Source organism: Panthera tigris, chromosome A2 (assembly GCF_018350195.1).
Source record: "Panthera tigris isolate Pti1 chromosome A2, P.tigris_Pti1_mat1.1, whole genome shotgun sequence".
NCBI classification, from domain to species: Eukaryota; Metazoa; Chordata; class Mammalia; order Carnivora; family Felidae; genus Panthera; species Panthera tigris.
Genome location: NC_056661.1, coordinates 40,127,364 through 40,704,079, shown reverse-complemented (window position 1 = coordinate 40,704,079; position 576,716 = coordinate 40,127,364). Strand labels below are relative to the sequence as shown.

The 576,716-nt window shown below is 42.4% G+C and overlaps 1 protein-coding gene and 1 long non-coding RNA gene across 5 annotated transcripts; one reads left to right on the top strand and one right to left on the bottom strand.

Moving 5' to 3' along the window:
* Positions 1–131,489: 131,489 nt before the first annotated feature.
* Positions 131,490–145,157, bottom strand: LOC122236722. 3 transcript variants are annotated; one of them, XR_006214939.1, is made up of 5 exons: positions 144,790–145,157; positions 140,858–140,933; positions 139,362–139,545; positions 136,148–136,256; positions 131,490–131,872 (listed from the first exon to the last, which is right to left on the bottom strand). It is a non-coding gene; the product is annotated as an uncharacterized LOC122236722 (long non-coding RNA). The 3 variants fall into 3 exon arrangements; XR_006214940.1 differs by lacking the exon at positions 140,858–140,933 and adding an exon at positions 137,889–137,962; XR_006214938.1 differs by lacking the exon at positions 140,858–140,933.
* On the top strand, positions 132,340–372,251 carry PDZRN3 (PDZ domain containing ring finger 3). Of its 2 annotated transcripts, XM_007076640.3 has the most exons (10): positions 132,340–133,161; positions 148,373–148,459; positions 153,955–154,062; positions 350,974–351,221; positions 354,262–354,349; positions 364,337–364,435; positions 365,516–365,578; positions 367,375–367,476; positions 369,048–369,164; positions 369,852–372,251. In XM_007076640.3, exons 1-10 carry the CDS (start codon positions 132,439–132,441, stop codon positions 371,406–371,408), a joined length of 3,192 nt encoding a protein of 1,063 aa, XP_007076702.3. In that variant the 5' UTR covers positions 132,340–132,438; the 3' UTR covers positions 371,409–372,251. The 2 variants fall into 2 exon arrangements, with proteins under 2 accessions (XP_007076702.3, XP_015390549.2); XM_015535063.2 differs by lacking the exons at positions 132,340–133,161; positions 148,373–148,459; positions 153,955–154,062 and adding an exon at positions 323,198–323,266.
* The last annotated feature ends 204,465 nt before the right edge of the window (positions 372,252–576,716 follow it).

Here is a 576,716-nt window from a genome sequence, read left to right as displayed (position 1 = left end):
CCCATATCATGCAAATGGCAGCTTCAAAGTTGGATGTGGGCTTGAGTGAAAATCATAGCTGTGCCACATACCAGTTGTATAGCCGTGTACCTGCTGGGCTCAGTTTTCCAGGTCTCCACTCTGTCTTCTATAAAATGGGGATAAATCAGCATTCCTTGGGGAATTTGAGTTGCTGAGAAATTAATGAGAAAGTGCGTATGCAGACTCAGGACGGTGCTGGCCACATAATTAGCAGTCCATATATGCGCTTCACTACTGTCCTTGGTCATATATCCATTCAACAAACATCCTCCAAAAGCCCTCTCTGTGTTAGGCACTGTCCTAGGCGCCGTGGGCAGTGATGAACAAAGTAGGAGAGGTCTTCGTCTCCGTGGAGTGTATGATCTCGTCAGAGGAAATAGAAGATAAAAAAGCACATGAATGAAGGGACAAGAGCAAGTAGAGGCTAATGTGATAGAGAAAGATCTCTAGCGGTTGGGACATTGGCACTAGGAGCTCTGGAAAGTTCCTCTAAAGATGAAAGGACTAAGCCAAGACCTAAGTAACAGGAGATGCCAGGCATGTGAGGATCTTGGGACAGAGCCTTCCAGGCGGAGGGGACACGTGCAAAGGCCATGAATCAGGACTGAGCTTGGCATTTAATTTGTGGACAGAAAGAAGGCTGATGTTCTCAGAGCACGGGGAGAAGGGCGCACGGAAGAATGGAGAGAGCAGGGCGTGGCTGTGGCCTTACTTCTGTGCAGGTGCTAAGTTTTCAAGTGACTCGAGGAGTAATGTTCCTTCCTGCTCCCCCCACTGCATTCTCGAGGCTGCCAACCCGTGGCACAGGACAAGGGCAGAGTTCCTTCATCCCTCTGCGGCCTCAAAGCCCCCCTCTGGCATTCATAAAGACACAGATTGTTTCCAAGAGAAATGCAGAACCTCAGAGCCAAGCAGCTTTGAAATCTCTGGAGGGAAGTTCACACACATGCCAAAGAAGGCAAAGTAGAAACATGTCTTTTTTTTTCCCCTCTCCCAGAAGTAAAATGGACATTGTAAATGTTAGAATCCACAGTGACTGAAATCATAGTTTCATTCTGTTTGGTTTTTCATGCTTTGTACAAAGGGCTGAACGTCTGATTATGTGATCTGCATGTCTTTTTTTGTGAGGTTCCATGTGCTGTGACTGAGAGAACACGCCAGGAGGAATGGCGTTCCGTGATGCGCTTGCTTCTCAGTTCGGCACTTTAATCACTGTGTGACCCTAGTTAATTTACTCATCCTCTCTGAGCAGTGCCTCCCTTTCTTCATCTGTGAAATAGAGATTATAATATTTTTTCAAAGAGAGAGAGAAAGAGCGTGAGTAGGGGCAGGGCAGAGGGAGAGGGAGAAAGAGAATCTTACACAGGCTCCGTGCCCAGTGCAGAATCCAACTTAGGGCTCAGTCTCACAACCGTGAGATCACGACCTGACCTGGACAGAGACTGATGCTCAAATGCCTGAGCCACCCAGGCGCTCCAAGAGATTACGATATCTGTGCTCTAAAAATTACGGTAGGATTAGTAGGAGAAACACCTAAGAGGATCCTGACAGCAAGAAGGGATACTCAGTGAGGAGGCACTTCCGAGGAACTAATAGCAGTACAAGTCCCTAGCTCGGGGCACAGCGAAGAGCTGCCCATGGCCCAAGTCCAGACTGCTGTCCGCTTTTATAAAGTTTTATTGGAATGCAGCCGCACGTACTTGTGAATCCTTGGTGACTGCTTTCCCTCTATGCAGCTGAGTTTAGTAGTTGAGACGGAGGCCATGGGGCCCAAAAGTCTGACACTCTGGCCCTTCACAGAAACAATTTGCCAGTCTTTGCTCTTGACTCCAAATGTCAGTGCCCTTTCCAGGCTTTCAAGATGCTTGAAACTTCGTTCCATGTCACAAAATTGTCTTGTGTGCCCATTTTGACTCGCTCATAGCAGGCGATTAGTACCTAGTGATCCAATTGAATTAAATATGCATGTCCACACGCATGCACGCACACATATACACCTATTTATATTTCTTGTTGCTCAGCCTTTTGTTCTTGCCAGAGAGCCCTTCCCTCTGTTGCACATTCATTTTTTTCAAACCGTTTTTGGCTCCTTTATCAGTGCGTGGCTGACAGATGTTATAGGTTTGCAGCCACCCAAATAACCTTTGCCCTTTGCAGGATCTAATGTTCATGGATTGAGCAGACCCTGCTGACCAGCAGACGATTGAGCGTCCTATTTTAACTCTCTCCGCCCCACCACCCCCAAATGTCAAACATTGGAAGTGGCTACTGAGACCTTCTAAATGCCCCCAGGCAAGAATTGCAAAGAATAGACCAGACAGTAGGGGTCGGGCTGTGGGATCCTAATCAGAGCGGCTTGGACCAGAATATCTGATAGAGTGCCTGCCGTCACTCACCCGCTCCTCCTTCTGACTTCATATCCTGCCACTCTAGCCCGAACCCACTGGCCTCCTTCCAATTCCTCAGTCGCCCCCAGTCACCTGCTCTAGCTGTTCTCTTTCAAGAGTATCCTTACCTTAGGGAACCTTCCCTCATAAACCCCCTACGTGAGTCCTGCCCTGACCACCACATGGACTACTAAAACCCACCACCCCTATGAACCTTCCTGCTGGATCTCCCATGCCTGGTTTTAATTCTTCCACGGCACTTATGACCTTCTACCAAACAGTTACATGTTTATTATGCTCATTGTTTCTCATCTGTCCTCTCCATTATATGTAAGTTTCACAAGAGCAGGGATAGTGAAGTGCTTTGTTCGTTGATATATTCCAATCCAGCCCAGGACTCACGTGTTTATGTATGTATCAAACACACAGTACTTATTTTGTGCCTGACACTGTTCTAGCCTCTTTAAAAATACCTACTTACGTAATGGTAGGTACTCGATAAGTATTCATAGAAACGGGTGCATAAAGGGAGACAACAAGGGTGTGGTTGTGGAATCAGACTGAGTGGTGTCCCATCCCTCACTCTGACACATTCCTGCTGTGTGACCTTGGGAAAGTCACTTAAACTCTCTGAACGTCAGTTCATTTTCCACTAAGAAAATAGAAGTGAGAATTCTCATTCATAGAGTTGATGGGAGGGTTAAAGAAGACGTTGTTGAGAAGGTCCCAGCACGCAGTGGTTGGCTCAGTCGGTTGAGCATCCAGCTTCGGCTTATATCATGATCTCATGGGTCATGAGTTTGAGTCCCACATTGGCTTGCAGTACACTGTCAGCACAGAGCCCACTTCAGATCCTCTGTCTCCCTCCCTCCGTGCCTCCCCCACTCACCCTGTCAAAAACAAGTAAAACATTTTTTTAAAAGACATTATCGAAAAGGTCTTGGTATGGTCTGCCGCATAGAGAAAGAGTTAACAGTACGAGCACCATGATGGTGATGGTGCAGTGTGACTAAGTAGGATCTCCAAAGTGCCAGGCTGGACACAACGTGTTTCTATCACCATCCTTCTTTCTTTAAAGAGCAAAAAGGCTTATGAGGGTCACCTGTAAATGTCAGTTCTTCAAGCCAAATTAAGGAAGAAATTGGAAAACATTTGGGGGGCACAGTTCCCTTGAACTTAATGGGAACTATTTCAAAAACTTCAGTTCTAGTGCCTTTTTTTTTTATTGTGGTAAGAACACTTAACATGAGATCTATCCTCTTAACAAATTTAAGTGTGTAATACAACTATTAACTATAGGCACGATGTTGCACAGCACATCTCTAGAACTTAGCGCTCTTGCATAACTAAAACTTTCTACCCGTTGAAAAGTAATTCCCCATTTCGTCCTCCCCACAGTCCCTGGAGACCACCATTCCAGTCTCTGCTTCTAAGAGGTTGGCTATTTTCAACACATTACATAAGTATTTGTATTTGAGATGCTGCATGTAAGTGTTACAATATTTATCCTTCTGTGATGGACTCTCTCCACCTAGCAGGGGGTTCTCCAGGTTAGTCCCTGCACCTTTTGGTGGTAGGGTTTCCTGCTTTGTTAAGGATAAGTAATATTCTACTGTAAGTATAATGCCTTTTGTTCATAACTTCAAAGAAAACATAAGAATGGATGAATTAAGGGGCACCTGGTGGCTCAGTCGGTTAAGCACCAGACTTCTGTTCAGGTCATGGATCTCATGGTTCGTGAGTTTGAGCCCCTCATTGGGCTCTGCACTGAGAGTGCAGTGAGTTAAATATAAACACTGATTTATTTAGCCATTTGACAACCATTTATTTATTGAATACCTGATGTGAGCTAGAATATTTGTCCCAGGAATTGGGGACACAGAGTGATTACTCTACTTTGGGTATCCAGTATCACATAGGTCACACTCCTATAGTGATGATGGGTGTATTAACCACACGACAGATGTTGTGATGGGGAAATACAGAGTCAATGTACGTGCACATCTCATGTTACAATAGCTAGTGGCTGTCGATCACTATCTTTTAAGTACTGGGTACTGTGTTACACACTCATGAATGTTAATATTTATGGCACACCTGTGATGTAGTTTCTATAATTATCCACTTCTTTCAGGCAGAAAATGAAGTTTAAAGGGGTTAAACTGTCTGAGATCAGTTAGTAAGAGACAGAGGCAAGAATTAAACCCAAAGCTCCAGCTCTTAACCGGGCACAGCTTGGTAAGTAAGTGGCTGACACCAGCTCTACTGACATGTAGCTGATGGGTGCTTTCTGAGTTCATTGCCCTTCTAGAATTTGTTTTCTTATCTGTATTTACCACCGTAAGACTGTCAGAAGAAGTAAATCCGACAATAAACAGAGAGTGGTGAGCTAAGACCTAGCTCATGGCATGCACTAACTGTTAGTTCTCATCTCTCTTGCTTAAATAACTGTATGATTGTAGAGTCCTGGGTAGATGTAGGAACATATACACCAAATAATTACATTAATAATAGTTAATATCACTGAAGCATTTACTGTGTGCCAGGCACTGCGTGAAGCTCCTTTCATTGATTGACTTACCGCATCAGCATAGTAACCCTCTGGGTAAGTGCTCTTGTTATCCCTGTCTTTCTGCAGAGGAGACAGAGGTACACAGATCATAGGTAAGTTGCCCCAAGTTACAGAGCTCTTACTGGGCAGACCGGCCCTCCATCCCTGGTGTCTGGTTCCAGAGCCTGCTCTTGACCATTCTGCCGTCTAAATGCCATCAGAAAACGGTCGCAGATACCCTTAGAAGTGGTTACTGGTGGTGGTGGTGCTACCATTGGTAGGATTTAAACACCCCAGGTGATTTATTTGTTCTCAAAGCAATGCAGTATTATTTCTGCATTTGTTTTCCAATTTGGATAGGTTTCTCTGTCGCTCATAGCCTCATGTAAATGACGATCCCACAGACTTCCCCTTGTAGCATCAGTCAGTGCCATGATAAAGCCCGTATTACCTTTCTTAGAATGTATTCCTCTACCCCACCCCTGGCTTGCTCGGCATCAATACACAACCAAGTACTCTAAATGGACCCCCCCCCACCCAGATAGTTTCACTGACCTTGCAATACCACCCAAGATTTGTAATAGAGCTCATGATTTAATTTTGGAACGGAAGATTGGGAAGCTGTCTCCATCCTGGTACTCCCCAAAGCTGAGAGTCATGTCCATTCTCTCAATGACTCTGTCCAACTCAATAAAGCATGCAGCCCAAACTATAGCAAATAGTTTCCCTTCTCCCACAGATTTAACAGAAAAAGATTTAAAGACAAGTAAGGATGAAGGGGAGTTATTCCTTTGTGCTCCTTTTCAAAGCTGCAAACCTCAGCCGGGGCCCCCAAAGCTTGAGTTACCTCATCTGGACGGTGCTTTGCAAAGAAATTGGTCCTTTCTCGGGCAATGAAATATTTGCTAACTTCTCCTAATGAGTGTGGTTTTGCAGACTGTAATTTCTCTGCAGCTACGTTGCCAGGGCAGGTTTAAACAGAAATATGCAAACAATAAAGCACGACAGGGCACGCAGAGTTGGGTCATAAAATGCACGTCCCCTGTGTGTTGTGAGGCAAAACGCCAGCGGCCTTGTGCCCTCAGCCACCTGTGTGCGATTCCAGTCGATCATCTGTGACTCACTGGAGGCTGATCAGATTGTTTCTGTCCCGAGGCCATTTTATTATAAGGTTTGGTTGTGAATTTCATTAACTTTTACAGTCCTACACATGTGTGTTTATAACAAAAGCTATCTCCCCTCATGGGATGACATTTGTTTTTATAAAACAAAAATTAAATCAAAATCCAAGCTTACGAAGGTTGAAAAAAATGTGTGCGAAAAACAATAGACAGGAAACAAATTGTCAGTGTAAACCAACGGGAAATGTAAATCGATGTCCATCAAGGGCCTTCAAGAGCCATTTTTGGCATTACCCAAAATGCCATATGAAACATATACGGGGTTTGGCATGGAGGCATGCTCAGTGGACTTTTGAAGAGCTGGCTGTTTCACTCCAGCCTGTGTTAAGAAACACCTACAGGAGAGAAATACGGAATTTTACCTAGGCAACAGAAAGGAGGTATTTCTTCATCACAGGATCTGGTGGATCTGAGGTGCAGTCTGTGGAGAGGATTAAGGGAGTGCCAGGCACCACGCCTTTGAACTCCCTGCTTTGCCCGAGTGATGTAGATTCAGGGGAGGCCAAGGAACGCATCAAATACTGTGTTCATTTCTCTGTCTCATGGTACAAAATTGTTAGGCCTCATACCTTCTCAGAAACACAATTACAGTAGCTTTTCTGGCCCTATGGTCTCTGTCATAAGTGCTTACCTCTTCTCTTGTAGCACAAAAGCAGAGACAATACGTAGGTGGATGAGGAAGGCTATGTTTCAAGGAGGATTTTTAAGGCCATTGAAATTTGAATTTTATTTATTTTCACATGTTACAAAACATTATTTTCTTTAAAAAAAAAAGCACGTAAAAATTTAAAAACCATCCTTAGCACACAAAAGGCTGTATGAAAACAGATTTGGCCTACAGGCCATATTTGCCGACTGAGCCCAATAACAGAAACCTTAGGGTGGATGTGGGAGATTGCCATATGTAACCTGGCTAGTTTTACAACCTGGTCGCCATGAGGTTGCTTCTCCAATGGACTGCAATAGAAAAATTCAAGAAGTTAAAAACCAATGACAGCTTTTTCATTGACCTTCTGACATGTGATAATATGCTCACCCTAAATTATGATTTTTTTTAGGAGACCATTAAGTCTGCTTTTTGGAGACCATTAAGTCTTCTAATTTTGACTTTTTAAAAAGGTAGTTAGGGACATCTGGGTGGCTCGGTTAGTTGGTTAAGCATCCAACTCCGGCTCAGGTCATGATCTCACGGTTCGTGAGTTCGAGCCCTGCGTTGGGCTCTTTGCTGACAGCTCAGAGCCTCGAGCCTGCTTCAGATTCTGTGTGTGTCTCTCTCTCTGCCCCTCCCCTGCTCACACTGTCTCTTTCTCTCTCTCAAAAATTAAAAAAAATTTTTTTTAATTTTTTAAAGATAGTTAATAACCATTGTTTCCTCACTTGGTCTTAGGGGTCTTAGGCAGAATATATTTCTCTCTGCCTTTGTGATCCAAAGCCTCATTTCACAAATTTGAGAAAGAGAAATACAGTTGTTACCTGAAATCAAGTATCAAGTTATGGCATATTCTGTTGTTGAGCCAATATTCACTCCTCACCCCCCTCCAAGGGGGAGAAGTGTTCTCCCCTCACCCCTACCCCTGCTTCAATGACTTAATTTGGCCAGTTGAGGAAGAAACGTCCATGAGAGTGAAAGCCAGAGTGTGGCAATTCTAAGCACAGACCATCAGAGGAATAGTGTGTTCCCATCGGCCCTTCAGGAGTTTCTGACCTCCTCCATGAGATGACTATGCCCCCAAGTAACTGCTGCCCTTTCTTCTTGGCCCCAGCATGAGAGACCCCGGAGTAAGTCTCACTTTGATTGGCAGCCTGGAGCAGGTCCACCCCAACTGACCCACAGACTCACAGCCAGAAGTAGGGCTGTGCCCGCCAGCCCACAGTCTAGTGAGAAAGAAATGAATGCTTATTGTTGCGTGCCACTGAGATTTTGGATGGTTTGTTTTGCAGCATAATTAAGGCAATAGCTGACTAAAACACAAGGTAATGGCAGAGCTGAGACAAAACCCCAAATTTCCTAAACCCATCCTGTTTTACTTGCCACTTAACTAGAAGATAAATAAGTGTACATAAGGCAGCTCTCAGCCCTAGAATATCCTACCGGTTTAGCCTCATGGTCACAATTTCCAGAATGAGATAGGAGTGCGGGTGTTTCTGGGGTGAAATTATTGATGAAGCCTTATCCTGTGTGAAACCCCTGAGCCTGCCTGGTGTTTGCTTGCTGTTTGCCTCCTCCCTGTCGCCTCTCCTCCTTTAAATAATTTCCATTGTATTTGTTTTTCTTCCTTGCTCCCTTTGCTTTTAGTGCCAACCAAGCTTGGCACGTTGCAGGAGAGAAATCTCTTCTTGTTTATCTTGAAACGGATGTGAGAGAAAAAAGATCATGTCTCCTTTAAGTGGAAAAGGCACTGTTGTGATGAAAGGAGGAATATAAATTCAAATTGCTACAGAATAATTCAAGTAGCATGGAGGAGCATGAAAGAAACCCTTGGGCAGACCAAGTTTCCATGAGACTGTGTACATCTAGAAGGTTTTTTTGTTTGTTTCATGTTTATTTATACTTGAGAGAGAGAGAGAGAGAGAGAGTGAATATGAGCAGGGGAGGGGCAGAGAGAGACAGAGACAGAATCTGAAGCAGGCTCCAGGCTCTAAGCTATCAGCACAGAGCCCGATACATGGCTTGAACCCTTGAGCTGAGCCATGAGATCATGACCTGAGACAAAGTTGGATGCTTAAGGGACTGAGCCACCAGGGGTCCCCTAGAAGTTTTTGAGCTCACATGCATGCATTGCGATTGAACAGAACCAGCTAGCCTTGTTTCTCGAATAGTTGTTGTAAATTTGGTGCCAGGCTCTACTTAATGATTGGCCTAAATAGGGCCAATATTTGGCATAGTGGCTGTATGCTTGAGAAGGACAATTCAGAACAAAAGAACATTGATTCAACGAAGCGCCCTATATTCTGCTGTTGCCATTAATGATTTTCCCTGGGCATCGTGGTTTGAGAGGAGAGCTTGCCTAGGAAACCAGGGTTTTTCTCTGTCAGTTCCGTGGCAATTAAAATCCTTTAAAAAACAATTTCAAAAACGACGTATGTTCCCTTTAGATGGCTCCCCACTTGGCCTCTCTAGAAGTGTAAACAAAGAGTCATAAAGTGGGGTCCTTCTAGACCACTAATAAATAGAAAGATAAAGCCAGAAAAGCATCTGCAAACAGAAGTTGTGCTTTGAGCATAGAGGAACTCAGCACTGTAAGAAAAAAACAGACTTTAAAATTAACTATCTCCTCAATCATAAGTAAAAATGGGTCAGATTTACTGACGTTCCCTGTGGAAATCAGAAATTATTCATGCAATATGATCCCTTGTCATCAGTATGACGATAAGGTTACATATCGGATCAAATGTTGGGAAGTCAAATAAAAGAGAAAAGGTGGTTTTTAAACTTTGCTTTTTAAAAAATTTTTTCTCACTTTTTCTGTGAAAAATCACCAAAATAAAGATGAGGCAAGCAACCTCATAGCCATGATTTACATCAAAATGAGAGCAAGGCAAAGCAAGATCACTGGCTTGTCCTTGTGGATCGTACCTGACACATAGGTGCCTGGAAAAGGGGGCAAGTGTAGCTGAAGTGTCCCCTATGGTCCCCTCACCAAGCAGCACACCCTGGTGTGATGCTACACTGACGAGAGCAGGAGGAGGTTTGTCTTTCCCCAATTCACACAGACACCATGTAAGATCACCAAGTCAAGCATCTGCCATGGGTGCCATTTTCCTTTTCACACAAAGGCTCTGTGTGGGCTAGCAGCAGCTCTAAGCCAAAGCAAATTGATTGCCAAATATTCCATTTGAGTAATAAATAATACTTCGAAGCCTCACCAGTATTGTCAGCATGTCAAAAAACCACAGAAACGTTCATGAAGTTATGTCTTAATTCTGGACCTTGTCCAAGAATATCATGGAATTCCGTCAACTGAGCGATAACATTCTTGCTCTTGGTACACATTGTTTTGCTCTGTAGATGCCCTATTCTTTCTGGCTGAGGAAAGACTGCACCCAGGATTAGTGACTGATGAAATGATCCTCTGGTAGAGCCTACCAAATGTGACTAAGCTCATTTGGTTCCACTGCTGATTTGTTCACTCGGGATACGTGTATCTCTTCCTAGCCCAACCCGGAAGAGCTTTTAGGTACGGGCTGTTAAAGGAGTCACAAATACTCTTCAAGTACGATTTCTTATATGTTCTTGCAGGTTCACTCAGGTTTACTCAGCCTCCTCCATACAATATCCATAAATCCAATAGGTTTTTATTTAAATTTTCCTGTGAGAATAATTTAACTCAATAGAGTATTTAAAACATAATACAATTACCTGTGATATCAGATTTCTTAAGGACAGTTTTACTTAAAATAAATCCTGGAAATACTATATCCTTTTGAAACAACAGTTCCTGGAAACCTCCTGACTACGTCTACTTTCTTAATACTGATCCTCATTTACTCCTTTGTTGTGGCATATTCCTTCCTGCCTTCAAGTCTCTGCACCTGCTATTCCTTCTTCTTGAGCTCCTCTTCCTTTCTGTCTTCCCCTAATTATTTCCTGTTCATCCTTCACAGCCCAGCTCAAGTTTACTTCTTCAGTGAAATCTTCCATGACTTTCACAAGTTATTCTTTCTGCCTGGCTATTTGATTAGCGTCAACATCTCCCACATGAAGGTCAAAAGATCTGTATCGCCAGAACCTCAACCAGGACCCAATACCGAGGAAACATTCAGCAATTGTTAGGGACCAAATGCTTTGTGTCCACTCCAGAATTCGTATGTTGAAACCCTACCCCTCACTGTGATATTATTTGGAGGTGAGTCCTTTAGAAATTAATAAGGCCTGATGAGGTCATGAGGGCAGAGCCACCATGATAGAAGTACTGTCCTTCTACAAAGAGGAAGAAGAGACAAGAGCTCTTTTCCTTACTCTTGCCTTCTCTGTCATGTGAGGACCCAGAGAGAGGTTATCTGTCTGCAAGTCTGGAAGAGAACTCTCACCAGGAACTGAATCTGCCACCGACTTGATTTTGGACTTCCCTGTCTCCCACACTGTGGAATAAATCTCTGGGGTTTAAGTCCCCCAGTCTGTGGTATTTTGTCACAGCAGCCCGAGCTAAGACAGCAGCTATTTGTTGATAGACAGATGAAAGAAAGGGGGAAAGGACGAAAGGGGAGAAGGGAAAATTCATCTGAAGGAAATAGCCAGATAAGTGTTCAAGATTTAGCGGTCAGGATATTATCAGGCCAATAATTATGATAGCAAAAGCCTGGAAATCAATGTTTCTCATGTGATTATTCTCCCTAGCTTCTGCCAATGCCACCCTGCAGTTAGAGGGATGTCCTCAGCATATTGTTAGACAAATTGAAAAGGTTATATACTGTATGTACAGCAATATATACTGCTTGGATCACACTTTATTTGAAGAAAAGTATAATAGAACAACACAAATGTGCACAATAATCTAGAACAAGGACCAGAAGCCATCAACACATTAAGAATAGCTGTCTCAGGATGGTTTAAATCTGAACGATTCCTTGCTTTCCTTTTACTCACCCATATTTTCTCATTTCTCCACAATTAGCATGTGCCACTTGTGTGTACCATATGTTGGTTTCCTCCCACACAGGCTCTATTTTTCCCTCATGCCTAGTTGGAGGCAGGCTCAGGACCTTTTTGTGTTCTCTAAAAAGAATCTGCTTAGGCCGTGAGCACTGGTAAGCGATGTAAATTCTGTGGAAGTTTTCAAGTGAGAGAGAGGATGCTTTCACCTTAGAGCCTACAGTGATTACCTCCGTAAAGGTCCCTACAAGATACTCTCTTGTACTAAGGGCTCTTTTCTAGGTAACTGATGGGTTTCCCTTTGTCTCTCCTCTTTTTTCCCCATGTAGCTTCTCATTCTCTCTTGGCCCCTTGCCTTGACTCCAGCTTCTGATTCTTATAAATGTAAAGTCATTTCCTTCTTCTGCATGAAAACTTGTCCCGGCCCCACACTTGCTCTTACCCCACAGCTGGCTGAATGTAACTTCTCAGCAAAGGCCACATTTCCTCAGTTAAAAAATTCTCAAACCAGATGCAGAGAAGACACAATTTCATCCATGTTGTTATGCCTAAACAATAAAATTTAAACCATAATTATCTAAAGATGAAAAAGTTCATGTGTGATTTATCATTTCCCCACATAGTACTCTATCACATCTCAGTGAAGATCGTGGCTGGCCTTTAAAGCAGAAACATTTCAACGAAAAACAGAAGTATAGACCACAGTCTGATCCAGGATTTTGCTGATCTTTGGGGAACGTTATCCGCTGCATATTGGTCTAGTTATCAAATTTCCCATCATCCTCTACATATTGGTTTTCAAATTCTCCAAGCTGGGAGAACTTTAAAAACCCAGTTCTTGGTAGAATTATAGGGCATCTTAAAGAGCTTGGCACAAATACAAATAAGTAAATCTACCAGAACTCCATTTTAAGAAGTCCTGACTGTTGCCTTTTGAGCCTTAAGGACTTCACAGGAGCCAGAATGAAACCACACTTCTTGGTAATTAAGCAGAGACTAGGAAGGGGCTGGGGATGACCAAGCTCGAAAGCATATTCCAACAGTTCTAATTCTAATTCTAATTCATCCCAATTTCCATCCAAAGCTGCCATATATGACTGAAGTCAGAATTCCTTACCTTGTAAATAATACGATGTAATGTTTGTTAGTTTCAGCAACAGTAGCTTTCTCTTAACTGCAGTATGGCAGGTCCCCGTGCTCAAGCTTAGTATGCATCATTCCATCTAGATCTCCCAGTAATCCTCTCTACATTGTAGAGATACCATTCCTGTCACTCTTTGATTGGATAACTGTCAACTAGGGGTTAAATAACCTGTGCAACTTCCCACAGACAGTGGTGGAGGCTGTCCTTGAAGCAATGGCTGACATCATATCCACACTCGTAAGCCTTTGAAACATTCCTGCTTCCCCTGTAAATGTAAATCTTCCCTGCTTTCATTTTAGCATAAAGCTAGAGAAAATTATATGACCTCCTTAGAACAGATGCACTCATATTATATTTGCAAAAAGGTTTTCTGTTGCTTTGGCCCAGCTATTTTTTGAAATGACCCCTATTAGATAGCAGTTAAACATCTGTGTTCCCAAATGGTTAGGAAAAACACCATCATGTGTGTCTCAGCCCCTAACACTGTAACTATTAGAAAGCAAATAGAGTAAATTCAAGGACTATTATTATAGAATCTATTAATGTTATATCATTCCAAAGTCCTAGTCTTCTGAAATTAAAATTGTCATATCATATATCTGGTAAAATGTATATACACTTAGACAAGAGCCCAAAATTGTCATTTTTCCCCAAAAAAAAGTGTTAGAAAGTGTACAGTAATGCTCTATCCTTTCTTAACTGTATAAGTTCAAAACTATCTTTAAAACGATGGGTGCTTTACAATCCATTGTTTAAAAATACACAGAAAGAATGTACGGTTTGTTCTTCAAGATAGATTTTTACGAGTACAAAACTTCTTACTTCTTCATATACATGTGTAGGAATTCTCTTTTAGGTCAGACTCAATTAACCGTCTCCACGTCTTCGTACTAGACCTCTTGGTAAGTCAGCAAAAGACAAAACAAAGTTATAATGAAAGTGGTCACCATTTTTGGTTTTATTTTTCAAGTACAACATCAAGGACAAAGTTTAAAGAGTATTCTAGTTACTATCCAAAGTCTCGACTTCCGCTATGAAATATTGTCTCATACTGAAATAAAGTATGAAGAGGGGAATTGTTTTGTCCTAACCAGTGCTTCTAAATTTTATTATATATATCTTGATGGTATCAAAAATTAGATATCCTTAGATACTTCTTTAGGGAGTTCTGTTTCTTCCATTCTTTTCAGTAGAAAGCTCTGCCATTCATCCAATTTGAGGTCCAATCTCAGCTCCACTGTCCACGAGCTGTGTGACCTTGTACGTGTTTAATAACCCCAACTGCTTTGCTTGTAAAATAGGGATTATAGAGTTACAGTTTGGATGAAAGGGGATAATATTTTATCTTTTTGGTTTTTTATTTAAATTTTAGTTAGTTGTGGGATAATATTTGTAAAGGCAAAATATCCAGCATAATGCCCAGCACAGAGTAGGTGCTTAATGCATAGTAGCTTTCATTGTCATTTCCAACCTTCCTCTAACCTCTCCTTAAGTATCTCATTGCCCTCCATGTATGCAAATCCAGTAGTCCTACACTAGCCTTACCACTTCGAGATACACAGAGTCCTGGTCATTAACAACCATGATTATCAACATGGTGTTGTTTAATAAGCTCCTTGGGTCTTCCTTCACACTCCAAATTCCCCATGACCTCCCTAACTCCCTGGAATGAAAATGGCATCTTGGGAAGTTCTCTCGCATGACGCCTCTTTCTGAGGTACCACCTAACACTAAACCCTTACTTTGTACTACCTAACCCTCATGTGGCCAGGATTGTTGAGAAAGAAGAACATAGGACAGATGAGTCTTGATGAAAGGAAAGGACAGGGAGAAGTACTGAGCGTAGGTGGCATCAAGGGAGCACATGTCTGAGGGATCGGCATGCCCACCATTTTATTAGCAACAGAAGAGGTCCTTCATTTCCTACCTCGCCAGTATGATCCATGGGTGCTAGCACCCTTCCACTCGCCAGCTGGCTTCCCTTCCAATGCTCAGTCATCAGGATTGAGTTCACGTTCATTTTCCCCAACACATACAAACCAGACCTTATTAACAGCCACATGTTGTATTCTACAACCCTTGAGAGCAGTACTTCTGAAACAGTTCATGGGCATGCAAACTGCCTGAAGACTTTGTTAAAATGTATCTTCTGATTTAGGAGGTCTACGGTGGGGCCTGAGGTCCTGCATTGCTAACCAGCTCCCAGGTGACGCCAATGATGCTGATCCAACAACGGTAAGGAGTACTCCGAGCTTACACATCACTTTCGTAGTGGCCTCATGAATTTTGACAACAAACCAGTGGAAAGGGAGGGACTGTAGTTCATCTCTATTTCTCAGGTGAGGAGGATAAGGTGCATAGAAGTCAAATGCCCTCTTAAAGTCAGAGGAGCAGACAGTGAGTCTCAGTCCAGCATTCTTCCAGCAGCACAGTCCTGCCCTAACCTTAATCCACAGTGCCTTAAGTGCCATTACTGACTTAAGATCAACTCGTAAATTCATTTCACAGAAGAGAGGGTAAATGACATAGCTGGCTAACTTTTCTTTCTGGTGTTCCTGGATCTGTTACCTACTGCATCTTGTCCCCCTATTCCCATGGTATCCCTCTTATCCCTCTCACAGACTTCACTAAATAAATGCATATCACACAGATGGACCACTTAATTACACTTCACAAATAAATACTTACTGATTTTTCATTTGGGCAAGGCCTTGAGTGATGGTCTAGGGACAGCAAGATAAGTCTTAGTCCCTGCCCTCAAAGAACTTTCACAATATCAAGGAGGACCAACATCTATACCAATTGCCAGAGTAGAAGGCAAGCCATGCCAGCCTAAGACATGATTTGACAAAAAGAATAAACAGTGATATGAAAGCACCAGGAAGGGATGAATTCGTTTCTTCAGTGGATCAGGAAGATTCTTCAGTGGAGACTGTATTTGTGGGTTAACCTTTAAACTAAAGCAGGATTTCAACATGTGGGAAAAAATGTGGAGGAGGAAGAGAAGAAAAAAAAGACGAGTTGCAGGCATGAGAAAAGGCTCCCTGGAAGATTTGTTCATTCCAAATGGTGGGTCTCCTGTGCTTCCCCTTGTCCATCAGGCTTGCACATCTGTAACAAAGTCCAGGGGAAATGCAATACCTTGCCTCTAAGGTACTGGCAGCAGAGTGCAGTCTGGTATCACTCCCTCGAAATGGAACCCATCCAGATTCCCACATCTCATTCTTCCTGAGTCCAATCCACCTCAGGAGAAGTATCACTTTTCAAGAAGGGACTCAGAGTCTCAGATAACAAATCTCTCATTGGTGAGTCATGTTCTTCTTGGCAATCCAACAGCACATGGATATTTCCTTTCCAGCCTCTTTCTTTTCCAATCATCCCTAATGGAAACATCGCCTCATGCCTTCCTTTGCCAAATCCTCCAGCTCACCTGAAGCCCAGCTTCCGGGATTTCTTGCTTGAACTCAAGTCCTATCTCCCATAAACAAAAGCAAGCAAGCTATCTTTCTTGAGTTATTTGGATCCTAAGCACAAAAGATGATACCAAGTCATTGCAGGACAATTTTTATTTTTAGCTTCTCAAGGCTGTCCAGTTTAGATACTAGCAATACAGGAAGTAAGGAAGGCACAAGAGTAAGCAAACAGTAGGTGCTCAATACATGTTCTTTATTGTTGTTATTATTGGCTTTCATTTACCACCTTGGTTTTGAGAAAACCCAACTTCAAGGCCTTTTTAATTTTGCTTAAGCAATGTTCCTCCTGTGAATTCTCTTCTGATATCTTCTTTCAGTAATGTGGAACATTCTACACAATCTTTGTTATTTCAAAAAATACCTGAACCCACCACCTCTGAAGAAGAAATTCTCAATAAATAGTATGTGTGTCTACTACCAAAGAAAGGTTGCAGCCTGATAAAGATCGCCTCAATGTTGTTCACCACGACCATTGCTATGGTTTCAAATTACCTATGACTAACAAATTTTTTAAATATTCCTATGTGATCTTCAATCAACTTCCCTTCTTACCAACATTTTACAAGCTCTTTAAATGAGGGGGAATCATAGCTACCATCCCTGTGATGATTTCTTCCATCCTCTACAGAAAGCATCTGCCATTTTACCAGAAGCCATCTCCCATCCTTGGAAATCACATCTTAGAAGGATATATGATTTGCATGTGTTCAGTAGAGGGAAGGTCTGTCTGAAACAAGGAAATGTGTATTTTAGGAAGTGTAAATGTAATCACCTTACTTTGAAATACGTGCATTAAAAAATTAAATCACCCAAGTGTTGACAAGTTGCAATTTGTAATTAGCACACTAATTGTTTATACATTGAGGTCTCTAAAGTGCCCCACACTTGAGGTAATCTTGTAGTTGAAATAGTTTTTCTTGTTCTTTTTTTCACTATCATATCCTTTTCCTGAAAACCTCACCCTTTCTCAAATCAAACAGAATCTCAAATTAGAAGCTATGAAAATAAGAAAAAATGCTTTTCTTTCTTGTTAGAAATATGTTAATTAGGAATAAATATGAAAATCAACACATATTTCAAATAATATTTAGTTATTCTCTTTAAAGAAAGGTTCCATCAACATATTAATATACCCCTTCTTTAGTGTATATATTTTTTGCATAATTGAGTTTATAATTATTATTATAGCATTTTCCACTTAATTATATCTCTTTGAAAAACTTGATTCCACTAACTACATAATATGTTTAAATGCTTATGTCTAATCATTTATACATTCTCTTATTATTCTACATGTACATTATTTCTAATTTTGTATTGTAAATAATGCTAGGATAAACACATTGTACATAAATATTATCTGTACTCTTATATCCCTATGTTCTTAGAAGTGAAATTATCCAACCAAAAATACATCTTTTTTAACTTGTTATTTCAACCTAGTTTTCAACTTACAGATGAGATGGAAGGAAAATATTTTTAAAAATCCCTTATATGCCTTTACCTACATTTTCCACATTTGAACATTTCTCCACATTTGCTTTCTGATTCTCTCTCCCAGCCTCCTCTGTCTCTCCCCCTCTCCTTCTTGTCTCTAATCCTTTCTCTCCATTTCCCCTCTGCCTTCCCTTCTTCCCTCCCAACCTCTTTCCCTCTCCCATTTGAGAGCACCTTGAAGACATAATACATCTACACCCCTAAATCCTTCAGTGTATCTTTCCTAAAATTAAGGAAAGCACACATGAAAATCAGATATAAAATTTGTATTGATGATATATAGTCTAATCTGTAGAATTTATATAGATTTCTCCATTTGTCCTGATAGTGATCTTTATAGCAAATAAAATCCTGGATCATACATTGTGTTCAATTGTCATAAGCCTCTGGTTTTCTGTAATCTAAAACAATTCCTCAACTATTCTTTGTCGTTCATGATATTGACATCATTAAAGAATAAAGGCCCATTATTTTGTAACATGTTCTTCACTCTGGATTTCTTGGATATTTTCTCATGAGTGGTTTCAGGTTACTCATTTGCAGCAGGAACACTGTAGATGTGATACTATTTTCTTCTCATTGTATCGTATCATAAGGCCCCTGCTGTTGGCTTGTCTCACTACTCAGGATGCTAACTTTGATCACCTGGTTAAGGTGGTATCTGACACATTTCTCCACCTTAAAGATACCTTTTTCCCCTTTGTAATTAATTCATATTTTGTAAAACTGTGGAAAGACCCTATTATTCATCATATTTTCACTATTTTAGTATCTGTTGACTACGTTAGCTTGAATTCATTGTTACTGTGATACTGTGATACCTGTGGATTTCTAATTCCATCGTTCCTTCTGCGTTTATCAGGTCCAGTCTCCTATAAGGAGTAACTTCCCTTTTCCCTAACTAATTATTTATATCCATATGGACTCGTGGTTTCCTATTTTATTTAATTGGTCATCATCTGTTGTTATCTCTATTTTGATACTCAAAGTGTTCGGTATTTAGCTAGTGGGGGTTCCTTCCAGCTGGCTGGCACCTGTGTGCTTTTGACATGTCCCCATAATTCTTGGAGCACTTCCTACTTTCAGACATAACATGAAGTTCCAGGTCTGTGTTGTTTTTGTTTGTTTTGATTTGTTTGTTGCCTCTCCCCTAGGGTCAGCTATTTCTCTAAGGGGTCTTAGTTCCTTCTGGGGAAAAATGCTATTTTGAGACTGAGATAGGCATGCATGTGTTTACGAAGGTGTTATTGCCTCTAGTTCCTTTCAACCCACAGAGCTGGAAAACCCAAAGTTTTGTACACATTCACTCATGTGTGCATGTGAATATACATACACACACCCATCTTCACTTGTATCCATAATTGTATCCATACCTTTCACATCAAAAATAATGAGTGGTTTATGACCTCCAATTGTTAAGACCTCCAGTTCCAATTTAACAGAATAGGATGTATTCTAATTCTTACCCTTTGTTGTATTTGTAACTCCTTCCTCCAATAATCTGAAACATTGCTACTGCTATCTGCAATCTATTATCTGCTTAATTCTAGTTTACACAGAAAGTAGTTTCTTTTTTTTTTTTTTTTTTTTTTTTTTTCAGAAAGTAGTTTCAAAATTACTAACCTATAACTCTTTGGGAACAAGAAAATTTATTAAGTACAGGTAATTTTTGTTAGTAATTTCTTTATAGTCAATCTGAGGAATGCCAGTCCAAATACAATGTTCAAAAAAATACAAACTTTTGACAAAGCTTAAAATATATCATATCATTTTCTCCACCCATGAGCAGTGATTAAGAATAAATGATCGAAAGCACCTTACCAACATTGAAGGCAGTCATTCTCACACACACACACACACACACACACACACACACACACACAAGCAAAACAAGTTTACTAATTAAGTTTTTAAAATGTTACTCTTATCAATTGTATTTTTTATTTCTCTTGCAAGAAATTATTGGATGAAAAATGATTTTGAAACCCCAAATATCTTTTTGTGAATTGGCTTGAATATAATTAGCAGAGTTAATAGCCCTGGGATCTTACCAAATATTGAGGAGACCAAGCAGTGGGAAGGCTCCTCTGGGAGGGCTGGGTGAAGAAGTAAGTTGTGGTGAAGCTCTTTCGCATACATAAGCTATCGCCAAAGAAGCCATCTTTGCTCCTTCTCCCCACAACAAACTCCAGGCTATGTGTTTTGGTTCTGGTGGCTTCTTTATCCCTTGCCCTGAAAATTCATTTTAATCTGAAATTACTGAACTCAAATGTTGGGCTGGAAGGAAGGCCACCTACACAATAATTTGCCACCTATTCTAATCCCCCTTCGGCACAGTCATTCGGTAACTGATTTTCACGGGAAACCAATGCTATTCAAAAGTCCTACAGCTCTTGCAAGCTTAGTAATAAATATTAAATGAAATCACAGGTATATGAGAACTAGCTTTAGAGTTCAAGCAGAGGATTCATTGTAAGCAAACCACATATGCCTGGATAATGTCCTGGGTTTTTTCAACAGGGCCATCAAGACTCATAAATTAAAGGACATCAAGTCAGTTCTCCTTAATTTGATTATATTTACATATAAGGCTGTTGATGATAAAGCTTCCTGGGTCTTAAAACACCATCCCCAAATCTTAAAACACCACCCCAAAATCTACCAAAGCCATTCCCAAACCCAAACTATTCCCTACACACTTTAAAGGGTGAATTCTACAGTAGGTGAATTCTATCTGAATTTAAAATAAAACAAAAAGCAACTATGAAAGCCCTTCCAATGATAAAAACTAAACTTCATAGCTTGGAAAGGATGTGGCAGCACTATGAAGCACAAACTCTTATTATTTATAACACATGAGCAAACTGAGGCTCAAAGAGGAAAAAAAAATGCCCAAGAATATGCAGCTAATAAGTGGACAAACCTGGACTCAAACCTACTCTTTTCCTTTCCAAAATTCAGGATTTTAACCCACACACAATGACTCCAATAAAGACATACAAGGTGGAACCTGTTGCTAAGTCATGGCAAGCCAACATAGTGTCCCATCAGGACAAGGCTTTGCAACAGGAATGATTCAATCACTCAGGAGGTATTTTAGTTGACATTATAATGAATAATTGTCTGGGCTGATGGTTTGGGGATTTTTTTTTTTCTCTTCACAAGATTAACCACTCACTTGACCAGACTAACCGACTCAACCAGTAAGTTCAGCATCATGAAAATATACTCCCTGAACTGAGATTCAAAATATGAAATTATAGGATATATTTAACTGCCAAAAAGTATAATAAAATAAAGTGGAGTTTGGGGCTGTGGATTTATAACAAAGACAGTGATGGTCACTATACTGGTCTTGAGCTGCTTATACTGCTTCCCACACATTAGTGTGCACACAGATCACATGGGGATGCTGCTGAAGTACAAACTCTGAATTGGTATGCCTAGGGTGGGGCCAGAGATTCTGTGTCTCTAAACCTGCTTCCGGGAAATACCAATGCTGCTCATCCAGGGACCACATTCTGAGCGGCACGGGTCTAGTAGTATTCCCCCTATCACCCCAGCACGAGGATTATCTGAAGCCTCCATGAAAACTGCACAGCCCCAGGATCTACCCCATCCTGCTGAATTAATATCTCTAAGAGAGAGGCCGGGGAAGCTAAATGTCTATCGGGCACACAAAGTGACTCAGGTCATCAGCCAGAATTCCTGGTCTGGACAACTCTAAAAACCAACCCTCGGACTATGAATATACTATGCATATACAGAAGCAATTATCAATTTTTAAAATCCAAGTGTTGGCCTCTTTCAATGTGTTGCATCAACTGATCTATGCTATTTATGCTTAGTGATTTATGAGATCTCATTATTTAATGAACTATATGTATATTAGGCAGTCTTAGTAACATGAGCCCTGTCTGTGTCAAAGACCCAGCCATAAAACTTCACTTGGAAATGGATTAAGGCTGACAGATACTATACATGTGCATGCTTGATGTTGATATGTATGTATGGCTAGGGTTTTATTTGTGCAAGAAATGTTAGCTGTCCAGCAGTTAAAACTGGAGGTGAAGAAGGAGAAGAATAAGCAGAAAAGTTATAAGACTTTACAGCATCTACATTGACAAAACCAGTAAATATTACTACTATTTGAGTCTCTGATGCAAAACAGTTGTTTTACAGATTGCCGATCCTATTTGAGATGTGCCAGACTCTCCTTGTTTCAATCAGATAATTAAATGTCCATCTTGCAATTAGCAACTGATATATAAATGTACACACACACACACACATGTATTACGATTGCCAAAAATGTTTTGTAGAAAACCAGAAGGTGTATTTATGGAAGCTCTTTTTAGGACTTGCCTACTTGGCTCTGGACCATTTTCCCACCCCAAGGAACCCCATCCTTATAAAATAGAATTGTTGGAATTAATAAAATTATCTACGTTCAATTACTTATGTTATACATATACTATTATTAACTGTATTCTTCTGAGGCAAGGGGGAAAAAAACTACTTTCTGGTATGTAAGTTCAAAGAAATGGACCTCTTACCAGATGTGAGCAGTTGTCTTGGGAATGCAGATTTATGAAAATTGATAGCCTGTCTTTGTCTGGCAAAACAAAGTGCCTTTCTTTCCCACTTTGTTTTCTCCCTGTGTAACAGAGACCAATTTTTTTCCCCTTTTTATTTTCGGGGGGGGGGTGGGATGTGAAATTTAAAATTAAACATACCTCTTAGGCCCACTGCAAGGAAGCGTCTCTGGGGTCTCTGCAACTCCTTTGAGCCCCAAAGAAAGAGACGTTGACCTTCAAGTTCAAGCTAAGATGAAGATTGAAAGCAAATATGTTGGGGTAGAAGGAGACAGATGTTCAGATTGTATGTTGAAGTTGATGATGAGTAAACAGGTTATTATAAACAAAGCCAGACGGCTGGATGTGGTTAGAGAGTGTTTATAAAAAAATAAGTCAAATAAATAAAATTTAAATTCTCTTTTTAAAAATGAGAACATAGGAAAATGCTGAATGAAAATAACTGTGTTCTATTCTGGTATCAGGGAGGCAGTATCCAGGATTTTATATTTTTTCATTTCCATAAATTATATGTGCATTGCGCTTACCTAGGCTTGCTTAGCATATGCTAAAAATAATGAGAACTTTTCATCTCCTGGAACGTGTCACATGTTCCCCCAATTACCCTGCTTTCAGTTTCGGGGCAGGGAGCAGGACTGCTAAAAAGGTAAACAAGCAGCTGAGATAACACTACAAATTTAAAACGTCACTTGAACATACCCATTCAATAAAGAGACAAAGGGGCCACGATGGCCTTTTTTTCCTGCCCTAAAAATCTGGAAAGCAACTGGGTTTTCTATCACACTTTTGGGGATTTGAACAGCATCCAGACATCTGTAAGATGTGTATTTTTAATCACATCTGACTTTCACTCCCAAGCCTTATGTACCAAAACTTGAAACTGCCATGTGGCCTACAAGCCTGTAAAGGGACCCCGCCCCCAAACATGTGAAGTTTCCAAACGCATTTGTTCCCAATTTCCACAGTTTGGGTTAGAGTACTTCCATAGGGCTCCCTGACTCTTGGAAGACTGGAAACCTGCCTTGATTTGGCTATGTTTCTGCTAGCTGCACCTTCCCCAAAGACTTGCTTTAACTCTCTTTCTGATCTGAGTAAATGTTTTTTTCATATGCCTGGAATGATATAATAATTTCATCACTAAATAGAGAAAATATTTATTGAGCATTTATTAGGTATTGAAGTCAGGGAGGCATGGTGGACAATATTGTGCCTTTTATCACTGAGCTTGGTGTCTAGTCAAGAAGTAAGACACAGGCAGGTGAAATGGTCAATAACAGTCAAAGACATAAATAACTATATGGAAAAAAATATAAAACAAAAATTAAGTTTCTACCAATTGCCAAAAGATGAAGGATAAAAATGGCAGAGAGAGTATCACATAGGGTGGAGATGCCAAATGAGCAAGGGATTATAAGAGGTTGACCAGATGTACTGATTTGGCTGGGTTGTGACATATTATCGGCTCCTTTCATATATGAAAGCTTCCCAGTTTGCATGAGAAATTATATGGTCACACCCTGTTTATGGAAGACCAAATTTAGATACAAGGGAGAGAGTAGGGAGGATATTCCAGAAGGAAGCAAATGAAGATTATGAGCCAGATCAAAGGGAGAAGAACATATTAGTCATGTGCCAAAGCTCAATGACTAAAGCAATATGTTTAGCAATCATAGAAAAGCACAGTTACTACCAATCCATTGCTTCGCAAAGTTATACAAAATGATACTCTGGTATAAAATAGAATAAACAGAAAATAGAAATGAGAGAGAAAAGAGATTGTCCTGATTTCTCCCACCCAGTGTTCACCATTGTCAATATCTGACTGGATGTCATCTGAGAGGTTTATTTTTCTTTGCGGATGTCATCCAAAATATGGCATCACATTGTCCATATTGATCTTAAATATGTCTTATTTACTCAGTTCCTTCATTATGAATATCTGTCTATATCAGACAAGTTCCTAAGTAGGATATCTGGGACATTGAGGGTATAATTTGTGCTATTATAAAAACAGCATTGCAGTGGATATTCTCAGAGAAAACCTGGGTTTAGTTATTAGATGACTCTCAGATAATACAGTATTAGTAGCACAATGTCTAAATAGATTTTTTAAATAATTTTTAAACTCACAATGGAGAAAATGAGTCACACAGGTCATTAACCTATTGTCATTTTGTTCCCAAATGACCAGAAAGAATAATTTTGACAGCGCTCTGATATTTCTCCATTCCCATTACAGCCATCTTAGTGTTCCCGAGGTACTGTGATAGCCTCTTCATTTGTCTTATTTCCTCCACTCTAACTCTGTCCAAAATATTCTCCACAATGTAGGAAAACAAGCTGCTTGAAAATATTGCCCAGATTATGCCATTTCTCTGATGAAAACCCTTCAGTGTGTTCCAGTGAAACTCAAAATCTAAGCTCCCTAGCATAATGCTGCGTGATCCAACCTGTCCCAAACTCCTGCCCGTCACCATTGCCCTTCTACATTTCAGCCCGAGTGGCCACCTTCCAGTTCCTAAAGCAAAAACCAAGCTCTTTCCTGCTTTCGGGTCTTCACATATCAGTTCCTGAAACATTTTTTTCCTTTATAGATTGGCTCCATTGTAATTATACTAATTTGTTTCTAACTAGCATATTTTTCAAACTTTTTCAGTAGACAAGAAGTTCTGCGGTGAGACTAATGAAGTTGGGTTTCTTTTTTTCACAGCTGATGTAGTAGTGCTCCTAATAAGGTTGATTGGCATATAATAGGTGCTCAGTAACTAATAGGGAAGTAGATTCATGATGAATGACCTCAGTGGCCATGGACCCAAAGAACTTCCCCAAATTAAACCTGTGTTCTCCTTTTTTTTTTTTTTTCAGCATGACATTCTTAAAAATCTAGCTAACTGTAGTAAGTATATAAGCACTGTTGGCGGGAGATGGCCAATTCCAGAAAAGGAAGGGCCTGGAAATAGACTAATGTTACCAATAAACTACCTAGAGTCTGGCATCTTAGATACTCCTTTAGTTCATGCATAAAGTTTGGTGGCTGAAGGCCAGGCCAAGGCCCAAATTGAAGCAAGCAGTCAGAACACTACCAGCATGACTTTCTGAAGGAAAGAAACCCTCTGTGAGCAGAAGTTACCCCAGGGGCTGGGATGAGTGACACAACACAGCCGGCACAGGATGACCAAAAGGATTAGCTGGGTCAAGGCATCGGCCAGCCAAAGCAGCCGCGACAGGCCCAGCAGATGCCAAGGAGCGATCGTGTGTCACCTCTGCTCATCCCCATCTGTTCGTTCGGCTGACCCTAGAGCTGGCCCCGGCTTTCTTTCCGAACTCCCAGGCAGCTGGGATCCGAGGAAAATGAGTATCATGCAAGAGTGTTTAGCAACTGTGTGTCTGATGTATGCTCATAAGTCATGGAAATGACCAGGGTGAGGTGTCAGCTTACAATTTCTACATGCTTCTCCCTACTACAAAGCCCACCCTCTATAGCCAGAGAGAAGGCAGAAATCTCTACGCAGGTAATTTAGGAGATAAACAAATCTGCAGGAGCTGGCCAGAATTCTCTCTTGGGCCATGCCTTTGCATTTCCCCAGGCTCACTCAGACTGAGAGAGATCTCCTTGGGCCCACGGCCTCTAGGTTTTGAGTGGCAGCTTAAAATTGATACTCTGCAGTTACACTTCTGTGTGACCTCAGGCAAGTGTCTTAACTTTGCTAAGCCTCAATTCTCTCATCTACAAAATGGGAGTTTCAGCCCATCATGGCTCTAGAGTGAGGATTAAATGACACGAAAAATAGCTCAGGGCATGTTGAAATGTCTGATAAATGATAGTTGCTTTAATTATCATTGATACAAAGTGTCCAAGGTTCTTCAGTCTTTAGAAAGAAGTCAGGGGCTCCTGGGTGGCTCAGTTGGTTAAGTGTCCGACTTCGGGTGAGGGCATGATCTCACAGTTCGTGAGATCAAGTCCCACATCGGGCTCTCTGCTGTCAGCACGGAGCCCACTTTGGATCCTCTGGCCCCTTCACTCTCTGCTCCTCCCCTGCTCATGCTGTCTCTCTCTCGAAAAGAAACAAACATTAAGAAAATAAAGAAATACAGAGTATGCCCCCCAAATTCCTGAGGCTTTGGAATCATTCTGTGACATTCGTCTTGCTCCTGCACGTCATCTAGTCTAAGATATTCTCTCAGATCTTCCCTGGTCAAATACTTGAGTATCTTCTTCTATCTCATCTTGAATGCTAACCTTGATCAGTTGCTAATGGTTGCCTGGAGTGAAAAAGTATGCTGTGATCCACTGGCAATGTCTGTCACAGGCAAGCATTAGGCAGAAAGTGACCTGAAGGTCTGATATTTGCTATCCATGAAGAGCGGGCACCATTATGGTACCAAATTTCTCTTACCAGGATGGTTTACACTCCTTCCGAAGGACACTTCTGCCCTTAGCAAGAGCACTTACCTCTCCAGTTTACCCAAACACTCCTGTATGGCCTCTGTTCCCTTTTCTTAAAGACTTTGCCCCTGTTGGCAGCAAGAAAAAGGCAAAACAGCCATATGCTACCAAGTACATTTTTCCTTTCCAGCATTTCTTTGATTCTCTTTCATGAATCTGAGTCATCTCTCCACACCCACCAGCAACCCCAGCTGAAATTACTGTTTTCTTCAGCACTTCAACTTTTCATATCCTTGGAACCTGCTTTCTGTCTGGTTCAGAAGCCTTCGGAGGGTGGGGGAGGGCACCCAAGCCTTCTCTCCGACAGAGATTTCTTGCTGAAATGTATTTTCTCCTCCACATCAAAGTCCATTGGAATCACAGAAACCTCAGCCCATCAGGGGTTAGATACACATATAAATACATCCATCAAATTCTCTAACCCTGGCCTTTATCAAGCGTACTCCTTTATGGGGGCATAAGAGCACATTTCATAAGGCAGTTGACATGGTCAGTGGCCCAACACCCTTGAGAGGCGACAGCAGACATTTTCCTCTGCATTGCCTAACCGTGCCTGATGCCCAAGCTACACTTTGTGTGCCCACCAGGCCTGTGCACCCCATTTCCAACCATTGCTCGGCTGAGGCTGGTTTAAGGAGATCTCACTGAGCAGCAAGAAAATCTGTGCGCAGCAGGATGCAGGCCACAGGTTCTGCAGCAAAGGAAATTCCACTGCAGAGGGAATGTCAGCCAGCTCCAGAAGAGCCAACTTCTTAGGCCGTCTGGAAGCAGCCCGAAAGTCGAGCTGACAGACAGATCTGAGTAAGCTCCCTGCAGCAGGAAAAACCCTGGCAGCTTTTTCTTTCCCAGCTCTTGCCACAGTCAGGAAAAAAGAAAATAAAAGACCAATATCGTTATGTCTACAGGACAATTCTCAAAGCTTGAATCAAAGGGAGCAGAGAAAGGAAAAGGGAAGCGTCTTGTTTCAAGTATAGGTTCCCATGTACACGCCAGCCCTACTATGATAGTTACCCCTCGGGGCCAAGTGGAGGACTCTGAACTTTAACCAACACAGGCACATGTGGACATGCATACACATGCTGAGGTTCTTCTGCACAGTGAAGTTTTACACTGCAAAGAAAAGGTTAACTAGTCAACTATAGAACTACCTTGTTTTTCATGGACCAGTGAAGAAATGTGTTTCTTGATTGCTGAGTAGAAGAAAGTTTCATAGCACCGACTTCCCAGGGGCAGGAAATATTTTCAGCTCTTACTCTTCCCGTGACAGCTCTTTTGTTCTGGGGTCTCTGCTGTCCACATGCAAGCTCTGCACCATTCTCAGTCGGAAAGTTAAGACCCTCCATCTATCGTTATATTCTTAGATGGATACATTCTACAGCAACATCTGCTGCTGGTAAGACCCAATGGGAAAAACAGGTTTAAATCGTATCAATAACAGTCCCTCTTTAAGCTTATGAGGAAGCTGTACTATTTGTTCCCCACTTGTAGTTATTTCCTACCTGTCTTTATTTTACTTCTGGTTCTTTTTGGTTGCAAATAACAGAATCTACTAAAAGGAGTTTAAGAAAGAAAAGAAAGAGAAGGAAAGAGGGGAAAAGAAAGAAAGAAAGAAAGAAAGAAAGAAAGAAAGAAAGAAAGAAAGAAAGAAAGAGAAAGAAAGAGAACAGATGCAAGGAAGGAAGGAAAGAAGGAAGGAAGGAAGGGGATTTTAAGGTACCAAGGGTAATTTAGGCACTCAAGGTAGGGATTGAAAATCAGGATCTTGGTAAACTTCGGTTAACTGTAGTAGACACAGTTGACTCTCTGCCCAGTATTCTCCTTTTCTGACCTTCTTCAGAGAGTCCCTGCTCCTCTCTGCATCAACCCTTTCCTTGCAGGGCCTGGTGGCCTCGGAAGAAGATCAGCCCAGCTCCCATTGTTGAACCTGAGAGATCCAAAGCAATGACTCCCTAGTGGGTTTCTTTAATTTGTAGGATCCCCTGTATTTACCATGAAATGAAATCCAGAGATACATATCTTATAAAATCAGTATGATTCCCTAACTGCTGTGTAAAAGATAGGTAGAAATTTCACATACTAAAGTTATATGCATTTTGATCAGAAAATGCCCAGCATGACTGACTCCACAAAAGTACATAATAAAAAGTTGAAAGGTTGTGCTTAAGTGAAGGTACACTATGAATTTGAGAATACACCAGGGCACGACTGACTTTTGGGGCTAGATAATTACTTGGGGGGAATGCCCTGGGCTTTACCCATGATGACAGTGACACCTCCATTCCATTTTCCAAGCAAACAAAAATGACTCCAGTCATTGCCAGTGGGTGGTGGGCACAATCAGATCTGGTTGAGGACCACTGGCATAGGGTGGACATAAGTTGTGGGATTTTTTGGTTACTCAAATACAACAGTATGGGTGTCAGTGATGTGATTTTCTGAAGTGGTGACCATTTCCTAGTAAAGTTCCAAATAAGGCATAGTAAGGTATTTCCTCTTTTCATGCAGTGCCAGCATTCTTGGAAAATCCAGTGGGTAGGAATACTTTGCAAAACAATGCTTTATGTTTATATGTAAATCACGGTCATCGAATGCACTCAAATAATTACAAACACAGATGTTTCCATGTGCAGATCAGGTAAGAATATAAAATGCTTTGGAAAACAATCTGGCAGTTCTTCAAAATTTTAAACATTAGGGGCACCTGGGTGGTTCAGTGGGTTGAGTGTCCAGCTTCAACTCAGGTCATGATCTCACTGTTCATGAGTTCAAGCCCCACATTGGGTTCACTGCTATCAGAGCAGAGCCCGCTTTGGATCCTCCGTCCCTCTCTCTCAGCCCCTTGTCCACTTGCACTCTCTCTCTCTCTCAAAAATAAAAATAAACATCAAAAAATTTTTTTGAAACACAGAGTTACCAGTATGACCAAACAATTCCATTCCTGGGTGTATACCCAGGAGAAATGCAAACATGTGTCTATGCAAAAACCCATGCCAGTGCATGAATGCCCAGTCATTGATGGCAGCCCCAAAGTGGAAATAACTCAGATGTCCAACAACTCATGAATAAATGAACGAAATGTGGTATATCCATGCAATGGAATATTATTTAGGCTAAAGAAGTGAAATACCACTGCATGCTACAACACGGATGAACCTTGAAAATATTACGTGGAGTGAAAAGAAGCCAGTCACCAAATCCATGTATTGTTTTGTTCTATTTTTATGAAATGCCCAGAATCGGCAAATCTTTGGAGACAGAAGTAGATAAGGTGTTGTGTGTGTTGGGACAGTGGGGGAGGCTGAGTGATTGCTATGGGGATTTATTTGCCGGGGGGCGGGGGGGGGGGAAGGGGTGATAAAAATGTTCTAAAATTGATTGTGATTGTAGTTGCACAGCTTTGAATAATCTAAAAAAAAATCGAGTGTTTTAAATAGGTGAGTTCTATGGTATATGAATTATATCTCCATAAGGCTATTATATTTTGAAATGTTCCGCAGATAAGAGGACAGTTCCTTATTGTATGACACTGTATTATAGTCTCCTTATACTTTGCAAGACATTTAGCTTCTCATCCACTTGTTTTTCCAAATCATTGTGAAGAAAATAACAACCCCTTCTATATCCTCACAGGGCTAGTTTCAGCCCTGTGGGAAATCATGAATAATTTACAATTTACATAGTAAATTCCTCCTTTCCAGTGATTGGTTCAGGAATTCAGACTTAAGCCAATCAGTGAATGTTTTTAGACTATATGGTCACATGGCCTGTGCTGGCCCAATCCGACCATAGAAAATCCTTTCATCCAGTGGTTTGGGGCAGAGTCTGCTTTTCTCTCACTGGGCTCCAGCAAACACACACATAGTCCTAATTGCCTCTGACAGCCATCTTGAGATGTTGAGTGGAACCAGCTGTAGAATGAAGCCCATGGTGTGGATAGCAAGGCAGAAACAAAGAATCTGGGATTGTTGCTGAACCACTAATTAACCAACTCTAAAGCCCAGCCTTCCTTTTGATTTTCTGTTATGCGAAATAATAAATTTCCTTATTGTTTTAACCATGTGGAGGCCTCTTTCCTATAACAGGAATCAAAGTGGACAGAGGACAGGGAATGAGATATGCTACTGCCCTAAGACAAGCTGAGGTCCCAGAACATCTGTCCCTTCATGGGAAGAGTTCCAGCTCTGCCCAGGAAGTGCAGGAAGTGGAATCACCCACCTCTTCAAAGGAAGGAAAATACCAATGAGTGCCCCAGGTGTGAGGACTAGGGTTCAAGGCCAGATTTTGACCTAAAATTGGAAATTGGCAGACCAGGTTGATCAGAAGACCAAGGTGGATAGAAGAGCTAAAGAAAAATATTCAGCTATAAGGATACTCAGAGTTCATCTCTGCCTTTTCTGGCATTGGATAATAGCTTGTAGCTATTCTGAAGCTTGCCTTTTATTTATTTGAACAAACTTATTTCGAAAATAGTTGTTTTATGACCTTTTATTGACAAGTCCGATATCTGAAGTCTTGATAGTGTGGCTTTTGCTTTTTGTTTTTTCTACTGGTTCTCATTCTTGGTGTCTGGTTTCTTTATGTGCTTGTCCATTTTAAACAGTATATTGTTCATTGTCCTTAAAAAGAGTTTGTAGGGATTCTGTGTGACTTAAGTTGAAGATGTGATCCTCTGGAGACAATTTGAATTGCCTCAGCCACATACCTAGATACATAATCAGTCCTGGATAACCTTAAAGGAAATTTCTGGGTTGAATAATGATGGACTTCACAACTGAGGAACCTATCATCAGCATCAGCAGCTGTATTCCTACCATCACTGTGCTCTGATTCTGTACATGCATGGGTCTAAGTGCTTCCCATGCATTATCACACTTAAACTTCACACTTAAATGATACAGGTTTTGCATTTATTCCCACAGGACAGAGAGAAAGCTAGGGCACAATACGTTAAGGAATTAGTAAGCCCAGTTCATATAGCCAGCTAATGGCAGAGATACTAAAGTCTTGTAACCTAAAGCCCAATACTCTATAGCCCACTAAGATCGTGAATACTTAATAAATACACGTTGGTGGTGTTCATCACTATAAGGGTATTGCTCTTATGAGTTTAAAAAAGGAAATCGAAATAAAGATACAGGTTGAGCTGGATTTAGGTTTTGAGACTCCAATCTCCATTATCTCCCTACACTGTGGATGGATTATGTAGGCCTGAAGTGGAATACCAAGCAGGATGTAAAGATGCAGAGTCAAATGTTATACATAGAACAGTAGGGCCGCATTCCAAAAAGAATAGACCTCCGAGGATCACAAATACCACTGAATTCACAACTAAAATGTAAAATTAGTTTTCAGGAAGAGAGAAAGTTTTGCAGAGGCACTGTCAGTGACAGCCTGGATAAATTATGTGGGAACAAAAAATGGAGAGAAACTTCTTGGATGTTCAGGTTAACATGAGGACAGAGATTAAAGATGAACTGAGGATTCCCAAGTGCAACTTTCTGAAGAAGCCCATTATTCCGCTTTACTACTGAGATGCTCACTGGCCCTGGGGACCGTGTCCTCAGTTGCCCCGGAGGCTGCCAAGGCAGGTAATTAAGCCACTGGGCCCGGTGAGCCAGTGCATTGTCGCTGCGTTAGGTCTGGCCTTCCTCCTTATTCACCCAGATAATTGAAGTTGATTCCAAACTGGACTCCAACCTCCAAATGACAGCAAGCTCCTTCAGGGCAGGGACTGTTGATCTTTTCACCATTAATCCTGAGCACCGTGATGACAGACTTACCCATTGGTTCAGACCACAGTTACTTATTAAGCATCTGATGTCACTGATGACATAATGGTAAACAAAATCCTGCATGGTCCTTGTTCTTGTGGGGTACATGGTCTAGTGAGGGACGCATGATAGTTAAATAATAAAAGCCAGATGCATAGTTATAAATTCTGATTAATGCTATAAAGGAAAGGAAATCCGGACATTGAGAATCTGATCTGTTCTGGGGGCATCAGGGGAAGCTGTCAATAAAAAATGACATTTGAGCTAAGATCTGAAAGATATACAGTTTACTCAAGGAAAGAGGAGAAAACAATTCCAATGAGAACTATACGTACAAAGGCCCTGTGGTCAGAGGAAGGGTGGCCAAGAATAGTTGATCAGTAAAAATTGGTTATATGCATGAATGGTTGGTTCAGAATAAAACTAGCATCTCTCTGGCGCTTACCACATTGTGGCTATTATTCTAAGTGCTTAATTCATATCAACTCATTTAACCTCCACCACCAACCTATTGGTAGGTGTTATTATGTCTCCATTTTACAAGTAAGGAAAACTATTGCAGAGAAAATATATAACTTGCCTAAAGTTACACAATTAAACTGTGACACTGAGATTTGAACCCAAGAATCTGGATGAAGTAGAAAAGCATGGCTTTCTTGGTGGTCTATAAAGACCTTAGAAATGGGGCATGTGGGTGGCTCCATCAGTTAAGTGTCCGACTTGGGCTCAGGTCATGATCTCACAGTCCATGAGTTTGAGCCCCACGTTGGGCTCTGTGCTGACAGCAGCTCAGAGCCTGGAGGCTGCTTTGGATTCTGTGTCTCTGTGTCTCTTAGGATTCTCTCTCTCTGCCCCTCCTTTACTCATGCTCTGTCTCTGTCCCTCTCAAAAATAAATAAACATTAAAAAAATAAAAAATAAATAAAGACCCTAGAATCATATATATCATTAAATGGAGCAAATAGGATGGGCTGAAATAGTGAACATTGGTTCTAAAATTGAGTCTGTGAGATTCAGGAGCAAAGTCCTTTGAAAGATATGAGCTACTCAAAGGAATATGGAATGGGATTCAATAGACAGTAAGGTTTTTTAAACTCAGTTAAAAATCCCCTTATAAAAAAACAACTTAAACTCCATAAATTTTCAATGAAAAGTATAAAGAAGAGTAAGACAAAACTATTGTTAAATAAGCCAAAGAAAAATTTAAAATTAAAATATTAGCATAATCAGCACTATTTCCTTTGAATATTTTTTCTTTTCAAAAAATTTTTTAATGTTTCTTTATTTTTTTTTAACGTTTATTTATTTTTGAGACAGAGACAGAGCATGAATGGGGGAGGGGCAGAGAGAGAGGGAGACACAGAATCTGAAACAGGCTCCAGGCTCTGAGCCGTCAGCCCAGAGCCCGAGGCGGGGCTCGAACTCAGGGACCGCGAGATCGTGACCTGAGCTGAAGTCGGACGCTTAACCGACTGAGCCACCCAGGCGCCCCTGTTCTTTATTTTGAGAGGGGGAAGCACAGTGCACGTGAGGGAGGGACAGAGAGAGAGAAGAGAGAGAATCCTAGGCAGGCTCTGCACCATCAGCACAGAGCCCGATGTGGGGCTCAAACTCACAAAACCGTGAGATCGTGACCTGAGCGGAGATCAAGACTCAGACACTTAACCGACTGAGCCACCCTAGTGCCCGCCTTTGAATATTTTTTTAAGTCTGCCTACCATAAACATCATAAACACCATTTCTCCCTGTATTTTCCCCCTCTCTACAATCTGTAAGTGGACTCCAGTGATTTCTGTCTCTTAAGTGCAAGATACATTGAGAATTGGGAAACCCTGGAAAACCCCTCATTGCTTCACAGTAATAAGTAGCAATGAGCCCCGCTGGCAATTCTGCATGAGCGTTAGGAGTATTTCCTCTCTAATGCTCATAGCCGCATGAATCCAAAATCCAAGCGAATTTCTAAAGTTGTGGGGCTAGGCGGGCAGGCATTCACTCTGCCATTGCCAGATACCATTACACACCCACCATGGCTTGTTATTACCCCAGGATCCCGCAAGTAAGGTTTGCCCTTGAATTGATGTTTTTAGGAAGTTGAACATTCTAAGGTACTTGAGGCTGCTGGTTTATTTTAGAATCTTTTCACTCTCTCTCTCTTTCTCTCCCTCCCCTCCCTCTCCCCCATTCCCTCCCTCTCCTTTGTCCTCTCCTCCTTTCTCTCTCTTGTCCCTCTCTTTGGCTCGCTCTCTTTTTTTTTTTTTTTTTTTTTCTTTTCTCGATTCTCTGCCCCTCTTGGCCACTCTTGAGAGCAAGCACTGGCAGGCAATGAATCAAAGTGGGCTATTTTTGCTCTCTCTGTGAGAATGTTTACAACATATTGAAAACCCGGCCTGTGGTTTAACGTTGTGTATATTTTCAGAAAAACTGACTGGTTTCCAAAGTCAGTGTACGACTGTGAAACCCACAGAAAAGCTCTATGCACGGGAGCAATGTCCTGTCTCTTCATGCTCCCGCTGCACCAAAGATAGGCCCACACGTGTAGAGCCAAAAGCATAAGGCTTCTGACCAGGTTTATTTCCCAACAATGCTGGTTTCATGACCAGTGGCTCCAAGTTGTAAAAGAAGAAATTCAAAACTAGCTATGTATGACCAAGAATTCTAAGAAAACTCTATCTGTGGCCTAATTAAATTATTCCTCCTTCCCACCCAACCAAGCAGCCCCCAAATGTTTTGGATGCAGGCACCATTCCATTAGAATACAGTTAATCTTGAATATATTTTACCATGAAATATGAACATAGTAATTACAGAATTTTCCATTCACTGTCCCCTATCATATTCCTAGCATATTGGATTCTCTTGGAATAGCATTTAACTGTTTTCATATGGGCTTCAGTCGACATCCTAGAACATTTGAAATGGCCAATAATTTCACTCCACCAAAACTTAGTCAAATGCTTTCTCTTTTGTATTTCTTCTTTTTTTTTCCCTACAACTCCAAGTTTTAAAATAAGATTAAAGCCAACCTAATTTTCTAAGCACCTCCTGCTGATTTATCGGCTGATAGCAAGTCTGAGAGGTATTCAAGCCAATTAAACTGGCTCTCAAAGTTTTGCTCAGTGGATAAATATGAGGTGGAAATGTCCGGGAGATCTTCTCTTATCTGTAGCTACAATCAGAGGGAGCCTCGCAGGCAGATTGGTATTTGTCAGGGTGGTAGGGAAATGCCCACCGGTGTTCATTAAAAACTGTCCTGGCAACAGCCCTTCTGAACAGGCAAAAACTTCAAGCAGAGACGTTCAAACAGTGGTCAGTAGACAGAGAGGGGCCCAAATGGGGCCTGCTGGCCTGCTTTCTAGGATCAAGACTCACTTTCCTCTGAAGTTGCCATTCTTAGCACTGTATTAAGTCCTTGTTTTGTGAGTGACTTCTATTGTTTAGGTGGTGTTCTGCTGGCTCACAGCGGGCAACACTGGGCCTGTTGTTCCAATTCCTTTGGAGATTCTGTAATTTAAACAACACAGAGCGTGGGCCAGCCCCAGAGTTATAGCCTCGTTTAACTGGATTTAGAAAACTGGTTAAACTAGGCTACAACTCACTTGGTCTCAGACCAGCTGTTGGTGTGTTATTTTTGTTTTTGTTTTTCTTTCCCCTCTGTTCGGAATATAAGTTCACTCTGTTTAGAAAAACGGAAAGAAGGGGTGCCTGGGTGGCTCATTCGGTTAAGCGTCTGACTTTGGCTCAGGTCATGATCTCACGGTTTGTGAGTTTGAGCTCCGCGTCGAGTTCTGTGCTGACAGCTCAAAGCCTGGAGCCTGCTTTGGATTCTGGGTCTCCCGCTCTCTCTGCTCCTCCCCCCTTCACAGTGTGTTTCTCTCTCTCTCAAAAAAAAAAAAAAAAAAAAAAAAAAAAAAGAATAAGAATTAAAAAAGAAAAATGGAAAGGATAAGAAAAGGGAGGATGACAAGTATGTTGGGGACATTTATTTGTACTGGTGCAGCAGTCTTACCTTTAACAAAGAATGTCTTTAAAATGTCCAGCGTTTGTTAATGGCACTGGCCCCCATACATTACGATCACCTGTTGGGGTCTGACTTCACCATCAGAGCAGTGGTCCTCAAACTCCACAGGGCATCAGAGTTCCAAGGAGGGCTTGTTAACACACAGACTGCTGCCTCCCCCCAGGGGCTGCTGATCCACTAGTTCCAGTTAGGGCTTGAGAGTTTCCCTTTCTAATAAATTCCCAGGTGGTTGGTGCCAATTCTGCTGGTCTAAAGAAGACACATCAAGAACTACTGTATAAGACAGTGAGTTCCTTGAGGGCTAGAATTTTCTCATTCATCCCTGTATTCATAGCACTCTGCCCTACACCTGGCCCAAATATGCACTCCAATAAATGATTAACTATATCTCTTCATTCAACTAGTCGTTATTCAGTTACCTGCTGTTCTAAACACTAGGGATTCCACAGTAAGACAAAGATGTTTCACAAGCTCACAGTTTCCATCCTAATAGGCCAGTCAAGGAAATAACAAATTTATAAAATGATTTCAGTTCCAAGCATTATGAAGAAAATTAAGGCAGAGCACAAAGAGGGAGGGTGATGGGGTGGAGGTAACATTAGACTGGGTGTCAGGGAAGGCCTCTCTGAGGAGGAGACATTCATGGAAAAATGAATGAAATAAGCAAGTCATGGGAAGATCTTGCAAAGGAAGATTTCAGGTGGAGATAACAGGAAGTACAAAGGCCCTTAGGCAGGAGTAGGTTTGAGATTTCCAAGATAAAGCAAGTCCAGAGTGACAAGACTGAAGTGAGTTAAAGGGACAATAGCAGATGGCAAGATCAGAGAGGTATCAGGAAGGCTCACGTAAAGCCTCAAAAGCGATGGTAGGAAGTTTGGATTTTATTCTCAATTTGCTAAAATGACAATAAAAGGTTTTGGCTCAGGAAGCAATATTCTAATATTATTTTTAAGGCCATATTGGAAGAAGCAATGTAATCAAGGAAGCCAGAGGGAGGCTACTGCAATAATCCGGGTGCACAGTGATAACTTAGACTAGGATGTTGGTGAAAAATGAGACAAAAAGGAATGAGATTTGAGATATATTTCACAGGTAGATCCAACTGCAGTTGTTGGTGGATTGACTTGTGAAAGAAAGGAAGAAATCAATGATGACTCATAGTTGTATTTTTTTTTTAAGTGAATGGGGCTGACATTTGCTGAGTTGGAGAAAAGTGAAAGTTCTATTTGGGACAAGTTTTGAGCAGCCATGAGACATCCAAGGGGAGGTGTTGAGGGGCTATATGAGACTAGAGCTTAGGGGAGAGGTCCATGTTGGAATAAAGATTTGGGAATCATCACTGGAGAGATGGTTCCAAAGCCACATCAGTCAGGGTATACATGCAGAGAGGGAAGAAACGAGGATCAAAGGCTGAATCCTGGAGTATCAACGTTTTCAGGATGGGAAAGGAAGGAAGAGCCTTAAGTCAAGTGTTTCAAGAAGGAAGGAATGATCTAATGTGCCCAATGTTGCTAAGTGATCAAGTAAGACAAATCCTGAGAATTGACCATTGGATCTGGCAGAATGGAGGTCCTGGACAAGAACAGTTTCAGTGAAGGGGTAGGGAAAAAACCTGACTGAAATGGATTAGGGAAGAATGAATGGTATTTGAGGAAGGAAAGACAGGGAGTCCAATGAGAATTTTTTATAAAAGAAACAGAGACATGGGCAAGTAGCAGAAAATGGGTGTGTTGACTTAGGAGGGTTTTTAAAGACGGGAGATTGTTCACCTTTACTGAGCCTATCCAAGAGAGAGGGAGAAATGGATTATGTAGGTAGGAGCAGATTCACCTCCAGGAGAGAACTGCTTGAGGAGGTGAAAAGGAAAGAACTCAGGTAGTAGGTTTGCCCACATACAACCAGAGGGCACACTGAGAACTAGAGTACTGATGCAGCACATGTTTAGGAGCCAATAGGAAATGAGAGTTCTCTTCCACCCCGACACTGGGGAAAGATGAAAGTTTAATGAGCATGAAAGAGTCGTCTAGATAAATAAGACAGTAAGGAAATGTAACCAGGTTGCTGAACTCTGCTTGACATCCATGTCTATGAATGTAATGTGAAACAAGAAACAAAATGAGGCATATATACATGCCAAAAGAATGGTTCCAACATTAGGTATACCACAGAGTGACAGGGTGGGGGTGGGGAAATGACATAGGAAGAGGTTATTGTGAATGAGATACTCATATAATTCATCAAAAATTTCCTCAGCATCTTCTGTATACTAAGTTCAGTCTTTGGTGCTTGGGATACATCAGTAAGCAAAATACAAAGATCGCTGCCTGCCTGGTGCTTATATTCCAGATAGACAATCAACTATAGACATAAGCAGAAGTAAAGCATAGCATTTTTTAGACGATTGTGAGTACAGGGGAAACAGGGAAAGCAGATGAAGATTAGGGAGATTGGATACTTTTCAAGGTCAGGTTGGACGTCACTGAGGAGGTGACATTTGAGTGAATACTTGAAGGACCTGAGAGAATTAGTTGTATAAATAACTGGAGGAAGAGCATTCCTGGTAGAGGGATCAGGCAAGTCAAAAGCCTTCAGTGTGCCTGGGATATTCTAGTGACAGCACAGAGGTCAGTGTAGTTGGAGTGGAACTAATAAAGATGAAAACGGAAAGAGCCCAGGTTGGAGAGGTGATGGTAGGGAAGCAGGGAGGTGGAGCAGGTCTCATCAGGACTTTCTGGGTTTTGTGTGCACTTTGACTTAATGCATTCATGAATAAGTAATGATGGAATAAGATGATGGAGGCTTGGGCCTGGGGATTAGCAGTGGAAGCATCCAGATTGAACCAGCTCCCAGATATGTTTGGAAAATAGAGCCAGTAGGACTTCCCCTTCACAGAGGATGTGTGCTTTAAGAGATGGGCGGGATTAACTGACAGAGAAAGAGAAAGAGCTATTGAAATGTAAGGCAAAGACAAGAGATAGGAAAGGAGTACCTGGGTGGCTCAGGGGTTGGGTGTCTGAGTCTTGATCTTGGCTCAGGTAGTGATCTCACATGTTTGTGAGATTGAGCCCCACATGCAGCTTGATACTGGCAGTGCAAAGCCTGCTTGGGATTCTCTCTCTCTCTCTCTCAATAAACTTTTTTTTTAAGAGAGAGAGACAGAGAGATAGAAATCACCATGAATTGACAGGCTACTGTGGTGGGAACATTTACAGGAGTAGAGAACAGATATAAGGAAGGAAGGGAAGGTTGGTTTGGGTTCAAATGCCAGATGCCTTCATTGTGGGTTAGGAATTTCAGACCTCATCTTATCTTTAATGGGAGCCATTGAAATGTCTTGAGTACAGGTAACATCATAGAATTATGGAATAGGGAAGCAAACTGGGCCCTGGTAGTCACGGTGGTCACTCTCTTACAGACGTTCTCATGACATGAGTGTATAAACTAAAGTAATAGCAGGATTATGTAAGGGTGGGGAGAACAGACTTTAGATCAGGCAAACATGGGTGGGATGCTGGCCTCATCCAATTTTCCATGGTCAAATTATTCACCTCTATGAGTGCCCTTTGCTAATCTGTAAGGTGGTGATAACCACACCTAATTCAAAGAGTTACTGTGGGCTTTAAATGACACAGTGAACATTAAATTCATATTCCAATACCAGGTGCAGAGTAAATACCCGCCCCCCAAAAACGTGACTATTCTTAATAGTTCTCATTTCAAATGGAATTAAAGGAATGAATAAGGATCAAAAGAGTAAGGGAAATAGAAAATCACCATTAGAACACCACACCAGTAATTAGTCTGTAAGACCCAACAATGAACATTAAAACTGGTAGGCAAAGAAAAAACTGAGGAGACATGGTGTATTTGTACAGTCTCAAAGTATTTCCTCTAAGATATTTATTAATTTCAAAGAGAAAAGTAGCAACTTTACAGTGGAGAAACCCAGAAGACATATTATCCACAGAATAAAGATGGACATTGCCACTGTCACAAATTAGAGGAGACTAAGGAGAAATGACAACTAAATGCCATTGAAATCCTGGAACTGAAAAGAAGGGGAAACTGTAGTTTGAATAAAGCCTGTAGTTTAGTTAATGGTACTGTACTAATGTCAATGTCTTACCTTTGAAAAGTATATGATTATTGTACAAGATATTAATATTAGGGGAAGCTGGGTGATGGATGTAGGGGAATCCCTGATACTATTTTGCAACTTTGCGATAAGACTAAAACTATTTTTAAAATAATTTTAAAACGTAAATGGAAGAAGTCGCCTTTGAAAAGCATCACAAAAAGTTGTCAACAGTACTTTCTGATTGGTTGGTTTTGAAGAGGGAAGGAGAGGGTGGTGGATCAAAGCTACCTTGAAGATTTTCCTTTGAGGCACTGGGTTCAGAATTGGAAAAGCCATTAGTGAGGACCTCCATATGTGAGTGTGAGTGGTGTGAATGTGTGTGGGCAGGGGCACGGGCATGTGAGTGTGTTAGTCAGGGTTCTCCAGAGAAAGAGAACCAACAGAATGCAATAGGATATATTTCTGGAGAGAGAGAGATTATAAAGGGGGGAGGAGAGATTATAAAGGGGGAGATAAGAGATTATAAAGAGTTGGCTCAATTGATAAGACTAAAAAGTCTAAATGCAGAGGATCCCGTGGTATAATCCCTGTCCAAGTCTGAAGGCTTAAGAAGCAAGAGAGCTGATGGTGTAAGCTCCAGTCTGAGTCCATGTCCAAAGGCTGAAGATGACTGACATCCCAGCTCAAAAACCAACTGGTAGAGAGAAAGAATTTATTCTTACTTAACCTTTTATTCCCGTTAGGTTCTCAATGGATTGAATGATACCCAGCTGCACTTGGGGAGGGCATACTGCTTTCACCCATCTACTGATTCACATGTCAATTTCACCCAGAAATACCAGCATAGATACCCCCAGACTAATGTTTAACCATATAGCTGGGGACTCACATGCTCCAGTCAGGTTGACACATAAAACTAACCATCACAGTGAGTGTATATGTGTGTGAACATGTGCACATGCGTGTATTGGAGGAGGGGAGAGGAGGAGATCACTTCCACTCTAGACATGTGCCAGTGTCTTCCAGGCAGCAAAATAATGGAGGTGTGAGGTGAGAACATAGAAGGTATGGGGCAGAGAAAGCAGGATAGGAATAAACTGAAAAGAGTATTTGAAGACAAATATAGAGACAAGATCCCTAACAAAAGAATTTACAAAGATATGAGGAGACCTCAGTGACTAATTGAATATGAGAGACTTTCCATATAAAAATGAAAGAGTGGGGCACCTGGGTGGCTCTGTTGGTTTGGCATCCATCTTCAGCTCAGGTCATGTCTCACAGTTCATGAGTTTGAGTCCCGTGTTGGGCTCTGTGCTGACAGCTCAGAGCCTGGAACCTGCTTCAGATTCTGTGTCTCCTTCTCTCTCTATCCCTCCCCTGCTTGCACTCTGTCTCTCACTCTCTCAAAAATGAATAAACATTTTTTAAAAAAAAGCATTCAGAGAATGACAGAGAAGAGGTCATAAAAGGGGGGAAAAATCAAGACTGTATAGCATTGTAGGAACAAAGAGAGGAGACAGCTTCAAGGTCAAGCCAAACTTGATGAGTGCTGTGTCAGACCAGGTAGAAAAAGGACTGAGAAAAAGTCATAAGGGTTGATGAGTAAGAGGCAAAGGGTGATTTCCAAGAAGACCATCTCATTTTACGAAAGTATATAAAGGCCAAAAGGGTAGGGAGAAGTGGGGAGGTGACCAGAGAGGTAGTTTCTAGGTCTGGAAGCCATAAGTAGGATCCTAAGTAGGTCTTCAGGCTTTAAAAGGAACTAGGAAATCTGATATTCTTTCACCTACTTTTTGAGTATTTGCCTACTATGTGCTCAGAGCAGCCGACATACAATGAACAAAAACAACATGCTCACGGCCTCTGGAAAGTTCCGTCCTAGTGTATTTTGCCCACTGGCATCCAGGCTTCTCAAAAGATATGCTAACACAGCAAGCTTTGAATTTTCTTTCTGGAAGAGATTGAAAAAGACCCTGGAGGAATTAGCAATAATACATCTTTTTTTAACTCATTGCTAGTATTGTGGTTGAAATGACAATGATGTATATTATGTGATCCAAGCTTTGAACATTTGATCCACAGCTCAGTCTTCTAGGCGCAACTTATTTTGTTCCTGAGTTTGAGGAAATCCGTTCTTTTGTTCTCCACTAAAAACAAAACCCATGACACTATGCTTAGTCTGGCCAGACTTCCAAATTTCCCATCATGAACTTTATGAGTAATACACTTTCTTTGAAAACCTCACGCATAATTTGCTGAGTTTCATTTTACATATAACAAAGAACTAGCCTAATAAGACAACAACATGTCATTTTTTTATACCGGGCAATTCACAGTTCACAATTTTGTCCTGATCTGTGGGACAAAATTTATACTTGGCTCAACTAGAATAAGTACAATTCACTTCTCATCCTGAGGTGGCAAAATGCATAAACAAGATCAAGGAGTATTCACTTCTGAGGAAGATCTTGATTCACATGAGCAAAGTACATATATAGCTTCAAGGAAAAAACCTCATCCATTTGTAGAGCCTCAATATGCAAATTAAACATCCAGGAATGGAGGAAATCTAGATAGTTTATCACTTTCCTGTGGTCTTCAAAGGCTTTTAACTGTTGTTTTATTGTCTTAAAAGTCTCAATAAAAAAGAGCAGGAGAGTTCAGGTTAGGAGTTCATATTGGTCTACAGGAAATCTATAACCCTAAGAGAAATGAGAAACTCCAGTGTTCTCAAGAAAGGATATCTCATCTCCTGTAAGTTTCCAAGGACAAAGCAACAGTTTTTGGAAATGCTGGCCCACTCACTATTTACTACTTACAGCTTAACCTCAGTCAAGTTACTTAACCTCCCTGAGCCTCAGTTTCCTCACCTGTAACACAGCAATGACATACTACCTCTTATTTCGTATGGTTGTGTGACTATTTAATGAGATCATTTATAGCACGGCCCCAGCACGTAGTAAACTGTCAAATAATAATTAATTTTCTTACTTTCCCTTAAGAAAGATTTGACACAACTTGTTCCATTTATTCATTCTTTGGTCTTTACCACCAGAACCCTAAGCAATGAATCTAGCTGAAGAAACATTTCCCCCCCTCCCTTATACATAGGAATAACCAATGAGATATATGCAGAAGTATTGGACAGGGACAGCTGGAAGAACCCTTTTGCTGTGTGGTTCTCTTGGCTCCTACTCAGTAAGCTGACACAATGGTTGGAAATCCAACAACCACTTGTGACTTACAGATGGAAGTTAAGCTTCGAAGCTGGCAGAGGAAAACAATGGGGAAAGCTGGATCTACAACATACCTATAAAGCTTCCATAACACCCCTAGACTACTATTATCAATGACCTTGCAAATGACAGATCTTTTAAATTGATTTGAGTACCTTAGTTGGGTCTCTGTTTTTAAGAGCAAAAAGCAATTCCTAACTAATATCTCAAATAACTAAAGTTGAAGATCTTCTGAATTTCTGTTCACTTTCATGTCAACAACAGATACTCATACAGCTGTAATTAGTTTGTCTCCCTTGCCATCACCTGCCTCTGTGGTGACAAACTGGTCCTTCTCTTCAGTCTAGACTTCGATTTGCCTTTGTGGAGATAAGTTTCCCTCAATTACCTACAACTTTGCCTATTGAGTAACATACTCTTGTCTTCCCATCCTTCGGTCACTTTATACATCCACACACAGAAGCTTGAAATCTGGTCTCAGCACACCAGGATGTTTTAAATAGGAAAATGAGTAGAAATAAGACAACAGTTTCCAAAAACAGAACCAAAGCCTTGGCCAAATAGGTTTCTAGAACAAAACAAAATGATTCCAGTATGTAGAGATGTGTTCTTACCAGAAGGCAAAGCAGTCCGTGGTACTTTCTGCTCACCACCTAGTCATAGAAAAGTTAGTCTCTCCTGCAGTTGAACAATGACCTCACCCTCCATTTCAGGCTTTGGGTGATAAGAAAGAAAAGACATCAAACATAAGGATCCAGGAGGCGTGCTGGGGAGAGTACCTGATGGGATCATTTTCGTCAACCATGGCTCAGAGAACACAGGTCACAAACTCTTGCCTATTTTAACCAGGGAGGTTTAAGAAAAATCATGTGAGCACCTGGGCTGCCTTTCATTTTCCCACTTTTATAGAGGCATGGATTTTAGGGACATTTCTGCATTCTAAGAAAAATAACATCATAAGCACAGTAATAAATGGCAAGTTGGAGGAGTCTCAGTGTCGGAAGGAGAGGCAGAAATGGTGAGAATCATCATGAGCTGAAGAGAACCTACCATCTCTAGAGGGGACCTCCTTGTTTGGCTCCAGCAACTACTTCCATGCCACATCTTCAACGTTTTCACCAAAAGCAGGAACTCATATTTTTGTGAGAAACCCCCGAACTTTTCAATGTTGCCTAGGGGCACCTGGGTGGCTCAATCAGTTACGCGTCCGACTTTGGCTCGGGTCATGATCTCACGGTCTGTGGGTTCTGTGCTGACAGCTCAGAGCCTGGAGCCTGCTTCCAATTCTGTGTCTCCCTCTGTCTCTGTCCCTCCCCTGCTGACGCTGTGTCTCTCTCTGCCTCTCAAAAAGTAAAGAAAAGAAAAGAAAAAAAAAGAAAAGAAAAGAAAAGAAAAGAAAAGACGTTTAAAAAATTTAAATGTTGCCTCAATTTTTACAATTCTGTGCAATTTAGAGAAATAAAACACCCCATTTGGCCCAATTATGCCCAGCTTGTGACTGAGCACTAATGAAGAGTAAGAAGTACAGAAGCACAGAGGCAGAAGGAAATTGAGCATATCAGTCATTGGATGTGTTCACTCATGTAAAAAGTGTTTATCAAGTCGTCTTCCTATGTGCCCAGCACTATGCTAAGCCCTAGATCTGAATGAAAAACCAAGAAGAAAATGAGGAGATGATAAGGGATGGTTCAGTCCTGCAAAACTTTGAAATGTAATGGGAAGGAAATTATAATATCTGTTGGGTAGAAGCATTTTAAAACCCAGGGAAGGGGGTTAAAAATAAAGTACAGAGTGTTAAGAAAGAAGTGAGGTGTAAATGTGTAGTCACCTTCCCAAATAGGAGGTATGTAGCCGGGCTATAAGTATTCTCTCCCTCTGGCACTCACAGCTTCCCACACTGAATAGGGTTGACCTGTATAACCAACAGGATACTGCAGAAATAATGAGTGTCACTTCCAAAGGTAGGTCATAAAAGGGGCTCTGGCTTCTATCTTGCTCTTTCTTAGGTCACTCTCTCTAGGAGGTAGCCAGCTGCCGTGACACGAGAACCCTCAAGAAGCCCTATGGACACATCCATGTGGTGAGGAAGTGAGGTCTCCCGCAAAGAGTCAGTGGAGAACCGAGCCCTCCTACCAATCGTCAATGAGTGGGCCATCTTGAAAGTGGATCTTCTAGCATCAGTCAAAACTCTAGGTGACTGTAGCCCCAGCTGCAATAAGATACTGTAGGACAGAAGCACCCAGCTGAGCACTGCTAAATTCCTGCCCCACAGAAACTGAAATAATAAATGTTATTTTAACCTAAGCTTTAGGGTAATTTGTTATGCAGCAGTAGATAACATATAGTAGGAAAAGTAGAGGCTTTGAGTATAAACCACACATCAAAAAAATTAATAAAAAACAGAAAGAAAAGAGATTTAATAGGGGTTTGGGTGAGAATGTTAAAAGAGAAGAATGTAATGGTAAAAAGCATGGTCTATTGAAATAAATCAGACATGAATTTGAAACTCAGCATCAACACCTAGGTCAGTGCAATTGTCAGGCAAATACTTAACCTATCTAAGCTTCTATTTCTTCTTTTTTCTGTGTTCTCAAAATAATAACTACTTCATATAATTGTTGTGATGATTAAAAGACAGAATGGCTATGAAATATCTACTTGGTACATGGTAAACACTAGATAGGGTTAAGTTATTACTATTAGTGATCATATCATTGAAGGCAAGTATCACGTACTCTCCAGATTTGGCATTGCCAATAATTTTAGGGGGAAAGAGTACCATTTCTATGCCTGCCTTTCTTTCTTTCTTTCTTTCTTTCTTTCTTTCTTTCTTTCTTTCTTTCTTTCTTTCTTTTTTCTTTCTTTTTCTTTCTTTCTTTCTTTCTTTCTTTCTTTCTTTCTTTCCATCTTCTTTTCTTTATTTCTTTCTTCCTTCTTACTTCCTTCCTTCCTTTCTTTCTTTCTCTTTCTGTCATTCTGAAATATATCAGAACCTTGATTACCTTTTTAAAGTAAGTTGTCATAAACTTAAGTTCTCTGTATCCAAAACATTACAACAAATCAAAGTATAGAATACAAAGCAGAAGCTAATGTATTTGAACAGAAATTAAAATTGTTTCCAGGAAATGATACTCTTTTTTTCCCTCCTGAGCAGTGTAGACACCATGATTAGAACACACATAAAACCTTATCTCAGGGAGGGCAGATGGTGAATGTCAGCTCCATCTTTATTGCTTTGAAGAGAGCAAATTTCTTCAAGAAGAGCTACCATACACTAGTAGGCACATTCTCAAAATCTTCAAGGTCTGGTGTTCTCATTTATAGCAGCAATTAATTTATAAATGGGTGGATGGATGGATGGATGGATGGATGGATGGATGGATTAGCGGATGGATGGATGGATGGATGATGGGTGGATGGATGGATGGATAAAAAATTTTTTAAGCAAAGTAAATTAATTTTAGTGATGTAAAATTTCTTTTTTATTTCACATTAATCATGTATATCATCTACTCCCCCCACAAAAATAATCCTTGCATGGTTGGCAACAAGTCACCACCAGCAAGAATTGAAGTTTTTCCTTACCAAAAGTTGACAAAGTTTACACACTGGTTGGCAGATGTTGCTATTTCCTAGATTTAGATGTTGGTAGCATTCGAAATGTTTCTTCTATTTGCTCTTTTCTCTCCAGGCAGTTAACACACTCTTGTAATAAAATAATTCCACTCCCTTCAGTGTGGTTCAATGGTTGAACCAACCTTATCCAGCTAGTTAATTAGTTCATAACAGAGCCTAAAACAGAAACCTAGTCTCTTGTTCCCAAACTTAGTAGGGATTTTTTTTCTACAATACAAGTATTTTTAACAACTTTCTTACCTTGTGTCACCAAGTGAGCTGTCTTTCCCTTCCAATCATCCTGGTCATTCATAACATTATTCCCTTACTCAAAAACCTACACTGGTTCCCTTTTCCCACTCCCATAAGTCCCAGATACTGTTACCTATCTCTCTGCCCCTTTCTTAGACAATAAACTGTTTTTCCAAATGCTTCTAAAGTTGACCTTCTCACTAAGCAAAATTCCACCTCCTCCATGAAACCTTCCTCAACTCCTCCAGCCCATCAGCTTTCCACATGCTAGGACTCCCATTGTACTTAAAATCAACACTATTTGGTCCATAATTTGTTGTTTTACTGCCTACTATTGCATATAACTTCAGTTGGTCCATTCAGACCCATTCATCATCCTTCTCCACCTGCTCTGGGCTCCTGGAGGCTAACCTGTTTGGTCAACGTCACTGGTTCTCAAGGTGTAATTCCAGACTGTGGCATCAGACTCACCTGAAAACCTACTGAATCAGAGATTCTGGGGATAGGCCCCAGAAATCTGTGTTTCAGGAAGCCCCTTTGGTTTTTGACACAGGCTCAAGGTTGAGAACCACTGTTCTACATCCCCAGCTCTCCTGTTCTTTGGCTTTGTGGTTGGATTATGTCAATGTGTAGCCCTAGCAGGAGGGAGAAAAGATTGCAAGATTAGAACTATTCTGGCAGGTTCCCTATCCCTGTACACACCTTTGAAGCCTCTTTACTTTTACTTTATTAATGCTTCTTTTGCTTATCCTACCATCCTGCTTTGCCATCCATTTTCTCTTGGGACCCTGACTGGTATACACCCGTATTTTATAAGCAATATAAATGAAATTTCCCAATTACACTCCTATCCTTGCCTTCCTGCCTCCCATCCCCTAACTTGTTGACCACGAGGTTCAGGGCTTTTCGTAACTATTTTCTCAGAATCCTAGAATTCTTAGGTCATGTGTGATAGACAAGATACTGGTCTCACAAAGACGTCCACATCCTAACCCCTGAAATCTGAAATATGTTACCTTTATGGCAAATATACATATTGCTGATGTGATTAAGTTAATGATCTTGCCATGGAGGGATTATTTGGACTATCTTAATGGGACTAATCTAATCACAGGGGTGCTCACAAAAGAAAACCCAGAGGGTCACAATCCAAGGAGATGTGGCAGAGAAAGCAGAGGTCAGAGAGAGTGGGAGAGAGAGCCTGGGGCTGCTGTGTTGCTGGCTTTGAGGTTGAAGAAAGGGAGCATGAGCCAAGGAAGACAGCAGCCTGTAGCAAGCAGGTGGACAATGCAAAGAAACAGATTCTCCCCTGGAGCCTCCAGAAGGGATGTAGCCCTGCATATAACTTGATCAGAAGTTAGTAAGATTAATTATAGATTTATGACTTCCAGGGCCATAAGAAAAGAATTCTGTGTTGTTTTGAGCTGCTAAGTTTGTGGTAATTGGTTACAGAAGCACTCAGAAACTAACACAAGCAGCTTAGAGAAAATAGGTGCCTTGATCAAATAGGTTTGGGAACTCCTGCATATTATACCATGAGAAATACTGCACCAAAGAACCATTCCTAAATTCTTGAAACCTCCTGCTTCCCATACTTTTCTCCAGGAAGAGCATTAATATTGCGCAGGCTAGCAGCAGTGGCACTTAACATTTGTAGATGGTAACTCCATCCCAGACTCTGTGCTACATGCTCTCGATATAATTATCCAATAGCCTTAGGAGGTCATTGTTACTATTCCTCTTATTTTACACAGTGGTGAACCGAGTTTCACAAGGTTAGTAATTGGTTTCCAGTCACATGGCTCGTAAGTGGTAGAGTTCATATCTACAACATTACTAATTTCAATGTCCCTGTTCTCAATATTCCACTCTATCTGTCTAGTCTTGAGAAATACTAAATAGACAAGGCTACCCTATGGCTCAGATAAAAACCCTAATGAGTGATGTCCTACATCTTTCCCCTTACCAAGTGCACCCCTTCTCATAGTTTGAAATATTCCATGTTAATACGATTGCTAATACCCTGGCCAAACGCAGAGTGGAAACCTCTTTCAGTCTGGTTTGAAAGCAGCCAGACCACGGGAGTGTGTGTAAGGTTAAGGCAACTTCTTTCCATAAAGGAACAGTTTTCAGAAGTACCTGACGTGTACAGATGTGACATGGCCACAAAGGATTAGCATAGTTTAAATATAACTCAGTAGAGAGACACCATTCAGAAGTCACAGGCCTGTCAGCGTTTCCCTGATTTGCCTATAAAAATTAATTATTGGCTAAAAGTAGCAGAAAAAGTCTCAGACCGTTAGGTGGAAAACAGTTTTACAAGCAATCCTGATTATACATAAGGTTGGAGAATTTATGGAAAAGAGAGGTGCATACAGCAGAGTTGAAAGAATTTTTATTTCTAAATAAATGTTTATCACTTAAAATAGTGTTCATAGGATGTTTCTTGTGCTTTAGATGCATGTTTTAGTAAGCAAATGTGCTATTATACTGGAATTATTTTATTAGCATGTGCTTTAACCTCTTTTATGATTACTATAAAACAAAGTTTGAGCCTATAATTCTTCTAAACAATTTTTCTATCTTTGTTGGTCTCTATGTTAAATGTTGTGAATTATTTTGACGTATATTAAGTTCTCATAAACATTAAGCAAATTTTAAATTAGTCACTCTATTTTAGTAGTTTTTAATGCAGATTTATACAAATAGACTTTAGAGGAAAAGAAAATCTATCTAATTTATAATTCTTTATCCCCCAAATAAGTAACACTAAATACAATTTTCATTTCTGGAACGGAAGTGAGACACTAGGAGGAAATCTGAGCTTCATAAGCACAGTCTGGAGTTTCACTCATAGTGATGCTAATGTTCGTTTCCTGGCTTTGACAAACGTACCACAATTATGGAAGACGTTAGTGTTAGTAGAAATTGGATAAAGGATATATAAGAACTCTCTGCACTTTCTGGCACCTGTTTTATAATCCCCAAATTATTCCAAAACAAAAAGTTCATTTTACAAATTGAAGATGCCACTCATGTTAACTCACATGAGTTTAATAGTGTTGTTAGTAGCAGGTACTGACCGACAAGGGTTCACAGGACATCTGAGACCTAGCATTTCACTCTCCCCATCCCCACAGCCTATGTTTAGATAGCAAGCATCTTAAATAGGTTTCTAACTGGGAAAACAAAGCCAATGAGCAAAGCAATAAAATGTCCTGTGGTTGACACTTCTGAGACATGATAGCTGGTTTGTTTCACCAAATTCTTTGAACTTGATTAACATCTTCAGTAGAGAGCTGACTCTCTGTGGATGCCACAAGGTACCATTCAAAAGAAACACACAAAATTCAACCTCAAAATGTCACCTCATGGCCCACATATATATGACTACTTGGAACTTATTTCTTTTTCATCTGTTTCCCCACTTAGATCGTGTGCTCTTCTAGAGCGGGAACCACCAATGAACCCCAGCACATTGCCTGACAACATGGATATTCAAACATCATTTGATAATGGGTGAGTTAATGAATTAACTAGCAGGCATTTATATGAGAAGAGTCTTGCAGGATGTCAAGAAAGGACTGTATACCTCTGTATATGCAGTGAAAACAGAGCTCTGGTGCCCACATGTGTATTTTTCAATCAATAAGGGAACAAAATTCCCAGTTGCTTGAGTCATAAATGTGAATTCAGAGTTGAGCCAGCCCAGCAATAACTCTCTCCTTAGGAACTAGATAAACAGTTCAAACCAATCCCTGACAGAAAGAGAGTAAAGAACACCACTGCCACATTAAAACATGACCCCCTATATTCTAACATGGGAGGGCTCAAACTCACTTACTCATTAATTGGACAGATAATTTTTCAGACTCAGGGACTCAGCAGTAGTGGATAAAACAGACAGGAGTGCTTGTCTCATAGAGCTCACTGTGTGAGAGTAAAGAAAGGAAATAAGAAACTGAGATGATTACAAGCAGGTAATCATCTCCATACTGTCAGGGCCAGAGAGAGAGAGTACTCGGGATTCACAGACTTACATTCTAGGCAGGAGTCATTAGCTGAGGGAACTTGGACGTTGGCAGGGCTATTACAGGCATTAAGTGAAATGGTGTAGACACTCTTTATTAATGAAAAGCACTTGAGAAAGTACTGAAACGCAATGCACTTTAGAAAGTACTGGAACGCAATGCATTTGTTTGTCCATGTCACTCTTTCTATAGTCATTCCTTATCACGCTTTCACTGAGAACCTACTATGTGCCGGACAGCGTCACAGAGATACAGAGATAGAATGTTAACGCGACTCTCAAGGAATCCACATACCAGAATGGGAGGCAGGAAAGCATTTCCATAAACACCGGAAAGCAAATATTTTTAGGCTTCATGCGCCACTTAGGGTCTTTGTTGCGTCGGCTTCCTTCCTGTTTATCTGTTTTTGTAAAACTTCACGGACATAAATTTGACCATTCTTAACTCCTTTTGCAAGCGGCCTGACAAAAACAGCGCAGCAGCTGGATTTGGGCCGTGTGACCTGCATCGCAAACTGCTCATTTGGAAGACTGACAGAAGAACAACAGGAGACTGACTGTAGCATGCTACCTGCTGCAGCTGAGCTCTGTGCTGTCATTATTGTCTTTCTGATGTCATCCTCAGAGAGAATCCTGTACATTAGCATCCAACGTCTCACCCCCTCTTCTGCCTGGAAAACGTGAGGGCAAGTGCACCCGACGTAAATACATCTGCTTCCTCCTTCTCCCTTGCTGTCACAACCTCAGTTTGTTCACAGAGGCAATGTCGCTGGCTAAATACTTCTTTCTCAGGCTTCCTCCGAGTAACAAGTGGCCTTGGGTACAGTTCTGGGCCACCAGGCGATGAGCAAAACACGTCTTGAGTTTCTGGGCATATTTTTGCTTACCTAATGAAAGAAGCAGATGCCATCCATTGTCCCTTGTTCCTTCTTGCGCTTACAGATGGTATGTGGGGTGACAGTAACCATCTTGTCACCAAAAGGCAACCAGAATGAGAGGGGGGCCAAAGGATTCACAGATAAGCTATCCTTTAGATTGCTGAGGCTCTGAGCCAACCAGTGTGAGTAAGAATGCTCTCTCCAAACACCACTGCATAGTTTGTAGGCCACTTTCAATTGGCTTTTCTGTCACTAGTTGCTAAAAGCATTCTTGGTGAGGTAAGCTTCATCGTCTGCCCAGCACACCCCCCGTGGCAACCCTGGAATGGAGTGAGAGTTTCCTGGGTTCCTCTATCTTAACTACCACTCCCACCACCATCATCATCACCACCACCACCACCACCATTAATGATTATTGAACATTTACCTGTATCATCTTATTTTTATTACCTAATTACTTATCAATTCTTACCTAATTTACTATGTAATTATTATTCAATAATCAAAACTGTTGCCTAATTATTATCTAATTATCAAATATCTGTGTATTATCTGGTATCACAACAACACTGAGGCAGAAGCTGTTACTGTCCTGACTCTGAGGTGAGGGAACTGAGCCACAAGGAGTAATTTGTTTAAGATCTCACAGCTAGTAAGTGACCAACCTAGGATTTGGACCAGTCTGATTCCCGAGGCCTTACACGTAATGCCTGTACTTCATTTCTTCAACTGTCACACAGAAGTCAACACAAATCATAAGTATAAAGTGTTCAGTTCTGGAGTCTGGTGTCTCATTTGGGAGCATTAGCCACAGTGACCCTGGTTCTCGGGCACATCCCAGAAATAAGCCTCAGCTTGTGAAATTAGCAAAGTTGAACAAGGCTGTCGTTTATTTTCCTTTTTCTCCTCAGCGTTAGAAATTCCTGTCAGTGGGAACACACAGTTTCCCAGACGTTGACAGCTCAACTTTTGGACATTTGAAAATTACCATTATTAGTTTTAGCATGTGAGCGATTTCTTCCAGCCTCATGGTTGGCAGCATTTTTCTTAATCTTTTAACGAATGATGAGATGACATTTTTGTTTGTTTGTTTCCAAAGTTCCTCCAAGATTCCATCACTAGTAAGACACCTGAATTTTAAAAATGTTTTATTGCAAAAAATAAGCTATCAGTTGAATCATCCTGTATTTTTATCCTCTTTATTTTGATGCTACAGGGTTGGTCATAAAGATAAAAGAAAGAAGTTGAAAGTCATTAATATTCATTTTTCTCAAACATTAAATAATCAGTGTTCTGAAGAATCTGGCAGGTAGGTTAGTTTGAGTGTACTTCTTCTCTTTAACTCTTGGCTGATCATTATCCTTGTCATATGAAAACAAAGTGAATGTTAATTTACATAGCTTTATCTGGGGCTAGTGCACAAAGATATAAAATAAATACTAATATTGATAATCATCATCATCATCATCCTAGCAGAGCCTTAGATGAAGTCCCAGGTAATATTATAAACAGTTGACACCTTATCTCTTTTTTACTGTGATAAAATACGTATAACATAAAATTAATCATCTGGACCATTTTTAAATGTACAGTTCATTGCCACTGAGTACATTCAAATTATTGTACAACCATTACCAACATCCATATCCAGAAGTTTTTCATCTTCCCAAACTGAAACTCTGTTTCAGGGTGGCTCAGTTGGTTGAGCATCCGACTTTGGCTCAGGTCATGAGTTCGAGCCCCACATCAGGCTCTCTGCTGTCAGCACCGAGCCTACTTGGGATCCTCTGTCCCTCTTTGTCTCTGCCCCTCCTCCTCTTGCACGTGTTCTTTCTTTCTCTTTCTCTCAAAAAATAAATATTTAAAAAACAAAGTAGTGGACTGCCTGGGTGGCTCAGTCAGTTAAGCATCCAACTTCAGCTCAGGTCATGATCTTGCGGTTTGTGACTTTGAGCCCCATGTCCTGCTCTGTGCTGACAGCTCAGAGCCTGGAGCCTGCTTCCGATTCTGTGTCTCCCTTTCTCTCTGCCTCTCCGCCATCTCATGCTCTCTTTTTCCCTCTCTCAAAAACAAATAAGCATTAAAACAAAATTTTTTTAAAAATAGAATTGCTGGATCACATCATAATTCTCTGTGTTATTTTTTGAGGAACCACCGTACAGTTTTCCATGGCAGCCACACCATTTTACATTCCCAACAAACAGAGCCCAGGATTCCAATTTTTCCAGATCCTTGTCAGTACTTATTTTCTGTTTTTTGTTTTTTTTTTAATAATAGCTACCTTAATGAGTATGAGGTGTAAGGGATTATTTTTGTCTCCATTTTGTAAGTAAGGAAACCAAGGCACAGAGACATAATATAGCCTGCACAGGGTCCCATATTTATTATGTAGAACTGCGATTCACAGCCAGTAGTTGGTGGCCCAGAGGCCACACTCTTCTCCACTGACTTTTAAAACCAGCAGCAGCTATCACGTAATGAGCATTATTATGTGCCGGGCATGGCCCTGAGCATTTTACATGAATTATTTCATCTCATCCTCACAACAAACCTGCAAGCACGTCCTTGTTATTGTCTCTACTTTTCTAACAAGGAATATGAAAAGAAGTTAAGTATCTTGTTCAGGGTTCCTCAGCTAGTCAATGACAGAGGTGGGATTCGAATCCAGGTCTCTGAATCCAGGACTTGAACAACTGATCTCTAGCTCATATTTAGTTTTAGATAAAGGATCGTCCCATCAAATTCTGTATCTTTCTCTGTGCCCTCTGTAGAGATATTTTCCCCTCCCTAGAGTTAATCTAAGTCCTTCCAATTGTATTTCATAGTGATATGGATCTGTTCATTGTCTCAGGGAGGCTTATGCTGGCATTTGAATGCAGTTCCTCAAGGCTTTCCAGTGAGCTCAGTAAGTTGAAACATGCACACCGAATATAACATTCCTTCCCAGGTAGAGTAAGTTGGCAGGACCCAACCTTTCATGGAAAGGCTGTGACTCTCAAAAAGCCTCTCTCATTTACCACTTATTCCTTCCCACTTACCTAGTTGTTGTTCTAAAGATATTTTCTTCCAAGTGGTAATGCTGAAAAGATACTTTTCGCACAGCCCCTCTTACCAACTCCTTCTTCAACCTATTGTCTTTGGGACAGGTGAGCAAATGTTACCACCTGTCCTCTTTGCTGTTCATGCAGCCTAGATTCAAATCCACTAGGCCACTTAATAGATGTTTTACTTTGAATGAGCTAGTTTAACCTCACTTGACATCAGTGTCTCCATCTATAATGCATGAATAAAAAGTCTCTGTGTCATAGGATTTTTAAAGGATAAATGAGATCATATTCATAAAAAAATTAGCATGATACTTGGCAAGTAGTAAACTCTCTTTAAATTGTAGCTGTTCTCTTAAATCTCACCAACCAGATGATAGCGTTCCAAGAGCAGAAATTGATTCTTACTGACATACCCAGCATGGAGCCTTACACATAGTAGATGATCAAGGCATCTTTTTGGATGACAGTTGTTCATTATTTTGATGGGATGGCCATGACATTTTCAACATTGTGACTCCAGAATCACAAAGTTTCAAGAGGAAGGAACAGGAAAGACAAGGGTAAGGAGGGCAAAGAGGCTGGGGGAGGCAGGCACAGAAGACAGGCACACACAGGAATTTCAGAAGTCATCGTCCTGTGAGATCCAAGCTTAAGGAGCACTCACACTTCACGCCAAAAGAAGTTGGCTAGCGTCTCTGTGTGAAGAGATGGATTGTTGAGCAAGGACCTGCATGTCTAAACCATTCCAGCATCTTGCCCACCTGAGGAGTTGTCCTGACTCTTCTCACCAGTGATTATTCTGCTTTTCCACACCCACACGCTGGGAAATGTCTCCTCTCTAGCACATCCTAGGCCAAATCATCTCTGTCTGTACTTTGAATGCAGTCAGGCCTGGAAGCCTTTTGCTTGTAATTGGAATGTTGTAGGGTTGTACTAGAAAGCCTGCCCAGTACTTACATCACTGCTGGAATTTGAACTCTATTTCTTTATACTTGTTGTTCTAGACCTGAGCTGCCCAGTATAGTAGCTACTATACACAGGCGCCTATTTAATGTAAATTAATGAAAATTAAATGAAATTTAAAACTCAGTTTCATCAGCCATATGGCATGCACTCAATCGCCACATCTGGCTAGTGATTATTATATTGAACAGAGCCAGATATAGACCATTTATGTCATCACAGAAAGCCCTATTGCAGAATTGCTCTAGAAAATAAGATCAAGCATCGTAAAGCAAGTAATTCTCATGAAAAATTGTGTCGTAGTTATGTGAGAATCAGGGGAATCTGTTACTCTTTAGGTACACTCTGTGGGTTTTAAAACATGTTGTAAATTCTTTGACCCACAACCCATCAAAATGCGGAATCTAACTTCCCTTTCTCGCCACAGCCCCAGCTGACACCCTGCTTAAACTCTAGACGTGGGAGCCTCTGCAGACTCTAGCCTCTGGGCCACCCCAGCTAATACTAAGTGGAGCAGAGACAAGATGTTCCCATGATACCCCACAGATTCCTGAGCCAAATGATGTTTTTGTTTTAAGCCTCCATGTTTACGGTGCTTCGTTACCCATAAATAAAAATTTGAACGTGAATATTCCCCAAAAAACAGCACATTTTAAATGCAGTATCAGTAGTGAAGTATCTTTAATGAAGTTCAGTCCACAATGAAAAGATGTTTGAGAAAGTGTGAGAATCGTCTTCAGTGCCTAACTGCAATATCATTGGTAAGAACATGAGACAGACCAAAAGAGTAGGAAACTTATAACGCACTTTAAGAAATGATAACCACCCCTCCCTTCCAACTACATCAACTTCAGCCCCACTCTCGGTGGCTAAAAAAAAAATGGCAACATATTTGTGCTTGTTCCTCAGATGTCAGAACTTCCAATTCATCGTCGGCTCTACAATTCTGTCTAGGTGTTACAGTCTGGTAAGAAGACTTGTCTTGGTATTATATCTGCAAAGAACCCTTGATGATTTTAATATTACATGTGATCATTTAAACAAAATGACAAAGATTACTAGGACGCTTTGATTCTTGAGTTACATTAAACTGAAAATGTTCACTGTCCATGTAAAAATTATGCTTCTTAATCTGCTTTTAATTTTGATTTATTTCTATTTCCCCACAAGCAGCCCTTAAAATTAAAAAAAAAAAAAAAAAAAAAAAAAAAACTTATGTCCAAGCAGCTTATTTGGAAGTGTAGGATAGAGAAATAAACACAGAAAAATGAATGAGACCAAATACGTGGATGCATTATTGACAATACTAACAACCACTAGGCAAAACTGGATGCTTAATCCTATGGGGCTTTCAAAGAAGCTAGATGAATGAAATGCATCTCAGGTCCATCCACCCCAGAGGACTGAAGAAGGAAGCATTTACCTTTGACTCCTATTCTCTGTGGATCAGTTATTTCCCCATACACTGCGCCTGAATGAGTGCCAAATGGATTGCCAAGGGCATCCCACACCACAGCATGAGAGAAATTCTAGAACAGAAAGCAGGAGACATGCGTTGGAAGCCCAAAATAAAGCACTGTCAAATAAAGCCCCAAAATAAAGCTGGCTGAGGTATGAGTGGAACCACCACTTATCACAGATGGGCTAAAATAAGAGGTGAAGATAAGAATAGATAAGAAGTTCTGAGGTGATACACACAACGCGTGTGCTCCGATCTACCCTTTGAACAACTCTGCTATGCGTTTACTGTCTCAGTTCAAATAATTACGCAGCTTCTTTAAAGTGGCAGACACCATAATTTCAGCCAAGACTCAATCCAAGAGGGCTAGTGAACCAGCCTAAATGACAGCTGCAGCCAGTCCTGAGGCTAGAATTAATATTCAATAGATCTCTTTCCACCAACCATTCTGTATATCCTTCACCCTTGGCTAGCACTTCACCAGGCATGGTTGCCTGGTAAGGACTCAAATACCTACTGTAGTTTCCTTGTCACTGTGGGACTGGTTATTGCACTTTCCTGTATACCATTATCAAGAGGTATGGAAACAGCAAGAGACACCCCTAGTGAATGCCCTGGGTTTCAGGTTTACTTCTCCCTGCCCCCATTATGCAGTAGCACCTCTAGCTTCTCATGGTGATGAAAGTCACTTACACTGACTATGACAGTGATTCTTTCTTCTGCCTTCTGGCCTACCGTCATAAGAAATTGCAAGTAACCCACACCTCAGTCAGACAACTGAGTTATTTGAACACATTTCACCTTACTGATCCTTTCGGATAAGCATATCCTTTCAGCACACTTAATTTGCAGAGGAAGCATGCAACATAAAGGCATACAAGGATAGAATAGGATTTGAGAAAAATGGATGTTCAGACACAGACCTGCTAATTTCTCACTGTTCACGCAACGAATCCATCTCATCCCGCATGTGTACTGTCTGTTCAAGTTTCAGAATTTGCATCCGTCTGCAAAGGAGCAGCCATCTGAGTGGAAATGAACAACCAAAAAATCTGTTGTGAAGCTGCGGGCCATAGTAAGCATACTGGTTTTACTTGGTATGCTTATTTAAGATGGCTTTCAGCATAGTGAGGAGACGTAAATAGCATCCCTTGGCACTATCCAGGTAGGAAAGTACACTGGTGTATTTTACAGTAATTTTCCACACTAAAGATTGCAGTAGAAACCCATCACAGCAGATGCCTCGTTTTGCTCTGCATCCTGTCAGCATTGCTTGCTTCCTATTCTAGTCACAGCTTCAGTGGACAGCTCCCCCCTCCTTGTGCTGTCAGGGGACACTCATCTCAAGTGCATGGCCACACCTCATACCCTATCTTAGCACCTCCTGTGTCAGGGCTTGACTCTCCTGGACCCACAGCAAGCCCAGCCCCTAAGTGTGGGGAAGTTAATACCCTCAGGAACCACCCTCATCCAAGAAGGGTTGAGAGCTAATAGATAAATGTTCTAGCTTCCCATCTTTGGAGTAAATAATTCTGGGAAGCATTCCACATGTATCTCAGCTGTTCCAGTACAATCATTGTCCCATTTCCAAGAGTGACAGCCTCAATGACTGCTGTTGGGTTTTGTTTCTTCCCTGTTTTACTCTCCTCATTCACTCACTCTTGATCTTGGGATCACCTCCTACATAAAAAATCTGAAACTTATTTTGGAAAAAGAGATTTATCAGGGATAAATAGAGGCATTTTGCTGATAAAGAGGTCAATTCTCTAAGAAGACTAAAAAGTTATAAATATGTATGCATCTAACAGCAGTGTGAAACGGGGCAAAAAGATAACACTGCAAAGATAAATAAATCAATTATTATGAGTAAAGACTTTAATACCTTCTTTTGGTAATTGGAAGATCAAGCAGGCAGAAACTTTGTGGCATATAGTGGATGTGACCAGCACTCTCAGCCTGCTTGACACCTACAGAATGCTCCAGCCAACAACAGCAGAATGCACATTCTTTTCAATCTTGTGAAAGATTTGCCAAGGAAAACCACATTCTGAGCCATAAAGCCAAACCTTAACAAATTTATGTTCTCAGATCATGACAAAATTAACAAATAACAAAACCCCCAAATACTTGAAGATTAAATAACACACTTGTAAATAACACCTAGTTAGAAGAAGGGGTGGGGGGAGCAGTGCAGAAGAATGAGAAGGAGAAGGAGGAAGAGGAGGAGAGGGGAGAGGAAGGGGAAGAGAAGGGGGGTGGAGAAGGAGGAGGAGAAGAAGTTGTTTCATAAGGAAGTTTAAAATATTTTGAGCCAAATAAAAAATGAAAATACAGCTAATTAAAATTTATGGAGTTCTTTGAAGGTTGTGCTTAGAGAGAAATTCGTGGCATTCAATGCATATATTAAGAAGTAGAATAATCTAAAATCAATCATTTAAGTTTTCATGTCAGGAAACTAGAGAAAGAGGAACAATTTAAGCCTAAATGAAGCAGAAAAAAAGAACAGAAGTAACAAAAATGAGAGAAATCATTGAAATTGAAAACAGGAAAATAATAGAATCCACAAAACCAAAACCTGGTTTTTTGAAAAGATCAATCAAATTGACAACCTTCTAACTAGGCAAACCAAGAGAAAAAGAAAGAAGATACAAATTACTGATATCACAAATGAAAGAAAAACCATTATTACTGATAGCATGGACATTAAAAGTATAATCAAGAAATATATGAACAACTCTATGCCCATAAATTTAATTATTTACATGCAATAAACCAATTGGTTATAAAACACAAACTACTAAAATTCACACAAGGAGTAACAGATAATCTTAATAGGTCCATGTTTATTATAGTAATTGAATTAATAAGTAATTTTTAAAAACACCAAGCCCAGTTGGTTTCACTGATAAACTTTCCAAAACATGTAAAGAAGAAATGATATGAATAGTCTACAGTCTCTTCCAGAAAATAGAAACAGAAATACTATCGACCAACTCATTTTAGGATGCCAGTATTTCTCCAAAACCAAAAAAAAAAAAAATCAATACATCACAACAATGGAAAATTATAGATCAATATCCTCAATTAAAAATATAGCAAATAAAGTCCAACAATATATAAAATTACTGAGGGGGGAGGCACCTGGGTGGCTCAGTTGGATAAGCCTCTTGATTTCAGCTCAGGTCCTGATTTCACAGTTTGTGATCTCACAGTTTGTGGGTACGAGCCCCGCATCGGGCTCTGCACTGACAGTACAGAGCCTGCTTGGGATTCTCTCTCTGCCCCTCCCTTGCAATAAGTTTAAATAAGTAAGTAAGTAAATACGTAATGAAATCACCAAAAGGGATTTATTCCAGGTATGCAAGGTTGGTTCAACATTCTAAAATCAGTCAATATAATCCACTTCTCTAGACTAAAGAAAAAAGATCATATGATCATATCAGTTTATCCAGAAAGAGCATTTGGAAAATCCAACACTCATTCATGATAAAAACTCAACAAAGACTGGAGGGGAACGAACTTCCTCAACTGGATAAAGAACATCTACCAAAACCCCCTGTGGTAACCTTATCCTTAATGTTGAGAATTGGTTGCTTTTTCTCTAAGATTAAAATGATGGCAAGGATGCCCCTTCTCACAGCTCTTATTCACTTATTATACTAGAAACCCTAGCTAGTGCAATAAGAAAGGAAAATGAGGAAAATGAAAGGTATACAGTTTGGGAAGGAAGAAATAAAACTGACTTTGTTCACAGATGACATAAGTATCTATGCTGAAAACCCCAAAGAATTAAAAGACAAAACAAAACAAAAATAAAAAAAAAAAAACCTCCTGAAGCAAGTAAGTGAGTATAGGAGTGTTACAGGATACAAGTTTCATATACAAAAGTCAGTTGTTTTCCTATATGCCAGCAGTGAACAATACAAATTTGAAGTTTTTCAAAAATTACCATTTATGATAGCATCAAAAAATAAAATAGATATAAACCTAACAAAATATGTACAGGACCTATACGTGGAAAAGTATAGAATTCTGATTTAAAAAAATTAAAGAAGATATAAACAAATGGAGAAATATTCTGTCTTCACAGATTAGAAAACTCAATATTAAAATGTCAATTCATCTCATCTTGGTCTAGGGGTTCAACAAAACCCCAATCAAGAGCCTAGCACATTAACTTGTTAGATATCAACAAACTAATACTAAGTTATATATGTGAAGGTAAAAGGCCTAGAATATCCACAAAAATACTGAAGAATAAAATTGAAAATTCAAGACATGCTACCAAATTTCAAGACATACTCTAAAACTATAGTGACCAAAAAACATGGTATTAAGGAAAGAATAGACATATGGATCAATGGAACAGAATAGAGAGCCCAGAAATATTTTCACACAAACATAGTCAATTGATCTTTGACCAAGGCACATAAGCAATCCATTACAGGAAGGATAGTCTTTTCAACAAATAACACTGGGAAAACTGGATATCCATGTGCAAAAACAAAACAAGAAAAGAGAAAAAGAAAAGAATCTAGATGTTGATTTTATGCTTTTCACAAAACTTAACTCAAAATGGGTCTTATAGCCAAATGTAAATGCAAAGCTATAAAATTTCTAGGTCAAAATATAGGGAAAAAATCGGTAATGATCTGGGTTTGACAATGAGTTTTCAGTTACAACCCCGAAAGCATGATCTATGAAAAAAATTGGTAAGTTGGACTTCATAAAAATTAAAAACTTCTGCTCTGTGAAAGACACTTTTAAGAAAATCAAAAGCCAAGCCACAGCCTAGGAGAAAATATTTGCAAAAGGCATATCTGATAAAGAACTTATATCCAAAATATACAAGTGTTCTTAAAATTCAACAAAAAGAAACCAAACAACTCAATAAAAAAAAAAAAAAATTCAGAAAACCTGAACAGACACCTCTCAAAAGAAAACGTACATGGCAAATAAGATATATGTGATAAATGAACATATGAAAAGATTCATTAGGGAATTACAAATTAAAACAATGAGATATCACTATACACCCATTAGAATGGCAAAAACAATTTTAAATTTACAACACCAAATGCTGGCAAGAATGTGGGACAACAAGAACTCCCATTCTTTGCTGGTAGAAATGCCAAATAACACAGCCACTTTGGAAAACACTTTGGTGTTTTCTTAGAAAGCTTACCATAGTGTTAGCATAAATTTCAGTAATCATTCCCCTAGATATTTAGCTGACCAATTTGAAAACTTATGTTCTCACAAAAAAAAAAAAAAAAATGCACGTGAATGTTTACAGCAGTGTTATTCATAGTTGCCAAAAAACTGTAAGCAACCAAGATGTCCTTTAGTAGGTAATGCAGTCATAAACTGTGGTGCACCCATATAATAGAATATTAGCATTAAATGCATATATTTGAATTATGCATGTATTTTGGAAAATGCATCTATTTGAGCTATTAAGCCACAAAAAGAAAGAGAGATGGAGGGAGGAGGATGGAAGGAAGGAAGCAAGGAAGGAAGGAAGGAAAGAAGGAAGGAAGGAAGGAAGGATAGAATGAATCATAAATGCATATTGCCCAGTGAAAGAAACCAGTCTGTAAAGGTCCATACTAGATGACTTCAGCAAAATGATCCTCTGGAAAAGGCAAAACTGGAGCAACAGAGAGGAGACCAGTGGTTGCCAGGGGCTTGGTGGGATGGATAGGGTTGAAAGGGTGAAGCCTCAGGCAGTTATGGGATAATGAAACTTTTCTGTATGATCCTGCAATGGTGGATACATGATACTATATTTGTCAAAACCCATTAAACTTTACAGTACAAAGAGCCAGTATGAAAATTTTTTAGAAATCATTTGGGAGGTTGTAGATCCCAGGATGGAATGTGGAATGTGACAAAGCCCTCTGACAGTATTACACACATATGAGACAATCTCTCTAAAGGGGTTTGGAAGAAAAGGTGCTGACTTAACTTTGGAAATGTACAGAATCTGTTGAGTTAATCTTAAAGAGAAGATGAGAACATGTCCATAATCACTCTTTGCTAGTGATGAAGTTGATTTACACAGGAGTGTGTGTTAATAATTCTGATGCCATAATACATGTACACTGGAATTGAATAAGTTAATGGATGGTGGATAGTAGGAGTTTTCTGTTAGTGTTGAACTGGAAATTTACAGATATGAGAAGAGAGGAGGCAAGAATGGTCTGTGTGATAATGGATTAGAGTTGGAGACATTACTGTGAACTCATGTTTGGCTTACTTTACATACAGAAAGTTGCATATAGAAATAATTATAGATATGTATATAGATAGAAATTAGTAAACACTCATATATTTCCTTGCTCTGTCAGCTGGGAATGCATAGAAACAATAGTATCACAGTAGAAATGAGCACACCAAGGGCCCAGACACCGGTTTCTTTTTCATGTCATTCCTCTTAAATGAGATTAGCAGTTTAAATTTTTTTTAATGTTTATTTTTATTTTTGAGAGAGAGAGAGCATGAGAAGGGGAGGGGCAGAGAGAGAGGAAGACATAGAATCTGAAGCCAACTCCAGGCTCTGAGCTGTCAGCACAGAGCCTGACGCGGGGCTCGAAACCACAAATCGCAAGATCATGATCTGAGCCGAAGTTGGAGGCTTAAGTGACTGAGCCATGCAGTCACCCCCAGATACTGGCTTCTAACACCTTTCTCCAGTATAAAGGAGCCCGAGCTTCTTGGAGGAATGGCTGACTCAAGGACTGGGACAGAAAATATACAAGATAAACCTAGAGAACCTTGGAGTGCCAGAAAGTAAGAAGTACTAAAAAACAAACAACAGCAACAAAAAACCAGCACATTGGTGAAGGCACGTCAAGCTGATCGGAAGAGCTCTCGATGAGCAAAGGAGTGCTGGATTGCAACTCAAAGTATGAAATAAGTATCCATGAATTCATGCTGATATAAGTAAGTGATTGGATATATTTTAAAAATGGCAATTAAAAAAATAGCCTGTGCAAAAGAATTCCAAATACTTCCTGCAGATATGCCCCTCTCAAGGACATGGAGTGTAACTCCCCACTCCATTAAGTGTATGCTACACATAATATCTTCCTTCCAGAGTGCATTTATGGAAAGGAATTCAAAAGAGGGAAAAACCTCCCTCATCCAGGAGATCCAGGTCAATATCAACAGCGAATTGCCATGTTGTGGTTTGTAGTCTTGATATAATGTGATGAAAATGGCACCGTACCCCTTCGGTCTTCCTCTTGAAAATACGTAACGGCAGTCTGATCATGAGGAAAACATCAGACAAATCCCAACGAGGGACATTCTACAAAATACCTAACCAGTAATCCTCAAAACTGTCAAGGTCATCAAAAAATAAGGAAAGTCAGCAACACAGACGGAGCCCAGTGGAAGCTAAGGAGATATGATGACTTAAATGCAATGTGGTGTCCTGGATGGTTTCTTGGAACAGTAAAAGAACATTAGGTTAAAAGAAAACCTAAGGAAAATAGAATAAAGTATCAATATTGGGTCATTAATTGTATCAAAAATACCATGCTACTGTAGGATTTAGGGGACAGTGTGAGGTATATGGCAATTGTCTGGACTATCTTCACAATTCATAAATCTAAAATTGTGTTTAAAAATGCATTTTGTTCTTAAAAAATCAATATCAGAACAAAGAAAATGGAAGGTGACAAACTGAGCAGAAGCAGCATCGTATGGGATGGGGGTGGAGGGTCTGGGCAGTGGGAGAGAAGCGTGGGAATCTAAAGACCCTGCTCTAGGTCAAGGCCTTTTAGTATTTGGCAGCATGACTTCTTAGAGTCTCAGTTGTCCTTAATTATTACCATCATAATAGTCAACATTTTAGCAACATTCATGAGATCAAGAGTGCTATGTTGTGTGAATCACTGTATCTGCAGTGTCAAGAACAGTATTAATACATTATAAATATTCAATAATTTCTTGTTGAGTGAATGAATGATGGAAGGAAGGAAGGAAGGAGGGAAGGAAGGAAGGAAGGAAGGAAGGAAGGAAGGAAGGAAGGAAGGAAGGAAGGAGGGAAGGATTAAGGAAGGAAGGAGGAAAGAAGGAAGGAAGGGAGGGAGGAAGCACGGGTCTTCCTCTGTCAGGCACAGTGTTCTGTGCTTTCTATTACTTTAGGTAATACATTTAATAATGCATGTTGTATGGAACACTGTTCTTCTGCATCTGACAGCTGGGACGCTTAGAGAATTTCTATTTCTTCCCCATACACAACTGAAAAGTGGCATAGGCAAGATTCATACCAAACCATCTGACCTCAAACCCCCACACACTTAACCTGTACCTTCCTGGGCCCTTAAATTTCTAGTGCAAGAGCAACATGAAAGGGATCTGCCCCTTCTCGCATCTCTCATGCCGCACTGCTTTTGTGCCCTGATGGAGTCACACTACAGTGTTTGTATGGCCCCTTCTATGGTGGCAATTATAGGACTCAATAGAACAGAATCTTCTCCCCCAAGTCTCACCCTCACTCTATTCTGTTTCTGTTTGCTCCCAACCCCACACTATTTATCTCCATCTGAACTTTGCTTAGATAAAAGCACCTCATCCATAATTTTTCTTTCTCAGAATCCTGCAGGGGAGACAGAGACAAAGATAAATGTCTGACCTCCACATTCATTTTTATGATAACAATATCTCGTCCTGATTCACAGAGGCCTAAGCCTACTCAGCAGGTTCAACTTTAAAGAATAATGGGGTGGGGGGAAGGCAACAGAACGAGACCTTTCCCTTTAAACACCAGGATGATAAAAAGCTGTGCAACCCAGATAGCATCAGACAGCTCCAACCCAAGGAAGGCCATTGCTCTGCAGTTCCTGGTTCATGTTCTTGTTGTTTTACCCCTAAGTTCAGACCTAATTGTAAGATAATGACTTCAGAGTAAGATAAAATTCAGGGAGAATGTCAGATTGTGGAGAAGAAAGCTTTTATTCCAACTAAACACCTTTGATGGTAGAAAAAAATAGGGCATATGTCAATTGCTATTTTATAGAAATCATCTAATTACTAAATTCCTCCCTAGGCATAGCACAACTTTTTTTTTCTTTTTTTTTTTTTCTTTTTTGAAGTGGAAAGAGCAAAGACAAGTTCTTTTGGTAAAGATTCCAATCCCATCATCCTGTGTATTTTAAAACAAGCTGACGTTTTAGTAAAAAATTAGGTTTCAATATACTAAAGATAAATGCTTGCATCCTGCGCTGTATGGCCATTTGAATTTTCTAAACACTTTTACAGTTTTTAGAACTATTGTGAGCGCCACCCATTTCTTACTAAGTAATAAAACTGGGGGAGATGTTTGCAAGTCATAAGGTTCCATAAATGGTTCCAAATTTATGGTTGCACTATAAACTATATTAGACGATCCAGAATAGCAAAAAGCCAGTTTGTTGCATTCACTGGTGCTCTCAGAGTCTATAAATTCAAGATAAGCCGTGTACACAGCAAATGAACCATCACGAAACCACCCTGGGACAAGATGCGCACAAGATGTCGACTTTTCAGGACGTTCTGTGTTTCTCCGCTCCCAGGCATTTCTAAATAAATCATGGGCAGAATGGAGTCAAGACTTCCATCCTCAAAAGACACCCAGAGGCAAATCGACACTGGTGTCACATTCCAACCAACTCTAACGAGGATGACTAAGGTGATCCGGATGGTGAAGCTTCATCATTTGACAACTGCATCGTCCTCCAGGGACAACTCTGTCTTTCTCTCAGAACCCTTCTTTTCACAAGGCTGAAGGCCGTTTTGCAGAAATTGCTACAGATAATGATAGATGCTATTACTGTTACTGGTATTTATTAAAATCTTATAAGGTCTAGGCACTAGGATATGCACAATAGAGCAATGATTCAAGCTCTTCTCTATTTTCACAACCCTATGAGAATGATTCTATTGGGAAACTGAGGCTCAGAGAGGTTAACTACTAGGATTACCTGATCCCAGACAAAACAGCTTAGTCTCCCTGCACCCAAAACCAAGCTATTAGTCACTTGAAAAAAACTGTTATTTCTAGACAAAACACAATCCTTTTGAGCATAAGCAGATGACAAAACGTCCTGAGTCAGCTTTACGTGCATTTTAGCACTCACTATGAATCCAGTTTATCCAAAATAAGAGCAATATTAATAAAGAGGAGGAGGAAGAGGAGGATTCATCACCTTTTTGAGAGGTTCTTTCGTGCAAAGCGCTGCCGTAGGCACCGTGCATGTCAGGTTTCTTTGGGTCCTTATCAAATCTCTGAGGACACCCCATTAGCACTCCCATTTTGCAGACGAGAAACCTGAGGCTTGGAGAGGTACAGAAAGTTCTCCTGTGTCACATGACTAACAAATGGCAGCACTATGACTTGAAGCCATGTCAGGCTGACCAAGATGCATTCCTTTTTTGTCCTGCACCAAGCTGTCAACAGCACCAGTGCAAAAATGATAGGAGCTTAAACATTTGTCAGGGATTTTGGAAAACCTCAGTGTTTCTATGCCTCTTGAACAGGTTGTACATGGTAGAATTGCACTAAAGAGCCAGAGTGGTCTGGCCAGACCCTTTGCCATCCTGAGCAACCATTCCTACCTTTCCCTTGACTGTATAGAGAAACTTCTAAGTCCGCCTCTTGGTCACATTTGCCCCTTTTTACTGAGAGCTTACTGTTCTGGGTTTTCCTTCTTTTCTTTTTTCTTTTCTTTTCTTTTCTTTTCTTTTCTTTTCTTTTCTTTTCTTTTCTTTTTTTAATGTTTATTTTGAGAGGGACAAGGAAACACAGAGTACAAGCGGGGGAGGGGAACAGGGAGAGGGAGACCCAGAATTGGAAGCAGGTTCCAGGCTCCAAGCTGTCAGCACAGAGCCCAACGCGGGGCTCAAACTCATGAACCATGAGATCATGACCTGAGCCTAAGTTGGATGCTTAACCGACTGAGGCATCCACACGCCCCTGTTGTTATGTTTTGTTTTGTTTTGTTTCAAGTACTAATTGAAAAATACAAAATCTCACCTTTCAAATAACCTCTGAAGTCATGTCCATTTTCCTTTCCCTTATCTTGCCTGTGATGGGCATTTGTTGGTTTTGTCTCTCCTCCCTCCATCAGCTCATCACCCTATTTCTAGTAAGGGAAAGTTGATTCTTGTTCACCAATGACACTGGCCCACTTCTCAATCCCTGTCTCAGAAAGTAGGAAACTTCATTTTAGCACTTAGATTCAGCCTTTTTTAAAGTCAATTGCTTCACCTTCTCCTACATGAGCCACTTAACCCGCTACTTACCCTTTTTGCTTAAGCCAGTTTATGTAGGTTTTGTCACTTACAAGCAACATAGACCTGTGCCTGCCCAAGTCTCAAGGTCGAGTTCAAGTCGTTCAAGTCAGTTTCTAGAGACAGATGGAAATTCCTTGCCATCTCTACCCTATTCTTACTTCCTGCACCCTCCTCACCATTTCCAAATAAATTAGCATCAGTGCACACGTGTGTCATAGAAGGGGATCACATTCATTGGGTTTGGTAGAGTTTTTGAAGTATCTCAGATAGAGACAACACTTTCCAATTAGCCACGTCAAGACAAAGCCACCAACGTTGCTTTTCTTCTTCTCCCGGGGTTGATAACCAGATACCTTGCACCTGTCTGCACCCCCACTCCCCATATTCCCTTATTGTTGTGAGGATTAAGGGCTGGCATTTGGAGTGTGCTCAACATTGATAGCCGTGATTATTGTGAGTACTCTTCTCAAATTCTGGAAGAGCTGCCAAGGAAAAGAAGTAGGCATATGTGTACATTTATGACACAAAATAAAATCAAAGGATAAAAGTCACATAGAGAGGCATAATTGTCTAAGACATATAGCTTTGAGCAATCGTATTTTTAATAAACTTGTCTAAATGATTTTGAAATAGGGACAATCATAATAAAGTTTAAGATTCAACAATTGGGTATACAAGGGAAGAGGCTGATGATAAACTTTCACACTTGAGTTAATCAATATTAAGATCTATTATGGAATCTTGAACACCACCTATAAGCTAATGACTCCCAGCTTAACTTCAGCAGGTCAAAAATCTCCTCTAAAGTTCACACTCATATATCCAACTTTCTACTTGACATGATTTGAATCGCCATCTCAAATAGAAGTTTCAATTTCATCATCTACACCCTCTTGTCTCCCAGTCTGCCCCACTCTGGTAAAGAATACCATTGTTCATCTATTTCTTCAGGCCAGATATCTTGAAGTTGTAAATCTCTATTTTTTTTAAGAATTATCTATTTTTTTAGAAAGAGAGAGAGAGAGACAGAGTGCCAGCAGGGGAAGGGCAGAGAGAGAGGGACAGAGGATCCAAAGCAGGCTTTGCGCTGACAGCGGTGAGCCTGATGCAGGGCTCAAAATCACGAACCAGACTGTGAGATCATGACCTGAGCTGAAGTCGGATATTCCGCCAACTGAGCCACCCAGGCGCTCCTTGAAGTCATAAATCTTTGACTGTTTTCTCTCCCTCATAACCACATCCTCAAGTGCTTCCATGGTACCTTCAGTCGGTCTACTCCTCCAACCCTTCATGGCAACTACCATCATTTCCTACAGACAGCCACAAGAGCCACCATCTATCTTCTCTGCTTTTGCTCTTGCCCTTTTGAATCAGTCCTCTGCTCAGAATGCAAAGTAAACTTGGAAAAATGCAAATCAGGTGCTTTCTCTCTTGTGTCTAACCCATTAGCTTCCCACCGCAGACTCAGAATAAAACCCAGAGTCATTAGCTTGGTCTACATCGACCTACATGTGCTACCAGTGCCCTCATCCAACACACATCCTCTGCTCTAGGCATTCAGAGCTCTTATCCCTGGAACAGACCAAGTTGATTCTAGCATCAGGGACTTTGTACTTACTCTTCTCTCTTTGTGGACATCAACTCCCCTGTTGCTGTAACTTCCTCCCTCTCTTCAGGGCTCTGCTCAGATGCTACCTCATCGGAGAGGAGTTCCTTCTCCACACTCTTAAAACACACCCCCAAACTCACACCTGCTATGCACAAACCTCATTATCCCCATCCCCTACCTGGATTCACCATTCTTTATGGCACATACTACATGTTTATTTTTACAATCTGTTTATCTGTATCCCTCACTAGTTCATAAGCTCCATGAGGGCAGACTTGTTCACCCCTGTATCTCCCATGCCTTGTATAGCTCTCCTCATAGCAAAACTTGGCAAAAATTTGTTGAATGAGTTCACCAAATGCCATTTTCAGCCACAGCAGCCACAGAGCCCACTCCCCCCTTTTTCTGCCACTTTCCCCCATGCCTTTGGGAAAATGCACCGCTCACCTGGAATTTCCCCACAGATAGATGTGTTAATCTTAGTTAAAGAGAGAAATAATGAAGTCTCACATTTAGTGAGCCTCACTATGTGGCAGGTATTATGCCAAGCCCTTGACCCATAAGATCCCATTCATTCTCAGAACAGTGCCATGAGGAAGTTCGTGATAATTGTCCCTGTTTTAGTGATGAGGAAACTAAAACGTGAAAAGAAGAACCTTGTCCAAGGCTTGGATGTGGAAGAGTCGGAATTGATCCCAAGTGCTCTGACCCCAGAGTTAGTCTGCTCCCTTTCTATGCACCCTTCTTTCTCCTCAGCACCCTGAGCAAAGCTTCCCAGAGTTGAAAAAAAATCGAAAAAGTTATTTGCTCTGTTTTAAGCTCTTGCTATCTTCTGTTTTTAATGAAAATGTGCCAAAATACGGTGGAAAAATTATGGAATATCTCAAATGTATTCACTTAGCAAAATTATCTTTCTAATATATGACACACACAAAAGCCACAATGAGAGGTATAGCAGTACTATTTACAAGGTGAAAATGGGATTATTAAAAATAAAGTGTTAGTTAACCGTGAACTACAGTTGGGGAGAGACAGTTACATGACACAGAAAAATGGCATCTGCTTTGAATCCTGTCACTGCAATCCTAGAACTTTATGCATGGCCTCCGTTGGCAGTAATAATTTGAGTCCCCTGGTTGCGGGAAGGCTGAACCTCTCTCTTACACCTGCTCCCCACCTCCTGACGGTGCTGAGGAGTACTTAACCAGGAAGTCCGCAGCAACTCAGAGCCAGAAAGGCAAAAGCCAAACCTTGATCAACGGGTTTAGAATCCCCATCCCGAGTCCTTCCCTGTTAGTGTAACTGCACAACCCGAACATGGGACACGTTGTAAACGTTTTGACTCCGTCACAGGACAAAGGGGATTTATTCTTCTGAGTTTCCACTTGCTCAGCCACGTAGCAAAGCCCAGATGACCAAAGCTGATTCAGACTTTGGTCACACCCAATTTTTTTTCAATTGGGGAATTGCTAAGAGAGCAAATGTTCTACGGTTTGCCTCCATTCTGACTCATGCACTTCAGAATTTTCTTTTGGTTTTCTTTTTGCATTTTCCTTCAGGCATTCGAATTAGGAGTCAAAGTCAGGGTGCTGTCTTTGGCTAGGCAGGTTTCACACTACACAACTCCAGGGTCACCATTTGTGGAGACCACTGTAGGACTCAACAGCCCGGGTTTTGATGCTTTGATGCCCTTTAAGCTCTCTGAAGCCTCATTTGTTTGTTTGTTTGTTTGTTTGTTTGTTTTTAAATTAGGATAAAAGCTGCCTTATTGGCTTCTTAAAGCATTTGAGATAATAGAGGTAAACAAACGTAACTTGTGAATCTCGAATCTCGCAAGTTATTTGAGTGCGTGAAGTGTGCATGGGGGTGGGGAGGAGGGAGAATGCCATTGTTATAAATGGTGCCATAACTTCCTCTGTAGAACTCAGCGGCTCAGGCTGACCTCTAACTCCTTAGTGGGAATGTATATTCAGACCACAAACAAACCTGCAGAATTGAAATTCTTATACCACCCCCTCAAAAAATATATATGCTAAAAAAATATAAAGTAAAGATATTTAAAAAGATAAGTAAAATAAAATAGCAGAAGCTTGTTTGGTTTTTGTTTGTTTGTTTGTTTTTTGTTTTTCTTTTTTTTTGTTTTTTGGTTTTTTTTTTTTTTTTTTAGTGGATGCTGCTTAAACATTATGTTAAAGGGCAAACTGAAGTCCAAGGTTATCTCTTAGCAGGTAAGTCCATATCCACATAAGCTGAGTCTAAACTTTTAATCACGGAGATGTCTCTTTCAATCAGATTTTGGTACAAATAAATGTTGTTTTCAGAACACATTTGATGAAATGGATATACTAATCAGGAGAAAAGTAAAAAGCCAAGCAAATCAGACATTCCATCTTAGCCCAAGCACGACCAACCCAGAAGCAACAATAAAGTCCTGCCAACAAACCTGATGTTATCACTAGGGAAATAAGAATTTCGTGAGCCATGTTTTGACTTTCCTCATGGAAGAAAGACCAGCGGGCTGTACCCAGGAAATAAGTCTAATACAAGAATTTGGCCATCTGCATGATTTCTGAAAATCAAACCGCTCTAAAATTACATGGAGACAATCACATTCTGGGTTGCCTTCATTTAGTATTTTCAATTAGTGAAAGAGTAGACAATTTCAGCTGCTTTGCGTTCTCTGCTCAATAAAAGCAATTCACAGTTACATTATTTTTTTAATTGATCTTCATTCATTAGCGCCAAATGAGAGAAATAATTGGGCTCTAATTACCCTGGCATCTGAGTAAGTAGTAGTATAATTTTCCATTTGGCTCCAAAGTATTCTCAATAATTAAGTCATGTCTCTCCTGCTATCTAATTTAAGAACCTTGAAGAAATAAAAGAGTGGGGGAAGAACACAACACTTAATCACAACCCTTATTGATATGCAACTTCTTTCATACATGCGGCTTCATTTGAGTTGTAATCAGAACTGAGACATAATGCTGAGTTCAGGAGAGATTGAAGCAAATACCAAACTACCCACAAAAAGAAGTCTTCTCCATTGCTTACTTATTCATGGCAGAAATGCAGTGCTTAAAAATGTGTAATGCTAAGATGGACAGAAAAATAGATATCATCCCACGGCATGCCTGGGTGTTTTTGTTTTGATTAACATCAATTTGATTGCTATCCAAACCCATCAGAAACCTAGATAAAGATGTAACACTAATAATTATGACAGTTGTTAACTTATATTTATATAATCCTTTATAGTTTTTAAAATGCTCTAAGGTACGTGATCTCATTGGAACCAGAACGGAAGCATAGCTTCGTGCTTAAGATGTCAGCCATGGAGTGGGTCTGCCTGGGCTCCAATCTAGACTCCCCCATTTCCTAGCTTCATACAACCTTGTGCAAATTGGTTCATGTCTCTGTGGCTCATTTTCTTCATCTGTAAAATTGAGATGGTAATAGCATATCCCTCACAGACCCGCTGTGAAGAACACATTAGTTAGTATATGTAAAAATGTCCAGAACATTGGTGTCTACTATGCTCAACATACGTGGTAGCTAATGGGTAAGGATTTCAGAAAAATCATAAACCCAAAGTCAAATAACATGATATAGAAAAAAGGTGTTGGCAAGCTCTGGCCTGTGGGTCTAATGTGGCTCACTGCCTACTTTTGTATGTTTCACAAGGTAAGAATCATTTTATATTTTTTGAAAACTGAAAAGAATAATCATAATTAGTGACATGTGAAAATTATATGAAATTCCAATTTCACCCTCTAAAATAAGGCTTTATTGGAACAGAGCCACACCCCATCATTTAAGTATTGTTTATGGCCATACCACAACAGCAGAGCTAAAATAGCTGTGATAAAGACCTTAAGTCCTGCAAAACCAAGAATATTTATTGTCTGGCCCTTTACAGAAAATGTTTACTAATCCCTGGTATAGATGTTAAAGTCAGTTTCAAGATCAGAACCCCCAAATAGTACATTAAGTATGAAGGGAACAGAAATCAATTCTCAGTAGCAGGAAGAAGGAATTAGGGTATTACTTTGGAGCCAATCAGACCTGGTTGGAATGCTAGTTCCTACCACATCCATCTGTGTAACCTTGGACAAGTCCCTTAAATCTGTTGGTGTCTCACCCCCTCATCTGGGAATAGATGATAATAATAATGCTACCTTCCTCACAAGATTGTATTAGGACTAACATCGGTAACGTATATAAAACAGCGAGTATCCAGTAAGTGTTCCTAAGTTGAGGGTGACATAGAACCAGAAAGTACGAAATCAAGTTTAAGAACTCAGATCTTAGATTTAGAGAACCAAGTCTGAGTTGAGGAGAGACCAAGGTCACAGTTAGGAGGGATGGGAAAGACACATCCTCAAGATCATAAACTGAGCCAGACTTAGGGAGACAGAATTCACCTGGATGTTCCTCCCAGTGTAGCCTCCACCCTAGGCCTGCAGCTGTTTCCTCACTCGGGTGTGACATGTGGTTTCAGCTGTTTCTATGATCCATGTTTTCCTCCAAGGGTGTAGTCAAGATGAGGAATATGTAGAGAGTATGTAAAGAACAAGTGGAGGTGTCCTGTTGGGTTTGAGGCACTAATGAGCCATTCAACTCTACTGGAGCATCCCGCGACTGGAACTAAGGAATTGAGACAGCGCTATGTCCTGAAAGCCACTGGGAGAATAATGGTAGTTGAAGTTTTCAAGGATAAGATCAGATCAACAAGAAGAACATATGGAGAAGGAAGATAGGAAGCCAAGAACAGAACTGGGACAGACATGCTTGTCTACATAAAAGCCATTTCTAGCACCTCGTTCCGTTGCTTCCTCCCACCGCAGAGTCTGTAAAGCCAAATGCTCATCTAGCTGACTTAGTCACAAAATTCCAAGTTTTGAAAGGTTGAAACCCAGTCAAGCTAGTTTTCATCGCAAAGGGGGGATAGACTGTCAGAACAGTAGGCCACTTCGGAGAATTCAAGAGCAAAAAGAGCCAGGTCTCACAATGGACTCTGTTGAGAGGTTGATAGGGTTCAATAAATAGAACTCTTCCCTTCCTGAGTTCTGAACCAACTGAGAAAAAAGGCCAAAGACTCAACAAATGGGCAACCAACTTTTGTTCAGTCCCCTGTGCTGGAGCCTAATACAATGTCGGGCACATGGCAGGTACTCAGGATATATTCACTGGATTTAAAGGAATGAATAAATGAGTGAGTAAGCAGATGTTTGTCATCCCACTCAAAAAGTACTTTTGACTGTAAAAGAATAAAGCCCAAATGGCTGAATTGCAAGAACCAATGGCAAATTATAAGCCCAGTAAATTCTATTACCTACTGTACTCCACTTTCATAGTGTGTATCATAATTTCTAATAATATAATGATATTTTTTATTAATGTGTCTCACAAAATAATAAGCTTCATAAAGGTAGGGGTTGTGTCTGCTTTGATCATTATCTATCACAGAGTTAAGCAGTTTCTCTATAGGGCAAGCAAGTATTTTCATCATTGCAAGCTATACGGTGTCTGTCACAGCTATACAATGTCCCTGTTGTAACACAAAAGTAGCCATAGATCATATGTAATGAATGCACATGGCTGTGTTTCAATAAAACTTTACTTGCAAACACAGAAGCCAGGGTATATTTGGCCCATGGGCCACAGTTTGCTGACCCTTAATCTAGCATATACTTGGCGTTCAATGAATAATGAGTGAATATTCTTCATCAACTCCGGATCAGCTCAGGGTGATATCACACTGCCTGTGCCCTACAGACGTCTGTGTAGATGACGTCATTCCCTTCCTCCTGTGCTGCAAATGCCATCAGGTTTTATTCATTTGATTTTTGTGGTCAGTTGAGAGCCAGCAGGAATAGAGTAGGATAGACAGGATGAAAAAAAAATTTTTTTAAGAAAAGAAGAAGAGTTGGAGGTTCTAGTTTTAGATTTAGAACTGAAGCAGAACCAATCTGTCTCAACTATTGTGGCCCACATATGAGAAAGTTACATAAGTGATTTTATGAAAAGACTACTTGAGTTTTGAGGTCCAAAAGGCCTGAGTTTAAGTTCCTCTTCTGTTACTCCCTGCCTGTGTGATGTTACCCAGTGACTTCCTGTGTCTAAGCCTCAGTTACCTGATATGTAAAATGGAGGTCATGAGACCTTTTTAACAATTCAGTTGTGAGGATTAGATAGTGTGTGTAAATGTTTAGATATGTTCATTATAAAAAAAAAACGCTCAGCAAGTATTATCTTTGTTAGTGGTTATTCTATTATTGCTTTTACTCAGTTTTGAAACCCTTTCACAAAATAGATTGGTTCTTCTCCCAAAGATCTATAAAGTGCCATTTGGCCCTCACCAATGTTCATGAAAAATTCAAGACCTTTTCACAATGTACACATTTCCTTTGACATCACTACACAATGCAGAACATGTGTGTAGTTACAAAGGAGAAAACAAGGCTTTGTGGCATAAATTATTGATATGTTTTGGAGCATATGCAAAATGAGACATGGGGGAGGGAAATAAAATGAATCAAGAGATGAATTTGAAAGAAATTCGATTTGCAGGCACAATTAAATCCCTATGAAATAATCCCAGCCAAATAACAGTAATTTAAACAGGCTGACTATAAATTAGAGAAAATTGAGTTCACTAAAGTTGTTTATTGGCAAGGATGGAGGTCGTTATTCTAAAGCCATATACCTCATGTTACCCTTAGCAAATGAGTGAGTTTATCTTTAATGTGAAAACAATGTTAATGTTGATGTAATTCAGCATATCTTATTGGAGAACAGAAAGACTATTTGCCTTTTGAGTATTTTGTAGAAGCAAGTCAAATAACAAATATAAGAAAATAAACCATCTTTTGGTTAATTCCCCTTCCTTGTGCTCGTGCACATAAGAGTGCATGCACACACACACACACACACACACACACACACACACACACATTTTACCATTGTAATTAGCAAGTCACATTGTTTCCGGTTGGTGTCTCAAGCTATAGGATTTCTCAATTAATAATGATTCTGTGAGAAGTGTGATATGTAATCCATATAAGCGTCCTCAAGTGTACTCTCACTTCCCTTCCAATTGTACATTTCATCTATCCTTAAAAACAAATTTTAAACTTGAGCCATAGAAATTGCTTCTCCCTAAGTAGACATTTCCTCCAAGTTGAGAACAGGTGGATTTTACCAAAATAAATGGATTTCCAAATAAAAACAGAATTACTGGTCTCACCATATTTGGAATATCATTCATCTTAGTTTTGTTTCACTTTTTTTTCTTTTTCCCATCATTCCTGGAATCTAAGTGGCAATACAGTGAGATGCTCCTATAATTTCTTACCCTGAAATTGTGAAAAATAGGACTGCTTCCAAAGAGATAGGGTATATGAGAAATTGGCAGAAAGGAGCAAAACCAAGTCTCTTTCTGTTCCCTTAATCCTAACTGCTCAGAACTCATGTACAGAGAGCCCCTGTCTCATAACTATCTTGATACATATCAAGTTCCACCTGACTTTCAAAAGTTTTGAATACACTGTAAATTTGCAGACTTCCTAAGTACAGCAAGTCCTTGGCTACAAAACTAATTTTTATTTCACTCCTTGTTGATGGGACCGTCTTGCCCACAGAAATAGGACCTCAAACTCAAATGCCAATGGTGGGGTGTGGGGAGTGAAGAGAATATAAATTGATGAAACAGAACAGATATTTCCACATCAAACCCGTAGAAGTGTTCTTTACATCTAAAAGAAATATACTCTTTCCTATCTTTCTAGAAAGATATGGTCATCTCTACTTTGTTTTCACATTTCTGAGTCAAGGATCCAGAGGATTTCTTCACTCTGCATAAAGCCCTTGCACAAGCTCGGTGACACATGGCAGCTTGCACTGTGGTGTGGGAAAGACAAGGGTGAACAGCAGGTTCTGTGGTGAGCAGCAGAATGGAGTAGCCTCACCCAGAGAAGACAGTGACTGCTCAGCAACATGGTAAATAAGGAAACAAGGTTTGTTCCTTAGTTAGAACAGTACCTGGCACCGAGCAGTCATCCAACAGATATTAGCTGTCATTACCTTTATTATTTTTATCACTATCATCGGTCTGAAGTGGGTGGAGTTGGAGACGAGAATTAGCCCTGAGTTGGGTCAATAGTTAGTGACTGAGTTGGATTAAAGAAGTGGTTTACTCATTTTTTTTCCAGTTATGCCTCAAGCTTTTTGTTCTTCGATTCCTTCTTCTCATTTCCTCTTTCAGGAACATGCCTCTCCCCTCCACTCCCGTGTCTAGCAGCTAAACCCTACAGATGCTTTGAGGCTCACCTTAGAGGCTTCTTTGCCATCTGTCCCTCCCCAAGTTAGAATCCAAGTTCCTCATAGCCCTTTAACCAGCAGCATACTGGAGGACATTAGCAGTCATTAAATTTCAGGAATTTTCTAGGTGAGTTGTTAAACACACCTGTTACTAAAAATCAAATTATTTAAATTTAGGATTAAGTTATATTGAAAACGTCCTAATTATTTTACTACAGTTTGTTACTATCTGTGTTCTTGAGGTATCCTATCTGGATGATGGAAATTCTGTGTAATGATGGGCTATGACATGTCTCTTCCCAACAGTGATTTCAGACTGGCAGCTTGAAATTGGCCATAATGGGTATATTTACATTATGGAAATCTGCAAACACTACCAACTGGGTTTCCTCCAAGCACAGCACCCAGAGTTAGGTGTTAAATATTCACAGCACAACATTGTTTTTAGCCCTGTTTTGAATGCTTATAAAAAAGTTTCTTAATCTGTACCTCTATTAAGACACCAGATACTCCTTTTCATTACAGATAATAAGTTATAACTCATAAAACTTCTTTTAGATTGTACATTCCCTGAGGGCAGAGTAGATATCCTGTTCGTGCTTTTATATTCCTGAAGGCACCTTGCACAGTGTATATTCCATATTTACTTCTAAATGGAATTAATTAGAAGTCACAACTTACTTCTGGGAAGTGGGAATCAAGCATCATTTTTAAGCAAAATATAATATACTCTTCTCATGCATGGACGAACTTAGAACACAGAGAGTTGGCTGCAGGGAGGCCAGCCAGGAGCTTACTACCAGAGAAGGAATCGATGAACCAATGTGAAGGGCAGGGCATTCAGCTGTGCTGTGGTTGAAAATGGTAGAAGGACATCGAATTTAGACATCATCAGTTTGAGGTGCACTGATAATACTGGCATCCTTATTTTCTTCTTCTATTGGGATAAAGAATTCTCCTTCACAAATCTGTTCTATTTCCTAAGAAAATTCTTCTGTATCTTTCCAATGATTTGGCATACATCTTGTCAGAATAGGAGCTGTAGTGATCTTGTATGCCAATCTTGGGTATTTTTGATGGCAAATAATTTCTTCCTGCCTGCCCACGCTAAAGGCAGCCACCCTGTGCAGAGCCACTACTGCCTTCATGGCCCTGTCTTCTCCCAAGTGACCTCATTTCCACAGCTGATTGGCTCAGGGATGGATAGCTGCCCAATAGGCTAGGCAGCGATGTGCTAAACATGAAAAGGCTGGCAAGTCATGTCATTGCTCTTAGGAGTTCCACCTGGGAAACGTGGAAAGCTTGAGCCAGTTAGAATTGGTAGAAAGAACTGGAACAATGCTGCAAAGGTGCTGCAAAGTAGAACTGGTACCACAGCAAGTGGAAGCCATGTTATAAAGCAGCAGAATTGGTGGGGGTGGGGGGAGAACAAAACCAAAAACAAAACAGAAAAAGGCGTTTAGTAGCTAACGGGATTTGCAGCAAATAGAAGATGGCAGAGAATATGATAGAGACAGTGATTATTGCCAGGTCTTAGAGCTGTTTTAGTTTCTTGTTTAGCAGTTATATTCCATAGTTTTAGACACAGAAAATGTAAGTAATTTTTATCTAAGATCACAAACAGTAAACAGACTTCTCAATCCCAGATGGGAACATTTGCCATGAAGCCTGAATTTGCTTCTAAATTCTCACATTAAGCTCTGAGCAGAGACTCTAATCATTCAGTTAAGAATGATTGAGTCTAAGAGATGCCTGGGTGGCTCAGTTGGTTAAGTGTCTGACTGTTGATTTCTCACAGTTTGTGGGTCTGAGACCCACCTTGGGCTCTGCACTGACAGTGTGGAGCCTGTTTGAGTTTTTGTCTCTCCTTTACTCTCTGTGCCGCCCTCTCCCACTCTCTCTCACTCTCGAAATAAATAAATAAACATTAAAAAAGAGAATGATTGAGTCTAATACTTATATATACATTATGCAAATACCCATTACAAAGTGCTATTCAATGATATTGGTAAGAAGTTTCCTCTCAAAAGTCAAAAAGGAATCAATGAAATTAGTCATGTGAAATCCAAATTAAATGTCCAAGAAGTGAATTTTAAATGTTTCTTTAAAAGGATCTGGGTTATAATTTTGGCTAGCTGTAAACACTTTGGATTCTTACACACACAAAAAATAGAAAACTAGTTTTAAAAGAGCAACATGGTTAAATAAGTTAATCCCATTATGAAACTTATGCTAGATAATTATGAGGAAAAGACAAAAAAATATAAAAAATGGAATTTCTTCAATGAAGCTAGAAAGCAACTAACCATAGCATCCCAGATTTTCCTAACAATATGAAAGATCAAATGATTCAAACTCTGAAAACATTGTAAGAACTTTACTTTGGCTTTAAATGAGTTGTGTGACATAAGATACACAGCCCCATTAGTATTGTGGGTATGTTTTGTCATAAAGAACTTCCAAATTTACTAAGAAATATAAAATCAAACCCAAAATAAATAAATAAAACATGTACAAATATTTTCCAACTTTTTATATCTGTCAAAGAAGAATTTCAGCTAGACATGAAAAATTAGTTTCTATCATGATAGACAATGCTCCAGGTATATTCAGTTAAAAACTCAAAGTTAATGGAACTTTAAAACAAAACAAAACAAAACAGATGATTCCTTTATTGCCTTGCTCCACTCTAGGATTCATATTGAAATTATGTGTATTCAGTTTCTACAGTAGATTTTATGACAAATATCATGGTGTAATTTTTTTTAAGCTGTATGTTTATGTTGTTTAAATGAACTCTACCTCCAACAAGTGCCTAGACCTCACAACAAAGATCAAGAGTCACATGCTTGGGGCGCTGGGGTGGTTTAGTCTGTTGAGCATCTGATTCTTAGTTTTGGCCCTGGTCATGATCTCACAGTTTGAGTTTAAGCCTCACATCGGGCTCTGCAGTGACAGTGTCGAGCCTGCTTGGGATTCTCTCTGACTCTCTCCCTCTCTGCCCCACCCACATGCTCTCTCTCAATCTCTCTTAAAAGAAATACATAAACTTAAAAAAAAAAAGTCACGTGCTCTACTTCATGGGTGTAATTGTTAAAAATTATTCAATATATGTGTAAATGTCAGGAATCATCACCGTTTTATAGAAGTATTGATGAGAATAGAAGACAGATTTTAATGATGTCATGTACTTTGCCAATGCATATTGGTTAAGACAGGGAAAATTTTTACAAAGATTTAATTATAGTTCTAAATTCTCTTGAAACAAAATGAATCCTTTTCACATATTCAATGATCAAAACCAAAAAAAATGCCAGAATGATTTATATTTTTTACCACTATCACACTACATGTGAACAAACTAAATTTGAAGTTTTAAAAGCTTATTTGTATCAACTGGATATAACTGACATCTATAAATTACTTTATCCAACAATAGCAGAAGACACATTTTTTCCCAAGTTCACATGGAACATCCACTGAGATAAATCACATTCTGGGCCAGAAATCACACCTTACCACATTTAAAAGAATACAAATCATTGTATATCTGCTGTCAGAGCACAATGGATTTAAACTAGAAATCAGTAACAGAAAAATAACTGGAAAATCCTAAAATATCTGGAGATTAAACAACATACTTCTAAATAACACATAGATCAAAGAAGAAATCTCAGGAGAAATTTTTAAATGTTTTAAACTAAATTAAAGTAACAACTTAGCAAAAAAAAGCAGTGCTTAGAGAAAAAATGTATAGCAACTGAATGCTTATATTACAAAGGAAAAAAAATCTAAAATCATTAATCTAAGTTTCTCCCTTAGAAAACTAGAGGGGCACCTAAGTGGCTCAGTCAGTTGAGTGTCCGACTTCAGCCCAGGTCATGATCTCATGGCCCATGGGTTTGAGCCCCACATTGGGTCTGTGCTGACAGCTCAATGCCTGGAGGCTGCTTCAGATTCTGTGCCTCCCTCTCTCTCTGCCCCTCCCCCACTCACGCTCTCTCCCTCTCTCAAAATAAATAAACTTTTAAAACAATTAGGAAACTAGAAAAAAAGAAAAGCAAATTAAATCTAAAGTAAGTAGAAGAAAAGAGATCATAAAAACTAGAGCAGATTGAAAACCAGAAATGAGAAAATCAACAAAACCAAAGCTAGCTCTTTGAAAAGATCAGTACAGTTGATGAAATCCCTAGCCAGACTACCAAAGGAAAATAGAGGACACAAATTACTAATATCAGAAGTGAAATAAGAGGCATCACCACTGATCCCATGGAAATTAAAAGAATAATAATGGAGTACTATGAGCAACTCAATGCCCACAAGTTTGGTAACCTAGATGAAATGAACCAATCCCTTAAAAGACATAATCTGCCAAAACTTACACAAGAATAGTTTATATAAATATGCCTGTATCTATTAAAGAAATTGAATCAATAACTAATACCATCTTAGACCAGACCCACAGGAATTCCCTGGTGAATTCTGTCAAACATTTAAGGAATGAATTATAGCAATTCTTTACAATCTCTTTCAGAGGATAGAAAGAAGCAGTGGGAACACACCCAAATTTATTCTATGAGGCCTGCACCACATTAATATCAAAACAAGAGAAAGACATTACAAGAAAACTACAGACAAACATAGCTCATAAACATAGATGCAAAAATTCTCAGCAAAATATCACCAAATAAAATCCAAAAAAAAAGTATAAAAAGCATCATGATCAAGTGGGATTTATCACAGATATGAAGTCTGGTTCAACATTCATAAATCAATTAATGTAACCATCATGTCAACAGACTGAAGAAGAAAAGTCACATAATTATATCAATGATGCAGAAAAAAACATTTGACAAAATCCAACACTCATTCATGATAACAGCTCTCAGTAAACTAGAAATAGAGAGGAACGTTCTCAACTGGATAAAGACACTATTAGAAACCTACAGGTAATAATATACTTAATGGTGAGAAAGTTGAAGCTTTCCCAGTAACATCAGGAACAAGGAAAGGAAGTCCTCTGTCAACACTTTTTTTTAGCATTATTCTGGAAATCCTTGTTAATGCAGTAAATCAAGTAAAAGAAATAAGATGTATACACGTTTGGAAGGAATACATGAAACTTTGTTTACAGATGTATAATCATCTATGTAGAATTAATCTGAAAGAATTAACAACAACAACAACAAACTTCTGGAACTAATAAGAGATTATAGCATGTTTGCAGAATACAAAGGTGATATACAAAAGTAAATTGCTTTCCTGTATACCAACAATGAACAAGTGATATTTGAAAACAAAAACACAATACCATTTACATTAGTACCCAAAAATTAAATACTTAGCTATAAATGTAACAACATATATACAAGAGCTAATTGAGAAAAACTACAAAACTCTAATGAACAAAATCAAAAATTAATGAAATGAATTAATATTCCATGTTCATGGATAGGAGAACTCAATATTGTCAGGATGTCAGTCCTCAGCTTCAACTATAGATTCAATTTCAATGAAAATCCCAACTAGTTATTTTATGAATATTAACAAATAGATTGTAAAGTTTCTATGGAGAGGCAAAAGACCCAGAATAGTTAAAACAATATTGAAAAAGAACAAAGTTGGAGGATTGATGCTATCTGACTTCAAGACTTATGATTAAACTATATTAGTGATGACAGTAGTATTTTTTGAGATAAAATTGACATATAACATTATATTTGTTTCAGATATATAACATAATGATTCATTATTCGTATACCTTGTGAAACAATCACCATAATGAGTCTCATGATCATTTAATGCCATACATAGTTAAAAATTTGTTTTTCTCATGATGAGGACTTTTAAGATTTATTCTTTCAGCAGCTCCTAAATATGCAATACAGTATTTTTAACTTTAGTCATCATGCTGTGCATTATAGCCCCATGACTTACTTGTTTTTGTGTACCTTTTGACCCTCTTCACCCATTTTACCGCCAGCCACCCAAACCCACCAGCAGGCACCAATCTATTCTCTGAATCTGTGACCTTGTTTTTGTTGTTTTACTGTTTGTTTTTTAGATTCCATATATTAGTGAGCTCATATGTACTTACCTTTCTCTGTCTGATTTATTTCACTTAGCATACTGCCCAAGGTCCATCCATATTGTCACAAATGGCAAGATTTTATTCTTTTTTATGGCTCAATAGTATTTGTGTGTGTGTGTGTGTGTGTGTGTGTGTGTGTGTGTACATATTCTTTATTCATACACTCATGGACACTTAGGTTGTTTCTACATATTGGCTGTTGTACATGATACAACATAGGGGTGCATATATCTTTTCAAGTCACTGTTTTTGTTTCCTTCAGGTAAATACCCAGAAATAAAATTGCTGGATCATATGGTAGTTCTATTTTTATTTTTTGAGTAAACTTCATACTGTTTTCAACAGTAGCTATACCAATTTACATTTTCACCAACTGTATACAAGAATTCCCTTCTCTCCACATCCTCATCTGTACGTGTTATTTCTTTTTATATGTATAATAGCCATTGTAACAGGCATGATATGATATCTCATTGTGGTTTTTATTTGCATTTGGACATTGTTCAAACCCACTGAATAAACTAAACCAAGAGTGAATGCTCAGGTAAACTATGGGCTGTGGATGATTATTGTGTCAACATAGGTTCATCCTTGGTTTAAAAAAAAAATACCATTCTGGTGAGTGGTGAATGGTGTTGATATGCATATGTTGGGGCAGATGATATATGAGAAATCTCAGTAACTTCTTCTCAATTTGATTATAAACCTAAAGCAAGTTTTTAAAAGTATTTAGGGGAGCCTGGGTGGCTCAGTTGGTTAAGTGTCTGACTTCACCTCAGGTCATGATCTCACAGTTGGGGAGTTCAAGTCCTGCGTTGGGCTCTATGCTGACAGCTCAGAGTCTGGACCCTGCTTTGGATCCTGTTTCCCTCTCTCTCTGCCCTCCCTCACTCATGCTCTGTCTCTCTCTCTCTCTCTGTCTCTCTGTCTCTCAAGAATAAATGAAAACATTTTTAAAATTTTTAAAAAAGTCTTTATGTACAAAAAAGCTTGTGACAAAGTTAAACAATTATGAGAATTTATGTTAAAATGTAAATTTCTCATAATATATAACAATAGTAATGATTTTACCCATTTTCTAACATGAATCAACTTGCAGAAAATATTATTATAATTGGTAACCTTATATAAATGGGCTATAAAAACTAAGAAAAAATTGAGGAATACTTTGTTGACAAAAAGTGAGAGTTGCTTTTCCATTTATGTTATACCATTTTGGATTTGATGCTAATAATCCTAAATTGACAAAGAGCAGTAAATTTATTTAATTTAGATGCACATAGATCTCAAATTGGTATGCTTTTATTTCAAAGTCAAATCAGTTCTAAAGGAAATGAACTGGTCTTGTCAATGTGGATGCAAATATTAAAGAAAATGATTTTTTTGATGTTCAAGTCAGTTATTTAAAAATGTATAGATATGTCTGGAACAACTTAGGTAGGAAAACATACTTTTTCAACTGCAAATTTTATGAAGTCTACATACAAGTCAGAAACTTCCAATAAAAATATAATACCTTAATTGAGATGTGCTTTAATTTTAATATATACACCAATTCAAAAACTTACGATGAAAAAAGATTATGTATCTAATTAATAATTTTCATATTAATTATGCATAGATATGACAATAATGTAGATACATATGATTAAATAAAATGTCTTATTGAAATTAACTTTACCTAATTTTTTTTTTTTACTTTTTCAAGTGTGGCTACCAGAAACTTTAGAATTGCATATGTGACTAACAGTATATTTCTTTTTATTTTTTAATTAATTTATATTCAGGTTACTTAACATATATTGTAGTATTGGTTTCAGGAGTAGAATTCAAATCTAACACCCAGTGCTCATGCCAACAACTGCCCTCCTTAATGCCAATCACCCATTTAGCCCATCCCCCACCCAACACCCCACCAGCAACCCTCAGTTTGTTCTCTGTATTTAAGAGACTTTTATGGTTTGCCTCCCTCTCTGTTTTTATCTTATTTTTCCTTCCCTTTCCCTATGTTCATCTGCTGTTTCTTAAATTCCACGTATGAATGAAATCATATGATATCTGTCTTTCTGTGGCTGACTTATTTTGCTTAGCATAATATACTCTAGTTCCATCTAGGTCATTGCAAATGGCAAGATTTTATTCTTTGTGATCATTGAGTACTATTCCATTGTATATATATGCCACATCTTCTTTTTTTTCATATTTATTTTGGTATGCAGCTTTTCATACTTTTATTTTTTTTATTTTTTTAATATGAAATATATTGTCAAATTTGTTTCCATACAACACCCAGTGCTCATCCCAACAGGTGCCCTCCTCAATACCCGTCACCCACCCTTCCCTCCCTCCCACCCCCCAATCAACCCTCAGTTTGTTCTCACTTTTTAAGAGTCTCTTATGGTTTGGCTCCCTCCCTCTCTTTTTTTCTTCTTTCCCCTCCCCCATGGTCTTCTGTTAAGTTTCTCAGGATCCACATAAGAGTGAATACATATGGTATCTGTCTTTCTCTGTATGACTTATTTCACTTAGCATAACACTCTCCACTTCCATCCACGTTGCTACAAAAGGCTGTATTTCATTCTTTCTTATTGCCACGTAGTATTCCATTGTGTATATAAACCACAATTTCTTTGTCCATTCATCAGTTGATGGACATTTAGGCTCTTTCCATAGATTAACTATTGTTGAAAGTGCTGCTCTAAACACTGGGGTACAAGTGTCCCTATGCATTCAGCACTCCTGTATCCCTTGGGTAAGTTCCTAGCAGTGCTGTTGCTGGGTCATAGGGTAGACCTATTTTTAATTTTTTGAGGAACCTCCACACAGTTTTCCAGAGCGGCTGCACCAGTTTGCATTCCCACCAACAGTGCAAGAGGGTTCCCATTTCTCCACATCCTCTCCAGCATCGATAGTCTCCTGATTTGTTCATTTTGGCCACTCTGACTGGCGTGAGGGGGTATCTCAGTGTGGTTTTGATTTGCATTTCCCTGATGAGGAGCGACGTTGAACATCTTTTCATGTGCCTGTTGGCCATCCGGATGTCTTCTTTAGAGAAGTGTCTATTCATGTCTTCTGCCCATTTCTTCACTGGATTATTTGTTTTTCAGGTGTGGAGTTTGGTGAGTTCTTTATAGATTTTGGATACTAGCCCTTTGTCCGATATGTCATTTGCAAATATCTTTTCCCATTCTGTTGGTTGCCTTTTCATTTTATTGATTGTTTCCTTTGTAGTGCAGAAGATTTTTATCTTCTTGAGGTCCCAATAGTTCATTTTTGCCTTTAATTCCCTTGCCTTTGGAGATGTGTCAAGTAAGAAATTGCTGCGGCTGAGGTCAGAGAGGTTTTTTCCTGCTTTCTCCTCTAGGAGATGGCTTCTTTTGATGGCTTCCTGTCTCACATTCAGGTCCTTTATATACCACATCTTCTTTATCCATTCATCAGTTGTATTTCTGTGGGAAAGTGTAACTCTGGAGATATATCTTATGCCAACATTTGTTGCCTTTACTACCTTATATTTTAAGTTATTAAGAAAGTATTAATATATTCAAAATCTAAACTGTAATTTTTTTTTTGTGCTAAGGAATTTCACCAAATATCAGCTTGAACATCTAGAATATTAAGTATTTTACAACCTGATCAATTAAATCAGCATTCTGGAATAATAATATATACATGCTATAGCCAAAAAATAAATGAGAGATTCATAACATTCTGAAAGATTTTTCAATTTTTTAAATTGTGACAAAATATACATAATCCAAAATTTTCATTTTAACCATTTTTAAGTATATAGCTCTGTGGCATTAAATGACATTCACACTGTGATGTGACCATCACACCTTGCATCTCCAAAGCTTTTCATCTTCCCAAACTGAAACTCTGTATCCTTTAAATACTAACTCCTCATTCCCACCCAACTCTCTTGCCCCCAGCCTCTGGCAATCATCCATCATTCTACTTTCTGTTTCCATGAATTCTGCTGTAGGTAAACTTCTATACGTGGAATCATACAGTATGTATTTTTTGTGTCCATGAATATTTTAGTTGTATCTTCCAGTAATATATTTCAAAGTTGACCCCAAATCCCATTCCCAGTGAAACTTGATCTATTCAGAAGAAAGCAAGGGAAATGTACTTCGGTAAACATTTTGCAGTGGTCAATTTCTATGAAACTTCTTTTTCCTGAAGAAAAAGTACATTTAAAGTCAGAAAAATGCCAGCAGCTCTGCAAGGAAATATGGAGGCAGTATTAAAATAATCTGTAAAGGATGGAATACTACTTGGCAATGAGAAAAAAATGAAATCCTGCCATTTGCAGTAACGTGAATGGAACTGGAGGGTATTATGCTAAGTGAAATAAGTCAGTCAGAGAAAGAGAGATATGTTTTCACTCATATGTGGAACTTGAGAAACTTAACAGAAGACCATGGGGAAAGGGAAGGGGAAAAAATAGTTACAGAGAGGGAGGGAGGCAGGCAAACCATAAAGACTGAAATACAGAGAACAAACTGAGGGTTGATGGGGGGTGCGGGAGAGGGGGAAATGGGTGATGGACATTGAAGAGGGCATTGTTGGGATGAGCACCAGGTGTTGTATGTAAGCAGTGAGTCATGGGAATCTACCCCCAAAACCAAGAGCACACTGTATACACTGTATGTTAGCCAACTTGACAATAAATTATATTAAAAAATAAAGAAATAAAGAAATAAAGAAATTCATATAACTACCCAAAAAAAGGATAATCTGTGAAGGACTGGAGGAAATCATTCAAGAGACTGTATTAACTCTGTAAAATATGTAGCTCATTGGGCCTTTCATAGTTGTGCCTTAATGCTTAATAGAGGAGGGGTGCCTGGGTGGCTCAGTTGGTTGGGTGTCCAACTTCGGCCCAGGTCATGATCTCCCACTTTGTGGATTCGGGCCCCACATCGGGCTCTGTGCTGACAGCTCAGAGCCTGGAGCCTGCTTCAGATTCTGTGTCTCCCTCTCTCTCTCCCCCTCCCCTGCTTGTACTCTGTCTCTCTGTCTCCCAAAAATAAATAAGTATTTTTTAAAAAAACAAAAAAACACAAATGCTTGATAGAGGAGACTAGCATCACTTAGTCAAAAAGTGAAATTATATGACAACTCTAACAGTTTTACTACCGAGGTTCAAATGATCCCCAAGACAAGCAGATGTTGCCATTATACTACGTACATCAGTGTTTTCTGCTAGGAAGAAAGATGGGTGGATGGCTGCATAGATTAGATTGGATCTTAGTTTACATAAAATATATGTACGCCCTGGGCTGTTCACATTTTTTTCACCCTTTTTTTTTTCCAGGAGTAAAGTCAAATATTTTTAAATGTATCAACAACCAACGCATTCTGTGATTATATGTTTTCTTGACTCTACAATAATTGTTTACATGATCTGTGCCTGTAAACACTTAAATGCAAGTTTATGTGTTTATAAACAACTAAAAAACGAAGAGACAATGGACCAATGTGAGGAAAATCAATAAGCCCCTAATTAAATCCCTCTGGAAAGACATCCTGGTTTGTCTTGGAGGTTCACCAGAGGGTAAAGAATTCTTTTTTTTTTTTTTTTAATGGGGGAGACAGTGAAATGATATGGGAAATATACTGATCTGAGTTTCCAATTAGTGCACACAAATCCATTAAATTATTGAAAATGTAAAAACGAAGGAAAAAAGGAAGTGGCTCCTGGTATTGACACAATGTGTAGTTGGAAGAAGCCTTAGCATTCACATCAGTATTTTATTGATATTTTACACTTGACAGTGAGTCAGGGGAGGGAGTATGGGACTTGCCCAAGGTCATAGCTGGTGCTAGAATGGGGGCCCAAGCCAGTCCCAGTCTTTTTTGCTCCACCCCACCTTGTTTCCAGCCCACATCTGGTCATGCAAAACAAACAGAGCTTTCATTTATTTTTCCCTTCATAAATGCAGGAAGTATCTGCATTTCCAAAGAAAATATTTATGTATTTTTAAAGTGGATTCTGAGACCGATTGAATACACAAATTAAAACAAACACATACATTTGCCTGTTGGCCACTGCCTTTCTGAGGCCCCGGTTTTGCTTTACACATGAAAAACAGGCTAAAAGGGTTCATTCTGATGACACACTAGGTCATTTGGTTGCGTTATCTTGTTTTTGAAGGAATTTTTGCTCAACCCTTTCTTTTACATTCATTTCACCAACTGGTGATGATACTGCATTAGCAAAACAAGAACAAAACCAAAAATCCAGGACCACACAACACAGTGCAAGGCAGAAGCGATTTGAAAATCTTTAAGTTGTATTTCAGTTATTTCTGAAGGGAAACAATCAGTAAGTGCGCAGTGAGCATTTTTAGGGTTCCGGTTTCATTTCAACAGAGTATGGTAGACTTGCTAACCCAAAGTGTCGGCACAGATTTGGAGAAGCGTTTTTCATTTCAGAAGAGCCAACCTAGCTTTCTTTTTCTATTTTAGTGGAGGAAACACAAAAGCCTGTCATGGAGCCACCACAAAAGAAGCTCATTATCTCAAGACCATGTGACATCCTCAGGTCCACAACCAGAATAACTTAAAGAAATGAAAGAAAAATAATGGTAACTCAGTGCACTTCATACACATGATTAAAGTCGATGTAGGTGGGGAAAAGACAAGCTTGGGTCTCTGAGGTTTCGAAATTTGAATGGACTGTTGACTTTGTGGCTATGAGGACTTGCAGCCCTAATATCTTCCCCCAAAGTCATGTTGATTAATTGGTTAATGTAAATTCCAAGGAGTCTCATTAGTTAGATTAAAGAAATAGCAGCAGGTCATGTTGAGTTTAAAATTAATTATGGAATTTAATCATCAGTAACAACCATGACATTCATCTTTGTAATATTTTCCAAAGGCCAAATAAAATAAAATGTAGTAAACAAGGAACCACTATAAATATTTAAATGCTGCCCCTTCTAAGTCTAGACGACACTGGAGCTCCAAAAAAACCATTTAACTGGTGTTTGGGTGGTTTTCTTCTGCTATTTCTGCTTAACAAGCTTATACTGATGTATCCAGTCCAACATTCGCCTCTTCATTCATTGACTGCCACCAAGTGAGGACAAAGGACTGCCATCAATAATTGCTGTCATCAGCAGCTTGGGGGCACAGCTGCAAGTTAGGCTCTTCCTCTGCCCCACGCACGAGATTCGCTGCTGGGCGACCTGGGTCAGCCCGAAACCCGCTCTGCAGAGCTCTCATTCAGCTTGGTCATTAGACTCCAGACCCGAAAGCTGTCAGGGTCAGTGCTGAAAATCTTGTGTAGAACAGACTGCTCCCACCAGCATGGTTCCTGAGCCACCACCACGGTTCCTCTGATTTCACAAAAAGCCGTCTTGTTGACGGCAGAAGTTTGTAACATCAGCATTTTTTTTTTTTTTTTTTTTGGTTAAATTTCAGTCTCATTGGCTCTGCCACCACAAACGTATCTCAACTCAAATTCCTCCTGGGGCCTGGAATATTCCATTTCCACAATCTATCCCAATCCACCATCATCTCGCACCTAGATACTAAAATGACCCCTTTCTTACTGTTTTTTTTTGCTTCCATTCTTCTTTCCCTTTTTTCTGAGCTATTCTTACTCGGCAGGAGAAGAAAAATCACTTCAGAGTATAAATCAGAATACATCAATGTTTTCAATGCCCATGATGGTGTCCTTAACGATAACTGCAGTGGCCCTCCTACTATCCATCCAGGACCAGCTACAAAACATGGGGCCCAATGCAAAATGAAAAATGCAGTGCCATTTTTCCGAATTATTAAAAATTTCAAGAGGGTGCCAGGAGAGTATTGTTAAAAGAGTGTGGGACCTTTCTAAGCATGGGACCTTGTGCAACTGTGCAACTGGCAATGCCTCCCCCACTGCCAATACTAACTCTCTGAGAGGTTCTATCTTTTTTGCAACCTGTACATTGGAGCGCTGAATCCTGCTTTGGAAAACGGAGCATGCGTATAGCTCCCATCGCTACAGAGTACTTGAGTTTCAGAACACACCTTCCTGGCATTTTCCCCTTACTCTAGTCACTGTCTTCAAGTACCTCTTTGGAATACTAGAACAGCCTCAGTGGTAACACCTTATACTGGCATGGGAAAACAAAGAAAAATGGAAATATCTCACTTCATATTTTTCTAGGAGATACACAAGGGAATAGACTTCATAATAACAAAACAAGCTTTTATGATGTTTACCTTTGACTAAGAAAAGAGCAAAATGGCACAGAGAATAAAAACAAGGGAGCTGCAAATAGAATGGACTGGCCCACACAAGTTGTTGACCTACCGCTATCTAAAGCCCTTTTCTTTGGTTGACCCTAGTGCCCTACTCCCTGCTTTGCAGGAGTTTGTCTAGTGTTTAGGTCACTTTAGCACCTCCTTAAACATGATTTTTTAAAAAAAGAAGAAGAAAAAGAATTGTGATGTATATTGATCTTCCGTTGTATACCCAATAATGTACTAGGTGTTGTAGTATCACCAACACCCATTCATGGGGCTACCATTATACTGATTCTGTAGAAGAACAAAATAAAGCTTTAAGAAGTTGAGAAACTTGACCAATCAACACTGCAGCCAAACCCAGGCCAGCTGGGTTCCCATGTGTGAGTTCTTTCCTTTACCATGGAGTACTTTCCAAATTAAGTGTTTCTGAAAGTATGGTCAATGAACTACCTGCCTCCAAATCACCTAGGAATTTGTTTAAAAATATAGAAAGCCTCACCCAACACTTAGGAATCAGATCCTCCTCAGATGGGGCATAGGATTGTGTGTGTGTGTGCGTGCATGTGTGTGTGCATGCATGTGTGTGTGTGTGTGTGTGTGTGTGTGTGTGTGCACTTGCGCGTGTGAGTCCAAGGTGAATGTTTTGCACGGTAATTTGAGAATTGCAGCTTCAGGTATTTTTCTTCTTCACCCTTTTGTTTTCTGGAGGAATCTTCCCCCTCATCTGGAGGTATTTGAGCGCCCTAATCATTCTTCTACCTTAGCTACATAATGTGTTGGAACTTAGCATGGTGTAGTGTGTTTTAAATGCCAGTAGGCTCTGGAATTGAACCAAATACACAGGAAACAAAGTGAAATAATCTCATACAACAAAACCAAAGGCAGATCATTTTCCCACACATGATGTGAAACAAGATTTGCACAGCAGGGTCCTTAATGCTACAATATACCCTTTGCATGCGCCTCCACACATAGAAGGGCGTTTGTTATAACACATGTGACATTCCACAGTGCAGCCTAGGGCTCTGATGATCATCAGCAGCGCGGAGGACTGAACGGGAGAGGATGACACAGAACAGGCCCCAAGATAAGAATCATCTCTGATCTAAGGGCCATTCACAAGATTGCATGATCAGCACCAAATTCCACAGGTTATCCTGAGCTTAAATACATTTTTGAGATCCTGCCGCTAAAGGAGGTTGCAAAGTTTTACCATGTAACCCCTCAGGCTATATTTTTCTTCTTTTCATTCATACTTTGTTAAGTTCCGGCTGATATCTACTTCCCAAATGCCAGGTCCTGATGCCACATTATTGAAATTGCGTTCTGTTTTAATTCATTATATCATTTCACCTCCCTATTCACCTTGTAGGTTCCCTTGGGTCTTATCTTCTAGGGAAACTTATACAGGTTTTATCCGTTCTTACTAGTGAGAGATAAAAAGGGAGGAGACCAGTTGATGGGAATAATCCTCTGCTTTGTGAAGGCAGAAGAGAAAGATGAAATAATGGAATCTGGCCCCAGGATGTCCAAGAAGTAGTATAGAGGAAAAATAAAAACATTGTCCATATAAAGCATCTCACACCGAAGATCATGAGCTCGCCTTGTGAGGCCAGAATGCATCCAAGTACAAATAATAAATAGATGGGAGAGAAGCATTATCGGGTTTACATTTTCCACTTAGCATTCAGAGCATAAAAGCTGTGAGAAGACTTGCATGTTTGTGGAGCAGAGCTGGGGACTGAGATGAACTCATCGCATCTCTCTGCAGGGGACACTCTCACGTTCCAAGGCCTTTGTCTGGAATCCTCTATGCCACAATTCAGCCAACCTCTCTCACTCCCAGGCGCCGCGCTGTAACTTACGTGCTCCATCCTGAAAATGTCTGCTGTCACAACTGAACACTCCTTATCTCGAAAAGGATTGAAACCAGAGTACCCTCCAGTGGCTCAGGAATTGTTCAAGAATACCAGAAATGTAGCTTGATCATACCTATCCAGTGGAGAATTCTTGAAGACAGAAAGAAAAGTCTCTGCTACCAGTCAGAATTCCCCGGAAAAGCTCCCTCTTGCATTCAGCCATTCACTCCTGCCTTATTCCATTAAAGCTCAGTTATGGCTATCGTCACTTTCCTTTGAGGACCCAGGACTGGTTTTGGGAACAGAGACCTTTAATCTCTTCTCAAAGGCCTAGTAACATGCTTTAAAGATGCTTGGATTTGGAAGGCAAAAAAACTGTAATTCAATGAGCTTGGTATCTGCTGAAAATGTTTTTGAACCGGACAGGAAAAGCATTTACTTTCCTCAAAGATATAAACATAATGTCAATATGAACGACTAATGGGAAAGGCATGAACACTTACAGTGGCATAGGAAATAGGAATATTAAACAATATTGCCGGTTTCAGACAACACATTAGGCACCTAGGTGTACTGACCATGGCTTAAAGCACATAGGTACATAACATCTTTGTACACTAAAACGTCTTTATTTTGTTTAAATATGGTGGCATGAAATTAATTCCAGTCAAAAGAACAGTAGTACCAAGGAGTTTTATTTGGCATCTAAGTAAATTTGTAAAAAGGTGAAGGACATGTACCCCGCAGGCATATATCATTAATACATTCTTCACAGAATATTTCTGCTCTGCATGGTTTCCACAGAAGAAGCTGAAGTTATGCAAATAGCATTACTCTAAATCCCTAAGCAGAGCTCTTGATATAAAGTCTTTATTGTAGCTATCTCCATGACCATGACCATGACCATGTAGAGCAGAGGTATTGCATTGTTGACAATCAGATAATGTAAATTACATTTGCCCTGAAATAGCACTGGCTGTTGCTTTTGAAGCCAGCCAAGGTCAAATTTAAAAGATGGAGAACATATGCCCATATGGCTTCAGAACTAGATTGCTGTCTGCTTAAAACTTGAATTCCTTGAAGTTATCCAGAAGATTGATGCTAATGGGAAGCCCCACATACTCTTGCTTGTAAAGTACTTAGATTCGCTTGCTCTGGAAGGTGCAGGGCATTATTTCACCTGGTGGAACTGAACCTGGAAAACAAGGAACTGGGCATATGCCTGGAAAACAGACACCGTGCTAAGAAATTTGTGTCCATCGCTGCTTGGGAAGACCCCAAGGGTAACTAAACATAACACCTTTAATTTGTGTTGTGCTTCATATCTGCAAAAGATATGCATTTCATATGCATTTTCTCTTGTAATCTCAGTTAATCTGGTAACAAATGTGCAAATGACACAAAGCTAAAAGTTTTTGTTAGAAGATAGAATCCAGATTCCAGGCTATGGAGGAGACACAGTGATGGGTCATTATCTAACAGGATTAAGTGTCATGAAGTAAATGTAAAGACCAAACAGTCAGCTGTGTCAGTGTGAGGAAGGAGATTTAAGAGGTGACAGAAGCACCGATGGAAACAACTCAGAGGTCTTGGCTGACAAGAAGTGGAGTTAAGAGTCAGTCATTACCATGGCTGGAGAAAATGTGTGTTCCATTCCTGCCTCTGTTACTAGGGTCTGAAATGAGGAAAATGGCATCCCACTCTACCACATCTAGTGTACTGAATTTCATTGGGGGTCCAATGAAATCGGTAGACCTACTTGCTGTAGACCTACTCTGTGCCAGGCACGATGCTAAACCCTTTATATATATTATTCTATTTAAACCTCAGATAACCAATGAGGAATCATTTATTATACCCCTTTCACAAATTAGAAAACAGGTTAGAAGGTGAAATGGGCATTCACCCATGCTCCTGCCCAGTGTCTGTTCCTTCCTTCCTTCCTTCCCTTCCTTCCCTTCCTTCCTTTCCTTCCCTTCCTTCCTTTCTTTCCTTTTTTTCTTTCTTCTTTCTTTCTTTCTTTCTTTCTTTCTTTCTTTCTTTCTTTCTTTCTTTCTTTCTTTCTCTTTCCTCTCTACCATTATGTACAGTCCTACTGAACATCAGTCCAATTCCAGGCCAAATGGTGGAAATGTGAATTAAACCAAACCCACAGCATTATCTGTTGCAGGCACTTGATTCGTGAATGGAGTACGACAAGGCAAGAAAATAATGAGGCTGGGAACACCCAACATCAGTACCCTGAGGAAGTAGCCCTACTGCTTTGGTCCCCAAGCTCTTTCTATTTCTGACTCTTCAGGGCCTGATTTTTTTTTAATCAGATCTCTTAGCCAGTTCATATAATTCTCATAAGTTCATGTTTTTATTGTTTAATTTAGCCAGTTACTATTACTTATTACCAAAGAACAACAAGTGCCTTGCATCAGTGTAAACAAGTCACTAGTGGTAAGGTAAACAAGTCATTGAGACCTTTCAGATTCCAAAACATACACACTTAACTGCTGCACTCATCGGGCACCAGCCCCAGTGAGAGGAGAGTTGGCAGACTAGATGGAGGAGAGAAAAGGGAAACCAGGAGGAAAGGGGATTGGAAACCATGTGTTGACCACTGATGGAATGGGACTGTTTATTCTGGAGAAAGATTGACTTGAAGAAAAGTAAATATCTTTAAATAACTGGGGGATAGTTGTTCAGAAGAAAGAGTAAAGATGACTATCATTCTTCATTCATTCACTCTTTGCATGACACAGTTTTATTGAAATGTGTCAGGTTACAAAAGTGAATAAACACAAAATCCATGCTCTGATGGGGCTTGCAATCTAGTTAGGGATTATTGGCAATAAACACGTTTTGGAGATCAATATGTCAGAAGATGATAAACAGTAGGATGATAATCAAAGCTGGGGATAAAGAATGGTGGTGACATTTGAGACTGAGTGCTCAGAGAAGGCCTCTCTGAAGGGTGACCACTTGAACAGAGATCAACATGAAGCAAAGGAGCCAACCATGAGGTAGTTGAAGAAAGAGCATCCCAGGCAGAGGGAGCAAAAGATACAAATGCTTGGGTTTTTAAGGGATGTCCAGGAGTGGGTAGAGAGCAGTCACTGAAGGAGAAAGAGGCAAGAGAATAGGGAAAAAGGAAGAGACCTGGTCATGCCAAGCCTTGGGTGACTAGAGTGTGTGTCCATTGGGAAGCTGTCAGCAAGTTTTGATGAGGAGAGAAACATGGTAGAATAAAGAGCATCCCCCTTGGGTGTCATGTAGGCAGGCAAACATGACAGCACGGGAACCAGTTAGGATATTACTGTAGTCACCTCTGCTAGGGAATGATGAGGGCTCACACTAGGGGCAAAAAGAAAAAATAAAAGTCATAAATTCCAGCATAAACTTGAGGGTACATCTGATGGTGTTGGCTGATATTTTGGAGAGCAAGCATAAGAAACAGACAAGAGTGAAGAATGACTCTCAGATGTGAAGCCAGAGCAACTGGGTGAGTGAAGATTCTGACCTTCATAGAACAGAAATAGGGCTGGTGGTAGATGGACTGAGATGCTATATAAATGAGGACTTTCCATTAGTCATATCTGGCAAAGGAAGGAATGAAGTTGTCTTTAAAGATGATGAGTTCTCCACATGGGAGGTTGGCACAGGTAAGCCAGACAACTGTTTTGTGGGTGCTTTGTAAAGGGATTCAAATTCCAATAAAGGGGTAAAACTAAATGATCTGCAAAGGTACTTCGAATCATGAAATTATGTCAACTATGAGGTTTAGAGAATTGATAAGTAACTCATCGCTTATTATTGTTCCCATTGGTAGATGGGAATAAAAATACAAGTTTGGACTTTGTTTCAAATTGGAGAGAGCGAATGTTGATATACCCGTCCCATGATACGCTGCTTATTACTTCAGCCTAAGATAATCCCTTTCCAAAGTCAGAACATCCTGGGAAAAAAGCAAAGTATGGTTTGTTATTGTTTCTCTTTCCTTTCCTTTGCTCAGTGCAAAGCTGGAAAGTTCTGTGCATCTCTGTAGTCTGGTGAGGTAGCAGACCATAAAAGCAATGGCTGCAGTCCAGTTACATCTTGTTCCTTGTGCTGGCCAACCTTGGAACTGGCCAAGATGAGAAAGGGGGTCCCAGACAAACCAAAGGGAAGAAATAAGAGCCAGGCTTGCTGACTTGTTATTTTTTGAAAGAGAAATAATGCCTATAAATTCAATGAAAGGCCACCTATAGTTCTGTGAGGCACATTTAGAGATGTTTCCACATATCCAGGGAGTGTTCCAAACTCTTTGTTTCCGCTGGACTTGATCATTTCCCCAAGTTCACAGTTCACTCTCTAGACATGCCACATGTGCCACTCCCAGCAGAGGAGGCCTGGGACAAATCTCAAAGTAGAAAATGTTCCCAACCCTATCCTGTTCATATCTTGGTACAGAAGAAATCAAGGGGAAACATGTGATTCATTTACACTGTGATTCATTTAATTTTGATCTTGGCTGTCCCTATCTTCCCTCGCTTGTTTCTAGGAAAGATGGTTCCCTTTTCCTTACCAAGACTAACTTGAAATCTTGTACTGATCTGTGCTTAACTCCTATAAGAACTTGCCTCCCTAATCACCAGCCCTTTCTGTCTCCTTCCCATTCCATTTACCCTGCTATTAAACACCTTTGATTGCCTATTCGTGTCTATCACTGGGCTGGGGTGTGTAACAGTTTCTCCACTCCCACTGAGAACTCTTTGTTCTGATCAGTGGAGAAGGGATTCCTGCGTAAATGTGTGATCTCTAAGTGTGAAGCTCCTTCCAGTTCTTTGTAGTCTAAGGCTAGACACCCAATGTCAATGGTCCTTTGTGTAGCAGAGCACAATCAAGACCTTTTGGAAATGCAAAGGAAAGTTTAGACAAGAGTGAAGAGTAGGAAAAGAGCTTACCTGCTTCTCATGGAAAATTCACCACCAGAATCTGAGCAGCTGAGTGTCTGCTGGGTAGAGGAGGGCCTTATTATAATCAGTAAGAAAATTCCCTGGAGTAAAGAGTGGTCAATAAGATTGTAGGGAGGTTAAGATTATAGGGAGGTCAAACACTGAATCTGGAATCATACCTGGCTATGGTCTGTGATTACCCAAAAGCTCATTAAAAGTCTACTGTTTTTCATAACAGTTTTGTTTAAAGTGCATTGGGGGAAGGAAGGAAAAACAATCCAGTCTAGGAGAGAGGTGGTGAGAGAGAATGACACTCCGAAAAGACAAGATGAGAGGCTACACAGAGACAATGAGACAATACAGAAAGAAGTCAATGGGGACTGACCCAGCAGCTGCTGTGAGCACCAGTGAAATCCCCCCTTTCCATAAATTTACTTTAGAAGGGGGACTTGAAAGTGGATGGAAGATTGAATTACATGCGGGATGCAAACAAACAAAAAAAAAAAAGGTAAGATATTGGTCCCAACCTCTCTGATAAACTGATATCCTTCCTCTCTTATATACTAACCCTAGTTCATTTTCTATTTCCATTAATAACTCCTATCTCCTTGTGCAGCATTTATACCTGTACCCATTTACCTATGCTATTATGTCATGAGTTGTGTGAAAGTAGCATTATTAATTCATTCATCAAATTTTATTAAGCCCCTTTTGTATACCAGGCACAGGGATAAGCTCTCGTCCTACAAAGATAAATCAAACACGGACTATAGATTTGTTCTTAATGAGTCTTGATATGGAAGAACCAAGGTACAAAGAAAAGACATATTCTCTTCCTGTCTCTGTGTGCCTGGAAGAAGGTGGGCTCACAAAACATTATTTAACAAATATCTTTGTTGGAAAGGGACATAAATTGAGCTATCGATATACCCCAAAGGAGAAACCATTGGAAAGAAAGAAATCGAAGTTATTGGATGACATTGGAATGAATGCCCTGGCTTCTATTCTTTGGAACTATATGGGTAGTAGAGACTACTTTGTGTAAGGAAGTCGGTCTGTGTATATTTTATACATTCTTGATATTGTTTCAATATTTCATGAGACAAAAGCGCATCCTCATTTTGTCTCCAAATATTACCCCCACGAGCTCAAAGAGACGTGCTTTCCACATGCAATTTAAAAAATCCAAGAAGACAGTGAAAATTAAAAGTTAAAAACCATGCCTAGAATAGATGACACAATGCTACCAAATCACTGAAAATTCAATAAAGAAAATTGGACAGAATTCTTTCCTAATACTGTCACTTGGCTTCATCTGAAGAAGTTTGACTTATATTTTTAATAAAACCTCCCCCCCCCCGACTCTTGCTGGTTTAATTCTGGCTTCCAACACTTTAAAATGCTGTAAACCAGATGAATACAGTATGGTCAGAAAGGAATGTGGAATGCAAGAAAAGCATGGCAAATAGCAAAAAATTACTAATGTGGCAATAACGATTCTGAAAAACTAAGCAGAGTAGAAATGTAGGTCACTGTGCTCCCTGGGGAGCCTCTCGGGAGAGATTCCAGTTCAACGATGGAGGGTGCAGCAGGCCTTGAGTATAAACATACATTATGGTCCATCTGTCCAACCCTGGTGTGCAAATCAAGATTCTGGTTACAAACAATGGAAACATCTCTGGTTAGCCTGTTCAGAGAAGAAATTTATTGGAAGGATGTCAGATAGCTCATGAATCAAAGAAGGCAGAGAGCCAACTTAGTCAAGAGCCAGAAGGCCAAGTCTAGCCACAGGAATGATCCAGTCACTGTGCTCCATCAGGGCCATTGTCACTACCCTGGAGCCATCACCACTGATGGCTCCCTCCATTGCCTTGGGGTCTGAATGCTACCTGATCTGGGGCCTTTGTGTCATTCCACCCAGATCCAGAGTCCTGAATGAACCATGCTGCCAGGGAGCAGGAAAGGAATACACACCCTACCCTCTTGGCTTTTGCAGTGAGAAGTGGGTCTGCCTTTGCTCCTATCTTGGGATTCCTCCCAAATAGAGTATTCAGATATCACGCAGCCAGAATGTCAGAATTCCACTCCTGCTGGCCAGCAGGCAGGCTCCGGGGCCAGGATTGTGTCTGAGAGATAGTAAAAGTTGAGCCAGAGAAGCTTCCTCAGGATGGAGGTTGAAGCCGCATTGACAGTAGCTGAGAAACAGGAGAAGTGGCTCGCAATCTGGACTACATAATCAGGAAAGATGTGATCAGGGGCCAGTGGGACACAGCAGTGAATGGGGATTTCCTGTGAGGTCAGGGTCTGGAGACGGGTAACCACGGCTGCTTCTGCTCGCAGATATTTTGAGAGGCTGATCCTGATTGGGAAAAGGGCAGAGATGAGCTATTGCCTATTCCCTTCTGCCCAAATTTCACCACCCATCAGGTCAGTGTTTCCCAAATCATGGTGCGTATGTATCATTAGTCCATGAGAGGTGATTTTTAGGTAATTGTTGAATAAACTTTTTTTCATGATTATGCATCTATTTTAATAGCATTCTAAAATAGGTGTTAGAGGGGCACCTGGGTGGGTCAGTTGGTTTAGTGGCCGACTTCGGCTCAGGTCATGATCTCACGGTCCGTGAGTTCGAGCCCCATGTCGGGCTCTGTGCTGACAGCTCAGAGCCTGGAGCCCATTTCAGATTCTGTGTTTCCCTCTCTCTCTGCCCCTCCCCTGTTCATGCTCTGTCTCTCTCTGTCTCAAAAATAAATAAACGTTAAAAAAATTAATTTAAAAAATAATAAAATAGGTATTAGAAAGCAATACTTGCTTCCTTTGGGCCAGCCACCATTCTAAGTGCTTTACACATGTTCAAATTCATTTAATCTTCACCAAAATCCAAGGAGGTGATCATTATTATTATCACCCATATTTTCCAGATAATAAAACTGAAGTCCAGGGAGATTAAGCAACACACGTAGGTCCATGGGGCTAGTGGGGGAGGGAGCCTGGATTTATACTCACAGAATCTGGCTCCAGAGCCTTTGCTCTTTTACCCATTTACCAGAGCATTTTGAAAGAAAGACCATAATTTCACCTTTCTTGATTTTTTTTTTAATTTTTTTTAATGTTTATTTATTCTTGAGACAGATAGAGACAGAGCATGAACAGGGGAGGGGCAGAGAGAGAGGGAGACACAGAATCCGAAACGGGCTCCAGGCTCCGAGCTGTCAGCACAGAGCCCGACACGGGGCTCGAACTCACGGACCGTGAGATCATGACCTGAGCCGAAGTCGGACGCTTAACCGACTGAGCCACCCAGGCGCCCCCACCTTTCTTGATTTTTAAGAGCATGCATGTTTCTCCTCACAGCAACCCTGTGACAGTAGCAACGGCTGACGTTACCTAACACCTAATGCCAAGTGCCAAGTACCTTTTCAAATGGTGTGACTATAATAAACTCATAACTAGGATGCAAAGGCTTTCATTATCCCCATTTCACAGAAGCAAAACCTGAGACATTGAGAGATTAAGTTACTTGCCCAAAGTTACCTGCTAAGTAAGAGGCAGAATGAGGGTTAGAATCCTACTTGTCTGTGCTCTTGACTACTTACTATATTGCCTCACTAAGCCGCCTGCCTGGGAGATAGGTCCCATTATTAACTCGTTTTACAGATGAAGAAGGTGAGACTCAGAGAAGTGAATTATCCTGGGTCAGGAGTTAGCCAGCATTTCCTGTAAAGGACCAGAAAATATATATTTTTGGCTTTGTGGGCCATTTTTATCACAACTGAGTGTCCTGCTCTTGTCATGCAGAAGCAGTCAAAGCATAACAACTGGGCATGGCTGGGTTTCAATAAAGCCTTCTGTATAGACGCTGAAATCTGAATTTCATATGATTTTCACGGGACTGGATTACAATTCTTCTTCTGACTTTTTTCAACCATTTAAACATTTTTCAATGTTTATTTGTTTTTGAGAGAGAGAGACAGAATGTGAGCGGGGAGGGGCAGAGGGAGAGGGAGACACAATCCGAAGCAGGCTCCAGGTTCCGAGCAGTCAGCACAGAGCCCAACGTGGGGCTCGAACCCACAAACTGTGAGATCACGAACTGAGCTGAAGTCGGATGCTTAACCGACTGAGCCACCCAGGTAACCCTCAACCATTTAAACATGTAAAATCTAGGGGCCCCCGGGTGGCTCAGTCTGTTAAGCGTCCGACTTCGGCTCAGGTGATGATCTTGGGGTTCGTGAGTTCCAGCCCCGCGTTGGGCTCTGTGCTGACATCTCAGAGCCTGGATCCTGCTTCAGATTCCGTGTCTCCCTGTTTCTTTGCCTGCTTGTGCTCTGTCTCTTGCTGTCTCTCAAATATAAATAAACTTTTTAAAAAAATTTAAACATGCAAAATCTATTCTTAGTTCACGGGTGATCCAAAAAAAGGCAACACATAGGATTTGTACATTGGCCCGAGTTTACCAACCAGCCTGTGTCCAAACCTGGTCTCTTTCCACTGAGCCATGAAGCTTCCATGTAGAGAGAGGGAAAAGAGAAGGGCTTCTCCATGCCAAGGACAAGCCAGAGGCTAATACAGTGACAGCTTGCTCCTGGCCTGTGGCATCCCTGCGAGTCAGCTGTTGACAGTAAACTTGGAGCATTCTAGTGGATGGAAAAGGAGACAAACCATATTAGTCCTGTAAAGAAGCGTGTATGTTTCCAGTTAGAGTTGATTATGGAAAACACTTCAAATCCCAAAATAACACTTTCACAGCATATTTTACAAAATATCCTCTGTCACAAAAGTACTGAAAGTTTTGTTTGTTTTTTTTTTCAGGGTCATGCTGAAATGAATAGTTTTAAACTACAGCTTGCATTTTCCCCCCTTACCCCAAAGAAAATCAAACTGTAAAAGCATGAATTTCCCCGAGAGGGCTTTTTGCCCATTCAGCCATGTCTTCTAAAGGGTTTGACTTATTGAAAAATAGAAACCACTCATGGTTGTAAAACCGGTGAACCTCATTCCTTTATTTAACCTATTGCCCTTGAAAATGTACTTTTTTATGGTTCGCACGTGATCCGACCAAGCCCGCTCTCAGCTATCCTGTCTCATGAGTTATGTGGAGAAGCACTTCAAAGAGAAGTGAGAAATGCTGCCTGAATACAAGGTGGTAGTGTACTCAAACCAAATCTCATCTCATAACACGAACCCTATTGCCAAGGACAATAGTCTGTGATTGAGACAGGAATTTCCTAGTGAATGCGCTGTCCCTGTTTACTCTCCCCTTAATCCTTTTACCATTTCTGTGCTGACTAGTTCTTGGAATACTATCCTGCCCTCGGGCTGCTGGAGCTTGCTTTTCTTTCCTGAAGTAGATGTACCTGGGAATTCCTGCACCCCAGCTCCCGGGGGGGCAGCTCCTATCCACTGAGAGAGGGGTGTGTGGGGCTTCCCCCCCATTTGGGACAACTGAGGCAGGAGCCTTGCTGTGTCCAGAACTCCCCCATGGGACTGAGTCACCTTCAGTAAGACGGTACATAATATAGTATCCTTGTTTGACTCTACCCTTCCATTCTTTTTCCCTGGATGCACTGCCTAATGAATCACTTTCACACAAATGCTCCTCTAAGGCTCCCTTCTGAGGGAGCCTAAGCCATGGGGTTGCAACAGCATCTTAAAGTTCTACCTTCTAATAGACAGTATATTGAAAGCAATCCCCCTACATGGCGTAACTCTAAAGAGTTTTCCCAACGCTTCTAGAGTATGTTCTATATTATCCTCCCAATGAACGTGACCCCCATTATACAGATAAGGACACCAAGGCTCAGAGACCTGAACAACTTGCCCCAGGTCTCACTGATAGGACTTAACAGAGCTGGATGCTCTCCCATCTTTAGTAATAGCACTGACGTGACCAGTCACAAACTTATTGTTGATGGAGCTATGACCATTATTTAAAATTAAGTTGTAAATAGGATGTCTTCTCAGATAAAAACTATAGTCTCTATTTGGGAGAAAGGGTAAAGAAAGACGTTTGAATCATTTATCCACACTACAAATATTCATTGAGCACCTGATATATTTCAGGTTCTGGAATAAAGGCTCTAGGTACATAGTGAGCTCTCATGGAACTTACCTTTTAGCAGGAGGATGAATGGGGTGGGGGGAAGACTAATGATACTGGCCATAATCACTCTGAATAAACTAAACAAGGATCAGGACACCTGGGTGACTCAGTGGATTAAGCAGCCAACCCTTGATTTCAACTCAGGTCATAATCTCACAGTTTGTGGGATCGAGCCCCACATCTGGCTCTGTGCGGACAGTGAGGAGCCTGCTGGGGTTTCTCTCTTTTGCTCTCTCTCTGCCCCTTCCCCACTTGTGTGTGTGCACATGCGTATACGCACTCTCTCTCCCTCTCTCCCTCTCTCAAAAGAAATAGATGTTAAACAAACAAGATGTAAGAAAGGGAACTTCAGACGTGACCCTCTTTAGATCAGAGAAGGCCTGCTGGTGAGGGGACATTTAAATTGAGAACTAAGGACGAATACTGAGGAGAAAAGCGAAAACCTGAGAAAACGTGTTCCAGGAAAGAGATCCTGATACCCACCCTCCATTAAAAAAGGTAGATTTCAGAGATTTGGTTGTCTGTGCAAACAGAGCCGATGGTGATATTTGCGGTAGAATTTGTGGCTGTCTTAGGTACTTAAACAAAAACATCTCCCACTGGCCTGTTCCTTTGTCTGAAATAGCCAGCATTTGCCGTAGCCTTGAAGCATCCTCTGGAGAAGCTCCGTTGGTTTACTTTGGCTCCACGTCCGCTGTTAAGTGGGAGAGGAAATGCATTTATTAGCAGTGGCCAGCCAACTCTTGACAAACCAGCCTCAACAATGGGAGCCCTGTGATAACCCCCGAGCCAAATATCAAAGAGGTGGCTGTGGGTGAGGAGGGTGGAGGAGGGGAGACCTGAGTGTAATTCCCTGTTGCGCCATCAACATCTCCCAGCAGTTATGCCTCTCTGAGGCACCAGTCATTTAGCTAAATCTTCCCTAGGTGCTGCGCTATCCCTCCCACTCCTTTACCTTGGCTGACTCAAAGTGCTCTCAACACTTTGTGCTGAAACCACTTAATCCCAAGAGGTGAGAGATAGAGCCACACCATGGGCATTACTCATGGTTCCGGATGGCACGAAGTAGCACCAGGACTTGTCGTCAATCCTCTCCCCTCAGTGCTATGCTCTAGGGCCTCAGTTTCCTCACGTGTGAGAGGAGGATGTTTGGGGTAAACCAATGGTTCTTAGGACTTTTAATGATGGAGACCCAACCCACGTTTAAAAAACCAATTCTGAGGTACATAAACTAATAGACACACTTTAAAAATTATGCCCCCAAATCACTCAAAATTCCCCTAAATAACCATTTTAACATTTGGTGATAATTATATTCAATATTTCCCTATGTGTACAAGAAGAAAAGGAAGACAGGAAAGCAGAAAAGCAGTGGGAAATGGGGGAAATAATGGGGCGCCTGGGTGACTCAGTCGGTTGAGCGTCTGACTTCAGCTCAGGTCATGATCTCGCGGTCTGTGGGTTCGAGCCCCACATCGGGCTCTGTGCTTACAGTGCGGAGCCTGGAGCCTGCTTCAGATTCTGTCTCCCTCTCTCTCTGCCCCTCCCCCGCTCATGCTCTGTCTTTCTCTCTGTCAAAAATAAAAAATTAAAAAAAAAATTTTTTTAAGAAAAATGGAGGAAATGAAAGGAAGGAAGAAGGGAGGGAGGCAGACTGTGAGGAAAGAAGAAACATTATGAATCAAAAGCCAACCCTGAAGATGGTCAAGCAGAGAGATGAGAAGATCTTGGATCCATCATTCTATCGAATTGTGGAATCAACCAACCTTGAAGTCCCACCTACTTCCAACCCCTACTGCAGTAGTTCTCAGCTATGGCTTCATAGCGGAATCTCCTGGAATGGTAAAAAATGAAATAAGATGTAGTAGACTAAGCCTCAGAATTTCTAATTTAACTAGTAAGGGGTACAGCCTCCATGCCAGGACTGCTTAAAGCTACTTAGGGTTTATGCTTGGCTGTATAGCCAAGGTTGAGAACACCAACAAAAACTAAATCTCCCATCATTGAAGCCAGTGTTTCTCAGACCATAATGTGTATCTGAATCAGTAGAGAATCTCGTTAAAACTGCAGGTTCTGATTCAATAGATCTGGGGTAAGTCCTGAGGTTCCACATTTCTTACAAGCTTCCAGGGGAGGCCACTGTTGCTGCAAAGGGACCACACCAGGAGTAGCAAGGTTGTGAGCCAATTTGAGTCAGTTTCTGTTCCCTACAGCAAAAAAACATTCCCTGTGAAACATCTTCCACGTTAGGTTTTATTTGATCATCCCTTCTGAAATGCCTCATTTTTCTTTTTAAGATAGAATTCTTTTCTTTACTTATTTTTAATGTTTATCTGTTTTTGAGAGAGAGGGAGAGAGAGAGAGAGCCCACAGCAGTGGGGAAGGGCAGAGAGAGAGAGGGAGACAGAGGATCTGAAGCAAGCTCCTTGTAGCGAGTGCAATGCAGGGCTCGAACTCACAAACCATGAGATCGTGCCCTGAGCCGAAGTCCGATGCTTAATCAACTGAGTCAACCAGGTGCCCCTCATTTTTCTTGTTTAAAAAACAGGAATATTCTTTGTGAAAAACATTCAAAATTTTTTTGCTCTTAAAAAAATGCAATAATATTAACTGTTCCCAGTTAATGATCTTCTGTTCCTTGTATGTATCTTTTGTTCCTTGTAATCTATCCCTTTTCTCAAGGATGTGGTGTGCCCTTCTGTCTCCAAATGAAATGTATTTCAAGAGTCTTTACATGTATTTTTTCACCGCATTTATTACTAATCTTCAGCAATTCTGGTTACGTATAAGTTGTACCTCCCGTACTTATCATCCTTTCTATAACCATGTTTAGATCTTTATTATATTTCATTGTATTTAGCAGGATTTCTTCAGTCCTTCAGTCATCAGTTTGGAGTTATGATTGGGTTTTTTGTTCCGTCTACTATGAATTTCACTCTGCCTTTTTTTCTCTTTCATTTCTTTCCCAACCCACTTATCACCCTTTGTTGTCTTAGCACCTCTCCTTCGAATCTTCATATCTCTTATTTTAAATATTTTCTTAGTGAGATTATATCGTATATATATAATTCCTTGGAGATTATTTCTGTCATCTTTTATATATTTCATCTTATTCTTTTTACATAAAGATACATATCTATATAATACAGTTCTTGTTTATACTATTTTTTCAGGGTTTTTTTTTTTCAGTTTATTTATTTTGAGAGCGAGAGAGCACGAGCAGAGGAGGGGCAGAGAGAGAGAGAGAGAAAGAGAGAATCCCAAGCAGGTTCTGCACTGTCAATCCAGTGAGACCAAGACTTGAGCCGAAGTCAGATGCTTAAGTGACTGAGCCACCCAGGCACCCATTTATTTTTCCAGTTTTTATGCATAAGCTCCATGTACACCTTTTTCTTATTAATCATCTTTGAATAAGTAACACAGCCTGATGAAGGTAGTGGGGAGTGGTGTGAATGAATTAGCACTGAAACAGTGTTTAGCTTCCATTCATGTTTATGGTCTATTATACTTTCTCACAAAATTTGTCATTGTTTTATTTCCTGAGAACACATCTCCTCATTTTCAGCAACGCCCAGATTAGAACTTTGCACCATGAAAGCCCTAATAAGATCAATTTTTAACTTTCAAAAGCATGGGAGAGTGCTAGAGAATAAGCTTGTACAAATTACCAGGGCATGGTGGTCTGGAGGTGGAAATTTTCATGTAAAGGAACGATGAATTTAGAAAATACCTCAAGACCAAAAAAAAAAAAAAAAAAAAAAAAAGCCAATATCAACTCACTAACGTTGTAAAGGTACTTGTGTTTTGGTACACACTATAGCATCTGCAAACATTTGACAAAGAGCCCATGTGTGTGCAACATATGTTATTTATTCTGTCTCTGGAAAATGGCTTGTCTGCAGATGGATTCACAGGACTTCTTTCATTCACTTATATTTATCAGGTGCTTACCATGTGCCTGTATGGAGTTCAGTCAAGTGGCAAGACATGTAGTATGTAAGTAAACCAATAAGTAAGTATTTTCAAATTGTGGAAGTATATGAAGGAAGCAGATGGAGTCTTGAGAGGAGAATGGCCTCTGCACAGAATGGCCTGATATTCAGGCTGGGAACCGCACGACAGAAAGCTCAAAAACACATGAAGAACTGAGGAAGAGCAAGCACACTTGGCAGAAGGAACATCACCGCAATGGCCCTGAAGTGGCCCGTCTGTGTTCTAGAAAGCAAGAAAATTTTGTGGGGATGGGTATTGGTAGTTGAGTGGCTACACAATGACACTAGATGAGGTCAGAGCATACAGAGCCCCTTTAGACAACAGTGAGGTGTTAATTCTGTGTCTACCGCGAAGCAAAGTATCTTGGGCAGAGGTAGGACATGATACAATTAAATTGACTTTTGATGGCTGTTGCGTAGAGCACGGATTTGAAAGTGACTGTGAACGAATCAGATGATAGACAGATGCCGCTCTGGTGACCCGGGACAGAGGTGATGATCCTCGAGCTACACTGGAGGCTGCAGAGATGGAGGAAAGGTGCTGATTTGACGCCCATTGAAGACATACAACAGATGGAACATCCTGATGGCCTGAACATGCAAGGTGAAGGGCAGGGAGAAAGCACAGTCCTGTCTCCAGTTTCTGGCTTGGACAAACTGAACACAAGATGGCGGCCTTTACTGACATGAGGGTGCTCAAGAAAAGAGGGTGTTTGGGAGGAGCAATCAAGAATTCGATTTTGGAAATGTGACATTTGACATGTCTCTGAGCATCAGGAAATAACTAAGGTAGTATGAGGCACCCAGGCAAAACTGGACAACATAGTACAAAAGATATTTAAAGTCCTATGAGCGAATGAGGCAATAGATGAAGACTAAAGAAAGGAGCCCAGTGAATCTTAGTTTTATTACTTAAAACTCTATAGCTTACACGTTGAAAATCATTGAATATAGTCACACTGGCCTTCTTTTAACTTGTTTTCAACTCTTCTGGTCACCCCGACAGAAATGCTAGTCAAATTGTATTAAGAAAAAAAAAAAAAAAAGGAGTTATTGGTTCAAACATGCTTAAGGCCAACAATCAGTATGTTTTCAGGCACAGATGGATCCAGGTCATATGTGTCACCAGAACACAGTCATGCCTTATTTCTTGGATCTCTTTTCCTCCATGTTGGTTTTATTCTAGGCCAGCTCTTTCTCCTTGGTGCCCAACAGGGCCAGACTTACATCCTTCTGTTAGCATAGCCTATGTTAAAGAGAACTTATCCATTGCAATAATCCTAGAAAACTTCATGGATTTCTTCTGACTGTACTACCTTAGTGTCTTAGTCCATTTGGGCTGCTACAATAAAATAATACACACTGGGTGACCTATAAACAACAAATAATTGTTTCTCACAATTATGGAGTTGGGAAGTCCAAGATCATGGCACCAGCAGATTTGGTCTGAGCCAGGCCCCACTTCCTGGATGACCACACTTTTGCTATCACCTCATATGATGGAAGGGGCAAGGGAGCTCTGTGGGGCCTCTTTTATAATGGCACTAATCCCATTCATGAGGGCTCTGCCCTTATGACCTAATTGCCTCCCAAACACCCTATTTCCTAATACTATCACATATATGGATTCCTAGGGGGTACACAACCACTCAGTCTGTGGCACTGGGGTCATGTGTCAACATTATGCCCAGAATATGCTGATTGGCCAAGCTGGGTCCCCTACCAATCCCTGAATCCAAGAGATATGCGTTATACCTTGGCCTAAAAACAGGGGGTGTACAAGACCTCAGAGGAAAGATCAGAGAACCACTTTCAGAAGAGGATATTGGTGCTGGACCAGGGAGAGCAACAGCCATACTTAGAGATCACTTCTGTCTCTAAAATATACTGACTCATATAGACATCTGATATTTCCATTCGTCCCATCAGACAATCAACATAAAAGTTGACTTAACTTGGGGTGCATGGTTGGCTCAGTCAGATGAGCACCTGACCTTTGATACCGGCTCTGATCATGAACTCTTGAGGAGTTTGGAGCCTGTTTAGATTCTCTCCTTCTCTTTCTTCCCCTCTCCCACGCAAAATAAATACATACTTTTTAAAAAGTTGACTTACCTTTAGTTGATGGCCATATGTGTCAAAGGTAGTTGTGGGTACTGATGAGGGTGGACCATTGATGGATGACCCCAAAATTAAGAGGTCAAAACTAAAAGGTCAAATTCCTACCCTCAAAAGGAAGGATGTAAGTGGGTAGATGTAGGAGAAGTCAGAGATATGAGGGCGGCTGTTTATGGAAGTGGTCACTCTCGGGATTCTTAAAGGAACAGGGTGACATCACGTTGTACAAATTCACCTTCACAGCTTTCCCTTGACCACTGAACAAGCTCAATGGCTGAGAATTCTATCAGGGTTAGGGACCTGGGCCCTAATAAGAAGCCTTTAAATGTAAGGACCTTAAGAGAAGTTTACAAGACAAAACTTATAAACCCATTTCTAAGCTTAGCAGGAAAGGGTGTGGACCTAGGTGAAATATTTGTAGCTTTAAACAGTGGAGCCTGACCCAGCATTTCTGTGTGGGTGTGACAGCTTGGAAACCGCAATTGCGGCAATAAGTCTTAACCGTCTTCTCTAAGTTCTATTGAAAAGCACTAAATCAAACCCAGGTCCAGACTGCGGCTTGCACACACAGAGTAATTAGGCTCGTGTACTAGCTATTGTCTCTGTTTGAGCCTGTTGTACAAAAGCATAAAGCCAGAACCACAGGGGGGCTGTAACCGGGTGCCATGTCTGCATTTTAATTCCATGCACTTTCCCTTTCTCCGCTAGAGCACAAAGTATGAAGTGTGGAGCAGAGAGAAAAGCAGAGAGTTTATTTCCAGGTGTCTGGACATATTCAACAGGCACAAACTCCCACTAAGGTAGTTTTTCATCTCTAAGCTTTTGGGATTTGGCATACCAAATACAAATTTCCAAACTTTTTAAGATGCAATAGTTTAGGAATGGTGAGTAAGTACGTCAATGTGAAGCTTAAAAAGGAGGTTTTTACGCTTGTTTCTGCAAAAAAAAAAAAAAAAAAAAGACCTCATCTCTGCTTGGTTTTGTTCATGGAGGGTGGGGTGCCTGGAGGAGGAAAGCCCAGAGGCCAGGAGAGGAGGCTGCAGATTCAAGGCTGCAGCTTTTTGTATGCAACCTTGCAGGAGTCACTTAATTACTCTGCATTTCAAACCACCTGGAAAATTCATAAAAGACAAGCTGGCTCAGAAAGCCAGACACTCCACTGAATAAAGTGTGACTGAAGAAAATGAGGAGAAACTGTTTCAGGCCAGAGGAAAAAGAAGTTAACGATTTTTTTTTTTAAGTAAATACTTCATTCTCCTCTCCCATTATTAATTTGAGATATTTTAATCATCAGAACACCTTTCAGAGTTTGAAATATTATGAACATCGTCTGCTATCTATTCACATTTTCTGTATCTCACTGTGTTTGCTTTATCGGAAGGGAAGAGGAGAGAGTATAAACAGTTCTAAATAGTTCTAAATAATAGCTGTGTCTCATAAGTGATGTTTGAATGAATTTTGTCTCCAAATTATGGAGATGTTTATTTCCTGGAGCTGGGATTCATTTAACATTTGCTTATGCTGTTGGGGGGCTTTTTTTTTTTTTTTCTATCTTCTTAGACCAACAAGGGGCAATTTTTGTTGTTCACGGCAAAGAAAGAAGTTGTAGGAGTTAAGATAGTACAAGGGCTGTGACCAGGAAGACCTAAAAATGATAATGGCATAATCACAATACAAGTGGTTTTCTTGCTTAGCTTAGCTTACGGAAGTGTCCTGAGGGAGGGTGGCCTGTCGCTTCCCTTGCTTCCACATGGTAATTGAGAGACCCAGATTCCTTCCATCTCCAAGTTCAGTCATCCTTCACTGTTGGTTGCCTGGGGAATCAAGCTAGAGGGAGGGGAAAAAAGAACATGGAGGAGGCACCCCTGCCTCTTAAAAATGTTGGCTTTGAAGGGACACAGGCCGCATCTACTCCATTAGTGAATATGAGTGACAAGGTCCATCTCAATGCAAGCGGTGCTACGAGTGTGGTCCCTGGCTGGGCAGCCATGTCCCCGCCATATTGTCATGGCCTGGATGGGAGAATGGATTTGGGGTGGGTGCTAGTGCCTGCTACCTCAAGGATTTTCAGCCTTCTCACTGTGTGGAATCCTTGGGACCTTGCTCTACCCCTGGTGAGTTTAGGGTTTGGCATCAAGCACTCAGGAGTTAGAAATTCCGCTCCGTCACTCACAGGTCCACAGGAAGTCTTGGGCAAATCTGGGCCTCAAGTTCCTCATCTGTCAAATGGAGGTAATAGCATCTACTGTGTTAGGGTTGTTGTGAATAATTTGTACATTCGTTGCTAAACTTTTGTCATAGAGTTAGTGCCAAGTAAATGGCAACTAAGTATAAAATTCCTGAATGTTTAGTTCTGCTTAGTTTGATTATTTACATCTTGAGATACCCTGACACTTTGTTTGGGGCACCTGGGTAGCTCAGTTGGTTCAGCATCTGACTCTTGATTTCACCTCAGGTCGTTTTCCCCAGGTTGTGGGATCGAGCCCTGTGTCGGGCTCCACACTGAGGGTGGAGCCTGTTTGGGATTCTGTCCTCTCCCTCTGCCCCTCTCCCCTGCTCACTCTCTCTCTTTCTTTCCCTCTCTCTCTCAAAATATTAAAAAATATGACACTTTTTTCATATTCCTATCTTCCCAGCTCATCCTCACTCTGATGTAATCCACAATTCGTCCTGCTGTCTCCTTATTCTGTGGCTTTTTCTTAGCCATTATGTACACCTTCCATCCATATATCCATGACCCTACACAACCTTCAGAGAAGAGGAGAGGGGAGAGAGAGAGGCAAGCCTGAAGATTTCTCGAGCAAGATACAAAGGTTCAGTGGAGGGTGTGCAGGTGGTATTTTTGTGTCTGTATTAGCACAGGCATGAGTTTGCATACATGTGCTTGTTCATGCATGCATACAGTGACACGTCACAGATGTGCAAGTGTCAAGATGCAAGGGTATTGCTTACCTCATGTGCTCTTAGAAGTGTCTTACAATGTCTGCCGGGGGGTCCCTCAGGTATTTGGATCAAGGTAAAGTGGTGAAATCCCGTATGGTCTGGTTAGCAGAGCACAGTCACTGTCCGTTCCATGAATCAGCTGGTTATCTGAAGGTCTGTGACCTGTCTCAGGGATTCTGGTAAAGACGGAATGGATGGAACATAGAAATAGCTTATATTTTGGGGCACCTGGGTGGCTCAGTTGGTTGAGCGTCCGGCTTTTGGTTTCCCCTCAGGTCACGATCCCCAGGTTGTGGGATCAAACTCTATGTCAGGCTTTGCACCGAGTGTGGAGCCTACTTCTCTCTCTCTCTCTCTCTCTCTCTTTCTCCATCTACCCCCTCCCCAACTGTCAAGAAAGAAAGAAAGAAAGAAAGAAAGAAAGAGAGAATATTCTTTGAACACCTGCTATGTGCAAGGCACTGTGTTCCTTAATCCTGCATAGCTTCAGGTAAGCAATACTAGACCCATTTAAAGGATGAGGAAACCAAGGTTCAGAGCTTATACAACTGTTCACAGACATACTGGCATCCTAATAACTGGTGGAACTCAATCTTAAAACCAGATCTGCTACAAAAGACACGCCTTTGGTATGGTGGTCAAATATCTCTTGCAACCATTACATGCACATGTGCACACGACTAGTGTGTATGTTCTTCTAAGAGAGGATGAAGAGAGTGCCCTTATTTTCAACAGTATATAAGTTCACTTACAGAATGCTAAGGATCTTGAGAAAAAGATTCTGGGTTTGAAAGTGCAGAAGTCTACAGAGAGGGATTGAGAGAGAAGACAAACTCTAACTGAACAGAGAGAAAAATATAAAGGACTTAGGTAGGCCACACACATCTCTTAATGGCTTGTGCTAAGAAAGCATCTAGATCTATCTGAAGGTTTAGTCTCTCAATTAGGATAAATGGAGGGGCTGGAGAATGTAGGGGGCACATATTTATCTGCACGTGAATTTAAGATGTGATTGTAGGGATTATCTTTAACTTAAAAGAGTATAGTGCAGAGTTAATAAATCATATCACATACAGCTTCACAGGCTGAAAAGGACAGGGTTAAAATGCAAGTGATTTCACAACCAAAGGCAAAGTAGAAATCCATATGTTGCTCTGAAATACAGAAATGCACTAACTTTAGCAGATGTTTTGGCTGCTACGGAAGGAAGGCAGGTCCCTTGGTTTATGGGAATTCTAGAGCTGGGAAGTACAGAGACCCCATTTCTCCCTGGCTGCTTCTTCCTTATTCTATAACCAGCAATATGGACCCAGTGCCCCCAGGCAGGACCATGGCAAGGCTCAGGCTTGCCTCCTCTACAGTTACTGGTCCTCTGCTTTTCCCACAAAATTACAATGTCCCGTGAGTAAGCCAGTTAAGAACCACTTATTTATTATGTGTGTCTATGAATGACAAACAATATATCAATAATCACAATATCGTTGCCTAGGGACACTACAGGTGACTTTCAGAGCATTCTTTAGTGGGAGGATCAGTGGAGGGTTGTGAGGAAGTGATGTTGAAGCTGACGCATGAAAGTTACGTGAGAGATAACCAGATGAGAAGTGGATCACAGCATTTCTGCTAGGGAGAGCAGTGGGGGAGGGGTTCTGGAAGGTTTGAGGAGAGAGAGATGCTTAGCGTAGCTGGTGAAGTTGCTCTAACACGATGCTTCTCAGGTAGAAGTAATTTCTATCCACCAAGAGATATTTGGCAATGTCTGGAGATATTTATAGTTGTCACAACTTGGGCAATGGATGTTACTGGCATCTAGTGAGTACATTCCAGGACTGCTGTTTAACATCCTACAACGCACAACACAGCCTCCGAAAACGAATTCTCCTACCCAAAACCTCAGTAATGCTCAGGTTGAAGTCCTCTCCAACAGAAGCTCCAGATACCAAAGTTGCAACAGGACAGATTTATTTTTTATATTTATCAGCCCAAATGGACTGAGTCAGCTGATATATCAGCTCTATAAGGCCATGAACCTGGCCCCCTTCTGTCTTGTTGGTCTGTACCCCTCGGGCACAGGTTGGCAAACTTCTCTGTAGAAGACCAGACTGGCAATATTTTGTCTTTGCAGCTCATATGGTCTCTGTTGCTTCTCAACTCTGACATTGTGGTGTGAAAGCAGCCACGGACAATGCCTAAGTCCATGGATGTGGCTATGCTCCAACCATACTTTACTGACATGATTGTGATAGGCTGGGGTTGGTCTATGGGACATCCTTTGGATCCTCCCCTGGTCCTATGTGCTTAGCCTGCTTGTTGACCAGTAGGAGGGGAAAGCAAGGATATGGGGAGCAGGCTTATTTCCTTTTGAGTGACAATATCACTTCTCCTTCTGTTCTACTCTCCAGAACTCAGAAAAACTAGAAAAGTAGCTCTTGGCTGGGTAGTCATGGGTCCTGGGGAAACCCAGCTTTTTTTTCTCTCTTTAAACACAAGGGAAAATGGATACCAAGGGACAATTGGGAATGCCTGCATTTGCTGCAGGACAGAACTAAGAGAGAAGCACAAAATGAGGCTGGCAAGAGAGGCAGGGTGAGATCATGCCCAGCCTGAGAAGCGAGGTATAGAGTTACAATTCTTTCTCTTAAAAGAAACGGGAAACTGTTGAATGGTTATAAGCAGCAGTGGTTCAGAACCATTTTTCCATCTTAAAAAGATCACTCTGGCAGTGATGTGGAAATGGAAAGGGGTGTGCTGGGATGTAGAGAGACAACTTTGGAAACTATTGCAATCGTCCAGGTAAGGGAGTTGGTGGCTTGGATGAGGAGGGTGGCAAAGACTTGAAGTAAATGGATGGGAGGGAGATTTAGAGGGGAGAGCCTGTAACTCTCCTCAGATCGAGTTCCCTTTTTAAAACAGAGGGGGGAAAGCAGCTTGATTATTAATGTTTTAAAAAATGAAAGGTGAACTTGATCAACAGTTTCCATCTGATCTGGCCCCAAGCAGTCCGTGTCTGCCACTTTCCTCTTTTTCTTCCCGGACAGAAATGCCCATTGTTGACCGTCTTCTCTGGGGAAAAGCCATCCCCGTTCTCCCAAGCATGAGCCTCCAGGCTGCGGTGACTCAGACCGTGGACACAGAGTTCACAAATCCCAATTGTAACAAGTGGGCAACCCCAGCACTTTACATAAGCAAAGCGAGGAAGCGGCATGTGTTTTGAGACTGACTGGCACCAAAGGAGACAAAAGCCTGCAGTATAATTATGCCAAGCATATAATATGATGCAATCGGTTACTGTCTCCAATATGCCCCACAGTGCAGCACAAGGGCTTTGAATAGTACACTGCTCCAGCCCCGTGTGTCCGTGCCGTTGGAAGCTTGAGAAAGCCACTGCACCTTCTCTTCTGTCAGTCCAGAGTGTCCTGGGCATTTATTGAGCGGCTATTGTGTACCCAGGACTGTGCTCAATCTGGGGGATATAGAGGGGAGAATAAGACTTGACCTTATGCTTTCTTCAATAAAATATCTCTCTAGTTTCTGTCTCTCATCCCTGTGAACAAAGGAGGAACAAGTGTCTCCCTGGTATGTTTGAAATGCACATCCGGTAATGAAGGCATCTTCACTGTTATTCTCGTCACAGGGCTGTGGCAAAGATACTTTGGTTTTTACACTTAGCCCTGTGGACACATTTATCCTTGAAAGACAGTGCCATCCAGCTGTTTGCTTTCAAGGGATTGCCTTAATGACTATTGTCACCATTTTTTTTTTTTTTTTTGTAGAGACAGGACCTCTCATTCTTCTGATGTTCAGTTGTGTCTTGGGTTGGTAAAATTGTTGTGGGGACTCACTGGTTAATTCGCAGAATAATAAGTAACTCTAAGAGAGTGATGATTCACAGGTAGCTCTGATAGGGCCTTTTCTTCCTCTAATTCCTTTCTGGTACATGTGTCAGCAAAACTCCTTTTGGGTATTAGTCCATCGCTCCATATTCAGAGTCTGTATACAAAGGCATTTGGGTCCTCGAATTGCAGGTGTCTAGGGCAGAGAATCTGGGCCCAGTTTGTAGATGATAACTTCAGGAAACACAGACAATGCAATTCCACTAGAATGCTGACCCCCCTTATGGTCATTAGTTCAGTCCTAATGTTGTCTCGCGCAGAAAACGCCTGGCGTTGTGCCATGCACTTTCCATAGGCTTCCTGATTTCAGCGGTATGCCATTCAAATCTACATCTACCCTGTGAAACAGGCGCTAATAACATCTCCCTTTCACAGATGAAGAAACTGAGGTAAGTGACTTGCAAAGGTCATACAGCCAATAAGCGGTATTGAATGTAGGTTTTTCTGATTCCCAAGTTTATAATATTCCACTGTCCCCTTCGTTCGAAGTATCAACATGAATTGAACATCTATTTAGTATAAAGTCCACATCCCTCTGTCTCACTCTGATGGTCTTAATGGGTTTGAGTTGAGCTGATTTTTGTCTTGCCCAAATGGCAGGGCATTCATACGTGAGAGCCGTTGGCAAACTAAGGCCTGCATGCGAAATCCAACCCTTTGGAAAATAGAGTTTTATTGGAATCCAGCCACGGCCATTCATTTACATATTTTCTACAGCTGCTTTTTTGTGCTACAACATTACAGCTGAATACTTGTGACAGAGACGACATGGCCCACAGTGCCGCCAATATTTACTATCTGGTTCTTTACAGAGAACGTTTGCCAAGACCCAAGATGGAGCACAATTACTTGTATTGTTTCTTTGATGAAATTCCTTCTAATGAGTAGAATGGTGTTATTCACCGACTTAGGGTCAGTGTTACTATTAAGTGTATATGTATATGTTATTTAATTCAATTCATTTTTGTCGACTGCCACAAAACAAAAAGGTCAGAAGTCCATGTGTGGGGGTTTTGGCATGAAGAAGAAACTCTACCATTCCCAAATAAAGGGCGAAGTGTGGAACTTCTTTTGACTTTTCCCAAAAGGCGTTCCTAGGTTTTTGTTATGATAGTCACCCCCACCACCCCGCCCTTACCTGCAGTTTCGCTTTCTGTGGTTTCTGTTACCCAAGGTCATGGAAGCAGGTGAGCCTCCTTGTGGTGCATGGTCAGAAGGTCAGCGGTGGCCTGACGCTACATCACCGTGCCTACGTTGTTCACCTCACTTTACGGCATCCACAGACATTTGATCATCTCAGGTCACAAGAAGGGTGAGGCTAGGGGTGCCTGGGTGGCTCAGTCAGTCATGTGTCCGACTTCCGCTCGGGTCATGATCTCGTAGTTTGTGGGCCCTGCATCGGGCTCTGTGCTGCCAGCTCAGAGCCTGGAGCCTGCTTTGAATACTGTGTCTCCCTCTCTCTCTGCCCTTCCCCTGCTCATGTTCTGTCTCTGTTTCTCTCTCTCTCAAAAGTAAATAAACATTTTTTTTAATGAGAAAAAAAAAGAAGGGTGAGTCCAAGTAGATATTTTGAGGGAGAGAGAGACCACATTCCCATAACTTTTATGACAGTATATTGTTATAATTGTTCTATTTTATTATTAGTTATCGTTAATCTCTGACTGTGCCTAATTTATAAACTTAATTTTATCATAGGTATGTACGTATAGGGAAAAAACCCCACAGTCTGTCCATGGTTTAGAGCTACCCATGGTTTCAGGCATCCCCCAGGGGGAGAGGGGGTCTTGGAACGTATCCCCTCAGGTAAGGGGGGCTGCTGTCCCTGGAGTTGTGTGCAATTCTTGGACTATCACTGGCAATTCTGTTTACAAACTGGGTAGTCCCTGTCTTTGCTAGTCAATTACTGCCCTCTGGAAGTAACAAAATCAAAACATGTATTACAGAAGTTAGAAACACAATTTCACTTAATTCCCAGAACTTAAAGACCCCTCGGCGAGCTCTCTGAGTGCGGCTTTATCTTCATCTTTAAGCTTACACAACCCGTGGATAAATTATAAGTTACTGCAGAGATTCCCACCAATGACAAACTGACTCACTGTCCTCCGAGTTCTTTCATCTTTTTGGATTCAACTTCTAAGGCTTTGTGTATACTGTCAAGACTGAGTGTGCTATTTGCCAAAATTACAGAGAGTATGCCCGCGTTTGGACACATTTTCCATTTTACCTGTAGAGAAAAATGTTACCATTGCTGAAGGTTTTTCCATGATTGCTTTTTGCGCCTGTAACAAGTAGCTCGTGGCCAGCTTTGTGAAATGTTTCGTGTCTGTTCCTGCGCAGCAATGAAAATAGATCGAAAGGTTTGAGTGACTTTCATTTGTTAAAATATAACAAACGATTATCCTAGGAACACCATACCATTGTAGGACTATTTTCAGTAATGTTTTGTTTTAGCTTTTTCATTGCCAAATGCCGGGTTGATCTGGGTACCAAAACCACAGTTTCAAGACAAGATTTCAAAGAACGGTAATGTCACGTTTCTCTCGGTTGGCTGACATCTCAAAAATGTTCTGCCTGAAGCCCTCCCAGATGAAAAGAAGTTATTCTTTTGTTGTAAAAATGATAAAAAGGAAAGGCAAGGGAAAAACCCCTAAACAATGAGCATCTATCTCTCTCTCCTTTTTAAAGAGGGCATGGGCAACTCTCTTTTTTATTTTAATACAATCAAATAGTATGTAAATGAAAAGCAATCGTGTGTTCTATGTTAGATGAGGAAGGGCCACTCTGGAAATCACTAGTTCGAGAATTGTAACTCGACATCATTTGAACTCAGGCTCTGTTGATGCCAGTGTTGAAGTGGTTATGTTTTGCTGTAAAAAGGCCCCGATAGATGACACGCTGAGCACAGCTCTGACTATTTGAGACCCAAGGTGACAAGAGAAAGTGATATCACACTGCAAGGTTTTGTTTGTCAAATCAATCAGCAGTGGATGATACATGAAAGCAGTTTATAATACTGTATCCTCATGGAGTGGACAGCATTAGAGTGTGAGCCATCACACTTGCAAACAGAAAGTCGGATCTTCTCCCCCCTCCCCACCAAGCCTAAAATAATAACTTAGCACCTGTGTAAAGTCTTCACAGGTTTCTACATATAAAAATTAGTTAATTAGCAATTATTACCGAATGTTAGGTGAGCACAGATTATTATTATCATCATTTTACAGAGTAAATGAGAGTGATGGAGAAGGTGCCAGGAGAAAAATTACAATTAATGAGTTCCTAGATCACAGGCCTGACGTGCAAGGAGGTTAAAGAGCTTGCTTGTTTTAAAGAAGACACTGTAAAGTGAAACTTAAATATTGGAAAAACAGATTTTGTAAATTGAAAATGTCATGTTTATTAGTGAGGGTTGGGATTCTGGTTTTCATTTATGAATATTCCTTTTTATGATTTATTTTTACCCTCCGATACCCCTGTGATGACTGAGTCATCTTATTTTTAATGGGGGTTCCATGTGATCAAAGGATTCGCTCTTCAGATCACATTCTTTTCTTTTCTGCTAGGAATAATCAAGAGTCTCTGAGAATTTAGAAACCTGCAAAATGTTTCTGGACCAACAAATATTTGAGTAAGTTACATAGACAGTCAACATATTTTGTGAGTGTCCAAATGTGAGCCAAACACTGTCATAGGTCTTAGGGATCCAGCACTGATATACACGACAGTTGTCTTTTAAACTTTAAAAGCTTAAATTCGACTTTAGAAACTGTACCTTCATGTGATTTAGCTGAAGGAGGAGGGTCCATTGTTGCATGGAGCCATTTTGAATTTATTGAATAGCCATAATTATGTGTATGTGTTTTCCCTTCACAGGCGATTGCTTCAAGTCGGGGAGGGTAAAACTGATAATGGTTAGGTGAGCTGATTGGCTGTTTTGAAATTCATCCCTAGACAATGGTTATGCATATATTTTACAGACAGTGTTTCTCCCTCCACCCTAAGATGAGTGATGGCTTCTGTAATAAGACTCTAGTGGGCATGTATTTTTGCCCATTCCTGCATCCTTTGGGGAACTGCTACCTCCCCTGTCTTCATTTCTTGTGGTCTGGGTGAGTTTGTCCCCACTCTCTGGTTCAGGAATGGACAAATGACCTAAGGCAGCCCAAGAGTCATGCCTTAGAAATGTATTGGAACTACTAGAAAGAGAATGTTCTCTCTGCTGGGGGTTGATAAGCTCATGCTATGCAAACCTGGGTTGCAAGGGTTTTCTGTCTAATCACGTGGGGAGCGCCTGCCTAAGGAGGAAGCCAGTCCAGGGGAGAGTAGAGCAGATTCTTAACACATTCATGTTAGCACCTGGATTCAGATGCCTGAAGCCATTTCTACCTCCTGGACTTTTCATTGATGTGGCCTTGTCTTTTTTTTTTTTTTTTTAAATGCCTGAGTCACTTTGAATTGACTTTCAGAAACTTGATGGTAAAACAATTTCTAATGCAATTCAAATCAATAATTTTCTTAAAATACAGTTTTTGGCATAGATGAGAAAATAGTTTAATACATACAAGTTTAATAGATATAGATAATAGCTTAATAAATGTAATTTTGAGGGGAGGCTGGGTGTCTCAATTGGTTAAGCGTTCAACTTCAGCTCAGGTCATGATCTCATGGGTCATGAGTTCAGCCCGGTTCATGAGTTCCAGCCTGTGTTGGGCTCTGTGCTGACAGCTCAGAGCTTGGAGCCTGCTTCGGATTCTGTGTTTCCCTCTCTCTCTGTCCCTCCTCTGCCCATGCTCTGTCTGTCTGTCTCTCTCTCAAAAATAAACATTAAAAAATATTTTTTCATAAATATAATTTTGAAAAAAAAGCTTATGCATGTATATAGACACATGCAGAGTGCTCCCTGTGTATCTAATATCCATTCCTTATTAGCTGAACGCTATTAATATTTTTTTATTTTTATGACAGCTTTATTGAATACTCGGTATATGAGATACATTTCACATACCGTGAAATTCACCCTTTTGTTTTTTTAAGTTTATTTATTTATTTTGAGAGAAAGCACAAAGTTGGGGCACAGAGAGAGAGAAGGAGAGAGAAAGGGAGAGAGAGAGAGAGAGAGAACGAGAGAGAGAGAGAGAGAGAGAGAATCCCAAGCAGGCTCTGCACTATCAGCCCAAAGCCCGATGTGGACCTCAAACTCACAGACTGTGAAATCATGACCTCAGCCAAAATCAAGAGCCAGACACTTAATTGACTGAACTACCCAGGGGCCCCAAAATTCACCCTTTTAAAGTATACAATTCAGTGGCTTTTAATACATTCACAAAGTTATGTAACTATCTGTATGATTAATTTTAGAAGATTTTCATCACCTCAAAAAGAAATCCCATATTCATCCCATTTCTCCTCCTCTCAGCTTCTGACAAGCACTAATCTGATTTGTGTCTCTATAGATTCTATATAAATAGAATCACACAATTATGTAGTCTTTTGTGTTTGGCTTCTTTCGCTCAGAATAACGTTTTCAATGTAACCCATATTATAGCATGAATCTGCACATCGTTCCTTTTTATGGTGACTGATATTCCACTATATATTAGTTTTTCTTACACATTCATCAGTTGATGGATACTTGGGATGCTTAAACTTTATGACTATCATGAATAATGCTGCCATAAACATTCACATGCAAGTGGATATTTTCAGTTCTCTTGGTTATATAGCTGGGAATGGAACTGCTGGGTCATCTGGTCACCCAATGTGTAACATTCTGCATAACTGCCAAATTTTCCAGAGTGGCTGTTCCATTTTACAAAGCCACAAGCAGTGTATGAGAGTCCCAATTCCTCCATATCTTCATCTATACTTGTTATTGTCCGTTTTTTTGACATTAGCCATCCTAGTGGATGGGAAATGATATCTCACAATATACACCGGAAAGCAGTGTATTCATACACCTTATGAAAGACTTTATTTCACAAATCTTCTTTGCATGTAGGGATTGTTGCTGAAATGTAAGAGAAAGTACTTGGACGGGATTCTGAGAAAGGTCCTAAAGAAGGCTAAATTAGGAGGGGGGTAATTTTTGGTCTTTCCCTCTTTCCTTCACTTTTCCTCTTGGACCGATTGGCTCTGCAGTGGACATCTTGGTCCACAAAGTGAGCAGGGAGGCCAGGCCCTACTGACAATAGACTAGGGAGATTAAAGAATCCTAAGTCTTCGATGACCTGGAAGCCAGGGTATCAGCTTTGTGCTACTAGATATAAATCCGACTTTTTTACTTCAGGGACAAAGAGAGTTTTTGCTTACAGACTTCATGGTTATTTTGATGTTCTGTTTTCCTCAGCTAAACTTAATCTTTTTTTCTCCTGCACTTATAAATGTATGTGTGCATATACACCTGTGTTTTTATGCACATAAGTGTGTGTGTACATACACACACATCCGTGCATATATCGGCTAGATGCACACAAAACCTAATTCTTGTCCTACCTGAGAACATAGGTAGATCACACTCCCCACAATCCCCTGCTGTCATTGTGGCCCTATGGCTGAATTACAGCCAGGAGGCTGTGGGTGGAAGGAAGCACTCCCAGTCCTGCCTACACACACCTTCCATGGACACCTTCCCTTCCCTTCTCTTCTCCCCATCCACTGAATGGAGGCAGGTCTGAGGAGAGTCCTTGAAGTAGGGGAAAGCCAGTAGGTGGAAGCAATGAGGGCACCCAATGACCACTTGGATATCTATACTGGACAAGAGTAAGAAACACATTCTTTAGTGTTAGATCTTAGAGAATTTGGAGTTTGCTTACCCTCACTGAATTGCATATACATACACATCCACATTTATATGAAATCACAGACTTTAACCCTAGGTCACTCCATGAACCAGAGTTAACACTCACCTCCTGACATTTGATCCAATCCTTTCTCTGCAGTACTAGGTTGTAAGGATAACCAAGCATCTGCAACTGTACGTTTCATCGTATGTATTTAGAAGTCATCTAGGGGTACCTGGATGACTCAGTCAGTTAAGCATCTGGCTTTGGCTCAGGTCATGATCTCATGACTCTTGAGTTTGAGCCCCACATCAGGCTCTGCGCTGATGGGTCAGAGCCTGGAGTCTGCTTTGGATTCTGTCTCCCCCCCGACCCTTGCCCCTCCCCCCTCAAATATAAATAAACATTAATAAAAAAATGTTTTTAAAAGAAAGCCATCTAATTTGTTTGAGCTTTCATGTTCCCTTTTGATACCGTGTAGTTTGCATTGGATATGATACCTAATACATTTGTTTTAGTATGAAAACTAAATGGTGAGTTCATCCAGCTGGCAACATTGGGGCCCTGTGAACTCACTAAGGTAAGAGCTAGATCCTGTGCCCTTTTTCATATGTCTTGTCTTCTATGCTCTCTACATGACAGGGAGCAGTATTTGTAGGATAAAAGAGAAGCTCCCTTCTAGCTCCAAATGTCTACAATGTCACAAGTGTTTTGAATCACATTTGTCACACACACACACATACAGACCTTTTCTGTTAAAAAAAGCCACTCAGTTCACAACCAGATAATGATCCAGCTCTTTCTGTGGGAGTTCAAAATTCAGGATAGATTTTGTTATGGGAATGATGTTCTAAATGATGACAGGCCACAGAAGTCTATTTAATTCATAATGTGATACAGATACCTTGTATGGTAGCACCAATCTGTGCCTAGGATTTTAGAAGCAGAAACTTACATCGAGTAGCAAGAGGGAGCAGTTTGTTCAGCATTTTTAAGTCTCTACTAAGTGTTAAATATGTGGGAAAGAAGATGGATACGGTAGCCCTGCTCTAGAATAGAATGGGGATGGGGAGGTGGACATTGATCAAGCTGTGCCCCTCTGCTACCAAAACCTACCCATGCCACCCGGCACTCTCAGGTCATTTGAAACCCTTTAGTCTGCTGTGTGGCCTGCCAGCCCTGGATGTTTGGATTCTACCCACTTCTCTACCCTTACTCAATGCTATCCTTCCCCTTTCTCACCCTGTTTTAGGTCCTAGGCAAGCTCTAACTTAAACCAAGTGCTTGACTCCCTCTGGACCTCTGCACTTTCTGCTGCTTCTGCCTGGAATGTTCTCCGCTGACTATTGCCAGCTCATTCTCACCCTTCAAACAACTCCCATTTCTCCTCTCATCAGACTTCCCTATTTGGAATGGGCTCCTCTAATTTCTCTCTAGCACAACAGCTTGTTGCATAGTGTTTATAGCAGTGCTTCTCAAACTTTAGGTGCATACATACCACTTGGGGACACTGTTAAAATGCAGATTCTAACTCAGTACATCCAGGAGGAAGCCTGAGATCCTGTAGTTTCAGCAGGTCTCCAGATGATGCCACGCCTCTGACCACGCTTTGATCAGCACTGCTGTAGAGGACTTCCAACATACCATCATGGTGTCGGTCACTTGTTTATTGATACTTGGTTTTCTGCACCGTGGAACGAGGACTCAGCTGGGCACCATTGCCCATCTGGTTCACCCCTGTCACCCCAGTGCCACGACAGCACCTTCTTAGCGTACAGAGGCTACGAATTAATTAACTATTGGGGAAATTAAGGCATTCCAAGTGTGATGAATGTTATACATGGGAATATACATGGTGTTGTACAAGCTAGTCCCATCTGAAGGGACAGGAAAGGAGGGCTCACCACTGTGCAGCACCAGAGTCTTGCACAAATTTGTAAGAAGCTTTTTCACAACTCCCCCTGTTCTCTAGCCAATGCCCCCCACTGTGGTAGCTCATCTTGACTTAGCCAAATTTTCAAGTCTCTAGGATAAAAAAGTACCTGTTCTTCTTCCTGCCCAAGGCCAAATGAAACGCCCCAGGCCCTAGAAGGGCTGACATTGGCTATGTCAGGAGGCAAGCAATCTGCTTGAGACGCGTCACACCTGTTCACCTGTGACTAATACAGCTTACTACTCTCTGGTAGTACTTCTGGTTGGTTTAAAAAAAAAGGTTTATTAATCAAATTGTATGTATGGAACTATTTCAGCTAGTAGAATGTAAGTAGTTAAGCCTAGGGAAGCTGCTGCCAAAAAAAGCAAAAAACCTTGACTCTTTTGCCTTCTCTAATACCGAACACACAAATTATCTAAAGCCTAGGGGAAGCTGAGGGTTGATGGAGGGAAGAGGCAGGTGAGTCATGTTGAAAGCATGGAGTGATTTTCTACATCATTTGTAAGGTAGTAACTCCCGAGTTAAGAGTTATGCAGGAAACCACATAGTTGTCACAGAGGTTAAGTGTGAGGGTTGTGGAATCCTTCTGTCTATATTCTTGACTGCTGTTTTGATAACTCACAGAATCTCTGTAAACCTCAGTTTCTTCACTTGTAAACTGGAGCCAACAACACACACAAGTACTTTGTGATGTGCTGTGAGGGTTAATGAAAAAATGAAGGTCAAGTAGTGAGCACAATGCTTCGCACAGAGTACTAGCTCTCAACAGGGCACACATTATCGTCTGGCGCAATCCGATAGAAGAGACCGTGAGGACAAAAGCCAAAATCAGGGTGATAGTGAACGTAGCATTGCAGTTAGGCTTGGGATCACTTTTGGTGAGGAAGTGCTAAACCTGACTGTAAGAGGAAAGCAGGATGGCAAAGATGGTGGAGGCCATAAGGATCATTTGCAGGGGCACCTGGGTGGCTCAGTGGGGTTGCAAGTCTGAAATGGGCTCAGGTCATGATCTCACATTTTGTGAGTTCGAGCCCCACATGGGGCTCAGCCTGTCGGCACAGAGTTTGTTTCGGGATCCTCTGTCCCCCTCTCTCTCCGCCCCTCCCCAATTTGTGCTCTCCCCAAACTAAATATTTAAAAAAAAAAAAAAAAGAATCGTTTGCAAAATGACCGATCCACCTGTCCCCAAGGAATCATGTTTATGAACAGTCAGCTGGTTCTGCGACTGTTGAGTTGGTATCTCATCCAGGTCAGAAAAACTAGCTAGTTTTCTCAGAGGGCCTGCCAGACCCAACACTCACCTTCCTAAGCTTGTATTCACGTTTATGAGTGTGCTGTCTCAGCTTTCCAATTTAACACCATTCTCTGACTGTGCTGCATTCCCTAGGTCATTCTACAGCTAGCAGGGGTTGTGGGCTGCTAGTGCTTGCCTGACTTCAGCAATTAATGAAAGGTTGCCCTAAACCAGCAGCAGTTCTCAATCCAGGGCAAGTTTGCCCCCAGGGCACATGGGCAAAATCTGGCGGGTGTGTGTGTGTGTGTGTGTGTGTGAGGATGGGGTTGTCACTGGCATCTAGTGGGCAGTAACCAGAGATGCTGCTAAACGTTGTTGAATGGGCAGAACAAGTCCCCACAACAAAGAATTGCTTGGCTGTCAGTAGAGCCAAGGTTGAGAAACCTTGCCTTAAACCGTACTTGTTTTAAACTTTTCTAGTTCTCAGCCCCCCTGTTAAATTTAGCCCCTAAATAATATGCATGGTCCGCCAACTCTGACATTCTAGGAGGTGTTTTTTAATTCCGACCTCCAAAATTTTTGATACTAAAATTAACCAATAAGGAGGGGCTCTGCCAGACTTTGCTTTTGCCCAAAGAAGCTGATCCACACTCCTCCACAGCTTCTCGCAGGCCTCAGCTGTAGCATTTTATCAACAGCCTCTCAGTCGGCTGCAGGGGGAGGTGGTGGTGGGTGGCTCCTAAAAGAAGCTTACACCCAAAGCAAGCACTGATTTCCCATTTATGGTGTATGATGAGCTTCCCCCGGTTTCTCAAAACCAGTTTGGTTTGAAGATTATCCCCCTGTTGACACTAGCCCACCCTGTGAAACTGACAAGCCCACACACCTTTGTTGAAAAGAATGTGTTTCTTACTCATTATCTGAGAACCTGTGAGCTGCTTAATAAATATACTGATGGAGGATTCCTGGCACATGCTTTTCTGAACAAAGGCCAATTATATTCCACCCCATGTACTATCAAAGAAATGCGTTAATTGATTACAGCAATGAAAAGAAAGCCTCTACCACAAACAGCAAATGCCACCAACACTGATTAAAGAACACTGTCCAGTGACCTCAATGATGCATTGAAAAACCTAGTCAGTGACATCTTTTTAAAGGTCAGTTCAAAACAAGTAATCCTATGGACATCAAGGGAATCCTTTCACTCTGGTGAAGCAGTTAACTAGTGAAGGTCATGGGGCTGTAGCAGCCAGATAAAGGAGAGAAGTAAAAGCAATTAGACAAAATGGATGTTGTAATCCCACTTTCTAGACCTCAGAGCCACACTAAACACAGAGATCCAACTTTTCCACTTCACTATTCAGAAACTGCCAGCAGAGTCCAAATGAGAATTCTTTCCCTTGGTTTCTTCCTAACTGGTGCTGACTGCATGTTTCTCATCAATGTCTATAACCTTGGGAGAAAAAGAAAATCACCAAGTCCATGGATGATGCTATGTATTTTATCATCTAACTTGCAATCTCAACGTATTCCTTCAACACACTGGAGTATTGCTGAAAACTACAAGTGTCACAACACCGCTTGAAAAACTGCCCCTGAGTAGAAGGAAAAAAGTCCAGGTTCAAGGAGGGCCACTTTCCAATCAGGTGGAGGTACAGCCACCGGAAGCATCAGCCTCTTGTTGGAAGCTCTTTTAACTTGGAGATTCTCAGGCCCCGCCCCAGACCTACGGATCGGGATCAGAATCCACCTCCACATTAAAATTTGAGAAACACTGCTGTAGGACATCTGACAGCACTTTTTTTTTCTTCTCCCAGCCTGAGTGTCCCCTAAGTGGAAAATGGAAATATAACAAAGTAATATTTGTGTACAACAAAGGAAAAAAAAAAACAACTGAACACAGTTCACATGACTGGGGATGTGAGGGTGGGTTATGGGGAACTTCTCTCAGATTTATACTTGTGCGATTTTTCACTTTGTAGGACCAGCGTTACTTCTCTTGTCATGCAGTAAAACAATTTTTAAATGGCGCTAACACTCTCTCACAACATCGTACTGATGATTTTTAAAGGGACCGATTTAGAAGCGCGGACACTTGAGAGGTGTTAAGTGAAATGGACGGAGCCAGGACTCTACCCTCTCCCATCCCGACAGCCTGTGAGCAGCTCTCTTCCCCGCACATTCCCCCCTGCAGATTCGCCCTCTGGTCCTGGAATCCTTGGCCTGCCCAAATCCTGGGGTCCGCAGAACCTCGGGTCGCAACTGCAGTTGCTGGAGCGTTCCGCAGGCTCAGTAACTTTCCCTGGAATGAAATAAATAAAGACCGTAAGTGCTGAGATAGCTGACCCCAAAATATTTTTCGTTCTCTGCAATCAGCCAAGAAAAGAGAGGGCGGGGGAGGGGAGTTAAAAGTCACGATCTGTCCCGGAAGGGGCTCCAGGAGAAGTCTCTGGGCGGCAACAGCAGCCTCCGCTCCAAACTCAGTGAGCTTTTCTTGGCCTGTGTTGGTACCCTCTAGCAAAAACTGCAAGAGAGCAGAGAGGAGTCGCCGGAGAGAAGGGCTCAGACTGGCGTCCTGGGCAGGCCAGTCCTCTCTCGGGGTCTCCCCATCCTCCTCTGCCTCCTCCTTGTGGCAGGGGGCGGGCCGGAGACAGCCGAGGCAGGATGTACGTGCGCACGCGCTCGCGCATATACGGCTGGAGGAGTCCTGTTCCTCGGGCATTTTCCGAGGAAGTCTGGAGCAATTAGGCTCAGTCCGGGGAGAGCGAGCGAGCGAGCGGGAGGCGCAGCCGGCGCGTCTGGGCTGCCTCGCAGGGAGGGAGGGGGCGGCCGGCCGCCCGGCGGCGACCCCGGGCCCCGGCCGCCACCATGGGCTTCGAGCTGGACCGGTTCGACGGCGACGTGGACCCGGACCTGAAGTGCGCGCTGTGCCACAAGGTCCTGGAGGACCCGCTGACCACGCCGTGCGGCCACGTCTTCTGCGCCGGCTGCGTGTTGCCCTGGGTGGTGCAGGAGGGCAGCTGCCCGGCGCGCTGCCGCGGTCGCCTGTCGGCCAAGGAGCTCAACCACGTCCTGCCGCTCAAGCGCCTCATCCTCAAGCTGGACATCAAGTGCGCGCACGCGGCGCGAGGCTGCGGCCGGGTGGTCAAGCTGCAGCAGCTGCCAGAGCACCTCGAGCGCTGCGACTTCGCGCCCGCGCGCTGCCGCCACGCGGGCTGCGGCCAGGTGCTGCTGCGGCGCGACGTGGAGGCGCACATGCGCGACGCGTGCGACGCGCGGCCGGTGGGCCGCTGCCAGGAGGGCTGCGGGCTGCCCCTGACGCACGGCGAGCAGCGCGCGGGCGGCCACTGCTGCGCCAGGGCCCTGCGGGCGCATAACAGCGCGCTGCAGGCCCGCCTGGGCGCGCTGCACAAGGCGCTCAAGAAGGAGGCGCTGCGCGCGGGCAAGCGCGAGAAGTCGCTGGTGGCGCAGCTGGCCGCGGCGCAGCTGGAGCTGCAGATGACCGCACTGCGCTACCAAAAGAAGTTCACGGAGTACAGCGCGCGCCTCGACTCGCTCAGCCGCTGCGTGGCCGCGCCGCCCGGCGGCAAGGTAGGCGCCCGCCACCGGCCCCAACCCCCTGCCGGGCTCCCCTGGGTACCCAGGGCCCCTCCTGGTCCCTTTGGGCACCGGGATGCCTGGAACTTCCCAGGAGCATCCCTGCCGCCTCCTTCCACTGCTTACTCGCTGTATCACTAAGAGCGGGCCGCTGAAACAGTTTAAGCTTGGAAACTATGGTCCCTGCAGATCACATACACCGGGTGAAATGTAGCTACAGCAGCTTCCGGGGGTCTGGAAAGACTAAAAGGACCCCACAGCGTGGAGTAAGAATGAGTGCAGTTCCAAAGTCAGACGTTTTGCTGCTCAGATCAGCTAGGTGATCTTGGGGAAGTTGCTTAACTTCTTACGGTTGAAAAACCTAGTTCTCTATACCTGTGGCACCAAGGATTGCGATATCGACACACAGGGTAAACTGTATCCATGCATCCTTAGGAATTTCAGGAAGAGCAAATGAAACACACAGTTCTGAATAAGTTCAGAAGGATTCCAGAAGAAAGGCCCCTGGAGTGAAAGCTGGATTCAGACATGGGCTGTGCTGCCAACTGGCTGGCTGACCTTGAGCAAGCTGCGTAGCCTCTCTAAAGTTAGAAACTGGTCCCTAGAGATGTGACACGGGTAAAACACAGCCAGGCCCCGTCTGTGGCGTTCATGCGGGGATTCCAGAAAAAAAGAAAGTGCCACCAATCATAAAGTAATAATTGAGAGGAAGTTCTTTCAAATTGGAACTATTTTAGAACTTGGGTGTTTTGCTCACCAACTGAGTGACTGTGAAGTTTAACATCCAGGTGCATCAGTTTACCTAAATGTAAAATGGGTGGTTGTCAGCCTACTGGGAAAGAATAGTTACAAAGACCTGGCCCTGTGCTGGGTGGAGAGTGTGTGCTCAGCAAAGTGTTAACATCCCCCTGGGGCCATCCCCTTGAGCTGATAGTTGGTGTAATTACAATGGTCACCCTGAGTGAAGGCTTGCTTTGCTCTAGGCCTTATGCTAAGTACTTCTCAGGTGTTTCCTTTTTAATCAAGTGAGGCAGCTGGGATGCTTCCCATTTTGTAGATGAAGAGACTGAGCCCCTGTGAGGGGCAGTCATGTACCTGGGTCATAGCTTTTAGTGCCAGAGTTGCCTTCTGAACGCTCATGTGCCTGTCTTTCCAGCCCAGGGTCATAAGCACTATTGTGTTGCCTCTCAGTGTAAACCCAAGGCCCATTTTTTGAGTGTTTATTATGTTCTAGCAACTGTGGGAAGCACTTTACAGGCATTATCTACTTAATCCTTTCAGGTGGAGGAAGCAGGTTCAGAGAGGTCATAGAACTTGTCCAGAGTCATACTGTGACTCCGGGAACAGAGTGAGGATTCGGGTTCTACATCGGAGTTATCAGCATTGGGATGTATTGACATACTGAGTCCCATCATTCTTTATTGGAGGCGGCCGTCCTCTGCATTGTAAAATGTTTAGCAGCTTCCCTGGCCTCTACCCACTAGATACCAGTAGCACTCTTGCCTCCAAGACATGACAACTAAAAATGTCTCCAAATATTATCAGGTGTTCTCTGGGGGTGGGGTGTGTGTTTGGACGCGTGCAAAATCGCCTGTTGAGAACCAGGGTTTTCCTGATTGTAAAGGCCACGTTTTATGCAAACGGGGAGGGGTGTGGTGCCACTGTGTGGTTGCCTGTTCCATATGGCTGCGGGAGAACATATTTGCCCCAGGGGCCTGCATCTGCTTCGCCTCTCTCTGCCCTCTCCCAACCCCCTCTTTATGCACACACCAGGCCTGCAAGTTTTCCCTCTCCCCGCTCCTCCCCTCCCCATCCTGGCCCCCTGGCCTGTCAGCCACAGTCTGAGCAGCTGGCCAGCTCTGGGCGAAGGGCAAATATTTACAACTGAGAGGCTCACCCAGGACCGCACAGGCATACAAAAGACTGGTGTGAGCCTGCTCACCAAAACAGAGGGCAAGACTTGGTCCTCTAGCAGGCATCGGGTTTGCAGCAGAAGAGTTCCTGAGTTTCTCTTGTTTCTGCTGTCATGCGAACTTCCTGCGTAGTTTTAAGTGATGCTTATTTATAAATAAGCCATTCACTACCCCAGAGTTGATACATCATTCATTGTTAAGCTAGTTTATTATTTCTTCTTGCCTTTCTGTTTTCTTTCTGGAGTGTTTGGTTAAACCTTCTCTCAGAATCAAAAATAGGATACTTGAATCTGAACTGTGGTTGTGTTTGGAGCTGTGCTGGGTGAGCCAATAGGATAATCAAGGGTATTAAGCTTAGGGACAAGATGTTGTTGCTTTTTGAGCTCACAGAGAAAGTTAGGGTCTGGAGTTGGAGCCTGCCCTGGGACTCCTATGCACCCCAGCGCTAGCCTCAAGGACAGCCAAGAATGGCCTGGCCTGCAGTTTGCATAAGTTCCTCTCTCTGGCTTCAGACCCTGGCTGGCCTCAACTGAGGCCTCAGGGAAGCTTGCTCCTCTTGCCCCAAAGTTAACCCTCAGTGGCCCTCTCTGAAAAGCTTTTGCTGGTCCTGCATCAGCCAGAAAAACCTCTCCCACTGCGAGCTGTTTAAGAACTTGTTTATTTCATTGGGTTGACTCTCTGTTCCTGCTGGGTACTGTTTATTCTTTTCCAAAAGGCAGAAGGATTTATATTGCTTGGAAACTCTGATGCACAACACTTGATTTTTTTTTTTTTTTAATAAGTCGTAATGTTTATCTGTCCCAAGCTGAAGTAGATAAGAAACACTTAGATTTTCCCTACCAGCCCTTCAAGACCTAAACCTTGTTCCATAAAAAGATCTGGCATTTTAAAAATGACCTTAACCTTTGGGTTTTGGATGCTCCCTGAGTGTTGAGGATTTGTCTGTGCTGGACCTACATAGATGTTGTTTCTCCTGCTCTAAAATGGGTACTAGGGCTTGCTTCTCAAACATCCCTGTGATCGGAAATCACCCAGATAGCTTGTTAAAACACATTGCCGCGTCTTACCTCCTCAAGATACTGATCCATTAGGGCTGGCTTGGGGCCTCAGAGTCTGTAGTTCTCACAAGCTCCCAGGTGATGCTGCTCTGCTTGTCAGGCTGGGTTAGCTACTCTTCTGGATGAAGAGTTAGGGTTCAAGTACAGACGTAGATGAACACATATTAGTCTCCTTTTACAAAAGACCGGGGTAAAGTTCTAAAACCCAGGCCTACCCAGCAGTTACACAGTGGTTAACTACGGTCTGACCAGGCGTCTTTAACCAATAAGAAGCTGCTTCTGGGCCGCAGCAGACTTGGTGATGACGGTTTGGTTGAATAAGTTCAAGAGTTTTGCTGCCAGCCTCAGTTTTTCCACCCTGACTGACCTACCTGATTCTAAGAGAAAAAGCATTTCATAGACTTCTCTGGCTTTCCAAGCAAGGGAAAGTTCTGAGCATAAATTTTCTTGAAAATTACTGGACTCCTCCTTGGTACCTTTGCACTTTTATTTCTGTATCCAGTCCGTCATTAAGTCTTAGTGATTTTCCGTCCAAAACCCTTTTTAAAAAATTTTTAAATGTTTATTTTTGAGAGGGGCAGAGTGCAAGTGGAGGAGGGGCAGAGAGAGAGGGAGACACAGAATCCGAAACAGGCTCCAGGCTCTGAGCTGTCGATACAGAGCCTATTGCGGGGCTGGAACTCACGAACCGTGAGATCGTGACCTGAGCCGAAGTCGGACGCTTAACCCACTGAGCCATCGAGGTGCCCCTCCAAAATACTTTTGGAATCTATTTACTGCTCTGCCTCCCCATCCAGTGATATCCCTGGTTCAAACCATCGGTTTTCCAACTCCAGCTATTAACATTTTGGGCTAGATAATCCTGCATTGTATGTGTGTTGGGGGGGGGGGCGGGGACAGTGTTCCTTGTTTTATAGGATCTTTAACGGCATCCCTGGCTCTATCTGCTGGATGCCCGTAGCACTGCTCAGGTTGGGGTGATCACAGGTGTCTCCAGACATTGCCAGATGTCACCTCGGAAACAAAATCAGTCTTGATCTCAGCCACCACCACCTCTTGCCTATACCACAACTGCTCCCACTACATATTTTCTTGCTCTCATGCAATTACCTACCACCGGGAATAATCTCTTAGAAATGTCAGGTTGAGGGGCGCCTGGGTGACTTAGTTGGTTAAGTGTCCGACTGTTGATTTCAGCTGAGGTCATGATCTCACAGTTTGTGAGCTTGAGCCCCGTGTCAGGCCCTGTGTTGACAATCGAGGAGCCTGCCAGGGATTCTTTCTCCCTCTCTGCCTGCCCCTCCTCTGCTTGTGCATATGCGCCCTCTTTTTCTCTCTCAAACTTACAAAGAAAAACAGAAATGTCAACCTGAAGCCTTCTGAAACCCTTCATTTGTTTTCTAGTTTCACTTGCATGGCTGTAAGGTCCATGGTGCTCTGGATCCTGCCAGCCACCACCTGTCTGCTTGCATTCTTACCCTGTTGCTTCTCTCTTCCTAGCTTCTTGAGTCTCAGGAAGTTCCATGAATATGACCCTATGCTCCTTTCTGCCCCTGGGCCTTTACACTTGATCTTTTCTCTACTTACAAGTCTTTGCAAATACTCATCACTAGATAATCCACAAATTTTGAAATGTCGCCTTCTGCCCCTGCCTTTATGCCAGCCCTTAAGGTTTGTTCATCACTAGATAACCTTTCTATCCTTCCCATCCCAGCTCAAGCACTCCTACATCCACGAAGCCCTCTCTCACCTCGTAGATGAGGTCTGGTGCCCTGAGATGTTCACTTTGGTCCTCCTCCTGCATGGTGTTTATCAAAGCTGTAACTAAATAATTGGAAGGGCTGTTTATTGTGTCTCCCCAGGAGGAAGCACGTCCCTCTTCTTCAGGGCGTCCCTCTTCTTCAGGGCTGTGCCCTGGACACAAGATTGCCATGTGCGCTGTAAGCTTTCAATATGTGTGGGTTTTGTGGGTGAATTCAAGATTGGAGAGGCTGTCTTGTCAGCCATCACAACTTTTCAGTTTTCTGAAAACCAACAGTGAGCTTGTATTGAAAAAGAATGAGTTTTTCCGTGACCCCCAAGTTAACAAAATTGTTCCCAGGTTTTTGGGAGGCATTCTTTTTGTTCTGCTGGATCCACCCAGATCAAATTGTATCAAGCACCAAATCCCAGAAACGATTTTGTCCATTTCAGAACTCCTGGAGGTAAGTGAATCTAATAGACAATTGTATCAAAAGGCTTTCCAGATGTGCAAACACTTTGAAATGTATCTATCACAGTGTTCACCTTCCAGTGTATTTTCTGTTTCTGGAAAAGCTTCAGCGAATAACCATTTCCTAGTGCATCTAACAAAACAGCCCAGTTGAGCTAAAGGAATTGTGGGCTGTCAATCCATTTAATTTAAATGTTTGATACACAGAATTAAGATTTGGTTTACATTATGTTAGCTACTCTTAATTGAATAATTAGAACTGAACTTTTTGAATTGGGAATTCTGATGATATTTATTCATAAGTGGTTCCTTCTGCATTTGGAAATAATGCTTGCCTGTTTGTAAAAATATTTGACGCATAAGAATCTATAAGGCCGTGGGGTGCCTGGGTGGCTCGTTGGCTAAGGGTTCAACTTCGGCTCAAGTCATGATCCCGAGGTTTGTGTGTTTGAGCCCCGCGTCGGGCTCTGTGCTGACAGCTCAGACCCTGGAGCCTGCTTCAGATTCTGTGTCTCTGTCTCTCTGCCCCTCCCCCACTTGTGCTCTGTCTCTATCAAAAATAAAATGTAAAAAAAAAAAAAATAAGAATCTATAAGGCTGTTATGCATTAGAGTATAGAACCAGGAGCTTGAAAGGAAAAGAAGTATTCATTGAATTACGTTGGGTGCCATACACTTAGGGTGCTTTATGTACGTATGCATATGAGCTCCTCCATCTTTTTCATTAGGTAGATCTCTTTTTTTTTCCTCTAAAACACGTTAGATAAAAGTTAGGTAAAGTCCAGAAGTTACAGAGATTCCAAGTATAAAACTGGGATTTGAGCCCAGTGTCTGACTCCAGGCTCATACACTATGGCCACAATAAGAAAAGCATTTTCTTCCGAGGCACTGTTTCCTGTGAGGTCTCATACATGTTTCTAGAGGGCTATTATTTATATATGCAGGCACTATGTTAATTGGAGGTGTTTATTTTATCCTCAGACCCCGTGAGGTAGGTACAACAAACCATTACCTTCCATATTACAGGCGGAGAAACCGAGGCCTGGAAGATTAAACATCTTCTCCCATCGTCTTCCTTTGGCTCCTTCTAGTTGGTTTGATGGCTTCCGGTCCATGTTGATGAAGTGTGTTCTTCCCATGCCGTGACTCCCATTTTTATAGGTCTGGTGTAGAACACACAGAACATAAAACAGATCCTATGAAAAGAGAATCCAGTAAAACAAAAAAGAAAGAAATGGAATCCTGGATGGAATAGTGGCTCATTTCTCTAATTTTCATGTTAATAATTTACAGAGTGGTTGATGGTAGAAAGTAAATAGAATATTTTCCGAGTGTATTCTTGCTGTTTAGCTCCACACATTCTTAGACACATTGTGCCGGGCACCATGATAGGCACCACTGGATACAGAGGTCAACCTGAGCAGCTTTAACCCATGGGGTCAGACACCCACTTGAGTCTTTGAAAACACGACACAAGTCTTCCTACTCTTTGTTTACTCAAGCTCTTTTGCCATGGCTTAGCTTCTGCTCCCCCTGAACTAATGGTGTTCTAATAAGCCTGTTCCAATAAAAAAGGGAAGTGGTATAACATAATGATTAGTCTTGTAAAGAAAATAACTAACAGATGGACACAGGCATCCACCTTTCTCACCCGTTCCATATATACATTCGTGGGGAGCTTAGGGGACAGAGACCCCGTGCAGCCTGTGTGTGAGTGGGTCCTGCAGCAGTGTCGCCTGGAACAGGGAGGGATGAACTATTCTTTGGGCAGCGGTTAAGCAGCAATGAGTCCTGGGCAGAGAGGTCACCCTTAGAATTTTTCTAGGCGCTGTTTTCAGGTGTCTGTGTCTCTGCCGTATGTAGTCCTGGAGTTGGTGAAAATAGGATTCACATGTTTCCTCTGGCTCATTGTTAAGGGCCTCTGGGAGGATCTTGTAACCTCCTGTAAGCCTTATTTGTCTTATCTCTAAAATGGGATACTATTTGGGCTGATAGAGTTGGCTTTAGGATTAAACCAGGTGATTGGTGTTAGGTGCACAGTAAGCCTTAACTAGCATTGATTGAACATCTGTTGAGCGCCTGGCACCTGTAGGTTTTTTAGATCTTTTCAAAAGGAATTGCTGAAGAAACATGAGAAATTTGAAGTGGTGTAATGGAGAAGATGGGCAGGGGTTTTTGCTCACAGGGTCACAGTTTCATTGTGAGAGTCGTGCTGCCCTGAGTGACTAGTTCTCTGGGTTCCTATCTGACTCTTTTCCCCTGGTGGCCACTGGGTAGAAGAGAAACATGCCAGGTCAGTTTCGCTGTGTCAGGGTAGCCTCTGGGCTAACATGTAAAGGAGGTGGTTAAAGCTCATGAATAAAATGAGGCTTAGGGGGTTGTTAGGTGTGTTTGTGTCTGTCTAACTGAAAGTAACAAGGCTCAGGAGAGTTTGGCTGGGCAGAGCCCCTGCCTTCCTATAAGGGAGAACTTAACCGGGTTCTAGCTGTGCAACTTTTGCTTGCTTACCCTATGGAAATGTGACAATTTGGTAGCTCCTTAAATGAAGTTTGTTCTTGTTTGTTAGTTTTCCGGTGAAGGCTTGCTTGTAGATGTTCACCAGGAGAGACAGGAGTTGATAAAAGTTAAAGGTGCAGACTTGAAATCAAACTCATGGGAATAAAGAAGTAAATTTTTAGGGATTTCTTACGTTATTTAAATAAAACTGCACAGTAGACACTACATATGTACCTTTGAACCTCGGGACTGTTTCTCTATACTGTTTTTCAAAAATAACTTGTTTGGCCTATGGATGGGTTTATGTATACTATTCTGTAGATAGTATGACTTCAGAGAAGCTCTTTTTGTATTTCTTTCCACCTGTTTTTCCATCCTCTTTGCCTTTCTCATCTTTGCTTTCTTCTATTTTGGTGACAGATGCACACCACTGATACTTCCATTGACTGTTTCATACATTTCTTTTTCAATGTTTATTTTTGAGATAGAGTCCGAGCATGAGCAGGGGAGGGGCAGAGAGAGAGAGGGAGACGCAGAATCCGAAGCAGCCTCTAGGCTCTGAGCTGTCAGCAAAGAGCCCGATGGGGCCTGACCCACGAACCGCAAGATTGTGACCTGAGTGGGTCTTAACTGACTAAGCCACCCGGGCGCCTCTCATCCATTTTCAGTTCGTTTGCATCAACCTCATGACTGCCTTCAGTTTGAGGCTTGAACAGTCCTCCCCTGTTCTTCCCCCAAGAATATCCCTTCTTTAGAACTGGAGGTTGAGTTACAGGGAGGAGATTGACCCCAGCCAGCCATTAGAAACATAGTTTGAATGACAAAGAGGACAAACACATTTCGGTGTAAGGAAGTGAAGATACCCTCATCTCTTCAGTAGGGAATTTCTGGCAGCCAGCTCTGCCTCCTGGTCTCCCAGCTCCCACCGCTGTACATTTTTGTGCTTTCTTGTCACTAGTGCACAGACAGAGTTGTTTCCCAGCTGTGGGACTCTCTGAAAGCTTTGCATAATCTGAGGCTGAGAGGTGTCCTGTCACCCCAGATACATAGACTGGCGGTCAGTCAATTACAGTTCTCAGAACCCGCTGGGCAGCTTTCCAGTCCAGCCAGTTCTCGGCTGTGAGTCCCACAACACCAATGATTGGGGAACACCCGTCACTGGGCGGAAAGGAGTGTTTAGAAAGAATCCACGTTGACAGTGGCATGGATGGGCTCTGGAGGCCACCGCATGGATTAGGAGATGGCACACATCCAAGCTTCTGAGGCCAGATTGTTTGGAGGAGGGTGGTGACAGAGTAATACTAAGGAAAAGGGACTTTTCCTGTAGGAGACACTTCATGTCCTTGGACACTTAAAAAACAAAGACTCCCCCCCCCCCCCCCCCCCCAGCCACCATGTAAGGTGACTTTGACAAAGTAAATTTGATTTTTGCCTTTTCCACCATTGACTTTTCCTCCCATATTGTTGTCCACTTAGACCTTGAGTTGAAATTTGAGCAGATTGTGTTTTGGACAATTTAAACATTGATCCAGTATTTACTTGTTCGAATATGATAGCAAAGCTTATTTTCAGAGAAATCAACTATGGTGTTCGTGAACATTGAGTTTCCATTTCTGCTGTGACTTAATGGTGTAAGTTATGTGGACTTTTCGTGCCATTTATTTAGGGCTTGGTGCCCACATCTCCTTCTCCAAGGCTAATATATCTCTGTTCTTTCTTAATTCTAAAGACCTAAGCACCTCCCCAAGAGGTCCTCCCCTGCCCTAGGGACCCAGCAGTGAGCTGTGTTCTTGGGTGGAGGCTGGGGAGCTGAGGATCTGTGAGAGCTTCCAGCCCCACCCCCCCACCCCCCACCCCAAGGAGCCCGTGCTGTATCTGGGGTCCAGAGAACGACTGGAGGCGTCGTTTTCCATCTGCTGCCCAGGCTGTTGGTGAGACATGCCTGTCTCCTGGGTCCTGGCTCCTGAAGGAAAGAGACACAGGCCACCAGAGAAGAGGAATAGGATAGGGGCAGTTCTAGGGAAAGCGGCCAAGGAGATGCCATGTCACCAACATTTTTGTTGCTGATTTTCCTGTTTTTCACCTTTTCTTCCCAGCCCATCAGGACCCACTGATCTGGTAGAATGTGGAGCAGTCCACATGCCTCAGTGGTCGCCAGTTACCCCTCACTTTCCATCTCCCCAGCATCTTCTAGGTTTGCTATCCCTATCCAAGTCCACACGTTCTTGGACTTACTGTTTCTCCTGTCCCATTGTTAGCCAACACCTGTTTCCCTGTTCTCTCATGGCCACCTCCCTCAAGGCCTGGGTACGTCACGTGTCTGACTTCCCCTCCTTGTCCCCGTATCCCACCGGGACAGTATCACTTGCCCGTCCTAGCTCGCTGCACTGAAGGTTCCACCCCAGCTGCTCCTATTGTGTTTACTTGTCATCCTGCTACCATCTCTAAAATACCGACTATCTGTTGGCACTTAACCAGCCCTCCTAGAATGTGCCACTCTGTCTCCAGACTTTGGGGGGAAAACAGAGACACATACGTGGAAGAATTCCCATCGTATGGCCAGATGGTATGATGAATACATAACTATCGTATTTTGCTTAACTTGAGGCTCTCCCAAACTTGCCTTAGATGGACTGAGTTAATTTGGGATTTGCTTGGACTTTGTGGCAGAGTAATTTATGTGGCTAAAGAGAACCAGGGCCCTCAGTGCTCAGTGTCCTAGCGTTCACCACACACTGTGCCCTGTTCGTCTTGTGAGCAAGTCTGTTGGCTAGGCACTGTACTGAGGCACTGGTCGGCAGTTGTCTATCTCATTCATGCTTTATAATAACCCCGTGATGTGAGAAGAAACCATTATTATGCCCATTCTGGGTATGAGGAAACTCACCTCAGGTTCTGACTGTGCAGTCCGAGATCTTAACCATCACCCCGTTCCTGTCAGGGGCATAATACTCTTATGATACCCTTCATGGTATAATAGACACTCTGATCTTTGCCACTGTTATTACATAGTCCAAAGAAACCTTGCTTAAAACTCTGATTACAAAACTAATTAGATGTCTAATCCTTCATGACATTTTAATGTGGAGGTTCACTCTTGTGAGGCAAAAGGATTTAAGATACAGTGCCAGAATTTACCCACGGAGTACAAAGAACACGGATGTTGGAGTCCCATGGATCTTGATTCCTGGCTCTCCCCCTTTGCAGCTGTGTGATCTTAAGCAAGTGTCTGAATTTCTTGAAGCCTCAGTTTCTCAGGTTAGACTGTGGATACAGTGCCTGCTTCACAAAGCTGATCCTTTAGTCAGGTGTTTATGTGAAATAGAGCTCTTCCCCTTGTTTGTATTACTTCATTAGGCCATTGAGAACATTTCAAAGCATGGGTTATGATAAACTCCCCATACAGATTAATATCGGTTAAATTTTTCTTTAGACGAAAGAACCCGTCGTTAACATTTCCGTGAAAAGTCAGCAAAGCGGCATTGACAGGAGCCTTTGCCCTTGTCCCATTTATATATGTCTCTTTAATTACATAGAGCATAATTGAGCCAGAAGCATTTAAATGCCCTCCATCCTGAAGCATTTTCAGCTCAGTACCAGGTTAAATGATATAAGCAGGAATTAACGTTAACGTGTTAAATACATTGTGTGAAGCCCAGTGTTTAAATTCTCGATTAATGTTTCTTTGTGAAGAATTAAAAAGTAGAGTAGTTGAGATTGCTTTGTGGGGAGAGGAATGGAAAGGGAAAACCAGAGTCAAGTTCGTGGTGTCAGAGGAGAAGAGACCTCTGGAAGTTAGATGGAGAAATGAAAGAAATTCAGCCCAGATGCAGCTTTTCTCTTCTTTTGTTGCTCCCGGCATCGTGTGGTGAGTCTTGCCTGCATTGGCTCACTATTACAAATCAGTCCTAAAATAGGCAATGGCACTTGAAGCCAGTTCTTACCTTCCTGGACAGCAGACTACATCAAGATGCTTGTAGAAATGAGAATACCCCTTCTTTCTCTCCAGTGATTGCATCTGGCAGGGAAGTTTAGATGGTCAAACTGATTGTTCCAAAATGTTCTTTGCAAATCGCTGTTTGGCTGAGGAATGCTGTGTCTGAGGCATTGTCTGGCTTGTCCCTGGAGAGAGATCTGGGAGTCTAGGTATAGACTTAGGTGTCTGGGCATCTCAGATTGGGTCTTCTGGAGATAATTAGTTCAGTGCACAGTTGGGAGTTTTGTGTTGATGTTGGTTTCCCGGGTGAGAGCTCCTATGATGAGTTCCTTTATGGAACGCCAAACATTGAACCATCTTGAGAGAGACCTAAGAGGTTACCAGCCCACATGGCCTTCTTTTCTGCATTCAACATGAAAAGGGAGTAGTGTAGAAGAGTAACTGGCGTCTAGAATCAGAGAGCCTGGGTCTAAAACCCAGCTAGACTTCTTACTAGCTCTTCCCACCTATATCATGAGGGTGGTAAGAGTGCCAGTGGAGGAGATGGGTTGGATTTATTAAAGAAAATAAAGCATTTAAATAAATGTTTAATATAATTTCTGGGACATGGTAAGCAGCCAGTAAATGTGAATGCCCTGTAATAAGAATTCCTTGTTTTTCTATAATTTTTAGAGCAAGGGTTATCACACAGTGGGTTTGAAACTAGTCTTTTAAAAAATTCCGTTGTGCGTTCTCTTCCGTACATCATTTGAGATTGCCAGACTAGAGCCATCTGCCTCGGATTACTGTGTAACCGTGCAGTTTCTATCATTAGTTAGGAAAGCCAGAAATGCAAGATATGTGTGATAACTCAGTCAAATTCCAATGTATTTCCAACTTTTTCACCCCTCTAAGATAGCAAAGTGAGACGCGGACTTACCAGGATTTTGCTTTTCCAAGGCAGAGAGATATAAACTATTTCAGTTTGCGAATCCTCACGTTTACATTTCAGAACTATCTGGTTGATCCCGAATGTTTATTCTGTTAGAACAGTGACGTTCTTGGCCGGTAACTTGTGTAGATCAAATTTAATTGTATCAGTACCACTGACAGACGGATACTCTGGATGGTGGTACCAGGGATTGGAGATCTTTTTTTTTTTTTTGCAAAATTGATAGTTTGTTATTATAGAGGCTTTTCTGTTTTTGCTTAGGTATAGCAGCTTGATAAGAGAGTTGTTTGCCTTTTACATTAAAACACTCTGTTTTACATATCAAGTAAGCGAGCAGGTGGAAGTGAATATTTTATTGTGTTGTTCTTCGAGGACACCTAGTTCTTTCATTAAAAACTGTCTTTTTCTTCTTTTTTTTATTATTTAATTTTGAGAGAGAAAGAGAGAGAGAGAGACTGAGACAGAGTGAAAGTGGGGGAGGGACAGAGACAGAGAGACAGAATTGGAAGCAGGCTCCAGGCTCTGAGCTGTCAGCACAGAGCCCAACATGGGGCTTGAACTCATGAACCCTGAGATTATGACCCAAGCTGAAGTCGGATGCTTCACTGACTGAGCCACCCAGGTGCCCCTGAAGACTATCTTTTTCTAATGAAAAATTGTCATTTTTGTTTTTACAGGATTTTAATAATTGATGCTTAGGCTTATGTAACAGTTTTAAAATTTTGAAAAATTCTAATATTTTAAATTCTGTACACTAGGCAGGAGAAACAGTTGTGGTTACTAAGAGCTTTAAACGGGGTGCCTGGGTGGCTCAGTCAGTTGAGCATCCAACTTCGCCTCACGTCATGATCTCACGGCTCGGGAGTTCGAACCCCGTGTCGGGCTCTGTGCTGACAGCTCGGAGCCTGGAGCCTGCTTCGGATTCTGTGTCTTTCTCTCTCTGCCCCTCCCCCGCTCATGCTTTGTGTGTGTGTCTCTCTCTCTCTCTCTCTCTCTCTCTCTCTCTCTCAAAAATAAATAAACATTCCAAAAAAAAACAAAAGCTTTAAACACACAGACAGAAACACACATGCACACACACACATATATATATATGTGTGTGTGTGTATATATATATACACACACACACACACACACATATATATATTTGGTTCTGTTGGGCACATTAAAAAAAAATTTTTTTTTACATTTATTTATTACTGAGAGACAGACACAGAAAGTGAGCAGGGGAGGGTCAGAGAGGGTGAGACACAGAATCCGAAGCAGGCTCCAGGCTCTGAGCTGTCAGCACAGAGCCTGATGCGGGGCTCAAAGTCACAAACCGTGAGATCATGACCTGAGCTGAAGTCGCTTAACTGACTGAGCCACCCAGGCACCCCAGTGTTGGGCACATTTCTGCTGCCCAAATACAGAACCACAGTTCTTTGTTGACAACTCTAGCTGTAAATGGAGCAGTGCTTCAGAAAAGCCATTGACTGCCCGTCAGAAAGAGTGGTTTCCCTTGCCAGTGTAGCTGGGTCAGATGCTTGGCCTTCATGCCATTCAAATGTTGTCATTTATTTCCACAGAAAAAGGAGAAGGCAAAGGTTTGATCAGGAAGTGGTAAATATCAGAACAAAATCTATTTTGTCATAAGCTGTTACGGGTTTGTTTTTTTTTTTTTTAAGCTTCTAACGAAGTAGTCATATCTTAAAAAATGTAGTGTTTAATACCATGTTTAAACAGAAAATGTGAGTGAAGCGTTTGCACGTCTCTGCAGTCCCTACGTGTAAAGTTTTGTGTATCATTCAAATAAGTGGAAACATTTCAGCGGTGTCTCAATGAGGTTAATGTTGATGTCAATGCCTATTTAATGACAGTGTGCACGTAAGGTTAAACCTATTTTTATTCATCTGTCTGTTACTTGAGAGTGTTCACTGAGGTGCCATGGAATCTCTGTCCCTTCTGACTGTTCACCATTGCCTGTGAGACCCGCCTGGGTGACTTCTGCTTGTTTGATTTAAAGGGGTTCACATTGACCAGCCCTCCTTTGAACAGAGTGTTTTCTGTTAAACGTCTCGGCATCTCCTGTGGACTGGACAGTAATTACTTTGTGAAATTGCCCCCCTCCCCCTTGCTTTGCAGTAAGATACAGGATTTTTCTCTTTCCCCTCCACGTTCGCGTCTGACTTTGCACAGACTGCTTTTCCCCCAAGTCTCTCAAACACAGATGACTATTGACAGGCCATACGTGTGCTCAGACTTCCGAGAGCATTGCTCCTTGAACCTCTCATGACAAAACAAGAATGGCGCTGTTGAGGATGGTTGAGAAACAGAAAGTAGCTGTCTAGACAGTTGGCGTGCGATGGGCCAGTCAAAGGAAAGATGGGTGTGCAGACCAAGGAGTCATTGATAGATAATGTTCATTAGGCATGTCTGGACATCGCCAGACATTCTTATGCGGGCACTGCAGGGTTGGGATCTAGAAACGTTCGTAACCTCCTCAACACAGGACACGGTTTCAGCTTGGGCCCTAAAAGTTGCCTTGCTTAAACTACCCAAGAGACGTGGGGTTTTAATGATGAGCTAAGAGCCCGTGAGTCTGCTTAGATAGAAAGGAAATTGCTACCATTTATTCCCTGTTTGTAAATAAAATTTTGAACTCCTCTGTTCCCTACAGGGAGAAGAAACCAAAAGTCTGACTCTTGTCCTACATCGAGACTCTGGCTCCCTGGGATTCAATATTATTGGTGGCCGGCCTTGTGTGGTATGTTAATTACTAAAACTTTTCCTTTCCCTGCTGTAGGAGGAAGACGGGTCAAGGTTTGGGGAGTGAGAAGTAGAAACCTCGCTCACCTCATTCTGCTCTCTTTAATTAGGGAGTTCATTGTTTATCTAACATCTTCACCCTCAGGAGTTTTTATTTAGTTGTGGTCTCCTAAAATAGCATCGTCCTAGTAATACAACAGCTTATCTAAACCGTTTAGGTTTGGAGGGGGCATGTCTGGTTGGGTAGCAGTTGAGTGAAGAACGTTGTGTGAGATGCGGCCAGTTGGAACAGAGTAACCCAGCTGGAGCGGGGACTCTGTGCCTGCAAGTCTGCTCTGGAGCTCTGCTCTGTCAGCTCTTCATTAGTTAGGGACAGTTCCTCATTTGTAGACGATTGCGTCCCTTTGCTTTTCCTCCCACTGCAGCTCACCCCGTTCATCATTAGCTCCCCCTCCAGAAAGAGGAGGTCAAATTCAGACCAGTAGGTTTAACTGGGAGGAAAATGGCCGCTGAAACAGCTCTGGGGACCAGACATGGCAAAGGGCACGTTGCAGGATCTCCCCTTTCACGTGGGGTTATCTGAACGTGCATCGTCTGTTGCTCGTTTCTTCTGCTCGCCATTTCCTCATCTATTAGTGTAAAAGGAAAATCGTCAAAGGGAAGGAAAAGAAAATCGTGAACAGGGGCTGTTTGGTAGGAGCTGGGAGATGCTGTGGAGGCCAGGGAGACTGGGTCCCTGTGGTCATGGAGTTTGTGTCCTGGTGGGGACATCAAGCAAGAAACAGGTAAATAATAACAGTTACAGATTGGGGGACATGTGATGCAGGAAAAAAAATGGGAGCACGGCAGGTGGTAGAGACCAAGCAGCAAGGGGTGTCGCTGGCCAGGGTGATCAAGAAAGAGCGGAGAAGATGTTAAGCTGAATCCTGAAGGATAAGGAGATACCAGGCATCCGTATGTGGCTAAACTGTGTGCCTAGGTCTGGCTCACCCTTGGGGCCCAGATATACTGTATTTAGTTGAGCGCTCTTAACTGTAAAAAATTGAGCTTATTTAGTTAGCTCTAAATTATATTTTCACTGCTGAACTATGGTACGTGACTTAAAAAAGTTTCATGCAAAAAGCAGCATTTTAAAAGATGAAATTAAAATGTGAGTGTGAATAAAATTTCTTGTATGTTCTTTGATCGTTCCAGTGCACTGCTGTGCATGGGCCCATCTTTGAAGACCACTTGAGCTAGAGGAAAGTGAACAGGCCTGAGGAAGCCCATGCAAAGCCTAGAATAGGGTCGGAGTTGGCATTTGGGGAAACTGCAAAGAGTTCAGCATGGCTAGAGTAGAGGAGCGGGCAGGAAGTGGTCAGAAAGAGACTGGGAGAAGATGGGGGAGTTAGCGTGAGGAGAAATGAGGGTTGAGTTCCCTTGACTTTAGGCCAAAGCCACAGTTTCAAAAACACACAGGGTTAATTTTAAGAAATGACAACTTAACTTACAGGTGATATGTAGCCATTAAATGACGGACTGACCCATTATCTGTCCTATAAAACATACATACAGAGAAGAACGCTTCAGACCACGAGATTAAACTGTGAGAATGAAGAGGGGTGGGGACATTTTGCTGAGCCCCAGGGATGGGCACACACGGTTGTGTTTGTCTCCTTGTCTTGGTGACTTTCTTAAGAAAGTGTAGAATTCTGTCCCGTTGGTACTTTTTTCCTTTTGACTGTAGCCATTTGGCTGAACAGCTTGGCAGCATGTTGCAATGCTGCTCTGCTTGAGTCCTTGCTGCCAGGAGTCTACACTCTCCAGCAAAGGGAAGGGCTGAGGGAGGGGCTCGGATGTCTAAGTAATTGGTCCCAGGAAACGAGCGGTCCGTGTTCCCCAACTCGTTTTAGAATGTGTTGTGCTCTGCCGCTTAGGGCGAATGACAGAGGCCGTCCTTGGTTTGGCCTCGTAAATATTATTTCTCCTGTCCTTACTCACTGTTAATAGTTTTAAGAAATGACTTCAACCAGCTAAGATGCACTTCACTGTTAGATGTTTCAGCAACTTCCACAGCAGAAAGAGCCCAAACCAGGAAGGTCTGTTCTCTGCCTCACCAAAGCATATGTAGGAAAAAGGAGCCCACGGTTGGCAAAATGCTTGAAATGGAGAGGCATGCCTGTGTCTTGGGGATGGTTGGAGAACTTGATACGTGAAAGGCCGTGAAGATCGTATTTATTTTCTGTCCGTCTCTGGGAAGAAAGGCCACTCCCAGCCTCATTGGAATATGGTTCTTTCTTGTGCTTATCAAAGTACATGTTTTAGGTGCTTTTTTTTTTTCTTTCTCCTTTAAAAAGCTGATTGAAGTGAAAGCCAGAATGAATTTTGTAGCATTCATAAGTGTTCTTAGTTCCTGTGGTCTTTTTTCAAGAACTGCGTGCATGTCCCCTGGAGGAAAGTTTAATTCCATATGCATGTGGTTACAATAGTGTTTTTAAAAAACTTGTCCTGATTAGCAGAAATAGCATAATGAACCCTAAATGTATTCTGAACTGTTGCCTGGAAATCTGGCAGGTCATTGAGAACACGCTAAAAAGCCAAGATGAGCAACAATGCACACTCATTGTTAGTAACTGGAAGTGGAAGGCAGTACCCATGACGTGTGCGTTTCCCAAGGGATTCTTGTGTTAGATGCTTGGTTGGGTTGTGACATAAGCCCGGCCGGGGGGCGCTGACACGAGGCTTTTCCTTGCATGATGCACTGCCCTTCGCAGAGTCACATCATTCATTCATTAATTCTTATATCCCTTCAGACACAGCAGCCAGTCTGGTGTGTCACACCTGTCACTTCGGCCTTTGGCGGGTATTCTTCATCTTCAGGTACCCCTCTGATGGAAACAATCCCTTTGATTGTTCCTTTTCTCAAGCTGGCAAAACAAAACAAATCCCGAGCCACGTTAGTTCACCTTGATAAATAACTTGGACTTAAAATGTATTCAGAGAGGGGCCAAACAAAGAATCGAGCAATGTCTTTGAAGAGACACATCTAGCTTTCCAGGATGGGATTGCTTTGGTTTTCTTGGATTTTGTCCTTGCTGTATTTTTTTTTTCCATTCTTTCTCCACCTCCTACCACTGTCTTATTAATTTAACCTGAATTGTGCTGTTTGCTTTTGCCTGTTCCTCTGCTTTTGCTTGAACTTACTGATTGTCCTAAGAAAAATTACTTGTACACAAAGTAGTATTCTGCAAAACAAACCAACATCAAAATCCTGTTGCCATCTCCTTCTTCCGGCAAGAAATGCAAAGCAACGAATTCAGAGTGAGTGCAGATCTCTTTTCATTGGGTATATTGACATCACCTCTTAGGGAACCCACAATTGCCCACAAATCAAATCCTGTGTGGTCCATTGAGATTCTTCAGGTTTCTCCAGTGGAATATTCCATAGCCTGGAATGTGGAACTTCCGAATTAATGCTTCTTGTTGAGATTTTTCTCCATAGGAGGCAGTATTGCACTTTGAGCTTGTGTAAGGGAATGCCTTTAGTTTTGAAACTGACCTGTGCTACTTTTTAGCTCTGTGACCTCTGATAAGTTATTTAACCTCTCTGTCTCAGGTTTTTCCTCTATGAAATGGAGAATAGTATAGTACTTACCATTTTTAGTTATTAGAAGGATGAAACAGTGGACACAGGGTACTCCCTACCTGCCTGCTGTCTAGCGTGTAGTCAGTAAATAGAAGCAGTTGCCCAACTGTGTACTTAAAATTGAGATATGCACGTGGGGAGACACATGAATGTGCTGGGATTAGTGCATTAGTGAGGCGGCTGTGAGAGAGAAAGGAGGCAGGGAGAAATCCAGACAGTGAAGGGTTAGTCTGCAGTGGCCCCATGCAGGGTGCTGTGATGCTGGGCAGGGCTGCCTGTTGAGGATGGCTGATCTAGCACAGCACCCACAGTCTTGCTGACCCTTCTCTCTTGGAAGAGTGTTGATAGAATCCAGATGTCAGTTTGGAGACCTATCTTTGTCACAGGGGGATAAATGTTGGGGAAAACACTTAATGCTCATTTTAGGTTGTGATTTTGATTTCTTTCGAATCCTACTTATGACCTTATAGGGTGTGTGTGTGTGTGTTTGAGAGACAGGGGTGAGGATGGAGGGAGAGAGAGAAGAGGTACAGAGTGTGCATTTGCTTATTCTTATCCATTGCTCTTTCACTTGAAGCGGTCGATTGAACTACGTTAAAGTCCTCCCTTTCTCCTTTAGAATATGGGTTTTTTCTTTTCTGTGTAAAGAGAAACATTTTATATTTTCATTGTTACTTTTTAACAAATGGGATTTATATGTATTTCTGTATACAGAAATTATTTTTAAAATAGATCATCTTACGGCCTTATGGCAACTCCAGAATTTGGAGTTTCTGTGGAAGATCCTGAAATTACTTTTCAAATGCTTTTGTTTGGAAACAACACATACTTGGGCCGTTTAACTTATAAATCCATCTGTTAATCACTAGAAATTTAATCCACACACTTGGAGAGAATTCATCCCAGTGCTGTTTGGAAAGAAGTTCATGAACAAGCTGTGAGGGTTTTTTTTTTTTATGAGCTTGTTGGAGCTTTTTGATTTTAAATAAAGGAAGGAGTTTGAGCAGCGAGCCGTCGCTTTTCCCAGAAAGTTTCAGTCCAGACTTTGAAAGATCTAAAGGGATTTGAGATCGGAGATGAGAATTTATTAGGATTGGGGTGCTGGTGGTGAGCTTTTCTAATGTAAATCAGAGCACGCATAAAACACCTATTTTCACAATCAAATTGTTGGGTGCTTAAAAGTTTTAATAGTACTTTGTGCTGGCGAGGCTATGCAAAAACACTCTCATGAGCTACGAGTGCTTAATTTGGCAATGCCCGTCAAATCTACATATCCTTGGACCACCAGTTGCATTGCTAGGGATATGCCCTAGATAAATACTGCAAAAGATATTTCATTGTACAGGTTGGAAGAAGGTATGAGACACATCATTGTCTCTGAGAATGACAAATGGAAGCTGCTTACTATCCCATTACTGGGATACCGTTCAGCCATTTAAGGGAATGAGGTAGAAAGGAAGACTGGAGAAAAGTCCCTAAGATTTGTGAAGTTACGTGAAAGAGGCAAGGTGCACAAGAATTGAGAGAGCACACTCCTGTTTGTATGCATGAAAAAGGAACAGATACATGTTGAAGAAAGGTGATCTATGAAAAATGTTTTGGAAAGGGTATAGAAACTGCTGAAAGATGCTATAAAGGGGAAAAGGACACGGGGTAGGAGGTGGCAAGGACTTACACATTTTGATAGGTTTTGAAACATCGTACCATGTGCATGTATTAATTTTAGATTAAAACAGAAATTAGGGTAACAGATGGGCTTTCACCCCATTGCCACTTTTGACATAAGCTTGAGTCCATCATAGTTTAAGAGTGTAAGCTTTAACCAAGTTAATGCCTAGCATTCATGTGTGTGTTTTTTTAACCCAAAGGACAACCAAGATGGATCGTCCACTGAAGGAATCTTTGTATCCAAAATAGTTGACAGTGGGCCCGCAGCCAAGGACGGAGGCCTGCAAATTCATGACAGGATTATTGAGGTATGTGAATGCTGGGCAGTGTCTTTTAATAGGCTGAATGCCATCCCGTCTTCATCCGGTTCAGTTTGGTCAGGGAGGGAGGCCTGAACCCTCCTGATGGTTGGGCAGGAGAACTCTCCCATTGTGTGGGACTTTATGGAGCGCTGATTGCCCTGGTGTTAAGTTTTTGTTTATATTAAATATAGAGAAGCCAGATTATGAGTGTCATGTTCACAATTTGGCTCTCTTCCTTTAACCTTGCATCTGTTTTGTGGGCTTCAGTTACAGTTTTGTGCGAAAGCCGTTGGAGAGTTGTCTGTTAGTTAGAACCAGATGGGCAACCCGTTGTGCACATTGTGTCGGTGTTCACGTTGGTTCCCAGGGTAAGATCGTGGCAGCTCTGGGGGCTTGCTCATGTCCTCCCAGCTCGCAGCACACAGTTACTGCTACAAATGCATCGTTCTGTCTTCTGTTGCCGGTTTTACCAAGTGATGGTCCAGGGATGTGCAGGCAAAGTTTGATAGGATAGTCACTCACAGCATTCCCAACTCTCTCTATTCAGTTCTTCATGGAGCATTTTAAGGTTTTATAGAGCAGGTTTGTGGATTTTCTATGGAGGAGGTAGATCTCTTGGCCCACCATCCAACACACTGGAATAGGGTCACATAGATGGCCTCAGATGCCCCAGGTTGCCCAAAGGGAGACAGTTACTCATTGTCTCCTTGTATGGGCTCTTGGTGCAAAGTTGGATACAAATGACTGTTTTCTGCTGCTGTTTTTTGATCATTTTGATTGCTCTTTTAATGGGTAAATACATGGACTAAGTGGTTGGGTCTCCTGTGAGGACAAAACTAAATAGGAGAATCCTAGGTAATATGTTGAATCCCACAAGAAAGTCTCCAAGGCCGTAGCCATGTAACTCGGCACATTAAACGGGGAACAGGAAAAGCAGCACTGTTGGTATTCCAAACACATTGGCGTAGCGTCTGTATTTCTTGAGTGTTTTCACGGTCCGTTTCAAAACTTTGGGCCGAGTGGGAACTCTAACTATGAGATAAGCCATGAGTGGAGTTCATGTAACCCACTGGAATTTGACCACATGCTTCTCCCCAGAGAAAGGAGCCTTGGGAAGACAGAGAACAAAGTCTGGCTTTCCATTCTTGTTTGAATGAATTCCGCCATGTGCGAAGCAGAACACTTCAGGATCATTTATGTCCTCAGGAAAACATGCAGTTAAACGTCACCAGGAAAACAAACTGAACATGTTAGGGTCTAAGAGTCACTTTTCTGCGGGAGCGGGTACATCGTGGTCACTTACGTATTAAAGGGATACTTGATTTTGTTTTAAGGACATTATTAATATTGTTACATCCCCATTGACTTTTTGAAGCGTTCTTCAACTTGGAGCTCTTTTTACTGCATGTTTTAGGGTCAGTCTTTGTATTTCCCAGGTCAGGGGAGTGGATTTTCCCGAAGAGAAATTGGCTTGGACAAGAGCACTTTCTCAAGAGCTCAAAGGCATACTTACTGTCTTTTTTTTTTTTTTCTTTTTGTCTGAGAGAGAAAGAATACATTTTCTGAGGCTATTGTTCAGAAAGATAAGTACAGCTTCCGTTGCCAGGGGTTTGGTGGAACAGCCAGTTTCTCTAAGTAATGGAATTTCATTGCTCTTATGTTTTGCAAATGAGAAATCTACAGCTGGGCAGGATTTTCTCTTGGCAGAGGGGGGATCTGTATTTGAAATGTTGAGGATGGTTTCTGGTAAGTCACATTCCCCTTTTGGACAGTATGTAAAATATGAATCATGTCCCAGTGTTGAGATGGAAAGAAGGATGATCGCAACAGAGAAACAACATATGTGTCATTGCAGTCGGCACACCGTGCCCTTCTCTGTTAAACCCTGATCTCCTTTGACATGATACGGTAATTCCCATGACTGAAAAAAGTGTACCCTGTTTCACCTCGTCTGTGTCGGAGTTGATTACTGGGCACGAATTTGATGATTTTAACTGTGCCTGTGTTTCATCACCGAGGAGAGTCAGGCGCTTTCTACTTTCCTACCATATTTCTTCCTTTTCGGGGGAGTGGGCCAACTACCAGCAGACCTTCCCCGTAAGAACTTGAATTCTCATGAAAGGGTGCTTCTGTGAAATCCACGGAGACTCACTGAGTCTCGTGCTTTACTGCGATCTTTAGGCTCTTGCTGCTGCTGTCTGCTCCCTGAGACCAAAGCCAGGCCGCCTCCCTTCAGTTTTTTTCTAACAAATAGTGTTTCACTGCCCCCGATATTGTCGTGAAATGAAATTTACAAAGAAAGTAATAGATGCATACACCCCTACTTGTAAGATCTCTATGTACTGTAATAGAAAAGTGAAAATGAAGATAACTGATAATAAATCCCACGTCGTGAAATGAAATTTACAAAGAAAGTAATAGATGCATACACCCCTACTTGTAAGATCTCTATGTACTGTAATAGAAAAGTGAAAATGAAGATAACTGATAATAAATCCCACGTATCAGGGTGTATGTGTGCAGATACGGTGACGTTGGAAGGTACCCTGAAGGTGCCAGGTGCTGGCGCCCCCTGCTAGACCCAACCTGATGTACCAGCTGGAGAGGCTGCCAGAGCGGGAAGGTGGTGCTGGGGACTCTGGCACTGGGAGCGCTGTCGCCATCCGCGATTGAATTTTCTGCAGTGGTGAACAGGTTGTGGTTGAGTTCTGGCACAACCAAGTCCAGTCTTCTTGTGACTTGCACACTTCCGTGTTTGTGTGTGTGTGTATTTTTAATGTGTGCTGAAATAAACATAACCCAATCTTGACCATTTAACTATTTCTAGTCTTACCCTTCTGTGGCATTTACACGGTCATGCAGCCATCACCACCATCCATCTCCAGAGGTTTCCCATCTTCCTTCAGTGAAACTCCCCCCCGTGAAACAACTCCGTGCTCTTTCTGCCCCCAGCTCCTGGCAACCACCATTCTATTTTCTGTTTCTGTGCATTTGACTACTGTAGGCACTCCGTGTAAGTGGAATCATGCAATATTGCTCCTTTTGTGTCTGGCTCATTCCATCTGACATGATTCATCCTCCAGGTTTGTCCCTATTGTAAGATATATCAGAATTGCTTCCTTTTTATGGCTAAATACTCTCCCACTGTGTATTGATGCCTATACCACATTTCGTTTATCTCTGTATTGACGGACACTGGGTTTGCTCCCACTTTTTGACTCTTGTGAATAATGCTGCTATGAACAAGGGTGTACAATCTGTATATATTTAACTGAAAAAAAAAAACCCTTAGTGTTTAAATATGAAACAGAGTTAGGTTCTCCACTCCAATAATTATAAAACGTCTGTTATTTTACCTTCACAAAAGTCTGGCAGGATTTGTGTCAGTTGCATTGGAGGCTTAATGTGCATTCCATGGGACTGTGTGCATTGTAGGACTTGGAGCCTCCTTGGCCCCCTCCCCAATCCTCGTGCCAGTGAATGCCCCCACAGATTTCCAGTACTACCTCAGGGAATGGTGGGGGTACCAGAGAGAATCACTGGAGTGGAGATTTATCTTACTCCAAAACCTTATGATGCACAGTGAGGTTGCTCAGGAGCAGAGCTGTGAATGTGCCCCCCCCCCCCCCCCTTGTAGCCTGACTACTGGAGTTTCCTGTCTGGGGGCCCTCAAGGCCTGAGAAGGCCTGAGCTGGCTCATTCTGGGGCTAGAAGTCTTGGGCCCCCTCTGATCAAGTGTCCTCCCAGCCCACATAGCTACAGCTTTGGAGCCTGACTATTCCAGGAGCCCACACCCAATATTTGCATCTCGTGTTCTCCTGTCTGCTTTGGATTGGGACAGATTGTTGTGCCCACCCTACCTCACATCTGACACTGAGATACAGCAAGTTCCAACTTACTCAGTATTTCCTTGTGATTGTGTGTGTGTGTGTGTGTGTTTTCTCCCTGTCCTTAATTATGAGCTGCCTCAGATCCTTTTCATAACTTCTCACCTCACCTTTGATTGCATGTAGTCAGCTCCTCTTTAGAAATTTAATTTCCCCACAGTACCTTTTGTGTACCATAAATACCCCAGTGGTTTAGTTTCTCTGCCTCAGAGCCTAGTCTGCTTTATGAACTCCCTTTCAAAGACAACGCACTACTCTTCATATCTCAGTACCACCACATTTCTTAAAGGAACTTTGCTTTTGTTCTTTGTAACAGTTTGAAACCTTTGGAAAAATCTGCCCAGTGCCAGCTGAGTATGTGTTAACCAATGTAAACAGAATCCATCACAAATAGAGTGCTTTTTTCTGTGACCTCTAGAGTCTACTCTGGACCACCAGTCACATTCTGCCCAATTCTACTGTAAGTGATTTGGAGAAACCAAAAGGTGAAAAATCACATATGGTTGATATTACCCTGAAAAATCCCTTAAGGATGTTCCATGTGGGGAGCATACATCTCTCCCTGAGTCCATCCAGCCGATTTCCCTAGCATTGGAGCATCTCGCTCTTCCCTCAGTTGACTACCATATGAGGTATTTGACTTGTTATGCAAATACCTCATTGGGCATAGTGCTCATGCCAAGAAAAGCACAGCAAAACCAAAGCCTACTAGGGAACTGGCAAATTCACTTGGAGGTATGTGCTATCGGTATATTAGTTTCTTGGTTCAAATTTTTTTTTTTTTTTTTTTTTTTGGTAGCTACATGGCTGGCATGGCAAATGCATGACCACATGATGTAGTTCCAGAGCAACTCTTAAACCACTTGTAGAGGCCGCCCACATTTATTTATTTATTTATTGATGTCCAGTTTTCAGGCTTCTTAGGTTGGAGAACTGAGCTCACAGCTGCGTTGTGCGAGACTCCCATGTGGTAGTGAGCGTACTTGTGTGACAGTTGTTGGGTTAAATGCAGTGTCCTGTTGTACTTGGAGAGTGCAGATGTGGAGTGCAGTGAAAGTGGACGGTGGCCCAGAGCCATGATTTTGTACCGTCGCCTGTAAATACAGGTTCCCCTTGAAAGTATGAGGATATGAAGACCCACGGTTGTGGTCACAGAGGCCGTGAGACCTCAGCGGCTTTTGTGTACTCCAGTTACTCTGTTTTGTTTGCTGTAGGTCTGGTTAGCCTGTCATTGCTAATAAGGCTGGGTTGCAGGACGGACCAGAAAGCTTTAACAATACCTTTCCTTACAGAACCAGGCTTTGATAGAACACGATGAGATTTTACCGTTTGTTATTGTTAGAAGATACTGTTCTGAGACCAATAAAAATTGCAGAATGGCCTATCATTCACCTGATGAAGCATTTATTTAAAAAAAAAAAAAAAAACAACTTGGGGTGCCTGGGTGACTCGGTCGGTTTAGCATCTGACTTCAGTTCAGGTCATGATCTCGAGGTTCTTGAGTTTGAGGCCTGTGATGGGCTCTGTGCCAGCAGCTCGGAGCCTGGAGCCTGCTTTGGATGCTGTGTCTCCCTCTGTCTCTGCCCCTCCTCCAGTCACTCTCTGTCTTTGTCTCTGTCTCTCTCTCTCTCTCAAAAAAAAAAAAAATTAAAAAAAAATTACTGTCTTTTATTAAGACTCTCTTTTTATTATCATATTGACTTTTATTTTGACATAATTTCAGATATATGTAAACGAATTCCTGCATAATCTTTTCCCAGATTTGCCAAATATTGACATCTATTACATTTACTTGAATTCTTTTCTCTGTCTACTCTTAATCCCTAAATATATCAGTGTGTGTGTTTTTTAGCAGTAAGACATTACTTTACAGAACTGGAGTACAGTTGTCTAAATCAGGAAATTCACATGGGGGGGTGTTGTTAATCTACCAAATTTATTCAGATTTCACTAATAATTTTTATAATGTCCGTTACAGTGAGAGAAAATCTTAGATCATATGTTTTATTTAGTTGTCATATTTCTTTAGTGTCTCTTACTTGACAGCAATTGTTGAAGTTTTTTGTCTTTTACAGAAAAGGTCATTTGTAGAGTGCCTCTCAGTTTGGATCTGTTTGTTGCTCATGAATATGGATTTAGGTCATATATTTTGAATGGGAATACCACAGAAGTGATAGTGTGTCCTTCTCAGCACATCCTGTTGGGAGTCACATGATGTCAATTGGTGACATAAATTTGGACTGCTTGGTTCAAGTCCTGTCTGCCAGACTTCTCCACTATCCAGTTGTTTTCTCCTTTACCTCATATCTTACAGGGGGATATTTTGTGGCTATGTAAATATTTCGCTGCTCCTCAAACTTTAATACACTGGTTTTAGCATTCTTTTATGGTTTTTACTTGAATTGATCAGTATTAGGGTGGTTGACAAGTGGTTATTTTCTAATTGCGTTCCTTCTGTGTTTATTAGTTGGCTTTCCACTATAAGAAAGAGTACTCTTTCTTCATCTAAAAGTCAGTCTTTTTGGTGTTGACATGTAAAATGCAGCAAACACCTCCATAGTATTTGGGTTTTTTTTTTTTCTTCTCCTGCCCCTCTGTTGAACCATTTTCATTTTACCCTAATGTCCTATACTAAAGCAATGGAAGACACTGGCAAAATGATGTTCCTCTAAAATGCAGCCAATTTCTTTCATCCTAATGGTGGAAAAAGCCCTGTGTTTTAGATCAAGATGCCCAAGTTGAAGTTGTGCCCAGTTACTGACTCTGTGGTCTTGGTATCCTCAGTGGTGAGCCTTGATTTCTTCATCTCTAAAAGAGGAAGAGCATTACTGTCTCCCTTACTTGTCATGCTGTGTGGGTGGATCAAGGAGATAATGCAGGTCGAAAGATTGTTGCTATTAAGTACAAATAGGAAGAATTGATTTTCTTTTAAATTAAAATTTTAGCTTCTGACCCAAGAACTTAATACCAAAGCTAAACATAGAAGTCAGCAAAAATAATTTTGAGATCTGTTTTCCTCTTACGTGTTTTGGCAAGAATATAGTGCTGCTATAGGATTATTGAGAAAACTCTGACCTGTTTCAAGGAGTAGTCGTCTCTCGAATTAACATTGTGACCAGTTAAAACCAAATATACCCTCTCTGATCTATATTAATTGCTTTCTAATGACTGTACTGATGTATTGACTTTGTTATGTGTATTAGTGTTGTTGCTGTCTTACTATTGGGCTATTAAAACTAGCTTTTGGAAAAAAAAAAAAAAAACAAGAACAACTAGGTTTTCACTGAACATCTTTGTAACAGACATCCCTGCACACCAGCCAGATAAACATACAACTTAGATGAAGAACAGAACATATGGCATGATGCAATTTGTGTATTTTAAAAGCATTTCTATATATTTGTCTTTTCATAGGAAAAATCCTCTGAGCTAATAAACATTTTATAGTTCTTAATTTTGTGGGGGATTGGGGGGAGACTTGAAATTTCTGAAGTCAGCTCATATGTGGAACTTGAGAAACTTCATAGAAGACGATGGGGGAAGGGAAGGGGAAAAAAATAGTTACAAACAGAGAGGGAGGAAGGGAGGTAGTCAAACCAAAAGAAACTCTTTTTTTTTTTTTTTTTTTTTTAAATCATTTGTTTATTTTTGAGAGAGAGGAACAGAGCGCAAGCAGGGGAGGGGCAGAGAGAGGAGACACAGAATCTGAAGCAGGCTCCAGGCTCTGAGCTGTCAGCACAGAGCCGAACACGGGGCTGGAACTCAAGAGCTGTGAGATCATGACCTGAGCCTGAGTCAGATGCTTAACAGGCTGAGCCACCCAGGTGCCCCAACCATAAGAGACCTTTAAATACAGAGAACAAACTGAGGGTTGATCGGTGGGGGAGAGGGGAAAATGGGTGATGGGCATTGAGGAGGGCACTTGTTGGGATGAGCACTGGGTGTTGTATGGAAGCTATGAATCACTGAAATCTACCCCCAAACCAAGAACACACTGTACATGCTGGATGTTAGCCAATTTGACAATAAGTTTTATTAAAAAAAAAAAAAAAAAAAAAAAGATGGTGAAGCTAAACAATAAAAATAAAAAAATAAATTTCTCAAGTAACATTAATGTTGGACGTCTCCAAAGTGAGCATTAGTTTTCTAATCCATAAATAAGTAAAGATGAAACATGTGATGTTGGAAGTTTCTTCTCAGTTTTTTAAAAAATTTTTTTCTTACGTTTATTTTTTTTTTTGAGAGAGAGAGAGAGAGAGAGAGAGAGAGAGAGAGAGAGACAGAGACACCAAGCACGAGTGGGGGAAAAGCAGAGAGAGCATGGGACACAGAATCCAAAGCAGGCTCCAGGCTCTGAGCTGTCAGCACAGAGCCCGACGCAGGACTCAAACCCATGACCATGGGATCATGACCTGAGCCACCCAGGCGTGACTTTCTTCTTCGTTTTGAATGTCACAAGGCTGGCTCCTGCTCACAGTTCTTGAAAACGTTATTTGACGTTCTCCTGTCTGAAAGCTCATGGCCTCTGCCCCATATATGGACACGTGCAGGCAGGTAGCTTTATGCTGAAACTCTAGAATCAGGGCCCTGGACACTCCTCTTTGGCAGAGCACCTCCCCCCTGTTCTCAGCGTAAGTTGATCAAAGTTCACTGATGTTGGCCTGTGTACTTGTGCAGGAGTTCCGGTTCTACTGAAGTTTTAAATCTATCCCTCATGGTCCTCTTTTAATAAAAAGATTTAATTAGATCACCCACAGAGTACTTGAAAATCTAGAATAAATCAGAAGGGACTGGTGTCCCCGTTAAATTTTCTGAATAAAAATTAGGCCAAAAAAAGTATAATTTGGTAATTTCCCAAGGAAAACAAAATAAAACCGCAAACCTTTTGATAGCTGTACAGATAAAATGCATTTTATATTCACTCATCTTCTTTACACATGATGTCTAGACACTTAACCTTTAAGTATGGGGGGGGGGTTTGAGAACAATTTTGTTTAAAATAAGGTTTTGTCTTTCTGTCACTATAAGGCAAAGAGAGCTGGAGAGACACAGGTCTGGGGACCCTTCAGAGCAGCAGACTGGCATCATTTTGGAAACAGAAACTAAGCCCATTGCCTATAGATTAGGGTGCGGTGAGCAGGAGGAGGGAGCGTTGATTTGGAAATTGTCAGTGCAAATTGCAAATGGGAAGACTCGGGGTGGATGGCAGCTGTGTGTGCTGATTTGCCATTATGCCACTTTCACTGGGGACTCTGAATACCCCGGGGGGGGGGGGTGGGAAGTGGCGGCAGCATTTCCTCTAATGATGATGAATGGTTCCCAGGAGCCTCACCAGGAAGCGCAGCTGGGACAGAGCCTGTCTGCCTCTGCCACGCTGAGTGCCACACTACACCGAGTGCCACACTGCTCCGAGGAGACCTTTTTACCATTTACCCGTCTTTGTCTCTTTTGGTAGCCGTTTGACCTGCACAGAGTCTGTGTCCCACCCATTTTCTCCTGAGGGTGGCACTCCCTGCTGTCTTTTTGGCTCCTCTGATTCTTTGAACTTCCATCTTTCATCGCTTCCTCTTTTCCTGCTGGTGCTAGGGAGTCATTTGACAGCTCTTGCCGGGCAGGGGAACTGAAAGCCTACGCGTGTTGGTTTTCCAACTCCTCTTCCACCTCTCAAAAGAGACCTTCTGCTGCGTTTTAAAATGTGCTAAATATAGATGTTTTTGATTTTTCAATCCTTTGAGAAACTCTAGGAATGGAATCAATTTTGACAGTCTCTAATCAAAGAAAAAAATTTTTATTCTTTTCACAGAATGATTGTTACTAAGAAATACAGTGTTTCCAGACACCATGATTTTTTTTTTTTTTTTTTTTTGCTGTGAGACTTTCTGTTTTATTTTACTTATTTATTTTTTAATAAAATTTATTGTCAAACTGGTTCACATCCAGTGTGTACAGTGTGCTCTTGATTTTGGGGTGGATTCCTGTGACTCATCGCTTACATACAACGCCCAGTGCTCATCCCGACAAGTGCCTTCCTCACCGCCCATCACCCATTTTCCCCTCTCCTCCACCCATCAACCCTCAGTTTGTTCCCTGTGTTTAAGAGTCTCTTATGGTTTGCCTCTCTTCCTTTCTGTAACTATTTTTCCCCCTTCTCTTCTGCCATGGTCTTCTGTTAAGTTTCTCAAGTTCCACATATGAGTGAAAACATATGATACCTGTCTTTCTCTGACTGAGTTATTTCACTCAGCGTAATACCTTCCATTTCCACCCACGTTGCTGCAAATGGCATGATTTCATTCTTTCTCATGGTCAAGTAGTGTTCCATTGCACATATAAACCACATCTTCTTTATCCATTCATCAGTTGGTGGGCACTTGGGCTCTTTCCATAATTTGGCTGTGGTTGAAAGTGCTGCTGTGAACATTGGGGTACATGTGCCCCTATGCATCAGCACTCCTGTATCCTTTGGATAAATTCCCAGGAGTGCTATTGTGTAGGGTAGTTCTATTTTTAAGTTTTTAAGGAACCTCCACACTGCTTTCTGGAGTGGCTGCACCAGTTTGCATTCCCACCAGCAGTGGAAGAGGATTCCCATTCCTCCACATCGTTGCCAACATCTGTTGTTTCCTGAGTTGTTCATTTTAGCCACTCTGACCGGTGTGAGGTGGTATCTCAGTATGGTTTTGATTTGTATTTCCCTGATGAGGAGTGATATTGAGCATCTTTTTATGTGCCTGTTAGCCATCTGGATGTCTTTTTGGAAGAGTGTCTATTCATGTCTTCTGCCCGTTTCTTCACTGGATTATTTGTTTTTCGGGTGTGGAGTTTGGTAAGTTCTTTATAGACTTTGGATACTAACCCTTCATCCAATACGTCATTTGCAAATACCTTTTCCCATTCTGTCAGTTGCCTTTTAGTTTTGTGATTGTCTCCTTTGCAGTGCAGAAACTTTTGATCTTGATGAGGTCCCAATAGTTCATTTTTGCTTTTAATTCCCTTGCCTTTGGAGGTGTGTCGAGCAAGAAATTGCTGTGGCTCAGATCACAGAGGTTGTTGCCTGCTTTCTCCTGTAGGGTTTTGATGGTTTCTTATCTCACATTTAGGTCTTTGATCCATTTTGAGTTTATTTTTGTGTATGGTTTAAGAAAGTGGTCTAGTATCAGTCTTCGGCATGTTGCTATCCAGTTCTCCCAACACCATTTGCTAAAAAGACTGTCTTTTTTCCATTGGATACTCTTTCCTGCTTTATCAAAGATCAGTTGGCCATCCATTTGTGGGTTCACTTCTGTGTTCTATATTCTATTCCATTGGTCTGTATGTCTATTTTTGTGCCAGTACCATACTGTCTTGATGATTACAGCTTTGTAGTAGAGGCTAAAGCCAGACACAACGATTTGAGAATTCATTAGGCAGACACTTGGAACTCCTACCTAAAAAATTATTAGGTGTTTGTTTAAAAATTTGGGAGGAAGATGATTATATAGAATGATACGGTTGTGGCTTATTGAAATTTTTCAGGTTGTGAACGCCCGGGTGGCCCAGTCTGATGAGTGTCCAACTCTTGATTTCAGCTCAGGTCATGATTCCAGGGTCATGGGATCAAGCCCCATGTCAGCCTCAGCACTCAGTATGGAGCCTGCTTAAGATTGTCTCTTTCCGTGTCCCTTTGCCCCTCTCCCCAGCTCACATGCTCACTCACTGTCTCTCTCTCTCTCTCTCAAAACAAAAATAAAATCTTAAAAAAAATCTTCGTGTTGTGTGATTCTTAGGATAGTAGTGGAAGAGAAATCCTTGGCTAGTGTATTATCTCTTTGTGGATGTGAATCAAATTCCCCTTATTACGAGAGAGATCAGGATCCATAGAGAGCTAAACTGTGGTCCCTGACTGTAGGGTGTTTACCTGTAAGGCCAGTATATAGAACAAGATGGCTGACACTAGGGTTATAAGAAAGCCGGTCAGTACATAGAATGGTTAAGAGTCACACACTCTGAAATTAGAGCAAATTTTGAATTCTAGTCCTGCCATTTGCTATTGTTAGCCTTAAAACTACCAGCTATTTTTCCAGAAAAAGGCGGGTTTGTCTGGGAAGAGGAGTAGAGAATTGGAATCTGGGATAAGCAACCTACAGCAAATCTATAGGCAAGTTCAACAAACCAAAGAGAGGAACATTATTGTATGGAAAAGGAGGAGGAAGTTGGGAAGAGTTGTTTTGAATAAAATTACATTAAAGGGAATCAGGAATTCAGGGTGATGATGATTTCTCTTTGGCTAAGTTGCCAGGGGCATTTGATTTCTTGTAGGAGATATAACACGTATCTTCCCCTACTGGGGTTTTTCTTAAAGGGTTCTGTAATTGACAGTTCTTCTTGTAATTGACGTTGAGTGTACAGCTCTCCCTACCAGCTTCTCCTTCTACCATCTCACGTCTACTTTAACGAGGTTTCCCTGTCTAAATTTTCACACTACCCTCATGACCTTGGGCAAGCTTATTATTATTTCTGGGCACTGCTTTCTTTCTTCTGTAAAATATGGACACTGTTTCATATATTATAAGGTTGCTATAATAAAGAAAATAATGCATATGTCTGAATACTGTAAATTTGGCCCCAGAATAAACACTCGCCAGGTGGTTAGCTTTGTTGGGTTTCCTGTAGCTGTGTAGAGGCTGGCCTGGAGGGACCTTGCAGCGAGCTCAAGCTTTGATGATGATTGTATGGCACAGTTTCGTGAGCCTGAAATTACAGTTGTGAGTAGATCATTTTAATTTGGTTTGGATTTCTTTTTTAAGTTAGTGACCTTTTGAATCTGGATTGAGAAAGAGCTGTCACTTCCTAAGGCCATATAAATCACAGTAATTGATCAATCAGAAATAATTCTTAATTTACATCATAGTGTGAACAACATGGTAATTCATTGCATATGTGCTGACTTAAGTGTTCTAAAAATAAAGTAAAACAATTGCGTGTTTAATATCAGCTATTTTTAAAATGCCAGAACAGAATAACATTTCCATTTTTAAGTTGACTCATGAAGAATGTTGGGATTTTCTTAAAACTGTGAAGGGTTTCTTTGACTACCTCATCCCTTAAGATTACAAGTCACATTTAATTTCTTTCTGTATCTTGATGCTAATATAATACACCAATGTAGAAAAATTGAAAAATACAATAAAGTATAGAGATTAAACTAGAAACTGTTACTGATAGTAACCATTGTCTCTTTAAAAAAAAATTTTTTTTTAATGATGTTTGTTTATTTTTGAGAGAGAGAGAGAGAGAGAGAGAGAGAGAGAGAGGAGGAAGGGCAGAGAGAGGGAGACACAGAATCGGAAGCAGGCTCCAGGCTCTGAGCTGTCAGCACAGAGCCCGACGTGGGGCTCGAACTCACAGACTGCGAGATCATGACCAGAGCCGAAGTCAGGCACTTACCTGACTGAGCCTCCGGGGCGCCCCAGTAAGCGTTGTCTTGACAAAAAGAGAGGAAGAGATACAATCGCCTGTGTGCCAGGATCTGATGGGGCATGGAAATTGCATAAGGGACACATATTTATTACTTGTTTTTAAACTGTCTTAACTGGGAACAGCTCAAATAAAATAGGATTAAGTACGATTTTGTTGTGGCATTGTTAATGGATTTCTAACGCTTTATATCATTTTTGGAAATACGCTTATAAGAACGTTTGGTGAGTATTGATGTTGATGGTGACTTAGAAGAGATTGCAGGTGATAAAGGAATTGTAGAGGAGGAGGAATCAAGCAAGAAAAAAAGTATTTCATCATATTTTTATTGAAAGCTCCTGATACTATCAATAGAGCAACATCTGAATTTTCTTCCGTGATTAAAAGGTAAGTTTGACTTACCTTCTACTTCATTGTTTCCTTCTAGAGGACTAGTAGTGATGGTATCACAAGCTGGTGACGGTTTTAATTTCTCCATTTGGTGCCCTAATCAGCGTCTTGGTATCTAGAGAACTAATTTCCTTTGCTGTATGAACCAGCAGAAGGAAAAGTGATCACACAGGACGTTAAATGCTAAGTTTCATGGAATCATGTTCACAGAAATGTTGCCTTAATCTTGGCGTTGGGGTTTTAATGAAGTTCTAAATGACACTTTAACTTATATTACTAGACAGAGTCCTTTAATTTACTGTGTTTTGACACATAAAAGTTTTTGATTGCCTAAAGAGCTTGTAAAATAATAGGTTTTACATATTGACTCTCTATGAGTATATGAATCTGTGGGTAAGTGTGTATGCCTGAATACATAGCCCTTCCTTAAATTAACGTGAGTCACTTGCGAGATTTGCTTTTATTTTGTATGAGTCACTCAATGGAGACTCAAGACCAGTTGAAGGTCTAAGCTATTTTTAATATAGTCCCTGTTTGGTAGGTAACCTTGGTTTATACTCTGTAAGAAAGGAAAGGAGAATCCTGTGGGCAGATGGTATTATGTAAAATAGAGGCAAGGAAATCTTTGTTGTGACAAGGTGATTTGATTACCTGTGAAGCCTGCTCATAGGTAAATGTAGGTTACTTGGCCATATATACTCAGTCTTGTAAGTGAAATGCAGTCTCATTTGCTGAACTCACTAGATTTAATAGAACATATAGGGAATTACACTAATTCAGAGAGAAGAAGAGAAGAAAGGAAGTTGCTCTTTCTATCAAAATATTTTCCTTTTCCCCCTTTAGTTAGTTTGAAAGTTAAGTACATATAAGCGTCCTTTGCTTTTTGCCATAATTAGAACATTAAAGGCATTCAATGTGAGCTGTTGGTAGGTTTTTGTTATAACTGATCCCAGTTGTAAGTGAGCTCTCAAAGCTTAAAATAGAGGTTTAAGGAGAGAAAAATCTGATAAGCTTCCATTCGTTCTGAATCCGTTTATTCCAGTCTTGTTAAGCGTGATACATGGGAGAAATATAAGCCAGAGGGTGTAAAAACAACGTCATATTATTTCCCTGAAGGACCAGCCATTAAACTTCTATGAACATAGGTGGGAGAGGAAATTAGGCCTTGCGATACACCGCACGACAGGAGAGAGAGTGCACCCTCATCTGCAGAAAATCGGAGTGATGGATGGTCAGTTAGGCCTGTGTAGCATTTCGTACTGATCAGCAAACTGAAACAAGTGTTTGTCAAACTTCAGTCATCTATCTTCTTACCATCTCTGTGCCACCTGTTTTTGTGAAATACCTAACATTGTTTTAAAGCAACATACATTTGTTTAACTTAAACTTATTTAAAAAAAAATTTTTTTTTAACGTTTATTTTACTTTTGAGACAGAGAGAGACAGAGCATGAACGGGGGAGGGTCAGAGAGAGGGAGACACAGAATCTGAAACAGGCTCCAGGCTCTGTGCTGTCAGCACAGAGCCCAATGCGGGGCTCAAACTCACGGACCGTGAGATCATGACCTGAGCCGAAGTTGGACGCTCAACCGACTAAGCCACCCAGGTGCCCCTAACTTAAACTTATTTTAAAAAGGAGACTGTGTCATGATTGTAAGTGGAAAGTCATTTTCATGTGGTGTAAAGAGAAGATAGTAATAAAAATAAAAACAATGAAAGGGTAGAGTTGGTAAATTGCAGCTTGTACTATCACTGGCTGATCACTGATTCTGAGCCTTGCTTTCTCTTTGAGAGCAAAATTATTCTTTGGATTCATAAGGATGATGACTGGAAGCAAGCCCCAGGAGAGATTTGGGGTGTGGACCCCATTCTAATCTTCCTTTGGGTCATGGTTAATGAGTGGACTCAGGCTGTGAAAATGCATAATGATGTACAGGTAAGGTTTATTGACTTCCTATACGTATGTCACACCTAGACAGTTTTATTCCTAAAAATGATGTTACCAGCATTTAGGCCCCATATTGTTTCTGTCCCCTCCACATTGCTTGGAAATTTACAACAGAAAGGTGTGTTCATTAGGTCCGTCAAGGTCCTTGAAAAGCATAGCCCAGAACCACCTACAGTACATGTCACCTGTTTGTGACTTCATTTTTCCTGTGTGGCCATGAGCCAGTCTGGGCTAACTGCTCTGTGCAGCTACTTAAGTTTGTTGGGTTGAGGAATGAGGAGCTTTTAGAGATTACAGTCCACTACAAAGAAAAATAATTCCATCATTGTTAAAGAACTTCACAGGCAAAAGGTGAATATTAGTGTCATATGCCGCAAATCAGGGAATCCATCGTTGATCAACTTTTATTTGTTTTTATACATTAAAAAACAACAACAACAACCATGCTGTGGGTAGGCATTCCAGTCGTAGCTGTAGTTTGAATTCCATTCCATTCATAGTTTGTAGTATGAACATTTGTCAATTGATGCAACCCAAACATGGATCTAGGAACTGCTTGGGGTACAGAATGAATAAGTCACAGGAGTGAAAGGTACAGCATAGGAAATACAGTTAGCGGTGTTGTATAGGACTGTGGTGACAGAAGGTAGCTACTTTGGGGTTAGCACAGCATAATGTATAGCTTTATCAGAGAATCACTATGTTGTACACCTGCAATTAATGTAACACTGTGTCACCTACACTTCAGTAATGCAAACACCTGGAACAGCTCCTTGTGGAGACTGCTTTTCCAAAGACTGACAGTAAGAAATAGGTTTTATGTAAAAACAAGTGAGAGTGGGTCCTGGGTGCATATGCACAAAAATTTAAAAAAATGTTGATGAGAGATACTTGACTAGATGCAGCAGTCTGGTATTTCTGTTTTATTCTTGTCTTTTTTTCATGCTCTTTGCCACCCACCAAGTTGATGGCATGGCTCACTAAAGGGCAGTGACCAGCAGTTTAAAAACCTTCTGCTCTGGAGGACAGAGCATGTTGATAACTTCCATGTTGATAGCAGATGTCTTTTTCGGATATTATCCCTTGGAATCTGTCAGATTTGCTGAAAGCATGCCTAAGTCTCAGCTCTTACAAGAAGAATGGAATCAAATGTGACATTAGAATGTATGACCATATTTGCAAAAATAAGTCTCATTACCTATCAACTTTCCCCTTACAAAGTTCTTGCCTGAGGCAAAGTTCACGGGCTGTGCACGCCCACCAGCAGACGGATGGCATTAGTGGTCACTTGTGTTATAATATAATAGACTTACCACACAGGGACCTAAGTTCAGCCTGTGGAAGCCTAACTTGTTTCTAAGAGTGAAGCTTTCATGTGCAGGGTCATCTCTCCGATGAGATTTGTGTCTGACTGATGTTCAGGGTGGATGCTTCGTGTGGTAGGGGTCATCATTGCCTTCCAGAGTCTATGGAGAAGTGGGTAAGCTGTACCCAGATAGGCTTCTCAATTCAGCATTTGTTAGACCCTATTGGTGAGGTGTCCCTGTGACGTTCATAGGTCATTAATGAAGGACCATGGAGAGCCCCGTGTGAGGATAAGCACCCGGGATGGGAGACACATTGATAGAGCCGTGTATTTGCTGTGTTCCTGGGACCTACCACTGCGTCTGCTGCAGAGTATTCAACCAGTAAATATCCATTTCCTGAGCTGGAAATAGATTTTCAAGTCACACGATCCACTTCTGAGGGTAAAACTGCAGGAGGTCTAACATTAGAAGCATTAGAGGCAGGTGACACTATGTCATGAGGTCTCCGGGGAATTGGAGACTTTGACAACACCTCCTGCAGACAGGTGGAATCTGCCAGTTGTCCATCCCAGAATAGCAGTGGCTTAAAATAGACCTCGCTGTCAGTGCCAGGGGGATTTAGGAGTAGAGTTCCTTTATTTGGAAACAAGGGAGTAAATTGGCTTGCCAGAGGAAAATCGTGAAGAAGCCCTATTTTGCCCCCACCTTTTTTTAAAAGATAAAGATAGCCTAAAAAAATAAAGAGTTGAATTTTTGGTATAACACATTAGGTTTTATAAACTAAAGTTAAGAAAAACTCTACAGCATTTATGAGCTTTGTAATATATAGCATTGTAATCTTTATGTTTTATCTGTAATATAAAGCATTGTAATCTTTATGTTTTAGGTAAACCCTTTTTTTAAAAATTTACTTTTATTTTTTTATTTTTGAGAGAGAGAGAGAGAGAGAGAGTGAGTGAGTGTTGGAGTGGGGGAGGGGCAGGGAGAGAGGGAGACACAGAATCTGAAGCAGGCTCCAGGCTCCGAGCTGTCAGCACAGAGGCCAATGGGCTCAAACTCACGAGCCACCAGTTCAAGACCTGAGCCTGAGTTGGAAGCTTAACCAACTGAGCCACCCAGGTGCCCCTAAGTAAACCCTTTTTCTTATTAGTCATGTTTAGCAATAAGATTTAGTAAACTGTGTTACCTCCAGTTAATTAAATTTATGTGCAGTAAAGTTTGTGTGTATGTATGTATGTGTGTATTTATAGCGGTTGTGTTTTTTGCTTATGAAGCTGAAGCCTTTACTATCCTGTTTGGATAATAAATAACTCTGGTCATCTTTGTCTTCTGTCTCATTGGCTTTGGTCTTGTCTTCCTAAAGGGCCCCATTTTAGGAACATAAAATTGATAGCAACTTCCAGCAAGTTCTGGAAGATGCCTTCACTCCTTTTTCAAGTGTGCAGTTTTCTTAGATGAAAGTTTAGCCACTATCGTTGCCATGGAATTTTCATACATGTTCCAGGAAATAATTCCTTTACCACAATTGCTTGATTAAACCAACTTGCCAGTGAAGCAGTAAACCCCAGTGGAACTTTCTGAGGGCTTCTTTGGAGGGGAATATAAATGAAGCATTAAAGAAAGGCCTGGGGAATGGTCTTCACTGCTCCTTTACCATCAGTCCCACTCCCCAGGAGGGATCTGATGAGGGAGGTGATGTTTGAAGCCTGTTGGACTAAACAGATATATGTTACCTTTCTACTGTTAACCTTCTGAGACGTTTGAGATTTGTGTTCTGCTCTGAACTAATGAGAAAAAGGTGACAAGCTGGAAATAGATGAGTGTCCTCATAGAATGAATAAAAGGCTAAAAACCATGTGAATGTTAATATACATGAATACATCAGATAGAAATTTCTTAATAGACGTTTCCTGCTCTGTTTCCCAGTAACATCTGCTAACAGAAAGTTTAAAACGTGAATTCCTATGCTTTGGAATGCTAAGAGTAATAAGACAGAACAGCTATCTTAATTTTTTCATTTGAACACTTAAGCCAAGAAAAGAGGGCGTTTGCTTGTACGTTTATATGCCGGCCAGCTGAAACCTGAAATGTTCCCTTTGGAAGGTGGAGGCAACCTCATCCTGAAAGTTTACTTTGAAAACAGCAACAACAAAAACATAACTTTTTGTTAGAGGTTTCAGAAGAAGACAAGAACAGTGCAGTTTCTCTCTTCTTTTGGGCAGGGGGGAATGGCAGAGTTCTTTGAAAGGGACATTTTTAAAAGTAAGTGATGTGTGTTACAGAGGTTGTAAGGATAATACTAAGCTCTGTGCATAATAAGCTACTTTCATTGACATTTGGTGATTTTGAATGCATTTGATGTACCGTTTTGCCTAGCTTGATACCCAGATGAGAATGTACAACATTAAGAATAGAATGCAGTATTATGTTTGTATCTCCTTTAGAGAAACTGCCATGAAATGTGGTTTAAGGAGGTCCTGTAAGTAACACGAGAATCTAAACCAGAAGAACTCTAGACGGATTGAAAGTAAATGTTTGAAGGAACTTTAAGAAAACAAACAAAAAGTAGGTGGTTTTATTAATAATAATTTTTTCTTTTTCTTCTAAATCAGGTTCCATTTATTTTCTTCGCATAGACGTGTGCACACACACCATTAAATAGAGCATCCAGTCACGAAATAAAACTGGGTGACTTTTGCTAGAAATGTAGCTGTTGCCTTAATTGAGCAAAACACGTCAGGAGCTTACGTTCAGCTCCAGAGTGGGAGCGGTCTGTTGGAAAACAGTACCCTCTTCCTGGGAGAAGGTGGTTCTTCTCTTATTTCTCTCCTCTGTCATTTTAACCCCATGGCACCCAAAGTTCAGTAGTGACCACAGAAGATGCTCCTGTCACAGGGATGCCAGATTCTGCTTGTTAAGAGCATTGAAGCAAACTCTGTGGTTATAAATGGCATGCTTTTTTTTTTTTTCCCCGTGTCCTTCTGTCCTTCTTCCCCCCCCCCCCCCCCCATTCACCACACCAGACAGAAGGAAGGAATGTCCTGGCCTTGTCAGAGAGAGAAAAGAAGTGCCATGGCACTGGAAGTGAAAACATAAAGCTAATTGTTGATGGTGTAATGTTACAGACCACCACCGAGACACTGCCAGAACTTGAGGTCTGTTAGATCTTGGGGGAAACAGAAATGCCATTTTGATTTAATTTAAGAGAGTCCTAAAAGTGGTGGTAGACACGTTGCTAAACATCCCTGGTTTCTGGAGATTAGAAAGAAGTTATTTTTTCATGACATTAGGGTCACCTGTAGGTTTAATAGGCTGGTCATGGGACTCCCATGATCAGAGCCTGATGTGGGGCCCTTCATTCCATCATAAGCTAATGGGATACTCACGGTCTGAGCCGCGCACCTGGGATGCAAATGCTGTTGGCCACTCAGTGAAGAGCCGTGTGGTTCAGGTGAGTCGAGCCCTTGAGGTTACCTTGTCCTATTTTACTTGTGGCATTTCCTCCTCCTCTTTGCTTAAATTTTGTTTTGAGTGCTGAAAGTACTTCTGGGCGAAGAGAAGCTCCTGGCCAACGGGGCTTCTTTGTGGGGCATAACTGGCTGGACACATGGGGAGAGATGGGCAGAGGGTGCTGAACGTCATAGAGGGGCTAGTTTGGGGTATCCAAGCGAGCGCACATGTATGTCCCCACACGAAAAGGCCTGGGAACTGGTGCTGAGAAAATTGACTGCTGGCTCAAGGCTGTTTTAGCTGTATCACTTGTTACGTGGTACACACAGATTGTCCTATAGAACTTACCTTCTCTAAAGATCTTCCACAGCTGCAGTATTTGAACAGCAGAGTGTCTGTAGTGGGTAAGAGTAAACTAGCTGCATGGGTTTGAATCCCAGCTCTGGTACTCTTAGCTGTGTTAGCCTTGGGCAAGTTACCCAACTTCTCGGAACCTTCATTTTCTTGCCTGAAAAATGAGGGTGAGGGCATCTATCTCAGAAGTTACGTGTGTGGCTTCAATGATTTAATATGTCTTAAGTTTTTAGAAGCCCTCAGAAGAGTTCTTTGCACATGGCAAGTACTCAGTGTCGTTGTTACTGTTGAGTCATTCTTACAGTTTCCATTTTTTGAGCACCTGTTGTGTGTCGGGGAGTGAAGTTGGTTATCCTGATGAATTTTGTATCCTTCACACAGCCCTGCAACAGCAGGGGGTCTTGTTTCCATTTCACGGCAGACACCACAGAGACTCAGCTCAGTGCCATATCTAGCCATTAATGAGTCCCCATCTGGTTATGTCGCTTTTCTGTCCAGCCAGACCCATGCCAGTGCAAACATGTTTAAGCCTCATTAAATGAATACACATATTAAAAAACTACATCTGTGACATGTATGTCACTTGTATATTTTATATTAATATTGAATATAAAGAATTTCATTAAAAAAAACTTAGTGTAGGTAAGGGGAATAATCAAAATTTGTATACAAGTTGTCAGCAGTGGCCTACTTTAGAGGGTGGAAGGGGGTGGCTTCCGAAATCTTTTTATTATAATATTTAGTTGTCTTTTTCTCTCTCTCTTTAAAAAGACATCTTTTATTGAACATACTACCACCCAATTGTAAAGTTATGTGCAGTTGCCCGAATCATTGAACCATTGAAGTTTTATTTTTTTTATTTTTCTCATCTTTATTTTTGAGGGAGAGAGAGAGAGAGAGAGAGAGAGAGAGACAGAGACACAGAGTGCCAGTGGGAGAGGGCAGAGAGAGAGGGAGACACAGAATCCGAAGCAGGCTCCAGGCTCTGAGCAGTCAGCACAGAGCCTGACGTTGGGCTCGAACTCATGAATGGCAAGACCATGACCTGAGCCAAAGTCGGACACTCAACCTACTGAGCCACCCAGGCACCCCTGAACCAGTGAAGTTTTAAAATGAGAAAGACCGTTCTCTGCCTACCTTTCTTTCCTTTTCCTACTCTGTGCTGTGGGGTAAGCAGTGTTTCAGCCTGGCACATATCCTTTCACAGCCTTCTGCATCATTATACAAAAATAGAAACATACCCACGCATATGGGATGTTGGATTTTTCTTTCTTTTTTAGATCATTGTCTTTACACAAATGGAATCCTACTGTACTCATTTTTTACTTTCTTTAACAGTATGTCCTGCACATACCATAAATAGATACAGATTTAAGTAATTGGTTTTAATAGATGCATGTGATTTCATCATATGAATGTAACCTCAGCTTATTCTCTGGCACATGTATTGACAGATCCTTCAATTATTTTGCAACATTTGCCTATGCAAACAGTCCTGTAAGCATGTCTTTGTACGTGTGTACTTCCTTTGGTTCTAGGGTTTGGACCCCAAGAACTACGTGTATTGTATACATTCATATAATTTTGCAGTTTTATTTTCTACCATGAGCAGATTATTTCTTTATAATCAGAAAGATTTCAAGTAAAATACATAGAGCTCAATTTTCACACATTCACACCCACACACAGACATACCACACAAACTCCAAAGCCAGCATGAAGGATTTATCTTCCAAAAGCATAGTCACATTTATTCAAAGATTAATGTAACATTGTTGGGTGTTCAGCATTGGGTTTCTGTGGTTAAAAAAAAAAAATGTGTAAAGACATATGGTCATGGCACAGAGAGTGTTTTTGTTATTTTAAAATTTGGGGGAAACTGGCAAACACAGTGAGCAGACCATAAGTTCTCTTTGCCTACTCAGCTGAGTGGAAGAAAGCTACACACACACACACACACACATGTGTGCGTGTGCACACAAACTTGTTGAAAAAGAATCCCAAAGTTACGTTACTTCTACTTTTTCAAGGGCTGTTCTGTATATGGGAGTAGGTTTGACCTTAAAAATGTATAGTTAGGTAAACCTCAGACTCCAGAATTCATCCTCTTTCTGCCCCCCCCCCCCCACCAGAAAGGGCATTTTACTGAAATAAAACCCATGGCTGGTTGCTTCTGGGGTGTTGCTTCTGAAGTTGTTGACTGGTTACTCTAAAGTCGGCCGTATTGGATTTCTGAATCGGTTTGAGGTAAATTTCATTGTTATGCAGCAAGATATAATTCAAACCAGTCTCTGGAAAAATAACAATTACAGAACATAGTCGTTTATGGGGAATTAGCAAACCCACAGATAGGGTACGTGGGGAGGTCCGTGTGCACTTTGTGTAGTCAGACTGAGGTCGAGATGAAATAAAAGCCGTATTTTGAGACTTAGGCTGTGCGTCAGGATACTGCCTTGTAGGTAAAATGGCCACAGAAAAGACCCTGGTGTTACTTGAGTAATTAAACTTTTTTAAAATTTTTTTTATTTTTTTATTTTTGAGACAGAGAGAGACAGAGCATGAATGGGGGAGGGTCAGAGTGAGAGGGAGACAGACACAGAATCCAAAACAAGCTCCAGGCTCTGAGCTGTCAGCACAGAGCCTGTCGCGGGGCTCGAACTCACGGACTGCGAGATCATGACCTGAGCCGAAGTCAGACGTTTAACCAACTGAGCCACCCAGGTGCCCCAGTAACTAAACCTTTTGGCTGGAGTCCAGTCCAGCCTTCTCCTATTTGTGTCGAATTCCACTCTGTGGGGAATAGTGATGTCACAGGGTCATTGTGAGTAAAGGGTGGGTAAGGCCTAAGTCAAAGAGTAATGGCACATGTTCTCAGCTTACGAGGAGGAGGAGCTAACTGCTGACACGTTTGCCCATCTACCTCAGCATGCCTCGTGAGCTTGATTTGCACACAAGGCACAAGGACTGTGTTAGCTCTCATCTCAGTAATGCTTTGTGGTTCAGGGGAGACAGACCCCTCAATAAGGATGTGATGAGAGTTTTGGATCTTCTTGCCAAAAAATGCACATCCTCCTCTTCTCTCATTCTTTCTCATTGCTCGTTCCTTTCATGCGTGCGCTCACACAATTTTACGGGACTCAGACTCCTTGGGACACATCCATGAACCTGTTAAGAATTTCTGTGTTTGCAGGGTCCTAGACAAAGCTCTCAAAATCCTTATTCTCCCTCAGGCAAGACTAACTCCGTCCTAAAATGGGCTTTCCATTTTCCCACTTGATAAATGACCATCCGTAGGAAGAGTTCACACTGTAGACCTGCGTACGAGGTGCCAAATAATGTGGGAAACAATAGACGGTGATTTAGGGAGACAGGAAGGACCTTCCTTTCTTGGGATAAGTTCATCTGCGGCCCTTGCTTCTCTAGTGGGGTTTGAAACTTGTCACTTTTTCTACATAGGTCTGAGGAAGCTTAGTGTGAATGTAAATATGGCCTCCTCCCAAACTAGCTCCATACCTAAGAGCATAGACCCCCAGAGCAAACACTCTACCTGACATTTAAGGTCAGGACCACAATAATAGTTTGAAACTCCCAGGAGCTTCAAGAACAGTGATGGCAGTGGTTGATGAAATAATCTCTGACTTGTACTCTTACTATAGTCAGATAATCAAAGGCAGGCTTCTTATTTCTCATGGAGTGACAGCCCCTCTCATACAGTGGCAATTTTTGGCCTGCCTCCTTCAGAAAGGCAGGTTATAAACTTTAAATTTTGTCGTTTACAGAGTGGGGCGAGTTCTAAATACCATTAATGTTCATTTTCTCACACCCAACAATGAAAGTAATAGTAGTGCATTTAAAATGAAGCTTGTAGGCCTCAGTAAATGGAGAAAACAAACATGGAGTGTTTGTATAGGCCTTGGCACATCTAAAGTGCTAAGTAACTGGAAGTTTGAATTGATGGCTATTTATTGTTATCTAGTGGTAGCCGTTTATTGGTCTCAGACCCCACAGGGTGGGGCCTTCCAAATTCAGTGTACCTTGAAAGATTTCTGTTTTTTGACAGGATTCACATATTACAGAGTTCATATCTAAAATCTAGGGGTTGGGGGCTGCCCACGGAGACCTGTGTTTAACCATGTAGCTCTCTCTGTTCACCAATCAAGAGCCCATGAACTTGTTTGACATCCTTCATGAATGAGGAAAGAATTCTGTAGCAAAATCTTTTCCAGTTCATTCAGCAAAGTATTCATGTGTCTCATATCCAAGCATATAATGCAAGGAAATGGCAAGTGGGGGCAGGTTCCTCATCAGTCACCAAAGCAAACTTAGATTCTTGGCTGCTATTAATTTCTTTTTAAATAAAGGGGAAAATCCTGTGGATCATTAACGAATTGACAAATTTTAAACACTTCACCCATGAGTCAGTCAATCAATCTCTCTCTCTCTCTCTCTCTCTCTCTCTCTCTCTCTCTCTCTGTAAACTGCTTTTTGGCTTTTTTTTTTTTTTAACTCGTTTCATTCTCTTTTACCTAAATATTTCCTCCAAAATGAATCTTAAACTTCTTTGTTGTGAATGAAATGGGAATAATTACCATAGCTAAAACTACATCATAGGAGTAATTAAGGCTATCATGCAATATCCCAGGAATAAATAGATAGCATAACTTAACATAAGATAAATCAAAAGAGATAAGTTAAAGGATTACTTTCAAGGGTATGGTAAGAGTGTGGGGCACATTTTTCTGTAAAGAGCCAGATCGTAAATATCTGCAGCTTTGGAGGCCATGTGGCCTCTGTTTCAACTGCTCTGCTGTTAAGTGCAGAAAGCAGCCATAGACAGCACAGAAATGAATGCTTGTGGTTTCCAATAAAACTTTATTAACCAAAACGTACTTTGGGCAGAATCTGGCTCCTGGGCCTTGATTTGTTGACCCCTGGTGTAGGGGAAGCCTAGAGGTGGGGCAGGATCCTGTGCTAAGAGCAGTGCTGTGACCTAGTTGGGCCAGCAGGGCAGGGCAGGGCAGGAAGGAGTTACCAGATCGTAGAAGGAAGGGGCCCTGTGGAGAGGGACTTCCCAGACAGGAACAGTCCTCTCTGGAAGGACACTGCTGTCTAGAGACCACCCCATGAGGAAGGACAAATAATCCACGCCTCATTTGTCTTCCCTCCCTTGCTTCTCTTCTCATGTGCCCCGTTGACTTAAGCCAGCAGAGCGGAGGGAGCACACTGACCTATTCTGTAGAGTGCCCTCCCTGGGAACAAAGAACAGGGTGGGGAAAGAAGGAAGCTGTCTGACTTGAGAGGTTAATGAACCTGGATTCTCTCAGTTCCAAGGCGGGTTGTGTAAACGTTTGCTTCCTGTTGTTATTTATTATTCCTAGATCTCATAAACATCTACATGTCTGATTCTGTGTGGGGTTTATGTGCATTCTTTCACTTTACAGTCTGAAGGGTAAATGAATCCAGGGAGCTTGAAGAGAACTTGGTACAGAGACCCATTCAGTGCAGAAGTTAGTCATAGAATTGATTCAAATCCCTGGGGCCACTCAAGCTCTCCTTGGCTCTCCACAGCTCTCCACAGGGTTCTTTCTGTAAGGATGATTTTGGAAAGTTATTATATTAAGGTCTCTTTTGGAGTTTGAAAGCAGGGAAACCCTGTTTGCTTGAATGAATGGGTGAATATTGACCTTTAATAGAAAGAGGCATCAACCAGAATGAGTGAATGACTCCATTTAAGGAAAGTACTAATTTAGTCATGTCCTGAAACATCACGTCACACCGTGGATTAAAGTGAGGTCAGCAAAAGTGAATGTCTTTGGTAACCTTGCAATCCACACTAACAGAGGCCTTGAAAATAAGTATCTTGAGAGTATGTGTTGTGCTTGGTTTTATCCTCACTTTTTTGTATTCTTTGTAATTCAGATTCTTGATTCTTTCTCTAAAAATTCCACTTATCTCTAGGACTTTGACTTCTTTATTTATAACTCTCAAAGCTATCACTAAATGCATAGTAACCCACACCAACCAGATAACAATTTCGTGAAGTCTCACTTTTGCAGGACATAGGATAAATGGGTATTGGTTTCTGTCAACAAGAGTAGTCAGGGAGTTGAAACAAGCAGAATTTGAAAAGGCTAAAGGTTGAGGATTTCGGCAGGCATCTCCGGGAGCTTGTGGTAGGTGCTGATGCTTGTATTCTGACCAGTAAATGGTCTTAAAAAGAGAAATTTCTTACTCTTTGGCGGGGTCTTAGAATTTGACTTGCATCACCCTGAAAACTTGTTTCTCTACATTTTTGTAGTTTGGATCATGTATTTTTACATTCAGAAAACACACAAAAGTTTGCCGCGAAAACTTCAGATCTGTGGCATTGATGTTTGGCACGGGGCAACTTGGAGAGATCACCAGTTGTCTTCACTTGAGCATTGGCAGTGGGGACAAAATACATCTCAGGTCTTGAGGATACTTGGCTCAGCTTCTAGCACTTACTGAGGTGGGTGGCTGTCCTTACATATCTGCTTTAGTTTTGAATGGCGATGGGTAACACCGTCAGGTTTGCTAACTGTGTTATTTTAATCTGTCTCATCTTAGACTTTGTTCGCCAGTTCTTTTTTTTTTTTTAATTTTTTTTTTTAACGTTTATTTATTTTTGAGACAGAGAGAGACAAAGCATGAATGGGGGAGGGGCAGAGAGAGAGGGAGACACAGAATCGGAAGCAGGCTCCAGGCTCTGGGCCATCAGCCCAGAGCCCGACGCGGGGCTCGAACTCACGGACCGTGAGATCGTGACCTGAGCCGAAGTCGGACGCTCAACCGACTGAGCCACACAGGCGCCCCTGTTCGCCAGTTCTTAACCGAAGAGCTGAACTTCCCAGTTTGGGGGGAGGAAGGGTAAAGGAAAGACTTTGGCAGAAAGTGGGCCGTTCCTTAGCCCAGTGTACTTCAGTGCATGTGTGTGTGATTTCTTCAAAGGGACATTTTCCTTGCAGAATGACAGCAAAAGAACTAAAGGTGATTTCACTGGTTTTTCTCGCCGTGTTCTTCCCTCCCTCCCTTTCCCATCATACTGCCCCTTACCTCTCTCTCTGTCACATTTCATCCAGACTTTCAGGTTCCATGACCTTGTAAGTATTCTTGGCAGCCAGACATACTTTTGTTGAGAGGGTTACTGCCGAGTTATTATATAAAAATTGGTTTTGAGTGACATGAGTGGAGAGCCACAGAAGCAGTCTGAGGATCCTTGGAGGTTGGTCCATTTCGTCTCCTGCTTGTATAATGAGAAGACAGAGACAGGAAGCGCTGAGGGGCTTGTTCCCATCCCGTCATCTGACAGGTGGAAGACTTGGGGACGGGCTGAGGCCTCATTTGCCGCAGCGCGCTGCCCACACCCCAACACGTGTTCTTGTCAGATGCTTTTCTGTTTCTTCATTCTGGACCTTTTCCTGAGCTTCTGTAAGCCCTTTGTCTTTTAAACACACATCGCATTTTGGCCCCACGGTAAACATTTTGAGCTTTGGTGGTGAGTTTGCTATGTGACTTGCCCGCCACCTCTCAGGTTTCTCCTTGAGACAGTTACCGCGTTTGATTTCTGGGAGCCAAAGATGAGATGTGCGTTCCAGGGACAACGTTTTCTTGTGTGTAGCGTCGCTGTGCCGGCCACAGATGTCACTTTGGAAAGCACACTTGCATCGGAAACGGGATGCTCGGAGGTGTGATGTATTAACACTGGAGTTGCTCATGCAGAGATGGCTTTTCCAGAACGTGGCAGGCACCTTGGTGATCGGTGAACCGCACACATATTGTATTTACTCTTTGTTTGTCAGGTTCCTGAAGACTTAGCTCTGTAATTATAAAGCCCTCTTTTTCCTTTTAAGTACGGTCCAACGCTGTTTGTGTTCATTGTGTTCTTAGGCGATCATGTTGAATCACAGAAGCACGAGTATTTGCAAGATGAAATCCTTCCGAGCTGAGAGGTTTTCTGTATATGAACTTACTAACTTTTTCTTTATAAACCATGCCGTTGCTCTCTCATACTACACTTCAAAGAAGAGGCATCTTATCACAGCCCTTCCGTGAACCGAGAGGTATAAAACCCAGTTAGTTATACTTGATGGCATGCCCTAGTATGACTTGGTTGTGAATGAAGCGATTGTCGAGCACAGGACTGAACTGCCAGAGACAGCAATGGTCTAGAGGAGGGGAAAAACTTGAATTTGTTTTAAAATTCCCCTTCTTTTAGGTGGAGTCAGTATCGGCTGCTGCCTTCTGGCTGTTTTGCGAAAATAAAATTGTGCTTGCTTGACTGAACTCAGTGATTTCATTTAGGTTTTTAAACAAGGGTTGGGGAGGGAGAGTGAGCTCAGAAAGCTTTCTTAGCTGTCCAGCCTCTCGCTGCCTAATTAGCATGGTCAAATACTCAGTTTGGTTTTCAAAGCTTTGGAGAGCTTTAGCCAAGAAGGCCCTTCTGTCCTGGGGCAGGTTTTCTTGATGCTGAGGAGATTAGCAGTCAAGAGGCTCTGAGAGCGGCAGTTAGAATGTACTCGGAGGGCAGCCTTTAGCCCTAGAAGGTAATTAATGTTGGATATTTTTTCCCTTTACAGGCTGAGTGTCAAATATCGGACAGGGCTAGAGCCAGCTCATTAATCCTGGCAACTGTTACTTCTCTGTGATGTTAGAATGTAGAGTATTTGCCCTTTTAATTTTAGGCCTTCTTGTCGCCCACAGTCTACTTATGTCTAGAGGGTGTACTCAGGAGTCTAGCTACATATTCTTCCTGGCAGCCAAAAGTTTGCATTTGTGAAAAGGCAGAAGTGAACAGCTTATCCTGAGTGTGGTGAAAACTCCCTTGAGTATTTGCTGTGATTTTTTTTTTTAAGTGTTACAACATGGGTTAATGTGGTAATGACCCCTGTGTATGGGGAGGTCAATTTTATATGATTTTGGCCCTTTATAAAGCCTCATAAGGTGTTTTTTGGAGGGTTGTATAGATTTGGATGAAAGAATATGGCCCAGGACATTTGCATTTTATCACTGAAAAGGGTTTACTCTCTGTCAAGGGTCACATAGTGAATGTTTGGGGTTTGGGGGCCACATAGTCTCTGTTGCAACTACTCAACCTGGCCTTCTTAGTGTGAAAATAGCCAGAGACATTATGTAAACACACGAGCATGACTCGTTCCAATAAAACTTTATTAAAAAACAAAAAAAAAAACAGTGAGCCACATTTGGTTTGCTGGCTGTGGTCGGCTGACGTTGGCTAGAAAGTGTTGCTTCTGATACATAGGTTTGGCTCTGTGGTTAGATTTCATCTTAGAGGCCGTTGTCCCTCATTTTCCTCCCCGTCCCCTACATTCCATTGTCACTTGCTATATGCCTTGTAATAAAAACAATCATTCCTGAGGTGCATTGTACATGTTCTGTCGTTCGCAGGCAACAGAAGGCCCTAGCTATCAGTTCTGGGGTCTTGTACTACTGCCAGGATGGTCACTTAGGACCTCAGAGAGGCTTTCGGGGCCAGCAAAACTGATCAGCACTTACGCAAGCCACCACTGGTTTCCAGCCAACTGTCAACAAGCTCTGTATCTTGCTATAGAATTTGAGATAAGCCATAGTCCCTGGGGCGCACTGTGGGATACAAAAGAAAAGCCTAAAACCTCCCTTTTGCTAATGAGCTGGTGGCATTTACTTAATTTATCCAAGGTCTCCAGCACGAAAGCTCCAGAAATAATCTTTCCAAAACTCCAGAAGTTTTCCCAAGTTTCCTTTTAAACTAGTGAAATCCAAGTTATATATAGTTTTCCCAAATACAGAAAGGAATCTGCATTTTTATTAGAAAGTTGGGAGGAGGGCGCTCTTAGAAAATCAGGCTTCTTTCTCTTTGACCCCTCTAGGGTTGGTCAGATTATTTCAATCAGTACCTAATTACTTGCTCTCTCTGGACAGTTGTGCTCCTTTTCAGTATTGCTGTCTCACTGTTCCCAGGATCTCAGGTGTGCCTGGACTGGTGAAGCAACCAGCGGTAGTTGAGTTATATGCTCTATTGACAGACAGAATGCACAGTGTGATTTATGGAAGTTGTTCGCATAGAGATCACCAGATAGCTTGATTGCCTGACATCCATGCGAGGTCTTGAGGCCCATGGAAGAGGAAGAGAAACATACTGGAAGGAGCAGATGGAAGTTAATGATATTTTAAGCGTTGTGATTAATCGATCCAGGACTTCTTTTTTTTTTTTTAATGTTTATTTTATTTTTTATTTTTGAGACAGAGAGAGACAGAGCATGAGCAGGGGAGGGGCAGAGAGAGAGAGGGAGACACAGAATCTGAAGCAGGCTCCAGGCTCGGAGCAGTCAGCACAGAGCCCTATGTGGGTCTCAAACTCACAGACTGTGAGATCATGACCTGAGCTGAAGTCAGACGCTTAACCGACTGAGCCACCCAGGCGCCTCGATCCAGGACTTCTTTACTTTTTTCCTCCACTAGAACAGAACGTAGTATTGGATTTCCAAGACACTGAGTTAATAACTAGCAATCTGACTACATAAACTTTGATACATTGGAAGAGCTTATTAAAATTTTTGAAAGAGAGATAAAAGAGAGAATCAGTCCATGGGACCACACATTAAATGGGTCAAAACTTAGAAAATACATAGCTGTGAGCAAACAGATTGGATATTTTATTTATTTTATTACCAAGTTTGAAAAGAGTGGAATGACTGTAGGGACCTGAATCCTAGTCATTTCAGTCCAGCTGGCTTACGTGTAAAAGTAAGATGCTAAATGAAGTGATTTTTAAGATATGTGTGTGTGTGTGTGTGTGTGTGTGTGTGTGTGTGTGTGTGTCAAAATTCTGTCAACAACAAGCCTAGTTAATTTTCTGAGAACAGTCATGCTGTCCCTTGCTCACGTCAAGTACAAGCATTGCCTGGGACGTTTTCACCAAACCTAACCCGGTCTTCCAGTCTTTGTCCTGGCCAGACTCGGTCTCAGCGTTGCCTGACCCTGTGAGAGAGGAAGCTATGTGTCTGTCTTTACCAAACAGAAATTGGGAAGCATTTGTGACTGCCCCAACTTTCAGGGCATGGCTTCTGCTCTCAGGGTTCCAACCAGCCGACTTAGATGTGAACCCTGGGAGCAGAGTCTGTTGATGAGGTGGGGCCCACCTCTTGGAGATGGATGGAGTTCTCAAGGCCCTTCTCCCCAGGGCAGGGCTCACCCTCCGGCAGCTGTGGCTTTGATTGAAAAGGTATGCAGCCCTCCAGAGCTGACTGCAACCAAATGGCATTGGTCTTTGAAAAATGTACTTCAGCACACAGTCTCTGTGGAACGTGTTTACTTAGGGATTTTGCCCTTGCTTAGAAGTGAGAATGTGGTTTGAGCTGGATTGCCCCTCACTGAAGGCATTTGCTGTGAACGTGTCTTCGACTAATATGCTTAAGGATTTATAACGAAGAGAGTCATTCTTAAATAAAAGGACGCTGATACAGAAAGCAGTAATGGTGGATGCTATCTCTGTTTGAAGATAAGGGTTTTGTCACAAAGCCAGGGTTTATGGTGGGAATACTGAGTAGCGGACCATGGCAGGTGATAAATCACTTTTCTCACCACTGGATATTGAGAAGAAAGGAATGCAAAGACCTTTTTTAAAAAATAGGAAAAGAAGTGCTCCGGAGCATTTATAAATGATATAGAATGTTTGCAGTAGAACCAAGATTGTGGGTATGCATGGCGTGAGGTGAAACGTTGTAGTTCAATTATGAGGAAAGCTTTTATAAAAATACAAGTTTTTCGACAGAGTTTCTAAAAACTCAGTCCATACATTGAATGGAGTCAAATGATGTTTTTTGATTTAGGGTTTTCATGCAAGTTGAACAGGTAACTATGGTGATCCTAAAACTCAGGACCTTTATCTTGTCTTTACTTCCTGCACAAGTTTTCTTGACATTGCCCACAACTAGGTAGATCAGAAAAAACAGGAAGAAGACTCATTTACAGCACGCTAAGGGTGAGAACAAAGTAAGCACTGTAAGAAATTTTTGAGGAACATTTTGAAAGGCATGAGTCCAGAGAGGAATTTGGGAGGTGGGGGTCCTCCTCCTCCCCCATTCTTGGTCCCCAGGGGAAATGATGCCATTGCCCCTTGGACACATTGAGGCTCCTACTTTCCTCCACCATGCTTCCTTGTGGGTAGGAAGGCCCCGACCCCTCATCAGTCAAAGACTAGCCTTTGGGGAAACCTGAAGCTAGGCAGCTGGCCAACTGGAGTGGTAGATTTTCTTACAGAGGCTTTAGTCCTTTCTAAAGGGCTCTGCTAAAGCATAGTTCCATCATTGGGTGAGGGTGTGGGTTCACACAGCATTAATAATGGTGAGGCTGGGGACAGGTAAGGTATGGGTGTGAGGTGAGGACTCCTTTGCCACTTAGTGCGATATGAACAATAAATTCATGTCCAGGAATTTTCTTGATGTGCTGCTTTTATTTGGCGACTAACACAAAAAATGGAATACCCCTGTAATTATTGACGTCAAATGCCATTGCAAGGTCTTCAGTTTTGTTAATGTTCCTCAAGTGTCTTCTATTTTTTTTAATGTTTATTTTTGAGAGAGACTGAGTGTGAGTGGGGGTGGGGCAGAGAGACAGTGAGACATAGAATCTGAAGCAGGCTCCAGGCTCTGAGCTGTCAGCACAGAGCCCGATGTGGGCTCAAACTCAGGAACGGCAAGATCAGGACCTGAGCTGAAGTCGGACGCTTAACCGACTGAGCCACCCAGGCGCCACCCCTCCTCAGGTGTCTTCTAGACTGTATGCTCTATGAGTTGCCTAGTCAGTATTCGTTAGTTCAGTCATTTGTTCACTTGTTAGTTCGTGCATTCATTCATTCAAGAAATACCTGAGGCCTTGTGCATACCAGTTACTGCCTCAGGTGCCACTACACCCCAGAGAAGTAAACAAGCCTCCTTTACTGATGAGCTTATTATCCTAGGAGGTTAGAGCCAGCAATAAGCCAAACCAAGTATATAATGTGTCGGCTGGACAGTGAGTGCCTGGAAGGAAATGAAGCAGGGTAAGGGGATCGGAAGTGAGCGAATGCTAACATAGCCTCCATTATGTTCCCAGCTACCCTCAGGTATCAGCATCTCCTAACCTTCTCTGCCTGTTACCCTGACAACAGCAAGACGCTCATCCCCATTTAGTGATGAGGAGACCAAGGCACAATGTTTATGTCCTCCTAAGGGGACATAGGAGCTACACGTCATATTACCCAGAGCCCTTGCTCTGAACCCCTCCAGTGTCCCTCATCTTGACAGCTGCCGTTTCTTTTTTTTTTTTTTAATTTTTTTTTTTTTTAACGTTTATTTATTTTTGAGACAGAGAGAGGCAGAGCATGAACGGGGGAGGGTCAGAGAGAGAGGGAGACACAGAATCTGAAACAGGCTCCAGGCTCCGAGCTGTCAGCACAGAGCCTGACGCGGGGCTCGAACTCACAGACCGCGAGATCGTGACCTGAGCCGAAGTCGGACGCTTAACCGACTGAGCCACCCAGGCACCCCGACAGCTGCCGTTTCTATCCCAGGACCCGGTGAAGGATCGGTGGGTATGTGTTTGAATTTGCAACTCAAAGGCAACATGCCAAGTACTGGAGAGGAAAGAGACTTGAACTTGGGTACTGCCTGGAGAAGTCCCAGAGCAGTGAAGAGGGTGCCTGGGAACACTGCCACCGTGCTAGGAATGTCCCGGGAGCCGTGAGCACTGTGGGCTTTGGGGTGCAGTGGTGGCATGGTGGTTCTGGTTCTCTTCTCAGAGATCTTCACTGAGGAGGAGCTGGTACAGAGTAAAGGAGAGAAAGGTATTTGGTGCAGTAGGAATTGTCAGAGTAGAAACCAGAGGCTTGAAAGAATGTGACCCCCCAAGACGCAGGAATAGGTGCCTTTGTATAGGTATGAGGTGTGCCTGCAGCCCCTCCCTCCACTCCTCCTCAGAAGAGATTCTTAACCTGCTTGTCCGGATGTTCACCTGAGGTGATTTTGAGTGAAACTCAAGTCTTCATTTCATGCAACATTCTTCAGCTTCCTCTTCTCTAGGAACTAAAAGTTTGAGGAAGGACCTTCTAAAATCTTGTGTCCTGTGATGACTCCAGGAATAAAGAAGAATTGAACATAATTGACGGGGTGAGGCAACGTGATGAGGAAAAAGGTCATGTGATTTGGAACCACATGAATTTGATTAATGTTTTGGCCGTGGTACGTTCCTTGGGCAAGTTCACTGACTTCTTAGGGCCTCAGTTTTTTCATCTGGAAATGGGATAATGACATGTACATCCTGATAGATCAGGAGCGAAATAGGAATTTTGTCAGGGCTCCCTAACTTCCATTGCCTTTCCCTTGCTGCCCAGAAAATCTCTTTTAAAAACTAGGGGTCTGGGGGCGCCCAGGTTGAGGGTCCGACTTCAGATCAGGTCATGATCTCACAGTTTGTGGGTTCGAGCCCCACGTCGGGCTCTGTGTTGACAGCTCAGAGCCTGGAGCCTGTTTTGGATTCTGTGTCTCCCTCTCTTTCTGCCCCCACCCCGCCCCCCTCAAAAATAAATGTAAAAAAAAAATTTTTTTTTCAAACTTGGGCGGCTGGCTTACCTTCATCAAATAGAGACAATTTCCAGCACAGTGCTCTGGGTGGGTCCAAAACAACGCTTGTAGGCTTATCAATGTGCCTGTCACTTGTTCCAGTCACAGGATTTCAATTTCCTCTTAGTGCTGTGGCTGGTTATTTAATTTTTAAGAAATCGCATGGCAAACACCACGTATCAGGAGCCAGGGCTATGAAAAGGGTATGCCGCAAAAAGGGTTTGGTTTTTCGCCAGCTGATTCCAGGCCACTTTTGCTGCCACGTGCTGGTGCATCAGATGACCGGCACAGGAATCCTCAGCTTGCTGCTGATTGGCCTTTCTCACTTGGGTCACTAGAGGGTAGTTCTGCGGTGTAATGTGTCCGTCATCAGGGCACCGGCATGCATTTACCAAAATTCTGCAGGAAGAGTGAATCTCTGCTCCGATGTGGGAAGAGCCCTGTGGATCTCCAGGTAGCTCAAAGGCTGTAAAATGTTTCAAGTCAAAAGTAGTTTTAATTTACTGCTTCAGAGATGCAGCATGAAACATAAGACACCAGCAAGTTTATTTTCGGAGCACCTAAAGCCTCATGGTTTTTTGGAAGGTTTATAACAAGGGCACTTTACCATTTGTAGGGCTTTTAACCTTGAATTTAAAAACAGGAGGACTTTCTGTCATCATAACCAGCTCCAGGCAGAAGAGCAGGTTAGTGAGGATCTGTATCTTTTTACAGATACGACTGCTGGCGTGGTCTGTGGCTTTGGTGCCAGCTACCATTTCTTGTCGCCTCCCGGCTTCACATAGCTGGTCCCTTGGTTGGTGCCTTTGTCTCACTGGGATCACAGCAGCTTTGTCACCTGTCCGAGAAACCTTGACTGCTTCTCCCATTGGAAGTAAAACTGCCTTCCTTACCCCGTTTCCTTTAGCCCCTTCCTTATTCCCTTATTAACATTAGCCCCAAGTTTGTTTTTTATTTTAGTGTTTGTTTATTTTTGAGAGAGAGAGCAGGGGAGGGGCAGAGAGAGGGGGAGACCCAGAATCTGAAGCAGGCTCCAGGCTCTGAACTGTCAGCAAAGAGACCGACATGGGGCTCGAACTCACGAGCTAAGAGAACATGACCTGAGCCGAAGTCGGACACTTAATCCACTGAGCCACCTACGCATCCCACATTAGCCCCAAGTTTTAATTTTATTTCTTGAAATAAAATTTATTTTAGTGTTTCTTTTTACTAGTATTTACTTTGTAACTTTGTCCCCACCTTTAAACCATGCACTCCGTGAAAAGAGGCCCCAGTTTTTGTACCTGCTGCCCTTGTCTAGTGCCCGACACACCTGAGGCCCTCTGTTACTGTTTAAGCAAGGAAGGTAGTAGCTGAAGTTTTAAAAGTGTAAGCCTTTCAGGGGTACCTGGGTGGTTCCTTTGGTTAAGCACCTGACATTAAAAAATATATATTTTTTTAACGTTTATTTTTGAGAGAGCAGAGAGAGGGGGAGATAGAGAATCTGAAGCAGGCTCTAGGCTCTAGGCTGGCAGCACTGAGCCACACGTGGGGCTCAAGCTCACAAGCCGTGAGAACATGACCTGAGCCAAAGTTGGACACTTAACCCATTGAGCCATCTGGGCACCCCAAGCCCCTGAGCCTTGATCTCCGTTCAGGTCTTGATCTCAGGGTCATAGGTTCAAGCCTTGTGTCGGGCTCCACGCTGGATATTAAGCCTACTTCATTGAAAGTTTATGTTTAAAAGGCAGAAAGCAGTCTGGAGGAAGGTTGATTGAGGTGCGAGCATTGTTAAAAATTTTTTTTTCATAAATTAACCTGGTTTTTACCTTAATATATGTAGAGTTCTCTGAATTATGTCTGCCAGATAAATAGGACTAATTTGGGGGGCTTTTTTTGTAATTAAATGGACTTTGAATAAGAAGCAATTTCAGTGTTTGTTCTATTTGTGTGCGATTGATAAAAATTTTTAATCATCAGTTTTGTTTTGAACCCCTAAGGCATTTGTTAAGAATTTTGAAATCCCAGGCCATGATTTTGGCCTGTGATTTTTAATAACAACCGTACCTGGTGTTTGTTGAGGGATGTCGTAGTCACTGATTTTTTTCTTTTTTATCTTCTTATATCATTTCCATATGTAGTTTAGAAGGCTTGTTCCTAAATCCTCATTTCACAATTTGCAGAATTCAACACAGGAGGATGTTTAAGACATTGTGTCCTTGTTGTGGAAGTATCTACACACATCATAGTGAGTTGTGCCAGTTGTGTCCTCAGTGATCAGTGTCCATGCTGTTCAAGCTAACAGGCTCTTGAAACTTGTTCTTTTCACATCTTGCCATTTGGGGTGGGGAAGAGCAACCCATTTCTGGATGCCCTTTGGAGGGCACACGTAATGAAGAACTAGGTTTTTGTCTAACGTTTTTCCACGGATCCAATTCTATTACTGTAGAGATGTTCTGAGCAATAGATAATGGAACTTGTAAATCAAAACAGCTTAAACATGTTGTGTTAGGTAAAAGGACTGAGTGATTGTGAGGTCAGTGAGCTGAGTAGTTTGGTGACCTTGTCAAAAAGCTACATTCTTCTTGGTCATTCTTAGCATGTCAGCTCGGTCTCCTCATGGTCACAAGATGGCTGCCACAGGTCCTAACATCACATCTGGACAGCCTCCAGAGATAGCAACAAGACAAAGATGCTTTCCTAGAAGTCCTGAAACAGACTGTACCTTTATATTGAGTTGCTAAATAGAGTGGGTCACACCCCAACTCCATTAGAAGACATAATTTTCCTGTGATTGGCTTGGCCCCAATGGGATTCATTCACGGTCTCTGAGGGTGACTAACTCTGGATTGTCCTGTCAAAGAAAAGGTGTGAAAGAGAAGGGTGGGCAGTAAATGGTCACTGCCATTCCAGGCTTCTCCGACTGGAAGCCCCCTTCGTAAATGTATTTATTGCCCTCAGATAATGAGCATTTTATGAAATTGGAACCAAGGGGGAGTTCTTTCGGTGTGGAATTCTCACATAGATTTAGTTATGCCTTCTGGTAGTTTTGTGATAAAGCCAGTCGTTCAGTATTCTATGAAATGAATCCTGTGCTCACAGGTCATGGGAATATTCGAATAAGATTATAAAATCACATTTTAGTCTCAATCTGGTGAGTGAGCATGACTGTTTCCCAGTTGGGGTTTTCTACAGTCCTTGTATTAGAAGAGATGTCATTTTGTGTAAACCAGGAAAGGGAATAGGTTCGAGTAAGTCTCACTGCAAAGTTGCCCAACACACCATCCCTCCTCCTTCCTGTCACCCCAGAAAATTTGGAAGGTAACTTAAAATTGTCAAGCAGTCATCATGTGGCATCTGGAAATTTGAAGCTTCTGGTACCTTGTCCTTTTCCCTCATTATGTGAATACTTTGAACCTTTTGGCTTTCCATTGTTGGACCTTTCTGAAGTTGACAAAGGTACTGAGTTTATTTTTACTTTTCTCAGCTGTCACTTATTTCTTTGACATAAAAATCCTTATCTCACAGGATAAGCTTCAGAAAATGACCTGAGCAATAAAGACAAACCTGGTTTTTATAACAGGAACGCTTTTTATCGGAAATAAAGTTTTTAACAAGCAGGGTCGTTTGGGAACCTGTAAGAATTGTCCTATCTTCCTAGGGTATTGAGGAAGTTGAAGTCAGCCTACAGGTTTATCCGCTTTATTCTTAGAGACAGTATTCAGGAACATGAACTCTCAGCGCATCCAACTTTTCTCCTTTTCAGAGGAAACGTGGGCCTACGGAGAATAAGTGATCTGTTCACTTCTGTTGATTTTCAGTGGGTATTTCATTCTTTGTGGCCCCAGAAAACACATAGCACACACAATCCTGTATGGCATCATACGTGTTGTTGCTATAACAATTCTGTACTTAGATAGCTTCGATTTGTAAAAGTAGCAGTTGGTAGTGGCTATCAGGAAATAGCACTCCCTGACATTTAGTGAGCACTTACTGTGTGCCAGGCAGCACACATAGGACCTGTGCTGGCATCATCGCTTCAACCTCACAGTCATGTTAGTATTCCCCTTTTTACAGCCAAGGAAAGGGGAGTTGAGGCGTTAGACTTGCCCAATCTCGCACAGCTGGCCAGCAGCAGGCCTAGGATTCCGGCCCACATTGGGCTGATCTCAGACCCCTGGGTGACAGGTTGTCGTGGTGATGCTGAGAAGGAAGGTTCCTGACTGGCATCAGGTGTGACCTGGAAGAGTGAGCAGCCATAGGACGGGATGGGTCACCCCCGGCATGGGCTGCTGTGTCGATCAGGTGGCAACTTGAACTGGGCCCTGCAGTGGAAGAGAAGGGGAGAGAAGGAGCCTCAAAGACTTAGGCCCTGGTGGGACAAGTTGGTCCAGGTGCTGGAAGAAGCTGATGGAATCCAGATGGGGCTGGGGTTGTGATCCTAGCTCCCCATGACACACATCCCAAATTGAGGCCATATGGCTGCTGCTGCAAAGAGACCCAGATGCTGGCTTAGGTGACAGGTGAGACTAGGCCACATGGACACACGGGGAGACAATAGCCACAGCCCTGCAAGGCGCATGGGTGAGTTTCGGGATCGTAGAAAACTCTCAGGTGGGAAACGAAAATTTTACAGACTTGAAATGATAGCATCAGGTGGCACCTGGGTAGCTCCGTCAGTAAGCATCTGACTCTTGATATTGGGTTTGTGGGATCAAGCCCCACATCAGGCTGTATGATGACAGTGCAGAGCCTGCTTGGGATTCTCTCTCTCTATTCCTGTCTGTTCCCTCCCCTGTTCTCTCTCTCTGTGCCCCTCCCCTGCTCTCTCTCTCTCTCTTTCAAACATAAATAAACTTTAAAAAAAGTCAGGCTCAGGTCGGCAGCTGTAAGTCATTCAGCTGGGATTGCCAGCCCTGGCTCTGAGATTTTGGATGTAGAGTTAAACAGGTTTGACTCTAGAAGGCGAGGCTCAGGAAGCAAGACCCAGAGCCAGGAAGAGGGCAGAATATCAAAGACTGCAGAGCCACATCCTCTGAACCAGTAACCGCTCTCATGGCAGCCCAGAAGCCCAGGGAAGAAGGTATGTGTTCCAGATAGCGCCTGTTGGTGATCATAATTACAGCAACACCAATGACAGAGAGGCTACACCAGGTTGTGAGCTTGAGCCATGGAGGCAGATTGCATCACTTACCAGCTCCTGTGTCTTCTTGCTTTGTTACTTCTAGTACATTGCTTTCCCTTTCTGGGCCTCCAGAAATGGCATCATATGTGTTGTTGCTATAACAATTCTGTATTTAGATAGCTTCGATGTTGTAGAAGTAGCAGTTGGTAGTGGCTATCAGGAAATAGCCTCTCGTGTACAATTGGAATAATAATAATGCTTCACAGAATTTACAGCAGGTATCGGTAAATCTCTTCTGTAAAGGGACAAATGGTGAATATCTGTGGCACTGGGAACCATGTGGTCTCTGTTGAGACTCTTCCATGCTGCTGTAAACTGGTGGAAAGTTCCGGCATTTGAAAGTCGGTTATTTGTCATAGAAATTTGCAGAAAAGCCTGCAGTAGGCAAGTGGCCCTTGGCTTATAAATGAAATTGCATAAAATGGTAGCCATAAGTGTTAGACTTTGGACTCCAGAGTGTCAACACAGTCAAATGCAAAGAATGGCTAACTTTTATTATTTTTTTTAACATTTCTTTATTTTGAGAGTGAAAACGTGAGCAGAGGAGAACAGAGAGGGAGAGAGAGAATCCCAACCAGACTGTGTGTTGTCAGCACAGAGCCTGACATGGGGCTCAGTCTCATGAACTGTGAGATCGTGACCCAAACTGAAATCAAGAGTCAGACACTTGACCGACTGAGCCACCCAGGCTCCCCACCTCCTTTTTTTTTTAATACAAAGTTTTAGGCTGCCTAAATGTGATAATATGAGGCATGTTCTTTCTGTAAGTCTACCCACCTTTGTCCTAACATTCCTTTTGATTTATCTATCTCATCTACCCTTTTTTAAATAGAAAATATAATTTGGCAAGTGGCAGCCCATAGTTAAATAAGTACCACCAAAAAGTCTGAAAATGTGTTTTTCATTTACAAGGAAAAGAGTTAAGCTGAGTTAGAGATGTTCTGTGTTGCCAGTAACACTGGGAGGTGTACTTCATCCTTAAGGTGAGAAGCAGCTGAGAAATGGATCTTGGAACCTTTTTTGGTGAAGTATTCTCTTACCCTCTCTTGAAATTAAAAAGAAAAAGAAGTGAAGAAAGTGTAGAAAGCCATGTTAGGGTGCTGTCTCTTCAAGCTCTGTAAATTTTAGATGCTGTTGCACTAAATAAAGGCTAGGGAGCATAAATGGCCAGCCTAAATGGGCCTGACCGTGGTAAATACAGGTTTTGGTGCCTGGCAGATATTTTGTAACAAGGTTCTCCAAAAGCAAAAGCAAAGTGAGGTCTGAGTAATGACCTGTTTCGTCTGCAGTTTGCAGGGAATGGGGCCTTTTTTCTTTAATTTTTCAAAAGAACTCTGGAAAGCGTTTCTAATTTCAGTCTAATGGAACCGAACATCAGGGGTTTCTCAGGTCAGTGTTTTCTACGAATCACACCCCACGGTCATCTTGTAACATAATGTCCAGTATTCCCACACTCTCTGTATAACATACATCTTTAGATTGCTTTTTATTAGTTTGGACCCTGACTATTGTGAGGAAGTTTTCATGACTATTATGTATGTGTCTGTGACATGAATTCATCAAGTGCCCATTAGTTCCTACTATGTGCAGTCCACTCACTCCTGAATGTGAATGTCATGAAGACTGAGGCTTTTCTGTACCGATTTAAAGATTTGAAATCCACCCAGATCAGAAGATGTTTCTGACCAAAATTGACGATGCTGTCAGTGGGGTTTGGTGAGCAGCATGGATCTTCTTGAAATTTGTAAAGCTTATGTGGGTATTTTGAGAAAACAGCAAGACAGCTTTTCCAGCAAAAAAAGATGATTTGGTTTTCTCTGTCATATTAATGGTACCAAGCTGTGATGATTTAAAATAGCACAAAGAAATGAGGAAAGAGTTGGCTTTTAGGTTGGCTTGTCCTGGAATGGAGACCTAGGACTTAATGAGTTCAGGCTGAAATTTCCCAAACCCTGGCCTCAGAAAAATCCAGACATGTGCCAGTTCAAAGACGAACTGCAGCACCCTTTCCTGTGTTGATCATGTGAAACGTGTGATTCCTCAGAAGTAGTCCAGTATTTCTCTGATAATAGCCGTGTCCTGAGAGGTGAACGGACTAGTAATGTGAGATGCTAAGGTATAAAGCTTCCATTCTCAGGTGCCTACATGTTGGATACACTTGAGGGATCTCCGTTGGTGAGTAGAAGAAAAGCATGCATTGTGCAGGACGCCCTTGCTCCCTGCAGCCCAGCATTCACTCGTGTGTCCAGCAGCCTCTCTAGAAATGCTGAGTAATCAGAGCAGGGACACTCATTCCATCGGAGCCCTGGACAGAAAGACAGCTTGCTGTGCTCAGAGCAATTCTAAAGAGGGAAGAAGGTGTGGGGTTTGCCAAAGTAGGGGTGAGTGCTATTGCATGAAACGTGGAGAGCTTTCAAAAATATTTGCTACTTTTCTTGAAAACAGCTCCACAAAAGCATTTTAGCAGATGTGGAAAGAAAACATTATCCAGCCCATGTATCGACGAAATCTACCACACATTTTTTCCCAAGCATCCAATAATCCATTAGAAGTAAAGTGTTCCTAACTGCAGGCAAGGTAAGAAAGTCATTGTCTGAAGTTTATTATCTGGAACGCTGTAGTGGGACATGGTGTGCTAATGGGTGAATTCACTTATTTTTCAAATGGTTTCCCCAGAGGAGCTGTTTACATGATTGTCCTTCTCTTTTCCTGCTCCTCTCCCTGTTGCTCTCTGACCAACATCATTTAGATTTAGCAGATAGAGTCGAGTAGTTGCAAATGTGCCAAACCTACTTCATGCACATGAGCACTGTCCCCTTGGAGCCAAGGGACTTTCTGTACTAAGGATTCTTAATCTTAATGCAGTATTCCTGCCTATGAGTGAGAGTCAGCCTTGGCTGTATTAACACAGAAACATCCCTGTTCTAAAAACCTCCATCTCTATACACTTAATTTGATGGTTATACAAGGGGATCCTTCTGCCAAAGGCCATAGTCCATCCAGTGAGAAGAGGAGCAGACATTACAAAGCTGTATCTAAACCCCTTTCAGGGGCACCTGGGTGGCTCAGTCGGTTAAGCGTCCAGCTCTGGATTTCAGCTCAGGTCTTGAACTCACGGTTTGTGAGTTCGAGCTCTGCGTTGGGCTCTCCGCTGACTGTGCAGAGCCTGCTTGAGATTCTGTGTCTCCTTTTCTCTCTCCCCCTCCCCTCCTGGCTCTGTATCTCTCCCTCTCTCAAAATAAATAAATAAAACATTATAAAAAAATAAACTCCTTGAATGAGTAGATTGGGTATTTCCCGTTATGGAGCAAAATGTATCAGTCATGCCATTGAGCAGATATGTTTACATGATTTCCCATTTCTTCTACCATGTATACAGTGGCACAGGTTTTCTTACAGCATGCTCTGTTTCTCAATCTGATTATAAAAATTAAGCTCCCTAGATTATATTCCCATGGCGGGGTGAGGGAAGGGCACCCAGCTTTAGGGTTGAATTTTGACCTGCCCCTACTCGAGTCAGTCTGTCTTATTTAGTCTCCCTTTCTTAAACTCTTGAACAGGGTCATCAGTAAAGCCAAAAAAACAGGACCTGTGTTAGAATCAAAATCAATTGCCCAGGGTAGCCGTTGGCACCTAAAAAGGACTGTGCACAGTGTTTTTCTTCTCTTGAGATTTTAAGGAAAAAAGTTTCACGGTTTTAACAGACAGGGTTTTAAACCTTTGGGGTTAAAGTCATGTTAATACTCTCAGATTGTTGGTTGCCTTGAGAGCAGGCACTGTTTGGTGCAGGCTCTGTCCCCCGCAGAGATAGAAGTTCCAGGGTTCATGGCACTAATTAGACCATGTCAGGCAGGGATGGGGGGCAGGGCAGGGCCACAGCTTCTGCCTTTGGCAAAAAATATTAACTGTGATTTGACAGTGAACTGTGTGCTCGCGTGTTCTCTGTGAGCGTAAATATTGATCCCAAAGAAAAACTAAGATGATACTGTGGTGTGGCACGTTTCCACAGTTCTTCTGTCCGTATTGTTATTTTAAAAGATATTTTTATTTAAATTCATTCTGTTTTTTTTTAAGGCTTATTTTTTACAGAGAGCAAGTAGGGCAGGAGCAGAGAGATGGGGGGCAGAGGGGGGTGGAGAGAGAGAGAGAAAGAGAGAATCATGAGTAAACTCCATGCCATCCCTGTAGAGCCTGATGCAAGACTCAAACCCATGAACCCGAGATCATGACCTGAGCTGACACCAAGAGTCAGACACTTAACTGTCTAAGCCACCCTAAATTCATTCTTTTTAAGCCACCCAGGTGCCCCTAAATTCATTCTTTTTAAGTGTAAACAAATTTTAAAAAGAAATAATCCTAAATAAATAAATAAGACCTGCTTGAATGGCATAGCCTAATCTTTTATTAACATGGTTATCATTTGAGGGTCCCATTCCCCTGACTTATAAAATAGCATCAGAACCAAGAGGAATCAAAGTTCAGTATGTTGCTGGCGTGAAACTGTAATTTTTAAGAACCCAGATCTGAGTAACTTCTCCAGTTCAGCCATGAGGTTCGGAAAGCCCTCGTCAACCAGGCAGAATGTGTTAAATCCAAACCCACTGAAAGACATTAGCCAGAGAATGGCCATGCACAGCCCCTGGCTCCTTGTGGCTACCTGGGTGTTCTGTTCTGGTTGCTGGGAGTACCTACAGGCTTCTTGAGGTTAGGAGCCCTGTCTTAACACTCCTGTAGCATTTTTCTTGCGGTGTAATCCTAGTGATGTGCATATAGCATATGCCATAATCACTTGCCGTGCACACTTGGGCCATCTGGCAGCTGGCCAAGCAGAGCATTCCCATGTCCTTGGGACTGTTTTGTGTTGTCTTGCATAGGCTGTCAAACAGTGTGGCCCTCAGGTGTTCCTGGCTTCGGGGATCAGTGATGAAATTCACAGGTTTCTGAGAGTGCATGGTTTAAGACGTTATGGTAAAGCTTACATAGCATGTTTTAGGTAAAGTTTTTAGTCTACTCCTCCCTTGCATTTGCATTTAGAACGGCTGAGGAAGCTAGCTGTGTTTGCCTTGGACTGGATTCTCTACAGGCTTGGAGCCGCCCACTTCTCTCCTGACTTTAACATCAGTCTGGAAGATGCGGCCCCCTGAGCAGTGGAGAGAGCCTGGGCAGGAAGAGGGATAGGAAGGACAGTTTGCATGTTCACACTTCTGGGCCCGGGTGCTGGCTGTGCCTGGGATGGGGCAAAATACACTGAAGGGTAAATCATTTATTTTTTGTCTACGTTTCTGTTTTGATTGAGTGGATACTCTGGAGCTTACCATAAATTTTCTTGTGATGGTTGTGGTGGCAGCGGGGGTTTATTATATGGTAAAGGAAGAAAATTTTAGTTTTTAAAAGAAAGATATTTTTGAGCCATTGTAATAACGCTTATATCTTACAAAGACCTCTCGTACACTGTGCAAAAGAATAGGACATTTACATGAATATATAGTACTTAATTAGAAAAAAAAATTGTCTACTAGCTTTCCAGACATGCTCCTGAAGATTTTTTTCCCAATATACCCAAGGAGTTTTCCCTCCCAGTGTAGTGCTAGCCAAGAGTTTCATTTTCATTATATGAAAATAATTGGTTATACTACAGAGGCCTATTTTTGGTAGCAGAGTGTCTATATTTGGTTTCTTTAATCTTAAAAAAAAAAAAACCATAGTAAAGATAAAAACTTTTCTTACTTTGTGAGAATAATGCATTTTCCTTTTATAGAACGTACAGAAAACTATGTGACGGTGAAATCCCACCAACAAGAGATAACCACTGTTAGTATTTTTGTGTTTCTCCTACTCTTAACCATAGGAGAAAAATACTGTGATTAAACCATTTAGGTTACTCTGTGAATTTTCATATTTCTCCTTCTTGCTCGTAAGACACAAGTTGAATTAAATGGTGTTTAGTGTTCTAAAACTCAATAGAGTCAGTGAAATGATTTGAAATGATGCTTTAAAATGTTAATATATTGCCTGCCTTTTTGAATCATTATGACCAGAGTCTCCCATATCTTTTTCTTCAAAAAATTTTTAATGTTTATTTATTTTTGAGTGACAGCAAGGACGCATGAGCTAGCACAAGTGGGGGAGGAGCAGGGAGAGGGGGAGACACCAAATCCCAAGCAGGCTCCAGGATCTGAGCTGTCAGCACAGAGCCTGATGTGGGGTTTGAATTCACAAACCTGCAGATCATGACCTAAGCTGAAGTTGGACGCTTAACCTACTGAGCCATTCAGGCACCCCCAGTCTCCCATATCTTTAAACGTTCTTCAGAAATATGTTAATCATAAGGCATAAAATATGACATTTAAATATTAAGTGGAAGAAAAGAGCCAGTGAGATTAATTGATTAAAAATGCTGAGATACATTCCAGACTTGGAATTGCTTTTATTTTCAACCACTTGTTTGATTACATAGCTTTTTAAATATGAGGCCTTGGATTTAAAGTGTATCATTATTCACCTGAATTAGAAAGAAGGAATGACCACATATTCAGTTTTATTGCCACCACAAGAAGGAAGGATTCAAATCATAAGATGAGAAATAGTCATAGAAATCCAACTTCCTAACTTAAAACTAGTGATCAGGTTCCAAGCAAAGATAATTCAGATTTTATTAACATGAAGCAGCTGTGGTCTTTAATACAGTACTTTTTTTTTTTTTTTCTGGAAAAGGAAAAGGGCTTATAAAATAAAGAATACTTTTGTTGTTTCTTTTTGAAAGCAGCTGGCTTCCCGTGGTTGAGCTGTTTTCGAGTTGAGAAACCCCAGGCCCTGGATGTTTTTCTTGTAAAGGAGCTGGGAGGAGGGGAGAAGTGGCTTTGACCATCCTGTGCAGGGTCCAGCTGCAGCAGTGTGGGGACCAGAGGAAAGAAGGACAGACAGGCCCTCCTTCCTCTGCCCCTTCTGTGTTTCCCCAAGGGCCAGCCTGCTGCCTTGTGTCTCACCACCATGACCCTGCCCACAGGGCTCCAGCAATGTGAGGAACAGGCTGGCAGGGCAGTCCTGCAGGCCTTGTGGAGGGAGGGCAGAGTGGGGGTATGGGGGAGAAGGCAGCACAGGGTGGGGAATGCTGTTCCCTGGTCAGGTGCACAGAACTCAGGGTTAGCCGTGGAGTTCTGCACTGGGTGCTGTGATCCACTGGCCCCAGCATTCTCCAGAGGGACGAGTAGGGAAGATCCTGGGGCTGGAAGCTACCTCCGTTCTTGGGCTGCTTCTACAAACTCCCTATGACCTCAGGGTCCCTAGGAGAGTAGCTTGGGTGTCATTTCTTGAGGGTTGCCTTTGATTCCTGGCGTCGACTCCTCTCCAGACATTGGCTAGTTTTCCTTATCCGGGTTTATAGTTAATATTAGTAGGATTATTTGATAAATGTCACCTCCTTCCTGTTTAGTCACCATTTTGTCCTCAGCACCAGGCACTGTGTCTGGCCCACAGGAAGCTCTTGGTAAATAGTCAATAAAGGAAAAGGTGACTTTTATTTTGAGAATTAACTTTACCTCTCATTGCTTTATTTAGATATCTGAAATCTCTTGATGAAAATATATATGTAAACGTTGATAGCACTCTTTTGGGGGCATAGCATTACATTTGTCAACAGGAAAAGAACAGAATTACAGTATTCTTTATTCCAGATATTGAATATATTTTATATTACTATAAAATAACGTTTATATTTTACATTTTCTGAAACCATTTTTGGCTAAGTCTTAATTTTCAAATTGTTTTTTACATTTGTAGATAATGATTATTGCTTATTATGTTTGAGATTTCCTTGGTGTTTATTTCAGTTTCAAAGATGAAAGAGTGAGTTTGTATTAGGCTCATTTTAAAGGTAAGGATTTTGAAAGTTGAGAGCATTTCTCATTGTGGTAGATTTGGGAAGGAAAATTGGAGATTAGCAGACATCTTCAGAATTGTCTCTTGTGAATTCTGAAGCATATTTTGTAATTATTGCCTTTTCTGAGTCACTTTGCTCCCTTCAGTGATGAGCACAGCACCCAGCATATATTAGGTTTTGGACACAGTATTGAATCAACGTATGTATTTACTTATGGGTACGAACATGGAGGGATAACATAAATCCAGCTATGAACAGTCTTTTTACCTTAATACATTGTAAACAGTAGTTGCTTTAAATTCAGACGTAGAGAATCAAGGTTACCATTGGCCCCTCCCTGCCATCTTTCCATGCCCTGAAGCTCGTTCTTATCTTAGAGTTTCTCTTTCTTGGACCATGTATATTCACTGTGTATGTTTTTTGTCAGCTTTATCTTTCCAAAGTTGAGGACTTTGAGACATGGCATTGATTCAGACTCAAGTAATGTGGAGCTGGAGGTCATCATGCAGGAACAAGTCTGAAGACAACCCTTGTTGCTCATAAGGAGAGGGTATGCCAAGGAGAATGATTTTTTTTTTTTTTTTTTACAAAATGTCACTGGGAAAATTTTAATTACTTAAGAGAACTGAAGTGTTCTAAATATCCTGGACTAGAGGAATCTGTGAAAATTTGGGTTTTCCCTATGGGTTTGTGGGTTCAGAGTTTGGCTCTGCATTTTGATAACCATTGTAGCCATTGTGTTTTGTTGTTTTATTCTGAAAACAAAGGTTCTCCTTCTGAAAGCTTCTCCAAGGCCTTACGCTCATAGCTGCTTGACGGTCCCAAGGGACATGGCTAGTTTTTTAGTAAGTAGTGCTTGTTCCAGGGGGATAAAGTAATGGCTCTAAAATGTTCCTTTAAAATGTGAGTGGTTATGGTATAATTATCTACACTGAAAGAAAAAAAATAATTACTGGCTCTGAATCAAAAAAATAACAACACTTTGGCTATAAATCCCTAATTGCCTCTAAAACGCAAAAACAGACATGTTTAATTTTTCTTTCCCCTCTGCAACTTATCTGCTTTGTCTGGTGATTAAAACAGGCGACAGCCAGTCAGGCCTGCTGGAATCTGGTCCTTTCCCTGCCACTGAGGGCTTTGGCTCAGCCCTGACGATGTGCTTCGCCCTGTTCAATGCATCAGTATAGAAAACTGTTCCCCCTACCATGTGGGGGGTCTGCAAAGGTTTTTTCTACTGAGAAATAGTTACTAAGACCCTGAACATGTTTGTGTGAAAGATCGTTCGGTCACTGCCTTGTCCCAATCAATGAGTGATTATGGATGGGAATTCCAGAATTTGGCTTCTTTATTTCTCTTAACCTTTTATGTCTTGAAGGTCTTTCCAGGTTGAGATGTACAGAACAGTACTCCAGTTTTTTAAACTGTTGCCTGGGATAACATGGGGTAGCTATTTCTCCATGAATGTACATTCAGGTGATATACAGACCATACTTAACATGAACCATGATGATGACAACAACCGAAACAATAAAGGACACTTAGAAAGTGCTTATGTGCCTGGCATTGTTCTTATTATCATCCTTGGTATGCTTGTTTTCATCCTCAGAACAATCCTGTGAGAAAGGTATTCTCATTATTCCTATTTTATATTGGAATAAAATGAGATCCAGAGACATTTTCTAATTCGACAACTGTAACAGAGCTACTAAGTTCGATAGCTGGCATATGAATCCAGATAGAACTTTATAGATAGATCTGTCTATCTATCTATGTAAAACTGCTAAAATGGCTCTTTGCCTCTGTTTTGCATCTGCAGCTGCCAGTGAGACATTTACATACACTTGTAGGTATCTTTATTCCCCAACCCCCACGCACTCTCATTGTTGTTTCCCTTCTAACCCCTCATGCCTCGGGTGAGGATCAACTACATTGTCATTTGTGTGCCATGCACATTTCATCTCCCCCCCCCCCCAACCCCGTCCATGCCCTTCTCATCTGTCCAAATCCTACCAGTCCTTTGTCAGAGCACAAGATAATCTCTTCCCTGTTACCTTTGCCAACTGTCCGCTCCAACCTATATTGACGTTTTTCTCTTGTGTTTTCTGAAACCATACAGTGGAATGCTTAAGGATGTGAACTGTGGGGTCAGAGTGTCTGGATCGCTGGCCTTTAGTTTCTTCATCTATAAAATTGGGATAATGGTTATTATTTCATACAGCTAGGAAGAGTAAATAAGATAATTTTGTAAAAAAAAATGTTATCTTTTTACTGCTATTTTTACATTCTCAAAATACTTTCCCCTCTTTATAGTCTTACCCTTGGCCCTTGATTATTCTATTTTATGTGTTAGCATTGTCTCTTTAAATTATGGGGGCTAGGGTCATCTGATCCTCTCTGTCCACCAGAGAATCAAGCCGGAGTGGGGAACAGATAGTAGGTGTTGGCTATTACCGAATAAAACATTGCTGAGAATGCGTGACTGACTCATCATGTCGAGCATCTGTGCTCTGTAAGCTGTGCTCTGTTTATCCGTGAATAAAAACATTTACCTTCATTCTGGGGAGCTGTTTTCCAAACACCATATTTGAGTATCTTCAAATTCCAAACAGTTTATTAGTCATACTTCTTACAAACAATGGCACTTATTTTCCCTGGGCAGATACTCTGTAGGCAGACATCTAGATCAGTCCAATTAGAACTTGTTGAATAACACAAACAGTGATGTCTTAGCAGCATGTTTTATGCAGTCTTGCTTTGTTTCTGCTAGAATCTGCTTGATCAAAATGAACTGTCCTTTTGAAAGCTATTTTAGGCAGACACACACAACTTGTACACTCTGTATATATCTACCTTCCTTGTTTCTCCCAGGGAAGAGAATAACCTAATTTTATGGGGTCATAAGGAGTTAAGTAAGGTAACTGTGTGAAATCCTCATGAACCAACCATCTAGATCTAGTTATTATCCAATTAAAATTAGTCATTAGGACACTTCATGAGGAATGGGCAAGTTGTGAGTGGTAGGAAGGTACCAGGGTAATTATTCCCTAACTGCTAATAAAACATTATTTATATAGCACTTACTATATCCAGTGACTGTTCTAAGGTATGTAGTTAAACATGCACCTGTTCACCCCTCTCATTCCCATAAGAAATCCAGGAGGCAGCGTTGAGGTGAGGACGATGAGCCCCAGAGAGGATGAGTAACCATGAGGACAGAAGAGGGTGCTGGAGAAAGAAGTCAGAACATAAACGTGCTCCAGGTGACTGGAGTCTCTGCCTTTCTAGAACTGACCCTGCCCTCAAGTAGAGAGGGGTGTCCACGTGGAAGGAGAAGCTGTGAAAGGGACTGGGAGACCATAGACATCAGTTGCTTGGACATGGATGGGTCTGACAGCCTAGCCACTTCCTAGCAATGTGGCCTTAAGTGAGGTACCTTCTCTGAGCATCAGCTTCTTCACTGGTACATTAGGGGAAAGGTAATGGCCATTGTGTTGCTATGAAAAATAAACCGTGTGTAACAAGAGGATTAGTAGTTGACTGCTTCAAGGGCATGGCATCCAAAAATAAGTCCCTTAACGCTTCCAGGACTCTTTCGTTGAGCTTCTAATATTACAATTAGGAAAATAATTATGTAAGTTTCAGATGTAGCCAAAGAAACGGGAACAATGGTAGCCATTACTTACATTCAGCATAGGTCATAAGTTGTGGTACATTGGCTTTCCTTTGGCTCCTCTCTCTCCTTTTCTTCTCGCTGTATTGCAGCTTACTTGAGTATCCATCTCTAAAGAAAACATTTTCTTACTTAGGTGCAATGGAAGTGACAAAATGAAAACACTAAAACTTGGTGATAGCATAACGTTGGAAAAAAATTGAAAAACACACTTTCTCTAGTTGATGACATTATGTTTTTTATGAGTGATCACTGTAAAGGTTATTTTGTGTACGGTTTTAGTTGCACTTCCTTCCCTTAAATTTATTTTTCATCAGATAATACATTCAAGATTTAAATATCCTCAAATGCAGTGAGTAGTGACTAAAACACAGATGTGGGCGTGTTCTAACAAGTGTTGACCTTTTACCATAATGGCTTGGAACATTTTTAAGGGGTAAATACTGTGGAAGACAGATAGGACTCCATTTCCAACTCTGATTGATCCCTTTCCCTCTGTCCTCGGATGTGGAAGGGGCGTTCTAATGTTGGTGTGTGACTTTTCTATCTCTTTGCTTTTTTAAAGACTTCTTTTCGAATTAAGATGGATGTTTTGTTAGATTAAAATTCAGACAAAAAAAACCCCAACCAGATCCCTTCATTCCTTATTCTAATCTCCAAGTAGGTAACATAAATTTCCCCATTTTACAGGTGCAGAAGCTGAAGCTTTAGATAGTCGGAATGATCTTCATTAGTAAGGTTACAAAACTTGCAAGTGGAGCGGTGGGCAGACGAACCCTGTTGGTTTGACTTCAGAGTCTGCTCTGAGGATGTGGCGTAACTGTTCCTCTTCTTTGTGAACTCTGATGTGAAGATGAACGTAAACTAGAGTGGAATCTAGACTGAAGAGCATATAGTGGCAAGTTTACAGTCTGCAGTCCAGAGACGATATATTTAGTGGGGTGGAATATTCAAAGCGGAATTTAGGGCCCTGGCAAAGCATAGTAAGGAAGAGGGAAGGCACTACTCTTTGGACATGTGCCCCTGATCTAGGAGCTTGAAGATACGCACCTGACTGTTAAGAGCAGGGCTTCTCCAGCATGGTCTCCTTTGATCTGAATTTGCCAGGAGGTGGCCATCCTAGTTGACAGATGGCAAAGCAGAGTCCAACCAGGGCTCCTTTCCTGGGTTGTGACCACCTTCCTCGTGGGTTGTGTTTTAGGATGCTGGAAATGGGTGTGTTCAGGCGTGCCCGACCCGTGGGAAGATGGTGGTGCGGCTGCCTCTGCCCTCAGTTGCCCGGGACTCTCTGAACCCAAGCAGCCTCGCACAGAGCGGGGGTGGGGGGGCAGCGTGGACCTTGTGCGAGCGCTCTTGTTTCACTTGATCTTAAGTGAATGACAGTACAGTTGTTACTGCCTCAAACATGAACTCTGATAATGGCATATGGAGAGGAATAAACCATCGCTTCTTGAGAGCATCCGCAACTTTTCCGTACTGTTCAGCTTTAATGGGTTTTCTTTCTGAGATTCTCAAAATGAACGTGAAAAAGAACGTTTTGCAACATCGGCCTCTCTAGGGCAGGGACCCTTTGGAGCATTGATGCCCGTCTGACCCTTGTAACAAATCTTCCGGTTTCAGAGGTGGGCCCAGATGCGGACTTTGTTTTCTTGAACATCAACTAATTCATTCTCCCCTTGCCCTGATCACTGTCACCTGTATATTTCTTTCTGATGCCCAAATAGGATATTAGACAAAAAGACCTGCTGGCGCAGAAGCCGTGGTGCTTTTATGCTTAGAATGCAGCGCTCAGGCCACCACAGTGAAGTTGCTTCAGGGTCACTGCTTGCAGTGCTGGAAATGTCTGCTGCTGTGAGGTTTAGCTTGAAGTTGTGCAGGGCAGGGCTATGCAGCAACAACAGTGGTTTCCAATTTTGACAGGGCACTAAATCAACTTGGGGACTTGTAAATAAAGAGTGAAGCCCAGGCCCCACCCTCAGAGAATTCTGGCTGAGTTGCCTAGGGTGGGACCGGGTATTGATAGGCTGAAAGGCTCTCCAGGGGTTTGTAATGCACAGCCAGGATGGAGAACCAGGGCCAGGTAACTGTGATTCTCAAGCTTGAGTCTGTGGTACCATCTCCTGAAGGGCTTATTAAAACCAGGCGACTGGGCCTCACCCTCAGAATTTCTGGTTCAGTAGGTCTGAGGTGGGGCCGGAGAGTTTGCGTTTCTAGCAAGTTCCCAAGTGATGCTGATGTGCTGGTTCTGGGAACCCACTTTAAGGACCTGGTGTGGAAGGATCTTTCCAATTGCTTTATAAGATTCTATTACAGTAAAAAAAAAAAAAAAAAAAAAAAAAGTGATGCCTACACAAATAGCCAGTGTTGCTTTTAGTGGAACAACTGCATTAGGCACAAGTATTAAAGTTTTATACTGCCCATTCCTAAGTAAGCTGGGCCATTAGCTTTTTTTTTTTTTTGTAAACTAGTATGCTAACTGGCAGGTAGCTAGATCCCCAGGATCTGAAAGGAACTGGATTGGAGGCGGGTAAGAGTTGAAAAGAAAAGAAAACATTGCAAGGGCCTATGGAATTATTACTTGGGCTAGCAAATGGCCCATCGATGGGGGAGCTTTACTGAGACAGGTAGCTGGGGAACACATGAGTGGCAGCAACACTAACAATTCTCTGGGCAGCCTGGACTGTGGGACTGTAGTGCCAACAAGAATAAAAAACATGGTGCTTGGCCCCCAGAAGAGGGCCCCTTAGCTGCAGAATGTACGGTCTGTGACTGGACATACAGATTTCTTCTTTAAATGGACACCCGAAATTTCTTTTTATCTCGTTCTTGGGACTTGTCCTAGTCCCCTTTCACTCTCCAAATACTTGTTTCAGTGTTGTAGTGAAAAACCCATTAGGAAATGTTTGAAGTTTTAGGGTTCCACCTCAGCCTCGTCCGGGGATCCCTCTTACTGCATTGCTGCCCATGTGTCTACACCTGACTGTAACAGAGGGGTGAACTTGTAAAAGCAACTGTTCTGTGTCACATGCTCACGGCCTTCCAGGATAGGGCTTTGAACCCAAGCGATGGCGCGGCTCGACTCACTTTTCCTTCTTGCCATGTAGTTTCTCTTGGTTGAAGTGCCCAGTGCTGGCTGATAGAGAAGAAAAGAGCCCATTCTATCCATTTGACAGACCCTTAATTAATAGTAATCATGAAAACTGAAGTCATGCACTGCCACGGCATTCACCATTGTTGTCTTAGCAATTCCTGGACTTTACAAACAGAGCGCCCCTTATTCTGCAATGAAATGAAAAATAATGGCGTCATTTCAGCTTTAAAAGGAAGGAAATGTTCAAGTGGAATCTCTGTATAATTAAGCTTAACATTATTATCAACAGAAAGTGATTGTGCTTGTGTTCAGAGGCGAGAAGAGACTTAGACAAAGAACTGGTTCTTGTGATGTAGGAGGTTCCCTCCCACCGATAGCTAGCTACCTTTGCGTTTGACATTGGGCAGGTGCCGTTTTCGGTTCCTTTCTCTCTCTCATCCTGCTGCTTTCAAGTTCCTTCTCATCAGTTCTTGGGACTGTCTTTGTAACATTTGCTTGTTGGCCGTTTCTTTTTAGGCCTTCCAGCATCTGCTTTCCTGCTTTTGCTTTTATATTTCGTTTTTCTTCTAGGGTGAGAATCACTTTTTCTTGACTTGGACACACTGGCTTTCTGACATGTAAAATGAAAACAGTCTAATTTTTAGCCAAAACAGGTGTTGAGTGATTGATCCTATCAAGTGGCTCACTCCAGAAACCTCATTTACTCCTAGCTTCTTTATTACCTCCTCATAATTCATTAGCTTAATAAAACGCACGTGTGAAAGGGCAGCGGTCGAAACCACAGCTCTCCAGTGTGCATGCGTGCCTGCTCTGTCCCCTGCCCCTATGCCAGGAGTTGGAGAGGACTGAGCTTCCCCTGGGAACATCAAGCCTCCAGGACGTGGTGCTATGAAGAACCTCCAATTAGCCCATGCCTGGGAGGATTCCTTGTTTGCTGTGGCACATTGAGTCTGCCCGTCTTATGGAAACACCACCCGCATTCCCTTTAGTGGAATCCCAGGGATATAAAGTTTTTATATATGCTGCTTCATGATTCCCAACAGCCACAAAATATCGAATTTTTTTGGCCTGTTACGGAAAATTTCCAGGTCCCCAAACGTCACCAAAGAAAGCCCCAGCCTCCAGGTATGTGGTACTTGTTCTCACTAACATCTAAGCTTGGTTGCTGGATACCAAAGGCCTACAGAGGAAGAGATGGGGCGGTTATTGTCCTAATCTTCATTTAGGTTTAGCAAATGTCTGATGCTACCCATTCCCCCCTCCCCTTTTTAACATTTTCGCCAGAGCCCAGACTCATCTTGTGGAGCATTCCCCCCACCTCTTCATTCCTAAACCCCTGTGTATTATAAAGGAAATGAAATCCATATGTTTCTGATTCATTTACATGTAGCTCATCAAAATGTAGTTTTGTAAGAGCTCTTTGGTGTCCAAGAAGCATTTGGAGCCTTTTTATGAGACTTTTAAACACCTCCCTCCCTTTCCCCTTAGAACCAGGAAGTCGGGACTTGCCAAGACTAAATAAAATCAAGCTTCAGGGTTGACTCTGTCTCTAGTCTGACCCACCAAACTTGAGCACACTCACAGCTTCAGCAAAAACAGAAAAGACTCTCTCTCTACCCTTTTGAAGGTGCCATAGAAGGGGCGCTAATCCCATTTAAACTCTGCATGACAGTGGGTTTGGTCTGGTCCTCAGCTTCTCCCGGAGAGAGCCAGTGATCTACATAGCTGAACCTCCCCCCTCTGGCCCATTGGGCGAGCAAGATGCCCACTGCAGAAGCTCACGGGGGGTGCTTCCTGGCAGTGTTGCCCACCTCGTCCGCTGGCCGGTCACTAAGTTAAGTCTTTATGACTTTCTCAGCCATGGATTTCCTACCAGGGGAATTCCTTTGCACCAGTGACTTCTGTCTTGCAGGAATGGTGACCAAAACATCCGGGACCGTAAACTAGGCTTTAGGGCAGCACTCCTGTCATTTAATGACTTTTTTGAGTGTTTTTCTTCAGCAAGAAAAGCTTATAAGCTTTGAGGAAGAAACTACTGCCATTAGGACTTTAGAGCTTTTACTCTGTACACCCCCAAAAATGAAAGGAGTCAACCTGTTTTCAGAGTTCAGATAGTGAGAGGTTCTCGCTTGTCGTCTGTGATCCTAAAGGGGATGGATTATGTACAGCCACTCGAGAGCTTAGGATTCCTCTCTTGGACTGTTGTCGTGGGGAGGCGGGGGGCAGGGGAGGAATTCTGCCTTCTTCTTTGCACATCTCATCTCACTTCCCTCAGTCAGGGTGGTGTTGGGCCTTTCAGGGGCCACAGCCTGGGCGCATGGAAACGCAGAGGCCTGGAAGGAGCGGGAAAGAAAGCTGGACCTGGAAGCCCTCACCCTGCATTCTAGCTGCTGAACTCAGGCTCTTTCCAGAGTGTGTTTATTTATTCACGTGGACACATACAATGTAGTAAAAGTCATCCGCTCATTCATACATGACATTGACTCAGAGGATGAGTCTGGAGAAGTGTGCTCTGTCTTCTTGTGCATAGAATTTGATAAAGTCCTTGTTTAGCTTCAACACGAAGATGATACAATTAAATATTATGTATACTGTGTGTGTGCGTGTGTGTGTGTGTGTGTGTGTGTGTGTGTGTGTGAGAGAGAGAGAGAGAGAGAGAGAGAGAGAGAGAGAGAGAGAGAGAGTGGGGGAGCCATTCTGAGCGGAAATTTTAAATTAGCTGCTATGTTTTAGGCAAGTTGGAAAAGTGTAAATTAGGTCTTGTGCCACCTTGAAGTCTGAGCATCACCTGAAACCCCATGGCAGGGAAAAATCCATTACCAGCAATACTTGTGTTGAAGCTGCCCCGTCACAGGTGAAAGGGCTTGCACCAGGGTCCTAGGTGCACTCAGTTATTTCTCAAAGTGCGTAAGCCTTCTCTTGTATGATCCAAGGACAGACAGCCGTCAGTCCATTGCGAAAACACCTTCAAGGGGTCGAAGTTTACTTGATACACGGTGAGGACCTTTGGCTCTATGAGCAGTGGGTAAGATTTTGTTCATTTTGTCCTGCCTCCTGCTGGTCTTCACTCTTCAGTGATATGTGGGTCCTCAGGTTTACAGATAACCAAACACTATACACATTGTCTGTTAATTTCCCCTCACTGTTCCAGTACTTTACTTTCTGGCGGAGAAATAGAAGTCGCACTTCATCCAGTGAATTCTGCCCAGTGTGATTAATTGATTGATTTACTCCTTAAGCAGATACTGAGTGCCTTCCCTGTGTGGAGACTTATTCTAGGTGCTGGGAAGTAGTGTTTAGGACACATGCAACTTCTCCATTGACACAGCTGTTCCTGTGGGTACAGCTTACATTCTGGGGCTCACCCAAGGAGTCACAGAGCCAAGGGGTGAACTTAGGCCTTCAGCTTCGCTGAGGGAGAGTGGTGACTTTCCTTCCTGCTTGAGCTATGGCTGACTTCCCTTAGAATGGCCCTTCCCATCATCCTATGGAAAAAACTCTGTCACAGCATTCTCTACCACACTGAAATTGAAGACTTTGAGGGAAAAAGCATTTTTATCAGAATTTTGGTATAGCCAAGAGGTTTAAAGATCCAGGGGTTTTTGGCAACATGTTGTGAGTAATTTCTAGTTAAGGATGTCTCAAGGGCTAGAACTTTGAGGGTGAGCCATATGAAATTTCTTTTTGGTATAGGTCAGAATGGTCAAATACTGGCAATTCCTCATGGTTTAGTCTGATAGATTTTCTTCCTCTTTGTACCTTGTATGTAGTAAGTGCTTAATAAATGTAAGCAAAATTGCTATGTATATCCCAGGTACTCAGACACTTCTGAGCAGTCTAAATTATTTGTTTTCTGTCCATTTTGCAGTTTTTGTATGTAGCTAAAGTTGTATAACATTTTGTTAAAATTTAACTATTCATCAACTTCATGGCAGTAGTTTATAGGATTTTTCACAGTGCGATCATCCCTTCTCCAAAGGGTTTCTTAAACTCTCTGATCCTCAGATTATAACCTCACTGTAAAGGATGTTGGTGGTATCCTCATCCTGGAAGGTACTAATGAGAGGCGTCTTGAAGGCACAGGATAAAGCAGGTGCGTATTCAACTTCATTAGCTCTGCCTACCACTTCAGCTTCCCTGCCTCCCAGGCCCTGTCCTGAAATACCAGGCGTTTGGCACCCAGCAGGGCTCAATAGATGTTAGCAGTTATTTTTATCATTGCTATTAAATGTCAGCGTTGTCAATGATATTATGATAAATGGCATTATAGTGACAGATGATATCAACCCTTATGGTGAGCATGTGAGATTCCACATAAGCTTGTGGAATCACTATGTTGTACACTTGAAACTAATGCAACACTGTGTCAAAGCTACTCAAAAAATAATTTAAAAAGGTCATTGTAGGTACGCATGCTTTGAAATGAACAGGATATCTAAGTGGATTTTTTCCAAAAAAAATTTCCTTTGAAAATTGTTTTTGTTGTCTTGTGATTTGTTTGTATGGGTGTAAGTATTTGGAGGTGGGGACTATGACGTGGAGATTTTGATGAAAAGGTACAGTATTGGCTTCAGTTTTCATATCAAATCACATGCACGTTATGAAATCTATAAGGAAACCTGCCACGCAGGTTGATGCCTGGCACATAATAACCCAGAAAATGCTGTTTTTAACAGTAACTCCAACAGTTCCTTCCTTCTCAAAATAAAGTACCCGATGTTTTGAGATTTTTTTGGATTCTTTCAAAAGCCATCTTACAGACTCTTTCCAGGAAAAAAATCCAGATAGTTGGCGATTCAAGGTAGTCACTGGAAAAAATGCAGTGAAACTTAGTACGTTGGCACCATGGAGTGATGGTACCTTTGAATGTCTTTCTCTAAGATAACCTCCATTGTTTACTATTCAAATATATGTAACAGTTCAAGGGATGCTTGGCTGGCTCAACTGGTAGAGCCAGTGACTCTTGATCTCAGGGTAGTGAGTTCAAGTCCCACATTGGGGCTTAGAGCCTACTTAAAAAAACAAAGACAACAAACAAATAGACCATTTTAAGATGCATTGTTAAATAAAAAGAGCAAGGCTTAAAACAAGAGGTGTCATGGTCTCATTCGCATTCAATAACATCCATGGGGGTAGATTGTGCAGAGGACAATTTGAAGAAGCACAGAGTTAACTGCAGTGGGGGAGGGGGTTGGGAAAGCACAGGAAACTAGTTGAAATAGTTGATTACACATGTTTTATTCTTTCAGTTTTTTTTTCTGACGAACATACATTTATTTGGACAGTGACAACTAAACGTACCGAATCTGATTCAGGCAGGTGATGCTCTTTCTTTTCAGAGTGCTTATTAGTCTACAGTTTTAATAGTCTGTTTTGGTTGTTAAAGTATGAAGTGTCCTGTGTTCTAGCCCCAAGGATGGACTGTGCTGAGCTTACTTCCCATCTACAGTGAACTTCATTTCTAAGTGAAATAGTTGGCCCAGTTTTCTAAAACATGCCTGTGGTGTCTGTCAGTGCCAGGTGCATTGAGAGCTATCCCTGGAAATAACTGTGGAAGAGGCAGGAGTCTGAAGGCAATACTGAATTCTTGATCTATTTGAAATGTCAGGGTGCCCGGCAGCCCAGTCGGGTGAGCACCCGACTCTTGATTTCAGCTCCGGTCATGAGGTCAGGGGTCGGCGAGATCAAGCCCATGCTGGGCTCCATGCTGACAGCAAGGAGCCTGCTTGGGCTTCTCTCTCTTCCCCCTCTGTCTGCCCCTCCTTTGCTCTCTTACAGTAAATAAATAAACTTAAAGAAAAAAATAATTGTTTCTATTTTTAAAGTTTCAGTTAAGACTAAACAAACAAACAAACAAACAAACCCATAAGGCCAGATCTCATTTGCAACTTATAAGACTCAATCTAAAGTCTGGATGAGACGTCCTTTTTGTTTTCAGTACAAGACTCAGTTTTGCCTAGTGTGTATAAAAGGCAACTCCCTTATCTCTCAGATGCTGCCTCATCTTGCGGTTTTGAGGAGGAAGTGGGTCAGTCAAATGTGGATAAGGCAGTTCTGTGGAGGGCCGTTGGAAGATGCCATAGGCTAGGTGTCCGCCTCACAGCGCAGGGCTCTGGGTTTGCCTGCCTGCTGAATTGGACCCTAGACCCCTCTTGGCTCTGCTTAGTGATACTTGGAACAATGGAAAATATGTGCCCTTGACGTTTGTCTCTGGGTGTCGTGTTGACCTTCTTAAAGCTATCCGTGAATACGAGCTGTGTATATTTGTAATTAAATCTGTAGAACGTGAATCCAAAAGAATAACTTGAAGTCACCAGAAGTGCCAGACACTTCTGGTGCCCATAGCAGCGTTTGCCATGGCTGACTCCATTTTTGGAAGTGACGTGTTTTGGGTTCATAAAGTACCAATTCAGATGACGTTGCATGCAGCTCTGTGAAGTTAGTATGTGTGTTTTTTCATACAGTGATTGTCAGCAAGTGGGTCTTAGAATGACCTTTTATGGTGCCTTGATCCATGGGAATGACTTGTTTGAATTTAACTTAGAAATCTTCTAGAAAAATCCATTGCTAAAGATTTACTGGTACGGAGTGATTGAGCTGACATTGAAACCCAGGCTGTGTGATGGTGGGGCCTTTGTTCTTAGCAACACAAACACCCCAGTGTGCTCCTGCCCAGGCCCTGCTGACCTGCTGCTTTCTCTGCTTCTCTGGTCATCCAGAGAGACCTGTAAAACATGCTGATTTCTCTTGTGCTTTGCATTTCACTGTCCGTGTTGAATAATGCTGTCAAAGTGAGAACTTGATTGTGTACTTTCTGCCCATGTCATTTCTAGAATTTTGGAGACCCATCCCAACATCGACCACATTGTTCATAGTTCTTCTCTAGAGAAACTTGAGATTACTCTTCTATTTGCTTTCCCCCAAGTTCACTTTCCATGACATCTCTTTCATCCAAGGTCTAGAATATTTGCAAAGAGTTTTTGGAAATCATTTACTCACATACTACTCTTTTAATATCCTCCTCTGCTGAAAATATGTCAAGCACCCAGATGTTTCTAGCATTTACAAAATTTTAGACCTCTTCAGAAAGTTGGGAGACAAAAAATAAGATGTGGTCCCTGCACCCTGTGCTTGATGACCTGTGAAATGTATTGAATTTAACTCCTCAGTGTAAATACTCAATGTTTGAAATGGCTAAATTAGCCACCTAGGAGAAATCAGTGTGGGTTTAGAGACACCTGGAAAGACTTTGTGGCAAAGGTGAGACTTTGACAGAAGGTTATTAGGGCTCTGAAAAAAAAATCTCAGTATAAGTCTGGAGTGCGTACATCATAGATACCATGCAGGAAAAAGACTGGAAGGAAAATAGTAGAATGCCAGCTCATTGTCAGCACCGTATGTAGTGAGAGCCTGAGCCAGAACATCCAACTCTTCCTTTTTAAGGCTGTCGGACCGTGGACCATGGAAATTACGGACCATGGACCATGGAAATAAAAGTTAACTTTAGTGCTCTCTGCCTCGGTTTCCTCATTTATAAATCAGTCAATCAATCTCATGTATAACTCATGAACTTAGATGGATTAAATGAATTCATATTTGTAAAGAATTGCACTGTCTGGGTTACAGTCAGCACTCAGTAAGTATTAGCTAAATTGGGCATATTTGAATGGCAAAATAATGGGAACAGTCTGTTCATCATAGTCTTAATTTTTTTCATATTTTCTACAATGAACATGTGCCTTTAAAGCAGGATCTCTTAGTAGGGTTTACAAATATATATACCACAGGTGAGTCACACTTAGATGACGAAAAATCATTGCAGAGCATATTTTCATGAGGTTAGGCAACATTTTTGCTGACATTTAACTCAAAGCTCTTATTCACCTCCATAAATGGAATTTCAGGTTTACCACAAATTCCCATAACCTCTTTGCTCCACAGGGAATTTTAGCGTACCTTAGGATAGACCCTTTCATTGCCTCTATCACTAGTAATGGGCAATTCTCTGTTGAGAATTGGATGAAAAGGCATCTTGGTGGGTAATTTAATTAACCACAGTTGTTTCCAAAAAATAATAGTTTTTGTACCTCGTCGGAGTAACTTCAGCCAAATTGTAGTCTCCATTTATTATATCTTTGAGCTTTATCATTTTATAAAATACCATATAAAATACCTACCCAAATGTAGGCCAAATTCTAGCATTTCCCCAATGAGAAAAACAGAGAACAACTTTTGTTTTGTTCTGGAAGAGGCCAACCTTAATATGTAAACTTTTACAGGTGGAGATGAAATAGTGAAGTATTAACTCATAACATAAAATGTTTCAGCTCTACACATTTAGGATCTCTGGTAAGTCATACACAAAGTAACATGTTAAATTAGAAATACTGCCTTTTTACTATCTTATTTTATAAAACAGTCTTATTAAAACTTCCCTTGCATAGTTCACACCAGTGTCTTTGTCACCTCATGAGAGCTCCTTTCTTCATCCTGTAGTTTTCCAGAGCATACCATCATGACTTTTGTCTGACTTGTTAGAGTCAGAGCCCTTCTTGAATCCTGTATATCACAGGGTGTTTCATTCTGAGCCGTAAATCCTCATCCAGACAGCATTTCAACATACTTTCCCTTTCACCGTATAAAAGGATATTTGTGCTATCCACAATTAACCACTTACTGATCGCTTTCAAAATTAACCTTTAAAAGGCTGCTTTCCAGTCAATCTGACTCTTGGAATTACAGATATACCCACTAGGAATAAGAAGTAAGTCTCTTGTCCCTTTTTTTGCCTTTGGTTTCAGTTACCTCTTGCTGTGTACAGAACCATTTCTGTGTCTGTTACTTAACACAACATTGATGTATAATTCCTCATAATTCTGTGGATTGTGTGGGCCGTTTTTCCCCTGGCCTTACTTGGATTCATTCACATAACAGCTGGATTGTCCAAATGGCCACACTCACAGTCTAGTGATTGGTGCTAGATGTTGATGGGTCCCTCTCTCCATGTAGTCTTTCCTGCTTACCAAGGCTAACAGGCTTTTTGATGGGGCCGTCTCAGAACATGGAGAGAGGGAAGAGTAGAAGTTGCGAGGTCTCCGTCAAAGTTAGTCATAATGCCAGCCTAGATTGGCAGTGAGTAAATCGATTTCACCTCTTGATGAGAGGAGAAACAGACAAGTTGTGGCCATGTTAAACCCACCACAACCTTTTTTTAAAAGTGATTCTCTGAGGGCTGCCTGGGTGGCTTAGTTGGGTAACCATCTGACTTGATTTCCACTCAGGTCATGATCTCATGGTTCATGAGTTCAAGCCCCACATTGGGCCCTGCCAGGACAGCGTGGAGCCTGCTTAGGATTCTTTCTCTCTCTCTCTCTGCTCCTTCCCCACTGGCTTGCGTGCTCTCTCATTCTCTCTTTGTCTCAGAATGAATATATACAGTTAAAAAATTAAAACTTAAAAAAACACACAAAACCTGATTCTCTACAGTGACGTCTATAAACGTGGCAAACTTCGCGTGCTTAAAATTTATTCAGGCTACCACACCGTCCCTAAATGTCACTTCCCTAAATATTTTGTGGTTCAAAACTAAGTAGTTAGGAGAATATGAAAACCTACTTAAGGGCTCAAATGGGAGGGAACTGCCTAGTTTGAAGAATAATTACCTTATGTTATGTTTTAATAAGTACGGTAAAGTCCGTGAAGCTGACCCTTGAAAAAACACAAGTTCCTTGTCAGCCTTGAAGGTTAGGGACAGATTTGTGGAAGTGGTCGTGTTCCCATAGGGGTTGGAGGTGGGGCAGAGCCGTATACTGTTCTGGTCAAAGCCCATTGGGGCTAAAAATAACACTTCTTTGGGAATACGCTTTCTGACAAGAAAGCCATTTGTCCGGTATGTGTCTTTGTGTAAGCAATTCGATTAAGTAACTTTCAAGACCCTGTAAGATATACAGCCCTCTGGATGAGGACATCCAGCCCATCACAGTGATTAGGAAGCATTTCGTGTGCATCTGCTGGGCTGCCATGAGGGCTTAATTACCAGGTCATAGAGTTTGCCTTTACCTACATCGTTGTGTAAGATTAAAACCAGATGAAGAAATCAAATGTTCTATGCAGGAGAAAAGTAGATGTAAAATAAGGCTTGCTCCAGCCTTAAGTGCTTTCTTTATTTTGCTGCAGGTTAACTGTGTTGCCTCACCTAAGGAAAGACCAGGGAACTACTCTGAGCGAGAGGTAGTAGCATCAGGAAACCACAAAAGAGAGGGCTCGACGTCATAAGTGCATTTTAAAAATGCGTAGTTCACAGTGTCAAAGTCGGCCTGCAATTTTTGAATTATGTTTCCTATAAAAGTACATCAGGTAAATATATGTGATGGGAGTCACGGGTGTTCTGGCTAAGCTCATTTTGAAGAACTTGAAAAAACTAGATTGCCTTTTTAAGGAGTATTATTTTGATTTGAAAAAGCTCTTCTTTGCCAGCGAGCCCCTGCCCAGAATTCATAGGAAGGGAGACAGCCTCATTGTGCTGGAAATGTGCGTAATGCATCCCATTATGTGCAAGGAAATGAAGTCTCTGCTTTCATTCAGAAGCAATTAGAGGATGTCTTTGTGGCTGCTGGAAAACACATGCAAACTCCCGGAAGTCTGAAGGGTAAAATGGAGGTGGAAAATAAACTAGAATGCATCACGCATATCCTAGGTTGTGAGGTAACAGCCCAGGCCTGGGACAAGTGAACACAGCATGTGCGTCTACTGTGTGACCATCCCCAGTCAAGATGTGTTAGAGCTTTAAAGAATCATTTTGGTTCCTGAAGCCCCAGTGGTGAATTGAATGCTGATGTTGAACATGAGTTAGGAGACATGGTTTCCTTAATCAGATAACTGTGATTTGGTGTCTGGAAGGAGGGTTCTGTGTCTAGAGCCACGTGTGTTCTTACGATGCCCCTGTCCTTAAATCCCCCGTGGTGGCAGCTTCTACTCAAGGAGAACATGAAACAGAGACCTCCCGTGTCTCTTAAAGAAGATAATAGTTGGATTCTGTTGGCTGTTCTTGAACTAGTGCTGTCCTGCTTGGATAGTGTTCCACAAAAAATTGAAAGTTCAGACTGTTGCCTGGGGTTTGTTTGATGCCCGGTCTCCACATGTTCCCAGGTATTTGACAGTTGTGCCTCGTAGATTAAAGCCATCTGGCCAATGAAAGCAAATTTATCACTGTATTAGAATAGACTAAGTGCTATAACAAATAATCCCCCAACTTCACAAGTCCAACACAATAAATGTTTATCGCTTGTTCACATCAAGAGCCAGATGCCCTCATTTCTGTTCTTTGCCCCAGTTGAGGGATCCAGGCTTCTCCCACCGTGCAGAGCCCACCTTCTCTAGATCTCCTGAGTCTCTCTCTTCCCTGGGAAAGCCAGTGAAGATCCACAGGAGAGGTTTCTTTGGGCCAGGCTCAGAAGTGAGGCACATCTCTTCTCACATTCTCTTGGCTGGAACTCATACTCCCTGACCTCATTGGACTTTAGGAGAGGCACATGGAGAAGTGCAGTTGTAAGAACCATGCAGTGTTTCTGAGCGCTGACAGTATGGGTCCTTGCCTTTCAGTGGAGGACCAAAGGAGAGGGTAACTGCCCCCTCAGACGTGGTTACACATCTTAACACCAGCCCTAGAAGCCTCTCCAGTGGCCCGAGGCTGATATGCAAGGAAAAGGACTTTTGCAGTATAGGAGAAATTCTCTGTGAGCCTAACATGTTTCCTGGAGTGGTCAAGACCTTGGTGTCTACTACCCTATACCCAGTAAAGGAGATCTGTTGGGTCAAATTTCCCTCTGGGTCCATTCCCTTTTTTGTCTCTGATGCAGTCGTTCCTGAGTGTGGGAAACATGTTCTTGTGGAGAACCTGCCGCCACGGGGGATTTAAGGACAGGACATCTGAAGAACACATGTGGCATTCTAGACATAGGACTCTCCTTCCAGTCTCTAAATTATGGATATTGGTTTAAAGAAACCTTTGTCTCTTAAAATAAGTTTCTCAGTGCTCAGGATTAGAAACAGCTGGAAATCTTTGCAAGGGGGCAGAGGTTTCAGATGTACGTCTGAGTCTTTTTTCCTTGGGTACCACAGAGGCTCCAGAATGACACACATACCTGTCATGCCAGCAAAGCCACATCCTCAGAGCGTCTGCCCTGGCAGAAGTGATGGCTGGGCTGTTTGGGCGGGCTCTGGACCACCGCAAAGTTTACTACTGGAGATCCAGCTGTGGGAATTTTTCCTCTTCTTCCATCTGGTCAACCCTTGCTGTTGTAGGGACTCCAGGAGAATTTGATAAGGAGCAGTGAATCTTTCGATTTTATTAATCTAGCTACTTAAGGAGACTTGCGACATCTCTTTGGTGTACACGTGAACGCTGTGAGTCATTAAGTTTAACAGATGCCATATCTGTCAGAATTGGCTTACTGTGGAGTACAGTGGCGTAGACATTAGTATTGATTACCGTGATGAAAAGTTGTAGCCCAAAGAAATTACAGTAACATTCCTTGGGGTTTTTCTAGAGTCAACTTAGCATCACAAAAACATCCTGGCTTTTATATCTGTCACATTTATTAAATTGTATGTGTGTGTGCATGAGCGTGCACATGCGTGTTTTTAACGGAGCCTATCTAGGTCATACCATATTTTCTTTTAACACTGGTGTTACATGATACGTAATAGTAGAAAACACTAAAGTTATATCCTTGTAAATTCTTCCTTTACCTGCAGTTGAATCCTAAGCCGAGTGCCTCCAGGGCATACCTGGAATCTGCTTTGCTTGTTTGTGTACATGTGCATAATAAATACCATTCTACAGTCACCTTCAAGGTATACATTACGTGCAGGGTCTACCCCATACGTAGCAACAGATGACATGAAGGACAGTTTAGGAAATGCAGGTTATTAAGTGTGTAATTACTCTAATTATGGGCCTGTATGGAACTTGATTTGTTCTTAAGCTGCCGTCTGCCTATGTGAACTGTCAGGTGAAACTTTCACAAGCTACTCTATCCCCAAAAAGCCGCTTCTGTGGGTGTGTGTCTGTGTTTATCTTGCCTAGGGCCTTTGTTTTCACTTCAGATGTTTTAAGCATTGGGAGTGGGGTGGGGGGTCCATGACTTGGCTGAAATATGTTGGCCTTTGCCACTGCTGAGCCAGTTAGTCTCCATTCAGGTGTAATCAAGGTGGAAACCTTGATTATTGTGAAGGCGACACCAATTCTTTGTTTACATGTTTAATAACAGGGTAGAAGGATCACTGCCAAAGGATCATCAGAGTACCGTTCTGCTTAGGCTAAGTTCTATTGCAGTCGCATCGTCTGAAAAGCTCAGCTGCTTGCAACAGTGGTTTATTTCTTGCTCTTGTCATGTGTCCATCTTGGGTCAGCAGCAGCTGTTTTCTGTGCCCTCAGCCTGCCAGAAGCTAGGCTGAAGGAGTGGTCCACTGCCTGGGACATGTCTGTGTGCAGGCAGAAGGAGAAGACGACATAGATCCAAGTGATGGTCCTGAATCTTCTGCTCAGAAGGGGCATGCTCTCTCCCAGCCATGTGTCATTAGTAAGTGACTTGATCAAGTCTGACATCCCCAGGACAGAGAAGGAGAATCCTCACACAGGGAAGGGCAGCAAACATTCTGAGCAATAACACAGCCTCGTGCACTTGGCAAGGCAAAATTGATTTTCTCAGTGCTGTCCTTTGTAAACTGGACATGTCTTACAGTAGTTTGGGGAGACTGAATGACATACCATTAGAAACATGGAGATGGAATCCTCACTCTTTTTTAGTCCTCATTGCCAGAAAGGTGATCAGGAATTTTCAGTGTCCAAAGGTGTTACTAACAAGAGGTGAGGACAAGACTAGGAAATCTTGGAGAAGTATGGCAAAATACGAGCCTGCAAGCGAAGTAGGGCTACCTTAGGGTAAGGCTGAGAGCCTTCTGCTTCAAGGTTCACAGACTCCTCTGTGAACCTTCTGAGATCTGATCACCATTTTTCCCTTGGTTCCCCTAAACGTATTCCTTTCCACGAACACCCCATCCCATGAGGTGACTGGAATGAGTCTGTTCCTTTCCATAGTACTCTTTTAAGAGTCAATATATTAACACATAAAAGATGCACTTAAGTAGCTACAGAGTTTACCTCCAAAGATGTGGAGGTGTCCCCAATCAAAAACAAGCAGTATTTGAATTTGAAACTCCGCTCCAGTCTTGACTGCACACGGAGAAGCATGGCTATTTCCAGCCAATGGAAATAGCTTGGCCACAGAATGGACTGGAGTGTGTGATTCATCCGCTCACTGCTTCAGCCCTGCATCACTGTATGCCGGGACCTGTTGTAGGTATGGAGTTGTGGAGGCTATAGGGAGACTAAGACACACACAGGAGCCCTGCTCTCAGGCATTTACATTCTGGTGGGCACGGTCATTAATGATCTATCATTTGTTTGCTTGTTTATTACTTAGTTACATTCAAAAGATCTCACTGATGAAACTGTTAGATTCTGAGGATGTAGCATTGAAGGGAACTGGCAAAAGTACAGCTTTCCTGGACGGGCCATTTTAACGGGGGATGAGTAGATGATAAACCAAGGAGTCAGTACACAAGATGTTGGGTGGTGCTAAGTGCTGGGATAAAAAAATAAAAGAAGGAAGGGAGTTCTGTCAGTAGGAAATAGGGGGTGTGGATAGACTGTTCAGGTTAGGTGTCATTGAATAGGTCACAAGACCCAGAGGCAATGGCGATAATATTTGTGAAAGATATTCCAGAGCGAGGGGGCAGAAAGTACAAAGTGGAACGAGCTGAGATGGCAGTGCTATCCCTAGCTGAGTTCTTTGCTTACCTCTGTCTTGCGTTTCTCATGTTGTGTATTCCATCTTTGTAAGACCTGTCTGATGCAGGGCTTAGTCTGCTGCATCAAGTAGAGTGGAATACAGCCCACATAATTCCAGGAAAAAAATGCCCTCTGAATTCATAGTAGACTGTGCCTAGAGGTTTTCTGAATTTATTTGTTTGTTTCTTTTTTGCATTTGGAATTGAAAGCTGGCAGTGGGTTGATACATGGTTAAAAACTCCTATAGTCGTACAGTCCTGTAAATAATTTGAAGCTTGTTGTTGAATGGGTTAGTGTAAGAGGAAAGAGCTGGAACTCCTGTGAGGAAGTGTATCCTTCACAATGGCTCTATTGTCAAGTGAAATTAAGGCAAATAAAAATCACAACTGGCCTGTGCACTAATTTTGGATTCGGTTGCTTTTGCTTTAATTTGTGCCAAAAAATAAGCATTAGGAAAATATGGAAAGTTGCTTAAGTTAACTTAATTAAGAAAGAGTGCTGGATGAGGTTATTGGACTTCTTCTGTAAAAATACTTCACTTCTGATCCATTTGATGTTGAACCTTTTTTCTCTCTTTGATGTTGAAATAATAAGACTAAAATCAACCTGTTTTTTTTTTTTAAGTTTATTTATTTTGAGAGAGAGAGAGGACAAGCTGGGGAAGGGCAAGGAGAGAGGGAGAAAGAATAGGCTTGTGCTGACAGATGGCAGGGCTCGATCCCATGTCCGTGAGATCATGACCTGAACCCAAACCAAGAGTAGGATGCTTAAGTGGCTGAGCCGCCCAGGTGGCCCATCTGCTTGGTTTTTTTTTTTTTCGTTTTTTTTTTTTAAGTCATCTCTACACCCAACATGGGTCTTAAACACACAACCCTGAGATCAGGAGTCACACGCTCTATCTACTGAGCCAGCCAAGCACCCCCAAATCAACTTGTTAAACATGAAACCTATAGATGCAAGGGGAATCAATGAGTGAACACTTCTAATTTTTTTTTTTTAACATTTATTCATCCCTGAGAGACAGAGACAGCGTGAGTGGGGGAGGAGCAGAGAGAGAGGGAGACACAGAATCTGAAGCAGACTCCAGGCTCTGGGCTGTCAGTACAGAGCCCGATGCGGGATCCGAACTCACTGACTGTGAGATCATGACCTGAGCCGAAGTTGGACACTTAACCGACTGAGCCAGCCAGGCGCCCCAGTGAGTGAACACTTCTAAAAACGTTTTTGGCTTACTGTCTAAAAATTCTTCGTCTCCTCCTTATCATCATCATCATCATCATCATCATCATCATCATCAATCATCAAGGGCCCTTTTGCTTGCAAATGCTTTTGGTGGCCAGCAATCTGACTACTTTTGGCAGGTCAAATACCAGTTTTTAGCAAGCGTCATGCTGAAGGGGTGAATCATTTGAAATGTGGTTGAAGGCAGTATTATTTCTGACTTCGGAGATGTCCACATTGGACCACTGACCTCCAAACAACAGGTTTGGCAGTGTAGAACCTAGTAAATGACACGGAGATCTGTAATGTCATCTCTCTGGTTTCCCCAGGGCCTAAGAGGCCCCTCCTGCGAGGTCTCTTTTGTGCTATTGTTGTTTCTAGGTGCAAATCCTGTGGTTTTAGGGGAAAGCTGGTGGTGTTTAAAGTTGAGACTCAAGTTCCAATCCTACTACTGCCTGGCTGGGGAAACTTAGACAAGGTCTTAACTTTCTAAGTGTCTTTCATCATCATCAGGGTGGCTGAGAATCACAATGAGGTGATGCATGGAAAGCACTTCCATGGCTAGCACATGATTGGTCCTCCTTATTGGTTAGTTTTTTTTTTTTTACAAATACTGTAGAGCTAGGAGTTACTATTCACGTTCCCTTGATTTCGGGGGGAGGGGGGTGGGGTGGGGAGTGGTGATCTCTACAACTGGCAGCCTATAGGCTAGATGTGGCCAAGAGGGATGTTTGTTCAAACTATCACTGTGTCTAAAAATGTTTGGAATTTGTGGCCGACGTTTAAAAATGAGGTTTTTACGGAGAAGTCTGGGTCTCTGGCTGTATTCGAAAATTGCCACTCGGGCAATAACACCCTTCCCCTACTCTTCCCCGCATGACCAACAGTCAGTCGGGGCTGAGAAGTGCTGGCTTCCCTCAGGTGGACATGAGCACACCCTCGCCCCTTCGTGTTCCTGCCTGCTCCCTGACGGCATCTAAAGTGTTAATGGTCCCCAGTCCAGACGGTAGGCTGACTGGACTCAGTGAGCAAATGTGTCTGTTTTCTTTGTGTGGCAGGGAGAAGTTTGGAGGCTACAGATGGGCTTTGAGATGTATTTGGCTCTGATGAGGAAAGGAAATCCCTTGTACACCCCTGACTGAAGAAGAGGCACCTCCTTCCAAGGAGGCTGTCAGTTTGATTAAAACAGGCACTTTTGACAGCAACTAATCAGAAGTAGTGTGTGGGAAGCGGTTTGGGACACGGGATTTGGAAGGAGGATCAGCCCCTACGACCAGCCGTTGAGTGGGGCGATAGATGCCCATCCAAGTCAGTCTCAAGTACCACACGAGCAAACATGGTAAATGGTAGAGATTGTGAATGGGAAAAATTAGAGTGAGGGCATCAATAGAATAGGGAATATGGCTTATAATGGAGAAGGCAGGATTCAGTTGGTTCCAAACAGGCAGGATAATTCATTATCAATCAAGATACGGAACAGATCAGCACTCTTGATCAAAGGTAATTAAAAATTATACAGGACCAGATAGATTTGCAGGTGAACCATAGGGGGAGGGTGCAGGGATAAGTAAAATGGGTGGAGGGGAGCAGGAGATACAGGCTTCCAGTTATGGAATTAGTAAGACACCAGGATAAAACCAACAGCATAGGGACTGACTATAGTCCCTGGTACTGTAATAGTGTTGTATGGTGACAGATGGTAGTTACACTTGAGGTGCACAGAGAGTAACATACAGACTTGTCAAATCACCATTTGTGTACATGAAACTAATGTAACGTGTGTCAACTATACTTCAATAAAAAAATTACAGTCTAGTGATAATCTTTTGCATTTCCCTGGTTTTCTTTTCTTCAAAGCTTTTATACATTTCTGGTCTTCATCACAGCCTGCTAAATTTGTCACAAGTGACAGAAGAAATGTCAATTGATTCACTGGTCCATTCAGTGAATTAGTAATATGTCTTCCATAGAATTCCAAAGTTTTGATTATGTTTTGAAGTACATAAGAAATGAATGTAAACTGAAGATTTCTCTGATTTTTTTTTCCCTAAGCAATAAATTCAGGGCTTAAGACTTGAATTTACTTTAAAAAATTTGATCTCTGTTATTTAGCTACAATTTAAGAGGCATGTTCTACTTTGAGTGACCTCTACAATTTTTTTTTAATTTTTTTTTTTTAGTGTTTATTTATTTTTGAGACAGAGAGAGACAGAGCATGAATGGGGGAGGGTCAGAGAGAGAGGGAGACACACAATCTGAAGCAGGCTCCAGGCTCTGAGCTGTCAGCACAGAGCCCGACGCGGGGCTTGAACTCACAGACCGCGAGATCATGACCTGAGCCGAAGTCGGACCCTCAACCGACTGAACCACCCAGGCGACCTGACATCTACAATTTTGTAGGCCGTTTGGTTCTTAGGCTTGACCCAGATTTAGCATAACCTGGTACATCAGGACTTTTTACAAGATCACTTTGATTACTTTGCTTTTTTTTTATTCTCAAGGAACCAAGAATTACCTTGGTTTTTACAAAAATGTGAGTATGTTGGCATTGATATTGGGGTTATTCATGTTAATAAGTAGTTCTCAACTAGCATCCATGTTGGTGAAGGATTTCATATGTAAACCGATACATAATCGTAATTTTGTCATTTGGTGGTGGTCGTATGTAACCACTTAATTTTTATTGCATAAGTATTAAGTCATAAAAAGCGTCTACCCTGTGCTCAGTAAAAGAACCAGACCTTTCTAGACATCTTTGTCATCATTGTTCTAGCATTTCACTGTTGACTTCAGGCTGATGGGGAGCACGGTTGAACAAGACTACTGCAGGGAGGGCATAATTTGACTCCCGAAGTGGAAAGAGAATCTGTGTTCTGTGGCTTCGCAGTAAGCTTCTGTAGTGGTTATCACAAGTTTCAGGAATTAAGTAAATGGCTAAGAAGTAAAATCATGCTAATAATGTCGCCGGTGTTGACAGCAAACATTGACAGAGGGCTCACCTGTGGCATGCCTTGCTCTGAGGGTTTGCTGTGCATTAATTCATTTAATTTTCCCAGCAACTTTATGAGGAAGGTATTCTTCATCCCCCCTGTTTACAAGTGAGGAACCTGAGGCACCGGCTGATGACGTGACTGGCCCCAAGTAGGGCATTTAGTGAAGTGGCACAGAATTTAGACCTTCCTGTCTCGTTGATGTTCTTAATTCCTTTGCCTGCTTTTCAGAAGAGCTGGAGAAAACAAAGACACACACAAAAACATTCCTTTCTGCCTGTTCATTAATTCAGTGGCCTGAACAGCTGGCTCTTGAGGCATTATAGCTCTGTCGGGAAATTCATAGACACTTTCTCGGGTGGTGCACTGAAACACTTGTATGAAACTCTTCATAAAGTGTGCTCTACTTTCCTGTTGCCTTCAAGAGCATCGAGTGAGTGTAATTCACATGTTTGGAGATGACTGTGAATCTCCAAGAAGGACGGTGACTGTTACTGTCCTGCTCTTTAGAAGGAATTACTGTGTCACTTTTTTTTTTTTTTTTTTTTTTTTTCCAAACTCCCAGCGTGTACTTGGGAGTTCACAGATCTGCAGGCTTTGGTTTCGTTGCAGTTTCTTTCATCTTCTCCCTACCGATGGGCGGTTAGCTATTGCTGGGTTTTTAGAGCACATCTCCCCCTTCCCTCTGTCTTCCCATTATGTCTTTAATGTGCTGTGAGACGGGAGAGCACAGGAACTGGCTTACCAAAGAATGAAGGGATCACCAGGAAATAGACTGGGTTCCCTAAGGAAAGGCTAAGCCAGGCACCATTTAGTGAATTCCTTGTTTCCTTTTCATGCTTCCTTTTCCTTCCCCTCCCGCTTTTCTTTGTTTCCCTTCTTTTTAAAGAATTAATGAGTTCATCAAGATGATCTAGTTACACCGCACGTGTTTCAAAAAAGATTTATTTTCCTTGCCGTCCCCTTGGGGATAAGCAGTGTCCTTACAGTTCCCTGTATCTTTGCTTTTTCCTGGATCCCCTTGCTTAACGGAGTGGGTTGATGATGGAGTCAGTATCTGCTGGCTTGCATTGGAAATGGGTGATCTGGGCCGCATCAGGGTGCAGTGAGGCAGGGAGGGCACCAGAGACAGCGGTGCAAGTGACCAGGGGTACAGAGTAATCAGGAGGGGGGTGGGGACTGAGGGTAGTGAAGAGCATGTAGCACAGACCCCACAAGCCGTCTGCACCCCTGTGTCCAGGTCATCTGCCCTCAGTTCAGTTTTGTCTTAATGCGTCAGATAAGCGGATTGACGTGCCAGTGGTAAGGGGCAGAGGCAAAGGTCAGAACACTCCTACAGTCTCTGCCTAACAGGTTCTGAACAAGGAGTGAAACTCTGAGCAGCCCTTGGAGTCACATTTTTGAGGTTGCTGAGTTCAAGTTTAGTGGGATAATGAATGAAGCCCAGCTTATGAAGAAAGACAGGGTGTACAATGCTTTCTGACAGAAATGCTTAATTTTTATTTGCACTGGTGGACCTAAATCCCAAATCTTGGCTCCCCAGCCCTAGCCATGGGAACATAAAACAAAAGCCTCCTGAATATTTTTGAGTATATATTATTCTTGTCAGAGTTCTGTCGGTGAACATAGGTTGTTCACATTTTATCCCTCTTTGTGTGAGATGTTTCTTGCAAGGTTTTAAAACAACCCCTATTAGATAGAAGGAACATACTTGAAGATCAAAAAAACCATTTATGAAAAGCCCACAGCTAACATCATCCTCAATGGGGAAAAACTGAGAGCTTTTTCCCTGAGATCAGGAACATGACAGGGATGTCCACTCTCACCGCTATTGTTTAACATAGTGTTGGAAGTTCTAGCATCAGCAATCAGAAAACAAAAGGAAATCCAAGGCATCAAAATTGGCAAAGATGAAGTTAAGCTTTCACTTTTTGCAGATGACATGATATTATACATGGAAAATCCGATAGACTCCACCAGAAGTCTGCTAGAACTGATACATGAATTTAGCAAAGTTGCAGGATACAAAATCAATGTACAGAAATCAGTTGCATTCTTACACACTAATAATGAAGCAACAGAAAGACAAATAAAGAAACTGATCCCATTCACAATTGTACCAAGAAGCATAAAATACTTAGGAATAAATCTAACCAAAGATGTAAAAGATCTGTATGCTGAAAACTATAGAAAGCTTATGAAGGAAATTGAAGAAGATATAAAGAAATGGAAAAACATTCCGTGCTCATGGGTTGGAAGAATCAATATTGTCAAAATGTCAATACTACCCAAAGCTATCTACACATTCAATGCAATCCCAATCAAAATCGCACCAGCATTCTTCTCAAAGCTAGAGCAAGCAATCCTAAAATTCATATGGAACCACAAAAGGCCCCGAATAGCCAAAGTAATTTTGAAGAAGAAGACCAAAGCAGCAGGCATCACAATCCCAGACTTTAGCCTCTACTACAAAGCTGTCATCATGAAGACAGCATGGTATTGGCACAAAAACAGACACATAGACCAATGGAATAGAATAGAAACCCCAGAACTAGACCCACAAACGTATGGCCAACTAATCTTTGACAAAGCAGGAAAGAACATCCAATGGAAAAAAGACAGTCTCTTTAACAAATGGTGCTGGGAGAACTGGACAGCAACATGCAGAAGATTGAAACTAGACCACTTTCTCACACCGTTCACAAAAATAAATTCAAAATGGATAAAGGACCTGAATGTGAGACAGGAAACCATCAAAACCCTAGAAGAGAAAGCTGGAAAAGACCTCTCTGACCTCAGCCGTAGCAGTTTCTTACTTGACACATCCCCAAAGGCAAGGGAATTAAAAGCAAAAATGAACTACTGGGACCTTATGAAGATAAAAAGCTTCTGCACAGCAAAGGAAACAACCAACAAAACTAAAAGGCAACCAATGGAATGGGAAAAGATATTTGCAAATGACATATCGGACAAAGGGCTAGTATCCAAAATCTATAAAGAGCTCACCAAACTCCACACCCAAAAAACAAACAACCCAGTGAAGAAATGGGCAGAAAACATGAATAGACACTTCTCTGAAGAAGACATCCGGATGGCCAGCAGGCACATGAAAAGATGCTCAACGTCGCTCCTCATCAGGGAAATACAAATCAAAACCACACTCAGATATCACCTCACACCAGTCAGAGTGGCCAAAATGAACAAATCAGGAGACTATAGATGCTGGAGAGGATGTGGAGAAACGGGAACCCTCTTGCACTGTTGGTGGGAATGCAAATTGGTGCAGCCACTCTGGAAAACAGTGTGGAGGTTCCTCAAAAAATTAAAAATAGACCTACCCTATGACCCAGCAATAGCACTGCTAAGAATTTACCCAAGGGATACAGGAGTACTGATGCATAGGGGCACTTGAACCCCAATGTTTATAGCAGCACTCTCAACAATAGCCAAATTATGGAAAGAGCCTAAATGTCCATCAACTGATGAATGGATAAAAAAAAAAAATTGTGGTTTATATACACCATGGAGTACTACGTAGCAATGAGAAAGAATGAAATATGGCCCTTTGTAGCAACATGGATGGAACTAGAGAGTGTGATGCTAAGTGAAATAAGCCATACAGAGAAAAACAGATACCATATGGTTTCACTTTTATGTGGATCCTGAGAAACTTAACAGAAACCCATGGGGGAGGGGAAGGAAAAAAAAAAAAAAGAGGTTAGAGTGGAAGAGAGCCAAAGCATAAGAGACTCTTAAAAACTGAGAACAAACTGAGGGTTGATGGGGGGGTGGGAGGGAGGGGAGGGTGGGTGATGGGTATCGAAGAGGGCACCTTTTGGGATGAGCACTGGGTGTTGTATGGAAACGAATTTGACAATAAACTTCATATATTGAAAAATAAAAATAAAAAAAAAATAAAACAACCTCTATTAGCTGTTTGTGTAGAAAAGGTTCTTGAGGCTAAAAATACCCACTTTTCCTTGTGGCGGTCTGCCTTTCCCCTTCTCCTAAAGGCAGTGATGCACAGACCTCAGTGTTAAATTGCGTCAGATATAAAATATATTTTTAGTACCCGGTCCTCTGGGAAGGCATTCCTCATTCTGTTTCACTAGCCTTTAAGAATGGTTCCTTTTGTTACTTTGTTTTGATCCCCACTATATGGCACTGGTATAATACCAAGATAATTAATAATGCAGGCAGAAAGGGTGAAGAATGATAATTAGCAGAATTTGGAATCCTCTCTATAACTTGATAATTGCGTGTAAAAGATGGTCAGCTTTCTGAGTTGTTATTTCCGACAGTATCCTCAAGAGTTCTCTCATCTTCCTTGGGCTGAATTGGGGGCACACTCTGTTTCTGTGGTATGGCTCTAACTTCAGGAGAGCTGTACTGTGTATTTCATGATGTATCTAAATATTATTGATCATCACTTGCTGCTTGATCTGTTGGCTGTTACTCCCATTGAAATGTTTTTCTCTGGAGCGGTAGTCTTCAAACTCCTTAGCTAGCTTTCCTGACCTTTGGAAGGGAAGCCATTTAGCGTGACCTTCCTGGCACACCGTCTGAAAGCAGGACCGGGTGTTCGTCGGATTAACCAGCATATTTTTAAACCAGCTGCTCAAGCATGCCTGTTTTTCTGGCAGGTCTAGGCCAGGAGGAATCCAAAGTGACTGACTGTGTCAGTCATAAGGAGTGATGTTGGCTGCAGCCTGTCTAGTTTGGGATGGGCAGCTCTGGACCTCACAGCCCTCTGCCCATTGACCTTGACCTTCATAGTTCTGAGTGATTTGTCCAGGTTTATTGTGTAAAAGATGTAAGCCAGTGAGCAAACCAACCTCATGAATGTAGCCTTACTCATCAGCTTACCATGGGGAAGAGTTACATGTTTTTTACATTTTGCCCAGTCTGAGTAAATAGGCTTTTATTTGCATCATTTGGTTTTTAGGTCACATGGTCTTTCTGGGTGGTCTGGGACGTGAGATGAAACGTGACTTTTTAGGATTCCCCCTGTTTTCTTGGAACAGTGCTAGCCCCCCGTTGACTAGAGTTCTGGAAAATCAATCTTTCTAATAGTGGAAGTGGGCAAAGTCTTTAAATAATTAGTTGGACTACTGTAGATAGCTTAAAGAAAGACAGCCACTTCCCCTAAAAGAACTTAATTCATGAGTTTGAGAATTCTAAGAAGAGCTCAGAATGTATGATATTGGGGGGCGGGGCTAGATTTAGGAATTGGAAATGGCCAGGTTGGCAGTCAGATTCCAGTACAGATGGGATTTTTGGATTTTCATATTTCATATTTCATAAGGCAATTTAGAAACTTCCAGGGAGAATGGCCTCATATAGTATCTGCTATAAATCCAAGGACCTCAGCTTTCTAACTGCCCTATAATTTGAAAGCAAAATAGCTGTTTGTAATGGATTCCTTTCAAAATTTTTTTTTAATGTTTATTCATTTTTGGGAGACAGAGCAGAGACAGAGCATGAATGGGGGAAGGGCAGAGAGAGAGAGAGACACACACAGAATGTGAAGCAGGCTCCAGTCTCTGAGCTGTCAGCACAGAGCCCGACGCGGGGCTCAAACTCATGGACCATGATATCATGACCTAAGCCGAAGTCGGATGCTTAACCGACTGAGCTACCCAGGCACCACTGTAATGGATGCTTAATTGATGAGATCCAGGATAAGTGTAGCTTATGTCCTTAAAAATCATTTACTGGTTCACATTCCCTGGAGAGAATGAGGAAGTAAATAACAGAAGCTACCTTTTTTTGAGGATCTACTTAATTCCAAGCCCTGTGGGAGATGTTCTCCATATATTGTTACCTCCTTTCATCTCTGTTATCCCTATTTCACAGATGGGAAAAGTTGAAGTTCAAAGGGTTTATGGGAGACAGTCCATATCACACCATATTCATAACTGAAGGAACATTGTCTCACGCCTATAGATCTGTTCTTGTTTACTTCGTTTCTGATCACGCTTGCCCTCAGCAGGTTGACGCGAAAACTATCAGGAGAGACGTACTGGAAATAATATCCTGAGTTGATTGCTGGTGGCCCTGGGTCTCAAAAATGGGACGCTTCTAGAGTTCTGTGAGACGTCAGAGAGGGCATCAGTCATCTCTCTAGTCCTTACCTGTGAAGTGGATGTAGGAACGCTTCATGAGTTGTGAGAGTACTCTGATACAATTATAGTAAAGTGTATTGATTTAGTTAGTATTTGTGCACATTATAGTATGACAGCTGTGCCTGGTACTAGGTAGGTATACAGTGGTAAATAATAATAGTGCTCTTTTATAAAGGGCTTATTGTGTGACAAAGGTCATTTTAAATCCTTTAGTGTCACATTTGATTTTAACCATCAAAAACATAAGGCTACATATTATTAACCCTTTCTTTACATAAGTTGAAGAAACCACTGCCCAGAGAAGTTCAGTAACTTGCTGAGGTCACACAGTTTGTGCATGATGGAGCTGGGATTGGGACCGAACAATCCACCTCTAAAACCTGCGTTTTAATCATGACATTGTAGTTGTCTGTGCTCTGCTGGCACAGGGTCCCTCCCGAAGCTCACAGTCGAGTGGGGCAAGGACAGAACATAAGCAACATAAAGAGCATAAAAGCAACACACTGTGCCAAGTGCTATGAAGGGAGGAGACAGGGTGGGGAGAGTGGGACAAGCAGGTGAAGCTAAGTGAGGCCGGTGAATCTGATAAGGCTTCTCTGAGTGGGTGGCATTTGAGCTAAGACCTAGAAGAATGGCCGTTAGCCAGGTGACCACTGGGGAGCCGAGGACTTCAGCAGAGGGGACATGGTGGGTAAGCCTAGAGGTGGGAGAAATCTATATGCCAGCGGCTCCTATAAAGTAACTGCCCCAAATGAGTGAACATGGGTCCTGGGAAAGAATACTTAGATCTTAAAAAACAACTCCCAATCAGTTGAAGATTCTGCAGCTGCCTCTGTGGCTTTAAGTGTTTTCTCTCTTTTATTACATGTGTTCAAATTTAGAAACATGAAAGAGATTTAGCCTTTTCATGAATGCCCATAACTGGCCACATTTCACAGTCCCCTCCCCTGTTCCAAATGTGGGAAAACAGAAGGAAGGAGAAGTTTTGAAGTTCTGCCTCCAAATATTTCCTTAGTGGTCTTTTATGGGGCTTGGTTCCTTAGAACCTGACATGTGTTCATAAAAAATGATGTTACTCTGCCTTTATATACATTCTTTAAAAAAAAAAAAAAGATATAACAGAGTCATAACTCTGAGCAAGGGAGTCCTCAAAAGAGCAGAGTAATTGTAAATGCTGAAGCACGCTATGCATAAAATTAATGAATGCTAATTTATTTGCTCTGCTCTTAACAAGAACAACATCAGGGAGACCACCAGAAATGTTTCCTGAAAACCTTTTTGTGAGTACCTACCCATGCCTTTTGATTCTGCCATTTCTTTTTAAAAAAAAGTACTGAAAATCACATATCTCTTGTGTCTCTGTGGTACTTTTTACCTCCTGAGCTACACTGGCTATTTTCCCAAAATGTAAAGTAGGATTATGTTCACTTTTAATTTGCATGCCTGGGTAACAATGTCACTAACCCTTGCTATCCCTTTATAAATCATAATTAATTAAACTAGGGCTTGCCAGTGAAAACATAACCCTCTAAATACAGATTTTGGTTCTGTGGCCCTGTCCAGGCCAAAAGAAAAAAAAAAATCCCTTTTATTAGAAATTGCTGATCTCAGATCAAAGCAGTATGAGAAGATCAAGTTCTCTTTCATTTTTAATGAAGGGGTTTTCTGATCTCCCAGGGCACACCTGACCACAGTGCAACCCGTGCAGGGAGCCTGCGAAGAGCGGCCTGTGTGGGTCACAACCTGCTTTCAGAGGTCTCTGCTTTTTCTGCACTTAATGTGTTTTGTGCAGCTAATTTGTTCATCCCATGGAACTTTAGATGTCCCTGTCATTTCCTTTAGGCTGCTAGCAGTAATAGGAATCACTGGAGTTTTCAAGCCTTTTTTAAAGACTGATTTTGGATACCTTTGGGAGAAAGGAGTTTTGTATTACAGGAACGTAAAATATGTATATGCTTCTACTTTTAGTTAAATTCCCACTTTTTTTTTTTTTTTTTTTTTTTTAGGTCTGTCAGGCAGACTGTCTCCTAGTCTCCAAAATCCTTTGGTACGTTTGCAGCCTTGACTCTAAAAGGAATGGTAGTCTTCAGTCACCATGTCTCCCTTTGTCAGGGGTATAAATTAAATTATAAGTCAGCCCTTCTAGTCTGAGATATTTCCCAAACACCATAATACAAGTTCACTGTCAACAGAAAGCTTTCAGGGAAGGGTGACCGTGGCCTCTGGTATCTATCTGTGTGTAAGAAATATTTCACACTACTGAAACTATTCCTTCCTGATTTGTAAATCCAAAGAATCAGCTCCCAGGCTCCCAACTCCTTTTACAGAACACTTTGGATCCTTTGCCAGGGTCTCTGTGGATGTGCTCCCTGCCTGTTCATTTCCTGCTGCTTTTTGAAAGCCCCCTGCTTCGTTTCTGCCAGTTGCATCTGCTCTGGCCTAAATGAAAGCAGCTTCCAGAAAGCGCTGGCCAACATCGGAGCAATGGGAGGGCTGTGCGTCAGCCCGCTGTGAGATACCGAGGTTGAGGTTTGTTTGAAGCTCTTCCATCCCTGTAGTTAAGCCACCAGATTTCTCTTTGGACCTTTAGGCAACTGTTCTGCCTTTGTGGTGGTGTTTTTCACTTATTTGAAGTGTTATGATCCATATTTTTTCATGACATTCCTTTGTCCCCCTCAGTAACATATTGTATCTTTCTGCAGAGAATTACTATGCATTTCTTTTGTTGTTTGACATTTTATGTGTGTGCATCTGTGTGTATATACATGTACATTGTGTGCATGTATGTATACATACGTGTACCTGTGTACATGTATACGTATACATACATATAGCTCTTCTAATCGGTAACTATTTAAATAGTTTTATAGCTTATTGTAAGCTTTTCTGAAGTAGCCTATCATGTTCTTTCTAGATAATGAAAATTGTTTCTCTTTCAAATATCTCTTAACCATTTATTGCTTTTTTTCTTGTCATATTTCATTGGCTAGAACATCTTTGTAAGAATCTAACATTTTATTCAGACACTCATCCTTAAGATTTCAGTGAGTTCATAGTCAGCATTTATGTCCTAGCATAATAATTCAGCTTTCATCATTAGGTGTAAAAACCTGCAGTCTGATAGAGGTAATTCATTTTAAATAATTTTTTGAATTTATTTATTTTATTTTAGAGAGTGAAAGAGCAGGAGAGGAGTTGAGAGAGAGAGAGAGACAGGGAGAGAGAATCTTAAGCACCCTGAGTGTGGAGCCTGATGCGGGGCTTGATACCACAACCCCAAGATCATGACCTGAGCCAAAATCAAGAGTTGGATGGTCAACCGACTGAGTCACCCAGGGACCCTTGAAGTAATTCATTTTAGGGTGGAAATATCAAAGAGCACATATCAAAGTGAAACACTCCTCTAAAGACAGTGAAGAAAGTTTGATTAACGAGATGCTTACTGGATGTCAAGTACAAGCTTGAGAGGTAAAAATACGCTGTATTATCTGATTCTTAGAACAATCTTCTGATAAAGTCTTATAGTGCCCATTTTACTGCCAAGGAGACTGAAGCTTAGGAAGTAAATAGCCTGTCAGACATTCTTATAAGCATAGTGATAAATGCAAGGTCTTGTGAGTCCAGAGTCTGCTTCTTTATACCACTAGGATGTTTTGATGTTTGTGCCCCACGGTAGGTTAAAACGTCTTTCGTTTCCATGTCAATAATTGGAAAGTCTTAAAGGACTCTACTTGTTAGGAGGATTGTAGTCTGATAATTGCTTATCAACTAATTATCATGATAAGTCTCATGTTTATCTCCTGATTTAGTGTTTTGATATTAGGGGTCAGCAAACCTTTTCCATAAAGAATCAAAGAATAAAAATTTCACAGATCCCCCCCTAGATGGCTCGGTTGGTTAAGTGTCCGGCTCTTGATTTAGGCTCAGGTCATGATCTGACGGTTTGTGGCTCGAACTCTGTGTTGGGCTCTGTGCTCACAGTGCAGAGTCTGCTTAGGATTCTTTCTCCCCCTTTCTCTGCCCTTCTCCTGCTCATGCTCTCCCTGCCTCTCTCTCTCTTTCTCTCTCTCATGCACACACACTCTCTCTCAAACTAAATGAATAAACATTTTTTTTTAAAAGAATAAAAAGTTGAGGCATTTAGACCATGCTATTTCTGTCACAGCTGCTCAACAGTACTGAGATAGCCCCAAAGCATCTATTGATAATATAGAAATGACTGGGTGTGGATGTATTCCCATAAAACTTTATTGACGAACACAAACCTTTCAATTTCATATAATTTTTACACATCACAAAAATTTTCTCTAGTTATTGCAAACTCATAAACCGTACCCACACAGCCCACAGCCAAAGTTGACTCAGGGAGTTATATTCACTCAACCCTGCTTGACACACTGAAGTCTTAGAACTTCAGATAAATGGAGAGGTGTGCTGTTGACCAGCACTTAAATCATCCTTCCTGTGACACTGATATTTTAAACATTTTTAAATTTTTTTTTTTGAGAGAGAGAGAGAGAGAGAGAGAGAGCGAGCGAGCATGAGTGGGGGAGGGGCAGAGACAGAGAGGGAAACAGAATCCAAAGCAGGCTCCAGGCTCCGAGCTGTCAGCACAGAGCCCGACGGGGGCTCGAACCCACGGACTACTGCAAGATCATGACCTGAGCTGAAGCCGGACGCTTAACCGACTGAGCCAGCCAGGTGCCTCCTGTGACATTGATTTAACAAATAGTTTTAGGGGCCGATTACTGCATGGCAGCCCCAGCTCGGGCAGTGAGAGTACAGAGATGATTGAGACAACCTTTGTTTTCAGAGAGTTGACAGTCTGGTTGGAGGGAAGGGTATCAGGGTGGAAGTGGTAAAAAGTAAACAACTGCAATACAACATGAAAAATACTTCAGACTTACAGCAAAGTATGTAACAGGATCATTGACTCTAACGAGCTTCTGGTCAATCTTGGGCTTTCTGGATTCTCAGACCCTCTAGAATTGCCTCCCTTCCTCCTCAGCGTCTTGTAGGGCATGAAGTTTTTTTGGAGAGACACAAGTTTTTAGGTCACGTGATGGCGTTCCTGATTCCACACTGCTATGCTGGAGACCATTCAGACACTACAGAGCGGCAAGCAAACCCAGCATCTTTTTAATCTGGTGCCATCTGCCCACCCACCCCTCCCAGACGCACATTGTAGTCCTCTGAAGCTTGGCGAAGCTTCCTTCAGCCGATCTAAGTCTTCAAAAATGAGAATTAACAGGGAATGGAGGGGAGGGGTGTGCAGTGGCCCTAGAAGAGGTGTCCAGAAGCGTGACAGGGGTCGGGGGCGGGGGGGGGGCACCGGCAGTGCATGCACACGGACCAATTTAAAGAGCCCACCAGCAGCAGAATGCTCCCCAGGGACAGAGTACATTGGCATTGTTTCCCTGTGCTTGTCTCCTCCTCTTTTTTTCCTCACTGATGTGTCTTGCTTGAATTAAATTCTTGACTCTTCCATGCCAATAGTTCTTTGGTTATGTTCTGGCTGTTTTTTTTACAGCCTCCTAGCTTTCAAACCAGGTGCATCCCACTCCTGCAGGGCCCAGTCCCTAGCGCACTGCTTTTCCAGTGTTTGCACATTCCTCTCGACTGATCTTACCCTTACTTGGAATTTCATTACCATCTGGGCACTGATGGCTTTCAGATCAGTATCTCCAGCCAGACCGGTCCCCTGGCTTTGTGTTTCTTCCTCCAGCTGTCTTCTCGAAGAGCTCATCTCTTCCTCTGCAAGACCAAGTTTGCCTCTACTCTGCCTCCATTTCCTTCCTTCTCTCTCCCTCCCTCCCTCCCTCCCCCTCTCCCTCCCTCCCTCTCTCCCTCCCTCCCTCTCTCCCTCCCTCCCTCTCTCCCTCTCTCCCTCTCTCCCTCTCTCAATCTTTGTCTGTCACCTCTCTCTGTATTAAATGAACTTGCAAATCTTTGATGGTCTTTCTTTCTTCCCCCTGTTCATCTGCTAATCCAGACCTAAGTATCTCATAGTCTGAATTTGAGGTTTGGCTATGAGAACAACTTGTATTCTATTGACTCTGTCTCTCCTATCACTCCGGTGCTTATGATCCCTTCTCAGATACAAATCTGATCATGTATTCTCTCTGCATTAAACCCTCCTGTGGGTTTCCCACTGCTTTAAAAATTCCCAGGTTAGTGCACCACACTAACCTAGGAGGTATCATTCTCATCATTGTCTGTGTGAATAGTGCCTCCTTCAGTTGTGCAGTGTATAGCCTAATCTGCTGTCCATAACGGTTCTGGCTCACAGAGCCCAGCATCATCTACTCTTGAACTTTTGACCCAGCGTGACATCCCTTACAGCTCTCTACCTAAACGCCAGTCCCACAGTTTCTGACTCAGTAGAGTTGGGCCTGAAAATATGTATTTCTATCAAGTTGCCAAGAGATGTGGTACTGCTGATCCAGGGACCACACTTTGAGAACCACTGGTACAGGCAGAGCTTGATAATGATGGGACTTGTTCTGTTGTAACATTTTGCTCAAAGCCTCCAGGACATGTCTGCACGTTGGCTACCTAATCCAATTTTGTAAGAGCTAGAGGCACCTGCATTTTATAAAAAACAGTGAAATGATTGCATTTACTCATTTCTTAATAAAATGGAACTGCACAAATAGCACATGAGCACATTTTTCTTAAAAATCTTTGAAAAATTACAGATCTGCCCAAAGTCCCTTCCCCTCATCTCTGCCCCAGGTGTCTCTTACCAGTTGGTGTATATCCCGTTAGACTGCGTTCTGCATTTCCTGGTAGAATATACACTTACTGTGGTGGTCCCCCTCCCCCTACCTTGAATCATATAATAGCGGGCCTTCTGGTTTGCAACTTGCTGTTTTTCATTCAACAGTGTTGGACATTCCCTCCGTTATGGTATATAGGGATTTTGCTGAATCTTGATAGCCTCTCACATCTGTGGCCTTTGTTTCCACCCTGCACTCTGCTCAGGGGTCCACACGACAGTCCAGTGCTGTCTGGTTTCTAACAGGGTTTGGCCACGGCGGGGTGGGGGTAGGAAGCAGGGGCTGTGCAGGATTTTGGGATGAGGAAGGAAATGGATTTGGGGGATTGTTTCTCACCCTCTGCCTGCGAGGTTATCTGAGGGCGGCTATGGATGTAGAGGGAAGCTTAGTGCACTTTTAAGACACAATCTGCACAAAATGGGCCTTGACACGGTAACAGTCTGCTTGTGTTGGTCCTGCGGTCCTCCCCCCATACTCATGTTGGAAGTCAGCCCTGTTGGTGTTAATTATGCCATCTGTTTCCTTACTACAGAAGTATATACCTCACTCCTTTTGTATTAGGTATATGTGTGTAGTAAAATCTACACAGAACATAAAATTGATTACCATATTCACCTTTTTTTCCTGTTTTTTCTTTTTGATTATGGTAAATTTAGTGTAAAATACAGTGTACGTTTTAGGTGTGCGAAATTAATAATTTGACATTGGTAGTCATTACAATGTGATCACCTCCAGAACTCTTGTTACCATCTATCACCATACGTTTGGCCACCGTGGTTCATTCCACCCAGCTCCCAACCCCCTTCCCTTTTGGTAATCACTACTCTCTTCTTTGTGTCTGTGAGTTTGTTTCTTGTTTGTTTTGTTTTGTTCTTGTTTTAGATTTCACATAGAAGTGAAGTCATACTGTTTCTCTCTTTCCCTTCTAACTTCGCTTAACATTATATTATCAAGGTCTCTCCATGTTGTCACAGAGGGCAAGATTTTATTCTTTTTTATCTTGGAGTAATATTCCATTCATCTTTAGCCGTTCCTCTGTCATTGGACATTTACAGAGGTTCCATATCTTGCCTACTATAGGCAGTACTGCTATGAACATTGGGGTGCATGTATCTTTTTGAATTAATACTTCTGTATTTTTTGGATAAATATCCGAGAGTGGAATAGCTGGATCATATGGTAGTTTTATTCTTAATTTGTTGAGTAGTCTCCACAAACTGTTTTCCATAGTTGCTGTACCAATTTACATTCCCACCTACAGAGCACAGGGGTTCCCTTTTGTCCACATCCTCCCCAACACTTTTATTTCTTATCTTTTGGATGATGGTCAGTCTAACCAATTTGGACTGATACCTCATCGTTGTTTCAATTTGCATCTCCCTAATAGTTACTGATTTCAGATAGCATTTCACGTGCCTGTTTGCAATCTGTAAGTTGTCGTCGGAAATATTTCTGTTCAGATCCTTTGCCCATTTTTAAATTGGGTTATTTTGGGTCTTAAGTTGTATAAATTTGTTTTATAGTTTGGACATTAACCCTTTGTTGGATATGTAATAAGCAAGTATCTTCTCTCATTCAGCAGGCTGCTTTTGGTTTTGATGATGGTTTCCTTTTGCTATGCAGAAGCTTTTTAGATGTAGTCCTATTTGTTCATTTTTGCTTTTGTTTCCCTTGCCTTTGGAGTCAGATCCACAAAAACATCACTAAGATTAACGTCAGGGAGGGGTGCCTGGGTGACTCAGTCGGTTAAGAGGTCATGACTCAGGTCATGATTTCACAGTTACCTGGGTTCGAGCCCCGCATTGCGTTCTCTGCTGTCAGTGCTGAGCCTGCTTTGGATCCTGTCTCCCATTCTCTTTGCCCCTTCTGTGCTCGCACATGCTCTCTCTCTCTCAAAAATAAACATTTTTGAAAAATTTTAAAAAAGATGTCAAGGAGCCTACTGCCTATGTTTTCTTTTCAGGAATTGTCTGGTTTCAGGTCTTAAATTCAAGCCTTTAATCCATGTTGACTTAACTTTTATGTGTGGTGTAAGATAGTGGTCTAGTCTCATTCTTTTGCATGTGGTTGTCCAGTTTTCCCAGCACCATTTATTGAAGAAACTATCCTTTTTCTGTTTATTCCTTTGATATAAATTATGTATGTGTAGCTAAATTATTTCCGGGCTCTCTATTCTGTCCCATTGATCTGTGTGTCTTTTTATGCCAGTACTGTACTGTTTTGATTACTATAGCTTTGTAATACAGTTTGAGGTCAGGGCACATGATACCTCCAGCTTTGTTCTTTCTTAAGATTGCTTTGGTTATTTAGGATCTTTTGTGGTTTCACACAAATTTTAAGATTTTTCTAGTTCTGTCAAAATGCCATTGGAGGGCTGCCTGGGTGGCTCAGTTGGTTGAGCGTCCTACTCTTAGTTTCAGCTCAGGTTATGATCTCATGGTTTGTGGGTTCGAGCCCCACATCAGGCTCTGCACTGATGGTGTGTAGCTTGCTTCGGATTCTCCCTCTCCCTCTCTGTCTATGCCTCTCCTGCTCACTATCTCTCTCAAAGTAAATAAAAAACCATTTTTTTTTTAAAAAAAGAAATCTTTACCAAAGTGCCATTAGAATTTTGGTAGGGAGTGCATTCAATCTGTAGATTGCTTTTGGTAGTATGAACATGTTAACAATATTTATTCTTCTGATCTGTGAACATCGGATATCTTTCCATTTACTTGTATTTTTCATTTCCCTTGTCAGTGTCTTGTAGTTTTTAGTGCATATAGGTCTTTCACCTCTTTGATTAAATGTCTTCCTAGTTATTCTTTTTTTTTTTTTGATCCAATTGTAAGTGGGATTGTTTTCTTAATTCCCCTTCCTGATAGTTTATTAGTTTATAGAAACAGCACTGGTTTCTGTAGATTGATTTGTGTCCTGCAACTTTACTGAATTCATGAATTAGTTCTAACAGGTTTTTTGGGGTTTTTTTTGTTTTTTTGTTTTTTGTTTGGTTTTTTGGTGGCATCTTTAGGGTTTTCTGTGTAAAGTATCATGTCATCTGCAAATAGTGACAGTTTTACTTCTTCCTCTCTACTTTGTATGCCTTTTATTTCTTTTTCTTGCCTAATTCCTGTGGACTTCAACATGAGGTTGAATAAAAACAACAAGGATGGGCATTCTTCACTTGATCCTGATCTAAGAAGAAAAGATTTTAGCTTTTCACTCTTGCGTATGATGTTAGCTGTGGATTTGTCATATATAGCCTTTATTATCTTTAGATATGTTCTCTCTCTATCCACTTTGTTGAGAGTTTTTATCATAGATGGATGTTGAGTTTTGTCAAATTTTTCTCCATCTGTTGAGATGATCGTGTGATTTTTATCCTTCATTTTGTTAATGTGGTGTATCATGTTGGTTGATTAGCAGATGTTTGAACCATACTTGCATCCCGGGAATAAATCCTACTTGATCATGTTGTATAATCCTTTTAATGTATTGTTGAATTAAATTTGCTTGTATTTTGTTGAGTATTTTTGCCTGTTTTTTGTTTTTTGTTTTTTGTTTTCAGTAAGGATATTAGCCTGTAATTGTCTTTTTTTGTAATGGCCTTGCCTGGTTTTATATCAGGGTAATGCTGGCCTCATGAAAGTAGTTTGGCAACATTCCCCTTCTTTAATATTTTGCTGTTTTTGAGAAGGATACTGGTATGGGTATTGAATGGTAGAATTGACCAGTGAATTCATCCAGTCCTGGACTTTTGTTTGTTGGGAAGTTTTCAATTACTGATTTAATCTCTTCACTAATAACTGGTCTGTTCACATTTTCTATTTCTTCATCATCCAGACCTCAAAGATTGTATGTTTTTAGGAATTTGTACATTTCTGCTAGTTGTCCAGTTTGTTGGCATGTAATTGTTGGTAATAGTTTCTTATGATCCTTTTTATTTCTATAGTTTGAATTGTAATATCTCCTTTTTCATTTTTGATTTTGTTTAAGCCCTCCCTCAGTTTTTTTTTCTTATTTAGTCTAGCTAAAGGTTTATCAATTTTGTCATCTTTTCAAACTTGAGCTTTGAGCTTCATTGATCTTTTCCTTTTTTGTTGTTTTATTTTGTGTTTTTGTTTTTTTCAGTCTCATTGTCATTTATTTCCACTCTCATCTTGACCATTCTCTTCATTCTAACTTTGGGCTGTGTTAGTTCTTCTTTGGTTCCTTAAGTGTAAAGTTAGGTTATTTATTTGAGATTTTTCTTTTTTCTTGAGGTAGTCCTGTACTGTTCCCTTTTTGAACTACCTTTGTTGCGTCCTGTAGAGTTTGGAATGATTTCTTTCTGTTTTCATTTGTCTCTGTATTTTTAAAATTTCTTCTTAGATTTCTTCAGTGACCCATTGGTTTTCAGTAACGTATTGTTTAATCTCCACATTTTGATGGTTTTTCTACTTTTCCTTTTGTAATTGATTTATAATTTCATACCATTCTGTTCAGAGAAGATGCTGGATATGAGTTCAGTCATTAATTTATTGATAATTGTTTTGGCCAACATTTGATCTGTCGTGCAGAATGTTCCCTGTCCACTTGAGAAAAATGTGTTTTCTACTGCTTTTTGATGAAATGTTCTTCATGTGTCTATTAAGTCCAGCTGGTCTAATATGTTATTTAAGGTCCATGTTTTCTTACTGATTTTCTGTCTGGATGATCTATCTCCTGATGTAAGTGGGGTGTAAAGTGCCTTAGTATTACTGTATTGCTATTACTTTCTCCCTTTATGTCCATTAATACTTGTTTTATATATCCTGGTGTGCCTATGTTGAGTACATAAATATTTATAAACATTATATATTCTTGGTGGATTGATCCCTTCATCATTACATAATGTCTTTCTTTACATTTCAATGCAGCCTTTGTTTAAAATCTGTTTTATCTGCTGTAAGTATAGCAATACCAACTTCCTTTTCGTTTCCATTTGCATAGTATATCTGTTTCCACCCCTTCACTTGGAGTCTTTGTGTGTACTTACTCTTGAAATGAGTTTCCTGTAGGCTGTATGTAGATAGATCTTGTTTTTTATCCATTAAGCCACATTGTGTCTTTTGATTGGAGCAGTTAGTCCATTTATATTTAAAGTAATTATTGATAGGTATGTACTCACTGCCATTATGTTCATTGTTTTCTGGCTCTTTTTTAGTTCCTTTCTGTTCCTTTCTTTTTCTCTCTTCCCTTGTACTTTGATGGCCTGTGTGTGTGTGTGTGTGTGTGTGTGTGTGTGTGATGTTTATATTGCTCTTCCATTGTCTTTTGTGTATTTGCTATGAGTTTTTGCTTTGTGCTTACTGTGTGGTTCACATATAGCATCCTGTATATCTAACAGTCTTTTTTAAGCTAATAGCAACATAAATTTAAGCATATTTCAGCACATTATGTTTTTACTCCACCCCACACACCCATATTCTGTATTTTTAATATCACATATTACATCTTTTTATTTTATGCTTGCTTTAATTATTGTAGTTTTAGTTAATTTTATTACTTTTGTCTATTAACCTTTATGTTTTGTAAATGATTGGCCCACTACTTTTACTATCTATTTACCTTTTACAGTGGTATTTTTACTTTTATATGGTTTTTTTTTTGTTATTAATTAGTGCCATTTCTTGTCACCTGATAGGAGTCCCTTTAACATTTATTGTAGGGCTGGTTTAGTGATGATGAACTCCTCAAGCTTTTGCTTATCTGGAAAACTCTCGATCTCGCTTTCATTTCTGAATGATAACCTTGTCAGGTAGAGAATTCTGTGGTGGAAGTTTTTCTCTTCAACTCTTATAGTATGTCCTGCCACTCCCTCCTGGCCTGCAAGGTTTCTGCTAAGAAATCTGTTGATAGCCTTTTGGGGTTTCCTTTATATGTAAGTTGGGTTCTTTTGGTTTTTTTCCCTTGCTGCTTTCAAGATTCTTTCTTACCTTGAACTTGTCACATTTTAATTCTAATGTGTCTTGGTGTGGATATCTTTGGGTTCATTTTATTTGGGACTCTCTGCAACATAGATCTGGATATCTCTTTCCTTTTAGATTAGGGAAGTTTTTAGCTATTATATCTTGAAACAACATTTTTGGCTCTTTCTCTTTCTTCTCTTCCTGGGACATCTATAATGTGAATGTTTTACTCAATGTAGTCCTAGTGATCCCTTAAGGAATCTTCACCTTTTAAAATATTTTTTCCTTTTGCTCCCCTGTTTGGGTAATTTCCGTTGTTCCATCTTCCAGCTTACTGATCTATTCTCCTGCTTCATCTAGTCTGCTGTTGAACCCTTCTAGTGTATTTTTCAGTTTGGTTAGTATATTCTTGAGCTTTGTCACTTCTGTTGCTTTTTTTTATTTTTCTCTCTTATTTGAGGATCTCACTTCCCATTCTTCAGCCAAGTTTGGTGAACATCTTTGGTGAACAGCTTCTTTGAACTATTGATCAGATAAATTGGTTATTTCCAATTCATTATTTTTTTTTTCCTGAGGTTTTGTCTTTTTTTTCTTTTTCTTTTTCTTTTTTTTCATTTGGAACATGTTCTTCCTCTGTCTCTTCATTTTTCCTTTGTTTCTGTGTATTAACTGAAGAAAGTATTTCTCCCTGTCTTGAAGGAGTGGTCACTAGAACACTAGGCGGGGGAGGGGAGGGATGTTTAATTCTGTTGTCTGTGGAGTACTTTATGGAGTGGTAGCTTTCTTAGTTTTGTGTCTACATTTGTTTCAGTCCTGAAGGCCCAGAAATGCAAGGCCTACTGGCCAGCAATGCCACATGTTTACAGGTACCCCCCTCTTGGAGCTAAGGGGCTAGGGCCGGTCCTGCCCATGGGGTCTGGCACAGTAGAGGCCACAGTGGCTTAGGAAGATGGAAACAGCAGGGTGAGCACAGGTGCTGAATGTGGCACGGTGGGAGACCAGGTGGTTGAGCACTGGGCCAGGTCTGGTAGACTGTTGGAAAATAATGGGGGTGAAGCAAGCAGCACTAGGGAGGTAGATGGATCATGCCAAAAATAGCATCTGCCCACCCTGTGCTAACAGGGAAGAAGAAGAGTTTAAAAAGGGCGGGGGGCTCACTGTTACCTCTTTTCTGGTACCAATCTGTATCACACCCCTGCTCCTTCAGTATACTCCCTAAGAGTAATCAGTGTATCTCCCTCATACACAGCCAGAGTAATGGAGTCTCCATTTCCAACAGTCCTCTGGCTTTCCTGGATATTAGCCCCACTGGTTTTCAAAGCCAGTAGTTGTGGGGACTCACCTTTCTGATGCAGATGGTAGAGTGCCCAATGTAGGGCTCACACTCCTCCTCAGAAAGGAGATGTGCATTTATGTTATGTCTCCCTCTTGTGGGTCATGGTGCCAGGGGCTAGGGGTGGGGGTCCTGGCAAGGCTGCTTCTCTGTCCCTCTTACCAATCTGGTTGTGGCTTTTTTCTTTTCCTCCCCTCTACCCCCGTGTGTGTGTGTGTGTGTGTGTGTGTGTGTGTGTGTGTGTGTGTGTGTGTGTGGTGTGGTAGAGTTGTTCTGGAGTCTTCAAGTCTTTTTGGATAAAATTGTTTCATATGCGCTTATGGTGTGTTCTTGGGGGGAGGTGAGCCTCAGGATCTTGAACCCTCTCCCCTAGTCTTAATCATTTAAACAATTTTTTTAATGTTTATTTATTATTGAGAGACAGAGACAGAGCATGAGCAGGGGAGGGGCAGAGAGAGGAGGAGACAGAATCTGAAGCAGGCTCCAGGCTCTTGAGCTGTCAGCACAGAGCCCGACACAGGGCTTGAACTCACAAACTGTGAGATCATGACCTGAGTGGAAGTTGGACGTTTAACTGCCTGAGCGGTCTTAATCATTTTTAAGTGCACAATTCACTGGTATTAAGTACATTCACATTGTTGTATAACTATCACTTACTGTGTCCGAATTTCCTTCCTTTTTTTTTTTAACTTTATTTATTTTTGAGAGAGAGAGAGCGCGCAAGCATGGGCGTGCACATGAGTGGAGAAGGGGCATAGAGGGGACAGAATCACAAGCTCCTCAGTGTCAGTGCAGAGCCAGACATGGGGCTTGAACTCGGAAACTGTGAGATCATGACCTGAGCCAAAATCAGGAGTCTGATGCTTAACTGACTGAGCCACCCCGGCGCCCCAGAATTTCCTTCTTTTTTTTAAGGCTGAGTAATACTCCACTGTTTATCTATACTCCATTTTGTTTATTCATCTGCTATTATCCGTTTATTTATTCAGTCCCTGAAATGGTTTTCATCTTTGACTCTTGTGAATAATGCTGCTTCTAAGTCTGGGTGCTCGAGACCTTGCTTGTAATACTTTTGGGTGTATAACCAGGAGTGGAATTCCTGGATCATATGGCAATTCTATTTTTAATTTTTTGAGAATATACCATATTGCGTATTGTTTTCATCTCTTATTATTTATATTGTTTACTTTGACCTGAAAGACTAACTCTGGGAGTTGCTGTATCTATATGGTATCCCACATCAAAGGAGCTTATTTTAGTCATGTCTATGAGGTCAACTGCTTTTGCTTACACCCATTTATAATTTTGAGCTGGCAAATATTTTGGTCCCCAGAATGTATTAGCAAAATGCATTGCAGAAACTCTGCATCATCTTGCCTGTGAAATATGAAGCCGGTTTTCAAAGCAGATGTGTAAATTACAGATATGGATTCAATTATATGGCATACTGAATATTTTGATTGCCATGGCTACAGATTCTACAGATAATCTCTGAGTTTCTTGTGTGTCATCTTGGGAGTATACTTGTCAATACAGCTCAGTCTTCCAAGCTTTCCAGCCTTTTAAAATGTCTTGTGGCATCCTTTCAGGCCTAAATCTAACTGTGATAATAAGTTTGGGGGGTTTTGGTTGCTTATCTAAAAATAACTTATTCTTCTATAAACTATATGTTAGGTACCAAAAGTGAAAGCATGTTATGCATGCTTTTGCATCTTGCAAGTCAAGATGAGATTTCTTTTCGTGTAGAAGGAAAACCTCTTTGGAACATCTTTGGTACACCAGGATTATACATTTTTAAAAAACTGTAATATGCTTGGAATTGTATTATAACTTTCCTAAAAGTTGTTGCACGTGAATAACAGGTAACATTAATACGTAGCCCAAGCACCTAACTCTTAAATGTCTGATCTTATTATTACTTGAATAACAAAGATAATAGAATTATCATCATCCTTATCAGTATCAAGGAAATTGATATTCAGAGAGGTTGTGTAAGTTACTCCAAGCACAACGCTGGTAAACGGAGGATATATAATGTAAGCCTGGGTCTTGACACCTCATCACACTTTGTTTTCTTCCACCTGTAGCTGCATGCCATTGGGTAACCCCCCACACACACACCCACACACACACACACACACACACACACACACCCCGCTTCCTCAGACATTTGGACTGCTTTAGCACCTACTTTGTGGTAGCCAATGAACACTCCCCTCAAATATTAAATAAAGTAAGTATTTTGAGAGGTGCCTGGGTGGCTCTGTTGGTTAAGTTTCTGACTCTTGATCTCAGTGTCGTGAGTTCAAGCCCCAGGTTGGGCACCACACTAGGCTTGGAGCCTACTTAAAAGAAAAGGAGAGAAGAAGAAGCATTTTGATTTTCTGCATGGTGGTGGAATTTGAGGAACCAGGATCAGTGAGAGTTCGACCTGAACACTAGCTAGCACAGCTTTGGTTACAGCTCAGCTGGGCACAGCAACTGGGACTCAGTATTCCATTGTGTGAGGCATTTGCTCTGACCTGGAAAAATCCTCAGTGCTCTAGTCTGTAGGCAAATGATCACAAGCAGCAACATAGCAGGACCATAAATGGATTTGCAGAGTTCTGCTCTGGAAGGTTTGGGCAGGTGTCCAGAACTTTCTGAACTGCAACAAGTGTAGACCTCTCTCTGGAGTGTTTGTTTTAAATATCAGGCTTCGAGGGTAATTTTGGCCAGGCTTACTTTTACATTTTTCATGGATACCTATTTATAGGTCTGAATCAAATTGTTTTTTGTTTTGTTTTTTTTACCTTGTATACCCAGACGCCATAAGGAAAAAGGTTGATAATTTGACTATACAAAACTTAGAATTTACATATAGTGGCAAAAATACGATAAAAATTAAACCAGCAGAAGCAGACAAAGGGCCGATTTCCTGCTTTCCTAATAGACTCCTACATATCAATAGGGAAAAGACAAATTAACCAATAGAAAAGTTAGCCAAGAATACCATCAGTTAATGTATGAAAAGGTGCTCAACTTCATTCATAACTGAGACGTGGTTGGCACAGGTGTAACAGTCTGATAATACGCAGCATTGATGAGTGTGTTGACGTAGACATCCTCATAAACCATTGGTGGGAATTTAAATTGGTGCAGCTTTTGGCAATATCTATTAAAATAGATAATGTGTTCTGGCTCATAAATTTTCATTATCAGTCTGGGGATAAAATCACAAGAGAATGCCAAGATACGGATGCATGCACGCGTGTGCATGCAGGCAAGGGTGCTCCTTGTAACATTAGGCAATAGAAAGCCAACACCACCACAAGATACCCCTCTCCTAAATTAGAAATATAACTGCTAAATAAGTGACAATACATTTTATACAATGGGTTGCCCGGTTAAAATGAATAAAGCAGATCTACAAGTGTTCGATTAGATCTCAAGCTTTATTAATGAAACAGTTATTTATTTCTGTTAATGATATCTACATACTGGTATATGCTTTTATCTGGAAGGACATGCAAGAAATTGTTAACAATGGCTAAACTTTTGGGACTACTGTTTGAAAGTGTGGGTAAACTTATTTTTTTATTTCATACTTCAAAAATGTTTTTCTTCCATGCATCTTGTTTGACCCAAAGGTCACTCAAATCAAAATTTGACTGAAATACATGTGAAAGTGTTCCAGCAGTTATAGGTGACCACATTTAGCTTTAAGTCTTGATTTCATCTGTGCAATCCAATCATTCAGAGCTATTCTTTAAGGAGAGAAAAATAGGGGGTCATTACGATCTGGGTATATCCTGGCCTCTGCTTACCTGTAGAAATCCATCTTTTAAAAGTCTTGGGTAGAGGGGCACCTGGGTGGCTCAGGTGGTTAAGCAACCGACTTGGGGTCAGGTCATGATCTCACGGTTTGTGGGTTCAAGCCCCACATCAGGCTCTGTGCTGATCACTCAGAGCCTGGAGCCAGCTTCGGATTCTGTGTCCCTCTCTCTCTGCCCCTCCCCTGCTCATGCTCTGTGTCTCTTTCAAAAATAAAAAAAAATTAAAAAAAATTAAAAAATAAAGTCTTGGGTGGGGTTACATTGGAAACAAGAATGTGTAGATTAGGCAATTTCCTTCTAGGAACTTTAAAAAAATGTTTTTTTTAACATTTATTTATGTTTTGAGAGACAGAGAGAGGCACAGCTTGAGCAAGGGAGGGCAGAGATAGAAGGGAGTCATAGTTTCCAAAGCAGGCTGCAGGCTCTGAGCTGTCAGCACAGAGCCCAACATGGGGCTTGCACTCATGAACCGGGGTACCATGACCTGTGCCGAAGTTAAACCCTTAACCGACTGAGCCACCACTGCACCCCCCTTGTAGGAACTTTTTGAGGCACATTGCGCAAGGCTGATTATTGGTGAAAAAGGAGGCTCCCCAGATTGCCAATTCAGAAAAGAACACCTAGGCTCCTGGATCTTTAGAGCCCTTCTGTGTTACACAGCTAATGAGCATATAAAGGGTACACTCTTTTTTGGGGTGGTTGCTTTTTCATGTTGAGAAGCAGTATGGGGGGGTTATTTCTTCTCAATCCGGTATGTCTTCTATCACTTTCTGACTTTGCGCTCTAGCATAACTTGTGTCCTGTCTGTAAAACGGATTTGTGAATAACATCTTGCTTACAGAGTTAAGGGTTAAATGAGATAATGCAGGAGAAATGCTCATCTTCCCACCTAGCACCTGGCAAGCCTTCTTTGGTACCTGTCATTCTCTTGGACCACAACTGCACAAAATGTAGCTCAGGAGCGTTTGCAGTTCTGCCCACATCAAAACCAAGTAGCTTAGATAGATTATTGCTTGGGATTCTGACAATTAAATGGGTTACAAACCAGCACTGAAGAACAGGAAAGCAGGTCAAAGAATCAGAACTCCAGACAGTTGGCTCAGACTGTTAACCTAACTTGGAGTGTAGAATATAAAAGATCCAGATGTGTCGGTTGAAATTTCTTAGGTCAGATATTGACCGGAATTGTTGGAATGTGAGTGTATTTGTGTCTTCATGATCGTCATGGCCCGAATCAAGACCAGAGAATTTGCCCAGATAGAAAGTCATGAGCATACCCATCGCAGCCACCTCGCTTCTCTCTGCTGCTAAGCCTTCCATCCTACCCTTTCCTTAGCTCTTTTTTTCCCCAAAGAAGATCTGGATAGAAGCATACTTCACTGTAAGACACATGCACAGATACTCAGTATAGTCCCTTTGCCTGAATCTACTACTGTTTGCTCTCAGGCCTGCCCCAATGAAAGAATGATTTAGGTCATCTCAAACTTTTCAGTGAATTAATTCCAACTTGAACTAAGTAGGATAAACAGACCCCGGACCCCACATCCTGGAGACTTAGCCTTTCATTCTTTTTAGAAATCTTTCTGCAGGATCAAAGCAGTGTCCCCTCCTCCCACAGGAGTTGCCTGTTTGTCTTGCTTATCCCAACCAAAGGTGATTTTTCATTTGCATTACTAATCACCCTCTTCAAATGCATTGTTCCTAAAATTAGATTAACTGCCCCCAAATAGTTCCCTTGGGTTTGACAAAGGCAGCCTGACCCTTTAAACTTGGGCGGCTAGTCTATGAAAGTACCAACCCAAAGGTCACTTAAACTTTTGCATGTAGGAACAGATACGATCCTTCTATTCAATCCAGTATTGTAAGCCCATTCTCATCAATGAGCCTAAATTTTGTGGGTATCCATTTTCAAGAGCGATAGAAGTTATTTCATTCAGGAATAACAAACTAAGCTTTTACCAAGGGGCATTCAACTATGGGTCCAAATGTTTTTGTTTAGTGGGAGAGCGATAGTTATTTGGTGGATTTTTTGCAATAAAGGTTCAGGGATCCAAGAAAACTATAGGAGCTTCGTTCTTGACTCCTAGCTTGCTGAGTTCAGGACCTGGATGTTAAATGTCTGGTTTTGAGGCAGGGAGAGGTGAAAACTTTCTTACAGTTGAAGCTCTGTGTAGATGGAGGAAGGAAACGGCGGCTGTTGTTATGTGGACATGTGAATGTTCACAGGTTTGCTTCTCAGGGGCGCTGGTTAAACAACTTCTTAACTGGCCAGAGTCCAGCAAGTTAATCATTAACCTGATGCTGAGCGGCTGCTGCCCCATGGATGCAGAATTAGTTTATCATTACCTCTGACTACTCCCTTTTATGGTTCCGAAGAGCTTCTATGAAATCTCTTATCAGCGCCAAGCCTAATCTTCATTAACCAGGGGCCAGTGGGCTGATAATTCTTAGTTGGACCAGAGTAAGCAGTTTATGGTCAATTGAGGAATTTTCAATCACAACTGCTTAAAGAAAGATAAAAAGGACAGCAGCTCCCTCATTGCAGTCACTGGACCATGCTCACAAGTTGGTATTCTCTTGACCTACTGTCCCGCTTAACTCCGGGTGTAAGCCTGGGTCTCTGCATTTTCTTCTTGACTCTGGAAGACTCAACATTGGCAGGGTAGAGTAAGACACCCTACTCTGGCAGGCAGTTTGGGCTTGAAGCTTCATCTGGTGCCGCTTCGGAGTCCCATTTCAGTGGCCCTTGTGTTAGCTGTGCTCCCAGCCAGGCCACCACTCCCGGCTAAGTCTGCCCTGGAACCTGGAACCTGCCCTTAGTAATTTCCACAGACATCTCCAACATTCCAGTTTCCTGGGTTGACACACTGCATCTAGAAACTGCTCTGAAGAAGCCCTATCTTTTTCCTTTTCGTTCCGTCTCCTTTGCTCTTCTGATGTCTAAATGTGTGTATGTCAGTGTGACGTTTTCCGTATTCTTATTATCAAAGTATACGTTAACTAAATGAAAGCAATACATGTCTTCTACATGATGGAAAATCTGGAGGAGTCTGAAAATAAGAAAATAGCTTTTAAAAACAGAATTTTCAACATGCAAGCTGAGCTAATTTCATTTCCGTGTGTAAAAACAGATTTTTAAAGCATTTTAAAAGGCTTGACATGTTTGTGCAAGTATGAAAATTTGGCTACGCTAGCTTCTGCTTCCCCTGTAGCTGGAGGTTCAATAATCAGTTTATTAAAGCTTTTCTGAGCCTCCAGAAGGGTTTGTCTGGGTCTTATTTACCCCAATAGGCAAGTTAGGGAAACTTAGGTTTAACTTACAGTTCAAGTCAGTATTTTCTAAAATCTCTTCAGAAAACATGCGTGATTTGGGCTTTATTTATAGGGGCAGAGAGCTGTCCCCTCCCCCCACCCCCGCCTCAAAAAAAAAAAAAAAAAACACACACACACACACTGAAATTCCCTTATGACGCTATTAAATGCCTTTCTTTGGGTTTTATGTTTCTAGGATATTGTCCACATAAATACATGCAACGTTAAAAGAATGTGGACGACTAGTAGCGTGTATGTTTTAGCCTTCTGAACCAAGGGTTTATGAAACTGGTTGAAGAGTGTTTTATTGAAACAAGACAAATATTTATGAACAATTCAGAATCCTCTGTTTTGAAATGTAAAGTGTGGTCCGAGTGGAGCACAGAGTTCCAGGTGTTTCCTGTCTGCATTTGGAATGCTTAGCTGCTGCTCTGGGCTGACCGAGCAGTGCTTTGCTAGCTTTTAATAAGAAACTAAGAACCACACAGCTTCCCTGCTAATGCCCGAATGGCTGAAAGCGCTCACGGCAGCATACTTGATTTAATGAGCATAAAGCCGTCTCGAGACATGTATGTATGGGTGTATTCTGATCTATTACATTTGTCACTTAATTAAAGAAAAAACAAACTTGTTTGCAGAAGGACTGTGTTAACTCCTGCAAGGATATAAGCTTTGCTTCTTAAGCACATTCGTACTAATCAGAGGTTTACTTTCTGGTCTTGCCAGCTTCTGTGTTGTTACAGTCCCTGGTTTCTGTGAAATAGAAATATTATGTATTCGCCCAGACAGTTGGAAGCCGTTCGTGTAAATACCGGCCGTTGTGATTTAACTGTCAGCCCGAAAGGCCTCTGCTTGGGAAGGGCTTCCTTTAAAGCTGAGCACAATGAGATGTCTGTTTCAGATGCGGCTGTGAAGCCTTGGTCCAAAGGCACGGATCTGTTTTCTGTTTGCCAGCAGAACTGCTTTTTACAGCATGCCCTGCTTTGTCTGCTGATGCTGTGGACCGTACTTTGGGGCGGTGAGAAATGCTGCCATTTTCTCCTTCCATCTGCTCCCCCTCCCCGATCTGCCCCAGCCTGATACCCCAAGGACCCGATTTAAGGAAAAGGCTGAGATGTGCAGCACTGTCATTTCCTCAAGTATCAGTGGGAACATGAGAAGGGAGAATCTTGCCCCATGTCCAAGTATACAAGCAAGCCCAAGTGTGGAATCCAACCAAGGACTGGAAGGATTGTGGAAGGGGGTCCGCAGATACCCAGGGCTGGGGTGGGAGTGGTTTGGAAACGGGGGCCACTTTTCTAGCTTGGAGAAGTACTTGAGGGAATAGTAACTACCTGCTTCCTGCCTTGGCCCTTGTTTTTTGCATTGACTAGAGACCGCTTCAGTAGACTTCCTTCTTCCTAACTGTGAGCGGGTGGGAGACCACATGAGGACAAAGGCTCACTTATTTGTTTTCGTATTGGACTTTGGGAAAAGGTGAAAAAATAGAGAAAAGGAGAAATTAAGTCACACATACTCCTGCCCCCCATAAAAGTAGCCACTGTGAACATTTTGCCACATTTTGCTTGGAGCGGGGGGGTTTTATTTTATTTTTTTCCTTTCTCTGCTTATATATCGAAAAGTAATACCTGAATATCCTTTTCTTCATAGGTCGTCGTTAGAACTATAAAATGTTACATATATAATTAAAGCCCTCCTTGGATCACAACCCCTCCCCACTCAGTGCTTGCTTTGAATTTGATACGTGTTCTTTCAGTCTTTTACTTTCTACTTAGGGGCCTTTAAATTTTCCCTCTGGTTCAGGCCTCTTCACAGAACACACACTGGATCCATTCCCCTGTTACTGGATCGCCACGTTGTTTGCACTCATTTTTCCAGGCCATGCTGCTGCAAGCTTCCTTGCACGCTTTCCCTTGTGTTTATGTGCTACCAGCTCTTGTCCGGGACAGACCGGGGAATGGAATTGCTGGTTCTTGGGCAAGACCAGACTGTAAACATTGTATGCAAGAGTACAGAGTACTGCGTTTACCTACGTAGCCACTGACTGTATTTATTGTAATTGTGCTTGATTTCTGGCCAACAGATTAATCCATAGGAGAAGAGACCAAAGAGACAGCAGACAGAACGCAGTAGGAATCCTACTGAACCCTTCACGCTAAGTAGTTTTCTGAGCTGCTTGCACATTTATTTGATGTTTCCCTGATTATCAAAATACTTGCCTCTGATAGGAAACATTTGTTGGAGGGCCTCTCCTCTCCACCCCCAACCCCCAGTGTACAACAAATGAATCAGTCATGGCAGAAGAAACAAATGGCTTTTTGTTGTTGCTTCTTCTTTAAAGATAATCTGTTGTTTTCAAAACATTTGCAACTATTGCTTTCAAGGAAAGGTGGCTGGAGGCCCCTGGTTTCCCCCAGGTGGAAACATTTGCAGCCATTTGCAGAGACATCATAGAGAAGAGCTGCCCTTGCCAGGACTAGAGGCAGGAAGTTGTCTGTTGGGTACTCAGGCGTCTTCTGGCAAGAATTGATTACTCTGTCAGAGCTGAAATTTGCGGCTGGTGATTGCTTAGGAGGATATTTTTTCTCCCAAGGCCTAAAAGCCTGAGACCCTGATTTAAAATGACATTTTGGTGTGTCTTTCCCGATGGGATACTTCTGCCCCCCACGGCTCAAAGTCCAGTCTATCAGTTAGCTAATAAATATTGACAGGATGGGGCGCCTGGGTGGCTCAGTCGGTTAAGCGGCCGACTTCGGCTCAGGTCATGATCTCACGGTCCGTGAGTTCGAGCCCCACGTCGGGCTCTGTGCTGACAGCTCAGAGCCTGGAGCCTGTTTCGGATTCTGTGTCTCCCTCTCTCTGACCCTCCCCCATTCATGCTCTCTCTCTGTCTCAAAAATAAATAAATGTTAAAAAAAAAAATTAAAAAAATAAATAAATAAAATAAATATTGACAGGATGCCCCCTTGAGCCGTAGCACTGTGAGATCCAGAAGAACCATTAGTCGTCATCTAGTTCGATTCCTTCGTTTCTATAGATCAGGAAACTGAGGCAGGAGGAAATCAAGTGATGAGTAGTTCACACCTTGTGGAGAAATTAGGGCACAAATGGAATGTGGAGAGCCAGCTCTTCTGTCTTCCAAGGGCAGAGACCCCCACAGGGATCTGTGTCCTGCTGGATCCGCTCCCAGAAGGCACCCAGCCTTCTCTTCTTCCCATCAGTTACATGGTAGGTACTCAGTGAATGTGTTATCCTGCAATCCTCCTTTCCCACGGTGGCTGGTTTCCAACGTGAGCATGAAGGCAGAGGCACCTCCTCACGGGGGTCTTGGGAAATAAGAAAGGAAAAGTCAAACACATGAAAAATGTAAATAGCAGAGTAAGCCTCTGTTTTAAAAATTATTATTTATGTCTTGCCTCCTTCCACAAAGGATTTAAGGTATCTTAGGAGCATTAAACACCAGTAGCAGAGCCCTCACTAGGCCTTGAGTAACTGATGGCCACACAAGGTTTATGGGTAACACATGTTGAGCACAAGAGTGGGTGAAATTGTCTTCGCTGCAGCAGAAAGTTTTCAGGTCCGTCCGTTTATACCACGGCTGTAATATATGAGTAGAACCTCCCAGGGACGCTAAAGGCTCTTTTGCCAGAGGTTTGTTTATTTATTTTGTCCTTTGCAAGAGGAAGCCTTGGTTATGGCTAGGGGTGTGGACAGCAGAGAGCAAAGTATTTATTCTCCAACTTATCAGTTTCACGTGTCATTCCTTCCCCTTTCTCACATCTGCAGCAGAAAGCCTTTTATCCTTTTATTTCCAGAGAAGTTAGGAAGACCCTGCTTATATTTGTGATTAAAATTTAAAACCGGCCTTACCTGGGAAGTCCTGCTCTCCAAATTAGAGGCCTCTTGGCTGATCTTAAGGATGGAAATCTGGTCACTCCTCTGTCGCCCCCTGGTGGTCCCAGGGGTCATCGGTGGTCCTTGAAAAGTAGCTGCAGTAGTCCCCGTTGAGGCACTACCCTCAACCTGATGTGTTGCTCTGAGGTGAAATTGACTGCCAGGATGGCAGAATTCTGTATGGAGAAACCGGTTGGTGTTTCTTCTTTCACTCACATTGTTTTCTTCTACTTCTGTGCTGCTGTCCCCAGAATTCTAGAGATGACTCAAGACAGATTTTAGGCACGAGGCTATGATAACCAGAGAGGCAGGCCTGCCTTGGGAAGTGCTCTGTCCAGGGAACTTACTTATTCCAGGCTGTATGGTGAGAGGGATTGGTGGGAGTGTCCAGCCTGTGAGGGATAGCGGTTTTCTTCAAGTAAGTTTCTAGTTGATAGTCCTGCGTGTTGTGACAAATGGAGAACAGGGTGGCAGTAGCTGAGTTTTTTTTACTTTTTAAATGTTGCTTTATTTTGAGAGAGAACATGAGCAGAAGAGTGGCAGAGAGAGAGGCAGAGAGAAAATTCACAGGAGGTTCCATGCTGTCAGCACAGAGCCCGACTCAGGACTCGATCCCATGAACCATGAGATCATGACCTGAGTGGAAATCAAGAGTGGGACGCTTAACCAACTGAGCCACCCAGGCGCCCCCAGTAGTTGAGTCTTGATTATAAAATGTAAGTCTGACTTACAGTTATTAACGCCTGAGCACTCCTTCTTGTGTACAGTTTTAGAGATTGATGAAAGCCTCATTTAAATCTGTCTTTTCTGTGCCAAGTGTTCAACTGCCAAAAGTCCTTTCTCATTGGGCTGATTCTAATTAGACCTGACATTACCAAACGCCATCACTTCTCCAAGTTACTGAAGTGATACAGTCTGGTTTCTAAAAGCCCTGAGATGCTCAGAGAAGTCGCCTGTCCCCCGACAATGTGGAGAAAAAACCTGTTACTCCTTCCTACCTTATCTGTACTTGATGGTGTGTAAGGGTGTGTAAATAACTGCATTAGAGAAAGCAAGAATGAAAATTTTTGCTTACACACAGAGTTTTAAAAGAAATCATTTTTTTCCCTGATGTATGGTAGCCTCTTCTTACTTATCATACCATAAGTGGTATCCTTTGTCATGAGGTAGTTTTGAGCGTCAGGGCTTTTAATGGCTATGTAGTTGACATATGGCTGTGTTATAGCTTCTCGTACTATTATTGCCATTTTTTTGTCATTATAAACAATGTTGTGTTGAAGGTCTTTATATGTGGATCCTTCAGTCCATTTATGCATTTTTCCTCAAAGTTTCTAGAAGTAGAGTGTTTGTCCCATTATTATGAATATCTCCCTTGGAAGGTGGGCACCACTGCTTTCCCATAGGTAATATCTGAGCATATTTTCCCCTTGTCCTTTGTTAGGACTGGGTTATTTTTAACCTTTGCTCCCTTGATAAGTGAAAAAATGGCACCTTGTTATTTAAATGAGTACTTGTTGGGGCGCGTGGGTGGTTCAGCCAGTGGAGCCTTTGAACTCCTCTGAACTTGGCTCAGGTCATGAGCTTGTGGTTTTGTGAGTTTGAGCCCCGTGTCCGGCTCTGTGCTGACAGTTCAGAGCCTGGAGCCTGCTTTGGATTCTGTGTCTCCCTGTCTCTTTGTCCCTTCCTGGCTGCACTCTCTCTCTCTCAAAAATAAATGTTAAAAAAAAATTTTTAAATAACATTAAAATTAAATTAGTACCTGTTTTACATACAGAGTTGGATCTTGTTTGACCTTGTCATTAGCCAATCATATTTCCTCTTTGGTGCAAGACTTGTTATCATCCCCATGTTTTGGTTCATATGTTCATCTTCTTCTATTTTACTGATGTAGAAAAGCTTCATTTATATTAAATATAACCAACATTTTCATCTTTGTTGTAAGTATTTACTCCCATTTGCCTTTTTTGGAGATTCGAGCGATACAAATAAACCATCTTTAATAAACATTGCTTATTTAATAAGCATATAAAATAAATAATGCATTAAGTTTCAAGTGTCAGAGATTTGATAAATTGTAACTGAGTATCTTTCACAAGATATACTATTTGAAAATTTTGGTTTTCAGGCTGATACGTCTAGTGGTTTGTCTCCTGGAAGATGTTTTTGCTGATACAGGTAATCAGTGTTTGCTGATTTTTGTCTGGGAGTCTTTGGTGCAGTATTATATCTACCCAGGGCATTGTGGCTCAGTTCTCTTAAAATCAACAGTAACAAACCTGACCCAGTGAAGAAAGTTGCCTGAATGAACTTCTGTGACTTGCAATTTTTAACACAAGTCTGTGCTTCTCCCGAAGTCTGTCTTCCAAGCCTGTAACTTTTAGGGACTTGAGGCTTATTAGAAGTGTTCTGTCTGAGGGGTCCTTAGTATCAGAAGTGCCCAAATGGGTTATTCATGGAAAACCAGTGAAATAAAATGACATCTTTGTGTGAAAGTATGGCTTAATTCTTAATCAAAAGAGCAAAACCCTTACCTTGAGTTCCTCTGTCTCATGCTCTTCATTTCTACGTTTGCCTCTCCAGGGTGTGGAGAGACTGTAGAACAGGAATGGGATTTGTCTAAAGAGCAGAAACCTGATGGAATGGTATTTCCAAGGAACCGGAAGCACTTGCTGGCGTTGCTAGAAAAACCATTCTTTCCGTATCACGAGCACAATCGCACAGCGACACCATTGTTTGGTTTCTTCCGTACCTGTTTTGAGTAGAGTTCCTAGGAAGCTTCCCTGTGCATTTCTCAACATGCCAATCATCCAGTCCTGTGGTTAATTAGTATCTGAGCAATTCTTCTTCTTAAATTATGTGCACACACATGTGTGATCCCCAAACGGTTATCTTTATAAATGAAATCTTACCACTTAACATGGGTATGGACCCGCTTAACAATAAGTAATATACTGTGGGGATGGGAGCAGTGTTTTGTCGTTCTGGTGAGTTGTTGACTCAGAGCATTACTTCATTCCTTAAAAATGCAGGGCTCAGAAGACAGAGTTCTTATAAAATATGTCAGATCTATAATCACCAACTAATAATGATTTGGCAGAAGCAGCATTATGGCTGCCCAAGGAGTGTTCAAATGAGCACCAGGCTCAGATTGAGTCCGCTAGTGGGGCCGAGATGTTGATTCCAGAAAAATAACATTCTCTATTTGGAACCAGGAAAGTTGTCATGGAGATGAAAATCTTCCTGGTACCATAAAAACCCTGCTTGTCATCTGACTTGAGCCCCGTATTTGCACAGGTGGTTTTCCTAGCCGAGAAGGGCTCAGCAAAAACAAATCTATTCTTCCTGAATGGCGCCTTTATGTGTCCAAAAAAATATTGTTTCCTTTCTTCAGCCCCTCAATTAATGACCCATTATCAGCTAATTAAATCACATGTAAATTTTATGTGAATTCATTTGTTACACAACACTTGCTAACTAACCCCGTATTCCTGTGTGTTTAACCACATACGTGTTCTAATTAATGGTGAGAATGAGGTGCATTGGTTGGTCATCCTGGGAAAACAATAATGTACCCACAAAAGGCAGACACGCATACACAGCCACGAGTGTAATATTAATTTCCGTTTAATAAAGAAGACAGAAATACGAGTAAATGAGCTCCTGGCATGTACCCTGTGACTTTGGGATGCTGTGTTTGCATTTCTATTCAAAAAAGGAGTTACGTGCTGGGATTTCTCTTTCACTGAGTTCTGTTTCAAATGTGGAGGTTGTAGACGTAATACAAAAACGCATCTGTCCAACTTCTCTCCCTCCCCCCTTGCTTTCTTGCCTATGTGTCAGAGAGCAGAACTTGATCTATGTATAAATTTTGTATAAAAGCTTTAATTGTAGGTTTTTTATTTCAGTCTGTGATGCTTTTCTGCCCCTAAGAATTTCAAAGCTTTTACCACGTTTCTTGAGACACACTCGTGGTTGAACTGAGACAGTTGAGTTCAGACACAATAAATGCTGTGTTGTATTTTTGGAAAAGTACTCGTATTCTGTCATTTAAGACTTTGCAGCGTGCACGGGGAAAAGCAGTAGATGGTGTCCTCTATAATCAAAAAGTAACACAGAGTGAAAGAAGGACTTTTTTCGTTATTCGTTAGGTGAAACTGAAGAGACAGCAGTGGGAATGCTCTTTGGAATGAAGCATTATGGATAAAGGTTTGATTTAAAATGAATAAATTGCTTTTTTTTTTTTAAGGTTCGGTATTTAAACTATGAAATCATACTTCGTTGAGGTTTAAACATAAAGAATTACCCATGTGTAATGCTAGAACGTGGTTATGCATTCCCAGATGTTTAACCCACCTGTCACTTGTAAATGGAACTCACATCAGATTTATGACCTCAGTAGAATCTTCTAGGTAAATAATGTGCCACTTACACATTTGCTTGTAAAAGTAGCACCTAATAGAAAAATTTTTGAAGGAACCATTAAAATCTAGATTGAACCTACTTACACACACACACATATACAGCTATCTGAAACTTGTTCATTTTCTTTTTAAAAAACAGTTACCACAATTCTTTGAGAGGACGTTTTATATTTATAATAAAGTGTTAAAGTTTTAAAACTGAGATCGAGAAAACTTTGCAATAAAAATGCCTTATCTAAAATAAAACTAGCTGCGGTAGTAGAATATTCTCTGCCCAGTAGTACCCATATATCCAGCCCCCAAAATGCAAAACCACAACTGTGTTTCGCATCTCTTTTGTGCCTCAGAAGAATTTCACTTTTTCTTATTTTAAGAGGATCAAAAAGATTTCTCTAGGAAGGACTGCAGTGTGTAAAACGTTGTAGCTCTGCCAGGAGGTGGCGCTCTGATACCATACCTCTCGGTCATTCCTTTCAGCTGAAGAGAGCGTCTTGCCACCCTGTGCCACACTGGAGAGTTTTCTGTAAGATATCCCACGGCCGATCTTTACAAATACCTGGACCCCCGAGGGACTTGCCGTACATCTGACCACTTAACATCCTTGACCAAGCTGCCTTCTCTGTAGCTACACATTGAAAATTGTCCTTTTTTTCAGTTGCCTGGTTTCAGGATGCCGGTTCCAGAACATAACATACACCGCAAAAAAGGAAGTCAGATCAAGCAGCCTTACTTAGGTGTGTCTGTTTGGGGGGGGGGGGGGGGTGGGGGGGGCGCGAAGGGGAACCACACTAATAAAAGATCATTCAGAAAGATATTAAATGTAATATTTAATGAATATTGAAGAAAATAATTGTACTTGATGCTGGCCTAAACTTCTAGAAAACTACGTATCTTCCTTTCTCTTCTCACGTCTATCTTGACAGACCCCTTTCTTCTGAGAAGCCATTTATTTAGACAGTGAAGAACACCGTTATGGAAATGGAATCTTTGCTGTAAAAACCTATCATTTGGGCTGCAACCAAGTTATAATTTTGACTGAAAACATAATAATTACTTCAGACAACAAGTTTTACACTTAACTCTGTGCATCATGAGTCAACTTAATCAAGATGCATGTGTGGTAGCATCTGATTTTCTCTCCTTTCAGCTGTTGTTATGCTTTTCATCTTTCCTTGATAACACGACTCTAAGAGCGGGAGATAATCCAAAGAGCTTCATTTGACAGCTTATTTTAGAGTTTAGATGACAATGTCAGCCACTTTGTTCCCACCAAGTATGGAACCAGAGAGTCAAATTTGCACGGCTTTCCATTGACACCTAGAGAGCCTAGGGTTATACCTTCCTCCCTGTCTGACATGGTTGCTTATTTTTTTTTACATAGTAAGCACACAACAGATACATGTTGAATGAATCCTCACTAGGTTAGAAGTGGGAGAGACTGAACATTGAAGGGATAGTTTAAGAGTCTTCTGCAGTTATCAAGGTGAATGATGATGGCGACCTGTATAGGGAAATGGCAGGGAAGCTGGAGATGGGATGCGTGAGTCCTAGTTGGGAAGCAGATTCCATAGAGCCTAGGAATAAACACCAGTACATGGGACTCTCAATAAAGGGATCACCTCTGATATCTACTTCCCACTTGAGTGTACAAAGGACTTGGAAAGATGCCCTCCTCAGGAGGGCAGTTGACACGATTTAATCAGAGATGGGAATCAAGTGGAGAAATTGGTTTGGTTGTTAACAGCCCCACAACAAACTAAAGCGGCTGTGGTTTTTGTGTGTGGACTTTGCAGCTTTAATCGAGTTCTTGAAGTCATAGCAAAATGTCAGCAAGAGTTTAAAATAACCTATCCAGATAGTTCCGAAGATTACAAGATGTCTGAATCACCTAACGGACTTTGCTTGGGAAGAAAAGCATGTGAACTACATAAGGAATGTATGACACCGTGCCTCCGCTTGAGAAAATCGGAATCTGTCTTGGTAGACCAGACGTGCACAAATCGAGCCATGTTACATGAGAAAACAAACAATCAAGGCTCAAAATGAGCAGAAGAGTTGATGGAGTGATCCACATGGGCTACATTATTTAGGTTAGACATCACGGAGAAATCAGAGCTTTGGATAGACAGATGTGGAAAGAGAGGAGTTGTCTCGGCAAAGTGTGGCTGTGGTGGACAGAGGTGGAAAGGGCCCAGAACATCAAAGTAGGTGGTTAAAATGGGACCAGTCTTGAGCGGAGGTGGGACCTGACAGGTGGGCTAGGCTGGGTTACTGAGTTGCCAAAGTAAAAGGATGAGGAGCCTTCCCTTAATCCAGTTTACAACAAGGAACCATTGTTGGGTGGGGGCAGAGCTTGTTAAGGCTGTGTTTTAGGAGGATTACTCTGGCAGTGACACTGGTATAGACTGGAGCCTTGGCGATTAACGTCCCACAGCCCTAGTAATTGAGCTAGGAGATACTCAGGGCCCAAAGTGAAATGTGACATACCTCACATCGGAAAAGGGGGATGGGGGGAGATCAGAAAGAAGTTTAAAAGGCCAAGTTCAAGTTCAGTCTTAATAATAGACTTCAAAAGCAGCGAGGACTCCCCCTGATATTCTTTATAAACCCCCATTCTTATGGGGACATTGTTTTCCAAACAGTGAAAGAAATGTGACAATAACAACAGTAAGAACAATGACGTTCACTAATATCCATTAGGTTTTCTACGTGGCCGGCTCTGTCTAGGCACTGAAAATGTATTAAGTGATTTAATCATCACAACAATGTAGAGGAAGGTACCGTCCTTATCCTTATTTTACAGGCAAGGAAATTGAAGCGTGGGGAAGTTCCATAACTCACTCCAGAGGATACAGCTACAGTAAGCGGCAAACCTAGATCAGAGCCACCTGGCATCCACAGGTCCCCTACTGCCTTTGGTAATTTAATAGAAGCCCCCTTTGCCCTTCCTTCTCCCTGTTCTTGCTCCAACCCCAGCCATTGGGCATTTTGGAGGATGCTACTGTATTGATATTTCAGTGGTTTCTTAACCATCTGTGATCAGAACAGGGTATCTGATCACGTAAAACTGAATACGAGCTATGGTTCTGTAACAATTTTTGAAAAGCAAAGAATCTAATTCTTTAAAAAACATTTTTTTTAAGTTTATTTGTTTTGAGAGAGAGAGCATACGCAGAGGAGGGGCAGAGAGAGAGGGAGGGAGAGGATCTCAAGCAGGCTCCAACCCTGTCAGCACAGAGCCCAGAGCAAGGCTCAAACCCATGAACCATTAGATCATGACCTGAGACAAAATTAAGAGTCAGACACTTAACCTAGTGAGCCACCCAAGTGCCCCAAAAATAATCTGTTTCTTTAAAAATGTAGGAAAAACCACCTTTGGTTTATGATAGTTTGGGGCAGTATTTTTGTCTGTTGGCCACCTTTTGTTATATAACATGTGTTTGCCTGAAAAATGAGTGTGAATCAACCCAAGAGAAGGCCTTTATTGTTGGTATAAGAGAGGCTCATGGCAACATTATTTGTAGTGGAGGAAAAACAATATCAGAAGCAACCTAAATGCCAATCAACAACAGAATAAAGTATGGAATATCAAATAATGAGACAAATATATGTGCACTAACTAATAGGGACTGATCTGTAATAAATACAACTATTGGGAGAAAAAACGAAGTTACATAATGCTGCATGATGTTTGACAGCATTTGTGGAAAGACGCATCCATACCAAGCAGTATAGACCTATAAGGAAAAATATCTGGGAGGGCACATCCCAGACAGGCAACACTGCTTTCTTGTCGGAACTGGAGATGAGTGCAGGAATTTTAGCTATGCTGGGCGTGTTTTAATTTTTTGTCAAACAAAATGTGTTCTTATATTACTTGGACAATTTAAAAATTACGTAAAAGGTAAGATGCTTGCTGAATGAATACATCTTGCTGTTGAAAGGAACTCTTTGGTAAATCATTCTGTAAAGCAATTTTTTGATTTACTGGTTTTGCACTACTAGATTTTTTTTTCTTTTCTGTTTAGTGCGTGAAAAGTAAGCTTTGTCTTACACTATGGCCGGCTGAGGAGCCAGAAGTCATATTCTTCGTTAAAAAAAAGTTACAGTCTTTGGATTTTGTCTTTTGGCATTGGAGAAACTGAATAAATTCATGTGGTTACATAAGTGTCTTTAAAATAATGCAGAAGATAAAGGTCATAGGTGGCTAAAAATTACTTTATAAATTAAGCTTCTTGAAGAAAGTAAAGAAATTTATGTCCACAACCAGCAGCTCTTAAATACTCCATTTCAGTAAAAACAATCCATAAGCAGGTGCTGCAAAACTTTTGCAAATAGTACTTGATAGGTTATAAGTATTTCCCTTTATAAGTGTTACGTGAGGTATTTGAATTATATTAGTGCTGCTTTGGATGAGGGCAAATGGCTTGACAGAAGGTACACATAGATTTTATTCCTACATCTTCCCAGGAGTAGCTGTCTATAAATGTGTCAGGACTGTCGTGCCCTGAGCTTCATAGTCAACCAAGAGAAAGGGAGTTACTTTAAGGAATGGTCAGATTTGGACATGTAGTCAGAATCAGTTGTTTAATGAGTAATGTTGGAGATAGGAATACACAGATCATGAAAATAGCCTTTTACTTTTTAATTCTCTTGGTTTGTAGTAAGAAAGCCTTAGTATGCACTGAAGATATTTAACTAGCTTGAAGTACAGCATTGCTCAGTGAAGGAAGATTATATTGGTCAGGATTCTTTGGAACGCATGTGTCTAACCCCAGCACAAATTGGCCTCAGCAGTAAACAAAACAAAACAAAGAACAAATGGCAATTCATTGGCTCAAGCAGTGGAAAAATACAAGCACATCTAGCTTTTGGCTCAACGAGATCCAGCTCTTCAAATCTTGTCATCTAACGTAGATTTGTCTGCATCTCGTAGCTGTGCTTAACTCTGGTTGGTTTCATTTGGGGCCCTGCTCTACACACACGGTGGTAAAAACGGCCCCTAGCGTTTCCAAGACTGTTCCTGTCAGCCCAGCCCCACCCAGGGTAAAAGCAAGCACTTTTTTTTTTTTTTTTTTTTAATAATTCCATCGAAAATCTTACGGCAGTCTCTGATTGTACCAGTGTAGGTCATGTGCCATCCTTTAACCAATCACTAATGCCAAAGATTTGTAGCCGTATTATTGGCCGGGCTGAGGCAGGCACATGCTCATCTCTGGAACTAGTAATGGGGTCAAGTTCAGCTGAACCGTGTTGAGAGAAGGAGGGGAGGAATAAGGAGCTGTTACCAAGTGGGGATACAGTATAGGTGAAAAGAGAGACGCATTACAGAAATACCAGGTATTTGAGCCTGCAGTCTGTCTGGTTTTTGCCAAGTGCTCATATTGTGTGTGTGTGGAGGGGTGTGGGTACAAACACGGGCACGCGCATACGTAGGCATCCTCCTCATCTGCTAGGGTGCCATTTTGAATGTATGGGTGGTGAGTCTCATTCATGGTTTAGAGATGTACCACGATACTTGATCTTCTACCTTACAGTTCCGGTCACTCATAGGCTCCATGTTGTAGATGAGGTCCTGAATATTGTCATCGTATCTCTTACCAGTTGTATTCTTGTGGCGCATAACAGGGAGTTCTCCAATCACACCCCCCTGCTCGTTTCCGTGGGGCATCTCAGACAGACACAGCAGGAGAGTATGGAGAGACCTCAGGCTTCATGCAGGTCCCTGAGGGCTCAGCTTGGGCTTTGGGGAGCCTCGAGTGCCAGGGGAGGTCTCTCTGGAGCCGAAAAGAAGGTCTGGAATAAGAAGGGAAAGCCAAAGAGATGGGGGCCCCAGAGCTACCCTCCCTCCCACTTTCATATTTCTTTTCTAAAATTTTGTATGAGAAATATTTCCAAGTTGTAAGTAAAGGAAGAAAGGGAAATGCTCATTTTTGGTGGTTCCCAGAAAATCCAGATGGCGCAGCTTAGCTCAGTACCACACTGCTTGCCCCAGTGCCCCTTTTCTTAAATATGCCTCATCTTTCCCCTTGCTCTCAGGTCCTGTGAAGGGAGGCTTTCTAACACGCCTGTGCGCTCCCATATTGCTGAGCGAGGAACTGCACAGAGGTGCTCAGTGAATATCCTCTACCAGTGCTTTGGACGGGTGGTAAATCTTGCATTTTCCAGAGCATGTTCAGGACAAGGGTCATAAACCCAAGCGCCTCCTAGGGCAAAGGAGGCAAAGGACAAGAATGAGTGAGGTGGGGCACTGTTGGGAGGGGGCTCATGGGCACACAGCCTGGCTTCAGACAGACAGAAGAAGACAGGTCACTGCCTCGAAGACACGCAAGCCCCTGCTGCCTGAACTTACACGTTTTTGCAAGAGGAGACAGCACGACAGGATTTTCTGTGAATATTTTGATTCCTTAGTGTTGGAAAACCAGTTTACAAATCTCAGAGACCCCTTGAATCGGTGTACAGACGTGATAGGGCCCAGGAAGAGGATTCCGGGAGTCGAGCACATGAGAAATATTGGCTGGTTTTCACTGCTGGTTCTCAGAATCTTCTAAGATTGCTCTTTACAATGGTTTGTGAGTTTTTCTTTTGGGGAGGAGCCCCTGGTGGACCATTGAGTCATTTATAGGCTGATCTTCGTGCAGTCCCTGAAGCAGGAATGACCTGGCTGCGGGAGTTCCTCCTAAGCACCCCGGAGAGACTTTCACGGATTTAAAATAGGAGTTTCTGTAACCTGAGCAGGGGCCCTTGTGGCGCAGGGACTTACTTGTGCAGCCTGCCTGGCTGCCAGCAGGGCCAGAAGGTCATGGCGTGTGAGCCTTTAGCCATTGGGACTGTTGGGAATCGCAGCCGGCTCCCTGAGCCTTCCTGGAGTTTACTGAACTGACCCTGACCTTGGAGGGTTTGCCTGGAAGGGTTTCATTGGCTCCTGATACTGTAGTTTCAGCCTGAGATGGCAAAGAGAGAGGTGCTGTGCATTTCAGGATTGCTACACCCGCACTTACCTCTGGCTGGGGAGTCCTCTGACACTGTTTTCTTTGGCAGCCAGTTGGGCCCAGTTGCTTAAATTGCTTTGAAGTTCAGAGGTGCAGAGACCAGTAGCCCCTGCCTGCGTTCTTTATTTCAGGCAAGAGTTCTGTGGCGTCGTGCCTGCCAAAGAAGCAGGCCTCCACCAGAAGGGCCATTGGAGTCTGAATGTACCTTCTCAGCAGCCTTTTCTCCTTACGTAGGATTTCATGCTGATCGCAGTAAAGAAGAGTAACCACATACCCCCAGTTTTTGCTGACGTGGCATGCATTTGAACTTCTAGCCAGAGAATTGATGAAGGATAGAATCCTTGGCCACAGGTACAAATGTGGCTGTGAGGTTTTCGCCCACGTTGGGTGTGGACACCCATGCCAGTGAAGCACGAATCACTCTTGCCATGAATGATAAGAGGGGCTTGGAGTCTTTCTCGGCCGAGTGATGCATGGATCCAAAAAGCTTCAGGGTACCTGATTGTACATAAACAGGAATCCTGACAAGGCTCAGTATTTTCCCTCCCATTGGTGGCCTGCAGGGGACTTGGGGTTCTGTGTGCAGTGGTGACAGTTGGTGCCTGAGATGGGATGGTCAGTGTTACCCCAGCCATGCAGAGCCTTCTGGCCCACGTGGGGCTCTCCTTTCCCCCCGGGGGAGGAAGGCAGGCATTGCTGCTTACACATCCTCACAGAGGGAGATGGGTGCTGGGGTGTAAAGATGAAATTAGCTGTGTAGAAGAAAACTCATGTCTTTAAGGTTCTGTAGGGCAGATAGTGACGATTGAAGTCAGTTTAGCAGAGCATTTTTAGTCAGTGCATAGGCTCCCAGATGAGGAGACGTGGTCATGAGTCACGGGGCTTGATTCCACAGGCTCCCGTGAGATCCCATCATTCTTCTGTAATCACGTTGGTGGGTTCACGTAGCCCGGAAACATTCTGCACCACCGCCGCCTCGGGTGCCTGCACGCATCCAGGAAGCTGCCCGGAAGCCCAGCGAGGACGTCAGATACTGCCTTCAGTCTTCGGTAGTGCGCCCTCTGAAAGCCCTCCTCCCACCCCTTGAAACTAGTTCTGACAGAAAGGCGTAGAGGGTTCTATTCAACAGAAGTTGGGGGAAAAAAAAGGAGGTAGGGAGGCGCCTCAGTGGGTTAAGTGTTCGACTTCAGCGCAGGTCATGATCTCACAGTTTGTGGGTTCAAACCCCAAGTCGGGCTCTGTCCTGACACCTGAGAGGCTAGAGCCTGCTTCGGATTCTGTGTTTCCCTCTCTGTCTGCCCCTCCCCTGCTTGCACTCTGTCTCTCTCTATCTGAAAAATAAATAAACATTAAAAAAAAAAAGTTCAGGATCTGTGCTGGATGCCAGGGATATAGTCGTAAACAGGGTAAGCTTCCTGATTTGCAGGGACCAGTGTGGAATGAAAGCAGAGAGCCACAGTGTTTGAAAACTCTGAAGAGGGGGTCAGTCATTTAAAGGCATGTAAGTAATGCTGTTTCCTTTCTCCCGTGGTCTCTCTGTCTACCCACTGTGGGGTTTTTATTTGCTGTTTGATGTTGTGCTCCCTCAGGCATAGAGCTATCCACAGAACACGTGCAAGGGCAGACCCGCACAGGCTTCTGGGGGCCCGCCCTGCAATCTGCCACATGCACAACGAACTGCTGGGTCCCCTTCCCGTCAGCTGCCTGCCCATCGCCCCGTGACCCCGCCGGGGAAGGGAAGGTATCTCCATGGGTCTGCAGCCCTAACCCCGCACGGAACATACTGGGAAACCTCCACTGCCATGCCCCACCTAAAGATGCCACAGACACATACACCTGACTCCAACCCTCTCCTGGCCCAGCCCCCACCAAGGATGGAGTCAGCAGCAGAGGCAGGGAAGAGGAAGCCAGCAGCACCCAGGGCGACGCCACGTGAGACAAGCCTATAAGCCTCCGGCAGATACATCGTATAATCAGATTTCAGTTTCAAAACACAAATTCGAAGGTAAAATTATTAAGACTTTCAAGATAGTGACTGCAGAGCATTAAGCCCCAAGCATGGGGCTCTTCTGAGTACATGGAGCTGGTCCTACAGGTAAAAAAGAGTATGCCATCCGTCCACCCTCCCGCCTCCAATGAATATAATTTCTACTAAGATAAGAAATAAATACGGAGACCAAGGCAAAGAAAACCCCAAAAGGTGACAGTTTTAGAAATGGTAAGCAGGTGGTCTTTTAGCAAATGGGTCATTTAAACCAAGAACGCAGGCTGTGAGAAGACGGCAACCAAGGCAAGAGTTGGGAAGAAGGTTGTTCTAAGCAGGACAGATAGCACATGCAAAGACCCTGAGGCCAGAAAGGGCTTGCCTGTTGGAGGAACTGAAAGCGGATGTTGTGGTTGAGGCACAAAGAATAATGAAGGCAGTGTGGGAGAAGGTGGGAAAGGTTGATATGGAATTGGTAGAGGTATTTGGAGACAAGTTTAGTTCCTCATAGCACTCTTTTCCTTAAATTGTACCTGTATCTTTGTACACCTCATTCGTGGGTTATTTCTGCCCAAAAGGCTCAGCTTCCCCCCCCCCCGCCCCCCCAGGAAACTTTTAGGACAAAAACTTAGATTTTCATCCATTTCCTTCAAAGGGGGATTTCATCTAGTAGCTAGAGGACCTCTACTGGCATGTGGCTTGACAATTAATCTAAAACTCAAGCCACAGACCGTGCCTTGCATTTGCCCTCATAAAATATAAAAGCCTAATGCCTCCATCACACCCTTATTGAAAAGAACATATCTAAAGTTGGAGCAAATCAGCCTGCAGTTGGTGTATGATGTGTGTGTGTGTGTGTGTGTGTGTGTGTGTGTGTGTGTGTGTGTGTGTGTGTGTTTTCTATACACTGCTCTGAGATAAGAAAATGGTTTCTGGGCTTCTCATGAGGTGATATTTCTGGGAGGCTTTGCCCTGTTGAGAAATGGCCTCAAAGTTGAATGCTTTGAACAGGGAGCAGTAAAAGGCCACACCTGAGGCAGTGAGTGAGAAATCCTTGGGACAGTTAGATGGGTTCCAAATGTTTTCCACACTTGGGTGTCAGATAGCAACACACAAATTACGGGCTTACATAAGAACCATTCTTAAGACACTTGCAGAAATTCAAGATGGTGAATGTTTTGGCTCTTTAATTGTGGCACATTTGTTCTGACTCTGCAAGAAACTTGGTTTTTGTTTTCAGCCAGAGAAGGCTTGGATGTTGCTAGAGGAGAGAGCTGTGTTGTGTCCCGGGCAGTCTCAGTGGTAATTAGTTGGCTTTGGGTAATTGTGACGTCTTCATCTTGTGTATTTTAATGAACTGATTAGTTGGCCTCCCAGAAAATATAGAAAGGGAAGGCAGCCTTCTCCTGGGAGTTGTGCAGAGTGAATGTAGGAAATGATAGTTTGGGTTTCCTCTGTTCCATTTTATTACTTAAGTGTTTATTGTATTGGTGTTATTTTTTCCAGGGGTAAAAGTTCTTTGTTTTCTTTTTGAAGAAGAACTTGACCATCTGATAATAAGATACAGAATTAAACGCTATCTAAGTTTGGTAATTAAAAAAAAAAAATTCAAGTGCCTTGAATTTCAAAGCCTAAAACTGTTTCTTAGGAAACATCTCTAAGTTCAGAGATACTGAAGCTAATGAAAACCAGTACCAGAAGTTGACATTTAGATCCCTTCTTTATAGAAGTCAGTGCTCAGTACTGGTAAATTTTTTTTTTATAATCATACTCACTATGAAAATCCATTTGATTCCTGTATAAATTGGAAATGTTGAGTATTTATATGTTTAGCCAGTTTATTGGTGGTAGGGAGGACAGTATAAATACAATGGACTTCCAATTTGGAGCAAAAGACATTTTGATTCCAAGGCATATTTATCTTATAATAGAGCATAGGTTTAAGGGTATTTCTTAGGCTACTTTATTAATATTTTTCCAACACTTTATTTAAAAAAAATTTTTTTTTTTTTTACATTTATTTTTGAGAAACAGAGTGAGACAAAGCATGAGCGGGGGAGGGGCAGAGAGAGAAGGAGACACAGAATCTGAAGCAGGCTCCAGGCTCTGAGCTGTCAGCACAGAGCCCGACACAGGGCTCGAACCCATGAACTATGAGATCATGATCTGAGCCAAACTCGGATGCTCAACCGACTAAGCCACCCAGGTGCCCCTCCAACACTTTAAAAATACTTAGTTTTTCTGATGTGAAGTTAAACGTCTCTGACTTCTGACATGTGTGACGCTAAGGTCTGAATGTTATCAATGACAAACAGGTACTGGTAGCTTCATAAATAATCACAACACAAAATACCTCCCAGGTCTGCCTCCCAGCTTGGCTGATGCTACATTGAGGAAATTTTCATGGACTGGATAAGTTAAATGTATGGTTTTTCCTTTGTTTCTGTTCTTGTTTTTTGTTTTTTGTTTTTTTTTAATTCTGTATAACCTAACATTTACCATTTCATCTATTTTTGAATGTATGATTTAGTGGCATTAATTACATTCTCAGGGTTATATAACCATCACCCTGTCTATATCCACAGCGTTTCCATTGTCCCAAACAGAAACTCTACAACTGCTAAGCCAGCGTATGGCTTTTTTTGTCTGTTGGTTTTAATGGGGCTGTTTTGGTGTTTGAAAAATCATATCGGTCGGCTGAATGATCGTTTTTCTCCCAGTCTCCTCTCCAGTCTGTGTGTGCCCTGCCAAGTCTAAAGCCGTGGAAATTCCCAGCTGTGTACTTGGGCCTGGATTGTAATCCCACCCCTCCCATCCATGGGCTCTTACACAGGCCATAGAATTTGGAGTTATTGCCCATCGGAGCCGGATTCAAGCTGTTGACCTAAAAGCAAGCCATTTACAGCCATTGGCATCTCCCCGACCCCAGTGTCTGGTAGTGTGTTGATTATTTTTCTGTTTCCCTCACCACACTCTTCCGTCCTTGCCGCATGCTGTTTGCCTGCTCCCTGTCAGCTTGATCCACTTACCTTCCTCTGATGAAGATAAAGTTTTTTGCACAAAAGCTCCTCAGCCCATCTCTTGCTGTGTGTTGGCAAGGGCGTTGGTAATAGCTTTAAAATTCACTTAAAGAAATTGGAAACACTGAGTCACAGGCCGTTGTGGCCAGACATGTTGTTAATTACTTGATAAAGAGGCTACACGGGCCGCCCTTTGGTTGTGATTACAGGTTTTTATCAGCCTTGCCTTGCCTGTAAGTTTTTCCAAATTTCTTCTTAAACATTACGTGTGGAGACAGATACATCAACACACATCAGATTACCTACCAATTTTCCTGAAATTGACTTACTTAATTGTCATCCTTTGCATGCTAGCTATGTTTCTCACAGTGCCTGTATTTAAAAAAAACATTTTTCATGGTCTTCTAGTTTAAAATGAACATGTCTTCCTACCCCTCTAGGTTTCTACTTGACAGAGATCTCATTCAGAAAGTTGCTGGAAGAATGAAATACTGTCTGTCCTAAATGGAGGACTTAATTCTTTCTGATGCAAACCATATTTGACTCTGAAGCTGCCAGACCATTAGTAGCCAAATCATGGTAGGAAAACTACTTCTACGATGAAGAATCTGAGGTGGGGCCATATCTGAAACACTGTAATATCCTTCTGTCATTGGTTCAGATTCTGTAAGGGCCTCATTCTCAAAAGATGTGAAAAGGAAAGCATTGAGGAAAGCATTTCCCATTCCGTCGTGTTGATGATGATATAAATTAAATTAATTGTGAAGTTAATCCCCATTATCCCTGTTTCATGCATCAGAGAACTGAGACCCTCAGTTCTCTGTAAGTAGAAAGCTTACTTTCGTCACCCAGGTGTATTTGTTGGAAATTGAGGAAAGGAAGAAAATACTAGGATATCTGGCTTTTTCTGGCTTCATTTTAAGGTCAAATTCCCTCCTTCTGTGGTCACCTCATCTCACTTCTCCTAGGAGAGCATTTGCTCTCCCTCTTCCCAGGTGCCTCGGGTCCTGCTCACACAGGAAGTCCAAGCCTCCTTCATTACCAGCTTCTCAGACTTGAATATGCAAACACATTAGCTGAGGATCTTGCTCAGGTGCTGATTCTGACTCCTTTATCCTGGAGATGGGCCTGAGGTTCTGAATTTTTTTTTTTAACTTTTTTTTTTTTTAACGTTTATTTATTTTTGAGACAGAGAGAGACAGAGCATGAATGGGAGAGGGTCAGAGAGAGAGGGAGACACAGAATCCGAAACAGGCTCCAGGCTCTGAGTGGTCAGCACAGAGCCCGACGCGGGGCTCGAACTCACGGACCGCGAGATCGTGACCTGAGCTGAAGTCGGACGCTTAACCGACTGAGCCACCCAGGCGCCCCGGTTCTGAATTTTTAAGAAGCTCGAGGGTGGTGCTGCTGCTCCTGGCTTGTTGGCCCTGCTTTGCAGCAAGGGTCCCTCCCCAGGCTACACCTTCCTCCCCTTGATGCCCTGCCTCCTCGCTGTCTGCTGATAGCTACTAGTCATCTTGGAAGAATAGTCTGTCCTTTTTTTTTGACTTTCTGTGTCACATTCTGGCTTCTTTTCCCACCTTTCTCCTGAAGATCTTCTGGCACAGGACACTGTGAGACCTTCCTGCTGTCATACCCAGCAAGCACTGTCAGTTCTTAACCCCTGGGTCTTGGGACATTTGAGCAACCCCTCCCCGTGCTCCTGTGACCTCACCTCTCCCTACACGCTCTGAGCAGTCTTTGCTTAGGCACCTCCCATATCTACCATGCCCCATCTCCAGAACCCAGATTTGTATTCCCCCCACCCCGTCTCTGGGACATCTCTGCTCAGATGTCAACATACGTCAAGCCTAAGGCTTATGAGCCAGACTCCTGCTTTCCCTCCTTCTCCTTGTCCTTACCCTCTAAGTCTGCCTAGCATTGCCATCCACCCAGTTGCTCAAGCTACCAATCTTGCAAATATTCTGGACTCTGCTTGCTCACTCACTCACCTGTCAGTTCCTGTGAGCTCTCATTTCCTGTCATTGTCTCTCATATCTATCCCTCCTCTGCATTTCCACCCCAGACCCCCCTTTATCTTGCCAGGGTCATTGTACCTCTTTCCTTAATTCCCGCCTGCCGTCCATTTTCTCCTTCCTGCAATCCTTTTGTTACACTTTCTGCAAGAGTTAAACATTTTTCTGAAGCCATGATGTGATTCATCTTTACCTCATGGAATAAAGTTCTTCTGGCTGCCATAGGTCCCCAGGGCCCTTCCCGGCCCCTCCCAGCCCCCACTTACCTCTCCAGTTGGCTGTAACCCAAGCCTGACACACCAGCCATCCTGTGTTACAGGTACATCCAAGAATGTCATGCTTCTGTGCTTTTCTGTCCACTGTCTCCTCCATTTGGGATCCCTTTGCCAGCTTTGTCAGTGAAACCCAATTCCTCTTTTAAGTGATGGGGTTGCGGTTTTTATTCCTAGAAAGGGGACCAAGAGAATTGACATTCTGTCCATCCTCTGAAAACAAATCAGGAAAAAGCAAGGGTAGAGAGTGTTTCACGGCTAATTTTGAAGCCTCGCTTGCTGATATCATCAGTGGACTTTGTTCCCACCGAATTCTTGAGTAGGCTGTGGTTCCAAGAGAGCAGGACCCCTTGCTCAGTAGAAGCAGTTGTATTTGTAGCTTCTTGCTAAACCCTTCCCCACTGGTCTATAAGGCTATATGTTGTGGATAACACTGATAACACTAGAAGGTAAATTGTCCTTTTCTGGAAGTACCGCAGCGTTTGTGAACCCAGACACGTTTCTTCCCGGGGACAACTGACAGCCCTGTGAAGACATCATTGACAGAGCATCCTGATGACAAACGTGCATCTAGCCTAAAAGCTACATGTTAACTGCTCTTTCTCACATCTTCGTTATGTTGACTTTGCAAGTGGGGAGAGTGAGCTCCAGAAGGTGTATCTTTGTGGATTCTTCTGGACTGCTGCAAAATGAAGCTCTTCCCTTAACCCTGGAGATTTTTCTTGGTGATGTTCTCCCTCTGTGCTTTGATCAGCCACTCGGGTGCCTGGGATATCTGTAACAACCACAGTGATCTTGTCTTGTTCATTAAACTCCGCCGTAGAGGGAAAATTTCCTCTTCTACTCTGGATTATGAAGCAAAGGCAAGGTAGGCGTGTTGGTTCTCTAATGCACAAGAACATTTTATTTTATTTTACTTACAATAGCATAGGAAACCATCAGTAGCAATTCCCTAAGCCCTTTGGTGTCCAGGGACCAGTCATGCTAGTGTAATGAGGAGTGTTGGAGAGAGGCTGGATACTTTGGATTGACCCAGGCATGTATGACAGGTTCTGGATCTTCCTGGCAGAAACACCAAAAAATGTCCTGTCCTCAGAAACATTGTCAGTTCAAGATCCCTCAAAGGCTGTATTACTTATGTGATGGTGTCTGGCAACCCAGGTCCTTTCATTGTTGGGGGGCTTTCCAGACCAGCCCTGTGGATATCCTAGGGCCCCTCCCTTCCTGCAGGGTCTTAGGGTACTCAGCTGAGCCTGCTCAGAGCCATCACAAAATAGACAGGAACTTTCTCTTAGCACGTTGCACGGGTACTTTCGCGGATGTGATGTTTTAGAAAATGGAGTTGAAGACTGTCAGAGATGTGTAAACAAAACAAAAGAACACGTCAGATGCCTTTAGGAACCAGGTAGTAAATGCATGATTTAGCCGTTCTGATACAGCCTAGTTGAGTGGTGGCCACGGTGGCCAGTGGGACATGGCATGTACATCTAACGTAAAAGTGTTGAGGAGGGTGAAGAGTTGAGACTCTCCAGTGTGTTGCTCTCCACTGAGCTTACCTTCATCTCCCATTCTGGTGGCTTTCCTCTAAAGCAGAGTCCAGGTTTCTGGGATCCCGTGTTGCAAATCAAAATGCGTTTTCTCTTTGAAATAGATTTGTAACAGTCTGATGAACTAGACTCTTGTGATGGTATTAATGTAATTGCTCTTGAGATAAATTACGAGTTCACGACAATTAAGTAGACACATTTCTGTGAATAAAGACCTTAAGAAGGGAGCAGCTGACTCTTTCATCTTTTGACCCATCCCTGCATCAGGCCTGATTAATCACTCACTGCCTTCTTATCCTCAGACCCCCCCCCCCCCAATGGCTTCACAGCCTTCACAGCTTGTCACTCCAGGCAGCCACTGCCGGTCAGTCAGAGGTGCCCTTCGTGTTGAAACAATTTGCCACGCTTGGATAATGGAAAGGACATTGGGCGGGGATGGAAGACACCTGGGCTTAGTCCTGCTGTGTCCCCTCGCTAGCTTTGTCGTTCTGCTCTTTTTCACTCTTCTTGGACCTTTCTGTCCTCCTTCATAAGGTGAGAGAGGCGGATTGGAGAATCTCTGATGTCTCTTACGTTTAAGTTTTTTTTTTTACTGTTTGTTTTATTTTTGAGAAAAAGAGAGAAAGACAGAGCCTCAGTGGGGGAGGGGCAGAGAGCGAGAGGGAGACACAGGATCCAAAGCAGGCTCCAGGCTCTGAGCTGTCAGCACAGAGCCCGACGCGGGGCTTGAACTCCCCGAGTGTGAGATCCTGACCTGAGCTGAAGTCGGATGCTCAACCAACTAAGCCACCCAGGCGCCCCTTCCCTTAAGTTTTTAAAGTGATACTATAAATTTTATGAACAACCTGCTCGTAAATTTGAATACTTGGTTCCATTTTTTTCTTTTCAAGGGTAGAATGAGTGATTTGCTTCTCATGAACTCTGGGTTTCCATATATCCAGCTCTTTGTCTTTTAGGAGATAGATTCCTATCATCTGACCTTTTTATAAAGTTTAATAAATTGTGTTACCTCCATTTTTTTGTTACTTTGAGGTAAGAGGAGAAGATTATTCTCCAAAGTGACATACTCCTGCAAGGGCAACGTGACCCTTTTACCCTCTGACACCTCAGATGGCCATATACAGCCCCCGTGTCGAAGGGTCCAAAAGCCCATAAGGATAAGCTGTTTGCACACATAGTGGTGAAGAGCACAGATTTCAGGGTCAGGACAGACTGGGCCAAATCCCGCGTGTGTCTTTTACTACACTTTCATGGCCTTGGACAAGTCACTTATCTGATCCCTAATTCCTAGCCCTAAACTAAGAATAATACAAGTACCTCATTCACAGAACTGTGAGTGGAAGATTCAGTAGTGCCACCCCCAGTAACTACATGGGCGCCAAGTGCAGAATGTGCTTCTCCTGGGACCCTGATGGGGAAGAAACTGGTGTGGGGCCTGTGGTTGAGAAAGCCGTGTGTACACAGGGGCAGGAGCCACTCTAAACATACCGAATTGGGAGCAAGGTTATGCACTGACAGCATTTCTTCAGACCGATCCATCGTCTGCTTGTGGGAGGGGTGCAGATCGACCAAGGAAAGGTCCCCTGTCTTGAGGACACACAGTGTAGTACAGTGAGAGGTGCAACTACCAACTGCCCTAGTCAGTGACCCAGGGCTGGTATGGAAACAAGCATGGACTGTGGGGAGCAGGCGAGGGAGGAGGTCCTGGGAGAGCTTTCCTTTCCGATTTGGACTTGAAGAGCCGACTGGAGACGGTGTCCAGGAAAGAACAGAGCAGAGCCTGTCTTCAGCATGGTTGAGCAGAGAGCTAGCCAAGCAAGTCAGACTGACCGTGGGCAGCTTTTCCGAGCAGAGAGACCCATCCGTGTGTGCAGAGGACCAAAGGTTTGAGCCTACTCACTTGGATCTTGAACTGATACCGTTTCAGCAGAGGAAAAATCTAGAGGGTCACTTGGAGTTCTGAGCAGTGGGAAATACCACCTTATCAAGGGCCTGTCCCAGCTGCTGAGTTCTGAGAGCTGCGAACTCTGCTGGACTTGATAATGTCTTGGCCACAGTTTTGACAACAGTGGCTTCGAGCTGTGGCTGATCTCAGGTTGGCTGGCCTTCATGCCCCAGCGGTTTTAGGATCAGGGCACTCTCTGACAGGCAGTCACAACAGCCAAGGGCAGACACGGTTTGTTTGGTGAAGAGGAGTATTAATAGAGTTATTAATAGTTAGACCCTGGCCTCAGGTCTTACCCTAAGGATGGTGGTTTGAACTTCTCTGTAATTGGATTGCCCCCAATAAAATCACATTACAAACAAAAGGGTTTATTGGAACACCTGGTGCCAGCGTCTATATTGGAAATTGTATTCCAAGGCACTACAGTGTCCCTTGCACGTAACCTAATTTCCTTCCCTTCCTCCCATAAGCTACCCCTCCTACTCAGTCTATCCCTCCTGCAGGTTGTATTGTTTTGTTTTGTTTTGTTCTGTGTTTTCAGCAAATGGGTGAGAACCTCCAACGTTTGTGTAGACTGAGTTGAGCTCCCCACCTGATGAATTGGGAGCATGGGCATGGGGCAGGGTACAAGAAGGGAGGCAGGATTGCTTTGGGTTGCCCCACCTGTCTGGTTAAACTGTTCCAGGAGGGGAAGTGGGGAGAGGCCTGGGTCCTTCCTTACAAGCTGTCATTACAAAGACCATGTTTGAAGTACTTCTGGTGGCCACACCAGTGGTGATCTGCTTCTCAGGCCGAGCTCACACGTGGTTGCTAGATTGGAGCGATATCAGCAGATGCCTGCTCTCCAGACTCCAGCAGTCTGGGATGACGCCCCCTAGGTGCTCTTGGGTACTTACCGGATACAGCCACAAAATAACCATGGGAAAGGAACTTGGCGGGTCGACTGTGGACAAGTGTATACTGGCAAAAAGGAACGTCTCCTCGCATTAGAGTCCCGCGGGATTTGGTTCTACTGATTGCTCCCTTCACAATTTGAAAACCCTGCCAGAAGGAATTTAACTTTGACTCCTTGTAGGCTCAAAGAGTATGGATGCCCTCATTGGCAGTGTTACTTGAAGTCGCTGTGTTACTTTGGTAAATGACGAGGGCATCATAAAGTAATGAGAGTGCAGAAAGCCAGTACCTTTTTCAAGCTGCCTAACCACAGAGGAGGAGAGACCTCTTCAAGGTGGAATAGGATTAAAGCCACATTTCTTAGTTTCTCATTCCACAAGCACTTAGGCTGAGTAAATCTCAGCAGTGAACAGATGTTCATTCAACAGCAAATTATGTAGAACTGAAGGCTCGCTTCCAAAGATAAAAGGTGGATGTTGATTAATCAACTGGATGAGACTTGGTTGAAATGAGTTTTTTGAACATTACCAGCCTGTAGCTTGTGTTATTTCCTATTCTTTTATAGAGTACTTAATCTCACAGAGATTATAACCCTACCTGTGATGTGCTCAAGACAAAAAACGTTCGTCAGAGGGCTGGACCTCTCTGACTGTTTTTAATTCAACAACTACTTCTGAACCTAGTAACAGAACCCTTAAGTTAGTTTCTCTGCAGGTTCAGGATTTGGCCTGAGTAGTGCACATAGACCCCTCTGTTATTTGATTTCATCTTAAGGATAGGTGCAACTTAGTGACTCAGGGCAACGTTCAGTCAGTTTCATGTTGTAAATGCCGCTGGTATTCAGTAAATTTTTACACCAAATAAAAATCTCAATTTGTTAGTAGGCTTTTGTTTTTTGCTAAGTCCTTGCTTTCAGTGTTTTTTAATGTTTAAAAACAGTTTTGTAGCCTTCAGGAATATTTTTGACCCACCACCCCACACAAAGAGGATTTTAATCTAAGACCCAAAAATCATGGTTAATCCAAGACCATAGATAACCCGTGAATTAATTACTTTTGCTTATAGCATATGTTTTGTTTTGTTTACTGGAGACTGTTTTGTCAGAGGAAGAAGCATCCTGGTTTTAGAACATGGGCCTTGGAATCTGGGAGATGTGTAATGTGTGTTTGCTACCTCCCAGCAGTGTGGCCCAGAGCAAGCTCTTGCTAACCCGTGATATTCTCCTCTGACGGGAATAGTCACAGTCTTGATAGCTAACATTTAGAAGGTACTCACTAAGTGCCAGCCACTCTTCCAAGTGCTTTATATGTCATTTAATCCTCCCTGCAATCCTGTATAATAACCTGGGAATAACAAAGTAGGATCTGCACCATAGGGTATGTGATGTATTATTAAGTGAGACAGTTCGTGAAGAACACTCCATGCATTGTCTGGTACATTGTAAGAACTCACTAAATACGTGGTGTCATCAGTGGGTGTAGTCGCTGTCTATTGCTGTATAACAAATATCCCCCAAGTTTACCATGTCTGCAAAAGCAAAAATTTAATGTCTCACAGTTTCTGAGCGTCAAGCATCTGGGGAAAGCTCGTCTGGGCTCTTCTGGTTCAGTGCCTCTCAGGAGGTTGCAGTCAGGCTGGCCACCTGGATTGTGGTCGTCGGAAGGCTCACCTGAGGATCTGTGTTGACGGTGGTTCCCTCACAGAGATTTGCTGTTGCCAAGGCTTCTTCCGGTCTTCCCTGGCTGTTGGCACCAGGCCTCAGTTGCTCCCCAGGTGGGCTTTTCCAAAGGGCTACTCGAGACATGCCAGCCGCCTTCCCCCAGGACAAGTGATCAGAAAGGGAAAGAAGGAGGGAGAATGGACAACAGATGGAAAATGCAGTGACTTTTATAACCTAATGTTGGAAATGACACACCACTGCTTCTGCGTATTTTGTTGGTCGCACAAAACAACTCTGGTACGATGTGGGAGGGGAGTACACAGGGTGTGAATACCAAAAGGCATGATGATTGGGGCCATCTTGGAGGTGACTGCCACCGTGGTGTTGGTGTACTGTGCTTCTGAGTATGTTGAAGCACGTGCCAAACCATGAAGGTGGGAAGCGACCAGAGACCCTAGGAAAATGTCTCTAGCATTCAGGATTTGCCACTGAAAGCCTACCAGCCTGAGCAGTCGGTATATGGGTACATTTTATAGGTTAAATGCACCTGCCACGCAGTGGGGGGAGTATTTTCTGTGACTTTTTATTTGCACACCCAGACATGGTGCCAGATACTCTGTTTGCCCTCTCCATTTGTTCACCCTCGCTTTTATTTTAATATTCTGGTACATATTTTTTGATTTCCCTCCACTGCAGGCATGGCTCATAGTCCATTCTAAAAGTATATAGCAACCCCTAGCTAAAGGTTCATTTCATTACAAATCGGCTGAAGGCGGTGAATTTATATTCAATCACCAGTCTGAGTGTTTTCTCCCAATTTTCTGGGGACGGATTCCCTGCAATATTCCCTTAAATGGATTTTTTGGCCTTTCTCTCAGGCCTGCATTTGACATTTTCTCAAGAATGTTTATTTTTTAATTTACAACTTTGAGAGGTTTATTTTATGAGATGGGTTTTATGCAACAAAATATAATGGGTTCAGGGGTGGGGGAACCCTGTGAATTTGAAATTGACTGCCATGAGGAGGAATTATTCATTTCATTTGTGGGAGAAAAATGACAGATAACATGAAAGTGGAAAGGTTTCAGGTCTCAATTCACAGATGGAACAAATCGCCTTTCATAAGTCAGCATGCTCAGTGTTTTGTATTTGCCATAAATATCTATTTGTGAGGCTTTTGGAAGGAGGTGATTAGGACGTGAGCTCCCAGTGGAGGATTTTTGCAGGGTCCACTTGGCTAAAGGGGCCTTTTGAATTAAAACAAAAGAAAATGAAGGCCCTTGCCTCATCAGAACATCAGAGCTTAGAATCAGATGGACCTGCCTTTATTCTCTTTCTTCCTTCTAGGACTAGGGGTCCCTTCTGTTTTTCAAAAAGAAGATGTTTGGGTACTTGATGTCTGGGCTTGCTCATTCTAATCATATAATGGTGAAATATTAACTTACCAAAGTGCTGGAAGCCTTAATAACCATTCTGCCCTGACTCTTTGAGCAGAAAGGACTGGAAGAATCACCATGCTCCCATTTTCACCCGAATACCCCATACCACTCCATTAATTTCCAGGCATCGCCCTTCATTAGCGACCCCGTGGCTGAAGGACTGTGTTATGAGGCTACAGGGTCATGAACCGCACCATCTACCCCTTGGTTCATTTCACAGCTTGCTCCTTTCTTAATGCCTTACGGCTCATTTTCCCCCCTTCACTTGGCAAAGAGGGACCTTTCCCAGGGCCTGAAATGGATGGGTCTCCCACTGGTCCTCTTTTGTTTAATGCCTCTCTATTCTCTGAGCTTAAAAGTGAACACTGTCACCGTAATGGTAGCGTTTGCTCTGCACTCTCACCATAAATGAAGCTTGGACTGCAAGGAGATTATGGACCTACAGTGTTTTAAGGCAGGTGTTTTCTCACTGCATCCATTTTTAAATGAAGACGAATGCAAGACAGTGACCTTATCGTTCATTAGATTTGCTCTAATATGTAAACCCCATGGAGGAAGATGGTGTTTGGTGAGTTTAATCTACTCCACCTTTTTAAATAAATAAGGCAATTATGAGATGTGGTTATATTTTCCCCACTGAATGCCATTGATAGCGGGCAGCTTTAGAAATCCTGTGTGTATAAAATTAACTTCCAAAGCTGATAGAAGCAGGGAGACAGCACACCTGCTAAGCGCTGGGATTTCTCCCATCTGTCAGGATGATGAGCTGTGTTACCTCTGACCTTTGTCTTTGGTGATTGGCAGGCCGAGGAGGGCCACAGCTCCTTCTACCAGTGCCTCCTAAGGTGGCAGTGGGGGCAGAAAGAAATTTCTGCTTTCCCATAAAAGGGAGGTCCTAGGTGCCTAAAGGAGTGATTTAGGAACGTTGAAGGAGGGTAAGAACACCAACTCCAGAGCCAGGCCGGTTTGGGTCTGAATCCAGACTCTCCTGTTTACTAGGTGTGTGATTAATATTTTAATGATCGTTACCTTACAAATGACCCCCAAACCTAGTAGCTTAAAACAACGCACCTGTATTCTGCCACCCAGTTTCTGAGTGTCAGGAATCTGGAGTGGCTTAGGGCTGAGTGGCTGTGGGTCAGGGTTTCTCCCGAGGGCGTACTCAGATTGTTGACTGGGGCAGCGGCCATCTGAGGCTGGGCAGGGCCGGGCCTCCATCTCTGAGTTCCCTCCCACGGCTGTTGGCAAGAGGCCTCAGTTACTCTCCCGTGGTAAGGTGTGCTCATGACATTACATCTGGCTTCCTTGAGAGCAAGAAAGAGAGACAGAGAGAGTGCCCAAGATGAAGGAAGCCTTAATAGTTTTAATACCCTAACCTTAGAAGTAACATCTGGTCACTTCTGCTGTATTCCATTAGTCACCCAGACCAGCCCTGGTACATAGTAGGAGAGGACTGCAAGACTGGGAACACCAGAGGGGGCCTGTTGAGGGCCATCTTGGTGGCTGGCTACTGTAACCAGGCAGGCTGCTTCCCTTCTCTGAGCTTCCGTTTCTTCATCTGTAAACTGAGGAGAATAATACTTACCTCAGGGGGTTAATAGTGAACATTGAATTTTAAAGTGCTTAGCACATTATCTGACGCCCGATAGACTCTCAGTACTACTTTTATCATCATCATCATTGCTGTATCTACCCTGTAAATTTCTATAGTGTGTAATATTTTTTTTAAGTTTATTTACTTATTTTGAGAGACAGCACGAGCAGAGGAGGGGCAGAGAGAGAGAATCCCAAGCACGTTCCACGTTGTCAGCGCGGATCCCCATGTGGACTCGAACTCACAAACCGTGAGATCGTGTCTTGAGTTGAAACCGAGAGTCCGGGTGCTTAACCTACTGAGCCACCGAGGCGCCCAGTATCGTTTTTAAATGGGCCTAATATATATTGAGAATTCATGTTTTCTTTTTCTCCTCGCCATTAATAATCACCCTCACTTCCTTGAATTTCATCCTCTTTCCTGTTTGCCCACAATTAGAATCCACAAGAATGTCAGTACTTAAAGTCCCATGGGTAACCCTGCTGAGTTTCCTCTGACTGCCAGAATATTGAGGATATGGTTAATGGTAGAAATTGCAAAGTACCCTCATAAAGTATTGGCCATGTTATTAAGAGTTGAGAAAAAAATTATTTCCTGTGAAAGAGTTTTTGATCGGGGAACTAACACTGGAGTTTGAAAGAAGACAAGGGACATCAGAGGAAAGTAAGAGTGGAAAGCTATAGAACATGCCTTCCCTTACTAACTAGAGACCATCTCTATTTCTGTACACCTGTAGGGGTCAGATAAGATCTTAGGACCTTTCTCTGGGATTGAAGCTCATTTGCACATAGATTTGCATAGATTTTTGAAGGGTTCCCAGCTCCCATCCATTCATCCCAGGTTAACCAACTCAATCTATAGAAAAAAAGCAAGAGTACAGTATAGGCCAACATATTAGGTCAAGTTTTCCTGTGTATTTTTATCTAAAGTGAATGGCAGTTTGGTGTTCTTTGTACACATCAAGCAATCATTTATACACCCACACGTATGAGACTTGTGGTGTTTCTGACAGTTTACTTGCTCCTGCAGCTCTCTGAATGATGCCAGCTACCCATAATTTGTTTTTCTCAGCCATGATGTAATCATTAAGTTGCCGTAATGAAGATTGAAGGTTTAATAATGGGAAGTGTTACAAATTCCAATTTAATCATTCCTAAATTGATTAGTGACTTTCCCCAAATGCCTGGCTGTGGAAAAACAGAGACCTAAGAGAGACAAAGTGCTGTGGTCCGAGTTTGATAAATGGTGCTTTGGTGTAGCTGTAATTGAGTTATTGAATTTACTCATCTTCCAAATGATGTTTGCATTGTCTCGGCCATATGTGTTGAGGGCCAGGGAAAGGTCATTAGAAGCTTCAGACTGAGGGCATGTGTGGGTTACAGTGGTTTTGATCAGCGACATCGAGGTTAGTCAATTAAAAGAAACACCCAGTGCAAGGTGTCCAGAGCCTCTCGCCACAGAACAGTCAGTGGCAAAATCCCAAAGGCCTATTTAAAAGAATCTGAAGATTCTGTAAGTAAATGTCTTCTCTTGGCCCGGAGCTATTTAGCCCCTGACAAATGACAAGGGTGAGCCTCTGCGGGCGGATTTGAAGGAAGGGACACCTATAAACAAATCCTGCGCTGGCAGGTCTAACAAAGCCAGAATTGCAATAATTAAATAACAGCACTGGCCTAGCTCACCAAGGAGATGGGCTGTGTGGTTTTCTGCATTGCTTTACTAATGCCAGATGTGAGCTTATTAACTTTTCACATCGATTTTCCTCTACCCTGGTATCTTAAAGGCAATAGATCGGCTCTGTACTTAAGTTGAGAAAATTTCCAGAAAAGTTTTTGTTGCTCTTTTCCATAGCCCACCACTTCATCCTTGCCTTTGCCCACATTTCAGATGGGCATGAATATTAATGCCCCTTGGGTTTCAGTGTGTAGTAAATAGCCCTCCTTTTTCCTCTGAACATATTTATGTAATAGAAAATGTTAACAGAAATATAATAGAAACTTTAAGATGGTAATTTTTTTTTTTTTACAGATCCATTAGAATTCATGTGAATAAACATTCTAAGCCTTCCGGGGGAAGCCAGGAGGCCATTTTGCCTTGGACCTAGGAGAGATCTGCCTTGAGGATGTGGACAGAGGCCACCTGGGGCCCAGCTGCCAGTTGGCATGGGTGAGGGCCCTGTCACTACATGGCAGTGGGCCAAAACTTGCATATGGCGGGCACGACTCAGTTGACAAGCCACCTTAGACAGCTCCATGTGCTTGACAGTCATGCAAACACAGTGTTCTAGAACCCCCTGAAAACATACCATGTGCATTTATTTTCCCAAGTCTGCTTAGGGATTAACTTCTGAAATAGAAACTGTGTTAGTTTCTTAGGACTGACATAACATTCATTTCCCTCATCTGTCAAAGTCCCTCGATGACTTAAAAAAGAGACATGTATCATCTCAAAGTTTTGTAGGCTAGAAGTTTAAAATCAAGGTGTTGGTAGTGCCATGCTCCCTCTGAAGGCTGTAGGGGAATTCCTTCTTGACTCTTTGTAGCTTCTTAGGGGTTCCCAGTAGGCTTTGATGTTCCTGGACTTGTAGGTGTTATCACTCCAGTCTCTATCTTCACCTGGTGTGCTCTCTCTCTTCTTTCGCATCTGTGTCTGAATTCTCCCTATTTATCAGGACACCAGCCATATTGGATTAGGGCCCACCCTAATGACCTCATTTTAACTCGATTACCTCGTAAAGACACTGCGTACAAATAAGGTCACATTCTGAGGGACTAGGGGTTAAGAATTCAACAAAACCTTTTTGGGGGCACCCATTTCAACCCATTACAAATACTGAGTTTAAAAACTGAAAAACGGAACGTAGATTCTTTCTTGTTACTTAGGTCAGTTTGACATGTGTTTCTCCTATTTGCATCAAACCTTCTTTTTCTGACTATCTAAAGGGAGAAAAAGGATAGTGGGTATTAAGAATGGACCCTAAAAATGTCAGTTTGTGACTGGCTCGTTGGGTGATTGGCCCAGTGGGTCTTGAATTTGGAATTTAGGCCCAACTTAGCCAGGTCAGATGACTTCAGCTCCAGGTTATAGATTTCATTCCAACCCTGGTTGGCTTCTCTAGATACATGTGCCGTTGTTTCCAGAAGGGCTTGTCGAACAACATAGGACATTCCAGACTGGCATCCACAGCATACGGCAAGCAGCAGGTGGGATAGGAGATACTGGCTTTGGAGAGTTATAGCCCTAGGTTCAGATCCTGCCACCACCTCTTAACTAGCCAAATGACCTTGATCATGTTACTTTATTTCCTGAGCCTTTGTTCCCTCATTGATACAAATCAGAGGCTGAAATTCAAATGAGATGGTGTGAGTAAAGTATTTGCCGCAAAGCATGGGTTTAATAAAAAGTTAGTTCTTCAAGCAGCCCATGCTTTGTATAGTCCCAGAGCATGCTGATATCATTTTAATAATCATTAGCACTGCACTTTGCAATTTACAAAGCTATTTCACTTATTATTACATTTAATTTATATTTATTGGATTGAAGGACACTATAAAAATATAAAGAGGCTTCTTTTCAATTATTCACAACTAGTAGCCATAACTGTGACTCTTTCTGTGTTAAGTATTTTTTAATTTTTCTTTTAAGGAAACAGCTGCTGTTCGTAATCTCAGAGTTGGTATCATAGTCCAATGCAGTGGTTTTCAGCTGAAGGCAGTTTTGCTACCAGGGGACTCGGGGCAGTGTCTGGAGACATTTTTGATTGTCACAGCTAGGGGTATGGGTCCTGCTGGCATCTAGCAGGTAGACGCCAGAGGTACTGCTAAACATCTTAACAAAGCACAGGACAGTCTCTACAATGTAGAATCATCTGGCCCAGGAGGTCAGTAGTGCCAGTGTGGAGAAACCCTGCCTTAAGCTCCCAAGATATTTTCAGAAGTGCTCACCTTTCACCAACACGTACAATTGGAAAATGGATCTTTGTTTTTGATTTCCATCCCTCAAAGAAAACTATTTAAATCAGAAGCAATATTTTCTAACGTTATGAAAGAAAAAAAAAAACCCTGCAGCTTCAGTCAATAAGTATTTGATGAATACATATCCCTAGGGTATTGTGTTGCTGATAAGTGACAGCTGTGGAAAAACCTGGCTCTCAGGCCGGGCTTTAAACATTAAATGGTTCAAGCTCTTGGGCTGGCCCTTACAGTCACAGTCATGACCCGGTGAACAGGCACACAACACTGGCAAATTTCACTCAGAGCTGAGCAAATGGAAGGGCCGTCCCCAAGAACATGCCTGCCCCAACATGGCGGTGTCCTAGATCATTCCAAATAATGTGACCTCCAAATTATCGAAGGGCTGGTGGCTGGAGTTGCTCAGATTTAATATATGCTAAAGTGATGAATTTTTTTTCTTAATTTTTTTTTCCCAGAAAGAAAATAGCTATTTGGTAGAAGAAGAATGCCTGGTAATAATCATATTAATAATAGGAACCAGGCGTGTGCCAAAAGTGGCCTTTGCATGTTGATTGAGTCTCACAGCAGCTCTTTAGAGGGAAGTACTGATTCACCCATTTCATAGTTTCAGAAACTGAGGCTTGGAAATGAAGTGATGAGCCCAATCTAGGCTTGCTGCCTCCTGTTCCTCAACTTAACTCCTGGTTCCTATTTCCGTCAGTCAGCGTGATGAGAAAGTTTGGGAGGGAGGTGCTTTTAATAATGAAAGACCGTTGGCCTGCAGTCAAGTTGTATGTGAAGTGTATTGACATCTAATTTGAATCCGTCCCCGTGGTCATGAGGCCTCTTAAATATAATAAATCCTGGAAAACTTTGTTTGCCTTTTATAGCCCAGCAGATGAGGTGTGTGTTCACCAAACATCAGGTGTTCATATGTATTCACAGTTTTTCCATAGACACGGACTTCATCCAAATAGCATTTCCAAATATGCTTTAATTAACTCAGGGGAAAAGTGTGTGCTTGTGTTTTTCAGGGGGTAAGGAGATAAGGGGTGCTTAAAACGACACAAATTTATTATCTCACAGTTCTGGAAGGCAGAAGGCTGAAACGTGCCCTACTGGGCTATCATCAAGGCATTGGCAGGACTCTATGGAAAAAAATCCATTTCCTGTCCTTTTCCAGCTTTTGCGGGCTACCTGCATTCTTTGGTTCAGGCCTCCTTTTGTCTTCCAGGCCCACAATGTTACATTTTCTGACCTTTCTTCACAGTCACATTATCTTCTGCTTTTTCTCTAATGTTTTTTCGTGGCAGTAAAATATCAGTTTCACCATCTTAACCATTGTTTAAGCGTATAGTTCAGTGGTATTAAATATAATTCACATTGTAGTGCAACCAGTCTCCAGAACTTTCTACCTTGTAAAACTGAAACTCTGTACCCAGGAAACAACTGTCCATTCCCTTCTTCCCCTAGACCCTGGCAGCCGGCGCTACTTTTTGTTTGTATGAATTTGACTACTCTAGATATTGCATATAAGTAGAATCAAAATAGTTGTCTTTCTGTGGCTAGCTTATTTCGCCTAGCGTGAGTAACTGTTTTCAGTGACCGTTTTCTCTTACTTCTGGAAATGGAGAATCAGTAATACTTGTCATAAAAAAAAAAAAATGGTTGTAAAAATGAATTACACTGAAAACAGCCCGCTAATAGATGCCAGCTGGGTTGTACTATCTTTTGGACACTCTGATTTCACATCTCCCTTTTAGATTAGCACATATTAGCAAGGTCAGAAACACATATCGGCCCCAAACTGAGATTCCTTCCTACTTGTTTATATCTGAGACCTCTGACTTTTTTTTTTTTTTTTTTTTTTTTTTTTTTTGGGCCGTCTAGAGGATAGTCAGACATTGCAGAGAGCAAAACGCTCCTTGTGATGGGATTCAGTGTTAATTCAAAGCCTGTCCTTGTACTACTTAAAAATAGTTCAGGTGCTGTTGAGAATCACCACTGTAGCACATCCAGAAAGGAAGGAAGAAATGGGCAGGAACACGCAAATAGGCTCACGGGAGAAACAGTTGTTGCGGGAGTATGCGGTGTGTCTGCGGGATTGAGTGCACTGAAAGAAAAGAGTGGTTCAACCATGCTTTTTCCTTCACCTGGGCAGATTCTCATTGATTGTCAATTATGTGTCAGCAGGTGGTAACAAAAGGCAGTTTAATTCCCCATGAAAATCAGGACTTGCCCTGGCTCTGTGCCTTTACTGCCAGTACCTGGTGGTTGCAAACGCTCATTAATCCCTTTGTGTAATCCCCTTGAGATCACCAACCTTAAAATGAATCTCCAGTCCGCACACCACCTCTTCAGCTGGGGTCAGATGGAATATCAGATGGGGTCTGGCAACAGTTATAGACAATAAACTGTGAGTATCTTAGTAGCAAATCCAGGATAAATTCCTAGGGATCCATGTTTGCCCTTCTTTGGAATCTACCCAATGCCTTACCAAGAAAGAATGAAATGTTGCTCAAGGGGAAGGGGGAGAAAAATCCCTGTTGTCCTGGAAAGTTTTTATGTATTTCTGCTTTGTTTTTTATGTACTAGAATATTTTCTTCCATTTCTTTTTTAATTAAAACAGAATCCCCCCATTGGGGGGTATATGGTTATTTTGAACAAGAAAGATGTTGTGATAAAGTTTTTGGATTCACATCAAGGCAATCTGACCTTACCTGTAAGTTCATTCTAGAGTTTCTCTGTGTTTAGGGAGGGAATGAATATAAGCTAAGAACCGTTTCTAGGTGCTGTTCATCCTGTATGATTACTGCTTTCACTCACACTGTGGACCAGCCCTACCCCCACCTTAAGGGACTCAGGAAGCATTCTCTCCTTGGTCTGAATCCTCGCCTCGAATGCCTTAGGCACAACCAAATGTCGTTAACGAAGCCTGGTGTTCTAGGTGAGGCTTTTGTTGTTCTGTCCTCACTACCTCTCTAAGACACGTCTATCCTGGGTGTGTTACCTTTTGTTGCTTTTATTTGTTGTTTTCCTATGGTGGCAGGTTTACCAATCTGCTAACAGAATGCCAGGTGTCTTTACACCCCGTCATGTTCTCTTGTAGTCCTATCTAGTGATAACTGTTTGCTTGGGGAGACCAGGAACTTGTGTTGGTCATTTCAGATAGAATACCATATGTCAAATTTGTAAAATCTTGTTAACATTGTGTTTTCTTCGCTTGAGAATTACCCTCTAGTAGGGGAAAATGGGATGCCAATTACAGCAGCCTCCTGCTGTGAATAAACTGGTGTTATATTCCCAGACATCAGGCTGTGCAAAGAGAAAGCCCCCAATTGCCTTTTGCTTTCTTGCATGATAGACAAAGCTTTAGAGTAAAGCATAATTAGCTTGACTGACAATCAGGAAAATACAGTCTTCAGTATCTGTTTTTATTTTAAAGTCTTCTTGTTCCGGAGACCCATTCCAAAACCCATTTTACAATTCATTCCTCGATGCAAAATTCAATCAATTCGGAGCACCAGAATTTGTTTAAAATGTTCAGTGCATATTTCAAAAGAAAGATAAATGAATCCATGTAGTGACCAAAGAAACTTCTAGTGTATCAGACTGTTGCTATTAAAGAAGAAACCATAAATCCCGGTGGCAGGAGAGCTAGTAAATTTTTTTTAAGCTGACTCCTTTGGGGGGAATTTGGATCCTACGCTAAGTTCTTAATTTTATTGGGACAGAGATATTGCAAAAAGAAAATCGTTTCTCTGGCACTAAACACAAATAATATACAACAATAATTGTGACTTCCCAGTAGCCGTTTTCTGACCCTCCCACTAGGGTTTGCTTCATCATGGTGAAGTATGGCAGTGTGGTTTTGTTCATCAACTCTGGTCCCTTCAGAGGTTTTCCATAGAAAATTAGAAAGGAATATTTTGTTTGGTTTAATTAGGGTTTTGTTTTCCAAGTCTGCTTCTCAGATTCTGCCGCCTAGAAGCACACGAGCCGATGGATGTTCAGATCCTGTCTTCTTCCACCATGCCTAAGGAAGTCGCTTTGTTTTCGATAGGGGATGCTGGACCTGAGGGGAAGAAAGAGAAATACATAGAAAAGGAAGAGAGCCTGAGGTTCAGAATGCAAAAATGAATAAACCCAAAAGAAAATACCCTTTATTATTCATGAATTAGTTATCGAGGGCTTCGTATGTGCCAGGTGCCAGGCTACCTCTGTGGGTAAAACAGCCAATACTACACCACCTCTGCCTGTGAGCACTTCCTTTCTAGTCCAGGAAAGAGAGGCGGATACTCTGTTCTTTTGTAATTAAGATTTATTACAAGATTCATACAATTCCTTGATCTGGGGACAACTTAGCAACTGCACCTTTGGATGAGGGGGGGTCTCTGAAAACCTAGCAGAGCAGAATCTGGCTTTCAGATAAAAAAAAGAGACCCCCCCACTTTCTACGTTATAAATCAGTTTATAATAAATAAATAAATATATATATATTCATTTATATATGTATTCAGTAAATATATATATTATTTTATTTATTCAATAAATATATATTCATTTATATAGACATTCAATATATATATGCATAATATAATATATATTGAATGTCTGTAATAAGTAGTAGCATACGAATTATCCAGTGATGTCTCATGCTGTTTGTTGGGGATCCTAGAGCCAAAAACCCTCTTGACTCTGAGTAACCAGACAGCTCCCAAATACTGTTGCACATGATTATCTCAGCTGTCTGCTTCTTGATTTTGCCAGATCTTTCCTTCCTAAGTCTGACGGAGCAAGGATGGGCCCTCCTTGAGGTCACAATGCAGTGAGCCCGCCCGAGAGCAAGAATTCTGCCACTGCTCCCCCAGTAAGACGACCAGTTCTTTTTGAAGCTTTCCTTTTCTCCTCGCTTGAGTGCACATCTCTTGCAAGACCGAGACTTAAGCCTCTCCTCTCCCTGTGCCATTTCCTTCCCGCCAGTGCTGGTCCCAACAGTGAGCAGTCACACAACAAGCAGAGCGGCCGTAGGCAGCGGTCTACTTGGGTGGCCCAAACCAAGACAGTCCGGGTGTGAATCCTGACTTTGAGCCTAATACTGAGTCCCTCAGCCTCTTGTTCTTGTGTGTAGAAGTGTGGCAAGTAAAGCCGACAGCAAAAGGGTGTTGTAGAAACTAAACACGGTAATGGGTGCAAAGTGCTTTGCAGGGTACCTCTTATCTGGTGGTGGCCACTGAATAAATGGTTGCAGCCACTGCTGTTGTTAATTGAGAGACTGGGACGGCCCCCTGATGGCACACTCAGAAGGATCTGGAGGCCAAGTAGAGACTTGCTTTTCTCTTGACATGTCATTATACCCAATCTAAAATGCTTTAGAGACTTTTTGTGACATTATACAATAGGGTGAAAGCCTCTAGACCTTGAATGGAATCAAGTTCCTTTTTAAAGGTTCACAAGCTATGCAACGCTTCCGTGATGAAATTACGATTCTCCACCTCTCGAGCAAAATTACCGTTCAGATTGTTTGAGCTGATTACGCTGGTGTTCGAACTGCAGACTTCCACAATCAGAAATGTGAGCACAAAGAACAGCATCGCTGCAAATTAGTCGTCTCTTTGACACCTTGCTTTTCATATAATTGAAAGAACTCACATCACAATTTACACTCAAGCAAAAATGATATACAGTGTCGATGCATAACATGAAAGATGATACTCTGATTTTTTTTCCTCATTAATGAATATTGAGCAAATAAATAGAGCATTTCAGGATCCTGGAATATATGGGATTCAGTGTATTTATTTTCTTCATTACTCTAGCCACAATATCACCCAGGAGTATCTCAGAGATGACAGCCAGGCAATTAGAGACAAGTCTGTCCAGGCCGTGGTGCTGTGAGAGTGAATCATGGCCCTTTCTCTGGCCGCCCCCTGGCAGAACCCCTGTCCTTAGGGAACCTCAGACTCTGGATGACTTGGCAGTTGCTGTGACATGTACTTTCTCACAAGTGTGTGACATGTCTGTGATACAACATCGACTGGCCAAAGAACCATCCAGATGACTTAATATTATCTCTAGGTCTTTCTGAAAAAGCAAACCAGTAATCTGTTGGAAACATTTTGCATTTTTTCCTAGATTGTCACCAGAACTTAAACTGTGTTTGGGGGTGTGAATGCAGAGACAGTGTCTCTAAACAGATGAATGAAGCAGATTACCTGTTTTTGACACAAACACATTTGTGCTTATTAATTAGTGCTTCATATGTTCATGAGGTGAGTTTCACTAACACAGTCTTTCTGGTGTTTATTCAGTTAAGTGGGGGAAGTGTCCAAAGGATTCCTTTAAAGATTTCTGGGTTCTCCAAATTTGTACTACGTATCCTAAATTTCTACAGCTTGCTCAACTATATGTAGAATTGGCTCAGGATGGCTGTGAAATGCTAAAAATAAAAACATGTGCACATAGCATAGGCCTGACAAATGGTTAGCTCTAGTCAAACCTGGCTATTTTCACTGATATAATTGTTGGGTTTGGATTCCAACCATTTCCTAACATGATCAGATAAGACACCCCCCCCCCCCCCCCCGCCTTCCATACTGGTCTCTCTTGACTGACTCATTCTGAGATCACTTGACACATATTATAATGAGTTATAGTAATAAATACAGTATGAATCCCTATATTCATATGTAATCCATAGACAAGCTATGGTAAATGCATTTCTTGGATGAAAATAAACATTGTTATTTTCTTGCCTCGTTCTTGATCAACTACGAAAACTCAATAAGAAAGAGTATGTTCATATCACTTTCAATGTTAAACTTTTCATTTAGAAAATACGGTATCATCAATAAAGAAAATGACTTTCTTGCCAGAAACATGCTCCCTGAAGAGAATTTTTAAGTTTCTGAATTCATAGAAAACCTGTGGTTTTCAGTGGATTGTTAAGACGGATCAGGATTCCAGACCTCAGACTGTCGGTCCCATTTATTTTGGTCTTAATGACTCTGACACATGAGGAGCTAGTTGGCTTGTTGATTGGGTCTGTAATGACCTTTGCCATCATGCTGGAAAAGAAAGCTCACTCCTGTGGAGGACACAACCCGTGATGCAGGTACTAGAGATCACTGAAGAGAATGTTAGCCTAGATCATTATTTTTCCAATCATTATTCTCTCACCAGTTGATTTTTTTTTCCAGGGGGTTTCTTTTGCTCAGACATTTTCTTTTGCTGTTAATTCTCAAACCAGCAAGCTTTAGTTGCATAAAACAACAACAACAAAATCCCCACAATGTATGTTTGAGAATTCTAAGAGTGGTGGATTCTACCATCTCCCTTTTATTCACAGACTTCTGGATGTGATTCGTGACTACCGCATACTAACCTTAGGCAAGTTGCTGACCTGCTCTGACCTCCAGGTTCCCCAGTCTATGAACTAGCAAGAAAAGGGAGTGCTTATTTAAATCATAAAGCTACTTGGAGGATTAAGTGAAACCATGTAGCTAAGGCTTCTCACACTGGACTAGTATATATGATAGGTATTCAGTAAATCCTGCTTTGCCCTTAAACCTTCGAATATGCAAAACATTGGAGGAAAACTAAATGTAAAGAAGGATCCACACACATCTGCTCTGAGACGTACTACTCATTCACAGGGAGTACCTGTCCCAGTAAGATGAACTCATTTGAATTTTTTTCAAAGCAGTGGAAGAAAGCACTATTGAGAGGCCACCAATCCCTGAAAGAGAGATGCCATCTGATGGTGGTATCAGATGTGGAAGCAGTCAGCTAACAGCCCTAACTGTGGGCACCATAGTAGATTCCATCCTCTAGGACCACCTCATTTTTCTGATCATGTTCATCAAGAAAGCACACCCAGCCCAAAGTAAACTGCAGCCAGTTGACCAGGGTCACATATGGAGGGTCCACTGTGTTCAGAGTCTTTCATGGGTAAATAAAGATAAAAAGCAAGGGGGGGAAAAAGGCAAGGGTGGATCACATCTTTCCCTGTTGATAACCAGGCTCCAGGTCTCTCTGCACCAGAGTGCCTGTCCAGTTTCCATGGCCGGTCTGCTGCTGCCTCTTCCGTTCCACTTTCCTGGGGTAGTAGGCTCGCAGGATAGTGGGAAACACTGCCCATAGGACAGAGGCCTCATGCAGAAGAGGCTGGCGGAAGCGCTGGGGGCACCTGGGTACAGTACAGCCGTCCCCATCATCCTCTGACCTGGTTCTCACTTGAGGCAGACAAACCTGTACTGGGGCCTTTCTTCACCAACACCATTTCCCTATTCCTGGGTCTTGGTAATTCTCTGAATATGAGCTAAAGCTGAAATTCATTGCTCTCTCTCCTTCCACAGGAGACTTTTTCAAAGTAAACATTTTGTTTGAGTGTGTCAGGTTGTGTGTCATTTAAATTTCAATGTATAAGTTCCATGATTTGCTTTTTTAATTTCCCCACATTAGTGATGGGGAGACCATCCTGGCAAAATCAACAGAGGAAATCCATAGCACAGAAATCAAGTCTTCCATTATGTTATCTCTGTGGCTAAATTGTACATCTTGCTGGGTGGCGGGGGGTGGGGTGGGGGAGCGGTCATAGCTGTTTTTAAAGCCATTGACCCACCCTATCAAATAAAGGATAAATGGGTGCCCTATTTCTTCCATTTATCCCTGAATGTGTTGTTTTGGTTGAACCTATCTCTTTACTGGCTATTGGTCATTTATTCTTCCAGAAGAAAAAGGTCGACAACATCTGTTTCAAGTTCAAAAATATGACCGTTACTTAAGAGCCTTCGCCGTACTTAAGGCAGATAGTTCTTTACAAATACGAGTATCTTTATTTTTTTTACCATCACAATATTATGCTATTTTGTGTGGAACCTTTCTTCAACTGTAAATGTAAGCCTTGAATGCATCTTAAAAGAATCAAGTTTGTCTGTTCTCTCAGTACTTTGTCAGGATGTGCACAGCTACAATGAAAGCCGTTCTGATATAATGGTTGAACAAGTAAATATTTGCCAACTCTAGGACAGTCTCATCATCTGACCTTAATGCATTCACCAGTGGAGAGGGTGTCATTTGTTTTTCACCATGATACGAAGAGGCACACATGCACACATGTCCACATGTGCACAACACTTCCTTCTTCCTCTTCAATACCCAAGAAGGTGACATTTATGTAAATGTAAATTGTACAGACAGTATGTTGGATTTCTGCCTTAACACCATTCCAAGAAAGCAAAGACCCATCTTCTGATAATTTAGCTTTAAATGTATTTCTCCCTACGACTGTTGCCGCTATTAAGAAGCTCAGAAGAAATGGTTATTATTTATGCAGGGTTTGTGCTCCCTCTGCTGGTTCTGTAATTAAGTAATAAGTCTAATTCCCCTAACTATGCTTATGTCATCAATTATTTTTGTGCATGGACATGGAATTACCCAAATCAGCAGGTTCTGTTCAAACATCATCAGGAAAATTAGCAGGGGGTCAGAGGAGGACAGTTGGCCTGGCAAAAACAAGTGAAGAAAATGTACATTTTGACTTGTATCAATTTGTGTTTGAAAAACCCAAATGCAGTGTTATGGTTTTGTTTGCTCAGTGCTAGAGAAAAGCGACTCATCGTTAAATGTGGGATATTATATCCCATCCTCTCAGAGGATTTTGGAAACAAAGCATTCTCATCCTTGGAACAAGATTTATTTTAGTATGTTTCACAGGTGAGAAAAAAAAGCTCAGAAATCATATATGCATTGCTAGTGAGAGCCTTTTTGGGCTAAAAAAGTAGATTTGTATAGGTGACTTGTACTGGCCAGAGTCTTGATTTCCTTCAAGGAATTTTCTTGAATTCCTTTATCTGAATTGTCTTTCTTTACGAGTGTGGGGACCACAGTATGCCTCTTTTGTAATGTTAACACATTGTCACAAAGTCATTAAAAACTCAAGCTCTAGGGGCACCTGGGTGGCTCAGTGGGTAAAGCATCCGGCTTTGGCTCAGGTCATAATCTCACAGTTTGTGAGTTTGAGCCCTTAGTTGGGCTCTCTACTGTCTGCACAGAGCCTGCTTTGGATCCTCTGTTCCCCCCCACCTTTCTCTCTGCCCTCCCCTGCTCACATCGTGTTCTCTCTCCCAGAAATAAATAGACAAAAAAAAAAAACCCTAAAAAACAAAAACAAAAAAACAAATAACAACAACTCAGGCTCTAGGTTTGGATCAAGTAAGGTTACATTCTGGCTCCAACAATTATTGTGTGATTCTGAGTAGGTTACCTAATCTTCTCGACCTCACCTTTCTTGTCTGCAAACTGGAAAGAATATGCTAGGCAAGAGTTTTTACCTTCTGGAGGTATCATAAGGATTAAATAATGCATGCATGGTGCCGACTGATGCTTACAGCATATCTGTGATGATGATCTCAGTATCGTCTTTGGTCATTACTCAGCGTGATTCTTGCTTCACAGTGAAAAGAGCTTCTTTTCCCAATTAGAAAAACTTTTTATGAAAATTGGGAAGGGAACTCCAAAATGGTAAGGGTTCAGTTGTACACTACTAATCAAACCTTGAAATAAGAGATGCAGAATTGGATGTAACTCTAGAAGAAATCAGCCGGTGCACCAAGAGAGTGTAGAAATTCAAGACCAATATCCTAGGGATGAGAAGTCAATCATACCCAAGTATCAATAGAAAAAAATGTTTATAATAATAATAATGGAGACTTCACATCAGCTGATATCCCAGTACACAGAGATGAGATGTGAGTAAACATCCTCTGGATGTTATATATTTACTTCTGCATTGTTTTATCCACCTTTTGAGTTACATGTAAAATACTGCTGCACTATTTGTGCTTGTTCTAGAACCTCCTGTTTCTCAGCACCGTGTTCTAGTCATCTCTCCATGGCAGTAACATGTAGATCTTCATCATGGTCATGGTCAATATTTTTCTTGGCCCACTTGGTCCTTAGCATTTATAGATACTACTCCACCCAGCTTAATGATTGTGTTCTTAGATAATACAGATTAATTCCAATAACAACCTGGGCAAACAGAAGTGGTAAATCTGGAGTGAGGATACATATCCTTCTCAAAGGGAGACATCAGCAACTCTTAGACTGTTCACATCAGCCCGTTTCTATTCTATCAAGGGAGAGTTTGTTTGGAGGCACATTGATGTCGCAATGCATTGCCTTGCTCAGGTGAGCGTTGGGGGGGGGGGAGTCATTGCTAATGGGCTTTGGGGGTGGGGCAGAGAAAGAGGAAGCTAGAGTAAGAGTCACCGCCTCTGCCTGCTCTGAGTTGCTCTGGGCTCTCAAATTCTCTGGCTCTTGTAGATTTACGTGTGTACTGGTAATTTCAGCCGTATCTGAAACACACCTGCCTGTGGTACAAAGCCCAGGCTTACCGTCCTGCCCAAGGGGCGCTGTCATCTCTATTTGTTTTCAAGCTGGTTTAAAAATAGAGAACGTTGTGCTAGAATAGCTTGCTGTGATCCGATTATTTAATGATAATTTGTACCTGTACTTTTCACAGGCCCAGGCTACCCTCTGCCATCAAAATATTTGGAATTTATTCTTCAAACAGCGTAGGCCACTTGGGTTGTTGATTTAAAACATGCTAGAGGTTTTATAATAGTTATTTATATTGGCCAACACTGACCACTCTGCAAATGACCTGTTGATGTTGGATGCGGATGAGAGGCACAGAATACAATGCAGGAGATGGAAAGAGATCAAAAAGAATGAGTGTGTTAGCTTAGCAACAATGCTTCATGGGTTAGCAGGGAGATCAATTGTCTGTGCAGGTGAGGTTGCCAGAATTGCGTTATTTGGCCCATTTGCAGGCATTAGGCGTTCTCTTCAGGAGATTTAGGAGTTTCTCAAACCATGTATTTCATTATGGTATCAACATTGTTGACTTTATAAAATCGTCATAGGCTGTATAAAATTATGCATAATTTATATATATATAGTTTGTGTGTGTGTGTGTGTGTGTGTGTATAGTTCAGGCAAGAAGAAGACAAATTCACATGTATTAAAATGATTGTGCTTTTTTAAACAAAAGCTTGCCAGTCATTTTGAAGTAAGTGTTTCTGTGAAATAAGTCCATTCCTGTGGACTGTTGAAGAATTAACAGTAAATCCATTCATAGGCCTGCCCGCTGGGAAAGGATGTAGTATACTTTGTCCCAACTGTTTTCTCTCCTCACTGTACTCCTTTGCTGTCATTTATTCAATCTCGGAGTGTCCGTTTGTTTGCTGCCCATTTCTGATGTCATTTCTCAGCGTACAGATGTCAGATACGCGACAAGAGAACATGCATGTTTGACAGCTGCCCAATAAATTATGCAGAAGAACAAGTTAAGGACAACTGCCATGGACTTAAAACAAAAAATACCCCAGATATGTAGCTGGTTAAAAAGAATTTCCCTTGCAGAGCTTGCTTTGGTGCCGACCAGTTGTTACTTCATGAATAACTTATAAAATTATTCAACCATATCCTCTTAGTGAAGCGTTAGCCTGGTTTGCCCGGGGGTGGGGGGTGGCCTTGCAGTAACTCAAAACTTGGAACCAAGTAAAATAGGGTGCCCAGAAAGAGAGCTGAAGGGAAAAAAACGCATGTGATTTGGAATTCCCAGTATTAAATCAACGCATGAATCATGATACCGTGGAGGCGGCAGTGAGGGCATCCAAGAAGCCTGGCCCAGCCCGAACTGACTCGGCCTCCTATTTTGTTCCCTGTAAGAACATGCAGTTCCCAGCACATGGCTCTGTCTTCGGCACAGTGAGATGGAAGCCGATGTAAACAGAGTTGCACAAGGTGTATATTCCCACATCAGTTTTAGAGAATTCTCTGTGGCAGATATTTTGTGGTGTCTTGGCAGAAGATGACAAATGATTATCCCTGTGTTGGAGGCAGAGAAAGGAAATGTGTTTGTGGCCCAGTCTAACCCCCCCCGCCTCCCCCCACTTCTGCCTGAGACCCTGCTACTAACCCACCATATTGACTCTGTCTTTTAATCATGTGCTCTGCCCCCGCCCAAAGAGTGCATATTTCTGGAATGATGTGGAGATTAAGGATCCATTCTGTAGCTACAAGGCCATTTGTCCTCTTCACATGGGAATCAGGCTCACTGCCATGGCCTCAGCTGCATCTGTGTTCTAACCAGTGGGCAAACTGGCCCATTAAACAAACAAACAAACAAACAAACACCCGGCAGCTTGTTTCTTAGGTACACTAGCCAAGATCCAATTGTGTTTGGCTCTCAGAACTTTCTCTCTGGGTTCACTGTTCATGCTCGCAGTGGATTCCTGTTACTTATGAGAACTGATTTCCCATTAAACAAGAGCAGAGTTATCTTTACATCTGTTTACAGGGCTGCGTGTGTGTGATGAGAAGCTGGAGCGTCCCTGCGATTCAGTAGAGGCAGAGCCGATGACCTAATGTAATAGTAAATGATTACGGCATAAGTGAGAGTTACCTGGCGTCAGCAAGCTGGTAGTTGTCTTAAGGGGAAGTGCTGTTTTAACACAAGCGGGCAGATGAGCCGGGGAAGGAGATACATGGACCTCATCCAGTCACGTTTAGACAGGGGGTTGGCAGCTCAGCCCCTCTTTGAAACCAGTTTAACTTTGGTCTTTCTCTCCCATCTATTTACGCTCTTTAGTGACCTTGTTTGGCTCCTTTTTGCACCATGACCAAAGTGACAGACTTTAGTCTCTGTTGGATTAATCAGTGTGTTCTTTGATCCATGGCATATGTTCCCCCTAGACATTTAAAGTCAACATATTCAGTATTTGTGGTCTGGAGGTTCAAAGTTGTTAACCAGGCTGATAGACTGGTTTGGGTATTTGCATCCAAAAGACTCTTCCTCCTTCTCTGTGTCTCTGTTTCTCTCTCTCTCTCTCTCTCTCTCTCTCTCTCTCTCTCTCTCTCTCTCACACACACACACACACACACACACACACACACACACACACACGTCCACTCCCAACAACACAAATATTGACTACACCAATCATTCATTAGCAGTAAAAATTTGAGAGCAATTATTTTTTTACTGCGCTTGCCCTGAAAGGCACCATTAATTACTTTACTGCCTGTGGATTTGAGCCAGTTTCGGTGTCCCCAAGACTGCTCTCCTCCCGAAGGAGTATTTGCAGCTCCTAGGAACACAGCACAGGATGTCATCTGGCAAGCAGTGCACTGACATTGTGTGTTGACTTCTGAAGTGAGACGTCAAGACTCTCCTTGCCTTGGTACTGGATTCCTCCCCATGTGGAGTTCACAGGTCAGGCTTGGCAGTGACGGTAGGTTTCCCCGATGGCCTAGACCCACCAAGTAGTGGTGGGTGTTTGTGAATTTGGCATTGTGTCAGCTTTTTTTTTTTTTAAGCGTGAGAACTGTTCCAAGTCATCTTAGAAATAATTGTCAGAGGGAACGATATTTTTGACCATTAACTTTGATGGTCTCATCCAAAGGGGCTAAAGATCCAAGGTTCCTAATGGGTGGCCATCAGCTGGTCTTTGCTCCAGAGGTTTTTAGCTCTGATGTTTCATAGGTGGCTCTGACCCAGACAACATAATCTTAATGCTGTTGGGTGGTTTTCATCCTTGTCCTCGTCTGCTTAGTCAAAGTCCATAAATGCCTTCTGGAATTTAAACTTGTGCCCTGCACCAGCTCGGCCATGAGTTTCTTCTCAATCATTTGTAATGTATATATTTATTTATTAGGAGTGGGCTATTCCTTTATTAAAAATATATTGATTGTATGAGTGGTATGGCCTTTCTCCCCACCAAATGGAAATGAACTGAGACTTATTAATGTATCTGATTACATGGTTGGGCCTCAATATCTGTTGGCTGAATTCATCAACTTGAGTCTAGCTGTTCCACACCACTTACTTTCAGTACGCTTGTGAATTATGATCCCAAGATGGAGCATTCATTAGCAGTGTCACCCATTTTCAAATCTAAGTTGAAATAGCATAGTGGTAAGTTTAACAAGAGCTTGAGAGTAAGTTGTATAGGATGAAGAGGAATTACAGTGGAGAAAGTGTGTGGGCTGCAAGGCGTCTCGATCCAGGATAGGGTACTGTGGGATGGACTTAAGCCATGAGAGACAAGGCGCAAATTATAATTTGGGAAATCTTTTTTTTTAAAAAGTTTTTTTGTTTATTTTTGAGAGAGAGAGAGAGAGAGAGAGAGGGCAAGCAGGGGAGGGGCAGAGATAGACGGAGACACAGAATCTGAAACAGGCTCCAGGCTCTGAGCTGTCAGCACAGAGCCTGACGTGCGGCTCAAACTCCCTAACCATGAGATCACGACCTGAGCCCAAGTCTGACCTTCAACTGACTGAGCCACCAGGTGCCCCTAATTTGGGAAATCTTTCCTAAAAGTCGCTGCTGTTGGAAGTCACAGTGAAGCTGGGTTGAATCATTTTCTTCCTTGGAAGGGTTTTGATTTTTAAAACGTGACCCGAGCGTGAAGGCAAAGGCCGGGTTGGTCCGGTGCTTCCGAAGAACTCTTCCTCATGACTCCACCTTCTGCAAGAGCAACCCCCAGGGTGTCCAGCCGGCTGTTGATGGTTGCGAGTGTGACCTGGGTTCACACACCATGGGGGGGGGGGGTGAGGGGGGGGGCTGGTTTTGTTTTCTTAAGCGAACTGCCTTTTCTGCAAAACGCATTTGTTAGTACAGGTACTTGTTGTACCCTGGACGGAAGTATATTTTTCATCCAGGGACGTCTGTATGAGGGAGGGAAATATATTCTTTTGCAGCCTGTGCTAGAAGAATCAAAGTCCAGGTTGCCCCTTATTATAGTTTAAATGATAGATTCTAGCATGTTTTGATTAAATTACATATTCAATTATTTTTGTTTGAAATTAAAAGCTTGATTATATTACCGAATGCTATGTAATTTTACACGCGCTGTTCGCTTATTTAACAATGAGGCCCAGAGTGTGATTAACAATGTGGCTGCCAGTAGGAAGAAGCAAAATAATTATTTTTTCAATATACAAGTCCTCATCATGATGCAGAAATCAATATGCATCCGTGGAGGATTTGTTCTTGCCATGGATTATGGACTTCAGGGTGGCCTCCCCTCATTTCCCTATGAATGTAAAACCTGGAGATTTTGGCTGGCCAGGCAGGTTTTTATTTCTCTCTCTCTTTTTTAAAGACTGATGTTTAACTACAACCACTGGGACCTAAATCAGAGCATCCAGTGCCCAAATATGAATATTAATCAGACGCCAGGCCATGGAGCTCCTCTCTGAGTTTGACAGTTTAAAGGATCAGTTAGTTAATTACAAGATGACATGGCATGCCGGGTCCCAAGGCTCTGTCCTGCCTTCTGTCTCCTCTTTTCTTCCTTTTTGACAAGTTGGATTACATCATTACTTGTAGTTTCACTTGTTATCCCCACCATGAAATAAGAATATTTTAAGCCCTAATTATCTGTGATTTCTTCCTCCTCTGTCTCAAAGACCAGGCTTCAATAGAATGGAAGGAAACATACAAGAAGCAGAGGTTCAAAAGCTCATGAACATCAGCCTAACAACCCCAACCACACCACATGCAACATTATAGCGAGAAATCCAAGGTGCTTAATAGGCATTGTACTCTGGTGGTGGTAGTCATGGTGATTCGTTTTAAATAGACGCCTGTTTTGACTTTTGGGGCCACGTCACAATCTGCGTGTTCATCCTGTGACTCATGGACCACCTGCATGAAAAACGGGTGCCTGGGTCTGCTGAATGGTTGCCTCTTTGGGTAGGGCTTAGGAATCTGCATTTAACCCCACCACCTTACCCACTCAGGAAGAGGTGATTTGGGTACACCCCAACGTCTAAGTAATTAAATGTTTTTTTTTGGGGGGGTGGTTCTTGACATGTTAGTAGCACTCTTTTGAGAAGCTTCCTTTCATGTAAAGTTTGCGTGTGGCCGCTAGAGGAACCTAATTCCCAGGAGGGCAAACAAGGTTCAGATCATTGTTCGGCTCTTCAAAATAAAGCTTTTTCTCAAGTCCTAAGTGGAATTAACTCTTTACCCTGTTTTCCCCCCACTACCTCTCCTGTATCTGTCATGGGACATGTGAAGTTGATGGTCCCATTTAGTCTGTGTGTCTGTGGGCCTTACAGACGCTGAGCTGCTCACGAGAAGGAACTAGGGCTTGCTGTCCTCTCTGACAGGCATTAGTGATGAAGATTTAGGAAGAACAAACCAAAATCTACCAATTACCATGAATGCTGTGAGCCATCCACTCTACTGAGTAATTCAAAAAAGCTTTCTCCGTGGTCTTCCTGACAATCCTGTGTGATTCGGTGAGGATGTGGAGATTTAGGAAGAAAGCCGCCAAGTCCCGGGGGTATGTGCTAAATTAGAGGCTGAGCCGGGATTTCAAATTAGGCAGCCAGAGCCCCAGCACCTCGGCTCTGCAGAACCTCACACAGTAGGTGCTTATTTACAGATGATGAAAAGAAAGGACTTTTTTAGATGCCAGAAGGCTGTTCGGATCTTCTGTTGACTCCTGGAAAGACGATAACATTTGAGTGCGTCTACATTCATTTGGAAGGCAGGAGAAGAAGGAAAAACCATCATGAGTCACTGGAGGGACTCACAGAGAGCAGGAATATGTACTATCAGGGGGACTCAGGAGGAATTCAGAAGGACAGAATGATCAACAATGTCAGACCTTACAGGGAAAGCCAGGCAGGTGGTGGTATTTAGGGGGAAAAAGAACATTAACATAATGGCCAGAGAGCTCTGCTCACATTCCAGTTCTGCCAGTAAGTGGCTGGGTGACGTTGGCCACAAGGCTCCCAATCTTTTGAGCTGCAACTTAATTATCTCTAAAGTTAGTGGAGGTAAAACTTGGACCATGGATCTCCGTGTCTTCCTTCTTAGATAGGTTCAATCGAGGCCTTACAAAAGGCTCTTGGTTGTGATACTTGACAGGTTCTTGTGACCATAGGTGGGATGGTTTTGGTAGAGTGTGTTTGCCTGTAGGAGGAAGGGACGGTGAGGGCAAACCAGATCACGTGGTGTTGCGGTAAGAAAGAACAACAGGTACCTCCTTGTAGAATCCTCTGTCAAGAAGTATGGCAGTGAATAGTAGGAGAAGGAATAGGGTGGGGGATGGCAGATTTGAGAGTCTTCAGAGTGAGGAAATGTCTACAGGCCTGGGGAGGAAAAAGATCGCAGGGGCTGGCATGGACAGCACAGTGGGAGGGATTGGAGCTGGGGAGATCCTCTCTGTGAGTGCCAAGAACCTGAGTTCAGAAGGAGAGAGGCCTCCCTTTTCCTTAGAAACTGGAGGAGCTGGACGATGGGAGGACGGTCAGAGCAAGGATGTGCCGAGTTTGTTTCTCTCCCAGTTCAGATAACTTTGGGGTGGAGGGGAGTTATTTTTTTAAGCTCTCTTATTTATTTTGAGACAGTGCAAGTAGGGAAGGGGCAGAGAGGACGGCAGAGAGCCTCAAGTGTGCTCTGCATTGTCACCGCAGAGCCCGACGTGGGGCTTGAACTCATGAACTACGAGATCATGACCTGAGCCGAAGTCCAAAGCTTAACCGACTGAGCCACCCAAGTGCCCCTGCGGGAGGCGAGGGGGGCAGTTATTGCCAGGAGACAAACACAGACATTGCAAGGATGGGTGTATTTTCATGAGGTTGGCGAGAAGCAGTGCAGGCCTAGCCCACATTAGTCTGAATCAGTCAGGACTCCTTCTATCCTCTTTTCTGTCACAAGAGAGCTGGCACAAGCTGGCAGTCAATGAAGTGGGAGAGGCAGGAACTGCAGGTCCGCCTCCCCCAGCCTTGAGCACATGGGAGACACGGAAGGCACAAGTTAAGAGGACAAGACAAAACGGGTTGGCTTGCAGCATTACAGTTCAGTATTTTGTTCTTGTTCTTTAAAGTTTATTTGAGAGAGAGAGAATAGGTGAGGGGCAGAGAGAAGGAGAGGGAGAATCCCCAGCCGACTCTGTGCCATCAGCATGGAGCCCGATGAGGGGTTCAATCCCACAAACCGTGAGATTGTGACCTGAGCCGAAATCAAGAGTCCGACGCTTCACCACCTGAGCCCCAGGCACCTCCAATTCGATATTTTAAAGAAGGAAAGGAGAAGAAACAGTGCTTCATTCTCCATCCTTCTGTGCACCCTGGTTAACTCTTCCCTCCAGGCAGGGAAATTTCATGTCACCAGAAGCATCCCAGTTTGCATGTTATTCTCGAGCTTCCCGGGGATGTGTTGCTGTCTGCACCTGCCGTGCATACAGAGAGTACGTTCCTACAAAGTATGTATCTACAGACAGCTAAATAGGACAGTGAGTACTTTGTAAATACATATTTATTCTGTTTTGTAAATTCTTAGATTGTATCTTTGAGGATTTTTTCCAACTGAGGTACTAACAAATTATTTTATTTTATTTTATTTTTAATATTTATTTTTGAGAGAGAGAGAGGAGAGAGGGAGCCTGAACAGGGGAGGGGCAGAGAGAGAGGGAGACACAGAATCGGAAGCAGGCTCCAGGCTCTGAGCTGTCAGCACAGAGCCCGATGTGGGGCTCGAACTCAGAAACTGTGAGATCGTGACCTGAGCTGAAGTCAGCCGCTTAATCAGTTGCACCACCCAGGCGCCCCCTAACAGGTTATTTTAAAAGTCCTTACAAGGTTGTACATACATTTGGCTACTCTCTTAGTCAGATGCTTTTCCCCTTTATAATTTTACTGGTCTGTACACTCCCAAGGGGCAGAGAACTAACAGTCTCATGTTCAGTACAATTAATAGGTTAGCATGTGTGCTGGGCAAGTGGGACTGTGGGACGGCTTGGTCAAGCAAAGCTTTGACAAACACCCTCCGTCTACATTACTGTGTATTTATTTCTTTTCCAGCGGTGAATTGCCTTGCCCCAAGGTAGGTCATGTCAGGGGGACCCAGAAAGGAGATGGGCAGAACTCAGTGTATTGGCGGGGACTCCTATCCAGGGGGAAGGTGTAAAGGGAAAGAAGGTGCCCTTAGTGCTCCTTCGTTCATCCCATAAAATAAAATGTGGTTTCGGAGCACCCACTTCCTGGCTTTCTCATTCATACTATCCTGCATAGCTCTGCCCACCCGTGGACGGGTCACCTGAAAGATGTGGCGGTCCCAGGCATCCAAACATTCGGACGCACATTAACGGGCTCTACACCTTTGTATGTCTCCGATATTACGGTTTCGCTTCAGCAAGCCCACTAATATCAGATATATCCTATCAGAGGCTATTTTAAATCACTTCAATTTTCTCTGCCCTTGGGCTCTGCCCATAAGACCGGAATCGAAAGCATAGGAGTGTGGCCTGTGATCTAGTGTTTTACTCCCCACCCCCCCATTTATATTAGAGGGAACTTTATTAGCTTTTGGACACACATATATCAGTTTTAAAGATTAAGTACAATGTCAATAGTTTTTACCCAGTTCTCAGGCATGTCAAGTTGCTGTATTTTCCCAGAGAATGTTAAAAAATTAGTACTGCCATTTGTGAGAGCATTTTTCTCTTAAAACAAGCCATTGGTCATAATATTGTTTGCCTACTTATTCTCTGAAGTGCTGTTTTATATCAAAAGTAAATCCAGGATAGAAGCTTGACAAGTAGCGTCAGACTTGATACCACATGAACCTTAGTGGTACAAGTGACTTATGAAGCCTCACTTTGCCACGTTGGCTTTTTTTTTCCCCCGTCAAATAACTCTCTTCTTCTCAACTACTTGTTTATCTTTTGAGTGATTTTAAAATAAAGAATTAGCTCCCCGTTAGCTCCCAAGCCCTCCATCCAGCTCATGCCTTTCCTGTACCGCAAATTCCTTCAGACATGAACAGCGCAGGAGCCTCTGGCTCAGTTGTGAGCTGTCGGAAAAAAACAGTCTACGGCAGGGGTTGGTCCTAAGTCCTAGAGGCTGGCCCACGTTCAAACGCAGAAGCCGCATTTCCCTGACCCGCTTTTGGCGGTAGTTCAACCTGGCATCCACCAAGAAAAGTACCAAATAGTTTGCCCATTAGGACACCCAGTTCGGAATTCGGGTCTGGGCCCTTTCTCACCGTCCCTGCGTCTACCCTGTGTCACCCTCTGGCCATTTTATACTTTCCCCCCCTTCCCGCCAGCATATACACCAGTCCCAGACCGCTTCCTCACACGGGGCTTCTGTCCCACCTTTTATGTGTCCTCAAGGCCATCATTCCCCTGGACTTCCCACCATGGCCCGTACATCCGGCATCGTCTCCACCTGGCAGCCTCTCTCCCGTGCTGTTCCGCACACATCGCACCACCCGGGTTATTTCCCTCGTCCAGATTACCTCCATCTTGCACTACCAGCTCAGACCCTGCCTCCTCCACAGAGGCTGTCTTAATTACAGCAGAGCCAGCAGCATGGCCCCGAGGAGCTTTGTTATAATTATCTCATGGGGGCCATTAGGAGCAGTGGTCTTGTTCTCCTCAACCTCGGCTCTCCGCGGCACAGAGTTTCCCTTCCCCCTTAATAGTTCAGTCCTGTCTTCCAGAGGAGGGTGTCAGGTCTTTGAATATAAAGACAAGGTTTCACAGTTTTTCTCTGTTCCCTCAGTGGGTACAATGTGCAGTTCAGATGCTTGGTAAATACCTGCTTATTGATGAATCACTGTAATGAAGCTATTTATTAGTCATAAAACACTGTGGGGTTTCTGTCTTTGGGAACTTGCAGCTTTCCCCTTAGAAGGAAGAAGCTGGTTGGAGTCACCATTCCATTGTGAACACTTAGCATGACGTTTGTTTGTTTAAATGGTTAGGAAGACAGAAAGACGTGCCCCCAAGAAACTAGCAAACAGCAGATTTCAGCAAAGCTGTAGCCCAGCACCTAGGGTCTAGAATTCTAGGCGAATTCACCTAGGTGAATTCTGTTGGGTGAAATTGGGGTTGGCTTTAACGTGAATGGGATTTAAAAGCTCGGAATTCAAATTTCAGGAAGCAGAGTGTGCAGAGGGTGTTCTAGGTAGAGCTAACAGGCTCAATAAAAGGACAGTAGAGTTGGAAGAATTGGGGGTGTCGTCATAAAACAGACCCAAGCATAGGAGGGACAGTGGGAGACAGAGAAGACTGGCAAAACAGGCATGGGAAACGTCATGGTGTGGCTGAAATTCAGTGCCAAGTGGATGTTCATTCCAAAAACATGTTAAACATGGCAGGATAGAAGATCTTGTGTGGTATGGGAATGAGCCCCTTTTCTGTTTTTAAATTCCTGATTATTTTTGTGGTAATTTTTATACATGGTAGATGAAAATGGTTTCCCGTGTGCCATAGATATCAATTTGTTTTCAAAAATACTTTATTTAAATAAAACCAAGGGAGTAGCTTTAAATTTTTTTTTTTTTTTTACATTTTATTTACTTTTGATAGAGCGTGCGTGCGCACACGTGGGGAAGGGACAGAGAGAGACAGAGACACAGAATCCAAAGCAGACTCCCTGCTTTGAGCTGTCAGCACAGAGCCCGACATGGGGCTCGAACTCAAAAACTGCAAGATCATGACCTGAGCCGAAGTCACATGCTTAACTGACTGAGCCACCCAGGCACCCCAACAAGGGAGTAGTTTTAAAGAAAAATACGAAGTACATTGTGTTGGGGCCATCTATCAAAAATGGTGATCCCGGGGCGCCTGGGTGGCTCAGTCGGTTAAGCAGCCGACTTCGGCTCAGGTCATGATCTCGCGGTCCGTGAGTTCGAGCCCCGCGTCGGGCTCTGGGCTGATGGCTCAGAGCCTGGAGCCTGTTTCAGATTCTGTGTCTCCCTCTCTCTGACCCTCCCCTGTTCATGCTCTGTCTCTCTGTCTCAAAAATAAATAAACGTTAAAAAAAAATTAAAAAAAAAAATGGTGATCCCCCATGGCTGGAAATTTGGAATGGACCAGCATAGAAATGGGAAGATTCCTCCCTCCGACCTGCCACCCCCCAGTGGGAAGGGGAGGCAAGGAAAGTTACCCAGGCCAAGGTCGACCTACTGGGATTGTTGATGTTTGCCACCTGGGTGCCATCCTTGAACTTAGAGCTGCAATAGTCCCGGGGTAGCCACAGGTCAGGCGCAGGGTGGCTCTTTTGTGAGGGCGGGGGTTTTATGTTTCTTGTTCATCCCTCCACAGTGTCTGGCTCAGAGCAGGCAATTAGTACGAAGGTGTGAATCACTGGTGGTAGGTATGAAGCGAGGCTTTTATTTCCACCTGTAGCACGGAGTCTGGCCGCTGCTTTCCTCGTAGCAGCCCGGCCAGAGCTGGTGAGCTGGGAGCAGCCTGGTTCCCACACCCCCTCCTGGGTGAGCTCACGACACCAGCACACCCACGTCGGGGCGCGCTGCCTCCTCCCTGCGGGCGGAGGAGCCCAGCCTGCAGTCTCCACCCGCGGTCTCACGCCCACCCGCTTATGCTTTCTATCTTACTGTATTGCCACGGCCACTTAAACCGGCCAGTGAGGAGGCCCACGAGGGAAGTGGGGACCACAGAGCACCCCCCCATCTCAAGGGGACACACGTTTGCCACCCGTGTATCGGATTTGGGGGGGTTATCTAAAGTTGACAAAGAAACTACACGTTTTAGGTGAAACTTCAGGATTTTGTTTTTTGCTTAGCACGTCACCCAAAACGTTGAAGATGTTGCATGGGTCCAGCCTACAGTCTGTGACCTGTAACATACTGAGGTGAAGTCCCGTCTCCTCCTCTTTCCCTCCAAGGTTTGGTCCCCTTCAGTTGTCCCTTTATGTACTTCTTTCCCAGCCTGTTATTCTAGTCATTTCTCTCAATCCACAGCAACGCAGTTGGTGCTCTTGCCGTGTGAGTTCCAAATCTCTCCCTCCTCCCTCTTGCCCGGTGTCCTTCATCCTGGCGGTGTGGTCCTGTCGCTTGCTGTCTCTTCTTGGTCACCCGCGTTCAGTCTCCACAAAGCTGAGCCTGGCTTACCCCATCAGGACTTTGAAGGATGTGCGTGTCCCCAACTTAATTCCCCCAGATCCTGTCCTGACATCCTCTCCAGTCGTCTTCCCTGTGTTCACACACCTGTCTCTGTCACGTCTCCTTCTCTTCCATCTCCTGCCTATACTCCAGGCCTGGAATCCTCTTTCCTGCTGTCAGGAATCCCACATCCATTGGTTGGAACAGACTTGCGTGGTTCGCAGCAGGCCTGAGACATCCCCCAGGGTCGCCGGGAGCTTGGTCATGCCTCATGGTGTTCAGAATGTAGCTTTTGAGGAGTCTGTCACTTGTGTGAGAGCAAAGAGGCTCCGGGAGGACGTGACACGTTTCCCAGGCCCCGGCCTCAGGAGGGACACCTGGGGTCAGGCTGCTGGGTGGTTGTAAACATCAAAAAGGAAACTAATACCCAGCACGAGACAGAGACACATCGCCATTGCAGCAAAAGGCAGGCCAGTTACTTACAGATTTTGGGTGTCGGTCAGCATCAGTGTGAATACGTTGTGTGACTTAGAGTTTTTTCTGCAGCTCCTCCTACTTTTCCCGCCAGGGAGCTGGCCTTTAGAGCCTCTTTGCCTGCACCAGTGTTCGTAAGGAACACAGTAGGTTGTGTGAAACAAAGGGATGTGCAGCGGCTCGCGGGCTTGGGGGTTACCCAGTCTGAATCTGGGTCTCGTCTCTGCCCTTACCCGCCGTGTGTGCGTGGGTCAGTCACCTTGCCTGCCTGCCCCTCAGTTTTCTCCTCATGACATGGGGAGAGGAGGGAGCAGTGCCTCATCATGTTACACAGACAAAATGAGCTCTTTGCTCAGACTGTGACAGTCTGGTGGGCAAATTTTTGTTCAGAGGCCAAATCCAACCCTCAGCCTGTGTACACACGGCCTGCCGATGAAGAGTGTTTTCTACACTGTAAAATGGTTCCTACGTAGTGTCCTCGATTTCCTCTCTTGGCCCACAAAATGTAAAATACTTACTCTCTGGCCCTTTGTGGTAGAAGTTCCCCACCCCCTGCTCTAGAACATTCTGGAAGGGTTTGGGCTCCCCAGGTTTGTCACTTCCCTTTTGGCTTATGGTACACCCTCAGGCTGTGTTCACAGAAGTTTTACAGGCTTTCTAGAATAAGTGTGTGGAGGGAGGCCTCCATCGTCCTGGTTTGGGGGGTGGGTGCCACACTGCAGGATGGGGAAACCCAAGGTCCCAGGAGGTTGTGAATGTCCTTCCTATACCCCGCGAGTTGTTCTTCTGGGCTGGACTAGGTTGACCCGTTACCCTCCCTTCCTCACCGGACTCCCTAAGCCACGGCCAAGGGTGTGCTCCCTCTTTTGTGTGAGGAACTCAGTCTGGAGAGGGTTTGGATATTGTTCTAGGCATTTCAGGGGTCATAGAGATGACTCAGTCAGGAGTCCACCCTCCAGGAATCTCAGCTCTAGCTGGGGAAATGGAGGCACGTACTCACTTCCGGTAGCAAGCACCAGCAGGGACACAGCGTGCCGCGGGGCCTTCAAGGAACAAAAGCATCCACTGGGGTGTCCCCAAGGCTTCACGCCCACCAGGAAACTTGAATTTTCTGTTGAAGTTGAGGCCTGTTGGAGCTCTTTTCCCCTGGCTACCTTCCACAAAAATATGCGTGTCCCAGCCTCCCCGTGACGGATCCCTGTTGCTCTGGTGGCTTGTCCAGTGGCATGTTTTGGGGTTCAGGAAGCAGCTCCCGGTGGCCGGGGCTCGTCCGCCTGTGTGGTGTTTGAACGGTGGCCGTGGGTGGGTGCAGCAGGTGGCCCTCGCCCTGGCCTCGTCGGCCCCTCCCAAGGCCTCGTGTGCGCCTTGGCTCCCGACTGCCTCAAGGGAAAGTGGCAGAGCTCTTGGTGGCCGGCAGCCAGGGTGTTCCTCGGGTCCCCGGAGCCCAGCAGGTGCCCTCTGGACAGCATCACCTCACTCCAAAGGGAGGACGTGCTCTGGTTTATAAAAATAGGAGCTGAGGTCCTGCGCAGATGTTCTGAGCTTAGAGAGCTTTTCAGAAACAAAATTGCACTTAGAGCTGCTGTTCCGTGTGGTTTCAGCTCCTGTGACATTCGTGCGTTTGTGTGTTCTAACCTCTTTGCGGCTGCTTTTTTTCTTCGCGCTGGTGATGGGATTCTCATCCACACTTGGCTTTCTTGCGGCTCTTACTCCTCGTTCAAGCACTAAACGTGGTTCAGACAGGCTACTGAAACACCACCCCAGCAAAGGGGAAGGTTAGCGAAAAGACACAAAACTGTTTCCTCGGCCCGTGGTGGATTTGAATCTCTGGCCATGACTCGGTTTACCAGGCTCATAGGAACAACTTTGATCCCACAAAAGGTAGAATCTCAGTCCGTTTGGGCTGCTTAACAGAACAGCGTCGATCCTGTGGCTTATGAACAGCCGAAATGTATTGCTCACAGCTCTGGAGGCTGGAAGTTCAAGATCAGAGGGCAGCCCGTCTGGCTGAGGGCTTCCTTCTAAGTCACAGATGCCGTTGTATCATCCCCCTGCAGAGAGGACTGGGAGCTCTGTGGGGTCTCTTTTACAAGAATATTAACCCTGTTCATGAGCTCTCCCTTACCTCATCAACTAAGCACTTCCCGAGGACCCTACCTCCTAATGCCATCACCCTGGACATGAGGATGTCAACATTAATTGGCGGGCGACACCACATCCAGACCATAGCAGGCATAAAAGGCCGAGGTTTATGGCCTTGATCTTCTTGGGAGAGTTGGATTCTGTGCCCATTTTGGTCACTCCTGTGTTCTCAGAACTCAGGGAGGTGCCTCATACCTGAGGGGGTACTTAGTGAATATCAGATGCTGAATTAATTCATGAGATACGTATTGAGCCCCTGGGGTTGGGGGGAGGGGTGGGCATCCATAGCTGAATTAGGCCTGGTCTTCCCCAGTGAGGAAGAGAGATGTAAACACAGAAGGACCACGCAGTGTGAAGCGTGCCCAAAGGAAGCCGCAAAAGTGCTAAGGGCCTCCGTTGCGGGGGCAGAGGGGGCAGATTCAAGGGGCACACGGAAGGCTCTGGAGCTGGTGGTGCAAGCCGAGGGCCCACCATGTGCACAGACATGAGGCACGAAGGACCCTAATGCAGGAAGTGCTGCTAGACAGACGGGGGAGGCCGGGCAGAGCAGAATGGGTGAGATCCGCGTGCTTGGGAGCTTAGTCTGTGCCTTGAGCGCGGTGGTTTATCAGCTGTGTGTGTGTGTGTGTGTGTGTGTGTGTGTGTGTGTGTGTGTGTAGCTGCATTGTACAGTAGGAATTGAAAGAGTGAGATTCAAAGCAGGAAGAAACCAAGTTAATGAATCGTCACGATCCAGAAGAAAGCTGAAAAGAGCTTAAGGCAAGGCAGAGCCATCGGGCGGGTCTCTGAGAGAGTCGAGGGACGTGACATCAGCTCCACAGCCCGCTGGTGTGGACCCCCAAAGAGACTCCGCTTCTCCCTTGAGAACTTGATGAACTTGGGTCCATCTTCCCACTTGGTTTTTGTCATTGCTCTTCCCAGAAGAATATTCCCTCCGACTGAAACTCTGGTTTGAGGACACCTGTGTTCATCATCCATCAGGAAAAACCAGGAAGGTCAAATGACAGGTATCGGACATACAGGCACCGCAGTCTGTGTGCTGGAGGAATGTGCTTGAACGAGATAGTTGTTTCCACAGTCAGGTGAACGTAAGTTCTCCCGTCCATCTGCTGACTCTCACGGCATCCCTGAGGACTTTAGGAAGTTCAGAGAATGATTATACAAGCTATTCCCTGGGCACCCTCGGCCCTTACTGTATGTGCCTCTTCTGTCTGTGTCTCCTTGGTCCTCGGTGACCCTTCTTTGCGCTGTATTTTTCATCCCTGTGAAGGCAGGAGGAGGCGGCTGTCTGAGGGCCCACATGCGCGGGTGAGCCTGTGAGGCGCTTTCCGATGATGGGATTACCGACTTGAAAAGGACATTCAGCATCTTCGCCAAACAATGTGCGTCTCTGTGTCGCCAACTAGTTTTTCATTTTTACTGGGACAGCCGTTCTCTCAGAAACAGGTCTGTTGTAAAGAACTTCCTGTCACTAAGATCTGTGCCTCTTGGATCCGCGATATGAAATGACTTGGTTCATATCACAGTACCGGTGAACCTCCTTTTACACAGTTGTGTTTCTTACTCCCTGAAAGCAACATGTTGCAAATGAAACTATTCTAGATGGTTGTACAAAGGAAGGGGCATAGCTACGGCAAATAATCGCTTTGGTAAGTCCTGTTTTAGGCATAATGGGTACAAGTGTTTTTCATTCTTGAATCCAAATACTATGTAATTGATCATAAGAGTGGAAAACCAACCATGAGTTGCTTTTGAATTAGTATCCCTTCCACTCTTCTGCCCGCCCCCAAGCATGATGCTCTTTTTTTTTTTTAATGTTTATTTATTTTTGGGAGCGGGGGTAGGGGTGGGGGGGGTGGTCAGTGGGCAGAGGATCTGAAGCAGGCTCTGCACTGACAGCAGAGAGCCAGATGTGGGGCTTGAACTCATAACCTGTGAGATCAGGACCTGAGCCGAAGTCGGGGGCTTAGCTGCCTGAGCCACCCAGGTGCCACCAAGTGTGAGAGTCTTGGACTCCTAGCTCACAGATGTGTCTTTCTGGAGTGGCAATTCTCAATACTGTCACCTAGGAACTATTTCAGGGGGTCTATGGGGCCAAAACTATGTTCATAAACATCAAGAGTTTGATAAACATCAAGATGTTATTTTTTTTCTTTTGCTCTCATTCTTTCCTGCATGTACAGTCCATTAGAATTTTCTAGAAGCCATCACACAGCAGAAATGACTAAATGCAGAAGCGAAAGACCAGCTGTCTTCAATTAAGTTAGACATAGAGGGCTTTGTGAAAATGTAAAACAATGCCATTCTTCCCGCAAAATTCTTTTGGTTTTGGAAAATACAGTAATTTTTTTCATAAAAATGTTAGTTATGTTAATATGTAATGGGTTTCTTAGTGCTATTTTAAATGAAGGAATCGGCATTTTTTAATTTCTGATCGTTTCTAACATTGTGAACATCGATAGGTGTAACCCAAATAAACAGCAGCCCTTCGATGTTCTCAATAATTTTTAAGAGTGTGAAGGCTTCCTAAGACCCAGAAGTTTGAGAAACATTTCTGAAGCACAGGGCAATATGTGATAAAATTTGCTTCTGAACAAGGTTGGAAAGTTTTGTAACGAAGACTAAAAGGGTTTGCGTCAGTTCCTTATCCATTGAGCTGGAGCCCATTTGTCTATTTTTCTGTGGACGTGCAGGAAAAAAGGTGGGTATAAGCTACTGTGACACACAACAGCTTACCACAAAATGACCTAATGGTCCACAGCTTTGGGGGAGGAAAACCAAGCTCCCTCTTGACCTCTGTATAGGGTACTTCCGGTTCACCCTACAGGGCATGGGTTTGTGAGGCGTCCGTCTTCATGTGTTCTTTCAACCAAAGGACAGGTGTTGTCCCAGTGCCTGCACAGGGCTGAGCCCCGGAGAGATGCAGACACAGTTACCTGCCCTCACGAGGCCGACGTTCTTATCCAAGGACACAGCAACAAACAGCCTGAATGAACAGGAAGATTGAGGAAGTGAATGGGGTGATAGAACAGTAATTTGGAGGATTGAGAAATAAATTCATGCCAGGTACCCCAACAAAGGCTTTCCTAACGAGGCTTCATTTGAGCCGAGATGGGGGTGCTGAGTGGGTAGGAAGAAGAAGGGAGGGGCATTCTGGCGGAGGGAGCCCTGAGGAAGGATGTGGCTTGCTGGGAGTGAAGTGAGCACCAGTAGATGATAGAAACCGATGGACAAAGACCGGAGTTTACAGGGCATGGGAAGCCCTGTGAAGAATGTGACACTAATCCAGGTTTGACGAGAAGTCGTAGCAGCGTTTTTAAGCAAAAAAAGTGATCGTGTTTCTGCTTTATAAAGACCGACCTGGCAACCTTACAATGGGTACCCCGCGGGTAGGCAAGAGAGGAAGCAGAAGGTGCATGGGGCGGGTCTTAGGATTGTCCAGGTGGAGTGGACGGTAAATGGAAGTGGAAGGAATTGAGATCTCACTTGGGTTAGAAGAGAGCAGAACTACAGATGGAAGGCTCTGGGTGAGGGCAGTGGACAAGCATGACCTCTGGTTTTGGCTTGACAGCTTGTGTTTTCTTACATCGTTCCAACAAAACTCTGTAAGGTACTTCGTTGCCTAGCTCTTTAGAGATCAGGAAACCGAGCCCTCAGTAACTTGCTCATGGATCCAAACGGCCCTTCTCAACATCAGAGCAAGTCAGAGGTCACTGCCGCTGCCCAGCGCCATCTGTGGCTTCTTTTCCCTCGTGGCATGCCTCAGCTGTCGGCCCTAGCCACGATAGTGACACCAGGTGTGGGTCTGAGATGGAGGTTCCCTTCCTCCCCCTCCAGCAAAAGCCGGGACTATTAGCTCATCTGTGACAAGTTGCCATGCCTCATCTTCTGGGTCTGAGAAATGGGACCAGATGTATCTGCTGGCCACCAGCCCAGGTGGGATTTTATTTACTGTTTTACTCACATCCCAGGTGTGTCTGGACTCCCAGAGAAAGGGAGCATTATTCTTCAGTCCCTGTGAGGCATCTTGACAGGATGTGGGAGTCCTCCTGGGAGACAGTTCAACCTTTATAAGATGGAGGTGGGGTGAGGGTTTGGAAACAGTGGTGAGATTTTTAATCGTGAATGATTTGGGCTGAAAAAATATTACCTCTGCATTTCATTGGGGGTGGTGGGGTAGTCATTTGAGAAAAGAAAGTTGTTGTTTGTAAAGCCGTCCAACTTAGTGGGTCAGAGGCTGGATGAAGGGAAACAAGAGGCAAGGTAGAGGAATCAGTTCTAAAATGCGGCCGGTCCTCACCTTCCGTGTGTAATCGCGACTCCCTGCTTTCTAGACACACAGCACAGAGCAGAAGGGGGTTAAGTCTAGGCAGACACGGAATATCAGACACAGATCTGTAGTAGACAGGGACAGTTAGCTCAGTGGCATGAGCTCCGAGGAATCTGTCAGCGTCTGCATAGCTGAAGAGATGGCACGAAGCTGGCTGCTTTTCTTCCTTCCAGTGAGCTGGGCAGCCCTGTAACAAATAACTTTCTGCTTTGGGAACTGAAAATGCACTTTAGCAGTGATTCTCTGCTTGCTCACCTTTCGGGCAGCCTATCTCCTTACAACCCCCGGGTTACTTGGCATACGCACATATATACCTTGCAATTTAAATTTTTATATTTTATTCATATGTGGCAGATTTTTCCTGCAACTTGGGAGAGCACTAAATATTATACGAATATTATTCAAAACATGTGCATTCCACAAAACTCGTTTATATGCCATCATTATCTGCAGCATTAAATACATTTTATATCATCAGAAATTTTATGATATATTTAAAAATGAATTTCTACTTAGCTTAAATGCGTTAGGGATTATCCTAAGAGACCTTGCTAAAAATGCAGTCATGTTTATTTGTAACTGCCAGAAAATGGCTTACAAAATTGTTAGTGTCTTTTATTATTCCCTACCACTGGAGCACTTGCTTGTTAATTAGAGAAATTTCAACTGTCATAGTTGGCAATTATAGCTTCTGTATCATTGTCTGTTATGAATAGTCAATGAGAGCTGATTAATATGCATGAGCAGCAGTCTATATAGCGTGTGCATTGGACCACAATCCAGCTGCCAGAGTCCCTCAGAGGAGGGAGTGGTGTGTGTGTATGTGTGTGTGTGTGTGCGTGCGTGTGTCTGTGTGTGTGTGTGTGTGTGTGTGCACGCTGCGAGGGAAGGAGGGGAAGCGTGGAAGGGGAGAGAGTTGTTTTCAGCCTTGGAGAGCAACGCCAATGTGAAGTGTTGCAGCCGCCTGATGCACCTGAGGCTCTCCGAGGATACCTTCATGCCTGCGTGCAGGACGCGGCTTTTCCCGGGTGCTGGCGCGTACTGAAGCCTTCCTTTGACGTTCCTCTAAACATGGGATGCAGTTTGTGCAGCCTGCAGAAGCAAGAGGAGCAGTACAAATTGCTCTATGAAGTTTGTCAGGTAACGCTTTGCCTTTTATTCCGGGGGCGTGGGCAGGCACTCACCTGGCAGGCGGTAACTTCTGGGAAAGGAATTAGGGATTCCGGTGCGTACTTGTATTCTGACTGAGACCGCCTTGTGGACTTTTCTCTGTATTCTCTGTTAAATCTCTTGGGTAATTTCCCTCCCAGGGGCACTTCCTTAGGTGCCTGTATTTGAATATGTAAAGATGTTGACAGTCATAAAGTGTCTTTCCAGCAGTCCTGTCACAAAGCTCCTTTACAAGTGACTGCCCTCTGGAGTGTCAGCGAATGTCTTGGGAAGGGTCAAAGCGTGGTCACCCTTTGAACAAGTTGGAGAAGAGACGGGGATGATGATTAATGCCCGTGCCGTTTTGTCTCTGTTTACAAATAGTTAGAAGGCGTGCCTTTCAGCAGAGCACAGGCGTTTACTGCAGACTTGATTCTTTGAGCAACTTCTTGTCCTGGGACATGTGGTTCACATTTATGCTTCACTCTTGCCATTTCTGTACCTCGCTCTGTGAAAATGTTAACAACTTCAAGAGCAGGTGGCTTGATCTTGGGTGCCTTCATCCACAGCAGGTGACTTCTCGAAACTTCTGTATCATTAGTCACGTGAAATTTCAGTGGAGATGAAATAGGACGTGTAAGGGATAACCCAGATAACTTACCTGACCTTTGTGTGGAGTGTTTTATTTTTAGATATTCAAGTTTTATCCTGAACCTTGAGGTTTTCATAGTGTTGTTGGTAACCTGACTTGGCAGTTAAGTATTTTCCCCTTCAATCATTCTAAATCTTTCCAATTTTTCTTCATTGATCTAAAAATTATAATCCTGTTAAAAAGGTTTTTTTTAAATTAGAATGCTAGAATAAGGTCTTTATGGTCAGAAAAAAAAAAGGTGCTTATTCCTTAATTTATCACACTGAGTCGCATATTAACATATTCTTTAAAGAGCCAGACAGTTTAAAAAAAGAACTGGAGTAGCTGGCAGTTGGGCACCATTTTTGCACAGACCACCAGAGGGCGCTTAGCATTAAAAAGACACAGCAAAACAAGGCTGCTTCTGTGGATAATCTAATGATAGAATGACCCTGGGTAAAGAAAAGGTGTGTGTGTGTGTGTGTGTGTGTGTGTGTCTGTGTCTGTCTCTGTCTGTGTGTCTTCACTGAAGCATACAGAATGTCAAACCTTTGGGGGCTTGGTCATGCCCCCCACCCCCAACCACCCCTTATACAGAGGGCACATATCTTACAAAACACAAGCATTTTAAATCAATGTTGGTCATACACTTCTGATCTGCGACCTCACACCCAGCACTCCGCTGGACTCTTCTGTCCTTTGAAAGCAGTCTGGGGGCACACTGGAAACCTGGGCAAAAGTGCCCTTGGCACTGGAGATCTGCCCTCCATCCCCTGCGTGATCATATGGTGATGTTGTAATCCACATTTTGCCAGGTTATCATGTGCAATGAGCACGAAGTCCCCAGTTCTCAGTGAGTCAGACGTTCAGAAGCAAACCACGCAGAACAGCAGAAGCATCACCAGGGTGGTTATGGTGAAGACTTTCACTACTGTGTATATAATATAAGGCATAAAAATGGAGTCTTAATAACTTGCTGGGTATTTTTTTTTCTTTTGGTTGTCATGCACAAAACTATTATTTAGGATCCATTGCTGTAGGTGTATTAATTACACTGGCCCCCTCCACAATGTGGTTACCCTGCCCTGTGACCTGCAAATCTGTGTTCACTTGTGCTTTATTCACCTGTATTATTTGGGCTCTTTCCCCCTTGGCCCCCCAAAAGAAAGAGCCTGGATTCTGTTTGTTTGTTTTTACTAGGTGAATTTATGTGGAAATATTTCTGGCCAACGCATCATGCAGTAAATTGCTGATAAATGACTTCCATCTGGAATACACTTTGTCAGCAATTTAGGAAGCCATGCAGATTTATTTTCAGGAAACTCAAACTACTTTTCGGACCCATTACCCTTGTGCCAACTAAGTAAAATCCCCTTTCTCCTATTCTTTGCGAGTCCTGAACCATAGCATAAAGGAATTCACAAAACACTTGCAGGAATTAATAACTGCATTCCCCTTCTTATTATGCAAAGCCTTATTAAAAGCAGGGAAATTAAGGTTTCCATAAATTACAGTTCCAGAAGGTCCAGTGTGTCTGGCTTCAGTAAGCCCTCGTAACAGCAGCACAAAGAGGATCAAATATTCTGGGGCTCAGACTTGATCCTTTCCTCATCCAGAGATAATTCAAAGAGATGCTCTTCATTAGGGCCTTTGGCAAGCTGCCTACAATTTCTTTTTGGGGCTGCTGTGAGCTTAATGATGCAGAACAATGGCTTTGCCTCTTGTTGCACACATACCTTATTGTACCTTTAATCACATTAGAAAAACAACAGCAACACATGAAGTTGCCTGGTCGTTAAAGGACACTGCGGAGAGCACACACGTATGAGTGATGCATGCCCTGCGTTACGGGATACGCCGAGATACTAGGGGATGTCTGCAGTACTTCTGAGGACAGTACAAGACAAGTGTCCTGCCTGCCCTTTCTGTTGAGGTATAGCAGTCTTTGTGCTTTCCGGGTCACTGTAGAGTACCAGGGAGCGTCAAGACAGGGCCCGTGCCCATGGAACATTTTAAAGTTTCAGTTAGCAGTTGTTTCCTGCTCTGGAAAAGTACCCCATCTCGGACCACTCAGAAGCATGGCTGCTTCCAAGAAAAGGAGAGAAACAGGAAAGGAAGATGCTTTCAGGCTATCAAAGGGGGCATTCTTCTACTTGGATAGATTAACTGCCTAGAATATCTCATGTTCAGGGGGGTGATGGGCTAGGGAGCCTGGGAGCTCTAGAGCTGTGGCCAGAACCTGGCTAACACTGGGCACCTGGTTATGGGCAAAGGGTGTGCGAGCAGTGTCACCAGGGATGGAGACATCTGTGGCTCCGTTGGCTTGGTGCCAGGGACCTCATCACTGGCCAGGCATGAGTCCTCCCCACAGCTGTGTCCTTTCAGGACACAGGGAAGGCGGGTATGGAGAGATGCTTTGATGAGGGCTTTCAGATAGAGGCCAGGGGGAGCGGAAGGGGTTATCACGCCCATTCCCTCCACCTCTTCTAAGGTCTCAGGTCAGCCAGAGACTCTGCAGAATAGTGATCTTTGCTCACTTGATTGGGCAGTAAGGAATTAATTCTGTTTGGGACTTAGGCTTCAAAGTAGAAATTGTAATAACTAATACATTCACTGAAGTCTCCATGGACATTTTCAAGACAGCAAGGGAAACATACTGATAAAATTGCGGTGACGTTCATTGCAGCAACCACAGGATTATTTGCTGAGCACTTACTATGTACCAGCACTTTGCTAAGTGCTGACTGTGCATTTCTCCATCAAATCCTCACAGCAGCACCAAGGGGTGGGGATATTACCATCCCCGTTTCCAAGATAAACTGAGACACGAAGGAGACACAAATGGGGGTGGCCGCAATGTCTGTGCTGTGATTCCGAGGTCTGAATTCTTCTCTTATAGAAATCATATTTATCCAAACCAGTGAAGAGATGACCTGTATTATACGGAACGCTTAGCTTAGTTTTTAAAAATCATGCTCACCTTTGCAGAGCTCACACGGAGACCCGGCGTTCTCACTCAGGGCCGGCCATGTGCTGCTTGGCACCTCTCTCAGCCTGGGGACGCTTGGGTCTGTTCTCTTACAAATGAGAAGGCTTGAGACAGGGCCTTTGGTCCCTCATGCCAGGGGAAGGTGGTGGACACAGGCGAGAGCAGAGTTCCCATCACCTTCCTAGGCACTTTTAAGAATGGATCATTTAAGAAAGTCCACGTTCTTTTGCCTCTCAGGAGCAGCAACAAAACAACGGGAGTAATCCGTGCCTTTTACACCGTCTGAAGTTGTTGGTTTTGAGAGTCAGCCAGGCTGTGGTATGATAGAGCGTGGACAGAGTTAATGATGGTTAATTGGATGAACATGAACTCGACCTCCATATAGAAGTGCTGAACGTGGTTTAGCGTTCCTGCAAGTAAGAGTGTGTTTGCTTCAACAATCTATCAGTTCACGGAGCTTTATTATTAGAAGCAGCTTCACAAACTGATTTGTTATAGGCAAAGCAAGAGGAAAAAAAACAAAAACAAAAACCGTCTCTTCTTGCCCGAGTGACATGGCACCTACCTGTGGCTGAGCAAGTCACGTTTTTTCATGGTGGGCATTTATCTGTCACTAGTACTTGTTTTCCCATCAGTTAACAGTGGACCGTAAACCTCTTTAATGTAGATGAAGCAATGGGAAGGACAGGCCGAGGGTTAGGCCAGGGCCCGCTCCCCTCTTTCTACGTACCTCTTCTTGCCATACAAAGCATTAGGTGACCAGAGAGGAGTCCTCTTGCTTTCCTCTTAGAACTGAGGCCAGTTGGCCACCACCCCAGCTTAGATGTCCTTCTAAGTGTTCCCATGAGCCCCGGCACACCGCTGTATCCCTGCACTGAACCTCCGTGAGGTCCTGTGCACCTCCGTATCCCTGCACTGAGCCTTCCCATGACGCGAGCATATTCTGTTCCTCGTCTCAGTGTCATCTGTTAAATCATCCTCTTCAGTTACACTGCGAAATCCTGGGAGGTCTAGTCACCACCTTTACCCTCAGCATGGGATTGGTTGAACACGATGGATTTTGTATGTGCTGGTAGGGCATCAGGAGCAAGACCGGAAACAAGGGTACTGGTCAGGAATCCCCGAACGAGCTGTTGGACGAGATGACTGTGATTTGGATCAAGAAGGTGCAGCTGGAGACCACGGGGGCTGCAAGACATTTACTTTTCATTCATTCTGCCAACACGTTTGCCCAGCCAGCCCTGTGCCCAGAACTGAGTTTCCACTCCCTGCTCACTGGCTCCGCTCTGCCCCTTAGATAAAACTAACTCCTTAACTGTGGCCTGCAAGGGCCTGTGTGGTCTGGCCTCTTCTTACCTCTCCAGCAAGCTGCCTGCCGTGTGCCCATTGTGTGTCTGCTCTGGTCCTGGCAGGCTTCTTGTAGCCCCCAGAACCCACCTTATTCCTTCCCTGTAAGACCTTACAACTGGTTGTTCCCCTCCATCTGTAACATGGTTCACCAGTTCATCCTTGAGGACTCAGCTCGAACATTCCTCTCCCCAAAGACCTTCCTGACCTACAAGGTTCCCCCACCTCCACCCATGATCTCTCTGTATACAGTTTATTTCCTTCCTAGCACTTAACATAATTTCACGTACCTGTTAACTTGTCTCCAACCCCCCAGTCCCCAGGAAAATGTCAGCCCCATGAATGCAGGGACTTTGTCTGGTTCTATGTGACACCCCAGGTCCTGACATATAACCAGTAAACTATTCAGGACGTGTTTACCAAATTGGCTTCTGAATGAGGAATGTATCAAGTAGGTCCCACTTTGGTCTGGGAAGGCATTTAGCAGTGACAAATGAGTCAATGTCCCAGGATCCTAATGGCTTCCATAGATACAGCTGCATACTGCCATGAGGCAGGTGGTTCATGGTCACAGGGGAGAGGACTGCCCCTCTCTGCATTCCCATGACATGCCTGCCATGGCTGGCAGAGAGAAACATATGGAACACTGAAAAAATGTAGCTTTAATAAATGACTTCTCTTGCACTCATTAATAATGCAAGGAGAGGTCATGGCTATATTGGGTGTGGGGGAGAGGAGGCACAAAAGAACACCATCAGCAGCTCCAGAAGCATGCCAGAGCCAAAATAACCCTCCTGCTTTCTCTGACCAGTGTGGGATTCAGCAGGGAACATAGCATCCACTCTCTAAAGCTCACAAAGCTCCACGTTTCTAGAAGCATCACCTTCACCTGTGTGGCAGGTGTCATAACATTGGTGAAATGCCATCAGACTCTGCTGCCTAACAGCAAGTACTGCGGTGAGAAAAGTCAGGAATGAGTTTGTCTACATCAGATGACCTGCTTTCCCAGTTCTTCACCAAGGGCATGTTGAGTTGTGTGTGTGTCTGTTGGTCGGCTTTGGGCAAAGGGTCCCTCCTTTTCCAGTCTGCTGGTCATCTGGCCTGGCAGGGTAATTTCTCCCAGTGTATCTGGTTATACCCATCAGTTTGTAATAAAGAATAAGCTGAAATACTGCACACGTGAAAGAAAGTTATTAACATCAGCGTTCGATTGTGGAATGCAAGTATCTTGATGTGAGGGGCAGAAGGGATCAAGGAGAGCTTTTCTGACTGTTGAGGGGTATCCAGAAGTTTCAGCATCACCATCGCGTAGGAACTTGTTAGAAACGTGGGTTCTCCAGCCACACTCCAGACCTGCTGAGCCAGAATCTCTGTGAGCGGAGCCAGCAGTCTGTGTGGAACCAGGCCTCCAGGTGAGTTAGCTGCTCCTTCAGCCTTGAGGACCTCTGTTGAACGTTAAACCAAAAATACTGCAAGAGGTAGGAGTCTTAAGTTACCCAAGATTTCGGGCAGATTCTCTTAAGTCTTCCTTTGGATGAGTTGGTAGCAGGAAGAGCTCATTTCTCAGATACTTAGGTTCAGATCAAAACATAACCATCTGTTGGTTAATACCAAAAAACAAAAGGTCATTTTGTTTCGATTAGGCAGGGCTTTTTTCAAGCAAGTTGTTCTATAACATCTAATTTACAAGTGGAAAATTGAAGGTTCGTGACGTTTTGTCTGTTAAAAATTTATGTGCACATATAGACATCACACATTGACACGTTCGTGTGTATGCAGGTAATACGTGTGTGTGTAAATGTGTGGGTATCTTCTACAGATTAAGCTTCAATTTTCTTCAACCGGTGTCCCTCTCAGAATTACCTGAGGTTCTAGAATTATCCTGCATCCCCCTAATGTTTACACCCTCCTATTCCTACAAACACTACCTTCCCGATAGTAAATGGGAAATTAATCTAATAAACGTAATCCCCAATAATGTGAATGATGGTAAGCACAATCCTCCTACCAGAAGAAAATGTGTTTTTAGAAAGGACTTGTGAACCAAATGAATCGTAATTTGCAGAATCCTGGGTGAAATAAGTAGAGCACGGTCCCCTTTCTGATGATGAAGCGTGTGGCCATCACCATGATGGCAGGTCCCAACTGATAGACCCTGCTCCCGGGACACTTCCAGGTTGCAGGACTCAGTCTAGCTGTATGTGTCAATGAAACAGTACCACTGACCGATCCTTAATAATGATCTTAGTGTACATTTTTATGGGTTGTGTCAGAGGATAAACAATTGTAGAGGTCTTCATAGGTAGTGCCAATTTACACCCCCCCCCCCAGTAAGCCTCTTTGTATGACACCCACCAGCAACTACGTATCTGCCTCGCCTTGCTTCTCATTCCCATATTCACTGGGTATTAAAGTTGTTCTCACTTCTTCCTCTTTTTTTCTATTTGATAGAAAAAGGGAGTGGGGTAGAGGAGGGGACTCTTCACTTGTAACTTGCATTCTTACACCAATTTCAAGGTACAAAAGTTCCTTTAGGGCACTGGTTCTCAAGCTTGAACATGGCATCAGCATCACCCGGAGGCCTTGGTAAAAGCACAGAGTCCTGTGCCCCACCTCCAGTTTAGATACTGCTGATCTGGAGAGCACCCTTTGGGAACCACTGCTGTGAGAGGTATGTAATTATGTATGGATGAATGGATGGGTGAATGGATGGACAGACTGAGGAGGGGATGAAAAGACAGGAGGGAGGGGGAGAGTGAAGGCAGGCAGGCATTTAGGGTGTATATCTCTTTGGTTTTATTAATGCCAGACAGTCTTTCAACATCATAGTGGACAGGTTCTTGATCTACATCCCTACCTGGTGTTGCCTGACTTCTTAATTTTTCCATTGCCGTGAATATAAAGAGGTATCTCACTTTGGTTTAAATCTGGTTTATTCTTGATTATTAATGAAATAGAGTATTCTATTTTTGACGTGTATATTGGCCATATTGTGCTTCCGTTGGTGTGTGTGCGGTGCCTGTTCAAGTGTCTGCCCCAGTTCTCTCTTGGATTTTTCATCTTTTTCCTTTGATTCATAGGATTTTTAAAAGCATAGTCTGGATACTGGTCCTTTATGAGATAGGAGTTGGAGGCCTTTTCTCCCAGTTTGTGGCTTGTCTTTGCCCTCTCTTTATGATGTATTCCAGTTGAACCAAATCCCTTAATTCAACATAGTCAAATATATCAGTCTTTTCTTATGGTCTGTGCTTTTAGTCTGTGTTAGGAAATACATTTTCTATGGTGAAAGCCATAAAGCTACTCTCCTATATTTTCTTCCAAAAGCTATATATAAATGTTGCTTTTCACAGAAAGGTGTAAGGCTGGAGTCGACCTCACTTTTTTAGTATGGATCCCCCGGCACCACTTGGAGAACAGCCCATCTCTTCTCCATCGAAGGGCACTGCCCTTTTCCCTGTGTCAAGTTTGGGGCTATTTCTGGCCTTTTTGTTCTGGCCATCTGAGAGTCTCCCTGCACCAACCTTGCACTAAGAGTGTCTGTTTTATTGTGCTATAGTTTTGCGGTAACTCTGGTCCCCTGGGAGGGCAGGTCTCTCTCTAGTGCCACCTTCTTGAGCTCTTGGCACTCTGGCCACCCACGGACGTGCGATTTGCAGCTTGTCAAAGTGACGACTTGGTAGGCTCTTCTCCCGAATTGGGGGATGGGCTCACAAGTAGTCAGCATAGCATTCTTTATATTTACGTGTATCTTAACAAAACTTTTAATGTCTTCAGTACTGAATAAAATATGAAGAACAGCCCCAAGAAGAAATATCATAGATTATTTTTTTAAGTTTATTTATTTTGTGAGAGAGAGAAAGAGAGAGAGAGCACAAGCAGAGAATGGGCAGAGAGAGAGAGAGAGAGAATGAATCCCAAGCAGGCTCTGTTGTGAGCACAGAGCCTGATGTGGGGCTCGAACCCACAAACTGTGAGATCATGGCCTGAGCTGAAGTCAAGAGTTGGACCTTTAACTGAGCCACCCAGACTCAGGATATTCACCCAGAAATATCATAGATTATAAAAAGCCTCCAGGGTCACCTGGGTGGCTCAGTCGGTTAAACACCCGACTCTTGATTTCAGTTCAGGTCTCGATCTCAAGGTTGTGAGTTCAAGCCTCGTGTTGGGCTCTGCACTGGGCATACAGCCTGCTTTTAAAAAATAATAATAAAATAAAAAATAAATGTTAAAAAGCTTCCCTCCCCCCTCTAAACTCTGAAGAAAAGTAAACCAGACGCAGTAATAATGGGGAGGAAGGAGTTAGCTGTCTGTAAAGATCTTTAAAAAGTATTAAAATGCTGGTTACTTTTTTCCTTAACATAAAGCATTCTTCATCTGCAAACGAATTCTCTGAAACGACACCATTTGTTGTAACAGAAGACATCTGTGAGACTACACTTAGAACTTGTGTCTTTACAAACACATCTCTTAGGGGTTGACATGTTTGTGTGTTTCTATATAAAGAAATCTGAAGGAAAATTTTTGTCTTTTTTGTGAACAAACAATGCATAAACCAGATAACGCAGGCAGACACGATTCACAGCATTGAACCAATGAAAACAGAGTTAATTTGTGAGCCATGTGGGAAAATAACGGTTTCCTCCCAGTGTGTTAAACAGTGTACCGCGGCCCAAGCACATTCCTGTTTCGCCATACGTGGCAATTAATGAATCCCCTCCTCTGCCTAAAAGTGTCAGCGGTGTGGCACGTAACGTTAGAAGTGACATGCATTTTAATAAAAGAAAACTCTAAAGAATATGAACCGATTTTCCATTACCAAGCAGCTGTTTACTGTTTAGGGAGTCTGGAAAACCTAGAGAGAAATTAGTATCCTTCCTACCGGTATTTCACTTGGCATCAGGAGATGAAAAGCAGTGGGTATTTCCCCCCAGAATCGCAGCGGTATTTTGCATCCAGGATTCTGTTCCTTTTTATCGAGCTATAAAACGCCTGGCACGAATGACTTGTATTGCAACCACTTGGCATGTTAGGTACCAGCTGCCCTCTGTTGCCCTCACTTGCGTGTATCACTGTGTTGGCAGGTGTTAGGATTCCCCGACCAAAGGTGCCTCTCTTTCCCTGGGCCCCTTTTCTCTTCTCTCGCTAGCAACTCTCTAAGCCTCAAGTTTGTAGTACAAACCTAGGTAGCTGGAAACTGTCCAGGAATGAAAGTTCAAGTTTGCTGGCCTGTCTGTCTCATCTCTGCCCCCCACAATGAGGGTTCTGTCCGGGTTCCTCCAAGGAGTAGAACCTGAGAGCAGGTGCCTGTGCCCCGTATGGTGACGGGGACGGGGGAGGGGGGGTGGGGGAAAACATCAGGGAGAAGTCACTTTGAAGAGTCAGAACATCTTGTTCTCAAGGGGTCGTCAAGTTTCAGAACCAACTCTACTCCACATCTGGACACAGTTAAGAACTGTCCAGAGAAAGGAGGAAACAATTCCAGCATTGTATTCTTTGTCCTTGAATTGACAGCGAAGGCCCAAGACGAATACGTTCCACTGATTCGGAGTTTCATGCCAGTAGCAATGATAAATAACGGGGGGGGTGTCATTTGCCATGCACGTGGTTTATGTACAGCTGTTATATGTGGAATCCCGTGTGATTCCAACACAGCCCCTTAAAGTGCAGATACTGTTGTTATGTCCATCTTATAGACGAGGCAACTGAGGGTTAGAGAAGCTCATTCACGGGCCTGGGATCGCACGGCTGCTAAGGGGCAGAACGGGGATCCGAACACAGGACTGTGTGACTCAAGCACACCATCTGAACAGCGTCCCTGGCATTGCACTGAATGTCTGGCAGTGTGGTCAGAAGCACAGTCCCTCTCCTCGGGGGTTTACATTCTGGGATGGCTGGAGGTCAGAAAGTAAATCTTCTACTAATGAGCGTATAATGACAGTGTAAGGTAATCTGGGGAATACAGATCTGTAGCAGAAGCATCGTCAAAAGTCTGGACCAAGAAACTGTGTTCAGTTTCCTCCTTTGTTGAAAGGGAGGCAGTTCCAGAGCTGTTGGGGTTACGTGATGCATCCTGTGATGCCTCATTCAAGGGAGGTTCATCTTAGCACCTTGTTAAGGCAGGAGAGGAATTCATTTGCAAGTTATCCCAGTAGAGAGTCACCCTGTAGTTGTTGTAAGGCCAGCATTTATTTAAAAAAAATTTTTTTAATGTTTATTTTTGAGAGAGAGACAGAGACAGAGTGCAAGTGGGTGAAGGGCAGAGAGAGAGAGGCAGACACAGAATCTGAAGCAGGCTCCACGCTCTAAGCAGTCAGCACAGAGCCCGACACAGGGCTCGAACTCACCACAAGATCGTGACCTGAGCCGAAGTTGGACGCTTAACCGACTGAGCCACCCAGGTGCCCCGAGGCCAGCATTTATTGAGGGCCTGCTTTGTTCTCTGGCCCACATGCTGAGGGAAAGACTGAAACCAGCCCTGTGCTCCCAGCACTCATGGCCTGGCGTCTGTATGGCATGGTGTCACCTATTACATATTGTCAAACAAGCTAGTCAAGGCTCTGGGGACCAAGGGAGGAAGCCAGCATTTCCAGAGGAGGAGCAGCCACGCCTCCACAGTTGGGCTAAAAGAGTCATCTTTAGGGGTAAAAGGTCTCTAGGGGGACAGACAGGTAAAGTGATGGCAGCGGCTGCGGCAAGGACAACTTGTGTGGACATTATCGGCCCCCACCGTTGCCACGTCATTTCTCTTAAAGGGGAAACAGGAAAAGAGGCTTTCAAAAGAAGTACGAAAGGCCAAGGCTTCCCAAACATAACACACAAAGGTAGAGACGCACAGCGTGTTTGGAGGAAGTGCTCAGATTGTGTCACTTGTCCAACATGGTATTTATTGAACACCTGTAGTGTGTGCCCCATAGGAGGGGCCACTGGTGAGGATGCAGGGGCCGCAAGGCTTACAAAGTCATGATCTTAGCACCCGGAGGTGGAGGGAGATGAAAATGCATCGGTACCCAGCTCTGCGGGTGGCCGGTGCCGGGCAGGAGGGCCCCCCGTGTGGGGTGTAGGATTCAGTCACGGTGGCCAGGGTGGGCTTCCTGACCGTCTGAACGGAAGCCGTCAGCATCGGCCGGGTGGAGGCTGCAGGGCCAAAGGAGTCCTGGATTGAAGGAAAAGTATTTCATGACCCAATACTCTCCTGTGCATACGTGCCCTGTGTTCTCTCGTATCCCAAGAGGGCTTGGCTGCCAGGGTGCCATCCCAAGCTTGACTTCTACTTGCCGAGCTAAAGCAGAGGAGAATACGTGAAGAGTATGAAGGGGCTGTGTAGCATGACTACACCGAAGATTTAAATAAAGAAATGCTCTGGAGAGGCATTAAAAATGTTAACCATATCCTCTCCAGACTAAAAAAGCCAATGGAGGGGGTAAGGGAACATAGTGTTCAACAACACATTTTTTAAAATGTATAGAGTCCTACGTTCATAAAAATAAAAGGAACCTAGTAACACAACCCAGAGGGAGAGTGTGTGCACATCGTAGGATAGCAGTTAGAACAAGTGTATATACACTGCCAGACATTTCCTCTAGATACACACGGGGGATGTTACCCCTGGAAAACACATTTTTCAGTGAGCTCATCCATGAGGCAAGATGAAATGAGGTCAGAGAGAAGCTTCCAGAGCTTCAGACTCTTGGTTTCTAAGTCAACTAAGTAAAGGTTTAAAGGAAAAGAATCCCTGACCCAAACACAAGCAGCAGGCGGGGGAGACATCTTTACTGTTGCCTACAGGAGCTAAAGACAAACACTGTTCCCAGAGCTGGGCTCTGCCATTCCATGATGGGGATCCATATTTTGGCTGCCAGCCATCTGATTTCTTTTTGTCAGTCCCACACCCCGTTTTGCTGAAACATAGCTGCAAGTGCATTTCCACTCAGCTGGGCACACTTGCTAAACTCTATGCAAACACCAGAACTAGAAATCTCACCCCAGTCCTCTCCTCCCCTCTGACAACTTTACTCTTTTAGAAATTCGTTAGACCCTTTTTCTGGCTTTAGGTTTGACATAACCAAAATCATGTACACATACTTCTGTTTCTCTCCCTCTATCTCTCTGTTCCCCCTCCCTCCATCTTTCCCTGTGTCCCCCTCCCTCCCTACTTCTCTCTCTCTCTCTCTCTCTCTCTCTGGAAAACCCCTGCATTTCCTCATATTCTAATTGCATTATCAAGTGTTGTGTTTGGATCATTAATTCCTTCCCAGACGATTTGCTCTTGGTAGGTTTCTAGCAAATGTTGCCCAGGTCTAATAAATCATCTTAGAAAATGCTGCAGGTTCTTGTCTGTCGCAGGGACGGGAGTCCGCACGCTAATTCCTGTGCCCTGCAAAGAGTTTTATCCTCTTTGCTCTCACAAAAGCAACCCGGTTAGCTTCTTCATTAAAGGTCACTAACAGTCTGACAGCAGAGGAGAGAATTCACAATTGTGCTTTGGCCAGCCTCTCCTTGGAGTCGTCCATGGCTGGGTTCACTGGAATAGACTCCGGGTTATTTTGTCACCTAAACAAAGTCTCTCTAGGTGGCCACAGGCAAGGAGTCCGTCTCCTCTGTATCCCCTGCTGGACCCGAGAGGGGGTTGTCTGAAGGACCTGCCACGCTGATGTGATGCTTCTGGGTAACCAAAACTGAGAGCAAGAAAATGAAGTCAAGAGGTTGTAACAGTTGAGTATCCTTATCCTTGGGGACATACCTGATGCTCCCACAATGGGGCAGAGTTGCTGGAGCAGGAGATTGTGGAATTGAATCTAGAAGGGCTGTAATGTTCATCCTTTTCACACACATCTTTCATTTTATTTTTTATCTCTGTTAAGATCCAAAAACTTATTATCATGGGCCTTCTCTATGCTGGAGTTCTGTGCAGCTTAAACTTGTAATTACTCTGCCATTCTTATTCCCCAGAATTTAATCACCAAAAAAGCGAAGATCAATTATTATAATGTGGTCATATTTTAAAGCCCTCGGTACCTGTGAAGTTGAGAGGGAGAGTCATTTTATTCCCTATTTTAGAGGCGATAAATATCCCACGATGTCATCATTATTCTTTTGGTGCCATTTATAAATCACACTTATAAATCTTTGAGAAAGAACTACCACCTTAAGTTTATTTTTGATTCATAAAGGCTCTAAATCTTACCAATTTCTGTTTCTTCCATGCCTCCAGAGTCCATCATTCCTGCTGACTTTCATTGGCTCTTCTTTCAAAGCTAATATTTCCAGAATTCTGCATTAATTTCTCACAGTGATCACTAGGTAACTCTGTACTTCAGTGGAGACAACGTAAAGAGAATTTATATAGTCTATTGATAGAAAGTTGTCTCTCGTTGCAAGGGGAGTATCTGCAAACCATGAATCTCTTGGCAATTCACTGAAGATCTATCTGGATTCTTCGCTGCATGTTAAGTACTCTTAAATGCAATATTCTTAGACATAGTACAGATGAAGTGTGAGTGGGTAGGATCAAGTGTTTTGTCTTCTAGAAATTTTATTCAAATTTAGAAGTATATCTCAAACCAGCAGGAAAGAGACACATATTTTTCTCCTCTAACCTAAATTTTCTCAACACATAGAGCAATAATTCGCAATTAAAAACAGAGAATATTGTCACAGTTTAGGACAATACACACACGTACCATCATCCCTCTCCAAAATGAGTCCATTGCCAAAAGCTAGGAGAATAAAATATGGAGCACATCCCCCTGACCCTGAGGACGCTGGAGTAGCAAAGGCCATCCTGCTAACTGCAGACTTTATTCTACAATTTGCCTCATGGGGATAATTAAGAGAGAAAAGATGATCAGGAAAATTTTTCATAATAAAAATGCTGAAAATTACCCATCATAATACCACTTGGAACTGTTGATGTCCAGTAAAGATTAAAACTAAAAATGTAGGAATTGTATAATTAGAGATGATGTGCTTTTTTAAAAAAAATACAGTTCTAAAACACCAATCATGTGGGAAAGCTTGTGCAAAGAACAAAGTATTTTAGGAGCAAATGCATGGGGCTTCCCCTGTTGAGGCTAGGGACTATGTGTCCCATTGTGTAGAGAGAGGTGTTGAAACACGAGATTAAGTGGCTTTTTTTTTTTTTTAATTTTTTTTTTTCAACGTTTTTTTATTTATTTTTGGGACAGAGAGAGACAGAGCATGAACGGGGGAGGGGCAGAGAGAGAGGGAGACACAGAATCGGAAACAGGCTCCAGGCTCCGAGCCATCAGCCCAGAGCCTGACGCGGGGCTCGAACTCACGGACCACGAGATCGTGACCTGGCTGAAGTCGGACGCTTAACCGACTGCGCCACCCAGGCGCCCCTTAAGTGGCTTTTTTAACCAGTTGGAAGCATAAACCATTCTTCTTCCTATAATCCAACCTTATTATGGTTTTCTAGCAAAAGAATGGACATGTCGGATTCTCTGACGCAGAGGCTCCTAACAATATAGTAGCTTCCGTTGGACAGGAACCAGCAGGTGGTGACATGGTGCCCTCACCGCGCACGTGTGAGGGACCCCAAGAAGGAACTGTGATTAAGGATCCAGAACATTACAGGGAGTCTATATTCAAGTCTCTCTAAAATAAATAAATAAAATATTTAAAAAATATAGAAAACAAACAAAAAAGATTTCAAACCACTGTTGAAGTTCCACTAAAAATATAAGACACAAATCCACAAGAGTCAGGAAATTGTATTTAAAGTGTATCATCATTAGTTCTCATTTCTCCTGGCATCCATTGGTTTGTTACCTGACATTGGTGTTGTTGAAAAAGAGGAAATATCATAATCTTGTCAAGAGGAGTAAATAAAACAGATCATTGAGGTCAAAAAGCTTCTTTTAAAATTTGATATCTTGGCCTGTGGCTCCTATAAGATTCAAGGACTTCGAAATGTCTCATGGAGCTGGTTTTCTTCCCGCTGAAGAGTTTCCTGTTTTAACATAAGACTAACATTACTCTCCTCCTAGTTGGACTATTTTAAATCGTGGCCCATCGTGAGAGCTCCACAGAATGCCTCAGGAAGTTGGTAGAAACAAGAGGCTAAAATTTGAGGGACAACTTTGTAAGAAGAGAATTGAGACCAGAGGTTCCTGTGCCTTTAGCTTTTCACAGTTTAGTAGGAAGGGGTGGGTGAGTGAAGGTCCAAAACCAGTGTTTTCTCATTCTGCTCGTTAAACATGGACCATTACCAAGGGGAGTTTCTGGGATAGGTCCATGGACGTAGTCACCTTGGTTCAGCCTGGCCCGGCTCACCCGTTCCCACCAAGCTGTCAACCATGGATGTCTTTCTTAAGCCACGAATTTCCTGCTTCTCATCAGAGCCTTGCATTTCCTGTCGGTGCCTCACCTGCCCCTTTTGTGACGAAGGCTCTTCTTCACTCTACCCTCCCATCTTGTGTACACCTAATCTTACCTTTGCTTTGGGCCGAGGTCAGGTCACAGTGCTCCAGCTGTGCAGGTCAGGGGTTAGAGGGTTAGAACCTATGCTTGAACTTGGGCAGACGTGATTCAAATCCCATCTCTACTGCTTAGGACTCACACAAGTCTTAGGATGCTGCTTTTAGCTCCTTGGGCTTTGATTTTCTCATCTATAAAAACAGAGAATGCCGCTGACCTCACCCATGACCTTCTTATTGGGAAGAGGGGATAGGATCATGTGTCTACAGCATTTAGCACAATTCCTGGCACAAAGCCAACATCCAGTACAAGTACTCCAGAATACTATATCCTTGAGGCGGATGCTGGGATCGAGAAAGGCTTCTTTCCCATAGACATGAGTGCAACACAAAATCTTTTTTATTGATGTCCTCACACAATGTATTTGCAGTCAGGTTTTACCGAGATTTGTCAGCCGGAATGTCTAGAAACCACACGAGGGCTGGTGTCTCCTGTGAGAGTGCTGATTTTGAGCCAGACCCTTTACACTGAATCTTGACAGCTCCATTTTCAGATGAGGTACAGGGAGAACTCTGGTAACTTGTCCAGGTTTGCAGGGTGGTGACAATGGTGACATTCAGCCCTGCCCCAGGGCCTTTGACACCGTTCAGTGATTACAGAAACCCTAGGAAGGAAGTGCTGGAATGACCTAAATTCTCAGTGGAGGACACTGAGGCGCACAGAGGTAGGGTAGTCCTCCTGGCATCCCATCTGGTAAATGGCAGAGCAGAGATTCAGACCCCTTTGTGTCTCACCCCAGAGCCCAGACAGTGTTCACTCTTCACCCGGTGTCACCGAGCTTTGGTTACCACTTGATCAGTGCCTGGCACATAGTGGGTTCCCCAATAATTCTTGAAATGAATGAGGATAACAGACAGCTAACATTTATTGAGCACTCACTCTCCCGGGGCGCAAACCCTAACTACTTTCTATGTATGGCCTCATGAATTCTAACAACAACCCAGTGAGTTAGGTCCGTCTGTTGACCCATTTTACAGATAAGAATGCTGAGTCACCCGGAGGTTAATTGCTCAAGATGACTTAACACAAAAGTGATCAGCCTGTATTTAAACTGAGGCAGTCTGGGGCGCCTGGGTGGCTTGGTTGGTTAAGCGTCCGACTTCGGCTCAGGTCATGATCTCACGGTCTGTGAGTTCAAGCCCCTCGTCGGGCTCTGTGCTGACTGCTCAGAGCCTGGAGCCTGTTTCAGATTCTGTGTCTCCCTCTCTCTCTGCTCCTCCTCTGTTCATGCTCTGTCTCTCTCTGTCTCAAAAATAAATAAACGTTAAAAAAAAATTAAAATAAAATAAAATAAAATAAAATAAACTGAGGCTGTCACCCCCCAGAGCCGAAGAGTCTTAATACATGTGACACTAACCCCTTCCTTATCTTGCACAGCTTCATGCAATCTCCATTATGATCCTATTTGAAACTTAAATGACCATGGTCACATAAAACATCATTAAACACTTGTCTTAATATTCTTTTAATTTCTGCATGACAGCAGTTGTTTGCCAGAGTCTTCCTATATGTCCTTTTCTTTATGATTAGAGGCTTGAGGGTGGAATTTTATCTTAAACACTCCCCTAGTCTTTGAGGAAAACAGCTAACAAATTTAAGTTTATAAGAGATATTTATGAGACCAATATGAAGTTCACACCAGGGAGATGGAAATGACATAATAAAATGGTTTTCATAAGGCCTTGGGTGCGATGCTTGCAAAAATGTAACCACACCTTTCCCCTTTGATTGGCGGCTGTATTGCTTTTATGGTAGGAGATAATGCTAATATGGATCATTGCGTGCAATAAAATTGACATGTAGAGGGGTGCCTGGGTGGCTCAGTTGGTTAATCGTCCAACTTCGGCTCAGGTCACGATCTCAAGGTTGTAAGTTCGAGCCCCACGTCCGGCTCTGGGCTGATGGCTCAGAGCCTGGAGCCTGCTTCCGATTCTGTGTCTCCCTCTCTCTCTGTCCCCCCCCTCCCCCCCCCCGTTCATGCTCTGTCTCTCTCAAAAATAAACGTTAAAAAAAATTTTTTTAAATAAAATTGACATGTATAAAGCTTGGCTACCTCTGAACTAAGTGTGCCTCTCCCAGTGCGAGGTAGAAGGCACTGGCATCTTGAACCAGAGGTCTGCAGCTACACAGATGCTCTCCGGCCTTTCCATGTCATCTGTAAAATGCAGATAATGTTACATGATCTCCCCCACGTGAAGATCACCTGGGTAAATGCATGCACAGTGCTTAGAATAGCGTCTGGCACAGAGGGAGCTCTGTGCCCCTGTTGCCTTGATGATGACGGAAGTGTCCGAAACTCCTGCATTTCGCTGTGGCCATTATGGCCCCTCATTAGATACCCAGGTGAGCAGTGGAGCGCAGGGAGATAATGCCTCCTCTCCCAGACTCGGCAACAGGGTAGTACTCGGGAAGGACACCTTTTGGCCTAGGGATAAGGGAGCTGAGCCCCCCGACAGAGCCCTCTGTGTGTCCAGGGCAAAAATGCAGGTGCCCAGAGGCCAAGTGTTCACATGCTTCCACTGTACAGGCTTTCGGACCTCGTGGCAGCCAGCAGGGGGACCCCTGCCAGCCCTTCCTTTGGCAGGGGCGGGTAGAAAAGGGCTCCCTTTCTTCTGAGCCCACCCACCCTACTCACCTCCTTGTCTGGGCACCTGGAGCACAGCTCAGTCTGCCCAACCAGAAGCAGTGATCCTGGAGGAGGGTGTGGGGGAAGAGGGCAGGGGGATGGGGAGGGGAGAAGGAGAGAGAGAGAAGAGAATGGTCAAGGAAAAGAAACCATTTTGCATTTTGTGATTTTTCTATAAGGTCTGTAACGTTGGCCTTTGTCTTCTCCTTCCCCTATAATGGGAGGTTTTGCGTTTTCACTTGAAGTGGCCCTGCCTCACCTCATGCAGTACAGAACCCACGGAGGACAGGAAAGCTTGGGTAGAGCTGCCGTGCTCTTTCGCAGACATTCCATAACCTTTCTGGGCCTCATGGTTCACACCGTCCACGAAGCAGAGGATACTTTCCTTGATAGCATGTGGATCCTATTGAGGATGGCACGCTATATTATTTCACTTTGAAAATGCTTCTCACTAAATATGCATGTATGTAAAAATATATAAAACACATGTTTTATTCTCATTCGAAACTTGGAACTTCTAAAGTAGACTCCATCAGATTTGTGTTCAACTTAGCTAAGCATATAAGATCATAGAGCAGAAAATATATTTTTGTGTAAGGGTAGAAAGGACCACGAAAGGACCACGCCAGCAGATGTGCACAGTGAGGGGACTGTGTCTGCAAACGAATGAATAGGTCACTCAGGTGACTTGTTGGCAAGCCTTCTGCATTCCAGCAGGTCTCTGTGTGCTATGGGGAACAAAAGACACGGTTCAGGCCCTCATGGACTTTAAGACCTGGTGAGAAAATGCAGGCAGTCAATAGAAAAATAACTATGTGATTATACATCAAGGAAAATGCTGTGAATTCTACTCAGTGACCTCTCCTTGTGTGAATATTCTCCAGCATCAATACACTCGTGTACAAATGGACACTGGGCGGGTGGTTGGATCTTAAGAATTGGTCAAGGCTTTTCCAGATGAGTATGAAGAATAAGAGAAGGGCGAGGGTGGTTGGAGGCATTTGGAAGAATGTCTGCCAGGAGTGAACAGTGACAGACCGTGGAATGTGATCAACCATTTTTAACTGAATTTAAACTTGAAACCAATCCCTGCTGCAAAGGCATTAAGGATACAACTGGAGAAGACTTGTTCCAAAGAACTTATGAATCATAGAAAGTAGGGGAGACTTAGCTATAGGAACACCTTGTTTCCAAGAACACGACACTGGGCTTTCCTATGTTGAGTTGCATTTTTAAATTATCACCTTTAAGATGATTTTTTTTAAAAATGTGCATGTTTGGGGCACCTGGGTGGCTCAGTTGAGCATCCAACTGCAGCTCAGGTCATAACCTCGTGGTTCATTCGTAAGTTCGAGCCCCACATTGGGCTCTCTGCTGACAGCATAGGGAGCCCACTTTGGATCCTCTGTCCCCCTCTCCAGCTGCCCCTCCCTCTCTCTCTCTCTCTTTCTCAAAAATATTTTTTTTGAAATGTGCATGTTTATCTTAAGATGTAGAGTAATTTAAATATGTTGTAGTTTAGTGGACATTTGGAGGTCATCACAATGGGACTTTGGGGTGATGCCATCACGGCTTCTTCGTAAAGGAGATGAAATATTAAGGTAGATTTTTACCTGAGAAGAAAGCATTTTACAGTATTTTGGGACTAACTTTACAAAAAACTAAGTACACAGATGATTTTTAGCCTCGCTTTCTTGAAGACATGTTACCCATTTTATTATTTAGAGGCTGGCAGCCAGGAATACTCTCTCTTTAAGAAAACAAGTACAGGATTTTAAAATCTGAGATACTTAAGTCAGACATCAGGAAGGCCCCTCTCACAGGACAGTTACCTCAACTATAAATTCAGGTGTGCACAGCACACAGTTGCAGTAAGGCAGGTGATCTTCCCCTTGGAGAGGGAGCAAGCCCAAGGAACCAGCATCAGGATACATTTAGAAGTTAACATGGACAAACTCTAGTGTGGTCCGTGGTAGGTATCATACTAGAGATTTAAGGGTTTTAAAAAATGTTTATTTACCTTGGGAGAGAAAGTAGGGGAAGGGCAGAGAGACAGGAGAGAGAGAGGATCCCAGGCAGGCTCCGTGCTGTCGGCACAGGGCCCGACACGGGGCTCAATCCCACGAACCGTGAGATCATGACCTGAGCCAAAACCAAGAGTTGGATGCCTAATGGACTGAGCCACCCAAGCAGGCATGCCTTAAGTTTTTACATCAAAGAAACTGAAATCTATGCAAGTGTTGTCTATTTACACATAGACATCACATAGTAAAGTGAGGGTTTTCCACAGAAACACGTTACTGCCAACACTGTTTGTTCATTAAGACTCCCTTTCCTTTTTTAAAAAATTGTTTAACATTTATTTATTTTTGAGAGAGAGAGACTGAGCATGAGCAGGGTAGGGGCAGAGAGAGAGGGAGACACAGAATCTTAAGCAGGCTCCAGGCTCTGAGCCCTATGTGGGGCTCGAACCCATGAACTGCGAGATCATGACCTGAGCCGGTGTGATGCTTAACTGACTGAGCCACCCAGGTGCCCCTGATTCCTGTTTCTTCTTAACAGACATAACACCTACATTTTAGATAAGTTGGCTTTCGCTATGTCAAGCCCCAGAGCAGACTATACATTTGAAATAAATTAAGACAGAACAAGGAGTTTTCCAAATGAAGAACCATTTTTTTCAGCCCAAATCAGGGCTTGAAACCTTTTACTTGTTGGTATGTAGTTTATTATTGTCTGCTACTTCCATTGGAACCTAAGTTTTAATTAGTTTGACAACACAGGTGTGATATTTTACAGAATGAAATCACTGCCCCTGTATTTAATTAAATGAACCCTATGAAAGTTGTGTTTTAGCCAGGGGCGTAATTGATAGGAGGCTGGATTCAAAATTGCGTTAGCACTTTATATTGGGGTTGGGGGTCGTTTGCACATGCAGTAGAAATAGAGGTGATTGCAGTATGTTGATCCTCAGAAACCAAATGTCTTCCCATAAATAGATACTTATTTTCTAATTTAGAGACCTTGTGGTATATCTTTTCCCAGTATTACATATGCACGTATCCCGAACTGCTCACAGTTAAGTTCTACAGCACTGTGCAAGCTTTCCAGGCTCCTGTTTTGAAAGGCGATACTACAGATGTATGACGTGACCTTCACCAATGGCATTCCTAGGCAGACAGTGATGACCCAGGTCCCCGCCCCCCGCTGGGTTATGGGCTCAATTTGTGTTCCAGGATGTGTAGTCTGTGGGAACATTCTGGCCACCTCAGCAAATCAGATCCCTCACGAAATGTCTTAGGGCAAATGCTGCCCACAACAACATTCCTTCTGACCATTTCTTGAGTGGCTCGCACATGCCCTAGCCTCATTTCTGCACCAGAAATTTTCCCAAGTGGCATCCTGATGTCTTCCAAGAGAGGAACGACTCTCACTGGATAACCTCAGCACATGTTTTCTCAGGAACTGAATGACCGGAAGATGGACAGATGGGTTGTCCGTGAAATCTACCCCCAGATGGAAACGCCTCTCAGCTTTGTGTTAGTTCTCAGGACCTTGGAGAAGACCGTCACGAGTGCCTCATACAAAGAGCTGCAGGCTTGTTACCCAGGCCTAATCGGAACCACGAATCATTCCACGCCCTCGAAATAATTGTCTTGTCTCAGGAGACCTTACACTAACGGACCTCTTGAAGGTTCCTTAGTGTCATGTCATATTTGTGGCAATGATGTCTGCCTTGAGACAGACTGATTGGATTCTCACCATAATTGCACCTAAGTCCCAAGGGGCCAGCCAGAGCCTTAGGTGAATAACTTAAGCCTTTAATTTATAATAAAGATAAAGTTTGCAATCAGCATTTCTGGTTCCAAAACATTCCATTTACTTGGTTTTAGAGCTGCATAAACTGTTTTAAAAGCAATCTGCTCAATTGGGCGAGTTAATGATATTTAATTTGACCGGGCCAAACGTCACCGGATGAGCATTCCATCTGTAATTGCAGCCATCATCATAGCCGTTCTGTGTAATGTAGATGTAATGCTAATCCTGAGAATAAAGGCTGTCATTCTCGGATGGTTGACAGTGTACCGGAGTTATCCCCTCGCTAAGGCTCTCAGTGATGTGATTCCAAGATGACAGTGTAATAAGTGTTATATGCACAAGGTAATTCAAAACAAATTTGGCTGCAAAAATGGATCGTCTAGGATAGTACACTCCTGCCTTGTCTCATCGTCCTTTAAGAGAATGTAATGATCCCTAAAATACCCTGTCAAGAAGCTTGTGTGGCAGGGGTCAAGTCTTTAAAATTTATCTCTTGCACCCCTGACCCCTCCCCCCCCCCCACCCCCATGGGAGAATCCAAACTCGAGGACTTGAAAATATTAATGTATATGTTGGTAGTCTGGGAACAGGAGATAGGTAGGGAGCCTTTCAGTACACAAATGTCTCTTAAGACTACCTAATTAAGCTGCATTTTGCTGCTTTGATTTATAGATGATTTTCTCTTGGGGAAAATGTGACTATTCTGGTATAGGATCCCCATTAGTACTAGTATCTTAGTAAATTTCCTATTATTTGCATGTGAGGCACTACAAGTACATTATCTCACTAAACTTTATAATAACCCTAAGAGGCACAATACTATAATTACATTTATTTTGCAGATGAGGTAACTGAGACTCAGAATAGTCAAGTTGTCCAAAGCCCACAATCAGGACCCCACCCCTGTGGGGTCTCATAGTCACAGACCCTGTGCACTCCATCCCTGAGCTGTAACCTAAGGAAGGAGGAGCTCATTTAGATGGTGCACAGGCTTTAATGGAACTGCCTTTGATTAGCATACACACATGGCACTGGGCTCCTGAAACTGTTCTGGTGGGCACAGGTGCCAGAAAGGCCTCTCTTTGGAGCTCAGCCATATGTGGAACTGACGTCCCGGAGGGGGACGGAACGTCACTTCACAGTCACCCCAACATTCCAGGCCTCCCCCTTTGGCTTTGCCATTGCTTTCCTTCAACCTAGGCTGTAGAGATGTTATGGATGTTGTCGGACCAGCGCCTTTTAACAATGTCAGAGGCGGGAAGGGGTTGGAAAAGCCTTCCTGCTTTTTGTAACTGTGTGCATGGAGACGCAAGGCAGCTGTCTGCCCCCGAGAATCCTCTTAGCTTAGACTAATTCACATGGGTCCTTAGTGTTTCTTTTTGTAGGTACCATTTAAACATCTGCTCAGTCTTGTAGCACTGATGTATAAAATCTAATATTTGCCATCACTTTTCTATAAAAATGAGCTGATTAAGATCCACTCCCAATCAGAAAAGCATTTTCACAAATTCTTTTATACAGATAGAAGGATGTGTCTAGGAACACATCAGAATACATTCCTGCCTAATTTTACAATACATTTGTGTGATATTTACACCTACTGGGATGTTCTGGGCTGCAAGCAGTGAAGATTTAAGTTAAAATGGTTAAAGTAGTCTAAATGATAAGGAATGTGGTATTGAATATGATAAGAAATTTCGGGGTAAGAGGTTCTAAGCTTGGTTAGTTCATTTGCTCAGTGATATCATCAGAGACCCCAGTTCTCCCATTTTTCTGCTCTGATTCCCTCAGTATGTTGTTAATCTGGCCTCAGAGACTGGCTCTTAACATGATCCCAACATACTCCCCTGAGTTTAAGCAACACATGCAGATGACCTGCCCAGAGGCAGAAAAGGGCCATTCCTACTTCGTGTCCTATTTTAAGAACAAACAAAACCTCAAAAGATTCCCAGTCTTATCCTACTAGTCAGAAGAAGTATGTTGCCTGCCCGTGCTTAAATCCATCACTGAAGGAACAAGACGATCACAATGGGTCCAAGTCAATCAGACCCACACCTCAGTCTCCCCAGGAGGGAAAGCTCTCTGATCTGGTGGAAAGGAAACAAAATCTGATCTCTCTCAGCAGAGAGGAAGTACATGGGTCAAGGAGGGATGCTAGTTGACCAGGTAGCTGACATCGTCTGCTGTTGTATTTGCAAGACCTAATTGTATATTTAAAAACCAGACTCCTAAGGGCACCTGAGTGGCTCAGTCAGTTAAGCGTTTGACTCTTGGTTTAAGCTCAGGTCATGATCTCGAAGTTTCATGAGGTCGAACCTTACATGGACTCTGTCTGCACTGATAGTGCAGAGCCTGCTTGAGATTCTCCCTCTTTTTCAGCCCCTCCCCTGCTTGCACTCTCTCTCTCTCAAAATAAATAAAACTTAAAAAAAAAAAAAGTAGACTCCTAGGATGGATTCTTTTTCAGACACAACTAAAAGACTCCTGGAAGAAAATCTCTTGTTCATTCCCTTTCGGCAAAAGGCCTGGTATTTACGTGTCAATAGAGAAAGCATAGATTGGATATATCTTGCGAGACCCATTCAAAAGTCTTCACGTTTGAGTTCATTGGGGGTAAAAACTACATGTGGTACAAGCCAGCCTTAGACTGACTACTGAGGGCAGAGGACGAGCATGGCTAGCTGGCCTGGGCCACACCTACATCTCCTGCCCGTGGTGCCTCTGGCGTTAATTTAACCTGGGTACAAATTGACTATCACACTGTAAATTCCTGTTTTACTTGACTCTTGGTGTCAGGCACTAGTGGAAACTACGGCTCAGAGTTTCTGCCACAGCATGAAGTTCACAGATCTCCACCTTGCTGTTGAACCACCCCCCACCCCCTTCCTTCCCAGCCCAAGCCTTCAGCACGCTGGGCTCTGAGCAAGGAGGGGGTCAAGACGGTCAGCTGTTTGGAAAGCTGGAAAGAATTCCTTTGTGTTCTTTTACCCCCTTCTTAAGGGAGGAGGGGTGAAGACAGTTGGGGTGTTAAACCCCGGTGTTGCCCATCCTCGCGGGTCGAGGAAGCAGGGCTCTTGATTGAGAGCAAATGGTGCTTCGGCGAAGGGTGCATTTGAACCATTGTGTAGCCCAGGGTTCTTGTTCCGTGACTCCCTTGTGATGTAAGCAAATTACTTAAGTAGATTGAATCCAGATCATTAATAATCTCCACTGGCACAATGCACTTGGGCTTCATTACAAGGAAAGAGTCCGACATCTATTCTTTAACCCAGCAGTTGTTTACAAGACACTCGGTCCTGAGAGTTCTTGTCCCTGTAGGGCCCGAGTGAAGGGGCTTAGCAAAAATAGAAAAATGGCTGCGTAATCAATACTCGTATTCTGCTCGGACAAAGAAACCAAAGTGCCCTCTGCCTCAGAGGAGGGACCCTAACTGTCAGTGTGCTTTGAAGTACAAGATAATGGGGGGGCGGGCGCTAAGGGGAGGATGTGTATGTCAGACAAGAAAAGGCTCAGGGTTCATTTTGACATTTATAAAGAAATACTACAAACATGCCTATTGAAAAAATGGAATATTAATCTAAGAGGTTTAAATTCAGGACTTCCTGTGTTAAGTGACATGAACTTGTCAGTGTTCTCCAGAGATGTGAGAAGCTGAGGAACGTTTGCAGAGGTATATGCTGCAGAATTTGGTTCCTATACAGTCATCTTATATCTGACTTTAAAAAAGCAAACCAACCGCTTGGGGAAAAATATTGAAATACGCCGGAGCCTGATAACTCGCATGCAGTGCTGCCACTTGACATTATCAGACTGTTGGAACGTGGGGTCAGTTAAATAGTTGGGCTAACAGGTTGCTGGGAATGGCTTCATTTCTAGAAATAAGGTTCTGGCTTCTGTTTCCTCTTGCGCAAGCCGTGCTAAAGATAGCCGTGTTGACTGAGTTTTTATCGGATGCTGCCTCCAGGATTCTTTCCAGTGGTACAGAGTTGCGACCCACCACTACATAGGTGATCTCTTGTGGTTTATTCGAGGCTGTCGGAGGAGGGAGATGGACGTGATTTTTGCTCTGCCAACTTCCCAGGCTATGTTGAGAGAAGGGTTGAGCGGTGGCTTCATGGAAGTCATGCCGTAGACGGTAGACACTCAGTAAACACAGGCACTGGGGATGCGGCTGCAGCAAAGGCCGTACACAGGGAGAAACAGGACCGCAGTCACACTAGCTGTCGTTTCCCGAACGTCAGCCAGAATGCCAGCCATTTGTGTACTTCCTTGATAGCGGCCATATCCACCTACGGCCTGGATTATCATTTCCTGAGTATTTCTAATTGACTTTTTTTGAAAGGAAAAAAAAAAAGCAAAGCATTTAAAAAGAAAACTTCCTATCACTCCCATAAAAGGAAAGCTAATGTCACCTGACATAATACACCCCATTAAAACATAACAATGTAATTAATTTCCAGTTAGCTATTATTGCCTGATAAAGGCTCGGAGCCCTGAGGCTGCTCTTTTCTCTCACAGGCAAGATTAGCAGGTGATGAACCTGTGTTAAAGACATCCCAGTAGGAAGCCAAGACTTCCCCACTGTGAGATTTATTATTTAATACCAGATCTGGAGTCTTTCAAACTCATTCCCATCCCACTAGGCATTCCTTAGGAAACCTAAACCAGAGAGAACTGCAATTGTCGGACACCCTCAAGTTGTTATTTTTATGCGTTCACCCAGGAGAACAATCTTCCCTGCTTCTGCTTGACTATAAGCCTCTCTCACCCTAAATATTTTTCCACAGGTCAACGGCAAAGACTTATCCAGAGCAACTCATGACCAGGCTGTGGAAGCTTTCAAGACGGCCAAAGAGCCCATTGTGGTACAGGTGTTGAGGAGAACCCCACGGACCAAAATGTTCACGCCTCCATCCGAGTCACAGCTGGTGGACACAGGAACCCAGACCGACATCACCTTCGAGCACATCATGGCTCTCACGAAGATGTCCTCTCCCACCCCACCTGTGTTGGATCCCTATCTCCTGCCAGAGGAGTAAGTCACGTGACCATACAACGCTAACGTGTTAAGTGTGGTAAAGTAGCCCAGTGAAGCTGGTTTCTTCCCTTCCATGTGGTGAAAAAAAACTGATGTCTCTTACAATTTTCCTCCACGTTGCCCATGCTTAACTTTATCGTTTATAGAGGCAGTCAATTGAATCCTGCTCAAAACCGCACCGACATATTAATTACTTTATTATAACCCTGGAGCAGAGTTACTCAAATTATATTCCCAAAACAAAATGACTTACAAATGTCGTCAAAGTTATTTCAGAATAAAATGTAATCACCACAAATGGCAATGTGAAGATTTGGCGTTAAAACTAGAGGGAATGCTGATGATTCTTTTAAATAGACAACAAAGTACGTTGGGAGCGTAAAGAGAGCCCTGAAGGTTGTGCGTTCTGCTTTCTTGGGTCTCGTTTCAAACCTGGATCTGTGTTAATAAGCCCACACGTGCCTCATATAAGTACCGAATTTACCGATTAAGTAACAGCTGCGGTCCAACACCCCACATTAATCACCCTCCACATGACTCTCCTCTTACCTTCCTTCCTGCCAGAGATACAGAGGAGCTCAGAGCCTTCAGTCAGACAAGCCCGATGCTCAGACTCATCCCTAGCTGGGCAGCTGGAGTAATTTACTTTATCCCCGTGTTAATAGAGGAAAAATAGTAATAGCATTTAGAGTACAGTGTTGGATTAAAGGAAATAATGTGTGGGAATTTCTCCCTAATAAGTGGCAGCAGCAATCATCATTAATTCAGTGACAGATTAAATATTTAGGGGAAGAAAATGAAGAGCAAGACATTTTTTAAGACAGACCACTGGCTGAGAAGACGGCCCGTTTAACGTAGCTTTTCCCTTGTGATTTTGCATATTTGAGGGCAATGTGTCCACTTCCCCACCTCAGCCTCTCTAGGTGATGTGAGAGTCACTCCCGGCTCTTCCTGTCTTGCTCCTTGTTCAGATCATTGACTTGTGCTTTATTTTAAAGGGCGTTTTTTCCTCTTCTGTGGCAAACTTCTGAGTGATACCTATTGGGTTTCTGCTAGTAACTCAGAAGCAGGAGTGAGCACACGTTCCCTGTGGTTCTGTCAGGTGCCAGACAGAGGCTTGCCTTTCATCCCGTGGTGCTATCCGTTAGCCGTTATAGGAACCCAGGGTCGATTGCCCAGGCCCGACAAAGTCATCTCCGCTGCAGTGGACAGTGTGTAAGGGGAAAGGAGGGGCCACCGATCACATCCATGCTCAGGGCGCATGGTAGTATGCAAAGAACTGTTAGCTCATTTATGCCTCACGAGTGCCCCTCCCATGTAGTGGGGAACTCACATGCTCACCCGTTCTCCTCAGCTTATGTAGGCAGCCGGATTGAAAGGCAGGTCCCGCATCACCTCAACTCCCAGCTCTTAGTCACCGCTGCTCGGTTGCGTCCCAGTTGGTCCTGTGAAAGAATTGCCTGATTCACTGAGTACCATCATTCATGCCAGTTATTTGACTTTATAGACCAAAACTGCCTCCCAGTATTGATGAGGCCTTTATGGCAAGTCCTGACTCTCAGATGGTGAACTGTCACAGTGATGGGCCTTTTAGAAACCAGACCTTTAATTTCCTCTTAAGTCTAGTTAACATGACATGACTTACCCCCAAGGGGAAACTTGAGAAATGTCAGTAGAGTGCAGAGGTCAGACCAGGTTCTGGCTGCAAGGTCAGAGGAGAGCAAGAGTACGCATCGGGATTGAAAGGGGAGTGTTAACTTGATGCTTGAAAGCCCAGGCCTTCCAACAGCATCCTCAGTACTAAAAGCCCCTTAAGTGCTGGCAGTATGTTTACCTGATAGGCCCTGATAGGTCCAGAAAACTGAAAGCCAGCCCTCGTTGGAATGACCATTCATGTCTGGTCTGTTTTTTCAAAAGTAAGTGCGTGGGAGGGAAGACCAGAGCCCATCGATTGCTGTGCTGACCTTTGAGAACAAGAAGGTTTGAGCCCACAGTCAACAATCAGGCTGAAACTTGCCGCCCACATCTGGCACCTTTCAGAGTTGCCGGCCGAGCCTCTTATCATTCCCACTGCCTTTGCTTCTAGACGTTCGGTTAATGTTATTTCCAGAGAGCTGGTGGGTTCTGTAAATAGTGTAAATAGTATAGTGTTTCTGTAAATAGTGTTTCACATCTGTTGTCCTAGAGAGAGACTCAAGCTTCTGTTCTCTGAGCAGTGGCTGCCTATGCATGTGTGCTTATCACTCATGTATTTTATGTGTGCATGTATGTATGCTCATTATATACCTGTATGTGCATACAAGGTTTTCATGCCAAATGTATTCCTTGTTGGGGAACAATGACAAAAGTTGTGAAAACACTGTCCTAGATGACAGCATAGCACTTTTTGTCACAGTCCCTTTGGACCTGACTCAGAGGCCAACACATGTCTTTGAATGTAGCCTGAAGCCCAGCCTTTTTCTCCCCAAAGATAAAATCCATCGGTGAAGCAATAAGCAGGAAATAGGAGTATGTCTCCAACCTCGAGTTAGAAATGAGTCCTCTTGGAGTGCCTGGGTGGCTCAGTCGGTTAAGTGTCCGACTCCTGGTTTTGGCTCAGGTCATGATCTCACAGTTGGTGAGTTCAGGCCCTGCACTGGGCTCTGTGCTGACAGTACAGAGCCTGCTTGGGATTCTCTCTGTCCATCTCTTTCTGCCCCTTCCCCACTCACACTCTCTCTCAAAATAAATAAACATAAAAAAAAACAAAACCAGAAATGAGTCCTGTTGACCCACATGACTAGTCAACTGGGGGATGGTCCCTGGGAGCACCTAAGGCTGTCCCACTGTCATCTCCATCTTCTTCCAAGGGGACAGACTTTAGTGCAGATCCTGACCCTGCTGGGAAACACAGGCAGGGAGAAGCAAGCTGAGACAGAACCCTGGAGAATTTGTGCCACATCACAACGGACCCTTGTCACGGGGCGGGGGGAGGGGGGGAATGAAAGCAGCTACTTCCAAGTGCAAGGGGCCTGAAAGGTCTCTCTTCTGTTTGCAGGCATCCCTCAGCCCACGAGTACTATGACCCCAATGACTACATTGGAAGCATCCATCAGGACATGGACAGGGAGGAGCTGGAGTTGGAGGTAAGCACAGCCTGTCTAGATTTAGGGCTCCTTCCCAAGACTGACAAGTTCCCTTTAAGTGTAGTTTATGGATGTTAGTAAAATAGCCACTGTGAGTGGATTTTTGTACAAGAACTACTTTCACTCATGCATTTAAAGGCGTAATTGAGCTTTTCTCCCAACTCCCTTCAAAACAGAGCATAACAATTGGATCACAAAGCAGAAATGGAGGATTTTTTTAAAATTACTTAAATGATAGGGTAGTAAGTCCTGTTGTAGATCTTTGAATTCGTGTAATCTCCTTTTCATCAGGCTCTCAAGTCCACACATTCTTGCAACTACAGTGAGCTTCCCTACCTTTCTGCTCTTGAAGTCATCACCTTTTGTACTCAGAGGCAAGAATAGGTGGATAAACGATTAGCTAGCCCACACCAACACCAAAGCGCTTGCCCAAAGTTTACTAACACTGAGCTTGAAAAAATTAGAAAATCCATGGCTCTCCTTAAGTGTTACTTGAGGCCAAATAGGACTCAAGATTCTAGATGATGTGTAGTCACACTGGCCTCTCAGGTTTTTTCAATTTATTTTTATTCCAGTATAACTACCTTGCGGTGTTAGGTTAGTTTCAGGTGTACGATATAGTGATTCAGCAGTTCTGTACGCACCGCAGTGCCTGTCACGGTAAGTATGCTCTTAATACCCCTCCACTATCACCTGTCCCCCCTCCCACCGCCCCTGGAGGACATCAGTTTACAGAGTTGTTGTTCTCATTTGTGATTTAGTAAGAGTGATAGAAAATAAGAGAAAAGCCAACTTTCAAGATATATTTATTTATGCTTTTGTGTAAACACTGATTCCTGTATTTCATAGTGTTTTCAAAAAATACAAGAGCATTTTTTGAAAAGTGACTTTACGGAATAGGATAATTGGGACCTTTGAGAAAGATTCGTGATGTCAAGGGTAAACCCTGTGTCACCATCAGAAGGTAAGCCAGGAAAAGTCCCGTAATGCTTTATTCAGCTGTATGGCCAACCATCGTGTAATCTGGGCTACCAACCAACACCTGTGAGGTTGATGAGTTGCTGAGCAGCAGACAAGTGGAAAACAGCTGTGTTTGTCCAGGTTTCCTTACAGTTACCAAGGGTTTTTGTTCCAGAACAGCAGCTGAAGAAGTGTGCAAATAATGTCTTCGCTGGTTGCTCCCGTATAGCCCAATGCAGAAAATCGGTGTATTTGGCACTAAAGTCATGACTGACTCCGGGACATTTCTTTTTGAAAATTTAAATGTCCTGCTAAATGCATATGGTCTAAACTGGAATGGCAGAAATTCTGACTCTATAAACTGCCGGGGTTCCTGCTTGTCATCAACTGTAGACCACAGCACTTGCCATCTACTGACTGCTACATGAAATGTAGCCTTGTGCCTTTCAAGGAAATTAAGGATTCTGCCTTTTATTTATACTTGGCTCATCGCCCCAACTTCAGGGCCAGTTCATGAAGCAGCCAGTGCCTCCCCTAGGACACTAGCTCTTATGGTGTTAATACACAGTGTTCGCAAAGGTGGTTCCACATCACCTATGTTTGAGAACTGTCAGAGCGAACCACAGTGAACAGATTTTTGTCATAGAGGACTTGTCAGTCTTGAATACGTTAAAAAGCATGGTAAATGCCCTAGAGAGGGGGAGAAAATTGAATAGGCAGAATTATGCACACCTACTTCTCTTCCTCTAACAGTTTCTCTTTGGCCAGGTACCTGTTAACATTTCCTGGGTCTAGAATTCTCTGGAACGGTGCTTTACAAGAAGAAGGGCTATTTAATAATCTTTATAGGACAACACTGCTTTTTGATGATCAATGTAATTGTGACAGAGGTCTTTAGAAAGCTATTAAATATCTCAGGAGCTAGATTTATGGAGCCCGTTTGACCTTTGAACAACACAGGGATTAAGAGTGCCGACCTCCTACACAGTCTAAAATCCACGTCTACATTTTCAATCTCCAAAAACTTAACTATTAGCTTACCGTTGACCAGAAGCCTTCCCAGTAACATAAAGAGTTGAATAACACGTATTTTGTATGTTACATGTGTTGTATACTGTATTCTTGTAATTGGGTAAGTAGAGAAAAGAAAATAAGGGAGAGAAAATACATTTCTTCCAGTACCTTATTGTAGTTATCGAAAACAGTCCACATGTAGATGGACCCACACAGTTGAAACCCATGTTGTTCAAGAGTCAGCTGTATAGTGTAGACTTGGTAAGTCATGGGCACTTAGTTAAACTTGAGTTGATAGCAGTGAGTTCTTGAGTTCTATTTTAGTGTCTAACACTTTCGAGAGCCTGATGGAAGCTATGGTTTCTTCCTAGAAACATGCTCATGTCTAAAAAAGCCTGCAGATGGTTTCTGGAAGGTCATTGAGTTCCTACAGTATCTGTCCAATCTGGCCCATTCTGCCTTACAGTTTGTTACATCTGAATACCACCAGAATCATTGTTTACTTTCTATTTTGCTTTAACCCAACTCACTTAAACCAAGGTAAATTTATTCTAAAGGAAATTCTCTATAACTATCTCCAACAGAAAATCAGCATCACTGCCATAAATAGAAGGTGCTATACAATATAGACAGTGGACATAAGGCAGTGTTACCGCATCCTAGTGTTAATTGGTGGTGCCTGGCAAGGACTGGGAGCCTGGGGCTGATTTGCCCTACTCCTTCTTTTTCTCTTTCTTAAGAGATTGGCTTGTGTTAAAGATCTGTTAAGACTAGCCAGACTGAGTCTGCCTTAGTAAACGAAGTAACTTTCTCAGTGTGAACTATCTTCAAACATCTTGCTTTTGGTAGACGCCACTCTAAAACCGTTCCCTAGGACCTTGTTATTCAAAATGTGTGATAGGAACAGCACAGAATCACCTGGGAGAAGGCAAGAAATGCAGAATCTTGGCGTTTAAAACTACCAAGTCAGAATCTGCATTTTAACAAGATGTCTGGGTGCCTCGTTGCACATTAAAGCTGGAGGAGGCCTGACGTCGAGGTGAAGAAGTCCAAGCTTCCGTGTGCTCTTGTCATGGGTCAAAGCAGTGGGGCTTTGGTTGCCCATTTCATCCACTCTCATGTAAAGATGTGCCTCCAAGACTCCAATGCCATCTACGCTTCCCCGGGGCAGAGTGAAGTCCTATGGACTAGAAATGACTCCGCCCCCTGTAGACATGCAGCACTATGCTAAGACTTTCTTCTTTTCATGATTAAAAAGCAGAGGCCAACAACCCCAAGTATTTAAGAGATTAGTTGAATGTTTTAAGTTGGACCTTTGATGCCTTGAGACTTTGCTAAATCCATGATTATTTTCATTTCTACTTGCCTGCTTTCACTGATCATCTGTTACACTGAATACACTGGTGCCAGAAATGCCAAATCAGGAAGTCACCACCCTGCTTGCACTTAAGGATTTGAAGCCCCTTGTGGCTCATTAGCCATTAGGATTGTCAGACGTGAGCTTGGCATCTTCTGAGAAAACCAATATATGGTCATGAGTCCATGCCAGGCAGGAAGGCTGCTCTCACATTTGGACTTTTGTTCTTACCAGCTTAGTTGTCACCAGGTGATTTCTCTTAACTAAGCACATCTCATAAAGTGAACCTGGTGGTTTTGGATGAAAGGTCTATTCTAAGTCCAGTGGGAAAGACTCCAGAGTCTTCCTGGAGCTTACTGTTGCATTTTCTCAGGAAGAGAACGATGTCTGTACCTCCAGTACTGCCCTGTTTCAGAGGCTTTGGAAGGTAGTCTGGTCAGTTCCAGAATGTTAATAAACCAACCTCAGTGCCAAGAATTGGGTTTGCTAAAACAGACCCGGTTTTTAGGGAGACTGGCACATACCTGTCATCTCCTGCTTTTCAGAGATTTCTTAGAACAGCCAACAGTCTAGTCTGTCTCTGCTACATTCCATCCCCTTGTATTCCCCCACTTTGGGGTCAGATTACAAAAAGAGTGTGTTTTGGGTTGGGGGTCCACTGTTAACACACCACTCAGCCTCTGCATCGAATGACATCAACGTTCCACACCTTTTGAAAGATAACTAGTTCCATGGATTATTATATAGGAGGAAACTACATGAGTGTATTGGGATAATACTGAAGCACACGCGTAGAGAAAAACAGATGTTCTGTCTTTTAAAGCACACAAAATGATCGTATTTAGGCAAGTGTCAATTCCCTGTTATTGTGAAACTGTGTAAAGCTAAAAGGATTATACCCAAGTATACCCAAGGGTTGAGCAGCCACATAATTACCCATAAATTTTCAGGTACTGAACACCTGTTCTAGATCTTCCTGTAGGCAATTAAGAAGGAAAATAGATGTCTGAAGAAGGTTTTTTCCTTAATCTATTGTTTTAATTTCCCAGTTGCTTCATCAGTAGCCACCTCTCCAGGCTGTGAGGCTCCCCTCACCTATGTTGTGTTCTGATGACGTAATTTTGAGGTGAGAAAAGAGAAGAAAGCTAGTTTCAACGGGGAGACTAAAATGACCTCCAAACCTGGTTTCATTTGAATAATCTAAGTAGATCATTAGGGATTTGGAATTGTCCTGAAGAAGATACAGGATGCCTCAGCGAATCTATACTTTTTTCTTAAGCCTTTAAGGGTTTCTCCGGGGAACCTTCCACAGTCAGCCCTGCCTTCCCTGAGTTGGCCTCCTCACCCTATTAGTATAATCAGCACTTTACCATTCTTCAGACTACTATGTACACACCAAAACCTTCCACCCACTCTTCTCTTGGTCCAAATAGCCCCTGCCTAGATCTTAGCGTGGCCCAGTCTGGCACCACCTTTTGTCCAAATGTCACCTCCAGGGAGGCTTCCCGAGCACAGCATCCCTGCCCCATTAGTGCCATCTCTTACTTATTGTCTGGCTCCTCCACTAGAATACAAGTCCCATGAGAGCTGGGCTCTTGTCCAAATCGTTCGCACCTACACTCCTCATGCCTGGATAGCGCTTGGCACATAGTAGGTAACTTGTGAACATTTGTTGAGTGAAGGAATAAATACCTTGTTACCGTATCTCAAATGAAGGTTTTTGAAGGGAAGTGCAGCCTGTTTAGAGACACCTCTGTGTTGCATTTAGCCCTATGCAGACACAGAAAGGGTTGAGATAATTTAAAGAAATATGCACAGCAGTTCTGAACCGATAAGGTAGAGTTATGCTTCAGTGACTCGTCTTCCCAGAGTGGGATAAGCCATTGAAATTAGTCTCTAGGATCCCCTCTGATTAAAGTGGCTGACGTTGAAACAGAAAGCTTGAATCACCCAGGTGGAATGGCCCCATTAATTCTCTTAATTGGGCTATCGTTTCAATTTCATCTGAAATGTCAGGCTTAGCAGTTCATTTTTATCCAACAGTCCATCTAGACCAGTAAGCAACAGGACACCGGTGGTGGGGGAGCTGTAATCCAGATAATGCTAATACATTATTCATACCAGTTTGATTAATGGTCTTCTTTGAAATCTTATCTCCATCATCACAGACAGATATGTATTGATAACCTCTAAGCTTTCAGTGATGTGCTCAGTTGCGTAAGGCTCTGCCTTTAGCTTGGAGTCAGAATGCGATGTTGAGAATTTACAAACCACCCATTGAGCTTGGAGAACTGTCTGCTAAGCCCCCAAACACCATATCTGGTTATGAAATTGTAGAATAGCTGAGAAGTTTCAGAGAAGTGAAGTGACTTTCCCAGGACAGTCTAGCTTGTGAGTGGCAGAGCCAGGATTGGTTTTCATTTGGATTTTTTTCTGCCTTGCAATCTCAAGCTCTTTTATTGAATTTTGAGCACCTACTGTGCACAGTGTATTTGGCTAGATCCTTTTTTACTGCACACGTTATTACACAGCTACTGTTGCCTTAATATAATCTTCTTTAGGAGCACCCAAGATAAAACTCAGATTTAGAGAGAGTCAAGATGGTAGTGGTAGCAGTTCTTACTTACTATGTTGTTTTTCTAGAGCTTCTGAAAACCTTTTATGGTTTGCTCTTTGCTTAGCTATTAGCAACCAGGCTCTTTTTTAGGATGTTGAATCACTCCTTGGAAATTGAGTGACCATAGCTAAGTTACACCATATGCCTTCTTAATGAAATTTTCCTGGCTTTTGTTTAGAGCTCCTCAGAAGATCCAGCTAACACAAGGAAACATTATAGCCCAAGCCATCCTAGGTAATATCAATGTCAAGTACATACCTGGAGTAAACTCCAGAATACCCCTTCCTTTATTATTGCTTGAAATGTAATATCAACATTATTCATCCGGTACCACTCATCCTTTTTAAAACCAGATGATTTCTAAGACAGAAAGCTGTTCCCAAAGGACTAGCCTTAAACTAGAATTACCCTCCCATTCTTGAATCTCTTTTAGAAAGCAAGTCCTAAAGTTTGCTTCACAGCCGAGTGGAATTGGGGCTGGAAGACAAAGCTTTAACATTCTCAAGGCAAGTGTTTCAGATTAGAGCTGGCTTCTGTGCTCTGCCCTGTCACATGGTGTGGGTGTCATGCTAGAACCAGCTTCGTATCCATGTCAAGGATGGAATTTGGCTTTTGTGATATTTAAGTCAAATCTGGCCAAAGTGAAAATGTGACTGTCACCCTCACAGTCTGCCCTGGGAGGATTTGCAATAGGATTTAAAGGCTAAATGCAATGTCGGCTAAATCTTTCTGCTGTAGGAAGGGAGCACTGCATTCTCAGTGCATCACTACCTAGGAGTAGATGGGGTAATGAGAACCTCTTGTCTCCCTTGCAAAAAAGTGGGAATGTTTGACCATCATGTATTGTGTGTAATTTCCAACAGTATTTATTGGAAAACTATTATTAACCAGCTAATCACATGTGGGGTTAATGACAGAATATAAAATGTGTTCAAGGAGAGTATAATGTAGTATCTTTGATTCACTTATCAGGGATTCAGGAATATTGTTTTAAAGCAACTAACACTTGAGGATGTATTCCTCAAGTCTGACATTTTGTACCACCAGTCTGACATTTTGTTGCAAGAAAGTTTTCTCCCTGGTTATCAAAGATTTGTTGAAAGGAACTGGCAGATTCAGAAGGGAAACAGTCCCCCTACCAATGGCAACATCAACTAATGTCCACATTTATAGTTCCATCGTTTTCCAACTTATCTGTCAGTCAAAACACTAACTGGAAAAACATAGTAGAAATGATTTTCACGTTAGGTTTTTATCGAAATCATTTACTTAGCCCTTAAGATAGCTGACTACATGTTGGGAACTAGGCCAAATAAAGGTAATCATTTTTTACATAGCAGACCTTCAGCTGTCACATTCCTTATGAGTCTTCCTTCTTCATTTGAATAACCATAGTACATTATGCTGTTCTTTTCTAAAACATGATTTCTAGACTTTTCACTTTCCTGGGTTCTCAAAATGGAGTCTGCAATGAAAAACGATGATGACCAGGTCGACCAGTTGGTTTAATTTTCAGTGTGTTACCAATATGTGGTTGTACCATGTGAGACCATATAGCTCACCCCATATACAGCTTGCCACTTGAGTCCATAGTACCTGAACCGATAGACAATTTGGCCAATGAGACAAGCCTGCAAATCTTGTTCTTGGATATTATGACCAAATGCTGTAATAGTTTCTGAACACTTCCTTCAATGCCTGCACTGACTTCCTCACAACCACACTTGGAAGCACATGTGAACTCTGATATCTTTTATGCTTAGATATTCACCTTGGTGGCTCAATTATTTGGAAAAAGCTATAACTCATATTACTGTTTTCAATTCTGTTAAAAGGAATATCACAACATTTATTGGCTCATTTTTCTTCCTATAACCTTTCCATTTCTCTCTCTCTGCTTTGGTTGCACATGGACTTGTTCCAAAACCATCTGGCTTCCACCATGATACATAGCACAGGGCTCTGTGGTAGTAGCATTTGGCTACAGTTGTGCATTTGGACCCAAACAAATCATCAGGAAATTCCGCTGATTTGCACTAACCTTGGGAAGGGCTAAAACAGAGAGAGTCTTTGCTCTTACCCAGACCCAAATGAAGAGTAACCTGAGACAGATGTGGGCATGTGTTTGAAACATAAGAGGAGGATGTGTGACTAACAATATATTTGAGGTATGCAATTTGGTTACTCCAAAGGATTTGGGAAGAATTGGCCCTTGTAGTTAAATAGTGACCCTTAAACTCACACTTCCCCCATTACTGTGCTTAAGTCCAGTTCTCAAAACATGAGAAATTTCCATCCAATTCAAGTATCAGAAATGAAAGGGATTTCATTTAATGAAAATTTGCCATATTGCTAAAGCTATAATTAGAAGTCTAACATGTCAGTGTTCAGGAAATAAAGCCATCTTATGGGGGGGTGAGGCAGATGTACCCACTCTGCTATAAGCAATTTCTGGGACTTGAGGCACGTAAACACCCCTGCAGTAATTATTACACGCCCATTTCCTACTGGCTTTCTGTAGGCCAGGCATTGTGCTAAGAGTTCTGCATGCCTTAACCTCAATGAGTCTTGACCCTGCCTAAGGCAGCAGGGTGGCAATTCCTAGTGACACTTAGATACAGCAACAAGTACATGACAAAGATACTAGAAGGAGGTGGATTTGGGATCTGAACACAGGTCAGCCTGTCTTCACAGCCCCAATTCTTTACCACCACATGATACTCCCATCTGTCAGCCAGAAATTCTGCGGAAACTAGTCAGATTGGGACAGTCGTCACTTAAAACTTTTTCACTGGTTCCCACGATGCTGAGGTAAGATCAGAGCTCTTCACGCTGGCCTATGGGGTCCCACCTAATCTGTCCTCATACCTGGCCATGCTCGGCCTGCCTCTCTCTCCCTTGCACACAGGGCTTTGGCATTACTGGACCAGGACATTTGTACCCGCTATTCTTCAGCCTTGAAAATGTCCATGGTGTTGGGTACCCTGCCTTTCACAAGGGAGGGTTCAGGAAGTATCTGTTGTATAACTGCTTTGAGCTTTCCCACAAAAACAAGTGCATCCTTACCTGCCAGGAAGAGTAGAGAGAGAGGAAGTGGTCCCCAGAGACCGTGGTTTCGAAGTCCCATTCTGAGTGCCTTCACCCTCCTGGTTGGCAAGCAGTCAACAGTAAAAACCAGGCCAAGAGACCTGGTGGAGACCTTATCAGGCAGCCCTTCAAACAGGCCTGTGGCTTACTGCTGCAGAATGTCATCGGGGTAGTTGGCAGTGTGGGAGAGAAGGCAATGTGGCCTATTAATACTTGCAGAAAACCCAGAACTTCGTCCCAAGGCTCCAACAATTTTCAAAGTTCTGACTTCATTCTGAAGCGCAGACTAACTGGCATATACAGGGACGTTCCCAGTGCTCATGTGTCTCACATTTGGGCTCACTTTGCTTTTATCTTATTTAATTTGCGGTAATAGCGGCTGAAACTAATTTCTCGACTGTAAATATCACAGCTGTTGTGGAAAGCATTAATTGCGTGCTATCACGTTACCCTCCTTTCTTGGATCAATTTATGTGTAATCTGTTTGCAAGTTCTATTACTGTGAATGTTAAGGGAATGCAACGTGAAATAATCTAACTGAACACACTGGAAACATTTGTACTGAAATGGCTGGATGGTTTGGGCCTTTGGAAATATTCTCGTTTGTGGCAGACATTGAAAAAATGCTTTTTAAAAGCCCTACCCCAGAAGTCTTGACATTGAGTGAAATATAGGTAATTTTTCTTTTGGGGGATCAATAAAATAACTATTTTCAAAATGACTTTATATTGACTGAAAGGTCAGAAATGCCGTGGGCATTGATCCTGTGTCCATAATCACTTTTTGTTTAGTAAGTTAACCGCTCTACACACTCAAATACAAAGAAATCCAGTTCATCATTGAAACAAAATATTTTTTTAAGCCTTTGACCCTTCCCAGCCCTCCCCTCCCCCCCCCCCCCCCCCCCCCCCCGCCTTCTGAGGCTCACTAGAAATGCCCTTTCTTTGTCTAGGAAGTAGACCTCTACAGAATGAACAGCCAGGACAAGCTGGGCCTCACAGTGTGCTACCGGACAGACGATGAAGAGGACATTGGGATTTATATAAGTGAGGTATGAAGGCTGAGTATTTCTAACTATCGTCTCAAGACCAGAGGAGGGTTTTTTTTTTTTTTTCTATTATATATTACCCAGCCTTACCTCTGGCTCATTGAGAAGTCTTTGGAAAGACACAAATGTCTTTGTCCCCTTCATCACACAGTCCTTGGAGTTACGTCTTTACATGGGAGTTAAGTTCAAATGTCAGCACATAAGGCAAAATTACCCTGGAGAAGCCTGCAAATCGGCCATAAAACGGAGCTGTTTACATGGTTTTGTGTGTTCAGCCCCAGGGGAAGAAGAGCAGATTCACATTTCCCTTCTCGTGTTCATTGAATGGGATGGTGGATGGAATCATTTACACTTTTTAAAATATTTCTTTATCTCTTACTCTTTTTTTTTTCCTTTTGGTTGAATGTGTATATAGTTGATTTCATGTAAGTTAAATGCATCTTCAAAGTACATAGATGGAAGCTATTTTGATCTTATTAGAGAAGACAATGCAAAGCCACTGCTGTCAGCATGGATCCCTTCCCATATACTCCCATGTCTGCAAGCACAGACACTCAACTGCATGAGGAAATAAAACCTCTCTCTGTGGGAAGAACAAAGTGTTATGTTTACTAGGCTTAATAATTATTCCTTTGGATGTACTATGTTCACCAAGCTTAAGAAGGTCCTCTATGACTGAATTTGGAGGGATTTTTCCCATACTTAATCCTGTCTGTCTCAATTATATTTTGTTTTTAAAGTTGTTTTCCAAAATTGAAGCATTTAGTACAATAATCAAGGCAGTGGCTGATGATGAACAACATAGCGAAGGGTACCCTTGAACCTGTTCTGCATCACACTGGTTTTCATTTCTGTGAATGCAACACAAGTCAGCTGTGCCTCTCCATCCCTTAAGTCCCCAGGGTCTGCACACACTGCCACGTAACAGGGATGCTATGCAAGCATCCGAGAGCACACCCAGGAAAGGACTTGGAAACAGAGCGATCCATGCTGGTCTCTCCTTGCATGACACTAAGTCTTGTTTATTTCTATACGTGTCTTAGTTCTCCATTCTGTGCTGACATATTCATTGTGTTGTTTCAGATCGACCCCAACAGCATCGCGGCCAAGGATGGGCGCATCCGAGAAGGAGATCGCATTATCCAGGTACGTCAGCTTCCAGCCAGCAGCTTCGTCCCCTGCCTGACAGTGGAGAGCACATTTTATGGATTACGTCAATAGCTTTAGGGCTGAAGAGGTTAAAGAACCAGGATTACCAAATCAGATGTGGTATATAGTGAGGCCAGACAAGTTAAATGAATGAGTGAATCACAAGCCCCAGAAAGTAAGATGCATCAGGGAGTGGGGAGGCCTAGGACAAACGGGAGAGAGTGCCCCAGCACCTTACAGAAGGCGAACCTCATTTCCTTTCATTCTCTTTGGTCAAAGACCACCCAGCAGGGGCCCAGGTCAAGCCAGTAATCTTGGCCACTTGTGAACCAAAATAATTCTTGTTTTAAAAATTTTTTTAATGTTTTTTATTTTTGAGAGAGGGAGACACAGAATCTGAAGCAGGCTCCAGGCTGTGAGCTGTCAGCACAGAGCCCAACGTGGGGCTCGAACCCACGAACAGTGAGATCATGACCTGAGCCGAAGTCCCATGTTTAACTGACTGAGCCACCCAGGTGCCTCCTCCCTTTTATTAAAATTTAATTTTGGAGCACATGTGTCAAGGTTGGTCTTGCCCCGAAAATAGAAACATCTTGGGCAAATTTAGTAAGATAGATGGAGAAGCATTTTAAATTTCATGAGTTGAATGCCACCATACCATAGAATGGCTTCTATGGGTAGTTTCTTCACCAGGACCCGGAATGCTCTTTGGACCCAAAATGAGACTGGCTTGTTTCAACAGCAGTCTGTTTTAATCTCACAGAAATTGAGATTCTTTGCCACAGGGCTTAGCGTCTGCCTCTTCTCAGTCACGCCATCTCATTTCTAACCCACCATGTTTATATCTGCCATTACACCCCTCACCACGAGTAATTTTTATTTTCTTCTTCCACTGCTTATTCTGCATTTCCTCAGACTTCATCCCAAACCTCAGCTGCTTAAGAACCCTTTCCTGGTAGAGTAACCCAGACCTTGATTCCTAAATGTGCTGATGCACCTGCAGTCCTGTGTTTGGGGATGCTGTAGCTTTCCATTAGCCTTCACTACGGGGCATGGAAGTACTGGGTTCCGGACATGGCCCTGCCTGTCTCCACTGGTAACTGGGTTCAGTCACCCCAAGTCACCCCTTTGCTGCCTCCTGGTTCCCTGGCATAAGGAGTTGAGTGGCAGGCTCACCTTCCTGTTCAGTGGGACCATCCCTGTGCCCCCTGGAGGAATCCTCTGCCTTGGGACTAACACCTCCATACCAGGTGTGAGAGAGTCCCCCTCACTAGACTTTCCGTCCCACCTAAAAAAGGTTCAGGTACCAAACGGGCACCCAAAACACCACATGTAATGCCATTTCCTTATGTGCCTTCCCCTTCCGTAGTGGTCACATCACACCTGCTGCTGCTTTTTCTCCCATATTCTCTGAAAAGATCTGTAATAATGAGTGTCTGTAATAATTCCCTTTCGGTTCCTGCCTGAGTATTCTGTCTGATGAAATTGCTCAGCTGTTCCCTCTTCACAACATGGTGATTTTTCTCAGTCTGCCTTCTGGAGTCTCAGCGACTTCTGTTCAAGGAGCTTCCACATTAGTAGCCTTGTACACCTGTCACAGTGACAGACTAGTCTGAGCAGGGCCTTTCCTTCTGAAAATGAGCATCCTTTTCAAGCTCTGTGGAAGTTCGGTGTTCCAGCTGTGACTGGGTGACACAGCCGCCTGGAACAGTACGGAATGATTTTGGGTGAACTAATTATGCTGTTGTCCACCCCTCCGATGCCTCATCACTTTTCTTCTTTTTTTTTTAAAGATTAATGGGATAGAGGTGCAGAACCGTGAAGAGGCTGTGGCTCTTCTAACCAGTGAAGAAAACAAGAACTTTTCTTTGCTGATTGCAAGGCCTGAACTCCAGGTGAGTCAACTTGCTGCCAATGAAGCAGGGTCTGTATTTCTTAAATTTATTTTTTTATTTGGATCTCCTTCATTTTATTAAATCTTTAATATACAAAGTTGAAGTCCGTGGCATACTGAGCATTTGGGTTTCTTTTTTTTTTTTAATATGCAATTTATTGTCAGATTGGTTTCCATACAATACTTTATTTTTGAGACATAGAGCATGAGCAGGGGAGGGGCAGAGAGAGGGAGATACAGAACCCCAAGCAGGCTCCGAGCCATCAGCACAGAGCCCAACGTGGAGCTCAAACTCAAAGACTGTGAGATCATGATCTGAGCTGACCTGCAACCAACTGAGCCACCGAGGCGCCCTGGGTCTGTGCTTCTAAAACCAAAAACCCAAGTCTGTTGGCCCTATGGACCACTGCCCAAGCATTGAGTTTGAATTTGAAGGCACTATGTACCCTGAAAAAGTAGTCTCATTTGATGTGACCTAAAATCTGTGTAAGGAGACCCCTGACATGCAGCCTGGCATTTATACCACAGGCCCAGCAGGCTCATTAGCATGGGAATGAGGGAGGAGAAGGAAATATAATGGAATGGAAAACACAGCCGGGGTCATAACCATCAAGATGTTTGAGTTTCTAAAGTTTGACAAATGTTTCAGCCTAGATCCACTGTGTGGACCTCAATTCTAACCCAAGAGCCAAGGGAACCTACCACATGATGGCTGTGGTCAGTAACACTGCATAGCTACTACAGCTTGGCTGAGAGTTTGGATAGTCTCATCACACGAAAAAAGTAGCTGTGTGAGGAAATGCTATGTTATTAGGTGGATTGTAGGAATCATTGCACTACATTTATGTATGTTAAATCACGATGTACATCTTACACATCAAATACAATTTTTATTTTATAAAACTAAAGAACTATTCTTATTTTCTTTCTTTTTCTCAAAAGGCCAAATAATAAATATGTTTGGCTTTGGGGGCCATATAGTCTCCAGTGCAATTGCTAGACTCTGCCACTGGAGCACAGAAGTGGCCACAAACAGCAGGCCACATTCAGCCCACGGGCTGTAAGATCTCAGCTCCCTGAAGAGTCTGTGCTAGGAAGATCCTGGCCTAATAACGAGTGATGAGCCTTGCCCCAGGCAGCTAGTTTTAGCACACCTATTTTCTCTGTCAAAAAGAACTCTTCCCATACCACAACTAGACACTCTTCAGGGCCTGCTAACCTTGTGTGTAGGCCAGGAGACAGGGCTGGCCCGACCTGACCCCCGAACACAGCAGGCCTGCTCCACTGATGGTAGCTGCTAGGGATGCAAGGGTGTCACCCTGCAAAAATAAAACCATGGACACCAGAGATTTGGCCAGACATGGTATAGGGTCGAAGGTCTCTTTCACGTGAAAGATGCCAGTTTTCTGATGGACACCAAACCAACGGGCACATTGCACTTTGATGACTCCTGCAAGAGGGAGCCTTCTCCCCTTCTCCCAGGGTAATATCCTTGCTTTTAAAAAGTAAGTAAAATGAAAACAAAAGGAATCTTTTCTGAGGCCTGTGGTGGCTGTTGCTTCTTCTCCGCAGCTGGACGAGGGCTGGATGGACGATGACAGAAACGACTTTCTGGACCACCTGCACATGGACATGCTTGAGGAGCAACACCAGCAGGCCATGCAGTTCACCGCCAGCATGCTGCAGCAGGTAAGGCCACGGCCCCTCACCCCTCTGAGCGATGGCAAAATGTGCACCCTCCATCTCCCTCATGATGTGAAAGACCATCAGAAACCCACCGGCCCGGAAGGCAGCAAGAAAATGAAGTGCTTTTCTGTTTGCACACCAACAAAATGCAAGCTGATACTCTCACCGGCCAAGGGAGTGCAGCTTGGCTTTTAAAGCTGAGCAGTAATGGGAGGTACAGCTGACTTGCTGGCTGTTGGGAAAACACACGGGCCAGCTCTAAAGCAGGTCAGAAAACATGAAGTCATGTTTTCAAAAGTAGAGCAATTCCCTGGGTGTTGCCTGAGCTGCTTAGATTGTTTTAGCCCCCTTCCGTTCCCCCTCCGTGGTCAGAGTCCTGATAAAGTACTAATTGAGTAATAAGGCCCTGTAGGCTTCCTGCTCTCCATGCACTGGGACCTTGAATGGCTAGGATCATTCACTGAGGTAAAGTGACTCTTCCCCTCTGCTTAGACAGGAAAAGTGAGGAGGAGAAGTGTAGGAGTTTAGCACCAGTCGATCTGGCCAGATCGTTGAACTAGTACTGATCCCATACGCTGCCCCTGAGCCTTAGAAAGCCCTGTCCTGAAAAACCCTTGCCCTACAGGAAAGGTGGAACCTGGTAACCACGGGCGGGGCCTCCCTCATTTTGGCCGTTTGTTCTTGTTCCAGAAGAAGCATGAGGAAGACGGGGGAACCACAGACACCGCCACCATCCTGTCCAATCAGCACGAGAAGGACAGCGGCGTGGGACGGACAGACGAGAGCACACGCAACGATGAGAGCTCGGAGCAGGAGAACAACGTCGACGACGCCACTGCGTCATCCACCCCGCTGGCCGGGCAGAGGAAGCTCACTTGCAGCCAGGACACCCTGGGCAGCGGCGACCTGCCGTTTAGCAATGAGTCCTTCCTGTCTGCCGACTGCGCTGACGCCGACTACCTGGGCATCCCCGTGGACGAGTGCGAGCGCTTCCGGGAGCTCCTGGAGCTCAAGTGCCAGGCCAAGAACAGCAACCCCTACAGCCTGTACTACGCCAGTAGCCCCCTGGACGCCAGCAAGAGCGACCCCGAGAGCGTGGACAAAGAGCTGGAGCTGCTGAACGAGGAGCTGCGCAGCATCGAGCTGGAATGCCTGAGCATCGTGCGCGCACACAAGATGCAGCAGCTCCGGGAGCAGTACCGCGAGTCCTGGATGCTGCACAACAGCGGCTTCCGCAACTACAACACCAGTATCGACGTCCGCAGGCACGAGCTGTCGGACATCACCGAGCTCCCGGAGAAATCCGACAAAGACAGCTCGAGCGCCTACAACACGGGGGAGAGCTGCCGGAGCACCCCGCTCACCTTGGAAATGTCCCCCGACAACTCCTTGAGGAGAGTGGCAGAGGGCAGCAGCGAGGGGGCCGTGGGGACCACGGAAGCTTACGGGCCGTCCCCAAAGAACCTGCTGGCCATTACCGAAGATCCCGAGGTGGGCAGCACCAGCTACAGCCCCCCTCCTCCTCAAGAGCTGGGGACCAGCCAGGCCCCCGAGAGCAGGGAGCGGAGGCCCAGCGATGACAGCGGGAGTCCCAGCCCCGGCCCGAAGCTGGCCGGCTCGTACCTGTCCCCCTTCCCCCACTCGCCCTACAAACACGCCCACATCCCGGCGCACGCGCAGCACTACCAGAGCTACATGCAGCTGATCCAGCAGAAGTCGGCCGTGGAGTACGCGCAGAGCCAGATGAGCCTGGTGAGCATGTGCAAGGACCTGAACTCGGCCGGCCAGGCGGAAGCCAGGATGGAGTGGAAAGTGAAGGTCCGCAGCGACGGCACGCGCTACATCACCAAGCGGCCGGTGCGGGACCGCCTGCTGCGGGAGCGCGCCCTCAAGATCCGCGAGGAGCGCAGCGGCATGACCACCGACGACGATGCGGTGAGCGAGCTCAAGCTGGGGCGCTACTGGAGCAAAGAGGAGAGGAAGCAGCACGTGGTGAAGGCCAAGGAGCAGAGGCGCAGGCGCGAGTTCATGATGCAGAGCCGGCTGGATTGCCTCAAGGAGCAGCAAGCGGCCGACGACAGGAAGGAGATGAACATCCTTGAACTGAGCCACAAAAAGATGATGAAGAAGAGGAATAAAAAGATATTTGATAATTGGATGACAATCCAGGAACTCTTAACCCACGGCACAAAATCACCAGATGGCACGAGAGTATACAATTCCTTCTTATCCGTGACTACTGTATAATTTTCACTTCTGCGTCGTGTACATAAAAGAGAACGCTACCGTTGGGGTAGAAATTCCTGCCTCGTTCAATGCGGCAAGTTTTTGTATATAAGATAAATACGGTCATCCTGTTTATAGTCCAGATTGGCCAGCTCTGCAACTAGCTCTATTTTAAGTGGAGAAAAACCACCCTTAACAAAGGCAATATTAACAAACAGAGCTTTTTTCAAATAGCAATTGTACTTTTTTACTTCCTACCTTTTACATAAAGTGTTTAAATTTCAAAAAGATCTTTTTATTAAGCATACTTTCACAGAATAATTTGTTTAAAACTATATTCATATAAAAAAGTTAAACACGCTTTTTTTTTTTTTCCTGCCGAAAACACAGATACAACTGCCAGTGTGTATTTTTAATGGAACTCTATTTTATAATGTTACTTTGTTGGATGTGTTTCATATGAGTGACCATTAATATATAATTTAGGTCAAGGCTTCAACTCAACACTACCAAACTGTGTGGTTAATGATTTAATATACATAACCAAACCAGCAGTGTTTAGAGTTGGGATACACATTTAAACATTTTTCTGGTTAAAGTTCCCAAGAGTGTGTAAAGGTTTTAACAGAAAGCAAAATATCATGCAGCTTTATGGAAGTTTAAAGCATGTTTGCAAATATTGCAGCCCAATGGAAGAATTTGCATGTACAGGAAAGTTGTGGATGGAGATGGTTTGTGGAATTTTAAGTGCTCATTGTAGTAAACCTTTGCTTTGTAGATTTGAAGGGACAGAGTTTTACAAGCAAGCTCATGAAATCATGATTAGTTACAAACATTAAGTAAAATGAAGTTAAAATAAATTATTATTTTCTATTTGACATGTTTTGAAGTGATTCCTCATTTTTTTTTTTGCAGTGGTGCTGATAAAATAAAAGCCTTTTTCGGTGTTTATTTTTTACTTCCATTACATTATCTACTTCCTTGCGAATATATAAGTCAGATCATCCAATACCTGCATTCTGCCCAAAACCAAAAGACAGACGTGAAACAAATGTCTATCAGTGAAGAAAGAATAAGGCATCAAACTCACCATTTAATCCTCCATTTTGACTCCTGTCTTGCAGAAAGCCTCAACCTGGCCCATTTATCCTGTAGATAAGAATGAGTAGGAGCAAGTTTATCAATCAGGGTCATGTTTACAACGAAATCTCTATGGTCTATTGCAACCATTACTGCCTGCCAGTAAAACACCTCTGGGTGGCTAGCCCCAACTTTCCATTTCTGCAAATTATCTGGTATTGCCACAGAATAACATAAGTCACCAAAATGACTGGGTTTCAAAACTGGTATGTTTTAAAATCCCAACAACCCCCAGGGTCTTAAATAATGAATTTGCTACAAATTGTTCCCTGGCTCTGGTGTTGACACCAATTGCAGCTATAATACCTACTGAAAAAAAATCAAGATAGGATTTGGAAGGGTGTCATTTTCATTTGCGATGATGTCTGACATCTGGTTTATTCCCTGATCTGGCCAAAAATGTGATTGAAATGACCAGGTGTGTAGGCATCTCATATATTCCTCCCCTGTCCCCTACTTCAACCAAAATGCCTTCTTTGAGGCTAAAATCTTGAGACTGACTAGGAGTCAGTCACACTGGGCAACAGAACAATGTCATGAAGGTAAGACACTGAATTGCTTAAGATGTCTGTTCATTGTCTCTTCCAGATTAGGCGCTGCAAAGATAATTACATCTGCTACATTAATCAACCCTCCAAAGAGAAGTTTTTACAAAAGGGTGGACTATTCGGGGCATGGTTTTCCTATATTCTCCCAAGTTCACCAGCCAACAGAACCGGACCCTCGGCTCCCAGAAGATGCGCATCTATAGTGCTCTCTTATCTCATAACATTTCTTCCTAGTTCACATTTCACAGACCATAAACACTGCTGTAAGACACATGGAAGTATGCAGGTTTCTGAGGGGAAATAGCTTTCCTCCCCTTGTCTGTTCTCCTTCAAGGTCAGAAGCAAGTATATGGCCACAACAACCAAGAGCTCCAGTCCAATCATGTGACACAAAAGTCAAGTAGAGAAGTTTCTCACCAGAGCTTCCCACATGCCTCCAGATTTAGGAGTCAGCCAGTGCCACTTAAAAACAAGTCCAATTCTAGATCCTTCCATTACAACTTACTTGTAAAATCATTCTATCATATAGGGCATAGAGGGGTGCCTGGGTGGCTCAGTTGGTTAAGCATCTGACTTCAGCTCAGGTCAGGATCTCATAGTTCATGGGTTCAAGCCCTGCCTCAGGCTCTGTGCTGACAGCTTGGAGCCTGGAGCCTGCTTTGAATTCTGTGTCTCCCTCTCTTTGTGTTCCTCCCCCACTTGCTCTCTCTCTCTCTCTCTCTCTCTCCCAAAAATAAAGATTAAATTAAAAAAAAAATCATTCCATAATATAAATACATTTGGTCACAATTTGCAATGTGACAGGTTTCCAAATCTAATTGAGCAAATCCACTCCAAAAAGAAACTCAAAGACAAATCAGAAATCATTTTATCCATGAGCAAGAGGCTCAAGGAGAAAAATGGGGCTCATTTAATAAACAAACGGGAATTTGAATTTAGAACCAACCACCTATTCCCACAGCTGTTAGTGCCATGGCGACACAAGAGAGGTAGATATATACAGTTAATTCAGATGCATTCAACTTGTGCCCTCAACCAAAAAATAAACACATTTTACCAGTGGATACCCTGGAGTGAGCATAAGCCAGGAGACATGAATCTGCCATTTCTTCAGTGAATTTGAGCTCCCAAGTGCCTTGTGGTGCTGGCATTTCCCAGCCTGTGGTTGAGTTGAGGGATTTTCCTGGGTAATAGTGACAAGAGACAATTTAGAACTTCTGTTCTCACTGGTGTCAAAGCCTAGCTCCTGTGTCAACAGAAGTTCCTCTGGAACCGACAGACTTTTCTACTGCCCCAGCTGCTGATACTTTATTTCCCTGATTTCCTTGGCCGATGTAAGAATCTAACACAAGCTATGGATTCTCTACACAGAAAAATAGACCTATAATAAGTAACATTGAGGGGTGCCTAGGTGGCTCAGTCAGTTAGGCATCTGACCTCAGCTCAGGTCATAATCTCATGGTCAGTGAGTTCAAGCCCCTCATCAGGCACTGTGCTGACAGCTCAGAGCCTGGAGCCTGGTTCAGATTCTGTGTCTCCCTCTCTCTGCCCCTCTCCCACTCACACTCTATCTCTCTCAAAAATGAATAAATATTAAAAAAAATTTTAATAAATAACACTGATGAGTTGTGAATAATTTTAAAGGACTTATGTGCCCCCTAAAGTCCATTCATGGGCCTCAAGATCTAAAAACCTAAACATTAGACCAACTAAACTAGACAATTCTATGGATTTCTTTTTCAAGCTGTTTTTAGTTGTACTTGATAGCACTGTTTGATTTGGATGCCCACTTTTGATGTCAAGGAATACATTTTTTTCCCCATTAGAACCATACTGCCTATGGCAATTAAAACTCAAGAAACCACCAGCAACTATACTCTAACAGTCATTGTGCTCATGGTTATTCCTCTCATAGCTACATAAATTTCAGACTTACAAGACAGATTCCCACTTCTCCACATCAGTCACTCCATTGGCTGGAAAACTCAAATTTAAACAGTACTTCTAAAATACAAAGGGATGGGGCCTGTGGGTGGCTCAGTCCTTTAAGCATCCAACTTCAGGTCAGGTCATGCTGTCATGGCTCGTGAGCTTGCACTCCGCTTTGGGCTCTGTGCTGACAATGCAGACTCTGCATGGATTCTCTCTGCCCCTTTCTCACACCCTCTCTCTCAAAAACAAACAAACAAAAAAAACCCCAAAGGGATAGAAATGAGAATTCATTAATGATTCACTGCTACATGGTTCAATACAGGAGGCCCTAGCCATATCTGGCTGTTGAACATTTAAAATATGGCTAACCTAAACTGAAATGTTTTAATAAAATGAATTTAAAAGACTACTAAAAAATTTAAAAAGGACATTTCAATTTGTATGCATACTGAAATGGTAATATTTCACACGTGTTGGGTTAAATAAAATAATTTTAATTTCATCTTTAATGTGGCTCCTAGAAAAATTTTAATTACCTATGTGGCACATAATCTATTTCTATTGCATAGCACTGATAGAGATTATCAAGCATGAGTGTGCAAAACCACCATGTGATCTCACCAAAGGTGGGGCAGTTGTGCAAGGCAGATGGCCTTATCAACAGTTTAGACTCAGATTATGATGAAATTTGCCCAGTTGAGTGTAGGGATGTTATTTGAATTTGCAACCACCTGATGCCAAACCCTTCACCTGTCACCACGGTGCCTCCATCTGTTTCTCAAGAAGTAACTTGAAGTCTGTTCAAGTTATGTTATTACTTTTAATACGGTCATGACTGCAATAAAAGAAATTGCTTCAAAACGACAAGCATTTTGCTCAGTTCCCTTTGAGTTTTAAATTACAGAGTATTCTAACTCTCCTGGCAAGAACATATGACAGACAACACATAAAAATACAGGAATTTGGGGGCTTAAATTAAGCTTTTCATCTTTTAAATGAAAACAGGAGATCCCAAGTCGCAAGAATCACAAATGTGATGAGGTAGGACTACAGACGTTGCCTGGGGAATACTGGTTGGAGAACTAATTAGTATCATAAACTGAAGTATGAAAATTTACCAAATAATTATCTACTGGTAGCTTTAGAAGTAGGTTACAGGTCACTTGTTAGCAAAATTGCCCCAAACCAAGAAAGCAAACACAGTTGTACCATAAGCAAGTGTAACTCCCAGTTTTATTTGTCTCCTGATTGTTTGAAGCACATTAGGATTTCTGCCGAGCAGCAACTAATTAAAAAGAAATCACTAAAACCGAGATAATATGCAAGAATTCTCATGGCAAATGCTGTAGCCTTCAATTCTGATTAAATGTGAATTCCCTAAAGCAGGTACAAAACAAAGCATGGTTCTTTGGGTTTCATTCAGATGGGTTTTTCTGTTTAAATGATCCATTTTGTTTTAGCTTCCAGTTTCAACTGATCCTGAAAGAGCGCTGTCCAAGGGGGCCTGTGATTTGCCAGGAATGTGGTTTTGCCTTCCAATGGCAGAATGCTGACCTCAGTGCACTCGGCTACTTTTTAAAATGAAAAATGGGCCATTAACGACTCTTTCTTCAGTGGGGCTATTATAGAGTTAAACTTGCTTACCTATTTGTTGAGTCTTGCCAAAGTCCTCACAAGCCAAATGAAACTGTCTAGACCTCAGTCTCTCAAAAATATATTAGGATCAGGTTGAATTGTGCATTTAGCTCTCTTCCCTTAGCTGCCACCCCGGACATTATAGGTTTGACTTAGCATTTTTAGCTCTGAGGAACAGTTGCCACCCTTGTGCTCTGGGAGCTACATCAAAACACAGCATGGATTTCTTCAGTCAGTACTTTTTTGTGCCTGCAGAGTTTAAGGCCACAGTGAGTTCTCATAAAGCTTTCTGTTGGGAAAGAAAAATCATAACCCAATCATCACAAAAATACTTGAAAAAATATGCCAGCATGGTTACAACAGGGGGTGGATAGAGAGCTAGTGCCACAGAATTCAAGGAAGGTTTCCCAAAAAAGTTATGGTTGAGCTGAAAGCCAATGGTTGGATGTGAGTTAACTAGGCAAAGAGAGCGGTTATATTTGAGGCAGAGGAAACAGCATATGCAAAGGCCCTGAGGTGGGAGAGACACTGCTTACTTGAAACAAAAAAACAAAAACACCCAAAGACAGCCAGTGTAGCTTATGCTCACAAAGCAGTGGAGAGAATGGTGGGTGCTAGGACTGGTGAGGTAGGAAAGAGCCAAACTCTCTGCATGACCATAAATAGCCAGTCAATATGGCCAACATTTATTGCGCACCTAATGTGTGCTAGAAACTATGCCAAACGTTTATATGTGCTAACCTGCTTGAGCATAAAGAGCCTATGAGATGGGTAGGATCGTTATCCTTTTGCAGGTGACAAAACAAACAAGACTTAGGGAAGCTACTTGCTCAAAGTGAAAGAGCTAGTATACAACTAAGGGGAAAGGAAAAACCAATTCTTTCCAGCCATTCTTAATCACTGTGCTCAGAAATAGCATTTCCTTGACAGGGGGCCCATGGATTTTCACTCTGAGACAGGCTCATATTGCAGCAGATGCCAGACTGGCTTGTTTATGTCTTACTTAGCTCAAGCTTAAACAACAGAAATCTATTTCTCACACTTCTGGAGACTGAGTAGAAGTGTAAGACCAGGGTGCCAGCATGATCAGGTTTTGATGACAATTCTCTTTCTGGCTTGTGGCTTGTAGATGGCTATTTCTCCATTGTGGGGAGACAGGAAGCTCTGGTGTCTTTCTCTTCTTATAAGGACACTAATCCCATAAGGGAGACCCCATCAGGACTTCGTCTAAACTTAATTACCTCCCAAAGGCCCAACTTCCATATGCTAATACAATGGGGGTTAGGGCTTCAGGACACAAATTTGGGAGGCATACAAACATTTAGTCAGTAAGTATCTGCATAACCTGTATTAATCATTTTGTGCCTTTCTCCAACACAGGGATAAATCTGTCTATAACCCTGTTGCTTCCCACTTCTATGCTATTGCAGATGATAACTTTAACAAGGTTGGTCAATTGACTTCTGCAGAGTTAACCAAGGTGACCATTGGTAAGCACCCATCTCCCTATCCAGACTTCTTTTTCCATCACCCATCAAGAGCACACAGATCAGGAGCTAAGAAAGAGTAAGTTTCCACCTCCCTTCCTTCCCAGCTAAAGCCGTTCCTCTCAGGTATTACCACTATCCGGAGGTAAAGAATCTGACCTGATGTAATGGTCCTACTGAATGTAAAATGAAGAAGACAATTTAAGTAGTTTTAGGACCACACAGCTTCTCTGATTAGCCAGCCTTCTGAAACACCTCCCCTGAGTTGTGACCCACTGTGTGAACTAACAGGGTGACTCTTTATCAGAGGGAGGTTTTCCAACCCCTGCTGCCACTCATTCAGAGTTTCTCTCCAGAAGTAATCTCCAAGGTATCCTAAGCAGAGGCCACAGATTTCCAAAGGCAGTAAACATTCACCTCCATAAACAAGTTTCTCAGTGCTGATCAACTGAAAGCACAGAGGAGCTGAATAAATCCTAATTAAATATAATTTAAGCCTTTCCACTTCCTGGGAAGGACACATTTAAGACAAGGAACATGGGCTTTGCAAATGCCTCACATTTACCCAGAACGGTTGTAGCGCAGTCTTGGGAATAAGGGGTATCGGTTCTAATGAAAAAATGAGTTTCTAAGAGCCACCTTCACCATAACCCGAGGCTTGTTATGAGCATTTATGGACTTTGTTACCTTAAGAACATGTGCATGCCCCCTTTCTGGATTCCAAGCCAACATTTTAAGGAGTACTTTGGTGAAGGGCTTGTACCTGACCAATTTTTCTTCATCAATTTTTCAATCTTCTGGCTCTTTCTGACCCAGCCTTTTCAGGAATGCAACCTGTTTCTATTTTCTACTCCATTAACCCTCCTGCTTTTTCCTCCTCTTCACTGGGGTCACTTCTTTAATATATACCAAAGCTATCATGATCGGATTTCCCTTATGAGCAAATACAATTTACAAACCAGACTTGGAATTCATTCCTTCAATTAACATCAAGTATAATTCCAAAGGAAGTATATAGTGTTACATTTAGAAACAAGGCCAAATATTAAATGTGTTTCTTAAAACCCACTAAAACTCATAAATACTCAGCGTATATAAAGAGAAAAGACCTCCAAGGGTGAAAGATCTACTACCTGTTCCAGATCTTGCCACAGGGTGAGCCAGGACACCTGCCTCTCAAAGTGATGCTTTGGGAGATGTCAGCAGACAAAACTCTAAAGCAAGCAGCCAGTAATTCATATGATTCCAGAATGTCCCCTTGTTATTTATCTTTAATACAGAGATCTCTTTAAAACTGCAGACAAGCACAAAATTGTGCATATAATTCAGGGGATTCACAAACCAGTGTACTGTCTTAAACCAAATCATAACAAATGCTGATGATCTCCTAGTCCAGAAAATCTCATGTCATCTTCACGACCTTGGATTAGGCAATGGATTTTTAAAAATGATGTCAAAATGTATGAAACAAAAGACAAAATAGATAAATTTGACTTCATCAAAATTAAAAACTTTGTGCACTAATAGACATTATTAAGAAAGTGAAAACACAATTTACATAACTAGAGAAAATACTTGCAAATCATATGTCTGATAAGGATTTAATATCCAGAATATATAAAGACCTCCAGTCATATGAGATTAGGGGCCCACCTTAATCAAACTCAATGGCAAAAAGATAACCCAATTTAAAAATGGGCAAAGGACTTCAATAGACAGTTCTCCCCAAAAGATGTACAAGATCAATAAACACATGAAAAGATGCTCAACATCACTAGTCACTGGGGAAATGCAAATCAGAGCCACAATGAGGTACAACTTCATATCCACTAGAATGACTACTATTGAAACCAGAACAAAACAGAAACAAAATAATAAGTGTTGGTGAGGAGTGGAGAAATCAGAATACATACATTACTGGCGGGAATGTAAAAACGGTGCAGCCATTCTGGGAAACTATTCAGAAAAATAAAACAAAACAAAAACAAAAAAACAAAACCAAAAAACCTGAAAGCAGGGACTCGAAAGCTATTTGTAAACTAATGTTCACAGCAGTACCATTCATAACAGCCAAAATATGGAAACAACACAAGTGTCCATTAAAAGATGAATAAACAAAATGTGATCTATGCATTCAGTGGAATATTATTCAGCCATAAAAAGGAAGAGCATCCTGATAAATGTCGCAACGTAGATAAACAATGAAAACATTATGCAAAATGAAATAAGCCAAACAGAAAGAGACAAATAAGGTATCGTTACAGTTATATGAAACACACAGAATAAATTCATAGACAGAAAGCCAAAATGTGATTACAGGGAACTGAGGGAGAGAGGGAGAGAATTAGTGCTTAATGGTTACAAAGTATTCTGTTCAACGTGATAAAAAGGTTTTGGAAACAGTGGTGCTGGTTGTACAATATTACAAACGTAATGCACTGAATTGTGCACTTACAATGGTTGAAATAGTAAACTTTATGATGTATGTCCACAATCACAATTAAAATCACAATTAAAAACAATTCATGTCTTGTAACTCTCAAACCAAATTTCCTTTGGCCTCTTGAGAGCACAGATTGTTGCAAACACTGATGAGATCTACATACAGTCTCTGTCAGAAAATGAATTTATATATGCCACTTTTTATTGAGTTCACAATTCTTGCAAAGAAGTATTAGATACTAGGTTGTTTCTCATCTGAGGTAGAATGGATCCAAGGCAAAATGAGGCCAGTGTCCCTACATTTGTGCTGAGGGTGCTTTTATTTATTTAGGTGCCAAGGAAATAAATTATAACTTATGGGCTTGGGAACTGCTCAGGGTATGACTCAAGCCTCCTTTGGTGTTACATATTGAATATTTGTATCCCCTAAAATTCATAGGTTGAAACCTAACCCCCAAGGCGACGGTATCAGAAGATGGGGCCCCTGCAAGGTGATTAGCTCATGAAGACAGAGTCCTCATGAATGGGATTAGTGGCCTTACAAAAGGGGCCCCAGAGAGCTTCCTCCCCACTTGTGCCAAGCAAGGATACAACAAGAAGGCAGCCCTTGACAACACAGAAGAGAGCCTTTGCTGGAACTCAACTATGATCTTGGACTTGAGCGTCCACAACTGTGAGAAATAAATTTCTGCTGTTTTGAAGCAATCCAGTCTATGGTATTTTGTTAGCATTAGCCAGAACAGACTAAGACGCTTTGTATCTCTTATGAAATCATCAATTGCAAATGGTGCCAAATACCAAAACATTCTTTAGAAAACTTCTAATACGTCTTGCTGTAAGTTACAAAGACACTGTGAGCTCTGCTGTAACTGGCAGGGGACAAGGGTCTATCTCCAGGCATGAGGTAAAATTGACTGGCTTGCCCCTAGTTGTCTGCATGAGATTTCACTGCACAGAGTTGTCTCTAATCTAAAAAACCTGGGCACAAAGATGGTCCTCGGCAAGAATTCTCTCACTGCCCGAATTCTAGGAACTCTTGTTAAAGACTGCCTGGAAGCTTAAATGCCACGGGGTCTCTGATGCAAAATCCTTCCTCCTACCACCCATTCTATACCTGTGAACAACCTACCATCACATAGTCTCGATCTCTCTGTCTGCCTGTCTCTCTTACCTCTTACTCACCTACTCTGTAATCTTACTGCGTGTGTCATAAAGCACTGCTTTCGCTGAAGTCATCTGACTAAATACATGAGGTTCTCACTGGGGATGAGAGATTAACTCAGGTTCTGCTTGTCCCTCCTTCTAAGATTTCTCGTGGAAAATGGAAGTGGCTAAATTGAGAGGGGTGTTCACAGGGAGGAAGAACGAGAGGCTTTTCCTTGCTGTCCACTGGCCTTCACCCCTTCATCTATCTCTGGAGCACCTACTATATGTTGGTCACCTGCTAGGCATGGGAGATACACTGGGGACAAGGCAGAGATGATCCCCCCTCACAGAGTACCCGTTGAGAAAAAAGAAACACGAGTAAACAAAGAAATAAAAAGACTTGCAAAGACTTATCACGATTGTGACATGGAAACAAGCAAGCACAGGCCTGAGAGGAGACTTACCCACCAGACCAGCGGGGTCCCTGGACCAGCAGCCCCAGCGGCACCTGGAGTATTGCTCAAAGTGCAGATTCTTGGGCCTCCCCAACACCAACTGACTCAGGCAATCATGGGTCAAGGTATCTGTTTTACCAAGCCCACCAGATGATTTAGCTGCATGCTAAAGTTTGACAAATACTGCAAATACACAGAGGTTTTGACTATTTGTGTTTTTTACCCCTAATCCTCAGAAGAGTTCCTGGAAATATCACAGAGTTTATAAAATATGATACATGAATGAACACTCGGGGAGGGATATGATACTTTAACCCGGATTATCAGAGAAGACCCCTCTAAATATTTAACCTGCAAGCTAAAAGTTTGAGAAAGGCGCAGCCACGCAAAGAGCACGGGCAAGAATGTTCCACACAACTCTAGAAGCCAAGTGCAAAAGTCCTGAGGTAGGAAAAACCTTTCTTCAGAACCAGAAAAGTTCTACCTCTCCAAGGAAGACAACAAAGTTGTACCTCTCCAAGGAAGGCAAGGGTAGGTCTCCTCTTAGCTTAACTAGTAGATGAAAAACCTGACCTCTGTGAGCATGACTGCCTTTCCTGATGGGTGGGCACATAAAAACTACCACGCAGGACCATGCTTCAGACAAGGCCACTGTTTGGAAAGCCTGGCTTTTTTCTCCCGTCAGAATGGCTTCTCAGTGGCCTTGGGCAAAAAGCCTCCCAGGTGTCGCCCAGGAAGCAAGGCTGGAGGACCTGGGTGGGGTGCAGCAGCTCTCTCCACAGGGCATTGTGAGGCTAGCCCAGCCCTCACCATTTCCACCACGAACAAAGCACACTCCAAGACAAATCCAAGCTGGCTTCATAAAGACGGGTTGAAAGGCAGCAAATAAGAGAAAGCAGTGACAAACAGGACTGCAGGGACTCAAGCTGCCGGGAGCCAGGGGAAAGGGCTGGCACAAGTCAGTGCTGATACTACATCATCAATACCCAGCCTAGTTCCAACCTGGGCAGCACACAAAGCCTGCAGCCAGCCAGACAGGGAAGAGGCAGCCTGTCTCCTCACCAGCATTTACCTTCTTCAGTAAGAAAAGATGCGAGGGCTGCTCTAATTATGCCCACTGGGAAAATTTCTTTGATTTCATTTTTTAATGTTAAAAATTAACAGAATATTAACACAGATACTTTTTAAAGTTGAAAAAGCAAAACACAAAAAGAGTGTTGGGTGGCTTTTAGGTACCCAGAATTTTTTTCACTTAGAGCAAAAGATTAGCATTTAGGTGAGGGGTCAGCAAACCTTTTGATTAAAGACCCGGTAGTAAGTATTTTAGGATAGGTGGGTCAAGAGATAAAATCAAGAATGTTATCTTGACATTTATATAACAAGAGAGAAAACAGGGAGCTCCTGGCTGGCTTAGTCAGTAGAGCATGTGACTCTTGATGTCAGGGTCCTGAGTTCAAGCCCCACACGGGGTGTAGAAATTACATTTAAAAGAAGAAGAAAACAAATTTCCACTATGTTTTGTTGATGAATTTCCAAGTTTATAAGTGTAAGTATTAGTGACATAAGCCTACACTAATGAGAAGAATGTGAGGGTGCAGGACTTTTGTTTACTTGGGGTTCAAAGTTCATGTTCCTGACATCACAATGATTACAAATATTTATGGTAAAAACCATTCTTAGTTCATGGTCGTACAACAACAGGTGCAGGCTGGATTTGGCTCATGGACCATAAGTTCCTAACTCCTAACTTGCACCACTAGTCAGGGTTCTCCAGAGAAAGTGAACCAATGGGATATATGTATATATGTGTGTGCATGTGCACATACACACATATTTATGTATGGGGGGGTGGTATTTATTATAAAGAAGTGGCTCACGCAGTTATGGAGGCAGGTAAATCCCAAGATCTACAGGGAGAATGGGCAAGCTGGAGACCCAAGAGGGCAGATGGTTTACTTCCAGTCCAAAGGCTGACAAGTTGAGATCCAGGAATTGCTAATGCTTCAGTTCACATCTGAAGGCAGGAAAAAAACTAATGTCCCAGCATAAAAGCCATCAGGCAAGAAGAACTCTCTTACTTGAAGAAGGGTAAGGTTTTGTTCCACCCAGTACAGCAACTAAGTGGATGAGGCCCACCTACACTGGTAAGAGCAATCTGCTTTACTCAGTCTACCAATTCAAATGCTAATTTCATCCAAAAATGTTCACATATAAATGCCCAGAATAATGTATGACTCAGCATCTGAGCACCTCATGGCTCACCCGGTGAAGGTGACACGTAAAATTAACCCAACCGTCGCCATCCAAATTTGAAGACTTTTCATGAGACCAAGATTTCAAAAACCATGCCTTCTTCTCCCTCCTTCCCAGCTGCCAACAAGCATCCGGGCAAACTGTTCCTCACACTGCAAGGGTGTGCGTGGCCATAACTATGCCTGCATGGGCACAGGTCCCGGTTGGGGGTGGAGGCTCTGGTTCTGGCTAAGACCTGAGGTGTCTCTAGACATGCCTCCAGTGCCTGCATCCCAGCCATTGTCAAGCACACCAGTGTCCCCTAGATTCCCTGAGAAGCCATTTCTTCCCTCTCCAAGCTGCCCATCTTTTAATCCCTGGTTGGAAAACAACTTCCTGGGTATGTAGTATTTATAAACATTTCTTCAGGCCCTATTTTTGACTTTTGCCCAGCGCAAACTCTTCTGTACTTCCTGCCCTAACTGCTCAGAGAAACTCCCTCAACACCCCAATCATACCATTACTCTAGGGTGTGGTCTGGCTCTGATGTAGAAGTGCCTCTACTAGAGATGTAGCAAATGCATTTGCCCTTCATTTTTTTTTTTAATTTTTTTTTAACGTTTATTTATTTTTGAGACAGAGAGAGACAGAGCATGAACGGGGGAGGGGCAGAGAGAGAGGGAGACACAGAATCTGAAACAGGCTCCAGGCTCTGAGCTGTCAGCACAGAGCCCGACGCGGGGCTCGAACTCACGGACCGTGAGATCATGACCTGAGCCGAAGTCGGCCGCTTAACCGACTGAGCCACCCAGGCGCCCCTTTTTTTTTTTTTTTTAATTTTTTTTTTAACTGCCCTTCATTTTTCTATGTGGTCTCTGCCTACCTCCCCAATATTGGATTCCTCTTGATTAAGGGATTCTTCTCTGTGAAGGGAAAGGCACTCTATGAGTCTTAGACGGCACTATCTGGTTTCATGGTGGGGTTCAGAACCAGTATCTTCTCATTGTGAACACAGGCGGCTCTTGCTGAGGTCATTACCATTTGATATTCGCCAGCACCAAGAAGGCACACCCAAGAGGTAACACTCCAAGAGGCTACAGAGGATGGATGGTTTGGGCTCTATGTTTTTACATTCCTTCCACATTTATGAGTTGCCATTTTCTGCAATGAAACTCTCCCTCATTTTATTCCAGTGAATAGATTTTTTTTTAAATACAATGTTATATAAACAATAACTGTCATTATTATTTTTTTACCATCTTAACCATTTTGAAGTATGCAGACCAGTGTCAGGTACGTTCACATTGCTGTGAAACAGATATCCAGAACTTGTTTCATGTGTAACACTGAAACTCTAAATGCATTAAATAAGAACTTCCCCATCGCACCCGGGGCCTCAAAACCACCCTTCTACTTTCGGTCTCTATTTTGAGTACCTCACATAAATGGAATCCTACAGTATTTGTCTTTTTGTGACTATCTTATTTCACTCAATATAATGTCTTCCACATTCATCCACATTCTAGGATAGGTCAGAATTTCCTTCCTTTTTAAGGGTGAACAATATTTCATTTTACGTATACACCACATTTTCTTAATCCATTTACCTGTCAGCAGACAATGGAATTGTTTCCTCTTGGTTCCTGTGAACAGTGCAGCTGTGAACAAGTGTATGCATGCAAGTATCTCTTGGAGCTTGTGCTTCCGGTTCTTTCGGATATATATCTCGAAGTAGAATTACTGGGTCATACGGAAGTTACAGTCTAAATTATTTGAGGAACACTAACTTTCATGGCGGTTGTACAATCTTAAAACCCCATCACGGTGTTGGAGGGTCCCAATCTCTCCACATCTTCCCCAACACTTGTTATTTTCTGTTTGGTTGATAGTTGCCATCTCAACGGGGTGAGGTGATACCTCAGTGTGATTTTCAGTTGCATATCTCTAAGAGTGTGGATTTTAATTTGTGGCCCTGCCTTCTAGCTCTGTTCTTGGTTTTCAGCACTCTGAATTTATTTTCTTTTCTGTAAATTGGGGTAGTAACACTTACTCCAATCACTCATCCATTCACTAAAGACATATTCTTTTTTTTTTTTTTAATTTTTTTTAACGTTTATTTTTGAGACAGAGAGAGGCAGCACATGAACAGGGGAGGGGCAGAGAGAGAGGGAGACACAGAATCTGAAACAGGCTCCAGGCTCTGAGCTGTCAGCCCAGAGCCCGACGCGGGGCTCGAACTCATGGACCGCGAGATCATGACCTGAGCCGAAGTCGGACGCTTAACCGACCGAGCCACCCAGGCACCCCTAAAGACATATTCTTAACTCTTACTATGCGCTAAATGTTATGTGATGGGCTAGAGCTACCGCAATGAACAAAACAGAAAACAAATCTTTGCCCTCTGGGAGCTTACCTTCTAAAACAGACAGACTGACAATAAACAACAAAGAAGAAAATCATAGAATGTATTCAATGATAAGTGCTACAGAGAAAAATAAAGCAAGGAAAGGGTAAGGTGTTCTGGGGTTTCTGAGATACTATTATTTAAAAAAAAAATTTAATGTTTATTCATTTTTTTGAGAAAGAGAGAGAGTAAGCAGGGGAGGGGCAGAGAGAGAGGAGACACAGAATGCAAAATAGCCTCCAGGCTCCAAGCTGTCAGGACAGAACCCAATGCAGGTCTCAAGCCCACAAACCTAACCATGAGATCTTGACCTGAGCCACAGTCAGATGCCTAAGGGACTGAGCCAACCAGGCACCCCAAAGGTATTGTTATTTTAAACAGGATGGTCAACAAAAGCCTCACTGATGTGTGCCATTTGAAGAAAGATGAGAACGGGGAGGGAGGGAGGAAGCTGGGAGTTGGAATGGGTGGTGGGGCACACAGGATGGGGAAATACCAGATATGCAGGAACAGCAAGGAGACCTGCAGGGCTTGAGTGGGAAAACAGAAGTAAATGATTAGAAATCCCAAAGGATGAGGTAGGCACCGGGATGAGTTTGGCAGGAATCTAAGGGACGTGGGGTGGTTTTATAAGGATTTAATAAGATAATTTATACAAACTTGCTTGATGCTCTATAAGCATTAAACAAAGGATAGATCCAAAATGTCTGATGTGCCTACTGCTGGGGAAACCACAGCTTCCCATGGGTCTTGGCAAGCTAATGTCTATCCAGCTTTCCATCAGGGTGGAGGAGGCCATGGTATGATCATCATTCTGGTGCTGCCTAATGCTCAATGTGTGAGTTGAAATGGGTCCCCATCAAATTCATAGGTTGAAGTCCTAACCCCCAGCACCTCAAGATGTGACCTTATTTAGAGCCTTTATAGGGGTAATCAAGTTAAAATGAGGTCATAGGGTGGGCTGTCACCTAATCTGACCCATGTCCTTATACAAAGGGGAAATCTGGAGTCCAACACAAAGGCGGGAAGAAGGCTGTGTGTAGATGGAGGCAGAGATCAAAGGACACTTCTACAAGTCAAAGAATGCCAAAGATGGCCAGCAAACCACCAGAAGCTAGGCAAGGGGCATGGAACACATTGTCTCCCACAGCTCTCAGAAGGAGCCAAATGTGCCCACATCCTGATCTCTGAACATCTAGCCTAAAACAACGAAGAATAAATATCCATTGTTTAGGCCACTCCATTTCTAGTACTGTGTCATATTGACGCTAGTGAGCTAACCCACTCAAGCACACAACAGCAGCAAAATGTTTACTGGGGTTTCTCTTTAGGGGGATGCTTTCTATCCCTGGTTTCTCTCAAATGGGATCACTACCTGGTAAGTTTTTACTTATTTGAGAGGTGGGGAAAGGAAGGGGGGAGAGAGAGAGAGACAGAGAGAGAGACAGAGAAAATCACAAGCAGGCTCCATGCTATCAGTGCAGAGCCCAATGTGGGGTCTGATTTCATGAACCATAAGACCATGACCTGAGCTGAAATCAAGAATCAGACACTTAACTGAGTAGGCCACCCAAGTGCACCAGTGCCTTGTTTTTTGAGTGCCCATTTCAAAACTAAAATCAGAGCCAGTCTCCAAAGAGGCAAGCACAGGCACCACCCCAATCAGCATGTGGGAAGAAGATGAGGTGAAGACTGGGAATGTCAAGTCTCCAGACAGGAAGCAGGCAGCCCAGATTCCCAATAAGAGAAGAGCAAGAAGGCATGGGAGAACTTGGATTTCAGAAGCCAGAAGGGCCACTTACCTTCCGGCCTATGCCAGAGCTGCTAGACAGGTATGGGGCTGGAGCAAGAGGATGTGATGTTCCCCTCATCTCTGATCCTGGAAGCCTAACTCAGCTACACAAAGGCCCAAGAATCTGGGAAAGCAGACATCTCACAGAACCCCAAAGGATACACTCAGTGTGGTACAGAAGGAGGGAGAGCCAGTGAACATCCACAAAGAGAACTCGTGCAGTCACCCCTTAGCGAGGTCGAGTCACCCCTTAGCAAGGTAATTCGTGGCCAAGGTCAAACGTTTTTCAAGAGTTCTTATAAACAGAAGCTACACTTAGGGTTCAACTCTGTTCAAAGGATCAACAGCACAGTCTAGATTATTTTCTGAATATTCACCAAGATACTAAGAATTGTTATAACACTAATTGTTATTCACACACACACAAAGCATTATTCATAGAAGTGGATTAAACAAGGTAGAAATGGTTTCTTGACTACAGGACGTTTTAGTGACTTTGATATGACAAGGGACTTTATGAGTCTCCAAAAAAAGAAAGAAAGAAAACCTACAAAGACTCCAGTTTTATTTCATTGCAATCTTTTTTTTTTTCTTCTTGTATTTCTTTTCACAATACCCAGTCAATCACATCTCTGAGAACAACTCACTAAGAAACGTAATTGGGAAATGCTGGTAATAAACTTTGAATTATGGATAATTTTAGAGACACCCACAGAAGAGAAATCAATAAGTCAGCCAATATTGAGCCAGCCAGAGCCAAGGCCCACAGCACCTTGCAAAGAAAGAAAAAGTGTGTCACTGCCATTTTCTCTTAATAGGTCCCTCCTTGAGGCAGAAATCACTGGAGTTTACCAGAACCATCTTCCAGTTCTCCCACACCAAAGAATCAGACCACCATTTAAAGATTTGCTAGACAGTAAAGCCAAGCAATTATTTGAAGGAGAAAAACTCAAAAAGCTTAAAATGTGATTAGCTTTGCTGATAAGAGTGAGGCAAGGAGGTGACCATAAATTCTTGATAACAGCATTATGCAGGCCTATCAGCTGGTGCAACAGGGTCAGAAAGCAAATAGAAACAGAATTCTTTGTTATTAGTTCACTAAAGATCCCTTCCAGCCAAGGGCACACAGATAATGGTCTCTACCTGGAAGTCTCAACAAGAAAGTCACATAAGTTTTATCAGTGCCTTAGGCCATGCAGTCACAGATTTATAGACATGGAAGCTTGCTCAACCTAGCCTTCTATTTTTATAGTTAAAGCAACTTAGTCCAGTAGGGCTGAGTGGTGCTAAAAGGATTCATGGAAAGCTCAGAGTTTGAAAAAGCCAGGCCTCTTACTTATACCCAGTGTTTTTATCTCCCCACCATCCTTTCTTGAATGTGGTCTCCAACAGAAGTCAATTAAAACTGGAACCTTTCAGGTGTCTGGGAGCAGGTATGTACTGAGAGAACAGCAGTAACAATTTCTCAATGTTTAGTGAGCAACCAGACATTGAGCTAAACTTCTGAATCTCAGCTAGCACTTAGAAAACCCTCTGAAATATGTGCCTTTGCATTAATGAGGATGTCAACTTTCAGCAAGGGTTGACAGCCTATTAAAGTCCCATACAGAGTGGGGTACATTCTCAAGGCTCATTCCAGAGCCAGCATTCTTTGCTGAGTACTCATGAAATTGAGAGCACCACTTTAAACAAACAACAAAACGTGTTTAGGATTTCCTGTAGCCTGCAAGGATAGTCCTAAAACCAATGGCATGAGTGAGAGTGACCTCACGAGGTCACTTTGCCTCAGCTCTGTGTCGCAGCAAGACACCTACTACACCATCCCCCAACCAGTCCTTTCTTTTTCTCATGCCTGAGTAAGAGCAAGCATATAGTTTCTTGTCTAAGAAAACACCGGAAGAAATGTTCCTATCTTTGTTGAAAAGCCAGAGCACACTTGTCTGTTCAAAGAAATAGGATTCTAACTCTTGTAACCTTGTTTTTGCCCTAAAAAATGATAGTGCACTCTCCCAAGTCAATGAACGAATATCTGCATCAATGCTCAGAAGTACAGAGTGTACCATCACATGGCTACACACGTGTTCAGTCATACCATGGGAAGATGGGAAGGGCCATCCAATGTTTGGCTATCATAACCAGCACTGCAGTAAACTCAGTAGACTCATCTTTGCACTTCTGTTCCATTCTTTCATTCTTTAACAATTCCACAAGTGTTACTGCAAAATCTTTTTTTTTTTTTTTTTTAATTAGAGAGAGAGAGCATCGGCAAGGGAGAGGGGCAGAGGGGGGAGAAAGAGAGAATCCTTGCTCAGCATGGAGCCTGATGAAGGGCCTGATCCCATGACCCTGGGATCATGAACTGAGGTGAAATCATGAGTCAGATGCTCGCTGAATGAGCCACACAGATGCCCCACAAAATCTTTTTCCATTTTGAGAGACACCCCTTCCAAGAAGGCTGTGCCAACTGCTATACTGCCTGGCTGTATAGAATATGTTAGGAGATCCATTCACTTGACAACCTAGAAAATGTCATCTACACAAATGGCTGTCTGTTAAAACGGGGGCTACACAGTGTCCAAGCCACCAGGATTTTTCAGCAAGGCCACTGCTGTAGTCTTTTAACTGGCCTCCCAAATTCAATTTTGCACATCCTGTGCATGCTTCCTCCTTAAGGCAGTCAAAATAATCTCTTTTAAACACAAATTTGGGGGGTGTCTGGGTGGCACAGTCGGTTGGGCGTCCGACTTCGGCTCAGGTCATGATCTCATGGTCCGTGAGTTCGAGCCCCGTGTCGGGCTCTGTGCTGACAACTCAGGGCCTGGAGCCTGCTTCAGATTCTGTGTCTCCCTCTCTCTCTGCCCCTCCCCCGCTCATGTTCTGTCTGTCAAAAATAAATAAACATTAAAAAAAAATTTAAACACAAATTTGGCCATGTACCTCACTCAGCCTAAACCCCATGCTTCCAATGCTCTTATGAAAAGCCCCCACATCCTTAACATGACTCCTTCAACTTCCCTCTTCAGCCTTACCCATGTTTCAACCACACATGCCTACTTTCATCTCTTCCACAGCATTCTTTGCCACTCAGGACCTTTGCAGATGTTCCATTTTCTAGAATCTTCTTCCTCATCTCTTTCCCTGGTAACCGCTCCTCTACTTTTAGTCTGCAGCTAAGATGTCATCTTCTCAAGGAAGCTTTGCCATCCACACACACCCTCCAGACTAAGGAAGGTCCCGCATCATAAGCACACACACCATCTTGGGATTTTCCTTCCTAACATTAATTAAAATGCTAACAATTAATTTAATGTCTGTCACCCAAATAAATCTAAGCTTCATAAGGACCTGCCAATACCTGGCACAGTGCCTAGGATATGGAAGATGCTTCTTGTCATGGAGGAGAATAAAAAGAGGGACACTAGAAAAGAGGAAGGGAAGAGGAAGAAAGGGAGAGCTGGGAGAGAGGAAAGACAGGGAGAGGGAGAGGAGTTGTGTTTTCCACTGATATCTTCCAAGGAGATGGAGAAAGGAGAAGAAGAGCTTAAAGTATCGAGTAACTACTGGCAGGGAACTATTTTATTATCTTGAACTTGCTCTAAGCTCAGCAAAGGATAAATATTCATCAGATGCCTATTATGTACCAAGCAACTGTTCTAGATACCAGAGATATAGGCAGGCATCAATTCAGGTGAGGTCCTTAGCCTCCTGGAACTAACATCCTGGTGGGATGGGAGAGGAGAGAACAAATAAACAATGAACAAGGATCTGAACAAGAAAACGTCAGACTGGAAAGAGCACTCACAAGTCCATAAGGGAGGTCAGTCATGAAGAGTCAGACTGGACACTGCTTCTTCGAAGGGGGACAATACTTATCCAATGGGGATGGTATTTATCCAACGGGGTAGTATTGTTGCTGGGAGACAGCAACAAGAAGAACGAAGGGCAGAGTGAGGTAGAAGGCGATTTTTATTTATTTTTTATTTTCTGTTATTTTAGTAATTTCTTCAAGTTTATTTATTTAAATTTTCTTTAAAATTTATTTATTGATTGGAGCCCAATCAGGCTCCATGCTTCCAACACAAAGCCTGACAAAGGGCTCGAACTCATGAACCATGAGATGATGACCTGAGTCGAAAATGAGACGCAGATGCCTGACTGAGACACCCCAGAATGTCATTTTTAAAAACAAAATGGAGTCAACTTACTCTGAAGCTGTGGTAAATCCTTCCAAGTGGCAGAAACAAAGGGTCATAGGAGTGATAGCCTCAGTAGGTAGATTAATTTCCTAGGACGGCCACAACAATACACCACAAATGGAGTGGCTTAAAGCCACAGAAGATCGTTCTCTTATAGTTTGGGAGGCCAAAAGTTTGAAATCAAGATGTTGGCAGGGCCATGCTCCCTGGGGCAGGTGCTATGAAAGGATCTGTTCCACGCCTGTCTCCCAGCTGCTGATAGGCTCGGGCACCCCTTGGCTTGCATCACTCAGTCCCGACTCCAACATCACAGGACCATATTTACATTATCCTCCCACTGTATAGGTCTGTCTCTGTGTCCAAGCTTCCCCACTGATGAGGACACTAGTCCTAAAGGATAAGAGCCCACCCTGATAATCACATTTTAGTTTAATTATCTCTGCAAAGACCATCTCTCCAAATAATGTCATGTTTTGAGATACTGAGAATTAGGATTTCAACATATTTTTTTTCATTTACACAAATAAATGAAATGTGTAAAAGACTTGGGGGAGGGACACACAATTCAGCTCATAACAGTATTCATGAGTCAAATACAGCCTTCTGAAATATAGAAGCTGCTCAGATATTAATTTTAATATCAATAAAAATATGTATGATTCCAAGTGCAGAGTTCTACCATATTCAAATATTTTAAAAGGTCAGAGAAGCACAAAATCCAACACAGTATGAGTGGATCTGTGGGATCAGTAGACTGAGTTACGGAGACCCTGGTGTGGACTGTGCCCATCAGGGACATGACATGAGTCTAATCCACATTCCAGCTGGTATCTCTGATCGCTGGGGAATTTTAGGAACCTGAATTTGTGAAACGATATATGTTTCCTAGGTAAGCATCTTTTAAATAAAGATTTAGAAGTAAGTAAAGGAAGGTCTGTAAGCAATAAACCCATATAATTTTTTTACATTGGAAAATCTTTGCTTACTTTCTTGCGTAAATTTTTTGTGAGAAATAAGTTTGAGGGAGTTAATCAATCACTCTTACAAATTCCTGTTTGAAACAGACACTTGATTAACATAAGCTTGCAACTGCTCTGATCTATTTTTAAAACAGTATTGAAACACATAAGAGATCTTAAAACCATATTTAGGTAAGTTTAATTTATTAGAGTTAGAGGAACTGGGTGACTAATTGGAAAGTTTTGAAAATGCATACAATACAATGAAGTTTTTAAAAAGGAAGCTAAATATAGTTAGCTCAGAAATTAAGTTTAAAATGTTTAAAAAGGCTTAATTAACTAAGTTTAATAAATGAGCTTAAATAATAAACAAAATCTCCTTTAATGAGATTGCTAAAATATGAGACTTATAAATAGGATCATGAGATTTAGAAACTGGAATTAAAAAGTGAGGGAAGATTATAGTTTTAATAAATTGAATGTTAAAAAAAAAAACAAAAAAACTACTGAATAGTTTTTTTGTCCTCCCGGATGTCACAAAACTCACTTCCATTCAAAGAAACAACTCCCCACCAAGTCAAAGATCAGTATGGAAATAATAAAAAACCAACCTTTTCTTTGTGCTGTGTCAGAATTTCCTCATTAAGAAAGGATGGCTGCTTGGTGCGTCTGTGTGTATGCGCACTATGTCTGTGTCTGTGTTTGTGTCTGTGTTCTCCTTTTTCATTTGAGACATTTCATATATAGTTTGCTCAGGTCAATCTAACAGTGGAAGGACTGTGTCCCTTGCTAGATCCTCTGCAAAGCTAGACAATCTGTAGTCATGGTCCCCTGGCTTGCGAATTGTGATGGGGCATTCAGATCACTGCCCCCTGGCAGCATTGCCTTTCTCCTAGACCTACAGTCTTCCCAGGCTGGTGACGACCCACCTTTGAACGAATTTTCCACCCACTGGCAGGAGGCCCAGGCTGGTTAACTGTCCTGGCTCAGATCACACTGGCTGCTGGTGGCTAAGTCTGCAAGAAAGCTCATTTTCTCCCTGGCTCTCTGGAGTGAGTGGCTGTGTCGGCAGCATTCTGGGTCTAAATGACACAGAAGTGCCCCCGCTCTAGCCAAAGGGCCCAATGAGCAAAAATTCCAAGCCCTAACTTATTTGCCCTCAGGAAAGGTTAGTCCACAGCCTAAGTCTTATACACAGGCCCTGCGATGTCCGAGCAACTGTCAGGGGAGAGGTAAAAACTGGTTGACTTTAAGCCTTGAAAAGGGGATTAATCCTAACAAATGGGGTGGGGTGGGGGCCTCGGATAACGACCGGGAGGCATTAATGGTGTGTCTCTGAACACCGAGGCACAGTCTTTATGGCCCTGGTAGGAAAGGAATAAACCACGGGCCCCGTAATAGCTCCCTCCAAAGGGTTATGATAATCCTAACTGTTGTCTGAGCTGGGAGCACAACAGTGAAAATGGATGAAAAGTATATGTTTATGTCCTTCCTATTAAATCCAGAGCTATAAACACCAGGCACTAAAGTTGATAGCAGCACTGACAAATGCTTCCTTTGGAAGAGCACCGAGAAGGTTAAAACAACAAAGAAAAAGGCAGCAACTCTTGGTCCTGGAGTTTTTCATCCAGCTTTCTCCTGGCCTCTGCTTGTCCCTCCCCCCCGCCCCCGGCACTTAACTTCAAAAATAGACTTTGTGGGTGCAAAGAGAATGTGTGAAAGCAGATCTTTCTCTTTCTAGACTGGGAGTTTTGCCTTAAGGTGACCTCAGAGCCATCCCTGCAGCCTGCCACTCCCCACAAAGTGTCACATGCATGTACTCGATTAATAGTTCCTATCTTCTGGCTAAATGGGAAACTCTGGTTTGCCTCTGAGAGCCTCAGAGAGCTCATAGCGTGACTCTATGATCTAGAATTTCTCTGAGAGTCACAGAGAGAATATCCAGGATGGGGACTCGGGTGAGACAGGTGAGACATGCACCTGGGGTACAAAATATAAGGGGGTGCCAAAAAAACAGTAATAAGGGTAAATAACATTTTAGTGCAATCCTTTTTAAAAATTAAAAGCATCAGGGGCACCTGGGTGGCTTAAGTTAAGTGTCCATCTCTTCTTTTGGGCTCAGGTCATGATCTCATAGTCATGAGTTCAAGCCCTGGATCAGGCTCCACAGTGACAGCACGAAGACTGCTTGGGATTCTCTCTCTCCCTCTCTCTGCCCTTCTCCTGCTTGCTCTGTCTCTCTCTCTCTCAAAATAACTGAATAAACTTAAAAAAATTAAATAAAAATTAAAAGCAGCAAACTACAGCCCTTGTGCTGGTCACCTGTTTTTGTAAATAAAGTTTTATTGGAAGTCCAGGGCCAGGATTAGCATAAGGTAAGTGAGGCAGGGTAGTACAATTGTAGGGTCACATCATGTTTTTATTTAAAATTTTGGGAGGCGCCTAGGTGGCTCAGTTGGTTGAGTGTCCGACTTGGGCTCAGGTCATGATCTCTTGGTTTGTGGCTTCAACCCCCACACTGGGCTCTGTGCTGATGGCTCAGAGCCCGGAGCCTGCTTCAGATTCTGTGTTTCCCTCTCTCTCTGCCCCTCCCCCACTCACTCTCTGTTCTCTCAAAAATGAATAAACGTTAAAAAAATTTTTTTTAATTGGTACTTGTTCATCATGGATTTTGAGGTTTAAAAACACTACATGAAAGGACTATTTACCTTGATTACTGAGCTTTTTGGCATCCCTCACACTACTCACCCCGGTCCCAGCCCTGCAGAGCACATACCTGAACATGTCCACAATTTTCCCATAACTTGACATTACTGAACTCTTAGTATTTGCAGACATGGCTGCAAGGACTATTAATACATGTATTCTCTCACTGAATTCTCCTTTTTATGTGTAAGCTGAGGCACAGAGAAGTCAAGTAACCTGCCCTCAGTCACACAGCTAGTCAAGTAGAGGAATTGGGACTTACAGCTGGGCTCAGCCACCACTCCATTCTCACTCCCTGGTTGGGTTTTTTGTTTTTTTGTTTTTTTGGTTTTTTTTTTTGGTATCCTCTCTTCCATTTCTAAATGTATTCTGTCCACTTCCTCAGCACACGGTGATTTCTTAATCCAATTTATCCAGCGTTTATACTGATAAGTTATTTCTATCATCAGACAGATGGTTTTATAGGAGACCAGCCAGCTAAGTGCACTAAGAATGCAATAAAACTTGTTTTTCTAACCAGCTAGATTGGTTTACATGAGGATATAAACATTGTGCTAAGATCAACTCCCAGCACATCTCGGCGAGAGAGCTGGTGCCCCTCTTGGGCTGGTGACGAACACACGGGGCATCCCCTTCTGGAGACCCTCAGGAACCCACGGCAAGCAGCGGTGGGGGCTTCTTCTCCTTGTGTAAGAGCTGACAGACATCCTTGTCTGCCCCGCAGGAACTGGAGCCTGGGAACTGACTGCCCAGGGTCACCCAGTTATCTGTTCCCTCCTTGGGTGGTTGCCACAGACACCACCTACTCTTCCGATTCCTGTTTCTTTTCTGGAGAAAGAAGGTTGCAGGTGATGGGCATGGTGCAGTAATTGAAGGTGGCGCCTTAAGAACAATGATGATAAACCTTCCCTATCAACCTCACCACAAGCATTTAGCAGGGCTTTGGTAGGTGATATAGGAAATTCTTCCCCTTCTCCCCATGCACAGGGCTCTACCCCATCTAACACGATTCCAGGACAGCCTTGTTCAGGGCGTGGTGGGCACACAGCCTGCAGGAGAAATGCTGGGGCTACAAGTGGAAGAGACTGACCGAGCCACTCCACCTCCGTGAGATGGGAGCCGGGAATCTGCATCTCTAACAAGAACTCCACGCTTCTATGTGCATCTCTGTTGGGAAACCCTTACCCATCATGCCCATTTAAAAATTGTTTCTTTTAGTTTTTATTTTATTTTTGAGACAGAGAGAGACAGAGCATGAGAGGGGGAGGGGCAGAGAGAGAGGGAGACACAGAATCTGAAGTAGGCTCCAAGCTCTGAGCTGTCAGCACAGAGCCCGACACGGGGCTCGAACCCACAGACCACAAGATCATGACCTGAGTTGAAGTCAGAAGCTTAACCGAATGAGCCACCCAGGTGCCCCCCCCCATCATGCCCATTTTAAAGATGTGAAGAGGGAGGCTCAGAGAGTTTATGTCACTTGTCTAATGTCTAACCTACATGGGGCAGAGTCCTCAAGGTCCCATGTCTATCAGACTCCAAAGCCCAAGCTCTTAACCCCTTTCTCTACAGCAGCTTATATTTTTCTTTCTACCCACCCTGTCCCTTGTCAAATTCACCTACACCATCCTGAAATGTTTTCAGTTTTGTGAGAGTAACTCTAAAAGAATCATTGCCCAAGTCTGTATCTGAAGTTTTCTTGAAAGAAGAACCTGGGACAGGGACTTCGGGATAGGGGTTCATCTGGAAAGAAATCTCAGAAAATAGGAGAAAGGGCAGAAAGAGCAAGGCAGGGGAGGTAGGGGGGGAGAGAAAGTCAATGTAAGAGGCAACTGTCATGGGTACTTCTGTGAGCACCAGGGGCTCCACGCTCCTGGGACCTCCTGAGCAAATGGCATGCCTCCCAGAAGTGTCTAGAAAGGTGGCAGGGCCAGGACATCCCAACTCCCCTTGGTTTCAGGTTGGCCTCAGGGGCAATAACACACACATACACACACCTGTGTGTGTGCATGCATATAAATGCTTCTGGGTACCATGCATGCCAGGTGAATGAGTCCTCACAGCAAGGCCCTGGGGCACAACGTAGAGATGGGCACGCTCAAGGCGGAGCACATGGTTCAAGCTGCACTTGCACTCCCACACAACAGCCCTCGTGGCTTTGGCTGAAAGCAGAAGCAGGCTGAGCGTATGTGACTTGGGGACCAGAGTTCCCCACTATCCTGATAGACTGAACTCATTACTGTCCCCGTCAGTCGAGAAGGTAACAAAGACAGATGACACAGCATGTGGAATAATTCACAAATCATGTTAAGATGTGCTTGGCAAACTGATCCTGTGCAAATGGAAGCAAACTAAACATGACCGTCTTTGACAGTTAGACCTGCAAGGAGCTGGAAATGAGTTTGTCTTCCCACATCTTTTCTTCTTGGTTTTACTCCCCCCCCCCCACTTTCTTTTGGAGACAGAGGGAGAGGGAGGGGGGAAGGGGCAGACGAAGAGATAGAGAAAATCTTAAGCAGGTTCCATGCTCAGCATGGAAACTGACATGGGGCTCGATCCCACAACTCTAGGATCATGACCTGAGCTGAAATCAAGAGTCGGATGCTCAATCAACTGAGCCACCCAGGCACCCTGTAGTTTTACTTCCTGCTGGGAAAAAAGAGGAACTCTTCTCAGAAGAAAAACCATAAAGCACCACACTTGAGGAAGTCCCTGTTCTGACGCTTAGGTTGCCTTCCGTCTTCACTCTGTGACAGCAATTCTACAGGACAGAATGGCACTGCTTGTAGAGTCAGAAGGGAGTCCTGCTCCATGACAGATGAGCTGTGTCCCCGGGCAGCTTACCTCACCCCTGGTGGGGTTGTTGCCAGTACTAAGTGATGTTGTTGATGATATTCCCCCTGCCTACTCCAATGGGGCACCCAAGCACTTGAACATGGGTACAGGAAAGAAAGCTACCACTATGCCGGCTGGTCTCACTAGAGATTCCTGCTTGCAGATCTCAGGAGGACACCGAGAACTTCCAAGCTGATTGCACCTCTCTGGTGTGTTTTCTTTCCAAGGGTCTCTATGGCTCTTTCCTACCTTCTCTTCCGTCCCCACCCTCCACTTCTCTCCTGTCTGCACCATTGTCTGCACCTCTCCTTCTCTCCTCTGAGCCAAAGCCCTTGCTGATACTTCAGGAAGAAAATGGAAACAGTAAGATGAGAACCCTACCACTGTGCCCATCAGCTGACCTGCATATAGAACCCCCTCTCAGCTCACAATTTCTGTTCTAACAGGAAAATGTTATTGCTTAAAATAAATGTGTACTCTGGAGGCTTGCCTTTCTTTAGAGCTCAGACCCGTTCCTTCCCACCTCACTCTCAGCCTGTTACTGGATCATTCCCAAGAGTAAACATACTTGGAAAACATTTCTCAGTCTTGAAAAAAATCTCACTTAGTCCCAGAACCCCCTATACACACCAGAACATTCCAGTGGTCCCCTTCTCACTGGATAGTCTCTTTCTGTGTCATACTGCTGGCTCAACTTCCTCACAACTAGTTTCCTTCTTCAGTGATTCAGTTGGACAGCTGTCCCGCAAGTGAAGCCATGCCTCAGCATCACTAGGGACCCTCACGCTAACAGGGCCAGAGAACCTGTCTCGGACCTCGTTATTCCAAGTCTCTCAGCACCTTTCAGTGTATCTGGTCGTGCTCTTCTCAAAACCCTCTCTTGATTTCCAGCCCACCATGGTCTCTGGTCTCGCCTACCTAACAGCTGCTACCCAGGGGTCTAGTGTGATCCTGCCCCTGGACTCTCAATCCAACTATCCACACTACCCATGGTGCAACAGCAGAAAACCTGGGTTCCACCATGATCTCTTCCCTCTTCGTTTCATTGAGTCCCACAATTGTAAATACCATTTATAGGCCAATGGCTCCCAACTTTTACCTCCATACAGTTAATACCCCACTTGGCTATGGAACACACCCCAGTCTCAAAATTAACATAACCTGGGGGTTGGTAATGCTCTCTGTCTTGATCTGCATGGTGTTAACGTGAATGTGTTCACTTGGTAAAAACTGAGAATGGTTGGGCTTTTCTGTATATAGCTTATACTGTAATACCAAGATTTTTTAAAATTCATATTCCAGAACCATCAAAATTGCTCTTTTCTGTAAACTTGCTCCTCGGATTCTCCCAAAGTAACCAAAAATGCCAACATTATTCTTGATTATTCTCTTTCCATATCCAGTCCAACTATAAGTCCTGCATTCTGGGCTGCCAAAACAACTTAGCCCCATCCCTGCCATCTGGCCAAGCCATCAGCACCTCTCTCTGAGTTACTGAAACAGTTTCCAACAGACCTTGTGGATTCCATCCTGGCCCCTACCTTCCATTCTGCTCCAGAACGAGCAGCCAGAGTGAGCTTACAAAAGCTGCAGTCAAATCATGCTACATCCCCTCCTCTCCCCCCGCCAACGAAAACTTGCTGAGTCCCAACCAGCCATCCTTCTTTATGCTTCTTCATGCCATCAGTTTCCACCGAAGAGCCTTTGCTCCAGCTACTTCCAGTGTCCATGTTGCCCTTGCCCCTGGCCTTGGTACCGCTGGCTCCTTCTGGTCAATCAGAAATCGGTTTAAATTTTTTTTTTTAACGTTTGTTTAGTTTTTGAGAGACAGAGAGAGAGAGAGAGAGAGAGAGAGAGAGAGACAGAGAGAGAGAGAGAGAGAGAGAGAGAGGGAGGGAATGGGGAAGAGACAGAGAGAGAGGGAGACGAAGAATCTGAAGCAGGCTCCAGGCTCAGCTGTCACCACAGAGCCCAACATGGGGCTCGAACGCATGAGCTGTGAGATCATGACCTGAGCTAAAGTTGGATGCTTAACCAACTGAGCTACCCAGGCGCCCCAGTCAGAGAACAGTTTAAATATCTTCTTTCCACGGAGGCCTGCCCTGACTACCCAACCTAAACTAGTTCTCTGGTAACTTTCCAGCACTCACATATTTTATTCTCCACATAGTACTTAAAACCACCTGACAGTGTTTGTATTTTGTCTCCCACCACTGTCTAGAATGTGATTTTCTTCAAAGCAGAGATGTCTGCTAGCCTCTGCATTCCCCCCGTCCCCTTTTAAAACAATGTCTGGCCATATGGTAGATGCTCAGAAAATGTACGTCGAAAGAAACACATTTGTACAGGCCACCATAATGCACAGAGCCTTGCAAAAATATCTATTTATATATATCCATCTAGAAATGTATGTCACCCCCACTTTCTGTCACATTCCTTGGAGATGTAAGGACCTCATGGTAAGTTCGCAACGAGTGAGACTTTTGGAAAGCAGTGATTGAACTCATGCAGTTATTTCTGTTCCTTCCAAAATCTCAGTAAGATACTGTAAAGGTACAAAAAGCTATAAACTCACAAGGACAAAGAGAACAGAAGATAAGATGCCAATAGTTGAAAGAAAACAACAAACACCATTTTTTTTCTCAACACAGAAACGGTTGTACGGGTGGGGAGGGAGGCAACAAGGATGCCAGTCTGTAATGCTGAATCTCACAAGGGACTTGGGAGCTGAGGTACTAGTGGTCTCAAAAGGGAGGTGCAGAGGGTGAGGCCGAAAAGAGGAGAATTAGCTCAAAGTTTGTGAAAAGGACAGTTAGATTTCCAGGGGACCATCCCCAACACCTCAGTGCTAGGCTAGGACCCATCCTGACCTCTAGCGTCAAGGGGATCCTCTTATCTGGAAATACCAAACCAGACATGCTTTCCCATCATGAAAACTCAAGGCACAGCAAAGAGTCAGATGAGGCCATGAACAGAAAAGGGGGATGCAGTAAACGTGTGCACACCAATCATGAGCCCCCTGTGGCTCCTAGAATCATCTTGGGAGCTGAGTCTATACTTCCCAAGGTAGAAGACTGAAGGATTCCCAAGTTGAGAAACTGAATGATACAAGAGAAAAAATATCTCCAGGGGTAGACATTTAAGGATTATCAAGACAAAACAGTTGGAATCCACCTGCTTACCTTACAGTTAAGCCACCAATCTCTTCCCACGAAACACACACTCCAAACACACAGGCATACCCACACAAGAGTCACACACTCCAGATACTCTGCATACATGTACTCTAAAAATATACAAATAGGTACTCCTCCCCCACAAATATCCCAAAGACACATATACACATATATCCCAAACATACATAAGCCAAACATACATCATACACACACACAGAGACAAATATGAAATGCTGCACACTCATCTCAACATGCACACTTACTTCAAACACATACACAAGTATACCCACTCCACTTTCAATCAGCTTCTTCCCTACTTCTTAAAATATGAATGAGCAATCAACAACAACCAGATTCGTGGATAAATCTTCAAAAATGAAAGCTTAGTACCAAAACAAATAGATTGGGGTAAAGTAGGAAAAAATATATAGTACATGAAATGGAATTAAATTTCCAAATACCCTAATCACCATACTTACAGAGATTATATATATATATACACACACGTATATAATATATATATGTATATATATGTATATGTATGTATATGTATGTATACATATATGTATATACATATATGTATATATATACATATATATGTATATATACCTATGTCTACATATGTACATATATATATACATACATATGTATATATATATATATATATATATATATATATATATATATATATATATACACACACACACACACACACATATATATCTCATATCCAGGAAACAAAACCAGAATTCTATAAAAGGAAACATTTTCAGAATAACAAAGACTATCTAGAAACTTATGATAGAAAAATAATAGTTCAAGAAGTGGAAGAAACAGTTGAGAAGAATCTCTCGGGAAGTATAATAAAAGATAAAATATACAGGAAGTAGAAGAGATTCAACAAAATTAGAGGCTCAGTCTAAAGAGTCCAAAATGGGAGGCCCAGAAGGAGTAAATAGGAAAAAGGAAAGAAGGGAAGGGGATCTACCAATGCATAAAACTAGAAAATATTCAAGAGCAACAGAAAATGAATTTTTAGAATGAAAAAGCTCATGGATCCCCAGACCAAGCAGCTAACTAAAAGTCCACTTTAATCATTAGGACAGTTTTAGAGCACGATGGACTAAGAAGGCAGAGGACTTCCTAAAACACACACACAAGTATGTACACATATACCTACATACCTAAGGACTTTCTGAGAGGCATATATATGCATATATACATATAAACACATGCATGTCACCCATAAAAGATAAAAAATCGGCATTAGGGGGCACCTGGGTGGCTCAGTTGGTTAACCATCTGACTCTTGGTTTCTGCTCAGGTCATGATCTCACAGTTCATGAGATGGAACCTCGTGCTGGGCTCTGCGCTCACAGTGCAGAGGCTGCTTGGGATTCTCTCTCTCCCTGGCTTGCTCTCTCTCTCTCTCAAAAAAAAAGAAAAATTAAATTAAAAAAAAAATCAGCATTAGACTTCTCAACAACAAACTTGAAAGCTAAAAGGCAACAGAGCAAGGCCTCGAATTTTCTGAGAATTACTTCCAACCCAGAATTACACACCCAAATAAAGTGTTAATCAAACGTAACAATAAAACGTCTTTTCCCCCAATGTCTAGCATTCATATTGTTGGTGTTCCAGACATCTTGTCTCACCAGGATGCTAGAGGATTTGGGACACTGAAATGAGTGAGTAAACCAAGAATAATTTCCATCAGGTCCAGGAAAGAGAACACCAATCACAAGAGGAAAGGGAGTCCCTGGAAGATAATCATGCAGCTGGCTCATGGGACAACCAGGTCGGGTTGGTACAGAATAGTGATTCTCAGGAAATAAAACTGATGGTTTATCTGATGTGTTGGTCTATATTAAAAATGGTCTTAATGTTTTACCAGAGTAGTTGAGAAAAAAAATTCGTGACAAGTACCCAGAAAGCTAAGCAAATTAAAATAAGTAATGAAAGCAATTATCCAGGTTGTAGAGGACAGGAAGAGTTAACTGTATCATTCACTGCACGGCTCAGCAGTCAACAATGTCTACATAATGAAAATAATAAGAGTACAGAATAGGAATGTGACCCCAAATTATGATGTAACAGCAATGGAAAAATGAGGAAAAGGGAAGCTTATGTGAGGGTTTGTGTCTGTGTGGGAGAGTATATAAAAATTGAATCTATCATCTTCCATTTTAGGAAGACTGTAAATAGTCTAAAAAACCTAAGTCAAGAAACAACAATGTAACTTTATTTCTTAAAAATGTAGAAGTAGCCAATTGCGGAAAATAGCTAAAAAAGATGAAAGTAATTTTGCCTCCAGAAAGGGAGCCCCAGGAAGGGGAAGGTGACTTCTGCTGTACATTTATTACTTCAGCAAGCCTAAAAATTAAATTAAAAATAGAACAAAGCAAAATATAATGCAGTAACCGAGCAAGTGAGGGTGTATCATCACAGTGAGGGAGAAAGCTGGAATCACCACAGATAAGCCTCACTGTACAGAGGCCAAGAATGAGTAATGGTAAGTAGATAAAATGGGGTTTAGGAGCATCAAGCTCAAAGGGTCCTCACTTTTCATGCTTGCCTCGTGCCATATCATCAAAACAGGAAAAACAGCAGGTAACATTCATCAAGGGCTAACCAGGAACAGAGAAGGGCGCTAAGCAGTTTCCTAACGTTAGCTAATTCCATTCTCAAACAACCCCTAAGACAGAACAAGATTCTGTCATTTTTCTGCCTTCCAATGAGTAAACCAAGGCCCAGCAAGGATAAATAACAGAGCCAAGGTCAGTGCAATTCCCTCTTGTGCCTGAATGAGAGGGGAACGAGAAGAAGAAGCCATGTGTGTCTCATTTTCTGCCTTTCCAAAAAAATAAATGGCCAAAGACGGGCAGATTTTAAATGCTGGGAGACTGTGGTGAAAGATCAAGCTGACTGAGGCTGAAGCCAACTCCGAGTGGGGGCTGCGGGGGGGAGGGGTGGGGGAGGCGAACATGCTCAAACAACAAAAACCAAGGCTGCTTAAAGCCAGACACAAATCTGTCCACTCATTAAGGAGGAAATTGCCAAGCTTGAAGCATTTATAAATCACCCCAAACTAATCACCCATTTAAGGACAATCCCATAAAAAAATAAAAGGGACCACAGCAGGCTGCTCTCCAGAGATAAATGGCTTTGCAGCCTCATCTGGGTATGCAAATCTGAGGATATCAGGAGGCCCTTCCTGAATGATAACTTCGTTTGTTTTAGAGGGGGCAGCCCATCGGGAAACGGCTGAAGACCTGGGGAGAATTCTGAAGATGTGGGGTGCGCTGCCTATCAAGGCAGTTCAAGGGTAGCTTTTCTAAGAAACCTGTGTGCCATGGGCACGGAAGGCAGGTGTGTAGGCGGGTGACTCGACCGTGAGACTGGCACTACAGTGCCGTCAGGGAAACCAGGTGACTCTGAAAGCCATGAATGAAACAGCTCTCTTTCCTCCGTCATGATGTCTTATTTCTTCCTCACCTTTTTCAATGCCACTGTCTTAACACAGAGAAGGGAGTTGCACTATTTCAGGACTGGCTAGAAGCATCACAGTGTTCTTCAGTTTCTTCCTTCTCTGATTGGGTAACAGAGGCGCAGTGTAGGGATGGAATCGTAGCCCCTGAAAGTTATGTCCATGTCCTAACCCCCAAACCTGTGAATGTGACCTTATTTGGAAAGAATCTTTGAAGTTAGAGTTAAGGGTCTCTTATTTACTTACTTACTTATTTATTTATTATGAAATTTATTGTCAAATTGGTTTCCATACAACACCCAGTGCTCAAACCAACAGGTGCCCTCCTCAATGCCCACCCTCCCTCCCACCGCTCATCAACCCTCACTTTATCCTCAGTTTTTTTGTTTTTTTTTTTTAATTTTTTTAACGTTTATTTATTTATGAGACAGAGAGAGACAGAGCATGAACAGGGGACGGTCAGAGAGAGGGAGACACAGAATCTGAAACAGGCTCCAGGCTCTGAGCTGTCAGCACAGAGCCCGACGCGGGGCTCGAACTCACGGACTGCGAGATCATGACCTGAGCTGAAGTCGGCCGCTTAACCGACTGAGCCACCCAGGCGCCCCTATCCTCAGTTTTTAAGAGTCTCTCATGGTTTGCCTCCTTCCTTCTCTGTAACTTTTTTTCCCCCTTCCCCTCCCCCATGGTCTTCTGTTAAGTTTCTCAGGATCCACATAAGAGTGAAAACATATGGTATCTGTCTTTCTCTGTATGACTTATTTCACTTAACACTCTCCAGTTCCATTCATGTTGCTACAAATGGCCATATTTCATTCTTTCTCATTGCCAAGTAGTAGTCCATTGTATATATAAACCACAACTTCTTTATCCATTCATCAGTTGATGGACATTTAGGCTCTTTCCATAATTTGGTTATTGTTGAGAGTGCTGCTATAAACATTGGGGTACAGATGCCCCTATGCATCGGCACTCCTGTATCCCTTGGGTAAATTCCTAGCACTGCTGTTGCTGGGTCATAGGGTAGATCTATTTTTAATTTTTTGAGGAACCTCCACACTGTTTTCCAGAGTGGCTGCACCAGTTTGCATTCCCACCAACAGCGCAAGAGGGTTCCTGTTTTTCCACATCCTCGTCAGCATCTATAGTCTCCTGATTTGTTCATTTTGGCCACTCTGACTGGCGTGAGGTGGTATCTCAGTGTGGTTTTGATTTGTATTTCCCTGATGAGTGACGTTGAGCATCTTTTCATGTGCCTGTTGGCCATCTGGATGTCTTCTTGAGAGAAGTATCTATTCATGTCTTCTGCTCATTTCTTCACTGGATTAATTGTTTCTCGAGTGTGGAGTTTGGTGAGTTCTTTGTAGATTTTAGATACTAGCCCTTTGTCTGATATGTCATTTGCAAATATATTTTCCCATTTTGTCAGGTGCCTTTTAGTTTTGTTGTTTCCTTTGCAGTGCAGAAGCTTTTTATCTTCATGAGGTCCCGATAGTTCATGTTTGCTTTTAATTCCCTTGCCTTTGGAGATGTGTCAAGTAAGAAACTGCTGCGGCTGAGGTCAGAGAGGTGTTTTCCTGCTTTCTCCTCTAGGGTTTTGATGGTTTCCTGTCTCACATTCAGGTCCTTTATCCATTTTGAGTTTATTTTTGTGAATGGTGTAAGAAAGTGGTCTAGTTTCATTCTTCTACACGTTGCTGTCCAGTTCTCCCAGCACCATTTGTTAAAGAGACTGTCTTTTTTCCATTGGATATTCTTTCCTGCTTTGTCAAAGATGAGTTGGCCATACGTTTGTGGGTCCAATTCTGAAGTCTCTATTCTATTCTACTGGTCTATGTGTCCGTTTTTGTGCTAATACCATGCTGTCTTGATGATTACAGCTTTGTAGTAGAGGCTAAAGTCTGGGATAGTGATGCCTCCTGCTTTGGTCATCTTCTTCCATATTACTTTGGCTATTTGGGGTCTTTTGTGGTTCCATACAAATTTTACGATTGCTTCTTCTAGTTTCGAGAAGAATGCTGGTGCAATTTTGATTGGGATTGCACTGAATGTGTAGATAGCTTTGGGTACTATTGACATTTTGACAATATTGATTCTTCCAATCCAGGAGCACGGAATGTTTTTCTATTTCTTTGTATCTCCCTCAACTTCCTTCATAAGCTTTCTATAGTTTTCAGCAATACAGACCTTTTACATCTTTGGTTAGATTTATTCCTAGGTATTTTATGATTCTTGGTGCAATTGTGAAAGGGATCAGTTTATTTGTCTTTCTGTTGCTTCATTATTAGTGTATAAGAATGCAACTGACTTCTGTACATTGATTTTGTATCCTGCGACTTTGCTGAATTCATGTAGGAGTTCTAGCAGACTTTTGGTGGAGTCTATCGGGTTTTCCATGTATAGTATCATGTCATCTGCAAAAAGTGAAAGCTTGACTTCATCTTTGAAATTTTGATGCCTTTGATTTCCTTTTGTTGTCTGATTGCTGATGCTAGAACTTCCCACACTATGTTAAAAAACAGCAGTGAGAGTGGACATCCCTGTCGTGTTCCTGATCTCAGGGGGAAAGCTCTCAGTTTTTCCCCATTGAGGATGATATTAGCTGTGGGCTTTATATAACAATTACAGGGTCTACCCATCAGGAAGAGCTAGCAATTATAAATGTCTACGCACTGAATACGGGAGCCCCCAATATATAAAAAAATTAATCACAAACATAAGCAACCTGATTGATAAGAATGTGGTAATTGCAGGGGACTTTAATATTCCACTTACAACAATGGATAGATCATCTAGACACAGAATCAATAAAGAAATAAGGGCCCTTAATGATACATTGGATCAGACGGACTGAGCGATATATTTGGAACTCTGTATCCCAAAGCAACAGAATATACTTTCTTCTCGAGTGCACATGGAACATTCTCCAAGATAGATCACATACTGGGTCACAAAACAGGACTTCATAAGTATAAAAGAGGTGAGATCATACCATGCACACTTTCAGACCACAATGCTATGAAGCTTGAAATCAACCAGAAGAAAAGTCTGGAAAACCTCCAAAAGCATGGAGGTTAAACAACACCATACTAGAAAATGAGTGGGTCAACCAGGCAATTAGAGAAGAAATTAAAAAATATATGGAAACAAATGAAAATGAAAATACAACAATCCAAATGCTTTGGGATGCAGCCAAGGCAGTCCTGAGAGGAAAATACACTGTAATCCAGGCCTATCTCAAGAAACAAGAAAAATCCCAAATAGAAAATCTAACAGCAAACCTAAAGGAAAGAGAAGCATAACAGCAAAGACACCCCAAACCCAGCAAAAGAAGAGAAATAATAAAGATCAGAGCAGAAATAAACAATATAGAATCTAAAAAAACTGTAGAGCATATCAATAAAACCAAGAGTTGGTTTTTTTGAAAAAATAAACAAAATTGATAAACTTCTAGCCAGGCTTCTCAAAAAGAAAAGGGAGAGGACCCAAATAGATAAAATCATGAATGAAAATGGAATTATTACAACCAATCCCTTAGAACTACAAGCAATTATCAGGGAATACTATGAAAAATTATATGCCAACAAAATGGACAACCTGGAAGAAACGGACAAATTCCTAAGCACCCACACACTTCCAAAACTCAAACAGGAAGAAACAGAAAATTTGAACAGACCCATAACCAGGGAAGAAATTGAATCAGTTATCAAAAATCTCCCAACAAATAAGAGTCGAGGACCAGATGGCTTCCCTGGGGAATTCTACCAGACATTTAAAGCAGAGATAATACCTATCCTTCTCAAGCTGTTCCAAAAAATAGAAAGGGAAGGAAAACTTCCAGACTCATTCTATGAAGCCAGCATTGCTTTGATTCCCAAACCAGACAGAGACCCAGCAAAAAAAGAGAACTACAGGCCAATATCCCTGATGAATACGGATGCAGAAATTCTCAACAAGATACTAGCAAATCGAATTCAACAGCATATAAAAATATTCACCATAATGAAGTGGGATTCATTCATGGGCTGCAGGGCTGGTTCAATATTTGCAAATCAATCAATGTGATACATCACATTAATAAAAGAAAAGATAAGAACCATATGATCCTGTCAATTGATGCAGAAAAAGCATTTGACAAAATTCAGCATCCTTTCTTAACAAAAACCCTCAACAAAGTCGGGATAGAAGGAACATACTTAAACATCATAAAAGCCATTTAGAGTTAACGGTCTCAAGGTAAGATCATCATAGATTAATCCAGGTGGGCCCTAAATCCAGTAAGCATCCTTATAAAAGAGAAGATACAGAAGACAAAAAGGCCACATGAAGCTGGAGGCACACAATGGAGGGATGCAGTCACATGCCAAAGATGGTCTGGAGCTACCAGAAGTGAAAAGAAACAAGGCAGGACTGTCCCCCAGAAACTTTGGAGGGCATGTGGCTCCTGAGGACACCTTGATTTTGGAATTCTAGACTCCAGAATTGTGAAAGAATACGTATCTTCCATTTTAAAACACCCAGTTTGTGGTTGAGTTTCAAGCTCAAAACTACTGGTCAAAGTTCGTGATTCTAGAAATGAGGAAGACAGGGAAAAGAAAGTGGCACAGCCTTCTAAAAATCACAGCTCCTTAGTGACGAAGAATGGACCGATATGACTTTGATCAAATTACTAAACCTATCAACACTCAGGTTTCCCATCTGGAAAATGGGAGTAACAATACCTGCCCAATGGAGTTGTCAGAATGATCAAATAGAAGAAAGGAAGTCAAAGGGTATCACATTGCCTGACTCAGAATAACGGACAATATCGTCACCTGAATCCATCATCTCATTTCTGATTTACTTGAAGAGCTGTTTCTCGTACCATCAGGACACCTCACATTTCATTACAAAAGTCTTTAAACACCATTTCTTTTTTTAGATATAGTCCCAAGAGTTCATTTAAAATTTTTTTCAATTTTTATTTAAATTCTAGGTAGTTAACCTGGTTTCAGTTTAATATTGGTTTCAGAAGTAGAATTCAGTGATTCATCGCTTACATATAGCACTTGGTACTCATCACAGGTGGCCTCCTTAATGCCCATCCCCCGATTAACCCATCCCCACCCACATCCCTCCATCAACCTCAGTCTCTTCATCATTAAGAGTCTCTTATGTTTTATTTTCCCCCTTTTTCCCCTCTTCCTATATGTTCATCTGTTTTGTTTCTTAAATTGCACATGAGTGAAGTCATATGGTATTTGTCTTTCTCTGAGTGATTTATTTTACTGACTCAAAGGATACAAAAATATTGATCCAAAAGGATACATGCACCCTGATGTTTACAGGATTATCAACGACAGCCAAAATATGGAAAGAACCCAAATGTCTATGAAATTATGAATAAATCTTTTGATTTCATTAAAAAGAATGAAACCTTGTCATTTGCTATGACATGGATGGAGCTAGAGTGTGTTGTAATTCTAAGAATTTGATTTGGTTTATTTCTAGGCTCGATTCTGTTCCATTGGTCTATGTGCCAGTTTTTTACACTGATACCATACTGTTTTGATTACTACAGCTTTGTAGTATAGTTTGAAATCAGGAAGTGTGAAGCTTCCAGCTTTGCTCTTTTTTCTCAGGACTGCTTGGGCTATTGAGGGTCTTTTGTGTTTTACATTAATTTTAAAATTGCTTTTTCTATTTCTGTGAAAAATGAAATTTTTTGAGAAAATGAATTTTTAAAACTCTGATAGAAACCTCACTGAATCTATAAATGCCTTTGGGTAGTATAGACATTTTAACACAACACTAATTCTTAAGATCCAAGAACATAGTGTATCTTTCCATTTATTTGTGTCTTCTTCAATTTCTTTCATCAATATCTTACAGTTTTCAGTGTATAGATCCTTTACCTTCATGTTTAAATTCTCCTAGGGAGACTGTGGTGACAAAGCCATGAAACATGTCCCATACACTATCGGAATTATATGTCATGCTGTTTGCAAGTCCTAGGAGACTTGGAAGCTGATATACGGTACCTGTGGGGTGGACTGTGAGCTAGCTTGCTCCCTAGAACACACATGAAGATTAGACATGGTGAAGGTCTGCCTTGGTAAAGAACATCCCCACCCCCAATCATGCCAGCTGCCTTTTCAAGACCCACTCAAATTAAGCTCTGGAAATAACAACTGGATTGAGGTGACAAAATCTACAAAGTGCTAATCCACATTTAGTTGGAAATGAGCTGGCTGGCATAAACCATTTTTCTACATCTTGTAAAATGAGACTATTGTTTCTTTAATTCCATGGAAGCAGATACCTCCTCCAACTGATTTCCTTTATTGGACAAGGTAGATTGCATTAAGGTACCATTTGTCACTGTGTGGAATGTGGTCCCTATAGATATGGCATCAAATAATATTAAATTAAAAAACACAGAAGAGGTTCTAGTCCAAGACGGCAACATAGGAAGACCCTGAACTTACCTCCTCCAGAGATCACACTAGAATAAACCTACCTTAAGAATAAATCCTCCTGAAGGAAGAACTGAGGGCTAACTGAATAGCATCTGCATAACAAGAGAGAGAAAGAACGACAGAAGAGAACAATAAGAGAGGAAGGGAGACAAAGGGAACCCCCACACTCCACATTGCAAACTGCAGTAGAGAAGAACAATACTGAGGGACCAGGGGTGGATTCCTCTGTCCTTGGGGACAGAAAAAAGGCTGTGGTTTAAAAGAGCAACCGATGAGGTGCCTGGGTGGCTCAGTGGCTTAAGCATCTGACTTCGGCTCAGGTCATCATCTTACAGTTTGTGAGTTCGAGCCCCAGGTCAGGCTCTGTGCTCAAGCCTGGAGACTGCTTCGAATTCTGTGTTTCCCTCTCTATCTGCCCCTCTCCCGCTTGCACTCTGCCTTTCTCATTCTCTCTCAAAAATGAATAAACATTAAAATAAAATAAAACAAAATAAATAATAAAAGAGCAACCGGCATAGAAAAGAGACAATGCTAGAACTGTGACAGTGGCAGAGGTGCTGGTGGAACTCCCTCAGGGTCAGAGGGACTGGCGAGCAACATGGTTTATGCTCCTTCTCCACCCTCCAAGTGCAGACCACAACAGTGTCCAGATACCACAGCCAGCTTGCTGCTTTGCATGTACTGGGGCACAGAACAAAAGCTGAAGTTTCAGAGTCAACGAGCCTGTAAGAGAACCACTCCTAGAACTCTGCCAAAAGCTGCTGGAATTCTCTCTGGGAGGAAGGAGCCGACGTGGGCTATGCTCCCTCTCCACCTTGAAAGTACAGACCAGTAAGGGTTCAGGCTCCGTAACTGACCTACTGGTTCAGTGAGCCCTGGGTCCCTAGCCCACACCAGCCCCAGCCATCCCACCAAGGCAGCCACAGAGTGGTACACACTGGGACTCCCCTGGTTAGTGTTCACTACAGCTCCAAGCCTTCATGCCAAGGTGATGCAGGTGCAAAGCAACCAGAACATTCCGGGCTCATACCTCCTCAGCTTCAGAAGGCTTACTAGGGCACTCCTGGAGCAGAGAACCCTGGTGCCTCCTGGCTGACACATACCTTGGATCCAGTCTCCTGCCAAGGTGACCCTTGCACAAAGCCCCATGGGAATCCCTAGCTCATGCTGTGGTTCCAGCCAACCTGCACAGAGACCCCAAGAACCCCCTGCTCACACCAGCCTTGGCTCCAGTCACCTGGCCAGAGCACTCCTTGCAATGAGCACCCCAGGATTTCTCAGCTTGCACCCACTTCAGCCTCAGCTGTTCTGCCAGGGCACACTTTGCACAGAGGGCAAAGAGATCATACCAGCCCATGCCCACCTGAGCTTTAGGTGTCCTACCAGTGTGACCTCTATGCAGAACAGCCCGGGAGCTCCCAGCCTATATCGAGCCACAGCTGCCCCTCTAGGGCACCCTCTGTGTGGAGATTCCTGGAACACCCAAGTTTATAGCTACTTCAGCTTCATCTGTCCTGCCAGGGAACCCTCTGAGCAGAGCATCCCGAAACCGTGGAACACCCTGGCCTACACTCACTTCAGCTTTAGTTGTCCCAGCAGGGTGCCACTGGACAGAAAACACTGGCACTTCCCAAACTTCACCCTGCCTCAGCTGCAGCCACACTGCTAGGGCACCCTCTGCATGGAGAGCCCCAAGATACCTGGGCTCACATCCACTTAAGCCTCAGCTATCCTACCAAGGTGTCCTGTGCATGTAGAACCTTAGCACACCCAAGCATGTACACACTTCAGCTTTAGCTGTCCCACCAGGGTACCTACTGCATGGAGAGCACCAAGGACTGCACCAACCTGTGCCCACTTCAGCTTTAGTTGTCCTGCCATGGTGCCCAATATGTGGAGAGCCCCAGGACCTCCAGCCCACAACAGCCACAGCTCCATCCAGCCAACGAAAGTCACTAAGCACACACAGTATACATAAGAGATGACCATTCACAAGACCATTCCCTCAAGTTTAAGAGAAGTAGCTGTTCCACCTATCTATAGACACAAACAAACAAAGTCAAACAAAGTGGGGAGACACAGGGATATGCTCCAAAACAAAGAATAAAACAAAATCTCAGGAAAAAAAACTAAATGAAATGGAGATAAGCAATGTGCCTGCAGATTTAAAGGAATGATCATAATGATGCTCACTGGGCTACACAGAATAATTGAAGAATTCAATGAGATCTTCAACAAAGAGAGAGAAAATATTTAAAGGAACCAATGAGAATTGAAGAATACAATGGTTAAAATGAAAAATACACTAGAGGAAATCAACAGGTTAGAAGATGCAGAAGAACCTATCAACAATCTTTAAAACAGAGTAATAGCACCCACATTGAACAGGAAAAAGAAAAAATAATTTTAAAAATGAGGTAAGTGAACAGCATTTGAACAACATCAAGTGAACAAACATTCACATTACAGGGGTCCCAGAAGAAAAAGTTAGAGAAAAAGGAGAAAACTTATTTGAAGAAATAATAGCTGAAAACCCTAATCAAGGGATATTAATAGACATCCAGGTTCAAGAAGCACAGAACATTCCAAACAAAATGAACCCAAGGAGGTCCACAGTATGACACATAATAATTAAAATGTCGAAGACAGAGATAAAGAGAAAATTTTAAAAACAGCAAGAGACAAGCAAAAACTTATGTACAAGTGAAACCCTACAAAGCTACCAGCTGATTTTTTCAGCAAAAATGTGGCAAGCCAGAAGGCAATAGTGTGATATATTCAAAGTGCTGAAAGGAAAAAACCCACAACCAAGAATACTCCACCCAACAAGGCTACCATTCAGATGTGAAATAGAGATAAAGAATTTCACAAGCAAAAGATAAAGTAATTTATTACCACTAAGCCAGCCTTACAAGAAATGTTAAAGGAATTTCTTTAAATGGAAAAGAAATGGCCATAATTAGATGTAAGAAAATTATCAATAAAAAGATGGAAAGTATGAGAGCATATACATCAAATGTGGGAGAGAGAGTAAAAAAAAAGTTATTTTAGGATGTGTTTGAGCTTAAGTGACTAGCAATTTAATACAGATTGCTATACACTTCGGATATTATATATGAACCTCATTAAAATCACAAACCCAAAACCTCTAATAGACATCCAAAAAATAAAAAGAAAACCAAACATAACTTTACAGAAACTCACTGGTCACAAAAAGAGCAACAAAATAACAGAGGAGAACTACAAAAAAGAAAAAAGAAAAGAAAAGAAAAAAAAATTAACAAAATGGCAATAAGTACATACCTATTAATAATTACTTTACATGTAAATGGCCTAATTGGTCTATTCAAAGAACATAGAGTGACAGCTAAAAAACAAGACCCATCTATATGCTGCCTATAAGAGACTCACCTAACACCTAAAGACACACAGAATGAAAGCAAAGAGTTGGAAAAACATCTACCATACAAATGAGAGTGAAAAAAAAAAGCCGGGTTAGCAACACTTACTTCAGACAGAATGTACTTTAAAACAAAGATTAACAAAATACAAAAAAAAAGGGCATTACATAATGATAAAGAGACCAATCCAACAAGAGGATATAACAATTATAAATATCCATGCATAAATATCTATGCACCCAACATTGGGGCATCTAAATATATAAAGCAAATACTAAGAAACATAAAGGTAATATGTTAAGGGACTTTAACATGTCAATTACATCAATGGACATATCAACCAGGCAGAAAATGAGTAAACAAACAGTGCCTTTAAATGACGCATTTGACCAGATATATACAGGACATTTCATCCAAGAACAACAGAACAGAAAAGAGAGAAACACTTTCTTTTCAAGTGCACATGGAAAATTCTCCAGAGGAGAGCACGTTAGGCCACAAAAGTCTCAATAAATTTAAGATGAATGAAATCATACTGTCCATCTTTTCCAACCACAACGGTATGAAACTAGAAAGAAATCGCAAGGGCAAAACTGGAAAAAACACAAGACACAGAGGCTAAACAATATGCTACTGAATAACCAAAGAGTCACTGAAGAGATCAAAGAGTACATGGAGACAAATGAAAATAAAAGCACAATGGTCCAAAATCTTTGGGATATAGCAAAGGCAATTCTAAGAGGGAAATATATAGCAATACAAGCCTACTCAAGAAACCAGAAAAAGCTGAAATGAACACTTAACCTTACAACTAAAAGGACTAGAAAAAGAAGAATAGAGACCAACGCGAGTAGAAGGAAATAATAAACATAAGAACAGAAATAAATGACTTCGAGACTAAATTTACATATTAGATAATATATACATTTATATATATACACATATATATACATTTATATATAAATATATATATAAATGTGTGTATATATATATATATATATAAATGTATATATAATCAATAAAACCAAGAGCTGGTTCTTTGAAAAGGTAAACAAAATTGATAAACACCCTTAGATTCATCAAAAAAAATAAAAAGAGAAAGGACCCAAATAAAATTAGAAGCAAAAGATAAGTAACAACCGACACTACAGAAATAAAAAAGATTATAACCGAATATGATATAAAAGTATATGCCAACAAACTGGACAACCAAGAAGAAATGCATAAATTCCTAGACTCAAACAATCTTCTAAAATTAGTCAGGAAGAAACAAAAAATCTGAAAAGACCAATTACAAGTAACAAAATTACTAGTCACAAAATTAGATCTGTCATCAAAAAATTACCCAAAAATAAAAGTTTAGGCCCAGACAGATTCACAGATAAATTCTACCAAAGACTGAAAGAAGAGTCAATACCTTAACATAACAAGGCCATATATGAAAATGCCAAAGCCAACATCATACTCAATGGTGAAAAACTGAGAGCTTTTCCTCTAAGATCAAGAGCAAGACAAGACACTTTCACCACTTTTATTCAACACAGTACTAGTCACAGCCTAGTCACAGCCATCAGACAAGAAAAAGAAATGAGCAGTATCCATATCCATTGGTAAGGAAAAAGTTAAACTGTTACCACTTGCAGATGGCATGATTCTATATACAGAAAACCCTAAAGATTCCACCAAAAAACTATGGGAAGTTATAAATTAATTCAGTTAAGTTGCAGGATACAAAATGAATACCCAGAAACTAATAGCATTTCTATACACTAATAATAATGTAGCAGAGAGAAAATTAAGAAAATAATCCCATTTAAAATTGCAGCAAAGACAATAAAATACCTTAACCAAGGAGGTGAAAGATTTGTACTCTGAAAACAACAAAACACTGATGAAAGAAAATGAAGGTGACAGAAACAAATGGAAACATATTCCATACTCATGGATTAGAAGAATTAAGATTGTTAAAATGTCTATTCTACCCGGGGCGCCTGGGTGGCTCAGTCGGTTGAGCGTCCGACTTCGGCTCAGGTCACGATCTCACTGTCCGTGGGTTCGAGCCCCGCGTCGGGCTCTGTGCTGACTGCTCAGAACCCGGAGCCTGTTTCAGATTCTGTGTCTCCCTCTCTCTCTGACCCTCCCCCGTTCATGCTGTCTCTCTCTGTCTCAAAAATAAATAAATGTTAAGAAAAAAAAAAATGTCTATTCTACCCAAGGCAGAATAAACATACAAATTAAATCTACAAATTAAATCTACAAATTTAATGCAATCCCTATCAAAATACCAACAGCATTTTTCAAAGAACTACAACAAATAATACTAAAATTTGTATGAAACCACAAAAGACCCCAAAGAGCTTGAGAAGCTTCTATCTTGAGAAAGAACAAAGCTGGAGGTGTAACAGTTCCAGATTTCAAGACATAATACAAAGCTGTAGTCATCAAAACAGTATGATACAGGCACAAAAGTAAACACACAGATCAACAGAAGAGAGAAGAGAGCCTAGAAATAAACCCACAGTTATATGGTCAGTTAATCTATGATAAAGGAGACAAGAATACAGAATGGAGAAAGACAATCTTTTCAATAAAGGATACTAAGGAAAATAGATACCTGCAAAAGAATAAAACTGGACCACCTTTTAACATCATACACAAAAGTAAACTCAAAATAGGTTAACAACTTAAATATGAGACCTGAAATCAGAAAAATCCTAAAAGAGAACACAGGCAGTAAGTTTTGACACCAGCCATAGCAACATTTTTCTAGATACGTCTCCTCAGGCAAGAGAAACCAAAGCAAAAATAAACTATTGGGACTACACCAAAATACAATGTTTTTGCACAGTGAAGGAAACCATCAACAAAACAAAAAGCAACCTAGCGAATAGGGAGAATATATTTGCAAATAGTATATCTGATAAAGGGTTAATATTCAAAATATATAAAAAACTTATATAACTCAGCTGAACACGAGAAAACAACCAGATTAAAAATGGACAGAGGAAGTCAATAGCTTTTTTCCAAAGAAGGCATACTAAAGGCCGACAGACACATGAAAAGATGCTCAACATTACTAATCATCAAGGAAATGCAAATGAAAACCACAATAAACTATCACTTTCACCTACCAGAATAGCTAAAATGAAGAAAAAAAAAAAGTGTTGGTGAGGATGTGGAGAAAAAGGAACCCTCACGCACCCCTGCGGAAACATAATGAAAACAATAATTCAAAAAGATATATGTGCCCCTGTTTATTGCAGCATTATTTACAACAGCCAAGATACAGAAGTAACCCAACTGTCCATCTACAGATGGATGGATAAAGAAGATGTGGTATGTGGTATACACATATATGTGCATATATACATAGACAATTGAATATAGTACATCCTTAAAAAAGGATGAGCTAATTGCCATTTGTGACAACATGGATAAACCTAGAGGGTATTATGGTAAGTGCAATAAGTCAGGCTGAGACAAATACTGTAAGATTTCACTCATATGTGGAATCTAAAACACAAAATAAATGAATAAACAAAGAAAAGAATCAGACCCATAAAAACAGAGAACAAAGTGATGGCTACCAGAGGGAAGAATGGGCAGCGGATGGACAAAATGTATGAAGTGGAGAAGGAGACACAGTCTTCGAGTTACTGAATAAGTTACAAGAATAAAAAATCTATCATATATATATATATATATATATATATATATATATATATACACACATATATATATGACTATGTATATATACATTTGCTTTGAATACACATATATAGATAGATAATAAAAGCATACGGAGAGTAGCCAATGATATTATAATAACACTGTATGGTAAGAGAGGGTAGCTATACTTGCGGTGAGCACAGCATAACATATAGAGATGGTGAATCACTATGTTTCGTACCTGACACTAATGTAGCATTGTATGTCAACTATACTCACATAAAACCAACACACACACACACACACACACACACACACACACACACACACAGACAGCTATTCCCTCTTCAACTTTCTTCCTGTTCTTCTCAAGAAAAAGTCTCAAATTGGTACAAATGGGTCCTTAAAACTTCTATAATGCTTATAATTCTTTGCTCTAACAGATGGTAGGCCTTGAGCTGAGGGTCTTCAGACAATAGTATTTAAGTAGAATTGAACATAAACATTTGATTTTCTTAGCATGGGGCACTCTCACAGTTACCTCTCTTTATGGCAATTAATTCCTATTTTTCATTAATAATTTCAAATTGGAGTTTTCTTATTGTGTATGCTGAGGTTTTAAGATGAATTAAAAAAATTTTTTTAATGTTTATTTATTTTTGACAGAGAGAGACAGACAGAGCATGAGCGGGGGAGGGGCAGAGAAAGAGGGAGACAAAGAATCCAAAGCAGGCCCCAGGCACCGAGCTGTCAGCACAGAGCCCTACCCGGGGCTCGAGCTCATTAAATGTGAGATCATGACCTGAGCAGAAGTCGGATGTTCAACGGACTGAGCCACCCAGGCGCCCCTTAAAGATTTTAAATAAAGGGGCAGCTGGGTAACACAGTCAGTAAAGTGTCTAACTCTTGATCTCAGCTCAGGTCATGATCTCACATTTTGTGAGTTGGATCCCCACATCAGGGTCTGTACTGACAATGTGGAGCCTAACTGGGACTCTGCCTTCTCTCTGCCCCTCCCCTACTTGTGCTATCTCTGTCTCTCTCTCAAATAAACTTAAAAAAAAGTTAATAAAAATATTAAATAAAAACATAGTTAGCATGGGAATACGAGAAGAAAACACATAGAATAGAAATGACTCAAGTTTGGGTGAACATGAATATAAGATACATTGAATCTTTGTAAATAGGACAAAGTAGAGTTTTAAAAGGAAGGTTTAAGTGGCTTCCTCCTACACCTTGGGAGCTTCTAATTCCCTTAATGACCAAAGAGGGGGTCTTTATTTAGCTCAGGCAGAGGAGAAAGAGAGAGCTAGAAAAATACACACTTTTTTAAAAATTAAGGAAGAATGTAGATCAAGACCTAAAATTCCTACTAGCATATAAAGTACTTTGGATAAAATTAAGAGGTATAAAAAGCCCCAAGAAGGTGAACTCAGTTCTGCACCGGTTGGGAAATCCAGCCCCACCTTCCCTCAGACCTCACACACTTGGTCACAACCTGCACAATCATACCAAGCACCTCCGCTCAGAGCCAGCTGAATTCATTAGGTTGTACAAAAGTACCAAGGACGGAGGAAACCACAGTAAGACCAAGCAACATTCATTGCTCATGAACTCAGCATAGCTGGAACTAGGTATTCACTTTAGGATCTTATACACTGTCATCCTTGAACACAATACTGTCAGGGGCATTTTCACACTTAGGGCTGAAATGGCAAGTACATTTGATTGCAGAATATCCATGAATTGGCAGTGTCTATTTGAAACTTATTTTATTTTACTTTAATATTTTAGAGAAAGCTTGTGAACAGGGGAGAGGAGTTGGAGGAGAGAGAAAGACAGAGAGAATTCCAAGCATGCTCCATGACCAGAGTGGAGTCCATCATGGGGCTTGATCCCACAACCCTGGGATCACGACCTGAGGCGAAATCAAGAGGAGGATGCTCAACCCACTGAGCCACGTAGGCTCCCCTGACAAACTCTTCTTACAAAGGTCCGTGGGAGCACATCTTCTGCCCTGGGCATGGGAGTGGGGAGGGGCAGCATCTGGGCTTGGTACCTGCAGCTCCGCCAGAGGAGTGCCAGAGGAGCGCCATGTGCCAGCTCACACAGTAGGGAAAGCTTCAAGACAGACCAACAAAGGATTCGGTTGGAGGGAGGATCCCAGACCTACCATGCCTCTTTCTCAATCCCCAGGGTGGAGATCCCAGTGACTAGAGACTCCAGCAGATAACATTCTATCTCTTCCCCTTGACCTCAGCTTTAACCTGTGCTATAGGGAGAGAAATCAAAAAGAGAATTATAAGGCGTTTTAAACATATATGTGGTCCCACGGACTTCTTAAGGCAAGTTTTAAATAGCCAATGCCACCCTGAACTGAGATGGGAAAAAAATCCACACCCCTATTTTCAAAGACATCTACTTGAAATTAGACATACCCTTCAACTACAAAGAAAGGAAACAAGTACCTGTGACTTTGCCATTCATAAAAATGGCAAATATTTTCACATGTCATACTTATTATAGATACATCAAATTATTTTTATACCAATTCCTAATTTGGTAGACCCACTACTAATTGTGGTTATTTAATGCAGCAATAAGGAACCGCATGTTACTACTATACCGCAGATTTATTTTTAAAAATATTTTGATAATTGTCAGTACTACTGGCCTCTCTTGTGACCCTATGATAGCTATTTAATAATTTTAAAACATATTCTGAGAATATGATTCAGAAACTAAAACTTCACCAGATGACTGAAAGGGTCCACAGCATTCAGTGGGTTAGGAATTATCTATCAATGCTCTGGATTGTAAGCACGCTGGCTCAAGGAAAAAGTCCAGACCTCGCTCACTTGTGAACCTCACCCTTCTGCACCCAGAACGCACATAAAAGATGCCAAATAAACAGTTCCTGACAAAATGCTCACCATCTCTCCACTAATGGCATATAATGATGTTTTCGCTACTGAGGCAAGGGATAAAGGCTACATTTTAAAGACAGATGGATCTAACGGGGTTTTCTCAGTAATGCCTGTGCCTAAAAGAACCAATCACTTCTACCCCCTCTGTTCACTGTAGGGGCCCCCAGGCTCATCCCTAATTGCCGATCTGTGCCCACAATGTGTCTGTTTTGGCGTGTCCGGCAGTATCTGCTCTCCCTCCATGAACGAGACTCATTTTGATGTCTGTGTTAGGGATGTGCAGCTGGACTTCTCACTGCAGCCTACACCAAGGACTACACCCTGAGTAGTGATTCTGGGGGTGCTGACTGGACAAGTGTGCCATGTGGATGCTACCCCTCACTCCCAACCATCGTGTTGCCAATATCCTCATATTTATGGTGATCGTCATTTGATTTTTGGCTGTCTCCAATGTTTACCTCCTAATCTTGTCTCTGAGGATAAAACTGAGGCACTTCATGGCTTAGAAAATACTGAGAGAGCCAATCAGATCACTGGATTTGACTGTGAGAGGGCAGGGTGTGCAATGAATCGTTTTCCCCTGCAGTGGGAGCAAAGAGAACTCAGGAGAAGCTTCACTGCTGTTTGCAGCAGGAAACAAGGAAGGGCCTCATTCTGAATGTGTTCTGCTCCTCTCTACCAATTTCCTTCTTATTTTCAGATTACTTTGATTGGCTAATGAGATGTCTAAAGCATGAGATTAATCAATTCAAACCATAACCACAGCTGTGCTTGCCTCTCAATAGCCTTTGCTGCCAGCACCAAAAATATAGCCTTTCTCCACAATAAACACTTTTTATAATACCAATAAGACCACTCCAGGGAGCATTGTTATCATGAAATAATCATGGCCCTGTGGGATTTAGGGAGCCTGGCCATGTTTCATGCCTCATAATGCTGGAGCGAGGAGAGGAGCAAGGAAGGGCAGAGGTAAGGGGTAATTATATCAGAACAAGGACAACCCCTATTGTGCCTTTTTGCTTAAAGCTTTAGATACCTTGGCCGAGAACATGTACATATGAATCTTACCAGGTTGAACAGCTGTGACTTTCTTGCATACAGCCATCTGCATTCATCTATTTTTAACCAACCATTTTGGGCTGTCAACCTGCAAACAAAACTTAGGTTAGGTTTTGAATCCTGGTCAAGAATACTGAATTTTGGCCCTTTGTGAGCTCTCCTCACCAGCAGACTACTCCAGCAAATATTATTTTAAAAATTGTAGTTGTCAGCAAACCAACAGACACACTGAATCTTACAACTTGCATTCACAAAAGCAGCCGTGACAATGGACGGATGTGGGAGAGTCTCCAGGGTCTGGGGTTCAGCCCAATGGACTTGATTTGGGCTTGTTTTGATTACATGTAAATTGCCCGCCCCAAATGCCATGTCTAGTTTTGGATACCATGGCAAATTAATCATGTTTAGGTAGCAGATAGTGGTGTGGGCAGTTCATATCTGTCAATAATAATGCAAAATGACAGCCAAAAGCAAACAGGGATGTTTGTGAAAAATACTGACGGATGTGTGGTTTTCAAAGGAATATGGCAGCGCTGTGTATGAGTCAACATACTGCTAGTAATGAGTCGGTGAATCAAAGTGATTGTTTCCAAAAATGACTTCTGAACTTAATTAGATCTTATCTCCATTTCTCTTACTGGTGAAACTCAGAGTAACCTATTTCCTTCCAGAGCATGAAAATTTAGGATATGTTATCATAGTTAAGTTTAATATGTTAAGGTAATTTTGTAACTTAAATAGACTGGGGGCTTTGCTTTCTCCTAACAGACAAACTGTCCCATGATTAAAGAAGTGAGGGGGTGCCTGTGTGGCTCAGTGGGTTAAGCATCCGACTTCAGCTCAGGTCATGATCTCATAGCTCATGGGTTTGAGCCCCACGTCTGGCTCTGTGATGACAGCTCAGAGCCTAGAGCCTGTTTTGGATTCTGTGTCTCCCTCTGTCTCTGCCCCTGCCCTGCTCTCACATTCTCTTTCTCTCAAAAGTATATAAACATTTTAAAAAATTAAAAAAAAAAAAAAAAGAAGTGAGGCTGACCATTTGTTCTTAACATTAGTCACTACATAGAAAAGTGTAAATATGGCTTAGGTGCAAGGGTGATTATGACCATTTTTCCTCCAGTCCAAAAGGAACACACACACACTCCAAAAAATAATGGAAACCAAACTTATTTGACTCAATTTTGCTCTTTTTCTAGTCATCAACATTATAACTAATCCTTGAACATCTCAGGGGTTAGGAGGGCTGACCCCCACACAGTAGAAAATCCACATGTAACATTTGTCTCTCCCCAAACTTAACTACTGAGAGCTTGGTGTTGACCGGAAGCCTTACTAATAACTAAACAGTCGATTAACACATATTCTGTTTGTTATATTACATATTGTATTCTTAAAATCAAGTAAGCTAGAGAAAAGAAAATGTTATGGAGAATACCCTAAGGACACTGTAGTGTATTTATCAAGAACTATCTGCATGAAAGTGGATTCCTGCTGTTCAAACCCATGTTGTTCGAGAGCCAGCTGTGTTCAAAATGGTATCTGTCATCTTCTCAAGGGTCAGGATGGACTTTGAGACATTCAGAATATTATTTCTCAAGAATGTGTACACACTCAGTCAACAGGAAAGGAGTAACACCATGAGGACCGCCCCATTCCAAGCCCCAAGTCCCCTAAAAAATACCACCACCATTTTTTGTACTCCTGGGATAATATTCTCACTCAGCAAATCTCTCTCTCCTTTAAAGCTCCTCTGAAATAGTTCCATGTCCTAAGAAGAGAGGAGCAAGATTATTTTCATCTTTCAGAGACATTGATTCAACCAATTCAGCATTTGTGGGAGACGAAATGTTCCCCTATTTTAATTCCATCAGGCCGAAATTGTTATAAAACGTCCTCCTGTGAAAGAATATTCCATTTTAATCATGATTTCTCTTAAGAAAAAGAAACGTAAACATGTCAACATGACACTCGAGGACCACAATGTGTCTTCCTAATACAATAATAGCCATAGGTTTATGAACCATTCGATGAAACAGCCAAAGGAGAAATTAGATCATTTGGCTCTGGTTGCTGAATGTAATAGATCTCCCCTCGGTTAAGATTGCTGGGAACAGGCCGAAATGATTAATGGAAAAGCTTGATGGTGTAAAAACTGCTTAATGTAAGAGCGCAATATGGCATGCAAACCAAACTAAAACAACCATAAATATTTTAGGCACCTTATAAAGATTTAAGAATATTTATTCCACATATAAATCCTTCATGCAGTATTGGTGAAAGCCTGGAGTCCAGAGGTCTGGAAGGCCGAAACATAATGCTGTGGATGAGGGCTGTGTGCTCTCTCCTTTCTGTTTGCGTTTCCCTGCAACGATTAAACCAAATTAGCCGGCTAACTGCTTCGAAAAACGAGGCAAAGCTCCTGAGTGCCCTTCCTTTTACAGCGCTGTCAGCACTTACTATTCCAAGAAATCTGATCTCCAAAGTTTTGTGACAAGGCACAAGGTTGCTGGGGGTGCACAGGGTCCCTTTGGTCATTTTGTCTCACGTTTCAAGTTTCTACACACCCATGCTCATCTGAGTGTGGTTTGGGGCTTGCCGCACTGGCCTGGCCTGGAGGCTGGTTAGAAATGTGCCAGGCACCTAGGGGGCTCAGTTGGTTAAGCGTCGGACTTTAGCTCAGGTCTTGATCTCTTGGTTTCTGAGTTCGAGTCACACCTCAGGCTTGCTGCTGTCAGCCTGTCAACACAGAGCCCAGTTCAGATCCTCTGTCCCCCTCTCTTTGACCCTCCCTCTGTTTTGGCTCTCCCCAAAATAAGTGAAAGAAAGAAAGAAAGAAAGAAAGAAAGAAAGGAAGGAAGGAAGGAAGGAAGGAAGGAAGGAAGGAAGAAGGGAGGAGGGAGAGAGGGAGGGAGGGAGGGAGAGAAGGAGGGAGGGAGGGAGGGAGGGAGGGAGGGAGGGAGGAAGGAAGGAAGGAAGGAAGGAAGGAAAGAAAGAAAGAAAGAAAGAAAGAAAGAAAGAAAGAAAGAAAGAAAGAAAGAAAGAAAGAAAGAAATGCATATTCCTGGGCTCATGTATAGGTGATTTGCATGCACATTAAACTTTGAGAAGTCCTGGGTTACACCGTCATCACTGGGACCTCTCGTCTCCCTGCCTCTGTCCCCAAAATGCAGACAGCTCCTCAGAGCATAGTTAAAAGTGGAGTTGGTGAGAGAGTAGCATTGCCACTGATGAGCTGTGTGATTTTAGTAAGATTCCTTAGCCTTGCTGACCCTCAGGTCTCTCCTCTGAAAATAGGGAGAAATAATAGTAACAACTTCAAGGGAAAGAGGAAAGGGTTAAATAAGATAATGTGTTCACCGTATCCACAACGAGATGCCTTGCCCATAGCAAGAGCCAAACCGACAGTAAAAATGTGCAAGGGTACAAAGTCACCAATGTGACCATTCCCGGTTTTGCAATGGACTTTTTACAGATCTGTTAAGAAAGTTTTTCTCAACTTCTTTATCTACTCAGTGGGGTCAATAAAGATCCATAACACAGAGAAGAAAAACAGAAAAAAAGAACATGTGTGAAAGTTGGGATAAGAGCTGAGCAAAGTGTTTGTTACTACAGGAGAGAAATAACAATCCTCAGAGCACAATTCTCGGTCAGTTATCTCTTCCTGTGAATCAAATGACCCTAAAACTTGGCAGCTTAAAACAAGTACGTGTTGCCTTACAGTTTCTGTGGGTGAGGAGTTCGAGACCACCTTAGCTGGGTGCTTCTGGCTCACGGCCTCTCAAGAAGTTTCACTCAAGATGTGGACTAGGTCTCTAGTCATCTGAAGGCTTGACTGAGACTGGAGGGTCCACTCCCATGGTGCTGGATATCAGCAGGAGACCCCAGTTCCTCCCACTATGGGCCTCTCTACAGGCTGTATGAGGGCCTTCATGACATGGGGTCAACTTCTCTTACGTCAAGTGAGCCAGGAAAGAGGACAAGCTGGAGGCCACAATTTGACCTCGTCCAGAAAATTATACACGGTCAGGTCTGCCAGACAGCCTCTATGAGAAGCATCCATGGCTGGGGTACTAACAAGGGGCCAGGAGTGAATATGCCGCTTAATTCATCTCCTCAGACCCCCTAAGTCCCCAGTGAAAATAAAGTAAGATCTAAGTACAAACATCTTGGGCAAATACTCCTTCAGAGCAATCCTTATTCCAATCAATTTTTTGCCTCTAAATCCTTACTGCATAGAGATGCTGTACCCCCAAGGTGTGGCTACTATCATTTGTAAAACTTCTGTGGTATCCAACACCCAGGTCACCACAAAAGTCTCCAGTGATGGGGTGAATTTCCAGTTCAACCAGACACACTCTTCCCCACCCCGCCAAAATACCCCCATCCTTAGCTCAAGTCCTACTGATCCTTTTAGGTATAGATTAAATACCCCTTCCTCTGGAAGACCCTAGATTAAATAGGACTTTCCAATATCTCCCCAGAGCCATCTCGACTTACTTTATCATAAGGTCTTCAAGTTCAGAATTGGGAAATTATGTACTTGCCTGTATGTCTCTCTTCATCAACCACAAAATTCAAGATGATAGGGACATATCCAATCTTGTTTGATTTGCATATGCTGGAGTCTGATACAGTGCCTGACACATAGTAGGCCCTCAATTAAAATCTGTTCACGTTTGATTTAATCATTAAATCAATAAATATTATCGACACCCTACTACGTACTGGGCAGAGTTTGGGGCACAGTGGATACAGCTATAAACAAAACCAACCAAGTCCTTTCTGTAATGGGGCTTTCATTTTAAATGGGTAAAAACAGACCAAAAAACTAATAAGCAAAATACAACATATCTGGATATGACAAAATCCTTAGGAAAAAATACCACAGAGCAACAGGACAGAGTGATTGTGGGGTGAGGGGTTCCTTTTTTACAAAACATGATTTTGAGAGGCCCTATGAGAAAGTGGTATTTGAGCAAAGTTCTGGATAAAGTGAAAACACAGCCATGAAGATCTCTATGTGTAGAGTGTTCTAGAAAGTGGAACTAGATATTGCAACAGCTAAGGTGGGAACACATTTGGCACGTTGGGAGAATCACAAGGAGCCCATGTGCTGGCATAGAATGAGGTGAGACAGGCGATGGGGTCAGAGTGGTACAGGGAGGGAGAAGAGATCACGGAGCAGCCCGTAGGCCACTGGAACCATCAGCGAGCTTGACCAGGGGGAGCAGGATCTGATGCGGATGTAAAGACCCATGTGGCCGCCATAGGGAGAGGAGACTGTGGGGAAGAAGGATGGAGGCATAGAATGTGATAGACATTCAGCCTCCAGAAGTTGAAGTCGGCCTGTGATCTGCCTTCTCTGGGGGAAAGAAACATAGAAACAAATAATTACAACATAGCTAAGCAATGGTACAAGTAAGAGCCATTGATTCTAAGCAATACTAGTAACTGCCATTTATCAGTCACTGACGACATGCCTCATGTTCTTCACACATTATCTGATTTATTACTCTAAAGGCCCCTACAAAGCAGGAGACATTATCCACAGGCCATCAGTCTGCAAATGCTACCCAGTTTGCGGCACCCCCAGTTGTCGACGTCATAAAAATAAACTGAGGCCCCAAGAGGTAAAGCAATTTGCTGAAAATCAAGTTCATTGTCAGTGGCAAGGCTGGGGTTTAAACCCAGGCAGCCAGACTCCAGAGCAGGGCTCTGAACCAGGTCAAGATGTTGCCTCCAAATGTCTTTCTTGTGGGTATTTGAGCTTCTGATCTCTGGTCTGAGGCAACAGACAGACCACCAAGGAAAATATGAAGACTTCTCAAAATGATAAAGTACAGGTTTATGATGCTGAAATTAGTTATAAAAGCAGCAATGGGCTTTAATGAGCTAAGAATTCTTTTAGCCTAAGAAGGTGATTTGTATCCTTCCCTGTTCCGTGCTCCCAAATTACAAAAATCATTTTTTCTCAGCCTCCCACAAACTGCTAGACCTTACTTATCTTGTTCTCCACACAAACACAGGAGACCTTCCTCTTCTTAAAATTCAGATCTAGTGCTGCTTAAAGTTTCCCACCGTTCCTCTCAGTTTTGCTTTTCAAGGGATGCTGACTTTGGTTTTGCTAACTGTAAGGGCAGCGGGACAGATCTCAACAAACTGCAGAGATAGCAAATGCCTGGTCCTTGGGGCATCTCTCTCTGCTCCTGTGTCCACAGCAGTCAGCCCTCATCGATACCAGCGCCCTCCACTGGTCCTTCAGGAGATGTCAAGATGCTTTTTACAGCACCCCAGTCTTAGCCATCACCAGTAGATCCAAGTAAACCCCGTCTGCCATCTTGGAAGTGACCATCTCGCCCAAGCCTTGGTTATGAAAAGCAAGGACCACCTCACTCAGTGACACTCTTTGAAATGCCCATCAGGGTTCTTAGCTTGGTAATCATGGGGAATACAGATATCCGGGAGACCATGAGTAATGAGGGCAAAGGGTGCTGGGTTGGTGGGTTCTCTTAAAGGGGGAGAGTCAAGAACCATAAATTGTACCTGAGAGGTACCTGCTCCTAAAATGCAGACAAGAGAAGAAGATGACAAGACTGAGATGACAGCAGTAGAGAGAAGTTTAGACATTGTTTTTCAAGTTGTGGGTCATGAAATCAATTTGCTGGGTCAAGCCCAGCATTTAAAAGTGCAGTAGTAGAATTGAATAGCTAAGTATTGTTTGGTGAAACTCATTCCAACTCTCTGCAGCACATGTGTGTCCTGGGTTGCAATGTAAAAGGTATGTCTTACCACGGGGCACAGTCTCTGGTAAGCCCAATAATGGCTTCCCGGAGATTCCATACCCCAGTCCCCTGAATTTGTGAATGTTACATCACATGGCAAAAGGGATTTTGCACATGGAATTAATGTGACTCATCAGTTTACTGATCTGCCAGTCTTAAAACGGGGAGATTTTCTCCCTACATTTCAGGAAATGGCCCATAGGCTTTCCGACCTACGGAAATGCAAGACCACAAACGGGTGTAGTTTCCAGCCCTTGAATTTGTGGTAACTTGTTACCACAGCAACAGAAAACGGAAAATAATCCAAAAAGTTTGAAGCAGATTGCTGATGTGCTATTATCAGTTCTTCCTTCTGTCTAGTAGTCTGCGACCTTGGACAAGTTAGCCAATATTTCCTTATATAAAAGTGGATACAGTAGAGACTACTCATTGGGTTGTGGAGGGACTAAAATTAATGGCAGTAATGCACATAAAATGTCCAGAGTAATAATAACTAGCATTACTGTTATGACTTTGGCTTAACAGAGAGGCAAACTTTCTGAACTTCAATTACTTATCTGAAAAATGAAACTACTACTCATTTGGTTGGGAGCAAAGACTAACCAAGTATTATAGAATGAGAACCACAAAAGCCTCTATCTATTTAAGGACTAGTAAATGAAAGATGGTACACAAGAGAATACTTGTTCTTCACCTCAATATCTTCTCTCCCCTTCTTTTTCACTAAGAGGACCTCTAAGTTATGGCAGTAGGCAGGGCTGTCCCCAATCAAGACAGTATCTCCCAGGCTGTTTGGCAGCTTTATACAGCCAAGTGAGTAAGTAAATGTTGGCTAATCTCATGTAAGCAGAAGTGTTATGAGTAACTTCTAAAAAGCTGATTTAGGGGAACCTGGGTGGCTGAGTCGGCTAAGTTGCGGACTCAGGTCATGATTTCATGGTTCATGGGATCAAGTCCTGCATGGAGCTGCACACTGACAGTGCGGAGCCTGCTTGGGACTCTCTCTCTCTTTCTCTCTCTCTGCCCTTCCCCTGCCTGTAAAAGTGCGCTCGCTCTCTCTCAAAATAACTAAACTTAAAAAAAGTAAAAAATAAATAGAAAGCTGATTTGAACGGAAAAGGCTATAGGGAGACCCTTCCTTACCTTTTTCTTTTCTGTTGATCAGCATGTGACCAGGATGGCTGAAGTTCAATCAGCTATTTTGGACCCTAAGGTAGACAACTACAGAGCAGCAGGACGAAAGGAAGCTGAGCCCCTGGGGATTTAGACTACACCAGCAGTCCTAGATGCCTACACCTCAGGTCTCTGTTTACATAGGGGAGAAATAAATTTCAGTCTTCTTAAGTCATTGTTATTTTGGGTCATCCTTCATTTGTAGCTGAACCTGAAATTAAATAATAAAGTTGCTTAAGGAGGCCCAGAATCCCAGGGGCCGTTCTGGAGAAAAGGATGTCTCAAATAATGAGACAGGCTAGCAGGGCTTATGGGAAATTAGAAACTCAAGAAATGCTCATATACAGAAGGCTCAAATAGTGCCTTGTATATATTAGAGCCCAGCAACATGGGGTGCTGATGGTGATGGAGGTTTTAGTCATAATGCCTATACCCTGCAGCTTTTATCTGCTTCCCATGAAGGCTATATCCAACCTCCACTTTAGGCTTTAACTTAAGCCTTGCTGATGGAAATAAGGAGAAAAAGTACTGTGAGGTGCTAGGTATTTACCCAAAGGATACAAAAATACAGATGCGAAGGGACACATGCACCCTGATGTTTATAGCAGCATTATCAAAAACAGCCAAACTATGGAGAGAGCTCAAATGTTTGTCAACTAATGAATGGATGAAGAAGATGTGGGATATTTATGCAATGGAATACTACCCAGCCATCAAAAAGAATGAAGTCTTGCCATTTGCAATGATGTGGATGGAGACAGAATGTGTTATGCCAAGTGAAATAAACCAGAGAAACACAAATACCACCTGATTTCACTCATGTGTGGACATTAAGAAACAAAACAGATGAACATAAGGGAAGGGAAAAGAGAGAGAGACAAAGAGAGGGAAACAAACCATAAGAGACTCCTAATGACAGAGAACACACTGAAGGTTGATGGATGGAGGCGGGTGGGAGATGGGCTAGACGCGTCATGAGTGCTAAGGAGGGCACTTGTTATGATGAGCACTGGGTGTTGTATGTAATTGATGAATCACTGAATTCTATTCCTGAAACCAATATTGCACTGCATATTAACTAACTAGAATTTAAATAAAAAATTGGAAAAAAAACCAAGGGCGGGGGCATTGGAAAAAAAGTACTGTGAGAACCACAAAACAGGGTGATGTCTGACATATGGGCCATAGAGCATAAAGCTCGCAGCTTCATAATTGGCTCATCACAACACTGAGCAACCCCACAATCTGAGGCTGCTGGATCAATACGTATATGTTATAAATGATGCTTTAAAACTTTGCAGATTGCTATACACATAGGCAAAGAATTCTCAAGAGGATTCCAAACATTTGTAAAATAAATACAGATAAATTAATTTGAATAGCTAACTAAAGTAGAAGGAAGTCTTTACATAAAAATATTTTAGAGTGATAAGACACACATTTATCAAGTGACTCAATGTGCCTCATGGATCAGTCATCAGGAAAAATAAACTAACCTGGCATCTTTGAGTAGATTCATGAAGGAAATTAATTTGCAGTCCACAGGGAATTTGCCTTATGCACCCCCAAATGTATTTTGTCAAAAGAATCAATAAAGATGAATGATTTCAAGATGAACATCCTAACATAATAGAGTGCATTGGCCATTTGCATTTTCTAAAGACGTGAATAATGAAATCAGGGTGAACAGGAATCCAAGACAATTCTCTACCCTCCAGAGAAGCCAAAGTACAGAAGCAAAATGAGATTCCCTCACTTAGGTTATTCAGGGCAAAAGTGTGGCCCAAACAGTTCATCTTACCCTTGACTCCAAGGTTCTAAATTTCAGCGGCATTTGGAAGTTATGAAATTAACTGCCCCCCCCCCCCTGAGCAGAAAATATTGAACAAATTATAATGCAAAGAGAAGCTTCTAAAAAATCACTGTGAAGGGCAGAAGAAAGAAGAAGAGCATTTACCGTATGGGATGCACGATTTATGTTTGCGATCTTACTTAGCCCTCATAATATCCCTAGCAGGCCAGTATTATTCTCCCTGCCTTACAGATGAGGTGTGAGTGTAAGACAGGAAGCTACTTCTACAAGGTGTCACTGGTAAACACTGCCAGAGCTAACATAGCTTACAGCAAGCCTAATAAAAATCTAATGTGAGCCACATATGTCATCTAAAAACTTTTAGTAGCCACATTAAAAAAGTAAAAAGCACCACACAAAATTAATGCTACTGTTCTATCTATGGTAACACAATCAATTTGGAACATTATCATTTCAACATGGAATGAATATAAAAATTATTGAGGTATTTCACATTCTTTTGTATTTTTTTAAATTTTTTTTCTTAATGTTTTTATTTATTTTTGAGACAGAGAGAGACAGAGCATGAGCAGGGAAGGGGCAGAGAGAGAGGGAGACACAGAATCGGAAGCAGGCTCCAGGCTCTGAGCCATCAGCACAGAGCCGGATGCGGGGCTCAAACTCACAGACCGTGAGATCATACCTGAGTGGAAGTCGGACGCTCAACTGACTGAGCCACCCAGGTGCCCCCACATTCTTTTGTATTAAGTCTTTGAACTCTGGTGTGTGTTTCACATTTATACTACATCTTAATTCAGAGTGGCCGCATTTCAAGTACTCAATAGCCACGTGTGGCAGGTGACTACCCTACAGGACAGCACAGACTTACAGGTATATTCAAAATTGCTACTTACCACTTTATTTTTGTATATAGCATGGAGTCTTAATGCTTGAATTTCATAAACTCACCCAATTTTAAATACCTGATGAAGCCTGAGAGGGTTGGCCATATTTAATTTTGCCAAGTGCTTAGGTAACGTCATGCTATATAACAAGCAGCCTCAGATCTCAGTCGCTTAGAACAACCTGCCTTTAATTCCTCTCCCATGTAACATGGCCAATATGAGTTTCCTGCCACTCTACTCGGTGTTATCTTCACTCTGAGACCAAGGCAGATGGAATAGGTCTTACCTTACAGAAGAAGGGAGAGATAATGGAGGAACATACACTGTCTCTTAAAAATTCTGGTAGGAAATGATACACTTGGCTAATGAAACAGCTAAAGCAAGTCGTACGGTGGAGCTTGATGTCTTGGGGGCCCGAGTAGGAGGGGATATATGGTTCTTCTCTTTGGAGGGGTAACAAATACTCTGAAGAATCACCAGTCTACAACTCTAAGAGAGGAATTAAGGAAATATTAATTAACATCTCTTATCATTGTGACAATGATAATTTAACACCATAAAACTAGGAATGGCAGAACCTGCATTATTCTTATCTTCTTATCTCACCAGAGATTGGTGACATCACCCATTCAGACAGGTGGTGGGTATGAGCGGGAATCAATGATCTCCATAATGACCACATCTCTGCTCTGCCCCATTTCCTAAACCACATAGTTTCCATACGGTCTAAATTTTCCACATTTTTAAAAAATCCATGTAATATGGGGCTCCTGGGTGGCTCAGTTGGTTAAGTGTGCAACTCTTGGTTTGGGCTCAGATCATGATCTCACAGTTTGTGAGTTTGAGCCCCACATCGGCGTCTGCCCTGACAGTGCAGAGCCTGCTTGGGATTCTCTCTTTACCTCTCTCTTTGCCCCTCCCCGGCTCACTCGGTCTCTCTCAAAATAAATAAACTTAAAAAAATTTAAATCCATGTAATTTTATACACATCAAGTAATAGTTATTTCTAAGACTGGTTTACCCAGATACTCGCACCGTACACTTTTTTATATTTCTGTATTATTTTATTTTGTGCATATGTGTGTATTTCTGCACTACTTTAACCATTAGTAAAAATAAACAAAGACCTAAACAATTAGCTTAGTTTGCATCAGACCAGGGATGGGGACCAGGGATTGCGGGAAGTATGGGTGAAGCAGACAGCCTCCTATAAACCTTAGGTGTACTCTCAGACTCAGACTCATATCCATTTACATTTTGCTTTAAAAGGTTTAGGACTTAGGGGACTGGATAGGTATAAATTCCTCAAAGGATCCAAGTTGACCCAGAGGAATCATTCCAAGAGCACACTAAGGGGAGTGCAAAACCAGCCTTCTCCTTCCAAAGCAAATGTTCTCCACAAATAACACATCCAACAAATATTATACCAGGAATACAGAGATGGTTGTTTCTCTTTGACAGATAAATTACAAAGCCTCAAACTTCCAGTTACAGTTCAATAAGGCCCTCCTGAAATCAAAAGGCATTTTCCTCTCTCAAAGAAAAAAAAATATATAAGTATAACCAAAAATCATAGTACCTTGTATAGCCCCAGGAAACCGGCAGAACTTTATTAATCTTTAGATTAATATTTGGTCACCTTATAAAAAAAAAAAAGTGGCTACCCTGGGTCTCTCAAGCAGACTTATTAGATCTCCAAAGAAAAAAAAATATTTTAAGCAATAAATAAATTTCCAAACAAATAAATGCCACAGGCCCAAAGCCCCACAATTCACAGGAACAATTTTATTGCCCTTTTTACTGTTTGTGATATCACGAAAGTTTACAATTAATAGCCAGCAACATGAAAGAGGAAGAAGATAGGGAAAATGTTTATTGCTTTAGAAACAGTGGCTCTCCCTCTCGGTCTGTAACGATGCTTCTTTCTCAGTGTCACTGAGAAAGGGAGGCAGAATAAAACATGTTCTTAATGTGGGTGCCATGCATTTCGACAGGGATAAGCTGATATGTGGTGGAGGAGTGTGTTGATGATGCTTCCCTAAAGCAATTACTGCCAAAGACAGACGGCGTAAATTTCATATTGCCTCTGAGCAAGATAAAAAAATGTGCCAAGGGGCATCTGAGTTTGAATTAAGACAATCAAAATGCCAAAGGGGAAAGGATATCTAAGGTTAAAATAAAAGCCCAATCCAGAGGATTCTGAATTCTTATTGTTCTTTTTTCCCTTATGTAGTCTTGATTTCAGATATAGCCATAGCTTATTCATTTACTCATTCGTTTACTCAAGAAACACGTGCCAGGAACGAGAAACACTGATCGTAGTAAAAAATAGCGTCTTTTTTTTTAATCCAAATCACTCAGTATTCGCTAAAACAGGGTATATTCTAATCTTACCAAATACTAACAGTATTATAAACATGTGACCAGGATTTTTGTTAATTTGATGTTCTTGTTAATTGGACCAGGGGAGAATTAAAGCTGATTTTTACAACCTCTACAATAAAGACACACAAACACTTATGAATGCAGGATAATGTGATGCTGTTTTTGACTTATTTAGAAAACAGACAGTCTTAGCACTATCGAAAGGACATTTTACAAAGTATTTCTGCTTATGATAAATTTTTTTTCTTTTTATTTCCTCTGCAGTTCTTTGGTGACTAAGGCTTAGCCATAAAGTCTCTTGGGGAAGGAAAAGGCAATTTACCCCAGAACAGTGAAGTCCACAGAGCAGGGAGACACATGAACAGAAGAAGGAAGAAAAGCAGGACAAAGACTTGAGGCCACAGATGCCCTGCTTTTCTCCTGCCTCCACCCAAAGGACTGGACCTTGAAAGAAGGAGGTGGCAGAAACTTTTGTGCCAGCATTCTGCATCCCATAGAACTGTGGGGAGATCGCACACTCTGAGACAAGCATTTAGGGTGGGATGAAGATAAATAAGGTAAAAAATATGGGCCTGGGGTCCTGCCTCAGTTCCCTTCTCTGGAACACGCTAGGCCAACAAGTTTCCAGAGGGCTAGCGGATCAGGAGAGGCCAGGGAGAGACCTCCTGAATGGAAGGCATAATCAAGTCTGTAGTCAGCAGCAGCGGGGACCCAGTGCAAACCCCAGAGATGGAACCAGACCAGCCACGGGGCAGTGACTGCCAGCTTGACATCCTGGGCCTTGGCTGCCACACCACAGCAGGACCCATTCAGGCCCGCGGGTCAGCAAAAATAAGAGGTGTCTCCTTCCACCCAGCTGTCCCCCTCTGAGGTTACTAACCTTCTTCTTAACCAGATGCCACCCAAGGAGAAGAGAATGAAGAACAGAGGAGGGAATCGGCATTGACACAAAAGAGAGTTAACCTGAAAGCAACTGTCTTAAACAGGAAGGGTCTGAGTTACCCTTACTTAGCAAGCTTAAGTTTCCCTGCCCTAGAAGAAGGATGTGCCTTGCTGTCCAACTTTCTCAGTGACAGAATCCTGATTATCAGCTGTGTACATAGCTAACCAACTGTCAGATTATACCACCACCACCCCCACCTTGCAGGGAGATATGACTGTGTAATTAGGTTCCAGACAGTAAGATGGAAATAGAAATACTATGTGAGACTCCCATAAAGTCTCTTAAAAGAATGGGAACAGAGACTTCTCTCCTTCCTCCATCCTGTTGCCAGGAAACTGGCTGTGATGCCTGGTATCCCAGCAACCATTTTGGACCATGAGTCAATGGCCACACTCCAAGGAAAGAGAACAAATAGCTAGAAACAGTCAGGTTCCCTAAGGACTTTCTGGTACCACCGTATCAGCCCTGAACCTTTCCCTTCAGAGTATTTTTTAATGTGAAAAAAACAAAGTAAATCTTGATTAAGTCTCTATCATTTTCCTTTTACCTATTGAAATAGTATACAGTTGAAAAAGTCTGATAAAGTCATTTGTGAGAAATATGTAAGAACTAATAGCAAATGAGAAAAATATAATTGTTTACACATCTAAGATATATCCCTGTATAACACATATTTCTATGTAATACACACACACACACACACACATATATGTATATATAATATATCTCCAGCTACACATACATGTGTTATGTTTTGTAACACATTGGCAGCAGTTACTTATATGTAAATAGAGTAGGAGACAAAGTTTATTTTAAAAATAACTGTTAAAAATTATCCTAACAGGTGAATTTAGGCATTTGAGGGAAAAACCGATTTGGTCTTATTGTCTTAAAAGGATGACAAATGTCTGAATGCTTGTCCCAACAGAACAGAAACATAACTCAATTTTCAACAATTCTATGCATTTGTGACCTGTGACGGTCTCAAATGGAGCCTGAAAACCTGCCCTCTCTCAAGAAGGTTCTCTGATCCTCCCCTAAAGTAGCCTAACATAAAAAGTGTGAAAAGGGTTCAGAGGAACTTCAATCATGCAATGACTGCTTTACAACTGCATTTTGACATTCTTGTATTTGACATACCTAAGTCGTATTGATAGCACACATTTTAGAATTTGCCCAGACCTTTTAAAACTCAAATGTATGGTGGTAGAAAGGGGCTTAACAGTTAGCAAAATAGGAGGTATTTCCCCAGAGCTACCAAATCAGATTGTGGCCGATCTATTGCTGGTTATTTGGAATTATTTATGTTCCTGTGAGAATAAAGAATCTAAAGTAGGGTTTTATTTTTTTATCCTAATGATAAATACGCAGACTGTAAAACCGCCTGTTAGCTGGCATAGACAATTGTATTAAAAAGAAACCTTGTAAATTTCAAAAGCCGACAAACAAGATGTAGAAAATTGCCCGCGTTTATGGTGCTATTTATCAAAAGACTTCCATAAGTGTTAGAAACACGTGTGTACTCGTACGGCAAAAATCTACAGTGAACCCAAAATGAAACAAAATTCTCCTTTTTGAAAAAAAATCACAACATCAACTCTAGCCCATTAAGAGGGAGTTAAAATGGACTAAATCCATGCTTTATTATTCAATGACTTGCAAGAACATCAAAACCACATCACTTACCCAAGAAGGGAGAGTAAGTGAGAAAAAATTTAACTGATTAGACTTGAAAAATGCTGAGCAGCTATTTTGCAATATTGCATTAAAAATACATATGCTTTCCATTCCTGAGTTTTACTTCAATTTCTACCAAAGCCACTAAACAGAGTTTATTTTTAAAAGCTAAATTTCAGTGACCAGGAAGTCAAAGCTTGGCTGGAGTAAAGCTCTTACACACAGATCAGTATTAGTAAAACTAACAATAATACTAGGAAGAAAAGCAAACTGTCAACATAGGCCGTCACCTGTGTGATAACGTGGCCACACTGCCTCTTCACTTGTCCTGAGAGCTCAGGCAATGAGACGCTGCCTATTTGTACTTTCTAAATCCCACAGGGCAGGGATTTATAGGATTTCATTCACGGCAGTCTCCCATCCGACATCGAGAACGGGACCTGGCACATCGGAAATTCTCCAAAAATATGTGTTAAACAGATAAAGGAACAGAAATAGAACAGAAATTGTTCAGCTGAGGTAGGCAACATGGCTTTCTAGTAAGATGCCAGTGTAATTCTCAGCGTCACAGAGCAGTGCAGTTAAAAACCTCAGCTCTGGGTGCACATTCCCCAGCAATGAGACATCAGGTGCAACATTTAACAACCTTATGCCTCAGGCTCCAGCCCTGCAAAATGGGGAGTAATAGTTGGTAGGTTGTGGAGGATTAAATCCTATAATGTATGCAAATCACTTAACACAGTGGTTCTCAGCTAGGGTGATTTTGCCTCCCAAGGGACACGTAGCAATGTCTTGTGTCATTTTCAGTTGCCACAAATGGGAAGGGGGTGCTACTGGCATCTAGTGAGCAGAGGTCCATTATGCTGCTAAAGATTCTACAGGGCTCACGACAGCCCCCTAGAACACAGAATTTTCCAGCCACAAATCATTAGTGCCCTCGCTGGCAAACCCTTCCTGAGCACAGTGTCTGATCAGAGAAAGGACTCAGTGAGGGCTTCTCATAGTTAAGGAAGAAATAGCTACTAACATGTAAAAGGAAAAAGGAACCCGGCATCTGTTTGCAAGTTGGCAATATATTTTCTGAAGCTCAGATGAGGTATCTTCTTGGTCTCCACAACCCCCGTCCAGAAGCAAGGGAACAGCTCAAGCCTTGGCAATGGAGAGGGAACAGCCTCTGGGATCCATGTTGTTCTAACCCGATAGCTTTTTGTTAAAAATTCCTTCCTTGAGGTTTCTCCTGCTGGTTTCAGAGAAAGATGTGCCTGGGGCACAGTGCTCTAGCCTACGGAGCCACAGGGCAGGATTTTAAATGGTTTCATAGAAACACTAACTTCAGAGCAAGAAGTGCCAGGGAAACTAGGGCCCTTCTTGCAACAAGTTTGTGCAGTCTTTGTGTAGGAACCTTGATATTTCCCAATGTGGACACAATACAATTTTAAAAAGCAGCTTGTCCCAACTCCTAAGCTGGGTCAAATGTCTACCCTTTAAAAATCTTCCTAATATTCTGATTTCTCTTTATTCCAACTATTCACATTAGACCTCATGGAGTCAACAAGTTCTTTTTTTAATGTTTATTTACTTACTTTAAAAACAATTTTAACATTTATTTATTTTTGAGAGACAGAGACAGAGCACGAATGGAGGAGGGGCAGAGAAAGAGGGAGACAAAGGATCTGAAGCAGGCTCCAGGCTCTGAATTGTCAGCACAGAGACCACTGTGGGGCTCGAACCCACAAACCGTGATATCATGACCTGAGCCAAAGTTGGATGCTTAACTGACTGAGCCACCCAGACACCCCTATTTATAAAGGTGGGCAAGGGGGGAGGGAGAGTAAGTAGCGAAGGGACAGAGAGCGAGGTAGAGAGAATCTTAAGCAGGCTCCATGCTCAGCACAGAGGTCACAACCATGAGATCATGACCTGAGCCAAAATCAAGAGTCAGACACTTAACCAACTGAGTCACCCAGGTGCCCCACCAAGTGAAGTTCTTAACTCCCACTTGGAGGAGGTAAGATTATCAAAGTGCTCCCAAGCCCCCTGGATGCTAACAAAGACTCTTAACAAAGATCTGAGGTCTCAGGCTAGTTACCCAACATCTCCAGGCTTCACTGACTGCCTCTCAAGCCTACTGCTTCATTTTTGGATTCAGCACTGACTTTCTGGACGCTCAACATCAGCTAAGCTCTGGGTTAGATATCAGCAACATATCAGTGAAGCAGCAGAAATGGTGCCTACCCTCATGAAACTTCTAATTACTAACTATAAATGCAGGAGAGGGATCAAAACAAAACAGGTGGAAACAGGCAAATGTTTTGGAAAACGCAGGGATCATCATAGTATCTCTTTCATAGGACTATCGGATAGGATTAAATGAGATAATACATGTCAAGCTCTTAGTGCAAAACTGACCCCCAGGCCATGCTCAATGAACTCAAACAATTATTATAAATAATGATTGTTAGCATCACATCCAGGAAGGCAAGAACCATCTTTCCAGCGTTGAAATGAAGTATATTGCTGATGACATAATACACACCTTGCTTTAATTTACTGCTCAGGAAGGCATTGTCACCAAAACCAAAAATTGCACATGAACTTATGGGGCCATAAAGGCTGGCTAGGAGCCCAGGTGGGTGCTTAAAAGGACAGGATTGAAATCACAGCTCTGATGTGCATTAGCAGTGTGATCCCAGGCAAATGATCTAGCTTCTCCCAGACTCTGCTTTCCTGTCTGTAGAATGGGAATAGTAATGAAGGCACCAAAGGTTTTTAGGAGTATTTCATGAAATGATGTGTATAAAGCATTGAGCACTGGTGCCTGATGCATGGCAAGCTCTGGGTATGTAAAATTTACCTCATAAATTATTATAAGCATAGTCTAATCTCTCTCCAAGCACACCTGGGCTATGCACTTTTAAAAACCTTTCTGGGCTCCCTTAACCTATGTCTCTAACTTCACATCCTGTAACACAGGTTTTCTTAAAATTGTGGTGGTACCTCCTTTTCCCTCTCACACCAGGGGACTCATGGCCTCGTGGACCCTGCTCTCTGTTGGCCTTCATTCTCCATCATTCTGCTGCCTCACAGTCACTGTGGCCCATGGGTTGATGAATGGTTGTCATGAAACAAAGCCTGTCAGTAACTGCAATACACTTGGGATGAATGACGGCGTACAAGGAGTGTGGGGACATTTTTAAGAACATATTTTTGCAGGAAGCTTTTAAGAAGCGGTCCAATTGCAACCAGGTTAAATTCCCTTGACGATGCCCTAATAGGATACCCAGGTGAGTTGTGCCTGTGGGTATGCATCACACACACACACACACACACACACACACACACACACACACGTGCACACACATGCAATCTTCCCAACCCCCGCCCCCTTGCAGAGTTCTTCAACAAATTCCAAAAACCTAGCGACAAATAAGCTAAGATTTAGGGATCTACAAATATCCCAGAAAACAAAGACCTACAGAGGACTTTCAACCCAGACATCACAACTGCCTGATTTTTATCACCTGTCATATGGAAGTGATTTGAAAGCAGACTTTGTGGACATAATGAATAAGACTGGCTTAAATAAAATGCCATTCATCAATCCCTCTGTTTAATGCAGAGACCTTTAAAATCAGGGACGCCAAGGCATTTTCCTAGAGAGCAAAGGGCCACTTAATTTATCTCTAGTTGCTGTTTTTGTTGGTTTGTGGGTGGCTTTAAAGGCCAAAACTCCCTGCCTGCTCCGGTTGAAATAAAACCCACCCTTCTCCAGCCTCTGGGGCCACAGCCTGCCCACTACCTGCTCTGCTAGGCACCCAGTTTGGGCTCAGCAAGCAGCAGGCCATCTTACAAACAAGATCGCAACCTACACAGAAAGACACGGGAAGAAAAGAAATCTACAGTGACATTGTAAACAGAACAGGAAACCTCATCCACATTTGCTCTGAAGGGTAGGAGCCTGATCACTGGTCTGTGCCTGTGGCTGCTGGACTACAAGGCTGGAGGCTGTAAATTGATATACGAGAGCAAAGAAGATTGGGCCACTAACATGAGCATCCTGATACGAACCCCTACCGAGAGAACCCCTACCGGGCAACTGGCATTCTCTCATCTCCTGAATGCTACTCAAAAGCAGATTTTCTCTAAGTGTCTGTGTGTGTTTTAAGAAAGGTTGGGGAGAGGGATGGAATGACCTGGCAGCTGTTCATACTCTCCTACCATTTCTTCCTCTGCAGCACAGTTCAAAATATGACCTGGCAACGCTCCTTCTAGGAATTCAACAAGATGCATGGATAAGAAAAATCACTAACATACCCGTGTTAAAAACAAACAAACAAACAAACAACTGAGAAGCACCTAGGTGGCTTGGCTGAGCATCTGACTCTTGATTTCAGCTCAGGTCATGATCTCAGGGTCGTGGGATCCAGCCCTGCATCAGGCCCCGTGCTGAGCATGCAGCCTGCTTAAGATTCTTTCTCTCTCCCTCTCTCTCTGCCCCTCTCCCCCAACTTATTCTAAAAAAAAGAAAAAAAAGAAAAAAAAAAGAAAATAACCTAAAATATCCATTAGTAGAATGGATAAATACATTATGAAATGCCATGTAGCTATTTTATAAAGTTGACGTCCATCCACACAGACTATATGGAATGCTATCAATAACATTTTAGTAAAAAAAAGCCATAATGCTACATACAATGTGATCCTATTAACATATGTATGCATGTATTTGCATGTGTATACAATTACTGATACATGACAACATTCTGGAAGTAAGTGCATCAAACTGTTAACAGTGTTTCAGGCAGGTGGGATTGAGGGTGCTTCATACTTTTTTCTTTGTATTTTGTGTTATCCACTTTTCTTTTTTCTTTTTTTCTTTTTTTAATGTTTATTTTATTTTTGAAAGAGAGAAACAGAGAGAAAGAACACGAGTGGGGGAGGGGCAGAGAAAGACGGAAACAAAGAACTCAAAGCAGGCTCCAGGCTCTGAGCTGTCAGCACAGACCCTAATGCAGGGCTTGAACCCACAAACCATGAGATCATAACCTAAGCCTAGGGAGCCATCCAGGTGCCCCTCCACTTTTCTTTTTTTTTTTAAATGAACACTTACAATCCAAATCAAAGTGTATTCCTTTCTTAGGGAAAATAAGAAAGGAGAAAAGATATTTGGGTAAACAAAGCACATTTAGCCAGAAAAAACAAAGCTCACGGAATGTGACTGGGTCCCAGTTTGGCCAGGTTAAGCCTAATTCTAGTTACCAGATAGAGATACGTCCGAACAGCTCTGCTTATTCATTGCCAAGATGTCTGCCAATAACGAATGACCACTGATGGGCATTAGCAGTTTACAAGTGGATGGGAGAGGTCAATGTGCAAAGCTAATAGACCCTTTCTGTGGTTTCTGGAAAGCTCCCCAATCCACAGGGGTAGGCTCCATCTACCTCCACAGTTAAACCTCCATGGTGATTTGATTGGGAGTAGACATCTGCCATCTGACTCAAAATGGGCCAGTCAGCATCCTTCCAGAGGCTTAGAATTTAGACAAGAAAAGGAAATCAAGTGGTGTCATGGGCTTAATCATATCCCCCCAAAAATTCATATGTTGAAGTTGACCTCAGAATGTGATCTTATTTGCAAATGGGATCACAACAGATGCAATTAATTAAAATGAGGTCACAAGGGTGAGCACTAATATGACTATGTCCTTGTAAAAAAGGGACATTTAGACAGACACCTCACACACAGAAAGAACACCACGTTACGATGAAAACAGAGGTCGGGTGATGCTTCTACATGCCAAGAATGCAAAAGTTGCCAGCAAAGCACCAGAAGCTAGGAGAGAGGAATGACATTCTCCTTCACAGCTCTCCAAGGAAACCCACGATTTTGGACTTCTAGCCTCCCGAACTGTCAGACAGTCCATTTCTGTTGTTTAAGCCATCCACTTTGTGGTACTTCATTCCAGCAGTCCTAGCCGACTGATATAACTGGTCTCAGTAAGTGTCCACAACTAAAATTCATAAGCTTGAAAGACGGGCGCAGGAGGGCACATGTGGCCAGGGCGACAGTCAGTCAGCTGAAACCTATAAGGAAGGTCCATGAGCAGAAGCAGACACGAGAGGCACAGGAGAACTCATGAGTGTTTTCTAAGCCTCTAAGCTTCTGGCCTCTTCCTGAAATTTTGGTTCCCAATGTACCGTAACCAAACCCTGCCACTCTGTTTGAGCTAGTTCCAGGGGGTTTCTGTTGCAGCACTGAACATTTATAAATCTTGACTCTCTAATCCCACAATATTGGTAATGGATCAGACCCACCAGCACAGAGAATTCAATTAAAGCTTGTTGGATGAGAGAATAAATATGCAAATGAATGTATGTGAGACAAACTGATCAATAGGCGCAAATTCAAGAAGAGGATGGTTGATTTAAAATTCACAGGGACGTCCAGACAGGATGAGTCACTTCCTAAAAATACGAAGGGGAGAAGGAGGCAGTGTTTGGTGCCACAATCAGGTGGCACCAGGCAAAGTACTTTGACTTGGCTCTGAACCAAAGGGCAGAAGACAAAGGAGTCAATCTGTTGTTCTGCTCTCTCTTTGGCCTTTGGTACAAGTCACCCCTCTGTTTTTCTCCACTCCAACCACATGATTTGGTGCAATTTCCAAAGTCACTACCCACCCACCCTTACCCTGGTGGTGGTCTCCTTGCCAGGCTGGGCCAATCCAAGGTCCCATGCCTCCCTTTCTTAGCCACACTGATCATTTCAGGAAAGATCTATGACCCAAGACTGGTCAATCAGAATCTTTCCCTGAGATCTTGTGACCTACAATGTTGTAAGCCCTTGGCTGCCTCTTTCGCAATTACCGTGTCATAGAAGGAAAAAGAGCAACAAGGGAGAGAAGGCAGACAGACAAACGCTTAATGATTTTGATGTTCTTGAATCCTGGCATCCCCAGCCCAGTAAGACCACAGCTTTTTTTTCATGGTTTTATTAGAGGAGAAAATAAACTTCCCCTTCAAGTGAGCTCAAGTTGGATTTCTGTCATTTCAGCCAAGAAGTCCTAATCTATACAGAGGACACAAAACATCATTCACACCAAGAATGAGGAACGTTGCCCATATCCCTAGACAGTGGAGCAAAGCGCCCCACCCTCTACGAAGCCTCAGAATGAAGGGCACTCCTCCTTGGTGGGTAGCTGATGCCACACAGACTGGCACTTCTGCCTGACTGTGGCTACAGGTCACATGGAATGGGCAGTGGATCTGTAAACAGCCAGGTGCCCAGGGCCTAGGAGTCTCACCCAGCAAGAACACTCCAGTGGATGCCTGCAGACTGACCTCATCATTCTCGCTTTTAAAACACTTGAGCCCAAAAGCTGCAGAGAGGGGATGTCAGTAGACAGTGACTAGGAGAGTAGGAGCAGAGACAGACCAGAGCTGAACCCCAATAACATGAGGGTACTGGTGTTGAGGAGAAGACACAAGTTCCCAACAGGGCATCTTCTGGGATTTCTGTCAAGAGAAATAATAGAGCCATTAGAGCAGGCTTAGACTTAAATCTCGGCAACACCACTTCTAGATGTTTAACCTCTCTGAGTCTCAGTTTCCTCATCTGTATAATGGTAGACAAATTTTAACCTCAAAGGGTATCACGAGAATTAGATGAAATAATGGTGTAAAATAAATGAAGTATTTCACATCAGTAAGAAAAGAAGGGTTTTAATAAATGGTGTTGGGACAACAGGGTAGCCATCACAAATATAGAAAGACGTACACATACCTTAATCATACGCCAGAATAAACAGTGATGGATCAAAGAGGGAATTATGAAAACAGAGCTAAAGTGGGGCACCTCAGTGGCTCAGTTGGTTTGAGTGTCCAACTTCAGCTCAGGTCATGATCTCACGGCTCATGGGTTCAAGCCCTGTGTCGGGCTCTGTGCTGACAGCTCACAGCCTGGAGCCTGCTTTGGATTCTGTGTCTCCCTTTCTCTCTCTCTCTCTCTCTCTCTCTCTCTGCCCCACCCTGACTCACACACTCTCTCTCTCAAAAATAAATAAACACTAAAAAACTTAAAACAAAAAGAAAATAGAGCTAAACTAGTCCTGGAGAAAAGAACAGGGGTGTGTTTTCATAGCATCATAGTGGGAGACACCCTTTTGATAACAGCATAAAATACAAAAGATTGATACATTCATTTATATAAAAAATTTTTTCAATTAGCATGGCAAAACTACTTATGTAAAAGGAAAGACTAACTGACAAGCTGGAGAGAATCATGGGCAAAACGCTAACCTCTCTCATAAATACGAACTTCTAGAAATGGAAGTTAAAGAGACAACCCTGAAAACAGAAGAAAACAAAAATGCAAAATGCAAATGACCAAATAGACAAAAAGATACTCATTCACGCTATGAGAAATGTCCACCACCACTATACCAAGATGCCAGTTTTTACCTACTTTATTGGCAGCAATGCAAAGGTCGGGTAGCCCATTGTGCTCTGTGGAACATGGCTGCAAGCCGTATAAACAGATGTAACCAACATGCAGGGCTTGTTGGCATTATCTAAAAAAGTCACAAAGGCACATACCCCTTGACATGGCACTTATACTTCTAGAAGTTTATCCTACAGATACAGCTATGAGGGAAAATGACTTCTATGCAAGGTTTTTCATTGTGGCATTGCTTGTATTTGCAAACAAATGGAAACAAATTTCAATGGCTTTTTACAGATGACTAAATAAATTATATCAACCTAAACAAGGGATGGGATACACGGCTGTCTTTCCCCCCCAAAAAAAGCAAACAAAAAAATGGGTTCTTTTATGTTCTGACCTGGGAAGAACCACAAGTTATATTGTTCAGTGAAAATGCTGAGTACGGAACAAGGGTAGAGAATGCTTCCATTTGTGTTTTAAAAAATAACGAAACAGGGGCGCCTGGCTGGCTCAGTCAGTAGAGCGTGAAACTCTTGATCTCTCAACTCTTTAAGACTGAGCCCCACTTTGGGTATTGAGATTACGTAAACATAAAATGTTTAAAAATAAGTAAATAAAAAACAAAGAGATAAGGGTAAAGATAATCTGCAAGGGTATACAAAAACCATTCATCACCTTTTTCTTTGTAAAAAATAAATAAATAAGAGGCACCTGGGTGGCTCAGTTGGTTAAGCGTCTGACTTCAGCTCAGGTCATGATCTCATGGCTGGTGGGTTCGAGCCCCGTGTCAGGCTCTGTGCTGACAGCTCAGAGCCTGGAGCCTGCTTTGGATTCTGTGCCTCTCTCTCTCTCTCTCTCTCTCTCTCTCTCTCTGTGATCATCCCCTGCTTGTGCTGTCTCATAAAAAATGTTAAAAATTATTTTAAAAAATCATTAATAGCATTTTTGTCTACTGGACAGGAGTAACCACTGATGCTTTTTCTGAACTGTGAGTCTATTATCTATTCACAAACTAAATTAAGAAAGAAAGAAAGAAAGAAAGAAAGAAAGAAAGAAAGAAAGAAAGAAAGAAAGAAAGAAAGTAAGTGATGGATGAACAGCTCTTACCACAGTACCTGGAATGTAATAAGCTCTCAGCAACTATTAGTGGTTTTGTTATCATGGGATCTGGCATCATGGGACCTGGCTGTATATTCTATGTTCCTTACACTCTTCTCACACTAACTTACCCCAGCCATCCATTCCTCTCTTCTCCTGCTAACATCACCCAAGGAAGAGACTATCCCTTGCAAGGCAAAGGACCCCTCCAGCTACAAAAGCTCAGTTCAGGGATGATGACAAGCAGGAGAAGGTGAAATGCAGACTCCTGGGTTCTTTGTGACTCAAACCCAGCTCTGCCCCCTTCTAGGACCCTGAACTATCAGCCCCTGTCCCTTGATGTGCATCTCTGCCAGCACACCAATCATCCTCTGCATGTACTGTATGTCCTTAGGGAACTCCTGGCAATCGTGGAGATAGGAGTGGGGATCAAGAGCTCTGCTTCCCATCAACTCTCCACTCGGAGGTCCAGGTTCTGTGATGTGGAGACCACTTCTGGCATCCTCTGGATACCCAGAATTCCATTCCTGTAGGTGTGTGGCTACTGGGTCATATTAACGAAATGTACTCAAGAGGACTTTGTAATTTTTAAATGCTGTGCCTTCACAAGGTGTTATCACTTTAAACTCCTACAGAACAGAAATCACAGCATCCATGCCTTCTGTCTCCCTTGGAGCATTTAGCATGGTGCTGAGTGCACAGCAGTTGCTCAATAAATGCCACTTGGTTGGCTGAAAGCAGAGTGAGTCTGTTATGCACACTATGGACCAGTTGGCTGGTTCAGAGATCTTTACAATGTTTTATCTGGCTAAAATATTAACATAAGCAACTCCTAGGTGTTTTCAGGAAAATGTTACATCCTTTATGCATACCTACCCACCGATCCACAGGTTTATAGGAGTTAGAAATAGGGAAGAAAAAACTCAGATATACTTTCACCTCGGATATAATGTCATCCTCCAGCCAACACTTGATCCTTTATTTCCCATTTATAACCAAGTTCTAGAAGGAGAGGTCTATGTTTTCTCTTCCATATCTTCCTCCTTCTCACTTCCCAAACCACTCCCAGGTGGTTTCTGCTCCCACCTCTCCCCTGTAATCACTCTTGTCAAGGTCATCAACCCATTTGTTACCTAATCCAATGGACACTTTCCAGAACCATTCTCTTTTGGCCTCCCAGCAGCAAACTATTTCTCACCCACACCCTCCTCTCACAACCCACATTTACTACGCTGACCTTCCCCCCATCTCTCTGACAACTCCTTCTCTACTCTGCACACTTCTCTTCCTTCTCCTAAATGCTACACCCTCAAGATGCTGCTCTAGACCTTGTCCCCTTCTGGGGCAATTCCATCAGTACTCATCAATTCAATGGCTATTTATCAGGTCTATACCCCTAGTCCCACATTCCCTTTTAAGCTTTATGCGCCTGTATCCTAAAGCCTATTGGACATCCCCTTTTGGATGTCATACCTCAAAATCAATGTGACCCAACATATCTTCATTCTCTCTCCCTTCAAATCTGTCCTACTCCTGTGGTCCCAAATTCAGTAAATGGTGCCATCTTCCACCCAATGGCCTAAGGCAATTTGTTTCTTTCTTTCCCCTCAATCCCATCTTCAATCAGTCATCCTGTCCTGTGGGTTCTAGCTCCTAAATATATTTCTAGTCCATCCATTTATCTCCTTCCATCCCATCTACCACTACCCTAGTCCCAAACACTCTTCTCTCCCCTTCAGACCAGTGCACTGGCCTCCATGACACCAGATGGTGACACTCACCAAATAAATCCATTCTCCATCAGAGCCATCTTTCTGAAACACAAATCTGCCCAGCCATCATTCCCCCTGGACCATTCCTCATCCTCACTCTCCAAATTTAAAAGGCTGTCATGTTAATCCTGGCAATGAGCCAGCTGCCATGAAAGACTAAGAAATGTTGGCTTAAACAAGATAAAATCTTCCTTTCTTTTGGTCAAAGGAGAAAGTGGTTAGTGGTGCAAGAACATAGGTTGTTTTGCTCTACAAATTCATCAGAATCCAGGTTCTTGCATCCCTGGCCTTCTTAAAGCATTGGTCTCATCAGCATGTCTAAGCTTGCCTTACAATCACCATGTCCATATTTCAGGCCATCAGTGGGGAGGAGAGGAGGATAAGGAGGAGAGGCAAAGAAGAGGACAGGAGCTTGGTTTTAAAGACAAGGCCTGGGGAGTGGGGTGCTAGGTGGCTCAGTCAGTTAAGCATCCAACTCATGATTTCTGCTCAGGTCATGATCTCACAGTTTGCGGGATCCAGCCCCGCATCAGGCTCAGCACAGACAGCACAGAGCCTGCTTGTGATTCTCTCTCCCTCTCCCTGTGCCCCTCCCCCATCAAAAACAAACATTTAAAAAAAATAAATAAAGACAAGACCTAGGGTTTGCACAAATCACCTCTGTGTACTTCCTACAAGTTACTACTTAGTAACATGACTTGTTCAAGTAGCGAGGCTATCACACATGGCCATTAGCCCAGATAAAACTAGCAGTCATAATACTACTGACTTCACCTCCCAACCATTTCACAAATCTGTGCCTTCCACGACTGCCAAGCCCAGCTCACGCCACATTTCCTTGGGATACGGGTATAAGCCTTCACACTCCTCACTCCTCTCCCTGCTTTGTGTTTTATACACACTCATTCCATCTGATCATACTGATACATGTCTTAAGACCTTTCAACGGTCCCACATAATCTTCAAGACTTCTTCCATCACAAATAGCACAAATCTAATTCACACTGACTTGAACGAGAGAGGGGAGATTACTGGCCCGTGTGACTGAGGAGACTGGGGTTGTTGGGCTAGCTATAAGCACGGCCAACAGCTCGTGGATCCAAGGGAAATTATTATCACTTAATCTTCTCCATCCCCGGGCTTTGTTTTCCTCCTTGGCAGTATCATTCCCAAGGAGCCTCTTGGGGAACCCTCAGCATCTCCAAGCTTATGTGTTCCACTTAGGAACCCTAGCAACGTAAAACAAACCTTGAATGCTCATATTTATTAGTAAATGCAATCAGAGTCTGAAGTCTGATGCTTTTTGTCTTTGATTAGCTTGACTCAAATCTCCTATCCCATGGCCAGGAATACATCATACCTTCATGGGCAGGCCTGGGTCACGTGTCTTCTAACTGCAGTCAGAAGGTGGGGTCAGTCTCAAGTGAACCATACTCACTGCTTTTGGGCAGAATAAGTTCCCCAGAGGAATTAAGGGATACTGTTAAAAGTACGGAGAATGAATGAAAATAGGCAAAATCCATAAATATACATAATATGCTCCATCATTTTATGGAGTGGCCATATTCTTTGGTATGGCAAACAGTCCTTTTTAAATTTGGTGTTATTTATATCTGTCTCCAGTCCTTCCCCCCCGCCCCCCCCACCATGTCCTGGTGATAGCCACTTACAGGCTACTGTTAATTCTGAAATGTTTGTGGCTTGTAGGTACGTATGCACACATGGACACACGTGCATGCAGGCATACGCATACCCCCTCCACTTTTCTCATGGCTTCTCCACCTGGGTTACTCCTCCTGACCTTCTGAGCTTCAATGTGGATGCATCTCCCACCAAGAATCCTTCTTAGATCCCCCAGGCTAGTAGGTCCTCTCTATTCCCACACCACTCAGTGCAGAGGACAGTGACTCTACTTCACATATTACTTTGAAGTTATGCATTTTTGCGCCTGTGCCCCACCATATTTCCAGTGGGGAATATTACAGACCGATTCTCCTGATCTCCATTCCCTTCGTCTTCCACTGGGAGAGTATGGGATGACTTGTGCCAGCCTCCTTTGCAGCTGGATATAAATTTGAGTCTGCATGCTCACTGCACTCATGTAACTTCGGGAAGGCAGAAGCAAGGCAGAGGTCATCTCCCTGCCTTTGTTATAAAGAGCTCAGAAAGGTAGGGTTTTTGTACAACAGCATTTGGTATGCAGTCTCCACTCTCTGAATGTCAAGAGGAGATGTCAAGAGCAGTGCTGATGACAATGGATTCATGGTTACCTCCTTTCAGCTGACCGGACTGGGCCTCAGAGGTACTCAGACAATCACTCCTTTGACACTTCCTGGGATTTTCTAAGCATCAGATTTCCGGCATTAAATCTCCACCTGCTTAAAATACTTAGGGTGATTTCTTTTTCTTACACTGATCCTTCCTGATTGATCATTTCTCAATGGAATTGTCTTATTCATATTTGCACACTCAGTGCCTACAACAGTATCTGGCAGCAGGTGCTCAATAAATATTTCTTGAAAGCTAATGAAATTAAAATATATGTGTAATTTCTTGGCAACACGAGATTTATTATTATGACAGATCATCCAAGCATGTCTACTTGCCTATGTTTAGCTTTCAAACCCAGATCTTGGTACCAGATATCCTGCTGCTTGGGAAAACAATGTCACTACATTCGACAAAAGAAATCCAAAATCTCTGAGGGACAAAGGGCACCTTTCCTTATACAAACAGTGACCCAGGGTTCATGTAAGCACGGGCTCTGATAACAAACAGCAGCATTATTAACAAAAGAAAATTCTATGATCCTGACATGCTCTAGTGATTTAGCACCTGCAGGTAACTTTTATTCTGAATCTTAATTTACTACCCACTGGTGACCCTTGTGTAAAAATCAGAACAGGGGAGATTTGATCTTGCATGTAAATTTTATGTTTTGTCTGCTGGCAGATTTATGACTTGGGTTGCGCCCAACGCATTCAATGAGGGAGAGCCACATAATGGTCATACGTGTCATCACCCAGCACATTAAGCTGCCTTGCAATATCCCAGATTACAGTAGTACATTGCAAAGCATGGCCATTTGAAGGTAATTCATTCCAAATTCAACTTGGATTGCTTTGCCTCTAAAACTGACAGAGGGCTACGCAGCAAGACCATTGATGTGTATCTCCAACCTAAAAAATAAATTTTATACTTTCAGAGCAGTACAAAAGGGTGTCAGGATATTCGATTCATTAAAAAAAAAATAACACTAATATTCTTTTGTGAGATCATTTGCCCCAAACAAAAGGAAACAGAGAAATGTCACAGAGGCAATTGAACAGAGCAATTAAGAGAATAGATGTTCAGGTCAGATGGATCTGGGATGTTAGCTCTGTAACTCCCAGACAGTATCTGGAAGCTCCAGCTGCTTGAAGTGTACTGTGTACTTATCCACAGGCTTCTTAGGAACATGTAGGGGGATGCATGTCCAATGTCTAACACAGCATAAGGACTCAGGGGGATACCGGTTACCTCTTCTTTCTGCCTAGTCATTTTTCTTGCACTTTGTCCTCAAACAGCAACTAATGACAAAAAAGAATACATTTCTTCACTTAGAGAAGCAGGCCGCTTTTCCAAGAAGAAAAAAAATATAGTAATTCCTGAAGTGTTCTGAAAGTTAATTGAGGTCTTATATTTTATTTTTAAACAGAAGGTGTATTATCTGGTAATTTATCTATACTTGCTTTAATATAAAGCGTGGGACTGAAATGAATACTTCAGGGGTGCCGGTTATGGGGGTATGTTCCTATGTTGAAAACCTGGGTTGGACCATCAGGACGTGTGTGTTCTTGTGTGTGTGTGTGTGTGTGTGTGTGTGTGTGTGTGTCTTATACTTTAATAAAAAGTTATTTAAGACTTCAAGAAAATATATCAGGTTTATCCTAGAGCTCTGAGTAAACCCCAGCACACTTCCCCAAGCCTGTGGGGGTAGCCCCCCCCTTTTTGCAGAGCATGTCACCGAGGAAGCAAAATCCACAAGAAGTGACAGTATTACTGGGCAAAGAAGGAAGGCTTCTTCACGTGATCGAGGACACAGCAGAGTCAGGAGTTTATCACAGCAGATGTGGACTCGCGCTGATTGCCAATTTCCAAACACTCATTTGGAAACCCACAGTTCAGGCAATTAGGGCTGATTCTAGGCTGTATTTGAAATACAGGACTTTTTTTTTAAAAAACCAGAAACTCATCATCCACAACCATTGATGCAATGTGCTGGTTCATTTTTTCCAGTGACTGACCTTTAAGTGTCCAATTACAAAGTTTTATTATTTCCACCCCCTTTTCACCATTACCCCCTTGGGAAGGAGAGAATTCAGAGGCCAATAGGAGTGTAGAATATGAGACTGGAATTTGATTAGATATTGCAATTACAAAATCCCTAAACCCAAACACCAAAAACAAATTTCCAAGAGCAACATTAAAGCCAGTAGCACAGACGTTCAGGCCTAAATTTGATTTTATAAAATTTCCTGGGAAGAAGATGCATAACATTAGGAGGGCATGTGGCTACATGACTTTTAAGACTCTGTCTAGCTTTAAATGTATATAAATACGTTGACCTTAAAATAGTGCGTAGGCCACAACATCCCAAAACGGGCTCCATAAGCACCATGATTTATCAGTTAAAAAAAAAAAAAAAAAAAAAGCAGGGGGAGGGTAAAGCTCATATGAAATATATTTGCTCCCAGAGCTTCATGAGACTTATTAAAGGTTCTGAGAAGTCCTGCTCCAACTAAGTATGTTTAATTATCTGCAACCCAGTGTTTCCCTAATTTACCTGACCAAACTTGTCACACCAGAGAAAACCCTCTAAAAGTTGGGGAAGTGCCACGTTCACCGTGGTGAGCTGTCTGGTTGCCTGTCATATTCCGTGTGGAACTCCTCAAGCAGGATGTTGGTGCACTGGCCTTCGGGTCTCATGTGGCTATCAGCCATGCATCCTACAGCTCTCTGGAGTTGTGAATTTATACTTTCAAATTTTCTATGACACTTAACTCTTCAGGGCAAGCTGTTATCATAGGGCTCCTTTCGCCAAAAGGAATGACACTGTGATTCCACAGTCCCACAGGGAGTAGAGCTGTCAAGGACTGTGAATAACAGTTACGCCATATGTGGTTGAAAGGGAGAAAGAGTGAACTGAGAAGGGGGTTCACATCCGCACAAATGAAACCTAGGAAGTTTTTGCCTCTGCCTCTCCCCACTTACCTTTCTTTTTGTTCTTAATCTTCTTCTAAACCTTCCTTCCCCCCTGCCCCCACCCCGCCCCTTTCCTTCCCTTCACCTGGTATATCTTTATCCATGCAGAGTGGAGGGCAATCCTTCTTTACAAAGGGATCAGAGACTCCATATTCTAGGCTTCCGAGGGCCTTTAGGTCTCTGTTGTACTACTGACACACTACTCAGCTCTGCCACTCTAGGGCAAAGGCAACATAATATGCCAACCAATGGGGGTGTCGGTGCCCCAAGAAAACTTTATTTACCAGAGTAGGCAGACAGTCAGGTTTGGCCTATGTGCTGGAGTGTATCAACCCTTAATGCTCTAATGGGTCATGCTAAGGAAATCAAGTATGTTTATTTTCTTTTTACCTCTTGAATAACGTTGCCCATTCCCTGTTGCAAATCCATCCCCAATGCTCTTCTATACATCTTATTCTCATTTCAAACCCGATTTCTAACCCTCCCTCCATCAGGGAGCATTCCCAGACTGCCCCCAGCCACCTACTATGAATTAGCCTTTCCCCTTACGCTCACAAGGCAATGGAGGTCAACAGAAATTATAGGATTGCATACTCTGCCCTTGACTTAGCATGGGTTTTTAAATATTTTGTCTTCTATTTTAAATGCATGTGTCTTTCTGCCCTGGAGCCTGCGGCCTGTCTATACACACGTAACAGTTTTCTTACAGCAGTTTCAGATGTCTGTGGAATTCTGTCTGTCCAATTTTTAAATGGAGATGAATATTTATAGGAGTAAATACAAATCACAAAAATTGAAGTTGCTTTTGGCACGAGGTGCTTATTGAGCACTTTCTGGTGACTGATGCAAAGTATGTGTGTGTGAGGAGAGGAGGGAGCAGGCAGGCAAAGCAGTTTCACAGGAAATGGAAAGAAATCTCGCAGGGAAGCCGTGGTAAGGATATAAAGAGTACCTTTCTCCTCTCACGCTTCCAAAACAGATGTCCTACTTATGCATCCATAGTGTGAGCACCAGATCTTTCAAGAAATACCATCTAAATTTATTCAAACAGGGACTCCACAGTAACTCCTGAAAAGCAACGCCTTCAAAGGGAAAGGAAAGGCGCTCACCTTGCGAGACCATCAGAACTATTCCCACTGATGCCTTGCGAGCCTCCACTTATCTGACATGAAAGGAGAAGGGCCTGCTGCCGGCCTACCGGGATTTGAATCCTCTGGTTCCAGGGAGAGAAGGTATTACCAAGACCCGCTTTAGCACGCGGCTTAAAAGACACGTAAATGGAATACGTCTCTGCCTGCTTGGTTTTGAACTAAATCTTCTCCTCCTTCCCAGATGTAAATGAGATCATTACTGAGGCTCGGTTCGCAGGGATGGATGGGAGTGGGGGGTGCGGAGGGGCGGGGGGGGGGGGGGAGGGGGCGGCTCTCTAAGGATGTGACCAGGCTGAAGCAGGCTGGTAGATTCACTGAGAGCCACACCCTGACCTGTTGGACATGTGGCGACAGCCCCTCTGTAAAAATGTTGTAGCCCTGGGATGGTCTCAAGAGTGGGATTTAGGAACATGTCTGCCTCTGGTTTCCTGTGTAACTGAGGGAAGGTCACTGGTCCTCTCTGTCCTATATTTTCCTCATCTGTCAAATGCAGGCCATGTCAGTGACTGTTGACAGGGTTGTGTTCATAGATATCAAGTGCCTGCAACAATGCCTCTTGATGCCTCAGTTTCCTCTTACAGAAAAGGAGTAAAGATGACATCTGTTGCAAAGGGCCATTAATGAGTAAATATAAGCACCCAGAACAGTGCCTGGTGCACAGCAGATGTAGTGGAAATGTTGGCCATTATTATTAGTGATGATTAACAGTCAGGTAACTGTGCAATGATTAGGAACAGAGGTGGGCAGGCGTTTTAAATAAATGGCCAAACTGTAAATATCTGAGGCTTTGCAAGTGCTCTCGCAACTATTCAACCTTGCTGTTGTAGGGCCAAAGTAGTCTTAGACGATGCCTTAGGAATGATGGAGGCTTTGTAAAATAAAATTTTGCATACAGACACCCACATTTGAATTCCAAATAATTGTCACCTATTACAAAATGTCATTCTTCTTTTGATTTTCAAAAAACCATTTTTAAAATATAAAAACTATTCTTAGATCATGAGCCATATACAAAAATAGGCTGGATTTGGCCTGTACACCATAGTTTGCTGCCTCTGATCAAGAGTGATTGCTCTGGAGGGGGCATCTGGGTGGCTCAGTGGGTTAAGCAGTTGACTCTTGATTTTGGCTCAGGTCATCTCATGGTTTATGCGTTCGATCCCTACATCGGGCTCTGTGCTGACAGCTCAGAGCCTGCTTGGGATTCTGTCCCCCTATGCCCCTTGCCCACTTGCTCTCGTTCTCTCAAAATAAATAAACATTTAAAACACAAAAAGTGATTTCTTGGGAGGGATACCTGTTATATGACATTGAGCAAGTTAACCCTTCCAAGCCTCTAAAATTTGATAATATCACCTATATCTGACAGTTGCTATAAAGGTTAAATGACCTAATGCATGAGAAGAACTCATCAGGAGGCCTGGTACATTTGTCAACACTCAGTAAACATCAAGTCTCATTAGGAACAAACCCATTAACCATATTTAAGTAAGCTATGAGGCCACTTTTTAGTAGCAGCATCACAACACCAGTCTCTTCACAAGACCTAGAAAGAGACACTGACAGGATATTGGCATGTCCCATGTTGCAAACACTGACCAGGAAACCTCGGCAATTAATACTTGACATTCCTGCATGAAAGCAAATCTGGGAGTCCCTGAACTGTTAACACCCTCCTTTAGACAGTCTGGAAGTGGTTACAAAATACACGGAACACGCCCCCAATAAATAACACAAATGATCACTGGAGACAGTAATGGTCTGCAGGTAACAAAGGAACCACTTGAGTACCCGACGCTTCTGCTCCTCCTGTCTTTGGGGCCACGTGGAATCCCTAGCACACCACAGTGTGCACACTCCCACTCAAAGTATCAAACAGCATCCTCAGCCAAACCCCATTTCCAGATCTTCTTAAGAAGGTCTATTTTGGATGGTTCCTTTGGATAGGATCATTTTAGGCTTTTTTTAAATTGTCATCATTGGTTTGTTTTGCTTATAGGACTTATGAGATACTTCGTGCACCTGACTGTATATAAACCCTGTCTTTCCTGACAATTTCGGATGCCCAGACAGTCCCATTCTTTACTATTCTGACCAAACTTTGGTGTCAGACAGAAACATTCCTGACTTTTCTAAAAAAGTAAATGTTTCTATATTAAATTCTACTATGTCAAACTGAACTGTTATTAGTATGATCCGCCAATCTGAGGAGGTAGAAGAGAGGGCCTAGTTTGTGGAAATAGGGACCATGAACCTGCCTCATTAGAAAAAGGTGGCAGAGAGATTACTTGCAAACAAATAAGCAGGGACACAGGGAAAAGTGTCACTGTGGATTTTGAGACAGACTGGAAGCCCGTCCAACAACCTCTCATCTCCACAAAGCCACTCGAGGAAGTGGTAACAACAATAGGGAACAATAATACTTGATATGGACAAGGGGCATCTCTGAATCTGTTGTAGAATGTGAACAAAAGCATCTGTTCAAACTCTTGCTTTTTTCTTTTCTTCTTCTTTCTTTCTTTCTTTCTTTCTTTCTTCCTTTCTTCCTTTCTTCCTTTCTTCCTTTCTTCCTTTCTTCCTTCTTTCTGTCTTGTCTTGTCTTTTTATTTTGGTGTAGCTACTATGGAAAATACTATGCAGTGTCTTCAAAAAACCAAAACTAGAAATCCCTATTGTCTAGCATTTCTACTGCTGGATATCTATCCAAAGGAAACAAACAAAAGCACTGTCCCAAAGAGCCACCTGCGCCCTCATGTTCATCGCAGCATTGATTACAATAGCCAAGACATGGAAACAACCTAAGTGCCTACCCAGAGACCAATGGATAAAGGAAATGTGGCATTGGGGCGCCTGGGTGGCTCAGTCGGTTAAGCGGCCGACTTCGGCTCAGGTCATGATCTCACGGTCCGTGAGTTCGAGCCCCACGTCAGGCTCTGTGCTGACAGCTCAGAGCCTGGAGCCTGTTTCAGATTCTGTGTCTCCCTCTCTCTGACCCTCCCCCGTTCATGCTCTGTCTCTCTCTGTCTCAAAAATAAATAAACTTTAAAAAAAAAATGTGGTATATATTTACAATGGAATACTGTTGAGCCATTAAAAAAAAAAAAAAGGAAATCCTGCCATTTGCAACATGGATGGACATTGAGGGCATTATGCTAAGTCAAGTAAGTCACACAGAAAGACAAATACCGTATGATCCCGTTACATATGAAATCTAAAAAACAAAACCCATCACAGGTACAGAGAACAGACTGGTGTTTGTCAGGGGCGGGGGGGGGGTGTGGTGAAATGGGTGCAGGTGGTAAAAGGGTGCACACCTCCATTTATAAGAAAAAAAGTGCTGGAGATATAATGCACAGAATGAAGAAGAAAAACAAACCTCACTATTTAAATTCACCTGTAATACGTACGTCCTTTCCAACAGTCCTCACCATGCTTCTCTGACAACCACACCCGACCCCCCTCACTTCACTCCAAAGTCTGCTCGTACAACAGTTCTGGAGAACCTCTACTGATCCGTGGGTGCTGAGGGTTTCCAGGGCCCGAACTGAGTAGCCAGAACCTCTTGGGGTACCTCACTCTCTCTCAGGCTCTCAGGCACTAAAGGGCTGCTCAGCCTTGCAGAGGCCACCTGCTCTGCCCCATATGTGGCGGGACCCCCATGGACGAGCTGGACAGGTGTCTGATTACAAATCACATCGCTGTTATTTAACAGGTCACATCTGAGCACCCCTCAAATTAGGAAGGAAGGACAACAGGAGACAAAGCAGATTGCAATTCTCTCTGGCGGAGCTTTATTTAGAAGGTACCTCGCCTGCGTAATTCATTAAGCTAAAGCTCCATTTAGACCAGTTTGGAACCTTAGATGATGATCACAGAGCAATTGCCCATTACTTGCTCTCTGATTTAAAGATGTCTTTCTGCCAAAATGGAAGGGATAATTCTGCTTTACAAGCAACGACAAAACACTGAAAAGTTGTGCTTGTAGCCAATATGGCTCTGGCTTGTGTTTTATTATTCAGCAGTGAAGAAAGAAATTATTTTAAAGCGTCAGTTTCTGTACAACAGCAGAAAGTTGGAAGTGATTTAATGTCCACTAATATAGAAATGATTCAAAGAACTATTTACAACACCGTGAAATGCCAAGATGAGGTCAAGAGGAATGAGAAAAGCTACAAAAAATATACTGAAGAAAAGTCTCTAAGACATGCTGTTAAGTAAAAAGAAAATTAAAATTAAAAGTGAAAACAACAAAGAAGTTTAAGAACAAGATACTCTAACACAGCGGCAAGAACGTGCTTACTGCCAGAGAACTAGGCACTTCAACGTGGTTAAGATGGTGAACTGTACATATATCTTAACACAACTTGAAAGAAATAACATGTTCTCCATCTATCTTTAAAAACAAAACTATGTATTTTCATATGTGTCGCTTAAGCATATGAAAATATAGATAAATGTCAGCAGAGCCTGATAGTGACCTCCAGGGAGGGACCTAGAATTAAGGGTAAGAAGAGTGCAAAATGTAGCCTTGGAAGCATTCTGTGAATGTTTTGTAACAAAAACATAGTCATGTATATTGTGTCATAAATAATTTAAATAGAATCTGCATGCAATTCTCTCTTTTCTCTACAATGAGGATACAGACTAGGTCAACAATTCACTTTTCCCTCTCTATAGTCAAAAGCCATGATATTTTAAGATTTGTGTCAATGAATTACCGTCATTATTAAGTACAGGTAAAATAGATCTCATGCAATTCCTCAACTTAATATAAAAACTTGTGTTAGTTAGCAAATACTTAGATAGTGCTTGCCATGTGCCAGGCACTATTCAAGTGCTTCACAAGTATCAGCTCATTTAGTTAGCAACAAACATAGTGGGGGGCGGGGCGGGGCTATCATTATCTCCCACTTTACAGAGGAGGAAAGGCACAGACAGGTTAAGGAACTTATCCAAGATCACACAGCTAATAAGTAAGGCAACTGGGATTCCAGTTCAGGCAGCTCCAAGTCCATCCTCTTTGAATACATACCTATGCTGACTCTCTTGTCATCACCTATGAGCCTCCTTTCTGTTCTTCAAATCCACCACATTCCCACATACGGCTTTTCTTCATTCCTACATAAGGGCTTCTGCACTAGCCATTCACTCTTCTGCTAATATTCTTCTCCAGATCTCTGCATAGCACAGTCTTTTTTTTTTTTAATGTTTTATTTATTTTTGAGAGAGAGAGAGAGAGAGAGAGAGAGAGAGAGAGAGAGAGAGAGAGAGAGAGAAAGAAAGGAAGGAAGGAGCAGAGAGACAGTGAGATACAGAATCTGAATCAGGCTCCAGGCTGTCAGCACAGAGCCTGACGCAGGGCTCTAATTCACAAACCGCAAGATCATGACCTGAGCCTAAGTTAGATACTTAACCACCCAGGCACCCCATGACACAGTCTTTCTAATGTTTAGCTTTCACCTCAAAAGTTGACTTCCCAAGGTGCACCTGGGGGGCTCAGTGAATTGAATGTTGACTCTTGGTTTTGGCTCAGGTCAAGATCCCAAGGTTGTGGGAATGACTCCCACATCAGGCTCCACACTGAGCATGGAGCCTGCTTAAGACTCTCTTTCTTCCTCCTCTGCCCCTCTCCTGTGCATGTCTCTCCCCCCACCCCTCGCTCCCCAAAAAACAAAATGTACAGGAGGCTCTGTCCCACACTATCCATTTCACTTCTTTCATGCCAGTTACCACTATCTGACATTGCTCTTGCTATCTTTTTAAAGATTATTTCTTGTTTGTTAATAATTTGTTCACCTATTTTTATACATTTTTAATGTTATTTTATTTTTGAGAGAGAGAGAGAAACAGAGCACGAGTGGGGGAGGGCCAGGGAGAGAAGGAGACAGGCTCCAGGCTCTGAGCTGTTAGCACAGAGTCCGACACAGGGCTTGAACTTACAAACCGTGAGATCATGACCTGAGCCAAAGTCAGATATTTAACCGAATGAGCCACCCAGGAGCCCCGATTTGTTCACCGTTTTTTTTTCCCTATTTCTCCCAATAAACTATAAGCTTCATGAGGTAGAACCCTGTCTGCCTTGTCTACCACTTGTCTGGACTCCCACCTCAGTGCCTAGCACACAGAGCAGGTGCTCAGTAAGCAGTAAATGGATGGATAGATGGACAGATGATGGATGGATAGATGATGAATGATGGACAGATAGATGGATGGATGAGGAGATGACAGATGATGGGTGGGTGGAGAGATGAACGAATGGACAGACAGCTGGAAAGATGGAGGGATACATTTAAGTTTTAATGAATATAATTCTACTCCTTTTTGTTCTACTCAATACAATTATTGGGATTCAGGTGAGGTGGATGTTATTATAGAGATGAGCTTGAAATCATTAATTTCCTTTTAAAAATAATTTACAACCAGATGGTCTTGATATGTTAATTATTAAGATCAAATCACTTGCAGCACAGCTCACAATGGGTGAGCATATTGGACACAACCATTAATGGGGAGAAGAATCTTTATGACAAATGTTTTAGTTTATCCATGAGAAGAAAACTCTGCCTGCTTTGAAGGCCAGCGATACCACCAAAGCACTGTACTACTATCATTTGAAGGTAAAGACTCCTAGGCACTAACGACAAAACGCCATCCTCAGATGCTCAAAGGGCCAGAGGAATGACCCAGCAGCACTCAGGATCCAGCTGCTCAGTGTTATGTGCAAACTGAGACTGGACACCGGTCTCCCTCCTCTGGTCTCACACTGTCTGGTCTCCTTCACCAGGGACTTTTGAATTCTTTGCTTTAAAAGAAAATCAGAGAATATATCCCGTAGCATGTTCCAGATATTAGGAAGCTAAACAACTAATCTCTACAAGTAAAATATGAGATATTGAACTAGGCTCCCTGGAGCAGCCATCTCCCACATGTAAGTAATTTTAGGAAGACGGAATTGATTTCTGACCTTGTGCCTTGGCGCATTTGTAAGCATTTGTATTTGATGAAAAACAGTCAGAATAAAGGGCAGCTTGATTTTTCAAGGGCTGTAAAGTATAGACAAGGATAACAGGGGGTAACTTGCCCATTACTCCGCAAATGGACAACAGAAAGTTCTGAGTACAGCATGCAAAATATGAAATAAGACTAAGCAAAAGGCCTCATTTCACTGTTTTACCCATTTTATTTGAGCCTTGGTTGAACTCAAGATGAGCAGCTTTGTTCAATAAACCACAGTTTTTTTGTTTTTTTTTTTTACGTTTTCTCATTTCCTCACATTTAAGCCCTTAGGCAGACCTCAACATTATCTAACTCGAACGTTATCTAACTAAGAAAAAATGTTCTTGGTTTCATCAAGAGATGAGACTCACATTCCTCTGGGAGTGAGATTTGAAGGCTCCTGGATCCTACTATAAGACAAATGTAGACAGAGACCCCCACACTAAGCTCATAGGTAGCACTAAGGTGTTCAGGCTGTGAAAAAAAAAAAAAAACCAAAAACAAAACCATCATTCTGCAGACCCAGCCTGGCTTGCAAGCCTCACTTCTCCATGGCCACGCCAGGGAGACAACATGATGCAAGACTCATTAATGAGGACACGCATCTAGAAAGATTAATTGAACAGGCAGTATACGCAACAAGAGTCTGTTCTCCCCACATATGCATGCACCATGTACACACGTTTTTGTGCAATTTGCATAGACTTCTACTGGATCCCGCCTCTTCTAGCTCAATGACCTTATAGAAATGTAGACACCGAATTTACTTTGCTTAAAAGGGACTAAGATAGAGAGACCACAAACAATTATATGACTTAAAAACCCATGATTAAGTCTTTAATAAGATTTGGCTTCCATTTCAAAGGTCCGCCTAAATGTTTCATAATTAAGGAGCGATGAGCCTGACAGACATGAGGCATGTCAGACATAAACAGAAATTGGGGATTTCGTGCTACCCCACAGTAAATAAACTCCAGAGTGGAACAAGGCAGGAGGCATTACTGACATGGCTGGGGTGGAGGTGGGGGAAAGCCAGATTAGTGCCTCTCATGCCAGGGAAGTCATTTGAGGACTGCTTAACCTTATGAAAGATCAGCCTTTCTGGTTGCCAAGCCTTCAGAGACTTGGATTTATCAAAGAAGTTCCAATCATGCAACGTAGGTGAAACAGCCTAGAGGTAACTTTAACTTGCACACCTGAGATTCCGGGAAATTCTGAAGCCCCTGTGCCTTTGTCAAAAGGGACATTTATTACCAACAGCTTTGTGCTTTGAATGCACAGTTTCTTGTGGCATTGTCTGATCTCCTTTTCTGCAAACAGCCCTACTGCATCTCCTTGATGATCCCACCCCATACGGTAGGTGTCAGAAGAACCTAAACACCCTGTGAAATGCGGGTGGCTGGGGATAGGGTCCTTTTGGGATATATATTCTGGATGATACTCATACCAAGGGATAACTACCATGTGTAGAGAAGTGTTTACCATTTTGCTAGGAAGACAGATTCTTTTCCTTCCAGTCTATCAAAGACCCTTACGATCCCTACCTCTCAATTCAGGCTTCCACGGAGAACAGTGCAAAAATAATGGCTCGTTTCATCGTAATTAAGGTGCCCAGTGTGCTGGGTGAGAGTTCTCTAGGGCAGCACAGTGAATAAGTAGCCCTCATGCTTGGGAACCAGAGCCTATAAAGACTACACACCTTGCAGAGATGTCCTCTTGATTGCCATTGGAAAAATAATTACAATAAATGGTTACATACACAATACGCATAATGAATAAATACCAGAAATCACAAAAATAAATGCAGAGGGAAAGCCATGAATGGAAGCCAACTGCAAGGTAGGATCTAATAATGTCTCAAATTCTGTTGACGCCAGTTCACGACATGGCTCAAATCTGCTGTTGTCTGAGCACCAGAGTTCATCAGCATCTGCCTGGGCCTGCCTGGACCACCCATCTTCCTCCATGCTCCCAGAATTAACTTGCTATGACCTACCTCTATTCATATAACTTTAGTGGCTCCCAACTAGATTAAACCTCAAGCCAAAAACTGAGTGTACAGGTATAAGGTTCCATAATGTAGCCTCTGCTCACTTATTCAGCCCCATCTCTCATAGAGGTACCCACTCACTACCCCCCAGCCCTACAAGGCTCCGGGCACTGTTTTACGTGATAGATTGTCCATTTCATGCTCACAGAAATGCTTTGAGTGGGGCATTACTACTGCTATCTTACAGCTAAGGAAACCCCGTCTGGGAAGGTTTTGTAACTGACCCAAAGTTACACAGTCAGTAAACAAAAGGACAGGAATTTGAAACCAAGCCTGCCTGATTCCAACACATGTGTTCTTCCCCCTACACTGTTTCAGCAGATAAATAATTATTTGACCTCTTGCAAAGTGCTTGGGGTTATAAGGTGAGAACTCAGAAATGTCATACAGAACTATCCTGTAGGAGGCATACAGAAGAATTTCTTCTCATGCCAGAAATAAAGGCAATCAGGAATGAAGAAAAAATCATGTTGGTGCCAGCAAGTGATCATAAGAGGCACGCGAACCGCCACATTATTCCTTTCCACAAACTCCTTAAATTTTCAAAAAAAAAGTTATGCTCACCAATCGCTTTGTGGAAACCCAGGAAGGGGCTGGGCTTTGTTCAGATATTAACAAGTGTGCGATCAAAGCAGCATGCACAGATGGGGAGGCGGAGAGGCAGAAGGACATGGGCAGAAATTGCAGGGGGCACTCAGGGCTCTTATGGAAACTGGCACAGGTGGAACCAAATCCCCAAGTGGCAGTAGAGTTTTCCATCTCTTTCTCTAATGAAGCACTGAGCTCCAACACGTCCCCGGAAACTCCCATGTATTTGGTTATCTCCACCCACCTTTGTGTCTGTCCACATTCTACATAGGAGCCCCCACCCCCACCCCAAAGGAGCACTCTGCTCCCAGGGTCCAGAATCCCCTCCTACCTCCAATCAAAAGCCCCTATGCTGGGCTCTGCGATAAGTGTGGAACCTGCTTGGGATTCTCTCTCTCCCTCTCCCTCTGCTCTTCCCCTGCTCACGCTCACTTGTGCTCTCTTGCTCTCTCTCCCAGAATAAATAAATAAACATGTAAAAAGAAGACGAAAGCTGTAAGGACACACAGGGACACACACAAAGGTATGCACCAAGGAAAAAACAAAGCTATGGAACAGCAAAAACTCTATTCCTCTTTATGTAAATTAAGATGTGCATGTGTGTGTGTCACAGGTGCACTGTGGGGAGGTGCACTGTGTGTGTATGTGTGTGTGTGTGTGTGTGTTTTATGGAATTTTTTTTCAAAGTTTACTTATTTTGAGAGAGAAAGAGAGCACCCGAGCACATGCACGGAGGAGGAACAGGAAGAGCAGAGAGAATCCCAAGCAGGCTCTGAACTGTCAGCAGAGAATCTGGTGTGGGGCTTGAACCCACAAACTGTTACATCATGACCTGAGCCGAAATCGAGAGTTGGACGCGTAACCAACTGAGCCACCCAGGAGCACCTGTGCTGCGGTTTTTAACTGGCATTCTTTCTCCCCTTTTTCTGGAATCAGAAACTTCCTCTCCTTGGAGTTCATGTGGTACTGTGCTTCAGAGGCCCTAACGACAACTATCCCTCCACCTGGTGAAAGACACGGAGGTGACCCTGGTCTGTCCCATCACTGCCCACCCTGTCCACAGAGATTAGCCCCAACAGATCTAGTCAATGTCCTTCATAGGTCCCTGGATAAAGAAGTTCTGTCCATGAGAGCTGCTGAACTAGGATAGCAGCTAAGACAGTGAGAGGATGTAGGTTAGCATCTTTCCCACCAAGGGAAGGAGAGCTGTCTGCAGAGGATTGGAAAGAAGAGAGAAGAACTGGATGATGGAGAAGGAGAGAGCAACAGGAAGAAGAGAAGGCTCCCAATGAACCCCGAGATCCAGTCAAGAACTCAGATCTGCTCTCTGACTTCACAGTAACATAGCTGTTTCACTTGTGACTTAGCGGTAGGTTGAGTTTGTTTTGCGTCACGTGCAAATTAAAGACCTCTCCCAAATACCATGGATATATACATGGAGGCTTCCGGATGTCTTGCACTCAAAATCTAAAACACATTTAACAGTACTTACATGTGATAATCTATGACTGAGATTAAAGTGAGGGTGGATCAATTTCACTCACTTATTTTAACTTTTTCAATAAGTACCTACTATTTTTATGACTTCTTTTTTCCAGTGAAAACAGGTTTTTTTTCTTTCCAAAAACATTTTTGCCTCCAATTAAGGATGGAAAGAATCTGTGCTCACTCTTGGAGTAAGAACCATTAAATGCCCTGGAGGCGAAATCACACACACAGCGCGAAGTAACCGCTCTGGTACGGATGCTGATTCAGTTCACGGTATAGTGAGCCACTGCGAACTGGAGTCTTCCAAAAACATAGTTTAGCCCTCCTTCGTCTTGGCTGGTTGTGCGAAAATGTTCTTCCTCCATGTAATTGTTACTCCAGGCACCAGAAATGCAGGATTTCTTACCAATTCCGGCTTGCTGCTTTATCATTCGAACAGACCCCAAATTATACTCCACTCTCTCTCTTTATGCCAACCAAGAACAACCAAGTCACCTCCGAGGAATACACAACAACATGGCCAGATTCTGTCAGATTAAAATATGAGACAAATTAACCCTCATTAAGAGAATGCACCTGCAACACTGCCTACCAACTGTGAAGAAGCAACTGGCCGCATCCCTGAGTCCATATTGTCTTCACCCCTCATTAAGCAACCCCCCTGGATTTTGCTGAGCAGCCACTGCCATGAGAGGCTTTACAGGAGGTGGTGTCGGCTGGACCACATGGAGGTGGTTTCACAGGCACGTTGGGACTCTTTTGTCTATTCTGAGTACATTTGTACAGGAAGCAAAGGGAAATGTGATTTCAGAAACCTATTTTTACTTTCTTGAGGAAAAAAACCCGAGTTAACAGTTGTAAAGGATGCCAGTTATGGTCTGGTTTATTCCAGGACTTTAAAAGCAAAGGCTCTTTATGGATCAGTTTCCTTTCTGATGCCTTATGCTGCTCAGTGCCTCGGGTGGCCACAGAATCACAGGCTGCCAAGTTAAAGGAGGGTCTAATTTTCTGCCGCAGAATGGGTTTTTTCCTTGCCCACTGAAGACAGTCTGAGTAAAATGTAAACTTTTCCTGGTGTAATTTCTTTGAGAAAAAATAATGCTAACATGGAGTCCCTGGAGAGAGCAGCTTTCTTACCAGAACTCCTTGATTGGCTGAACTTGAATAAGGAGACAGTCCAATGTAGTGAGCTGTTCTCCCCAAGGTCACACAGCCAGAAAGGGGTGAAGCCAGGTGTGTTTGATTCCAGAACCCACATCTGTAATCACAATGCTTTAGTGCAGAGGTACGCAAACCACAGCCCACGGGCCAAATCCAGCCCACCACCTGTTTCTATAAATATAGTTTTATTGGAGCACAGCTATGCCATTCAAAATGTATTGTGTAGAGATGCTTTCATGGTGCAGTAAGAAAGCTGAGTAGTTACAAAACCAAACTTATCTTATGTCTGAGCCTTTACCAGAAAAAGCTTGCTGACCCAGTACGGTTTAATGCCCTAATCCATGAGAATAGAAGTCAACTCAAAATCAGAGAAGACCAAAAGACCTAATCGGTAATGTTCATTGTATGACAGAACCCACTCAATTGGCAGATACCATGCCCAAGTGAAGGGCTCCTGTGCCACGATGGCCCAGCCATGCCTGACCAACAGTGGTATTCTACATGCTGCCTTTTGGTCTATGAGAAGAAAGAAGGTTCATACTTATTGGAATCAAGAGGACAAAGGGGAAAAGGTCAATAAGGTCTTTCTGAACCAGGCATACATCTCCTTCCCTCTTCTGCCACTGCCTCCCAGCAACCTTCTACAGTACAAGCCCCAGAAGGCGGGGCTAGCAAGATCCATGCCTTATGTGGAATCGACTCACAGGTGTTCCAAATACTGCCTGCCATGGTTTCAGTGACCGCCCTTCCCCGGGGTTGGGAAGGCTTCAAGGACAGAAATGCCAAGCTAAAAAAGAGTAGGAAAGAAGCCCGCATAGGACATGCTTCTGAAATCTTATTTGAGAGAATGCCATCAGGAATGCATGTCAATGCCTAAAAACAGACCACTGATCAAGCTTTCATGGTCTAATTGTGGCAAAAGCTAATCAAAATCGGGTTTATGTTTGTTTGTTATTTTTCACTATACAAGAGAATCATATACCTTTCTCTCCTGGAATGACAAATTAGATTCTGGAAATTTAGCTATTTTAAAAGAGTAGTTGCTCACATAGTATTTTTTCTTTTCTTTGATAGTCATTGAGCACCTGCTCTGTGCCTGTCTATGTTCTAAGTGTATGAGAGATAATGGTTTCTGTGCTTATAGAGTTTCCATTCTGGTTGAGAGGATGTATAAGTAAGTAACAAATAAACAAGAATATTTTAGATAGAGGTAAATGCTATGAATGTATAGGACATAATAATGGTGGTGGGGGGATAATTTTAGGCAAGAAACGCAGGGGCATATACCTACTCTATGCCAGGAACTGCACTAAGTTTTAGGGAAGGAGTAGGAAATACTGGCCACAAAGAAGGAGCCACCAAACATCAGATCTACATAAAGGGGTTTCACGCAACAAAACTAGAGCTGTCTTAGGAGGACAGAAAGGATTTTCAGTAACTACATCAAGACCTAGGAATGACAATGTCGATGTCCAATAATGGAGAGATTATTAACATATGGTATAATTTAGACGTTGTTTTGAAAGGTTATATAATGAAATGGGGAAACATTCCTAATATATCGAAAGGACATTTCTAAAGCAGTATGTGTGATGGTTAATTTTATATGTGAACTTGACTGGGCTATGGGGTGCCCAGATATGTGGTTAAAGATTATTCTAAGCATGTCATGAGGGTGTCTTCTGGTGAGATTACACTTGAATCAGTTGACAGAGTAAAGCAAATAACCCTCCCCAAAGTGGGTGGCTCCATCCAAGGCACTGGAGGCTTAAATAGAACAAAAAGGCAGACCTTCTGAGAGTAAGGAATGCCTGCCTGCCTGCCTGCCTAACTTCAGCTGGGATATTAGTCTCTTCCTGGTTCCAGACAAGAACTGAAGCACGGGCTCTTCTTGGGTTTTACAAGTCTGCTGGCAGTGGGACTCAAGCTCCCGTGGCTCTATATATCTTGACATATATGTGCATATGTATGCACATATACACATGTGTATATACTATTGGTTCTGTTTCTCTTGAAAACCCTGATTAGTACAGTATGTGACATTTTCTTAGACGTGTGTATACATAGAAAAGAACTTTCCATTAAATATCAACTGAGGTTGTAAGTGAGTAATCAAATTACAGATGATTTCTGCTTTTTTTTTTTTTTTGTGCTTTTCTGTATTTTCCAAATGCTGTGCTATATGTAGACAGGCCCACACACACATATTTATACACACATACACACACAGAGACACAAACACACACATATAACTTAGAACACTTGAAGAAAAATACTGAATTTTCTAGTCTCCAGGGCAAAGCCATCCAGGGACACTTGGTATATAATAGAAACAGGTTATCCCCGCCTTGGGCCTGTGGACTCACTTCATTCGCCTGCTGAGCACTGATCCCCCTCTCCCCAGCAGCCTTCTTGGTAAGACTTGTCTTCCCGCATAGATCTGCCAAGAGGGAGAGACATAGCTGATCATCCAAGCATGAGCATTTTGATCCCTTTAGCAACTACAGTTTTCACTAGAAATGAATTCATTATTAGTCTGGTTCTGGGGCATCAGCCATGCAAACCTGACCAGACTGAATCCTTCCCTGCAAGGCAGTCACAGTCATGAAAGTGTGGACGGCCCACGTTTGAGGCCACATGGCTGAGGGCCAGACCTAGACCAAGGAGAGCTTTTCTTGCGCTAATTAAGTCTCTAGATGGATATTTCCCATTTGTCAGGTTTTACACAGTAACAGCTACTCAAGAATAATCTGCCTGATAATGACATTTCCTTCTCTCATTTCTAAAACTAACTCATTCAGGAGTGCAGGGGTGCTCTCCAGTTTGGGTCTCTCAGGATGTGGTTCTCCAGCCCATCAAACCACACTTCAAATTCACCTTCATTCAATCTTCCAGGATCCAAAAATACTAAACACTATACTTTCCAACAGATTCACATAATAAAAGAATATGATCTGAGTCTTACGACAAGCCTATTCAGTTGGTAGGCCGATAGCAGTATCCCCATTATATGGATGAGAACACTGAGATCCAGAAAGATGGCTGGTCCACAGTCACACGGCTTATAAATGGCCAAGTCAGGACTGGCCTTTGTTCTAATGAATTACTCCAACCAAAGAGCACTGTCTACCAGAGCCGACTGGCCCTTGTTCTCTTAGTTCCTAATGCTTCTCCACCCTCAAATGCCCCTCTTAGTTTCCCTCATAACTGATAATGACACCAACTCTGGAAGACATGACACATAAATATTGGAAAAATAATTTCATGCCTTAGAGCTCATTCCTATAGCCCAGGAGTTGCAAACTTAATCACCTAAATTCAGACAGCCAATGTAAATAAAGGAAGCAGCCAGTTTATGGGAGGCGCATGGTCTGTGGGAAACTGAGGAGGAAATGCCCTGTCTACGTGGTCAAGTCTTTCTCTAAATCCACTTTATTGAAGGTCTGCAAGCTGTAGCCTATGGGCCAAATTTGGCACTCCACCTGTTTTTGTACAGCCCATGAACGAAGAACAATTTTTAGATTTTTTAACAGTTACATTTTAAATGGTTCTTTGTCTCTTGACCCACAAAGCCTAAAATATTTACTATCTGTCCCTTTCTAGAAAAAGTTTCACAACTCTTGCTTTAGCCTTCAGAATACGACACATACCCGCCTGCAGAACCTAAGTAATTAAACCTATTTGGCTGGAGCGCCTGGGTGGCTCAGTCGGTTAAGCGGCCGACTTCGGCTCAGGTCATGATCTCGCGGTCCGTGAGTTCGAGCCCCGCGTCGGGCTCTGTGCTGACAGCTCGGAGCCTGGAGCCTGTTTCAGATTCTGTGTCTCCCTCTCTCTGACCCTCCCCCGTTCATGCTCTGTCTCTCTCTGTCTCCAAAATAAATAAACGTTAAAAAAATAAAATAAATTAAACCTATTTGGCTATGAAACCTGTCGAAGTGACTCGTTAAGAATGTGGTTATTCAATGTGAAGAAAGCTACAAAAACTGTGTGATTCCAACTATATGACATTCTAGAAAACTATATGGAGACAATAGAAATAGCGATTATTGTCAGGGATTGGTAGGGAAAAGATGCACAGGAAAAGCAAAGAGGATTTTGGGGGCAGTGCAAATACTCTGTATGATACTATAATGGATATATGGAAGGACATATGTCATTATACACCTGTCCAAGCCCACAGAATGTGAATGAAACCTAATATCAACTATGGACTTTGGATGCAATTGGAGTATCAATACAATTTCATTGATTATAACAAATATACTGGTGGGGGATGAGGCTCTGTGTTTATGAGGGCAGGGGATATATGGAAAACCTCCATAAGCCTCTTCTCCATTTTGCTGTGAAGCTAAAACTGCTCTAAAATATTTGAGGAAAGAACGTGACTATTGCCCCACGTATGTAAGATTTGCATAGCACAGTGCTTTTCTGGGACAGCATCATAGCTCCACATTAGTATGGTGACGTCCACTGCTTGGTACACATGAAACCACACTCCTCTTTCATGTGCACGGCAGACAATTTTCATCAGTTGTGGTACTCTTTCCTGCTGAGGCCAGTGTAATAAACACAGACTTCAGTCATCTACAAGAAATAAACCAGAGTTACCTAAAGAAAGAAACATACCTAGTGAAATAAGTCGGAAAGAGAAAAACAAATACTGCATGAGCTCACTTTGAAGTGGCATCTAAAAAGACACACAGACACAGACACAGACACACACACACACAAAACAAAACTAAACAGCACAAGCAACTCACAGAAACAGAGAATGGACTGGAGCCTGAGGCGGGGGTTAGGTGAAGGGGGTCAAAAGGTATGGACTTCTAATTGGAAGATAAATAAGTTCTGAGATATAACATACAGCATGGTGACTGTGGTTAACAACATGGTATTGTTTGATACTTGCTAAGACACTAAATCTTAAAAGTTTTTATCACACAAAAAAATTGTACTGTGAGGTAATCGATGTTAACTAAACCTGGTGTGATGATCATTTCATTAGACAGACAGAACTGTTATGTTGTACACCTGAAACTTATACACTGTTCAATGTTAAATATATCTCAGTAAGAAAGAAAGAAAGAAAATTATTTTTTTTCTGAAAGAAAGAAAGAAAGAAAGAAAGAAAGAAAGAAAGAAAGAAAGAAAGAAATTAATTAATTAATTCACCTGCCATCTTGCATTGTGACCTAGGAGCAAGAATTTGAGAGATACCTTGAGTGCTCTAAGCTTCTTTCCTTCCTTGAATCTCACAACCGAGGCTCATGTCTACACTTAAGAACCAGAGCCTGCTTGATTTTCATGATATTTTTTTCAGAGAGGGAGGAAAGAGGTGTACTTGTCCCAGAGTGATTGTCTAACATAAGGCTGTACTTCAGGTCTGAGGACGGAAGCACCAGTGAAAAGCTCTGGTTATAGAACTTTTCTTGACCAGCTAAGACTTCAGCCCTAAACTAGTATTTTTATTTAAAATCCCTTTTTCTTTTTTTTTCCCCTGCACTTTCCCAAACACTGAAGCTGCCTCAAGGAAAGCCACTTGAGCCCCGGGCACCATGGTCATCCATGTTCTATAAATACTTCTGGCCTCTCCAAGTCAGGACAAAAAAATAAAAGAATCCAAATGCATTTCAATCATTTGCTAGGTTCCAGTTTTCTAATTCTTCTTCCATCCTTCTGTTCCCCAGTGACAACCCCCTTCCCTGAGAATCCTGCATGAACCCAATATGCCTTCACACTCCTTCAACCACACACTTTATTATTATCTTAAGGTCAATACCTTTATAAACGTGCCTTTGACTGGTTTCTCTTAGATATCTTGAGGGCAGTTCTTCTTCGCAAGCAATAAAAATACCCCAGCCTACGATGTTATCAAGATGAAAGTAATTACAAAATCCTGAGCTGAACTGCCTGGGAAAGCCAGCATCCCTTATTACTGTTTAAATCTTTGAACAAGGAGGACCTGGCTTTATGTAACCATCCATCTCATACCTTTATTATTTCAAAAAGGCCTCACCCTTAAAATATACAGTCTAAGAAATTATTTGTTTTTGCTAGCAATTCGTCATCACATATTAATATTTTTCCACAGGCATCTTAGGGGATCCACGGGTAAGTGGATATTTTACTGGCCTTACCTTTGTTAGTAACCCTAACAATTCACTTTCCCACATAGTGTGTTCTCTCCCCTCCCCCATCCCCTCCACCCGAATCTTAAGCTAATTGACTGCTAAACGGTATTCCAGCAATACCAAGTTCAGTGTCAACAATTTCAAAAGTAATGAAAGAAGCAAAGCATACAAGGGGTATGAGCCTCATATGTCTGTGTGGCATGTACTCCAGCAAGATTTTGCTGATACGTGCATCCGTGGTGAAGAGAAGGCCACCACTGCCACACCAGTAGACAGTTGCAATAGTGTCTGTGCGCTTTACGCTGATGTTGGGAGGTGAGATCCTACCCTTACAGAATATGACCTGAAAAGGAGCCACCACAGATAGAAATCCTGTTCACTTGTGATGCCTTAGGTCAAGTTTCAGCCATCGGTCAAAAACACAGACCTTGGGGGATGGGCCATCATTCTGTCATTTTCCAGATGTATGGCGGTAAGCCAAGTGAGTGAAACTCTCTGAGCCATAGGTATTTCACCTAAACTTCGGGACAAGGAGGAGGGTTGTGAGGACCAAAGAGATTAAGACACATGAAGCATTCAGTAAGCATTCTACATCAACAGAGCAGATGGGGGCTCCTTTGCCCTATAAACAAGCAGATCATAGCAGATTATCTTTAAGTCTGTCAGCTCCAACATCCAGTTGGTCCAGTTAGTGGAACAAAGGCCAAGGGGACCAGTGAAAATAAATTCTGTTTAGAGCTCAAGACATGCTGGTCCCAAACCAAAGCCAGTTCATTATCATCTTCACTTTATAGGTGAGGAACCGAAGCAAACAGAAAATAAATGACTTTGCAGGCAGAAAAAAAAAAAAAAGCAGCAGGGGAGGGGTAGTAAGTGGGGGAAAGAGAGTATGTGCCGTGAAAACTAGAAGATGAGATGAGACAGACTGTCCAAGGAGTCACCTTCACACGGGGTGCTCAAGGCATGTCTTTTCTGAGCTGGGGTCTTAAGAACAAGTCAGGTATGCAAGGATCTCCCAGTCCAGGGAGAAGGTGGGACTATGTGAAGTCTCCAAAGCATAGAGGAGTTGGATCCAGGGAAGTGTGTCTCAAACTTTATGTGCATCACAGGCTTGTTCATCACACATCACTAGGCCTCACCCTAGAAAGTTTAATTCAGTGGGTCTGCAGTGGGGCCTGAGAAGTTTCAAGTCTAAAACATCCCCAGATGATGTTGATGCAGCCAAGCTGGAATGCACACTCCGAAAACCACTGCTCCAGGAAAGGAGTCTGCAAACTTTGTATGCAGACAGTAAGGATTCTTTTCACGCTGTGGGCCATAAAAGTTTCTGTTGCAACCACTCAACTCTGCTGTTTATCATGAAGGTAGCCACAGACAATATGCAAACAAATGATCACGGCTCTGTTCCAATAAAACTTTATTTACAAAAATAAATAGTAGGCTAGATTAAGCTCCGTGGGCCATAGTTTGCCAGCCACCTATCTAAGGGAATCAGGAGCTAACTATAAATCTGCCTTCAAGTCTTTCCAGAACAGAAAGTCCCTATGCCCATAGCCTCCACTAGAAACAACTGTACTTTCCCATTCTTTCTGATCACACAGTTGTGTCTTGGCTTAAAAGCCATAGGTCCAGGAAGACTTCATCGACCTCCATGGGTAGGCAAGGTGCCCCTCCCGTGTGCCTCTGGTGCCATTCATGTGCTCTGTCACAACACGGAGTCCAGTGTCACATACATGACTGCATGGTCCTACTTCTATCAGAAGGGGGCCAAATCTGTTGCCTTCAAACCCCAGTCCAGTGTCCAGAACACAGCCTGCCATACAACCATCTAGAGTGTTACTTAATGAATGACTCAGTCTTCCATTTTCCCCTTTCCAAGAGCAATTCCAGTGACATCAGGCTGTACTTCTACACCCTAATGCATATGGTTCACTCGGGAATCTTGTTAAAATGCACATTCTCATTCGTTTACTCTGGGGTGGGACCTGAGACTCTGAATTTCTAATGAGCTCCCAGGAGATGCTGAGGCTGCTGGGCCACAGACCACACTACAGGTGGCAGGCACTTAAAATCACAGAATAAAGGGATCTCTCTGAAGCTACGATCTAAGTGGAGCTCCTTGAATCACTTGCTCAAATGCTTTTGATACAGAAACCCAGGACTCCAACTCCACCTTCCTGAAATTGAAAGAAACCACATTTAACAACCAACAATGGGAGTGTACTTTAAAAACCTCATTATATTTCCTGTTATTGTAACCATCACTGTAATTAAGCTCAAAAGATTTACCACACACAACTCGCTTTGGCACACCGGGCATGCTTTGATTTTCAGCGGCCTCGACCTACTCCAGTACCCTTGAAATTCATCTGTCTCACACAGGGATGCCACAGACTATAAATCACAAGAGTCTTTTATTAAGCTCATGAGTCGCCAGTGCCAGGCTCTGTCAAGAAACAGACCATTTTCAGCATATTCTAAATGCATGTTGTTCTTTTGCTCCTGGCCACTGGCCTCTCTAGTGCAGAACACCCTTAAGATCACCACGGAGTCATAGTGGCTTGGAACTGGCAGGGGTCTGGTATTTACCTGCTCCAAATATACCCACTAAATGAAGAAGCTAAACTCAGAGAGATTAAGCAACTTTCCTAGGGCCACACAGCAAGCTAGAAGAAGGAGCTAGAGTAAGTGTTCCCTGAATTATGAGCCTGACATCTCTTTTTTGGTAATGATTGTCAAAGTGCGGTCCATGGCCAGCACTGATCTGTGGACTATTTGTTACCAGTCTACAATGAGATATGTACAGAAATCAAGAGAAAGCATGTAGAAAGTCTTACAGCAGATTGACATGGCTGATACCTAAGCACAGGTTTATGGCCTTGTCTCTGAATGTGGGGTCTTGCCAACACCTTAGTCGACTGTGTGTGCCACAAGGTCCATCATTTTCCATGCACAGTAGGACCACAATGAGTTGCAAATTTGAAAAGAGAGGGAAGGAGGGAGGAAGGCAGGCAGGCAGGCTTCACTATGGCTACTACTTTGGGAAGCAGTGATCTCTACCACTACATGTGTCCCATGGCATCACCGCAGACCTGTGGCACTGCCCCAATTCACAGTTTGTTTAATTTAAAAGCATACACTATGTTATTTATTGGTTGACCATCTCTCAGTACTAACACTTTGACCACCTCCAAATAAATCTTCTAGCTGGCAGGGAAGGAAAACAACCTGGAAGCTAAGAATTTGAGGTCTGGATGGGTCAACCTATGGTCCATCCTGGTTTCATCACATTCCTTGCTACATCACCTTGGTTACTACCCCTAAAGTCCTAACCCCCCTTTCGCTCATCTGTCAATTGCGAATAAGAGTAGTACCCACAGCTTATAAGGCTGTTGTGAGAATTTAAGAAAAGAAGAAGAATCTACATCAAGAGTCTAGCACAGTGTCTGACACATACATATGTTCATTGTGCTAAATATGACTAGCACAGAGGGTAGGAGTATAGCCCCTGGAGTCCATACGCTTAGACTACAATCCCCACTTTATCACCTACTAAATGCTTAACATTAGGAAACTTACCTTTTCACCCTTCAATCTCTGCACCTGAAAATCAGAGTACAAATGTCACAGGCTCTAGGAGGATGTTGTAAGGATCAAATGAAGTAATCCACGAGAAGTATTTAGCACAGAGCCACTCAGCAAACACACAGGCACAATCTAAGAGGGCTGTCCCTTATCACTGTCACAGCAGTTCTGAAAAGAACTGGCCTTAGAAAGAATTCATACACGATAGTTGACATGTGGAAATTCCTGGCCACTCCTTCAAATTGTGGAATTAGAAGTTGATTAAAAAAATAAAAGGCAAAGTCAGACCACAGGGGAGCATGTAACTCTCCCCCGAACACAATGGGAAACAAGTGTCACTGAAAAGCAGACTTCAAAACCTTTTTACCATGTCTTACTGCCTATTTCTGTTAGGGTTTTGAAATGATTCCATTTATTTACAAATGAGATTATCTATAGCTTGAGCTTGCCAAGAATTAAGCAACTTGATTATATGGTGCGACATTAATTTCTCTTCTGATGTGGTCAGGAGGAGGCCATAGGGCATCTCCATGGCTGCCAAGAGCCATTTGGCACCTGCTTCCTTGGACGCTTTGGCCTTGTTTGGCTCCGGCCCCACTGGTCAGGGCTGAGCAGATGGAGTCACACTTCACAGAGGCCGGCTGGCTCTCCATCACAGAGGTACTGGGCTCAGGCCTGCAGCAAACCACACTGCATTACTTGTCACATGACCAGGAGAAACAGCAACAAAAGACATCACAAGCCTCGAATGCGAGGAATGAGAAACTAAAACCCTGGACTCTGAGCTACGGTCGGGATCTACAATTGAGGAAGCAGAGGCAAGCGGAGAATCAAGTCGCCACCTTCCAAACCAACATGAGACAGGTGGCAAAGCCACGGACAGAGACGGCTCTTCTGGGCTTAACATCTCACCCTGGACACTGGATGAAAGAAAATGGCCCTGACTGTGCACACAACTTAGATGTCCTCCAATGGAAGAGGCAGCACTAGCTCTCGGGGCTGCTGGCCTTCTGGGAATGCTACAGAGTGGCGAGAGGAGAAAAAATAGGACTGTTTGCCCAAATTATCACTGGCAGTTATGCTACCACTTCGTCCTGCCTCTGGTGGGGACCAGAAAGAGTGCTAGGTGAGCTCCCGGACGACAACGCACCGTGCTGTCCTGCTGCATTCACCATAAACAGAGTGCAAGGTGCCTCTGCCCAATACCCTGGCCACTAGCCACATGTGGCTACTTAAATTCAAAGTAACCTTGCAACAATGCAGATGGACCTGAAGAGTCTAATGCTAAACGAAATAGGTCCGTCAGAGAAAGACAAATTCCATAGGATTTCACTCACATGTGGGATTTAAGAAACAAGACAAATGAATAAAGGAGAAAAAGAGAGACCAAAACAGAGACTCTGAACTATAGAGAACAAACAGATGGTGGTTACCAGAGGGAAGGTGGGTGGGGGGAGGGATGAAGTAGGTACAGGGGATTAAGCATATGCTTACCCTGAAGAGCACTGAGTAACGTACAGAATTGCTGAATCGCTATATTGTACACCTGAAACTAACGTAACAGTGTATCTTAACTACATTCGAATTAAATTTCTTAAAAATAGGAAAAAATTTCGAAATAAAAAATAATTTACTTAGCAAAAATGATTTTTAAAATAAACAAAATTCAATTAAACATTCATTTCCTTGGTAGCTCTAGACCCATTTCAAGAGCTCAATAACCCTATGTAATTAGTGGCTATAGTATTAGCACTGAAAGAGAACATTTCCATCACTGCAGAAAGTGTGATGGGACAGCACAGAGTAGGTTACTTCCAAAAGTTAGTAAGTAGGAAAAAATAAGGGCATCAAATGCTGGTGAAGGTGTGATGAAATGAGCAGTGTTATACTTGAGGCTAAGAAGGTAAATTTGGTACATTTATAGAGCATAACCCAACAATCTATTTCAAGAGTCGTATTTGTTGCCCCAGTCTTTCTGCACAAAGGACTCTATCCAAAGGAAGTAACCAAAGATGTGGTCCCAAACTGTATGCATTTTTCATTCAGCAATATTTGCTGAACAATTACTTATCAGAGCAAAGTTAGAAATCATTTAAATACATAATATCAGAATAAAAAATAGATTTCACCACATGATGGAATATAAGGCTACTAATAAAAGTTGAATTTGTAAAAACCAGTAACACAGAGGAAATGACTGACCAAAGAATAAGAAAAAAAGATAACAACATATCTGTATGTCATTACAGTATGTTAAAAGTTACATATACGAACATGAATGAAAGAAAATACACTGAAATATTAACAGTGGCTATCTCTGGATGGCGGGATCATGATAATCACTTAAATCTCTTCCTATTTCCCTGAAAAGTAACACTGATTCATTGATGCTCACTATGTGTGGGGCACAGTTCAGAGGCTTACACGTGCCCACATTTCTGATCCTCACAACACACTACAGGGTAAATTCTATCCCCATTTTACAAATGGGAAATAGTGATAAAGAGCCAAGGAAGTCCACAAGGGCAGAAAGCAATGGGGTAGATGAGCCAACCTGTCAAAGCAGATACTTGGCTCCAGACTCCAGAATCGCAAACTTTAAGCTATAACCATCACTCTGACTTACAGAGGAGGACAGTGAATGAGAAAGAAGAAAGTAACCTGCATAGGTAGCACAGGTATTAATTGGCAGAGCTAAAATTCGAGCAGAGGCTCACAGACTGTTAAGTGTTGCCAGCCTCAGAAAAGCAAGGGTCCAAGCCAGAACTGTGACTGGGGTGTAGAAAACAAGCCAGTTTTCATTTCTTGTACTCCACAATGTGTACACTCACTACACAGGGACTCAATTTTCACTGAGCGCTTAACATGTAAGCTCCTCATCCTAAGCCCTTTGCATATATGATCTTGTTTAATCCCCAGAACTACCCTTACAAACAGTTGCCATTATTCTTCCCATTTTAAGATGAGGAAATTGAAACTCAGAAAGCTAACTGTCCAAGATCACAGGGCTATGACTTGGAAAACCCACGATGTATACACTCAGGCTGTGGACTCTAGCACCTTCATTCTTTACTGGGTCATAAAACAAGTACACAATTTATATTTCAGCCTGATGCTTTTGAGAGTGAAAGGGAAATTAATAATTATTCCAGGACAATAGGTGCGTACTGCAACTGTCCCAGGCAACCCACTGCGACCAGGAAATGTAGCCTCCCGTAATCTTGTTCTCCAGGGTGAAGTTCACTGGGCAGAGCTTTGGACCCACTGAGGGCCCCCAGTATGGGCTAGAAGGACAATACTGTTGTAAATTTCCAAGCAGGTGTTACACAACAAATTACAGATGTTTGCTTCTTTGTGCTCTCAAAATATACACCAGCACGTGACTGCCCAAACTAGCATGGGGGGGGGGGCTGGTTCAGGTACCCCAGAGCAGAATGAGTAAGACAAACTCAGACCCTTTCGATTTCATGGGATGACAGTGGAAAATTCCACCTTCAGCAACTGGGATTTGTTGTTATTCTTGTCAATGAGAACAAAGACAAGACGGGGTCGATTTTGCCCACTTCCCAGCCCCAGCGCCAGCCATAATTCATCATCACATGGCTCCCTGCACACTTCCTCACACATTACTTAGAGGAGGCAGCCGGCACTGGGGGCAGAGATCCTGCTAATCTACAGATCGGATTCGCTGCACTCCCCCCGGGGCCATACCCTGCAGAAGGCACCCACCACCGGACAGAGCCCCAGACCCTATCTAAGGATGCACCCATAGGGGTCAGCAAGGAAGGGGTGACCCAGAAGTGAACTGCTCCACGATCCATTAAACAGCCACCCTGAAACCCAGAGCGCCAGCCAACTAATGGGGCTTAGGGCAATCATCAGTTCACTGGAAAATGACATCTTCCTGGAGGCTAAAACTGGCTTCTGCAACATCCTGAGAACAGAAGCTTGAAGAAAGGCCAGACACCTGGGCCTGGAGGCACCTGTCATGCCACACCAGATCACAGAGCAGTGTTTACAGGGGTGACAAATGAAACCCACAGAAGGAGAATGCCTAGCTCTGCCATTACCTTGTTAGGTGTCCTAGGGCAGTTCCCTTAAACTCTGAAAGCCCCAGTTGCCCCGTCTGTAAAATGGGCAAAATGATAAACTTACCTACAGGGTTCAGTGAGGATTAAATGATATAATACATGGGACACCTGGGCGGCTCAGTAGGTTAAGTGTCAGACTGTTGATTTCTGCTCAGGTCATGATCTCACAGTTCATGAGTTTGAGCCCCACCTCAGGCTCCGTGCTGACAGTGCAGAGCCTACTTGGGATTCTATCTCTTTCCCTCTCTCTGCTGCTCTCTCTCAAAACAAATAAATAAAAGCTTTAAAAAAAATAAATGAGGTAACACATGAAAAGGGCTTGGCATACATTTGGCTTATAGTAAGAGTTCAGTAACCGTTAGCAGTGACAAAATAACTATCATATCAACAGCGATTAAAAAAATACAGTAATTAACATGTAATATATTAAGAAAATTAACATGTAACATATTACTAAAAGTATAACAATAGCAGTGACTGTTACTATTATATATTGTTTCTATTATATCCCACCTCAAATGAGAACTGCCTAAGTAAGTTGCCTAAAATCAAGGAGACAGAACGAATAGAACAGAATGGAATTACAGCAAAAATCGAACAAGAATAAGGCTATGGATTCCTAGGTCAAAGATCAAGGTCAAGGCATCACTCATGGAAAAACACCTCCAGATTTCAATATACTTATAAGCATCGCCCCTGGACATCGGCCAAGTTCGCGGGGAGGTTGTGAAAAGCAGCGGAATTGAAGCTCCAAGGCAGCTTCGGAAAGAAAAGTGATCGTCAGCAGAAGTCAGCTTCACATCCCAAATCCCAACTGAGAACAGAGTCAGAGAAGCACCCTAAGCACCTCAGGATCTAATGATGGGCAAACTTAGCTCTGTCTCACTGAGAACCACTCAGCCTAATGTCTTCATAAACACTTAATTCTTCCTTTCTCTGGAGCAGAGCTCTGGGCAAATTTTTCAGCAAAAACAAGACAGAGTGGCTTGGAAAACTGTTAACAGAACAGAGAAATAGCAACAGTCTACTTTTTACTCTCCCCTCTCTTTTTCCGCAGGGATGCCAGGGAGTTAAAGGGGAAGAGCGCCACCCTCAGAAGCTTTTCTTTCGATCCCTGACAGATTTACAAAGATCCTCTTCCTCCATGTCTTCTTTCCCTTTGTATTTAGTGATTCCCTCAGCAGCCTTCCCCTCTTCCCCAAATCCGGAGCAATCATTTGCAAACACAATGAGGTGGCACACCAGGCTGCTGCTAAACTAGCGCAATTCACACGAGACCCTTGAAAATCCAGAGCTAGAAATAAAAGGGGAGGGGTGTCCCATGAATCACTGCCCACCCACACAAAATCAATACCAGGGAGGCGGTCACATAGCATGGAGAGCCAATTTCCCTTCTGAGAGGGAAGCAGTATTTACAGTTTCAGCTAATATAACATGTGAATGACAACTTAGTAAAATCGAGACACTTGATGGCTTCTAGCCATCATTCAAGGACTGGGCTGTAATTCACCATATTGCCGGCCAGAGTTCAATACTCAGTTACAGCTTCTCATCCGTCCTTCTGTACCCACATCCTCCAGCTGTCTCCTGCGCTGCATTCTACAATTCTCCAACCCTGTTTCTAAATTCCTTCTATTAGTGGCTCGGGAAGGAAGAGAGCATGGTAACCAGACTTTTGCCCCCAATTCTGACCAGAACAGTCAACTCCTCCATTCCATGGTTCCTCTAGATTCTTCCTTTCTTCTCTATTCAAATTGGGTCTATTTTTGTTTAATGTTTATTTGAGACAGAGAGCACAAGCAGGGGAGGAGCTGAGAGAGAGAATCCCAAGTAGGCTCTGCGTTGTCAGTGCAGAATGCAACAACATGGGGCTCAATCTCCCAAACCATGAGATCATGACCTGAGCCAAAACCAAGAGTGGGATGCTTAACCCACTGAACCACCCAGGAGCCCTGATATAAGGTCTATTTATAAGCAATGCCTAGGTTTCCTGAAAGTAGGGTCATAAACTCAAACCCTAATCAGAATCTGGTAGACAACTTCTGTGGGTGAAGCGAACAAGGTGAGGATTCTTATTTTGAGAAGCCCTGTTCTACGCACTTTGTCATCTTTCCCTTTTGCATCACAAAACCCAAAGTCCCAGGAGCTCTCAGCATAAATGCTTCCAATCTGTTTTAGAGTTGGCTTTCTCCACTTGTCTCCCATTTCATTTTCACAGGAAACAACACAGTGGGGCTCATTCCTGGTCTACCAGAGAGCTAGTGATGGGTACCTACTGCCCAAATGTTCAACCTCAAAAACCAGTGACTTTGCCAGCTCTAACAATTAGAGGAACTGAGACTGGAATAGCAGCCCGTAAATTTTCCCGCATTATTGATTTTCACTAAGTGTGTGACACATTGTATTTTCTTGAATCGAGTGGAGATACTTGTTTTCTTAGCAGAGGCTCAATCGATGTTTTTTCTGCCATCAGTCAAAGGGAAGCAATGAATCTGAGCTCCAAGAGACAAGATCCATTCAACAAAAAACACCCAGAGTTTTGCAAGAGTCAGTTCTGGCGGCTCAATGTCCTGACTCTTCCTAGAAAATTTTGAAAATAAATTTTCTTCCACCTCTAAATCACATTTTTAAAATTCTTTAAAACCTATTCTTTACTAGAGAGAGCAAGTGTTGCCCATGGACTATTTCACTGCCTTTAAAGCAGATACCATCGGTGGGCGGAAGTCTTAAGAATGGATTTATTTGTGACTTTTCCTTTTTGATTGTCTATCACCTCTCTCCAGAAATGGCAAGAATTCCTTTGAATTAGAAAACCCAAAATATACAAACGCTCATGTGGAGAAGCCAATCAACCTCAGGTGGAGTAGATATGCCGACAAGAGGCACATCCTGGGGTGATGCAAGTATACTAATAAATAGCTAGGAATTGAAAAGCTGCTGAATGCCTGTCTACAAACACACCCCCCCGAATCTCCTAGGACAGGATGATCCTCCCTGAGAACAGGCTGATTTGGTCCAAAGTTTCAGAAGGGATTCACTCATACAACACTGTCCAAAGAATTTCCTGCTCTGAGTGTTCTATATCTGTGTTATCAAATATAATATACAGTATTAAGAGCCCCATGATGCTATTAAGCATATAGAATGTGGCTAGTACAAAGGAGAACTGTAAGCTGAACTTCAGATTTTACATTTAAAGTAAATTTTAAGTTCTATTTATTTTTAATTCAATTCGATGTAAATGGCCCCAGTGGCTAGTAGCTACCATATTGGACAGTATGTATCTACAATAAAGAAGTGCCTATTTATTTAGGAATTCCCGCCCAAGTTTCTTTTCCCTTATAGCAAAATCAACACGCGCAAAGGGCTAAGAGCAGTTGTCAACGTGTACTGATGTGTTCAAAACTACTAGCAGTTGTTGACAGTGGAAGACCCACATGTTAACCATCTAAAAATACTCCCCTGCTAAATTCTTTGAATTGGTGCATTCCCACAAGACAGGCAACTGTTGGGGTTATAGGGTGGCCAGCAAGTACAAATTGTTCCCTCTCCAGTTACTGAGTTAGAAACAGATCCAAGTTTGCTAAGCCTCGCCCAACTTTGTCCCCTGCTGGGGTCAAGGGCTGCTAGACAAGATTGAGGAGTTCTGTGCATCTATAGCGAGGGTAGGGTTTCTGAGGATGTGGACATCATCCGATGGCAGCAGTGCTCTTCCATACATCAGAAAGCCAACAGTGGCTTGGCTAATCCAGGTGGTTAAGTAGCATCTCCTCACCTTCCTCTTCTGTCCAATGGGCCCATGTGGGAACCCTCCAGCTCATCAGAGAATAAACAGGTGGTCCAAGCACTGGTTAATCTTGCTCCTCTCTTCAAATTTTTATGCTCAAGATATTGAGCAAAAACAATTCTTCTCACAATTCCATGCATTAAACAAAGAAAACATTTGCTTAATCATTTGCTTAGGCCTGGGCGCCCTGGTCGTGGTTCTCAGGACTTCTCAATTCTCTCTTCTTATTTTATCCTGAGAGTTCCTTAATAGTTTTCTTTGAAATCACTTTAACTTTTTAACCTAAATGTGTCTGAATGAGAGACATTATACCACCACACAACAGAAAGCACAAGTCTGATGTCCTAGTTACGAATATTTTACTATACTAGTAAAATTTTTTAAATGATAAATAAATATATGGGCCCAACACCTTCTCACTGACCTTGTAAGTAAGGGTAGCTACACTGGGGACAATCCTGCCAACAATTCTGAAATGCAAGGATAATTATCTGAGATGCTCAACTGTTTTTCACCTTTAGTTTCATGTAGAAATGGGCTCGATGCACCATTTTGTATGAAGAGGAGAAAATATTGCAATTGCAAAGAGATTAGGGAGTTGTATTGATTATGGTAAACTTCTTCCCGCTTGACGAAGAAAACGACTTTTGAAAGAGAGCTTGCTTGTTTCTGATCGCCAGATTTTCTACCTGACCCTTCCTAACTCACCTCACTGGTCCAGAGCACATCCCTGCCTTTTCTACCTCAAGAAGCTGAACCTTCCACTTGCCATTTAAACTCTCTGGAAGATTACACTTCAAGCTAGGATGCCTCGTTCTGGACACACGATGCCCTTCACTCCAAGACAGGTCTGACCTCCAGGATGCTAATAGCCTGTCTGTGCAGCCGCCCCTCACAAGCCATCATTTCAGATGGCCTCCTTGCCTAATTTTACTACTCTTTCAGAAACAATTACTCTTGAGACTAGCCTATAAACCTTCCATGTAAAATGGGCAATTATCGATTACTGACACTCCCACAGCCCCACCCCTCTGTAAGGGAATGGTGTAAAGGACTCCAGGGCCACTTAATCATCCCTGTCACATTTCCTGGAGAAATGCAATGCGGGTGCTGGTCTTCTCTCATCCCTCCCACCATTGTCTGACCTAAACTGTGATGGACGGTGAATGAGAAGTCAACCAGCTCAAGAGAAGAAATTATTGGCACATGGCCTCCAATGTGGCCAAATGTAGCCCAGTGATCTAGAAGACTCTATTTTGGGATTTGTCTGGGGTTGCTGGTACCTTGCAGTAATAGTAACAGAAGAAAGTAGGTACCTATACCCCATAATTTGGAGGGTTCATTTATTTATTCATTCATTCAATGTATCTATCTGTGTGCCTTCTACCTGGCAGGCACCTGGAACAGCAGAGACCAAGTTAGACAAGGTCCCTGACCTCAGGAGGATGATTTGTAACTGACTGGCAGATGATACACAAGTAATCAAATACACAAGATATTAAAATCTGATCAGAGTTATGCAAATGGTAGACAGCAAATAGGAGAACTTTTTGTAAGTGGGGAGGAGGATGAGTGGTAGGAAGGGGTCTATTTTAGTAATGCACCACCAGTGGAAAAGATGGTGGCCTTGTTAAGAATCAGAGAGGGTCTTGCTGCACATTTGAATCCCCCACAAAAGATTTTTTTAATTTTTTTTTAACGTTTATTTATTTTTGAGACAGAGAGAGACAAAGCGTGAATAGGAGAGGGGCAGAGAGAGAGGGAGACACAGAATCTGAAACAGGCTCCAGGCTCTGAGCTGTCAGCACAGAGCCCGACGCGGGACTCAAACTCACAGACCGCAAGATCATGACCTGAGCCGAAGTCGGACGCTTAACCGACTGAGCCACCGAGGCGCCCCCACAAAAGATTTTTAAAATAATGATACCCAGGGAGGCCTGGGTGGCTGAGTCAATTAAGTGTCTGACTCTTAATTTCGGCTTAAGTCATGATCTCATGGTTCATGGGTTCAAGCCCCACATCAGGCTCTGGCCTGACAGCTCAGAGCCTGCTTCAGATTTTCTCTCTCTCTCCCTCCCTCCCCAACTTGTGCATTCATTCTCTCTCTCTCTCTCTCTCTCTCTCTCTCTCTCTCTCTCTCTCTCAAAAATAAGTAAATAAACCTTTAAAAAATAAATAAAATGGTTGTACCCTGGCCCCACCCACAGAGACCAATTTGGGTGCCATATGGTGAGCCCAGGGATCAGTATTTTTAAAAGTTCCTCAGGTAATTCTAAGATGTAGCTAAGAGTAAGAACCACTACACTCCAGGAATGCTGTAACACTCTGTAGAAAAAGTCTACACAGTGGTTCTTCAAGTGCAGTCTCTGAGCCCAAAGTATCAGCATCACCTGGGAACTCATTAGAAATGCAGATTCTTGCACCCCACCCCAGACCTGCTGAATCAAACTCTCGAGGGGTGGGGCCTGGCAATCTCTTTTAATCAGCCTTTTCAGATGATTCTGAGGCCTGTGATGTTTGAAACCTCTGGCCTAAAAGATAACATTTTAAAAACATGAAAATATGCCAAAGCCAGAATTCCTAGTACTGGGGAAAACCAGTAACTCTGACCTAAAAGGTAACACTATTGCAGAGGGTTACAGAATTAAACAATAATGCTAATGCTGCTGCCCATTTACAAAAATAAAACATCAAGTTTTCATCCCCAGAATGTGTGCCCGGAATGGCTTTTCCCAGAGTGGTAGTGAATTTCCAGTGAGCCACTCACACTCCCCAGGAGGAAATCAAGCCCCAGATCTGCAAGACGGCTGACTAACGTCACCTAGCAAGGTGTTGCTTTTCCATAATGCATTTTACAAGCAGGGGAATAGATTCAGACAGGCTAAGTAACTTCTGGAAGGTTGCACAGCCAAAAATTAATTCTGTGTCTACTTTAAGCTTTCCACCCCACATCTCCCCTGCCCCACCCCCATCCCCAAGCTCAGCCATCTATCCAATGCTTGAGCCCGTGGCTTCAGACGACACTCATTCAGCATCCAGCCCAACTGACAGTCCACCACCAGTACCATCTAAGGACAGACATCTATTTGTGTGGAAGGGAAGAGGCCTGCAGTTATGGGGGCCAGAAGTGGGGACAAAGGATGTAGATGGCAATCCTCTGCTAAGCCCAGACTGAGGTCAGGTCCTTCACCCCCACTTCCCACAGAACAGTGGTTTTCAACACAGGCAGGACATGAGTGTCACCTGGGAAGCTTATAAACCAATATGCCGGGGCCACCCCATGGGATCCTAATTTCAATGCTCTAGGCTGGGATCTGGACATCATTATCTATGAAAAGATGCATGTGTGATGCTTAGCAGTGGTGTTCTATTGTGCAAAATACTATGCACACGCTCAAGGCTGCATTCCTCTAGTCACCAGCCAACTGCTAGGCTTCCTTCTTCACCCAGCATCCCCTAGGCTCCACCCCTCACTGCATGACAGGAAGAACATAAAACTCCCCCTGATGATGAGGCAATCAGTCCCCTGGTGCCTGGCCTATGAGGGTGGCTGAGAACCAGGCATCCTGGTGAGACCTGCCTCCAAACATAAATAGCAACAGAAACCCTGCTGAAAGTCACAGCACTCTGTAAGTTGCCCCCCTTGGAAACCTGTTTTTCTTAATTGCAGGGGGACTCCATCAGGAGATGCATTTCTGGTGCTAAATGCCTTGACGGGGGCTAATAAGAACAACTGCTCTCCACTTAAGGGTTAGCTGAAAGCCTGTGACTCTAGATGAAATCAAAGGTGCTAATAAGAAAAGTTTGGATGGGGCAGGTTGCCCTGGAATCAGGTAATAAATGCTGTCTTTATCGTGGCCACTTACAGGAAAGGAGGCCCAAGGCAGCATTTCTACGTGCAATTATGCTCTCATCCCGACCCTGCTACTAAGGGAACATGAACTTTACTGCAGCGCTCACCACCGGTTTTCATTTTACTGCACAAGCTAACTCATATTCCACCAGGAAGATGAAAGATTTCAGGTTCCGAGGCTGTCAGACATTTGCACTTACGAATTTAGTGAGACTCCTAAATCATGACTGAAGCACAGCTTCCAATATCTCTCCCCTCGTTCTCAGGCTTTCTAATATTTCCCCTGCTCTTTTGGTATCTTGGAGCCATCACACTAATAGGAACAATTTAATGGAGTCCTGGGGAAGCAGGGGTTTGGAGGATTAAATTTCAACACTCAGCCTCTTATCATAGAGAAACACCCTTCCTTATTAGATGCCCTGGATTCCAGACTCACTTGTTTCTCTCACAGAAGAGCCAGCTGCACCTGATCAGGACCTCAGAATTAGAAAGATGGTTACTGCCCCTTTAATCTCAGTTCCAGTCAAGGTGGGCTAAGGGCAGCGTAACGCTAATCAAAAATTAGGAGTGACCAGCGACCTGGCGAGACTAAAGAGTCATTTTTCTCAACGCTCGGAAATCCAGTCCTATTCAAAGCAAAGCTGCCTTCCCCTGCCCTCTCTAACCACCCACCAAGTAGCTCCAGCCAGAATCCTGAAGACTTTGCTACCTCCCTCCATGGTCCTCACACCCCCACCCATCTAGCCAATAAGCAAATTCCTCAAAGCTCTCTGTAACATTTCTCTTTAATGCACCCCTATGCTCTCAACTGTGGGTACCTTTGCTGTGGTTTAAATCCTCTTCATCTCCTGGCTGTATTTGTTTATTTATTCAAATATTTTAGGAGATGGTACTATGTACCAGGCTTATGTGCTGGGATCACAGGGGCTCCCACACTTGCATGGAAACGAAACATTAAGTAACTTTGCCAATTGGTGTTCAATAACCTATGTAATAAATGTGACTCCAAGAAAGTGCTATGGAAGTTGCAGGTGGGCGTAAGTGCCTTTGAGATTTAACTGCTGAAATGTAAAATATGTAACATTTTTAGAATGCAGAAAAACCCAGCTTCTGGTATAAAGAGGTGTTTATGGAACTCAGGGGTCCAGCACATAATAGCTATAAACTCTGGACAACACACACACACACACACACACACAAAGGTACTGAAGCATGAACAAAAGCAGACATTCTTGAGGGTAGTCAAAACTCGGAAGACATAAAATCAGTTACTTGTCTCTACAGCTTTCAGCCTAAAGACAGGCTGAAGTTAGCACATGAGGCAGCTCAAACTCCAGAAGATAAATACCAATCCTTCTGACCCAGAAAACAGAAGGACAGGGTTTGGAACTAGCACAAGACCTGGAAAATAATGAGAGAAGGCTAGAGAGGAGAAAGCCCAAGAGAGAGAAGTCCAGTTTCCACAAATAGCCTCTGTCTACATGTCTGGCTGGCCTGAACCAAACATGCACAGAGCCTATTGCAAAGCACTCCAGCTGAAGATAAAAGAACTGAACTGAGATTTGACCTGCTGCCCAAAAGTGAGAGTTTACCATTCAAGTTCAACCCAGTTAATTGCCTGGTCAAACAAAAATACCAAGACTCTTCAAAAGAATATAATGGAATCCAGAGTTTCTACAAGGTAACATCACAACACCCAGGATATAATCCAAAATTACTCACTATATAAGGAACCAGACAGTGGGACCCAGTAGCCATAGTAGAGACAATAAATAGAGGACAATCCTCAGACAACCCAGACACTGGAATGTGAAACAGGTATTCCATGTTCAATAAATTAAATAACATATTTTTCTCAGAATGAATAAAGGAGATATGGAAACTAAAAAAAAAAAAAAAGACTAATGAAAATTTTCAAGTTGAAAATTAAGATATGTGAAATTTAAACGTCAATGGATAGGTCTACTGGAAGAATGGAGATGACAGAGGAAAGAGTTAGTGAAATTATAAGTAGATCAAAAGAAATGATCAGGGACACCTGGGTGGCTCGGTCGGCTACGTGTCCAACTTTGGCTTAGGTCATGATCTCACAGCTCTTGAGTTCGAGTCTCACGTCAGGCTCTTTGCTGACAGCTCAGAGCCTGGAGCCTGCTTCAGATTCTGTGTCTCCCTCTCTCTCTCTCTGCCCCTCCCCCGCTCATGCCATGTCTCTGTCTCTCAAAAATAAACATTAAAAAAAAAGAAATGATCAAATCTAAAGCAAATAGAGAAAAAGGATTATGAAAAATATACAGAGCCTCACAGAACTTTTATTTGATACCATATGGACTAGTTTATAGATAACTGCAGTCCTGGAAGGAAGAGAAAGAGAAATGGGAAGAAAAAAAAAACTTGAATATATAACATCCAGAATTTCCTTAATTTTGTTACAATCATACATTTATAGATTTACAAAACTAAGCAAACCTCAAGTAGGATAAACAGAAAGAAAACAATGCTTAGCCCTTAACAGTCAAAGCACTGAGAGCCAAAAATGAACAGAAAATCTTAAAAGCAGCCAGAGAAAAACAATACATTACATACAAGGGAACAAACATTTAAATCATCACAGACTTATCAAGAACTATGGAGACCAGAAGACAATGGAGCATCTGTAAAATCCTGAAAAAAAACCCTGTCAAGAGAATTCTGTATTTAACTCAAATGTCCTTTAGGAACACCTTCCTGGCTGAGTCAGAAGAGAGTGAGACCCTTGATCTCAGGGTCATGTTCAAGCCCCATGCTGAGTGTAGATATTACTTTTAAAAATAAAAGTTAACATGCTAAAATATCTTTCAGAATAAATTCAAAATAAAAACATTTTTATTTTTTAATGTTTATGTATTTTTGAAAGAGAGACACAGAGAGACAGAGAGAGAGAGAGAGAGAGAGAGAGAGAGAGAGAGAGAGAGAGAGAGAGAGAACATGACTGGGGGAGGGGCAGAGAGAAGGGGAGACACGGAATCCAAAGCAGACACCAGGCTCTGAGCTGTGAGCACAGAACACAAGATGGGGCTCGAACCCACAGACCCTGAAATCATGACCTGAGCCGAAGTCAGTTGCTTAACCAACTGAGTCACCCAGGTACCCCTAAAAACATTTTTAAATGAAAGAAAACTAAGAGAATTTGTCACCATAAGACTTAAAAAAAATTCTTTTAAGGTTTATTTATTTTTGAGAGAGAGAGACAGAGAGAGAGAAAACACAGGGGAGGAGCAGAGATATGGGGAGACACAGAATCAGAAGCAGACTCCAGGCTCTGAGTTGTCAGTACAGAGCCCAACGCTGGGTTTGAACTCACAAACCACAAGATCATGCTGTGAGCGGAAGGCGGACACTTAACCAACTGAGCCACCCAGGCGCCCCACACCATGAGACTTTAAGAAACTCTAAAGGAAGGTTTTCAGGCTAAAGAGAAAATTTCTCAAAATCAAAATAAAATGTTTTATTCCTAAAATTGTCAATGATTCAAATACTATGTAAAGATTAAATGAGGTGTAAGGTAATAATGTTTATCAAAAGGGGACGTTGACTTTAAATGAAGACTACCACTTGAAATAGAAGTCATAAAACAAGAACTAAATGATTAAGGTATGAACTAGCTATATATAAGTGCCTATTATTCAGAGAGTAAAATGGTCTTTATGAACAGTTTTTTAGAACTTAGAAAAATGCCTATTACCTGCTGAGTAAAAGTACATCTGGAAAACCCTAAGATTTTCAAAGCCTTTGGTGTGATTTTTCTTTTTCCTGGAATCTAAAGAAACAGAAAATCACATCAAGAATAATGCAAGAAGATGTTCATCACTGTGTTATTTTTTCCAGCAAAAAAACAAAAATTGGATGGAGACTGTTTTGGTAATAGATTAAAACTACAGTTTTACAGACTAATGCCAAATATAATTTTCACTCCAGAAAAGATAGCAATTTATAATGTGTATATGTATTTATACTCCCATGAAAAAAATCCTGTGAAGCCTAAAGCACACATCAGTGATTATGTATGGATGATTTGTCATGGACAAATGTAATTTTTTTCTTTATATTCTTTGTTTTCTAGAAATTTTTTTCTGTGAAAGAGAGAGAGAGAGCAAGCAAGTGAGAGCACACAGGCACGCATGAGCAGGAGAAGGGCAGAGGGAGAGGGGAAGAGAGATCTCAAGCAGGCTCCAAGCCCAGTTCAGAGCCTGACACAGAGCTCCATATCATGACCTGAGATCATGACCTGAGCTGAAATCAAGAGCCTGACTGAGCCACCAAGGTGCCCCTCTAAATTATTATTTTTTTAATAATATTACCCTTTTTAAAAATTATATATTTTGAGAGAGAGAAAGATACACTGTGCAGAAGGGGCAGAGGGAGAATCCCAAGCAGGCTCCACATTGATAGCACAGAGCACCATGCAGGGCTCCAGCCCATGACCCATGAGATCACAACCTGAGCTGAAATCAAGAGTCGGACGCTTAACTGACTGAGCCACCCAGACACTTTTATTTTTTTTAACTTTTTATTTTTTCAAGAGACAGAGAGACATAGGGCAAGGTGGGAGGTGCAGAGAGAGCGGGGGACAGAATCTAAAGCAGGCTCCAGGCTCTGAGCTGTCAGCACAGAGCCCGACGCAGGGCTCCAACCCACCAATGAGATCATGACCTGAGCTAAAGTCAGACAGTTAACCGACTAAGCCACTCAGGCACCCCCTAAGTTATTTTTAATAAAGAAATTAGTAACCAGGTAAGTTTGGATATAGAGTATAAACTAAATTATATTTTCATATGCATAGAAAGAACTAGCTAGAACAAAATCCCCTAACATGCTAATCACCCAATGAGACACTCTTCAGTGCAATTTGCTAGTTCTATACCCAAATATGGGTATACGGTGCATGATGCTTTCCTGATTCCTCAAGAGAGGAAGAGGCTACATGACTTAATGGTTAAGGAAACAGGCTCTGGGTCCAGATTGCCTGGGTTGGAAGCTCAGCTCTGGCATTTGTTACAGTTAATCCCTCTCTGCCTCATCTGCAATCTCTTGATAGGAATATTAAGGAGTTAATTTTTGCAAAACATTTAGAGTAGTGTCAGCACTTAGTGTTCTTTAATAGTGTGTTAAATAAAAACTAAATAGAAAATTATCCTAAGGAAACAGTCAGATGAAAATGTTCACAGAACATTATTTTAATAGAAACCAAGAGAAGAAATTACTGACTAGAGATTAGTTAGAATGGCAGAGTGAGTAAGAGTACAAAGTCTGGGAGTAGACTTTCAAATCCCACCCCTGCCAGTCGCTAGGTGGAGGACACTGGACAAGCAACCTAATGTCTCTAGGCCTCTGTTTTCTCATCTGTAAAATGAAGGGGCACCTGGGTGGCTCGGTCTGTTAAGTGTCTGACTTCAGCTCAGGTCATGATCTCATGGTGCTTGAGTTCAAGCACGGTGTTGGGCTCTGTGCTTACAGCTCAGAGCCTAGAGCCTGCTTGGGATTCTCCCTCCCTCTGTCCATCGGTCCCTCCTTCCCTCTCTCTCTGTCTGAATAAACATTAAAAAAATAAATAACATAAAATGGAAAAAATAATAGTACCTACTACAGTTGTTTAAGGGTTAAAAAGGATGACACTTCTAAAACTCTCAGAACAGTGCCTGGAATGCAGTCAACACTGTATTTAGTGTTCCCTCTCATAGGGGGACGTTGATGTGGTGGTGGTGGTGGTGGTGCATCTACATGTGATAATATGTGTTTTCCACATACTGCTGAGTGAAAAAATCAAGGGTTGCTGCCTACATTGGAGCCCTCCACAAACGTGAGTGAATAAATTGGAACTGCATCCACCAAGAAGGGGGGTAACTTTTATAATTTACCCAAAAGCACAGTGTAGATGAAAAGCTGGCTCTCTACAATAGTTAGTAGGTTCCCATTCATTTAAAACTGAAAAGATGGACATTTATGTTTCTAAGTATCCTTCCACCTTGACTTCAGTTACATCAGGAGGGTAGGCTCAGGATGATACAATTCTCTTTTCTGCACTTTTCTAGAGCTCCCTTCTCATCCCATCCCCCAGAACATACCTTTTTGTACAAAAACAATAAAGCTTTCTGTGCATCGTGGATCTATTGAGATAGAAATGACAGAGAATTCGGTGGACCACATTCCCTCTATGTATCGGTATGGGTACAAGGCTTTGGAGGAAAGAAACTCAAAATATTTATATATAAAAATGAACAATTTCTATCTCTGCCCAAGCATTACAGGCTATTTGCACAGTTTTCTCTGTTAATGAGAACAGTTTAAAAAAAAAATTTTTTTTAGACTTGAAACACAGGAAAAGGAAAATATTGAGTGGTTGTCTTTTGGTAGTAATATTATAGAAAATTCTTTTCTTTTTGTATTGTCCTATAATGAAAGCATGTAACGTTAATACTCACAATGTACTACAAACAGCTAAACTATAAATGGTTCATCTACTCCTTATAGTCAAAAATAACATTAGAAGTTACATTTATGAAAAAACTTTACATGGAAAAGGGTAGTTTGCCACATTCTTTCCCTTCCCCTTCCCAAAAGCAAAGCAAACAAGTGAAGCGTGTGTTTCCAACAGACAACTCTATTTTATCAGTTAGCAAGGTACATGCCCCTGGCAGATTCACCACAATAAGCTTCTGCCATAGTATAAAGTTTAGGAAACCTCATTTCCAAGTTCCTGGTATGTCACATTCCCAACCTCCCCTAGGAATGCTCTAGGAGGTGACTGTCTTATTTACAGATTATTTTTATTCTTTATGTTCCTGACTGTGCTGTACTCAAACATTTTCATGGCTACAGCAGAGTGGTGAATCCACATGTACACACACACACACACACACACACACACACACACAGGCCAGAGTGGAGAAATAAAACCAGGTATTAAGTACATATCATACCCTCCAGACTGTCAGGCAGAGGGAAGACTAGGACACGTGTACCAGCCCACAATCATCAATGTGTTAAAATAATTTAATTGGGTATTTCATGGCACATTTTGCATTATTATAGCTCCCTTTGGATGCAACAAATGATTTGCTTCAGTAATAGAGTCCCAAGTAGTGGCATTATGTGATTAAGTAAGTGAGAACATCAACCATTAAATTCAGTTCAGTCATGCTTACATCCATCTTATTTCTTTTTTATAATTTAAATTTTCCTGCTGGTATATATTCACCTGAGACTATTTTTAAGTAATCTGTTTATGAGAGTTTCTCTTCCTTTTCATCTAATTACTCCTGCACTTCGAGTTTAAGAACTGCAATTTGATTCTCCTCTGTTAAGTGGGTTGACCATTATGTTAGAAGGCATGAAAATACTGTCCTCAATTTCCCTATTTACAACTGCTGGCCAAAATGTTTCAAATGGCTTGTTTTGTGGACCTCATGGATCTCCAAACTATTTCAAATGGCTTGTTTTGTAAGCCTCTTAACAATACTAGTTTACTGGACTTGAACATCTGATTAGAACTCACATGTCATTAAGCAGTAGTCTGAGCCTCTCTAGTTATTAAGTTCAACAGTATACCGGAGGCTCAAGGAAAACATGGCGAAAAATTTAAAAACAGCTTGAAAATTCTAGAGGAGTGGTTCTTTTCCTGGACCAATGGCTCTCTTGAGGATGTGTAAGAGTTGTAGGCACTCTCCCCAAAGCAATGAACATACACGTAACAAATTTTGCATGTTATTTAAGAGTTCAAACATGTACGTCCTATCCAGTAGTTCATACAACTCAACATCAGAAACCCTGCTCTGAAGAAGTGGTTCTCAACCAGGCTATTTTGTCCTGCATAGGACATCTAGCAACATCGGGATACAGTAGTGTTTGCCCCACCTGGAAGGTTTGGGTGCTATACGGATCTAGTGGATAGAGACCAAGAGGGCTATTTAACATTCCCCACATGGAAAATTATCTGACCCAAATGGCTATTGTGCCAAGGCTGAGAAATCCAGTTCTACAGCATAGGCCAACAATTCTAATGGAATATTGACACCCACCTCCATATATACCCCAGAAGACTAAATACAAATCATGAGAAAATCCACACATTTTCACCTCGACTCACTGACCCAATTATTTATTCAACACACTTCTAAACACCCACTCTGTGCCAAGTAGCACTACAATCACAGGGAATACAGAAGTGATGAGGACAGAATTCTGTGCAAATGAGTCATTAAAATAAAGTCAGTTAAGCAAATAGCCAACTAAAAACAAACAAACAAAAAATGATGCTATCACTTAGGAATGAGTTCAGCTGCATATTACAATTTAATCTAAGAGGGATTTGACTTAACCAGGTATGTTTTCATGCAGAAATAAATACAAGAGTCAGCAGCCCCAGACATGCAAGGCTGTTCCCTGTGTGACAAAGGCCACAGACAACTTCCATTCTCCTGCTCTGCCATCTTTAATGTTTTGCCTCATTTGTGCTCTCACAAGATCTCTGCTGCTCCCCAAGGCTCAATTCTGAATGCCAAACAGAAGAGGCAGAGTGAAAGACCAGGGCAAAACAATGTATAGACCAGTTAAGTCAGCCTATTTTAAATGGAAATGATTATCTGGAAATTCTACCCAGTGGACATCCCCTTACACTTTATTGGTTTTAATGAGGTCACATGACCACATACAGCTGCCAGGGAGTCTGGGAAGGCAAGTATTTTTCACTGGACACAAGGTTACTCTGAGAAAAACCAGGGTCCTGCTAATAAGGAAGAAAGAATGATTTGGGGAGGTAATTAGTAGTGTCTGCCCTAAATGTGGTAAATACAAAAAAACAGGATTTAGGAAATATTAAAGGAGCACATGCAAGAAGCACATAAACCACCCTGAAGCACTTGAAGGAGAGGGGAGTCTCTCAGACATGTAAACAGAGACTTGAAAATGAGGAAGAGGGGTGCCTGGGTGGCTCAATCAGTTGAACATCAGACTCTTAATTTCATCTCAGGTCATGATCTCAAGGTCTGTGGGAAAGAGCCCTGCCTCGTCATCACATAGCCTGCTTGGGATTCTCTCTCTCCCTCTCCCTCTGCCCCTCCCCTCCTCAAAATTAATAAATGAGCTTAAAAAAAAAAAGAAAGAAAATGATGGGGTGGGGGGAGGGGGTATTTGAGCAGTGGGATGGCTGAGGTAATGAAATGGTCCAAAGAAGAGGAACCATGTATATAAAGGTTAGGATAGGGGAGGAGGGGGACAGAGACTGTGAAGGATGAGACAGAATGGACAGGTAGGGCATTGTAATCCATATTAATCATGAAGGTAATGGCTAGCCTTTAATAGGTTTAAAGTAGTCAAGTGACACTTTCCAAACATTCATTCAAAAATATCGCTCGAACTGCAGTGTGGTATGCCCTTGGATTGGAATACAAGACTTGATACAATAAAGCTAGGGTAGTATCACTGAAGATAGAAAGACGAGATGCTTGGGGCGCCTGGGTGGCGCAGTCGGTTAAGCGTCCGACTTCAGCCAGGTTACGATCTCGCGGTCCGTGAGTTCGAGCCCCGCGTCAGGCTCTGGGCTGATGGCTCGGAGCCTGGAGCCTGTTTCCGGTTCTGTGTCTCCCTCTCTCTCTGCCCCTCCCCCGTTCATGCTCTGTCTCTCTCTGTCCCAAAAATAAATTAAAAAAAAAAACGCTGAAAAAAAAAAAAGAAAGACGAGATGCTTATCTTTTTAAAATATAAGCATACTGGGGCGCTGGGTTGCTCAGTCGGTTGGGCGTCCAACTTCCACTCAGGTCATGATCTCGCGGTCTGTGAGTTTGAGTCCCGCGTCGGGCTCTGTGCTGACAGCTCAGAGCCTAGAGCCTGTTTCAGATTCTGTGTCTCCCTCTCTCTCTGCCCTTCCCCTGTTCATTCTCTGTCTCTCTCTGTCTCAAAAATATAAATAAATGTTAAAAAAATTTTAAATAAATAAAATATAAGCATATTATGCCACCCCTCAGCCACGAAGCAGAAGTGGGAGGTGGGAGTTGGAAGTCTTTGTCAGAATATAGGAACACTACCTAAATCTGTGCTGTAAGGATGTGTTCTAGAAAATCCTTGCCCTGACAAATTCCTCAATCACGTGATGACTTCCATTCTCTTCGGTCCTTGAAGATGTGACAACGTTGGGCTTTTATCCTTCACAATCTGTTAGGCAAATGTTGGTCACTCATCTCAGCTAGCAAGGTGTGTCCATCACAAAGTCAAAGGACCCTACCGTCCCCTCCCGCCTGCTGATGTTAACTGCATTTCCTCAAGCATTTGCCTACAAGTGCATCAGCCACATTTACTACATATACATCTTACACCTACATCAAACTAGGGGCTCTTACACTGACTCTCTGGAGCAGGCCCTTACTATCACTTGTGTGTCTATGGTATCATTATGAGCTGTGACTCTTCTTGTACTCTACATAACAATGGTAGAAGGAGAGACTGCAGATAAATTGACAACACATGTTGCAGAATGCACTCAACTCAAAATAACATGGGGAAACACTCAGTGGCCAAAAGATCTTACTGTAGGATACACGCAGTGACACTCATTAGCAACAATCATACACTGCTGCCTGCTAAACACTGTTGGATGAGAGCATATGATATAGCATGCCAACTAGAGGGAAGAATGTATCTGTATGCTAAAATGTACTAAAGTAAAGCTATATATGAATATATTTTGAAAACGTGTCCATAAAGTAGCATTATAAAAAAACCTGAGCAAGTTGGCATGCAACAGTGTTTATCCTTAAAGGTCCCTATTCATTCACTGGGAAAACAGGAGCAAGGGCTTCACAGTATAGTTCTGGGTATGTGTAAACCCTAAGTGCAAAGTACAAGTGTGTATTATTACAAATACTCATTTCAAACAGTTCTTCTCATATTTGACCTTAGAGGCGAAGGTCATTTGTTCAGAAGTCCAAATCCTGGCATAACTTATCTGAATTGTTCAATAAAACTTTCTATTGTTTTTCAATATTTCATGAATTAATGCTTTTTAAAACAGCTTTCTGGTATAATTTGCATTTCATAAATCTTAGCCATTTCCCCCCCCCCCAAATTCCACCATGTCCACTTTTATTTAATCCTCACTTGCTTCCCCAGCCTTGGGCAACCAGTGTTCTGGTTTCCATCTCTATTACATTTGCCTCTTCTGGGAACTTCCTATAAATGGAATCACACAACATGTATGATTTTGCATCTGGCTTCTTTCACTTATAATGTTTTCAAGAATTGTCCATGTTAAACACGTATGAGTTCCTTTTTATTTCTGAACGGGATTCCATTGCATAGATATACCACATTTTTTTAGTCCACTTACCAGTTAATGGACCTTGAGACTGTTTCCATTTTGGGACTGTTATAAAAACTGCTATTGCATGTACCTGTCTTTGTGGGAACCCATGTTTTCATTTCTTTGGTGTAGGTCTCTAGAAGTAAAATTGCTAGGTCACATGGCAAGTTCTTTTTAACTTTTTAAGACACTGCTAAACTGTTTTCCCAATAGGGTGTATCATTTTATACTCCTTTCAGGACAACATAATAGTTAAGTTTCTCCACACACTGCCAACATCTGGTACTGTTTATCTTTTCGATTATAGCCATTCTAGTGGATGTATAGCAGTACGGCATGCCAGTTTTCATTTGATTTTCTTTAAGGATTAATGATGGTGAACATCTTTTTTGTATATTTGCTAGCCATCTACATGTTTTCTGGTGAAATATCTATCCAAATCTTTTGCCTATTTTTAAAAAGTGGGTTCTTACTGAATTATAAGAGTTTTTCCAATATACTTTGAAGGACTCTTAACTAGATACATAATTTGTAAATGTTTTCTTCCAGTCTGTGTCTTTCCATTTTCTTAATGATGTCCTCTGAAGCACAAAAGTTTTTCAAGTTGATTAAACAAATTTATAGGTTTTTTTCTTTTATGGATCATGCTCTTTATGTTGTAGGTAAGAGACTGTCTGGCTTTTTAAAAAAATCTAGTTTGACAATCTCTGCCTTTTGATTAAGATATTTAGATCATTTTTACTTAATGAAATGACTGATGTGGTTGAATTTACATTTTCCACTTTATTTTTTTCTGTTTCTTTGTTGTTGTTGTTCCTGTGTTTCTTTCTTCTCGATTGGCTTCTCTTGCATTAAATAACTACTTTTTAATGTAACATTTTAATTAAAACATATGTCTTAATTCATTGCAACCTACTTCAGATTAATACTAATGTAATTCTGATGATATAAAGAAAGTGCGTCAGCATGCTCAATTCCCTACCCTTTCGCTTCTGTGAATATGTATTATATATATAATACAATGCTGTAATTACCACTTTGTCTTTCAAAAAGATTAGAGAGGGTATCAGAAAAATATATTTATAGAGTTTCTTATAGAGTTTATCACTTCTGTTGCTTGTTATTTCTTCCGGAGATTCAAGTTCTATGTCGTGTCCTGTCCTTTTTGCCTAAAGGATTTCTTGAGTATTTCTTGTTAGGTCTACCAGCAACCCATTTTCTCAACCTTTACTTACCTTGGAATATCTTTTCCCCTTCTGAAATAAGCCATTTTTCTCTTAACCACTCTCAAGAATTTCTCTGCCTTTTACTTTCAAGACTTTGGCCATAATGTGTCTAAATGATAATCTCTTTGACTTTATCTGACTTGGGATATGTTGACCTTGGTAGGTGTCTGTTTTGCATCAAATGTGGCAAGTTTCCAGCCACTGCTTCTTCAAAGAGCTTTTCCATACCCTTCTTTGTCTTCTTTTGAAACTCCCATTATATTTATGCTGGTATAATTGATATCCCATGTTCTCTGAGGCTCTATTCTTATTTGTATTCCTTTTTATTCCCTCTAAATAGACTGTTTCCATTGATCTATCTTCATGTTCACTGGTGCTTTCCTCAGCTACCCTGAATCCCTTTAGTGAATTATTCCTTTCAGTTATTGTATTCAACTTGAGATTCTCCATGTGTGTTTTTTTTTCATAATTTCTATCTCCTTATTGAGAGTCTAGCTGTTAATTCATTATTGTCATACTTCCTGTGATGCTTCGTTTTATGTATCCACTTGAGTGGGCTAAGGGATGCCCAGATAGCTAGTAACACATTATTTCTGGGTGTATCTGTGGGAGTATTTCTGGACAAGAGTAGCATTTGGATTAGTGGGGGAGCATCATTCAATCCCTGCACAGTCCAAATAGAATAAAAAGGCACAGGAATGGTAAATTTGCTCTGTTTGAGACAGACAATCCATCTTCTCCTACCATCAATGGTCAGTACTCATGGTTCTTAGGCATTCAAACTGGGATCAGCACTGAAACCATCAGCATCCCTAGCCCCCGTTCTCAGGCCTTCCTTCAGACTTCGACTGAATGACACAACCAGCTTCCTAGTGTTCCAGCTTACAGATGGCAAATCATGAGATTCTTGGCCTCCATAATCATCTACACCAATTAATATATATATATATATATGGAATGCATATTTTATTATTTTTGAGAGAGAGAGAGACAGAGCATGGGAAGGGGAGGAGCAGAGAGAGGGAGACACAGAATCTGAAGCAGGCTCCAGGCTCTGAGCTGTCAACACAGAGCCAGACCCGAGGCTCAAACCCACGAACCCTGAGATCATGATCTGAACCAAAGTCAGACGCTCAACCGACTGAGCCACCCAGGTGCCTTTATAAGAAATATATAATAGGAATATATATATATATACATATATATATACACACACACACACATATATATACACACACGTATATACGTATATACGTGTGTGTATATATGTGTGTGTGTGTGTGTGTGTGTGTATATACACATTCAACTTGAGAATTTCCATGGTTTTTTTTTCATAATTTCTATCTCCTTATTGAGACTATAAGGACTATATAAGACTATATATTGAGGAATATATATGTGTGCATGTGTGTGTGTATGTGTGTACATACACACCATCCTTTAATATACCACCCCAGACCATCCTTTAATTCTTTAAGTATGGTTTCCTATAGTTCTTTGAATATGTTTATAATAGCCATTTTGAAATCTTTGATAAATTCAACATCTGGGGGCATTCAGAGACAGTCCTATTAATTATGGCTTCTTCCAATTTTAAGTCAGATTTTTCTGTTTCTCTGTCTCATATTTTTGGTTGAACACTGAAAATTGCAGATAATATATTGTAGCAACTCTAGATTCTGATTTTCACCTCTAATGGCTGTTGTTTCTATTTTCCTGGTTCTATTTATTCAGAAACTTTCAATGGCTCAACTTTGAGCCAGGCTATTCTTGGGGCTCCTGGGTGGCTCACTTGGTTAAGCATCTGACTTCTGCTCAGGTCATGATCTCTCAGTCCTTAAAGTCAAGCCCCATTTGGAGCTCTGTGCTGACAGCCCAGAGCCTGTAGCCTGGTTCAGATTCTGTATCTCCTTCTGTCTCTGTCCTTTCCCCCACTCCACATTGTCTCTGTCTCTCTCTCTCTCAAAACTAAATAAACATGAAAGAAATTTTTAAAAAAAGAACAGGCTACTCTCAAATCTGTCCCAGCTTTTGCTTATTGCTAGGCACTTTAATGTATTCTGTGGCTATGTGAAAAGTTTTAGGGTTGGTCAGGGGTGTATAAATAGCTTAGGTTCTCTCTGGTGTCAGCTATGCATCTGCATAGCCCCAGCCAGGAACATGCTTACCCAAAACATGACTCAAAATCCACTCTAGTAGAGCCATTGGCCCTTTCTGCTTCCTGGTCACCAAGATTGTCACTTTCGTTAATAATATCCCTACACCAAATTCATCCAAGACGCCTTCTACTATAGCAGCAAAATCTACCCCACCTGAGCTGGGAATAGGAGAGCAGCTCCAGACCAGAACACCCCAAAGACATCCAATAGTGCCCAAGTTCTGGCAATTTTTCAAGCATGAATGCTCCTCAGCTTGTTTTATGCCATTGGCTAATTTTCATAATGCTGAAATGGTCGCTTTTGTCAATTTTGTCCCACTTCACTGATGTATTTTGGGGAAAGCATTTGCTGACCTCCTTACTCAGCCATACCTGGAAGTCCTGCCAATAATTCAATTTTAAAATCAAGCTGCTGCAAATAACACATAGCATGTAGTGATAGAATGATTTGTAAGGCTATGAATGTCTCATGGGTGATGTCATGATAGACTGATCCATCAATTGGAGCAGAATGGGACAGGTAAAAATGGCTGATCACATTCACATTACTATCAATCCCAAGCATAATTTATAAGTTGAAAGGCGTTCCTCTATGTCATTTATAGATCTCGGCAAGTGACAACTGTTTTAAAGCACTAAACGTATATTATATATGTCAGAACACACACGTGTTCGTATGTAGGTATGTGTACAAATACGTACTCTAAAATAATATTCTTCTTCCTTTCACACCCGTGACTGTCATTGTTCTAATTAAGCTACATCAACTCCAGATTTACTGTGAATCCAATTCTGGTAACATCCCAGATATCCTAGGTATACACTCATCTCCAGAGGTAGAGAAGACATTCCAGGTATACTCCTTCTATTTCCAGGCAGAAAAGCATACTGAACAGAAGAATCAAATGCTAATGTGAGCCCAGTTCCATGAAAAACCAGATTTTAAGCATAAACCAGTTCCAGCATAAAACCAGATTATTAAGTCTCAAGATGATTTCCAAGAAGATGTCAACAGTATTTAATTATCCACAACAATCTGATTGGCAGGGAACACTGCTCCAGGGGTGAATGAGGCTAGCCCCCTAGTTCAACAACATCCCCAACGTAGTCCAATATCTTAAATGCACAGAAGAAAATAAAAAATCTCACATTAACTTCAAAGCTGAAAGTGGCCTCAGTACCAATTTTTCACGCTAGATCATGAATAATGTCAGTTGGCTGAAACTCGCTGATGAGAGCCTCCAGGGAAATTTGTAAAGCACGTGTTCATCTTCAACCTCTACCCAAGAGTTTTTCTTCACAGTCATTTGCCACCTGTCACCATCCTCCCTGTTACAAGGTGAAGTTTTGTCACTGGAGTTGCCACGAGCGAAAGCAAGAGACATGGTGGCAAAGGGGAGACCGATGTGAGCGATGCTTGAAATATCCTTTGACAAGGGGTTCTCAAGATGGCAGAGGTGTGGCTAGCACTGCTGCACTTGCTGTGACTCCCAGAAGTTTGGAATATGCTTTCATTTTCCCTGATGCCTCAGGAAGAGGCAAGCATAGAAGCGTATTCATAAACGAATAGGAGTGAGCATTACCAGAGCAGGTGTTATTTACTGAGTATTCAACCAGTGCCCAATATTGCATTATATATGTTAAAATTAATTTTTTTAATATTTATTTATTTATTTAGAGAGAGAGCCCAGGCAAGTAGGGGGAGATGCAGAGAGAAGAGAAAAAGACAGAATCCCAAGCAGGCTCCACACTCAGCGCAGAGCCTGATGTGGGGCTCCATCTCACAAACCATGAGATCATGACCTGAGCCAAAATCAAGGGTAGGACGCTCAACAGACTGAGCCACCCAGGTGCCCCTAAAATTAATTTGAACTTTGTATTTACTGCTTAACACAAGCTGCTAACAAAGGCCACTGCTCTAAGGATCAAATATACAACATTTAATCACACCGACTCTATGAAGTTGAATGAGAATGAATATCCCCATTTTACAGATGAAAATTCAAGAGATAAGTCACTTGGCCAGAAGCAATTCACGATTTGAATTATTTTATTCTACCCTCAATATTCTAGCCTCAGCCACTGAACTAACTGGTGGGAGTCTATTAGAAAACAGCTCCTGAAGTACTACTTTGAGATAAGTCAGTTGTATAAAATGGGAATGAAGATACCAATCTAAAAGGATTGCCCTGGGAGCACCTGGGTTACTCTCTGCTGTCAGTGCAGAGCCTGCCCCACATCCACTGGCTCCCTCTCTCTCTGCCCCCTCCTGGGCTTGTGTGCTCTCTCCCTCCGTCCCTCAGAAATAAGTGAATATTAGAAAGAAAGAAAGAAAGAAAGAAAGAAAGAAAGAAAGAAAGAAAGAAAGAAAGAAAGAAAGAAAGAAAGAAAGAAAGAAAGAAAGAAAGAAAGAGAGAGAGAGAGAGAGGGAGGGAGGGAGGGAGGGAGGGAGGGAGGGAGGGAGGGAGAGAGAGAGGAAGGAAGGAAGGAAGGAAGGAAGGAAGGAAGGAAGGAAGGAAGAAAGAGGGAGGGAAGGAGGGAGGGAGAGAGAGGGAAGAAAGAAAGAGAGAAAGAGAGAAAGAGAGAAAGAGAGAGAAAGAGAGAGAGAGAGAAAGAGAGAGAGAGAGAGAGAGAGAGAGAGAGAGAGAGAGAGAAAGAGAGAAAGAAAGAAAGAAAGAAAGAAAGAAAGAAAGAAAGAAAGAAAGAAAGAAAGAAAGAAAAAGAAAATAAAAGAGAGAGAGGGAGGGGCGCCTAGATGACTGAATTGGTTAAGCGTCCAACTTCAGCTTAGGTCATAATCTCGCAGCCCTTGAGTTCGAGCCCTCCATCAGGCCCTGTGCTGACAGCTCGGATCCTGGAACCTGCTTCAGATTCTGTGTCTCCCTCTCTCTCTCTCTGCTCCTCTCCCACTTGCAACCTCTCTCTCTCTCTCTCTCTCTCAAAAATAAACATTAAAAAATAATAAATAAATAAATAAAGGATTGTCCTAGAGATGACCTGTGACCCAAGCTACTATTGTATCTTTAGCATATCTTCAAGAGGGATAGATCTTTACTGAAAATAAACGTATCAAGAGACTGGGAAATACACTGACTTTCAATGATTTTGAATTCAAAACCAATCCCACATAATAACACTGACATAACTCAGCTCATTACTTCATTCATTCATTCCTTCATTCATGTAACTATTACTTTTCTACTTGTTTTTATTTTTTTAAAAAATCATTTTTTATGTTGACTTATTTTTGTGAGACAGAGAGAGAGAGCATAAGTAGGGGAGGGATAGAGAGAGAGGGAGACACAGAATCCAAAGCAGGCCCCAGGCTCTAAGCCGTCAGCACAGACCCCAACACAGGACTCCAGTCCACGAACTGTGAGATCATGACCCAAGCCAAAGTCGGATGCTCAACCAACTGGGCCACCCAGGCACCCGTCATTCATGTAAATATTTACTGAACATTCACTAGGTCTAGGGATTTTGCTAGACAAAGGGAATACAACTGTGAACATGGTGGCTCCCCCCAACCTCAGTACAGTGAGGGGCAGACTGACAAGTAATCCAGCAAATACAGTTGCAATTAAGTACCCTGATAGAATTATAAAGACTTATATCAGGAGGAGGAAAGGAGCTCTAGGCACATCTTGTACTTTCATAGAGAGCTTCCCCGAGGTTATGTGTTGGCTGAGACCAGAAGGAGTAAAAGGAGCAGTCCAGATGAATGGGGAAGGGGTGCTCAGTGTTCCAGGCAGAAGAGCATTTTACAAAGCAGGTGTTTCATAAACTAATCCAAGGGTGATTGGGGACAAGAATTATTCAAGAAACTCATGGGGTAGCTCATGCTTAGTATGCCAGCAAAGGATGAAATTAGACTAGGCAAAACTGCAACTATTTCTAGGGCAATGAAAGTAGAAATGAAATTTTGTATAACCAAAGAGTCACTGGCTCGGAATAATAAACAACTGAGAAGCAGGAAGCTAATGAAACCATCCCTTACTCGTCAAGTTACCTTTACATGAAAAGTGACTTCTTAAAAAGCCAATGAATAGGAACATTTCAATACTGCCACGACCCCCACCCTAATTCACATCTGGCTTCTGACATGTTCTTCTCTTTACATGGCACAACATGGTGAACGGTGACATAGACCTTCCTTTCAAAGTGAGCCAAAAATATAGAGGGAGATGCTATCTAATACAGCATTTAATCTGATCTTCCTGTCCTCATCCAAGAAGATTCTCAGGAAAAATAGAGAAATGGCGATCACAGAATCGAAGTCTCATATTAAGGACAATGAAGTGAGGGAGATGAGGGAATGGTGTGTAATAGGCCAGTGGAGGTGGAGAAATCAAGGACTTGGAACAATGGCTTGTTTCTAGAGACCCAAGTATGCATAAAACTCCTCTGGCTGCCAGGCAATTTGGAAAAGGAACAGCTTCAGTTGTAATATAAAACAGGAAGAAAGATCACCACTATAAAGGGACTGCCTTGAGAACTGGGATAGATGAAACCCTTTTTATGGGTGCCATAAACCGAGCTTGCTTGTTGGATGAGTTTATCTGCTCTGTGTCCAACGGTCAGTGTCAGGTTCTCGGGGAGATGTGTGTAACGTCTAGACTGTTATTCTCTCCCTCTCCTCTTTGCCTAGCTGCACCTACATATTTTGGGGAGGTCTCAGTTTAAGCCATGTCTTATCACCGTGGTTCCAGTGAACCTTTTTTTATTCCCGAGTCAATGTGAGACCTGCTTGTCAAATGCTCCCTCTCTCCCTCACATTGATCAGAGCCCTAATTCCAGGAATCTTGGTAAATGTGTCTTGTCTGTCTTTCCCAATGGAAGCTCTGTGAGCATGGGGCCCAGGCTGTCCTGGTCATTACTGACAACTCAGCGCCTGGAACAGAGCAGCTTTTCATAATGATGTCTTTTTACTTTAATAGTCAATTGTTAATTCAATAAAATGTTGCAGCTCCCACTTAAAAACAAAAATGTTTCTACACCACTACTTGCCAGATGCCATGCCAAACATTTTCTCAAGCTTTTTCTCATTTAATCGTTACAGCAGTCTGGTTTTCAACAGTATTTGGAAGGAGAGAAAATTAAGGCTGAAAGAGAAGACAGATTTGCCCAAGTCCATGTGGATGAGATGTGGCAAAACCCAGATTCATACAGGTCTTCTGACTAACCTAGTGTCCTCTTTCCATCTGCACTATGCCACATCACCTTTCTTGCTCCACTGTCTGGTGACACATTTGGTAGCAGGATATCATAACATTAATGGATCCAACTAAACACATGATTTTGCTATATCCAGGTCACCAACCCTTGTATAGTTGTATATTATATATGTTAAAAATGTTATTTTTCAAAAGAAACTGAATCAGTTGCTAAAGGCAGAAGACAACCTTAAAAATAAGATAGTATAATGAAACACAATAAAGTTCTATAACTGTAACAAGATGTTGGAGCTTCTGAGCCTGGGGCTGCTCTGCAGGGTTTCAGAGAGGAAAATAACCAAATCATACCCCTATCCAAATGAAATCTTCTCCTGGAACCAATTAAGAGCATATAAGAGCTGAGAAATGGAAAGCAACTTAACTGTCCATCAATAGATGAATGGAAAAGGAAGATGTGGTATATACATGCAATGGAATATTACTCATCCATAAAGAATGAGACCTTGCCATTTGCAAACAGCAGGGACAGACCCAGAGGGGATTATGCTAAGTGAAATAAGTCAGAGAAAGACAAATACTAGCTGATATCACTTATATGTGGAATCAAAAAACAAATAAATAAAACAAAGTAGAAACAGACTCATAAATACCAAAAACAAACTGGTGGTTGCCAGAGGTGAGGCGGGTGGGGAGATGGCCAAAATGGGTGAAGAAGAGTGGGGGATAGAGGCTTCCTGTTATGGAATGAGTAGTCATGAGGATGAAAGGTACAGCACAGGGAGTCAATGGTGTTAGCGTTGCATGGTGACAGATGGTAGCTACACTTATTGTGAGCACAACGTAACATACGGTTGTTCTGCACCTGCAGCAATGTAACATTGTTTGTCAAGCGTATTTCAATTAAAAAAGCACCTTGATTTGTAATGAGTTCTCAGAACAGAGCCTGGAATAGAACAAGTACTAGAACAGTGTTGGTTGTCACATACATGTGTAACTGATGGGTGTCCGATGTCACCACCTAGTGAATGTGGAAAGTAAGGAGAGAGAAGGAAGGGAGAGACAATAATAAGAAATAAAAGAAATTATAGGCATTGTGTATGCGTGCACACAAATCTTAACTGTGTAGCAATGGATGTGAAGTAGATTTATTGAGGTAATCATTTTGCAATAAATACAAATATTGAATCATTATGCTGAAAACCTGTAACTAATATGGTATTATATATCAATTATATCTCAAAAAAGAAGAAAATATCTATATTGCCATGAGATGTGTATAAATTATTATTCTCCCAGGGATCATACAACTTTCCTCCCTCACTTTGGAATCTCATACTTTAAAACACAACATTGAGACAGTATTTCAGGAAAGAAGTAAATGCAATTTAAAATATAACGAAATCCCAAATGTCTTCCCATAGAAGAGCGATGGCCTATTTCCTATGGGGGCAGACAGTACTCTCTTTAAAGAAGTACCTTGATGACCTCTCTGGGTAACAGAAGTGAGGACCTCAAACCTGGGACAGATCGGAAATGAGACCATCCAAACAAAGAGAGTCAATGGAAGGTAAAAAGAAAGAAGTGAGGGAAGGAGGGAGGCAGTGGGAATTTCCAAGGTGACCTGAAAAAGAAGGAGGCTTGCAAAAATAGTAAAGAAGCAGGGAAGATATTAATCTTGTTCACAGAACCCTGTTCTCCTTCTCAGGCTTATCACAGTTGTGTGTGTGTGTGTGTGTGTGTGTGTGTGTGTGTGTGTGTGTGTGTGAGAGAGAGAGAGAGAGAGAGAGAGAGAGAGAGAGAGAGTGTGTGTGTGTGTGTGTGTGTGTGTGTGTGTGTGTGTGTGTGTTGTGTGTTTAATCTCTCCTCCTTTCTCTGCCCCTTCATTGTAGACTAAAAGCCCCATCACATCAGGGCTGGTGTCTGTTTGCATTTACTGCTCTGTATCCAAATACAGAGTCTTGCGCCCAGTGCATAGCACATGCTCCATCATATCTGTTGACCTATTATGCAAAGAGGAGAGCAAGACAGCATTTCAGGGGTCCAGAATCTGAGGAGGCAAGACCATTAAGGAATCCTCATGGTGAGGAAAACCAAGGCAGTGTTTAAAAAAACAAGTGCTGTCTAATTTTTAAATTTAATGTGTTCCCTATGCTCTTCTCCCCATCCATTATCCTCAAATTCTGGAAAATGTTCTTATAGTCAACATCTATCTGGTAGCAGGACTTTGGAGGGTGAAAGAGGAGGTGAAATGAATCAATTTGTGTGCAAACAGCAAGAAGATAGTAGTAATCAGAATTCCACCTGCTTTGGAAAAGTTAGGGGAAGTGTGGAATGGCAAAAGAAACAAACAAACAAAAACAAAAACAAAAACTTCAACCCTCATCCTCCAACTTCTTAAAAATCAAAGGAGGATGTGGAAGTATGGGCTTAAGGCAATTTAGAAGGCTGCCAGGCTTAGAAGTAACATTCCCATCCTTACCCAGACCACTCTTGGGAGTAAATTCTAATTTACCCCAAGCAAATCAAGTGAAAGGAAAAGTATAGTTCTAGCTCTCCAGCAACCAGCAGACAGAAGTGCCGTTGCTTGAGTAATTGTCACACCCAGCATGGTTCAAACAAAGGCAATATAGTAGGCAGCCCTTCATAGATTCCTTAGAATAAAGCACAAGCTATAAATGCATCTATCCCCATGGAGCCATCTGGGAAGTGGACAGGTCTACATTCCACTATCAGCAAAAGGTATTGATTGGCACTTATTAAGTGCCCACATGCTCCTGGTGCTGGACAAAAGATCCAGTCCCACTTATAAAAGCACTCACTCAATAAGAGTATCAACATTAATACAAATACCAAGTGACAGTCCCTCAATGACCATTAGATGCCACAATGGAGAAGAATCCTGATGTTTTAGAAAATAAGCCATTGTTGGCATAATCCCTTCCCAAAGTGACAGTCAAGTGGCTCAATATCCTGGTTTACAAGCACAATGAAAACAAAAATGCTAAGATAGCTACTGAATAAAGTTGTTTTTTTTTTTAATCCTGTCAGACACAATAACAAACAGTATTTTGGCTTCTGTCCTACAAGGGAGCAGTTATGTCTCCGCAGAGGTCACAGGTAGATTTTCACATTTTGAGTTCACTCATAAAGGATTCTCAAAAGGAAGAAGATTCCTCCAAAAGGCAGGGATCATTTAGCTTCTCTAAATCTTTAAATGTCTGGCAACAGGAAATGAGGGCAGTGATAGGGTACAGGGATGGGCTGGATGGAAAACGTTGGCCAACTACACTCAGCTGCTTTGAGGGGTTTGTGACATCTGAAGGAAAACAAACCCGAAAACCAATAGCTCGGCACTAAGGTCGGTTCCTGAACTGTAAGTCATTTCTAGGAATAACTTCCCATTAATCCCAGAAAACATTTTTATCTACAAAGTTTGAACAGCTCTTCCATCAATTTATCAGGGATTTATAATAAGGGAGCTGTCATTTTCCAACAAGGAGATGATATGCTCGTTGATTCCATTTCTCTTTCTGGCACATGAGGAAATGGTGAGTAATGCTCCTTACCCCATGGGGAATGAATCAATGGTGGCATAAACACACCCTGAGCCTCACAATGGAGAACCCTGGTGTTCTGCTTGTCATCCTCTTCTCAGGCAGCTGATCAATGACGATATGTAAATGTGCATCCAAGACAACCCACCCTGTCTGCCAGCATTACAGTAGCCCCTCCCTCCAGGTCCCTTTGTGTATCCGTGACAGACAGGCTTGATGTACGTCTTCCTGATGTGCTCCATCTCATTAGAGGACAATCCTTTGCTCGGTTCTTAATGGACTTTACAAATTGGTCGTCCTCCCTCTGGTGCAAGATTATTATAATTTTATTATTCATTCCAGGAATTAGTTGCCAAAAATGACAACATGATCAGTACCACTGACAGATAAGAGGAACGTCTCCCATGACATCTTAGGAAGGGGACCATCTGAAATCATGTTTGATCTTTAATTAGGAAGAAATGATTTGCTACTTTTCAGCACAAGTGGGAAGCTACAGCATATGTGCCCTCTGCTCTGAGAAGCCTGAAGGCTACTCCCCCACCCCCAGTGCTAAAGGCAAAAATTAAGCAAACTAATACATGCTAAACAAAGCCCTCGCTGTGCCAGCTGGAACATGCAACTCAGATGTTAGTCACCATCAACCTCAAATTCTACGTCGTGAGTCAGAAGATCTAGACTCAGATCTCGGATCTGACACCAAGCTTCTCTGGTGCCAGTTTCCTCATAAATAAAACTGGAGGGATAAAGCAATGTCATTCAATCTTTTCATTTCCAAAACTTTAGGGCTGACACTCTTGGTGGCCAACATGGCAAGAGCTCACTTCTTTCTTCTACTCTATCGGCAGATTCCACATCACCCCAATACTGAAAATGCCAGATACTCACTTCCCCAGCCCTTCTTGCAGCTAGGGTGACGGTGTGATACAGTTCTAGCAATGAATTATGTAAGTGGACATTGCCGGGGGACCGTGGGGGTGGTGGGGGGAGGATCCGGAATTCAAAAAGAGAAAGGGAAAGAGAACGGGGGAGATGGATAAGCAAGTAAGGCATGTTCATCTTCTCCCTCCTTCCATCTCTGGATGGTGCTGACTTAGGATGTGAACTTGCTGGGTGGGGGGGTGGGGCGGGCAGCAGCCCCTGTTTAAACCAGGAGGGGAGGTGTAAGATAGTTGCAGAGGCAATCATCCAGAGATGGCATTGTGAACCAGCAGAGGACCAACTCTGGAATTCCCTACCTCTCAATGTCTTATTATGAGAAGAAAAATAAATCCAAGCTGAATAAGCCACTCTTGGGTGCCATTTTCTTTCTTGCATCCCAAAGCATCCCAAATGAATTATTATGCTGGGTCATCTTTGCCCTCTTGTTTTTTTGTTTTGTTTTTAATTTTTTTTTAAAACATTTATTTTTGAGACAGAGAGAGACAGAGCATGAATGGGGGAGGGTCAGAGAGAGAGGGAGACACAGAATCTGAAACAGGCTCCAGGCTCTGAGCTGTCAGCACAGAGCCCGACGTGGGGCTCGAACTCACAGACCTCGAGATCATGACCTGAGCTGAAGTCGGCCGCTGAACCAACTGAGCCACCCAGGTGCCCCTGTTTTGTTTTTTTTCAATGTTTTTTTCCAGCTGACTACCATCCTCTGATGGATATTAGACTGGCCACAGCTAGAGAGCCACAGGACCCCTAAGAAGGGCTGGTGCCAAATACCTGATCCTTCACAGACCCCCATCCTGAACTCAGAAAAGGAACTGGTTTGTCCATGCCCTGGCAGTGAGTATCTCCATCTCTGTGGCCTTCCAGTCTTAGCAATAACTAACTTGTAACATTCAAATGCTGAGATTCTCCCAAAGTTTTTGCCTCTGGATTATAGTTCTATCTTTTGATTAAAAAACAATTCTTAAGGAAATATCCTTAGAGATGATACTAGATCGTAATATACACAAAAACTTTACAAAATAACATTAGCAAAATATTACCAAAGAGGCGAATTTCAAGTCAGCTTGAAGAAAAAGTTATACTTTTGGGGCACCTTGTTGGCTCATTCAGAGGAGCGTGCAACTCTTGATCTCAGGGTCATGAGTTTGAGCCCCACATTGGGTGTAGAGATTGCTAAAAAACAACAACAACAAGAAATACACACACACAGAAATAAACTTTAAAAAAGAAAATAGGATAAAAGTTACTCTTTGGACCAACTCACCACTTTTAAGAGACAGCTCCATACCTAAGACATATAGAGATTGTTCAAAGGAATTAAACATCCTACTTTATTGCTGGATCACACACCCCATGACTTTTACTGGCTAAATGCCCTTTAAAATGCTGAAAGAGCAAACTTTTCCTTAAAAATGAACACCACTACCTTCTGAAAAACTCAGACAAAGGGGCTGTTGTAGCCTAATTTCAATGTAATTTTCACTTGCTCTATGAGAGCAGGAGCAGTTCATGACAGACCTCGTTTATGATTAGTTTCAGAGAGCTAAGGGGACAGTTAGAGCTGAATTTATGGTCACCCGATACTACCGGAGCCCTCTGCTCTGTACCAAAGCCATAGAGGCTGGAAGCAAGTGTCACTATGACAACCATTTACGCGGCTAAAATGGGAAAGCAAGATTTGATGGGAGGAAAAAAATGCATGCACCTATAACTCTAAAATATATGGCGAGTTTTATGTTTGTTTGTTTTTTAAGGCCAAGCCCAGCACCTGCCCCCTCCCCTACCCCACCCTTAGATGTGCATGCGAATAAAAGGAGCTATAATGAAACCATGAATAATAAGTAAAGAGCTTCAGAAATAAGACCACAGGGTCTCCAAATATTCTAATTTACATCCACAAGCAACATACACATGTGTCCTAACTAGCCACCCTTCACAGGAAATTCATTTGCTTTTTCCCACTGTTTATCACCCCCCCATTTGAAATATGTTCTGCCAAAAACCCCACAGCAAAATATTCAAAGAGTTTCAATGCTGCCTTTTTAAAACAACAGGTAGAACGAGTAATGAGTTATTTCAATGTGTGCTTGGCCAAGTCTGCTAACAACCAACCCCAAAATGCCTTTAGGGAGTTGATACTCTCAGAAGCCCCTTGCCAGTCAGCTTTATTCTTCTAGAAACCCTGAAAAAGTGTCACTGAAACTTAAAAAAAGAAAAAAAAAAAACACGTAAGGAAACAAGGGCCTTAATGTCCAAAGCTTTCTTTGTCATTCTCTTGGCCTGAGTTTCAAATGTCTAAGTCTTCAGAAAGAGGAGAACCTTCCACAGGCTAATGGTGCAGAATAGCAATGCTGTTTAAAAAGGGAGGAAAAAAAAGTTGTTTAGGCAGGTTTTAATGTAACCTGAGCAATCCCCAGCCTCAGCAGCATGAGTACAAATGACATTACATTTATATCTGAATTACACTGGTCCTGTAACCCCCACTTCAAAAGCTCTCGCTATTTAGGGGAATCCTTTTGATGTATCTTTCTGTTCTGGTGCCCTGGCTGGCGTCCCCAGGATGGAGAAGGCCCACCACGCCCCCTACTCCTGCCACAGCAGCCCTGAACCCTTCTCAGGGAGGCTGTTGCTCAGCCTACGGGGTCGTCTCCTTAGGACTCTCAAAGACCAAGACCCTCAAGGTGCCACAAAGCACTGAGCTCCCTCAGTCCCTGCTGCCCTAAAGCCACAAGTAAGTTCCAAGCAGAAAAGGGAAAAATGTCCCCCTCTCCAACTTTGAGTCTTGTTCGATTACCAAGGCACAGAGCAGCCGATCTGGTGGCCTGAATCTCAAAAGTCCCTCAAGGAAACAACTTCAGAAAATTGCCAGAGGCCCTCTCAGTTTAAAGGTCAGACTCTGTTATAAAGATTGAGGTAGGAAAGAATTCTTCTTGTCTTCTGCCCACCTCCAAGGTGACCAAGCACTGGGTTTCCACCCTAAGCCAGGCTCTGAACTCCCATGCAGAGCCAGTCAAAAGACAGCTGTTGGTGTATCGGCTCTGTGCTCCCCTGTGGGGAAGCCTCCCACGGCCAGCAGCCATGTTGCACCTGGGGCATTCCTGCCTGGCTATGGCCAAACGGACTTGGGAAGACTTCTGAACCAAACTGGGTTTGTTCACGTTCTCTCTCTTTCTCTGAAACCAGGGAAACAAATGATGATGATGGTGTCACCACCATCATCATCCCCGTCTGTGGCTTCAGTAAGGAAGTCTTTTAAGGTTGCTAGGGAAGCTCTCTGGTTCTCTGTCCATGGATGTGAGTTGAGAGCTTAAAAACCTGAGCTTGTCACTCCATTTCTGCAAGAGCCCCCGTGTACTAGTGAAAATCCACCTCACACCGCTGTACGAACGCCCATTGTTACTGCCATAAGAGTCAAGGGCAGAAGTCACTTGGCCCCCTCCATCCTTACCTCAGTATGTGCTTCACCACAAATCTGATTAATCATGAAGCTATGAGATGCCATGGTTACCAGCAGTGCATTTTCCATTGGCGAGACTCAACACTGTGCTCACGTCTGATGATCCCAGGAGCAAATCCCCAAACCCATCTTAGAGAACCAGGTTCCTAGCAATGCTCCTGGTACCAACTCCCTCATCACTCAGGATCAAGGCTGGAGATAGGGACCACACCAGAGCTTTGTTTGTCTGAAATAGAATTTAATAAAAATAAGTGTTAGCTAGGGATAAGATTGTTAACTTGATAGAAAACAGAAAGATAACACTAAGATATCACATAGAGAATTACCACTCCTACAAATACAGGAACCAAGGGAAGAGGCTGGAATTATTAGAACTCAAAATCTTACAGAATATTCTCTGCAGAACTGAAACTCAGATGTTTGAGAAGATGGTGCCACCAGGCTGGTGCTGTTAGCTCCTGAGCTTAGAGGAGTGACTCCCATTGGGACAGGACCCAGACCTCTGAGAAGAGGCCACTGGCCTGCTAGCTCTGGTGTCTGGCAGGCAGAATGTGGCCGGTTCTGCTGATGCTGGGGAAACAGCAGATGAATATTCCAGAGCTGCTACGGGAAGGAAGTGCCATGACGGGGCGAAGAAGCATTACTGGAGTGATGCTTGAAGGAACAAAACATCTTCCAGGATCCTCTAGTCCCTCATCCTGGCACAGCCTTCCGGGAAGCAGTTGGCACAAGCAGAAATGTGGTTTGTAGTGGCCCAGCCTCAGCATCACAAAGCAGAGCAGAGAGAGTTTGGAGCTGAGACAAAATAGCTTAATTACCGATGAGATCATTAAATGTATCCACAGAGAACAAGGGTTTTTAAAAGGTAGAGGTGAGAAGAGAAGGGGTGTCTTGCCTGAGAGAACAGCATAAGCAAAAACAGAGACCCAGGGCACAGGTGTTGGTTTAACATGGCTGACGCATGGGATTCATGAGAGAGGAGGGCAGACAAGAGACAAAGAAAGAAAGCGGAGATGTAGGCTGCTGTCCTATTGTAGAGGGTCCTGGGGAGCACATTGGGAAGTTAGGACATTATCCTACCATCAGTCGGAACCCACAAACATTTTTAATCAAGAAAGTAAAATGACCAAAGATAGGTTTTACAATCACAGCAGCATGGGGAAAGGAATTATCACTGTTTTAATCTTTAAAAATTCCGACTGAAGCAGCCAAAAGATAGTTTTATTTTACCTACATGGACTATTCTGCTTAGGTTTTCCAGGACGAAACACAGTGTTCAAATGAATACTTTTTTTCAATGGAGGTTGGGAGGAGGGAAACAGGTTTTCCTGCCCCAAATTTCATTGCCCTCATTTGGCTTGCTTCCAGGCTTAAAATCACAGATTTGCTTATCAACTACAAAGGGAAAGATAGTTACTTTACACAGAAGAAACATAGCAAATGTGAATTTACTAAGTTGTGATCAAAGAAAACATCACCTATAATAAGACATACCAATATCATGAACTCCTTCCTATAAGTCACTGAGAAAGACACACTATTTTTGTGAAATTCATGCCAAAAATGCATCATCTCAGTCCAATCATAAGAAAGCATTGGACAAACCCAAACTCAGGGCTGTTTTTGAAATAACTGACCAGTACTCTTCAAAAGTGTCAAGGTCATAAAGACAAGCTATGATGGAGAAACTGTCCCAGACCGGAGGAAAGTAAAGAGAATTAACAGTGAAACACAATGTGAGATCCTGACGGGGATTCTGTGACAGAAGAAAAAAATTGGGGAGGGGGGTACATTAGAGGAAAAACCGGTGCATTTCAAATAAGGCCTGTAGTTTTAGTTCAGAATACTGTGCCAACATCAATTTCTTACTGCAGATAACTGCACCATGGTTGTATAAGATGTTATGATTAGGGCAAGTAAAAAAAGAGATATAAGAGAATTATCTAGATTACTTTGGCCACTTTCAGTAAACCTAAAATGAGTTCAAAATAAAAGGTTTTCTAAAAAGCACAATTTACACGGGCTGGAGTACCGTGGGATTTCCAGCCATAACCATCACCATACATGTTAGATAAACAGATGATTCCAAAGTGCCTTTTCTGGAAAACAAAGGCCGTGAGACTTTCAGTCACAGTACATCAGCACAGGATGTTACTTGGCAGAGCACTGGGTGGGAAGTATTTCACAACGGACACAGTGAAACAGAGGTGAGAGTTTACCAAAGACCAACATTGTCTGCTTCCTAATAGGGTCAGGGACCAGCCCAGTTTACAAGAAGGAGTCATAAGCTCCTTCAGCCAACCCACACCTGCTCCCAGGACCAACACATCAGTCATCCTCGCCTCTTCCCTCACATCCACATAAATCAGTCATCAAGAAGAGCTGACTCTATCTTGGTATTCTCTAACCCACCACCGCCTCTTTCATTCAACAATTGTCTATTGCTCTCTTGTTGTAAGATGACCAAAGCCAATTTGGACATTAATGGTTGCCAAGCTCTTTTCCTGAATCTGGAGAACCTCCAGTGTTTAGAGGGGATTTAGACCTGTATCTCTCCCCAACCCCCTCTTCCTACCTGGGCAGTATGTCACAAGTAAGCAAATCTCAAGCTACACACAGTTATGAGCAAGCAGGTCCCAGAGAATCTAACCACCTGGGCCTAAGCCAAGCAAAGTCTCTGTTCTCAGGTTTTTAGGTTTTAGGTGCTTTATAGAGCAGTTTACATTGAAGTTTCCCCCTGAGGGAAATACCACAGTGTTCTCAAAGGAGGTTCACCTCCCATTTAATCAATTTAGGCAACAGAGTCTTCCCTAGAGTACAGAAACTAGGACCCTTCAGAGTTTTAATCGTAATCTTATTCCTAAATGCTGGCAAAGATTCTTTCTTTGACTAAACTTTAGTCAAGCTCCGGAACTTTCTCCTAGGTTCACCTGCGCACATCCTTGTAAAATCCGGTTTTAGCAAGAACCCTGCTAAGTCAGTTTAATCAGAACCCCACTTTGACCTCTGACAAATGATACTTCTCAATATCTCATCAGTTTCTTCATCCCTCACTGTCCCCCAGGTGATGTCTGATCACCTGGCCTACCTTCAGGAACCATCCTGTTAGGTCGGTTTAGCCAGTAAACCCTCTTACACACATGTACCCTCTTAGTGATCTTCCATCACTGAGCATCTTCCTGCTCTTTTTGCTCTCAAGCCCCACTTGCTGCCAGTGCTGTATTTGGAGTTGAGTCCCATCTCTCTCCCCCCACTGTAAAATCCCACTGCAGTGTTCCCTACACCTATCGGGATGGTCATGAATAAAGTCTGCCTGACCATCTTTAGCAAGTGTCATAAATCATTTTTTCTTTAACAATCCCATTTGTGCAAGGATAGATTCTAACCAATGGATATCTTTAACACCATTTATTTCACCAATAACACTTATTTCTAACATCCCTTATGTTAATTCACAGACAGTGATATTTGATGGCAGCCCTGGAATATGGGTCCCTAATTAATCCAAATGTTAACTACTCCTAAAGTAAAATTTAAAGTTGACTTACACCCACGTTGAAGGATATATCAAATTGTCAATATTCATGCATTATTAATAAACTGCAGAAGATTTAACAAGCTCTATATTCTGGTAAGTTCTGGAGATAAATGATGAATGAGCTAAAACAGACATGGACCCTGTCCACAAAGAGCCTATAGTTCAACAGGCCAGGAAGACAGCACTCACACAACCCACCAATAAATGTATCCTCAGCCAGAGATGTAGGCTCTAAAGAAAAGAACACCATTCTAGGAGAATTAATAAAAAAGAACATGGCCTTGCTCAGGCCTTGTGCAAGGAAGGCTTTTATGAGAATGTGATAAATGAGCAGAGATCAGAAAGATTACAAATTCCAGGTGAAGGGGTGTGGAAAGGAGGGCAGAGGGAAGAGTGTGGCAAAAGCCCTACAAGGAGCTGGTGGCAGGAGGTAAGGACGGAAGGAATGTCAGTGTGACTCAAACAGAAAGAAAGAACCCTATTCAAACCTAGTCACTCCTAACTGCCTGTCCCCTCTCTACTGTCTTCCTCACCTACCCCACCACATCATAAACACAAGTCATTTGCACACTACATTTGGGTCATGACGGTACCCTACTCGGGTAAGCACGTTACTCACTTTCCAGTAAGCGACTCAGTGAATGTTACAACACCTTGATATGCTTTGTTGAAAATCTCTCAAACATCAACATCTCTAAAGCAACATTTCTTCTCCCAGCTTTGTAGCTCCTTATTCAGCTTTATGTTTAACGTGCAATTAAGCTCCTTATTCAGCTTTATGTTTAACGTGCAATTACATTATATGTTTATATGAGTACTCATTTCCTGAGTAAACTATCAGCTCCTTGAAGACAGGCAGTTTTTCTGCTGTAAACATACCTTATCCCCAGTGCCTACACAGAACACTGGGTACAGGGGTCTACACAAATAGCTGAGGGAAAGAAGGAGATGCCAAAGGAGGGAAAGACAAGAGATTTTGAATACAAATGTGTTAATTAAGACTGTGGGCACTCAAGGCTGGCTGCCAAGGCATTACTCCCAGATTTACCACTTGGTCCATTGCCCATTCTCCTTAGGCCTCAGTTTTACCTTATAAAAATGGGAATAATGTGACCAACCTCAAAAAACTTTTGGTAGGAATAAAATGAACTAATATATGTAAGGCTCTCAACTCATGGTACAGAGCAAATGCTCAATAAAACTTACTATTCAATAAGTTTTAGGCTCTTTTCTATTTTATTATTTTTACAGAGAGAGAGAGAGAGAGCGCATGAGTGGGGGAGAGGACCAAAGGGAGGGGGGAGAGGGAGGAAGGGGGGGGGAGAGAGAGAGAGAGAGAGAGAGAGAGAGAGAGAGAGAGATTGAATTTTAAGCAGGCACCACATCTGGCATGGACCCCGACATAGGGCTCAAGGCCACAACCTTGGGATCATGACCTGAGCCAAAATCAAGAGTCAGACAGTCAACTGAGACACCCAGACGCCTCCTGAGGCTTTTCTTAAATCCAGTTCAGGAGCATTGTGACAAGAACTCCACACACAATGAATTTCTTCTTCCCACTGACATCTAGAATAACAATGTCTAAGTGCACTGCTGTGGCTGATGTTGGTTTACAAGCTGGGAAGCCTTCTTGTGATTCTAATGCCTTCTTAAAAACATTCCTAGGAATATGAGGTAGTGTGCTAGGTGAAATCCACTGGGATGCCTGGGAGTTTCTGTTCTCTCATCCTCCACTGAAAACGCTGGTTTTCTCAGCCAGAAAGGTTTATCCTTGATCATCTTTAATTTGCTTCAAGTCCCATTAAATCTTCTCATCATGTGGATGTTTATAAATCACACCTCCATTTGCTGATTAGGAATCTATTTGATTTCATCACCTTTTATATAATTATATCCTCACTTTCCTATAACTAGATCTCATTCAACATGTGACAACAAGTTCAACGGCATGCATTATACTTCAAACTCCTTTTAATGAAATCTCAATAGCAGAAGCAATGAACACCTCAGAATTTCATTTCTAATTTTTAACATTATAGCAACTGGTATAAATTATGAGCATCAGAAGCAATAATAAGCACCCAAGATGAAAAATGAAAAACTTGTACACTGCCTATAATAGATTTCGAAAAAAATAAAAAGCGAAAAAGCACTTTGATGTACAAAAAAAAAAAATCAATAATAACATCTTTTAAAAAAAAAGATCTGGTGTAAAATTTGATTCCAATAGCCTTCTTGGCAAAGAGATTTCCTGTTACTATTTAAATGTAAATGAGTCATGAAGGTTGTGTCAGAAATATTTAGCTCAAAACCAGACCCAATACACCAAGAAAGACAGAGAACAAAGCCCAACCAAGGAAATGGAAATAGAAATGTTTGAGTTTCCTGATTTTGATAACTTTATGCATCTAGAAACAGAGGGAAGTGATAAATGGGTACAATTAGGATACTCTACATGCCATTTATTAAATACTGTGTGACATGCAACTGTATGGATTTCTAGCTTAACCAATCACAAATTTAATCAGAACATTTACCACTTTGTCTTGATGATGCTTTGGAGAATTCAACTATTGATTAAAACCTATTTATGTGCCCTTTCACAACAATCCATTTTAAGAGCCTTTGATTTTTTTCAAAGAAGAAGAAAAAGCAGATTTAATTGTGGCTTCAATGTCCTAACGAGAAACATAAGCTTGAAATCATATCTATGTTCCAATCCACTGAAGCAGACATGCAATTTGAAAGAATTTAAAAGAATTAATCACAGCTGCGATAATGCAGCCTACAGAGACTTTTACTTAAGCAAATATTAATACAATTTATTCGGCTAGTTCTACTAGTTTGAAAGGCCCAAATTCATGTAGACTTACCACTGAAGATGAACACTAGAATTTGTTAAAAAATAAAAACGACAATAGCAACAACCATTTTACTGAGCACCACCTGGGCGTCCGGCACTGTGCTCAAAGCATCCCATGCAAAATCTGCTTTAGTGCAGACAACTCTGCCATGTGTAGACATTGCGATCAATTGGGTTGTTGTCACTCTCCTCCTTTTCCATGTGACTCTCAATACTTTCCACTACAGGAGAGTATATGCTTCTGCCTATGGGAAGTAGGCTTGGCCAGGGGACCTGCTTTACTACCAGGCATGAGGCCATGAGAGGCTTTCAGGGGGTTTGCATCACTTGTGTTGGGCTCTCCTTCTGCCTTCTTCCAAGAGAACATGCCCTACAGAGTACGGGCTCACAAGGAGTAGAATAATGCAGGCACACAAGGAGTAGATCTGAACCCAACTGGCCTCCAGTCTGGGTGAATTGCAAGCAACTCACGGGCCCATGGGCAAGAAAAATAAATGTTCTCTACTGTAAGTGACTGGTATTTTTGCATTAATATATGGTCTCACGGTATATTAAACTGACTGAGTGGGTTTGTTTGTGATGGATGCCGAAACAAAGTACCAAAGACTAGGTGGCTTAAATAACAAAAAATTTCGGTCTCCACCATTCTAGAGTCCTTCAGTCCAAAATCAAGGGGTCAACAGGGATGGTTCCTTCTGAAGACTTTAAGAGTAGGATCTGTTTCAAGCCTCTCAGCTTGGCCTGTACACAGCTGTCTTCTCTCTTTATCTCTTGGCTCATCTTCCCTCTCTGTGTGTTCCTACATCCAAATTCCCCCTTCCTAGGAGGACACCAGTCATATTGGATTAGAGCCCACTCTGATGGTCTCACTTTAACTTGATTAACTCTGGAAAGACCCTGTCTCCAAATAACACTCCAAGGTACTGGGTGTGAAGATTTCCATACATGAATTTTAAAGGGGCATAATTCAACTCATAGCATTTAGGTACTATTTTTTTAATTTTTTTTTTTAGTTATTTATTTTGAGAGTGACCAAGAGGCAGAGTGGGGGAGGGGCAGAGAGAGGGGGAGAGAATCCCAAGCAGGCTCCACACCGTCAGCACTGAACCCAATGCAGGGCTCAAACTCACAAACCATGAGATCATTACCTGAGCCAAAATCAAGAGTCAGATGCTTAACTGACTGAGCCACCCAGGTGCTCCTAGGTACTATTTTTATTAAAAAAAAATTTTTTTTTAATCTTTATTTATTTTTGTGAGAGATAGAGACAGAGTGCGAGCAGGCAACAGGCAGACAGAGAGGGAGACACAGAATAGGAAGGAAGCAGTCTCCAGGCAGGCTCTGAGCTGTTAGCACAGAGCCTGATGCAGGGCTTGAACTCACAGACCACGAGATTATGACCTGAGCCAAAGTCAGACGCTTAACCAACTGAGCCACCCAGGCACCCTACCTAGGTACTATTTTAAATATCCAGTGTACAGACACAGAAAAGGAGTTTCAGAAAAGCAACTTTTCCAAAATCTAAGATCAAACAATGAACTAAGCTTGAGCCTAGATTTCTGTCAGCATCTCAGCTATTAAACCTTGTACTTTACTGCCTACCCACTACATTGCACAAAAATGCTGAGTTTTTTTAAACTGATGATTTATCAATTATTATCACGCAAAAACATATACACACTGCTTATGTACATGCTTTCCCATTTGATTTTTGTAAACGGAAATACAGAGACTCTCCCCAAAGCCTTAAAATGGAAGAACTTCTCAAATGCAAACTACTTCATTCATTAAATATTTCCAGAGGACCAACAATGAGGCAGGTCCTCCAGTGGACAACAAGGAGCAAAACACATCCTGTTTCCTGCCCGTAAGGAGTTCACAGTCAAATGAGGGGGACAGATGGATCAAAACATACATACCTTACTCTAAAATCGCAGCTATGGTCAGTATTACAACAGAAAGTTACAGGGTTCCATTAGAGAGTAAAAGACAACAATTATGACCTAGTCAGAGATGCTCAAGAGAAGCTAAGAACACAAGAAATGAGCTGAGATCTCAAGCAAGTAGGGAACCACATAGGTAACAGCACAGGAGAACATTCTGGATAGTAGGAAAATAGCACATGCAGAGACTCGGTGACAAAAAGAATCCCCAAACACCCAAAGTAAAAAGAAGTCCAGAGCATGCAGAGCACTGAATTCCAAAGGGATGTTGTGGGACATGCATCTGGCAAGGTAGATAGCATCTAATGTAATCTGCTCAGCAATCCCAGCCAGGAGGTACTATTATTTGCCTCATTTTCAGATGAAAATACTGGGGTCCAGAGCATTCCCCAATGCCAGCCAGTTGGTACTTTGCCAAGCAGAGGATCATACCCAAGCATGTCCGCCCATGGAGGCCAAGCACTAACCACCACATTGCATGGTCTCTCAAAGCAAAAGAAAATGAAGACCCTTATTCAGTGGGGCAGCTACTACATTTATCATCCAACAGAGATTATAGAAATGCTTCTTTCTGGGGGCATCTGGGTGGCTCAGTCGGTTAAGGGTCTGACCCTTAATTTTATCTCAGATCATGATCTCACGGTTTGTGAGTTCCAGCCCTGCATCAGACTCCGTGCTGACAGTATGGAGCCTGCTTGGGATTCTCTGACTTCCTGTCTATTGCTTTCCAGAACTCAAGCTCTTTCTCTCTAAATAAGTAAATAAACAAAAAAATGAAGTAAATAACATTTAAATAAAGAAAGAAAATAATAGGGGCACCTGAGGAGCTCAGTCGGTTAAGCATCCAACTTTGGTTCAGGTCATGATCTCATGGTTCATGAGTTTGGGCCCCGCATCGGGCTCTGTGCTGACAGCTCAGAGTCTGGAGCCTGCCTTGGATTCTGTGTCTCCTCCTCTCTCTCTCTCTACACTTCCCCCACTCACACTCTGTCTCTTTCTCTCTCTCTCTCAAAAAATCAACATAAGAAAGAAAGAAAGAAAGAAAGAAAGAAAGAAAGAAAGAAAGAAAGAAAGAAAGAAAGAAAGAAAGAAAGAAAGAAAGAAAGAAAGAAACAAACAGAGGGAGGGAGAGAGGGAGAGAGGGAGAGAGGGAGAGAGGGAGAGAGGGAGAGAGGGAGGGAGGGAGGGAGGGAGGGAGGAAGGAAGGAAGGAAATGCCTCTTTGAATACACCTCATGACTATTGATCTATTTGATGGTATTTATACTACCTTATTTTATAATTTCCTTGTGTAAAATATACTGAACCTTGTAAGAGTGCCATTTCTGTGGGATGAAAAATGGTCATCTACTAGTAATTTCATGTTTGAAGTTAATTCATACACTAATGTAAGTAAAAGATGTGGGCTAGTGAATAAATAATCATAAAATGAGCAGGTATAGAACCACCAGCTAAGGAAAGAAACAAAGTATTCACAGCGCCCCCAGAAGACCCCTGTGTTTTCCTTCCCAATGAGGTGTGTCCAGGGATGTGCCAGGGGTGGAGAGGGGGAAAGGGACATGGCCCTCCATCGGTGCAGACAAGGGGGCATTTCTTTTTAAAACTGACCCGCTTTAGATAGGCCAGACACACACTGCCAGTGTCTGCTCTGAGAGAGCGATTCTCAACTCAAGGACAGGAAGAGAGCCAGACAAAATACTTCAACAACTCCCAGAGTGCTTAGCTTCCAGATAATTTAGAGCAATTTATCACAGCTTTTCCACAAGACAGCCCTGAGTCTTAATGAACTATGGGTAGGAACTGCTGTCCCACTGCATTCCTTCCTCAGAGCAAACCCACACTTCCAGCGCCACCGGCAGAATGAATCACCTCACCGTCCACTGTCCCTGGGCCCATGACAGCTGAAGGGTGAGGCCCTGGATTGGCCTTTTCTGCTGTCACTAGCCTTTCTGGGGCTGCACTTTCTCTGGGTCAGGTAAAGTGTTGGCCGTGGACTCAGCTTGACAGCCAGGCACCTGATAGTTGAGCACGGCTCTCAGCTAAGGCACACTGGAGGCTGGTTTCCAAGATGGCTTAAACACAATTAACTTTTCATTTGACGCGGCCTGCCTCTCTCAGCTCCTAATGTTCCCTTAGGACCCAAGATCCAATAAAGTCCAGCCTGTGACTAAGAAAGCCAAGCAGAGAAACTGACCAAATATTGTTCAACCCTACATTATAAACCTATGGGAAAGGAGTTTAATTAAAGACCACAACAATTCTTTGGGGAAATGTTTCTTTTATTAACCATTCCTGCCGAACAAAGCAGCTTTAAACAAACCCTGACTGCCTGAAAATTGTATATGCCCAAGATTTCTTTTTTCTTCTTAATCTGTTCTGCTTTTTGGTTATTTGGTCATTAGGAAAATCAGAAGTGTCTTGGACCCAAGAAATCCAATTTAAGTGAGCTCATTCCACATTTATAAATATGAGCAGATGACATTTAAAACAGACAAACCAGGAGGGACGGTTTTAAGTGTGAAATTGTTGTTCAGCATAAAGTATTACCATAAATATACAGAGGAGCTATTTGTGGATCAACTAACAAGTTCAAGGCATTTCAGTGAAATCTATGCACAGCCTGAATGTGGATACGACATTTATAAATGTAGAGGAAATGCAATTCTTTTACGCTCTAGTGTAATAAAACCACTAGTTAGTGTCACTGATATGATAGCCCCAATTGCAAAAGAGTGAAAAAGCAGAAATCAAAATGGAAGAACCACATCCAATGGAACAATGAAATTAGATTTTAAAGTATTATTGGAAGATAGTAAATACCACTGAGGAACAAAGACATGAGCGTATGAATTTTTTAAGACTCAAGGGAAGTCAGAGGATATATAAATTTAAGCCCGACCTGGGAGGTACGTGTGAACATTCCAAGGCCATGCAATAAGTTGGAGGTGCATCTTATGTGGAGACTCACTCTTGAACAAGACGTACAGGACAAACAGAACAGCAAATGAGAAAATGAATTGTTCACTTTTCTCAAAAATGCCATGAAAATATGCAAAGAAACAAACATTCTGTAAGCATGGAAATTATTAAGCATGTGCTGTGAAATTCTACCTGCAACATTTTCATTATCAACAAATGCACTTGTTTCTAAATTATGCATATTATATGACTCTCTTCCTAGGTAGAGGAAGACCTTTCATCGGCTTAAACCCCAGTGAGTTACATGTGGCAAATCTTATTTTCCAAATACAGTTTCCCGAATATCCCTCATTCCAGATGCTCTTTTTGCAGTGAAACCTTGCAATGCCCTATCAGGTGGCAGAGTCTATTTCCCTATGTGCTTGAATCTGGGCAGGCTCCAGGAACAATAGGACAGAAGTGACGTTCTGCCAAGTATGCACATAGCCTTTAACTGAGGCAGTGCCTTCCAGTCCCCACCTCTTTAAAGTTAGCTGCCACGCAAAAGTACAATTACACTGACACTAACTTGCTCTGAGTAACTGAGCCATATGGAGAGGCCTAAGAGGATGTGGAAAGAAAAAGAGGCCAAAGAGCACTGTTGGCAGCAGACATATGATTGGAAAGGCCATCTTGGAAAGGGATTCTCCAGAGGCACAGCTGGTGGCCTGCAGGTCAGACTCATACTGCCCCACCAAGTCTTTCCCAAACTCCCAACCCCAAAAATCAAAAGCTAAATAAATGGTTATTTTAACAACATGGGTCACTTTCTATGTAGTAGTAGGGAACTGGAACATTAGCTTTCCATTTTTATCTTACCCAGAATTCCTCAGTTGAAGTCTAAGGTTTTTACCCTTCTCTGAGATTTTGAGTCGTACAACTTTCCAATACTTTAGAAATCCCAATGCCACGGATATCTTAAACAGATATCTTAAAACAGTTTTTTATTCATGAATTAGGATAAAATATCTGTGTTCTCAAACTGCCTTCTGAGGACCACCTTTACCTCAACAACTGGGGTTGTTTGTTAAATAGATTCCTGGGCCTCACCTCAAACACAATGAGTACTGATCTCTGGGGGAGGACCTAGAAACACTGACTTTTAAGTACTCCCCTCATACCCCACACACCTACATTCTGATTTCATGACCCTCTTGAGTTCTGAGACCGATAATAAGCCTATTTCCAAGGCAACCTCCAAAATAATTTTAGAGTCAATGTGGCACGCCATGGTTTTCTCTACCGTGGCATAATATTTCGTATAATACTACGTAACATAAAGTGCATTCCTTGTATCCACCCTCTGCAGTTAAACAACCATTTTATCTACAAAATAACCTTGCTATATTAATAACAGTAGCTCCGAACAAGTCTACTACTCATTCTTTCTGGAGGAGACAAATCAGTAGTAAAATTCAATTTAAACAAGCGTTATTGGGTAATTACAATACACACAATACCTTGCTAAATGGTGCTGGTGATATCATAAAGAACAGAGGGCAACTGACCCCTGGCAACTCAGTCTGTTAAGGGAGACAACCAGTTACCTAAACAAGGATTCCCATTATGCAGATGGTAACAGCACTACAAAAGAACCATTCTGCTCTACTTGGCACCTAAGACCTACAGATCTTGAGCAAGGGTTGGGGCTGTGTTTGCAAACAGATGTGAGAGGAGTCTTATTTTCAATCCCCAGAACTTCTTCCTCCAGGATAGAACTGTCACAGAGCATAGTCAACCCTTTCATAATAGACTAGGGAGGAACAATGGTTAATTGAGACGCCCAGGGCCACACATCAGCAAAGCCAGGAGGTTGGTTACAAACTATTAATGATACAGGTTAATTGTTCAGTGACTTCTGTCAACATGATGGAATCCCAGACTTCTGTGTAGGAGTGTCAAATCCCAATGAGGCAAGAGACAGGCCCAGGTCTCACACACACACACACACACACACACACACACACACACACACACACATTTAATAAGCAACTAAATGCCTCTAATACCCCTATTGTGATGCCATGACTCTGTCTGTGGAGGCTTTCAGGCCTGGAAGAGATGAAGAATATGATATCTTGGAGTTTGAGGCAAGTGAAGGCAGACCATAGCAATCACAATTGTTTATGCTTTACCTATCTGGTGCTTCTACCTTACTAAAGGCTTCGTGTACTTTCTTCCAATCCTCACCATCATCTTGCGAGGTTGACTGAGCAAGTATGTTAGATTTTGAAAATGTGAGATCAAAGGAGGTTAAATAACTAGTCTTAGATCACACAACCATGGCAGCTTGAAGGCCAGAATTCCCCAGTGATCTGACTCTAAGCCCATGGCTCTTTCCAGGGAACATTAGAAGTTGGTGGCTGTGCTGACAACCAATATTCAGAAGTGCATTGCCTACTTGAATAGTACTGGATGAACCTATCTTGATAGTTCTGACTGATGGAGAGGTATTCAGACATTCCGGGCTTCAACTTACAGAACACAGGTCTCACTCTGCTTCTTAACAGTGGGATTTTACCCAAATCCCTTCATCTCCCTAGGCCTTGGTTTCCTCATCTGAAAAATCAGCATGACACACTGGAACCATCAATATTGAAGGTTATGTTTTGGAGAAGTTGATTTGTAGGTTTTTGTCTCTGTATCCCCCTCCTGGAAGCAGAGGCAGGCTGATGTCACGGCCTTCCCTGGGTTGTGTAAAGGTCCACATCCATGAAAGACACAACACTAGATGGGCCAAGGAAGAAAACAGCTCTGGAAAGAAAGAAGAAAAAGGACAAGGAATGCCCCCAGACTAGGAAGTGGAAAGGTCTGTTTTGGGTCCTGGGAATAGCGTCAGCGTAGACCCTGCTTCTTGACTGTGACCAGTGAAGTAGCCAGATCTCAGAAAAGATGGCTGTGGGGAGCATAGGGGGATAGGAAACCTCAGGACTCCTAGCTTGGTCGAAGAATGGCAGGGAAGCAAGGAAGCCAACAGAACCAAGGGTTCTAGCAATGGACACTGGAAAAGAGGAAGTAATCTGGGTGGGCAAATGCAATGCCCTATCACTCCAGATGTTTTATGGTCAGTGCAGGTCAGATGACAGGGGGACACAACCTAAAAATGACCAAGGCACTATGGTGCAATTGAAGTACCTTACTGTCAAATTCCTTTGCAGCCAATGTTGACACCAGCAAGGAACACATCACTCTCTATTCTGCTGAGTCCAGAGGAAATACCTCAGTGGCCTGAGGGACCATGTTCGATGAAAGAGACAACAACGTATTAGGCCCATCAAGGGAAAAGCTGATCCCACCCTCTCATCCTCTGCTCTCCCCAAACATCTGCTCTTTGACTATGATGGCAAAGTCAATCTTTCCGTGGTGAAGACTACCATGAAAACAACTCATCGTTGGGTTGTCTCTAACTTCAAAAGACCAGTGAGTGGAGTTGCTTTGATCCGGTTACCTTTAGTTTCCCCAGACCACAATCAATGTTAGCCACCAAAAATTCTAATGCAGCTTTCCCTTTCACCTAACAAGGAAGGAGATTGGGTGTACAAAGCTGTTTCATTAGGACCACCAAAGAATTTTTATTAGCAGTTTCATCACATTTAACTAGCTCCTTTAGTAACATAAAGAAAATCTATGTCAAGAGGTTTGTCAGGCTTTGATGGATGTTTTCATTCTGGGAGTGTTATTACTGCTCTCCTTATGTGGCCAGCCTGCAATGGGGAGTTGGAGCTTATTAGACGCCATACTCCATCTGCCACCATGCCCTGCAGCTAGGATATTGCTGTTCAAGCCCAACGCCAGGCTTCGCAATTACACAGTCTGGCTGAACAGAAAGGACCAGCAATTGCTTCAAGGAGGTTTTCTCTACCTCTTTTACTTAGAATATCCTGAGCTTTTTAATTGCTGCTGGTCTGTAATATCAAGAAGAGTTGAGAAGAAACCAATTTGTTTGTGATTTGGCCAGTCCAATTGTCAGTGCTTTGTTCTGTGTTTAACAGGCTTAATTCTGTCATAATCAGTGATCAGAGCGCCTAGGAGATTAGGGCAGAGAAACATACTACATATTGGCCAAGGCTTTGGTTCCAAGATTTCATGCAAAGTCCTTTTTTTTTTTTAAACTTTATTTAAATCCAAGTTAGTTAACATATAGTGTGGTAATGGTTTCAGGAGGAGAATTTAGTGATTCATCACTTACATATAACACCCAGTGCGCATCCCAACAACTGCCCTCCTTAATGCCCATCACCCATTTGGCCCCTCCCCCAACCAACACCCCACCAGCAACCCTCAGTTTGTTCTCTGTATTTTGGAGTCTCATGTGGTTTGCCTCCCTCTCTGTTTTTACCTTATTGTCAAAGTCCTTTTTATCAGTCTCTTTAATGTAATTTGTTTGATATTAAAGCAACATATTCTCCTTGAAAACATCAGAAAGATATATGTTTTTACAAGGCTATAATGTCACCCATAGTCTCTGTGGCAGTTTGTAGTTTCTAAAGATGGCCACAGAGGGTGCCTGGGTGGCTCAGTCAGTTAAGCATCTGACTTTGGCTCAGGTCATGATCTCAGGATTCATGAGTTCAAGCCGCCTCAGGTTCTCTTCTCTCAGGGCAGAACCTGCTTCAGATCCTCTATGCCCTTCTCTTTCTGCCCCTCCCCTGCTCACTCTCTCTCTCAAAAATGAGTAAACATTTAAAAGGAAGGAAGGAAGGAAGGAAGGAAGGAAGGAAGGAAGGAAGGAAAGACAGAAGATGGCTACACACACACGCACATGCATCCCATCACTCAGGTTCCTCCTACACTGCAATGCTGACACTTTAAGAGTCCATGTTCCCTCCCCTTGAAATTATGCAGATCTTTGTAAATGTACTGACCAATCAGAATTCAGTGAAAGTGGTGCTGCGTAATTTCCAAAGACAGGTCATAAAAGGATATGTGGCTTCAGCTTCGTCCCCCCAACCACCTGCCAACCCTGTCTCTCCCTTTCTCTCTTTTCCCCTTCCCATTTCCCCACCCCCACTCTTTAAACATGTGCTTTGAGAATCCTACTATAACATAGAAGGAAGTCTCCATACTGGAGAGATTACATGAAGAAACTAAATAGGGGTAGTGAGAGATACATAGAAGTCCAGCTTTACCAGTGCCCAGCTGTTTGTCCCCTGCTCAGGAACCAGACATATGGGCAATCCTTCAGATGACACCAGCCATTTAGTCACCCCAACTGACACCAAGTAAAATAGAGATGAGCTTTGCCCATCAAACCCTGACCATATTACACACTTGTGAGTCAGATAAAATGCTGTTGTGGTAGGGGTGGTTATCGTGCATTAGATAATGAAAACAACATCAACTCCAGATAAAGCACTGTTAACATGTTGGTATACATTACTATCAAATAATAAAAGGACTTCTTGCTTATTCTCAAGTGAAGAAAAAACTTGCTCAACCAAGCAGTTTTTGTTTCAGGTAACTTGTTTTATAAGTTATAAGTTTGGAATACAAGACCTATTTCCTCCAATGCAGCAAGTTATCTTGGTGGGCCAGGCCACAGAAACCTGCTGAATCTCAATCTACCTATAGAATGGATGGCACTACAGTAAGAGCTCTACAGAACAGTCCTCACACATTGGGGGGGGGGGGGGAGGTTTCTTCCTTCCTTTTAGTTTTTTTAAGAATGAATTTAGCCTTAAGAATTTTTTATGCCAGGATGGCTCACTATCATAAATAATTTGATTAAGTTCATGCAGTAAATGCTAAGGAGTTCAAGGAAGGACATATCACTGTGGATTGTAGTTGGTGAGGTAAGTTTTAAGGCTTATGTTCACTGAGAAGAAGAGGGGGAAAATGGGTAGACAGAAAGGGATCATGGCGGCCATCTCTGGTTTTCTTTCTCTGCCCAATATCAACACCTATGGTAACCACATGTTCCTTGAGACTGTGCTACTCAAAATGTGATGCACAGACCAGCAGCATGAGCATTCCCTGAGAGCTCATTAGAAATGCAGAATCTCAGGCCCCACTCTGGGAGCCTGTTGAATTTGCATCTATATCTACAAAGATCCCCAGATAATTTGTATGTATGTTACAGTTTAAGAAGCAGGTCTACAGACATTCACCTTTCCTCCATTAAGTCTTTGTGTCCTGGAGACCTGAGGGTCCTTGTGATCCTTGGGTGTGGCCAATCAGTAACAGACACAGCTCAGGATTAGGCACATGACTCAGGCCCAACCAATGAGGGGCATGTGTAAACTTCTGCAGACATAGTACAAAGAATGGAAAACTTTCTTTGGGATTGCTAAACTGTTAAGATGAAAAGCACAGGGGCACCTTTGTGGCTCAGTTGATGGAGTGCCCAACTTCTGATTTCGGCTCAGATCATGATTTCATCGTCATGGGATTCTCTCTCTCCACCCCTCCCCTACTCACACTGGTCCTCTCTCACTCTCTCTCTCAAAATAAATCAATTAAAAAAAATAAAAGCATAAATTATGGTCACAGATGGAGTTTAAAGGTTAATGTTTAAATACCAATCTTTCCCCACTCCTATATACAAGCCTAATTAAGAGAGACTGACAGAGGAGTCAGAATGACAGAGAGAAACGCTATCAGCCTTATGCTGGAGAGTGAAGCTTGACTTCAAGTCAAAATTGTACTCTCTAACTTTACCTCTGAAAACTGTAGGCATCATCCTCTCAAGGGTACATCCAGTCCTAGGAAGCTTTCCACACAAATGCCCAATAAAATGAACATCCTGAAGACAGTTCGTTCCAAAAAACCAAAGATTGCTGAGGTCCAAATATCAGTGGATGTAGCTCCTTCTCCCTCGTGAAAAATGTGACGGGGGTTAGGAATTCTCTGCCTCCATAGAAGTGGAAGGAGTCAGGAAAGAAGCATTTCTCCCTCCCCCAAAGCTAGCATTGCCCCCATGTAAGAAAAGCCAGCTTGAGAGTGAAGGCACCCTGAGGCAAGAGATGGACAAGTCCTTGATAAAATCGTGTGAACAACTGCAACCACTAAAGCCAGAAGTTATGTGACCCAATAAATTCCCATTTGTGAAGGGATCCTACGGCAGACATGGCCACTTCCAGTGGCACCAAAGGGGAAGTTACAAGGGACATTTAAGGATCACAGAGAAGAAGCTTCTCTATTACTTTTTTTTTTTTTCCTACTGGTATAATAGGTTTGGTCCTAAAGTTAGAAAATTACTGTAAAAACTCAAAAGTGAACTGATGACAGTATTGACTAATTACTAGTCACTAGTATATTGACAGTGACTAAGGCAAAAAGTAAAAGGTCAGTGTTCCCCCAAATCTCATTAGGTATGGCTGAAGATAGACTTGTGTACTCAAGATTTACTTGCTACATGGGAAGGTGGTTTTTAGAGAAAAGGTGTCAGGGTAAGTAAGCTCCACAGAACTTCTCTTCCCAAAAAGCGGTATCTCAATGTTCCTTCATCCACGACTCCTAATTCCAGCCTTTCCAGTGATTCCTGATTATGGTTTCTCACCTTTCCAAATGGAATGGCTGAAACATTAAACTTTCTGACCAACCACCCTGTACTGAAAACTCACACATAAGTTTCTAAAAGCTTTACTTACAAAAACAGGCCAACATAGTACTAAAACATCATGCCTAACTTTTCTTTTTTCACACATACCTCACCCGGGAAAAAATTACAGATTTTGAAGGGTGGGCTTGTTGCATACAAATAGTGACGGAGCTTCCACAGGCACTATGGCATAGGCACAGGCATAGAGCCAGGCAATGGAAGAAGCATGGTACTTGAGGGAGACCTGTTCTCATGGAGGTTGAGGCTAATCACAGAGGCAGAACCACGGCAGGAAGCCTGAGTTGGGAAGACCAAGCAACAGGGAGGCTGTCCGTGCATTGCAGGAAATCAAGCATCCCTCATCCTTGCCACCAAAGGCCAGTGTTACTCCACCTCCAATTATTATGACAACCTTCATCACCCTGTGTGTACCCTTCCAAATAGGACTCCCTAACAGCAAAGGCAGATCCAAACATGAAGCAGAAAGTCAGCCAATTTTTGCATAATCTCAATGTTTCTCAAAGTCTTGAAGCTGGACCTGCAAAGGAGGGTCCCTCTGGGTTCAGTGGCTGTGGCTTCCCAATGATATGCCTCTGCCCTGCAGATGAGAGCACCAGCATCGAGAACTTCTACCCAGGACTGGAACCATGTAACACTGGAGACAGACCTGGGATGAAGAACCAGACATGCCTAGAGCAGGGCCCAGTAACACTTACCAAGTGAATAAATCCAGCCATACAAACCAACAGTAGGCTCACAGTCAGGACTGGCTACACAACTGGGGGACCCAGCTCAGGATGAAAATGTGGGCCCCCTTATTTGGAAATTATAAAATTTTGAAAAACTGTTTAAGATGGCAATGGTAGAGCCTCAAAGGAAGCACAGGGCCTGTGCACAGGTCACACACACATGACATTGCCACCAATCAAGTCAAATAGCAATCACAAGAAATTCACATTATTAAGCGCTTTCACATTCATTATTTGGTCTGTTCTCACAACCTTGCTTTCTCCTGATCAAAGTGTAGCTCTGAGGGTATGTAAGTTCACATCCAGGAAGGAGGGAGGGGAAATGGAACCAGGTTTCCCCATTGTTTGCAGCCATGAATGTTATTCTGCAGCCATGAAGGCTTAGTCCCTTGTCCTCCTTGCCAGGCACAAAACTAATGGAAGGGGACTTAAACTGAGCTTGGGAACCCACCCCACTAGAGATATTGTTAGCTTGAAATAAACACGAACATCCACAGCATTCACAACTTTGATGCGCTTCCTCTTTGTTTGTTGCTAAGCCCCTTTCCACTGGAATACCTGTATTTAATTTTAGGAAACCTCTGGTCACAAAATGGTACCAATGATTTGCAATGAATTTTAAAACTGTGACCTGGCTGACAAAGGAGATTTAGTTAACTCTTACCCAAAGCCCTCTGGATATTGCTGCGGAAATGTTAAGCCAAGTAAATGGCTGACTGGCACAAGAGTACAAACCCTGGGCTATCGTATTGTTCCTACAAATGACTTTGCCAAACCATCCTATCTTTGCTTGGAAAGACAGAGCACAGCCACGTTCAGAATGTGCTGCAAGGCAGGCTGGGGAAAATGACAAGAAAGAAAAACTTTAGTGAACTGCCCTCTCTGAATGCAAAAGCGCTGCATATGTCCTCTCAGGATTTGTCGAGCTTTCCAGACACTGCATATTTAGACCTTGGACAGTTTGAAGGGAGGGAAATTGGGCACTGCTCCATCCCTGATGATCTGAGTCAACTCATTTAAGCTTTCCTCAATGTATTACAACCTATACTTATCAGTGAATTACGGTATTTGCAAAAAACACTAACAGAAATCCAAAAGCAATACTTGCTATAATAATAGGTGGGTCCTGCCCCCCCACCACCACCAAAAAAAGCAGCAAAGTTTCATTTAAAGCTCCTAGACCTTAGGCTACACACACAGAGACACTTGAAAAGAAGATAAGGAATACACAAGTTTATTCTGAGATGCAAACATGAGCATAAAGCAAACAAAGCAAAAACTATGAAGTGAAAGAAGGCGGCGGATGGAGCGGGGAGGGATCTGGGGAGAGAGCACAGTTACCCAACTGTCAGCACAGACGCAGCATGAATTACAGCTTACGGAACAAAGAGAATAAGATGGAAGCACCAGAGATATTTCATCATAATCTACATAGACCACTGAGTTTATTTGGTAGTTAAGGAGGTAATGACTTTCTTTCAAACTCATTTTAAAAGTTCTTTTTTTAATGACGGCGATAAATGTTTTTTAGTGCCGGGACTATATTCACTAGAGTGGCCACATGGCCACATTCAACCCTGGCTAAGGATGCTTAATGAGGTGACGCTGGTTTCGCTAAAATATTCTGTGCTGCTCCACAATCTCGCAGTTAAGAGAACTCTCAAGGTATCAAGACAATATGGGGGAGAAAAAGGGGGATTTTACCCTGTATGTGAGGCCCTCCCGGGTTTGTCTTAAGTACATCGTCAACTGTTTCTTTCCCATGAGGCCTGACATGGCAGGGATACTTAACAGGGGCATAAAAACAAATTAACAGAAGTAATGTATGAAATAAGCTTTTTGCCAGTATCTAATAATAACATCACATTTTACTAAAAGGTTGGTTGATATATTTTCACATTAAAAAGTGTGGACTTTAAGGGCTGTATGCATTAAGAGAGTCTTGTCCATCCATCAACCTACAATTTAAAAACAACCACTAAGATGAAAAGGAACTTGCAGGGGCGCCTGGGCAGCTCAGTCGGTTAAGCCTCTGACTTCGGCTCAGGTTGTGACCTTACCCTTTGTGAGGTCGAGCCCCACATCAGGCTCTGTGCTGACAGCTCAGAGCCTGGAACGTGCTTCGGATTCTGTGCCTCCCTCTTTCTCTATCCTTCCCCTGCTTGTGCTCTGTCTCTCTCAAAAGTAAATAACATTAAAAATTTTTTTCAAAAAAAGAAAAAAAGGAATTTGCATGCTGTCTCTCTAGTTTGATAGGAACAGGTTGCCTCTCCAAGACTGAAAAATTAGTTCAAGTTTTCTCTATTAACCAATTATCTTACTAAGAAATATCGTTTTTAAAAATTCCTTCTCACCAGATGCCTACACTACCAAGTCAAGCTGTATTTTTAAATTCATTATAATTGTGTGTGAAACAGGTCATGTTTTTGAGGCCCCATAGCTCCTATGAGCTTTTAGAAATTTGAGTTTTCAAGCAAAACAGAAAAAGATGTATCAGGTGAAGAAAATGCCTGAAAATTCTACTTAAAAATCCATTATTTCACTTGCAGTTCACTGCATGGATACACATTTGTATTTTAGGTTTCTATTTACTCCAACTAAATCTTCACATTATAATAATATAATGCAATAAACACAAAGACAATGCATGGAGGTGGAAAAACAAAACCAAACCTTGAAACTCAATCTGTATCCAAAAGTAAACAAATATACCTAACAGTAAAGAAGTGGACATACTACAGGCTGATGAATAATTAAACAACTCAAAATCAAACCAATGGGGGGAACAGGCTGCTTTAAAAAGAAAATACCACAGACTTAAAGGCATAAATCATGATTTATAACCCATTCCAACTTTGACCTCACAGAAAGCAAGCAAGATCAAAGGTGATGTTTCATTATGTATGTATTCCTCGACCAAACCATTATTCATCAGTCTTCATTTTGAAAGATATATACAGAGTATGTACACATTCTCATAGATAGAACCATCGTAGGGAAGTTTTTATGTTCAGAATTTATCATGAAATCTGCAGCTAATAGCACAATATGCCTAATTTGTAATTTGCCTGTCTCTTCCCAGATTTATAGAATCACAGCTTTGCAGCCGAAAGATTCAAGCTGCAATGTACCATGGGAAGATGGCTGACAATTCAAATACAGTCACTGTAATTCTACAGAGACCTTATTATTTAATTCTCTAATGAGGATACCACGAAGCAACCACTACTGCCACCACCATTCACGCACATGCGTGCACCAAGACGAGAAAATTCTATTTGGAAAGATTGCAGTATTGTTCATTTCTAAGACGAGGTCAGGTATAAAAGATTTGAGGTGGCACTGCTTTTTTAATTGAGAATTCTTCCATTAAATTACAGAATCCTTTTGTTTATGTGTCTTTGTCAGGGAAAGTTTAAATGACATCCTGAGTTTGCCCCTAAACCCAGGATACAATAATCTGTGAGTTAAGTAAACAGTGAAGCTAGTACTTGACCCTAAATGTAGTCTTTAAACATCTAGGATATCTCCAGTTACTATAACTGGTATCACAGCAGTCCCAAATCTATTTAAACCCATTTTAATGTTTCTGGGACGTGATATAGTAAGGTGGTGTGCCTCTTTATTTGGGGAGGAAAAGAAAGGGAAAGTCACTCACAAAAATAAGCTATGTCTTGCAATGTGGACAGGTCTGAAGAAGGCCCCAAATTTATGGACTGGCACCCAAACCGCATGGCACAGACCCCGCCAGTGGCGTGGCACACCTGAGCTCCCAGGATATTTTCCCCCCATCCCTCAGAGAAGCCACAGGCCCTGGACTGGTCATCCTCAGCCATGAGCACCCTCATCAGTTTACCTAGATGGGAAGATAGTGGGATAGTAAAATTTTCCGAATTGACATTCATCAGAAGATACATTGTGATGGTTAATTTCATATGTGAACTTGACTGGCCATGGAGTGTCCAGACTAGACATTATTTGCGGGTGTGTCTGCAAGGGCATTTCCAGATGAGATTAGCATTTGAATTAGTCAACTCAATAAAATCCAGTATAAGTGGGCATTATTCTATCTGTTAAGGGCCTGCACAGAACAACAGCAAGGAAGAAGGTATTCACCCCTTTGTCTTCTGGCCTATTGGAGCTGAGAGATTTCGTGTTATCTTCTCCTGCCCCTGGACTGGGACTTAACACCACTGGCTTCCTGGTTCTCAGGCTTTGGGACTTAGACTCGAATTATATCACTGGCTTTCCTGGGTCTCCAGCTTAGAATGTGTATCCTATTGGATCTGTTTTTCTGGACAATCCTGCCTATACAAATGTTAATGGGTATTACATGTTCCAAGGTCAAATTAGGTTAGTAAATTTGGAGTTAGACCCCAAAGCTCTACAGAGTTTATTATTTTAGGGCTTTTCAGAGCCTCAAATACACTGTATACTGTGAGTCCCTAAAGGAAGATAATCCCACATAGCTTTTTCCAAGTAGATACAACCACAGATTTTTTTTGTTTTTATCTTTTTTTTGCCTCACAAGACCAGAGTTCTCAGTGAAATACCTCAGGAATGAGAAAATAAGGGAAAGTCTTTGGAACCGCAAAGATTTGAGATACAGCCCCTAACACCATTTCCTACCACGTATGTTCTTGAGCAATTGACTCGGAGCCTCAATCAACCCAGGTGTAAAATGGCCATCTGGGGAGGGTGAGTGGTGACCCTAAGTAGCACCTCTGGAAAAAGGCTTCCTGACCTCAAGGCTGCCATTCTAGACCTTGGAGTCACACAAACCTGAATCAAAACCTATCTGTGCTACATTTCCAGATATGAGACCTTGGCATTCACTTCAGCATCTTGGGCCACAGTTTTCTCATCTGTAAACTGACTTAAGTGAGAATATGCTCTTCATTAAGTGTCAAAAAATAGCAATTACTCTCAGACTTTCACCCGAGAGGCTGGAATAGGAACAATAACCAAGAAGAACTACCATTCATTGGGCATGCGGTGAATATTTATCCCACTGTGGCTGCCCAGTTTGCATATCCTCAACAGTGACCCAATTCCCTTCAGGGAATCACCTCTTCTATGCTGTGTGTGGTCTTAGCAGGGTGGTTAATGCAGCAACTCACACCCATTATGCAAAATGAAGTATAGGGCTCCTTTTTTCCCATTCCCGTATCTTCTGGTAGAGACAGAGGGAGCCACATTACTTAAGCTAAGCCAAGGGCATTTTCTCTGCCAGGACTCTAAGTCTTGGGCAGCATGAGGATACAAGGTCATGGTGGGAGCAACAGGAACATTCTTATGACCATGAAAGTACCTGCCTCCTACCTAACCCCAATCCTAACCTATAAAGTTAATCCAATCAATTCACCTTATTAGTATGAAACCAGTATTTTTTTTTCCAATGTCATGTCATTGACATTGGTTCATGTCAGCAGATACCAGTCTTTAATAATTTAGGTCTGTTCCTCGACAGAATCCCAGGAGGAAGATGGTAAGGACAAAGAATATCAGTAAGTGAAAAATAAAACAAACATGTGCCTCATCTATGGTTTTCACTGGACCACTTCTAAAAACAAATATTCAGAATGTATCCTTCATAAACCTATCAGAAAAAATGGAAACTTCTCTTTAATTGAAGGAGAGGGAATTTAAATCAGACAATTGGTTATCCAAGGGAGGAAAGAGCTGAGAAGCCAATATAGGACATTGAGGCAGTCCCAGAGATCAGCAACAGCAGGAAACTATTACTTCCCTGAATAAACAAAGATAAAAAACTGGCCTTGAGGTGTCTGTGTGGCTCAGTCCCTTAAGCTCCAACTCGTGATTTTGGCTCAGGTCATGATGTCACGTTTCGTGAGATCAAGCCCCACATCAGGCTCTGTGCTGACAGCATGGAGCCTGCTTAGGATTCTCCTCTCTCCCTCTACCCCTCCCTCCCTCACTCACTCTCTCAAAAATAAATAAAATAAACTTAAAAAAAAAAAAGTGGCCTTATCCCAGCCCAGGGGTGGGGTCACCAGCAGAAGCTAGAATCCTGCACGCCTGAGGCCACAGAGGAATCACAGCTACTGAAGGAGATGCTATCCAAGACAGAAAGGTAGGGATGGGAAGGAGAATACCCGGCTTTATCCCTACCTCTGCCCTTTGACCTTCCATCCACAGATCCCATTGGCCCAACCCAGCCAGCTGATGCAGGAACTTGAGAAATTCAGTCTGCAGGGGTCACCTCTCTTGCCCCAGGTTGGATCCCATAAAGAAGGCCCAGGACCGGCAAACAAAGCCTCACACATAACGTTGTACCTAATAAGCTTTGATTTACATGATTCATGTCTCCTTGGCTTCCTGGATAAACATATTTCATCCTTCCTATGAGACAAAATGCTTTCAGACCCCTATCTCTAACAACTGAAGGCCCATTTGTTTCCCAAAATAAAAAACCAAACCAAAACAAAACCAAAAACAAAAAAAAACAAAAAATCTGCAAAAACATCTTCTTTATTTCTCCTCCAGATGTTCTACGGACTTACTATTCTCAGAGACTCTTCATTTCGGAAAGTATTTTATCTCACAATGAAAACCAAATGTAATACACTTGCTGTATTTATTTTTTCTACAGTAAAAATAAAATCTCTAAGAAGTGAATGCTAGCAAGAGAAGGATGAATGTATAGATCTTTCTGGTCTCATCAGAAAAGAGATATATTTTTGAAAGGAGGTACTGTATGGAATTCAGATTCCTTCCACCAAATTTAATACTAATTTTTTTTTTCTCCAGGGGAATTTCTGATGAGATTGTCCAGCTAAGGGACCATCTCCTAATGGGATTAGCTGATCAAGATTACCATGTGCTGTTAAGCAGGCACTTTAGAAGAAAATGCAACTAGGGGAAGGGAATAAAGAACAGCTAGTAACCACGACTGGCTGGCAGGGCCGAGAGAGCGCGATTGGCACTACTTCTGTCTCTGGTAGGAAGAGGAAGGGCTGGTACCCTTGAGCTCCCCCTAAAGGACTCAAATGACAAAGACGTCCAGTCTTGATGTAGACCATTTAGCAGGGTCACAAGGCATTCTGACTGTGGTGAGACACACAGCCAGGGGTCTTCCTGGCAGCTGAGAGCGAGCATGCCAACGGCTAAGTCAAACTCATTCCCTCTGGTGAGCAACACCAGGCTCCTACGTTCTTGGTGGTGGCGGAGCGGGCTCCCATGCTCAGACTGAGGATGTCCTCCAGCAGGCTACATTTCCCAAGAATCCTAACTCCGGCCCAGACTGCCCTCAGGAATCTTCAATGGAGAAAAGTATTGGAAGAGAAACAATCATGAAATATATCAGAAATAGCTCAAAACACCTGAATCCAAAGCAATCCTTTAAGCAGGGATGTAACAAAGCCCATGGGGAGGGCTGGGTGTGGGGTCGGTGACCACCCCCCCAAGTTCAGGCACTAAGGAAGGGCACTCACTGCAGAGAATTTTAAAACAACAATAAAAACTGCCTGGTCTTCATTTTATGACCACCATGAGCTGGCACTTCTAAACAATGTCAATGAAAATATACTCTGCCCTTAAAAAAACAAACAAAAACACACCACTTCTATTGGTCAAAATTCTAAACAGTTGCCAAACTAACTGGTTTACTAAACTGAACTGGTGACTCAATTCAGTTTTAGTAATACATAAGCTTCAAATCAGAATTATTTTGCTATTTATCTTTTAATAAACATCATATTCTATATGAATGTAAATTCTGAAAATGAATTATACAGTCATTCCCAACAAACAGGAACTTGACTGCATGTGTTGGTTTCAAGATCAAGTTCCTAATGGTTTGAGCTTGTTTTGTGCAGTTTCTACTTCCAGCCCCTTGTGGTGTCACACAATCCTGTGTTTAAACAGAAGCTTCAAAACAAATAAAGGCAATATAACAGATACAAAGACCAAGAAACAGAATTTGAGTTACTCGAACTATCATTCAGTATATCCACTTGGGTATTTGTGTTTAAATTTTTCAACTGCAAAGACCTTTGAAAGCCACTAGAATCCAACACGAATAAAAAAAAAAAAAGACATAGGTGAGGTTGTGACTTTCTGGAATTTGTGGTGATATAAAAATTTTATGGATCCCAGTGAAATTTAGCCTTGTGTTTAAGAGTTCTCCCAACTAGGAACGCCTGGTGGCTCAGTTGGTTGAGCGTCCAACTCCTGATTTCAGCTCAGGTCATGATCCTAGGGTCGTGAAGCCCCATGTCAGGCTCCACGCCGGATATAGAGTCTGCTTAAAATTCTGCTCTCTCTCCCTCTGCTCCTTTCCCTTACTCATGCTCTAAAAATAAATAAAAATATGTATATAAAATGAAATGCAATAAAATAATTTATCCCAACTATTTGCATATCTGTTGCTTCATGTAAAAGAAATGGTTTGAAATTAAAACAAAAAAATTCTGTGGTCAGCTATGAGTAAAGCTACATTAACAAAACCAGCTCTACCATCCATCTACTGAACCTGAACCCGTGAAGATAAACTTCACTGAAGTCATCAACAAATTTGCAGAAGCTTTGAAAGCAAAAAGTGTATTTATTGCTTCAAAGGAGTATAAGGATTCTCCCCCTTTTGTCAAAAAACACAGTATGATTGGGGCCTCTGGGTGGCTCAGTCAGTTAAGCGTCCAACTTCAGCTCAGGTCATGATCTCACAGTTTGTGAGTTTGAGTTCTGCGTCAGGCTCTGTGCTGACAGCTCAGAGCCTGGAGCCTAGTTGGAATTCTGTGTCTCCCTGTCTCTCTGCCCGTCCCCCACTCATGCTCTCTTTCTCAAAAATAAACACTAAAAAATTTTTTTAAAACACACAAAATGAACTACTGGAACCTCATGAAAATAAAAAGCTTCTGCACTGCAAAGGAAACTATCAACAAAACTAAAAAGCAACTAACAGAATGGGAAAAGATATTTGCAAATGACATATCAGACAAAGGGCTAGTATCTAAAATCGATAAAGAACTCACCAAACTCTACACCCTAAAAACAAATAATCCAGTGAAGAAATGGGCAGAAGACATGAATAGATACTTCTCTAAAGAAGACATCCAGATGGCCAACAGGTACATGAAAAGATGCTCAATGTCACCCCTCATCAGGGAAATACAAATCAAAACTACACTGAGATATCCCCTCACACCAGTCAGAGTGGCTAAAATGAACAAATCAGGAGACTATAGATGCTGGACAGGATGTGGAGAAACGGGAACCCTCTTGCACAGTTGGTGGGAATGCAAACTGGTACAGCCGCTCTGGAAAACAGTGTGGAGGTTCCTCAAAAAATTAAAACTAGATCTACCCTATGACCCAGCAACAGCACTGCTAGGAATTTACCCAAGGGATACAGGAGTGCTGATTCATGGGGGCACTTGTACCCCAATGTTTATAGCAGCACTTTCAACAATAGCTAAAGTATGGAAAGAGCCTAAATGCCCATCAACTGATGAATGGATAAAGAATTTGTGGTTTATATATACAATGGAATACTCCTTGGCAATGAGAAAGAATGAAACATGGCCTTTTGTAGCAACAGGAATGGAACTGGAGAGTGTTATGCCAAGTGAAATAAGTCATACAGAGAAAGACAGATACCATATGTTTTCACTCTTATGTGGATCCTGAGAAACTTAACAGAAGACCATGGGGGAGGGGAAGTGGAAAAAAAAAGTTAGAGAGAGGGAAGGAGGCAAACCATAAGAGTCTCTTAAAAACTGAGAATAAATTGAGGGTTGATGGGGGGTGGGAGGGAGAGGAAAGGGGGTGATGGGCATTGAGGAGGGCACCTGTTGGGATGAGCACTGGGTGTTGTATGGAAACCAATTTGACAATAAATTTCGTATTAAAAAAACACACAAAATGATTTAAAGTTTTAATCCATTGCTCTTTTCCTTTGTGATGCAGTAATATTTTGCTTTATTTTTCAAGGGCATGATTATAAAGTCAAAAAAAACATTTGGAGTGTCTGTGTTTCTTTTCTATTACTACTGTTTCATTTTATAATTGTTACTGAAAATAATTTTGTTCCCTAGTGAAGGAAGATCTCAGATACAGTAGGTGGCTATTGCAGGTACGTCTTTACCAAAGAGGAAAACTTTTTGTTCATTTCCCCCCGCCATCAGTTTTTAATAATAATAATAATAATAATAATAATAATAATAATAATAAAGAGCTTGGATTCTTGATTTCTTTTTCTCAAAAAACTATCTTCTAAATTTGATTAAAAGAAAACTCAGGTTTCACGGTGTTTCAGGAATGTTTAATGGAGCTTATTCTGAAGTACCACTAATATCCACATCCTTTCTCCTAGGATGGATTTCCCACACTGAAACCAGATTTCCACCTTCCTTTTGCCTAAAGATGTATCATCTTTCCATGTCAGAGAGAGACCAGATCTCATTTTATCAGCTCTCACTCCATGACCAGTCTCCCTCTCAGCAAACACAGTGTTTTCATAACCTACCATGCTTTTTTCTGCTTTATGACTACCTCAGTCACACAACAGTTCCTGGTACGACTCCCTATGGATATGACAAGAAGCCCATCACCGTCTGAATCCTCCAGGGGCTTTGTTCAAAATGCCAAACCAGAGCCTTTGGGCATCAATGAATGTAGACAGAGCCCTGGAAGTAAACCTCAAGTTTGGAATGCCCTGACTTGAGAGACTGGTGAGTAGGACTAGAGAACAAGTCCATTAGAACCTGGGCCTTGATAAAGTTCACAGGATTCTTTTCATTTCGCTGAACTTCCTGGTGAAATAAATCTATTTTGTTCTATGAAGTCACTCAACTGGGAGACATCCTAATGCCATTCTATAAAGTCCCTTCAATTGTTGGGGGAACATGTGATTAATTCACTAACTTTAGTATCCAAGAAACTAGGATTGGAATCCCAGCTCCAGCATTTATCAGCTCTGCCATGTTAAGGTAAATTCCTGAACCGTCTGAGCCTCACTGCCTCACCTGTCAAATCATGACGCCACCTGTGACCTCTAAAAGGGGTGCAAGAATTAGGTGAGTAAATATATTTAAAGCATTCACACCAGCACCCGGCATACTGTAAATGCTCAGTAACTGATGGATTCACGGTACTGTTATTATTTGAACAAAGACTGTCACTGCAAGACTGAAAGAAGATAAATGGATGGCACAGAATAAAGATTACTCATGTGACAAAGGATGTCAAATAAATGTCATTTAACTAAAAGAAAACATGTGGTGGCCACTGGCATGGCAACTATCAAATTACAGCAGTCACAACAGAGAAAAATCTACATCTCTAGTGTGTCATGTAGGTACTGATTAATAAGATCCCCATGGGAAGGTCTGTGTTTTTATTCATCAAGGGCCAGCTGAGGAAAGAAATGAGAAGGGCAGAGAGAAAGGAGGAGGAAGAATGAGAAGGAAGGGAGAGGGAGGGAGGGAGGGAGGGAGGGAGGGAGAGAGAGAGAGAGACAGAGAGAGAGAGACAGAGAGAGGGAGAGAGAGAGAGAGAGAGGACAGGAAGGAAGGAAGGAAGGAAGGAAGGAAGGAAGGAAGGAAGGAAGGAATTTCTTTCACTAATCCCCAAATTGCATCTCATAAAATTTCATGACAATTAGGAGGGAGAACCAGTATGGAAAGGAGGCGACAACAGAATTATTACAGAGAGGCATCTCCAAGAACCCCACAGTGCTTTCTCCTCTTAGGAAGTGGTCCCCCAAAAAGAAAATATATGGTCATATAGACTAGATGTCTTTAATAACTTCCTAAAAAGGAGTACTTTAAAATTTAAATTTTCTTAGCAAAATCTAGATTTGGAAGACTGAAACTCAACTGTGCCAAAATATTAATGGAATTGTGTCACAGTAGTGGAATTGAGCAATTTTTGTTTTCTTCGTACTGTTTTAATCTTTCAAGAATTGAAAACATATTACTTTTTTAATCAAAACTTGAACTTCAATTTTTAAACTGATAAGGAAAATTTAACAATTACCTAAGGTAACAGGAAAGGTGGTTCAAAATGGCAGCACAGCAAGACCCTGCAACTACCTTCTCCAACAGACACACCAAATCTATACCTACATCTAGAGCAATTCCTCCTGAAGAACTGAAGACTGATTAAGTAGCCTCTGCACAACAAAGGATAGAGAGACCAGAGAGAGAAGGGTAGGACAGATGGAGACACAGAAATGATGAGAACCCAACCCCAATGAGACAACCTGCTTTAGGGAAGGGATATAACTGAATAGCCCACATGCAGACTCACCTGCCCTGGGGCAAAGTACATAAATAGTGGTTTAAAAGGCAACTAGACTGTAAGTGAAAGAAATGCATTTCATAACCCTAGATCATCTGCCAAATGGGCAGAAAACTGCTGGAACTCTCTCTGTGGTAAGAGGCATTGGTGAGCACCATTTTTTACATTCCCCCTCCACCATGATGGCCTAAGTAGGAGCAGGGTTCAGCATTCTAGACCAGCCAGCTAGACTAGGGCCCATACCTGCTTCAGTTCTAACAATCTCAACAAGGTGGCCAAGGTGAATTATAGCCTGAGACACCCAGTCCATGCCCACTCCAACTCCAGCATCCAGCTAGGGGGGGCTGTGACATGGCCAGTCTTGGGACCTCCCTGGCTCAAAACTGTTCTAGCTCCAGCTGGCCTGCCAAAGCTGTCAGTCATATGCAGTCCACATCAGCTGCTCAGGTCCTACACGGGTTCACTCCTTCAGGAAGAGGTAGCTGTTAGGCCAAATTCAAAGACATCAACAGAGAAAGTCAAACAAAATGAGAAGACAGAACAGTATGTTTCACAAAAGAACAAGATAACACATGAGGGGGAAAAAAATCTAATGAATTAGAAATAAGTAATTACCTGAAAAAGAGTTCAAAATATTGGTCATAAAGATGCTCACTAAACTCAGGAGAAGAATGGAGGAACACTGTGAGAACTTCAACAAAGAGTTAGAAAATATCAGAAAGAACAAATGACAGCTGAAAGAATATAGTATGAAGACACTAACATAAAACATGGGATGGGAGGAGGACAAACATAGTGCTTTCAGAATGCATTCAAACTGAAGCAACTACCAGCTTGAAACAGACTGCCATATATATTTATGAACCTCATGGTAATCACAAACCAAAAACCTAATAATAGAAACACAAAAATAATGAGAAAAGGAACCCAAAAATAACAGTAAGAAAACCATCAAACCACAAGAGAAGAGACCAAGAGAAGAAGAAAGGAAGAGAGAGGAGCTACAAAAACAACCAGAAAAACCATAAAATGGCAATAAGTATATACCCGCCAATGAGTATTTTAAATGTAAATTGATTCATGCTCCAATCAAAAGACAGAGAGTAGCTGAATGGATGAAAAAACAAGACCCAATTGCATGCTCCCTAGAAAAGACTCACTATAGATCTAAACACACACGCACACAAAGTGAAGGGACAGAAAAAAGTAGTCCATGCAAATTGAAAATAAAGGTGGTATAGCAATACTGTTATCAGATAAAATATACTTGGAAACAAAGACTGTAACAGAAGACAAAGAAGGCATTATATAATGATAAAGAGGTGAATCCAAAAAAAGGATACATAAATAGTTATGCACCCAACAGAGAAGCACCTAAATATATAAGGTAAAATTTAAAAGACATTAAGGAAAAAATTGACAGCACTATAATAAAAGTCAGTGACTTTAACACCCTACTTACATAAATAAATAGATCAAGACAGAAAATATGGAAACATTAGCCTTAATGCATTAGAGCAGATGGACTTAACAGATATATACACAACGTTCCGTCCCCAAACTGTAGAAATATACATTCTTTTCAAGTATACCTGGGACATTCTCCATGACAGGCCACATGTTAAGCCACAAAACAAGTCTCAGTAAATTTAAGAAGACTGAAATCTTATCAAGCATCTCCCCCAACCATAGCTGCATGAAACTAGAAATCAATTACAAGAAGAAAACTGGAAAAAAAAAAAAAAACAAAACAAAACACACAAACATGAGGAGACTACACAATGTGCTACTAAACAACCAATGGGTCAAAAAAGACATCAAAGAGGAAATCAAAAAATACCTTGAGACAAATGAAAATGGAAACCCAACTTTCCAAAATCTATAGGATGCAGCAAAAGCAGTTTGCAGAAGGAGGTTCATAGCAATACAGGTATACCTTAAGAAATAAGAAAATTCCAAATAAACAATCTAACTTTATATCTACAGGAACTAGAAAAAGAAAAACAAAACAAGCCCAAAACTCAGGGAAGTAAATAATAAAGACCAGAGTAAATATAAATGAAAAACAGACTAAAAAAAATCAATGAAACAAAAGCTGCTTCTCTGAAAAGATAAACAAAATCAATAAACCCATAGCCAGACTCATCAGGAGAAAAATAAATAAATAAATAACAAAAAAGAGAGAGAAGGTCCAAAAAAATCATAAATGAAAGAGAAGTTAAAACTAACACCACAGAAATACAAAGGTGATATGAGATTACTGTGAATAATTAAGACAACAAATTGGGAAACCTAGAAGAATGGATAACTTCTTAGAAACACACAACGTTTTTTTGGGATGAGCACTGGGTGTTGTATGGAAACCAATTTGACAATAAATTTCATATATTAAAAAAAAAAAAGAAAGAAACACACAACGTTCTAAGACTGAATCACAAAGGAACAGAAAATCTGAATATTTTCTAGAGCAATTACAAGTAATGAAATTCCATCAATAACTTAAAAGCTCCCCTCACCTATCCCCCAAAAAACTTTCAAGACATATGGCTTCATAGTTGAATTCTACCAAACATTTGAAGAATTAGTACCTGTCCTTCTCAAATTGTTCCAAAAAACTGAAGAGGGATGAATGCTTCCAAATTCATTACCCTGTACATCAAAACCAAAGACACTATCAAAAGAAAAAAAAAAAAAAAAGCCCAATATCCCTGATGAACACAGATTGGAAAATGCTCAACAAAATCTTACCAAGTTGAATTCAACAATACATTGATGGGCATTGAGGAGGGCACCTGTTTAGGATAAGCACTAGGTGTTGTATGGAAACCAATTTGACAATAAATTTCATATTTAAAAGAAATTTTTAAAAATCATTCCTAGTAGAAAAAAAAAATAAAGGGAATTATACTGGTAAAAAAAATAAACGAAAATAAAAATAAAAGGATCAAACACCACTATCAAGTGGTATTTATTCCTAGAATGCAAGAATGGTTAAATATCCACAAATCAACCAATATGACACAGCACATTAACAAAACAAATAATAAAGATCATATGATCATCAAGGGTGTGTGGGTGGCTCAGTCAATTAAGCAACCAACTCTTGTTTTCTGCTCAGGTCATGATCTCACGGTTTGTGAGTTCGAGCTCCACATTGGACTCCATGCTGACAGAAGCCTGCTTGGGATTCTCATTCTCTCTCTCTCTTGCGCGCTCTCTCTGGCTCTCTCCCCCAAAAAATAAGAAATTAAAACAAAATCATATGATCATTTCAATAGACAGAGAAAGAGCATTTGACAAAATTCAACATCCATCTTTTTATGCTAACAACTCTCAACAAAATGTATATAGTAGGAATGTACCTTAAACAAAAAACAAAAAAGACCATATACAACAAACCCACAGCTAACATCATAGTCAACAGTGCAAAGTTGAAAGCTTTTCTTCTAAGATCAGGAACAGGATAAGGATGCCCACTCTCATCACTTTTATTCCAACATAGTATTGGAAATCAGTTAAGGAAAAGAAGTAAAATGTATCCTAATTGCAAAGGTAAAATTGAAGATTACATTGAAGATGTAAAACCATCACTATTTGGAGATGACATGATACTATATAGAGAAAACCCTAAAGACTCCACCAAAATACTATTAGAATAAATGAATTTAATAAAGTCACAGGATACAAAATGAACATCAGAAATTGGTTGTGTTTCTATACACTAATAACAAACAATCAGAAAGAGAAATTAAGAAAACATCCCATTTACAATTAGAAATATTTTTTAATATCTATTTATTTTTGAGAGAGAGCAAGCAGGCAGAGGAGGGGCAGAGAGAGAGGGAGACAGAGAATCCCAAGCAGGCTCTGCACTGCTAACACACGAGGCTCAATCTCACAAACTGTGAGATCATGACCTGAGTTGAAATCAGCAATCAGACATTCAACCAACTGAGCCATCCAAGCACCCCACAAATGTATTTAAAAGAATAAAATACCTAGAAATAAATTTAACCAAGGAAGTAAACAACCTGAATCCTGAAAACTGTAAGACATTGATGAAAGAAATTAAAGACAATACAAATAGGGAGCCTGGATGGCTTCGTTGGTTGAACTTCTGACTCTCGATTTTGGTTCAGGTCATGGTCTCGCAGTTAGTGAGTAGGAGGCCTATGTCAGGCTCTGTGCTGACAGTGTGAAGCCTGCTTGGGATTCTCTATCTCTGATCCCCCCCTCTCCTTCCCTTCCTTCTTCCCTCCCTCTTTCTCTCTCTCTCAAAATAAATAAACTTCAAAAAAATTAAAAGACATTACAAATAAATGGAATGATATCCTTTGTTCATGGATTAAAAGAATGTCGATATCGCACAAAGCTATCTGCAGGTTCAATGCTATCCCCATTAAAATACCAATGGCATTTTTCAAAGAACTAGAACAAAAAATCCTAAAAGTTGTGTGGAACCACAAAAGACCCTGAAGAGCCAAAACAATCTTGAAAAAGAAGAACAAAGCTCGAGGCATCACACCCCCCAATTTCAAACTACACCACAAATATACAGCAATCAAAACATTATGGTAGTGGCATGAAAACAAACACACAGATCAACAGAATAGAATAGACAGCCCAAAAATAAATCCACACATATATGGTCAATGTATCTATGACAAAGCAGGCAAGAGTATATAATGGAGAAAAGACAGCCTCTTCAATAAATGGTGTTGAGAAAACTGGACAGCCAGTTGCAAAAGAATGAAACTAGACCACTATTTTATACCATATACAAAAATAAATTCAAAATTAATTGAAGACATGAATGTAAGACCTGAGATCATAAATCTCCTGGAAGAAAAAAATGAGTAGTAAGCTCAAAAAAGTTGAGTATTTTTTTTTTGGACCAGTCTCTTCAGGAAAGAAAAAAAGCTAAAATAAACAAATGGGACTACATCAAAGTAAAAAGCTTCTGCAAGGCAAAGGAAACCAGCATCAAAATGAAAAGGCAACCTACTGAATGGGAAAAGGTGTTTGCAAATCACACATCTGGTAAGGGGTTAATATTCAAAATACATAAAGAACTTACACAACTTTGTATCAAAAGTAAGTAAGTAAATAAACAACCCAAGTTTTAAAACTGGGCAGGAGACCTGAAAAACTTTTTTCCAATGAAGGCATACAGATGGCCAACAGGCACATGAAAAGGATGCTCAACATCACTTGTCATCAGGACAATGCCCATCAAAACTACAATGAGATATAGCCCCACATCTATTAAGTTGGCTATTATCATAAGGAAAAATAACAAGTGGTGGCAGGATGTTGAGAAAAGGAGGCCCTCATGCACTACTGGAAGTCCTGTAAATTGGTGCAGCTACTGTGAAGAACAGTGTGGAGTTTCCTCCCAAAATTAAAAACAGAACTACCCTATGATCCAGTAATCTCACTTCTGGATATTTATCCAAGAAAACAAAAACACCAATTCAAAGAGATGAGTGGACCTCTGTGTTTACTGCATCATTGTCATAATAGCCAAGACATGGAAACAATGTAAATGTCCAGCAATGGTTCAATGGATAAAAAAAGATGTGCTAAGCATACACACACACACACACACACACACACACACACACACAGAGGAATATTACTCTGCCATAAAAGAACAAAATCTTGCCATACGCAACAACATGGATGAGCCTTGAGGATATCATGCTGAGTGAAGTAAGTCAGAGAAAGACAAAGACTGTATGGTTTCACTGATATGTGGGAACCCCCCCCCCAAAAAAAAACAAAATAAACAAAACAGAAACAGAAACAGAGTCAGATACAGGAAACAAACCACTGGTTACCAGAGCAGGGAAGGAAGGGAAGGGATGGGAGAAAGAGGTGAAGGGGATTAAGGGTACAAACTTTCAGACACACACACACACACAAGTCACGGATATGCAATGTACAGCATAGGAAATATAGTCTGTAGTATGCGGATAGACATTCTGGAGATCATTTTATGATGTATAAAAATATTGAATCACTATAATATACACCTGAAACCAAGAGGATATTGTAGGTCAATTGTACTTCCATAAAATTATTTTTAATTAAAAAAAAAAAGGAACTGCACAGGACCCCAGGGGTCTTCTTGGATTAGATATGGCGGACACATTCTTTTGATAAGAAAAATGAGGCAATTTCATAGATCCTTCAATTGAAGTAGAAAAAGAAAATGTTTTAGGTTTCTAACCAGATCATTTAAAAATACGACATTATGAAATACTGAGACTATTGTTCCAAAGGGTAACAAAGTACAGGGCAAAGGAAATGCTTTATGCTACTGGAAACAAATGCTAAATCCCAAAGTGAGAAATCTTTAATCAACTATCATTGCAGAGACAGATGCAACCAAAATCTCATTATAATAAGCCTATAAAGTATGTTTTTGGAATTGGAGATACTATCTTTTTACAGACTAAGATTCTGGATTCTCAGTGCTCCTACCTTAATTCAAACCAGAGCTATACAGAAAAGAACAGAAACACTTATGTACTTAACTTAGATGCCACTTTTTGAAAGTAACTTCCATTTTCTAGAATGATCTCTGCATATAAGCAGAGGTCATCTCTATTCTGTATATGAGTAAGCTTTAAGATTTTGAACTTGAAATTTGGGTTCATTTGATTAGGAACTGAGTAAAATTAAATAATCTTACGTAATGGGGAAAAAAATAAAAATAAAAGAACAAATTCAAGGGGCATGTTTAACCTCCCAAAAGAAATCAATGCTTTCAAAACATGAGCCATACATGTGGTCCTTATCTTGGAGTGCCGTCCCTAATCTTCATTTTACCTAGTTTTCCAGGTAATTCTTAGACACACTCTGGTTTGAAAACCTCTGATTAGGAAATTAAGGGTATGATAATTCAGTAGTTCATTCAAGATCTACTCAACGGCTCTTCATTTTCTTACTTTAAGTACTGAAACTACTACCTCTCTGAAATTTTTTTCTGATTGGCCTTTTGCTGAGCTGGCAAAGGCCAATCTGTATTAGCAGTAAGTGAGTTTCTAAAACCAAGTGAATTTCTTAAAGACACACACACGCAATCTAAGACTCCAGACCACTCCTGGTCCATTGCAGCTACTTGCATGGAGTCACATAGTCCTCCCTGGGCATCTTCCTAAATTCAAGGACCTTTTATGATGAGGAATTAAATGTCTCCAGCATACAGAGAGAAATTAATTAGTGCTCACCAAATGAACAACGATTTCATTCCCTGCATGAATATATATTTTGCTTTTGTCACAGCCCAAAAAACACAGAGAAAATCTCTGTAAAAATTAGTTATGCTCTATGGTTTCTGGTGGAGCTGCAGAGTCTACCCCTTGGGCTGTTATTTGCAGTATTTACATTTTTTTTACTGAATTATCAAGTGAAAATCCAATTGTTTCTAATGGCGCTCACTCTGTGTGTTTCCCATTCTCACATATGAGAAAGGGTTTATTATCCATTTGTAGTAATTAAGACACTGATGTTATATAGACCCATAAAAATCCTTCATTAAGCCAGTAAAGGGCTTTTCATCAAAATCACTACAGCTAAATATTTATTTAAAAATAAACACTAAATTAAAATAAGGAATTCCCCCCCACCCCCTCCCCACCAAATGCTTTCAAACATTTTTCAAAGTGGTGGCGGGCACCCTTAACCATTTCAAAGCACGCAACTGTATTATCTTACAGAGTAAAAACCACACTAACCAGCAATCCATCATGGCGAGCTATAAAGAAATAAAGTAATTAACCATAAGGAAATAATTCAGCAAGATGCTAACAGTTTAATAACATTTAAGTGTTTGCATTTAAGCATTATTGTTTTTAAATGGTTTCATAATTGTTTTAGATTTGCAAAAGGTGCTAACACGTGAACAAAATAAAGAGCAACACAAGATTCTGTGATGGATATGGTCAGCCAGAGAGGTTATTAGATACAGAAATAAAGTTTGCATTGTCCAGGCGGAATTTAGAACACAAGCCCTTTGCCAAGCTCGTCTGTTCTGTGCACCATTCAACAGCCTTCAGAAGCCTGCACCCTTCCTCAGCCAGGGGAAAAAGGAGGAAATCCAACAAATCTCTTTCATGAAGAGAAAACTCAAGTTACTAGCCTCCTGTCACAGGGGAATCCCATTTAGAAAGCAGGTGCTGAGAAAGCAAAACATGTTGATTGGAATGTGTGAGAACCCCCCCACCCCCCCACTCTGCAGCTTGGGGATAAGGTTTTACTAGCAAGGCCTTTCTCTATCTTTGAGGCATCACAGAAAGAGCCAAGGAGAAAGCTGCGCATCTGTTTGCAAAACCTTCTGCCCACAGCAGAAGCTTCCTGCATCTCCATCACCAAGGAAGGAAAAGGGGTCTGTTCACATTTTCCATCCAGTACTAGAACAGCGTCCTCTCACAGGAACACAAAGATAGACTGTCAGAGACCCATGAGTTCCCTGGGAAACATGTTATATGAGCCTCCTGCCTTAATTTCTATGAAATCCCTACAACTATCTGAAGGACAGAGGATCGCTATACGGTTCTCCTTTGCAAATTACATTTAGGAGTATGTCAGCAGCAACTAGCAAAGCAACAATTGACACAGGTTTTATGATAGTAATGGTAACGGTAGACTTGAGATGAAAATTATATTGCTGCCAAATAAAAGCCAATAAACCCCACTATGCACCCTAGGAGCGAAGGTCTCCTAGTAGCGGGAGGAGAGAGACGTGCCGCGGGGAGGGAGTTACCCCAGCTCGGGCGTCCAGACACACCAGACGCACACACAACGAGGACCCAAGCGATCGGGACCACATCCTGTTGTGAGTGCCAGTTTCATGTCAGGGAAACAACTGCATCCTTAACTTTCAGTTAACATTGTTAATTAAAATTTCATTGGTTTTACAGTTTTCATATGTGGTTTGTAAACGTGTGTTGAGTTCATAGGTGTAGAGCAGACCCGAGAGTTAACCCGCAGAGCAGTGTCTCCCAGCACATCACTGCTGACATGTTGGGACTGGTAAGTCTGTCACAAGGCTGGCCTGGGCACTGTGGGCCATTTGGCAGCATTCCTGGCCTCTACCGGCTAGATGCCAACGGCACCCCCTCCCCCAGTTTGTGACAACCAAAAAATGTCTCCACACATTCCCAAATGTCCCCTAATGGACAAAAATAGCCCCCAGATGAGAACCACTGACCTAGATAGAGTATGAGTCAGCATCCAGGCAGGAAAGAGATGATACACTCAGTTCAAGTAATTAATGCAAGGGGAGTTTAACATGCAAACTATTTACAAAGATGTGGGGAAGGGGTAGAGAAAGGCTATTACCGAAGGCGTGAAGGGGCAAAATAGGGAGCAGCACACTGTGGGATCAGCAGGGGAGAGGCAGGGAGCGGGAGAGAGACATGGAGGCACACAAAGCCTGAAGCGAGGGTGCCCCATACACAGCTGAGAGCTGCAGGTACAAGATGCCGTGAGAAGTAAATAGTCTGGGGGTGCCTGGGTGGCTCAGTCGGCATCCAACTTTAGGTCATGATCTCATGGCTCATGGGTTTGAGCCCCGCACTGAGCTCTGTGCTGACAGCTCAGAGCCTAGAGCCTACCTGGGATTCTGTGTCTCTGTCTCTCTCTGCCCTTCTCCCACTCACGCTGTATGATGAATAAACATTTAAAAACATTTTTTAATAAAAATTTAACAATAAAAAATAAAAAAAGAAAGAAATAGCCTGACTTCACTGCAGGAGCTCCCCACAGCTGCTCCCAGCCAGATGCCATAAGCAAGGGACACCACTGGTGTGGTTCAGATGGGCCGGCCCCCTAGACCACAGAGTGCAGAGAAGGAATGCAATGTATGCAAACAGGAAAGATCCACCATGCCTCATTCTCTAACTCCAAGAACTCAAAAACATAATAAAAATGTTGGCAAGTTGCCTTTCATTTGAAAGGAGAGTCCTTCACATTGTTGCACGTGACATGGATGAACCTGCATGACATAATGCTGAGCAAAAGGAGCCAGGCATAGAAAGAACAAAGCCTGCATCATCTCTTACAGGTGGAATCTACAGAAGCCCAATCCATAAAAGCAGGGAACAGAATGGTAGCAACCAGGGGCTGAGGGCTGGGGGGCCAATGGAGAGATGTTGGCCAAAGGGTACCAAGTTGGAGTTATGTTGGATAAATACATCTAGACATACAATGTACAGCATGATGAGCACAATTAGTAACACTGTACTGAATACAAGACATTTGCTAAAACACATTTTAGGTGTTCTCATCATGCACCAAAAAGTATGTGACAGGTTACTAATTGGCTTGACTAAAGGAGTCATTTTACTATGTGTGTCTATGTATCAAATCATTATGTTATATACTTTAAATACACTTAATTTTATTTTATAAATAAGTAATTAAAAATGTAAGGCCTGTGCCTATCTGGACACTATTAAAGTTTGCAAGTGATGCCTGGAACCTTCCAAATGTTCTTGCCAGACCTACCCATAGTCAGCTCTGAGTTCCTATTGCTGAACTCTTTAACTCAAGAAAATACTGTGGTTGGCCACAAATACAGTACAGAGCACCAAACTGGTGTTAAGTGGCTAAAGAAAGAGCAGTTCGTGAGAAATGTCGACTTAGGGAGACAAATAATACCTATGGATAAAAGAAGGCTCTTGCCAGCCATCACCAGCCTGAGGACAGTGTCACAATAATAACATCGATGTCAGTGCCTCATTTCCACACTGTTCATACAGAACCCCACCATCTCTCTGTATTTGCATCTGGGATTAGCAGGAGGAATCTTTAATCCCTTGGTTGGAATATCCCTTTCTCCATCTTCCAAGAAGATTTCTCCCTCCTTCCCTGAAAGGCACAGCAGTAGAGTAAGCTCTGTAAGTCCTCTCTAGCCACTGGTCATGGAACGAGGAGTAATGAATATGATTGGTGAGATGGGGTCAGCTGACACCCAGTGGACCACCTTTGCCTAGGGCAGTGCACTGCACTGAACAAGGACAGCAACAGCCACCCGCCCTTTGAAAGCATGACACATGCTCCTTCCAGTATGCAGATGAAGCAGAGTCGGATGCTGGCCAGTTTGGCCAAGACTGCACTTTCTCAGTTCTTCAGCCTGCAACTCAATATGCAAATCCAAGTCATATGAATCCCAAAGTCCTTGTTTAGAGACTAGGGAGAGAACAGTCCATGGTGCAAAATGACCTAAGCCCATTTGGCCAGTCAACACTGACAGATTTGGGGGAGCCAGTGGTGGTCACACCCAACAGTTGGAGGTAGGTGGGAGCTATACAGCTCCTCCATGGTTCACTGCTGTGGGCCATGTTATAACAAAAGCAAACCTTGGACCAGATGTTTCCATTTGTATAATCATTTCTCGAAGCAGGCTGGCTCAAAATAATCATACAAATTATCCTGTGAGCTCAGGGATATTTGGTGCTCTACCCTTGGGCTTTTCAACAAGAAGCTTATCAAAGAATTTCATTCACTTATAACCTCTTTCATCAGATCAAACAGCAGGTGCCTCTGGTAAGTGGGGGACACAGAGCTAAATAACTTCCTAGACCAAGAGCAGGTGCTGCCATATTAGGCTTGTCATTTTTTTAATCTTCTTGGCTCAAACACTGTGGTGCCTATAGAGTGTTTCTAGCCAACCAAACATCTTTAACACCACTCATTCGACCATTGATAAATTATGACTTCTATACAAGTAACCAACCCCAGAGTGGGAATTTCAGATCAGAACTATAATAAAGTAAGGGTGACTGAACATTTTCTTGGATGCTCCTCCCTCTAAAACTAGGGCACTGTTAGTCAAGGGCGAAAAAGAGAAGTAACAGGAAACAGAGCTAGAGAGATTTTAGGGAATCGCCTCACAATTTGTCATTCTTTCTCTCTGTCATGCCTGGCCAACCCAAAATCTGCAGGGGAAGCCATCAGGCTGGATACCCACGGAAGAGTTGATAGTGCATACATCCAAAAACCATCTGCTAGCAGAATTCCCTCTTCTTCAGGAGAGGTCTGTGTTTTTCTAGTAAGACCTTCAAGTCATTTCATGAGGCCCACCCACATTAGGAAGGGCAATCTGTTTCACTCAGTCTATTGATTTAAATGTTTAAATCATCTAAATAATACCTTCATGAAACATCTAGAATAATATCAGAGCAAATATCTGGTTACCAAGGCCCAGCCACGTGGACGCATCAAACTAACCATCCCAGTCAGCCTTGGTGACAGGAGAAGTGATGTAACATGGCTTCCAAGAGTAAGTGGTATGGTAAGAACCGTCACAGATTCATCAGTCTCTTGGGACACTCTCTGGGAAGTCTGGCTACCCCAACATTGCCATGCTGTGAGGAAGCCCCCGCGAGCCAGGTGGAGAGATCACAGACAGGAGATGCCCAGCTAGCCCCCAGCTGTGACAGCCATCCCTGCCCCAGGGTCAGGCACATGAGGAAAAGAAACTACTTTGGACATCCAGCCCAGATGAGGCTTCGGATGCCAGCAGCCCCAGCCACCATCAGGCCGCAACCACATGAAAGATTCCCGTTGAGAACTACCAGCTGAGCTATCCAGACACAGAACCAAGAGAAATATTAATATACTGCATCCTAACCCACTAAATTTGGAGGCGGGTTATGCAGAAATAAGTAACCAGATTAAGAAAACGTGAAACGTTAACCAACAGCCCCTAGGGTATACATCAAATTTAACTTACACATGCACACATACCACCATCTCCATTAAAATATTTTGAGAAAATTACAGGCAACATAACCATGCTGCCATCCTCTCAGTTTCTGGACTTGAACCCCTTTGGCTCATCACGTCTGTGTGCAAAAGTTTAAGGATCTGGAAGGGTGTCGGGGTGATTGTTAGGACCCCAAACCACCAAGACTGGCCCACACTTCTCCTCCCACAGAGCACTGAAGATCCGCAGGGCCCTGCCAATAAAGTACAGGTGTGTTCATAGAGTGGCAAGGGCCCTGGGGAAGGGATAGGAAATGTCTCTTTACCCCCTTTGACTCAATTCTGTTAGGGGAATACCCCAGAGTTTGTAGAGAAACACTGCTCCCCTTTTAACTTGTTGCTCTGCTCTTTAAGGCTGCAGAGAGGAGCCAGTGAAGGCTAGATGCAGAGAAATCAGGATGTCAGACTTCATGCCATTATCTGACAAGTGAGTTCCTCTAACAAGGTCAGGTTCTAGTACCTGGATCCTCATTTCATCAGGATGAATTGTCTTCCAGGAGGGGCCTCAGCCCTCATGCAAATTGGCTTCCCAGGGCACCCACCCCATCAGCACAGACATGGCCAGACTTTCTGAATTCCTCTTAGATTTCATCTCGAAGCTCTGCTCCGAATAAATGAAATAGTGGAGAATACTGACAATCTAACAGATTAATCAGTGTAACAGAGTGACCCTGGAGTCAGAATTTAAATTTGTTTTTTAGCAAGAAGCTGACAGCTGCTTCTCTGCCAAGCAGGGTTAGCAACTCAATGGCTCCAGGCAAGGGTGATATTCAAAATATTTAACAACTGGTACCAGCTGGGCTCCAGTAGGCTCTGAGCAGTCCCTGCCAGTCGTCCCCACACAGATCAGGCAGGTGAGGGGAAGGACCGGGCACACAGGGCTGTGGAAGAGGAAAGACAGTTGTTCTTCGTGTATAGGAGAAGCTGCTATCTGCTCTGCCAATGGCAGATATGAGAATGTAAGCCTAGTGTTTTCAAATATACAGGTTTTCCCAAAGAGACTGAAATTGGACTTGTTTGGAAATTTCCCAACTTAAATGTTGGCAACTAGTTTGAAATTTTACCAAAAAAAAAAAAAAAAAAAAATTGGGGGCGCCTGGGTGGCTCAACCAGTTAAACGTCCAACTCTTGGTTGCATGGTTCTTGGGTTCAAGCTCTGTGTTGGGCTCTGCGCTGGCAGTGCAGAGGCTGCTTAGGATTCTCTATCTCCTCTCTCTGCCCCTCCTCCACTTCTTCTCTCTCTGTCTCTCTCTCTGTCTCTAATATATGAACAAACTTAAAAAAAAAAATCTTGGCAGGCCAAACCAAATAAAGATATAACTATATGTGACCTTTCTACTTGAATTCTTCACAGCTACTCTAAAGGCTGGCCCAGAAAGCTAGAAAGACCCTTAGAGCAAGTGTCCTTGCTCTATGTAAGGACACTTAAGTAGCCTCTTCATATGCAGCCAACATTGCTGTGCTTTCACACTTTGAAGGGATGAATTTATTGGTCCTTTAGGTTAGCAAAGTTGTCCCACCCTCTTGCTACGTAAACCCCTGGGATGAGAAAAGGCAAATCGACATCAAGAGCTAGGAACTTCCAGGATGAAAATATTAGGAGCTTCTACTCTCCCAAAAATTAAAGCTGTAGAAACCCATCAGGGTGGACAGGGACGGCTGAGTTCTCCCAAATAAGGCCTCAAAGGGAGCTTCAAAAAGGAGAAATCTGGGCTGGCATGCCACACTGTAAGAGCTGGCTGCCCTCTCACAGGGTTTGTGATTTGGTAACAAATCATGGAATAGGAGCTCTACGAATAGGAACATGGCATCCTGGGCAGGGTCTCAACCAACAAGGCCATCATACAGTAGGGGACAAGCAGGGTCCTTTGAACCATGCAGCCTTCACCTTCAACTATGACACCACTGGCCACCCAAATCAACTACTGTGGTGAGCCCATCAGATTCTTTCATCCCAGCCTGGTGGTTAGAGGTGTCTTTTGGCTTGAATAAATCCATGAGTAGAGCCAGCTTGGTGGGCATGTGATGCATGCAGTCACAGAGGGCCCTCTTTGCTTGATTCTGATGCTCATTTTAGAATTCTTATATTCTTAAATTTCTCTATTTTCATTTTGCACTGAGCCCCACACATTAGGCAACTGGTCCTGGCCCTGAAGTTCTTGAATAATTGCAAAGGAACACTGTTAAAAGGGGACCTTGAGGAGTAGACACAGTCATTTCTGATTCTTTGTGGCAGTTAAGTTCTATAAACATAAGGTGGAGTTGGTGAATAGTGAACCACTGCTCTTATGAGAAATACAAGGTTACATTCCATTAGCTCTGGTCAATACATCTGTGCAGCTAAAAGAATTGCTACCCAGAATCACAAGTAAGCCTAACACTGACAGGGCTGACCTGGCTAAGGAGACCAGCTAGGGCTTTGTCCAAAAACACCACAGATGAGGAAAAGGATACTCTTCAGAGTTACAAGTGGGTCTGATGGAATCCCAAATCTAATTGCCAGTTCGGAAGAATCCTCTAATAACAAGATAAAGGTGGTTTTGGCAACCTGTGGAAAGGACAAAATTTCAAGTTACTTTCCTATGACAATTTTTGAGGCGTCTAATTTACAAGGCTGGTGAGACTTAGCTCTCTTACTATTTTAAGATCCTCAGGCACACTAAAAAAAAAAAATTTGTCAGATACTGGTTATACATAATTCATTCTCTAGGGCAGAAATTAACTGAAGAAACTATGGGATGGAGTTTGAAATAAAGGCTAACTGAAGGGGAGAAAACTTGAACTTAAAGGACATGAGGAAAGTAGCTGAGGCCCTTCCAAGCAGAATGAATGAAAACAGTGGGTCCTTCCTTCAGGATGTGGTTACTGAGGGCCCACTATGTGCACTGAGGTAGTTTTCAAGCATGGCCACAGATATTCTTGACATTTGTCTTAGTCTATTCAAGTTACAAGAACAAAATGCCACAAAACTGCACAGCTTATAAAATTATTTCTCCTAGTTCTGGAGGCTGGAAGTCCAAGATCAAAGTGATGTTATGGTCGCACACATTCTGGTGATAGCCTGCTTCCCGGTTCAGAACTGACACATCTCACTGTGTCCCCACGTGGTGAAAGGGGGAAGGGATCTCTGTGGGTCTCTTTTATAAGAGTACTAATCCCATCCACTAGAGCTCCCCCACTTCACGACCTAAGCACTTCCAGAGGCCCCACCTTCTAATACCATCATCTCTGGGGGTGAGGATTTCAACCCTGAATTCAGGTTTACACAAATGTTCAGAACATAGCAATATCCTTTTCTTCAAAAGGAGGTGAAAGCTAATTCTCCTCCAGAATGTGGGCCACACTTGGTGAATAACTTGGAACACATAAATTCAGCAGAAGACTTTTTTAATTTCTTTAACATTTATTTATTCTTGAGAGAGAGAGAGAGAGAGAGAGACAGATTGCAAGCGGGGGAGGGGCAGAGAGAGAAGGAGACACAGAATCCGAAGCAGGCTCCAGGCTCTGCACTGTCAGCACAGAGCTCAATGCGCGGCTTGAATTCACGAACCACTATATCATGACCTGAGCGAAAATCAGATGCTTAGCTGACTAAGCCACCCAAGTACCCCGAGCAGAAGTGACTTTTGAGGCTAACTCATTAAGGACACTGTTGCTTCAATCTTCCTCCCTCTTAGATCACTGGCATCACTACCATGTTGTAAGGCCACATGGGAAAGAATCGAGGCCTCTCACAAAGGCCTCCCACCATCTTGCCAGCCATATGTGTGAGCAACCTTGGATGTGGATCCTTCAGGCCCGGGCAAGCCTTCAACTGACATCTTGATTGTGACCCCCTAAGTGACTCTGAGCCAGAACTACCCAGCCAAACGGCTCCCAAATTCCTGACCCATGGAGCCATGAGGGTCAAAAAATCTTATTGTTCTAAGCTACTAAGTGGTGACTTAATTTATTACACAGGAATACTTACTATAACTTGTTACTTTGCAAAGGTAACAACACCAGAACAAAACAACACAGTCGCTACCAGAAAGAAGCCCACAGCCTACTGGGGATATTTATTTGGTTAAAAACAAAAACAAACAAACAAACAAACAAAAAACACAGTAACAATACCATGTGATAAGTGTTAGAATAGAGGGGTCATTCAGGCAGTCTGAGCATGGTCATGCTGTGGTAACCAGCAACTTCAGCATTTCAGAGACTTACAACCCCACAGCTTATTTCTTGTTCATGTTACAGGTCAACTGGGACTGGTAGAGAGCTCTGCTTCTCATCCTCCTTATTCCAAGGTCTAGGGTCAGAACAGCCACTGTCCACCCTGCTCCTGGCTGCCAGAGCAGACAGAAAGAGAAAATGGCAGAATATGACTTCCTCTTGAAGTGTCCACATGGAAGTTACACAAAGCCATTCTGCTTATACTTCACTGGCCAAAGCAAGTCATTTGACTGTGCTTAATTTAAGGAGGGGCAGGGAAATATCATCCTACCGTATTCCCAGAGAAGAAATAACATACTTGTGCCATCCCCGGTGACTACCTGAGGCACTCTGGGTGCTGCGGAACATAGGGCAATAGCAACTAACTCTCCCTCTGAGCAGAAAGGGTCAGAGATGGAAAGAGGCTCAGAAGGAAGAGTTTATTAACTAGTCAAAGATAGAACAGCATTCCAGATGGAGGAAAGAACACATTAAGTTTCACTTGCTCAGGAAGGTATCACATGTTGGAGAAGAGCAGGGAGCATAAATGGAGGGTGTGTGTGTTACGCTGAGAACACAGTCAGGAGATAGGTTTGACGAGGTACCACACACAGTGCTAAAGTTTGCATTTTGACGACCAATAGTTTAATGAGGACATTTGACACTGGACAATTCTCTATGTGCGGAACTGTCCTATGCAGGGCAGGACAGCTTTCATCGTGGACAGCAGAGCACTCAATGCCAGCAGCACCCAGAGAAGTGAGGACATTCCCAACTCTCATTTTCATTCCAAATGCCTTCAGGGCTGCAGGGAATACTGAGCCCTGTTGAGAACCACTGGTAAGCAGGATAATCTGTTTTTCTTCTATAGCACTCAAAAGTCTCATCAGATTTTAACAGTACTCAAGAAACACCACGAAGAAATCATTGCAATAAACAACAATTGCCACGTAACTTAAACTGTTCAAAAGTAGCAGTTGGTTCCTGTGGTACAGAGACATTAGACTGTGGATTACAGGAAACTGGTATCATACCCCTCTAACCACCTCTGAGGAAAGTACTGTTTTCTCTCCTTCAAGAAGAATGCAAGCTATTGCAAGAAAAGACCAGAAATAACTGTGAATCTGCTCTAATTTACTTTTTTAAAGGAGACATCACTAACAAATAAGCAAATTAAAAAATGGGTAGAAGACATGAACAGACACCTCTCCAAAGACGACATCCAGATGGCCAACAGACACATGAAAAGATGCTCAGCATCACTCATCATCAGGCAAATATGCATCCAAACCACCGTAAGATACCACCTCACACCTGTCAGAATGGCTAATATTAAAAACACAAGAAATAACAAGTGTTGGTGAGGACATGGAGAAAAAGGAAACCGTGCACTGCTGGTGGAAATGAAAGCCGGTGTAGCTGCTGTGGATAACAATAAGGAAGTTCCTCACAAAATTATAAACAGAACTAGCATAGGATCGAGTAATTCTACTACTGGGTATTTACCCAAAGAAAATGAAAACACTAATTCAAGAGGCTATACACACCCCTATGTCTATAGCAGTATTATTTATTACAGTCAAATTATGGAAGTAACCCAAGCGTCCATGCATAGATGAGTAAATAAAGAAGAAGTGGTATAGGGATGCCTGAGTGGCTCATTTGGTTAAGTATCCAACTCTTGATTTTGGCTCATATCATGATCTCACAGTTGTGAGATCAAGCCCTATGTCCAGCTCCCTGCTGGGTGTGGAGCCTGCTTGGGATTATCTCCCTACTCTCCCTCTGCCCCTCTCCCACTCGTACGCACGTGCACCCGCACTCGCTCACTCTCTCTAAAAAAAAAAAAAAAAAAAAAAATATATATATATATATATATATATATATATATATATATATATACACACACACACACACACACACACACACACACACATACATATACACACAGTAGTGGGGCGCCTGGGTAGCTCAGTCAGTTAAGTGTCCAACTTTGGCTGAGGTCAGGATCTCACTGTCAGTGGTTTCGAGCCCCACATCATGCTCTGTGCTGACAGCTCAGAGCATGGAGCCTGCTTCAGATTCTGTATCTCCTTCTCACTCTCTCTGCCCTCCCCCCACTCATGCTCTGTTTCTCTATCAAAAATAAACATTAAAATTTTTTAATGTAATATATATATATACATATATATATATATGTATATATATATATATACACACACACAAAGAAAATATTAGCCATAAAAAGAATGAAATCTTGCCATTTTCAATAACATAGATGGATCTAGAAGGTATAATGCTAAGTGAAATGAATTCATCAGAGAAAAACAGATACCATATGATTTCACACATATGTGGAATTTCAGAAACAAATGAACAAAGAAAAAAAGAGACAAACAAAAAAGCAAGACTCGACTACAGAGAACAATCTAGTGGGTGCCAGAAGGGTGCTATGCGGTGGGGGGGGGGGGGGCACGGAGGGTTAGATGAAGGGGATTAAGACTACACTTATAATGAGCCCTGAGGAATGTATAGAATTGTTGAATCATATTGTACACCTGAAGCTAATTTAACATTGTATGTTAATTATACTTGAATTTTATTAAAAAGAAGACATCACTAAGTTTGGTACTTGAATATCATTTTCCAGTACAGCTCAAAATGACCTACACACCAGGGCTGACTAATAATACAGAATTTAAGTAAGGGCATGACTTTATCTAATTTACGTTTTCTTTTTTTTGTTGTTGTTTATTTATTTATGAGACAGAGAGAGACAGAGCATGAATGGGGAAGGGTCAGAGAGAGGGAGACACAGAATCTGAAACAGGCTCCAGGCTCTGAGCCGTCAGCACAGAGCCCGACGTGGGGCTCGAACTCACAGACCGCGAGATCATGACCTGAGCCGAAGTCGGACGCTTAACTGACTGAGCCGCCCAGGCACCCCTAATTTACGTTTCCAAAAGACCATTCTGGTAGCTTGGTATAGAGCAAGACCCATTCAGACAGTTTGTAGAAGTACAAGCAACCATACTAAGGACTGGGAAAATAAAGTAAAGGGGATGGGTTCAAGTTCTCTTTAGGGAGGAAGAATCAAGATTTGCCCATTGACTAGAATAGGTGAGCAAAAGGGAGAAAACAGTGAGGGAAGCCATCAGCCATGAGTATGCTGATGCTAAGAACAGAGCATAGGCATGTAGTAAAACAAAAAAATTGACAACCAGTGACAAAGCAAATAAGCTAGTACAGCATTCCCTACATCCTCTTCAGCAAAGACTAGTCCTGCAAATTTTTCTACATAAAAAGAGCTCTGTGGTCAGTTAAGTTTGAGAAATATATTTCATACTCTCTGACTCAGAGGTTTACTATGTATGTATTAGTGCATTAATGTTCCAAGCATTTCACAAGCAAAAAAAAAGTTTAGGCTTTATTGAACCCAAAGCATACCATTAGTATTTGGTCTCAGAACCCTTTTTACTCAAAAAGCCCATTTAAGATGCTGCAAAACCAGTGTTCCAAGGAACCACTTTGGGAAACACAGTTTAAAAATCATGTAGGAGATAGGATCCAGGAAGCACACTACTTGGTATTTACCCAAAGAATGCAAAAATACTAATTTGAAGGGATACGTGCACCCCAATGTTTATAGGAGCATTATCCACAAAAGCTCAATTATGGAAATAGCCCAAGGGTCCACTGACTGATGAATATATAAAGAAGATGTGATAGATACATAGATAGATGATAGATAGGTGGAAAAATGGAATTATTACTCATCCAAAAAAAAGAATGAAATCTTGCCATTTCCAAGGACATGGATGGAGCCAGAGAGCATTATGCTCAGAGAAAGACAAATACCATATGATTTCATTCACATGTGGAATTTAAGAAACAAAACAAATATGCAAAGGGAAAAAAAGAGAGAAAAGCAAACCAAGAAACAGACTCTTAACTATAGAGAACAAACTGATGGTTACCAGAAGGGAGGTAGGTAGAGGGGTGGGTGACATAGGTGATGGGGATTAAGAGAACGCACTTGTTGTGATGACCACTGGGTGGTATATGGAAGTGTTGAATATCTATATTGTATACCTGAAACTAATATTAACTGTATGTTAACTAACTGGAATAAATAAAAACTTTTCAGAGTGCTTTATTAGCTCTGTTGGTTAAATGTCCGACTCTTGATTTCAGCTCAGGTCATGATCTCAGGGTTTGTGAGACGGAGACCTATATCAGGCTCTACACTGACAGCACAGAGCCTGCTTGGGATTCTCTCTTTCCCTCTCTCTCTGCCCCTCCCCTGCTCAAGCTCTCGCTCGCTCGCTCTTTCCCTCTCAAAATAATTAAATAAACTTTAAAAATTAGGCAATGTATTTAAATAGTTACATCTCAAAAAAATAGTTATTTCTCCAAATGTCCAATAAGCACATGAAAAGATGCCCAACATCACTAGTCATTAGGGAAATGCAAATCAAAACCACATGATATTATACTTCATGTGCATTAGTGGGGCTATTATTAAAAAAAAAAAAAAAAAAAAACAGACCATAACAAATGTTGGAGAGGATGTGGAGTAATTAGCAGCCTTATACATTGCAGGCAGGAATGTAAAATGATGCAGACATTGGGGAAACAGTATGATGGCTCAAAACTTTCAGCACAGAGGGGTACATGGATGGCTCAGTCGGTTAAGCATCCGACTTCAGCTCGGGTCATGATCTCACAGTCTGTAAGTTTAAGCCACACGTCAGGCTCTGTGCTGACAGCTCGGAGCCTGGAGCCTGCTTCAGAATCTATGTCCCTGCTCTTTCTCTCTCTCTCTCTGCCCCTCCCCTGATCATGTTCTGTCTTGCTCTCTCAAAAATAAATAAATGTGAAAAAAAATTAAAGAAAAAAAACTTTCAACATAGAATCATAGTATGATCCCACAATTCCACTTCTGGGTATGTACCCCAAAGTATTGAAAGCAGGAGCTCACAGAGTTATCTGTACAGCAATATTCATAGCAGCACTGTTCACAACAGTCAAAAACTAGAAACCATCCAAACGACCACTGACGCATGAATGGATAAACAAAATGTGGTCTGCACATACACTAGAATATTCTTCAGCCTTAAAAAAGAAAGAAATTCTGATACATGCTACAATTTGCATCAACCTGAAGACATTATGCCAAGTAAAATAAGCCAGTCACAAAAAGACAAAAGCCTGGGTGGCTCAGTCAGTTAAGCACCTCTTAGTTTCAGCTCAGGTCATGACTTCACAGTTTGTGGGTTTGAGCTCCACATGGGGCTCTGCACTAAAAGTGTGGTGCCTGCTTGGAATACTCTCTCTTCCTCTCTGCCCCTCCCCCACTTATGTTCTATCTCTCTCTCTCTCTCCAAATAAACTTAAAAAAAAATAAACAGTGGTTAAAATGGTTACTTTTATGCTATGTGCATACACACATACACACACACACACACACACATAATCAATTTTATATACAAAGAGAAGAAAATGTTTTAACTGTTTTAATCCATGTAATTACGACCAACGCAGAGAGGCCAGCTTCCAGGATCAAGATGAACTGAAAGCCATGTAGTAGGCCAGGTCAGTTCACTTCTGAAATTTTGCCTGAGTGACAGTTACACACAGACTTAAGCCAATTGGGTCATTGACAATCACTGCATTCTTGTTGGCAAATGGTGGCCTCCTCTGATTCAAAGGGAGAGAAGGCCACAGGTGTCCTCTCCATTCCCCTGCCATTACATGGAGTTTGACAAGGAACAACAGCCCCCACCAAGTCCCACAGCCAGCTCTTGTTTGCCTACTGAGGTCTCAGCTCTCTGTCCTCACACAGAAGTCACACACAAGGAAAATACAAACATGTTCTCGCAGCTAGCCTTCCGGATGTCTGATATCACAGAACAGAATCCCCTACGTAAGGCAACACTCAGGGACAGAAGAATCAGGTGCTTCCACTGTTCCAAAGTAAACAAGATCCTGAACTTGCCAGATTCTTCTATACCATGAGTGAACAACCTAACGTAACTATAATCTTATTACAAGAGAACTATTTACATATTGACTGTGGTGACTTTCATGCCACCATAGCCAAGCTGAATAGTTGGAATATCAACTAGATGGCCCTCAAAGCCTGAAATATTTTTTATCTGACCCTTTTCGTAAAAAGTTGGTGACCCCTGTCATAACCCTTTGCGTGCAAGGCAGGAGTGCCTATGTAGTATTTCTAACCCACCTGTATTTCTCAAACATGACTCATTTCACCAACAAAAAATACACACTATTGGAAATAATTTATCAATGGAGCAATCAGTTAGAGGTCAGTTAGGTGGTTGGCTAGAAATAATTTCATGGAGTCTCAACTATGATGGGCATGAGAAGAAAAACATGATAGGTTCAGCAGCCTAGTAACTTGCAGTAATTCTTAGGGTCTAAAACCACGCGTTCCTGTGCCTCCCCCAGTACACACTTAATGGGTGTTCTGTTGCCTGACCAAACTGTAAATTCGGCTGGCTTTGCCCTTGGATTATCCCCACACTGACTTCACAGTGAACCAGTAAAGCAAAGGGTGCATTAAAATGCCCAAGTGTAGGTGGCAGGCTTCACTCAGTGTATAGGAATGGATTGGGGAGCCCCCACTTTTGTGCCTTCTTACTATTATGTGTTTGACTACCTTGTAACCTATCATCTTGGATGGGGTTTGGAGGAAGAGATCTGTAACACCTACCTATCTATGATCACTGGGGGCTGGAGTATTTGTCAAAAGAGCCCTCATTGGTCAAGCTGACTTAGGTCAGATCACAAGTCTGGGTTTTTCTTCCTGGAGACTAACGAACCCCTGAAAACAGAACCGGTATGTTCGTGCGGTAGCTACACAGGCATGGAGACATTTTTTGCGGGGCCTTCAGGAGAGAAGATGTAACAGCAAACAGCAATTTTCTCAGTGGAACTCCGTCACAGACACTCAATCATGTGGTGAAATAAACAGGAGCCTACTGAGACCCCTTCAGTTTGAAGCATAGGCGAATAGTTGACGACTTTTGAATTCTGGTTGATTTGTGCCTGCTGATCCATCCAGGCCCCACAGGCGCAGGTGCATTTTATCTTCTATGGCAGTGTTTCTCCAGCCAGCTCCTGGGAAAAGCTGTATGGGTGTGTTTTCTTCTTGTTTTTAATACTACTGTCCGTCAACTTCCCCCACCTCCAAAGTTTTCTGTTTGGTCAATCTGAAGTCAGGCAGGTAGTTTTCTTCAAAGATCTCCAGGTACCATGCAGCCAGGATGAAAACTTACATTTTTTTTTAAGTTTACTTATTTATTTTGAGAGACAGAGAGAGAAAGAAGGGGAGAGGCAGAGAGAGAGAGAGGGAGAGAGCAAATCCCAAGCAGGTTCCTGTCAGTGCAGAGCCCGACGTGGGGCTCGAGCTTACAAACCGCGAGATCACGACCTGAGCTGAAATCAAGAGTCAGACACTTAACGGACTGAGCCACCCAGGCGCCCGGAAAATTTACATTTAATATGACCCCTCGATGACACAGCCAGAGTATGCATTTTCTCACCTGAGCTTCTAGCCATCCTAGGAGAGTCCACGTTGCACAGGCATGAACCCAGAGCTGGAGGGGTTAGAAGCTGCCCAAGTTGGCTTAGCAGGTAAAATGGAACTACTGGATTCACACCAGGTTTGACTGGCCCAAAAAGAAAAGCCTTCCATGGGTCTGAAGACAACCAGGTGACCATGGGCTAGCACCTTAACACTCACCAGCACGGCGATACCTGTCTTGTGGCAGGGCTCACTATAATATGAGAGCAATGAATGTGGAGGTGGGAGGAACTCACTTTGGTCAGGAAGAAAGGATGTCTCTATGAATGCCTCCAAGAAGCCTCTCAGCCACCCTGGTGCCGAAGACAGCTCAGGAATGACAGCCTCACACAGACCTTAGTCTTTCTACCACTCACTACTTGCAATTTAGTGTTTACATATGACCAAGACCCAGGGCTCATATTTGGATTACCTTCCTTAAATCTAAATGCTTTGTCAAAAAAGAGGGTATCACACTCCTAAAATGGAAGAATGGGGTGGACAGAAAAGTCTTGAAAGTTGCTGTGAACAAAAATAGATCCTAGCTCCCTGAGGGACCCATCTTCACGTAACCACCACAGGGATCAATCAGGTGACATTACATTCTTAGTCCCTATAGCACATCGTTCATTAAAAAGCCCTGGATCATCAAGCTTCCTGTATGCTCTTGGGTTTCATCCTCAAGATAAAGACAGATAAAGTGTAAAACATACTTTCTGAACTTGCCATTTTATTGATTTTAAGTATTCTTCTCATTGCCTATTTTAGTTTATACTTTCTATCTTCATTTTTATAAAATCCTATTCTTTAAACAGTCTAATTTGCATTAAAACAGTTCAGGCACATGATCTTTAAGAAGCCATAGTACAGAAGGACATATAATAAAAGGAATACTTTTATGTCACATCTCCTTTACTTCCAAAGGCAACCATTTGAAACTATTTTATTTCTAGTTCTTCTAGTGATTACTACCACATAATTTGCTAATTTTTCTTCATTCCCTTTATATAGCCATCCTTTTCTCATCTTGAGGCATAAAAAGAAATCCACACGTACAAATAGAATATGGCTTAAATGTTTCAAGAATACAATTTCTGGAGTATGAGTCAAGTTCTCTCATCACTCAAAATTTAAGGCACACAAGAAAGTAACTTTAGTTATCCTTTCTTTTGATTTTTAAAGTAAAATATTTAAAAGGCAGCATTTAGGAACTCAAAATACATTTTCCTATACTGACTGTGGCAGAGTAACTACATTCCAATATTCATTCTCCCCTCCTTCCTTTAATAGTTTTAGCTCAGCATATGGCCACCTGACCCAAGACTGTATTTCCCACCTCTTCTTGCAGTTTCATAAGTCATGTGACTTTCTGACCTATCAAATATGAAGGGAAACTTTGCATGCCAACACACGTCAGATTTTTAAGATATATGAATGCAACATTAATAGTCATTTCCTTCTTCCTGTTGGTTAGGATACAGATGAGACGGTAGGAACAAGAGCAGCCATTCTGAATCATAAATGGAAGAGTATATTAGTACATTAAGTATAATAGAGCCTACCCCCTTGCCCTGAGACAACCAGAGACAGAGATCTGTTTGAAAGACAAACTTTATCCTATTTAGGCTTCTTTGATGCAATAACTTAGGCATACCTTAGCAGACATTCTCAAATTAAAACCAAAATAAAACCGCTCAGATCCTCTTCATTCATTTAGCAGGTACCTAGGTGGCTACTATGGGTCAAACCTTGTTCTAGGTTGATGGGATGAGACAAAGAGAAAGAGGCAGGGGGCAGTGGGGAGAAGGAGACAATAGGAATCCTTGCCCCACTGTAGGAGACAATTTCCTGGGTTGGAGTGGGCATAAGTAAGCTGAGGCTGCCATAACAAACACCACAGACTGG

Coding starts and splice junctions, on each gene's coding strand:
- PDZRN3 (XM_007076640.3), top strand. CDS start 132,439: ATGGGCTTCGAGCTGGACCGGTTCGACGGCGACGTGGACCCGGACCTG. Junction 133,162..148,372: donor CCGCGCCGCCCGGCGGCAAG/GTAGGCGCCCGC, acceptor TGTTCCCTACAG/GGAGAAGAAACCAAAAGTCT. Junction 367,477..369,047: donor TTGCAAGGCCTGAACTCCAG/GTGAGTCAACTT, acceptor TCTTCTCCGCAG/CTGGACGAGGGCTGGATGGA.